Raw genomic sequence first — 576,716 nt, forward strand, 5'->3', positions numbered from 1 at the left:
TCACCATCTTCATTGCCCTCCTCTGGACACTCTCCAACAGTTTAATGTCCTTTTTGTACAGTGGTGCCCAGAACTGCACACAGTACTTGAGGTGAGGCCGCACCAGCGCAGAGTAGAGCGGGACAATCATTTCCCTCGACCGACTAGCGATGCCGTGCTTGATGCACCCCAGGATACGGTTGGCCCTCCTGGCTGCCAGGGCACACTACTGGCTCATATTCAACTCGCTGTCAACCACAACCCCCAGATCCCTCTCTGCGGGGCTGCTCTCCAGCATCTTGTCGCCCAGTCTGTACGTATAGCCAGGGTTGCCCCGTCCAAGGTGCAGGACCCAGCACTTGCTTTTGTTAAACTTCATGTGGTTGGTGATTGCCCAGCTCTCCAATCTGTCCAGATCTCTCTGCAAGGCCTTTCCACCCTCATCTGAGTCCACAACTCCTCCAAGTTTAGTGTCATCGGCAAATTTGCTCAAAACACCTTCTAGTCCTACATCCAAATCATTTATAAAAACATTGAAGAGGACTGGCCCTAAAACGGAGCCTTGAGGGACCCCACTAGTGACCATCCGCCAGCCAGATGTAGCCCCATTTACCACAACCCTTTGAGCCCTGCCCGTCATCCAATTGCTCACCCATCGTATGATGTTTTTGTTAAGTTGTATGCTGGACATTTTGTCCAGTAGGATCCTATGGGAAACCATGTCAAAAGCTTTGCTGAAGTCCAAAAAGATCACATCAGCTGGTTTCCCTTGATCGACTAGATGGGTGATCTTATCATAAAAGGAAATCAAATTTGTTAGGCAGGACCTACCCCTCATGAACCCATGTTGGCTGGGACCAATGACTGCATTGTCCCCCAGGTGCGCTTCAATAACTTCAAGGATCATCCTCTCCATAATTTTACCAGGCACTGACGTGAGACTGACAGGCCTGTAATTGCTAGGGTCTTCTTTCTTACCCTTCTTGAAAATTGGCACATTTGCCAGCTTCCAGTCCAATGGGACCTCACCAGATTCCCAAGACCGTTGAAAAATAATTGAGAGAGGTCCCGCGATTACGTCAGCCAGCTCTTTAAACACCCTGGGATAAATCCCATCTGGACCCATGGACTTGTATGGATCCAGGCGGAGCAGCAAATCCCACACATGTTCAGGGTCGGTTGGGAGTTTGTCATTCCCATTGTCATGGTCCTCCAGCTCAGTGACAGGATAAAATAAATATAAATAGTGACAAAAATAAAATAAATAATGACAGGAAACTGTGTTTTGAAAAAAAAAAAAAGACAATGCTAAGACTTTGATTGGTATTTAGAAACTGCAATTCAAGGTACAGCTCTTAAGATCATATTACTTGACCTCTCTTTGGGAATCCTCACTCATCCTACTAGCATTTCTGAGTTGCACCCAGGTGAAGCTTCCTGCAATCCTGATGGCCCAGATCATTTAGCACATGTTTTAGCTCTTCACTACCACCCTTCTTAACTTTGTGCTTGCACACTATTACTCCAACAGTGCCTAAGAAACTCAGACCAAGTCCCTGTTGCCCTGAGCACCAAGCACGAACTTTTGTGGGTGCTGTCTGTCAGCTCCAAGACTTACAATGCCTGCATCTTCTGGGGGTTTCACTCTAAAGCACTCTACTTGAAAAACAGACAGATTGAATCACAGAAGGAAAACAGGAAGGGAAACAAAGACAGCAACAGCAAAGTAACGCAGAGTAGATTTAAGCCAGCAGCACCAAGCATCTCACTGCTTTGCCCTTAATATATATACATATATATATATTATTTTCAGGATAAAGACTTCTACCTTTGTGTTTGGCAAGACACAGATAGAATCATAACATAGAATCATCGAATGGCTCGAGTTGGAAGGGACCTTAAAGATCATCTAACTCCAACCCCCCTGCCATAGGCAGGAAAGCCACCCAGTTTGGCCAAGGCTTCATCCAGCCTGGCCTTAAACACCTCCAGAGATGGGGCAGCAACAGCTTCTCTTGGCAACCTGTTCCAGTGCCTCACCACCCTTACAGTGAAGAATTTCCTCCTAATGTCTAGTCTAAATCTATTGTCTTTTAGTTTAAGACCATTCCCCATTGTCCTATCATTATCTACCCGAGTAAAGAGTCCCTCTCCATAGAGACTTGTACACTAGATTTTCATCAACAAGAATGGGATTTTTAAATGAGATTCTTCTTTCACTGGATATTGAAACCTGATTTCAGTTATCTCCTCTACCTGACAGGAGCTGAATCCAGACAGCGTGCTAAATATCAGGTTCTGTTTTGATGGGGAAAGTGGGAAAACTCTTAATGACTTAACTCTTTAGTGCCCTTAATTGCTTGGCATTGTATTTTTTATTTTTTTTTGGGGGGCGGGGTGGCGAAGAGGAAGGGAAGTCCTAAAATTTTCACTGTCCAAATGAGCCTAGACTTTAGTCACTTTCTCCATATGTTTGCTTAGTATCCTATACAGCTCCCCAGCTGAGATTGTACCACCTGGATGCTGACTACTGGAGGTAGCTGGGGTGCCCATTCAGAGATGGGGGAGCTTTGTTTGACATCCCCACCCTGAATAAAACCACCAGTGGATATGAACTTCCTTCAGCTGCACTCTTCTCAAATGTCCTAACATGTAAGCAAGGAGTATCCACTTAGTTTTTCATTTTTCAGGCTGGTCTATTTTGTGGTAAATATTCAGAGACAGAGAGTGCATAGTAGTCTGATTCTTGGGGAGCTCCTCTGGTAGGCAGTCAAGTGAAGGTTTGTCCCAACGGAGTGACAGGACATCTCGGTTTGGCTCCTGCTTGAGTGGGTATTGAATTATTTGTACAAAGCAGGATAATACGAACTGGAGTGACTGAGAACCTTTTTTCTACCCACGTTGTGCTGCCTGCCCCTCCATCTTACAAAATCACAGAGTCGTAGAATGGCTTGGGTTGGAGGGGACTTTAAAGATCATAGAGTCATAGAATCATAGAATCATTAAGTTTGGAAAAGACCTTCAATATCATCTGGTCCAAACAACACCCTACCACCACTATCACCCACTAAACCATGTCCCTAAGCACCACGTCCAACCTTTTCTTAAACACCCCGCAAGGACTGTGACTCCACCACCTCCCTGGGCAACCCATTCCAATGCCTGACTAAACACCACTGGTGACTGGTCATCAGCTGGTTTTTACTCCTTTCACCACCATTCTCTGGGCCTGGCCATCCAGCCTATTTTTAACCCAGCAAAGAGTGTACCTGTCCAAGCCATGGGCTGCCAGCTTCTCCAGCAGAATACTGTGGGAGACCATGTCAAAGGCCTTGCTGAAGTCTAAGCAGGCTATGTCAACAGGCTTTCCCTCATCCACCAGGCGGGTCACCTGGTCACAGAAGGAGATGAGGTCGGTCAGGCAGGACTTGCCTTTCATTAACCCATGCTGACGGGGCCTGATCCCCAAGTTGTTCCACATACATTATGTGATTGCATTCAAGATGAGCTGTTCCATCACCTTTCCTGGCAGCAAGGTCAGGCTGACAGGCCTGTAGTTCCCTGGGTCCTCCTTATAGTTCCCTGGGTCCTCCATCTTATAGATGGGTATCACATTAGCAAGTCTCCAGTCATCCAAGACCTCTCCGTATGACCATGACCACTGATAGATGATGGAAAGCAGCCCAGCATTCACATCCATCACCTCCCCCAGCACCCGTGGGTGGATCCTATCTGGCCTCATGGACTTGTGACAGTCCAGGTGGAGCAGCAGGTCTCTGACTGTTTCCACCTGAACTGTGGGTGGTTTCTTCTGCTCCTTGTCCCAGATTTCCAGGTTGGGAGGCTGAGTACTCTGAGGATAAGTGGTCCGACTAGTAAAGACAAATGTAAAGAAGGCATTAAGAACTTCAGCCTTTTCCTTATCCTCAGTAGTCATGTTCCCCCCTGTGTCCTGTAAAGGATTCCATTCTCTCCCCAGCCTGTATTTGTGCTTGGGATTGCCCTGGCCCAGATGCAGGACCTTGCACTTGGCCTTGTTGAACCTCATGAGGTTCACACAGGCCCACATCTCAAGCCTGCCCAGGTCCCTCTGGATTGCATCCTTTCCCTCCAACGTGTTGACCGCACCACTCAGCTTGGTGTCATCAGTAAATTTGTTGAGGGTGCACTCAATAATCTCCAAGACAGTGATAGATGTGGGTTTGAATCTACTTTGCAGGGGTTAGAACTCACCCAGTGTCTCCCACACCATGGTAGGGAGTGCTCTAGCTCCTAGGTTACTGGCCAAAACAGGAACTACTGCCACCAAAATGCTTAGGATTTACAGTTCAGTGAAAAGAAAAGGACAATTACACATGGTTCAAGCTGAACACAGTTCATTCCCCATTTTGCCAGCCATCAATTAGTCACACAGCCCTAATTTTGAACATTAGCAAACACCTCTATTTTTAGAGTGTCCTTATTCAAAAACCCTGAGTCCACGTAAGACAATAAAGACATCTGGAAGCAAGAAACTAGGAAAAATATTTATTCAATGTCACCTTTGATATCGCTTTATAAAATGTGGTAGAAGGATTAATTCTTAGCTCTTGAAAAGGTTTGCTTGTTCAAAGTGCTGTGTTAATATTGACTTAGTAAAACTAGTTGTGATTTATTACTAAGCACACATCAGCAGAACACCGGTATAGAAAAAAAAGTGTGTAAATTCCCTAGCCTGTGCATAAAGTTTCTACCTCTTTGGTGTCCCACGCAAGCCAATGCTAAGAGCATAAGCTCTACATTCAGAATAGAAGAAGGTAAAATTCTCATATTTGATCTGACCTTTGACATCCTCAATACTACCAGCTGCTAAACTCTGTAAGAAAAAGTTGCCAAGAGGAAAAATACCATGGTGTCAGAGAGAGAAGGACTTTCTTTCAGCATAACTGAGGGGAAAAGGTGGTGGACAGCATGATGGAAAGATCATCCTTTGCCATTGCAGAATAAAACAAAGCAAGGACCCAAGGGGAAGCTCTCTTCTGAAAGATATCTAATCTCTCCCAGGAGTACACTTGAAGTCTGTCCAACGTCCTCCTGGATGGACAGTCTTGTTGAAGGCTGCTCCTGACCTTTATCTTCAGCCAGTTGTAACTCCCCTTCCGGACCAAATGTATTTAGAGCATCTATGTTTACTTTGTTTCTGCAATTCAGCAAAGATTGCAATGACCACAGAGCATTCAGAAACTGATGTGGCTACTGATGGGGCTGAGTTCTACTTCTGTACCCGAGTACGGATGGGGGCTGGACTGGCTGGCAGGAAGCTGGCAGCAGAATGTAGTGTTACAGCTGGTAGAAAGTGCCATTACTGAAGTGAGAAGTTTGTTTATTTATTTATGTGTTTTGATTTGATGTACAAAAATGCCCCTAAGCACTCTGACAGTAATTAAATTTGCAGTCCTCCTGGGAACACCACCCATAGGATTACTCTGTGAATGATGCCAACGTAGGTATTGACAAGGTGCCCGTAAAAACCGCAGTGCTCCAGCACACAAAATGAACATATGTGTCATGCTGAAGGAGTAGTGCTGTTGTTGGTGTACGCTCACCTCCCACATGAAATGCCATCATACCTGTTAAATGACACTTGAAAATGTGTTAGCACTTAACCAGAAATATTTTCAAAATAACACTTGAACATAAGAACCCTTAACTGCTGGAAACTTTCCCCTAATTTCCTGCTCACATTTACTTGCTGAGAATACTCGCTTCCCAAACAGATTGCAAGAAAAATTTAGGGGACTCACTGGATGAGATGAATGCCCAGACTATGAATGTTTTTTTAATAAGATCTTGATGTTTCTCACTCTGACCCTGGTTAGCACAACGGTCTTCAATTTTGCTTCCTGGAAATATATTTTATTGGGGGGAAAAGAGAGAGAGAGAGAGAGAAATAAAGAACATAAAAACCTCTTACAAATATCTTTAAATCCCCCCCACTGTGTTAAAGAGAAACTGCTGAGAGCATTAATGTTGCAAAGGCAAGCACTTAAGGAAATGCTGGAATTAAAGTTGTCTGTGGAAAAAGTGGTGTATGACTGTGGAGCTGAAGACAGCCATAGGGCAAATGAATGAGGTGTGATAATCTCCTGTTGTAGAATCACAAAGGTAACCTAATCATGTAATTTTGTATCTTTACAGTGCTTGAAGCTTTCAGATGTAGCATTCTTCTCAGTTTTATGTGTAATTTCCTAGCTTTGTGTTTTGTTTTTTTAAAGCAAATGAAAATTCCTGTGTGCTGTTTCGCAATGACATTCACCATAAGCAGCACCACAGCCCCTCCAGAGTCAGCAAGCCAGGAACAAACATGACTTCTAGAAACCTCATCCTCTCCAGGCCTGTCTTGGCTGCAGCTTCTGGTCAAGCTGTGACTTGGCCCTGCAACGGGAGAGCTGAAGGTGAATGAGAATCTCAGTCCAGGTATTTCACAAGCCAGCACCGATATGAAATTGCACCACATTGGCCGGGATGGAACTGACTTTCTTCATAGCAGCCCGTATGGTGCCATGTTTTGGATTTGTGACTAAACCCATGTCAATAAGGCACCAATGCTTTGGCTATTGCTGAAACAGTGCTGGCACAGGGTCAAGACTTTCTGGTTTTCACTCTGCTCCCCAGCAGGCATGCTGGAGGTGGGCGAGAGGCTGGGAAGGGCCAAGAGAGGTGACTCAAATTAAGCAAAGGGATGGTCCTTATACATTATATGGTGACATTATATGGCTCCTTATACGTTATATGGTGACGTATAGAACATCATAAGCTTCATTTTCCTGTTGCTGGCAGTGGCTAGTGTGTGCCAGTGTTGTATACAATAAGGTCACCCCTCATGTACACCACAATGAGAATGGTGTTGAGAAAAAACACGCTGTTTGTAGTGTAAAGTCAGCAGGGAGAATCCACCTTGCCAACTTCTACTCAGACAAGTTGCTCAGTGCTGAGTCTGATCAAGTAATGCTTCTCTGGCCAGTACAGAAAAACAAATGGCCCTGTGGTATGTGAATCTGGGAACCTGAGCAACCAGAAAGTATGGTAGTCACCAGCTAAAGAAAATCCTGCTCCTGCCTTCAAACCTGTACATTTGATTCAAAGGTTTAAATGTCAGTGCTTGTCATACCCACTTTTGTCTGCTGCAGGCTGGTCCTGCGATAGAAATGTCTTCATATTCTTTTGTGCTTGGAAATGATTTTGAGTGGACCTGACATTTTCCTGACCACTGACTGTGATGACTAACAATGGTATATTTGTCATGTTCTAACTTGCGGTTTGACAACAGTCAAAAAATTCAAGACCCATAGTGCTTCAAAATGCAGGATGTTCAGAGCCCTGAGACAATGCCTTAGTCACACCACTACCCTGCGATACGAGTTCCCACAAGGATTAGAAGGTGATTCGATTTGTTTGTTTCCAAGAATGTTATTAAAGCTTCTGATTTATTTGAAACAGTGCATAATTTTGTCTGTACCTGTTTTGCAGTTTACTTGAAGTTTCAAAACAGTTAATTAAAGGGTTTTGTGAAGACCTTCCACAGCAGTGGCCTGTAGCCACAACTCAACAACAGGGTTAGAGATATCTACACCATCACAGGCAGGTACAGCCATCAATCTCAGGTTGTCTTTGACCTGGCGATCTCAGGGTACAGGCATTGATACAAACCATAACCAGCATTGCTCATTATTGACGTAGCAACAATAAGAAAACAACTCGGGAAGTTTATGGAAGCAGTGAGGAATTCTGATTAACAGAAAAATGGCTATTACCCCTGCCTTCTTCTTTGTCTGAGGTAAGATGGCCTGTCATTTGCTGAAGTTGGGTAGATTTTTTTATTAGTCTTAATATGCATAAAAATTATGTAGCCACCTTTTGAATGTCTGGGGTGTTTTGAATACGATTTAATGGCAAGTGTGAAAAACAAATGAGTGTCATAAGTAGTCCCCAGCGATTTCCAAATGCCATAAGCAGACAGAGAGTTATTGATTGTTGCTTAACATGCCTGTAGAAAATAATGGGGTTACAGCATCTGTGCTGTAGCAAATGAAGTTATTCCATCTGTTGTGCCAGCACCAATATTTGAACATGTCCAAAGCTGAAGCCTCATTATTTGTAATGCCAGCTCCACTGTAACCAGAATGGATAGCAAGCAGGCTCCCAAGCCTTTGTGCTTTTGCTGTCTCACACCAAAATTGTGAAGTGGTTCAAGGAAGAAAAGGCAAATCAATAAGTAATTATTTTACAGCCCTCACCACTCTTCACCCATGTCAACTAATTGAACTAATAAATAATTCATGGCTTTCTTGACACCGTGCTGGAGACAGGCAGCAGTTTCCTCAAATGTGTCATCCCTTTTGATAAGGAGGGGAAACCAAGGATCTTTCCCCATCTCATTTAAGTCACAAGTGGCCTGGTGAGCTGAACAGTGGTAGTTCACTGTCCCGCTGCCAAGAAGAACGGGGTTGGCGGGGGAAGAGGAGAGGTCCAGTGCACACAGGCTGCCTAATAACAGTGTGTAGCTTTTATTTATTTTCCAAAATAAGTGGGTCAAGACACTCACGTACGTGTTCCCCACTCCTGCGTATCTCTGATGGAGCTCACAGGAGAGACACCAGGAGTGCCAGGGTGCTGCAGGGGCTGTGGGCTCCTGTGGGCAGTGACAGACCTCCACGGGGACATCAGGGCAGGGCCCAGCAGGCCTTCCCATCCCACTGCCCCAACTGGGAAGCCGGGGGCAGTGGGGCAGCCCCAGCCCCAGGCACTTCCCTGGGAATGGCAATGGGCTGAGGTCAGCCCATGGGTGGTGGCCAGGATCAGGCCTGGTGAGGAGAACCAGGGTCAGACACAGCCCGGGATGGCCGGGGTCAGCTCTGGCCACGTCCTCCCTGCATGGCCTCCAGGAGCCTCTCCCCAGGGGCTCAGGGGCTGGCGACTTCCTAGGAGGTGCAGAAAGGGGGCGAGCTGTGGGGACACAGCCCCTTCACAGCTCTCTACCTGTCTGTCTACCTGTCTGTCTGCTACCAAGACTACGCAATTCATTTAGGCAATGTACAGTTTAAAACAAGCTGGTGGTATTTCTACAGTCTTCAGATCTTTATTAATGGTCTTTAGATATTTATTAACATTGTTTTTTGGTGTTTTTTTTTTCAGAGACTAATTACAAGCACTACCATTTTATGTCTGCGTTTTAAATTCAACACTGCGTCCTCCATGATTGTTTTTCCCTTGCCCACCAGCAAAGAAGGACCATTTAGACTAACTGGTGGGTCTGATAAAGTCTGATTCGGCTTCTTTTTGGTTTCTTAGATGAGTAAGATTTCTTGCCAGCTTTCAAAAACTGTATCATCTTCTATATCCAGGTCTTCATGCATGAGCTTTTGGATTTACCAAAATTATAAGCTTCGCAATACATATAAGGGAGCTGAAAGGTTAATTTTATGAGTAGGTAGTAATTTACTGTTTGATCAGGAAACAACATGTTGTAATGTATAATCAACTTGGAAGTTCAGAATCTGAACAGAGAAATCTGATGGGATCATTACCAGAGGATGTTTCCCAGAAACCTATTTTAAGAGCTTAATGCTTTAAATGCCTCTCTCTTTAACAGACTTCACCTTCTTGACTCATATTTTCCACAGGTATCTGCTTTACACTGATAATTTATCCTAAATACAGCAAATATATTTTAGGTGGTTTTGAGAGAGTAATCTTCGGGAAAAGCTATTGTTTTGATCAAGTTGAAAGAAATCTTGCACTGAGAAACTCAAGAGTCCTGGCTTGAAGCTGAAATTTTGTCCTGATAACAGAGATGTGAGTTTTGCTACTTTGATAAATTTACAAACTCTCAATAATATTTATTCATACATGGCCTTTAAAGATTTCATAGAATAGCATCATAGAATGGGTTGGAAAGGACCTTAAAGATCACCTGGTTCCAACCCCCCTGCCATGGGCAGGGATGCCACCCACTAGACCAGGTTGCCTGGGGCCTCATCCAACCTGGTCCTGAACACCTCCAGGGATGGGGCATCTACAACCTCACTGGGCAGTTACTTAGTATTGGTTAGTGTTTGGTACCTAAATTCTCTAAAGACATCGTGGCACTGAATATCTCCAGCCCAGGCCATAGAAGTCGAATATGGTTTTTCCTGTACTTGGTTTCCCGGACTGTCAGGGACCAACATGTTGTCACTGTCACTTGTCTCCATTTTGAGACACCTTCCTCCTCTGTCTCACCATAGGTTCATCTACCAGTATTTGGAGAAGGACTGCACTCCTGAAGCAAATCCCCTGCCTGCCCACCGCTTAACATGCTTTGCTTCATTTTGTGGACTGGTTTCAAAGTGCATGCATTGCGCAAAATGAAACTACAAGGGAAACTGAGGTCCTGTCCTAATGTAAATGAGGGTCCTGGCCATAAAAACTTGCTCAAAAAGAAATCCTCTGAAGTGCTTATGGGGTGTACACAAGGTCCTGAGCTTGCACTGTTTCACTGCACACATCTGCTCCCATTGGGCTACAGTATTTGCTAATGCAGACATAGCCTCTGTGTAGCATAAAGGAGTAGGAATTTTCTGCCTGAAATGCAGCAGACAAGGATGGGACCAGGAGAAATGAAGGAGCAAGGAACCTGCTTGGATATAAAAACGGGGCTTTTTAGCAGGTGCTATGAAGTTACTGAGACTTAGTGAGCCTCAAACCAAGATAAGGAAGCCAGACAAACGAGACAGATGTGGGAGCCAACCGCACGTGGTAAGTGGAATGGGATAAGTAGCTGGGAGGAGGGCAGCAGAATAACAGGCAGCAGCACCCAAATTGTAATGCAATGAATATGTCGTGGGTAAAACCCACAGGTTTTGCCATTCACCTCTTTCAGCTCCAGACTGCTTTAGGTCAATCAGCATGAGCACGGTGTAACTTTGGGTCTGTTACAAGTGCAGCTGAACTTTCAAATTAAATCTTGCCTCTGGCCCCACTAACAGCTCGCTTCCTGATTTCTTCTCATGCTGTGCCTGTGCCCATAGCTATAAGCTAACATGGCCAGTCACTCAATAGGAATAAGTTGTCACCAATCTACTGGCTTAAATAGCAGTTCCTCAGATTTATACCTGTCTGAGATCCCAGTCTCAGGATTTGGCAGTGAGATGAATAAAGAGCTAATTCTGAAATCTTTCCTATTTTATAATGAAAATATCTTTGTAGCCTAAATCTAAGTGTGTATTATTAAACCTATTACCAGCTATAGTTTACCAGCAAGACAATAGGACACGTGAAAATAAAGAACAGGATGAAATTTAAGTAAATCAGAAATCTCTACAGGATTGATAATACTCAGGGCTTCTACTTCCTGCAGTAGTATGCAATGGCAAGTTTATTAATCAGCAGAGGAAATGCACAGGATTTCCATAAATTATTTAATTCAGAAGTGACAGGAAAAGATTATTAATGTGTGACACCACAATATAATGACCTCATGTTGAGAACACCTGTAGTTTAATGAATTAACATTATTACAAGAATATTTGCTTAAGACTTATACATTTAATTTGGTTGTGTTAAACATGCCGCTTATTTATCATTGTTAATAGGATTTCTATTTTTAGGTATTGGTCGCAACATGAGCAATGGGACAATACAATCAAAAGCAGCTTTCATGATATAGTCTCTGTACAGGAAGATTTTACAGTATTTCTCGGTGTGTTTCCTCCATTATCTAATTTTTTGTCTGGTCCTTCTGCAGCTACATGCATACACCATGACAGGGTCAGCACCTAAAGAGCAGCAGACTATGGAGACTAATTAGTCAGGTCATGCAGGATGCTCAATTTATTAAGCAGCTTTTACATTAACTTCAGGTAGTATTTCTTATTAATGAAAATTAATAAAATTAATAAAATTAAGAGCAGTGCAATGTCATATATAAAGCCTAACCCTGCTCTGAGCACATCTGCATCTCTCTTCTACCAACAGTTTATCCTGTGCTTGCAGTCACACAGAAATGCTGTCCATTTCATTTTGCTTATCTAATTTCTTCATCGTCTGCCCCTTCCACTGAAGACTTCTGGCCCTTCTTCAAAGGGAATACAGTGAAACTGTGATTCATACAGAGGTCAAGGTGGGAAAGGTCCTCTGGAGACCTCCTGGTCCAATCTCCCTTTGAAAGCAGGGCCTCACATCGGGTTATCAAGGGCCCTGCCAAGCCAAGGCATGCGTATTTCTAGTGAGAGAAATGCCATACTTTCTCTGGGCAGCCTCTTCCAACGTTTAGTCATTCTCCTGCTGAAGAATGTATTTTTACATTCAGACAGAAGTTCCCCTGAGATAACTTGTGTCCATTGCTTCTTGTCCTGTCACCATGCATATCTTTCCCCAGCTTACAGGGCACCAGATTATCAAGTACTGAAAATCAGCACAGTTCTGCTAATCCTTATCATCTGCAGATGTGATTCACTACCAGCAGGGATCTATGCTTTCTCTACCCAGATGTGGTATCAGAACAAGTTTCCTTGGGAGTCCCAACATGCGTGACTGCAGTCAGGGACCAGGGGTTGTGAATACGGCTATCAAACTGCCAATTTGATCTCCTGAGACTCTCTGCAGATGGTGTGTAGCAGGGGCACTTAACCTCTAGTCTTTGGGTTAGAACCAGCCAGCCTGACGACTAATCCATCTTTTGCCAAAGACCCAGAAACCTTAGCAGGAGCAGGTTGGGAGACAAGTTGTTCTAGCAGCCTGCTTCCTGCTGCCTCCTTCCCATTACATCCAATGCCATGACCCAGTTCACATGCGTGCTTTTGTCAAATGACACCAAATGCATCTGTGCTGTGATGGGGCATCTGCATTTTGTTGATGTGATAGAGCATGTTGGATTACATGACAAAGAAACTGCCACCACACACAGTCCACCAGAGCTTCTACGAGAGGCTACACAGCATCTCAAAGCCAGCCCTACTTTCTCCTAACATTCCCCTAGCCTATGTGACTGAGTGAGTAGTTAGAGCTTGGGTTAAGAACAAATATCTTTGATTATTAATTGAATTCCAGTTTAACACAGCAGGACAAGTAGAAATGTCTTTTAGCATAGGGAAAAAAAAAAAAGTTGGGTGGGTTTTTTTCTTGCTATTGTTTTTTTGTATGTGTGTTTGTTTTTTGGTTGGTTGGTTGGTTTTTTCCGCTTGCAAAGAATACAGAGAAGGAAGCAGGAGGCAAAGGAGCTGCCAGAGCAATGCATAGCCATGCCATAGCCATAGCCATAGCGGTGCCTCAAAGGTTGTGATCTAGCTGCAGAAGAGCAAAACTGGAAATCAGGAAAAGAAGAGGCTAGGAAAACTGATTTTGGAGACTCACTCATAAGTAACACTATCCTTCAAAACCCACCCACCCTAGACATAGAAAGTAATTACTTGTGGAGTGTAACAGAGAACTGGATGTAGATTACTGTTTTATTGAAGAGCTGTGGCATGGATCTGATTCCCATTGCTCTACAGATGTGAAAACAAATGAGTTCAACTTAGGTAATAGGAAGAGCAAACACATAAAACTATACCTAAGGCTAGTTAGAGAAAATTCAGTTGGAATTAAACCTAGATAGCATGTTTGAACATGACTGCTACATATCAGTGACAAGCACACAGGAAAATCAACTTTTTTAAAACATGACCTACACCAGCAAACAGGAAATACCACGCTCAGGAAGCGATAAATTCTCATTTACCTGAAACTACAAATCTCAGGTCTCTCCAGACTTTAAAAGAGTATGACTATGAACAGAATAATAAACAGTATATTTAAGTCTACATAACTATCAAGATTTTTTCTTTCCATCTGCCCTGAAGGATTTAAAAGAAGTTAACAATTGTATAGGATAGTTTATACATCATATACACAGCTTTTTAGGCTCATATTTGAAAATGAAGAAAATAAGAAGGCTAGAACATTGATCGGTTAATTAAAATGAACAGAAAAAAAAAAGGAAAAAGAATAAAAGCAAGAAAACAAAAATGTAATTCTTTATGCAAGGCGAGGAGGAGCTTCAAAAATTTGAGTTCTCACTCTCTGTTGCATCCTCCTGGAGCTGAAAGTGCAACAGAGGACATGGCATCAGATGGGGTCACTCCCCATCATTCATGGGCTTTCTGAGGGTGCAGTGGACACCAGCCAGAGACGTTCTCATTTCCTCTACCCTTACTTCCCCCATGTGGCCAAACTAGAGGTTTCTCCATCTTTTACTTAACTCTTAACACTTCACTTACTGCCATCTTGCAAATCCTTTTTCATAACAAGGTGCAAGACCTTGTTGAAAATGTGAAGCCTTTAAGACTAAATAAAGACACGTACCTAAACTGAAGAGAGTATCAACTTAGAAAAATCCCATTTAAGCCGGCAACTGTAAAAGAATGAACTCCTCAACAGAAAACACTATTATAAACCATTTTTGAAGATCAGTTTTGACGCAGTCTCATTATTGTTAAATGATTTCAAAAAACACTATGCAGTCTTCAATATGGAAAATTCTACAAAAGAAAAAAAAACTTCTGAAAAAAACATCTAGAACAGGTGAATCACTTACTCAAAAGACCATTCATAATGAAAAGATCAGTGTGAAAGTTTTTATTACTTTCTCCTCAGCTGATCTAAAACCAAGCAAATGACCTTATTCTTCTTACAAAATCAGCTGTTACCATTTAACTGCCCTATTCTGAAACAGAGCTAAAGATCACATTACCTTTCAGAATCTACATCCTGAATGAAAATCAAGGATACTACATTATAAATACAGCTTAAGATTTATACATCTACATAAAATATTGAAATTACCTCCTGTCCAAATATTTCAATTAATTTTCTTATTTCTTGATGTATATTGAAGATTTCCTCTATTTTCCTTTCTATTCTTCTATTTTCCTTTTGAAAAGGAGGAAGTTATCAGGATCCTAAGGTAGAGAAAATGTTTTAATGACAAAGGAAAAGGTATATTTTCTCCATGTACAAGAATGAGAAAATAAACTACTCATGGACAAGCAAGCGCCTTTTGTGGGTATCATGATATTTTCTTCAATGCCACTATCTAGTTTGTAATGTAAGACCATCACAACTCATAGACTTGTAGAATCACAGAATGGCTTGGGTCGGAAGGGACCTTAAATATCACCTAGTTCCAACCCCCCTGCCATGGGCAGGGAAGCCACCGTCTAGGTAAGGTTGCCTGGGGCCTCATCTAACCTGGTCTTGAACACCTCCAGGGATGTTAAATATTAAATATGAAAGTCTAAACACATTAGAATTGTTATATTCTTGCAAATAACAAACATAGTTCCCTCTACACAAAGGTGGCTTTGTTGACACCTCCTACACGTCCCTTGATGTGGCTGTGGACTGGATGCAGGATCCATGCAGTTATTTTAGGAACATCTTCATACAAAGAACTGTTACAAAACCTCACTAATGACGCAGAAATGTACAATGGGAAATTATGTAGTCTGACGATGGTTTCAAACTGAGCGGGTTTTTGCACTCTTTTTGCATATTAAACCAAAAATCTTCATGCAGCAGAATTCAGATTCTATGCACCACTTTACACACAGAGCATGAAATAATTACATGCTCATATAATATGGTCATTTTTATCAATAAAAACAAAATGTGCCTAAAACAAGTTTATAATCTGAAAAATCAGATTCTACGAATTTGATCTTTACTGAATTCTGCTTAAGCTAACTGTCTGCATTCCCTCTGCCATCAGCAGTGAGGCAGAAGCAGCTCCATGGGCAGTTCAGTTCACTTTAGGGAAATTGGATAAATCTCTCTTTAGAGGTGCCGTGCTATCTCTGTTCCCTGCAGATGAATCTAGATGACCGATCAGATGAGGTAACTATCTAATACCTGTCTCTAAGGTTGCATGAGATATGCCCCAGCCTTTGTTTTTAGAGATATGTTGTGCAAGAGATACTAATTGAAGACTTCATCCCACGATCCTGCATGGCCAAATTCTGCACCTCAGCCCTGACAGCTCCTTGGATCCTGTCTACATCTTCTCAGGGCGTATAAACTGAAAGTTCTGTTTTGCTTATGTTGAGTGAACTGTTGAAGGAATGTTGTGAGTGCTCTGATACATCAAGGTCCATGAAAAAACAGCAGGAAGGGGCAATTTCCTCATTTTTATCTGGTAATGTAGTTGGAGCAACACTCGGTCAGCAGGACAGAGACCTGGGCTGAGTGATCTGCTCTTGGCTCCACATACCACTTCTTCAGAGCTCTCCCTGAAGGCTGAAGGAAACCTCAGACAGAGGGAATACATGAGGGCATCTACTTAGACGTGTTGAACACACATGTGAGAGAAAAGAAATCAGCACTTCACTTTCTGCATCAGTGATTATTCGTTTCATCAAATGGCTGCCTGACATAAACCACAAATATTAATTGGCACAGAGAGTTGTGGTACAAAAGTTCTTTGGGACATTTAGCTTTTGATTCCTATTTCTCATAACAGTATTATGTCGTGCAAAATAAAGGGGGTAAATATTTATGAAATAATTTTTTATTACTTAACATGAAAATTCACAGTCACACTGCTGGAAGAATTGAAAATAACATTGGTAATGATAGAAATCAGGTCTATGGCTCTGGCTCGTGCCAGCTGTAGTTCATATACCCCAAGTAACTATGGATCCCAGCAAAAAATTAGTAAAAAATACATAATTCATTGTCTCTTTACACATCAATTTATCCAAAGGCTATTCAAAGCCCTCAAGCAGGCTGGGTGGCCCTGCCTGAGCAGGTTGGTGAAGATGGCCCCCAGAGGTCCCTTCCAGCCCCAACCAGTCTGCCACTCGCTGCATATTGCATTTGCTCGGCTTGGTGGAGCACTGGTTGCTTTGTGACAGTATGGTTATCTAAGCGCTTCAAGGCTTCCTCTTGAGCTGTGATCAAGAGGACTCAGGCACCAAAGTTTGGAGGATGTTGAAAAGCACAGCAGGAGAGAGACCCTTGTAAAAAGAAAACAGATTACTTAGGCACATGGCGCATTCTGCTTTGCCCTGGGGAAAACTACTAGAAAAGGTCACTGATTCAATTTATTTTTGACCCACTTTAAACTTGTGTATAAAGGACATGATTTGGTGAGCTCATTTACACTGACTGAACAGCACAGTTAATATGCCTAGGGTGCTAATCATTTCAATTAACAAAAACTAATAATTTTGACTGAAAAATGTAAGCAGACTCATATTCTTCCTCACAGCCAAGCGCACGGGGTCTCTATTAATTTCTGTCAATCCATAAAGCACAATTAGGATTGTCTCCTCTCTTTGAGGCCAAATTCAGTATTTGGCTGCAACCTGCCTTCTTACAAAGTCTCACCTGTCACTCAGTGGGAAATCTACTTTCCTGGTGGTTGTTTCAGGACATAATTCGTCCTTCCAACAAAGAACATCCTTTTTTTCTTTGTTACCTGGCCTTCCTTTCCACAACAGCTATAACAACAACAACAGCCAAACCTTGCATAATTAAAACTGTAGCTCCATTTCAAGGTGTTTTAAAGAAAGTCTGAAGGAATCTGTTAAGAGCAATGCATGTAGCAATGTGAGTATGAAATTGTATGCAGACTCTCCCTTAAACAATGAGGAACAGTGACAAACAAATTGTGGTTTGAAAATGCACTGTGCATCAGAACCAAATTTAAAACAAGCATTCAGAGGGTAAAATGAGATTTTTCGGGAAAATTAAAAATATAATCAATGCCACAGAGTTAAAAATGGCTTTAATAGTAGAAGTCTATTTAAAATGTTTGCAGACTCACTTTTCTTTAGCTCCCTCTAGCTTGGTAGCTGGACCAAAATATTACTAAGTTTAGACACATGAAAATGCAGTCTAAATATAGGATATAGAACAACACTTTATGAAAACAAAAATCCAATATTTTCAGCTGTGAGTGTCTTTGGTAAGAGGTTCATTTGTAGTTGACAGGATGCAGATCTTACTCATTTCAGTGGGAGCTGTGGGACTAGGCATTTCTAAGCTCAAGGACACTTTTGTCGTGCTGTGTCAATGTACATGAAGGAGTTTTGAATCTGCTTTTCATTCTCCCAAATCATTTATTTTCAGCTTCTTTATTCTCTCTGTTTCCCTATCTAAACCTTTTTTTTTTTTTCTTTTTCCTCTTTTTTCTCTCGATCTAACAAGGAAAGAAAAACATCGCTTTATTGAATCCCACACATCTCCAGGCTGGAGACTGGCTGTTCTTGCTACACTATCACTTTGACGAGACCTGGAGGAATAATATTCCCCTCTAGCAATAGTAGGAAATACCATGAGATGTTGTTCAGTGAAGTATTGACTTTTGTCATTTCTCTCTCATCTCATCTTTCAGTAACATATGGAATGTAAATTCACAACAAAACGGGAGGGAACAAGCACTACAGACACAGACTCCTTCAAAAACTGGGAATGTTATCGTGCTGCTCTGTCATCACAAGGCTCCCAGAAGGCCAAGGGCTAGCTCGGCTATTACCAGGCAGAGTCCACCTTCATCTGTGAAGATATTCCCCTTCTCCAGCTCCATCCATTATGCACGTCCTGCAGAATTTAAATGTCATTATTGGGGAGACTCTGGTTAATCCTGTCTAATAAGGAGAAGACATTTCAGTATATACAGAAAGCACAAAACTATGATAAAGTTAATTGGGGAACATTTTGCCATCATGACCAAAGTCAATCTCATGTGTAGAAAGTAACGGTAATCACAGAATAAGCATCAGACAACAATGTTCTTTCTGGCTCAAATCCAGAAAGCTCATTTCAAAGTTGGAGCAGTTACTCATTTCCATTTAATCTGTAACCTTTCTTTGATGAAAGTTGACCCCTTGGAAGCAGAACAAGAGGTATCCTCCTTTAAGAAAACAACACGTGACTACTCTTCCCTTCTATCTATGACTAACCCCAATTAGAAGTTAGTCTGTTTTTAAATATCCAGGCATCAACTGACGCATTTTTGAAGGAAGATAAATCTGGATGAGGAAGAATCACAAAGATCATTCACAGGAGGCAAATACACTCATCTGTGAGAAATGGGAGGTGAAAGCTCTACAAGGATGGAGCACTCTCAAACTATCTGAAACACTTGATGGATCTTTTCCCACCCCCTGTGATTAATAGTATGCATAAGCTATTCAGTCTCCAAGCATTTTGCTTGAGGAAGCTTTGATTTGAAAAATGAGACAAGTGCTTCCAAAGCTGTCATTGATAGGAAATTAGGTGATAAAAGAGAGCACATTCAAACAGCTCTTAAATATTCATAATTAGAGCTGTCAAACCGCTATACTATCCCCTCTCTCTTCTTGCACTTACCCAAACGTTCTGTCAGGAGTAATGAAAACAGCAAAACCAGGGGGATGTGACAGTGCTAAAGTACATCAGAAGTAATCACAGGAGGACAAACAGGTTTTTTTTTGGTCCAGACCGCAGCACAGATATAATCATCAAGTCAGGTGTACCTAATAGTTCATTTGCTATGTTGTGAGGTTTTGAGCTGCTTTACTTTTGGTGAGTGGTACTCTTGTACTACTACGTCCCACTCCCCCATTCCTTCAGTGTGTTAACAGAGCATTTCACTTATAAACTTTTGATTTTTTCCTCCAAATACATTCCAGGATGGTTTTTCTCATGGATCTGAAAAAAAAAAAAAAAAAGAAAAAAAAAAAGAGAGAGAGAAAACTATAATAAGAAACAAAAATAGCTAATTTATTTGAATATTATGGAATAATATTTAATTATGTGTTTTTTGTAAAGCACCATGCTGACAAAGTGGTTCTCACACCAGCATATACCAAATGTGAAAGTAAGTACACTCAAAAGATGAGCAATTCAAACTGATGTGAACTTCATTAGCTTGTGTTTTAGCACTCTTTTCATTTAGAAGAACTCCAACTCAGCTCTGTTTCTTTGGTCAGTTCTGTAAGCAGTGCAGTAAGAAACCCCTGAACTTTTTAAGCTGGGCTGGGCAAAAATAATCGAGTCACAAGCTATATTGATTATACGGAAATTAATTTTGCAAAATGAAAAAATATATATTTTACTGGGAATTTTGCATCCACCTCTATCAATTACAGCCTACCTTGCAGTCCTGATCCGTGTATAATAAAAGATCTGGCAGACTGAAAGAAAGTGGCCCCTGCTGGGGAAGTAAGTTTCTGGATCTTTATCCCTGAACATGTGCACTCAGGTCATCTGTCAAAAACTAGGCAGACAGAAAGGATTTTTTAATGAAAGAAAGTGCATACTGAATGCATATTCTCTATTCATCTATATCTGCAAACAAGTTAATTAAATGTGCATGTAGTTTTTTTATACTGCATAAGAAAATTATTATTTAAGCAGGCAAGTATAATAACATTTTCCCTTGTTTTTGTGCTAGTCCACTTCTGCAAAGGTTTTGTGCTCAGTGCACCATCAGAGGAGGGCAGGAACCACAGTCCTTTCCCTTCTGACTGAACTGACTGAACCGGATTGCATCCTCCTTCACAATTGTAGGGAAAAAACAAGCATTATGACTTGCAAAATAGTAAAGGGTTCAAAGGGAGTAGAGACTGGACTTTAAAGCATGTTAGGAAGGATCACTGTGATAGTCTTTCTGGAAGAAGCAAGACACTATTCCTCATTTCCTTGTGCAAGTGGTGGGTGGATACTGAACCATTTCTGCTGTCACATTTTGATTTTATGTTATGTGTCTTCATGTTGAGCCTTAATTTGCTGCTTTTTATAGCTCAAGTGTAATGAATACAGTTGAACAAATGTTACTGTGGTCCCCCCCAAAAAAAGCTGCTGTGAATAATCATTTGCATTTTTGAACAGACTCACTGGGATTACACTCCTAGTTCATCTCCAGCAAATAATCCAGTGAATTCTCTAATGAAAAGCAGTGGCAACCATGAGCACAGAGAGATGTGCTTTGAACACGTGGCAGGCTCAGGTCTACCAGAGGCAAGTGAAGGGGCTGTAGCCAAGCCAACCTTAATGTTGGCCCTCTCCCGTAACACAACCTGGCGAAGGCTATGTGAAAAATGCTGTGCTGTGGTTTCCCCTGTCATGCAGGTCGGGATAGTACTGCCCCTGTGGGATGTCATGTACTTGGATAACAGCAAGGAACCTGGCGCTGCCACTTACCTGGCTGCTTCTGCACCTGCTAGCCTGCACCTCTGCAGCACAGCAGCATCAAGGGAGACCACAGGGAGCTTCTTCCTCAAAGGCTACAGGATAAGGAAGCAAAAGATATTTGAGATCTCATTTTTTCCCCATTCCCTTCATTGCTGGATCCTGAGACATGACTTACAAATGTTTTGGGAATCACTCCTGAATTTTGCCATCATGATCAAAAGTAGCGTAGCCTGGTGTAAAACCAATACATAAAGCGTAGCTACATAAGGGCTTTCCAGCACTGGAAGCCCCTTGCTTGAATGTTGTACTGAAATATTTACAGTATCTTTACCTTTGACCATGCAGAATAACAAGAGAATATTGACAGCAGTACAGAAATATAGCAGTGAGTAAATAGACTGAAATCCTGAAGCACTGAAGCCAAAAGGAAGTTCCAGAGGGGGAGCTGCACTGGATCATTATGTACTATTTCTTCACAGACATTTTAAAGACGTGTATATTGCGTTTATACCATACCTCAGAGCATAGCGCTGCTGTACCTGAAAGCTTGCAGTTTCAAAGAAAAAAAAAAAAAGGCAGAAATCTCCACCTCACCTCTTCCCCTGAGGAGAAAAAACTCTTTCCTTTTTAATGTAATTTTCTGCTGGTACCATTCCCTGAGCTGACTCACTCCAAGGTCAGACAACTGCCAGCAGCACGCAGGAACAGGCAGGAGTCCGTGGCCAGGGAGGCAGGGGCAGAAAACAGCCCCACCACCCACCCTCTTTTGGCAGGACCCAGCCCCTAGAGCAGTTAGCTGTATCGCCGTGAGAGGCTCCGGGTAAGACAGAGGATGGTTCTGAGCACAGGGTCCACTGGATAACAGCAGCTCCAGTGTTGGGCACAACAGCTTCTCCAGGTGACGGGTCAGACCACCACTGGCTGCATCCAGTACCTGAGGTCAAGGTCTCAGTAAAGGTCTCAGTAAAGATTTTCAAGGAGTTTCTTAAGTAGTTTGCTTGCCAAACTTGTTTATGTAGAACCATCATCATCTCGAAGCAACAAAGCGTAGATGACAAACAGACTGAGTAAAAATATAAGCACGAGAACACAAGAAACAATACATGAGAGTGGAGGAGAAAAAATAGCTTCTTCAGAGTAGTTAAGAAGAAGGAAACAAGAAGAAAAAAAGATTCTGGATATGCAATATATATAAAAATACATTAAGTTGTTTCTACCTGTCGAGGTCCTACACAGGAAAGATAGGATCATCTCACCTGTCTGTGACACCTACATAATGAGGGCTATATTTGAGTTGCTCAGGTTGTCAGTGAGCTTACTGAAAAGAAGCACTTGTAGGGCAAGCTTTATCTTGTCTCCAAGAAGTCATCCAGAACATCTCAGCATTCCTCATTTCTCTCCACGGGCTCTAACAGGAGCCTAAACCACCATCTCTTTGCAGATTCCTACAGTGTAGATACCTAAAACTAGTTGATTTAATGCTACAGTAACGTCCCCCACACTCCTACATGGCCTCTTCTATCCTGACGTTCTCTGGGACTCTTGAGCTACATTTCACACTTCTCAGAGAGAGGTGCCCATCACAAAAGCTGTCATAGAACCAAGACAGAGATCTGCTGAATGCTTGGGAAAGCAGGACTTGACACACCACGACACACGTAAGGGGTAGGCATAGATGCCTTACAGCATCACTGAAATACACTGTATTTCTAGACACGAAGCCAGTGCCTGGCCAAGTAGCAACCAGTGTATTCATCCTACTGTGAAGACTTTGGTAAATCTTGTAGAAATAGCAACGATGTCCACTTCAGATTTGTCAAATAAAATTGTTTGTCCTTCACAGGTTAGGTTCTGCTCTTCTATAAACCTGCTGAAGTCAGTGAGAGTCATAACAGGAACAGGACGCGAGTCCTAGTAGAATGACAATAGCAGGCACGTTCAGCAGCATCCTAATTCAGTTCACTAAACTGGGCACTTTCCCACTTTAGTTAAATAATTATAGTGAAAGAGATGCTTATAGAATGAAAAGTTTGGAACAAAGTTCAGTTTAAACAAAACTGAATGAAATAAAAAGGTACATTTTCAGTTGGCAGAAAGAAATAGGCTATATTTGGATTTTGGTCAGAAATTCAAGGACTGTTTTTATCGCCTCTAAATGTGGCAGCAGAATTCTGAGGTTCTTGGTACTGGAAGTGATTCTGGAGGCACATCCTCTTTGGAAGAAGATTAGGGTAATTTTCTACACATTTATGTTTATTAATAGAGGGGGGAAGAAAGATTTAGCTGTCTCCAAATTGATGAAACCTTGCAAAGGCCTCAATGCTGGGAAAAGCTTTAGTCCAGAGCTTGTACTTGCTGCTCTATCAGACGTTTTTTACCAAAGTATTACTGCATTCAGCCATTCACCTCTTTATCCCAAGAAAAGCTGACAAGTTTTCAGGAGCTCCTGATTCATTTGAGAGCTTACGCTTTGACCTGTTTTCAGGGAGGTATTCAAGTAAAATCCTCTACTCAGAGTTGGTGAGGCCGAACCTGGAGGACTGTGTCCAGTTCTGGGCTCCCCGCTACAGGAGAGACCTGGACATACTGGAAAGAGTCCAATGAAGACCTACGAGGATGATGAAGGTATTGGAGCATCTCTCCTGTGTGCGGAGTGCTGGGACTCTTCAGCTGGGAGAAGAGAAAGCTCAGGAGGGATCTTATCAATGTATATAGATACCTGAAGGGAGAACGTAAAGAAGATGAAGCCAAGCCAATTTCAGTGGTGCCCAGTGACAGGACAAGAGGCAATGGGCACAAACTGGAACACAGGAGGTTCTGTCTGACCATCGGGAACCACTTCTTACTGTGCAAGTGACTAACCACTAGCACACGTTGCTCAGAGAATTTATGGAGTCTCCCTCCTTGGAGATCTTCAAAAGCCGCCTGGACATGGTCCTGGACAAACTGCTCTGGGTGGCCCTGCTTGAGCAGGGGGGTAGGACCAGACGGTCTCCTGAGGTCCCTTCCAACTCAGCCATTCTGTAAAATGACTTTTGGTTCAATTCAAACTGATGCCATAAACCATGTCAGTCCCAGTTTACATCCATGGTGGCCTTCAAAAGGATGCTAAGCAGAATCTTCAGATTCTTAATCAACAATGTCATGTCTCAGCTTTTTTCTTGTTTGTTTGTTTGTTTGTTTGTTTGTTTTTGAGGGGGGGGTAGAAAGAAGGGGTCTGACTAGTTGCTGGCTTTCAGTATTTTTAATGGATTTGGGCCAACAGCCAAGTGACCTTGAGCTCATGCTCTGCCAGCTGCTTTGCAATGCTATTTTGCCTGCTTCTCAGGTCCCCTGCCTTTCTCACCTGCAGAGCCATGGGTGTCATTTTGTCCCAATGGGACAATTTTCCTTTCCACCCCTCCTCTCTCCAGAAGAGAGCTGTCTTCAGAAGGACAAGACCATATTTCTTAAACTCTTTGACTACCGTGCAATAACTGCAGGCTTTACCAGCATAACAGACAGAAGAGTCAAACCCACAGCTGCACCCACTCAAACTGAGCAGAGCCCCCTGTAAAAGCTGCAAAGCATCTTCCTGCTATTAAGAAACAGGTGATGCAGCCACTGTATGACCCACAGAGTAACACAGGTGAGGATGTGCAGTGAAGACTACTGACTTACTAATGGGGAGCTCTGCAGTGACATAGCTCTTTTAACACTTTTGTGCAATCTTGTGCCCTCCGCAACACCTCTGACCTCCACAGTTTCAGCAGAAGGCACTTGCCAGGTCCTGAGAAGCATTGAAAAAGGGAATACTACCATGATCCAGAGGTGTGACTGCAGTTGTTATAGGCACACCTGAGTCACCTTCAGCTGCCCAGCATTGGTGCTGACAGCAAGGATTTCTGCACAGACTGTGCAGATCTCCCCAGGACCCTGGGCGAGTGCTTGGCTGCTGATGTCCACAGCGTCACTGCTCCCCTGTTGTCTGTACCCAAGCCAGGAAAGTTCAGGTGAGCTTAGGATGGAAAGGCAAGCCACAGTCCACCCCTTGAATTGCATGGCAGCGTAGGTGTAAACTGAAATGCTGAGTACATCGGACCTCTTAAGCACCTTGGAAATATAAGTGGATTTCTTGGCACGGTGGATGGAAGGGTCATAAACAGACTACGCATCTGTTCTGAAAGCCTCTTGTGTAGCTACACATGCCCCAATCTCCCTGTGAAATGGCATCAGGTTAACTACATACATTCAGAGGCTTTTAAATCTTGTGATCTCACTGGAAGAGGAAAGCTGAAAGCAGTGCACTTATTTATAATGAAGGCATTTACAGAAGCAAGACTCTTGTACCTGTTTACTGTGTGGTACTTGGAAGAGAGGATTCTGTGAGCATGTGCATTAGATAATTGTGAAAAAAAAATGTATCTGCATTATCTGTATTAAATATCTCACTAATGTGAAAGAAAGACTAAAGGTCACCTGTCAAATGTAGTTGTGAGGCAGGAAAAAATCTCTCGTGTTGGATATCTTGAAACCTTTAGGCTCATGATATTTTTGTTGAACAGAGAAAATGTGATCAATGAATCATTAGGAGTCCTGTGCCTGATAATGGAGGTCAAGAGTGCCTTTTGATGATGAGTTTAAGATGCTTTTATTAACCTGTCTCAAGATGGCTGATTGCTTTCTAATGTGATGAGACCCTCTCCAGCACTTGAATTCTAAAATATTTAGAGATCTTCACTGGAAAATGTTTCTCAATAACACTTCACAATAAATGAATTATTGTGTAAATGAAACTCAAGGTAGGTTTTACTAAAATCAAAAGCATTTTAGTATTCTGTAAAGAATACTTGTGTTTTACAAAGCACTTGCTATAATAAGGATAACTAAAAGGAAGACATCCTGAAATTAATGACTTTGAAACTAGACGGACCTCATTTTCTTTTCACACTAACCTTCTGTGTATGTAAATACATTAATTTCTAATTCTAACTGCTTTCAATTAAATTATGGCTGATTATAACAGCGCATACATGAGAAGAAATGAATTCATCTATGCTCAGGTCCTAAGGAGCAAAGTTGCTTTCAGCCTTGATGCTTTCTGATACAAAATCTATTTTGCATCTCATTGGCTATATAGGTTATATTCACATTCACCTCACAATTCTGTTGCACAGTTAGAGGAGTGCGAAGTGATGTCTGATTAAATAGAATCAGGCCTTCACAAAGAACTTTCACTCCTGCTTTATGATCCTGATTCCTATTTCATGTACACCAAAGTAAATCACAAGTAAATCCATTTAAATCCACCGTTGTATACAAATGGGAGAACACGATAAGGAAGACCTTAATGAGAGATGAACAGCAGTGCTCTGTATTTAAATGGCCTCATGCTTTGTAAAGTTAGAATATATAGGATTTTGCTCATGCACTCTTTTTTATCCTGTGACAGCTTAGGCCTTCTTCCTGAAAGACAGCTCCAATATCAGCTCTAAATTTACGACAAAGGAGCAGAGCAGTTTTCCAGTAGGCCCTGCCAACCAGAAGCACTCAGGATAGATCAGTTTCGTGTACAGTGCTTTCACCTGGCTACATGTTAGAAGGCAGATTATTAAATCACTAATGAGGCTGGTAGCAGTTCGCATTCACGTGACTTGGCTTTGTTATGCGGCGATGTGACAGAATGCTCAATTGTCTCATCCGCCATCTGGTTCGGTGTCAGGATGCGCTTTTTTCCAAGTGACATTCTGTTGTCAATTGCAACATTCTTGACATTTCTAAATGTCTTTGTTGAGAAGTTTGTGGTCTACTTCATGTTTCCACAAGAAAGTGTTGTTGATCACCCCCAGCACTATAGGACTTGCTGTCTGTGGCAGCGGGAGGGATCGCACACCCTGTCATTTCTACACGGCACCCTAGAAAACCCTGAAGCTTTGCAATCATTCCTCCCATTTTCCTGCCAGTTTCACTTCTGAGTGAAGGATTCAGATGGCTTCACTTGCTCTATTTTCTATTTCTATTTCACTCCTCACTTGCTCTGCGCGTTCAATATTCTTCCGACACTATGTACAAGTATGGCATCAAAACAACGAATGTTGGTCATGAGGCCTTAGTCATCTCATGTAGGTCAGGACTGCAAAGAGTTACTATGTTATTGAGGTGCTTGGCTTAAAATGCTCCATTTAATTTAATATGGACTGGTTGTGCATTGTCACATATTACACTGTGTATCACACTGTATTATGTAAGGGGGAACCCCTCATTAAGCAGCAGTTGTGCAGAAAATGAGTTTTACTGATTCATGAGCTGAATATGAACCAGTAGTGTATGATGTTGCATTAAAAATAACATTAAAAAAAAAAAAAAAAGCCAGAGGGAAGCTACAGTCATATATGAAAACTTTCATGGGACAGCAACAAGAATAAAAAGTTTGGAGAACCACTAACAGACAAGGGTAGTTTAGAGACACAGTTATCATCTGTACAATTTCTAGAAGTCCTTCCCATTTGCCGTGCTGTGAGTGATTTTTGACTTTTGACTCAACCCTTCCAGCCCACAAGCACCAAGATGTTCTCTTAGGGAAACTTTTAAAGATGCCAGGGAAATGGAGGGAAAGCTGGGAAAAGCTACCTTGCTCAGGACTCTGGGCATCCATGCGGTACGTAATGCAAGTTACAGGGATGTTAATAATTGTCTGAGTATCTGCAATATTTTTTCCTCCTACACACCCTTTTCAACAGCTTAGCTTAACTGTACCCACCAAGGGTACCTAGCTGTGTCTTGCAGGTACTCAGACAATTATTCACATTCTTGAACCTAGCTAATCATACCCTAACTGTACCCTCAGAAACAAAAACAGAGCAATGCTTTGGCTCAATGCTGTAAAGCTGTGCCCCTCTAATTAGTCCCACTATTCATCTGTGCACCAAAGCAGGTTCAGATTTCTGGCACAGCTGAAATAACCCAAGGCAATGCCAAGCCCTACCTGTCAAGGATCAGCCTGTAGACCTGCAACGTAGCAAGGGGAAAATTTTGTTAGCAGAAGCTTTCAAGGATCAGGCCCTGCATGGTTTTCATAATACAGTTAAATAACTTCTCTTAGACACACACAAAAAAAAAAAGTAGTTTATACTGTGCAGAAAAAGGTCACAACAGCACTTACATTTCAACAAGAGGTAATTAACAAATTATTTGGCCTTTCATTTGTCAGTTCTTATAAAGTGATCTACATGGCCAGCAGTTACACAAGTACACTGCTGTACTCATGCTAGCAGATAAGAATTTCATTAGGAAACCCTAAAAGTTGCATGGAGGGGTTAGTAATACAGAAATTATTTGCAAACTTCCAGATTTCTTCTTTAAGCTTCACACAGAGAATGAATACACAAAGTTTCATCGTGGGGCATTTGCCATAGGATACCCGTGCTTAAACAAAATATACTTTCAAAAGTCAAGTGTCCTATTGGAGCTATTCTCCTTTTTTTTTTTTTATTGCAGGTGAGAATGGAGGGCCTTCAGATTTTCTGCTCAGTGAGACACACTATTGGAGGATTTTGCATTCAACATGTGCAGTTTAAACACATACCTCGCTTCAAACCCTGAAATAAGTAGGACTGCTCATGTGCCTGAATACCTTCCTGAAACAGACTGGAAACCAGAGGAATTTTTTCAGCTAGATAAGTTACAAAGGAAGCTGACAGAAGAAGCAAGGTAGCAGCCGACATATTTTTAATTTGTCTAACAGCTCTCACTTAGCATTGGCTCTCATTTTCTTGGCAAGTCCCACATATATGTATGTACATATATATATATATCGATATATATATATGACGTTACAAAAACATGGATTTCAAAGAGAAAGGGCTTAAAGACCAGTTCACAAGATTCGTGCTTAATGCATGCTTATTTTTATCTGCCTGGGTTTAAACTTCAATATCCAAAGAAAGGAAAACACAGGTGGTTAGTTTTCAGAACAGAAGTGCCTAGCTCAATTGGGTAGGAGGATGGGTTTACAAGTGTATTTTATTTCTCTATATATGTATTTTTATAATAGTGTAATAGTGTACTTTATGTGGAAAATGCAAATTCAAATGTAAAGGTATAAAAGCAAGATTTTTTTTCTAGAGAACAACAATCAATATCGCAGTCAAAGTGTATTTTTCCTTTATGTAAAACAAACACCTGCCACCATGAAGGCTGCTGCTGAATCCATTGAGATGATAAACACAAATCTTTTTACTTCCGATCCTTAGCTAGACTTTTTAGCAAATAGTAAGTTTGATAGTATCCATCTACTTTTATTTTTGTTCAAATTCTTTGACTCTAGATTTATTTACAAGTCACAAGCTTAGTGTCAGATGTTTTCATCATAATAACCCTTAGCCTGATCAAGAGCACATCCCAAGACCCATGAATATTCTCAGTCCAGTCCTAAGTCATCTACAGTTGTGTTTTTTTTTCTCTACTTCTTTCCCTAATCAGTGAAGACATAATGAGAATATACTTTATCTAGAGCTGTTTTGCACAGCTTGAGTAAATTGGAGTGAAGGAAAAGCTGCAATCATTCAAACAATTCATTTAAAGAGATGTTGATCTCCTCCTTCTTCCCTACTGATCCTCTAAAACTCATTTATGAGGTATTTTTCCACTGAGCTTCCCCCTTCTTTCCTCTACTCTCACAACTGTAGATGCCTGTGTTTTCACTGATGCAGGATACAAAGCCCAGGAAAGGCCTTTCTGAGTGAGTGAAAGGCAATTGTGTTCCAGTACGTAACGCTGCCCACACTAAATGTACAGCTGAGAGTTTCCATGATCCTCTAATTGACTGGTAACATCAATAAGGGTTGAGTCATAAGCTTAATTCACAACTCTGCTATTTCTCAAACTTACCGTCAACTGTTTCTCAAACTTACCATCGACTGTTTCCCAAACTCACCACCGACTGTTTCTCAGCCTTGCCACACCATCCGTACTTGTCACGCCATTTATATCAGAGCATTAGAGGAAAGCTAAGCCTGGCTTACTCACACAATTTAGTAGGTACTTTTTCCAGGTACCCAGAAGCAGACATGCACTACAAACGCCAGGTCTGACACACCTCTGCACAGCAGGCAGCTGTTCTGTCTGCAAACTAGTCCAGAGACATACTGCAGACTGGAGCAAGGCTGCCCCATGAGTCAGGTGAATTTTAGCTCAGTGCTTCACAGAAAGAATCAGAAATACAACGGGACATGACTGGGGTAAGGCAGAGACTATGGAGAATAGCCTCAAAAACCAGGAACAGATAAATAAACACAGTAGAATTAACAGTCTTGGAGATGAAGCTGAGATGTCTGCATTAATGTTGTAAATAAGGAGGAATTAGTGAAGGGAACGAAAGGGATGGCAGGAAAAGAAAGCTGTGGCTGATGGATTACGAGGAGCATCTTGGAGGTACTCAGAATGGGTCTGTAGGGAATGTGGCAAGTTTTCAGAAGCCCAGAGAGGAGGCAGGTGCAGGATCAGCTTCAAGAGAAAAGGAAGGTGTCCTTTGTCAGAATTTGAGGTATGTGGACAGGTAGAGAATGTGAATGCCTGGCTCTGTAAATCACAGAATCACAGAATCGTCTAGGTTGGAAGAGACCTCTAAGATCATCTAGTCCAACCCCTGTCCTAACACTAACAAGTCCTACACTAAACCATATCACTAAGGGCTACATCTAAACGTCTTTTAAAGACCTCCAGGGATGGCAACTCCACCACCTCCCTGGGCAGTCCATTCCAATGCCTAACAACCCTTTCAGTAAAGAAGTTCTTCCTAACATCCAACCTAAAACTCCCCTGGCGCAACTTTCGCCCATTCCCCCTCGTCCTGTCACCAGGGATGTGGGAGAATAGACCAACCCCCACCTCTCTACAGCCTCCTTTAAGGTACCTGTAGAGAGTGATAAGGTCACCCCTGAGCCTCCTCTTCTCCAGGCTGAACAAGCCCAGCTCCCTCAGCCGCTCCTCGTAAGACTTGTTCTCCAGACCCCTCACCAGCTTCGTTGCCCTTCTCTGGACTCTCTCAAGCACCTCCATGTCCTTCTTGTAGCGAGGGGCTTCTTGTAGCCCCTTCCCCCCAGCAGAAGGCTTTTCTGACCTTGCCATGCAAGTTATGACCTCTCCGTTCAAGAACTACATACTGTCTGTGATCACGGTTGGCATCTGTGTACTCTTCCTGATCGGCCTGATGTGTGGACGCATCACCAAGCGGGTGACAAGAGAGCTCAAGGACAGGTAGCGCCTGGATTGCCTGCTGAAGAAATGCCTGCCCAGTGCCCAGTTCTGTACAGCCCTCCTCTGTATAGTCTACCCACCCCCTCTTGTGAGAGGAGAATTAAAAAAAAAAAAAAATACTGCAGGGAAAGGAGTGACAAGGAGCAGCACCACAGCCCGGCAAACACTTCTGTTTCTATTCAAAGCCTATGACGATAAGATTGGAACTTTTCTTGCACTGGAAGTACGAGGCAGTCCCACAAGCAAAGACGGAACATGAGTTTTATGAGATATCTCCAGGTTTGAAACCAGGAGTTAACAACACTGTAGATTAAGCTATTCATGCATCCTTGGCCAAAAAAGCAAAACTTTTCTGTTGTCCCTTTCATTTACTATATGAAAATATTTAACAATTTTCATTTTATCACCTGACTACTGCTACATACACAGTTGTCCTACCCTTCCCTGAATATTTCCTCAGTAACTGAGGATAATTACAGGCTGACCAATTCCTACAGTGCCTGTATAAAGGTATTGGAAACTGAGATCCTATTCCATTTTACAGCTTTGCTGCTGTATGTGTAGTACAGCAGCTGATGAACAGAAGGATGCTGCATAAAATTAAAAAATAAGGACGCACTGTATAGAATAGCTGATTTGATTATGCACAAGGGAGACACTGAACAGCTCAGAAACTCACTCATCCCCTCCAAGGACCCAGGAGCTCTGACTGCAAATTTAGGACAAGGAATTTCCTTCCCCAGATCTGAGGGATCTGATTCAGCAGCAGCAGCAGCAGGGAGGTTACCTTGGGATGGCCAATGTCGTTCCTGCTCCCAGCTATCCCCCCCACCTCTCCGAGGTGCTCCCAAACCCTCTGCGGGAATGACTGAGCAACCCATGTAGCAACTGATCTTGTTTATAGTATGTTATATTAAGGTAATCCCAAACTGCTGCCAGCTTACCTTAATGCACCAGGCTGTGAGCTCGGGTTGCTGCAGGAGCAGTTATGGGAGATCTCAGCGACTACCTGAGCAGTTATGCCACCTTTACAGGAGTGACATCTTCAAAAAGAGGTTAGGTAGGCTGCTGTAGGCATGGACCACAACTGCTCCTCCGAGGGAAGCCATCCCCACTTGTGAGTCAAGCTGTGGCTAATGCCCCCATGGACAAAGCCTGTTTGGGAGGCTGCTCTTCCCTCTCAAATGCCTAGCTGCTCCCACTCCAGAAGCTACTTAAATCAGCTATGCTGATTCAGCTACCTTCTGACCATGGTCTAAAACCAGACTCTGTTAACCTCTAGGACTTCATTTTCAGTGCAAGAACAGTTTCAGACAAATCTATTGCCACTGGGTAGTGACGTAGAGTAACAGCCTTAGGTTGTATGACATTTAAAATGAAAAATATTTGTTTAACAGAAATTGTCCTAATTTACTCTGAGCCACAACATATATCCTAGATACAAGCTCATACAAGCTTAAAGATGATTCTGGTCTTACATGAGTCACCTGTGGTTACATGTGGTTGAAAACCTCCCTAATATCTTAGATTGAGCCTATAAAGTGCCATTTTCCTGTATGTAAAAAGATCTAAACCAAGACTTCTTTCCCCTTTCATTGATAATTGTCAACTGAAAATGTATTAGCAAGACCTTGACGTGACTGCAACCAAAGTAATTGAAACATCAGATTTGAAGCACAGCACTTAGGATCTTACTTGGACACCTACAGCACACATCATCAAAGTACCTTGTAGGAGGCACAGTTGCACACGCAAATGCTTTTTCTGCTTTGTGGCAGGACGTGCGTGCATATTCCCCATTCCTGATCACACATCTTCAGTGTGTATTTCATCACGCTGGTGTCAACAGGAGCTTTGGGAACAACACAGTCTGAAAACAAACAGAAAACAAAACTCCATCCTGACTGATCAGCCTCACTGATGGATGGAAATGTGGAGGACAAGGTTATAAGCTGTGCATGGGAAGCCTTTTCCTTGCTGAGGACCAAGTAGTGCCAAGGCTGTGCAGACATCTTTGAGACGCAGCATTTCAGCACACATCTCCACATCATCCTGCAAGGATTGGGATCCAGGTGTTTGTGCTGTGTGAAATGGCTGTGTTGTGTGTATGAAATGATGCTGGGATTTACATCTAGCCCCAAGGCGAACATTCCCTGATAAGTCACTGAAGAATTGTGATCCTAAGTACATTGCATTGTTTTGCTTTGAGATCAGATCTCGGCCTTTTTCCTTTGGCAAAAGTCAACATTCAAATCTCTTTTGCCCACATGAATGCTGGTATCTTCATAGGCTTAATAACATGCATGCAGTATTTGTACATACACATAAAAGGCTGAGACTTCCTATTGAAAATGTGGCCCAATAAGTCTCTCCTTAGGCCACTGTCAGAAAATAAGGCTTTTGTGGGTACACCTTTTGTATCTCAGATGAAGACTGTCACATATTCCATATCACTCCCAACACTGGGGACATTTCTAACCACGAACCCCGCCCAAGAACAAAAGAACCTTTTTTCTTTGCTGCTTGCAAGTATAGACTTAATCCAGGGCAGATCTCTGTGCATGACAGGTTTCTTGTAAAAGAAGGAAATCTGTTCAGTGTTTAAAAAAAACAAACTTGCAGAAGCAATCTTATGCCAAAGAGTAGGCATACTCTAGAAAGGTGATAAGAAGGAGTGACCCTGGAAGAAGAAGACGTTACTACATTGCCATTCTTTTCATCACTGTCTGATAAAGGTCCCACTCTGTGTTTTGAATTCTCCTAAAAAAACATCTAACAAAAGCAAGCCACACCATTGCTGGGATTTCTCATATTAAGACCATGCTACAAGGAAAGTTTTTCAGAAAATCAGGTCACTGTCAAGCTCATAAAAAAGTAAAACACATTGCAATCAGATTTTAGCCCAATTCCCTAATGCATAGCAAGATAGGCATCGTGCACTTGGGAAGGCCTCAAATTAGCTTAGCTTGTGTTTTGTTTACCCAAAGTCAGGTCAATGAAACCACACAGTCGCAGCCAGTCAACTGATCAAAACAGATTATGGTCTACCAGTCGCTTTCCACAAAGGCCTATAGGCATCCAAATCTGCATGCTATCGCACCAGCTATCTATGTTCTGGCTTCTGAACCAAAAATTTGACTCTGCGGGGTATCCACTTGTAACTGCATTTCCAATTACTTGGTTTTAGGTTTTAGAACTATAGCTACAGCCTCCTGAGTGTCACGTCCATGGTTTCCCACAAATCCAGCCTTCTGCTAATACTACGTTACATTTTCAGACAGGGAGACTTCCTGCTCGCTTACAAACAGGCCAGAAAAGCTTTTAATCGTGTGAGCACAGGTAATACCTTCAACATCAACAAAACGATCCACATGCTTAGAATTTAGCACGTCCCTTAATGCATTTCTAGCTTAAGGCCTTACATCAGTGAAACCACAAGAAGGAACTACGCTTTATTTGTAATGGGTAACATAACTCTTTCTTAAATACCAAAAACTTTAACCATAAGGCTTTTTTTTTTATTTTTTTTCAGGCCTTTGCAATTTGCTTATTCCTGACAGACAACTTTTTCCACATTATATGGACTAGGGAATAGAAAAGTGTCTTTATTTAGCCAAGTTGTTTTCATTTCTATGCTTTATTACTTGGACTGCAAAAGCACTTACATATCCCAGGAAATAATATACATTTTGAAAGACATCAGGATTTTAAAAATAATAATTGGGAAGCAGAATTAGGTCTACGAACTGTTGATCTTAATTTAGCTTCGGTGAGCTAACTTCCCTCTTACAGGAAGAAATCCTGCAATTTACATTTCACTTTAAAGTGTACTGAACAAAATCAGTGGAAAGAAGTGATTTGGAGATATCGTGGGTAATTTAAGGGCACTTTCTACTATTTGCCAAAATTACCAGCACTTTGAGTTTTCCTGATAAAAGTGTTCTTCATAATGATCCTCGCAGCAGGTTAAAGAATTGGTTGAATCATCTTGCAACTACATCTACTGCCATCCAGAGGTAATTGGCAAAAGTTTGAAGAGTAAATCTAAGCTAATTGTATCGCTAACAGTAAGACCTGAATGCTGTATATTGGAGCAGTTCTGATGAAACACAAACATAAAGTTGTAGCCCAGCTGAACAGCAACTACAAAAATAAAAGCTAGGCAGGATAGTTCCTTATTCTTTTTCAACAGGAAAAAAAATAGTATAATATGGATGTTGTTCATTTGGTGCATTGCATATATCCTTCATTATGGTTTCTATTAATGTTTCAGACAAGTGCTTCTGCAAATTGCACTCTGCCACCTCATGTTGTTCGTATAAACCACTATTATGGTAAAAAACACCAAACAAACACAGCAACAAAGCAAAACTGCAGCTTTTCTCACCACAAAGAAAGTCTGCACTTTATCACAGCATCCAACTTCTATCTGATCATCTCACTGTACAGAAAGTAAGCAATCACTGAGGAATTAAGCATGCACACAGACACATGCACACACACTATGAGTTACTTATTTCTATCACTCATACTGAAGAGACAGAGAACCTCATGAAAGAAGAGGGAGGGTAAGACTGAAATTGGTCAAGCATCTATGGATTGCGAAGGCCTGCAGTTAAGGGCAATTGATTTCAAGTACTTTGAGTGAGTGCTGAGCACTCACAAATCCAGACACATTTGGAGAAATGTGATATATGCGATTCTAAAACTCGGTACCCAAAAGAGGAGAATCTAAAAATTCATCCTTAAAAAAATTGCTGTAAAAGCCTGTTATGAAAGCTGGAGCAAGCATAAGATAAAATAATAAGATATTTATTTCCTAAATGTAATTTCCATAATTCAACATTGATATCATTCTTTTGTCTTTTCAAAACCCCAAAATTTCAGCAGTACACACGTCTATTCACTTCTTGGAAGCTGTGTGCCTGCTTGTAATTCTCAGCTATAAACTGAGCGTTATAAGGTCAAAGTGGGGCTCTGATGTGATGCTCAGTGAGCATCTAAGAAACCACTTCCACAATGGGATAGTTTCCCAAAATATCCATGACTCCATTTAAAAATCCTGTTGGGTTTACAAATCCATTCAAACATTCTTCAAACTACCACTGTACCAACCACACCGTGAAATCGCAAGCTCAGAGATGTCCTGTCCATCACCCTGTACAGCAGCACGTGGGTGCCATCACTGTGTACAGCTGTAATAATTTTGTAGTCAGACCTCAGTAACACAACATCGCGCTGAGGAAACTTGAAGCACAGTAGAGTGAAGCTCATTACTCAGTTATGTCTGTTTTTCAGTGCTTACAGGACCAAAAAAAAATGGTGTTGTCAGTAAACTAAGCATATATTTCTTTCTTCTACACAACAGAAGGAGGTCTATACAAAGACTATGAAATTTCTGCTCAAGATAAATTAAAACTGACATTGCCAAGGACTAGAGCAAAACCATCAAAGACTTCAGCTTGAAGGTTTTCACCCATGTTCTTTAAAAGTCTGATTCTTTAAAAAGATGCAATAATTTTTTCAGGCTTATTCTCTAAACAGGGATTTAAATGATTTGTTTGTGTTTTTTGAAACGCTTTAAGAATGTGTTGTAACATCTACTTGTGATTAGTTTCAAAGACTTACCTAGTCTGCTGAAAGTGTGATTTTCAGGATTTTCATAAAGAGCAAATAAACAAACAAACAATTTAAAGCATTTACAGATTTCCTCTGTTGATTATAATTGCTACTGTTCAATCATGTACATAGAGGCTAAATGATTCATTGCTTTCAGCAATGAAACACGCAAGGAAGATCAGCAAAAGGAGAAAAAAGGCCATTATATAAAATCACATTTGAACTCAGTCTGAGATCCCGTGTAGAGCTGCCTACCAATAACCATAAGGGCGCCCTGGTTAGGTTATGACTGCAAAGCAACACTGAAGCCATGTAGCAAATCAATAGTTCTGTTTACTGCTTTGTAAGCACTCACATAGCAAGTTACAATTTCTGGAATACATAAGAAGGCTGGAATTCAGTTCTAAACAGCAGTTGCCAGGAAGCGAATTTTTACCTTCTGAGCTTCTGATTTTTTCTTCCTTAACAGGTGCAGGCTGTCAGGTAAAACAGACCAATGCGGAGTATGTGCTCCTTCTGCTGTTATAGTGATACACAGTAATCACAAACTCTCAAGGCATGTCTGGAAGTGTAATAAATACTAACGGTTAAATCCTTCTATAACTAGTCATTTACCTGAAGGCTTTTGGGTTCTGTGCAAATACAAACTGAAGAACTCAAAGAGCTAACTGCTTAAGAATAACACTCAGGATAGTGCAGGGATCAGTGTAAAGATATTGACCAGACTTCCAAAACGATGGACCTTATGCTTCTCAAAAGTATAAATATACGCCTAAATCCAATCTCATAGTGCATGTACATCTCTTCGAAGACCTGTCTTTAAAGTTGTGGGGTTTTTTTTTGTATTTCCACGTGAAAGCATGAGCCGTCCAGGAAAGAACGAAATAGTTTCCAGTGCGATGCCATCTTGTGGTAAATGGGGAAACGGTCTATGCCATCGGATCTGCCTTGAAACGCATAGAGAACCTGCTGTTCCATGGTATATGAATCATACTCGTAACTGTTGACTCAGGGAAAAAAAAAAAGTAAGACTTTATCATAGTTATAAAGATGTTCATCTCCGTTTACAAGCCAAGCAATTTATTTTCATCCCAAAAACACTACTGTGCCAGAACTGTTTCCATCACTCTGGACATAATGTAAAGGTAGAGATGTGATTTAACTTAGCAGAAAATTGTCTCTCATATAAAAACTCCCACCACTTTCCCTGGCTGCAGTTCAATGCTACCATGAGCTTGTTTTCAGGGCACCCGGGATCAGCTCGAAATGTCATGGCCGCAGAAGCCAAATCACCGTATAGCTATAAAAGGATTCCTCCATGGCTCATTTGTTTAAAAATAGTATGGAGGTATCTTTGACCCAGCTGACCTTTGGGTGTATGCAGTATCATCCGATCACCTCACTTATCATGATGCCTGAGGAGACATCTGCCAGGTGATACTGCTGTCCTAACGCTGTCCTCTCCTCCCTCCTCTAACACGGAGACTTGCCCACAGGGCACGTGTCGGTCTGAGCAGAACTGGTAGAGGTCTTGAATTTTGGTACAGCTGCTAGCACTTACAGACACGGCTCTGCAGAGGCAACTTTCAGCTATAAACAACATGCTATGATGTGTATATATGTGTTTATGACGCTTAAACCAATAGGAACAATGTGTTATGATATGTATATTCGTGTTCATGAGGCTTAAACCTGCTTGCTGTTGGAATGCGAGCACACCACGTGCAGTGGCAGGGAGGGCTGTGAGGCCCCCTTTGCTCGCCCTGGCACCATGCACATGGCAGTGGCCATGGCCCTACGTGCTGCAGACAGCAGGCGAGCACGCTTTTGGCTTTGCCCCCTCAGCGCCATCCCCTTCCAGCACTGCTGCCTCAGCCCTGCGCATGTTCTACAGGTACCTTAAAGGAAGCTGTAGTGAGGTGGGGGTTGGTCTATTCTCCCACGTGCCTGGTGACAGGACGAGGGGGAATGGGATAAAGTTGCGCCAGGGGGTGGTTTAGGTTGGATATTGGGAGAACTACTTTACGGAAAGGGTTGTTAGGCATTGGAATGGGCTGCCCAGGGAGGTGGTGGAGTCACCATCCCTGAAGGTCTTTAAAAGACGTTTAGATGTAGAGCTTAGTGATATGGTTTAGTGTAGGACTTGTTAGTGTTAGGTCAGAGGTTGGACTCGGTGATCTTGGAGGTCTCTTCCAACCTAGATGATGATTCTGTGATTCTGTGTGTTTATGAGGCTTAAACCAATATGAACAATGTGTTAAGATATATATATTTGTGTTCATGAGGCTTAAACCTGCTTGCTGTTGGAATGCCAGCACACCACGTGCAGTGGCAGGGAGAGCTGCGAGGCCCCGTTTGCTCGCCCTGGGCACCCTGTACATGGCAGCAGCAGCAGCCCTACGTGCTGCAGACAGCAGGCAAGCACGCTTTGGCTTTGCCCCTTCCACGCCGTGCCCTTCCAGCGCTGCTGCCTCAGCCCTGTGCATGATGGCGGGCAAGGGGTTTGGGCGGAGGAGCGTGGGGCAGCTCGCTGGGGATTTCGCAGGCCTCACTGGGAAGCCTGCACGCCTGAGGTGTTCACTGAGGGAGCCCAACGCCATTACAGCGTGCTGCTGATTAAACAACGGTAAATAACGGGCACAAGTGGTGCAGGCGCCCTGCAGGGAGTAACGCCCCCCCACACCCCCCCGGGAGGCCAAGGCCAGCCGCGCAGACTACACTTCCCAGCATGCCCCGCTCCCCACCCCTCCCAGCTAGTCTACAGGACTACAACCTCTCAGGACTACAACTCCCGGCAGGCAGCGGGGCGGGGCACTTCCGTCGCACTGACGTTTAGTGGCTTCTCTTCCGTTTCCAGGGCACAAAATGGCGGCGGCGGTGCGCGTGGAGGAGCTGCTGGCGGCGGCAGCGGCGGGGGAGCGGGAGGCGCCGCCGGGGGAGCCGCAGCCGCCGCCGCAGCCCCGGGGCGTGTCGGTGGAGAAGGAGCTGGAGCTGGAGTTCGACCTGGGCAACCTGCTGGCGCTCGACCCCAACCCTCCGCCGGCGGCGGGGCTGCGCGGGGCCGGGCCGCGGCGGGAGGCGGTGCTGCGGGCGCTGGCCCGCGACAACGTGCAGCTGCTGGTGGCGCGGCTCTGGGCGCTGCCGGCCGAGCGGGCCGGCGGGGCGGCGGGGCCGCTGGTGGCCCGCCTGCCCGAGCCCTCCTGCCGCCTGCCCCGCGAGAAGCCGCCGCCGCGCCCGCGGCCGCCGACCCGCTGGGAGCAGTTCGCCCGCCTCAAGGGCATCCGGCGGCGCAAGCGGAGCTCGCTGGTATGGGACGAGCAGGCCAAGGAGTGGCGGAGGCGCTGGGGGTACCGGCGGGCGGGCGGAGACCCGGCCCGCTCCTGGCTGGTGGAGGTGCCGGCGGGCGCCGACCCGGAGGAGGACCAGTTCGCCAAGAAGCGGCAGGAGAAGCGGGAGCGGGTGGCTCGCAACGAGTTCAACCGCCTGCGCAACCTGGCCCGCGCTCACCGCGCCGCCACCGCCGTCCCCGCCCCGCCGCTGCACCCCACCGGCCACCAGAGCCGCGAGGAGCTGGGCCTGGCCGCCCGTGTCGCCCGCGTCTCCACCGCCTCGCTCGGCCGCTTCCAGCCCCGACTGCCCAAGGAGCCGGTGGAGCTGCCCCCCCGAGGTCGCGGCGGCAAGAAGCGGCGCTTCCAGCCGGTGCTGGGCGACCTGGCAGCCGAGCGCGGGAGGCAGCTGGAGCTGCTGCGGGCCATGAACAGCAAGAAGCCAGCCCTCGACATCACCCGCGCTGTCAACAAGCAGCTCCGCGAGGAGGACGCCGAGGCCGCCTCTGCCAAGGGCAAGAAGCGGGGGCAGCGTGGGAAGCGCGGCCGCCGGCAGCAGCAGCGGCCTGGCCGTGGTGGCAAGAAGAGCGGGGCCCGGCGGCAGCAGCGCCCTGCAGGTGGCAGTGCTGGAGGCGGCAAGAGGAAGAAGGCTTGAGGCAGGGACCGGGGGACTGTGTGTGTCACAGGCTGGGGGCGCCTGCTGAGGGGCACGAAGGGACTGCTGGTGCCAGCCACCTGCCCTGTGTGCTGCTCCCACACCTCGTTGTCAATAAACGTGCTCCGTTTTTTCTAAAATGGCCTGCGTTTGGCTCTCAGGTGGCAGTTGAGGAGGACGGTGTGCTCCATCCAGGGGGAGCTTGTGGGGGTGGGGGCTTCAGGGGGTGGCCAGGTACCAGCTTTGTGGCTGGCTGGCTGCCGCAGCATCCCCTGGCAGGGAGAGCCTTCAGCTAGCTAGGGTGGGGGGTGGGCCCAGCTGCAGGGCTGTAACCTGTGTTGTGATTGAGGAATGGTGTGTGCAGACAGGTACAGTTAAAAGACAAAGCTCTCCATTCTGGGTAAGTGGCCCAGCGGGAGCTCTTGCTCTGTAAGGGAACTGCTGCTCAACTTGTATTCAGGCTCACTTACAAGAGGAACATGAAAACTTCCTGGAAGACTCATTGTGGAGCCTAAGAAATTGCAGAGACTTCATAGAGTTCTGTTTATTTAAAAAGTCCTACTTTTTGAATAATAGGCTAAAACCTTATAAATTCCTACTTCTATTAGCTTTAATAGTAATAGATCATTTTATAAAAATAGTTTTTATTTAGTTTCACTAGTTTTTTTCTTTATTTTTCCTTCTGTTTTTCTTTACCAAACACATCATTTACTAGAAATTATCTAGGACTTCCGTTTCTCTTGAACTTTGTAGTGTCTCCCATACATTTGAACTAAAAAATAAAACTTGTTGTCCCAGTATGTGGCCTAGCTCCAAGAAGGAAGACATTTTATGGAGCCCTTCCTGGCATGAGAGGGAGTAAAATGAGTTCCAGTAATCTCAAGTAGATGAAGTTTTCAAGCTTTCAAGTGGTAAACTTGTAAGTTGTTAATAATACTGTTTTGCTGCAAGGTTTTTGAAAAAGCTAGATAATTAGCAATTATTTTCTCATTCTCTAGAAGTTCAGTAAGATGGCGACATGACAAAAAAAGTAAAGCTCAATGTGTTAAGACTACTGAGGAGGACAGAAGGAGTAAGTGCTGGAGGAATTTGAGTGGCATTAATGGATCAAGTACAGTGCTGAATTTATCAACTTTGCAAAGGATGCATTCTTCACCTCCCATGCATCCTGTAGCTCACATGGACACAGAAATCAGGTGTTCAGCAAAAGTAGCTAGGCATAGCAGTGCAAAAAGCACTTGGAAATGGCAGGAAATGTTCCAGGCCTCCAATTTTCCTGGCATTTCCATAGGCTGTCTTGTACCTGCTCAACTAGGTGGCACTGTTCTCTCCACCCTGTGACTTCCCGTTAAGTATTTCATGCTGCTGTGTTAGTGGTGAGCTTTCTGAACCTAAGGATTTCTTCATTAAAATTCTGGAAAGTATGAGTTTTCAGAAGTGGTTATGTATTCACAACAGAGATGCAGACAGCTTGCTGGGTGCTCTCACTTCCTGAAACTCCAACATGACTGTATACAGACTTAAAAACTTTGAGAGGGTGCAGGTTTTTAAGCAGTTAGCACTGGCTGCATGGGCACCAACTTCACCCCACCTGTGCAGGGAGCTGAGCTTGCCTGGGTTTGGAAGGGCTGTGCTAACATCAGCCACTTGTAGCAAAGAGTCTTTACTGGCTCAGTGTCTTCCATGTAATTTTTAAGTCCCTTTCATCTGCTGATGCTCTCAAAGCAAGTATCAGTTGAATGTTGCAGTTACGCACCAGATGTTTAAGAGCATTCATTGAGGGAGCTGAATTAGGACAGTGTGAAGCCTGTGTTTATTAAAGCATACAGTCCTTAAGGCAATTCTGTTCTCTGATGCAGGGACCGGCACAAGAGCTCTGTGGACCCCGGGTTATCTCGTCCTTCTGATGCGTGCGGCCCGAAGCTGTGTCGCGCAGGTTTCACGATTTCTATGCCAGTACCTCACATAGTTTTCACCTACAGGAAACAAGAATTACCCGAAATCGTGTTTCTGCGGGCCTGACTGTCGCCGACAGACGTCATTTTTAAGTGCTCTGCGATGAGCAGACCTCCCCCCCGCCTCAGGCCCCGCGGCTGGAGCAGGGCAGGGCCCGGCCCGGCCCGGCCCCCCCGGCCGGCCCCGCAGCCATGGCGGCCGGGCGGGAGCGGGCCGCCCGCCTCCTGCGGCAGCTCCAGCGGGCCGCGTGAGTCGGGGACGGGCCCCGGCGGGGCCTCCCCGCCCGGCCCCGCCGCTTGCCCCGGCCTTCCCCCGGTCTCCCCCCCTGGTGCCAGGCTGCTGGTGGGGCCGCTTCGCCCCCCGAGGCTCGGTCCCGCCGCGGCCGCACGGTGGCGGCCTCCGCCCGCGGGTTCTGAGGGAGCGGGCGGGAGGCTCCCGGGCAGGGAAACATCGGAGTTTGGCCTTTTAAACCTGACTTTTTTCTCTTCTCTTTTATCTAGGTGTCGGTGCCCGAGTCACTGCCACACGTATTCCCGAGGTAAGGCTTAATTCGTGTCTCTGACATAGTTAGGGGCAGCGTGTACCAGGTAGCAAACAGTTCAAAGCATAAGGTAAGCAGCCTGTTATTTTGCAACTGTAAGTGTATAAACACAATAATAAAGGTATAATAATAAAGATTTTTGTTGGAGAGATCCTGTCTCCCCGTCAGCCACAGCTAGCACATCCTGGCCTTCCCTCCCCTCACTGACAGGGGTGGTTTCTGCTGGTCCTGCCATCACCCAAACCATCTCCACATCTGCATCAGTGGGGAAAAACATGTATCTGTTACACTAGAAAAGAAACAGAAGTGCTGTGAATAAAAAGGGGCCATGCACAAAGGCGTTTTATCTCGGGGAGTGGAATCTCCTCAGGCTTTTTGTGCAGCCAGCCCAGAGGATGTGGCTTGCTTTGGTCAGGGTTTGAGAGTGAGTAGAGGAGCTCTGCTGGTGACGGAGGTGCCCTTGGAGGAGCTTCTGATTGCTTTGACTGTAGGGTGTCCAGCAGAATAGTTTACAGATGCTCTTAATCTTTTAATACGTCCCACATGTTTCACTCCTAATACTGCAAAGGTACCTAAGAGATACAATAAGGATAGTTTCTATAAAAATGGGTATTCAGGGCCATAATTTCAGTAATGAGTGGTTTTGAGAGTCTTAGTTTCATCTGCTTTACTGAAGACACTTTTTAAAGAATTATCATTTCCATCTTAGCTGTGGAAAATCTAATGTATGTTCAGATATTTATTTTGCTCACGACCATCATACAGCACAACAATAGCACAGCTGAGAAATCGAATCTCATTTTTCTGGTTGTCTGCTTGATGACCTCCTCAGTCAATTCAAAATAAGACCCTGTAACTAGAAATCTTAATTAAGAATACCCTATAAGTTTTAAGCAGAAATTGATTGTATAAAGTAGCAAGATGATAGTAGTTCTGTAGGTCTCTAAATAATGGGAATTGGCTTAACAGTTAGCAAAAAAAAAAAAAAAACAAAAAACAAAAAACAAAAAAAAAATTTATTCTGTTTCTTGACAGTGTTGTAGTAAATAATGCAGGTTTTGAACTCAGTAAAATTCTTCCTGTAAGTTAATTTTGGCTCAAGAAAATAACAGCGGGGCACCTATTATTTCATCAGAAAGCAAGAGAGTAAATCGCTTGGACATGTTTTTAGCCTGTCAAATTAATGACTGAGTGTACAGCAGACTCAGACTCCAGGAGAGGTCAAACATGTACAGCCTGGCAAGAGATGACAATGAAAGAGCTGATAGCAGCTGGCCTGGGCTTGAATAGAAAGCACATAAAGGATTTTAATACATCTATCTGTTACTGTCGTGGGTCAGTGCTTCAGTGCACCCCAGAGTGTCTGTAAGACTCATTATCATGGCTTCACTCATTGGATCTGAATCCAAATCACATTTTTTCAATTAATATAACAGACAGAAGGCATGACTTCAGCAGGAAGAGCAGAATGCCTCATCTGATCCTTTCTTGGAGAACAATGGGCTGTTTCAGTTGATGCTGTTTGTTTCACTTTGTGACAAAATCAGGATATGCAAGAACTAGAGATCTGTGAAAATTCATGCAAGAATGACGTGGCAAAGAGAAGATATGACTGAAGTACTATCCTTACAAGTATTTTCTTCTACTAAATAAAGTTGATAGCATCATCAGTTCTTGTTAATGCCCTGTTTGTTATTAGCAATGCATGCAGTTTCTTAATTTTCAAGCAAGCAGTTCGGATACACCTGCAAGTTCAGGACTAGTCAGAAGTAAAAAGCAGCATAAGCATCTGCCAGAATTATTTTTACATGTACAAAAGGTGTTTGCAATCCTGATACATAGAGAATATCTCTTGTTTTTGACATGAAATTTGTTGTTCTGAAGGTTATCATGTAGCCTCTACACATTTGTAACAACTCCCAAATGATATGGAGTATCCTGCATGCTCTGCAGATACTCAGTTCTATGTATTTATTGTATATACATAAATATTTTTATACATTGTAAGTTCTCATGCGAATTTCCTGTTAACTTACTCAGTTTTTATAGGAAAGAATTACTGAATGAAGGAAAAAACACCATTTTTTGCTGAATCATACGAATCAAAATAAGTATTTAGGTAATTTAATCACAAACAACTCACAAACAACTGAAGACAAAAATGGTAAGTGTTACCCAGACAAGCCAAGATGACTTGTGCAGTTAGTGATGTGTTAGTGATTTTAAAAGCAAAGAAATGTGTCATCTGTAATATTGTGATAGAGAATGAAGTCACTTTTTATTCCCTAATTTTACTGTTTAATTTTTATTCCAGTTCCTGAACATGCTACCCTGGGAAATACAGACTATGCATTTGAGGTAGATTTAATAATAAACTTTATATGATTTTTTTCAAAGTAATATATTCTTTCAAATATGGCATCTAACAAGTGCTTACATTAGTAAATATTTAAGTTCCACTGTGGCTGTTTGGGACTTGATGCCATTTCTTCATTTTTTTCCAGAAGAATGTGTTCTTTATTTTGCAGATGGCCGTTTCAAACATCCGCTATGGAGAAGGAGTTACTAAAGAGATTGGCATGGTAAGCTTCTGTAATGTAAATCCCTCACTGGTGAAAACTTACTTTCTAAAGGACTGCTGGTGCTATCAATCTGTTTAAAATAGGAAAGCTTTTATATAGTGTGTCTGAACCTCCGCTGCTTTGCTGTCTGTCTAGTCGTACACAGCAGTGTGAAAAGGTTGGAAAATACTGTTGGGTACAGAACAGAAGCGTGTTACATCAGCGTTGCTGTGGTGTAAGTGACCGCATGACATGTAGCACTGGATAATTAGATCATTGATGATTTGCTATGATTACGCAGCGATACTTGACAGGGAATTGAATTCAAAAAATTTTGAATCACAGTGACTCAACAGGATTTTTTCAGTATCATGTCTCTTCCAGCGCTTATTAAAACGGATCAAAGACTTTCCATTAAATTAGATGGATATTAGTTGAGCTCTGAGTTTGGTCTGTGAAGGCATGGAATTTGTGTTTCAGCAGTGTGGGGTGATTCATCTGAGTACATTGTTCTAGTTTGCCTTTATCTTTTTTTTTGTATGTTTTGTGGCTGCTTAGCATTTATGGAGTTAATAGTTCTCTTTATTTGCATATGTGTGGAGCAGATTAATGGTCAGATAGTAAATGAAAAGTTAGAACTTCTGCCTTTAAACAATAGAGATTATTTAAATTACACCTTTAGCTATTACAACAATTAATTTAGCAAAGATTAGGATGTAATATTATTTGTCTTCTTTTTGCTACCTTATTTTAAATATTTTTCTTTTTTTCAACGACAAATTAATATTCAGTGTTACATTTTCTAGTTATTAATGCTGTGCTTTGGCAGGCAGCTAGGGAAGGCCTAATATGGAAAGGCCTTTTTATGTCACAGGAATTGTGTAGGGGAAAAAAATAGCCCAAAAATATTTTACATTTTAATGCAGTCTTAGGCAGTTCCACGTGGTTGTCACTTGACATCTTTATCATTAGTTTTCTGCTTGTGGTGGTTTCACCCTGCTGGGCAGCTAAACTCCACCACAACCGTGCTCTCACTCCCTCCCCTCAAAGGAAGAAGGGGGAAAATACAATGGGAAGGGCTCAAGGGCTGAAGAACAGGGAGATCGCTCAACAATTACTGTCATAGGCAAAACATACTTCAATGTAGGGAGATTAATGAAATTTATTGCCTATTACTTACTAACAGACTAGAGCAGTGAGAAACTAAAAGCAAATTAAAAACACCTCCCCCCCATCCACTCTCTTCCACCTCCTCCCCCGAGCAGTGCAGGGGAGCAGGGAATGGGGGCTGTGGTCAGTCCCTGATGATTCGTCTCCGCAGCCCCTTCACGGTCCCTCTCTGCCCCTGCTCCCCGTGGGGTCCCTCCCACGGGATGCCGTCCTGCCCGAACTGAGCCTGCGGGGGCTGCCCACAGGCAGCAGCTCCTCAAGAACTGCTCCCACACGGCTCCGTACCACGGGGTCCATCCCCCAGGAGCAAACTGCTCCAGCACGGGTCCCCTGGCCCTGATCTGCCATGGGGCAGCTGCTGGGCTCTGCTCCCAGGGGCCGCCCCTGCAGCCCTCCTGCTACCAAACCCTCGCCAGGTAAACTCAATACACTTCTATTATAAGGCTTCAGCTATAGACGTTTGACAGCTTTATAGTTTATGCTATTGTCTGTGTCCTGTACGTATGTGTGAACCCTCTTTTTTCTTTAGCTGATACTGTTTCAAAAGTCTTATAGTACAAAACTTTTTAGTTTTTTTTATTAAATAATTCAGTTGATTGGGATTAGAATTTAAATAGTTAAGCATATGATTTTACACCAGTTGTTTGTGTTGTAATTTAATTGTTATTGTAGGACCTGAAGAATCTGGGTGCTCAAAGAGTTTGTCTGATGACAGATAAAAACCTCTCCCAACTCCCTCCTGTAAATGCAGTATTGAATTCCTTGGCAAAATATGGTGTAAACTTTCAGATGTATGATGAAGTCCGGGTGGAGCCGACAGACCAAAGGTACAACTTCTGACAGCACATTTCTCAAAGTGGCACGCAGGCTCTATGGCTGTATAAACACCTCTTTGCCTGTGACCTATACACTGGTCTTAATAGTAATTTCTCTATGTGCTGTTTTTCTCCTGAGTGATTGAAAAGCTTTTCCTGTTTTCCAAGTTTCCTGCATGCCATTGAATTTGCTAAAAAGGGAGAGTTTGATGCCTATGTTGCTGTTGGAGGCGGGTCTGTAATAGACACCTGCAAAGCTGCCAACCTGTACGCCTCCAGCCCCACGTCAGACTTCTTGGATTATGTCAACGCTCCCATTGGGAAAGGGAAGCCTGTCACCGTGCCCCTTAAGCCACACATTGCAGGTAAAGCAGCAGAGGTGTGTGTAGGGAGTGAGGGGCGGGAGGAGAAGAGTCAGAGTTTACCCTGACCTTTTCACCTTCCTTTTGGGCTTACTTTTCCTCTAGTTGTATTCGGCAGCAAGTTTGCTGCTTACTTCACAGGTTTTGTCATTAGTTTGTCTTTTTTAGCCAAGTTGGACTCCTTTTGCTGCGAAAAACAGTCAAAGGGACTGTTTCTTTTGACCTGTTGGCTTTGGATCAGGGATACCTCCAAGATTTCCCAGATCCTGTATTTCTGGTGCCATTATTATTGTTTTTTTCTTTATTCTGTGTTATTATATATTACTTATTATTTGTTATTATCCCCATTCTTCTTTTTAAGTTCCCACAACAGCTGGAACTGGAAGCGAAACCACTGGTGTTGCCATTTTTGACTTCAAAGAACTAAAAGTAAAAACTGGTGAGATTTTTTGTCTTCTATTCAAGATATTTTTTTCCCCCAATGTCTTCATTATTTTCCTGCCCTGAAAAAAGGAATACTGCGGCCATTGCAGATGTCAATTCATTTGATTCAACTGCCACAGACAAATTTGAAGAGCTTAAAGGTTTCCTCCTCAAATTAAATTTATAGCATATTAACATAATGAAATGCCTATGTAATATAGTGGATTATAGTTTGAAGGCAAAACAGGAAACTAAAATCTTTCAAGTCCTTAAATGGCAGAAAATGTTAATGGCAAAGGAAATTTCTACTTACATTCAGGGTCAACCAACTGTTCCTTATTTCCTCTGTATTTTTCTTTCTGTTTTTAAGAATTATGTTTCTTTGTTGTGTAATTGCAACCAAATGTTCCTTTTCCTGACTTCTGAAACCTCAGGCCTGAGATGCTGTGCAAGTGAGGGGCACTGTCTTCCTCTGACCTTTTCATCCCTGGACAATAAGGATTACAGCTAAAATGTCATCTTAAGCTTCGTAGCTATTTTGAGGTTTTACTTCAGATTGGGTGGATTTTATATGTTATGCAGTCTACGGTAGTTGTGACTGTAGCTCAGAGTTTTGTGGTCTCTATATAGTCAATCTGTCTGTCTGTATCTCTCTCTCTCTCAAGGCTACATCTGTGCCACCTTAACTACGTATGAAGGCACAGTTGTTATAGATGCTGAAGACAGCAATTAGCAACAGTAATTTGTTGTAGAAACAAACCACTCTTGTCCTCTGATTCACAGAGATGTCCGCACGAGATGCAAATTTAAGAATGGCGTTGCAAATGCCATTCAGCACAGACATTTTGAAAGGCAGGCTGCTCGGGGAGAGTGACAGCCAGAGGGAGAACGTGGTCTGGTGGAATTCACTCCAGGCCAACAGTCTCAAATCCAAAAATTCTGTTACAGGGACTTCATCAATAAGAGTTAGATTCATAGATACTTACTATCCCTTCTCTCCCTTTGCAGTTCTCTTCCTATTTTCAAATCATTTGTGTTCCTTACCTATTGAACATTAGGCTTTTGCTGTCCAATTTTGTTGCAGAAAAAATTAAACTCATTTTCTTCCCATATTTTGCAGGTATTGCTTCAAGAGCCATTAAGCCAACACTGGGCATCATTGATCCTTTACATACGCTGTCTATGCCAGAGCGAATAGTGGCCAACAGTGGCTTTGATGTGCTTTGGTGAGTTCTCTGTGTAGGCTACTGCTTGATTTTATTATAGTTCTTGCATTTTTACTATAATGACTGTAGAAAAAAATATATTTTAGGAGTAGAAAACGATCTTTTCTCCTCCTCTCCTGTTCTTGTTAAGGTGATCTCTGTTCTACATTCCTCTTACTTAATTGCATTACCTCCCTCAGAAAGCATGGGCAAAAATCACTCATTTGCAGACATTTTAATGTTCTTGCAGAACTGGAGAAATCATTTGCTTCCAAAATGGTTGCTGTCAGGGAAGAGAGTCCGGGTGTCCTTTTTTTGAGAGATCAAGTAGATGATTAATCACAACTGTGACAGCATTTATCACAGTTGTCAGCCATGGCAGGGAATAGAGGACAAGGATTTTCTAATAAAAGCCATGATCTGTCAAACAAACCTTTTGAAGACCTGTGGGCTGCTGACAGGTTTTAGCCCAAATACGACCATCTTCAGTACCTCTCTTTTAATGTGTTTTTCACTTGGCACAAAATTTTCAGCTTTAACCTACAGCTTTTACCTGCACAAAATGCATGGAAATTTCTATTCTGAGGGCCAGAGCTTGCTTTCCTTCTGGGTGCTGTGTGTGTTAGAGTAGTAGATGCATAATGAAACTGTGCAGTTTCTCAAGCTTGGTGAATTATTCTGAAACACAATGTTTGTAATGGAATTTAGACATTTGTTTATAAATGAAAATGGTTTGTGGACAAACATCAAAGCGTAGCAGTGTAGGCAGTGCTCCTGCTCTATGTAGCCAGGTTTGTGAGTATCTGGGAGATAAGGTTGTTGGCACTTCCACTTAGCTTGAATATCCCACTCATAACTTTTGAAAGGTCCATACTTTTAAAAGGAGGGTGTCTTACTGTGCATCTAGTGCTAGAGCCTCTTAAGGTTCATGTCCTACGGAGAAGAAACGCACCCACTGCAGATGCACAGTGCTCTTCGTTGAAAAGCATTGCAGACCAAAATGCCAATTCATCCAACCTAATTTTAGGCATGGCATGATAGATTGTGGCTGTTGGAGATGTGGCATGTTGGATTGTGGCATTCTGTGTGTCTGTTGGAGGGCTAAGCGCTCTGGAGGTGTCCCCCCAGCATTCTCCCAATTGCCTATGAGATTGTGTTTCTCTTTTTGGCTAAACACCAGAAGTAAATAAGGAGAACCTTTACTCAAAGGATAGCAGAGCAGCAAATTGGAGCTCTCCCACTTAAATAATTCATTTTTCATCTTTCTTTTAGCCATGCTCTCGAGTCATACACCGCTCTTCCTTACAAGATGCGCAGTCCCTGCCCTTCCAATCCAATCAACAGGCCAGCTTACCAAGGCAGCAACCCCATCAGCGACATCTGGGCTCTTCATGCTCTGCGCATTGTGGCTAAATATTTGAAAAGGTAATATATTTAACAGCCGCCCCCCTCCCAGTATGGTCAGTCTTCAGTGCCCCAAAAGAATTTAGAACCTGAGTTTTAGGTTGAAGCAATGCATTAAGCTTTCATTTTCTACCCTGAATTTCTCTTGAATAAAACAAAATGTTTATCAAATAAAATTGAAAGTAGGATTAGGATTACTGGGTTGTCTTGTAGAGGTATCTTTTTAATGCCTCTGTGGATCTACTTTAGAAGTCCTCAGTTAAAAGAATTTCAAGCTGATCAGTTAATATGGGAGCAGCACTCATATTTTTGAAGAATGGTCTTTCTATGACAGTATAAGAGGAATATGCAACAAATTGTATGAAATATTGCTGGTGTCATTTCTGTGTCTTTCATTGCAAACAAATATGCAAATAGCTCCATCAAGAAGATGACCACAATCACTTAAAGATGTGTGAAGTTATACTTTTGCTGAAAACTAGTTAATACTTAGAAGACTTTCAATTTAGATTAAATTTTGGCTTAACTGGGAGTTGACTTTGATCCTTACCAGTTACGTTTTTGTCTGTATACAGGTTTTGTATACCATGTGCACTTATGTTAAAGATCAATATATTACTTTCTTAAAGACTTTTTACAGTACCTAGCCAGTCCAAGTAGTTTTTTTTGTTGTTCTGTGGAATCTGTTCCTGAGACTTTTTCTCCATGTTGTAAAACTACATAAGCAGCCTGACGTGCAGGACGGCAAGGAAGCCCAGCCTATCCTCTTCCTACACGGGTGGGGGGGGTTCAGACCAGCTTTCTCATGAATCTCAATGTGTGCTGGAGTGATCTAGGATCTGCTTGTGAGGTTGCCAAAGCTCATTAGTAGAATTAGTAGGGACACCTCCCACCAGACCAGGCTGCTGAAAGCCCCATCCAGCCTGGCCTTGAACACCTCCAGGGATGGGGCATCCACGGCTTCTCTGGGCATCCTGTGCCAGTGCCTCACCACCCTCAGTGAAGAATTTCCTCCTAACCTCTAATCTAAACCTCCCCTCTTTTAGTTTAAAGCTGTTATCCCTTGTCCTATCATTATCTGCCCAACTAAAAAGTTGTTCTCCCTTCTCCCTTCTCCATCGTGAATTTGCTGGTACTGTTGTCTCCATGCTGTGCAGAGCCATCAGAAACCCTGAAGACCGTGAAGCAAGAGCCAACATGCACCTAGCAAGTGCTTTTGCTGGTATTGGCTTTGGCAACGCTGGTGTTCATCTCTGGTGAGTACAGGAAAATGTTAATCCCTTCTGAGGTCAGCCTCTAGCCCAGTGCTTGTTTCGGATTGTCAAAGGCATTGCTGACTCCTTTCCTGGGTACAGGACAGTGTAGCCTGACCTGCGTTGCCCCTTAACACAGGGAGGGCCATATGTTGTGAGAAATTAATAGGCTCTTGGCATTTACGTGTATGAAGATTGTGTATTCTGGCCTGGGATACTCAAATCAAATCCCATGAAAATTCCAAAACGTGGCCTTCTTTACCTTCCTTGACCATACAAGTAAAAACCATAATTGGAAAAAGAAGCATCAAGGGCAGTTAAAATGTTGAATTCCGTGCCAGCTGTTCTGCAGTCAGACAGCACTGAGGTAATCTTGTGCCATTCCTGAACCAAGGCAATTGGCAGTGAGTCTGCCTGTGGGGTGGGCATTCAGCAGGTTGAAATGAGCTGTAATTCATATTACAATCCAATCTATCTTCATAGGGGTGAAAGTCTCAGAAAAGCAAAGCTGAAGCCCGCATTATGTGGGAAAGTTATTAGCAGTCATTCTCTTCAGAGACCTTCCTTTCATTTCTTTTGTTTGAGCAAATCCACTCTTTAATTATACTTTAAAATTACTGTTTATTTTTCTCATGCAGCGTGATCAGGTGGGAATGCAGATTTTGTTATTTTTGGCACGTCTGCATTACTTTAGTATCGGAGCATCTTTCAGTCCAGTCAGTAGAGTATATAACTTCACACTCTCGAAGTAAGGAGCTGCTTACTCTTGCTGTTTTTACAGCGAGGTCACTAATGTGCAGAGGATGAGAGTTGTCTGTCCCCAGTACCCGTGCTGTATCTGTACCTAAATACTTTTTGTGTTTCTGTATCCAAGAGACTTGCCCAGAGAAGGCTGACCACACAGGGGATCGAACACACATTTTCCAAATACCAGGCGAGTTGCCCTAACCACTTTCTCTTTACTCTCTGTTCCAGCCATGGAATGTCCTACCCTATTTCTGGTTTGGTGAAAACTTATAAACCAAAGGATTATAACGTGGATCACTCTTTAGTGGTAAAACTTGGTTTATCTTTGTTTCCCTATCATACGCCTCAGTTCTCTGTTCTCTCACATTGCTGAGCATTAAAGCACATTGAAGTTACAAGTAGATGTGCTGTTAATGTGGTTTTTTTTTGTTTGTTTGTCTGTTTTTTTCCAGCCACATGGCCTTTCTGTGGTGCTGACATCCCCAGCAGTGTTTGCTTTCACAGCACAGGTACATCCTGAGCGGCACTTGGAAGCTGCAGAGATACTAGGTAGGAATCTCTATGAATATTGCTCATGTATACTGAATTTGTTCCAAAATGTCTTTTGGGGAGGGGAAGAAACGTGTGGAAGCAATCATAGTTGTTGCAGAGGTTTTAAATTTAAAAAAAATAGTTAAAAAAGACTATGTAATTAAAGAAGCAAGCTGGAGAATTGTGCTTCTTGACTAGAAAACTGGAAAGATGAAATTAACTAAATACCTTACAAATCAGGAGAGCGTAACTGTGATTAAAATCTCTTGGTGCTTTGTGGAGCGATGTTACTTTAAAGCGGATACCATAAAATAAACCAATGCTCAGTTGCATCTGTTTGCAGAAAGAAAGCATTTCGCCTAACAAATCCCCTGCTGTTGCAATGAATTAGGACAGAGTGATGTTCTGGATCACTCCTGCCCCTTTTCCAAGGCAAACAATAACTGTGGCTTTCCGTCCTTCTAATGTAGGCTTAAAATAGTGGATTAGATAATCTAGGTGATGGAATTTCTCAGTGGCTGATACCAAGGGAAAGCAGAGTAGCTGTTCCGTGGACACATCTGCGATGGCTCAGAAGCAGCCTTTTCTGCTCCTTACCAGAATGAAAGTACGTGCTGCAAGCTGACAACGCATTCAAAGATTACCATTTCGTACAGTGGCTTGTAAATCTGTGCAGCCCTTTGCTGGAAGATGTCCTGGAGATAGGATACATCCTACTGCACCCCCAGCACGGCTATGTATAGCAAACTAGCTCTCAGTGACGTAGTCCTGGAGCTGTTAGCAGTCTAGCTGTGACAGCATGGCTCTCCTGTGGGCTGATTTATTTATATCTAAGGCCAGCTTTTCTGCCTGCACTCGATTCCGTGTTGCAGCTAAACTGCCGCTAATACCCGTGCTCTCTATCTTGAGGAGTGAGCAATCACAGTCACGTGCACAGCAGCGTAGACAGCACAGAGCAAGTGGGTAGAGCAACTCTCCTGGTATTTGGAAAATTTGTACTCAATCCCTTGTATGGTCAGCCTTCTGCCTGCAAGTCACAGCAGTCCAGCCACGTGTATGGCTTCCCTGTGTATGTGGTCTGAAAGCGCTGTGCTTTTCAGCAAAGACTCCTGTATAGACAGTGAAAATGTCACAGTTGTACTGCAGAGGATGTAAAACAACATGCTCAGGAAAAAAACAGATTGGGGGAGAGTTCGGATTATTTTATTATTTTTGGTTTTGAGATTTGTTCAGCCGTCCTCCTGCAGTCCTGCCTGTGGTCACAAACAGAACACAACCTAGCTGGAGAGATAGACTAAGCTACAAAATGTCTGTGTTCCTGCAGCAATAGCATACAGCTCACAGAAAGTAGGCTGTCGTCAGATAACTGGCCTGCATAGCATATCGGAGAGTTTGATCTCTGGCTCCCTGATTTTAAAACTCGTTGTTGAAAAGTAGTTCCTTTAGGTTTTGTGGTTTGAACAGCTGCCATAAATTCTGCTTCTAAAAGCTCCATTAATATTCTCAATAGAAATTTAAGCTATGTTAGTGTCTGCCTTGCTATAAAGTGTCCCTGCTGAAAAGGTGTCACATGGAAATGAACTTATTAATTCCCACCTGGGGTGTTTGCTCTTGATTCAAGTCTGTAATCCAACTGACTCCAGTAGCTGATTCAAAGCTGTCATGTTGCCAGATGCAGTGACTGAGGAGCTATTTTATAATGTGGAGAAGATTACTAAATAGTTATGTTGTGTGTATGTACAGCTGTGAATTTGGGTACAGCCAGAAAAAGCTTAATACCTCCTCGGGTGGATTCTTTAACAGTTGAAATAGGTGTGTGTGTGGCCAGAAATGTTCTGAGTGCAATCCGTGACTAATTTGTCCTTTAGGCTGAGCAAAAAGAAAGTAACAGAACCTTTTTTTGTCCTTTTTTTTCCCCCACTCCCTTTCCCTTTTCACTTTACTATCTGAAGATACTGGATCACCTTTATGTCCCACTTACTCTTCTACAATTAAACTCAGGTAGCATGTCATAATCCCCCACAGCATCAGTCTGCGTACAGTACTCGGTCGTGTTATTTATCAGTTACTCCCTGACAGTCTCTGCCACAGTACTGCCCCTCTTACTACACAAATATCCGAGCTCCTCAAATGAGTTTGTTGGTCTCCTGTTTGCTTAGTCACCCGTGCATGCTACGCTGAACCGCAGGAGGATCACAGAAAATATTTCTCCCGTAGCTGTGTTGTGCTCTTACTCATCTCTCAGTATGGTTCTTGGGCCCAGCATAGTTCTTGTGTAACATCACTGAGGTTATGCAGAGAACAAATTTGGCTCAGCTTGCTTTGCAGAGAAATCACAGGGAGGAAGCTTCATCTTCTATATGGATGTGCAGGTTTTTTTATTTTTTTTTTAATAAAGTCTTGACCATTCATTGAGGAAGGAGGAGCAAGCTATTCTGTAAGGAATACTGATAATCTTTCATTTTATATTGAAGCTTTCATTGCTGTTCAGTGGATGTTTCAAAGATACCAATTCCTCCTCTTCAGTTCTGCATTGTCCTACACAAGCAAGCACATATTCAGACAGAATTAACTGTAGGATTTATTTAACCCACTAAACCACTGCCCTGCCAGCTCCTGTCTTTCTCAGCCTCTGCACTCTAGTCCTCTCTTTGAACGTGTATTTAAACAGAGTAAGTAGAAAATTATTTGGTCGCTGGTTTCCATGTCCTCTAGATGTCAGCAAACTCAAGGCCTTAAAATAAAGGTAGCATCTGGCACGCTGTCCATAAAAAATAACTAACACTGACGTTCATGTGTTAGCTTCTTTCCTCCCAGCAGTTAGTCAGACTGAGAAGTGCTTCTCCCTGGAAGCACAGAGGGAGAGGAAGTTAACTCCATGTGGCAGTTAGTATTTCTGGCAGTGGTTACCTGCTTCTCCTGATCTTGTTTTATTTTACCTTTTACAAATTACCCCAACTGTAAAATGAAGACTGATTCCTCTTTTTACTTCATGTTGCTTTTAGGGCAGTGACTGTTATGTATGGATATGTATTCAGCTGATATTATGATTAAATTAAGTCCAGAACAGGCTTCCTCCTCTCTCTCCACCCTACAGTCAAGGCATTATGTCTTATTTTAGGAGCTGACATCCGCACTGCCAGAATCAAAGATGCGGGGTTTATTTTGGCAGACACGCTCCGGAAATTCCTATTTGATCTGAATGTTGATGATGGCTTAGCTGCAATTGGTTATTCTAAAGCAGACATCCCTGCATTAGTCAAAGGCACTCTGCCTCAGGTAAGACAGAAAGTAAAAGTTTTCCTTGTCGAATAAAATCGAGCAGATTTTTTAAAGAACAGGAGGCTTTCTTTTCAAGCAAATGGTATTTATAGTCCTACATGAAAACACAATGGAGAAAGTAAGGTATAGTCAACTGTTCTTCTCGCTACACGGTTTAAGTTTTTATTTTCAGTGAGATGGCGTGCATGCTGCAGTCTGTTCTTTGCATGGGTCCAGAAAGAATGGCTAGGTTGGGGGCATTTTTTAAGCTTCAAGTTTTTAAAAAAGGGGATGGTTTTCACAGAGCTTTGATGTTGGTAGAATAAACTGTTTTCTCTTAAATATCTCTGTTAGTTGTACGTGCAGGATGGGTTAAAGATAAAGCCTTAATACCAAGCACTATTTGGTGAGAATGGTGAAGCTGACTTTGCAATAAACTTTTCCATACTGAGAAGTTGCATTTTTTTTCCACAGATGGCTTTTTTGTTCCATTGACCCCCATCAGAATTTGAAATAAGGTCCCCTGGGACGGTGTAGTTTAAACTTGTAATACCCTTTATTGTTTCAGCGCTCACAAAGACACTGCAAAAAGCAACACGCCACACCAAAAGCAAAATCCGGTGTCTTCCTTGTAAAAAGACAGCTCAATTCATATGCTATGGAGTGCTCTGTCTATTCAGGATTTATTTCCACCAAATAGCAAGGGAAATAAACAATATGGTGAAAATTAAAATTTTGCAGGCTGAAAAGTTAATCACTTCTTACAGCAGTATCTCTTATCATGTCTAGTTCTCGTGGATAAATCTCAGAGCTACTTACAATAGAAGGTAAATAATAATATTCCTATTTTACACCTGAGAAAATGAGACCCAAAATGCAACTACTTGGGATCAAGTGGTAAAGCCAGGAAGAAGTAGTGTCAGAGTATGCATCAAATAGGTTATGCACATGAATTGTTATGGGGCATTTTGGAGGTTTGTTTTCATAGAATGTTCTCTTTAAAACATTTATTTTGGGGCAACACAAGCACAACATCTCATTGAAGGCATGTTTTGTGTAGCTAAGAGGGGGGGAAGTTTCTTTAGCTAGACATTGAAGGTTTTATTTGTTGGTTGTTTTTTTTGTTAGCTTATCTCAAATGGACTTTTAATTCATTTACTGTCATCTCACTGCATTGGTGATTAATTGTACTGCGTAAAATGAGATGACTTGGTAGTTTCTCAAACCTCATTTTGTACATGAGATGTACCATACTGGGAACGTATTCGTATTCCTTAACAGTCCATTACCTACAGAGGTAGTCCATACAGGTCAGCCTTTGATATATTTATGTTCTTTTCAACTTTCAGTAAGTTTTCTTCAGAACACAGCAGCCACCCATTCGTGTCGGCAAGGCCGTGTGCTGCAGGCTGATGCTGCTAATACAATAAATCAGCAAGGTGTACGTCACGCTGCAGGGTTGGAGCTATGCTGGGACAAACCTTCGTACCTGAAGTTAGAATAGGATTTTGGTTTCCTTTGTAAATGAGTCTGTTGAAATTGATTCTATTCACAACCGAGTAGTGGGTCTAGCAAAGATCATGTCCCGAGGCCAAAAAGGTGGCTGGCCCTGCATGGGTTTCAGGGGGGAGATGAGGAAGGCTGACAATGAGCGATGGCAGCAGGCCGGCTCTCCGGCCCACCCACCCCCTGCCACCGTACCAGAGGCAGTCGCAGTGTGGCTGAAGCACCGATGAGCACAGAGTTGCTCATCCTTGGCATTACACCAGGCCTCACTGAGTCAGACCGGAGGAGCCAGGGCCTTGCTGTCTGGGCATCAGCACATAACGGCAGGCTTGTGTGGGGGCAGCGCTGGTGCCTCTGTGTCGAGCTGCCATGTGGAGGGAGCATCCTGCTGCTGTTGCTGGGAAATGCTGTGGTCTGTCAGGGTGATGGTCGTCCCCCGCCACCCCGTGGGACTTTACAGGTAACACAGGGTTGCAAAACTGCAGTTTGGCCCAAAGCGTCCTGGTTTAAGCCTGATGAATTATTTACTGGGTGTTTGAGCTCTGAGTTTTGTGTATTGCGAGTCTGAAAAAAGCAACACACTTTTTTTGTCCTGGTGCTGTTTGAATTCTCCGTTTGTTTTCAAAACTGCACAGAAGAATCTGAGCCGTTTCCTTGGCTGGATCTGTGCGCACAGCCGTGCTGATCAGAGATGAGGAAAGGTTTCATTCAGTTGTTGCAGCTGGTACCTGCAAAGTCCCTATTGCACACGAAGCTGTCTGCACAAAGCTGCGCTTCTCGGACTCACGGCAGGCCGTGCTAGTCGTGCTGGTTATGAACTGTGAATGTCTCTGAGGTGACTTCCTCTCCGTGCCCGCCCGATATCCACAGATGAACTTCACAGCGTGGTGCTCTCGCTTTGCAGCCACATCCGGCTGCTCGGCAAATCACAGCCCTGTGGGCGCAGGGGGAAGCGGAGCAGCTGCGGCAGCGGTGTGAGCTCTGCCTTTTGCTTTTGCTGAGCCTCCTCCAGATGCTGGGGGCTGGAGGCACTCCCTCCCTGGCGTCCGACCCCGTGTGCGAGGCAAGCCCGGTAGCAAATGACGTCCGCTGTCTCACAGGTGTAAAAAAGGGAAAAACAGATCAGAGCGTTTACAGGGACAGCCTCGTCCACCAGGGAGATGTAGAAACAGGTTGTAGGAGGGGAAGCTGTCTTGCCAAAGTAACAGCAGTCACGTAGAGGCTGCTTTGCCGAGGCACAGTGCGTTCCCAGTGTGGGCATCTGTCTTTGCAGGTGTTTGTAAATCTCCCCAATACTTCAGTAAATGGTGAATTCATTGGTTGTTGAAAGCATGAAGTTACTGATCGTAACACTACAGGTGCATTCATGTTAGGCTGTTTCAGCTAAGTGGAGCCATGTCATATTTCTGCGATAACTGAATCCGTACACAATCACAGCTCCCCACCCTGAACAGCGTGGGGGCTTTTCGCAATTGCAATCCCTGCCTCTGTAGTTATTTCTGTCAAACAGAACGGTGAGGCGTACAGCTGAGTTTCATTTCAGTCAGTGGGACTTACACATCTGAAAACTCTGGTGAATCACATGCCAGATTAAAACCAAACCTAATTATTTTCTGTTCTTGTTCCAAGGCGTCCAGCTATATATCAAGCAGCTTCACTACCTTGCTTTGGTGTGTCTCTTCTCTGGAGCCTGAGCTGCACACACTGTTTATTCTCCCCATCTACTGGGCTTCCCGGCCTTTGAGAGATGTTGTATTTTGAAAATCTCAGTGCCTAAAAATTATGTTCCTAGTTCCAATGCTGGCAAATGAATTTAAAACGGACTGTATTCCCAGAACGCTTCCCCCAGCGTACCTACATCTGTGTCTGGCAAGACCCATGTTTGAAGTACTCGACTTTGCAAGTGAACAGCTTTTTAATCTTTCTTCTGTGTGTTTAATTATAAGCTGTTTCAGCTAGTATATTATTGAAAGTACAGTACAGTTGATGATGCTTCAACCTTAATGACTTGATTACTTATTTGCAAAACCTTGTTATTCTCTGTGAAGGACATTAGCACGCAGTTGAGCTGCACAGTTAGCTGCTCTTTGATTCAATTTATTGGCAACCTTCTCTAATCTGGTTTTTCTTTGATCTTGCAGGAGAGAGTGACTAAACTGTCACCACGTCCCCAAACAGAAGAAGACTTATCTGCCCTCTTTGAGGCTTCCATGAAGCTTTATTAGCTTAAACATTTTGCTCAGAAAAGTGTGCCCTTTTATAACACAAAGGTAATTTCTTACAGACAGCGGGGTTGAATATGTTTAGAGAATGGAAGAACTTGGGTGTCCTCCACTTCTGTACCATTGTGCACTGCCAAAAGATCAAGTAATTCATCGTTAACTAACTACTTTGAAGTGAAGACTTGATTGTGTTTTTCCTTGCTCAGTAGCCAGTAGTATTACTTGCATGAAAGCTGAATCAGACATCTAGCTTTACTGAAGGCTTGCTGGTGCTTTAGAGATGGTCAAAAGTGAAAACTGTTTTTTGCAGGGCATTTTACAAAACATGCTTTTTGTTTAAATTGTTTATGATTTTGTTAATAAGTCTTGCTATTTAAGAAATAGCTGGGGTCATTTTTAATTAGGGAGGGGGAGTTCCCTTGTGGAAAATGTCAATCTGCTGTATTGTATTCCACTTTGTCATCTTCTTACCCTCTTGCTTCACCAAGAAGGCTATTGAAGGGAGGTCGTTTGTTGTTGTTTGATTAAAAAACAAACAAAAGAAACTATGTTTGGACAAGGCTTTCTGAGGTTTTGCTTTAGGTTAAATTTTTGAAATGTTTTTTCCAATATTTGTCTTTCCTTTCAAGGTATATATGAAGTATTCATAGGAGGAGCAAACCAGAGTAAAGCATGGTTGCACCCTCAACAGGAACCACGTAACAGCAACATATCATCCATCACGGTCATTTTGTCTCCGTGGAGAAAACCGCTCCCTTTTCCTGCTGTGTTCTGTGGAAGGAAGCTATCAACTACATGTGTGAAGTGATCGCTTCTGCTGAACTCCTGCAGGTGCTGTCGCTCCGAGCACAGCCGCCAGCCTCATGAAGTGGCAGTAGGCTGTGGTTCAGTATGAAAAAGTGGTGGTGTAGCATATGGCTGCGCTGTGCCCTGCTGGGAGGGCTGGTTAGACGTGGGAATGAGTGTGCACGTTCGGAGCAGTTAACCAGCTGGTCGACTGTCAACTGAGAAGGGGAAGTGGGAAAGGGAGAAATGAAACTAAAATTTTAATACTATTTTTCTTTATTTTTTTTTAAAAAAGTGCACACGGTTGCGTGTGCAGTTCATTTAAATCAGATTCTGCTTCATGTTGGACCCTTTCAGCACCAGATTCATGCAGTGAGCACAGCACAAGACAAATGCAAGAAGAACCCCGTAACCTGCTGGGAAGGGAGCAGTTCTGCAGTCACCCAGCCGAAGCAGAAGGCTCTGTATGCACACCTTTGTGCTTTTGTGTTGGTCTGATAAGATTAATGCTAACCTGGAATCTAAAAAGATCTATCTAAAAATACAGATGTGTCCCAGATGCTGGCATTGGGTCTGGTTTAATGTTAAATTGAAGCAGGTGGATGGATACTGATTGGATACCAGAGATTTTCTTCTTTACCATAGAGTGGGTTTGGTGGCCATAGGGACTGCACTGCCAAAATGCCTCAGCCTGTTCTGGAAAGCACATCTATTTTCCATGTCCTTAATCTTGTCCTGTGCTGAAATTGCCCAGAGGAACCTCTATCATGAAGAGTGCCTTCATAATAGCAAGGGGTGAGGGATTCATTTTATTTTATTATGCAAAGTTGCCATATTTGGGGAAAAAAACTTCTTGTCAAACCCTTTTGTGTATAATATTTTGCTCTGTTTCATCTTTTCGCTCCTACCTTTCTCCAGACTGTGGCAGCAATCCTGAAGAGAGATTTTTTTTTTCTAGGAGCCTAATTCATGGCAGCAGTGCTGCGTTTGGAAAGTTCTGGGGAACTGAGCAGCACATGGGTTTCATTACTGCACCAGAGCACTTTGATGGGCTACTTAGGAATGTAGGATATTTCACTCCAGCACACTTTTTATTTGCTGTTTATGCTGCTGTGGCAGTTACTAGCAGGCTGCATTTTCAGCTGATAGAACCTCACACTAAACTTCATATACTCGGGTAACCCAGAGCTCTTGCTAATTTCTAAACTAAGCCTTACAACCCGTTCTGATGTAATAGGTTTTCTCCATGCTTTGTGGATGAGACAAAGGCTCTGATACTACACCTAACCCAGCTTAAGCACCTGGTACTGTAAGAGGGGGACATTTCTTTTCCTGGCAGTTTTCTGAGCAAAATCAAAGGAGTTCAAGCCACCCTGCAGAGCTGTCTTTCGAATAATGATGGTTTGACAAGGAGTCATGTCCTGGCTCCTGTCCTATTCTGAGCATTGGTAGTTTCATTCACAACTGAGTAAGGGTTTGTGTGTGTGTGTATTATCTAACTAAACTATTCTGTACCGAGAAATCTAGTTGATCAAATATACCTGTATCTTTGAACATGTCTGTTTTGTGTATGTGAACGTGGTGTTTGCGGGGAGGAAGGGGGGTGAAACTGTGGTGGCTGGGCATGTCTGAGCGACTTGTTCCATGCGTGACTTGTTACTGCCCTGTTACTAAAGGCCTCCGTGATGCATCTGTTACCACCTTGAGATGATACTGAAATCCAAATAATAAATAGTATTGTACTTGCCATAAACACAAGCTTGTTTGGAAGTCTATGACAGCAGCATTTAAAACTCTGTCGTGTTAACTTCAATCTTTTAAAGTACAAACCAAAACCATCCAGAGAAGATAAGCATTTGTCAGCTTCGCAGTGCGTAGTGACTCTTCCAGCCAAGATGTTTGCTTGGTGTACTCAGCAGTACGCAAAGCCATTGCACTGGGGTAACAACTGAGATGAATGTTAGAGAAGTTTCAGAAATAAAAGCAGCCCAACTGCTGCACTGCACTTCTCCGAACCTTGAAGAAGCTTTCTGTACACCTTACTCTGCATCGTCAATACGTAGTTTTAAGAAACATTACATATTTCATGACAGCACTACAATCCTTGTATGGCTTACTTGTTAGCGCTAGGGTGTGATTGATTTCCTCCCCTTCCTTGAGGAGTCAGTCTTACTTTCTGCCTTATAACTACATAAAGGGATTTGTCAGTCTTTATATGAAGAACAAATGCCAAGTTTATCTAGACCATGTTTTTTTTAATAGGTTTTGAGGAAGCGTACATAAGGGCTGTTCAGTCATGACAGAAGAATGGTTTGAGGAGACTCCAGGGACTCCTTTTTATTAAAGTAGGAGTCGTCATGTTTATGCTAGCAAACCGGTCAGATTCTTGCTGTAGACATCGATCTGCCACTTCTGTGCCGTAGTCCTGGATTCCCAGAGCTCTGTGCAGACATACACAGACTGAGCCCTGGCCCATTCGGTTACTCAGTCGGTCCCTCTGCTGGGATAAGGCTGGCTTTTGGGAGCCAGTGTGAGCAAGTGCATGTGTAGTGCTGGTGAAGACAGTTTAACAGCAGGTAGTTTTACCTGGACTACAAAATGGAAAACCAGTGTACTCGGAGCTCACAGGGTGGCTGCTTGGCACCAGCAGAAATGGGGGCAGCTCATACAGCAGTTAGTCCAGCCCCTCTTTTCCCTTGCCTCTTCCCATTTCACAGAATCACAGAACTGTAGGGGTTGGAAGGGACCGCGAAAGATCATCAGGTCCAACCCCCCTGCCAAAGCAGGCTCCTTAGAGCAGGCTGCCCAGGTAGGCGTCTAGACGGGCCTTGAATATCTCCAGAGGAGACTCCACAACCTCTCTGCATTTCAGCATTATAATCAGCATTTCAGTGCTGATTATCCCACCAGTTAAAGCAAAAGGAGAATGAGGCAAAAAATACATAACCTACATCTTGGAAAACTCCCACAGTCATCCTGTGTGAATAAAGGTGGAAGAAATTGCAGGTAGGTTAGTGTGTGCTTGCTCATTCCTGACTGCATCGTGTTCTCTTCAAGGCAACATGCCAAGGCTGTCATCTTCTGTCTCGTGGTTGGCTTTCCATCCCCCTGAGGCCTGAAAAATGGATGAGGAAGAGCGTTAGTTAAAGGAAGTGCAGCAAAGCTATCTCTAGGCACTTTCCATAAGCCCCAAGCAAATCTGCTTAAGCACTGCAGTGCTCCAGGACATGTGCAGCATGTCTTGGGCTTCAGCATCTGCGGCCTAATAAATCCCTCCATGCACTGAGTATGTCTGTGGAGAAGGGACAAGAAAAGCTTAATGCAGTATAGCAAGAGCCTCAAAGTATAGTCTGTATCTTGCCTCAGACCATCCCTGTGTACTTCCCAAACAAAAGGGAACTTCATATAATTCAAAATAGTTGTTAAACACCGGCTAGTGAATGCAGAAAGTAATGTGATCGTTTTTCTCATCTCTCCAAGAGCTGTTGCTCATGGGGCAGTACAAAGACCTGCTCCTAGTAGCCCTGCCTCAAAACCTGCTTCCATTTTTGACTCATCACCGGGCTACTTGCAGAAGAAGAGGCTGCTCTTTAAATGGTAACACAGTGGGGCTGTCAGGGACTGAATTTGCGAAGCGTCTCAGCATGAACAGTTTTTCTGCAGGCAGTTGGTTACCTTTGCACTTACCTGCAGTGTACATGTGAAAGAATACAGGCTCACTTTGTTAAAAAATGCTGAGTGTGTATTTTTATGTGCATGTGTCACAGCGATTGTGGCCACGTGGTTGTACCTGAGAATATGCAGAAGCTTACCCTTTCGCTCTGAATTTCTCAGTGAAATTGAGACCAAAACCAAAACCAAACACACAAACAAACAAAAAACTGTGATATGATTAGGAAAGCTGCAGTTCCCTTGAATGCACTGTTTCAGAATGCAGTTTTCTCTTTTGCCAGTTTGGGACTCCAGTTAGGAAAAAAAAAATCCATTCAACCATTCATTTTCTTTTTTTCCCCCATTGTACTGAGACAGCTGCCACAAGTGAGTTGGTAGAAAACTTCGTGCAGCCAAATAATAACAATAAGAGGAAGAACCACTTTGACACAGCTCAGTGGAATGTTAATTTAAGGTCTTAAGTGAACTGCTTTCCTATTAATAGGAGAGGGATGAAAAAAATGCTTTCAGTCTTTGGTTTCTTTTGAAAAATTGTATGTGCCTGTTTCTCAGGGAACTCCAAATACAGCAAATGGCAACAGATTTTTGTCTTATTTCTCTGAACGTGGAAATTAAAGGGAAAAGTTAATGCACAGCCATTAAGTCGAGTAAAAGCAGAGGAGATGTGAAATGTATCCTTTCGAGGGCAGTGTTAATTGAAGTCACCTTGCAGAGCCAGAGCCTGGTTCTGCTGCCACGTGTGCTGGCAGCACAGGCACCGCCAAGCCAACCGAGCAGCAGCAGCAACCGCGCCGTGGTCTGAGCCCCTCTTAAATGTTTAATCTAATCCAAGCCTGCTGTATCATGAAAAATATATCCTAGCACAAACACTGGTTTATTGATGTGGAACTTCTCCTCCGTGTTCCTGCCTCGCGGTGACTTTGACCTACTTTAACAATACCCTAATGCTTTTCACGGGATGCGCCATCTGAATGCTCGGCCATACAGCCCTAAATTAGCAACTTGACATTGAAATGCTGATTTACACCTGCAGTCAAATGGATAACACATGTTAAAGGCCGATTGTCGGCAGCTCCAATGCGTTATTGCTTCATTCTGTGGCATTGTCACTTGCCTCCATGCAATTTAAGGACAGCGTTGTGGGGCATTGTCGGTATCGCTGTGGACACAGCTGTAGGGGGCCGACACTTTGTCCGGAGCTTGTCATCTGTCTAAAAGCTGACATCACTTCCCAAAAATCACTGTGAACGTTTGGATGTTTAAGTGTTGCTGTATGTTTTAAGACAGCATTGGAAATAAAGAAGCTTTTTGCTAGCATAAAAAGCAGTTAACATTGAATAACTTGCTCCTCTGACCTTCTCACCCCAAGGAAGATTAATGGTCATTTAGATCAGAACTTCCCCCCTGATCAGGGCTCTGAATGCCTCGGGGATTCAGACAGACAAAGGGAGCCTTGTCACCTCCAGGTCACCAGCCCAGACCTGTGGTGTATCTCCAGTGACCATTAGATGGTTGCTCAGCAGTTTATGTGTGAGAGGTGGTGGCTGTAATCCATTTTCCGATGGACAGGCCTCTGCCTCATGGAAGCTGTCACTACGTGCTCATCTGAGCAGCAAGGGACAGGAATTCACACAAACGGTGCCCAAATTACTTTGTCTTGCACTACCACACACAGAGTCCATGTAGCACTTGTTTCGGTGGCTTCATCTTCCTCCGGGTTTGTCTTTGCAAGCAGGGAAGGGCTGAACCCGCGTCAGCGCTGTGTGAGCAGTGCCACTTCTGTGTCCCCTCCTGGGGGGCTTTGGCCTCTGCTCCCACCTCTGGAGCACGCGGGTCCTGCTCAGACACACTCACAGCTGTGTTTCTGGCACGTGAGCTCGATTTTCTCTCTCCCATTTCTCTCTGTGTGCTATCGAGAGCTGTGACCTGCCCTCCAGGTATTCACTTCAGAGGGAAGGGCCTTACTTTGGCAGCCACCAGTTCAACGCATGAAGTAGTTCCGACATCCTAGAAGAGCACGTCCCACAGCCCTCACGTAGCCACCTCACAGGCCTAGTTCCTGATGCAATTCATGCCAACTATAATTGTATTTTAAGTGCAAGTCCTAAAACTAGGACTACTCGGTAAAACTGAGCACAGAGTTCAGGGACAGATTTCGATAGTAAAGTAACCATTTGTGACTTTTTATGTTAGAACGGATGAGGTCACCAAATGCAAAGCACAGTTTGGGGACCTACACATCCAGGCTAAGCTAAAAGCACCAACTCACTGATCAGCGGCTGTGTAGGGTCAGCAGATGGTCGGTAAAGGGCTAAGCACATTGTACCTCACTGGAGACATCTGCATGGGCGTAGCACATCGCTAAAAAAAATGACCTGTGTGCAGACATATGCATACCGTAGCTACAGCTGAGACACTGAGCCTGAACATATAACAGTTGCAGACCGGAGATTATAAAAAAATAATAATTAAAAGGAAGAGCTAGGATTGAGGAGTCCCTCTCTTCTATTTGGCCATGTTGTGAGAGGAAATAGAAATGCCAGACTTTAAGGTAGTGTCTACAATGGGAAATTAATTTTACAAAACATAATTAAATCCTAAAGGATGTACAATCTAAAACTATATAGTTATTATGGAGAGTGTGCCATGTCTACTGCAAAGCCCCCAGTTTTTTCCTGTTCCCTTTTGGTTTTCTCTCTCCTAGGCTTATCTCTGCACAGCTGGTGCCATGTAGTGGACAGAGCAGCTGAACAGACCACAACCAGAACTGAGCTAATAAACTAAGTGTTTAAGTGTTAAGGCTAACAGGATGGAGGAAAAGGACAAATAAATATCAGTTCTGTGAAAATCAGAACTCTGGAGGCTGCATGACTTGAAAAGAACTGACCTCTATGTAGCTTATGAGTTTGAAAATCCTCTCCTATGTACTTGCAGCATTAATTCACCTTGTTATCTGAGGTGATCTACTTTAATCAGATTCCTAGAAGCAAGTCAGGTACTTAAAGCAGAAGATCTTTGACACCCGTGCTGGCAGTGTCAGTAGAGAGGCCAAAGACCAAGCCAGCAGGGAGAGCAGATAACCCACTTCATCTCCTCAAAACCCCTTTTAGGATAATTGGCATCAGGGGGGATTTCTCCCAGTTTCCCCTCACAGATTCATAGCTGTAGGGCCATTCAGCATACTTGTCACACAAAAGCTGTCCCTAAAGTCTCATGTTTCAAAGGCCCCGCCATTCCATAATGCTCCCATCCTGTCCTAAAGCTTCATCTGTCAGGTGCCGCCTCTCCAGGCTCCACACAGGCACCTTCACTTAAACCTGGCTTAAAGAGGGCCCCGTAAACACAGCCCTGCTTCTGTGCCCTCAGTGCAGCTTCTTGCCTTTCCTATTCCTGTTTTCTGAGTTTCCTAGCACTGTGGTCACTGAGTGCCCATAATGAGGTTCCTTGTTCTAAATTAAATCTCATTTTCACACAGAACTTAAACCAGAGAAGGAAATGCGATCTGCTGTCCTCCAAAGACCTTCATCCCACAGAGCACGTGTGGCACAGGCGGCAAAAAGAGCTTGATGGCTGCGTGAGGACGCATTAGATACAAGTAAGGTGACAGTTCATGTCTTTGGGCTTATCCATGGGAGGAATCCTAAGCGGTTCATGCCTGGTTATCCAAACAGTGGATTTTCCTCTATGTTATGTGAGACACTGTATGCAGCTGCAGCAAATGAGCTGCACAAATCCAGCATCCATGTGACAAGCTTTAATCAAGGTGCTTGTTTGTCCAAAAATGGTTATGTTCTTATCAGGAGACGAGTCAAAATAATCCTAAAATGTTTTAAAGAAAAGCATCAGGAGTAAAAATGCCCCATCCCAAATTGATTGTGCCTTGTCAGGGAATAAAGAACTCAAAACAGCCTGAAAAATCAAGGATGAATGTAAATTAAGTTCAGCATCTTAATAAGCTATTGTTTGTTATCACAGCCTGATTTAAACATGCTACTCTTTTGGTGACATTTTTAATGCTTTCTGTGGATTACCAGTGCATGCCCAGAGTATGAAAGCTTGCTAAGCCTCCACGTGCTCAGCCCAAATACGCAGAATTGGCCCTAGCATTAATGCTAGCTCAATGCAATCCTTGCTGCTGGCACCAGCTATGCGGGACTTGAACTTTACAGGGCTGGGCATTGTGCTTCATACAAATCATTGTATGGACTTACTCAAGTGTGTTTTACAAGCTTAGGGCAAATTTGTGAATGTCCAATTATCTAGATGTAACTTTTTCAGGAGGCGCCAACCAGGCTCTTTTTGTTGTTGTTTCCTCGGAGTCCTGCAGTATCCTTCTGTAACTACTGGAGGATGCTTTCAGCCTGGCTTCCAGATCTGGCTGGTGTTTCCCTTCCTGATTACCAGATAAGATGTCTGTGCACTAGCCATTTCAAACTGCTGAACATTGGCATCTCTTCGGATCCCCTACAGTGAAATTAAAGCTCAGAATGTTTTTTTAAATGCCTCAATCCCCTTACCCCTGTTTGGGTAAAAGCAGTCATAGCAGCTGCCAGCAAATTAAAATGTAACTTTTGAAGATCCTTCAGTTATTCACAGACCTTTCAGCTGTGCGATGTTTCTTTAGTTTCGAACTAGTTTTGCAAACTGCTGTAAGAATGAGGTGAAGTTGTGGATAGCATAGCCATCTCTCTTTTCCTTTCATTTAAATGAAAATAGGAGGCTAGGTATAACAGGCTGACTTTACATTTTGCACTCGATGTTGGTTTTACTTTTTTTCTCATTGTCAAGTGCAATTCTGTGGCCTTAAAACCAATCGAAGCAACTTCCTCACCACACAAACTACCACTTGCATCGCATCATGCAGAAGCGTTTTAGAGTACGTGCCAGCAGCATGCACGTGTAGTTTTATCCCATCTTATTTTTAAATGGTTAACTGTGCACACATTTGAGTTTACAATCCTATTCCAAAAATACCCGTGGTTTATCCTTATCATATTGCCCAGCTATCGGTAAGAAATAGGCTCAAGTGGCTCAGTACGGATTAGATTTGCCTCTTACGCAAGAGGGTACAAGATCCAGTGAGAGCCCGGAGACCTGACCCGGGGAGAGCTTTATCTTCCCATGACCAGGGAATCCCTTGGCAGTACTGGGTATGCTGAAAATACAGGGATGCTTCCCACTGACTTCACTGGAAGAATACTGCATTACGAAGGCATTAATTTGTTTACAAAGGCCAGAATAAATAAGGTCTAGAGGTCTCAGATACTTGACTTAAATCACTCAAAGTTTTAATTTAATTTTTGCAAACATAATTAAAATTTCTTTTTATTCCATTCCTTTTAAGTTTACAAACTATGGAAAACTTGGCAAACAGGAGAAGCATGTGCAGTTGTTTCTTCCAGATGTGTCTAAACAGATCCAGTCCATGTGAAAAGCACACTCGCCACCTCCCCACTGTGACATTTTGATATCTTCTGGGTCGCCATGGGGTTTTCTGCCTTATGCTGTTTTCACCGATTGTTTTTATCTCAGCCTCAGCATATGTCTCTTCCCCGTCCCCACACCTCTCTCCTTCTGCCCGCATCCCAAAAATCAAATACTTTCCCTGTCCCAGGCCTGTAGATGATGTTAAGTGGATGTTTTGCCAGATGCCATATGTCTGCTGCTGTGTCCTGAGTTGTCCTCCTCCTCCTCCTCAGTTGTCCTCACTCACCTTTGGTCACCAGGTTCTTCCACCAGCAATTGTTTTGATCACTTACTGACAATGCTGGGAGTTAAGGCGTTTGGTAAATAGAGATAAATTGCAGTCCACAGGGAGGACCTTGGGACTGGGAATTTGGGAACTTGGATTCCAAATGCCAGCTTCGGAGTCTTCAGTCACAGATACACCCTAACTGAAAACATTTCGGGGTGGGTCTTCTCATGGCTGTAGCAACATCATCCAAATTAAATTAATAACATTCACTGCAGTGAGGAAAAAATTAGCCTAGTCTCTAGATATTTAATGTAATTCAAGGAAAAAATAAAAATAAAAGGATCTGTAGAATCTACAGGCACATTTGGTTTCCTGCTGCCTTCACAGACCGAGCTCTTGGTAAGTCAGTTGGGAGGTGAAGGAGATAGATAGTGTGAAATCATCTGATGTGGCTCTACAAGCACTTCTTAGGTTGGGAACTGTGGAGAGTGTCTTCTCTGAGTCTCAAATTACTGCCATGCTATTCTTCAACAGGTTGCATGCAGTTGGGCTTTCTTGGCAGGTATTATCACATGTGTGTTGTAGCAAGATGAACCAAGGTGATCGGTCCAAAATAACCCATGGAGATCTAGAAAAAAGAAGCCATTTTTGCATGGTCCTTTTCTTGAAGCCACATCAAGATTTCCTGCAAAACCCAAGGCATCCATAGCGCTTGATTACCTCATTAAAAGCTGGGCAGAATGAAGTGGAAAACTCCTTTTCATGATCAGCAGAAAATTCATTCCCAGGTGATGATCCCAGAGGAAACACGCAGTGTGTTGGCCCTCCAGAGCCCTGTTTTCTGTCTGGAAGGGCTGTGAGAGCCTTTTGTCAGCTCTCTGTATAAAGCAGCTCATCCTCAGAGCATCATGCCTCTTGTAGGGAGAGTTATTCAAAGCTTACCTGCTCAAAACCTGACCTGCAAAGCAGTAATCAGATTTTTGCTCTTAAATCCCACTTCAGTTTCCACATCCATGCTGCCCTTCAACATGATGAAACACCAAATATTTGTTCTAACATTGAACATTGGCTGTAGTTTAAAAATATCCCTAGATCATACCTATAATTAGGAAAACAATGACTCGGATCCAAAAGTATCTCTTCTCACAGGACTCTGAATAACCAAAGGTGTAATAAAGGGTGGGTTAGATGTGTTATAGCTTTTTTTTTTTTTTTTTGGTCAACTATTCAGTGTTGCTCTTCATTATTTTTTTTTTATCCTTTTTAAAGCCTTAAATCCTCCCTGCATAACCGCCTCTGCTCTATTCACCGCTGAATGGACGGTGCGCTGATCTTTTTATTGGTGGGTAGTGGATTTGGTTTGATTGCTTGACACGGGAACAATAGCGGGATAAACAATTCCTTTCGAGCCCGTGAAACTCCCCATCTGTTGGGCGCGCGCGTGTTCAGAGAGCGCCGGCCAGAGACAGATGAACACGGCAGCCAAGCCTGATGTTAATGGCATCAGTCATACAAGCAGAACATGTGGCACAATAAATCAAAAACTAATTGAACTTTTGCTCGATTATGTCGCCATCCCACTGCCCGTTTTAAGCAGCGCACGGTTTCCTGGAACAATGCCCCCAGCCCCTGCCGTAGACTCCCTGCCCTCGGACAGCAGGAGGCTGCCCTGGGAGGTAACAAGTGATAGCGGCTTCTCTCCGCTCCTTTCTGGCCCGAAACAGTGACACCTTCCTCAGAGCCTCCTTCCAGGCTCAGGATGTGTATTTGACCAATATTTATCTGTTCAAAGAGAACTGACATTAGTATGACAGTGACAGCCCACGTTTGCTGGCATGTTCCAACTGGGACTGTTGCTGACAGGATTCTATAGGAGAAGACAGACAGAATTAATTTTTGTGCTAATTGCAGTATTAATGAAGGCTGGACCGATATAATTTAATATCACTGTTAGCACTTGAAAGTGTTTCTGCTACATCTGCTGCTGGAGCCTGCGAGCCAACCTTTTCAAGCTTAGATGTCCATGGCAAGAAGTAAGTCAGCAGAACTTGAGGGGGCAAATTTCCACAGATGTGGAAGGAACAATTTCTGATGGGAGCACGAGGGAACCAACTTGAAACCTTTAGGAAGGCACCCCTATACTGAGGTGCATAAATGTGGAATGAGGCCCAAGATCCCTCAAGTCATATAGAAACCTGGTTATGACTGAGCCACCTGCCCTCCCTCAGGAACCATTAAAGCACAGGGGACATACACACAGACCTACGGATGCCTGCCTGACATGCCCTTCTTTAGCATTTAAAATTCTACGCTGACATGCCCAGGAATGCTTGGATGTTTACGAACTTAAAAGGTGAGGTACCAAGCGCTTAATACACTTAGAATCAGCTCCTCGTTATATGGGAGGAGCAGCATTTTATGATAAACGTGTTAAAGTACACAGAATGTAACCCAAATCATTTTATAAAACCTTGCAGCACTTCTGTAAAATTTTATTTGCCCATACGTTAGCTGCAAAGAGCAGACTTTATTATTAGCCATTTCTCGTGGAGGATTCTCCAAACTGGTAAAAGGATAAAATGTTCCTATCTGAGTAGAGGCTTAAGTAACAGCTAAATTAAATCTTTGCATTAATAGTATTCATAAAAAGGCAGATGGGAGCAGAAAATGTTGCAATGAAGAATATGGAATGAGATGAGATCACAGCATCAGTCTGTCCTTTGTAGATCTGGACAATGATCACAGAGCCAGATTGGATTAGTGAAACCTATTTACCAGAAGTTCAGAGCAGTTGCATGAAGCTGAAAGGCAGTCAGGAGAGAGAGGTGGAAAATGCACCAGATTTACAGCTGCAGCGACGAAAATTTAGAAGTTTTCACCACCGTGATTTCATCCAAATGTGAGTACATCAGAACTATAATGCTGGGTACGGTGTTGTCTTTTGGATGGAAGGAGTGTTTTTATCCTCAGAGAAACCTCTGAAAGGAGCAGCTCATCTGTCTGTTCTGCTTGCGCCGCGCTGCGCTGCCAGCTCAGTGCTCTCTGCTTCTTTCTGGAGCTAATCCATGCAGGTGCTTCGACATTGTGGCTGTGTAAAATCCTTGCACGGGCAAAACTGGGAGAGATCTGGAGTCAGTGTTCGTGTACCTATGAGGTAATTGCTAAAGTGACAGCTTGCAACTGTGTGGCTATTCTGTGTGATAGAAAAGAAAATGAAGTTCTGTGAGCAGTTAGCAGCTCAGATGAACTGGGTGAACTGCATGAATGTGGAATTTAAGTCTGCTGGCTCAATAAGTGGAACATTTCCAAAGCCATGCCCTCGAAATGAATGCATGATTAACATTAATTGCTTGTAATGAAGAGTAAGAACCGGACAAAGCCTAGTCTGCATTTGATTGAACAAATTAGTTTAAACTCAATAGCTGCATATTTCAGCAACAAGAAAAAGAAAGCAGGTAAAAGCAGGGAAAACAAATTGTGGGGCCAGATCTGATCTTTACTTGCAAGCTGCAAGCCTGAGCTCTCAGCTGCTTAATTTCAGAATGTAAGTGGAAATGACAAAGTGAACCGTCATTGTAATTGTTTTTGTTGCCTGAAATCTGGACTGCACATACAAACAGCCTCTTGCAGGCAAATCCAGAAACGGCATCTGCAAGAATTCAGCCCTGCCTTCCTGCTCCTGCTCCCTGCAGAAAAATCATGTTTGCAGGGAGAGCCCTGCAACCCCACTGTTTTCATTGCTGCCATTGTATTCCTGTGCAAGTGGGTCACTCGCGTCTACCTCCGCAATTCACTCTTCTTTCAATGGCTATTCAAGTAATTGGATGTTTGCTGGTGCTGTGACTTCCCTTTCATGCCTTCCCTTTCTTCAGCCCATGTGAGCCATTTGCCACGTATGCTGGCAAATGACAGGCAGCGAGTGAGTCAGTCTGTGGATCGTACGCACTCTGAAAATAGGCAAATTTATTACCATTAAGTGCATTAGTACACGGTTCATCGTGCACCAGCCTGGTGCCAATAACAGCACAACAGTACTCACTTCTGGGAGACATATATATAAACTGTACTCCTCACACTGGGCAGTAAAATACGTAAAATACCAGAGACGTGAAGGTGATTCTTTGTGTCACTGAACTTTTCTGCACTTAATTGAAGTGTTTTGCCTACGAACAATTAATGATTATAGTCCTCACACAATAAAATACCAGCAGTAAAAGTGATTGCAGCAGCTTCAAAAGCAAGTTACAACACATTCAAAGGAAAAAAAAAAAAAGAAAAAAAAAACAACTTCATTGTGCTTGTATGGTTTTCACTCCATGCTTGCCATGTTTTAAAATATAAAACTACTCATGCAGGAGAAGGCAGTAGGGATCCTTGAGGATACCACCCCATTCAAAACAGGCTGTGATCAGGCTGACAGCTGAGCACACTCTCTAACTGTGCACGCAGATAACTTGCTTGTGATAGGTGTGTAAGCACCCTGTACCTCAGCAGGTTGCTAGCAGGGGACTTGGACAAGATTTATTACCTCCTGTCTTACCACCCTGCTTAACTATGGGCAGAGATTGGCCAAAACTCTGTTTCTGTCTTATGGGGTCCTAATGCTCAGTACTTGTATCCTCGCTGTGGTGTCTGAGCTGGTGGTCTGGTTTTCAGTGGTGCCTGCAGGTATTCAACATTGCAGAAAATCAGACCACCCATCCGAAACGGGGATTTCAGATGGATCCATGAAAGTACCTGAACAGTGAGATACCTAAAGCTGAGATCCCCAGACCTGCGGGCTAGTGGCTGTAGGCACTAAGATTCCTGGTTTGCCTAGATTCCCCCACTAAAATTGCCAAAATGCCTGGATTCCTGTGACTGAGCGCTTACACACCCCAGGGCTGGCGACTTCCCGGTGTGCAAGGGAGAAATTACGGGACGCCACAAGTCATTGCTGACATTGTCCTTCACAGACAAGGGTAGCTCTTAGACAAACGCAGGCTGTGTAGGAAGAGTGATTCTGGTCCTGTGGCCAGCTCTTCTTGTACCACGGCCCCGAAAGCTGCTCAGTTTTCCTTCATACCATCCAAGGAGAGGCCGTGGTGTGGGCAGCAGTGCCCAGCACTGTGGAGGCCACCTCTGCTGTCACTCACCCCCACGGCCCCACAGGCAGCGGGAGCAGTAGGCCCAGGTCCTTCAGGACTGCACCTCATCGCCTCAAGGCAGGAACTCAGATTAGCAGCAGGAATGAAAAGCCTTGGGCCAACTCCAGCTGCTTCCACGTCTTCCAAAGTCTCCACAAACATGAACACATAGCGAAGATGAGCACTGCAGCTCCTGGATGCCAAAAATGTAAAGGCAAACTCAGCTGGAGAGCAAGAGTCACCTGCAACTCCCTAACAAACTTTTCTGATGCTTCAAAGCCTTTGGGCTACAAATGGAGCCTGAATGGGAAGCCTCCCTTCACATGCCTTGCCTGCAGGGTCAGAATGTAGAATTAGAGTTAAACCTGGCTCTGAATTTTGCAAGTTTTTGTAGGCTCCCTTCTGTAACCAGCTGCTAAATCCTGTAGCCATAACTCCTGTATTCTGCATACAGGGGAGGGTAATAATTCTAACGTGCAAAGAGTAGGATACAATGAGAGCTGGGAGAATAACTGAGTTTTTCAGGTTTGAAGTCAAACTGGAACTAAAAGCATTTAATCAATCTTCACTTTGTCCAAAAAACACCCAAACCCAATCACTTCCATGTGAGTGCAATGACCAGTCAAAAGCTTGGCTTACGATCCTCATTTCTCATGTGTCTTGTGACCAGTGTTTCTGCTTTGCCTATGATTTTGGTGTCTTCATGGGTTTAAGAAATCAAATTGAGAAAAAGTTTAAGCAAAACGCTGCATCAAGTTAAAGTACTGAATGGGTCATTTTGTGGCTGAAAAAGAAAAAAGGAACAGATGTAGCACAAATGTTGTTATTTGGACATAATGTGATAAAACTGAAATTTCTTCATGAAGTTATTTGAGCTTTTTGGAAAAAAAATCTGTATTTAGATAAAGTGATCAGCCTCTCCAAAGTCAGTGTAGATACTAGTCATGGTTGAAGCTTGCTGGATGGAAGGAGAAACACCAGTTTCTCCTAACACCAAAGAGCCCCTATCCCAAATATCATTAGACAGGAGGCCAGGACACGGCCTCCTGTAGGAAGAGGCAGATTCCTCCTGGAAACCCATGGGAACGTGCAGACACTTTGGGAAGGCTCTTGCCCTGTGCCCACAGATGTCTGTATTGTATAGCTGGAAAATGGTCTCTGAGGTGACATTAAAAAAAAAAAAAAAAAAGATTTTATTTTGGGTTGTTTCAGTTGGAATCCTCCTTAAACCCCTTTTTTTTCCGCCCCTCCCCACCATGCCATTCTTTTGGAGGCATTTCAGAGGCATATTTGGCCTAATCTCACTGGTGTAGCACAGCTACAGCACCACAAAGTAATGAGAAGTGACTTTAAAATACTGAAATGAGGTGAGGTTTTGGTGTGGTGGTGGTGGTGTTTTATTTTTTTTTTCTCCCCCAATAATAGCAGTTATTATCCAACACCAGCTGCTCCAGCCCTTATCTTTTCTATGTCCCCCAACAGAGACTGCATGGGGGCTAAGAGAAGAGCTGACATGCACAGAGCCACCAGACAAGTGTCAGACACCATGAGCCTGTTTGGAGGCTCTCTCCCAGCTCCTGCCCCCCTACATCGGGGCAGGAAAACCTACCTGAGGTGAGGGTCTCTGCTGGTCTCCTGACACTTCGCCCCAAACAGAGCAGTGCCCATTTCCACCACAAACCAGCAAGATCCTCACCAGCATCTTCAGTGGGCACCACCCTTGTCTGCTACTTGGGCATGTCTGCCTCCACCCCACCCTGACCATTTTTCTGTTGTTCTTTTCACAGCATGTAGTCCTGCCCGAAGGAGAGCCAAAAGTACGCAGCACATCCTAACCAAGAGCGTAAGAAAAATTTCCCTCCCTCTCTTTTTTTTTGTTTGTTTTCATTCTACTTGGCTAAGCTTATCTTTCAAAATGTCATGGAGAAATGGGAAGCAGATCTTTCAGGGCAAAGAAGTTCAGCAGTGTCTGATACAGAGAATGAGAAAAGGGAGTTCCTATACAGCTACAGATGATTTAGTCTGTATATACAGATTATTACAGAATTACTTTGAAACTCCTCAAAAAATAAGGTCTTTGTGCAGAGCTATTCAAAATGAACACAGCTTATCAACACGGGTCATCTGAGGGATTCACAGACTTAACTCCTATCCATAAAGCACTAATAATAGTGCCGGAGGGACAGGCAGGAAAGAAAAACAAGCAAATCATAACAAAACGTACACACATTAACCAAGGAGCCAGTACCACATTACACAGAGAATTTGGGAGGAAAACATCAAGCAATGGGCTGTAACCTCCAGTCAAATAAATGACTCTAAGAGAGCCACAGGAGGATGCTTGTCCCTTGATCATGGTGGCATGGGGTCAACCTGGCTCCTAAACATCTCAGCAGCTTGCATCTGTGTGTGGTTCTCTCCTCTCTCTCCATCCCTACAATCCAGCCCAGTGCTCACTCCTGCTTTGGGCAGAAAAATACCTAAACATTTCCCACAGCACTGTGCTATACAGTCTCAGCTTTTTTCTCCTCATTCCCTGCTTTCCTTTCACTGAATGGGTGACTTGTGTTCATTGCAGTTCTCTTCAATAGGTCTCTAACTATTTTTGTCCCTGATTATGTCTGCTGGGCATTATTATTAAATAAATAGTAATAACAGCATTAGCAAAAGATCTGAACACTGAGAAAATGTTTTCCAAATTTAGACACTTTGAAACATTGGTTTCATTTGAGTTTTCTTGTCTTCGGAGCCAATTTTCCTTTCTTAAACCCAGTTAGCCTATTCACGACCCCTTTCATCATCCTTTTATTGCAGTTCTGTCTTGTAGGCACGACAGCCCCGCTTTCTCTTGTGCATGTTAAATCACAAGCTTTAAGACTCTTCTGTCAAAGTGTTTCTTCTCATTACAGACACAGGTAGTTCTCTAGCACTTTGTTGAAACATTTTGCTCCATGGTCTTTCCTCTTCCCATGCTCTGTCCAACTTACCATCCTGCTCCCCATTTGTAGATACCCTCCTCTTCATAGTCCAGATTCCCTAATCTCCCCACAGCACCACGGGTCCCCCTGCTTACCACACGTACCCATGCACTGGGAAAAAACTTGCCATATTTGCTTCCATCCCCTCTCCTGGTTATTAAAGCAGATCACAGAACCCAAATACTTCATAGGATACCTGGAGTGGACCCCAATAAGAGTCAGGAATATCCCTGTGGTTTTGAGTAAAGAAAAAAAAAATAAAAATAAAGTGTGTGTTTTCTCAGTTTGTAAACATCTTATTTTCATCCAGTCACTTGGGCTGAGGTCTCAAAGTGACTCTTTGACCCAAATGAGGATGAAATTCAGTGTCCCAGTGTTGCTCAAAATAAGCTGTATTTAGATATTTCTTTTTTATTTGTTATGCTCTCTCATATGTTGTCACATAATGTAAAAATAGCATAAAAGTCCAATCAAAAAGTGAATTGTTCTAATACGGCAGAATGCTTAAATAGTTCCTCTTTTCTTTTTCTTTTTCTTTTTTTTTTTTTTGACAAAATAAATACTTTTCCAACCAAATGCCCAAACTTCTTCTAATCAGAACTTTCTCATAAACCTATTCAGCTGGATAATTTTCAGCTAGCTCTCATCAAAAGCTAGGACAACCTTATGTCTGTTATGATGTTTAAAAACTCAGCAGAAAATTGTTTCTGTCATGTAGGGGGCCTCTAATATTTAATTTGGGTTGGGTCAGCTGTTGTACTCAGCACTATACTCACAAAGGTCTAAGAAAACAAGAGAGGAAAGTCCCTGTTTTGTTGCTGTATTTTGATATGATTTTCTTCTTCCTTTGGGGCTTTCCTGACCCCAATTAAAGATATCCTTTGACCAGCTCTTAGTCATGATGCACACAGCATCATATTAGCTGCGGGAGCACCAAGCCTAAGGAATGGTCTGCAGATCCAGATAAGCAAGGTTTGCAAACCAATGCAATTTGGACAGTCAGCTCTTTGACTTGTGCATTCCTCTTTTTCAGTGTGATGCAGCTGCTGATGTGCAACCATTCAAATAAATTGCACCCAGTGGAATATAGATGCCTGTGAGGAAGTTGTGATTACCAATTTCTATACCCACACTAACGTAGCAGTATGATTATTTATTTTTCACTTTTACTTCTGCACCTGCAGTCTGTGCTGTAGAAATGCCTCAGCTAACTTGAGAGCTTCTGCTCTGGTGATTGCAGTGGATGCACAACTTTAATCCTAGGGAAGGGCAAAAATAGCGAGCAGTGTGGACATCTGCCAGACTTTTTTTCATGGCAAAAATACTCAAGCAGTGTAGCACTGAGTGATTTAACATTCAGGCGACTGACCTAAGGTAACTTCAATGACATTTGAGAATCCACCCCAAAAGCACAACCATGGCAGTGGAAGGGTGAAAGGGAGAAGCACCTTCTTTAATAAAATTATTTCAATGATATTGTTATTTGCAGTTCCTGTTGTCCTATTAAAAGTTCTTCCCAGTGAGAGTAGATCCTTTCTTTTGATTTCCTTGCACTCCTATTCCCCAAGTATTGGGATAACAACTCTAAAAACACTCGATGACTGTACCTGAATACTTTGCAGAAAGCTGGCAAATCCCTCTGTGTATGCTAGTGCTGCCACATTAAAAATTAGATCAGCATTAGACCATCAAAAAGAGCTTAGCTCCAAAAATCTGATATTTCCTCTATAAACAATCAGCTCATCGTCCAGCCTCTAAGCTTTGAAGTTTTACCCAAATCCAGATGTTTAATTGGCCCCTTCTGGGGGGCTTTGGTTCCAAGAGTGCTGATGGGGTTGCTGGAGCAGCCTCTGCACTGTCCTGCAATGCTCCTGTGTCCTCTGTGTCCCTTGTGTAACACTAGCAGGTGTGCAAGGCCTCAGTGCCCTCACGTACATGTCCACAAAAAAAAAAAAAAAAAAAAAAAAAGACATTTTGTTGAGCTCTGAATTCAGAGTCAGCATCCTGCAAACAGAATGAACCGTGCAAATGACATAGAGGTTTAAGTTAGTAATTATTTCAAGAGCAGCGTACTAATTCGGCAGAGTCTAGATGACTCTGCCATTCACACAAGATTTAAATTTCCTAGTGCATTTAGAAAAGAAAAGTGACTTCTAGCTGATCCTTCTGCCTTACCCTAAGTACCCTAGAGAAATGTCAGCTCCACTTTAGATCAAAAGTGTGTTGCAGCAGGTTTAGTTTCCTGACCTAGATAAGTCTTTATGTATTACAATAATGGGTGAGGTAGCCAAAGTCGCAGTGAAGTCTCGAATTAGGAGTTGAGAAACTCCCAAAGTGTACTACAGCCAAATGCTGCAAACAAGCAAGTTAACTGAGATGGTGCTGCTGTCCCTGACTGTAATGGCAAATGGCACTGAAACTTGCTTGAGGGTGTTATGGCACTACTGATACGGCATGTAGCAAGAGACCTTGAGAACATAGATAACGTGCCTAAATAATTCCTGCTATTTACGGAGTTCAAACTAAATATCATCCCCTGCAATGCACCGGCAGATTGTTAAGTTTCAAGTCAGTTGTGGTTTACACTGATCAAACAAGCCACTTTCAGGACTAGAGACTGCTGCAGCCCGCCTCCTACTTACCAAAAATGCTCTTTCCATGACCATGCAAAAGCAGCGACCTCAGGTGTCTCGGTAGGAGAGGGCTGCAGAAATTTTCAGCCACACACCAGACAAGACTGCGTGTGAGCAAGAGCTAAATGATGGAGCAGCAAGAGGAGGCCTCCTGCCACCATCAGCCCCCTCATTCTTGAGTTTTGGGCAGGATGGTGTGGCCGAACCCTGTCCGGCAGTGCCAGATTCCTGGTCAGGAGAGCCAGGCCCCACCTGGTGCACGTGCCTGACTTCAAGGACACCAGCAGTCCCTCTGGCTTTACCTTAGCACTGGGCACATCCTTAAGTATCTTACAGAGAAGGGACTGCGCTAGGCTGCGTGCCAAGATGCACCGAACTAGAAGAAAACCCCTCTTAGGTCTCGGATTAGGGCTTGGTGGCCTCACCAGCCCTTTGCAGCAGCATTTCTGCCTGCTGTCGGCTCCTGGTCCCACCGGTCAGGAGGATCCAGACCAGACTCCTGCGGATACAAGGAATCTGAAAAAGTAAAAAGCGGTCAGGTTTGGGCTTTTATTTTGTTCCGGTTTTGGGAAACATCTGTTTGCACGTGTTTTTAAATCTGCCTGAAGGTTCACAAACACAGAATATTGCACATTAACAGTACACCGAATTCTAATTTATTTAAAGAAATTGAACGATTTTATGAATGCAAGGGGACGTGCCTCAATGCTGTCTTGTTTTTATCTGGAGTGTTTGTTAGAAGGCAGACCGGTGGGTGGAATGAGGCCTTTTCTTTGTCAAATAGCAGGTGAGACAGGAGAGGCCTGAAGAAATAGCATTTTTGATTCACATTGCGTAACTTTAACTGACTGCCCAAAATATGATGCAATAAGAAATTAAAGCTAAGCTGACTCAGAGGGGTATCCTGAATCAGTAGAAGTTAATGAGGGCCACACTTCATTCTCTTGAAACGAATGCAGGAAGCTGCCGCTCAGCACCTGGGTCCCCGAGGGAACACACCTGATTTTTCCGTGCTTTGTATTTCTGAAGCTCAGAGTCAGAAACCAAACAAGATGAATCCCACCCCGGTCCCCACCAAACAAACCTCTCCCCAGATGGCAGGAAAGCAATCAGAGGAGCAAGCAGCACACTGCTCCCAGCCAAGGCTGCTCCATCGGGACTCCGACAGCAGACCCCCTGGGGGCCTGCAAAGGTGGCCCTGTCCCAGCCTGGCTCTAACAGGAGGCTTTTACCTCTTCCCTGCAGGTGATAGCAGTGTCTGACTGTCAGCCCCACCACGGTAATCTCCACCAAATGTTCTACAGAGAAGAGGAGGTGCGGGGTTTGGGCCGCCTGCGGGGCGGGCAGCAGGGACCCTGCACCACCATGCACGGTAAGTCCTCAGAAATGGCTCCACCGCCTTCTGGGTCTCCATCGCTTCAGAACATTTCTAGATGTTGCAGTCTTCCAGTCTGCAGTGAAGCAGACATTTTGTTATGTTGGGAAAGGGTACTTCCATGCTTAAAACACTCAGTGGAATTTATGAGATAAAGACCACATCATTGCAGAGCTCTGCTCCCTGCAAGAGCAAGCTAATAAAGCAGCACTTGCTTTATTCAAAGTCATAAACTCTCCCTTTCCAAGAGTTGACAGTATTGTAGCAATGATAGATTGCTTATAACTGAGCTTGCCTGACTCATCTTATTATATAAGATCCCTGTTCAGTTCCTTAAAATTTGCCAAAACATAATCATTTGGGATGAAATTTTAGATTCTGGCTGTCAGCCACGGGCCTGATTTTTTTTTTTTTCAACCAAAACTTGTTCATCATATTTGTGAGAACCCATGAAGGAGAAAATAGAGTTTGCCAATGCAAAAACAAGGAAATGAATAAACATAAACAGACTGGTCGTTCAGTTCCTTCAGTGCTGATGTGTTATGCTTGGAAGGAGGAAGCTGGAGCAGGGCCATGAAGTTTGGCATGGGATGGCCTTTTAATCAAAAACACACCTTTTGCTCTCCCATGAAAAACCACCCAGATGCAATCCAGCTAAAAGACTTTGAAAAACCCCATATGCCACACGTTTGGTAGAGACATAGGAAGTTTAGCTGTTAAAAGCTGTTAAAAATGTAAAGCAGATCCTACCATGAACGAGCATGTTCTTCACACCACTGGTCTGCAACTGCGTGGTTTGTAAGCCACCTGATCTGAACACGGAGTGGGCAAGAGCAGGGCCTGGGAAACTGGGAAGGGACAAATTGAGCTTGGGACTGTGGGGAAAGATCTGAAACCAGGAAAGGAGCCAGGACATGGCTGAACAAAGAGCTGGGGCTGAGGGGTTGGAGGAGGGATGGAGCAGGAGTGTTTGGGACTGGCTGGGGGGCAGTGGGTGGCAGAGAGGTACTAGGGGAGAAAGAAGAGACTTGTGGTGTCTGTTGTGAGGGGGAGCAAAGGGGAAAAGAGACCAGATAGGCACCAATGGGAGAAAGGATGCGGGAATCTGAAAAGAGGAGTGGAAAATGGGGGAAACAGTTCTCATAAGGGGAGAAAGGGAAGTGATTGGGCAAAGAAACTGAATGGGAAAGAGGGAGCAACTAAGGTTAAATTAACTGTGCTGAGCAAGAGATCTGGAAATAAAACAGAGGCAAAAGGGACTGTTGGAGGAGCAGATAGAGGGGGAAAGGATTTCACCAGGAGCCAATTTCACCAGGAGCAGCTGTTCAGGACACCAGAGCTCCTCTAGGGCTACCTTAGCTTGTGTAGCATAATGAGGACATTAGTAGGATGCTGGCACAGAAAGTGCTCAGAGAACGCAGTGGGACATCTCCAAGTTCCTGAAATAGTTCCCTAAGCTCTGTCCCTCACTGCCAACGGGTTCCTCAGCGATGCACATCACCTAACACAGCTGATACATCCCCTGTTTTCTGGGTGCCCATTTCACAATTCAGACTCTGATACCCAGGAGCACTCAGTTCTAGCTGCCACAAAAAGCTGTACTTTGACTGCAAACCGTGCTGCATTCTGCTCAATTCCTCTGAAAACTTCGTCTCAGGAAACTCTAATCTTAAACTCTTTGTTAAACTCTTTGTTTCCCCAGTATAACCCCTTATCCTCCAGGAGCCTATGAAGCTGTTGGATTTTTTTTTAACGTTTGTGCAGATGTTGACCACAGTGACCAGCAATACAGAAAAGGCCATAAAAATGAATAGTCTAGCCCTCAGAGGATTCACTGGTGGGAAAACTGGGTATAGGACCGCCTACTGAACAATAAAAGCTGAGGATGAATAACTACTTTCTGAGTGAACACTCTCTATGTGGTGCACTGAATGGGGCAGAACAATCTGTGGAAAAATGGTTTCTGGTCACAAATTAGAGCCTGAATCTCAAAGGGGAATAAAATAATCATGGTCCAGTTCTGGTGCTTCATAACTTTTGATCACCTGACTACAAATTTAGCATTGTAAGGGGAGAAAAGCGGAAGTGTTTGCAAATATTTGTATGAAAATAAAAATAGCCCTTTGCTATGATCAAAGGATCATAGAACGGTTTGGGTTGGATGATGTGCTACAGCTTCTGGTTTCAGCAGGCGTTGTACTAACAAATAGCTACACAGAGAATGAGGTGCCATGGAAGAGTGCAGAAAGGTTTCTGCAGCTGTTTCTCAACAGCTGGAGAGCCAGCCTAATGTGTTATAAAGTGATATATATATATTTGTCCCAGGATGTACAACATCTGTTTGCATTAATTTCCGTACAAATGTGCCCTCTACATAAATTTCACCCCTCAAAAACATCCTTCAACATCCTTACTGGGAATAGTTCTGACTTTGGTGTTTTCCAGGCCTGCTTCATAGACAATTATTGCTGAATATTAAGCAGACTACAGATTTGATAAAGCACAAATTGAAATCTGGGTAATAGAACAAACAGTTAAATTTTCATAGGAAGCTAGAAATGTGCAAAGAGTACAGATGAGAGCATCAGCTTGCTTATTGCTAGCATTAGAAACGCTGTACAAATATCAAGGCATAAGGACAGTCCGTACTAGCATGGAGCAGGTCAGGTGTCAAGGCCAGAACAATAAACTCCTGACAGCCCTCAAAGCTGTGCTCTGCTTCACAGGGTGGATAGATTAAATATTTAAGTGTATATATGCATTTATTCTACATGAAAGAAGTACTCGGTTTTGTACAAGCACTCATCTTGGAAATATAGGGCAAAGTCATAGTAAAAGGTTTGGAGCAACCCTTGTCCCGTGCTTGGCCATCCAGAGCACCTTCTTGAAGTGGCATTCACAGTGCACCCAGCCACCCCTGTCCTGACAAGCACTTACCAAATTGAAGCCATGAGGACTTACTTTTGCTTAAATATTTTGCAAAAGTTGACCAGAACATTTTCTATATGTAAAAATAGGGGCATGCTGAATGGAAGAATCAGACAATATAAGAGCAAACAAACAAACAATATATATATGTTTATTGTTTATATATATATTGTTTATATATATTGTTTATATATTGTAATATTTATATAGATTATATATTGTTATAGAATACAGTTTATATATTGTAACTATATATATATATATTATGTATAATGGGAATATATATATATATGGACATTAGCTGAAGCACTGGTGCCTGGAGCCACTTTCCCAATACTGTTAGTAACCTAACACACAAGATGAGAGAAAGTAATTGAATTAAACTTTGACGTGAGGGATACGGTTAGGTACCTAATGGAATTACTGGTGGGGGAGAGCAGCAGGAGAGAAGCTAGTTGAGATATTTATCTTGGTCAGCTATTGCCCCCAGAAGGACAAGATATTTCTGACTGTTAACTCACGCTGGAGACAGTGCTATAAGCAGCATCCCTGCTATTTCTGTGGTTTCCAGTTATTATTTATATTTCCTTGGTAACAGCAGTTGTGAATCATATTGTATCTTCTATCTTGGTGAGTCCTGGTGTTTCCGTAAGTCTCTGCCCTTCCCTTACTTGAATACCACTTTTAAAAAAGAGCAGACACCTAAAAATGGCCAGGAATGAAAAGAAAGAGGGGAGGAAAAAAAAAGAAAGAGAGAGAGAGAGAGAGAGAGAGATCCACATCATTCCCACAGCCAAATGGGAGGATTTGGCTCTGTGAGAAAAAATCTGGAATCCCTTCTTCATTTATTTCCTTGGCACAACTAGCAGGAATGTCAGCGAGCATTTACATGGGGAGAAGTTCTCGGCTGAGCACACGCCTGTAATTGCAAGCTAACCTCCAGGCTCGAGGACAGCAGAGAGAGGTCCCACTCGGCCAGAGGCAGAGAGAAAAGTTAAAATCCCTCCCTGTGGTGGGGTGGATGTCACACACATCGCTGTCCGTGTAAGAATAATTCCATGGGTCAACCCAGAAAGGAGAATGACTCCCTGCTCCTAGGCAGGACAAACCTGGTGGGGAGCTCAAGTGTGCACAAAAACTGAGTTAGCTTTTTTCATGTACATACACACTTTTATAAAAATAAGTGTATACACATGTACACACACACACACATACATATAAAAGTGTTAGCAGTGGGAAAAGGCTCCCATTTGGTCTAAGGAAAGTTCATCATCTCATTTGAAAAGTCTAAGCGCAGTTAAATGCTTTTTTTGTAATTACTTAAGCAATTTCAATATCACTCATTTTGACATCGCAGTAGATTATCAGAATAAAGATTTTTTTTTTTTCACTTTTGGCTATAATCAGATCTGGTGGAACTACAACCTGAACCCTGGCTGTTTTCATACTTAGCTTAAGTATGTGGAAGGATGCTTTTAATACAAGCTGTGCCAATGGGATAATCACTAATAATGCCCTGTTTCTTATGCTTTGCAGTGGGAATAACTGAACGAGAGTCATCCAAGTCCTGTAATCACCAGTCAGATAGAAAATCTTTGGTAAGTGAATACAGCAAGACCACCTACCGCTGCCTAATGCATATTAAAACCTAGTACCTGTTAACATGTCCCACATTAACAGAGTGGCAGCACTTGCAGGTTTCACAGTCTTCTTCAAGGCTTTGAGACAGGCTTGATGCCAGGGGCTACCCAGCTGGGAGCAGCGGCTGGCGCAGGAGAGCTGCCCCTCCTGAACCGGGGACACATTGTAGGGTGGAGGCAGGCAGGCACCTGCATGGTCAGCCCTGGCAAGGCTTGGGAGGAATTAGCCTCTTGCTCCTCAGGAAACCTCATCAATTGGGAAAAGATGTATTTCTAAGATGGAATAAGTGTCAAATAATTCACACACTCCGGAACGTAACGCTGAAAAGATGATCAGATCAATCACAAAGGTGAATACAGAGTCAACAGGAAATCATCATACAAAATCTGAAAATTTGTTCTGTAGTAGGGACAAAATGTTTTGGTTCAGAATGATTCAGCTTTACTAAAATATTTTCCTCCTCTTTTTTTTACAAAAACAATTTTCGAAGTCCTTACATTCTGTAAAAAATAGATTTTCAAACAGAAAATAGGGCTCTGAAAAGTTTCTGACAAACACTAAACTAAGCTACAGAAACTTTATGGCTTCAAATGCTCTTTGGATGGCTACAATATACCAGCTAGCTGTTAGCTGGCCTACGCTCAAGGAAAACGACCAATATTTAAGGATGGTCAGAATTAACAGCATTAATTTTATTAATGTAATGAAACTAATTACACCTACCAGCAATTAACCTGGTGTTGTGGTTTAACCCGGCTGGCAGCTAAACACCACACAGCCGTTCGCTCACCCTCCCCCCTCCCTCTCTGGGATGGGGGAGAGAAACGGGAAAGTGAAGCCTGTGAGTTGAGATAAAGACAGTTTATTAAGACAGGAAAATAATAATAACAATAATAATAATAATAGTGATAATGGTAATAGTATTAACAATAATAATGTGTAAGAAAACAAGTGATGCACAATGCAATTGCTCACCACCCGCTGACCGATGCCCAGCCTATCCCCGAGCAGCCGGCCCCCCACCCCGGCCAGCCACCCCTATATATTGTTTAGCATGACGTCAGATGGTATGGAATACCCCTTTGGCCAGTTTGGGTCAGCTGTCCTGGGTCTGTCCCCTCCCAGCTCCTGCTGCACCCCCAGCCTGCTCGCTGGCAGGACAGAGCAAGAAGCCGAAAAGTCCTTGGCCTGGTGTAAACACTGCTCTGCAACAATTAAAACATCAGCATGTTATCAGCGCTCTTCTCATCCTAATCCAAAACATAGCACCCTACCAGCTACTATGAGCTACTTAACTCTGTCCTGACTGGAACCAGGACACCTGGTTGAATTTCAGAGAGTATTTGCAGAAGTAATTTCAAACATCTTTAAGTCTGGGATTCTTTCAGAGCACACCTAAAAGTATCCAGTTCAGGGGAAACATTCATAAAGGCTCAAGAAATTGTGATGGTTGTGGAAAGCAGCCGTAGGTGTGACCTGCACCAAAGAAGCCAGGCGTAAAAACTAAGGAATAAAAAGTTCTGCTAACCTCCCACATTTTTTGGGAGGTGTAAGTCCTGCTCGTACAGCCGCTGTGCTGAAACCAGTGAGACCATTCACGTGAGCAAAATGTTTGTGCGGGCAAGGGTACAGCAGTCAGGTCCTTAACCTGCTTTTTCTTGCTAAGAGATTTACAGTATGTATTCATTTTCCTTAAAAATAAATAAATAAATAAATAAGCCTCTTTCCTCAGACTAAGGTTCCCACTCACCAGCGCTGTTCTTTTCCCCCAGCAGCCCCCATCATCGCTAGCCATCCCCATCGCAGCGAAGCCGGCGGCTCTCACAGGCTCCCCCACGGATGACCACCCGCGCGCAGACGAGTGAGTCCCAGCCCCAGCCCCAGCCCCTGCCCCAGCCTCCCCAACGCAGCCGCGCGTGGGCACTGCCTGGTGAGGAGGGAACGGGTGACACCCCCCAGGCAGGCACCACTTCACCAGGATCACAAGGAATTCCTCAGCCGCAGACCTCTGAATCGCAGCTGTAAAACCTGCTCAGAGAAGCTCTGCTTGCTTCCCAAAGGGAGGGAGGAATTGGCTGAAGAACACATCGATGACTTTGGTAACCGTGGCTATTGTACAGCCACCCTGGTGTCAGCTACAGTTCTGTCACTAGGAAAAAAAAAATCTAAATTCAAAATTTAAGTATTTTCCCCTAAGTAGTCTATAATATTGGTCCTAAGGCAGTTTGGAAAATTTAATTAAGTTGCCATTTTGTCTCTGAAGTGTAATTAAGGAACAGTCTGAGCATAGTATAAATGCTCATTGTCACAGCGTCATGGGGACACCCATACCTTCGGAAACGGGCAGCCCACGGGTTTCAGTGGCTGGTCATCATAGGGAAGGAAAAAGGGCCCCAGAGATGAGTGCTTTATTCCAGCCCTCCTGTGCTTTATTTGCCAGCCACAGGCAGTATTTGAGGAAGATGGCAGAGTACGACCTGACCCTGCCACCAGGAGCAGAAGCTTCTCTACCACTGACAGGAGGCAACCTGTGCGGGACGCCCAGCCTGCTGAGGAAGATGTGGATGAAGCACAAGAAGAAGTCGGAGTACCTGGGGGCAACCAACAGTGCCTTTGAGGCAGACTGATAAGTCCTGGCATCACTCAGAAAGACAGAAGTTCCTTTAGCCAGGACAAGGTGCTCTAGGATTGATAAGGGAACAGACACAGCACAGCTCCCCCAGGAAAACGATATCCTTTTCATTACTTGATGCCATTGCCTCAGAAAGGTAGGAGAAAGGCTAATTAAGGTAAAAATGGTGAGTGTGCTGCAACGTGCTAGCCTTTCTTTGTTGCAATACACTAGAACCCCAAGTATCCCACTAGATTTACGTCTTGACTCAATGCTGAAACTGCTGCTGACCTATTGTACATGCCCTGTCTGAATCAGCTCAGACTCACAACAAGAGAAGCCTGCCAAGATGCTCGTGTGTTCCTGCAAGGTTATGGTTCTGGTTTTGTTACTGAGTGCCATTGAGTGCCAGGGGTTTGCTTGTTGTGTACCACTGCTTGCCCTCTTCCTCTTCTCATATCCTCTCTTCTGAGAAAGGAGACAAAAAATGCATCTTACAATTTGCTTGGTTGAATGACGTATGCTAGACAACTTTTTTCTTCAGTTTTGATGTTTCAAGACAGGAGTAAAAGGTGCAAAAAATTTTAAAGAAAAGATGAGTCAGAACTGAGCGAGTTTGCAAATACAGATTTACCAAACTTTGCCACATGGCAAGTCACTGGTGCTTTAAAGTGCCCTGCCAGTTCAAACTATGAGCTACTGAATAACCTCAAGAAATACTTTCTTCCATTGAACCTGATTATTAAGTCAGTAACTTGCTGTCTACCTGTGTGGCACAGAACATTTTCCTAAGTGCACAAAATGCTAGTAGAAAAGAAAATACATAAATGATGCAAGTAGACATCTAAATGTGAGATATTTGCATATACCAGACCTTTGCTTATGAGCTGGTGGATTCAATGGAATCCCCTACCCCCAATTTTTTTTCAAAATTAGAAATTGCTGACCATGGTCCCTTGAGCTTTCCTCTCAAAAAAAAAAAAAAGTAATACAAAAAATGTCACTGGTATTACAGACAACATTGTATTAGTCAAGAACAATACTTGTCTCACGTAAGTGCTCCCTTGGTTATTGTACAAGACTTTGGTTTGCCTAAATACACGATTTTAAATATAAACTTGGGGAAATTATGGGTGCTGCAGCTCATAGCAATGATGATTTTCTCTGATCTAACTGCCAGGGCTCCAAAGCATAAATGAATAGGTGGCCATTGGTGCGCCAGAGGTGTGAATGGTATGACTGCAGCCAGCAGCGTAACTGCAGTTACATCTCCTTCCCTTCCTACCACAACTACCCAGGTAATTTCTGCACTTGTGGTATCTGCCAGCTTCATCCGCTGCTTGTGTTAAGATCATCTTCAACTTGGGCTTTGAAAAAACGTATTCCAAGTTTCTCTTCCAGCGGAGGACTGAGAGAGCCTCGGACTACAGCCTACAGAGGTGCAGGCTTGGGCAGTGATCCACAGCCAAAGGCCACCAAATCAGAGGTACCAAGGCACAGCCCAGGCAGAAGGGAAAGGCTGCAAAAGCAACCAGGTCCATTGGCTTTGGGGTGAGAAGGGTGGAGAGGTACACAGGAAAGGTTCACAGCTGAGAAACCAAAGTCTGTGTGATGTGAAAGCAACTGCAGCAGACTGGTACCCAGCTTGCTTTAGAGAGTGCGTGTCCCCAGCTGCTCCAAGGAGCTGGACGTGCTGGAGAAGGTGCGATGTGGCTGGAAGGGCTCCTTTAAAAACATATGATGTCTTGTCACCCTGAGTCTGCCAAGAGGAGAGAGGAACTAGGCCTTCATAAAACACCTCAGCTGCCCATCGGTGCTCAGTAACTTGGAGGACAGCACCACAGATAGAAATCACACAGCCTCTCCCCTTTCTCCTTCTTACCAAAGGCAACCAGCCTGAGGCAGACCCAGCCCAGGGAGATGAGCTCCTCTCCTGCTTCTCTTGCATCCTCCCGGGAGAGGAGAATCACACAGCTCCCCGTTAACCACACACAATAGGAGGCAAACCCCTCACAGGGGTTCACCCCACCTTTCAGCTGGAGCTTTTCACCCACTGCCCACGTGCAATAGTCTAGATGGTGTAACTCTGCCAAAATCAGGTCCTCTGTGGCTGAACCGAGCTGGAGCCATCCCCAAATTTTTCCTGAAATGTGTTTTACAAATATCATGAACCACACTATCCCCTCCCCTGCCCCCAGCCCTGCCAGCAGCTTTGGCCTTGGTGGCACATGCTATTTTTACGTGAATAGGTAAACCTAGTGCATTGGGTGGGACTATTTGCTTGTACAGCAACACATACGTTCAAGGAGTAGGGAGAACAGTAATAACTGGACTCATTCCCTAAGCAAAGCAAAAATAAAAAGCAGAAAAACAGAGGGAAATGTCCATTTGCTGCATTTGGGGGAATTAAGGCTCTGAGTACTTGCGATACCTGCCCTTGTAGCTAATGTGACCTGGAGAGTTCAGTCCAGGGCAGCAAGCGTTTTGTCTGTTGAGAGCTGTACCTTAGTATTTCATTTTGTTAATTAATAGCTTTAAGCAGTATGAGGATGGAGAAGAGATGGTTAATGTTTCTACATAATATTTGCTGTATCTTGAAATGTGTATTTATGGTTTCCTTATTTATTTAATTTATAATTTGTGTCTGCGAGAGAAGGAGAGATTTGCAAGATGCATAATTAACTCCTCTGTATCCCAGGAACTGCTGTGAAGATTTCTTGTATTGTAGTAGATACCTATTTTATTGATTCAAATAAAATATGTCCTATTCATACAAAAAATAAAAGAAACATGTAGCATGTGGTAACATATGGATCTTGGTGACTTAAAAGCCTTTTGGAAGGATTTTGTGAGAAATAAAGGCAGGTTTTCTGATACCGAAGAACACACACATCTGATGGCAAAAATCCAAGGTTTGTTCCCCCACAGGAAGAGCCCGGAATTACGTGTTTGTGAACGGTCCCAGTACTGTAGTAGTGGAAAAGCCTTCCGTTTTTATTAGATACTCAGAGAAAAGCCCTGGCACAGCCAGGCATTAGACATTACACATATGTTTATTCATCTGATCAGAAGCGCACTATGGACAATGATGTCTAGTCTCCTTGTGGCCCTGGGAGGCGAGCAGTGTCACCTCCCTCCGTCCCATCACATAAGAGCACCAAGACAGAGATTCCTCGAGGGTAATTAAGGCCCTAGTAGAAAATAAAACCAAGCACTGTCTATTTTCAGTCCTACCAGTTGACAGCAAAATCACTCAGCTTACCTCAAACAAAACAGGGCCTCCAGAAAGCATACGCTGAACCATGGAAGGCACATGGCCCAACACGAGGTGGGTGGCCCAGGGACACTGGAACTGAAGGACCTGACTGAGGACCGTGAGGGGAAAGACCCTGAGAAACAGCAAGGAAAGAAAACACATGCTGTTGGCATCCCTCACCAACCTGGACTTTGGAAACCCTGTCCCTTAGAGGAGGACTTGTCTCCTCAGCTCTCCTGAGAACGCCGGTGCTTTGGTTATGGACAGAGTCTATGTTCAGAACAACTGAGTCAGGAGTATACCCTTGATGGGTAACCACGCCGTGGGACACAACGTTTTTGCAGGCAGTGGGGGAACAGCCTGGCCTCCGCTGGGAATTCCACCGCGAATGCCTGACCGTCAGTCGTCCCCTAAAAACAGCGGCGTGACTCGGGCACAGGATGTGGACGTGCAGTATTGTTTCCAGATGAGCCTGTGCAGAAAACAATGTTGGGTCAGCTCCAGCACAGCACCAGAAGAATGTGAAACGGTGATCACGACGTAAGCGAGCTGTGCCATTTTGCGCAGAGACATAACGTAGCTAACCGTGCAGCTCAAAGCGTCACCGCTGGCGCTGCCTGGCACAGGCGCCTTGTCACACTTTATAACGTCTGTGGGAAGATGCATTTTTCAGACATGTTTCTCATCATTTTACAGTTTGGTGGTTCCCCAGCTCTACAGAGAGACTAACTGGGGCACGGATGTGACTGAAATAGCCTGCATGAGGATAGTTCACCATGTATAGCATCACACTTGCAGTAATTTGTATTTCATTTCCAAAAATAGTTCTTAATTTCTTCTCATCACTTCAAAAACATATTTGTGACAGAGCAACTCCTTAAAATATCCATCATTTATTTGCATGCCACTTTATTTAAATAAACTGTAGTGAATTTAAAGCTAGACTACTATATAGCATAATTCCTACTGATGCATGAAAAAATCTCAGATATGCTTTGCCTGCCTTTCTTCCCCTTTTGCACTCAGGTCCTATAGCAAAGTGATTTGCTCAATGAGTTGCTCACAGACACATCTCTGTTTTGGGGAATAACATACACTTTTTACAGATATCATTTATAATTCAAACATCAGCATTTGCATGACAAATTTCACATCTCTGAGTTACCCAGCCAGAAAAGATACGATATCACAACTCATGTACACAAACAGGCGTGGAACAGGGCAGATTTCTCAGATGAAACCCCTACTCAGAAAGCTGTACGCAAACTCCACAAACGATACAGATGCCAAATAGCCGTGCATACCCTATGAGAGATTTAAAAATCTCAACGTGAACTCTATAGAGTTAGTGAGTGAGTGAGTGGCTCCACTCTAGGTGGTATTAAAAACTTTTTTTTTTTTTAAGTGGCAGAACTATAATTTCAATGAAGGGGCACACAGATCAATAAAAGTGTTCTGGAACAGGCTGCCCAGGGAGGTCGTGGAGTCTCCTTCTCTGGAGATACTCAAGGCCCATCTGGACGCCTACCTGGGCAGCCTGCTCTAGGGAACCTGCTTTGGCAGGGGGGTTGGACCCGATGATCTTTCGAGGTCCCTTCCAACCCCTACAGTTCTGTGATTCTGTGATTCTGTGAATATTTAATAAAGTTAGATGAAGGCCCAGGAAAAAAAAAGAAAAGAAAAAAAAAGAAAAAAAAGACAAGCAGCCAAGCTCAAATGAGAGCAAATCAGCCTGAAAAGGATGGACATGTGAATGATGTCCCTCCTCTCAGTGATCAGGTTGGATTCACCACAAAAATAGGTATCATTTTTAGCAGCCTCATAAACAAGCCTGATGCAAAGGCAGGGAAATGGGTGCAGACACCCTGGCAGCACCAGGCCCTGTGCCCGCAGCATCACCTGCCTTGCAGTTTACTTCGCTTTATTTCAAACGAACATTTTCCTACTTGTGCAGTCATGTTTTGCATAGTGGCAGAATAGCCAAAAGGCAGCACACGGTCGGTTTGCCTGCCGCTCCCTTTTTTGGGGGCGGGATGCGCGCTGGACCGTAAAGCAGAAGAGACATGCAAAAGGCCCAGTCCTTCCCCTGTGCACCTGAGAGGGCACTTCTGGGTGATGCCAGCCCTCGGCACGGTCGTGCCTGCTCAGGCACAGCCGCGCTGAGAGCTGACACTGCAAAATCCAGCGCTGCAGAGGCGCCTGCTGCCGCCGCCGCCACGCCAAGGAGAGCAAGGTGGAGATCAGGAAGCAACGCCGCCGCCGTCAAAGCAGTCGTCCCAGCAACGAGAACCACAAAACAAAACAAAATTATGAAGCTTCTGCTTCATAAGTTACCGGGTACTTTAGACGGGAAGTTGTGCTAATCCTAGTGAGGCTGTATTCAGCTGTTAGATGGCACAGAAAGTCCTGCGAGGGATTTTTTGGACTAAAGAAAACTTTTCCTGTGAAAAATGCAACTCTGCTTCTTTATAACTTCATTCCAGAGCCTTCATAACGTTGGATATCTGACATTTGTTCTTGTAAAGTAGGAGGCAAGTATATTTTCCAACCAGATTTGAAGCAAGTTGGCAAAAGATTTGTCTATAGCAAACCCTTAAAAATTGGGTTAATCAGCACTCTGACTCTTTCAATGCCTGTTGTTTTAACTGAGACAGTAACACCTAAAACCAAAGCTTAGCTAATCATTTTTAATTGTTTACATCATAAATAGAAACATATAGAAATATCAAGCTATTTAGCTGATTACAGCATGTGTGAGGTGGGTTATCCCATTAGTGGAAGAGATGAAAAAAAAAGAATAAGAAATAAGCCTCTAATCATTCTCCTCCGTGGACAGACCCTTTGAAAGAGAAACTGAAGTGGTCCCCAGGACTGGATAAATAAACAGAGGAGCTATTTGGAAAAGTTTCCAAGCCTTTCAATACCAGTGCACTGAAGTGGTCATGTCTCTGGTGAGGCCCTCACCGGGCGTCCGGTCTTGAAGCGGGAGGCAGAGATGCACAGAGGCCCCATGGTACCTCAGGTGATGCCTTTTTCCTCCTGCCTGCCCCCGAAGGACACGAGACAAGCTCCTGCTGTGTGGCAGAGGAGTCGCCCAAGCTGCACCTTGCAAAGCAGCTACGGTCTGGTTGCCACCGCTCTGGCACCTGCATCGCCCCATGTCCACCCTGCCAGCTTGAAACCTCCTTGCCTTGAAAAAGTCAGAGGTCCAAATCACACCGCAGTAACAGGGCTGAAGCCTTCAGTGCTGACTACTAAGAAAAGAGAAAAGGGAGATTCAGAAATCTGGGTGTAAACATTTACACACTGTTCCCGCTGGCCTGGTGCCTTCTGATTCAATACCTTCACAGGCAGGGCTGAGCGGTGCCATCATGGGCAGAGCAGGCATTCGACTGCCAGCAGGGATGGGATGGTGCTGCTGGGACTTTCCATGAAGTCAGGTATTCTTGGAAGAACCTCGAGATGACTCGGACACATCCTTCCTCCAGTGTCTGACAGGCAAAAGAGCCAAACCCTCTGCTCTGCAATCTCCTTTCTGATGCACCAGAATAAAGTATTTAACTGAAGTTTGGGGCGAAGCTAGAGGTAAATGAGGTTACGGTGGCAGTTTTCTGAAAGAGTCAGGTCAGACTGTTACAGCAGTCACTTTTGTCCCTAGAGGCCTTAGGAATCAGGTCAGCAGCCAGAACCCTTCGCTAGCTCTCACATGCCCTGTGGTGGAGGGAGGACTCCCAGCTCAGCTCCTTCACATCCAGTTATGCTCCCAGCCAGAGGGGTGTTGGTTTGAGCAGAGTATTTTGGAAAGTAGCACACGCATGAACCCTGTCACAGCCTCCTGCACCCCAGAGGGATCCTGCCACCCAGCCACCGTCACCCGCTGCAAATGACATTACTTTATTTCCTTTTATATACCACAAGAAAACAGCCCGAAGTCCATCCAGTCAGAGCAAACTCGCACAGCTGCCAAGCTTTACCACATCCTGATAACCAGGGCAGGCACAGGGATCCTGCAACGAAGGGCTCCCCCCAGAAACAGTCACATGAAGCGTCTGAGAGGGCCTGGTGCTTGTGGCCACCCGAAGGTTCAGATAACACGAGTCCCGCTGGGTCTGGGCACGCGGTGGGGATATGTAAACCAGGGGAAGGTGCTCCCCTTCCCTCTCAGTGCTTCAGCCTTACAGTGCCAGGGGGACACGGGGGTGGGTTTAAACTGCTCTGAACAGCTAAAAGGGAACGTGCTGCATGAGCAGGCTCTGGGCCACCACCAGGAAGGGGCAGGTGGGACAGTGCCTGTGCACCGCTGCTTGTTTCAGCCCATCAGAACAGGAACCCCGCTTTTTCCACTTGTATCAAACCTAAATAGGGGGTTTAACATCACCGTCCAGCTTCAGTGTGGTAAAAAGCTTTTGGGGAAAGATGGGGCACTGGCACCACAAGGCAGCCCTGAGCGGCAGCACAACCAGCAGCCAACCCTCTGAAGGGAGCTCGGTGCTATGCAGTCACACTTTTCAGGTGGCTGAAGGTCCAAGATCCGTTTCACCTGCTTTGCAGCTCTCATATTGCTTAAGTAAATCAACAGACAGCTTTATTCATGCACAGTAAAGGGCCAGAAAAAAAGCTTCTGGGGTTATTCACAGAAGAAAAACTGAGGCCCAGAACCCTTACTGCAATGTGACCGCTTCTATCCTCCTGCCTATCGCACCCTGCAATTCAAAACCTGCAACCAGCACAGCCTGCAAAATATTGTGTCCTGAGTCATTGAGCCAGAACAAAGCAGCACCTCCCAGGCTTCCTCTCCAACAACAAAAAAAGCAAGTCTAAGGAGTAAGAGATACCATGGGACAACAGCAAGGGCTTGTGTCCAGCCACCACATGAACTTTAGGGGTCTGCGTGTGTAGATTCAGCTTGAAAACTCATGGCAGCTCTCCTCAACAGGCAGATCCACAACCTTGCTGCAAACAGCATTTTGGAGCCACAGCACAGAGGGGCTGGCACTTCAGCATGCTGCTCAGTGATTTATTTATTTTTTTTCACCTTCTTAACTCCTGTAAATTTGCGACTGCTCAAGCAGGGCCAGCTCCAGGCACCTCCGCAGCATGTGCCTTTGCTACAAGCATCCCTGGTCTCAAGCAACAGAGTTAGCACCAGGAGGAAGGCAGGGGCAGCCGGGGGCTGCCGCAGGCAGAGCTGAGGTGTGTGGGGCCAGGGGAGCACCCGCTGAAGAGCCCAGCACCGAAGCACCAGCGGCTGAGCAGGGTCAGAGGCTGCTGAGGTTGTGGGTGCTGGCCCCCCAAAATTGCCTGTCCAACCACTGATTCCCTTCGGGGCAATGTTTCTCTTCTTGCTTTGCTATTACCTGATCTTTTAGAGCTGGGAGTGAGAGAGAAACGTGTGTACTTGTTCCCACTTTCCCCAGGGGTGAGGGAAGCGATGCTAATGTGTGAAGGGCCAGGCCGGGCCTCGAACACAGCCCTGATGAGCTCTGGGCAAACCCAACAGAAAACATCAGGTGGGAAACTACTGAAAGCTACTGCTGTGTCTGCCACGAGCTGGACCAAGCCTCCAGTCCTCACAACTCACCCCTGCGTTATTTACAGTGCTGGATCTCAGCTCTGCACTGCAGATAACTCCATTTTTCCCCTTGACTCTGGCACTGGCCTTCCCAAAAGCACGACATCAAACAGCCCGGACCCCATCTCCCACTTTTCCCCAGCCTGTGGCACAAAAACGCTGGAACAAGCAACACATTTTACACGTCCCCCGACGCAATTAGCCACACGCTGTCAGTGGAGGGGCCGCATTGTCAGCCCCAGCTGGACGCAGCTAAGCTGATTTGTCCAGGCTGGCAAAACTCCTCTTTTACAGGCCACGGTCTGAGGACGAGCCGATGAGGGCCCGCCGCAGCCCTGGCTGCCCCAGACTGGCAGCCCTGGGCCTGGGAGGGCTGCGCTGCTTTCTCAGATGGGCTGCCCGACGGAGCAGGAGGAGGTGGGCACCGGAGGAGACCCCGTGCTGGAGGTCTCCTTCTCCTCCTGCCTCGCCAAGCCGGCAAAAACTTCCGTGCCAGCACCGCAGGCCAGTATTTGCAAACTGCGCGCCACACAAACACAGGCGTAAGCACTGCTTGGCGCTGGCCAGGCGAAAATGCTCGCGCTCTTGTTAAGCGTCGGAAAGGGCACAAAGGGAGCATAAACTCGGCACACACGGGGCGCTCCGTGCCCAGCCTGTGCACGTTCTCTGAAGGGCGCTGTCAAGAGAGAGGTGGTATTAGCAACAAAAAGGGGGAGAGAAGAAAAAGCTTTTTCCTCTTCCCGCCAAAAATTATGCGGCGGCAGCAGGTCCGCGGAGTGTCTGCCAGATGACCTGCTTGTCACACTCATAATTGCTTCCCATCTGGTGTCTGGAGTACACAAAGCCTGGCCGTTTGCCAGCGCAGGACGAGGCACAAACTGGCCTACTTCTGGTGCTGCAGGCCCTCCAGACACCGCCGAGGCTCGTTCCGTATGGCTCGGGAGAAGATGGCATTCACTTGTAAATCGCAGGCCGTGGATGCACCCGGCCGCCCTGCCCCGCCACTGCTTTCTATCTGTGTATGAGTATGGTCTTTCTACAACTAGTTTTCTGGTTTTTGGTTGGGTTTTCTGTTTTCTTTTTTTTTTTTTAATTTAATTTTTAATTCTTGTTTTTATTTAATGCCTACTGCTGTACCCGCAGATAACTGAGCAAGCAGTCCTTACCCCACGGGACAGACCACTGGAAAGCAGTGTGCACAACGCGCAGTGCAGGGTGGTGTAGAGCTACGCTGGCCGTGCAACCACCAAACATCACTTTTATAGGCAGAGCAGCTAAGATTGAGCAACTGGCCGATAGTCAGTGAGGATGCGAATGCCGAGTAAGTAGCATTCTCCCACCCTGAAAGACAAAAGTGCCTGTTCCCCCCAGACTTTGGCACAGGACAGTGACAGGCCCGCATCACTGCCAGCCAACACACAGCCCCTGCCCATCGTGCTTGTGCTAAGGCCGATAACATCCATCTTCTCTGTAGTCAGAGGCTACGAAGGCACACAAAAGCAGGAATCAGGTAAACAATCCTGGGGACTCTCTAAAAATAAACCTGTATAGAAGAAACCTGAATTTCTGTAAAAGGTAGTAGCAAGAAGACAAAATTCATTTTGTAATAGCAATAGTATCACTGGGCTCATGCAGTCTAACAGCAGGCAACACTAGAAGAGTACTATGGCTTCTGCACCTCACAAAAAGAAAAAAAAAAGAAAAGAAAAAAAGAATAAAAACAGCAACGAAGCAGAAGAGAAAATGAAATTCAACCACCCAACCAATCCAGGCTGATACTGCAGAATGCCATACTGCACATCTGTTACTCCAGACGCAAACAGAAGCTGCTGTATTGATGTTTCTTCGTAACCACAGAGGTGTAACACAGCGGGTGCAAGCACTCAGATTTTTACTTTATGCAAAACTGCAACATTAGGTCTAAATGTCCAAAGCTGCTTCTAACACACGCTAGCAGAACTACAAGGACCCTATTGTTCCCCCCAGGCTGCAGGGCGCGAGTCCAACCCACTGGAGGGATAGGCTGCCCTTCTCCCGGGGAAGCCACACAGACCAGGTGTGCTGCAGCTTCAAGAGGGACCAATCTTTTGGCTCAGCTGGCAAAGGAACGGTAACCCACAGCTCCCTAATGAAAGTAAGCATTTAAGCCTGCAAAGCTGAAGCTTATCCAAGGTCAAGGAAACTTAAGAAAAAAAATTTAAGTGAGGTCTAGCATTAGAAGATATTAGTATGTTTACTGCCTCTGTACCGAACCTTTGTCAGAATACTTGCCACAAAACTAGATGCCAGAATAAATTCCAGATTCAGAATATTTGTTGTTTGCATTGTGTAGGTGGAGCTTGGTCACATGTATGGTGCAGCTGTGGTCATGCCAGTATCCAGTGTTAAGGCTCTTCTTTCATGGAGCTTGATTCACTTACAACGCTGCATCAATTTTAATTTGGTACAACTCCAGAGGAGTTTTCTTCTGTAAAACCAGACTAGTAGCAGTAGGAACGGCTCGTTCTCATTATTCTATTCCTTAAAAGACCGTTTCTTACACATACAGCCAGGCCCTCAAATAAAGCTTTCAGAGACTCCTTGTGTAACCAAACTGAGTGTTGTGGCATATTCCGAGTTTGGCTTACTGGCTGTCCGTCTGCTCCGGTTACTTTCACTGAGCAAGGTCGACACAGGAAAAACAGATTCGCCAGCCACATCCTTAGAGAGACTTCACTCTCATCTACCTGTGCTTTGCCCTGATCTCATCCAGCCACAAGAGCACAGTCTGCCCACCTCGCTTGTCCCAAGCAATGGAAAACTTCATGCATGCAAATATTAGCAGGTGTGCAGGATATTCACACAGTGGTCTGGCTATCACAGCCCCAGCAAAAGTCACCCCGTTTGCTTATACAGCTTAAAGCTTGATGATACAAATTACCAGGACATATGAATAGACTTGTGTTAAGTCCCTCATCCTTTTCCTTAAAGAGATAATCTTATTTTAATGTTTATATTTTGTCACAAATCTGGGAAAGGCAATGAATGCCCACGTCTCTAGCAAGATAAAACAAAGTCTAATTCAGATTAAGGCATGCTGGTATTAAAAAAAAAAAATCCTGCTGCACAGCTTACATTTGCTCTTTACTCCCGCAATCCAAGCACACTTATTAGAATATCATTTCTACCATATAAATGATGGGAACACAAAACAGCTTTACTCTAGCAACATTCTTTACCCCGCTAACTGCCTCCTGTACATAAGTATTTAAGTATTTGTGTTAAAAATTTGAAAGACGAGCACAGTTTTTAACCAGGAGGCTTACACGTAGGTTCAGTTGAAGCACGTGTTGCTCTGTAACCCACTGACTCACACGATCACTTTTTCTCTGTGCCCAGTCCAGAAAAGGTTAAGTTACTTGCAGCATCACATGCACATGCATACAGAGATATTGCTTTAAAGAGCACCAAGGGTTTCAGGTCTCCAACAAAAGGGACATGCGGTAACCTGGTATGTAGATGCTTTATTTCTGACATTAATACGGTCTGTATTGTATGTGAGAGTCTCTTACATAAAAGAAAAGTTGTAGTACAACAAAAACAAAGATAAACAAGGCATTTGTTGTACATTATGTCAAACCTTAAAACAAAAAAATGGAGTAATATGTATTGAATTTTCATGCAAGTTTGGCTGCTGCATGTACAATCTACTTATAAACTGAAAGAAATGCAAATGCACACAACATTCAAAAAGTAATAAAAGATGCCTGACATATCAAAGATTAAAACCTTCTTGCTAAAGCAACAAAGTAGGAGTTAACTAGACAATCCAACCAATACCAACACAAATTAAAACTACTTATCATAAATCTATGCTTAAACTTGGCATAGGCAGTTTTCGTGATACCACTTCTACTGAAATATATCATCCAGATTCCAGATATTCATTCTCTCTCAAGGTGTTATTTCATCCTTTGTGAATTAAATGCAGTCTCCAGCATAGAATGTTTTTCTTAAATCCGTTCTGGTAATCTGAATCTAGTACTGCCAAGAATTCCAATTGCCTCCTCTCAGCTTTCATAGGTGAGGTTAATCCTGGCATGATGGGTATTTTCCAATCCCATTACTAATAGGATCCCCCCCCCGCCCCTAAAAATTTTGATCTGAATTAAAAACTGCTAAAAATGTTTATGTCTACTACTATCATAGCCAGGTGAATATTTAATATCAAAAAATCTCCTAAAAATAAGGATTGTATAAGCTCTGAGATGTTTTAAAAAAGTTGAATAACCATTTACTTTCTTTGTGCCACTCATCACGTTAAAATTCTCCATTAATAAATTATTCTCTACCATCTTTGATATTGAAATGATAGGAATACTTTCCACACCCTGCATAGTACTGGTTGATCTCATAAAGTTAACTAGAGAACCTGACATCATTTTTGTAATTTTACATACAGTGCATATGATGCTCGCTCTTTCCATCTCTCATAGCAGCAAGCCGATTCTGCCACTATCTGTAGCAGCACACCCGGGAGTGGAGAGGAAGAGTGTTTGAATTATAAATAGCTAAAACTACAGTGTACAAGCCTATTTACCTGTCAGTATTTGTTGATAACACACCGTTGCAATTTGCTAGAAATTAACTACATAAAAATTTCTACAACAAAAGCAAATGAAAACATTCCTTCAAAAAAAAAAAAAGACATAAAATAAGTGCAAATACCTAAAATAGGCAACTAAAGCAACTGTTGTGACCTGTATTACTTTAAATAAGGACAAAGATTTTCATAAATAAAATAATGTTCTTTGCTGTTCAAACATTTAGTAAGTATATAATGGTCAAACTTTAGTGCAGATAAAACTGTTTTGAGATCCAAGGTGCCAAGTTTCTTCTAAAATAAAAAAGATTAAAAATGCATTAATTTTTAGTTCCTATGCAGGACAAAGTACTCCTGGGTCACATACAGGACCCTAACCTTCTTTTCTAAATATATTAAAACAAGGTATGGGAACAGTAGTTGTATTTCAGGTATACCTTGTAACTATTTTGTAGACCAACATGATTTAAGGGTTATAGTGCAATCTTTATGTAGATGTAACATACAGTATAGATTTGTACACTTCACCTTTGTAATTCTTCTGCTATACCATACTCTAAGGTTAAACTTGTCCTTTTTCATTTCAGCTGTTTTAACAGGAAACAACGTTGGCTTCTAGACAACCTGCATACATATAAATATCTACATTTAAGCTTTAAAATGAAAATAAATTATAAAAAGACTCCTTTCCAATTTACAAAATTTTCCCTGTTCCTACATACTGTACAATACATTCAACAATCATCTCATTTTGAGATTTATGAAGAAAATACTGATGCTTTACACTAAAACCTAATTCACCCCCTCTGCCTACTTCTAGTACCATTCGCAAATAAATATATTTAACACTGTAGTTAATTTCACTGTTTTGCAGCATACCAAAAAATTAGTAGTGCAACTTTCTATCCTTCCTTTTTACACCTCCCCATTGTGTTTCTTTGTATACTAGAAAAATGCTACATAAGCAAAAGCACATTCAGTCATGTATGTTGCTCATTCAGAAACCATTAACAATCTATAAACCTACTCTATATCAAAAATGCACTAGCAGAAAAAAGCAATGCAAGTCAAAAGAATAAATATGAAAAATAGACTTAAAAACTGTAAGTTGATGTGTACTGCAATGCTCTTTACCATTCTTTATAGTATTTCAGGGTGTCACTTTTTTAATATGTAAGAAATGCATTGCAGAACTGGTTGTACTATCCCTTCGTAGAGCTTCATGTCTGTTCTTTGTCAGTCGAGAGAAGAAAGGAAGCTTTAAGGTTTCCCTTAGCAGACTGTCTCAAAGTAAAGACTTAATTCACAAGTATTGTGCTGGAATCTCCTTCGACATTGAACCAGTTTCAATGGAAAGAGACGGTTGTCAGTTGCAGTGACCATCACAGAATCAGAGCCCTTGAAGTGCTGTTGGTAGCTGTGTACGTGCTCAGATATCTTCTTGCTTGTTCAGTCATGATAAGCTGATCTTCTGTTTTTCCATAAACAACTGCTTCCCATTCACAATTTGACTGCATAAAAGAGAATTCCGTTAAAAAGATTCTTCTTTTAACTAAAATGCTTCTTCCTTAGAATTAAGCAAGTCTCATGCAGCCTTCCAGAGTAGTAATAACTTATCCAATTCTAGCAATACTGTATTTTAATGAGAAGGATTCGAGTCTACAATACAATACCTAAAACCTGTGACAAAGCTCTTTCTTCCCCCCCCATCCAGCTCAGCAGCAGTATATCTGTGTTACATTTTTAAGCTATAACACACACCAAAAAATGCACTTAAAAACAGATTAGTTCAACAATTTTAACATAAAAGAGAAGTTAATTAAGTCATCTTCTTTTGGATATCTTTCCCTTTAAACGTGCTAAGTTGAACAGGCAGCAAAACACATTATTGACAGCTGTCTGGTGACACCAAGGAAGGCAAAATGGTTTGGCAGCTGAAAAGAACTAAACTGACAGCTGTGGAAGAACAGTAAGACGTCTTGGGGATATATTAGAAATGGCAAAGGCATTAGGAGTAAAAATAATGAATGGAAGAATAATTGAGCCACTAGTCCTGCTTCTTCCATGAAGTAAATCCTGCACATTTACATGAGTTATTGAACCTCAAGCTGATTCGTAGCAGTTCTAAATTAGACCTGACATTAGCAGACTGCAGCATAATGAAGATTGCAAGATTCTAGTTCATGCAGGAGGGAGGGAGAGGAACACGTAACAGAGAAAAAAAATCACAGAGAAAATCAGCCATTTGAATTTCTGTGTATTTCACGGAAAGGCATCATGTTTAGAGAAGCCAGTAAACTGAGAGGGAATTTCCCTGAGGAGAAAGAAGGAAAAGAGTAAGATGGTTCAATAAGAATATTAGCAAATACAGTAATAAGCCCTCCTTTCAAGTATTCAGAAGTGCATACTTCTCAGTCAGATAGATGTGGTCACCTTTACTGTAATTCACAGCATTTAATTCTGTTTTGGAATAGCTATGGAACAACTATACGAGGTTTATTCTTCCTTCTCATTAAGAAGTATCAGAAAGAAATACTGTTGGCTCTGTGCTTAAAAACACTGTTAGAGCAATTAAGTGGACCATGGAAGAATGTTAGAGCAATTAAGTGGACCATGGAAGATCAGACTCCAGGTGCCTTGCCTTTCATTTTTTTATTTTTTTCCCCTTAATTTATTCAGATAAGTAGATGTTCTGAGAAGACACATTAACTTCTACAGGGCAAATTAGGACAGGTGCCAAATCCCTAAACCTGGTGGTCAAGACACAAGCGCACACACACAAACTAGGTTCCACTAGCCGAACCAATTAACAGTTTTAGTTATATGGAAAATATAGAGTTGTACAAGAACAGGCACTTTACGAGAACAATTACCAAACAGAACCTGCGGACTAATTCTGCTTAACGAATCCCACTGGGGTTATTATGAAGCAAGGACCAGACAAATTCAAGAAACGTAGGTGCTGTGGAAGTTTAGTTTGCAACAAGTCAGTGCTGCAAACTTTCTTAGTGCTTGACTTGAGCACCCAATCCTATCTTCTACATCTCTGCTATCCTGACCCCTCCACAAGCACACATATTTAAATCTTAGGGAGCATTTATTGAAGCATCAGGGTCACATTTAATGAACTTGGGTATGAGCAAATACTTCAAGGACCATACAACCAACTTATGAGAAATATGGATAATGGAAACACCGACCCAAACTAGATAACCGAATAGAACTGTTCTAGATGTTAGAAGACAGAAACAAAACAAAAATATGTAATAGTTACCCAGCTAACCAAACTAACAGAAAACTTTGAAACCAGACCTGAAGAGCTTTCTCCATTTTGACATTTTTTGAAGCACATGCATTCAGTTTCTTCTTAATTACTGCATTTGCTTTGTTTGATGAATTTGTATCCTGTTTTTCTGATGTCAGGTTACATCTGTTGTCATGTATTTCCAACAATGGTATCATTAATAAAGACGTAGTATATACATTTTCTGACTATTAAAAAAAAGCGGGTAGGGAACATGAATAATAATTAGTATTTCATAGAAATAATGTTCAACTGCTTGAAGAGAAGCCAAAATGAAAACAAAGCAAATACTATCAGACAGACCCTAGGAAAAAAAATGAAAGGAAGTGATGAACACTGCATAAGCGAACCAGCCTGCTCTATACTAGGATTCACAGTCAATACTGAGCACAGTAAAATGATTAGCTGCTAGCATGGTTTCAGCATTACTGAGTAAATAGTTTCTCTCTCCCATATAAAGCCTTGCTACAGCTGATGTCATTCTGTTAAGAGCAAACTTTATCAAGTCAAGTGGTAACTACAGAATAATTCTAAAGAAAAAAAACTTGTAATTCAGTTTAGTACAACCCTTGTGAAAGTAAGGACAAGGAGACTAGAGTAAAAAAAAAAAAAAAAGCCCATATCAAGAGCAGTATCAGGGGAAGAACTGCTTTAAGAACTGAAGCACTGGATTGGCCACAGAAGAGTTTTATATGCTGATAACATTTGTGGAAATGAAGAAGAAAATAATCCAGCTTCACTACAGCAAAGATGGAAAAAGGTATATGGCAGAGAGTAACTGTGGCATGCATACTTGTTCACTTACAAAAATACCCCATTAAAATGTGTTTAACTGCCTTTACATATGCTCCCTTAGACCTCATTCTTAACTTACCTCCCCCACTGACACACAATTTCCACTTAACGACTAGCACATTTTTCATTTTTAAATCAGGTATTAAACCTCCGTCTCTTTTCATAGGAGACAATGTGCCTGTCGTACCAGCATCCCTCACCGAGATGGAGGAAAAGCAATTTCTCCCAATCCACTGCCTCTAATATACCAAATACTCATAGTGTATCTTGGTTTAGGCTTGATAACCTGACCATCAGAGATGCACAATATAGCATGCCATAACAAGACTTTACTAAGGCACCACTGAATATTTGTTTCCGTTTTGAATGGCCGCAGCAGTGAGGAATACAAGAAGCCAGAGGTGTTCTTGGGGAAGCACAGAAATTCCACTAGGTGGCAGAGCACCTAACACCCAATAAGATAGACACCTAAGCTGGTAGTGGAGTCTGAAGCATTTAAGAAGGGAATTTAGAAAAACAGCTACAAGAAACAGAAAGGGGTATGACTTAAGCACCTGTTCATTTTATCTCCTACCTCTTGAACATCACTTAACACCTGATTGCAATTCATAGACATTTGCTCTTTCAGAAAATAATGCATGTAAGTGCTTAATTAAGAACTATATTATAATAAAGCTTTCCCCACAAACTACAAGACTAAAGATTAATTTATTCAGTCACTCAAGTGGAAAAAATATCGGGCCACTTTTTAAAGAAATGAAAGACCAAGACAGTCCCATCTCTGAACTCCTGATTTCTTGGTTGCTGAGGGAGAGTTATTTGAATTCCTTCAGGCAGAGGAAAACCACAAACTTTATCTCCCACACACTTGGTAATTCTTAAAGTATTCTGCTATTACGTGAAGTGGGAAAAAGAAAAACAATATGCCCAATATGCAATTACGTATCCTCAAATCATGCCTACCACATTGTCAAGCATGCAAAACACAGGGGTAAATGCCATCTACTTGGTGAATTACAGACAGCTTCAGCGTGCTGTGTATGCTAAAGCTTATTAGTTAACCAGCATGGAAAATATGCTGCTGTAATGGCAAGCCTGCTAAGCATCCATGCCACTTCCCTAGTCAAAATTTCCCGCTTCCCTGCCCTGAGGGCCTAAAAGAAAGAATTCATGAATGGAAGAGCAATGTTCAAGTATTGCTTAAGTACTTAAAGTAATAGTTCAACATGAAGGTGATTTTCACTTCATAGATTTATGATTCTAACCTCAATCCAAAGTCTTTTAGATGATACAGTGAAAAATATTCAATTCTATGTTAATGTTGCTGCCAGTGATGCTCTTTAATAGTTTAATACCCACCTGTACATCCAAACCACTATCTTCAGCAAAGAGCTGGGCACCAAGCTCTTCTTTTTCCCATGGATCTAGGACCAGTGATTTTCTGACTTTTTTAGAAGAATTGCGCTGCAAGAAATGTTTTGCAGAGAAAGATTGTAAAATATTATTTAAAAGCAGTTATTTCCTATCCGAAATTATTATTGTGAAATTACCTCCTGCTTGCAGCTTTTATACACAGAGTCATCTTCCTCCTTGAGAAATATATCTGTTCCAGTTTCCTCTTTCAAAACTTCCCTAATGTCTTCCTCCAAGAAGGCAAGTGGTTGCGACTAAGTTAATTAAAATTGGAGGAGAAAATACAGGAAGTCTATTAGTTTCTATTTTTTACCATGTTCTACATCTGCCAGATAAAAGATCTTGCAAAACATAACAGATAAAGGATTTAAGCCATTGTAGTTAATAAGCTACAGATCAACATTTCAAGAATACGCAGATTTTATAATTCACACTACTCCACATTATTTGTAGCCAGATAAACCATATACTTGTACACAGTGCCTCAAAAAAACAAAAACCACACAAGACAGCATCAAAGAAGACGTGAACTATTTGTTCGCATTTATTAGCGAGTTACCCACTGACAAGGGGATAAAAATTCCTTATATACACTAAGCACATAGAGACATGTATGTATATATGCACAAAAACATACTAAAAAGTGTACTATCAAAGTATGGCTCTTGTTGGGAAAGGAATTTATATCAATCTTAACACAAATCTTTGAATAAGACATTGATAGTCCTAAGTACAGTACAGAATTTCACAGAAGCCATACAGATGGCTCCTTTGTGTACCAACAGGAGAAGAATTCCCTTAAGCCCTCAAAATTTGATTTTGAACAGGAGGTTAACAGTGGACAGAAACAGAAATGCCAAACCACTCCATTTGCATAGTGAGAGACTGTGAATCTATAGGGTAACACAGATGGTGCCAAGCCCTGTGGCAAACTCTGAGCTACCTTCTGTGTTTGCAAAAAAAGAAGTAGTCAATATACATTGGCTGGAATTTTTTCAGAACTTTAAAAGCATATGTCTACTGAATTCCAAAAGTTATTATGCATTAGCATACCTTAGCTAGGCTAAGAAGGGAGCAAAAATCGGATTAATTGAAAAATATGTAACATTATTCATAGTCAACTAGAAAAGGTCTTCTGTGACAGCCAGAAGAATCAGAAGAAACATGAATTCCTAAATTAGGGGGTTGTTTTTAGGTTGAAGAAAATTCTAGAGTTCACTCAAGTACACCCCTAGGAGGGATATAACACTTCTAAACATCTTCCCATACAAAAAAGCTCAAAATACTAGCATGCTGTGATAATTATCTGGTTTCAAACCTAGCAGTACAGAAGAACCAAAACCAAAAAAACAACTCATGTCTTACATGGCCCAGAAGATTCAGATAGTGCATTTTTTCAAGTTAAACGTGAACATTGGTTAAAATAAGCAATTAGTCACTCATTCAGTCATTCATCTTCTCCAGTTTGCTCTTACAGGGTTATCCGGTTGGAGAACACACCCCCTTTCACTCACTTATAATTTTGTTTGAAAACCAGAATGCTGAAGTATTAAAACTAAGTTCTCAGACAATGATGTTACCACCTAGTAGGAGGTACAGTGTTAGCAAGGCTACACAAATTTGAAACACCTCACAAATGCAGGAACAATGTTTTAGTCTATGTCAGTACTCCTAGAAGATTACTGTGGGTCAAGTGTTTGCATGTACTGAATACTGTTCAAAAAGGCAATGCCTTCATACTACACTGAAGGACACCAGTCTGTTCAGCATAGAAAGTCTGAAACATATTAAACATTCTATTTTTTTTTAATCCATGGTCTAGCTGTTCTCTTGGATAACGCTGAAATTCACTGAGACATTAGCGCTGTTCGAAAATGCTTTTTAAGATCATGCTGAGGCTCACGATATCTCAAAAACAAGAGGGGACAATTTAAAAAAGAAGAAAATAAATGACGTCATCACATACCGTAAGTTTAAGAGGACCATACTTTTTTTCCTGAGCAGCCAGAGCATTTTTAAAAGGAGTTGGTGTCCTTGGTGTTGAACCCAACAGAGATCTTCTGATTGTGGGAGTTCTAAAACTATTCAAACATAGATAAGTTTTCACACATGCATTTTAATATTTTACTTTATCAACAGTAATGTAATAAAATGAATCTAACAAACAATTTTAAAATACCTTAATTCACACAATAGATACCACCATCATGAATCAAGAAGTATTAAAATCGCCACAATATTGCCCCAGGCATATAAAAACGTTAAATGGATTTTGTTCTGTATTTCAAAAAAGGAAAAATTTTAACCACCTGTTAAATTAAAAACAGGAAGCCAGTTTATGTTAGTACACAAATATTTAGGTGTGAGGGTTTCTAAAACTCATTCGTAGCATACAAACAGGTAGACTAATTTCTCAGCATTTAGAAAAACTTGTGTATATTGAGCAACACCATCAAATGCTTAATGTCATAACCCTACCCGACATTTTCCTTTTGATCTTTTGGTGTCATTTCCTTGTGCAGAGGAGTCGTAATGAGAACTTTCTGCCCACAGATTGGTGTTGATGTGAATGCAGGATTTTCAAGGTTAAATTGTTCGTTTCCAGAGCAAGTGTTGAAAAACTAAGCATGAGAGAAAAAAACTAAGTCAACTTAAAGGACAAAGCTTCACCATTGTTATTGAGCACTAAAAATACATAAGCATATATCAGAAGAGCTTTTACTGATAAGCCCCAATAAGCTTTGGCTTATACTCCACAACGTTTGCCGTATTTATCATTGAAACTTGTTAAAATTCTTACTGCTTGTTTATGCCATAGACAATAAGCTTCTACCTACAACAATTTGCATGAGAAAGGGTGAACTGAGACATTAATCCTCCCCAGCATGGAAGTTAATTTTCAAAACAAAGGAAACCTGTTATTTTAAAAATTCTTTTTGATAGATCTACCCTTATACACATGTTTTAAGAAGTTTTTAGACATACTTGTTTAAGCTGCAATGTATTAATAGGGGAGAAAGTAATTGTAATTTATAACCCACGCCCTGCAGACTTCCTAGTTTAGCTGTATTTAAAAATAAACTCACCTGTGATGGAGAAAATGGTAGTGTTTTCACTGGCGTATGCTTTAGTGCAACATTGATGGCATCATTACATAAGCCATCATTCAGTTCATTAACTGGTGATTGCCCAACACGCAATCTCTTCTTCTTTCTTAGGATAGTAGGTGGAGTGCTGAATTTTGTTAAGTTTGGAGTTGTTGAACAAATTCCTTCTTCCTCACCACTGACATTGTGTTTTTTACCATCGAGCACAACACCGACGTTAAACTGGCACTCTGCAGCCCGTTCGTTATGTTGAATCCGCATTAGTTTTACTGGAGCTGGCTTGACAGGAGATGCAACAGCCTCTGAAAGGTCAAAACTGGTGACATCGCTCCAAGCTACGGGATCCTACAAGGCAAGATACAAAACAGTCAAATACCAGCAGGCTTATCTGAGATTATTTCACGACTCACCAATCTAACAGCTCTCTACCTCTCTACCTTCAGAAGTCATGTACTGTATTATACTCCTTCCACACAATGCTAAAACTCCAAATGCTTTAAAGCAGGCAATAAAACAAATCACTCAGTCTGGGTGAAACTACAGGCAAGTGCAGAATAAGGTATTCACAGAAACATTTTATACCCATTAAAGTTTCGACGTGCCTAAATAAACTTTTTATTAGAACGAATACAGACTTACAGATTCAATAAGCTCTAGTGTCTCTGCAAATTCAGGAATGGTTTGTAGAGATGATAACACTGCGTTCGCTTCCACTGCCAAATACTTAGTGGGTGAATTCTGTTGAACGGATGTGCCCTGGGTCTCATCCATGCTGTAGAACTCGCTTGTTTGTTCCCCAAGGCTATTTAGTGTATTAGACACACAGTCTTCCATGACAAAACTTCCAGACCAAGTAGGTAAATTTCCAGCTTGCTAAAAAGTATGAAGAAATATGTTAATCTTGCTCAACTTAGAAGTTGAACAGAGTCAATTGTTAAGTGGGGGAGAAAATAAGTAGTATGTGGAAAGACTAAGCTAAACTATTAACTTTTGCTTTTTCAAACACCAATTACCTGTCCACATTAATGCAGTTAGCGTTCTCCTTATGTTAATATTCTAAACATTCTCAAATCCTGACAGATTTTTATCTCAACCCTCATTCATATTTTATACATGCTCGTACATAGATAATTACTGGTTGTATTGGAAGCCATCTGTGATGAAATCTCCCATGTTCCTGAACATTAGCATATTACAAAGTCATCTTCACTAAAGTACAAGGTACATTTTAAGGTTAGAAACTGTTCCTAAAATGTGAAATACTTCCAGTACGATCAGATTTTTAATGAAGATTCTACCCTGACAGCCTGCTTAACTTCTAAGTGGTTATCCCATTTTAGTATACCACTTAGTGCTCAAGAAGCAGATTCTGGTTTGCACTGAAAATCTAGAAGCGAAGTAGATTCTACTATATAAGGAGAACATCGCACTGTTTCAAGAGAATGACAGAAATAGCTCCACCACGTAAAAACTGGAGGTTGACCTGTAATCTAAAATACCAATCAGTAAGGTTGCGTTAAGTATTTGATGTTGCTCACAGCCCTCTGTTCCTGAGGAAATGGCTGTCATTTGCAAGCTTCTCCCATTCTACTCAAGCACATGAAAATTATGTACAGTGCAAATTTATATAGTATTTGACATGTCCAAATGTGGATAATACGTACTGCAAGCACACATTGAAGTTTGACAAAAATACAATACACAAGACCAGAGATAAACTTTTGAAATCAAATAGTACAAATCCAATACATCTTTCACTTTTCTCTGATGGACAGTTAATTGACGTTGCTGATCTATAAAACTGAATTGCAGTGATATCAACAAGCACTTGCTACCCTTTGAAAAGAATTAAAATTGTAGGCCTTAAATTAGGAATAAGTGTCAAATTGCAGGTCACATTTCTGTTGTTTTCAGTTTAGAAAACGGCACTAAAAATATTTTGCTTCCATTTAACATATAGAGTTTGTTTTACAACTGAACAATAACTTTGATTTTAGAAGGTCAGATGAAAAAATACCATACAAATCCAAACACGCCTGACCAAAGATTAATCTCAGTAAAGCATATTAAAATATTTACAGAAATTTACAGTCCTTACAGATGATACTCGTTTTCTTCTGATTTCATTCTCTGCTGACATAAGCAGCAATTCGAGCTCCTTTATTTTCTTTTCTTTATCAGGATCATCATCAATAAATGACTGCTGAAAAATTGAAGAAAGAAGCCATTACTATTTTCCACTTCTGTCACCCCTTCACAGCAAGGATCTACATCATACTTCAGCCACATTTTTACCAGCAATCTCTCACACAGCTGGAACAGAGCCGTTCCAGCTGTGTCATATTTTGTAATGCAGTAGTCACTTGCAAGTAAATCAACTCCAGCAATTAACAGGAGATGGATCTGGTGTTAAAGTAGTAAACAAGCTAATATGGTTTCTAATGTGGTCTATAAACGCTAAGTATACTATAGCACCTTTTAACTAAAAAAGTTACTCAGTTCCTCCTTTCATAGAATCAACAGTACTGGCATCTCGATAGATGTGTTTGTGTTCTCATGTGTTTCCTACAATTTTGAATGATTTGTTCTTCCCTCAACTAAGCACGTAAGTAAGTAAGAAAGTGTTTCAAATCAACATTTCTTGTCGGAATGTCCAGACAAACCATTCTACCACTACTATCAGAAATGAAAACAAGTTAATCATGTTCTCGTTTTATTTTGTTTTTTAAACCTCCCTAAAACTTTCTAATACTGCTATAAATACAGGCAAGTGAAAATACATGCCGGGAGCTTCAAAACTAGTTATACTCCCTGGTTTAGGGAGGATTTCAAGGAGCAGCAAATATCTTAAACATCTCTTTATTATAGCACAATCCAAAGTGTCAGAAGCTATATGAGGTTTTGTTAGGATTTGTATTCTTATACTGAGATCAGAGAAGAAAATTCACTATGAAGCAGATGAACTGCACAGGAAAACTTATAGTTAGGTACAGAGTTCTGCAGAATGAATATAACACACCTAGTGCAAACAAAATGTCTATTTTTCTCTATGTCAAATTGTTTTACTGATTTCAAACTCACAAGAATTCTTCCAGGAAGTCATATTGCAAGCCAACATCTACATTTAGTCTGTACCACGCAAGGAATTTCAAATCCATTACTTAGTAAACAAGAAATGTGAGCAAAAGGGAACCAATATGTTTTTGGTGTTGTTTTTTTTCTCTCTAGTTTCTCAATGCTTCAGTATTTAGAATGCTGTAAAACAGCATTTTCAGCTGATTGACAAATGCTCATCAGTCAGAAAAAAATAAAGCATATTGAGAGCAAAAAAGTACAGCCATAACTTTTAGTTAAAGTTATTTGAATGGAATCTTTCAGATATTATTCTACTTAATACACACATAAAGTAGTAAAAACCCATCTTTAAATCTCACAGGAATTAGGTAATACAAACAGGTTGTAATTTTTATCTAAATATTTCACTAATAACTGTTTTAAGTCATACTTCCGTCAGAAATAAGCACAATTCTTGTGTTTACATACTACATAAAGAAATAACGTATTGTGCCCTTCACTATCATCTTGTAAAGATCTCCTAAGGAGGAAAAAAAGAGAAAGAGTACAACAAACAAACCCAGCAGCACTGGGATCTATGAAGACAGCTCCTTTTTTCCTATCTAGAACTATCTATCGATCAAGTCAGAAAATCTACTTACAGAGGAACACACATAAATTTAGATGAATGATAAAGACTTAGAGGCATTTTGAAGTTATGTGTTTACTCTTCATTTTACAGCATAATACATGGTACAGTCTCTTCATTTACAACACACAACAATTTACCTGAACTAAGTTGGCAGAAGCAGAAGTATGTTCTATACAGCTGCCTTCTGGTGAGGCATACTGGTATGCTGGAATCTAAAAGACACAAATCATTTTACATACCCTTAAAAAAAAGCTATAAAAGTAGCTCTAGTTTATTGTATACAAGATATCTATTATAGTTTAGAAACCATAACTTACCATATCATCTTAAAAATATTTAACAGATCTTCGTTCTTACAGATTTGTTTCTAGTTCCAAACCCAATATACGATTTGAAACTGGGAAACACTAATTATTCTGAATTTAGAACTTACATGTGTCTGAACAGGTATGTAAAATTGATTCTGAGTGTGCAAGTGTTCCATAGTCACACAAGGTTTGTGCTGAAGTTTGGATGAACTAGCTCTTTCGGACTTTATACCATCTTGTAAATATCCTTCCTGTTCCACCTTTCTTCGCATTGTTGAGTTCCAGTGATTTTTAATTGAATTATCAGTCCTAAAATGAAAGTGTACAACAATAACTGGTTTCCATATCTCAGAAAGTTTAAAATATGGCATAGTTCACAGGGTTTGTTACAAGCAGGTTAATCTGAAGCCACAAATCCAGAAAGCTCCAGTAGCTTTGAAAGATCTATCAGTGGTTTTTTTTGTTTTTGTTTTTTGACAGAATTACTAGAAAGCTGCTCTATTCAAAACTTTCTTCTATTGAATGTCAAGTCTGCAGGAAGATAGGCGCAGAAAAGAGAAAGCCTCGGTTCTGGCTATTATCACGGGTGAGAATCGTTTTTCTCAGATACTTGGAACAGCAACATGTTCTGTATCACAAGATCATTTACCCTGTGCTAAAAATTTGCAAACACCAAGCTAAGGCTCTCAGCCTACTGTCCTGCAGCATGGTAAGAACACAATGGGCAGCATTTTACCATTTGAAATCATCTTTCCTGAAATGACAGTATGCATTCCCAGCTCTAAAGCTGCATGTGCAGCTTTGTGGAAGAACATCCCAATAACTCTTGGTGCCCTGTTTTTGTCTGGGGAAAGCAGGGATGGCAAAAGACCAGTAGCTACTGCCACTCCCCTGGAAACAAAAGGCCTGCAGTTTGACAAGCACGGTGAAATCGCTTTTAGTACTAGGCAAGAGTAGAGGATGAATGCACTGCAATCTAAAATGCTAGCAATATTACTACTAGCATTAGAGAGAGGTATGCTTGACTAGAGCTCAACTCCAAGAGGTATTCCCCTTTTTCATCCCACTACTGTTAGACTCTTCACCATCACCCATGTCTAGGATCTAACCTACAGGTAAGAGGCTCATCTTGGGTTTATTTTCAATTAATAAGTTACTAAGTGAGCAATGCCTCTGTCTTTACAATCTCATCTTCCCTCTCTGAAATTCTATTCAGATTCAATCCATTCCCTTCCCATTCCTCCAAAGGATTTCCTGCAATTCATGGCTTCAATACTTTATCAAACTTTCAAACTTTTAAACACACATTCCAAAGGACTCTTTCTTCCATCATAACGAGAGCTGACATTCCTTATGAACATGCTAGGCAGTCACCTCCTGAATATACACACCAAATTCAGAGGGTCAGCTTAACATTGAATTAGTAACAGTACAAGGCTAAAATTTTATTTCATTAAACTCTTTATACACTGAAATTGTTTTCTACAAGCATGTAAGTTGGCAATCACACTTGAAACAAAGATAAAGAGAACAAAGCATACAATTCATTCTTAAGTTAGATTCTACATGGTAATCAACAAACTTTGCAATACACGATTCCTAAGCCTGGAGTTTTGAAGGTTACTTAAAGTCTCCTTTTTGAGTGCCCGGTTTAAAAAGAAGTGTTGCACAAAAATTAGAAAAAAAAAAAAGGAAGTCACCCCAAAATGTATGTTAATGAAGGCACTTTGATATCAAGTCGTAGGATGTTAAGGCATTCTTCCACTATTACTTGCAGGAACTCTCTTCAGCTCTGCAAGAACTTTTTCAGCTCTTTTAAACTAGATGTATTATAAGTGAACAGGATTTTGAAGGAACCTGCAGGGTGCTAGAGAACCTTCTCTGGTTTTCTGTCTTTTTAGGAGAATATAACCAAATGCAAAAATCTTAAAGAGATAAGGATTTCATTATTTATCAAGATAGAGAACTTGTAACAAGTTTCAACAGATGATCTCTGACTAGGAAATCACATTGGAAAGAATTTTGAAATGACTGCTTTCCATATTCCAATATTTAACACAAATATAGAGTTGAAAAGCACCTTCCAGGAAGAAGTTTTGCTATTTCAGCCCATCGGTTTCCCAAACGCTTGTGAGCTTCATAGATTATTCTGTCCTCTTCCTCTGTCCATGAAGACTTTTTTACCTCAGGATTGAGATGGTTATGCCATCTCTCTCTGCATTGCTTGCCTATTCTTCCTTTCAGGTGTTTTGCAATTAGAGACCAGCGCTTTGGACCATACTTCTGAACTAATTCAATAACCTGGAACACAAATAAAAGCATGTTATAAACAATTCCTAATTTTTCCTAATCAAAAAAAAAACCTGAGAACACAGATGAACTCACGTTTTAGGAAAGGATTATGATAGTCAATTTAATAAGATAGTAGGCCTACAGAGGTATAACGTGACTTGGCTTTTTAAAAATTATTTTTCAAAAAATTGTTTATTAAACCCACATTTGCTGGGTTTAGAATATAAGTATATACCGATGACAACAGATATTTGGACGTTTCAGGACTCCAGTCATCCATTCCATAAAGTGACATTAGGAAAGTTGGAAGAAGCAGCTGGTGAAGATGCTTGGTTTGACTTCTTTCAGAAGCATCAACATGAAATAAGAACCTCCATTCCAACCTCCATCCAGTCTCTACAAGGTTGGGGTTTTTGTGTTTGTTTGTGTTTTTTGTTTGTTTGTTTTCTCTTTTAAACACAATAGAAGCCTTTCCTTAAAAGGGCTGACAAGAACTGTCAAATGATACATTAGGCAGATCATAACCAGAATTTGACAAATGCTGGTTTTAAACAGCTTATAAGCTTTATGCAATTGCAATAAGCAGTGGATTTGAAATATTGTATGTAAAAGCTCAGTGTATACCTCCCTAAAGTGCAGTGCAGGTTTACAAGGCAGAAATTTGCAGGGCAGATCAACAGAGGCAGGGAGAAGGAATCAAAAACACTGTTATTAGCTTCTTTAAGAGTAGAGCATGAAATAACTTCCCTCAGTCCCAACTCCTGTAAGCCTGATGGGTTCAAGAAATAAAGGATGTAAATAAGACCTTTGATCTTTGGCGCCATAAAGAGACCTCCTCTACTTAGTCAGCTAGAGTTCAGCTAGCAAGCTGAGCAAAGGGAAATGAAACACTCGAGCAGACCCTACACTCCATCTGCTTAAGAGCAGCTGCATTTTTTTCTTCACATACAGCAAAATATAATATAATGTAATTCACTATGTCACAAGATGCATCCGACATTGTGTGGGGATGAAACCTAAGAAAAAGGTAGACACTCTTAGCAGCCATATGTCAATTTTATTACAGTAAAAGAATACAATATCAATTAGTTCTCGTTACCCTCTGATCTTCTTCTTTAGTCCAGGGACCTTTAATCAATTCTGGGTTTAGTACCTTCTGCCATCGATGCTGGCACTGAAAATCTGAACGATTCTGAAACAGAAGACCAGTGTAGCTGGTTAAACTTTTAAATACATAAGATTAAAATATTAGTTAGCCAGAATTATTAAATTATTTCAAATTAAAAGCCTTATTCAGATCTTTTTTCTAGGTATAGGTTCTTTATATCTCAAATGCAAGTGTTCTCAGTTCTTTACTACAGTGTTAAGGAAAAGATTTATATCAAGTTTAGCTAACACACACTAATTAAACAACATTGCTTTTTCTGCTAAGGACAGATGGTGCTTTTCTGTAGCTTCACTAAGGATCTTTTGAAATATTGTTCCCAGTTATGAAAGAGAAGCTTTCACTTCACCTCCTAAAAAGCATCTGTAATAAAGTTTGGGACTACTAGGGCAGTTGGTCAGATCCCTAAAAATACACAGATAAGAGCCTGTCCCAACACAGCATACTAGCAAACCTTTTATGACACTGGGATACGCTAATTTGCTCTCTTCAGTGCAAGCTGCTGGACAGCAAGTACTGAGTTCAACATTTCGCTGGGCTTGTCTACCATGCTAAGACAAAGTTAAATGAGAGGCAGTCTGCAAGACCTCAAAAACATCCGGAACACTGTTACACCTAAAATTAGGTTAAGCACAGTACCTTCAAGTTAATCCCAAGTAGACACTATGTTTAAACACTAGAGTTTGTTAAAAGAATAAATAATTTCCTGGAGAAGACAAGCTGTGAAAGACAGACTTTCAATAAAGGCTACCTGTTCCTATTTTCAGTGCAAGAAAAATTTGGAAGTTGTAGCCTTGTAGTGTTTTTACCTACCATTTCTGAAATTACAACATATTTTGAGAAGCAAAGATGTATGATGGGATAAAGCAATAAGGTCATTTCAGTTCTGGTTTAGCAGCAATGAATTGAAGGAGAACACAGGCTGCATCTCCTCCCCTGAGTCACCTTCTAGCAATCTTCACTTTTTTGTGGAGAATAGAGGGGTTTATTTGTGAAATAGTTGTGAAAACATGGCAGCTTCTGAATGCCTTTAATTGCTGTTAACTGAAGATCCAGTTGGTCTTCCTAGCAAAAGAGCATCAGTAACACAGTGCTGCTCCCGCCAACCTCCTTCATAGCAACTGAAGATATTAGGTGGAAAGATTGTATTTGTTAGGGAAGCTGACATCACTGTAACAACAACAAAAAACAGAACAGAAACATACAAACACCTTTTCCTAAGGTGTTTAGGAAATTGATCCTGCTGCTTTGAAGCATTCTTTCAGGTGCAATCCACTCTCCTAACTGCTGGAAAGCCAGAATATATTACATAATAAAAACAAACAGCAAGTGTGGACATAAGGCTTTTTTTAAAAAAAAAAAAAAAGTCATTTTGAATCATCATTCAAGTCCCAGTCAGAGCTAGTAAGGTTATCTGATGTCTGAGCTAGATTTCAAGTCCAAATTACAATCATCCTTTACAATACAGACATATATTTTTAAGTACTAAGTGTTTCTGGTTTGTTTCACCTCAATTCCAAACTAGACATATGACCAAAATAAATAAATATTACAAGGGAACTTAACTGAAGCAAAGATTCAACTTACTTGTAGATGACTAGCAATGAAAGCCCAATCATCTGTACCATTTTGTTCCACCAGCTTCTTTAGCCTTTCATCCTGTTAAGACATAAGCTCGGCCAATAAATACTATGTGCTATCTCAATATAATACTAAAGAATAACACATTTCAGCATGCTAACAATATTGAATAGGAATGAAATTAAAGCAAAATAAAGTATTACCTCATCCCGGGTCCATTTCACCCTGTTGCATATCTTCTTCAAACCTTTTTGCTGTGGGACTTCGTAGTCATGATCTGCGTATTGAAGGTCATCTTCTTCTTCACTGCAGAGTACAACAGAAGAACAAAGATGTTAAAAGTAGCATTTAAAATAACTCTAAATAACTTTTTTTTTCTAAACTTTCTTTCCAAGCTTTTTTTCCCCCCAATCCGTATATATTGTTATGACACACAGAATTTGCTTGAACATAACATCTGCCTCCAGAAGGAGCCTTATAGTCACTATGTCAAAGGAACAGAATTAGCTTCGGTTTCTAGGCCATATACTGGGACACAGACAGATAAGTCATTCCAATTCAAGACTTAAATCTGAAGCAAAAGATATTCAGATCATCTTTTCGTAACATATTTATGAACCTTTATTTTAAATAAGCAAGCTTATAAAATGAATGGGTTTCCTAGACTGAAAAGATACAATTATATTCTGTCTCCATAACTCATACAACAAACACAACAAGGTTGCCAAGCAATTCAGCGTCAGCTTGAGATTTTAAATGGTCTCCTGCCTTGAATAAAAGCATTGCTTCAGTGTTACAGGAACTAGAGACAACTCCCAGCTTCGAAGACAGGAATACGGCAGCAAGAAATAACTGCACTAGCAGTGCTGACCCTCTAAGGTAAGAGTCAGGGGCAGGAGGCCAGGTAGCCCTTGTGGCTCCGTGTAGATCACACTCCACCTACCGGAGAAACACCTACTTCACAGCCTTGGCAAACAAAGCCTTTCCAATAAGCACGGTGAAATGCTTCATGGAAACATCGCTTAAACTTCTAAGTCAGTGCTTCGCGTTAGACAGCCGAAATTCATGAGCTCATGTTCAGAACTAAGTTTGTTAATTCTTCTCAGTCTCGAAGATGACTTTCTTTTCTCAACCAAAGGTAAATAAATCCCTTCCCGGTAATGAAATGAACCTGTGCTGGTATCCTGAGAACTGATTAGGTGTCAGAGCTCTAAATTACTTCCCACAACGTGCAGCTCACCCCCACAGCACGCTGAGCAGCCGTTCGTGTATGAGTTATTTCACATGAAGCGAGTATCTCCTCCGCAGCTAACATGAGTGCACGGTCGCTTCAGGAGAGCACTACTTGCTTGAAAGCATTACTACAAGGCAGGGCGTGCCAAACTCTTGCAAAGCCAGCATATTTAACGTTGCTTCTACATCCTACACCACATCTTCCATGAGGATTTTCCCTGCTTAGTGTCATGATGCAATGAAAATAGTTCGTAACACATACACATATTAAAACTCTGTGGAGCCAGTAAGATGCAAGGCAGTAAGCTTGTCTAAAGGTCAATATTGTTCCCTTTTCTCAAAAAAAAAAAAAAAAAGAGCTGCAAATCTATTTTATAACAATGATTGTAAGAGTTTTGCCTTAACTGGCTTAGGACTTAAGAAAATAGGATTTAAGCTCGCAGGTAACTAAGAGCTCTCCCTCCTTCCCTTTTCTCTTTTTTGTCTCTTTCCCACAGGCTCTCGACAAACTTCAGGAGTGTATCTTGGTATCATAATCCTGTTTTATACCAAGTAAACCGCACAATCCACTTATACCTAAAAATCTGGCCTGGCAGTTAAGCCCTTTGTCAACGTGACCTCCCCGCTCAGCCACCGCACAACAACCTAATTCAAGAACCGAGTCTTTGGTTGCGTGAAAAGCGATGGGGGATTTAAAAAAAAAAGAAAAATAAACAAAAAAAAGGAGAAAGAAGAAAAGCAAAAGACAAAAGGCAGCGATGCCGAGAGCGCCGGTAGGAGCCGGCCGGCGGCCGTTGGGGCCGGTGCTGCGGTTCCGCTGCCGGCACCTTCCGTGGGGACCGGGGCCGGCCCGGTGCGGGGCTGGGCACAGCCGGTGTACAAATCACTCCTACAGGAACATCTGGGGCTGTCTGCTTAAAATTTCAATTTATGAAGAGACTTTCAAGGATGTTAGGTTGTTCGTTTGTTAGGTTGTTTCGCTCAGTTATGGAGCTGGACTAAAATACCACGTGAGGGGAACACAGGCACCGAGTTTCACCAAATAAGTGATCTGAAAGAATAAATAAAGTACTGCACGAGCTGTGCTAGCTGTCTTTAAAGGCAAACACGAGGCAAGTCTTGTTTATTTTGTAATTCTGAGGTGAGAACCATTGACAGAAAAAACAACTTCCAAACGCAAAAAAACAAGCACAGTTTAACAAAATTAAACTTAATTCCATCTGGGGCTGCACCAGACTTGTTTCTTTTAACTGCACGCTTAAGCCCATGACCTTGAAGGCACCTTTATGTAAACTTGCAGCTGGGATGATTTTGTCTGGGGGAACATCACCCGCCACAGCATTCTTCTGGGGCCACTGATCTCTACCCAAAGGTTCCCCCGCTATCCACAGCCAGTTTTATTTTCTGTTCTGACATCAAAGCGCCCCGCACTGATAGATAACGCAGGCTATAGCTTTGTAAAGACGAAACTATTGTTTGCAGTAGCACGGATGAAAATATCTCGTTACAGAACGCAGATTAGGAGCAACAAAAACACCGTGAGCTGACTCCTGCAAGCAAAGCCTCCCAGCGCATCTTTGTTCCTCACGCTAGCAGCACCCCAAAGCACTCCTTGCTTGCTTTACTTGCAGTTTTTCAGAAAACGGGTATTAGCTTAGGAACTGTTTTCGCATCAGGGAAGGCGTCTGTAACTTTGAAAGCATCCCCAGTTAGATTAGGAGAGCGTAGCCACGGTAAAGCCCACGTGCCAGAGGTAACACACGTTAGCAATACTCACAGAGCATCCTTCTCCCTTCTCGTTCCTCCTTTACATTTCTTTATCGCTTGCCAGAAGGTGATTTGCTATTTAGGTCAAGAATAATGAGCAATAACACAGCTCCCCGAGACCCACCTTCCGAACGCAAAGACACACCCATTTTCGTGTCAGCAAGAGGAAAACCGCACCAAGACCACCTGGGGCTGGAGCTCCCGAGGAGAAGGTCCTCTCCTCTCCCAGGAAACCTCAGGCCCGACTGCGACACCCCCAAACCGAGAAGGGCCCCGGCCTCACCGCGAGGAGCAGGGGGGAAGGAAGGGAAGAGCCGGCGGGGACCGCGGCCTGGGCAGCGGGCACCTGCGGGGGCATGGGGGGCGAAGGAGGAGGAGGAGGAGGAGGAGGAGGAGGAGGAGGGAGGGGAGGAGACGTTGGCACCTGGCGGGGTCCCGGGGCTCGGAGCTCGCTCACCTGCGCGGCCGCTTCGCCATCCTCGGCGCGCACCATAGGGGGGGCCGCCACGGCGGCGGGGCGCGGCGCGGCGTCCCCCGGCCCCCGCAGGGGCCCGGGCTCGGGCTCGCCCTCCCGGACGACGGAGACGGGCACCGGCGGCCGAACGAGGAGGAGGCGGCGGCGGCGGCGGGCGGGCAGGGCTCCGGCGGCGGCCCCCTCCTCCCCGCCGAGCCCCGCGGCATCCGCGGCGAGCTGCCGGCCGCCCTCAGCCCCGGCCCGGCCCGGCTCCCTCGGCCCCGGCCATGGCCCGCCCGGACGGAGCGCGCGGGGCCCGTCCGCCCCCTGCCCCTCCTCCCGCTCCTGTCAGCGCCGGCCGCGGCCCCGCGCTCGCGGCGGGCTGGGCGGGTGCCGCCGAATCTCGCGCCCAGGCTCCCTCCCGGGCCGCCGTTTGAATCTGCGCAGGCGGACTGCGCGCCCATTGGCCGCCGCCGCCACGGCACGCGGCACGGGACGCCCGCGAAGGGGCGGGGGCGGGGCCGCGCGGCAGCCGCGGGCGGGCAGCGGGAGGAGGGGCGGCGGGGCGAGGCGTGACGGGGAGCGGGCTCGCCCCCCCACACCCCGCCGTGTCCCCCCCACCCCCTGACCCTCCCCCGGTACCAGAACCGGCTTCGAAATTAAAAAAAATAAAATAAAATCGGTGGCAGCCCCGCGGCGCAAAACCGAGCCTCCTTCGAGCCGGAATCGAACCAGCGACCTAAGGATTCCCGCGGGCGGCGCCTCTACAGTCCTCCGCTCTACCAGCTGAGCTATCGAAGGGAGCTGCGTGGGGCCGCCATTCCGCGCCTCACAGCCCGCCGCCCCTCACGGGGAGCGGGGCTGGTCCCTTATTTAATGGTTATCGTTGTTACTAAATAGTGTCCTTCACACACGTCCTGAGAAACAGCTGCCACCCTGACATGAAAATTAGGCTTTCAGGGTGTTGTACATTTACCACACATGCTTACATGCCCAGTTTGTTGGGGGATCTCACTGCTTTGCCTGGCTGCACTTACCTCAAGACACACACATCCTAAACCAAAAGGCAGGAGAATCCAAAAGCAACTCTCTGTAAATACTAATTCATGGTGCGTGTCACATGAAGGGACACACACAACGCACACATCCCCACTTAGAGAAACGCAATTACTGAGAGGACAAATACCTGGACCCCAAACTGCAACGTTAAAATACCCACAGGGCTGGTAGGCCCTGGGGGTGCCCGCGTCTCACACGCCTTGCAGGTTGGGGTCTTTAATACCGATAAAATGCTGCGTGTCAAGACCTGTCAGAAACACCCCTATTCTTCTTCCTAAAGTTGCATGTGGGACAAATCAGATTTAAAATATGTATTTCCAAGCGCAAGCAAAAATGAGGGAGGCCGTGTCTGTTAGTCGGGGTTTTAGGGTGCTCCTGAGGAAGAAACAGTGAGGTTCCTGCTCCCACGGCCTCACCTCTGGTCCTGAGCAATTGACCAAGGTGCGGATGCAGGAGCAGCCCCCTGGCAGCCCCGTAACGCACTGCCACGCAGGAGCACGGTCTCCACACCACAGAGTCAACCCTCTTCCATTTTCACCTCCTCCCAGGCACTGATGCCCTGTGGTTACACGTGCACTTGAGAAGCGAGAAATGAGAAATGTGGGTTTAAATCATGCCCAGCCATCCCACTTACTAGGTGGCTGCTCTAACCACTACCTGCTTATATATTAAAAAAAGAAAAAAAAAAAAAAGGAAGCACCCCAAACATCTCACCACATCCTCCTGTGGGTGCATTTACAAAAACCTGAACTCTGCACAGCTCTTAGGAGAAAAAGGGTGTGAGCACCTGCCTTAAAGGTATGGGTAAGGAGTTCCTGAGCCAAAAAACATAGGAGCGTCTTCCTGCAACTCTGCGAAAGACATTCCTGGAGTCAGCTTTTAGAGGTACTTGTCCACTCTGCTCACCTTATGACTGTTTAGCATAGGGCCCAAACATCAGTATTCTTCCTTTATTAATGTGCTTTTTACTTTAATGGTCAAAATAAATCATCAAAATAGTACATGGCTTCTTATTTCAAACACATTTTTGTCTAACTTCAAAAGCTGGTTCACTTACGGAAAATCGTTAAATACCTGAATAGAGGAAAAAAACTTCTTGAAGCCGTAACAGCCATGAAATCCATGCAACATTCCAGCATAATCTATTTTCTAGATATTCCCCTACACAAAAATCTTAAACTGCAGGTTATTCGTATACACGAAGCCTTAGATGTACGGAGCGTACACATACATATACATACACACGTATATATGTTTATATACCTACACGTTATGTACAGTGCCTCTCACCCAGTGGGGACGTGGCTCCGAAGCAGGGTTAGCGAGAAACCTTGGCTTGCAGCGCCCCCTGCACACGCACACAAGAACCTCAGTCCTTGGTACCTCCCATGGCAGAACACAGGAGGAATAACAAAAACCAACTAACCAAAGCATTTACATACATTACGAACCTACTGTCACACCTGTAAACTCGTACCATTGCATCTTTCACAGAAAAATAATATATATATATATATATTTTAATTTACAAGCAGTCTTTGCCTGCTACTTACTATATAGGTGTTCAGCACCAGCCTGCACTCATTGTGATTTGCTTTTAGTATCCAGAGATGACAACACAGCAGGTTTACCCACATCAAAGCTATGACAAGAGTCTTTGAACTACAAAAGCTGTAATAAAAATAAATAAATAAATAAATAAATAAGACAACAAAACACCCTGGGACAGGATTTATGTCATCAGCCTCATATATTATGAAATGTCATCATTTAGCATTCATTCATACTTAATTCAGAGTCACGGGAACCTGAAATAAAAATATTGTAGTTTAAATAAGTACCTGCTTCTATATTCCCATAGTAATACATATGTTCTTAATTTGTAGGAAATGGATCCTAACGAAAGCATCAGCTGAGTCAAACTACTAAATTAGTAAGTACTGACAGTCCTGCTGTAGAATATATAATATATATATATACACACATATATATATATATAAAGACATGTTATGACATCCAGTAAACACTTGCCTTGGAGTACATCAGTAAGCACATACACACCTCACATAATATATATTTTTAATCTTGTATGCATTACTGTCTCATGTGACAAGGTCTAATATTACGGAATCTCTTCTACGACATTTTTTTTTGTTTTACCAACTGCTTATTTAGGAAAATCCCTAAGAAAGGAGATATAGACTGGTAGTCTGTCTCTGTGGTAGGATACGGAGTGTCTCCCCCCACATGCCACCCTTTTCATGCACTGTCCGGGCTGTCACTGCCCACAAGCCATCAGGAACAGCCTCAACAGACTCCTAGCAGAAGACTCACCAGCCTGCTATATCCCAGTCCCATTCTACAAGATCTGCTTTATACCTTCACTTGTGCTTCCAAAGACTCCCTTGTCACAAAGGAGAGCTCCATTCCAGCCTAGACCTGAAGAACATGGCGACCAGATGCAAAAACACTGCTGCAGGTTCAGGTTTGCAGTACGAGGCAAATTATCACCATCACTCCAAGCTGATAGCACTTCAAGTGCCACTTTGCCACTTCCCCACTGCCTTAGTTAGTGGGGTCTCCTGACAAGCTGAAACCAATTGGTATTTGGATTTGTAATTAAAAGGAAGTCTTGTCTTCTGATACTAAAATGACAGGAAGAAAGGACACCTGCACATACTAATCCAGATGATTTGCTAAGGTGAAGTACTCAAAGATTCAATGATGATCCTGTAATTTGCCCTGTTATTCATTCCCTCTTGCTGAGCTTTGCTGAACTGCAGGAGATATATATCTATACATACACACACACACATATATATACATGTATGTATTAGGCATTCATTATGCATCTGATCAGCAGCTTATCAGTGACTGTTCCTGCTGGGAAACAGGTCCTTTTCTGTGCAATGCTGATGCTTCAAAAAAAATTATACCCAGCTGCAGTGGTAAAAAGGTACCACACGATTAGGCCATATGTTAAGTCTGTATGTGTTTTACTGAACTGATTTGATGTCCAGTTCTGTGACAGTTTCATCTATTCCCTCTCAAAGCCTTTAATGAACAAAAAAAAAATACCAGTCACAAATCCATTTCAAATGTTCACAGAGCTGAAATGATGGAAGGACTCCGAAGTAATGTGAAGAAGTGAAATTGTTTTGCTGCTACCCTCCTTGAAATCTTATTGTGAATTCAGGCAGGCAGTTAAACATTTATCTGGACAGCTAAGCTATACAAGGAGCCAGAAGGCACAGGGCTTAATATTGCTGTCAGGAAGTTAAGAATAATCAGTCTATCCTGCATGATTTGCCTGTAGGTTGTTCAGAAATCTTACAATGGAAGAACCTAGAGTCTTTGTCAACATTATTCTCTGCACAGACAACCAGCAAAGCCCGCAGCTGACTTCCTGCTATGAGCACTTCAGTCTTTGAATCTAGCAAAATTTCTACAAGGTAAACCCAGGAAATAGTTTTGTGGATTGTGAAAATGAAGTGGTTTATTTCCTCAGTGAAGTTTCCCAGCTCAAAAACAATTGCTGCCAGTCTCATAGAACTAAGGTCTATTAAGTAAACATGACAATTGCTAACATCAAGACGAAGAGCAGCATAAATGAGCTTACAGCTCTTTACCAGATTACTTTTAGTAGTTTTCAATGCCTCATCGCTTTGAGTGTCTATAATCTCCAAAGCTCAACACTGGCAAAAACACCAAATCAAAACCCCGGGCATCCATCAGGACTTCAGCCCAGCTACTAGACTCGGTCTCGGAGCGCTACTCACTCAGTGCTAAAGGTGATCTTCATGGTTGCACCAGCCCTGTGGGGGCTGAGCTTGTTTGGAGAAAATCTAGATGAAGACCAGGAAGATACTTACCAGGTACTTTTTAAAATTAAAATATTTCTCCATATGGACAACCCAGTATTACCTGCATGCGCTCCGTGTCCCAGTACCGACGATCCCAGTTTGTCACTAGCACTTGAGTCATCTCACAATCAGCTCAGTGAGGCTGCAGTTCAGATCAATTTCAGCTTGCTGTGTGCCTCCAGTCACACTCAGTCTTTTTTTCTTTTTTAAACTTCTCAGCATCAAACTTTCTGAAGGGCAACGTTCTCTGCATGGCTGCTGAAAACGATCTGCTTTTGCTGAAATTTTCTCTAAATGTTCCTTACAACATTCTCCTGAAATGACAAGCCTTACAGGAACAAAACACTTTACTCACAAGAATGAACAAGCTTTGAGTACTTTTGACTCAATCTATTTATACTGTCTTTCAGAGAGGAGAAAAAGTGCTAATGCCTCTGCCTGCCAATTTGCCTGTGTTCTGTTGATCATGACACAGAAAAAAGAATTACATGTACCTTGTGATACCCTGAATCACACTGGTACTTTATCACTTTACCATATTGGCAGGTTTACTTTATTTATGCTAACGGAGGGAGGGTGGAAATATAAGAATTAAAGGCTACTATATCACAAAAAATATCAAAATAATTAAGTAGATCTGGATTTGCTTAGAGTTTGCACTAGTGCATTAACCTCCATGACAGTTATGGATCATTCCAGAGCACAGAAAATATCCTCCTGCACACTCCCAAGGCAAATTCTGTCAGCTTCTCAAGGAGGCTGTATGGCTGCTCTAACAATTCTCAAGTGGTCTTTGGATCAAGCCTTGGAATTAAAAAAAAAAAAAAAAAAAAGAAAAAGAAGAAATCGCACACACAAAACAAACAAACAAACCCCACCAGTTTCCAAGTACAGGAGATCAATAAAGCAACTCCAGCAATACAGCCCTGCCATAGAATAATTGTCGCTCTCAGAGATGACATTACATTTCAGATCTCATAAGCTGCTCTGTATCCTTGCTTCTGGCAATCCTCAGCTGTCACTGGCTTGAGAAGAAACTGAGAGGTCATGCTGAGCTCACGCTTGCCTCTTGCACAGAGCGTGATGAAATTGCACATGCACAGCTCTGATGGATGCTGTCATTTAGAAACCAAGTCCCAAGCCTCATGTCATCTGCTTATGCAAGCACAGCAGCAGCTACTCTGATAGTACACCTTTGAAGAGACAAATTTCTGGTTGTCAACCACTTTACCAATGGTTTCATTGCCACAGATGATAATTTATCTGAGGCACTACATAGTAAACATTATTTTTTAAGGGTTAAAAGTGGAACAACCTTGAATCAGTCAAATGGTGAAAACATTCAGACATTACCTGTAGTCTTGTCATCCAACCTTCCAAATAAATAATGATTCTGCTGCAAGATTAGATTACATCAATCTTGATTATCAAACCTTACTAATTTCTCAAACGCCACTTGTTTATTTTGGAAATCAGGGACCCAGCGACAGGACGAGAGGCAACGGGCACAAACTGAAGCACAGGAGGTTCCAGCTCAATATGAGGGGGCACTTCTTTGCTGTGAGGGTGACAGAGCACTGAACAGGTTGCCCAGAGAGGCTGTGGAGTCTCCTCTGGAGATATTCAGAACCCGCCTGGATGCCATCCTGTGCAAGGTGCTCTGGGTGATCCTGCTCAGCAGGGGGGTTGGACTGGGTGATCTTCAGAGGTCCCTTCCAGCCTCGGCCAGTCTGTGATTCTGTGAATAATTTTACTAGTTATGCTGAGCCTGTTAGAAATAAAAAATTAATCCTTTCACAAACATCCACACAACTTTGGAGATTGAAGAGATTCCCTTGGAAGTCGCCTATTAATCAGGTATTAGCAGCACACATTTTCCCATGCTGTTTTGGTATTATGCCCTAGAAAGACATCACTACGAATGCCAGAGAAGTCAATTTAATCCTTCGACCAAGACCACGGTTTGCCAACACCGCGAGTAAACAATTGGTCCTAACACAACAGCTTTGTAAAGTAGCTGGAGCTAAACTGAGCCAACCAAACGTGAACAGCAGTCGGGCAGCAGTGATAACAGCTTTTCAGTGGCAGTATCGGAGCTAGATACAAGCACTCAGCCTAAATTTGTTGGTATCCCGGTGACGAAGGGAAAGCACTGGCTTGACTTTCTACTCCACCCCCCTAACAGAACATTGTTCTGGTTCCCACTCTTCTAAACTAAGTACAAGACTCCTTTCCACAAGATCATAACAGGAGTCACGCAGACAAATCTTCTGTTATCACAGCGGGTGATGCCAGAGATGCCGGCCTCTGCTGCTTGCACAACTGCAGTTTGCCTTTTGTTCCACCACAAGAGCGTTCCCATGTCCTGCACAGCTCCAGCAGCGGGAGAGGAGGGGAATTAGCAAGTGACTGCAGGTGCAAAAGACCGTACGCTTCCACGCTGGCTCCACTTCTGCAGTCGGTACTGACTGTCCAGGAAAGGGCCTCAGGTGCAGTGAATGATTTTTTTTTTTTATATATATATATGCTTGCACAAAAATGCGAGTGTGTGACAGTTTCAAATACAGTACCTCAGGTTTAGGGTTGGAAAAATCCAAACTGTTAAAACAAAAAGAAAAATATGACTTTCAGTGTAGACTATAGTTGACAGTGGTTTTTTGTTTGTTTGTTTGTTTTTGAGCTGCTGGCTTATTAGAGACCTGAGATAGCTTGGAAACTGAATGAAGAAGGGAACAAGCTAGCTAGACTGACTTCAAATACAGGGAAGCAAACAACAACAACAACTAAATCTGTTGGTGAATATGGCAGGGTAAGAATTGGTTAAGGTTAGAAGAAACGGAGGGAGCAAAGAAATACAAACTGGTATTTAGCATCCTCTGGTGTACCATGACTTGAATTTTCTTATTTTGAAAGCAAAAGGAAGGTACTTTTGACTATAATTTCCCTTATCCCTCCTGCTGTCTGCAACAGTAATTGTGATTTCCAGCATCCCTCTTGGGAAGTCTTATTTTAAGAAAGACACGGGGGAGGATGGGGGAGTAGTATTCCTGTAAGCACAGCGTTCAGACATAGGACTTGGGCATGTACCGAGCACTATTTCAGCAGATTTGAGCATGCAAATAGTTACGAAGAGGAGTTATTTCATACACCATAATTTTAAGTTAGGCTCTTGCCTTTTCTCTGTCTTTTGGCTCGCTTCTTGCTGCCACAAATCCTATACCACCGTGCAGCAACAACGGGCTAGGCCTCACCCCTTCTCTCCCATGGGATGGAGAAGGGTTTCTTCGGCAGCTTCAGCTCCTAGGAGAACAGAGGTGGACGCCAGGAAATCCCCAGACTCTGATTCAGCCACTGGAGCTTCAAAAGCTAATCGCCCTGGAGGGGGAACGCCACCGAACACTGCCACCTTACAGGACCATGAGGTGATATTACGATCACGGAGAGATCCCTGTGTAGATTCTTCCCTTGACAGAAGTACACCCACAAGTCCTCTGCTCTTCCAGGAATCTCCCTTCACTCCTTTCTGTGCCATACGTACGGATCTTGGAGGAAGTCCAACAAGGTTTTAATTCCTATCGGTCTAATTTGTGTGACATTGGATCATTTCTCTATTGCCTCTCACCGTCCCTCTGAAAGCAGCAGTATAAACAGAGGACAATAAGCACACAAAAATCTCTGTTATAAAAATGATCCAGTACCAAATGGCAGATGAAAAACAAACAAAAACCTAGCACAAGATCAGAACTCGTTAGGATTCACAGAGGCACTGCACAAACGTGGGAAAGGAGAGAGAGGTAACATCTGGTAAAAGGGTAAAGTCTCTCTCTACATTTTATATAAGAATTTGACAATCCAGAAGAAGCTTCATTTTAAATAAAATCTTGTATACTGAGTTGACAAAATCTAAAATCTAAACATCTAAACATCTAAAATCAAATTTTTGTATTCTGAAAGAAGATGCTTGAAACCATGGGCCAAACACTTATAGGAAATGACTTCATGCCTTTCAAAACTGGGTTAAAAAAAAAAAAAAAAAAAGAAGAAGTACCTACTAAACCTTCTCCTAATTTCTGGCTGTTTCCTTGTACCTGCCATCTTGAAGTTTCTTATTTATTGAATGCAAGTTTCCAGCCAGCACCGACCTAGCACAGATCTACAGGATCACTTTAGAAGTGAAATTAGATTAGCTACCAGCAAGGCAAGCCACTGGAAATATTTCCAGCAGAAAACAAAATTAGGCAGCCATTTAAAAAAAAACAGAGGTGGATGAAGTCCAAATACAATTCTGGGCTGCTATGTCATAATCATCAAATCAATGCCTTTAATTAACAGAGCAGAGAATGAGTCTTTTCTGAAGCCTCTGCAAGGTACTGCAACAGAGGTAATGCTTACACAGGAGTCTAACGCCTTTGACGATTCTAATAAACTTTCAGAACCACCCAGCATCATCAATTTAAGTAATTCAGATCAGAATAACCTAGTTCAAAACAGCGGTGACAAACAGGTTTCTGTAACATCAGCTTTGCCATCGAGTCTGTTACGGACCCAAGCATTACTACTTTTCTTCATCTAGGATTAAAAAGTAAGTATTCAAAAGATCACGAATGAGTAGAGGCCAAGATATACTCCAGCCTCAATAAAATAAACTCGGCATCAAACAAAGCAGCACTGTTTTTTTATTAACTTTTGCACTCAAAATGTGTGTTTGAATTGACTCTTCTTTATACCCCAAGCACCTTCCGTGAGTCGGTACATATGCTGATGAACATCCAAGATTCATTCGCATCCTGATCATATAAAGAAATTGTTTTTGTGAGGGGTCTTGTTCTGGCAGGAGGATGGGGCTTTGCAGCCATTTTAGAACAGGTCTGTTAGGTACAAATAAAAGGGAAAAAGAAAACAAACCCAACAGCTCCAATTTAAAATTAAGAACTTAAACAGATAGTAAGGCTGTGTAATCAATAACAGAAGAAAAATGAAAGCACTCTTAACTTGGTTGCTTCATACATACGGTATGGGTTTTGGCTCAGCTTATGGAGAATGCATTAAACAAGATGAATAAACGTCTAGTTTAGCACTAAGCATTTAAGCCACTGAAATACAAATCTTTTAGAGGATAATTATCAATTTTTTGTGATGTGACATGCAATCAGAATTACCTCAGCACATTTAAATCCATCATTTAAAAGAATGTTTTAATGCTGTCTCATTTTGAATTAAAGCCTTTCAATAAATATAGGAAGAAGCAGCACAAGCTTCACAGATGGATTTTATGACATCTTTGCAGGCTCAGAAGTTATGATTACAGCCATTTTTTGAAACAAAATACCACATGTAGTCGGTGGAATAAGCACAGAGATAATTTAAGTAGTTGTCAATATGTTCGTGTTTAAGTACTGCCAAATTTTGAGAAGCCTCATTCTTCCAAATTATACTATTCACATTTGTGTATTACATGCATGCCTTAAAATTTTGGTTTGAAATACATTTTGATCAATATTTCAAACCACTGATTACAAGATAAGTGCCACATATGACTTGGTCAGCATTTTCTCACATCATCTTCTTGGTGACAACTTTGAAAAAAAGACTCAGATCTCAGATTTTGCTCTCAAATATATAAAAATCTGCTTTTAAAAGTCTCTCAAATTCAAAGGTCCTACGATGGGTTTAATGAAATATTCAGAATAGGTATGAGATCAAAAGTTTTTCTTTCAAAAAGTCTCTTTAAATGAACATAGCCAAAGCAAAATGGACGACATCAGCTAACTTTTCTAATGTTTATACCAGTTTTTCACCTTCTGTACTAGTATTCATGTATGCAACTAGAACGGAATTTATATGTAGAATGCAAAAGTAATTACAACTCACTCCTTTTGTAGCCAAATCAGTGTTAATCAAATAGGCTCCTGTGTGAAAGGCTAGATAAAAGTTGCATCTTATAAAGCCAAAGCAAATGTTTTAACTTATAGTTTTAATATAGCAATCAAAGAAAATTTCAAATACTGTACAGTGAAGTGTAGTATAGTACACTATATACTGTTATAATACACTATTGTTACATTACAGATTAAAAAATCAAATATAATTAGTACAGCAATCACAAATAAAACAAACCAAAGTGTGCTGGATAACAGCCAGTGCTGCGAAGATGGTATAATTTCTATGCTAGTTTCTTTTTAAGTCAACATGTAAAGCACTTACTGTTTAAAAAGATTTGTTTGCTAAATATATACACTATTAATTCTTATTTATACATTTTTTTTTAAATAGCATTCCCTCCTAAAAGTGCACTCTTTCATTTCTTGGCAATAATCCTCATTAAACGTAAAATAATTCTGGAAATACCACTCAGTTCAACCTTTTATTGCTCAACCGCAGGCGTAAGGGCTCAGAGGGAATCCTGCATTCGAAAGATCTTAAGCAACTTACTCAGTTTTAAGAAGCTAAACTGATATTCACAAGCAAAAACAAAGAAACCACTTACTGTCTTCTTTTTTTAAACGGAAGGATCAACTTCACGTTATTATTTTACAAAAGCATGTGAATGCTGCTATTTGAAAAATGGGAGCCAAACAAACGTAGAGGTAACAGTGGCATCTTCTTAAATCATTCGCTTTTCACTCATTACATTTCAGCTCGAACGTAGCTCTCCCGGTTGTAAGCGCACTAGGAATTTCATTACCTGACGTTTTCACAAGAAACTGAGAAAGCAGCAAGCAACCCTGCTAAAACTCCTTACAGCAACAATAGGTTCTACTTCTCCAAAGATTTTCAATCAAGCATTCTGGTTTGGAAAGTATGCCTGCTGTACAGGGTTGTTAGCACATGGCCTCACGTGAAGCTGCTGGTCTTGTGTCACAGACTACCTCTTGTTCTTATTTTGTACCGAGAAGACGAGTAAACTACATGGGATTCACAAAGCCAACAATACACGTTGCTGTTTTGTGTCTGTCACAGTGAACACGCCCCAAATACACTTATATTACTTCATGTGAAAAATGTCTTTTTCCCTCACTGAAATTCAGCCAATTCTCAGACCAACAGCAGTATCAAGAAGTCAACCTTACTAACCAGCCAAACATTTTAGTAGTAAAAACCTTGCGTTTGCCTGGAAAATGGATCTGTTCTCCTGAGGCTTCCCATGTGCTCATCGAGAATCTAGCTCTTTTTTTCTTTTTGTACTTAGGTTACACCTCCAAAGCCATAGTCAGGTTTATGATTTTCAAGTAATTTAAGTCGTCTTTGTCATGAGGCGCTGTGTTAGAAGGTGGCTGGCCCCTAGACAACAAAGCGATGAAGGCAGGTGCTCAGAGGGAACTCAGCAGCCCAGCCTAACTCCCGAGGCAAGAAGCTGGGCTGGTTGTTTTCTGTTGTTTGAGAGAAAGGTGCACTCTCTGCACCACCTGAGATGTCCTCTGCACGGGGTTCGCACCCACAACGAGCCTTCCCTGCCCTCGTACCCCACCACCACCTTCCTGCCTAAGAGGGCAACCTGACAGGCACACGGGTGCTCACGACAGGCACACTGATTTACCTCAACTCACAACTGCATCCACTGGTAGCAATCAAACGAAACATCTGCTCAAGCTTCCACTTGGATGTTCTTTATTTCGCTTCTCCTGTACAGTTACACATCGTGCCAGCAGGTAGGTGCAGCTTAGCCTTCTTTGAGAGTACCAAAAGCCATCTTTCTCAGAAAAGCTGGTATTTAAATGCATGAGAAAGCCACGTGAAAGAAGAGCACTGCACCAAAAATATACACCAGCCTACATCAGACCAGAGGAGCTCACATCAGATCATCCTGTGATTTTGACACCATTTGAGACCATTTGGTTTGGGGAACTGGAGAGTTCTGATCTGCACAGTGTGAGTGGATCCCAGAGAAGACACTAAGGGTGAGTGAAAGCGAGCTATTATCCGTGCCTACTTCTATTTAGTTAAGAAAGGAAAATGTCAAATTACTGCTGAAATAGGAAGTGTGTCAAAATCAAACCAAGCCTTCCTCTTTACACAGTCAAAGGCACACAAACTTCCGCACTCTTACCACAAAGGCATCAAAGTAAGCGTCTTTCCTTGGAGTAAGGATGATGTGCAATAAATACTTCAATTTATTTCAAAGTTAAAATTCTCTCATATACGCAGTTTTTTTCCAGCCAAGGAAGACTTTTCTAAAGGAAATGTTAAAAACGTCTAAGCGATAGCTATCTTATCTAGAATGCAAGAGATCCAGGCGATGCCTCCCCCTTAGCCTCTCCTCACCCAAGCTCCGTCCCAGGAACATGCCCCTGCTATACCTCCCTAAACCTCACACTGTGACAAAGCACAATCCTCAACATTTTACATATAGAAGTAGCCTTCAGACAGCTAGGCTGATTCATGGGAGACTAAATGTTTTCAGAAGTCGTGGCAGGCTTCCAGCTGCTGCATGTGCATCCTGTTTCTCACTGAATAAGCCCCGCCAGTTAATCAATGCATCAGCAAGGTCGGTTCTGGTGTGCCAAATTACTTCATGCGCTCCAAGCTGCCAAGTCCTAACTCACAGGTTTGCAATTTGAGATCTTAAAATTTTTATTTGTGAAAAGGTGATTCTTACATTTTACCTATAAGCAGTGGACTACATGGTTAAAGGTTTATTCCCTCCGCATAAGAAGTTAACCAGCAGAGGAATTTAAATTGACTTTGACAAAAATGAGGGCTTATTCTTTAAGTGATTTGCTTCAGTTAGTTTTTACATACAAAAATAAAATCCTCCCCCATGGGACATTTTCTCGTACTAGCGCTTAGAACTGTTTAAGTGATTAGAAATGTAAAAAGTGGAGACTTTTCCGAATACAAACATACACGATACAGACAACACTTGTGAACTGGTAAAAACCCACGTGTGCACAAACACTGACTTCGATATTTAAATGCTCTTAATTCCTTTGAAGCTGTATTAACATCTTTCATCCACTCAGTGTTATTTTGCCATTAGAGGAAGCAACAATAGTGCACTTAAGTCTGACTATGAAGATAGGAAGCAAAGTGCAGTATCAGATAAACGTTCCGTCCTTGGGGAGCAAGCACGAGGGCTCCCTCTTAAAAACTAGCACTGCAGCTCTGATGAACACGCTACGTAAGTGGATACCAGCTGCATTAGCACTGATGCAGGTTTCCCTGCATCACAAACTGAAGCGAAGCTAAGAGAGGTGGGCAGTCTTTGCAGACTTTACGGACAATGGAACAGCACGCAGTGCTTGTTTCCACTGAGGAAACGGGGAGCTTCCAAAAGCTCAATTATTACTGAACACTTGAGGAGAATTTAGGTTAGAGAGTTGTTTCCTTCCAATAAAATGCTAATTTGCTCTGAGGACAGCTATTATTTGCTCTTTTTTTTTTTTTTTCCCATTACTGACCAATACTAATAATCAAAGCTTTTTAAGAGAAATGGATTTGCTAATGAACGTTTGCTATTCCTTACAATTGCCAACTTCTTCTCTCCTGTACTTGTATTGAAAGTTGCACAACATCTGAACCAGCTCAATATTTGGGAGGAAATACAAACACGCTATCACTTACTAACAGAGCACCAAAATGGTTGTGTTGGCTCAGACAGCCATGCATAACCACACCACATTCACTTTATCTTCATTGTACACTTTTTTTCTAACTTGCTCAAACTGACGATACGCAGAAATTAGAGAGTTTACTACAGTCACTTATTCCAAGATTTCTGACAAGCGTATACAGCTGTATGAATGAAAAAAAAATTAAATCTGAGGAAGTGCCAGTGTAATTAAAGTACTGTGTATGCCACGTTGTAAAATTTACCACAAGTTTAGTTTCAGTTGTTTTTTGAAGTTTACGCGTAGTTCGTGTTTATGGCATACTTTTGAGTGGAACTAAGTACCTGGGACAGGATTAACCTTGTCAAGTTTCTAGTTTTGCCTGGTTTAGCCTTTCCAGTAACCTTAAACTAGCGTGGTAAGAACCTTGCATGGGCTTAAATTTTAAGACTTATACAGAATTAAAAATTACAAAGAACTTTCAGTAACCCACATTACAGCAGATATTCATCTCAGTGCATTTCCTAATAACTAATTTACAGGTAACAGAGCCAGCCTGGGTAGCAGTATGGTAATATTAAAAGCTATTGCCAATCACACACTTGCTTATCATGCACTGAATAAGATGATATAATCTTTGACATACATACAAGATTTAATAGCTAATCACTTTGTGTGGCCCAGCCAATAAACATTACATTTGAACAGTAATTTCTTCTACCCTTATTAGATTTTAACCTATCAAGAGTGATCCATTGGCTCAGTAACATTAGTAATTCCTGCATCTTGACTATCCATCTCCTCAAGCTCCTCAACAGAATTTCCCTTTTGTGCTTTAGACCTCGCAGGGAAAGTTGCTCCCACAGAATTCACCATGTTACCATCAGTTGATTCAGTATTCAAGTGTTCAGTACCACCTGGTGCAGAAAACGACTCGGGTAAGCCAGCCTGGAAGCTCCCAGTTTTAGCAGTTGAACTCACTGCCTCTGCTTTTCTTTGAGAGACATCAACTGATGCTGACTGCTCTGTATTCTGATCCCGCAAATGTCTATCCATTGAAGCCTGAATAGAAGAGACCATCTCCTGCAACTTTTTTCTCTGTGCCTCAATCAAAGTAGGGTCAAGCTGCCTGCTGTCTCTCATTGTCACAACTCCAGGAGCTATTCGGATAAGCTCACTGTTACCAGAAGCAGCTGTGAATGCAGAAGGCTCAATTTTGGCAGGACTGAAGTCCGTTTCTGTGCTATGCTTTCTTAAGAGTGGTGTTTCCCTGGCTCTTTGATCATGTTGTTGACTACTAGATGCAGTTCCTAGGGAGTGGCCCTTGCCTTGAAATGCAGTTATGTTATGCAGTTGTTCAGATTTCTTTTTCACTACTCCACCACTACCCAGCTTCAGCATTCCATGCGAAGGGCTTGCTTCCCTGCTCCTCGAAGTAGCTTCGGCGCGCACTTGACTTAAGGCCTCTTTAACTAAGTCTTCAACATCAGGACCGATGGGAAAGTGCCCAGCAGCATCCACACACAGCTCTAATCGATCTTCTGCTGCATTGTACACAAAGTTTTTACCAGGCAGATGCGGAAAAGTACAGTGTTTGCCGTCAGCCAAACCTATAAAGATAGAAAAAGTTATTCAAAATGCTAGCAGATTTAAAATTATTGCATCAAAGATGTAAAAAGAAACACATTTAAACTTTTTACTATGGGAGAAAAACAATTTAGGCTTGTATGCCTTAAGATACCACCCACAGTATACCCCTAAGACATTGCTGCCTTCTGTGGCGATTCTGTTGAAGTGCCAGGATTGTAGCACCACTAAATAAAATAACCCCCTTGGTAGGGCTTGCAGTTCTAACACAACAGAAGTTGAAGAAGCAGCACATGCCTGCAGTAACACACAGAAAGCCAAACCCCACCACCACCCTAACCTTCCCCTCCAGCCAAAAAACAAACAAAAAACCCACCCACAGAAAACATTTAAAGAGCAGAGAGCACATTTCAAATTACTGTGCTTCTGGAGAAGTTTAAGACCTCTCCCATACTGGTTAAAATAGTAGGATTTCAGTGTGCACAACTGCAGTTAAATCTAAGGATGTTCATATTTCCTATTGCTTGTCTGCTCAGAGAGAAAGTGGATAAACAAAAACATTTCAAGGTTACTATGTTTAGTAGCCCTAGGCATTGTAAGTATTAACCTTTACAAAATAAACATGAGACATAATATTTGTGATTAGCTGTTTGTTTCATTAATCTACTTCTGATTTGATAGATCTGGCGTCAGAGCTCGCCAGGCAAATTTAAGTTCTGAAGCCACTCTGTGTCAAAAAAGAGAACAATCAGCTTTCTAATTTTTTGGTCACAAATTACAAAATAACTCTCATCTCTGTCCCATACAGACGGTGGTATAAGCAGTAAGGCATCATTTTAGTGACAATGGTTTCTATGAGTTAAAAGCTGTCTGCAGAAGAAAACTTGGCTGCCACAACTCTCTTCACTTCAGTTCTATCAGCTATGAAATGAGAGCTACAACAACAAAAAAAAACAGACAAGGCACTTTAAAAAAACAAAGTGCAGGGAATGGGTAAAGTCATAGGATTTTCCTCATATTCTCTTACAATTCCTCAAGAAAAATACCAGAAGTTACAGAGAAGGGAAGAAAGATAACACCTAAATCCTTCTTCTATGTTATCAAATGCAATGCAGTCAAAACAAGTATTCTAGGCATCAACAAAAAGGCCACTCAAATAATTTGATACGTTATTAAACGGTTTTTATAACGATGAACCAAGTGACCAAAATCATTCAGCCTCCAGGGCTTCCGATTCACGCTACTACAGCTGCAGAGAACCTACAGATGAGATATTCTTCATTTCAACAACTTCAGACACACAGCTCCTTTCTTTACATACCCATGGGAACTGATAACCAACCAGCCAAAACACGCTACAGAACAAAATTTAACCCCAAACACCTGTCTAACTTAGCCTGAAGAACAAAATTTAACTACATAATCTACCAGCTCAACCTTCGCTTGCAGAAGAGAGTGCTGCAAGAGTTTCTATCAGAGACCAAACCTGCCTTTGAAAATGTGATCTTGAAGTCCCAATGAGATCTCAGACAATCCGCTAAATCAAATTTCAATTGATTAATAGTAACTACACCTGATGGAAAGCTTTGCTTCAAATGTTCAGTATAATAGCTGCGTTAATAAAAATATTACAAATATGTAAGGAGCTTCTTCACGTGAAAAAAGAAACTGTTGTACAATAATTGATGTGGAAGTTTAGTAGTTCATAAAATACTAAAATCATACGAGTTTGCTAATGGTGAAATTGTAATTCTACCCACCAAGCTAGGAGGTAAAATACCTACACATACAGAAATGCAATCAGAATCAAATCAGAATGGCATCTCCCCCAGCCTTAGCTCTTACACTGCCAGTTGGCAAAATACTTTAAACCAGGCATTTTCTGAGTTAATGACCAGCTGGGTTAAAGTCTCATATTCATTTTAGGCTCTCAGCTCCAGCTAGTCATTTATCAGTCCAGAACGTCCTTTCCACTGGGCATCACTTCAAAATAATTCGCTTGCCACAAACAACACAGCAGTCTTCACTGTACGAGCACAGTAAAAGGATGAAAACTAAAATGAAGCAGATCTGCTGTAAGACACTCGCATGCCTAATCTATTCCCCAGGCTAATAATTCAGTGAGAGGTAACGTGCATTAAGTATGCCACACATTTTAGTTATTGCAAACATAAAAGAAAGGATGTATTAAAACAGTTGATAATAAACTAAAAAATAATCAAGGATAAGTTGATAAAACTGCTTAGGAAATCAAACAGTAGGAAAGTGGCAAAGGAAGTATTATTATAGATGAAACCACAGGAGCTAAGCTGTGAATGCAAAGACTTCAACAAGAAAACAGACTCTAAGTGAGAGAAAATAACTCAACAGCACAGTTTATGAAGAATCAGACGTTATTCTTTGTAGGCAGTATTTTAAAAGCCATCTAAAAATCAAATATTCTTGAATTGCTTGCTTGCTTATTCCACACATAGTCCAAGATGAGATATTTATCAACATGAAAAGGGGATGGGTAACTTTGCTTTTGAACAACAATCTTAGGAATATCAAAAACAAATTTAACCAACCATTTAAATTTAAAACATGCAGTAGCCCTGTACAAAACACCTACTAAGACACAGTAGAAAGATGAACTCCTTGTTCAGCGAGTGTTTTAAAGTATAATAGAAATAGGTCCTGTAATTTTCTCTTTGTTTGATCTTTCCAGTAGGAAAAACAAACAAAAACCAAACCACAGCTGACTTATTGAAGTTGTTTGTTCTAGTCAGGAAGTTTATACGGAGATGTATGGCTATAGAGACGATTTCAGAAGAACATATTTAAGCTGAATGAACTAGTCGTAATCTGATTCCCCAGTCTTACAAAAGGCTCTGAGGGAGTACGAGGAGCTCTACAATGTTATGAAAATTAAAGGTGTACCATGCTAATACAATAAAGTATGTTTATGCTTACAAGTGACTCAAGACCAATTTACAGTTTTAAAGGTTTGAAAACAAAGGAAGAAAGAGCAACAAAAACAAAAAAATACCTGTGGTTTTCTTCATGATGCTGTAGAATACTCCACCCTGCTGGAACAACTGAGGAAGCCCCTTTGCATAAGACCAAACATCTTCTCCTGTAAAAATCAAACACAATTGTGAGGATTAAGCACTCCTATTTTAACATCACAGACAACAGCTGAAAAATGTAACTCCTTGGAATAAATTGTCACTCTCTTAAATGCAATTAAGAATTTGAATTCTGATTGCTTATTTGTAGAACACGAACCTAGGACACTGGTCAACTTACAGGAAAACATCCCATAGTCCGACGTGCTCCAGTACAAAGGTTCCCAAATTTGATGTGATCCAAGCTGCAGCTCCCGGTTCTTTGCCAGGCCGTACACCGAAATCTCCTCTCCCCTCTTACCACATGCTTACGCTAGGAGATGACTGACACTCTTCCAAAATTCAGGCACGTATCCTTGTGCATTAAAGCCTCAATTCTGTATCCCTACACCTTTCCCCAGACGGGGTCTTAGTGTCACAGCGGCCACACAGCGGGCTTCACGCTGCAGCACGAGCCCCTGCGCAGGCAGCTGGGCAGAAATCATGTCCCTACCTCCTTCCCCCTTCCTCTTCTTAAGGCTCGGCAGCAAAATGCCGACGCTGGGGCCCAGCAGCCCCCTGGAACAGGCGTTTTTCAAATGCGCCAGAAATGGCGTTGAAATGTGACAACCTGAAATGCTGCTGAGGGGTTAACAGACAAAGCAAAAACAGCAGCCCCCCTGCCCCAAGATTACGTTAAGGAAGGTAAAGAACGGAGAAGGAGCTACAAGGACAGTATCAGCGACCTAACAGAGCACCTGCTCCATCCTCAGGCGTGCTGCTCCTCATTCTGCTAACCACTCACCTGCTTCCTAGCAGTGGCACGTGGCGTAGCCGACAGAGCCGCGCAAACAAAAACTACTAACAATGCAGAAACAATTACTGGGCATTTACATTTTCCTTAAAAAATGAGTGTTCTCCCCCACGTCACGTCAAAGCTTCAGGGATAGTACTGAGGTGGAAATCGCAGCCTTCTTTCATCATTACAATCTCCACAGCCGTTTCTCTCACTGTTCTGTTAAAACCGGAGAACGTGAATCATCAGCTAAAGTTAACTGGGACAGGGATAGCTGGAAAGCGTGAGGCTGCGAAGTACTGCCCACCAATATTTCTTCGCTTGCTCTTAAGAGCAAAATAAAAGCACAGAGTTATTTTTAGCAGCTTACACACCCAGTGAACAAAGCCCTCCTGTGCCTGCACTGCATAACCCACCAGGTACGCCACCCCTCGGGGAGGAGAACGGCCGACCCCACGACAGTGGCTTTACGTGGCACCGCCCGCTCTGAAAGCCTTGGTGCCGTTCCCCGCCTGCGCCCCGCCAGAAGGATGCTGCGGGCCGCCTCCCCGCTCCAGGTGTTCTTCAAGTCCCCGTTCTCCGTAACAGGGAACGGCACCTCTTCGTGTCCTCTCTTTAGACACTCAAAGACAGGAGCCCTACGTAATCTGGCTCACTGTAAACGCACTCATTAAACCACAGGCATGCTGTTTCCTTCCATTCATTTGCACATCGAGCTCACAGCTTTGACCGAGCACTAAAACGACACGCTGGCCTGGTCAACAGGCATTCACTTCCCAGCAAGAAAATCCAGCAGAGAAGCCACCTACCACTCTTTCTTATTTTCTGGCCACAGCCAGCAGCCACACAGTGGCTGACTCTGTTTAAGGACCCCCATGCTGCTGCATTTAGCAGCCCGCTCTTATTTGAAGGGTTCCCATCCCTCCCACAAGGCCACCACCAGGCTTTTAGGAAAAGTCCAGTTTTACAGCCTCAGGCATGCTTTGTCACGCCTTGCACCAGAGAAGCAGCTCTGCTTGGCAGCTTTTTACGTGACACTAGCAAGGACCACGGGCAGAAAAGTATGGTGGGCAGGGCTCACCAAACAAAAACATTGAAAGCCACTGAAAGAAAGAAAGGAACCAAAATAAACCCTTGTGCTGTTTTGAGAAAGAGGTCTCAGATTGGAACAGCAAAAAGAACCAAAACAATTCTCTGGAGCTTCCCAGGCGGGAGTAACTACTGCGCGTAATTCAGCTGAACTATGTTTGAGGTCTGCAGGTTTCCGTTCCCAGCTGGGTCTGACCGTTTTGGTTCTGTCTACAACGGCAGTAAGACATTTACAGGTCACAAACCGATCTGGGCGATCGTTTAGCTGGATGCAAAGCTCCCTCAGGCCGCTGTACTCACCGCAGGGCTGATGTCCTCCCCACTATTTCCACCGCAGCGCTCCCCCGGAGCAGGCTCCGGCCCCGCAGCAGGAAGGCAGGGCAGCAAACGCCGCGCACCCTGCCCGCAAGCACGCCTGGAAAGAGCGGGCGCAGACCAACCCGTGCCAGCGGCAGCCCGCAATGGTCACCGCGTGCAGCAGAGGAGGCGTGCAGCAGCGCTAAGCAAACCCAAAGCTCTGCTGATAAACGCAGGCTACAGGGAGCTGCGGCTGGCTTTAAAACCCACTGTTTAAATCCCAGCAAATCCTGGCAACAATTAATTGGTTTAATTCAAACCTGGCCATTTGGATTTCACACGAGCTGACAGGTTCATCAATGCAAAACAAACCAACCAAAATAGATTCATACTCGGCTTGCACGTATCCGGAGTGGTTTTGCCTGGGTGTAATTAAATCAGTTTAAAAACAAAATGCTTTCAACTATGCTGATGTGAAATTAAAATTCCTTTAGTCACTTCCTTATAGAATTGTATAGTTGGAGCTAAATAAAAATAGGGGTAAAAGCTTCACATTTTATGCATGTTTTTTGTAAAGTAGCTCAGAAAAAAAATTACAGTATCTAATTACCCAAGGGTTATTTTTAAATTATGTATGTAAAAATTAAATAACATGGTCTAAAATTTTAATGAGTTAACGAGCCAAGACCAGAAGAGAAAAATCCAAGTAACTGCAATGGGAAAGAAGCATCAATCCACCCAAGAGGAGACTCTGTAACAAAAATCTTCTAAGCACCCAGAACTAATAGCTCTAGATCAGTGAAGACAAACTTTAACTACAGGCATGGGAAAAAAAAAAAAAAAAAAAAAGAAAAAAGAAAAAAACTTTTGGTCCAGAGAGCCTACTTTAATAGCACCTCTCCTCTTCATGTCCTAATCTGACCATGTTGGATGAATATTTTTAAGAACAATAAGTTAGAGCAAGAGCATGAAGGCCAAGCTGACTCTCAAACTTTGCAGCACTCTTCTTTAATACCAGAGAAACCTAGCTGAGAAGCACTGAGGTTTCCCTTCCCAGAAAGGCTGAACATGCCAGCCCGAGGAGCTGGCACCTAAACCCTATTAAGAAAGGCTTAGGAAATGTCTTCGGGTTTGTTTTCCCACTGAAAAATAACAATTGGAAGTAGCCAACCGCCTAGATTTTTTCCACGAGTATTGTTGAAGGAAAATGAAGCCCTGATGCGAAAAGCGGCTACATAAAAATAGCACCTTATTCAGTCGCTGCCCAGGTTGTTGTAGCTGGGTGGTTTATCACTTGCTGCCACTTTTAGTTCCATTAGTAACGCAACATGGATACAGTTGGGGAAGGGTGAGGTAAAGGCTATTCTGACCTGTGCTTCACAGGAGGCATCTCACAGCGGGGAGAGTCAAAGGCAAAAACCAATCCTTGAGCACAAGGCTCACAGCTTATACGTGAGTAGATGCAAAAAGGGAGGCGCCTTAGTGCTGAAGTCACCAGGATACTTTGAAAGCACCTCCGAGGCTTCTGTAAGCCAGCGAGCACATTTTCGAGCCTATTTCTTGAACGCTCTTTTAGTTTCACCTTGGAATTCGGCGAGCTTTCCGACCCAGCCTTTCCCTGCACTTTGGAACTGCGACCCGAACGCTGGGGCGGCGAGGCGGCAAGTGGCTCGGCGCGCTGTCGTGCCAGAGATAGCGGAGCGAACAGCCGGGCTCGGGAGAAATCAAAGTTCTGCACTATGAACTTCTGACATGTCGCTCCGGACTTATGTAATGGGTTTGTTTCTGCAATATCACGTGCCTCAGCCACGCCAAATCCCTCCGGCAGAAGGGGAGACTCCCACAAAAAAAAAAAAGCCTGCAAACATGACTATTCGACTTGTTCGTGCAGCTAAACGATAATTGCTCGTCTGCTTCCTGTCAGTAACAGCAGCGATGGTGAAACTTAACAAAGAGAAGTCATTGCAACGTAGTTCGGTCGTACATGTTGGGGAGGAGAAGAAAAAAAAAGGAAAAAAAACAGACCAAAAAAATCTGTCTTTTGTCAGTCAGCAGATTAATATATGTAATTATCTGAAGAGACTGGCGTGCGAGTGAAGGCCCAAATCTCCTGAGTCCACATATGAGAATAAAAGCCACAGGCAACGGAGAAAAGTTCATTAGTTTTGAATTATTACCAGGCATTTACACGAGTGACAATTTATAAGCTTAGCTTTGCTACCCTACGTCTACAGCTGGGCTTCAAATACACATTTAGCTTCTTTCAGTTTCTCCTCTGCCTGCATTCTGAAATAATGCTTTTCATGGTTCCTGCTTGAAAAATAAATAAATAATATAAATAAATAAATAAACACCCAGACCTTCACATAATGAGCAGATTAGCTTAGGAGACAACGCTGTATTGATCTGCTTACACCAACACAGCTCCCTGTGGGGAGAAACACCAGGACTTTATCCTAATACAGGGGTGAGAATTTAGTCCTCAAACTTCCGACGAGCAGCCAACATCCCCCTCTCACATCTACTCTGAATTTCTTTCCTGTGACCCGGGGGAGATGTAGGAAGCGGGCGTGTGTAGCTCACACAACACGCGCATCAAATGTCTGCTTAATGAGATGCTGGAAAAACAAACAGAGAGCGCAGGTAGAGAGACAGACAGAGAAGGAAAGGCATCGACTCCTAAACGGCAATTTCTAAGAGAGGCTTTCACAGCAAAGAAAAAACAAGCACCTCATACACACATTTTAAAATTCACAACACTGAAAATCACGGACAGCACGCTAACTGTTCCTCTAAGAGAGGAGTAACGACACTAACCTGCTCCATGGTTACAGCAAAAAACAGATGTATATAACTGTATTTTGTAAAATTTTATCTCCCACTTAAAAACCACAATTTTAAAATACAACCCGAAGCCAGCCTTACCCATTAGTGTTGCTAGAAGACACAGAGAGTACATCTCCTTATCAACCTGCTCTTGCAGCTCCTTCGATGAGATTTTACTAGTCACAGCAACGTCTTCATGCTTCACGGCATGGGCCGAGTGCGCTGCAGTCGGCGGGCTGCTTTCCTCCTTGCCTTTCAGGATCTCTATGGCAATTCTGTCGCCGTGCTGCAGAGGCACGGGTTCGTTCTCCATGCCTTCTTTGGGAGGCAGCAGCTCTTTAGGAGGAAAACCATAGCGAATGCACTGCAAGTACGGAGGGATATTGAATTCTCTGGCTATGCTCTCCTGCAGTTCCAAGAAAGTGGTGGTGCACTTCAGGGTGAGCATTGACTGCCTCCCATCATTGGTCGTTATTCGGATTTTCTTCTCTTTTGTTGATGTAGGTGAATACGGGGCTTTCGTTGGCGTAGCAGGTGCAGAGGACGGCCCCTCACGAACAGCCCCCGGGGAAACAGTCCTAGGTTGCCCTTTATGCTCTTGTTTCAATTTTTCGCTTTTCCGTTTCTGCATCACAGAAGCCTGGTCTGCAATGTTCTGCTGAATAGTTCTTTCAGTTTTGCTCATATTTAGCTCCTCCTTGTGCAAAGTTTTTGTCTTCTGTCCGGTCAAAATAATTTTGGTGGGAAGCTGTGCCTCTGCCTCTTGTCCTTGCTGCACCTCGTCAGCTCTTTGGGCGTGAGCACCGTCGATATTTACAGGGGTGTAATCATCGGGGTTCTTTTTGGCAGTTTGATGCAATATCGTGTTGACAACTTTCTGAACAAGAATCTCGCTCCCGAACTCCCCGGGGAAGTGCTTGGTAACGAGCTTCATGGCAACATCGTACACGTTGCTGTTCAGAGAGGTGTCGCTTTCGTACTGGAACCAATAGACCGTCTCTCTCACCACTCTTCCACCCCACTCCAGAGTAATAGGGAACGCTTCGGGCAGATTGTCGTATTCTTTACCTTCCCAGTAGTGCTTGAATCCGCAGCCGCACTTGCCACCCGTGGACCTGGTGTTGGTTCTGTCCCCGTCCAAGTAGGAGACGGACCCATCCTCTCTGACGCGGCGCACCAGGTTGCCGTGACACCAGTTGCAAGCAGTCAGACTGCTCAGGCTGTAGTCGGGCACCAGCACGTCCTTCGCAGGGTTGTAAGAACACACCAAGCTGTTGAGGGGAAAGCTGTAGTTTTTGTCAGGCCTGAGTTGCCCGTGGGTGCTTTTCGCCAGGTTGTACAACTTCCCGCCCGGCGCCAGCCACTCTGGAGGCACGTGGTGCTCCGAAAGGGCCCCGCAGATGAGGCACCTGTGAAGGCGGTTGTCCGTCACCGCTTTTTTGGCGGCGGCGGTGACTTCTTCGGGCTGGACTCCTATGACACCAGTCCTTCTGTAGAAATACTGATGCACGTCGGCGACAAGACTGGGATGAATACCGTGTTTGCTCATGAAAACCTCCTCCATGGCAGCAACCAGCCTCATCAAGTACTTATCTTGCAGGCTTCTGTCTCCTCCAATAACGCAACCGCCGTCCTCCTCTAACTTGATGTACTTTTTGATGAGGTCTTGAGGAACTCCCCAGGCTTTGGGAAGGAGCTTCCTAGGCAGTTTAGGTAAAGCAGCACCTTTTATTCCAACTAGAGGGATATAATGGTTACGCCCCGAACTACTCCACGCAATGCAGATCGGCTTGTTCAACATGCCGTCTTTCCCCATGCACTTCTCTAGGGGTACCAGGCCGGGGAGGAATGTCGCTGAATAATCCCCGGAGCTCCGCATTCCGCTCAGGGAGTCTAACAGGATGATAGGCCGGTGAAGCACGTTGGCCAGGCCGAAGATGTGGATGTTCCTGAGGCCCATCGGCACGCCTTCGGGAGGAACGAACAAGGGGTCGCACTCGTTGATGATGTCCTCCCACTCGGCTGCGTCGATAAAATCGTGGAAGAGCGCCTTGTAGTGGCTCAGGTTCTCCTCAAAGTGCTTCTTCAGGTTCTCCCGCAGCGCGTGCCAGAACAGCTCCCGGCCAACGAGCGCCCGCGAGACCGCGTGGACCAGGCAGTGGCCGTCCCCGTCCACGTGGACGGGGATGAGGCACTCCTGGCTGTTGTTGGCCTTCTTGATGTCCTCCAGAGTGTCGTGCAGGTAGACGAGGCTGCCCGAGCGGTCCTTGCCGTAGCCGATGGTTTCCACGTGCTCCGGCTCGATGAGGAAGGCGCGGTCGCCCAGCAGGGAGCAGTCAAAGATGTCTCCCTGGTTCATCTCCGTCAGCAGCTTGGCCTTGCCCGTCTGCTTGTCCATGCCGTAGCGGGCCAGGATGGGGGCCAGCAGCTTGCAGTGGTAGTTGGAGAGCCCCATGACTTTGACGAGCTCCGTGCTCCGGCGGGGCGGGCTGACGCCCAGCAGGGCGTTCCGCAGCAGGTTGTGCAGCACCACGTCGGGGTCCGTCACCTCCTCCACGGCCAGCAGCTGCCGCTGCTCGTGGCGCCGCCCGCAGTCCGTGCACTCGATGCTGCCGCCGCCCTGCGGCCCGGCGGCCGGGAAGAACAGCCGCGCCTGGCATTTGGGCTCGGGGCAGGTGCCCGAGAAGATGCGCCGCTCCCGCTTCTTGCCGCCGGCCGGCGGCGGCGCCGGCGCCTGCTGCTGAGGAGACGGCGGCGGCGGCGGCGGCTGCTGCTGGGGCTGGGACATCTCCGGCGCTGCGCTGCGCTGCGCTCCGCTCCCCGCCCCCCACCCCGGCCGCCGCAGCCCGGCTCCTCCTCACGGGCTCCCCGCCGCCGCCCGCCGCTGCCGCCCGCCGGCCCCCATCCGCCGCGGAAGCCGCCGGCACCGCCGCCGCCGTTGCCCGCAACGCAACGGCCGCTCGCACTTCCCCGCCGGCCGCGCAGGCGCCGCGCCGCCGGGGCCGTCGGGAAGGGGAGTCCCGGCCGGGAGGGCGGCCCCGCGGCGGGGAAGGGAGAGGGCAGGGCGCCGGGACTACGAGGGCCGTCGTGCAGCGCGGTCACGGGGAGAGCAGGGAGGGGAGAGCGGAGCCGGCTGCGCCGCCCCGCGGGGATTGTGGGAGTTGTAGTCTGCTGCCGGTGGGGAGCGCCCGTGGGGTCCGCCGGCGCTGCCATGGCGCTGACGCCGGGGCGGGGGGGGTGGCGGGGTCCAGCCGCCACCTCACCGCTGCGGGTGGCAGGCGGGGTGGCCTCACACCTGTGGGCAGCTCAGCGCCACACTGCTGCCTCACTGCCCCTCCTCACAGGAACAGGAGGAGAAAATACAATCGAAAAAGGCTCAGGGGGTGAGATAGGGACAGGGAGATCACCCACTAAGTACCATCATAGGCAAAACAGACTGAGCATAGGGAGATTAATATAATTTATTGCCTACTCATAACAGACTAGAGCAGTGAGAAACTAAAATCATACTAAAAACACCTTCCCCTCAAACACCCTCTTCTGCATCCTCCCCCCGAGGGGCACAGGGGAGCAGGGAATGGGGGCTGCGGTCAGTCCCTGTCGCTTCGTCTCCGCCGCTCCTTCACGGTCCCTCTCTGCCCCTGCTCCCCGTGGGGTCCCTCCCACGGGATGCCGTCCTGCCCGAACTGAGCCTGCGGGGGCTGCCCACAGGCAGCAGCTCCTCAAGAACTGCTCCCACACGGCTCCGTACCACGGGGTCCATCCCCCAGGAGCAAACTGCTCCAGCACGGGTCCCTCAAGAGTAGCAGCTCCCACCACATCCACCCGCTCCACCGGGGGCTCCTCCACGGGCTGCAGCGTGGAGATCTGCTCCGTGTGGGACCCGTGGGCTGCAGGGGGACAGCCTGCTCCACCAGGGGCCTCTCCACAGGCCGCAGGGGAACTGCTGCTGCCTGCCTGGAGCACCTCCTGCCCACCTTGTCCACTCACTGCTGTCTGCAGGGCTGGTTCTCTCACATTTTCTCACTCCTCTCTCCCAGCTGCTGTTGCACAGCAGATTTTTCCCTTCCTTAAATCGGCCCTCCCAGAGGCCCAACCAGCCAGCACTGGTCGCTGGCGCTGGCCAGAGGCAGGTCCCTTTGGAGCCGGCTGGAGCTGGCTCTGATCTGCCATGGGGCAGCTGCTGGGCTCTGCTCGCAGAGGCCACCCCTTCAGCCCTCCTGCTACCAAAACCTTGCCATGTAAACCCAATACAGGGGAGAGCCCCAAGGGCTTCCCAGCCATGGAGCTTTTCAACAAGCATCTCTGAACCTGCCTGTCCTCCCTGGCCAACTCCCGTGCAGCTACACCAGGCCCTGCCCCGGGGGTGAGCGGTGGCCATGGGAGGTGTGCCCCAGCTGCCAGCTGCAGATAGCGAGACACAGGAGGCCTCAGGGTGAGGTGTTAGCGCCAGTGATCCCGCCTGCTGGCGTCACACACACAGATAATGAGGGAGCAGAGGTGGTACGGACCTTATCTCCAGAAGCCATCTGAAATGGTACTTCACAGGCTGGGAGATGAGTGCCTGGAGAGCAGCTCAGCAGAAAGGGATCTGGGGTTGCTGGTCAACAGCAGGATCGACACGAGCCAGCAGCCTGCCCTGGCAGCCAAGAGGGCAAACTGCATTTTGGGGTGCATTAAACACAGCACAGCCAGCTGCTCAAAAGAGGTGATTCTCCCCCTGTGTTTAGCATTGGTGCAGCCTCACCTTGAGTACTGTGTGCGGTTCTGGTCTCCACAATATAAAAAATGATCTTAAGGTCCTTGAATGCATCCAGAGTAGGGCAGCAAATCTGGTGAAAGGGCTGGAAGGCATGTCCTGTGAGGAGAGGCTGAGGACACTTGGGTTGTCAGGTCTGGAGAAAAGGAGGAAGAGGCAACCTCACTGCCCCCTGCTCCTTCCTGAGGAGGGGAGGTGGGCAGCGAGGGCCGGCCTCTGCTCCCTGGTAGGCGATGACAGGACACATGGGAACGGCACAAAGCTGCGCCAGGGCAGGTTCAGACCTGACATTAGGGACAATTTCTTAACTGTGAGGGTGGTCAGACACCAGAAAAGTCTTCCTAGAGAGGTGTTTGATGCCTCAGGCCTGTCAGTGTCCAAGAGGCGTTTGGACAATGCCCTTAATAATATGCTTTAAATTTGGCTAGCACTGAATATTCAGGCAGTTGGACTCAATGGTCTTTGTAGGTCCCTTCCAACTGAACTATTCTTTTTTTATATAAAATTTCCAACAAAAATGAGAGGGAAAAATGTTCACAACTTCCAGCCTAATTACTGTGGCTGGCAGCACATTCATGCAGAGATCTTAAGATGGGTTACTTTTGGCTCACATTGTTTAGATTCTCCTGAAATTCATTCCTGACGGTGATTTATCCTTTAATAAAGGAAGACAAAAGCTGAACTTGTGGAAGACAAGATAGCACCTCTCTGAGGTGGCTACCCTCGATAGCGTTGCCAAGTACCAGAGCCACCCAGCCCTACAAATAGGACAAAAATGAGGGCTGCTTCCCTCCTCTGTCATCCCACTGCTGTAAAGCAAACACCTGATGTTAACATCCCAGGGACTTGTTTATTCTGTACTCACCCAAATGATTTAAAATTAGACAGAGTAGAAATAATAGAAAATGTGTTTTGCTTGCACTTTCCAATGCAAACAGTGGGTTTCACTTTCATTAATCTGTGGAAAGTAATTTATGATTTTTGCACCTGGCATTTAAGTTATAAAGATTAAGATGATTAATACATACAGAAAAAACACTGTTTGTATGCTTTATCACAGGCTCTAAGATAAAAAATGTCTCCAGGCCTGGTCCTGTGACAGACTGAGCACTTCCACCTTCTAGCCAAGTCAGTGGAGCTGAGCATGTTCATTACCTCTTAGGTACAATAATTTGTCAAGCACAGAAAATGTATATGCGGGTGTAAATATATATATTCCACAGTGTAATCTGTTATCTGATCTTTCAAAATCTGGGACAGGTTTGAAGAGGAGAAGGTGAAAATTGTGAGACAGCTTTTCATTCTTGCCTGCTACTAATTCTTATTTATGTGTATGACAGTAGGGTAGCAGCATCACAAGGTACATAATCCTGCCAACGTGCGTTTTGCCTGAGGATAAATCAACAGTCTGTGCCCATTCGCTCCTTCGCCTTCCCTACATAAGAAAAAGGAATGCAGTAAAAAATGCAAATAGGGAAGCTTCTGTCCACTGTGAAACTGTATGGGAACCGCGGAGAATGAAGACCATTCAGAGGGCATCAGATGGTGACAATCCTGTTGTGACCGAGCCTGCATTTTGAAGGAATGTCTAAGAGCTTTTCTGTGCCATCATCGGTTTCTGGAGTAGTCCACTTCTTAACAAATGGCAAATAAACACGTTTGTCATTGCTTAATAGTACTTCGTATTAAATAATAGGTAGCACTCTGGTGAAATAATTAGCTTTTACTATCAAAACTGACAGATTTTTTTTTTAACGTTTTATTTACTTTTTTTTATGTTATATTTAAAACCAGTTGTCTTTATGAAAGCACTTGTTAAATTACGACTGTAAAGTCAAATGCGTTTCTCCTTCTTATTCTCTGCATTAATTTCACTGACAAATAGTATTCAGTAAAGGAATCTAGCTTTTATGGTGACTTGACCCTAATTATTCTAGCTATATGCAGACTTACCATCAGGATTGATTGCCCAACTGATTTCTGCAGCTAAAAACTTTTATCACAGAATCTTTGGTAAAAATCACAGTTTTCTGGCAAGGTAATGATTTATGCAAGTTAAATACATATTTATTTACAAGCTGTATACACTGTATCTGGCAAACAGGATAAGGAAATTATGTGTTATGTGACTGAACACAGGTCATGCAAGTAACTAAACCTTTGAACAGCCTTAGAGGAAAATTCAAGAAACACAGTATCTGTCTTGTTCGTAGATAACCTGCAGAAGCGCAGCATCAAGTCATATCAGAGGTCACGGCAATAACCACAGCTTTGTCACAAGCAATGTGAACAGTGACATCACAGTCAGGAAAAGTAAGGTTACTTTCAAAACTACCACACAGTTGAAGATCACAATTACCACAAAGTTGAATTTACTTACGGTGACTCAGAAGAGTGATAAATTACCAGCAGCGGGATATATCTGAGCCCATGCTACTTTGCAGATGAGGACTGAGCACTGCCAGGAACACTATCCTGGCATTCATTCCTGGCCAAGGATGTGAGGTCTAAAATGTTAAGTTTGATCTTCACACAGCGCTGTTCCCTCTCTTCCTTGTCCTTCGCCCTCAGGGAAGGGATCATCCCCAGGTGGAAGCAATTACTTCTCACGGGGAGTTGTTTCTTTGAAAGCCTTTGGAAGAGCAATGGCAGAAGTGTCCTGTGAAGGAGTTTCCATCTAAACAGAAAGAAAAGATTAGTGCAGCGTGCCAAGGAGCAGGTGATGATGAAGACTAGAAGACGCTCTATTTTGTCAGGAAGTGAAAACTATTATCAGCCTTCTGATACAATTGTGTACACAACGGTGTGCTTTCATTAGCCTGCGCTACACCAGCTAACAGTCTGGTATCACCTTCACCAGCCCCGCTAGAGCTGATGCTGCTTAGCCTGCAGGCCCAGCGGTTTTGCCTGAACTGGCCCTAAAAGCACTGCTCGTTTCAGCTTTACATTTGAGAAAGAGGAAAGAGAAGACACAAATGTGAGCTGGAGGGAACATGGTAATATGCATCACAGCCCAAAATGAGTGCAACTTTTTTATATGTTGATACAACATTTTGGATACACCCTAATGTCTAAAAAGCATGTCTAGTTCTTACAGTATCATCAGTACTCTTAGTACTATCTGCAAAGAGGCAGCGCTGGGTGCCTCGGCACACGGAGCAGCCCAAACCCATGCAGTGCAGACTCACGTATTTACTGCTCTTGGTAAGCCAATTCTGCTCTCCTGACCTGGACTGCCTGTACTTTGTCAGCGCTGACTGTCGTAGGCGTTCCTAACAACCTGAGCACTAACTACACTTACTGCAGTGTGCCAAAGGTGTTGCTCACAGCCCTTCTGCACTTCCTCATCCTCAGGGGCAAGGTGCAGCCACGCACAGCACTCTGGAAGGACAGGAATCCCCAGTGAGCAGCTTCGGTTCAGCGTTCATAAAGGTTTGGGTTAATTAATGGTAAGCTGGTGGTGGTTAGAAAACAGCATCCGACTTTTTATGAGGAGCTGGGCTGGTAACTCCTGACCTGGATTCATCCAACAGAATAACCTCGTATCCCTCTTCTACAGTCTCCTGATGATTTCCGAATTGAAAAACGCTCTTTTCTTCAGTGCTTTCCCAGAGCCACAGCTTGAACTGCTGCCACTGCAACAGGTTCTGCACTTCTTGCCACTAGGAGATGCACCTTGTGAACACTGAGGGCATTCCTACATACAAGGCCAAAACTGGGCCACTCAAAATGTGGTAGGTGTGTTAGCCAAACACAAGCATGCTAGGAAAGCAACATGCCAAAGGGGAGGAAGGCACAAACATTCTAATTCTAATGTTAATTACAGCTATCCAAATTACCTGTTCAGAGGCTTTGCTGCTGCAAAGTCAAGTTCCCAGTGTTTGTTCAGGTACAAACTGGCCCAGTAACAGCAACCATACAGCTCTGCCTCCCTTTTTTCCTTCCTGTTCAGAGCAGGGACAACCTCTGCATGCAAGACGAGCTGCTCAATGGCTGCACTGTTTTGCTTGCTTGTTTTTGTTTGTTTGTTTTTTTTTTTAACCTAGGTTTTTCTGTTGTTTCTTGGATGAAAATCTGGCTTGCAGGCCTCATTTTGCAAAGCAATTTGATTGATTTCACACACAAACTCCTTTGCAAAATTAAGGCTCCACATTTTTTATCCTGAAACATCTCTTTGAGACTCATTGCTAACATTAAAGGAGACAATTAATGAAATTGATTCATCAGAACAGGCAGTGTCCAGCAACCGTCAATAGAAAATCCATCTTTAGGGCACTCAACCATTAAAAAAGAGGAGAATGTAAGTGTTATTAGCTTAGATGTGTAACTTGATTACATGGAAATCTCAATGGCAATTACTGTGAATATTTATCAGCTTTCTGTAGTGCTCTGTCAAATGCAAATTGAAGAAATGGTACAATCCCATTATACTAAAAGATTAATGCCTCAAAATAAAATAGGTTGAGCGACTAACACGCTCACTGCCGTATTGATTTGTGTGCTCACAGAGAATGCACAGTCACTGATCTCAGCAGCTGTTAAAGGCTTACTTAAATCTGCATGACATTCACACGTATTTATGTGTCCCAATTTTTGTCTGGTCCTTAGCGAAATTCTCTGCAAACGCCCAGTTTAGAAGAGATGAATGAACAACCATGTCCAGCATAGAAGAATTTTCAAGTGAAGGGTGTAAATGGGTGACACAATGAGTGCTTCTTATAGAGAATGATACCTGGCTTGTGATTGTGCTTAAATTTGGAAGTAATTGACAAGTTGAGAGCCTGTATTTCTCAGACTTGAAGGCATAGGAGAGAACCTATGAAGTATGAAATGGTGGGAGTGGAGAAGATGGTTGGAAATCAAAACCAAAATCTATCCTCAAATTTTCTCCTGAGGATTTTAACCTAGGTGTTGTTACAGTTCAAATATAAACTAGAAGTACCCTTCAGACTGATTTATTGCACTCTAGCAACTAACATGCATAAATACCCTTACCACCAGCAGCAAGGTGTTATAATAATTTGATATATTATACATACATGTAGATAGGTATCTCAAAATATTCTTAGTCCATTTTACATATCTAAAGTTCTAAAAAAAGGAGGCTTCAAAAACAAAGAAATATGACCCTACTGCTGAATAGGAATTGCTTTGAGAAGATACTTTTCATGAATCTGATGTAAAGCCATTCATGGTAACAATGAAGACGTATCATCTATTAAAAAAACTTACAGCTTTTTTTGCATTGACTTACTTCGTGCCATAAAATCATTTGCTTGTATCATGGAAGAAAAATGCATAAGGTGATTTTCAATTAACTCTTGTCCTTCAGTAATTTTACTAGAAAAAGAGCAACAAAAAGACAAATTGCTCCTGGAGACTTTGCAGTTTCTGATCTGTATTATCACATCCATAACATTATGGATGGTATTAATTTCTTTAAGTACAATGCAGATAGCCTGAATCCAAAGCCACGTACCATTAATCATGTGGGACAGTGCTGAAACTTTCTCCTGTGTTGTTTTGCTGGATTCAGTTCTGGCAGTAGGTGTCAGCAGAAGCTCACCGAGGAAGCCTTCTCATCCATCCCCAGACCTGCCACGCTGCACGGATGATGCATTAGGGCCCTAAGGTACAACAGCATTGTCACCCTAGTGCCTTTTATCTGACTAATCCAATACAGAAAAGCAGAGGGGCCAAGTGCTGAACGTCCTAGATGACTGTATACAACTGAGCAAACGAGCAGGACATACTGCAAGTCAAGCTTTGCCTGCACACTGAGGTTCATTCACATAGCAGATGTGGTGGGGTCATTCACAAGATGCACATTGATACAGCAGAACATTGCTGGTTGGAGAACAGTGTGCATTAAAAACATGAGTACCTGCGCTGGGGTCCAGAACGTAGCAGGAGATCTGCTCAAATAACAACAAAACGGGGGTGAAGAGAAAGCAAAGAAAGGGTCTCACTATGTCATGACTTTACCATACACCACTGCATCAGGAAGATTCAGTGGATATAATTTTAAGGGGAGGATTTCAAATAAAATCATACTGAGGTCCTTCATTGCCAACACATTTACTACTCAGATTAACAGCTATGTGCTAGTAAATACGTCACACTATAATGCAGTAGGACAAAGTTGGCTAAAAGGTAGAAAGTTTGAGAGAGATTCTGTTGGCACAGGAGATAAGTAAGGCATCCTACAGGGAAGGTTTTCTAGATCTGGCTCTGAGAAAATCTATCGAGTGAAAACAAGTAGCAAGCAAGTTGTACAACTGTAAAAAACAAACAAACAACAAAAAAAACCAACCTACATCAAATTACCAAGTAGAAACCAATACAATCACACACACATAATAAATAAATAGATAAATAAATAAAAATAAATCCAAGGAAGTCAAAGTAGAAAGCAATGCACAATTACACAGATATAAGGATATAAGGAGGACATTTTGCAGAAACATTATCAGTACGAGGATGATTGACAATGCCAGTCCAAAATGGTAACCTCCTTTCTCTCGGTGAAATGGTAGCAGGCCACATACACGAGAAGAAGCGATAGCTGCTTTATCTGGACATTCATGAGTTTTGGTGTCCTCTCATGTGACACTTCATAGCACAGATCAGCTAGTGCTGTCCCAGCTCGAAAAGCCACGATTACAGCACACTTATGTAACCAGCAGAGCAGCTGGTCACCACCAAACCGCAAAAGCATATCAAAACGAGGGTATGCAGGCATCTGTCCTCAATCTGTTCATTAATTACATGCAAGATTATACTTATTAAACCTGGGGGAAACACTAAGCTGGAAAGAGTTGGAAGCACTGTGAGGGATAAATTTATAGTTCAGAATGATCTTGACAAGCCAATGAAATAAATAGGTTTAGAAATCAGCAGCTACAATACGTTAGCCCCACTTATAATCACAAGATAAGGGAATAAATTTATTGGAACCATTCTTCAGAGATGATCAGGGTATACAGTGAATCACGCGCTGATCGTGAGTCAGTCGTGTCATATTGTTATGAAAATGCAAAGCCTTCTAAAGGCTTTAGTACAAAAGTGTCACAGGTAAGATAGTATGATCAGCACAGGGGCACCTGCAAGCACAGCGTGTGCGGGTACCTCATTCCAAGGAGTATGTGAACAAACGGGGCAAAGTCCAAGGTAGATGAATAAAATATAGGCATAAGTCTAGAAAAAAAACGGAGATGTGTGAGAAATAATGGGTGACCTCATGTAAGCATGCAAGAGCTGGGTAACTGCAGCTGGTATCAAACACAGACTGGAGGTAGGAGTCAAGATCTCAGTAAATAAAGAAATATGATAAAAAATGAGATGTTACAAGAAATAACATGTCTGAGGTTATACTGCTTCATGATAAACGGGCTGCTCTGCTCAACTCCCCTTCCTATCTTGCATCTGTGACTGTGAGGCCCATCCCTCTGGTGGCTAAGAGCTTTGTCCACCTCCTTGTTCACACCATGAGCAGCCAGCCCAGCGCTAAGGGTGAACTCTCACATTCTGGGGAAGACAACAAAAACATGCTGGCTGTATTGAAAGCTAGGAAAACAAAACAAAACAAAACAAAAAAGCAAAATGAGCATTTCAGAAAAATGAGACTAAGAGCTCATCTTCTTGTATGTGGGTCAGCAGAGCTGAGAGTTTCAGCTAATTTTATAATAATCTGCAGATCAAAGAATATTTTCACTGAAGGGTGTTGCCCCTCCCAAGAGCTTTTTTCCCAGTTCAGCTCTCCCAAAGCTCTTCCCCAGCTCCCTGATGCATTTACTTCCCTGAAGTAAAAATGTGATGGGAAGTATTGGACTGGGGACTGCAGAGACTTGGAGGACCAGTGGGGCAGTGGTGGGGGAGAGGTTCATGTGGCACGGGGACACAGCCAAAGCAGCCTCTGGCAGGGTGAGGAACGGGGGACCCCAGCTCTGCAGAAAGTGAGCCCCAGCTGTCCCTCCTCGTTGTGCAATGGGCTTCAGGCAGGCATTTTAACTACAGCTCCCTAAGGTGGAAAAGAAAATAGAGGATATGTTAACAGTGTCCAAAACTTTGCCTTTCATGTCTGGGTGTAGGAAAGAGACCAGGGGCAATTTCCCCAAATAGCTCTTTAGAAATAGATACTCTTTGAAAATATTCCTAATTAGAAACATGGTATTTTTACCACTGGTTCAACATTGCTTTAAGTCTAATTGTCTAAGCCCCTAAATATTGTGTCTCAGTCGCTTTGCAGGACTTCGGACACTTCTCAGTCCTTCAGATACTGCTCAGTCCTTCACTCAGGAGGACTCAGTCAGCCTCACCCCCATCCCTGAAAAGGTGATGGAATCACTCCTCCTGGAGGTCATCTCCAAACACGTGGAGGATAAGGAGGTGATCAGGAGTAGTCAGCATGGATTCACCAAGGGGAAGTCGTGCTTAACCAATCTGATCGCCTTCTGTGATGGGTGACTGACTGGGTAGATGAGGGGAAAACTGGATGTCGTCTACCTTGATTTCATCACGGCTTTCAACGCTGTCTCCCATAACATCCTCATAGGCAAGCTCAGGAAGCGTGGGTTAGCTGAGTGGATAGTGGGATGGACTGAGAATTGGCTGGATGGCAGAGCTCAGAGGGTTGTGATCAGTAGCAGTCTAGTTAGAGGCCTATAGCTAGTGGTGTCCCCCAGGGGACTGCATTCAGTCTTGTTCGACTTATCCAACAGCGACCTGGATGACGGAACAGAGCACCCTCAGCAAGTTTGCTGATGACACAAAGGTGGGAGGTGTGGCCAGTGCCCCAAAGGGCTGTGCTCAGAGGGGACCGTGTTCAGAGAGGACTGGAAAGTTGAGTGGTGAGGAACCTCATGAAGTTCAACAAAGGCAAGTGCAGGGTCCTGCACCTCAGGAGGAATAACCCCAAGCACCAGTACAGGCTGGGGGCTGACCTGCTGGAGAGCAGCTCTGCAGAGAGGGACCTGGGAGTCCTGGAGGACAGCAGGCTGACCATGAGCCAGCAAAGTGCCCTTGTGGCCAAGAAGGTCAATGGTATTCTGGGCTGCATTCAGAAGAGTGCTGCCAGCAGGCCAAGGGAGGTGATCCTCCCCCTCTGCTCAGCCCTGGTGAGGCCACACCTGGAGTGCCGTGTCCAGTTCTGGGCTCCCCAGTACAAGAGGGACGTGGAGATCCTGGAGAGAGTCCAGCAGAGGGCTACTAAGATGATATGGGCCTGGAGCACCTGTTGTATGAGGACAGGCTGAGAGAGCTGGGCCTGTTTAGCCTGGAAAAGACTGAGAGGGGATCTTATTAATGTGTATAAATATCTGAAGGGAGGGCATTAAAAGGATGGAGACGGCCTCTTTTCAGTGGTGCCTAAGAGGCAAGACAAGAGGCAACGTGCACAAACTGAAGCACAGGAGGTTCTGGCTGAATATGAGGGGGTACTTCTTTGCTGTGAGGGTGACAGAGCACTGAACAGGTTGCCCAGAGCGGTTGTGGAGTCTCCTCTGGAGATATTCAAAACCTGCCTGGGTGCCAAACCCACCTGGATGCCATCCTGTGCAATGTGCTCTGGGTGATCCTGCTCGGCAGGGGCGTTGGACTGGATGATCTCCAGAGGTCCCTTCCAGCCTCAACCATTCTGAGATACTTCCAAAATGGACTTTCTGTGAGCAGCTGTCTCCTTTCATGTGTGCAAAGGGATTTCTCTTAAACTATCAGCACCAGCAAAGACACTACCTTGGATTCAGGTGTTCACCGTTTGAAACGCTGTTTCAAACATGCTGTGCCCAGAGCAGATCCATACACATGGTGGTCAGCACATCTGAAACACCCACTCCGTTCTTCCTGCTGGAGCTCTGCAGAAGTTGATTACTAAACAGAGTTTTCTATAAGGGAGTTATAGCACATTAGGCGGTATAGCCCCCAGGCAGTACGTTTTAGTGTTTTAGTGATGTGAATGGCTCTCCTTTGCTTGCTCAGTTCAGTCATCCTTTCATTGCATACCCATTGTGTTTCACTCTGCTTATCTGTGTGTGTAAGTTTATTAAAAAGAAAAAAAAAAAAGAAAAAAAAAAGAAAAAAAGATGAGCAACTTCATATCTCTTCCAGTTTACCCTAAAAAAGAGACTTTACATGTTTCCTTACAGTTCATCTCTATTGAATTACAGTGCAGAAAAGTTCACTGAACAGGAAACAGCAAAAATGAGAAACCAGAACAAAACTGAAGGAAAGCAAAAGTTTTATTTGAACTTTATGTCATACTCTCCCTGTCAGCAGGGCTGAAAAACAGTGTCTATGTTAATGAAGAGTGAGCATTAAGCAACACTTCTGATTTCTGCAAATAAGAAAAGACTTTATATTAACTTTATTAACCCCTCCACTTTACTTAAAAATGGTAACTTGGTTTCCTTATAGTCTTCTACTCTTGCCCACTCAAAAGGCTTATTCTCCTCTTCTTTTATGGGCTTTACACCCTAACTTCTGTATTAAGAGAAATAACACCACCTCCATTTGTGATAGGTTTTGAGATTTTATTTCTGGGAAGGCTATTGCCTCATCCTTTGTACTTCCTGATAACTCATGCGAAACATCTGACACAGGGACTTTCTTGTTCCCCAAAATGACAACCACAGCTTGAATTAAAAGGGAAAAGAAAAAACAAAAACAACAAAAAAAAAACACTTCATCAAATAAATCTATATTTCTAAGCGAGATGGTTTTGTACACTGAAACTTAGGTAAAGTCACTCAATTTTAACTTCTTGGAGATTTTCATTGGTATATCATTTTTAAAATTTTTTTCCCTAGAGAATTAGGATTTATACCTTATTCACTTTTATAGAAGTATCTTAAGAAGAAAAGTAGACTTAAGATTTTACTTAGAGCCTCTAACTTAATTATTGCATGTTGTAGTGATTAAAATCCTCTCACGTTTTCTTTGCTATACACTCTGGTTTTCTATTTGAAGATAGATATAATATTTAGGTAGTGCCCTGTAATACATGCCATAATGCCTTTTTTTTTTTTTTTGAGAAATAGCATTTTATTCTTGCCTGGATGCTTAAGAACTGCTATTTATTATGTTAAAGATGAATAGTTTTATTATTTTAAAATATTTTTACTACAGATTTAAATAATATACTGTCTTCCATTATTTTAGTTAATTCTGATTGCAGAAGTTGAATGCTACGTGCTGTAGCCAATGTGTTTCATATGACAAATAGTTCATAGCAGTGGGAATCCTGAATGCAAACAATGGGTTCTACTTTGTATGTAAAAATTAAACAGGCTTGTGTTGAATGGAAAAATATCTCTGGCAAGGTCACCATTACTTCTGTCAGCTTGCTGTTCCTTACCGTGTCCAAAAAATCCCCAAAACTGAAGAGCAGTGAACCTTCTGGTCTAATTAACATTGAACTTAACGGAGAACATACTTAAACGTGCAACAGCAGCACAATATGTCACAGTAGTTGCATGAGAGAATATGATAAAAGTATAAAAAATTACTTGCAGCTTTTTGGAAGGAGGGAGAGCAAATGAAATGTGCTTACTAGACTGCAGATCCCATGCTTAATTGCTTACCTCTCACCATTTCGGGTAAAGAACTGTACTTACTGCATGGAAAGCTGCTCCTAGCTAGGTGCTAAGCTAGGTGCTCACATGTCCTGAAACATCACCCTCAAGCTTGGCAGTATCTTCTTCCTACTCAATCCACTGGTGATTCACCTTGTCTCAGGATTAGGCTGCTAATGACCATTATTTAATAACAACCAAGATTTGGAAATATGTCTTTGATTACACTTGGGAGGTCAGGAAGCTCCACTTCTGTTGTAGACTCAAATTCTGCAAAATCTGATCTAGATTTGCTTATGACACTGACGAGTACAAACTGAAGTTCAAAAATCAAAGCATCCAACAGGGTAGAAAGTGAAAACAGCTTAAAACAGTGACTATGAGAAAGGTGACCTCTGCTCTTGTCCACCTGTTCTGCTTTTGGTGCTGATATGAAAGTCTAATGGCAATGCTTTGGAGAAGATGTTTCCGTGGAGACATAATGGGAGTTAGACAAGGATTCCCAGATGTGATCTGGCAACCAAATTCCAGTAGCTCATTAAAGCATTTAAATGCTTGTTTTATGTAATATTTGTGTTAAACTTTCATCTTAATTGCTGTAGTCCATATTTCAAAAGTTCACTAAATCATATAAGTGTTGTACTACCTTACTGTGGGAAAGTAAATTCAATACCTACACATCATAAAGTGCTAAGCCTATCAGAAATATTAATAGTTAACTAGCTCCCTGAAGACAAATTTTATCATTCCTTCAGAAGCTAAGCTCTGAAAAAAATGGGAATTTGTGTGCCTGAAGATAGGAACCTCTTCATGAACGTGGATTTGGTGGCAGATGAATGCTATGCCACAGTGAGCCTTATGACATGTAATTGTTGATTTATAACCTTAATGTACTTTATTTCCTTGATGTAGTTGTAAAAATCTTGCTTGTGTGTGGTTGAGGGGGATCTAACTAGCCTGAGTGTGTACAGTCTGGTCTGCTGAACAGATAATCCTTGGTGAAAGTTCACCTCCTATAACTTGCTTTCTGCTCCCTATTTTAAAACTTTTGTCTTCTTTTATTCTGATCGTCCTTAGTCTCTATTTCTTTTCTCCATGCTTTGGCTAGAAAGCTCACAACGAGCCTACACTGGCTAACAAACCCTTAGTCTTTGTAATTTTTCCTTCAGCCTGCGCTATTGCACTGCTTCTTGGTGTGGGAGGAGGCAAAGTAGGATGTATGGAGGCCGAGTTGCTATGGGGAAAGAAGTGCAAAGGGAAGAAAGGTGGAGATATGCAAATAGGTCAGGCAACAGAGAGAATGAAAAGAATGAACAGCAGGCTGACAGAAGTAATGGTGACCTCACCAGAGATATTTTTCCCCATTTCGGTGGTTTGGTATCTCACAATAAGGTGGGGAGTACATCTGTACAAATACTCGGTTACTGCACAAAGGGTTTACTCTGTCCTTAATCTGTGTACCAGACTGCTGATGTTGCTGTGCTTTTAAAACAGTATGTCATCATCACCTGCTTTTTTCCCCATTTTCTCTTTCGGTGTTGCTGGTGCTTCTAGGTGAGCTATTCAGACATTGACCTGTGTGTAGTTAAACAAATCAACCTGTCTGCAAGGATATGTGTAAGAAAACAAACGATAGAGCAAACAGACGACAGAACAAATGAGGCACATTATTAGCTTTGTTTGCTGAGCAGCAAGGACTGAGACTCACCTTTTAAAGATCTTCTGGTTTTAGTGCTTCCTATTATAGATGATGTGGCATTAGGAACCTTGAGTGTGTACTTATGTCCTCACGGAGGAACACCGGAACAAAAAGAAGACATGCTGTTCTTACAGTGCAATTAAGATGGAAGAAAACACTGACTGTAGTGGCTAGTAATTTTTGTCTTTGTTCTTTTATTTTTTTAAGAGGCTTTCACCTTAGGTGAAATTTGCTTATAGTGAAGGGAACTGGTAATGGTTCTCATTGATAGTTAGGTCTTATGCTGTGGTTGTACAGGAGAGCAGTAGGCTGAGTCTCTGGTGCAGAGAGCTGCAACTTGGAAATGAGAATGAACTTACACTTGTCTGGGGCTCCATCACCACAGCAACATCATGAAGTGGATGAGGCCACATCTGCAGGTTGTGGTCTACACTGGAAACATTTTGCCAGGCTGTCTGGAGCTTTGCCCTTTTGAAATTGTCCTGAAAATAAGTTTTGTGTATGACTGTATTCTGAACAATTACACATGGAAGATAGATCAAGGACACCCACCTGGAGGTACTGTTAAATGTATGCAAGATTTACTTTTAAATGTATGCAAGACTTTCCTGAAGCAGAAGGTTAGAGCAAAGATTAAATGTACTTCAGCTTTCTAGGATAAAGGATCTAAATAATCTGGCAATTTTTTGTGTTTGTGATATTTTGGACCATCAGCACACTTAAAGAAGCTGTCAGTCAGAAAGAGAAATATTCAACCCAACAGCAATTGTTGAATAAGCTCGGGTTCACAACTCCAGACGGTGCTGGTAAACGAAAGAAAAGACAAAGATCAGAGGTGAATTACAGGTGCAGTCAAATGACTGGGCATAATGATTGGCTAAAATAGCATTCCCACTAAAAACATGTCAGCAAAATCTGTAAATTAAGAGCAACAAGGAAGCTTGTATGAAAACATGCCATCTTGACAAGAACTACTTGTTCTGATATTTCATCAAACACACATGGCTTTTAGCTATACCTTTTCATCTCACTGCTTTGCTTCTCTGCAAGAAAGAAAGGAAAGAACCATCCAAAATGTGCTGAAGGGAGACTGTAAGGTGGTGATTGTTATTTTAAGATATAGTAGGACGTCAGATTAACTGCAGCGGAACATCGGACTGAGCTCTTTGTCTAGGATTCACTTTTGCCCATACTACAGTCTCTGTCTTCTTCCTGGCACGTCAGGATGCAGGAGCTGCTGCCTTTCTCAGTAGTCTCTGCCTTCCTCTTTCTGCCACTCAGGAACTGCATCTGTGCCACTTCTGTGCTCAGAGCAACTCCCTCGTCTCATGGCCCCTCTCCAAGGTCCTCCTGAAATTCTGCTTGTTTTGTGAAGCCTCCAAGCTGTTACTATCCTCACAGGTGTGCTCCAAGGGAATCTCAGACAGGCATACTGAGAACGATCAGCGTGGTACACAGTTTTCTGAGCCAGGGTTGCTAAAATTAAGGGTGGGACTTTTTGCGGCAGGGGGCTGCATCCTGTGGAAATATGTGGAGAGGAAAGTGTGGCAGGAAGCAAAGAAAAAGCAGCCAAAAGAGAAACAACAAATGCTGCTGGAGACAAACTGGTAGCCCTAATTTTACCACATCCTGCTGTGAGAAATGAACACAGATAGCAACTGTGTTGAAAAATGAGCGAAATAATGCCAAGAAGACAGAAGGGGGAGGAGGAGATGCTTTTAAACACTTCCTATTGAGATTTGCAGGCCAGGCCCTTCAGACTGGTGTGTTTTATCGGAGAATCACAGAATGGCTCGGGGTGGAAGGGACCTTAAAGATCACCCAGTTCAAACCCCACTGCTATGGGCGGGGATGGCACCCACCAGACCAGGCTGCCCAGGGCCTCGGCCAACCTGGCCTTGAACACCTCCAGGGACGGGGCATCCACAGCTTCTCTGGGCAGCCTGCGCCAGTGCCTCACCGCCCTCTGAGTGAAGAATTTCCTCATAACCTCTAACCTAGACCTCCCCTCTTTCAGTTTAAAGCCGCTACCCCTCGTCCTGTCACTACTCTCCCCGATCAAAACTCCCTGCCAAGGGAGTGCTTCCCATTTTTCCTCCAGGAGCTCCCTCCCTCGCCTCACCCCCCTCGCCCCCTTTCCCCCGCCCACAGCAGCAGCCCCAGGCCCAGCGGGGCCGTGCCGCTGCCCCCATGCCGGCTCCCCCCGCCCTCAGCTCCCCGCTCTCCCCTCCCGGGCCCCTTGAGGCCCCCCCCGGCCGCCGTGGGGCCGCTGCCCGGAGCCGCCCGGCGCCGCCCGCGAGTCCCGGCCTGACCCCGAGGCTGCGGGGGCGGCGCGGGCAGCTCGGCCGCTGGCCCCGGCCCCGGCCCCGGCCCCGGCCCCGGCCCCGGCCCCGGCACCGCCCGCCCCTGCGTGCCGAGGCCGGGGGGAGCCCCGGGGCCGCGGCGAGGAGGGGCCCGGCCGCCGCCTCGCGGGGAGCGGAGCGGAGCGAGAAAGGGGCGAGGCCGCCTGAGGTAGGTGCGGGGCGGCCGGGGCCTTGGGGGGGCTCGGTTTTCCCCCTCTCCTCCGGCGCTGGGGGGGCTGCTGGGGGTGCAAGCCCCCGGCCGAGCCCGGGAAGCGCTCCCCGGAGGAACCGGGGCGCTCCGCTACAGGCTGGGGGCAAGTGCTCCCTTCCCTCCCCCCCACTCGCTGGAAGCGTATATACTCCATTTCTTTAAAAAAAAAAAAGTTGCAAAGTCATTCTGCGTTTCATGTTCTCCTTTCATCTGTTCCCTATTTCCCCCCTCCAGCAGCGTGACTTGCTGCTGGGGGTGTTCTTGCCCTGCTGTCTGTGAGCGCGCTGCTCCTGTGCCTTACTCTGCTCGGCCGGGGTTGGGAGGCAGTCTGTGGGTTGCGGCTGTGGCCAGCACCGGGCTCTGTTTCGGTTCCACCGCTGAACTCCGTCTACACAGCGACGCTGGGCTGGAAGCAGGCGGTCAGGAGGTAAGGCTTGGCTTGTGCATCAGGGCAGCTGAAGGAGCCCTGCTCCAGGAAGCCCTTTTGCAGCCCCCCGAGGAGCACCGGGACCCTGTTGCTCTGCGATTGCCCCGTGCTGCACGGGCAGCGAGTGCCGTTCGGCTCCGAGGTCCGTGCGCCAGGGAGGTGAGCACCAGCACTGCCTCTCCACCCCTTTAAACGCCTTAAATCTGGGAGAAGGTTGGAGGCAAGGGGGAAATGCAAGCGGAGTTTTCTCCTCCTGTGCAGGGGTTGCAGCGTGTCTGTGCTCTCTGCACAGAGCTCTGACAGGAGGGGTAAAATCCTGACACAAACTCAGGGGATTTGCACTGAAAGAATACCACGCGGCATTCACCTGCACGATTTGGTTTTTGCAGGACATCTGTGGTGCTTCTGTGAGCATTGTTCCTCTCTTGTTGGCTTCCCCTCGGAGAGGTGTACGTGCTCCCGCAGGGCTTGTTTGCGTCTGAACTCTGCAGGCTCTGTCAACTTGGCTTTCCCTTAATTTTTAGGAGCGTATGAAGAGCATGAATATGCACTTGTTGGCAGCAAAAACCAGTTAGTTAGCAGTCTCTGTATTCCTCTCTCGCAAGTGCTACAGACTCTTCATTATGTGCTCTGAGCACTGAAACAGCATGGAAATGTATCTTGTACTCTCAAAATAGACAGCGACAACCCTTCTGTTTAATTTTCTTTCATATTACTCTGTTAAAATCAGTATCTATTGTTATCTTAAAAGAGGATTAATTGTTTCTTCAGGAGAATGAGAGCTGTCAGGAGTGGTATATACATGGGCTGCATCCAGAGTATTGAAAGACTTGTAATGCACTGGAGTTGTTCTGAGGGGATCTTCACTTTGGTAATCAACTGATAGGAATTGTTGCTTTTCATTATTGCTGTCTGCATTCTCATTCTCTAAGGATAGGCGGCTCTCTAAGAAGCCTCACGAGCTGGATGTTCACGTCTCATTGAGCAGAGGTCTGCAGAGGACCCACGAGGGACGTTAGTTGGGTGGTTTCTAGCCCATTCTGCTGTCATCTGCTTATAAACTAATGTATTGCAGGGAGCTAGTAGTTCAAGTTTTAAGATGTGGGCACTTTAAAATTACTAGTCTGTTCGTTTTTTGACTTGTTTGAAGTCAATCCACAAGTAGGTGGATAATTTGACTGTAATGCCGTGTGTTTAAAATAGTGATTGCTGGTTTTTAATATGCAGAATTGTTTCAGCCTAGGTAGCTGGATTGGCTGCCAGCCTCCGAAGCTGACTTGACCCAGCAACAAGACGTTTCAAAAGAATATGCTGAATTCCCAAAATAAAGTGTATTGAATAAAATGTCACAGGTCTTAGCAAATAAAAATAGATGCATGGCAACTCTTGTCTCCCCTGGGATCTAGGATTTATGATGGAAATCATCTGTCATTTCATAATGCCACGCATGCTAATTGCAAGTTCAGGTTAATCATCGCCGTGTAAGAGAGTATGTCAGGTCTTATTTTCCATCCCATCCATACAGGATAAGCTTCTAATAAGCTCTGATCCCTCAGCCGCATCCACACAGCAGCACTTTCCTGGGTTATCCTGCCTATATCCCAGGTCATTTTCCAGATGGTTTCGTTTTTATAATTTGCATTCAAAGCAGCAGGGCATTTTTGTCCCACGGAGACAAGGCATTTTGTACAGAAATGCCCAGCATTTCTGCATGTAAATTGAGATCAGATTATACATATTTGTAGTTGTGAATTAATATTTATTTTTGGCTGTCTAATTTGGCATTTAGAAAAATGTTACTTTTAAGGAGTGGGATCTTCCCAAAAGCAAAGCCACTGTTGGTTGTTCTTTTGACTTCATTTTTGGATGCTCATGAGCCATTGAAGACTTAATCTGCTATGATTTTTTTCTGTGGATCAAGGATCCTAGAAACTGGCATAAGTAATCTATGTATTTATATAGACCGAGCTGTAGTAAAGCAATATGTTGTTTTTATCTGAAGTTAGCACTTCGAGTGTTTGCATTGAAGGATTCATTTTGTTCTAGTTTGAGTAGCATCCATATGCTAAAATAACCCGCAAAGCAAACACGTTCGCTTTCCAAAGCAGAACTGGAGGGCTGGAGAATAGTGTGAGAACACTTAAAAACGTGTTAATCGGGTTCTTCCTTGCATCCCTAATCCTCAAGCAGACAGACCTCGTATACCCCAGTCTTCCAAACCACCTTACGCGGTGTCTGCCTGACTCCGAAACTGTCGTAAAGGTGGTGTGTCTCCCTGGTGAAGCAGAAAGTTTATAAGCGCCTTATCTAGAGCTGCTGGAGTCGAGCATCAAAGCTCTTAGGAGATCAAGAAACTGGGACACCTGGCAAGCGTGCTGTAAACACGCACGCTGATAGGATCGGCTGTGCAGGCTTTCTCGTTAAAGCATCTCCAGAAGAGGAACCAGCGTTCACCTTGCCATAACAAGCTGGCGGCGGTGGGACTCCTTAAGGGCAGGCTGTAATCAAAACCTGGCCTCCTGGTCCTCGTGCCCAACAGGGATCAAACCCACGTCTTCCCCCACCTCCGGAGCTGTTGCACAGGCTGAAGTAAGCGAGTAGGAGGCGTGCTTCTACCCTTGTGTTTAACCTGGGCCGTCTCGTGGAAGAGGCTGCGAGTCGCCGGAGGCCGAAATGAGGGAGCACCAGCAGGAACCTGGCTGCTGCAGCGCTCCCCGTGCTTCCTGGGAGGAGGGCTGGGGTGCCACATCTTGCAGGGCTTGGTTGCTGGTGGTAAGGCTGTTATCAGAGGTGGGAATTTCCACATCCTCCGTGTTTGAAGAGAGGAGGAACGCTTGGCTAGTTAGGGGAGGAACAGGAAGAAATCAGGTTACATCTTCGCGTGGTCTTTTCACTTGGGTCTTTAAGGCACATATCATCTGAGGATGAAAGGGAAATTCCTCATTCTGTGATAGTTGCAATGCTTTGTTTTGCTAGGACAGTGTTCCTTTGTTTTAGGGCAGGAAAGCACCTGTTTTTTGGGGGGAAGTGTGGATAAGAAACACTGGTGTCTACATTCATTTCAAAGCTCCTGTATTCAAAGAGATAACACATCTTAGTTTTGGCAGTCTTGTTTGAAATTGTGAGGGTGACGGGCAACCTGCTAGTATTAACTGCCTTGCCAAATGCTATTGCAAAAGATTGCCACCATAGGAGTTGTGTAACTTTACACACCGTTATATTTCTCTCGGAGTAAAGCAAATCAAAGGAGTACCAGCATCCGACGCTGTCTGTGGTGTGCTGCTCAAGCGCAGGTGGGTCTCAGCTGAGAAACGAGATGACACATGGCCTGCCAAAATGGTCTTGCTGTGGTTATACCTCTGCGATATGGTATATTGCAGATAGATAGAGAGACCATAATAATGGTCTATGTGGTTATACCTCGTATTTGAGTATTTATTGAACTACTGTAGAAATGAAGTTATTCCCAAATATTTTTATTTATCTAAACAATGCAGGATGCAAAATCCGTTAACATATACAAAGTGTGTGTCAGGTTTTTTAGGTATTACAACTTTCCTATTTGCTGTTTAAACATGGTACCAGTTGTAAACAGTGCATGCTTTCAGAAACTACCTTGATGGCTATCTCACAGCTTTGCACCATTAATCTTTGCTGAAATTATTATTTGAATGAGAAGCTGTGTTTGGGGGACCTGTGAGCTTTGTTGTTCTGTGATGTTGCCTGTAACATGGTATTACCGTGACAACTGTGTATTTGGACCATGAGAGATGCCACCAAAAAAAAGTCTCAGCCTCAACTTAGTGTTTCCTACCAGGAGGCCCCATCTCCTGCTCTGCAATTTATGAACTAGGATTGCTATCAAGCCCTTAAATACGTTTCTTACTACGTTTAGTAAATAAGAAAGGACTGAGCATTCAGAAAACTTAAATGCTCTGGAATTTCCAGCTTATGTTATATGTTTTTCTTTAATGTTGGAAGGAGCATGGAATTGGGATAAGAGGTAATTAAAGAAAAAAATCGCTTTTGGATGGGATTTAATCATACCTTGCAAAAGGAAGATGCATTAAGCCTAGAAGTTTGGAGTGCTACCAGAAACTACTAAATGGAGACATTTTAGAACAGCTCAGAAATAAAAGCTACCTGGCAGAAGTACCCAGGCTGTCAAGTGCCTGGAGACAAGGACATCAAAGGACCGGGGGACTTCTGCTTCCTTGCTGCAAAGCAGGAGTGATGCGTCTTGATTATATTTAAAATGTTTTCTGTTTTCTTTGGAATCGCTGCGTCTAACAACTCTTTTCTGCCATCCCTCTGTGTTCAGAGCCCTTATTGAAAACATATGGGGCTTCTCTGTAAGGAGACCACAGAACTGGCCCTCGGTAGCGTCCCTTGAAAAAAATCACGTGGTGCTTGGAAGCGTGACAGAAAAAATGAGTAATTGCGTGGCTCTGTCAGGAGAGGGTGGCTGATGTGCTCGTAAATTTTCAAACATCTCAGTGTAAAGTGTTTGTATCAAGAACAAATGGTGCTGTTCCCAGTGATGTTTTACATCTTGTGTATGCGTACACACACGTTATACGTAACTCTAAAGGCATATGCTAAATAGATGGGTTGAACTTCAGGTTTTTTTGGAGGTTGGCTGCCTTCTTGGTGCTCTTTTCATGTTCACTAATATGTTATGTGGTGGATGAATGGGATTCTTTATAGAATTATCTAAAACCGGGCACTGGTTTATTTGAAAACAAAGGGTTTCTTTGGAGCTAAGTTTAAGCTGGCATTGCCATGAATCCTAGAATTATTCTACATTTAAATGAGAGAACAGTGATGCACTTGTACTTGTGCTTTGAACAGCGCAGAGCTGTTGACCAGCGATTCAGAGGCTGCTGAGCAAATCTTTCTAGGTTCGTTTGCTGAGGTTTCCAACTCTACTTTTCTCTCCTTCAGCCTATAATGAAAAGCAAAGGTAAAAATACGCTATAAGTTGCACTGATCGATTTATGTGGAGGTATGCAAGTTGCTCTGAAATGTGGTTAAAAAATCTGTAGCAACCCGAGTGCCCTGTAGCAGTTTGAATGTGTACTTTTTCTCTGTTTTGGTTGGGGTGTGTGGGATGTAGTGTATAGCAGCAAAACAATACTTCACTTGTTTATAAAAATGCTTGGGAAGAAGTGGTGAGAAAGAAGAAAATATTTACAGTAGTTTTCTACCCAATTAAAAATCAGAAGGCAGACTGAAAACAAAAGAGTTCACCTACCATCCCCGCCAATTAAAAATAATTTTTTCTGCTTGGATTTTAATTTACACATCCAAGGCAATGTAAATATAAACTAGAAGCTTGACTTAACCTACACCAGTTCAGAATGCCGTCGGATTTATGATCCACTTGGTTTGGGTTATAGCATCTGGGTAGTTAAGCACATGTTATGTGAACTGACAGAGGCTGTTAGAAATTCATGAACAGCCTTAAAATGTCAAACTTGTGGAGTACTTCCCCAGAATGTGTAAATAAGGCCTGTCTTGCACGCATAGCTCTGCAACATGAGCTGGCTAGGATCCTCGGTTAAGATACTCTTACGTGTTTGATGCCCTCAGACCTTCTCCCTGTTGTTTAATTATCTGGGAATAAAACCAGAATCCTGTAACTTTTCTTGTGTATTAAAAGGTATCCAGAATTTGTGTGTAAACATTTTAATTGTATTTGTTGATAGTAGTTGAGGTTGTCGGGGTTTTTTTCCATGTTTCATATGAATTAGTTTATAAAGAATTAAAATAGAGGTGGAATAAGGAATGGCATAACACTTGCAGGGTTTTACTCAGAAATGAAGTTGCAAACTTGTCGACGTGCAAAAATCAGTTTAATATTTTGTGTAGGGGCATCACTTGAAATGACCTGCAAGAAATTCTATCATCAACCACCCAGTCAAAGCACAGATAATTATTCAGGGAATCATGCTGGGTGCGTGAGGTTAGCAAACCAAACAGTCCTTGATAAGGAATGTGTAGGTGCTGAATATTTCCGAAGGTGCACTGGCAGCTCCTTTGCTGCAGAGCAAGGGCCTCATAAGGAAAAGAGGCTGGCCGTATGTCTCAGCGTAAAGAGGTGTCTTTCAAAGACAGTTGCGCACACATATGCACAATTTCACCCTTCTTAGGAAAAAAAAAGTTGCATCGAGAATTAAAAATATGTTGACAAGAAATGAGGAACAGGCAATGGGAAGCTGGAACATCCTTTGTCTTGATGACTGCTTTCTGACTCAGGAGCTGGAAGAGATTGATGGCCTGGCTGCTTGGCCTTCTGGTTTGCTTCTGTTGTTTTTATGAGTCAGAAAGCCCCCAGACATTCTTCATTGGAGGGGGCACAGATTATTACCAATGGCATTTTAAAGCAGATGTAGCTAATAAATGAATGCTTTGTGATTGTCTGCTACAGTTTGTTTACAGACCTACCAAAGATGTCCGTATGTCACATCAGATGTCAGTGAGAATGGTCAATATGCAGTGGTAAAGTACGCCATCCGATCCTTTCCACTTACTGCATCTTGGTTCGCTTTGCTGGGTGAACGTGAACTTCTTGGAGTCCTTTCAGATGAAGCCGGACTGAAGGATGTTCTGCCACAGTGCTGCTAGTGCGCTGCTAGCCACCACCCCCAGGTGCTCAGCCCACAGGGTCAGGCTAGAGCTGTCTTCAAGCAAAACCTACAAATCTTCTCATGCCAGCATAGGCGGGCCTCAACATCAGCTGTCTTCCCTTCGGTGGATGTACTTCCCTTGCACTGCATTACTTGCTAAGGTAGACATTGGGACAAAAACTACAGCAAGAGCAGGTGCAAGCACCTGGAACCTGCTTTTTCTTTTGACTTTAGATGCAACCTCATAAGCAGTTGCTCATGGAAGTCTAACACACTACTAAAAGGCTCTCCCTGCAAACAGCAGTCTCATTTTTCATCTTTCTTTGCCTCTGTTTCCTGCCTATCACTTGACTTCCCTCAGTGCTTCCCCTCTCTGTGCTTTCAAACCACTTTCCTTTCCTCTTGCTCCTGTTGGCCACCATCTCTTTCGTAGAACATTGCTTCCAGCCATGAGCTTTCATTCTCAGGAGGTCATCTAACTGTCTCTGCCCCAAAGGTGAAATCTGTTTTTTATTAAGTGTTTGCCTCAGCTGTTTTTAAAGGTCTTTTCTTGTGGAATCTCTCTCAGTGCTTCAGTACTTTTTTTTTTTTACTTTATTTTTATTTTTAATGTGTTTTTTTTTAACTTTAACTTTTTTTTTTACTTTAACCTTTTTTTTATGTTCTTGCCTCCCTTCCTCCAGTGAATCTTTACTGTGCTCATTATAAGCTCATTAGGACTTGTCCTATCTATAGTTGACTGAAAAAGAGATGATTCCCTTCTTGTTACAGAAGTCTTGTAAAATAACATCCACCCCTTACATCTTTTTCCCCTGTGCTAACAACTAGCTTGTCCACTCCACCCCTAGGTCCTATTTTCTAGGCTACTTTGCATTCTCACTGATGTTGCCTAGACGCTTTCTGGTGGGTCCATGTGTCTCCTAGGGATTCAGCTACAAGCAGAGTGAAGTAGAAAGATTTTTTGAGTTCAGCAGATGACGCTCAGGCATTGCACTCCAACACTTCTTTTGATATCTCATAACAACGTTTGCCTTTCTTAGAACAGCTTGGTACTTGTCTCTTGTGACCTACTGTAGCCTGCTGTCGTGTTGTTTCTCATCCTGTATTTGATGTTTCCTGCCTGTGGGCACTATCTTGTATATAACATTTCACTCTGTCCTTTGAGATTAGTACTCTATCCTGACAATTGTATATTTAACCTTTGTTTCTCACACACTAAACTATTTATTCTTCCTGCATCTGTAGTTTAATTGTTACAATATCTTGAGGCAATTTTGAAGCCTTACTAAAGGAAAGATGTGACATCTGTGCTTTCCCTTCTAGCTATGTGGAAGGCCTGTCAAAGGAGGTTAGCAATGTGATTTAGCAAATCTCGTTTGGCTGCTGGTTAAGCTTAAGGTGCTGCTAATTCATTTGTTCTGGATTATTTATTTATTTTTTTTCCCCAGGGATTTGAAGTTAAATTGACTCATTGGGTCTGTAATTTCATTTTAACTGATATGGGTGCTATGTTTGCTCGTTTCCAGTTTTCTGCTGTAGTACATTGCTTATCCTTCACGAGTGACCTGTAACTCTTAAAACCCTGAGCTACATCCTAGAAGGAAATTCATCAGGCCAGGCACTTTGTAAATCTCTAATTTGCCTAATATTCTTACCTGTTTTGTTTTGTTGTGTTTGCTTGTTTGTTTTCTTCATTGTAGGCACCTGCATGCATACTTTCCTTATGGATGTAAGGCAGCAAGGTTTTCCTTGCTCTTAAGATACAAATATATGGATTTTTTGTTGCTACCCTTTTTTTTTTTTTTTACTTGCATTATAATTCTGTCTTAACCATGCTGATTCCTTTGCCTGTGTACTCATGGAGATGTTACACATACTGCTCGCAATGTGACTGTGTTTTCACATTCTGTCCTGAGCTCCTCTCAGATCCCGAAACACAAGACCTAGACAAAAAGTCTCCTTCTACAACTTCTATGGTTTATTTTTAGAAGGCACAAGGACAGATTATTCTTTTTTATTGTTCCTGGAAGGAAACTGCTGTTTTCATGCCTCTCTTTTGAGGTAGATGTTCTCTACCTGAGTGTGTTGCCTTTGCCTTCGTTACATTTATGAGCTCCCTCCCTTACCTCCCATGTCATGAGTTTAGTCAGCTTGCTGTCTGAACTGATTGCTCTCCACTTGCCTGGAAACAAATCTAAATGATCTGCTGCTTTCTATATTTTCTCCATTTTTAATTAAAAAAATGAATTTTGAAATAAAAGGAGTGTGAGTCCAAAGGATGACAAAGCTTCACATCGGTTCGCAGGCCTTTGCTCCCGATACCGTGCAGATACCAAGGTATCATGCCTTGTTAGTCCCACTCCAGGCTTTTCAGTTCTGTGTCCAGCTTGTTACCTGTGTGATAACTCCATCTGAGGTACCAAACAGATAACTCTGGTGCTGCTAGATATTTTAAAGTGGCTACAGGCCTCTTCAAACAGACCAGCCCTGCTGGCACAAGAGGCTGGCTCCTGCAGCGCTTCAGACCCTGCAGGCCGCTGCCCCATGTTGTCCGTCCCTGTCCCCGCTGCCAGCAGATCTACCACAGCTGGTTTGAAAGTGAAATAAAAAGCAGGCGTGCTTTCAGATGTGCCATTACTGCATGTCCCCAGCTCTGGTCAGTAACCTGCACCCGTCTGTGGTGGGCGCGGATTGCCTTCCACAGAGCTGGGACGCTGCATCCAGGCTCTTCCAATCATGGATGTAGGTGTGAGGTTTAGGTCCACTGCTTGTTCCGTCAGCATAAGGCAAAATATTTAGCAAAACCACATAATTAGAGTCAACAGTTCTGTGATTTGAGTGACCTCATCGATTACATGCTTCCCATTACTGTTTTCAGAAGGGAGTATGGTACTGCATCCAGAAAGAGAAGAAATCCTTCATGAGTCCACCCTCAGGGAGAGCAGTGTTGCTAGATGCTTACTGTTGACTTTCTTCAAAGCCAGAATAAGCAAAAAAGGACAGCATGAGCATTCCCAGCCCTCTTTGGGATGTCAATCCAAGCAACATTTCCTATGAATTGAAGCTACAACACACAGATGTGGATCTGACCTGAGTCTTAAGAGCTAGGAATAGAAAGATTTTGAAAATGTAAAGCCTTGTAGTCCATTGAGCATGATTTAAGAGGGTGTGTGTTAAAATACATAGGTGTATATGTAAGTTTACATAGTTGTCTTTGTCATGGGCAAGCACAAGGCACTCAGAGCTGCATCAAGTCCACATTATGCAAGATGGATTGCACAAAATTACTAAAGATAACTTCTTTCCCAAAGAACTGTGCTCTGGCTTTTATTCCTCACTGGTGAGATGAGCCAAGTTACAGCTGCAGTGTGAGAAGGATCCGCTTGTGCTAATGTCTACAGCAAAGTAAGACTGACTGGGATTTTGATGTTAACTTTTTGCAACCCTTCATATCATGTGCCTAAGTAGAGATTAAAATAGTTTTAGCAAACTAATTCCCTGAACGTATTGATGCATGCACCCAGATACTCATAGGGAGCTCCAATCTCGCTGGGGTTGTTGAGTTGTCTACCAAAAATTTGTACATAAGCCAGTGGTTCTGCTGTTGCTTAGCTGTTAACACAAGTGAGCTATCAGTGTAAGGACTGGGGTGCTTTCAGAAGAAAGTAACAAGTGCAGGTCTTTTTTTGAAGTGGACCAGTTGGGATTTTTTTTTCCTAGCTGGATGAAAAGGCTGTCCTTTGCAAGCACTCTTACTCCACTGTGGGACAATGACTAAGAGCTGATGGAAATTTTGAAGACTCAAGGTCTTTTCTTCATTCTACTGCAAAACCTTTCTGTGTGCATTGGTTGAATCTTTTAGTGTGTGTTGCAGGTACTTTTTTATTGCTGTTTCCATGATTTACAATGTAGTGGGTCTTAATTTTATTGTTCACTGGAATCTGAGCAAGTTCGGCCAAGAAAACACTACTACAAGCAAAGCAAATGCTACTTAGTCTATTTATTGGGATTCAGACCTTGGTTTGTTAATTTATTCTCTTTAGCCAATATCTGGGATTTGGTTTGTTTCTTTAGTCTGACTTCTTCCAAGTTTGGGATATATTCCATGCCAGCATTCTACAGAAGTAACCGCAGACCAGTGTCAGACCAATTCTCTATTTAAGGCTCTTCAGTAAACTGACCGCTTAACTTTTCATGTCTGGGCAGATTACGTAACAGTATTGGAAAACTTTCTTCTATAATGTAAAATACAAATCCCATGGTTTATGTGTTCAGAAGATACTGACGAGTATTTTCTGAAATGACTTTTTGTTACTCTGATGTATTTTCCCTCTGTATAAGTCTGGAACCACCCCTATATATGCATGCACATATACATATATACACCTTTTTTTTCACACAAAAGAAAATCTCTGTGTGTTTTTCACTTCATTATATAGTAGAGGAGTGGGAGTTCTGTGCGTTTTCCTGTCTGCTCCCCGCTGACACTACAGGAAGCCATGGGTTGTGCTCTCAGCTTTCCTGGACACACAATAAAACAAAAATATAGTCCTATGTAAATTCAATAACTAATCCTCATATCTTCGTGTTTTGTTACTCCAACAATTCTAGCACCCACATAGGTATAATTTGACTCTGTACCACCATGATAGGTGCATTCATGCTTTCAAGATTGCATTTTTGTGAAATGTCCAAAATTTCTTTCTCTTTGGCATTAGCTTAATGTTTTGTGTGCTCTCTTTTTGTCTCCCTCAGCTTCTGGTCCTTTTGTTAGTTGATAGAAACTCCGCTGTCACTCCGTGATCCAATAAAAGTGTTAAGTTGTTCTGGCTAATGTGACTTGAGGCATCCTTCCCATAAACAAGATTGTAAAATCTGGTACTAGTTTAACTATGCAAGTTCACAATGAACGCAATAAAATGTATATGAAAAGCTTTACTGAGCAATTAATTATGCATGTAAGAACACTGGAGCCAGGAATCAGCAGTATCAACAGCCATCTTGCTTGCTCTGACATTTAAAGAATTAACTATTTTTCCCCTCAGTACGTAAGCATTTCTCTTTTCAAAATTAGCCATTATTCTTCTAAGAGTGAGAAAATAACAGTGCTGTGTTTTCTGATTTTGAAGGTACGTTCAAATCAATAGTAGAGACAAATGGGTGAAGGAATGGAAATATCCACCATTACCCCGACTTTATTTTAATGGAGATCTGTGTTTTTTCCCAAGGGACATGTGTTTAGGGAAAGGCATGGTAAAGGGTCCGTGACGGGCAGACTGAAAGCACAAGGAAGCTCTAGGAAAGAAATTGTGTCATGGTTTTATTGGTTAATTTTGCCATAGGAACCAGCTGTGGTTTCACAGGGGTGGGTGAGGACCGCTGGGCTTGGCGTCTGCCCACCACCGCCATTTCCTACCGGAGGTACCAACCTCCCCAAATCTCGCGTGTGTGTTCTCGACTGTCTGCAGGTAGGCGTGAATCAGTGACAAAGAAAAAACTGATTAGTGTAGGGCTGGGAGAACCTTATTTATGTAAAGGTGAATGATGAAACAGTATTTCTAAAGAGGGTATTTTGAAGGGCTGTTGTTTGCTTCCGATTCAAATGTACCTTTCGTTTCTATAAAGCGCTGCAATTTGTAGAAATCTGCTAGTGACTCATCCCAAACCTGAGGGGAAGTGGAGCTACTGTGACACAGATAGATACTGGAGCACCGACATGGTATCTGCTTCAAACTGAAGTTAAGTTTCCATTGGTTATTCAGGAGCAAAAGATACCAGCACCCTTCTCCAACACCCTCCTGTTGGCTTTGCTTAGCGTGGTGCATATTCCAGTTTAGGTATCCTCACCAACACTGCCCCTGCGTTCAAACAGAGATTTTTGGTAGTTGCTCGAACATTGTGCAGATGATGAGCAGCTCCCATATTTTACTATCGATGCAGTAGCAGTATATTTACTGAGTGCTTCAGTTTGTGAGATGTACAACATGCTCAGTTCTCATGGCTTTACAAACTTCTTTATCTCACTTCTAGAACAAAAACGTTCCTTTGCTTAATTGGAAGATTTATAAAACATTTAATGAATCAAGTTGACATGAAGTAAGATTGCCGTGTAATTACAAAACTTTGGCATTTTGTTCTTTTGTGTTCTTACGCAAGCTTAAAATTGCTCTGTCATCTACAAAAATTAATTTGTGCAGCGTTGTTAGAGAAGGCTGAAGTTGGAGTGAGATGTGTTCTCATGTCTTACTGAAGGAAAACAGGGTAGTTTAGGTCGGGGTGCAGGAACATCTTCCTATGAAACGTTTGACTGCTTTGAATGATGAAGAAAATACAATGTCTTTGAAATCTTTGGCTTCTTATTGTCGCTTTAAAATGGCTGTATGTACATCGAAGCAGGATGTCAGTAGGTACAATTTTGTGACAACTTCTCCTACTTAGTATTGATATTCCATGCAGTAACCTACAACATCTTTCCCTTTTCTCTGTGTTTGTTTTACCACCCAACGCCACAATAGCTAACAACTGCAATAAAAAAATGCTGACCTGAAAGATTAAATATTGACATTTCCGTGTTTAAAATGGCATAATATAACAGCGGTATTGAGTTGATATTGAGATTTAGAGGGATGTGCTTAACTTTTGGGTATGTTTCACACCCAGATCTATGTTTTCTCAGGATGAACAATATGCTGTTAACTGGCTTCTGCTAGGTTGCCATGTTGTTTCTCATAAGAAGAAAGATATGTTTCGTAGAGTCCAAAAGTTGATCCTGTGTCCTCTGCCCGAGCTTGTTCTTGGACGTCCTCCTGTATTGTGTTGGTTTTACCTGATGTAAGAGGACAGGATGTATGTATCTTTATATAAATCTATTACTGAAACTCACTTAATAGTTCAGACCCATGTAAACACTTAAAACGTTGACTCACGAATCCCAGGACTGAACAAGAGTTGTTCATACTTGGAGAACAAACAAAAACCAGACTGTGGTTAGTAGGTGGAAATACATATTCTCTGTGGATTGGGAACGGGCTGGGCATCTCACAAACCCGAGGAAATGGCTAGATAAACAAGTAAACGTGAGGACAGAAAATAATAAGCTTGTACATTTTGCCTCAATCTCTGTCCTTTCTGGGTTACGAGATAGAGCATCCTGCTTCGGTAGCAGGGATTTTAAATTTTAACAATTTTAATTTGTTGTTACCCATTTTGTGCTCTGGAATTGACGTGTACCAGCGCTGTAGCAGAACGCACGCGTCTTTTGACGTAAACAATTTGTTAGAGGTATTAATAGAATAGTAAATCCAAATCTGGCCTATTCTCTAAATCTTAGGCTGCCTTTAAAGTGCTGCTATTTTGGGAAGAGGTTGTGAGCAAACGAAAATAGGAAAACAACTGGCAAACAAGAAGACCCATGATGCATCCTTCCTTCTGTCAGAGGAGGGCTTCTGCACCCTGCTGTGCCTGTGCTTATTTCCCAAGGCTGGGCACACCAGGAAGCGAGAGAGAAGCTTGACGGTGGAAAATCTCAGTAGCAAGTGAGCCTTCTTGGTCTGGTGCCCACCAGTGAAGGTATTGACCGGGGCAGGGGGAAAAATGAGGAGCAGCCCCCCCACACCACCCTTCTTTAGTTTCATTCGAATACGATACCCGCAGCGGTGAACAACCAGTAAATAGCCTGAAAACGCAAATGCAGCGGTTGTGTTCTCGCTCATCTCTCTGATTTAGGGAAGAATTCTTGACATTCTGGGTAGACCCCACCTACATACCGTTGTGTGCCAAAGCATTTGTTTACCAGAGCGTGTTTGTTCACCCGAGCCCGTATTTGCAATTCTAGCAGAACGTGCTGTAGCTGGGATTCGGGAGGCTGAATTAAGAAACATCCATACAGAATTACTACTTTGAGAGCTTTTTTTATTATACTTAGCTTAGCTCTAGCATACCTTCCTGCACATACTGCTCAGATCTTGGGCAAACTCAGAGAGCTGACCTGTTTTATGGAACCGTGTTTATAAGCTGAATACCAAAGGGTCTGTGTTGAGAACGAAATGCAGGTCTTGCCATACTGTGAGGTGGGAGCTGTTGGGGTTTTTTTGCCCTTTTGTTATATGTGTGGGTTTTTTTCTTTCTTTTTTTTTTTCTTTTTTTGTAGGACTTTGTATGGTTTATAAATTGGTAAATCAAGTCTAGCATGCTTCTTTTCCTCATGTACTTGGAACCTATGTAAAATCCATATAAAACTTCTATGTAAGCAAATAGAGGTGGCTCGAGGCAGAACCTACAGCGTGCGTCTCTACGATAATGGAAAGCTGAGGTAAACTGGGCAATCTGTGGTTGGACTTGATGATCTTACGGGCCTTTTCCAACCTAAATGGTTCTATGATTCTATCCTGAGTTCAGTATTCACACCGTGATCCTCCAGCTGGCAGCTGAACTAGTTTGTAGAGATTTTGTCTGGGTACCTGCTCTGCGCTGCACACCCCAGTGAGCGACGGTAGGTGTAAGGGAAAAGAGATCAGGGCCCAGGGGGCTGTCTGTACGGGTGGGTGTATTTATATACTGGTGTACGTCCACGCACCTGCGGTTAGCGGTGCTCCTCGTGAAGAGGTGGCTGTAGTTGGATTGCATCTCCTGGTGGACAGCGAGCAGGGAAAGCGAGCAGGGTGTAAACAGGGGGCTTCGGATCTGAAGTGAGCCTTGTCAGGCAGCTTATGGCACTTGAAATGCCTCGCGTTGCAAGTCATTTTTAGAAACTGATCTTCAGAGTTGTTTGCTTTGTACCAGAATGCATTGTTCAGCTTGCCTTAACTGAAAAATGACTGATGCTGCAATATTAATATTACATTCTGGTTTATGTATGAGGGAAATGAGGAGGATTAAGTGAGGAAAATAGGGATACGTGTATTTTAAGTGCAGATACGGTATTTCACTGCCTGATACTGCTTTTTTATCTTGAAATCCCATCATGCATTCATGCAATTTCTGCCCAAAACTGCTTGCCTATATCAAATTACCTAGAGGTTGGTTAGTTACAACGTAGTGTTGTACAGAAGGAATGAATTTTCCTAAATAACATTGCTAAAAATTACACTGAGTATATTATAAAAATGTGCTGAGAATGTAAAAAACTAGAACTCTTGTACTGAAGGATAAGAAGGATAACTTACAGCCTTATTTGTCCTCATATTTTCATTTTATTTTCCATCACTTAAAATCCTGTCTAATGCGTGTGACATTAACTTGATTTGCATGTATGTGTGTTCCCTAATATTTATTTGGATAAAATGTGAGGCTGATGATGGTATGGTATGGATTACAAGTCGGTACCTTGCTCTTGAGGGGTGTCTCTGCTGTGTTTGAGGTACATAACTTTCCTAGTGGAATGAGTGATTGAGGTTTCCTCCCCCACCGCTCAGCCCATCACGTTGCACTTGCTGTCTCCAGATCTTTATGCATACTTCCCCACAGTGTGCTGGTAGCTGCTAAGTCCATAAACTCCCCTCTCTACTGGGTGTTTGCCTGTAGTTGTTGTTGGAAACAGATTCTTTCTCATGAAAGACAATACGCAACATACCCGAACATAAAGTAGACGAAGAACAGCCACATGCCGTGGCTTAAGAAAGCAGCTCAGAGCATGGTGATCACAATCTTTCAGGGAATTAAAACTCCTTGAAGCTCAGTAAGATCCGGGGTATGAAAGTGGCCTTTGGGAGGGGAAAGGGAGGCATTCACAGGCCAAGTCTCTTCCACTGTGTGAGGAATGAGGGCAGTGCTTGGACTGAGATGAGACGTGTAAAAAGTGCCACACATCTAATTTTCTCCAGAGATGCCTCCTTTCTTCTTGCTGGAGGTGGTACTGGGAGAGCACGTGAACTGTTTGCATTGATTTTGGAGCTCTGGATACCCAGCGGACAAGTAAGAGTGGCCATTCAGTCCAGACCATAGAAGTTGAGAGGTCCCACATAGGTCCAGTGAGCATCCAGAGCAAGGCTTTTGCTTCTAGGATGAGCTACGTACGTGCTGTATTGTTGATCAATGTAAATATCAAGACACTGAAGACAGAGGTGCTACTGAAATCCTTTTTGCTTGTGACTGAAAGTAGTTGCTTGCCAGAGAAACTCTGAACTGTTGGCTTCATATTCATGGGGTGTAAATGCACTGTCAAAGAGACTGAGAGCTTAACATATTCTAAGCAAAAAACATAATTACTCTGAAGAGCATTGGTAGGCAATCTGCATTTCCAGCGTATGCAACAGCATACTTGGCATACATGTTCCCCTAGGTAGGGATAAACTCGCCTTTTTAATCATTCAGTCTTACCTGTTTTTCTTTAATTCCTTGTGACACTGCTGTTTTTGGCACAATGCTTGCTTGTGTACCAGCATTCATCTCTAGCATATGCTTCACTTGATTTAATCTGTTTTTCTTTTTCTCTGAAGGATTTCTTTGATCTGGTGCTGCTGTCATTCTTTTGGTCCATGTTATGCGTCCTCTGTGATGTTTGTGAAATGATGCAATTTAGCGGTTTTTCTATAGTTATCCCTTCATTGCCCTGGTTTGTGGTGTTTGTTATGCGAAGTGTGGGTCCATGTAGTGTTGTAGATTCCGGTTTGGATCTCCACCAGCCTTTGTGCTCCAGGACACCCTTGTAATGCGTGGATCATCTTTGTGACTGGAGCTCTGGAAAACTGTCAGCTCGCTGTGAATGTCACTCAGGATCGGGAAGCCTCCTTTACATTCAAGACCTTATGCTTTGTTGAAATAATACTGAATCTCTCAGCAGTGCTTGTTGAGGTGGCATGTGGTAGTCTTGGGTGGTGGGTTGGTTTGTTTGGGAGTAGGGGCTGAAGTATGTGTTCACTATAAATCAGTCTCTTAAGTATTTATTCAGTTCCTCCAAGCTGAAAGGCTGTCTCTGTATTCTGAAGACATTTTGTGGTTGATCTAGAGCATTAAAGAAAGTAGGGGAAAAAAACATTTCTCCTACGGAGCTCATGTAAAACTGAACCATTATTCAGACTCCTTTAATAAGCACAGGCACGCAACTATGAAAATGAGTTAAATGAAAGCCATTAATATGCATACATGCATTAAGTGTTACAAAACCAGCTTTGGTAAAGAACAGTTACTTGGTGACACTGTTGCTTGCATGTGCACTATGGAGTTTAAGTCTCGTCCATCTTTTTTTTCTATAGTTTTATCTCTTAAGACTTTCAGCTAAAGCACATGCCCACTGTGTGTCACTTCTTACTTGATTTTATCCTCGATAGCCCATGTTTTCTGGTAATCTCATGTACCCAGGGAGTCTCTCAGAAGATGTTTTTCTCCAGTAGATGTGTCATTGTTGTTGCGTTTTGCAGGGCTGAGTGCCTGATCCCATCTGGCCCATTTCCAAGCCTCTTAAAAGTCCAGTTCCTATGCAGGCAGTGGGAATGGATATGGGTTAGTCAGGTGAATCCAAACGGGAGGTGTGAGTATAACTGATAAGTACCAAGCATAAAATTACAGAAAAGGGCAAGTGTATATATGTCTTCATACGTTTTATGGGGTCTTTGTGGCAGTGAGAATCTCGGGTATTAGACAATATTTGCCTCGAGCTGCTATGCCTGTGCCATCGTGAGGCCCACCTGTTACAGCTCGAGGCTTTCCAAAGGGTTACGTCCTCTGGAAACGTGCTGTGTATCTGGAGGTAGCTGGAGCTGGGTTCCTGGATAAAAATCATTTGGCAAATGCGAAGTTAAGTACAATGGCCCTCAGTTGTTTCCTGAGGGAAGTCCAAGTTTAGGGTTTTATAGGCTAAAGGCTAACAGTAATTACTTAAAAGATCACTTCATCTGGCATTGTCACGTTCGTGCCTTTTGGCGGGCTTTATATAGGCATGGATTTGGTTTAACTGGAGCTGCTGGTATGTGAGACATACCATCACAGAGGAGTGTCTGATTCCAAACATCATCTCAGCGTAGTGTCCAAAACTGATGACTCTATTAATTGTCCTTTCTAGGGCAAGGAAGTTGTGTTATCCCTGAGCACAAGGAGCGGGACAGCAAGCTTTGTGTTAAACGTGACAGGCTAAGTATTTTCAAGATACAGTAAGTGAAACAGAAAGCTCTCACGTCAGTGCTTGAAGCTGGCAGAGAGATGATTATTTCAAGGTCTTAGTCAATTGACCCACAGTGTTTTAACAGTAATTAAAAATATTGGACTATACTTATCAAATGATTGGGGTTGTGCTTGTTGTGTAAATATTTGAACATATATTTAAGTACTGCAGAATGTACATAGGGAACAGTGTTCACTAACAAAGCTCGTGGCTATGTTTAAGCAAGTCTTTTGCATTCCTGCTTCTCTTTGTCTTATGACAATGCTTTTTATTTATATTGTATTTTGTCTGTTTAGGCCTCTGTTAAGATTATACTTCTGATCTTTGGTCAGTGACAGGGTTTTTCATCTAATTTAAGCACATTTTCAGTGAAAACAGTATTTACTTTATACTTAATAGTTCAGAGTGCTGCTACCTGCTCATACTGGGCTTGGAGAAATCCAGTTGAAATGGGATGAGATGGTTCCTTCCCTTATCTTTTTTTTTTTTTTTTTTCTCCCCTTCCTCTTCGTGCCTTGTCACCCAGTTACTGGCATTCTTCAACAAAGACTTGAAATAGTTGGGAAGACAGCACAGTTCACGGATTTGTAACATTCCTTAGAAGCCAAGTACTGCAAAGCAGTTGGTGGAAGCGAGAATCATTGTGTATATTACTTGCCAGGGAAACTTACATGGGGAATGCAAGGGAGTTCCTGTGGATCAAAACATCAGAGTGAATGTTGACCTGTAAGTTCACTTAAAGGCAAGTTTAGCCCTGTGTGTTTCTGCGCCGAAAATACAGGTAACCACCAGGTATTCCAAAGGAAATTGGCATTAGAGTACTAGCCTTTAAAAGCTCTGACCAAAGAAACCTGTAAACTAGGGTTTCTTTAAGTTTTAGGACCTTAACAGTGGTTTGTATGGTGTGATGCAATATATAGATAAATTTGCTGTGGAATTCATTCTGGCAAATTACAGTCTAGAGATACGTACCACACGGCTGCTCTGTAATTACTTAGGCTGAGCACAGCTCTGGAGTAGTGAGAGGAATTACGTAAGATTAAACACTTGACAGCCCGGTCTTCGGAGAGTTTTCAGCTGCAAGGAAGGACAAATTTATCTCTTTATTCAAAGCTTTAGGGCTTAGACTGTGCGGTCAGGTAGGCAGAGTTAAATTATCTCTTGGCCAGGGCGCTCTCTGCTCTCCCACGCTGAGGCCCCTCTACTGTAAATCAGTCAAGTGGCTCCATTCAGTGGATCTGCCGACAAGTGAATGATTAACCGAAAACTATCAGCCGGATAGGAGATGAACACTGCTAAACGACTTGAAAATAACTCTTGAATACAGATTACCTGATTGAATTATTTGCCAGCGAGTTACTTTAACTGACTGAAGTTCAAAGCCTTCTGTGCTGGGATCAGAACAAGAAGTGCTAGCACATTTTCATTAAAAACCCTCTGTGAATGTAAGGCCTGATCTGAACGGGCAGAAGGAAGACTGTGGCAGTGCCTGCCCCAAAATATGAAATTCCCAAGCTGGAAATTTGGGCGGGCTGGGATGGGAAGACTCCTCATTCCTTCCTGGGAGGGCTCCACTAACATGGCAGACCGCAATCCAGTTGACTTGTAGCTTGTGCGTACGGGGTTACAACACACTCATCAACACACTGACGTATTTCAAACAATGCCGGGCTGCCACGCTGGTTGGTTTTTGGAGCGCGCTCGGCTCGGATGACTGTTGGTGCCTGACGCACGAGCGCAGCGCTAGGTATGAGCACTCACAGCGGGGCTCCTCGGAAACCGGCTCTCCTCAGTTGCTCTTCGCTAGGAGTACGTGCCAATACCTGTGACTCTGCGTAAATGAGCATCATCGTGCCCCGTCAGGCCCGCGTGCGAGCCCTGTGAGGACGTGCTTGCAGAACGTGAGGCTCTTCCGTCATCGCTCCCCAGCAGTTTGCTGATGGGAGCTGCTGGGGTCTGGGGGCACGCGGGCGCTGCGTGGCGTTTTCGGCTCGCTCATGCTGCGGTCACAAAGCGAAGAAGCGCTTCGAAATCCAAAGAATCACATCAGGGATTTACATAGAGGAGGTGAAAACACCATAAGCTTTTGCCTCAAACTTGGTATTATTGCTAGCATTAGGTATTTGCCTCTTCAGCCTTGCCTCAATGACAAATGCTTACAGACTGTGTGTATGTACCTCAACGTGCACGGGTGCCCCTCTAACTCCTGTGCATTTACGTCTGGTTATCAAAATAAAGTAGAAGTGATAGTGCCGTTGAAAGAGGGTGGGATTTTTTCCATGGATTCCCTATTTTTACCGACTTCCTTAGGGCTGGCGTGCATCAGGTACAACTTAGCGGTTACCCGCTGCTAGGAGGAGCCCAGCCCGGGCCACCCCAAACCTCCCTCACGCCTTCGCAGGGCGCAGGGGCAGCACCCTGCAGATCCCGGGACCTCCTCCCTCGGCCTGCAGCGGGCCCGGCCCCCACCTCCCCACCTGGCGGGGCCGGGGGTGGGCTGAGCCTTGGGGGCCCGGCCCTCCCCTCCTCTTCCCTGGCCTCCGCCCCGCTCCTGCCCGTGTGGGGCTGCGTGGGCGGGGGGGGCCGGGCCGGTGCCGCCGCCGCTCCGCTCCTCTCCCGCGGCCATTTGGCGGCTGCTGCTCGCCCGGTGAGGTGGGGGCGCCCCGCGGCCCCCTCCTCGCCTTTCCTTTTTTTTTTCCCCCGTTTATTTTTTTTTGAGGGGGGGGGGGAGGACGGGCGTGCGTTCGCCCGCGGCATTCCTGAGGCGGGCGTGGGGTGGAGGCGGTCAGGAGGCGAAACGCTGCCCTGGAGCTGCGACCCGGCGGAGGTGAGAGGCTGGCGGCTCTGGGGGAGGCTTTTGGGGTGGGGGGGCTTTAGGACGGGCAGCGAGCCCCAAAAAGGTCCCGGAGGACTCACGTGTAATTGTCTGCAGGGTCACTCGGCGACTCTCTTCTGATTGCCGAGACTAAGGCTGTTCTGACAGCCTGCCTGCTTCTCCTTTATTTGTTAACATTCATGTGGTTTTCCTCCTCTAGCAGCTCCTAAAGATGCAGCCGTGCCACCTCTAGCTGTGAGGTAATTTTGCAATGTGGTATGGTTATTTTTTAACCCACTTCATATTTGTATACACGTCTTTTAGCGCTGGTTCTGCATTTATTCCAGCACGGTGTTGTCGTCTCAATACCATTACGGCTCTTCCAGCTGGCTGGCACTGGAGAAATCCCTCAATATGACTTGCTGCTGTCCTCTTGTAGCTAAGTTTGTTGTGTTTTTTTTTGTTTGTTTGGTTGGTTTTTTAATATAACTCCCTTCAAGCATATATTTAGCATGTTTACAGACGCATACAGAAATGTATCTGGATTTCTAAAGGCTGCTCTTATTCCATTTTTGATTCTTCTCAAATACGCTTCCTCGTAACCACTCCAGTGCTTTTTTTTTTTTTCAGCCTAAGTATCTAAATATAGCTCTGATTAAAATTTCTTTTTAAGTGTTCACCTCCACATCAGTGTCTATAATGACAGCAATTCGAGCTAATTATATATTAAAAAAAAAGGAAGGTGTGTGTGGAGGAGTATTTTCCTGAAGACACTTTAGATTTCAGGAAAAAATGTTCCAAACTTTTGGAAAGCCTTTTGGAAAGTTCACTGTTAACGTTGTCAGGGTTGTCTCCGTGCGTGGCATTTCTAATAACTTACAGCTAGAAAACTGACCTCTTTATTGCGTAGAAGATATTTTGAGGTGCTGGTTTTGGCCAGAAATACATCACGTTTAACTTGTATGGGCCAGTGAGAACTGCTAGTTGTTTTACTACCATGGCAGTTTAAAGCTGAAGTATCACCTGTGGTTATAGGATGGTGATGAATTGTGTGAAAACTGTTTTCCAGCCTTAATTTCCCCCTTTGATTGTAAATTACAGCCTCACCACATCTGACGTTATTGCACCAAGCTGTTACACATGCATAAACAAATGTTCTCCGAATCCCTGCATTTATTGAATTAGAAAGCCTTCGTATTCTCTGTGCGGCTCCAAAATACAACAGGTCCATGTGTATACCTACCTATAGGAATAAGTAAGCTGTCCTTGCAAAAGGGGTGTAAAATACTAGAAGTAGTTGCCCTGGTGTAACACGAGGAGTCCAGCAGTGGTGAGCTGGGCGTGTAATTTGGATATTGCTAAAAGCTCTTTCTCTTACTTGTCTTTTATTATTCTGATATTTACATCATTGCCTTTTCACTGTCCAACAGCTCTGTGGTTCTAGGCAGCTATGACTTCTGTAGAGCGCAGACCTCAAAAGTGTTTTCCGGGTTGTGAACTGTAGCTTGGATTTACGTACTTCATTATTTTTAAATCCTGATGTATTCTGCTCTGCGGTTCCCTTGCCAATGACAGTACAGAAAATCCAGGAAATTTCCCCATGCTCAATGGACTAATAACAACATTGATCTTAAAGGAGAATCCGGATCTATTTATGTAGTGAAACAGGGAGAACAGTTGGTGACTTTTGTTCAAGGTCGTGTAAAAAATAAATAAACAGGCAGTACATCTGGAATTGAAATTTGGGTTTCTCTATCTTAATCTTCTGCGAGAGGGGCAAAATGAGGCTGGGATTATTTGCATTGTGTTTACTGAAGTCTGACTGCCCTCTTATGTAGAACTGAATATGCTGCAAGTGGCTGGTATCTGTTCTGTGCCTGACCTCTGGAAAGGAGCTCGCGGTGCTGGTGCTACAACTCCTGCTCTGTGCTGTCCCTGGGCATCTGCGTTTAACTTCAATCGGACCCTGTTTGTAGGAAGGCAGAAGCATGCCAGGGATGTGCAGGTAGCGTGTGTAATGCAAACTTGATTTTCATTCGATCTGCTATTTAAGTAAGCCATACCACCTGAGACACAGTGACCTTTCCGGATACATTAGACAAAGGCTAAAAATGGAGTTATTAGACACCTATGCTCAGGATTAAAAGACAGACATCTTTTATTGGCAGTAGTTGTTCTTAAGAACCGTTTTATGACTCGGAGATTGCTTACCACAGCAAAGAGCCTGTATTCTGTCATGTAATAATAATAAACAGGAATGTAAATGGTTCCAGTCCGAGCCCTGAATCTCGTTACATGCCAGTTACAGGAACTTAATGGAGCTTAATTTGGGAGGTGGGGCAGGGAGAAAGGGTTGTTTCTGCTGTGCAGTAGGATCGTGGGAAGTAATAGAGACCCAAAAAAAAAAAAAGTTACTTCTTTCTTTCCCTGGGTTGTTTTCACTTTAGCTGTTGTTTTTTTTTTCTACAAGTAGAAGGCGGCAGTTGAATTGGACTTTGCCCACGTTGCTGTGGAGTGGTGGTTTGCTTTCCGTGGTGGTGCTACTAAAGATTTCCAAAAAAGCAAGGTAGTGCGTGGTGTGTAAACAGGGAGCAGCCTTCCTTTCCTTTATATTAACAGCTGAATTCTTCTCAGTTCTCTTCTCAGATTATATTTAAAAGGGTGTTGGGAGATAAGACAGGGACTGGCCGGAGTGTTTTGGTTATTGTTCTCCTTTTTCTTCGCCTCTGCTGTTTCTAGAGGTCTGCACTGGTGTCTGAGTGTTCTCATTTTAAAATGGTACGTATGTGGTATGCGAAAGGGTGGCCTAGGTGAAGCCTGTTTTCTTCAGAGCCTAATTACTCGACAGCTTCTGGCCACCCACCTCTCTCCAGATCAGTGATCTGCGCTTTGCTTTTGACTCTTCTTCCTGAAGCCCGTGACTTCTGCAGCCCCTGGCTTTCCTCGCCCGGTCCTTCTGTGTTGGGTTCTGGATAGCTCGCCTCCTGCTTCCTGCGTGGCAGCTGCTGGTCTGGTAACAAGTGGGTGCGACGCTCCCTTCTGTCACACAGCAGTGGAGAACAAGTTGACCTCATAGGCTTTCCCAAAAAAATGTCATGTCCAGCGATATGTTGAGTCATTGTCAGGGTATTTGTGGAGAAGGCTGGGGAAAGTGTTGAAAAGTGTACCAACGATGATACCCTCTCTGAAGTAAGAGGGTGTAAAGTAATGTTTGTAGCAAATAATAGGCCTGCCTCCCATTTCTTGCTCTGGCTTCTGTATACGTAAGTTCCTCCTGTAGCTGGAATTGCGTTCAGGTGGGATTTCCAGCAGCTGTTCTCACTTGTGACTCAGTCCCAGAGTAAGTTTTTCCAGGTGGATTAGGAGCACGTAGGGGAAATGCCTGTTCTGTTCTGGTAGGTGAGTGCGGATCCCGGTGAGTCTTCAGATAGGCTTGCTGGGTGACTGGCTTTCGGACTGTTCTCCCCGCTTCCCTTGTGTTACTCAAAGAGGTGAGTATGGTAGCTGATTTGTTCTGGCCTTAGTCAGAGGCTTTTAAGGCAATTTGGCTACTGCTATGAAGGCAGCAGGTGAGTACGTAGCTTCCAAGCCTAGTCTCGGGAGAGACTGACTCACCAGCACACAGGACAAGGGTCTTTGGTTATACAGGGGTAGCATCTTCAGGCTGTTATTACTTTAAAAAAAAAAAAGAAAAAGAAAAAATGGCCTAGCACAGAACAAAGTATCTGATTATAGTTCAGAAATGTTTTCTAATTTTTCTAAGTTTATGTAGAAAGGAGGTTGCCAGATACCCCAGATAGCGTTTGCCTGTTACATGTAGCCATGAGGAGATGACACAAAATACTTTATAGTGAGGCATTCAGTAGGTTCTTCCTTTGTGAGCACAGTAGGTCTGTGTCTGTTCTCATAGTGTCAGGTCTGTACTGCTCTGCTCTCGCTTCACCAGAGGCAGGACTCAGCCCGAAATTCGACGTTGTGGCTTCCTGCAGGAAGCAGGGAAAATACTGCCTGCTTTTTGACAGCCGCCGGGGAGGGACTGGACAGTGGAGCTGTTTGATAGGCTTAACTTTGCCGGGGGATGCGTGTGTGACTTCTGTTCTTCCCTAATGTATTCGACCGTGCCTTCCCCTGTCCCAGATCTCTCATACTGCAGTGACTTGAAGGTTTTTAGCTAGTCACAACTGCTTCTAACGCCACTGGTCTCAGTGGTAATGTCTCATGTTATCTACATGCTCTTTCACTAGTGCCCAAGTAAGATTTAAGGGATGTTTATTTTAGAATCTGTTCTCTAAAAGCTCCTCTTCCTCTCTGCTTGTTACCAAGCGGAGGCCAGGGTTTACTTGCTCTTAGTTACAAGAAAAGCTATAACCAGAGGCAGAGACTTCACAACTGACAGCGTCTATTAAATTCACTCGTATCTGGCAACCCACAAGACACCACAGTTTACACATTCGAAGCTACATATAAAAATGTCTCATCCCTTTGCTTCTCATCACTGCTTGGTGTAGTTACCACAGCAGCAGTGCCTTTACCTGCTGCCGACACTGCAGCTATGTTCCAAAACTGCTGCATGGCAAAGATTGAGTCAAATCCATCCCTGGTCGTACCGGCAGGTCTGTAGTGCAGGTAGAAGCCCTTGAGAGCTAATGTGCTCGTGGTGAATAGAAATTGAAAGAAGGCTGTGAGCCTCTGGAGCGCTGTGGCCAAACTGCTGGTGCCGGTGATGCATTTCTTCCCAGCGTGCCAGCTCGGCGTCGTGTTGGTGACCCGGGCACAGCTCAGAGGAGATGCCTCAGGGAAGGAAAATAATTGCAGCCACTGAGCTTCCAGGTGGCTTAAGGAAAGAAACACGAGCATCGCAGTTTCAGTGTTTCGGGTGATTGATTCCTTTTTTTTTTTCCCCTCCAGTAAGATGAATAAACTTTTCCTGAATTAATCTGGGTGACACTTCCTCCTTTTGTTTTCCCTAGAACTTTCAGCTTCAGATCTGGAATAAAACTCGTTCTTCCAATTGATACATTTTGCACTACAGCCTTTAATCCATACTGCTCTAATAGTATTTAAGGCTGTGGCACCGAGGATCAAAAGTGAAAGGGAGGAGAGAAGTGTGAGAATGACTGCAAGCATGTTAGCAACCTCTGTAATGAATGGCAATTGAAAAGAGGAGAAGGATGGTGAGTGATATTAGTCAGGAAACATCTCATTCTTTTTAAAGCTTTACTGATTTATTTTATTTTTTTAACGTGATGAGCAGGAAGATGGGGCTTGTTTTCAGTTCCTGACGCTGTATCTCAGCAAAGTGTAAGCTGAGTGAAACACTGAAAGCAGTGCACATGGACTATTTTTGTGGGCCTCTTAAGGGGGAGAAGGGCACAGTTAACTTTTTAGATCTTAATTTTAGTGTGTGGGAATGGGTGAAGAACAGCCTTAAGGAAATGCCAGTGTAAAAAGGGCCTTGTTGTAATAAGACTTTTTTTAAACAGTGGCTTGCCAAAGGAATAGAGGAACCAATTTGAAACTCTGGGTCTGTGTAACTGGCTTGGATTAAGTGTGATGTAGTCAAATTAAAAGGGGAAGGAAAAAGATGCTCACCCCTGTGATTGCCTAATCAGTGAAGTAGGGAACAGTCCAATTCAGAGGAGTGCAAATGTAGCAAAGCCATTCTCTGGATCTGTTGCAGTCTGGCTGTTCTGTTACTCAGCTGTGATTACAGTAGTTTCAAATGCTCCTTGTTCAAAGTCACCACGTAGATTTTTAAAAATTAAGTATTTTTTAATGACCACAGGAGGAATAATAACATGGAGGTTTGCATCAGGGAGATGATCTGGCTTTTGGGAAGAAGAAAAATAGGTGAGTGACTGAGATTAGCTGGGTATCAAGAACATCTTTTCCCTGGATTCCAGGGGCTTTAGCCTGCTTGCCAACATAAATATGGGTGTCTCTCTAATAGCAGAATTACATCAGATTAGTTTGTGCTTTTTGGAAATCCATGATATGAAATATGCGGTCCAGTGTAATACTTCCCTGGTTTAAGAAAACAGGGAGTTAAATGTTGAACGGGGCCCTCCTTTTTCCTCTGGGTGTTTTGGAGAGAACAGAGGTCCCCTCTTTCTACAAAACCAAAACAACAACAACCGAATTTCTCATGTTTGTAACTTGGTCAGACTCACGATGTTGTACTTTCACTGAAACTCTGCAGCTGGCTGTGCAGGCCTGAACAGGGAGCTGAAGGCGTTCAGTGTGAATGCCCGGTGTTTTTAGGCAGTGCTGAAGTTCCTGTTACTTGCAGCACAGTCTGGCGAACGCTGGGTTTGTGCTGAGTAAAGGTGTGGAGAATACTCCTCCTCAGTGAAAGAGAGGGCACCTCATTAAGGTGAAGTACTCCGCCTAACTGATGGCTTTATCCTCTGGGCTTTTGCCCTCCTCAAGTTCTGCAAGGAAGCTAACTTGTGACAGGAGTGGACAACCTTTCTGTTGTGCTAAACACAAAGTATGCCAGGTAGGGGGGTGGACACACAGACAGACACAAGGTGCCTGTGTCCCTCTCTGAAATTCATGTGAAAGAAAACTTTCTTATGTCGTCTTTGATCTCTGATGTGATAATTAAACACACTCGGCATGTTCTGGCAAATCTGAAATACCCTCTGGTTCAGACTTGTGCAGTTGGAAATATTTGTTTTGAAGTAAACCCTTCCAAACGTACGTTACTGGCTTTTCTCAGCTGATACGTGATCTTTTTTTTTTTTTTGAAGTATTTATCCATGGTCTATCTTTATTCTTTCGAAGTACTGTCTGTATGGACTCAGTCTGTTTCCAGAATGTCTACACAGCGCGATGCTTCTGGGGTGTACTTGTGTCCTCAGAGAACGTGGGTGATTTCAGTGAACTGCCAAAGGACCACAGGCAGGAAAGTTTACTAAATTGTAACATTTGTCTGTATATATACATAGTAAAGTGTCTTTCCTGTGAGGAAAAGTCTGTGTCACTAGGGTTTTAGCACAGTTAAGCGCTCCTGCCCTCAGTTTTCCTTTTTCTCTTCACCTCAGGATTACATGATGGAATTCAAATTTTCTCTAGAAGAGCGGCGTATCTCGGATCAGCACCGCTGAAGTTACCTTCTGATCGCAGCACCCGAAGCGCGGTCCTGTAACAAGCTTGTCAAAAGAACACATACGATGGATCTTAAAGAAAGCTGCCCAAGCGTTAGCATTCCCAGCTCTGATGAACACAGAGAGAAGAAGAAAAGATTTACTGTAAGTATAGACAAGTGTAAGCACTGTAGGCAAACGCATAGGTTATTAACACTTAGAGGTGCTACTTTCTTGGCTTAGGTAGTGAGTTTATTGTTATTTTCAACAGGCTTACAGAAATCCGTTCACTTGCTCTTCTGAGCACTGACCATAGTCCAGTGTGAGAGGTTGTGAATGTTTTACAGTGTTTAACTCTGCTTTCTGCAAAAAGAATTTGGCTTTGCAAATTTCTGATACTCCACTCCCCACCCCCAAATAGCAGCGTTTTCACATAGAAAATAGGGAAGTGTTCAAATGCGGGTTTAACACTTTGGTACCAAATCAAATCCTACATGGCACCTTTGGCATCCTACATGATTATTTTTAAGAAAAAAAAAAAAACATTTTTCTAAAGGAATAAAATGTGTTTTGAAATGGCCTTTTTTCCTACGTATAGGTATCCTATTATGCTTTTATTTTTTGTAAAAGAAAAATAAACACACAAAATATCACATTTATGAAAGACCTTTTTTCAATCTTCCTTCCTGTTTTCCCGATTCAAATGCCTATGAGTTTTTTCCTATCCTGTTCCCATTTCCACCCCTGTCATTCCCCTCCCTTTCTTCCTTTTTTGGTCTCCCAGTTTGACTTTCTTTCTGGAAGTGGTCATACCGTTCGGTGGGGAAACTCTCTGCATTGCAGACTGAAAAATAAAGGAGTGCAGGGTGGATTTTAGTTTTGCACTTCTTTATGTTAGTGTATAAAGACAGCTTAATAGTACTTCCTTTAAAAAGCTCAAACTGCTTCATTGCTCTTGTGAAACTTCCTCTAAGCCTGCTCTCTCTCTCTGTCTGTCTCTCTCTGAATTAGTCACTCTTCAGAAGTGGAATGTAAACACACTTAGGCTGAATTGCTGCCTGAAGAATACAACAAAACAAAGATTTACTTAGTTATTTATCTGTGTCTATCCTCTTCCCCCTCCTTTCTGAGAAGAGTGATATTTGATTCAAGTTTATCAAGATGTAATTTGAGGCAGGAGTGCGCTAGTGTAAAAGGAACAAGCAAAAGAGAACTTTGCTGCGTGTGTGGGAAACTCAAATGAGCAAGAAAAACTTGATAAAAGTCTAAACTTCAGCAAAACAGGCTTGTTTTATTGCCTCAGTGCTGGCAGTCCTGCTGTTAAAATGTGTCCGTGTGGTACATTTGTGGCACATTACTAGTGTTCAGATGTCCAGGTCATTTTAAGGGGTGTGACAACCTTAGCTACTTAAAGGCAATTTCTCCGGGCATGCCGTTCAGAAAGCTCTACCAGCAATGGTAGGAAACTTCAGAATGTAGAGAGGAGGGGGGGAAAAGAGGAATCCATCCAGGCTGTGTGGAGGGAGGTATGCCTTGTCTTAGCATTCTCTGCTTTCTGCATCAAGCAGCTTGACAAGAGCCGTTTTTCACAACCAAGCTTTTGACTGTTATCACATGTATTTTAGGATTTGATGACAGTAGTGAGGGTCATGCTGAACTTTGTGGTAGGAACTGTGAATTCCAAAATGTCTGAGTGCTTTTGCTTTGTCTCCTCTTTTGTAGCTGCGCTATAATGAGTGGAGCCTGTCAGTGCTGCTTTTGGACAGCAGTGAGAGAGAAGGGTGGGGTGAACACTTTGTTCTTAACAAATTTGTGGTAGGTCAGAGCTGTCTGTTTCTGATGGCAGTGTTAGTTCAATCTCTATAAACAGCGATAAAAGCCTGAGGGCGAAAGAAAACGTTAAAAAGATGAAGACTTCAGGTGACCGCTTTGTATAAGCTTTACCTTAATATCACTTACAATAGACACATCAGTGATATATACTGTGAAACTATTCTAAAATCTCACTGGTCTCAACAGAAGTTATGAATTCTAGCTCAAACCTTACTGTGGTTCACTTGATGTTGGCACAGAAACAACATAAATATATGCAACTTAGTGTCTACTAGCTCTTCTTTTTTTCTCACACTTGCCATGCTGAAGCGTTTTTAAAAACAACACGTGTCTGTGTACTTGTTATTCTGATAAGTCAAGCTTTTGAGTTTTGTCTTTTTGAAATGAGCTCTTAGTTCCTCCTGAGCATCTTCATAACCTTTTATTGAACATTTCATTCATTCTTATTAAATTCTACCTGCATTTAATATATTTATTACCAATATATATATGTATTTTGACTAATAATAATTTCATGTTTGAATTTTTTAGATTTTTCTGACCAGGAAGCTTTTTTGCTTCCACTTAATTCCTGGTAGCCAGCTTCTTTGTATATCCAGTCCAGCTCACTGTCCTGCCTTTTTCTAAAGATTCAACATCCACTGTCTTTTTTTTTTTTTTAAATAAAAAAGGGGGAGGACAAAAAATATTTGCTTGTTTTGGACTATACTAGGCTATATTAATTGCTGTTCGGTCCTGCTTTATAGTGGCCTGCTTTCTTTTGCCTGTATTGACCAAACAGCTGTGTTTTGGATTTCTTGCTTTTATCCCTGTGCTGTTTAATGTCTGAGGCTTAATCTTGTCTTCTGACCTGTCCTCTTGTCTCCTACTATCACATACAGGCATACTAAGAAATCTTAGTATGTCTGATGCCGTATGTGTTCATGATGTTCAGTGCTTTTATATCTGTTGAACTTGGGGTTTTTCTTTTGCTGGGCATGCAGGAGTTTAGGTAATGGTGTGAGCTGGGTTCACCTCTTATGGTTCTTCTGTCTTTATGCTCTCCCATACTGTCTGAGTCATTGTTCTTACAGCTAGCTGCTGCAAGAACAAAACAGCTTTAATTTCGAAGTTGCCAGCTGGGGGGATATCATCTTGCATCTGAAGTTATGCTCATCTGTGCATTTTGCCCTGCTAATTTAAAATTATGTCCATGGCTTGTTGCTCAAGCTGGTTTGCATTGATCTGCCGTGCAGTCACAGGGAGTGGTGATTTTGTTGGAGCATTATTTGCGGGACTTGATTGCTGTATAAGCAATAAGCACAGTATCTCAGTCTTGTTTTGCAGCTGAAACTTGTGCTGAAACTTTCGCTGTTAACAGGGTAGGGAGGCTCTAGAAAGGTGCATAGCTAGGCTTTATGCTAAAGCATGTTTAACAGTATAAGAGAGCTAGTTATCCAAGCAGAGTCTCATCATCACCCAAGTGGATGCTTCCATCCAGCTTCCTGTGTTCCCCAGGTAAGACTGCGGGCAGCTTATTTGAGAAGCTAATCTGCATGAATACAGATCTCAGGCTAAGGAACTGATGGTGGTGTCTGCCGCTTCGACTAAGGGAGCTGAAAGGAGAGGGGTGAGCTGCTGTTGCTGGGGCATTCCCAGCTTTCTAAATCAGGAATTAGCAGCCTTCTGTACTTGTTTACTTGCCGTCTCCATCTTCTCCTCTGAAGAAAGAGACAGACCCTTTCTGGAAGCACAAGAAGATAGGGAAGGGAGTTCAACAGGTTGCATAAGAGGAAAGGTGTTGATGAGAGGTAGGAGAAGTCAGCTCGGATGCTCATCCATCAACCAGGTTTACAAAGCCCCGGATCCACAGTCTGCCTGGTTACTGGAGTCCTCTGCTACCACGGGTTTGAATGTCCACAACTGTGCGGCAGGGTCCAGCTACTCCTCCTTTGATCCCAAAACTGCATTGTGTAACCTGCACTGTGTGTCAGCCACAGCACGTTTTTCCCCCTGAACAATTTATAGCATCATAGACAACTCTAAATCCAGCCCAGATCATTCTAAGCCCTCAGCCTTCTGTCAGGATCCTGACTATAATATACATTCAAGATGTTGCAAGGTGTTGTTCTCCATATACCTGTTTTTCGTATGTGCTTGCTCCCTAGGTTTTGGTGAAGGTAATCTGCAGCTTTTAAATGTTTTCCTTCCTTAATGGTGGCATTCATTACGAATTATCAAGGTGTTAACACATTCCCTAGCAAATCCTGTTGGATATGAACGAATTTATCAAACTCAATGAAATCAGCTTTGCTTTTTCTTTAATTTATTCAAGCACCAGCTGATCAAAAACTATCTCTGTAAAAGGCAAGACGCTTTTGATTGTTCTTTTAATCCTTTGCATTGCTGTTTATGCCTTTGTTGTCAGAAAAACATAATTGTTCACCTGTGTATACACTATAAACTTAACAAGCTGGCCTGATTTTCACCTAAGGATTAAACTTGGGAGTTTTTTCTAAACTTTGCTATTGGCGTTAACTTTATCCTTGTGTTACTGCAGGTTTACAAAGTGTTGGTCTCGGTTGGCAGAAATGAATGGTTCGTCCTCAGACGGTATGCGGAGTTTGATAAGCTCTACAATACGGTAAGCAAAAGGCAGGCTTATGGCATTGTGCCAGGATAGCACAGGGTAACACTTGTTTGCAGTGTTACGGCTCGAGTTAATTCCCTCATCGAGGAGTTAGAGTCAACATTCAATAACCGTAGAGGCCTGTTTAAAAAAAACCCACACTGTAATTTTCTTTAAACTTTCGTTTGTTTGAATTTTAAACTGAAAATTGGCTCTTTGGTCACTGCTTTTTGTTGTTGTTTGGGATCATTGTGAGTGAGGAGATCATTGTGTAGTAATTCCAATTTACAGGTTGTCAAAACACATTAAGTGTGCGTTTGTGATGGTAAAAATCACAGCGAAACTTGAACTATCTAGCTAGATTAATTTCTCTTCAAATAGGCGTCTTACTTGGAAGGACTGAAAGCAATGAAGGACTGAAAGCAACCTTTTGTCTTAATACAAAGTCAGTCATGAAGTCAGTCAGAGCAATTGCTACCTGTATTTTCATAGCCAAATTCGGTGGTGGTGGTCCAAATGAAAGAGGCCTCTTCAGCAACTGAATGAGGATTTCTTTGACTCATTGCTAGGAGAGGATTTTGCCCTGTTTATGTAGTGGGTAGGTACAGCAAATACTTCCACAGCTGTGCAGTCTGTTACCTGTCCTGTGTTAGTACTGATCTCTAGTTCTTCGTGTTTGGGGCCTGCAATTTTTGCTTTAATAAATGAAGAAATAATTCTCTGTGATCTCTGTAAGGAAAGATGATACCAACTGCGTAACGGTGCTTCGGTTTCCCTTCCATTGCCCTTATCAGAAGTAGTCAGTCTTTCTTCTCCCTTCCTCACTGTACATGGATTTACGTTTGGCAGTGGTATACAAATGCAGGCAGTCAGCTTGGTGCTGTCTTAAGGTCTGAGCTGAAGTCATCCTGGGTACAGCATGCCATGCTTTGCCGGTATCTTGGGGTAGACTTGAAAGTGATGTGCAAACAAAGCATCTCCTTTTCAGTGCCTCTAGAGTGTGTTTTGGTGATCCCGTTTTGGTGATCCCGTTCCCTTTGGTAAGACATTTCAATGATCCTGTTCCTGTTGCTACTCTCCCTTCCTTCTTCTCTGTTCAGATTGTCATTGCTCTGCTGAAGTTCGTTCAGTGCTGGTCTTCCTAATGCATGTAGAAGTGGAGGTCATGGGGAAGCATCTGGTTTCTATTTTTACATTCTGGTTTTACAGTGTAGAACATCAAAAATAACTTGTATTGCTAACTGGAAGAGATACAGATGTTTGCAAGGAAAGAACAGCTGCCAACTACTGTACTAGAAATCTACTTTCTTAAAAGAGGATGGGAGAATAAGATTTGCTCTTCCTGGGAGTACCTGAAGATGAAGTGAATATAATCAAGGCTTGGCTTGGCTTGGCTCAGCTCACATCAGATTTTTTTTTGGTGAAATTCAGTGATGTTGTATATGATCTGATCAGTTTATCAGTACAGAGTGTAATTCAATTATCAAATGCAGTATCATAAAGCATAGGTTGTCCATTTGTTTGCAGTTTTGACTTGGGGTAGACCACCTGTGGCTTTTATACATAAAAAAGCATACATGCATACATACGTAGCATACAGAAGCAAGAAAAAAAAAGGAAAAAGAAAGGAGGGACAGGGAACACCCAAGAGAGGAAGAAAATTGATGGAGGAAGAAACAAGGAGAATAAAACCAACATGGAAATTCTAGCCTACTTTTTTTTTAAATCTGGGACAAGCGGAAAGCCATTTTGATAACACTGCAAGAAGACAGTCTGTAGCTTTCTAAAGTGAGCTGCCCTCTGGATTTAAAAGGGTATGACTGGCATAAACAAGCTGAGTGCAGGTTGTTTTTTTTTCCCAAGCATATGGGTAAAGAAGATGCAAAAGAAGAGCAGAATTACTAATAATCAGGTGTTCAAACCATTCCTCAGAAATCAAATGAAATGCAATTATTTCTAGATACTTGATGTCTAAGCACAGTTCAATTGTACATGTTTTATTTTCAGCTAAAGAAGCAATTTCCAACTATGAACCTGAAGATTCCAGCTAAAAGAATATTCGGAGATAATTTTGATCCCGGTAAGTTATCTTGTTACTTGTTTTGTCAACGTCTTCGTTTTAGACTTGATTTGTTGCAGCCTACAAGAAGCTATCTTAGATGAGTATTACAGCAATCCTCAAACCAGTGACTAAACCAAAGGTTAGTCATACCTCAGTAAAGAACAGGAGCTAGCGTAGGAAGGTATTCTGCCTTCTGATCTTGAACAAACTATTGCTTGGTGGCCCGATACCTCTTGTACTGAGTGCTCCAGCTCTTCCAAACTGTCCCATGTTCTGGATTGTGAGAGATTCTGAATTGTCTCTTGTAATCTCCCTTATATAAAAGCAAAAGCCAAATCACAGACTCTTCTAAACAGATGCCTATTAAACTTTAATCTACTTTGTGTGACTCTTTTCCCCCTAAAAAATAAATAACTAAGAGAGTTGTCCTTGAAGGCTTTAGAGCTTTTGTATCTAAATGTGCTTCCTTGGACAGTTTAGACGAAAACGAACCTTTTCCTGTTGTTGTTGCACTTATGGAAGCCTGTCTGATGAGATGATGGTGTGATCCAGTTAGGAGTGATAGGTCCCAATTAAGCTTGCCCTGCCTGCATCAAAACGTTAATGGAAAATCATTCCTAAAAGTGCATCTAATCAACATAAGTGGCACCATGGGTGAATAAATACAAAGGCTAATGAGCAGTCTAGGTCTTTGCTCTGAGTGTTTATACTCATCGTTCAGACCCTTTTTACTTAAGGATTTTGCTGAGGGTCATTGGGAAATTCCCTCCCTCCCCTGGCTTGTTGATGTGATCCGTCTGAGTTGGTAGTTTCACCTCCTCATGCACCTATTTAAAGGTTTCCTTTTCTTCTTTGCTGAAGTACGAGTGGATTCAAAGTTGTTGACCTTCTTGGGATGTGCTTCAAGTACAGGTAGATTTAAAAGTGTTGACCTTCTTGGTGTGTGTTTGGATTTTTTAAGAGTTCTTTCAAACATCTTAATTTTTAGCAGTTACAGTTAATTATCTGGAACCTGACTTGAAGCTTCCTTTTCATGTTGCCTCCCTCCGATGGCTGCTTCTGATAAAAATGTCAAGGATGTCCAAAAGTTCTACATGTATTGTGTCTACAGGGACTTCTTGCTTTATTTTGGTTTCTTTTATCCAAATTTCGGACTTTCAGAACTGGCTGAAGACCTACTAATGTCACGCAGCCTGGCCTTCTATACAGTGAGATTTCTTGGACTGAAATTTAGAAAATGTGATTTTAAATGGGAATGGAGGGAATATTTTTATTTAGAACTTTAATAAAACCATGTTTGTAAAACGTAGTTCTCAGTCTTGTTTTCAATTTCTGAGAGCTATCCTGAAATTCTTGAAGCATGAGAAAATAAATAGTTCTTAAGATTTTTCTTGCTGCAGGGCAGGGCGATACACACGTAAATAATTCTTTATCTTAAAACTGATTTACTAAAGCTTTGATATAAGGTTTCTGATGGCTTCTGAAATAAGTCACATTTTACAGATTTTGGAAAAGTATTTTAATTTTGTCAGTCCATTCTTTAATGTGCAACTTGGGTATGCAGTATTGTAGTAGTGTATTGTAGTCATAAGCATAGCAGAGTGAAAATGAAATATCCCTTTCCCAAAATCTACTTAAAATACTGTTATAATGTACATTACCATTTAAACACTGTTTTTATTGTCACTTGGGTTATTCCAAAATTAATTCCATTTTAACTTTAAAAACAGGACAGAAGGAAATCATAGGAACCAGTCAAAATACAGAAGTAGGAAATTACAGCATACATTTCAGCTGATGTGGTGCGGATGTTTTTTCTTCAACAACATGGATAGGTTTGTAGGCTTAGAGTGGTAGATTGCATTCTGCATCTGCCATGCTGAAATAGCTGGTGTAGATGTTGGTGACTTAGGTAAAATCTTTATGCAAATTTACCTCCTATTCTGGGCATTATTTAATAACCTAGCAAGGATTTAGGGATTATATTCCTGAAACAACGTGAACATTTTTCTTAATATCTGGGGGGGGGACTTGAAAATTGTAAGTTATCAGGAACCTGTTTATGGCAGTCATTGGAATACCTTAAAAGTTAGTACACAAATTAATGTTTGTGGAATAAGTATTTGTGGTTGACATGAGCAGTGAAAGACGAGATTTTTCTGTTCGACACTTTCTCGTTATTTCCCTATTTCAAGTCCCTCATGTATCTTTCCGTATTGCTTAAAGAGTTGCATGTTTTAAGCTTTGTCTGAGGTTGAAGATTCTGATAACTTATGTATTTTTTGTTTATTTTAAAGTTAGAAGTGATGTCCAGTATGGAGAGAGATGTATTTTTACTTAAATATCTATCATGGTAACGTCTGAGTGCCTGCTGGCTGGATGATTGCGCAACTTTTCCACTGCCATACCTTTATTATGGAAATATGCTGCTCGGTGGGACTGTTTGTGTAAAAACTTGTGCAACTGAGGTCAAGTTTTGCCTCTGGCTTTTTTTCTGAGTGAAATTAGGACCTGAAGGGCTCATCCATGCAATGGAGGCTGCACAGGTTAGCCCACTGTGGTTGCACGTTGCTCTTGGAGCACTTCAGTTCATGTTTAACCCACCTGTCTTACTACATTTTAGGGTAGTGTTACAGATAAACTGAAATTTGTTCTATCAGCTCACCTGAACATTTTTAAGCTTGTGATTTTCATTTGTTCTTTTTAACTGATATCCACTTAAGTCCTTAAAAGGAAAAAATTAAACTGGAAAACAAGTCTTTTTCATGATCTCACTGATCATTCCTAATAAATCTTTTTTTCAGATTTTATTAAACAGAGAAGAGCAGGACTGAATGAATTCATTCAAAACTTAGTTAGACAGCCAGAGCTATGCAACCAGTAAGTAGTTTCATTTCTGTTTTATAAGGACTATTTAAAGGACATGAGATGTCAAATACAAAATTGCAAATTAAATGCTTCTTACTACAACATTTATTTTACCTGTTCAGTGCTTTTAAGTGTAATAGATAATCTTTAATATGGTGGCTCTCTTCTTGAAGAAAAATCTCGAGGCTGAAGAATAATAAAAAATGTTTTTGTTTTCTCAAAGCCAATCTAAAAATAAAGTTTTGCAATGAACTGATTTTAGTTTAAGGGGTGCAGGTTCCAGTGTAAACTCTCTTGCTCTAGGGTGGATGCTTGTTTATACTATTTGAGAACTCTACCGCTTGCTGCTGTGTTGCTATTCTAGGAGTGACTGCCTGCATCCTTTTGTTAGAGCAATTCGCCAGAACTTGTTTTTAAGCATGTTAACCAAGTAGCTTAATCAGCTTCCTTAGGTGGCTTGGGATAACCAAACTGACCAGCTTAGAGCACACAACTATGGCTCTGTGTAGGCTCTTCTCGCAGAAGAACTGCAGGTGTGATGGCCTCTATCAGCGGGACAGTGATGAGATAGATGGTCGTACATCATAAACAGCTCCAGTTAAATCTGGGGGTGTGTTTGCAAACTGATCTTGAGGGTAAACCACATTTCTTTCAGTATAAATCTAAACCTAATAAATTTAAACTAAAGCCATGCAGCTTTCTACATTGCTTGATCTTGTAAAACAGCAAAGCTCTGTCTGGCATTACTGAGTTTCCTTATTGCATATGCTTTGTTTAATTAGCCTATCAGTACAACCTGTGAAACTGTCCCTTTCCCACAGGAAAAAAATACCTGAGAATATTGCTGCAGTTTGAAATATGCAGTCAGATATTTGAAATATGCAGTCAGATTTTATTTTCCAACTATTTAATGTCTACTAAGTTGACGTATGTACTTCCTTTCCTTTTTTAAAAAGAAGGAAAAAAAAAGTCTTTGTATATGTATTCCTTGTGACAAGTGGAAAAAACTTTGAAACACAGTCTTTATGGTGAAATAGTTTTCCACTAAAGGAAATGCTGTGAATTTTGTGGTCATAGTATTGTTCTTCTCTGGGAAAAAATAGAAAGCACTGTAAAATAATGTGTTGAAAGCTAATCTGTTTTATTTAATTAGGAAAGGATACTTTTTTTTTTTTAATTTAGCACAACCCCTTCTCATTTGGTCTTCAGTTTCTCCAAATACCAAGTATTTCATCTCAAAACATTTTAGATTTGTTCTCTAAATGGAAAGCCATCCTTTTCTTTTTTATATGCATCACACGTTGCAGCAAATCATATTAATAGCTACATAATCTGTTGTCTTTTCCTATGTGCCAATAAATATGAGCAGTAAAGAAATACCAAAACATGACAACCTTATTGTTTTGGTACAGCCTGCTAGAAACTGCTCAAAGAATATGTGGCGATAGAGTCTTTTACAGTAAGCCCGTATACATGCTTTCTTAAACTGTTTTGCTTCAATGTGCCAGTAAATTTGATATTAAGTAAAATAACTTATAGAAAGTTAGTAATGTACAAGGAAGACTTGGGGGTGTGTGCATTTTCAGAGAAGTTTAAGAAAGCTCACCTTCCACTAAATCTTCGAGCATTAAAACCAGTATTGGGAGTTCATACTTTAAGTCTGGCTTGGGTAAACTTTCACTAAAAACTTAAGGTTTGTTTGTGATGCTTTCTTCTTTCTGGACGGGAAGGCACCTGAACATCTCAATTGAAAAGCACAAATGTCAGGTTCAGTGTGTCCAAGATAGAAATGCTTACATGATTTTCTGATATGTAGCTTTATGTTTTTGTTTTTTTATCCTTCAGTGAATTTTGTTCTTGGATTAGTCATGTTTTTGAATATTGTATCAAACCCAAATATTTCTGCTCAATAATAAACCCAACAAAAACCTGAAGTGCATTAGAGTGATCAGAGACACTCTGAAAGGCCTGGTGGACAACTTTCCTGCAGTCCCTCTCAGGTGGAATACCAGGCTGGGTGAACCGTTGTCTTAGAGTGAATTTGGAATTAGGTGGACCAACTTCAAGCTGCGTTTACTCAGTTAACTGTATTTGTAGGAGAACTTGCTCTCATGGCTAGAATGCAGATACAGCACGCACACAAAAAAAAAAAGTCGTAAGGGATAGAGATCTGATCTTTCCTCCCCCTAGATGAATGATAGGATCTGCGAATTTGTTCCTTGTGAACACTGTGAATCACCTGAATCACTCAGCAGCTTTCCCCCTCGAACGTAGGTCTTCACTGAAAAGATAATGTCCAAAGAAAATGTTTGAATCCCAGTGTATAATAGTGAATGCATTAAAGATGTACCATAGTTATTTTTAAATAGACCAAAGTAGCTCCTTAATGAAAATGAGTATGTTTGCATAACACTTGAAGAACTTGAGGATAACAATACCCTGCAACCTCTATGGGGAAATGAGTTATCAGATCTTTAAGTGAGAAGCAGGTATCTGTGTTAGTTCCCTAGAAGAGAATTAGAGTGACGAGATTTTCTGGTGTCAAAATCTGGTGGATATAAAAATGAATATGAAACCTCTGGATTTCAAGGGATTGCAATACACATTGGGAAAAGTTAAACCTTGCATTAGAGTAGTCTGGTTCTTTTAAAATCTTCCTGTACTTTATAGCTTTTTGACTATCTTTTTTGCATAAGAAAGAAAGCAGTGTTTTGCATTTTTTAAAAAGGTGTGCAGAGAAGGGGGAGTAGCTGGGCACCATTATTTAGATAAAGTATGTCTTTGCTATTGACAGGGTCTTAATATTTATTAATTTTACCATTTCGTTCCAAAGATTTTAACTTTTTGAGCTTGTTCATTTTTCTGTGTGTATACAGAATTGTGTATCCGCAATTTTTGTGGGGGTTCATGTGTTTACGAACTAGAAGGAACCATATTTAGGCAGAGCTTGGGACCCCTTCATGGATTTTCAGAGATGATCCATAAACTAAATTTACCTAGTCCAGTGTATAAGTCCAGACAAAAACAACTTTCTGGTAGTAAATATACAATGTATATTGAACATACCTTTCTAAACTATTTTCTTAACTCTTTTAAATTGGATATGTGAAGTTACTTTAGGAACAGTTTCAGTGTATTTTAAAATACTTTGAATTAATACATCATGAGCTAATGATGCTGCTGCAGTCTTGGCTAAGGAATTGGTTCATTAGACTTTATTTTATTCATTACTTTTTTGCAATGCTTCCACAACTTCTAAAATTACAGATGAGAATTGTGTAACAATGATCAGGGATGCCTCTGGCTGCTACATACTGCAGAATTGTTGAATACTCTGCGACTGTACAGCGGTCTTTCACTGAACTATTTTTTTCTGCTCTGAATTCACTCATGGACAAAGTTACTATAGTAACTATTTGAGATGTATTACAACATGCTCTACTTAATCAGCCAGTTGTCCAACATAATTACTGCAGAAAGATAATTAAGGTCAGGTTTTGATACTCTGTGTCTAGTGAAAAATGTTAACTTTTTGTTCTTCATTTTATAATATACAGAGGTTCTGAGACTTCAGTTATTGTGTGATGAGTCAATATTACTACAATTTTCAAACAACAGTGATTTTTCTGTTCTGGGGAGTGAGGATACAAAACATACCCTGAAATAGATCAGAATGTGGAGTTCATGTAAGATGGGAAAAATTAAGCTGAAACGGTAGTGTGAAATTGCATGAACAATCTTGTTTCTGTACTTTAACCTGAAAGGCTAATGGTAACTGAAATAGATTTCATACAGGGTTTACGAGTACAGAATGTAAGCGATGGAGACCATGAGCCTCAAGTAATTTATGAGACGAGTTAGGTTCAGTAACACTAATATGAAATACAGTAGCTGGAGAAATGTCAAAAACAGCTAAGCTCTCGCTTCTGATCCTTGCTTTATGGAAGTGTGGAGGGTGAAATGATGGAAAAGAGCAAAGTATATCTGCTTCTGATATAAAAGCTATCCTATTTGTATATGCTAGCGATGAAAGGGCAGCTCCATTTTTTTGTTGTTTTTCATAGTGAATGACTCATGCAGAGTTTCCTATCTGAGGCTGTCCTGGGAGCTTCTCAAAAAACTTTCTCTGAAACTTGGGTAATGCTTCTTCCTGAATAAGCTAGCTGCCTTTTAGTGAATCATAAAATGGTTTGGGTTAGAAGGTACTTTAAAGATCACCTAATTCCAACCCCCCTGCCAAGGGCAGGGACATGTTCCACTTCACCAGGCTGCCCAAAGCCCCATCCAACTTGGCCTTGAACACTTCCAGAGATGGGGCATCCATAACTTCTCTGGGCAACCTGTTTTAGCTACCCTCTTTTAGCTTAAAAACGTTACTCATTGTCCTTTCACTATGCTCCCTAATAAAGAGTGCTTCTCCTGCTTGCTTGTAGGCCCCCTTTAGGTACTGGAAGGCTGCTATAGGGACTCTCCTGTCTTTATAGGAGAAGTGCTCCAGCTCTCTGATCATCGTCATGGCCCTCTGGACTCACTCTAATAGGTCTGTGTCCTTCTTGTGTTGGGGGCCCCAGGCCTGGATGTAGTGGGGTCACAAGAGCAGAGTAGAGGGGGAGAAACGCTTCCCTCAGCCTGCTGGTCATGCTTCTTTTGATGCTGCCCAGGATACGGTTGGCTTTCTGGGCTGCAGGCACACATTGCTGGCTCACATTGAGCTTCTTGTCAACCAGCACCCCCGGGTCCTCCTCAGAGCTGCTCTCAATCCATTCTCCACTCAGCCTGTATTCGTACTTGGGATTGCCCTGGCCCAGATTCAGGACCTTGCACTTGGCCTTGTCGAACTTCATGAGGTTCACACAGGCCCACCTCTCAAGCCTGCCCAGGTCCCTCTGGATGGCAGCCCTTCCCCCCAGCATGTCAACCACACCACAGCTTGGTGTCATCGGTAAACTTGCTGAGGGTGCGCTCAGTCCAGCTGTCCATGTCACCAATGAAGACATTAAACAGTGCCAGTCCCAATACCAGCCCCCGAGGAACACCACTTGTTACTGATCGCCACCTGGACGTTTTGAGCCTTTGACCGCAACTCCTTGAGCGCAACAGTCCAACTGATTTCTTACCTGCTGAGTGGTCCATCTTTCACATCCATGTATCTCCAGTTCAGAGACAAGGATATGATGTGGAACAATGTCAAATGCTTTGCACAAGTCCATGGAGATGATGTCAGTTGCTCTTCCCCTGTCCACCAATGCTGTAATCCTGTTGTAGAAGGCCACCAAATTTGTCAGGCATGATCTGCTCTTAGTAAAGGCATGTTGGATGTCACAAGTCACTTCCTTGTTTTCCATGTGACTCAGCATATATTCCAGAAATATCTGCTCCTTGGTCTTGCTGGGCACAGAGGTGAGAGTGACTGGCCTGTAGTTCCCTGGGTCTTTCTTTTTTCCCTTTTTAAACATGGGGGTTATGTTTCCCCTCTTCTGGTCAGTGGGAACTTCATTAGACTGCCATGACTTCTCAAATATGATGGACAGTGGCTTAGTGACTACATCCACCACTTCCTTCAGGACCCACAGATGCTTCTCATCAGGTCCTATGGACTTGTGCACCTTCACGTTCCTTAGTTGGTCTCAAAGGTGATTTTCTCCTACAGTGGGTGGTTCTTCACTCTCCCAGTCCCTGTCTTTGTCTTCTGGGACTTGGACTATGTGACTGGAGCTCTTGCAGGTGAAGACTGAGGCAGAAAAGTCATTGAGTACCTCAGCCTTCTCCATATCCCAGGTAAACAGGTCTTCCATTCCCTTCCAGAAAGAGCCCACAATTTCCCTGCTCTTCCTTTTATCAATGGCATACCTATAGAAGTCTTTCGTGTTGCCTTTGTCCCTGGCCAGATTTAATTCCAGTACAGCTTTAGTGTTCCTAACCTGATCCTTGGCTGTTCGGATGATTTGTTCGTGATTTTGGTATTGGAGTTATCATGATAGTGAACTGAAGGAACTTGAAAGATTCATGTAATCTCTTCAAGTGGTATGCGAGCCAGAAGCAACACCCAATTAGGAATTAATTTTGCCCCACTTTTGCATCTCGTTATGTACTACGGGAAGCTTTCAGTCTCTCTTGCCAGTTTTGGAAGGATAGCATTTTGGTCCTGCAATTAAATTGAAAGATTTATTGCACTGTTGTTAGTGCCTAGCTAGCTTACACTGAGACTACAAAACCGCCATCTTCCACTTAAAAGCAGATGGGGACAGGAACATTACTACTACCATGTACCTCTTGGGACATGCATCTCTCTTTGGGATACAGACTGGATATTTCATTCTGTTATGTTACTTCATTAATTTTAGAAAACTAAAATTGATCTTTTAACTGTTCATTTTTTTGGAAAGAACATAAGTTTTTTTTGTGGTTGCTGGCTAGTTAGAACTTATGCTTTACATACGGCTTTTTCTTCTAATATTTTTAATGTAGTTCTACAGAGCATTGTCTCGTGAAGTCTTCACATACGTGTACTTTCACATGTCAAATTTTTGTGAGTAGAAAAACTTACTCTATGTAACATACTCAGCAGTTGAATTATGTTGCTATAAAAACATTTATTGTATACAGTCCTTAATTACCAGAAGTGTAAAACTTTGTGATGAGTAACTTCTTGGTCCACTGCTGTTGAAGCCATTACTGTTTTTCTACGATTCTGACTGAAATCTTGCAGGTTATTGGTGTCCTAATGCATCTAATTGTGCTTCTAGCCCAGATGTCAGAGCGTTTCTTCAGATGGATAACCCCAAACACCAGTCGGATCCATCAGAAGACGAAGATGAAAGGAGTAATCAGAAGGTAATAAAACAGACATAGAACAGTCTTCTAAACTTTAGCTACTCGACAGCAATCTTAAGTATATTGCTTACTGAAAATTACCAATTGGTTTTGCAGTAAATCTCCTCTCCGCTCTTTTAAATGAAACTGTTCTGCTGTGGGCTGTAAGATATTTTCCTGTCAGATATGAACTGCAGCGAAGATTTAGAATGATTGCTAGCTTTGTCTTGCTTCTTTCCCACTTGCTATGGGTGAAAGACTCCGATTTAGTCACAGTTTAGTTGTCACAGTTCTTTTCAGTCTCTTCAAAGATTCTTGCTAAGGACGTCTGGCAAGGAGCAGCGGAGACTGAATTTTTAATTGTGAGATTTTTTGTTTGTTTTATGTTTGTTTTTGGTTTTTAAAGAGAGGGAGAAATATAATTCTCATGGAGGAAAAAAAAAATTAGTCTTTCTAGAAGTCACTCAGGAGCAAAGATGGATTTAATTTCAGTTCACACCGAACACTGTGTGAGGTCTCGAGCCTCTTTTGTCAGAAGAGCCACTACAGAAGTACAATTTAGATGGATTCTCTGAAAGTTGATTTACAATCTCCAGAAACAGCGCTGGTTGAAAAAAAGAGTCTTTCTAGGAAGGCAGAAGTGCCGTGATTGACCTTGTTTTCTCTGGTTTACTTTGTGGCATGTAGATGTGACCTTAGTACTTCTCTTTTTATTCAGTCCCTCTTAAAGAATGCAAGAGTTGCCTTTCTGAATCGCACACAATGCAGTGTGTTTTCTGAAAGTCTCACTTCAAAGATGCCAGTGTTTGCTTTTTTTTTTCCTAAAGTACTTGACAGCACAGCGAGCATACAGCAGAATGTTGCAGAATATTATAATTTAAAAGACAAGTTTTCTTCTCCTCTTTTGAAAGATACTTTAAGTAATGTGGAAAGCTTCCACAGAAAATACATGATGTATCATATCACAACAAATTCCAAAATAGGAGGAGAGCTAATGTGTAGTGGCCTGGGCCATACTCTGATAGAAAGTTAATGCTCTCACAGCTCCTGTAAGTGATGTAGCTGTACAACAAGGAACGATAACAAGCTTCCCTTCCAGTCTTAAAATGTACATAGTAGCTCTTTAAAAATAGTTTAGTGCCATGGTGTGGTTGGTTCTTACTAGTGTAGTAGTCATGTCTAGTGCTGCTGGTCAGGGCGTTCTCTGCTTCTGTGGGAGTGCTGATTTTGTGATGCCTGTTTGCCTATCTCCAGATAACTTGTCTTTGAAATTTGTCTTTCTCTGATAAAATCCAAAATAACACTGAGGGTACTGCTACTGCTTCTTTATTTAAAAACAAAATGGAGAAAGTTACTTAAACGAAGGTGGTTTCCTCTTGTCTGTGTAACTTACAAATTCCATCTGGGTGTGTACTGGTAAGACTCATACCATTCCTGGAATTAGTTAGTTAACCTTTAATGTCAGGATGGGAAAGGTTGGGAATGTTTTTTCTTGGTAGGGGGAATGTGCACACTTTTTTTAAAGCACTACGTCTTTAGTTAGACTCTTGCATAAACAGTGGGGTTTAAAAATAATTTTATTGGTAAGGTCTTGGAGAATTTAGAACAAAAGGTAGAAAATGTATTCCTAGAGCGAATACAGAAGGGATTAGGTTCTCCAGGAGGAACACATCATTTGTTGACACAGTCTTAAATTTTCATTCCTAATCTTGTCCTTTCTATCTGCACATGACTACTTTATTATCTTTATCCTGCAATATGATGTGTGTAGAAATACTTTGTGACAACGTGGTGATGGCCAGATATTTCAACTCAGTGTTCCCAATTTAGATGTTAGATATCTGTAAAAACCTATTCCAACAAGTGGGTATAGATGGAGCAAATCAGTAAAGTATTTTGAAATTACTACTGGTTGAAGTATAAGAGAAAAATTTAAAAATAAACAAACCTCTTTGTTTCTCCCAACAGTTAAATTCTACCTCACAGAATATCAACTTGGGACCATCTGGAAATCCTCAGTAGGTTTCAATTAACTACAAACTGAAAAATTAGACTGAATATAACTGTTAATAGTATGAAGAGTTCTTTGGACATACGGCTTTATTTTTTATTTTCACTGCTTGGAAGGAAGCAAGACATTTAATCCTGTGCTAAATAAACAAACCCTTTATTTTTTTTTCCTTTTTACCTTCAGGTTTTGTTAGTCTGCTGTTATCCGTAGGTTCGTGCCCGGTGTGCCCTGGGACTACACTGCTGTCCTTTTACTTAAGGATGATATAGCAAAAAAAGCAACACCAAAACTCTCTTCCTTTGGGAGTGGTCCCAGAACTGTTAAGAATGTGACCAGTTTCTGAAAACAAGTTCCTTTTAGTACATGACAAAGGAGCAACTTACCTTGTTGATAATACAAACCTAGTCACTGCAGTCACAAATTGCTTCTCTGGTGTCTTCTGCAGAGTTTCTGTTCTCAGGTCTCTGTGAATTTGTGCTTTTGTCATCGAAGCACAAAGCTTTTTGTCTTTCATTTTTTTTTCTCCTCAGATTTGTCCTGGGCTAACAGGGGAAATGCTTAACAGACTGCAGTGAGAAATGAAATTTTAAGAGTACTTCCCTTGAGGAACAATAAATGAAGAGGTGTATTGGGACATCACTGTTGTTTCAGAAGCTGAAGAGATGGATAATTACTTTGCTGACAAAAATACTTCTGAATTGTACTTAGGAAAAAATGAGGGGATTATTGGAAATAACTGAAAGCAGTGGTGATGTGGGAAGTGGAAAAACAGACTGAATTTATACAAATACATGCTCAGAAGAGGAAGGTGTAACAGCCTCCCTCCTCTTGCTTTAATTTAAAATGTGGGAGCAATGGATGGAGGGAAGGATGAGCTGAGGAAAGATAGAATAGATGTCAAACATGGTCCTTCCTTCCCTCATGTAAGCTTTAGAATCCATTTGGCTCTTGGGAAATAGGAGGTAAGCTCCAGGAAAAGTCATGGGGAAACGAAGACTTAAAAATTACAAGACACTAGAGGCTATGGAGGACAAAAGAATAGTCTTACTCCTCCTCTATATCTTAACCTTCAAAATTAAAAAATAAAACTCAAATGATGCAACCCTACCACTTTTTCTGGAGGAAGATAGAATTGCAAAACAAAGGGCAGCTTTGTGGAAGTCCAGGTATTGGCTGGAATGAAAAATAAAGAAGGCTGCTGACAGACTGCTCTTTTTGTGTTACAATTCAAGTGTTAGACTAGACGTCTGTACAGATGTGAAGCTTGTAATTGATACCCAAATAACCTGTATCCTTTCTAAATATCTTTCAGCGCTAAACCAACAGACTTTGATTTCCTGAAAGTTATTGGGAAAGGAAGCTTTGGCAAGGTGAGCTTTCTAATTCCTGTGTCTTACCTGGTGCAAGGGTTCCAGCTGGCGTCTTGTGCATAGCGACTGTTGGCTGGAGACCTTGCCGGAGGCTTTGGAAGCTGTATCATCCTAGGATGGTATATAAATTCTTGTATTGGATTCCTGTTGCTGCCACTTCATAGTAGTGCTGTTATTTATTCCTGTTGTGGTGGTAGTCTGCCTTGGTCACTTGTTGGGAGTAACAAATTAGTGTTTTCCTCTCTTGTTAAGAGCAGTAGGGATCCTCTCTTTTCCCCAGGGAGGAAGGGAGGCACCCCTGTGCTTGTGCAGCAGCTGGAGTACAAATCCTGTGCTTCCCTTTGTTGATATGGGCTGCTTTGTCGAGCGCCTAATGCTATGGAGCAGCACTTTGAAAAGTGACTTTAATATGGATATTCTCCGAAGAGATGCATCAGAGAAACCCTCTTGAAATCTTTAACAAGTTATTTTTCAAAGTGTTGTTTTTCCACAGAATTAACTTTAAAACTTACAAAAACAGCTGAAATTCATCTCTAGAGAGCCAGCAGCTCCTGGAAAATAAATGCTGTAATTCAGTCTTTCATGATATCACTATATAGACAGATTATGCTAAACTGTATCACTGTATTGGTGCTAGCTACTCTAAACTCTGTTCACTCTGTGGTGATTGACTACATGAAAAGCAAAGATGCTATTGAGAACACGTAGCTTTAATGCTTTTCAGTTATGCTGAAATTAAGAAATTATTAATAGAATGTGAAATACAGCAACCACGTTTCTTCATTTGTTTTGAACTTCACAGGTTCTTCTTGCCAAAAGAAAACTGGATGGGAAATATTACGCTGTCAAAGTGCTGCAGAAAAAGATTGTTCTTAACAGGAAAGAGGTGAAGAAAAATATGCTATCTCCCTCACCCCTTTCTCTTTCCCTTAATTACAAAATTGTTCCTATTTACTTACTGATCCTTTACTTCTCTACAGCAAAAACATATTATGGCTGAACGTAACGTGCTTCTGAAAAATGTGAAACATCCATTTTTAGTGGGATTACATTACTCATTCCAAACAACAGAAAAGCTTTACTTTGTTCTGGATTTCATTAATGGAGGAGAGGTATGTGGTGATTCTACTTGGATTTGAGTCTCTTTATTCCTCTCACCTAGAATTAGCACAATAAAATGATCCCTTACAGTGGGCTGTGATCAGTATTATCCCAAGTTTTGAACCTCTTATTATTTTATCTAAAGCAATGCTGTTCCTGCAGACTTCTGTAGCTATACAGACCCTGTTCTTATCAACAGCTTCGATCCAGAATTAATTCATGGCTGTCAGATAAAAATACTGTCTCTTTTACAGTTACCTAAATTTATCTCTGTTATGAATTAATCATATGTTGACGTTTTTCAGCATGTAAAACTGTCTTTTTCATCTGAATTAGCTGAGATGCTGGTATTTCAAAAGTGGAAGGAAAGAAACAGGCAGTTGAATTTGGTACTATGTTTATAGGAATCTTGGGATTATTCTGTGGCTTTGCATTGACTAATTATTTGTTACCAAATAGCCTTATTCTCAGGATTCTTTTCCTTGAAGTGATGGTATTGAGTATGAGGAGTCATTAAGTAACTTGGAGGAAAATGTGTGCAAGAAATGGAAGAAATCTGTAAATATTTAACTGAGATGTTTTGGACCACTTTGTCTTTAGCCAGAGCCATGTTGCTTTTCAAAGTACTCAGTACTTCCAGGAGTGCTCAAGAAGCTACTGGTTGAATAGCTAATAAACATGAGAAGGGTATGAAATGTTGCTTCTATTTCTTCGTACGGTTTTATGGGAAATTGGGGTATTGCAGACTGAATTGTGACTGAAGATCACAAAGTGTAGTGAAAAATGATTGTGTGAAAGTAGTTATCCAATGTATATGCTGTAAAGGGGAGCTGTCTTGTCAGTTGCTGTTTTCAATTTGGTAACTTATAGCTGTAAAACACATACGTTTTCCAAAGGCCTTACAAAGTCGTAAAGCAGAACAGAGGAGGAGGAGACAGGATGCTGTTGTAGAAGATAAAACTCTGGTAGCCGACAGAGAACATGAGAAGGAGGGGTAGAATTTAAACAGTTTGATTCAGCATACCTCAGGGTTACCTATTATGTCCCTGCAGCTGTCTATACACAGACAAGAATAAAGTATGTAGAATAAATCATTATGAAGTACGAATTGTGCTATATGTTAGTAGATACTCATAAGGCCCACTGCCACTATTCATGATGCCCCCAGACCTGGGTTTCCGACTCCTTTGAGTGTCGGAGTCTGGACTTTGATGGACCTTCCTCTAGTCTAATGTACTGTCATCTAATTTAGACAGCATTAACAAACTCCTGGTTTGCTCTACTCTGAATTTTTGGCTACAGCTTAGTTTGGCATTCTTCCAGGCAAACTAAAGTACAGTTCAAAACAGCCTTCAAAGTTCAATGAAGCACTTGGAAATTTTTGGTGGCTTTGTTTTTCTCCTAAACTTTGCAGGTAGAAAACAGAAAAATTCTATTCTCTTAAAAAAAAAAAAAAAAGAACGTGTAGCACAATTTCATGTGTATATGATTTAATCTTTGGCTAGACTTCTGCATCTGCTCAAACTATTTAGAGCCAAAGTTCTGTAGCTGAGAACATTTGTGAATCGGCCTGGAATATACATCTCCCAAAGTGTTCTCAGAATACAATTACATAAACACTTTTATACAAAACTTTGAATGCAAGGATACTTGGAAACGGAAGATGACTTGGTTGACACCTGGCTATATCCTGTCAGGAGGTTTGTCTTGCATGGTTGAATCTTGCCAGCCTCTATTCACAGCTTAGTGGTTTTTCACTATTTTTTTTGACTAGTCTTGGTTTTAAGGGGATATCCTTGTAGCTGAGTTACCTGTGTGTTTCCGAAATGTAAAAGACTGGAAAAGAAGTGAGTAAAGGAATGTTGTAATGCAGCAAAACCAATTTTATTTCATTTTCCATTCTTAAAAGTGTAGACAGATAAGTAAAATGACCTTTTACTGTTAAAATTGTACCTTGCTAACCTGATTTTGTGTGTTTTGTTGTTATTTACTCTTTTCCATGTTTACAGCTGTTCTTTCACTTACAAAGAGAACGTTCCTTTCCTGAGCACAGAGCCAGATTTTATGCTGCTGAAATCGCCAGTGCACTGGGCTACTTACACTCCATAAATATAGTGTACAGGTAAGTTTCTGAACTGTGTTCTTGTACTGCAGAAGTTCAAATGGGACAAATTACTGAGTAAAAAAATGCTGCATGAAATCATCTCGGGAGAAATTTGAACATAATGTTTTCAAAAAACTTAAAGCTTCTTTCAACTGAAGAATAAAAGCCAATGCCTTTGAAGCTTTTGTGTTAGTGACTTCTGCTTTGAATTAATACAATGATTTTTTTTAATAGGGATTTAAAGCCAGAAAACATTCTCCTAGATTCACTAGTAAGTATGCAACATGATTTTTGATTTTCTGGCTTTCTCACAAAATTGACATTTATTCATATGCGTGTCGAGCGTGTTCTATTTTTTTTTAAATATCCCTCTTTTCTTAAACAGGGTCACGTTGTGTTGACAGACTTTGGACTTTGTAAAGAAGGGATTGCAAGTTCTGAAACTACTGCAACTTTCTGTGGGACACCAGAAGTATGTTGACGACTTCCGTATCTTTTGACTAATAACTAATGTTTGTTGACAATTATTTGCGTAAACAGAAGATACAAATACTCAGTTTTGTATTGTTGGAGACTTGCACTCTTTTTACAAGCTCTTCCATGGAACCAAACCAAGGGAGACTTTACTGCAGATCTGTTCTTTGTCCTGTTTGCTAATATAGAGTATCTCCTACTTACTGCCCACATCCTCATAAATCATCTCTTCTGTCCTCCCTCTTCCCAACCCTTTTCACATACTCTGTTTCTTCCCATGTCTCCTAACCACTGGCTAGACACAGGACAGTTGGTTTTTGTAACAGCTGCGACAGATTTGCCAGTATGAATTTATTTACCATATCCTGCCACTAATTTTTAGTAGGGTTAGAGGCACTTAGTATCTTGTGAGACTTGAGCAACTTTTGTATATGACTGAAACTTTGAACTTGACGGCTTATTTAACTTTGTCTCTTTTTACTAAGAAAAATAGACTGGAAAACTCAGAATCTGGAAGTGTTAAACATGTACTAGGGATTGACTGAGATGCCAAGATTAGTGGCTTTTTTTTTTACTTTGATGAATATAAATTACGGAAAAGGCCTTTGGCAGAGAAGGATGGGTAAGGAGTGGTGTGTAGCTGAAACATTTGAACTTAAAAAGGAAAAAAAAAAAAGCAACATTCGACAACTTATCCTTGTTATCATCAAAGTACGAATCCATAAGGCCAAGTGGTAAATGTGAGCTGAAACAGTATTTGTTGAATGCTTCACAAAGTTCCTCGGACAATATATAGAACACTGACCTCAAATTTGTTTGAGGAAAATCTATGGGACTTCTGTCTAGTGTTCAGAAAGCTAGTTTTAATGCTTACCTTGGACTTCCATGAGTTGCAGCATAAGAGGATGCTAATGCAGTTGCTTAATATTTGTTCTTCATAATGTAAAGACTAAATGTAACAGTTGTGTATTATTCTTTCTAATCCAAGATACAGATTCAAATATTTCATAATCCTGCTAAAAGCACTATGGTATTCTCTGTTTCTACACACTGAGTTGTTTGACTTCCAGCACCTATAAAGTTCAAATGAGATTATGAAAGGTTAGAACAAGTTCAAAATACTCAAATGCTTTTCATGCTTTTGCAGGGTCATCTGTAGACAAATGAGGTACAGGGCGCTCACGCATGCAGAAAGTTTGAGAAATGCTGATACAAATAAGCTATGACTTTCAGCTCCTGTCATTACAGTGATATCTGCGCCTTGTCCATTTACAAAGAGAGGCTACTATACATTTTACACATTAACTTTCAGAATTTGGATACTGGAATGATAAAAGTGAGCAACCTCTTGCCTTGAGGGAAAGGGTTAGAAACTGCATGTGTCTTGTTGTTGTAAACTGAGATGATGATGGTGAACCAGCTGTACTAATTTTATATTACATACCCACGAAGAATAGTCTTGTACTGTGAAGTGCTGTGCTTGTACTGTAGCATTAGTAAGTTCTGAGATGCTGAGTAGATTTCTTGCAAGGCAGATGGAAACCAGTTATCATTGTCGTTGTTTGATACCAGATGTTTATAATAAATCAAGTGACAGCTCTTTTACAAGAACTTCTAATTTAGATAATTTAGCAATTCACAACTTATGCCCTCACTACAGTTTACGGTGAAATTTAAAGTAAGGCATACTGTTTCTTGGTGATAAGCTTGAAGCAGAATGAACTGCTTCTCCTTTCATGTTTATGTGGTGGATGGGGAGCACCCAGGCTTGGAATGGCAGAAATCGGCTTGGCTGGTGGCCAGCTTGCTGAGAGAGAGGTATACTGGGAGGACGTTGCCTCTAGTACATCACAGCAGCCTACTTGAAATGTTTAACAAGTTTCGTAATAGAGGTGGGAACGTAATTTGGCAAAACAATAGTGTTTGGAAAGCATTGTTTCAATTGGGAAAACAGCTGTCCTACTTGCTAAATGACCAGACGGTGATGAAGTATTTGCCTTGAAGAACAAGATAAATAAGTCAGTCTTAAAATTGCTATAAGCAACGTTTCCTGAAGATGTTTACTGTTATGTGACTAAAACTTATTTTTTTTATAGCTATCCTAATGCTCTATTTTTTCTTTTAATTTTAGTACCTTGCACCAGAAGTTATTAAAAAGCAGCCCTATGACAACACAGTAGACTGGTGGTGCCTTGGTGCAGTTCTTTATGAAATGCTTTATGGGCTGGTATGTACTTAATACGTGCGGGGCAGGGATTGCTTCCCTTTTTCTCCCTCTTTATCTTACCTGAAGTACACCAGAATGTTAAAGATGCTGCCTTTTGTAGAGTATTGAAGTACTCCACTTCAATGGATGAACAGTTTGTCTTAACATAGCATCTGTTTTTCTCTCTTGGATTTTGCATTGCCTCTGGATGTTTAAACTTTTGCTTTCCAGTGGACTGCTGAACGTCAGCTCTGAAGACAGGTAGCCACGACTGAGGGAACGTCAGAGTAAACTGTATCAGTAGTGATAATACCCAATAAACTAAAATATGTATTTTAACTTAAGTCTTCCAGGGTTTCTTCTAGCTCTTCTGCTTTCAGATGCAATATTAAAAGAAGAAAATCTTACTGTGCTTCTTCTAGTCACATGTGGTCACTCTAATAACAATGTGTTCTGTTAGTTTTCTTTAGTTTTATATGCATCTGGACCTTAAGTAGGGAAACAGATCTGTTTTTCCACTTGTTCTTTTCAGGCAGGCTCAGTGGGAGCTTTGAATCTGGAGGGCATCTGTAGCTACTTGTGAGGGTGAGGACATATTACAAAAAGAGGAGGTGGCAGGAGGAAGCTATCAAGTGTAGAGACTTGGCAGTGAGGATGACTGAACTAAAGTTAGCAATGTGTAAGAAGTGGATTTCTTCCTTCATTGCTAGCAGTTCCTATTTCTTACAGAAGTGTTTATTGATGCATACACATAAAATAAAATGCTGAATGTGGCTTCGAAATCATATATAACATTTGTTTTTTTAGCCTCCTTTTTACTGCCGTGATGTTGCTGAGATGTATGAGAATATTCTTCATAAGCCCCTGGTTCTGCGTCCAGGAATCAGTCTCACAGCCTGGTCTATTCTGGAAGAACTTTTGGAGAAAGATCGGCAAAGCAGACTCGGAGCAAGGGAAGACTTCGTATGTAATGTCCCAATTTATGAAATTTATCAAGCCCGTCTTCATTTAAAGGGACATGACCAAATTTATGTGCACCACACAGGTTTAATAGTGGGAGAGCAGAAAATGCTCTGTTACGTGTCTGTCTCTGTGTTCTTCCTTTTTATTTCTTCTTCTAAGACACCGGTTGTGGTCATTTAATGTTAGGTCATGTGTTGACCTTGTAATAGAGCACGTAGATTATGACAGTATTTTTTCCACGGTGGCAATATATGAAAGGATGGTAGTGTTTAGCACAGCTGTTTACTGCCTCATAACTATTAAGCATATTGTAGAGTCTTTTAAGCTGCTGCTTCTCAGACAGTGATCTTTATAAAAACTAACATCTTGAAAGGAGGAGCAGAAATAGTATCAGGAAACATTCCTGCTCTGTGGTTGATTTTAAGGCTTAAATGCAGAAACCAGTTCTTAGAGGCAGGCTAACGAATTGAATTGCTCTTTTTGCCAACTACAGCTTTTATTGCAAAACAAACCGAATGAAGGACTTGACTTCCTTAGGTTTTGTTTGTGCGTGCAATCTGAAGTAGTATTTACTGTGATGCCCAGGATGGATTTCTGAAACGCCTGTTATCTCTCTTCCCTACTGCAGCTTGAAATTCAAAAGCACCCATTCTTTGAATCTCTCAGCTGGACTGACCTCCTTCAGAAGAAGATTCCGCCACCATTTAATCCTAACGTGGTAGGTGCTGTTTCAGTTCATAGCTGCCAAAATCCTGCCTTTAAAGGCTCTTCTGTATGGAAGGAAATATTTGTGCATCAGAATGGATGGGAACCCCTCAGTGCTGGCTGCACTTTGGAGCAGTGACACTTCCGAGCAGTGGTGCTGTCTTCATAATTTAAAACTCACTTGGACGTATCGCTGTTCCCTCTGCTCGTTCCTATCAAAGGACTGACAATTTCTGTGGGGTCTGTAGACAAAGAAGAATAATTTACAGCCTCTTTATGTGAAGACTCCAAATTACTGACTTCATGATTTTTTTTTGTAATCATTAAGCCTTAGTTTCAACCCTAGTTTTGTTATGTTCCTGTCAGTTTACATCTGTTTGGTGGAGAAACCTTTGCTGTCTTCTCTCTCCACTCTGTAACTCCTACTGTGCTTTAGTTCTTGGGTGTGCTACTGGGAACGTGGTCTATCATAGCAACTACTGTTGCTGGAATTTAATGCTTTAGTATTATTAATGAAAAAGGGAGAAAAAAAAACAACCACAAACCAAATTCTCTATTATTTTTTATTTTTTTTAAGTTTTTGCAGCTCCCTAAAAGTCACTTAAGAAAGATATTCCTTAGTATTTCTTAGGTTGATCACATCATAAATGTGTATCACTTCTGGCCTGAATGCCAGCCTAAAAGAAACAAGCAAGCTTTTAATAACTGTTTTAATAACTTTCAGGGATGCTGTAGTGTGCTGCTTTAAGCTTTCTGTATTTACATAGGAAAGAATTACACAAAGTAGATGGTCTCAGGAGTTAAATTTGAAATCTACAGGAGAAGCGTAGTTTTTTAAAACACAGTATTAATATGACAAACGATTGATCTTCCTGTTTTCTAGGTTGGCCCAGATGATATTGGGAATTTTGATGCCGTGTTTACGGAAGAAATGGTCCCATACTCAGTTTGCATTTCTTCTGATTACAACATTGTTAATGCCAGTGTCCTAGAGGCAGATGATGCATTTGTTGGATTTTCTTATGCACCACCTTCTGAAGATATGTTTTCCTAGGAAGTTAGAAGCCAACAGTGTTTTGGAAGTCTTGGGATGAACTGAAATGTTAGAGTTACGAACACATTCCAAAATAGTGTAACCTGTGCCTCGTTTTGTATGTAGGTTTAAAACCTATGAACAAACTTTCTCTGCTGTATAGGAGGAATTTGGGCATTTTGGATGGCTTTCTTTGGGGTTTGAACTGTTTATTCCTGCTGCAGAAAATATTTTTAAAAACTTTAAATAATGTTCTCTACATTTACGTATTTTTTTAAGCAAAAACACTGACTGTTCTCCTCAGTCCCTTCAGGTTTACATTCATATGTATCTAAGATTAGGCTGGCACAAAAAGCAGCAAATTTAGTAAATTTATAAATGCCTTTGTACCTATTTACAGTGACTTTGTGCTTGAATTGTAACTATGCAAATCGTCTTTTGTATATCCTGGTTTAAAAAAGGTAAATGTTTTCCCTGTTTTATCAGTTTGAAATTTGTTAACTTACCTGTCAGCACTTAAATGAAGGTTTAATTTAAGTTAACACTGAGATGCTTTGAGGATTTCTGTAGAATGAAGAGTTGGGCATGTAAAACTAGATTGTCGTTTTTGCATTTGCTGGAGTACGTAGTTCACTCAACTGGATTATCTGAGGCATGGGGGATTACTCAAAGCAAGGATAGAACAAATTAACTGTATTGAATTGATAACATTACTGATCATGTGTTCTACCTTTTTTCCTCCCTGAGATAAATGTCTGGATTTCAACTGCATTAAAAATATTTTTTGTTAAAACTCTGCTTTTCCAAAGATATAATTAGCAATAATCACCGCTACTTTGAAAGGCTATCTTGCTTTAACCTTCCAGGGATGGGTGGTGAGGGGATCATGCCAAATATTTAAGCATTTTTCTCACTGGTATATAGTTTGAAACACTAATTATGTTCCAAATTGATTGTACTTAAACATTCATAGCTACTTGTCCTTCTGTCTCCCATTTTGCACCACTTTTAAATCTTCACTTGATATTTGGAAAAAGTAATGTAAATTACGTTGGTAATTTTTAGAATGTGAAAAGCTATTGTATTTCTCGTAACATACACATGTATGGACAAACTGATCATTCTGATCAACTTCTGTTTAAGGAAAACTTTTAACAATGCAAAAATTGACTGCAGTTACAGCGTGTAAAAGCCTATTATGGTAGTATTATATATTACCTGTAAATAACAACTTATTTTTGTCTGTTACTTCAAAAAATGCTCTGTGTTTTTTTGTTCATAAATGCATTCAGTTAAATGCCTTCGTTTGAGAAAAGTCTGGTAAGACGCAGAGGAGCAGCCAGAGTTAAGTGTTAGATAAATTTCAGTATTTAAATGGTTTCCTTTTTGACAAAATAAGAACTAGCTAAGAGAAGTACTACTTATATTGCATCAAGATCAGATAAAAATTGAGAATATCATGAACAACCGTCTGTCAAATCATAATTCTTTTGAAATTAATGTTGTCAACAGGAAAACAGCAAGTGAAAGCTAAAACGAGATTCTTTGTTTATTCCACTTCTCTTGCATGATGCTTGAGTAATGCTGAATAGTTGGTGTGAGGTGTGGGAAGGAGTCTCTGGGTAAAATATGTATGAATTAACATTGAAAGGGAAGGAAGGAAGGGGGACTATCATTTGTGGGAGTGGAGCAGTGCTCATTTCCCATTGTGCCACTGTAAAGTTTTGAGAAGCTTGGAAATAATCTATGCAGCTGTTCAGGACAGCAGTAACTACATGAATCATGTTCTTGCAGTTGTAATCGTTTGGCAGTAAGCCTTTTTTTTCCTTTTTCTTCCCTCCTCTCCAGTAGGCCTTTCTAATGGAGTAGAAGGGAGAAATTGATTTGAAGAAAGGAAATATCCATTCTCATACTAAACTATACTAAGCTTTTACTCTTCATACTCCTGGAATGATTCTGCAGGTTGCTGGAACTGCATTCTGCTGACAGCAGGGAAATGTACCATATTGCAACTTTTTTTTACCTCTCACAGCAAGGAAGTACAGTACTGTGGAGAGATGACAAGGGAGGAGATTACTTCAGTATGGTACATGCTGCACCCCTTCACTTGTCCTCTGTTTCCAAGATGTCTGTAGCTAGTCATCTGACTGGGTGAAAAGATTTGGAGCTTCATTTTGCCTTTTTTGTCAAATGTATTGTCGTCCCCCTCCCCCCTCCCTTTTTAAGATGACAGTGGTAGTTATTTTCTTGCAGTGCAGCATAATTTATTGCTTATTAATCTTACTGTTTGTTTTTGTTTTTGGTTTTTTTTTTGCTTTCAGCAAGCTTTGCCTTTTTGGCTAAGTGTGAACTTCAAATACTTAGGTTCATTTTGTTCCTTCTACTGTATTTCATATTGTGAAATAACCCAGTTAGATCAGGACTAGCACAGGTAGAGTAACCAACAGTGTACAACATCAAGCAATAAACCCTCACGCTACTTCCAAATATTAGCACTCTTGTTCTGTATCTCCCTGATTTTCATGGTAATGCTTTTCAGAGATGACTGAAAAGGTTAAGGTGGGGTAGCCCCTTCACAGAAGACTGAGTTGAAAAGGAAAGGTTGGATGTGGTGCTTAGGGACATGGTTTAGTGATAAATTGGTAGTAGGGGGATGGTTGCACCAGTTGATCATGAAGGTCTCTTCCAACCTTAATGATTCTATGAAATCTGAAATGATAGTAAAATCTGGATTTTTGAGAGCTGCAGGGAGCCTACAGAGGCATGACCTGTGCCATTCCCTTCCTCAGGTGGCAGACAGTTGATAAAGGGAGGCAGACTTTGCTGAGCTGTTGGCCTGTCCCTAGTGAAAGGGACTGTTCCACACTGGAATCCATCTCCCTGTCCAGAGAAGCACGTTAAGGCCCTTCTTCTTGGTGCTTTGGAAGCAAACGAAAGGTGCTGCCATTGTGCTTTCCCATCTTCTGACCAGGGAGGAGAGCGAGCGAGACAGCAGGAGCAGCGGACTGGCTGTGCTGCATGGCAGTTGTGAAAAAATTAATCGAAATAAGACACACGCAAAAAAAGAATTTCGTGGTGTTGGCTGGGGAGGTAAGTTTGCTTACGCTAAATGCAGTGGACTATGCAACGTTTATTAATGAGAGATTGTTTGTTTTTAAAACCATCCTGGCTTTACTATTTATTGTAGGGTCGGTGCGTGATACTCTTAGTGCCCTGCCCAGGGCCGTAGCCGGCCTGAGGGGGCAGCGGCTGCGGCCGGGCTCCGGGCTCGGCGTTTCCCCCCCTCAGCGGCCGCGGGCAGCCGCGGTGCCTTTCCCGCCCGCCGCCAACGGCTGCCGGGCTGAGGCGGGGCAGGGGGCGCAGGCAGCCCCCTCCTGCCGCCGGGCTCCCCTCAGCGCCCCGCTCCTCCCGGGGGACGCCAGCCCTCGGCTGTGGTGGGGAGGGCTGGGCAGTGGTCTTGGGGCAGGGAGAGAGGGGAGGCATTGTGCTGAGGTGGTTTGGGGTTCTGTTAGGTTTGAGACCCTTCTTGTGGGAGATTTTAAGGGATGGAGCAGCAATTGTGTGGGAGTAATCCCAAGGAAACTGAAAAAGAATCCCAAATATAAATTCTTCTTCAATTTGTGCTTAAAATTTGATACCTCAGGGCACTACAACACATTGAGCCAGCCCACAAGGTGTGTTTCTCAGAAGTTTTACACAACCGCTGTAAGGGTGCACCACAGGTACCCAGTTATTGCACTGACAAATATTGATCTGTTTGTACTCCAACACACAATTCTGTGACTTCCTACAGGTTATAATTAAACAAAGAGCTTTGCTTTCTCCAGCCTGTTAATTCTGTGTTTTGGTCCTGTGCCAAGTAGTTAAATCTATTTTTGAAGACTTAAGCGTGGTTTCATATTGGCCGTTTACAGAGAAGACAGATGACACTTTTTAAAAGAAAACCTGTAAGGCAGTAAAATAGACGTGTACTGCATTTTGGCCTTAGTTCTCCCTCTACAGTAAATTCGTAAGTGAAGTGCTTCATGTGGTGAGATTTTACTCTAAAAATGCAGATATGGGAGTAACACGCAATGAAAACAACACTGAAGAGCACGGTCACCTTCCAGACCAAAACTGTAGTCTTGAAGGCTTTTTTCCATCAGAATAAGAACTGATCTGCGTACACTGATGAAGTGTACAACACAAGTGTGTGCAAGATCTATGCCTTAAATGAATGCTACGGGAGGTGACAGCAGACTAAGAAAGTCTGATTTAAGAAAAAATGTTGACTGGTTTTGTACTTTGAACGACTATGACAGACAGCCTTCTCAGATAAAGTGGTTATTTAAGTCTTACTTTTGCTGCGATGATTACGCCTATAAATTATATAGGGCAGGACTAAATGCAGCCTTTAATTTGACGGGTTAGGGGTTGGGCAGTGAAATAATTCATTAATAAGAGAAGAAAAATACTAGAGCATTCTTTAAGAATTGACTTTGGGGGTGTAGTATGCTTCAGCCATTGGAAAGAGATTCCCATTTAATGGTAGTATTAAAAATATTAAAGAATAACATTGAGAAAAATACTCTAATTTTGTATGTCTTTGTTAACATATATCTTTATTATTATTTCAGCATGGCAAATTCTGACCTAATTTCTTTACAGCTTATTCTCACATTCTGATTAAGAGTACGAAGATCTTTCTGGAAGATGCAGGAAGAAATACAGAAAATGAAGGAAATTGTCCTTATTTACCTTGACAGAAGTGGTGGCCTTCAGAAATTTGTGCACGACTGCAAAAAATATAACGGTATTGCTCACTCAGTAGATAGTCTGTTAACATTGATAAGTATTGTTAAATAAATCTCTGTTCTTTTTAAGACAATTTTTGCTCCTGCAGACTCAAAACAAAGTTATGCTGTTTATCGTTTCATTATTTCAATAAATCCTTCTGATATTGCTGAATTGGATGCAACTCTTGGAAACTACATTCTTCATAATCCCATAAAAGCTGCAGAGATTTTTCAGTCAGTAAGTGTATATTTGTGGTCAGAGCTGACAAAAATACATCTTTTTATGTTTTAACTAGATTCCCTTTCTAAGATGAAGGTATTTTTCAATTACAGGTATGTTTTGTAGCTATTAAGACATTATCATTAATTGAACAATTGCAGACAGAGGCCCAGGTGAGTCTGCATTGTTTTCCCCCAGTTAGATCTTAAATCTTTTAAGTGTGGTGAAGCATTAAAAAATACTGATTTTTTTTTCTAACAGCTATTTATATATGTTACATTTGTTCATGTAAGTAAATGGTACTTATAAACAGCAGTTTGAAATTAAAATTATAGTATTAATGCAATTTTGTCTCTTGTTAGATTAGTATACTGCTGAAGCCAACACATTTACCACCTTTACCAAGTTACGTTCTCAGTCTTTCTGCATTTCCATTTAACTACACATCTCATAGATTTTATATGTCTGAAGGAATAGTCATCGCAATGGGAATTGTAACAAAATATACACAAGGAGCAAGATTTCTTTGTACTGAGGAAACCTGTCCGTTCTCTGAAGGTAGTAAAAAATGAAATCAATACTATTTCAAAAGCTTTTTAATAATTCAGATAGTTTATCAGATTAAAAATCCAGCATGCGAGTCATTTTCCTGTGCAGTTTTATGATGTAGACTTTTTGTAATGAGCACAGCATGATTTTTATTAATTGACAGCAGCAATGGACCTTGCCAGCAGCTGCTCAGCATTATTAAATGTTTTGTGAGTACAGCTATACCAATAATCCATTTTCTAATCCTGAAGATAGTTTATATGAGAAAAGATACATTTCCGGTATAACTTAATGAATTCCCTGAAAGGAAAAAAGTCTGTACCAGTAGAATACTGTACTTTTTTTTTTTTTGGAAGCTGTCTCTTCTGTATTCCTTCTGTTTATATAAAAAGACCATGTAACAGTATGCTTAAGTGCCTGGCAAAAGCTTCTAGCAGATTTGCTTTAATGAAAACTGATTTCTGTGGAACTACTTTATCTAATATTACTGATACATCTTTGCAGGATTAGGTCTTAAGTACTTTTAGGGCAGTGCTGTTTGCTTCTTCCTGTAACAGAGACCATAAAATTATAAAATAGAAGCTAAATCCCAAAGCTGGGAGACAGTAGAATAAATCATAATGATGTCTTGATGAGGGCACGTACTTGTAGTGAGGAATATACATATCCAGTGTCATTTCCACACCATGCAGAAGCAGTCAGTTGCTCCCTGCTGCTTGTCAGGCCAAGCCATTTTAGTTAGGAAAGTGTAATAGGAAACTGCCATCTCGTGGTCAGCCTATGATAAATGATAGAGATCGTTATAGTTGAAGCGTAGTGCGTGAAAGTATGCTTATCTAAGAAACACGGGGGGCTTGCAAATTTGGAATTTCATTGTCCAGTATTTTAATTACTTCTTTACTTAATGTGAAATTTAAAATGAAAGCCACATCCTCCTTATAAACGTTTGGTAAATTCATTTGTTTCAGGGTTTAGGTACATAAGAGTGCATCTGCCTGGAGCTACAGAATCTGCCACAGTGAGGAATGATTTTGTGTGCAGTTTATGTTCTTCAGCCCTGCAAGAAGACATGAAGTTTAGAGTACTTGGTGGTAGGAAATATGTAATTTTATTTTTAGATCTATTATTTCCCTACTTCTGTTACGCAGTAAGTAAACAAAATGGCTAAGGGGGGAAAAAAAGCAAGTTATGTACTAGTCATCTAAGAATAAAAAGAGCTTGGTATTGTTTTAAAGAGAACTAACCTCTTCCTTGCCTTTATTTTGAAAGATAAACAAATAGTTGAAATGATTGATGCAAAAGTTCTTAGTGCTTTAAAAGGATATTCCAACAATAAATCGCATTTTAGGATTCAGACTTTTACAGTTTTCTTGAGAGGTAAGTGAACTTTAATTTTGACATTTGACAAAAATGTTTTACAGCTGAATTGTAATAATTCCTTGCATTTTTCTTACAGATCTATTTCTGTGGATAAAATAGTGGAAATCGTGATAATTCACATTGAGGTTCTTTCTCTAATAAATGGGGGAGGGAGAGGGGTAGCCAGATGACTAAACAGTATACACAGATGATTAAGAAATACGTGTAGCAAAACTGTTGTGTTCACTTTTATAACTTCACTTAATTACAGTCCCCAGGCCAGCTCTGCAGTATCACGTTCTACCTGAAGCTTGTTTTTTCCTCCTTTCTACTTCCTTTGGTCATACTGTTTTGCACTAATTTCACGTGTTTTTAACATCCTTCCTCAAAGTAGCAGTTTTCCGGATTCTGTCAGGATTTTTGGTTTCTACTACCACTGCCTTCCACTGCAAACATTAAATGATTTCTGATGTGACTATCCAACTAATATCACACCCCACTGTCACGCTTCCATTAATGTTCTTTAAACAAAATCAGACAAAAAAACCCACTATTATACTTGATAACAAAGTCTGTAGAATCGTACAGTTCATTCCTTGAAAACTCACAGCAGCTCCAAGATCATGAGATACACTTCAAACTGCAACTATGCATGTATTGTTACAAAACAATCTATAGGTGAGAAACCGTGATCTACACATGCATTAAAATTCCACGGATTTCAGTCATCAGTGAGGTTAGACGGGATCTTGCAGACTGAGATTTGTGTTTGGACATAACTTTGACTTCCAAAAATAAATGTGACTTTTGAAAAAAACAATGCACAGAAGTACAAAGGTTTGTACTTCACTTAAGTACAGAAGTACAAAGGTTTATACTTTCACACAAAGCTATGTTTGTGTGTCTTTTTTGAAATCCGTATATTATGGATCTCTTTTTTGTGTGCTTCTGTTTTTTATGTCATGTTATAGGACATGATAACTGATAATGGGGTCATCACAAGTTTCAGAGCAGGAATGTATACTTGCAGACAACTGTCCATTTTCCTTTCAATGCAGAAATAAATAAATCATCCATTTTCTTCATCAGGAACCTACTTTTCCTCAGCCAGCCTGCCTTCCTTACCTTTTGCACTAATTAAATAGAATTGCGTGCTTCATTTGCTCCTAGTCCACTATGGTAAACTTGCAATCCAACTGTTTTCTGCAACTAAGTGATAAAAATGAAACTGGTCAGAATGTGAATAAAAGCTTTCTGACTGTGTCTTTATTTTTTTTTTTAATGCCCTGAAACATCTTCAGTTTCCCCTGTACTTTATTTTTCATTTCCAGATGAACTGGCCAATAGAATGACAATAGGAGACCACTACAAGATTATAGGAATTCCGACTTGTGTACAAAATGGCCCACAAGCTACAGCATGTATAGAAGTCAGTAGCGTACAGCTCTGTAAACCAAACGGTAAGAAAGTCCCATTAAACTGGACAAAAAAGCTGAAAAACATTTGAGAACACAAACCTTGAGAACTCGTACGGTTCTCTATTGCCTAAAGGTCCCGATTACAAAACCATTGTGGGACCTTCCTCCTGCAGTCCTAAATGTGTTCAGTCAGCTGAGAATATCTTCTGCCCCTTTCTCTTCCCATGCATGGGGAAATGACATAATTATTTACCGCAGTTCAACTGCTTCTTTCCATCTCCCCCTACTGGAAGGTGCTTGGAAGTCATGCATGAAATGGGCCCGATACTTTATTTTGTTACTCCGTGCTTATTCCACTGGGTTTAGAAGATTGTGTCTGCTACCTTTAGAGTACTAAAATTAATAGTGTCAGCTGCTTACATTCTGAATTTGTGCTTAATGTATAAACATCTTAGTTCTTTGTAAGCTTCTGTATGAGGATTGGAATGGTGTCATGGTCTAACATATCTGCACAGCTCTAGTAAGTGTTTGCTAATCTCTCCTTTGTTTCAATTAGGTCCTTTTATCGGTGAAAATTTTAAGTATCTGCTCTCACTGACTTCAGAGTCATGCTGGAGGTTTACAGCCATACTGGCCAATATCTTTGCTTCTCAAGTTGTTCCACCAGGCACTTGCAACACTCTGAAACTCGCACTATTGCTGAGTCTAGTACAGACGTGTGAAAAGGAAAGTGCTGATTACCTGGATCTGTTGGTTGTGACAAGCGACGCCTTAGTAATTGATAGGTAAAGAGATTCCTAATTTCTTACGTAAGTTAAAAAGTATTTTTAAAGATAATAGGATTGGTCTTGCATGAAAAGCAAAAGACTATGTTTAAAATATACAGGGCTATGACTTCATAAAAATAACCACGAGACATCTCTATTTCAAGTGATAAATCTAGATCAGAACTTCACTAATTAAAAAAAAACCTTGACACTCATAATTGTCTCAGTAAGCTTTTAAGACTAGCACTGTTTAGCAGAGGTCAAACTAAACATTCTAAAATCAAAACTGAAGGTTGCCCCAGAAGCTGGTGATGATAAAAGCAAAGGTCTCTACTTTCAAATCCTGTGTCTCTGAGGCTTTTCATCACCAACTTCCCAGCTATGAGCACTTTCTGCTAATAAGCAATGAGTCAATCAGCTATTGTCCTGGTTTGCTTGGGATCGAGTTACTTTTCTCATGTTCTGGATTTAGGATGAAAATAGCGGTGACAGCACACTGGTGCTTTAGCTGTTGCAGAGCAGTGCTTACACCAGCTCAGACTCTGCTGCTGCTTGTGCTGCCCTGCCAGCCAGGGGGCCGGGGGTGCACCAGGGGCTGGGAGGGGACGGAACCAGGACAGCTGGCCCCAGTGACCAAAGGGGTGTCCCACACCATCTGACTGGTCAGCTCGTGGTGACCAATGGTGGTGACCCCCCCCCCCCTTTTAGTTTTCTTTTTCTCCTGTCCTTTTCTCCTTTTCCTTATCCCTTTCTTCTCCTTTCCCTTTCCCTTCGTTTCCCATTTTCTTTCTAAACGTGTTTCTTTTTGTCTAAATGTCCTTCTAACTGCCTTGCCCTTTTGATTCCCTTCCCCCCATCCAGCTAGGGTGTTAGGCATGGGAGCGGGCCCATGATGTGTGGTGCTTAGCTGCTTCCTGGGATTAAACCACAACAGATACTGGTATTTTTATTGCTCTTTTTCCTAAGAACTATTCTGATAAAGTATCGAAAATCAGGTACATCAGGACGCACTGGTCATAAATCCATCTGTTGTTGCCTTGAACAAACCGCTGTTCTGTATGTACACGTCTGTGTGCTCACCCCTTCATGGAACTGTGACCCGCCAACACAAGCTGAATACAGCATCCCCGCTCCATGTGCTCAGCCTCACTTACTTATGTGCATTTCAAAAGAATTGTATTCTTCTCCAACCCAATACGGGGCTTCGTTTTTACTTGGGGAAAAGATATTTGAAAGTGGCATGAATTTTATTTTCATTTGAGAGTTCTTCAACAAATGTATTATTGCTTTTTGTTGTGGGACAATAACGCTTTAGTAAATTTACCATTTCAAAAGTTAACTGTAGAGATTAGTTTGAATTTGAAAAAAAAAAAAAAAAAGTAGGCTGCAGGATTTTATTTTTCCCCAGAAGGTGTAAGAGTAAGCTTTCATGGGCGAAATAGTAGGAACTCTGGTTTTAAGAATCAAAACATATTTAATATTTAAATGGTTGTATGCTGTAAATCTTGGTACTTTGTCACTAGTACTGTTCGTATGTGCATGTTCTATTATCATTAGCCTATCAAAATAGACATTTCCTACATATTTATATTGATATAATAGTCTATTTACTCCTACTTAGTATTTTAATTAATAATTTTATCCCATTTATCAATAGGAGAAGATGTCGTGCTTTGACATCTTAAAATCATTAGGAGCCTTTGATTGTGGAACCAGTTTGCAACCTTTTTGTGCCAAGGAACATAGCGTAGGGGTTGAAAAAGAAATCCTATGCCCTCCTTTCGCAAAAAGAAATTGGGACACAACCCTGGCAGGCAGAGCTTGCAAGTTACCAGCCCGTTCGTTTTTCCCAGACGGCCAGGAGAACTGCTAATCCTCTACTTTCCTCTAGAACAGGAGTAGGAGTTAATAATAGGGGCTGAATTAGAAGACCTTGGCTTCCTAGGAAGTACTTCTGTTACAAGCCTCATATGTTAAATGCGTAAGAAACAGAGGCCTTTTTGCAGCTGTTGGAGAGAAAGCATGGGCTTCTACCTTTGTGTTTAAATGTACTTTAAACATTTAGTTTTGCTAGTGGTTTTATTTATCCTCTTTAAGTAGGATCTTCATATGCATAAATACTGTTACAAAGTATTAAGAACAGTGTTAAGCTTTTAAAAACTGAACAGTAATTTTAACAATTTATGACTATTATTTCATCCTTTAGGCTTTTGAATTACAGCGTATGTCTTCTGCCTCGTGGCATACGACATCCATCCTCTAGTGACATCTTTCCTTCTGTATCCAAAGATAAACACGGAACTGGAAGTGCTAGTATTCAAGCTTGCAGCGTTCTGCTTGCTAAGGGGGGTATCTGTTACATAGGAGACTTATGTACCTACAAAAAGGATAAACTGGAACTTCTACAATCTGGTAATTTCGCATCTACTAACAAATGAGGGGACAAAATGAAACGAACATGCAAAATCAGGGCAAGGTTTGTTCCTCAGTTTATGGCCCTCAAATGCTGGGAAAAGGTAAGAGCTACTTTAAAAAGTCTAGAAGAAACAAGGGCAACAAAAAGCAACAACAAATACACCATCCTCAAAACTGGTGGTGTGAAAATGCCAAAACTCAATCATGACAATTGAGTGAAATATAATAATAGTTACTGTCTTCAGCTAGTGTGTTTGGAGCTAGAATTTAGTTGAACCAGATTAGTTACTTAACTGACGTATTTTGTCCTGTGCTAGTTCTAGAGAGCAGGACAACAACACTGTTCATTCCTGGGAAGAAGTATGGAGAAGAGGCTGACCAACAAGTTACTATTTCAGTTCAGACCAATTTTTGGTCTTACGTAGACGTGGGTTCTTCCTCAAAGAAACATTTACCGAAGGACAGCTTTCTGATCGGGCAGATGGTAAAACTTACATCCTGTTACGGCAGTCACTGAACTATGGCAGTCATTTGTGTTTATGCTTATTTCAACTTGAGAAATAATGAAAACAAATTTATTAGTATTCTTCAAAAGGCTACAACTTAAGTGACTTTAAATCAAGTATCTTCTAAAATGAGCTAGTTTTCCCAAAAGTAGATGCCTTGTCTTTTATTCAGAATAGCTTTTGACAGCTACTACTGAAACAAGACTACACTGCATCTCTTACAGATAGTTCATTAGCTAATCTTACAACACTCAGCACGCACAGATATTGTACATTACAGATTGAAAAGACTGCAATGTTTCTGCTAGTCAGCAGCCCAAAATAAATTTCCTTTCTCTTTAGGACTTGAGCTTGCTTCCACCTAATCTTCTAGATGTTTTTGGGCTTTTGATATACGATGAATTTCCTTCATGTCGACTGTCTTTTCCTCTTGTGCATCACGTCCTGAAAAAAGCCATTAATCCTGAAGCCACCCTGTACAGAGTCTCTCAGCAGTTCAGGACACAGGATTATGAAGAGGTAACAAATATCTAACAATTCATAAATTAATTGTACTTGGGGATATCATACTGTTTCTGGAATCAGAAGATTCTCTCCTGATACTCTGCTTATTTTTAAACCTGTCAATGCTCACCTCCTACCCCTTCCCCCCATCCTATTCCCACTAGCAGTAATTAGGATTATTGGTAAATTTAGCTTGAGTTCTTTAAAAGGGTCAGAATAGTAAATTGTTTGACTTCGTTTCCAAAAAACATACTAGGTTAACACCTGTAGGAGATCAGATCTCTAATACCTCCTTTTGACAAGAATAGTTTACAACCACTTGTACAATATTTCATTCCAAATAAACTGAATCTCTAGTGTGATTAACAGGTGTCAAATTAATATCTGAAACCCATCCTTATGCACAGCTGAATGGTGACAGGCACCTTTATCAAAATTACTGGTGAAATATGCTGTCTAAACTATGTTACTTTGCCAGTGGTATGTTAAAAGTTTTTTTATTTATTTTCCACAGTTACTTAATGCATGTACATTCTCTCTAGTTCATTTTGTTTGCTAAGAATCTCCATGTTGAAATGAGCTCAGAAGCAGAAAACCTCATTCAGGGCTATTACCTTGCGAGTCGCAGAGTGAGAAGAGATTCTATGCATGGATCAAACTTATCAGCATCTGCACTAAAAATTCTGTATGTCCTACTCCTCACGGAAAAAGAAACAGTTTCAAATGGGAATTGTGCTAACCAGCTCCGAAGCTTAAGTAAAAATCTAGACAAGACACTTAAATTTCAAGACGTTCAGGTGTAAAGAATCTTACTTAACATTTGTTAATACTATTTATAATACTGATTTTGAAAAAAAATAAAGACATTAAAAAGTGATTTAAGAATTATTAAAGCTGTCTAGACAAACAAGAATGGGCTTTAAATTATCACAGCTTTCTATGGCACAAGTGAAGAAATGCAAGGATACTGCAGTGTTAACTTGTGATTCACAGAAGTGTTTGAAATTGGGCAATACGTAATGCATTCATTTCTGCACCATTTTATAATGTTTCTAACATGCTTATATTCATCTCTTAGGATTTCACTGTCTAAGGCTCATACCAAGCTAAGTTTAAGAAAGAAGGTACTTGAGGAAGATGCACTGATTGCCGTCTTGCTGCTCGAATCGTCTCTTACCCTAAAGCACGGTAAATGAGTCTTTAGTCTTGGGTGTATCACTTTCGTATTTTGTCAGCTCAGAAAACGTTTCTCAGTTGACTGCAGTAATAAAGGTACTTCTTTTTAAGTGAAAGCCCAGAATTTCCACTGTTGAGAACTGAGATCAGGAAAAAATCTTTGTTGACTTGCCCCACGAGTCTCAGTGCCGCACACCATTAGGCCTCAGGACAGCACAAAGCCTCCATCCTTTATGGGAGTGCATTAGAGACACCGCTCATCTGAAACTGCATCGTTGGTCCAGGGTAAACTGTAGCTATAGAGAGTTTACTCTCCCTGGGGAGTGTTCCCTTCATTTAGCAGTCACATTTGTTCATGCGCAAACTTGGCAGTGAGAAAAGAATAATGGTGTGTCACAAAAATGCTAACTTACAAGATTGTATCACTATGGAATCTAGGTCTCAGCTTCCCCCTCCCCTCCTTAACAGCACTGGCAGAAGTTTTGTCAAGTCTTTACTGTACGTATCGATTTCTTCTTTGCTTAGGTAAGTCTGCACTATGCATAGAACCAAATGCTGTATTTCCATTTGACCTCAGTAACGAAACCTCCCTGCAGCAAAGAGATATTTACCTACGGAAGTGCCACCATCAGCTGCTTAAGTTTATCAGTGCGTATGGCCCAGGAATTCATGTTAACACTAATGAGGAGTGAAGTAAAGCCCGAAGCTCCTACTTCACCCTTCTGGGACTGGGGTTAAGGAGAAATACACAGCCATCTTTTTAACACTTTCACAAGATAGGTCAGTGCTATTTGGCTAAGGATTAAAGCATAGCTGACAGGACCTAATTGCAAGTTTTCTGACAGTGGTGCTGAAAGGCAGAGGTGGCTGTTCCTGGCTACCGCTACTTCTGTCACTTAAAGGGACAAGTTTTTTATTAAGGCTACTACTAACAATTAAAATAGGAATAGAGAATCTGGCATTTCATTTCAACAGTGTGAAACTTCTGTAGTTTTTCTTGTTGCGAGAATCTGGCATTTCATTTCAACAGTGTGAAACTTCTGTAGTTTTTCTTGTTGCTTCTTTTCACATGTATTACCCAGGGAGGGATAGTTTAAATACATTACAACCACTTTTCCAGTGTAAGATAACTTTTTAAAATTATTATTCATGTACTAGACAAATTTTAAAATGTATTAAAAAAGTCACCATACTGCTTGATGTTTATGTCTTGCTTTTACACTACAGCAACACAGTATTAGACCAGGATGTTGGTATGCTCCTGCAGTTTGAAAAAAAACCAAAAACCACAGTATTTGCACAACATGAACTTAGATAAAGACTGGAAGGGATTGTAGAACCCCACAGGAAAGCAAAAAAAAATAGAGCTCATTGAGCTGCCAGCCTACTGGGTCTGCTAAGTCCAACTACCTCACTGAAAAAAAGAAGTGTAAAAGGTAGTGTGGTAGATATATGCTCCTCCAGCTATGGACTTTCCTTTACTGTGTTCTCCTAGTAAAGACATAACAGTAGGCATAACACTGAGCAAGTTTTAAATCAGAGGTCCATGTTAAAAAAAAGCTGCAGCAGCAATGTGTGCAGGCTTCCATTCAAATCTGGGCAAGCTGAGCACATACTGAAGGCTTGTGGGCCTTCTGCTCAGGTCACCCAGCAGGATCATGCTGCTACAGCTCACACTGCCTTAGCAAAGAACTACAACCACTGAGAACACAAATTCAGGATTTTATTTACGCAAACACTGCACTGAAAATGAGCATAACAGTTGCCGCTGTTAACATTATAAACACTCACTTAGACAAGGTAACACACAAGTTCTCCTACATCTTTTAACACTTGATTTATTCAAGTTTGATCATTCTGAGTGCACTCAACTGTCCATGCTGAGTTCCAACAGTGTCTGCAGGGCTACCTCTCCTCCTAGAGCCACACTCTCACCTGAGCTTCATTCAGGTATTATTCACATTTTCACCTGAACTCAGTCTTTGAATCAAGCAGCATCTCTGAGAAGCAAGAAGGGCCACAACAGCATTTCCAAGTGCATTAGAAATCCACACTTGAGACTGCTTTCAATCTGGGGAAAAAAAAAAACAAACACTTCAAATTTAGTCACTTTTCTATAAGCTTTATCAACCTTATACAAAGTTACTAACTTTTACTGGCATTTCAGATTAAAAGATACACATCAATAACCAGTCAGATGGGTAAACGGCAAAGATTTCATCATTATGCCAGTAAAATTACTCCCATAATAGACTTCAATAGAAGTTTTAGAAATTATTTCTGACAAACCATACTAAGGAACGTATATCCTTAATTTTCAGAAAGAGCACAACTTTTTACCCTTGCCTCTGCCCAGCTTCTCCCCTGTGATGCTTTTAGCAAAAACTTTTATGACTTGTAACAGTGCCACAAGTCGAGAACAGCAAAGGCAGTCAGCAGCCCAGAAGTGTCCCTGGCTAACAGGGCACACCTTTGGCTGGCATAAGCCAGCACAGCTCCACACAGCAGCAGTGCCCCGTACTTGTCTTCACCAGCTCACAGTACGGCTGCCTGGAGCCTGAGCGCTGCGGCACCACAGCTGGAAAGCAACTCACCTTCTTCAACAGCCACACTTCTGGGAGTCAGCGGAGTCTGCTGCTGGCTGTGCGTACACACACAGCTTGAGGTCCTCTGATAGCACCTTTAAAAGACAATGTAAAATCAGAAACACAGGTAGCAAGTCAACTTGGAACATGTTACTAAAAAATACTGATGAGCTGGCACATCAGATACAATGTTATTCATCAAAGAAATCAGTTGGGTAAACGGCAAAGAGTTATCATCACTATGCCAGCAAACAGCTTCCTGCCTGTGCTAAGACTGCTGCTGTTTCTCCAGGTATCACGCACAAGGGGATTTGTTAAGCTCATCTCAACAGACGTGCTTCTGGAAATCAAAGCAGAAGCACATTTCCAACCATTAAGCACCAGAATGAATTTGGCAGAGCCAGGATCAAGAGAAAAGCTCTCTGGCCACAAGAAATGCAGGTCCCTGCTCATACGTTCAAGCCTTTCCCTTGGGCATGCATTCCACCAGACTGCTGTGGTTAGGTGCCAGCAGGGAGGGCGAATCGAGCACACTGTTCTTTACTTTAGCTGCTCGCTTTCAGCTAACATCTGTTCATTCTTCCGAACACAAGCTGTGTTTCTCTCCAGCTAAAATCTGGATTCTCCAATGCTACCACAAGCATCTCCTGATTCCTTCAGGATTCTTGGATTGCAATTGCTTTGTTCTGAGGAGCAAGCATTAGATGTTTTATAACCACCCATCTTTTAGAACTCCGACCTCAAATAAAAGCCCTCAAGAAATTCTCTACTGTCACAATGTTCGAGGTCAAGAACAAAAAGCAACATTTTAAGTTCATTTAAGAGTAGACAAAAACCTCACCTTCCAATATTCATGCTGACAGCATTTGAAGGAGAAAGAGAGGCCTACTGGTCCATGCACCAGAGATCAAGTAGTTTGTACAAAGGCAAAATTCAGCTGCATAATAAACAAATGGAGTCATTATATAAGCAAAAAAGTTTAGTACAACAAAAATACTACTTGAGTCAAGATGGCTAAGAAAATAAGGCTTATATTTAGGCTCCTTGGCCCACAATGTAACAGCCATCACAGCAGCTTGCTAGTAGAGACACATGCCCTGTGATGTTTTAACCAAAAATTAGAAGACTTGTGACAATGCCACAAGTTGAGAACAGCAGAGCCAGCCAGCAGTCCAAACACACAGTCTGTGCTAACTGCAGAACACAATCTAGGACAGTTTAAAACTTAACCCTACATGCAAATGCTCATATTCCTCCTTGTTCCACCTGCAAGAAAATTTAAAAGCCATAAAACAGCTTCAGAAATCTAGACCTAAGGTTCAAGAGGCAGCTTTGGAGGCTTTCCTCAACATTAAGTGCAGTAAGAAATACTCACTTCTGTAGCTCCAGAATTCACGTGACGTCTTTCTGCTTGCACGACAGCAGCATAGCACAGTCCGGACTGAAGATTCCCAAAGCCAGAAACCAACTCATCTCTGAAATTCTTTTGCTGCCTACAACAAGTAAAAGAAACAAATGAACAAAAGAGGTTTTATTTATGAGAACTCCACTCTGAGCCACTAGCAGAAGGCATCAGCATTTCCCCAGGGAAAGTAAGCCAGTCAAAAAAATACTAATCTACCTGCTGACCTAGTGAAAGCATTGTTGGCTTTATTATTACCTGGGGAAAAAAGCAGACAGCATCGTCTGAGATTAAGTTTGAACAGATAGCACCTTACCTAGAAAGTTCCAGAATGAAGAGTGACCGTAGGATTAAGCTGCTCCTAATGAACATTCATCACTGGGGAAAAGAGAACCCCACCAGGTACAGCAGGACAGCCTTTAACCCTACTTTGTTTGCCCTGCTCTGGGGAACATACTGACACCACAGGTTTTCCTACAGGTTGAACCCAAGGTCAGTACTCATGCTATAGTGCTGGGGCTGTCCCTGCTCTGTCAAACCATTTGGGATCTGTGCCTACAATCCAAAAAGGGCATGGTCAGGGTCACCAGCCAAATTCCCCAGAGGGAAAAAGGGTAATTTGTCTTTAGAATTAGGGCACGCGCTTGCCAATGGAAGTGACTTATCTGAAAAAAAAAAAAAAGTCTCTTCAGATGTCTAATTTGTTACTGCTTTGAAGACTCGATGAACCAGAAGATAAAGCGGCCGGCACAGCCCGCCAGGCGCAGGGCGCACTAATTACACCCATTCTACACCCACAAGCCCCGTGCGCGCTCCTGCAAGGCGTGCTCGGCCAGCGGGCACCAGCCTCACCTGCACAGCTCCGGCCTCAGCGTGATGCCATCTGCTGTCGGATCGGCTGCGTTTGGTGACCAAACCCGAGGCGGAATCACAAGAGCACAACACTCGCTCATCTTTCAAGTGAAAGCTTATGGCGTTTATAAAACAGCGCCGGCAATTACGCCTTTAAGCTCAGAAACCTACCGCTGCACGCCTCACGCGAAGCGCCAGGTGTGACCCAACGCCCCCAAAGCCCAGAGCCGCCCCTATCCTTTAAACTATCTCTTTCCTTTAGTCTATATCCTTTAGACAGAGCCCCCAGGGGCTGCACCGAGGCAGCAGCGAGCCCAGGACCGCGCCTCACACACGGCCGGGCTCCGCCGCCGGGACGGGGCCATAACCCTCGCCGCCCGCCACCACACGGCTCCGCGGAGCCCCCGCACCCCTCTCCTGGCTGAAGGCAGCCCCGGCCAGCACGGCAGCCGCCCACAACCGACCCGGACCCACCGACACACGCGTCCGGCCCGGAGCTCCCGCCCCGCTCGGCGCCGCCTGAGGAAAGCACAAAATGGCGGCCGCCCGCGGCGCTTTTGGCGGGCCCGCGCATGCGCAGTGTCCTGCTGCGCAGCGGGGAGGGGAGAGGCGGCCCCGTGAAGGGCGCGGCCCTTACCTGAGGCACCGGCTGTGGGGGCTGTGTGGTGCTGGCATTCCTCAGCGCGCACAAGCACGGTTTAAGCACAATAACCGAGATTTTCCCAAGTCACCCTGTTAAAAAATTGTACCTTGTGGTATCGGTGACTGAGCACAGCTGGCAGAATCTGACCCCAAATGCTGGAAGATTGCCAGTGCAAAATGCCAGACAGTTGCATTCTAGCACACAAAAATACCAAATGTTCTTAGGAAATTTAATGTTCCCTTCAGACATCAGATATGAAGCAAACAAGTTCAGGAGATCTGTAATAACCTGCCTCAGAAAAAATACTCCTGACTCATAAATACGTCCAATTCTCCTCAAGGACAAAACTGCAGCTGCAATTCTATATATTCCTATAGAGATTTAATCTTCTATAAGATACTGGTAAGATATTTGCATTGTAACATATATGGCAACAATTTATATGAACAATATGGGTGTAAAGCAGCCCCTTCTGTTTTCTTGTCCCTTTTATCAGATGTCTTCCAGCAACTAAAAACTCCATCACTTTCACAAATGTCTGAGAGATGTTTTCTCCAAGCCATCTATTCATTACTTGCCATGCTTTTAACGTGCTTATTCTTACCCGTTTTACAAGTTTAGCTCCTGAATAAGCAGTCAGAACCTTTCAATTAAATTAGAGGAAACAGTCTTTAAAATCTGGTGGGCAGTCTTTTTCTTTCTTTCTTTTCTTTTTTTTTTTTTTTTTTTCTTTTCTGGCTTTCCTGAGTCCTGTCCCCTCCAGGTGTATTATTTAAGAGGCACCACTGTTAGGTAAGAGCATGCAATACCCACACCCTGGGTTTTCCCCATGCCGCTTCATATGCATGATTCACATGCATGTTACTGCCCGCCTGCGGCTGCACAGCAGCAGCTCGAGGTTTGACACTGACTTCTGGCTGAAACTTCACGTGTCCTTTTCGCCCTGACCTGATGCCACTCATTTAGATCCTGGTAACATACAAAACCTGCCGTCACTATGCTTCTGCCTTGCTATCTGGCATTTTCTCAGCCCAAAACATAATCTGCATCTTCCACCTTCATCTGGTACTTCAGCGTACTCCCGGCACCCTGCACAGTTGTCAGTGTTTTATCTTTTGCCACCTTTACAACTCCTTCACATCTCCTCTTTAATATCTCTCAATACAAATAGCTGTCCCAACAATGACAGGTTGCGCTAACCCACTTTTTACTCCCATGATTACTGTTCTTTAAAAAGTGAGGCTCTTCTTTACAAGCAGATGCTTGTCTGTGCAAAGCTGGCCTTTTGTATTTTTTTTCCACTAAACAGTAGTTCATGTGCTTGAATGGTGCTCACAGGTCTCATCTTATAATAAACCACTTACAATTGTAAATAAATATATGCCTAAAATAGCTAAATATATATATAGACTTAAATATGTATTTTTAAAATATTTAATATATTTTTAGTATTTAAAAATAATACTCTTGTGAAAAACTCAGAATGCAAAATTGTGGAGCAAAGCTCCAGGTTTTACCATACTTTATCACACTTTGCTTCTCCCACATACCCTAGATGGTTCATCCAGCTACTTCTAATGGCTCTGTTAATTCTGATACACATTATTACACAGGAGACCCAGTTTTCTGTGACTCAACTTGCAATGACATGCTCAGCATCTCTGAAAGGTGTCACAAGTTTCAACCAAGAATGAAATTAACAAAATGATTTTTTTTTTTTTGGAAATGGTTGTTCTTGCCAGTATTTTGGTTTCCTTTTCTGTCAAATGTCACTTAAGAACATGAAGTGGTCTTCAGAAAAGTTACTATAAATGTAGAATGTTATTATTAGAAACTACTGGTCCTATGCAATGAGAAACTGAAGTGATACAGATTTTGTAACTCAATAAATAATGTCCAGTGAATAATATTTAATATTTACCTTAACAATAACAATAAATGATATGAAAAGTACAGTGTTTAACAGAACAGATACATTAGGCAGTATTGGTGCATTTCATTTCAATTTTTCTTGCCTAAATATAGAAGATGTTTAAGTGAAAAATGTGCCATGAACAAGCCAACTCTTAGAGCTCATTTACTTGAATGTGTGAACCCCACAAAAAAAGACAAGATAAATGAATCTTGATGTCTTGAACACGCAAGTAATAGTACTGGGGTAACACTTAAAACACATTTTAAACCCTGCCACACACAACACAAATATATGGATTGATACAGGCAGTACTTAATTTATGTAACTACATTTAATCTGCAGAGCAGTTTGTGTTTGCTGTATGTGAAAAATATTTTTCTTCACATTTTTACTTGAAGTGAACATGCACCTACATTTTCAAAGTATAACTACATACACATGACTATCTGAGGGACAAAGCCCTGTCCTGACTGCTGTCTGTGGGATTTTTGCCATTGGCTTCATGGGGTGAAGAAAGTGCACACAGTATTTTCACTGCTATTTCCAGACTTGTTGGCCATTTTCTTTTCAGATCTTGTATTGCACTATACTTAGCCAATATCACATTTCCCCTTCTCCCCCTTTTTTCTGCAGTGTACCTGTTAACTTCCTGTACTGGAGTAGATGAGAATACCTGTTGTTAGCACTATTGCCTCTGTTGCTGTGCTGTGTGTTGGTGCTGCCAGCTACTGCCTTCTCCTGTTCCCCCAGCTCAGATACCAGCAACATCCTCTCTGACAGAAACCAATGATAAGCCACATTAAGTTACTGAGGTATTAATTACATTTCAGAATCAAGTCCTTCTGATCCACAAACAGTACTTCAGGAATTATAGCCTGTAGATGTGATTTTTTTTTTAACTTAAATATATATATATATGGTGTAATAAATAACTTTTTTTAATGAAAAAGGAGATTAGTTTTGTGGATTTGTTGAAGTTTCTCCTTGGTTTGCACTTTCTCCTTGTGCTGAGTGATTCAAAAACTGTCCCGTAGCTCCAATGTACAACCTGGAACGCATTGGCCATTTCTGCAAGACAAGAGACAAGCACAGTGCTGAAATACTTATGACCTTTGCAGTCTGAACGCAATTCTGAGCAAAGCTTTAAACACTGATGGAATCATGATACCAGAAAACAGGAATCTGTTGCTATTCACAGCAACAGTTTGCCTATTGACAAAGAGGTGGTATTTTTTCCACTTACCGGAAAATGTTACTAGGACCTGAGCAATGGAATTGCAGCTTTGGTACTTTCTATGGGAGTGAACAGTGAGGTACAGTTCCTGAAATCCTCACGAACCAACAAACAGTTGTAAGTCAAGCTGGTGAGGCATCGCGCCAGGATTTGTATGGTGCCTTACTCTCACTGCTCTGCTAGTGAGACGAACCAAAGCACTCCCGTTGGTGGTGACAGGGTCACCGCTGGGGTAGCCCAGTGTTTGCACCGCTTGCAGCCCGTGTGCATACACCAACTCGTGCCAGCCTGCCCGCGTAATACAGGCAAGGTTTATTCTTGCCGCTCACACTTCTCAGCAGCCCTGGAAATCACCGTGCAGTCGGTGTTACTTCAGGTGTGTGCCCTTCTGCTGGATGGGAAGGGCTCAGCTCGAGCTCGATACGCTGTGTTGACTACTGGAGCTGGATGTTTGAAAAGATAACGGGTCACACACATGTGATGCAAAGATACCTGAAACAGCCAGCCTGCTCTTCTAAGTACTACTATTTTTTTTTTTTTTTTTAAAAAAGACACTTTTGGGAAATGGCTGGCAGTTTTACTCTGGGTAACAAAGAGGGACATGTCAAATCATTAGAAACACAGTTAAATCCCAAACCTTCTATTTAAAGACACAAAGAAGCAGAACATTCTCACATTGTAAAGACCGTAGGATCTCATTCGGTATTTTTATTTCAAGCTTTGCTTTATGAATTCATCACTAATAAGGCATCTGAGACTTTACCTGGCTTAAAGTCATTAAACGCGTTTCTTGTTTGGTGTACACAAAACCGTACCTGCATATGTTAGTTAACACTTTATATTTAGTCTGCTTGATATAAGTCTGGTCACAGTCCTTACCTGCACTGGCACTCTCATATCCTGCCCTTTGATTTTTTTGAAGCACGTACTGTGATTTATCTGTGACACCTTCATCCCAGCTCCAACTAAAAATTAATTTACTACCCAGAATTTTAGAAAGTTTGGTCAGACTGGTAGGATCTTTAGCAAAACTAACTACAGGTAAGTGACACATAAATAGGATTATCAAAACTAATTTCTAAATGAATCGACTGTTGCTGTATTCCAGTAGCCTGGGAAACGCGCAGCTGGATAATTTAACTGCTTTAATAACTATTTTTAGTGCCAGCAGTAGTCGGCAGCTGTTGAAAAGAGCCGTGAGAGACCCGTGTCCCCTTACCCTGGCCAAGAGAACTCACTGAAGCCAGTGAGAACTTATTTTGAAATACATCACAATGTTTTTTTTTTTCGTAAATTATTGCCATCTTCTGATTTATGTAAAGGTTTTGCTTCCCTAATGAGTCTGCTAATCATTTGAATTGCCTAGGAAGCCTACATTCATGTCACGCTTCTTACAGCGACCAACACTGTGAACAAGGAGCTCTCTGTGAATTAGTCACTTTATAGGAATTAGAAATTACTTCACAAATTAATCTTAATTAAATCATTCTGAATTCATTAGCCTCCTAAAAAAAGACCAGCAGCGCTCTAACTCACTCCCTGAGATCGGAGCCAAAGAAAACACCTCATGGTATTTCAGAGTCGCATTGGTCACTGCGCAATGGATTTGGACACAGTTTCCATCCCCAGGTACTCGTTAACCGCAGATCCCCTTTCATGCCCTCTCTGCATCTCCAGGACTTTTTTTTTTTTGATTGGGGCAAGGGAAATAGCGGCACATGCGAGATGAAGTAAATGCATCAGAAAAACACCTTCACAGAAGGAATTAACTCATGGCCAGTAATTAATGTCACATTTTGTATCTTGGCTGCCTCAGCAGGAGACACAACACAGGCCTGCAGATGCTGCCATGGCTGGGATCACTGCTGGGGCACATCTCACCACCCTGGTGGCCCTACGGTGGCTTCTGATGGGTTTGGTGAGGGTCTCCCAGGCCTCCACATGGGCACTAAGAGGATACTGGCACTCCTCCGCTGCTGCCCCCTCCTTCACCTGCAAGGGATGGGGTCCCACCACGTTTGGGCTTTGACTATATTTGACATTTTTGTGCGAAGTCCCTGAAGCTGGAAGAGAAATGCTCCAGGGTATTTCCACCGGGCCCTTGGCACCTAGGTACGCGGTCATACCACTCGGGCGTACTCAGCTAAGGCAGTCTTTTTTGCGTGTGAATTCTAGCAAAGTAAATCAGCTTGAAATCTTTAGCTTCATCTCAGTATTTTAACACCAATTAACCTCCTCACTGGGGGAAGGCTGCTCCTCAGCCGTCCTACCTTGACTGGGTGGAGGTACCCGTCCCCTCGCAGGGCCCCCAAGCCCTCTCCCGGCGCCTCCTCCTCATCCTGCAGGCTGCGCGTGAGGTGCGCGATGTAGGTGGTGGCCAGGAGGAGCACGTCCAGCTTGGAGAGCTTGGTGTCGGGCGGCACGGAGGGCAGCGTCTTCTGCAGCTCCAGGAAGGCCTGGCGCAGGGTCTGCACCCGGCTGCGCTCCCGCGCCGCGTTGGCAGCCGCGGGTCGCCCGGGGGCCGCCCCGGCTCGCTGCCCCGCGGAGGGCGGCGGGGCCTCGGGCTCCGAGCTGGGGCTGGAGGTCTCCTTGTTGCTCTCAGCTAAGTGCCTACAGTCCATGGGCAGCTTCGCCGGCGGGAGGATCCTGTAAGCAGCAAGAGTGGCCGTAAAGCCAGGGTTCTGCCGGCCGTGGGCTCCCCTCAGTGCTCTGGACCTCGGCACCGGGGCAGAATTGCGGCTCCTCGCCATCCCCAGCCTCAGCCCCATGCAGCTGCCACCGGTGCTCCCCCTGGGCACGGGGCACCCTTCTTTAACCTCATCTTTGCAAATAGACACGGGTTCTGTGTGTATGCACAACAAAATAATTAGCTAAACACAGCTCTCTCCCTGCCCGGAGGAGAAAAAGCACGGAGTGGCACTAAGTCGACCTCACCGTGCTGAAGTGAATGCCTTCCAGAAATAACAATCATCAGAAACCCGAGCGCTGCCAGCTCTAGGATGACTGGGGGTGCCTACAGGCAGGTGTATGAATTTCTTTTTGGCTCACTGTTCATAAAACAGTCCATTTGATGCCACACACAGGCACAGAATCAGACTTAAACCCTTAAACATAAGCCCATAACCCTTAATATTAATATTAGCCCTTAAAAAGTTTAAGTAGTATTATTACACCAAGCTCTTTCTGTCAGTCACTCTTACTCCACAGATCATATGGCTTTTCTGAGAAAAACCAGTGCTGCCACAGTGGTTCCCATTTACAACCAAGTAAAATTAGGCTGTGATTTTTTTTTTAATACATCACTTGTATAATTTGCAGTGTGAGACTGTATATTTTCTGTCAATGGTCTAGCAGGTGATTGGGGCTCCATTAACTGCAGAAAGAAAAATGTTATTTGCCAATGCAAATGGAAATGGAGCCACAGAATGCAGCACCTGTGTTTTAGAGGGGTGAAATTTGGTCCATGAGTCTAAAGGATCAGGAACGGCGTTCACATGTCCTTGCACACCTAACATTACGCAAGATTTTCTGCGCTTGTCAAACCTAAAGTCTTGCAAACTGTATTTTGGCCATTGGGGGGCAAAAGAATCCTTTGAAAACAATGGCAGAAAACCTTTGAGCAAAGCCGGAAATAAGTGCCGAAAAGTCTTTCCCAACTTCCAAAAGACTGTCAGCTCTACCTGTAATACCACTCAAGCTCCTTAAGGAGTTCATTCAGTTCCCCTGTAATACGCGATTCCATCATTCCTCCCCGAAGCGCAGCACTCCGGCGCTAGAATAATACCTGAGGCAGTTGTTCTTCTTCAGGCAAGCCTTCCGAATCCCTCAGGCAGCTCCTGGCTTTCCCCTGTTGGAGAGCTGCTGTTTCCGTGGTGTCCTGGGTAGACAGCAAGGACAAGAACAAGTTTTTAAAGCAGCCAGAGACAATGTAATTTTAAAAGAAATAAATAAAATTGATACACATGAATGTCTAAAATGTGAAGATTTAAGTTTACCAAAATTAGACCTTGACTTTGCGAAGTGTTTCAAGAAAGACAAGGAACCCAGACAAAGACTGTGGTAATTATTATCTATATGAAATAAAACTCATGCAAGTCTACATGAGCTTGTCTTGAATGAGGGCAAAAAAAAAAAAAAGCAGTCCTTAAATTGTCTATTTCCTTTAATTTAAACTTAAAAGAAGGTGATAGCGTATTCTTTCTTGGTATTTTTCCCTCTCAGTCACAGTTGGTTCTGCGTGCATTTTAGTGGCAAAAACATCATCTCCTTTACCACTGCCAAGTCAATATAGTCACGGACAAAAGCAGAAGTCTGTGTTACTGCTGGTTTCATCAACAAGATTTCGTTTGCCATCCCATTGAATCCCTCTGAAGCAAAGAAGTTACTGGAATTACTGGAAAAGTCCGAGTTGCACAAGGACACAGACACATTGGGTCAGCAATACCGAAATGCAGGCTTAAGGCAGGTTTGCATGCAATTTTGATTTCGCCGTGTTGGTGCGTAACCAAATTTACAACTATAATGCACGTGACATGCAGAACACAGAAAAGCATGTACCTAAAAACCGCATCTCCTCGCGCGTCCCTCCGAAGCTGGAGCTTTCCTTGCAGCAGCTTCACATCTACACGGGATGGAGCCCCGGGCCTGAGGAGAAAGAAGCCAAAACTCAGCTGTGGGCACAGGAGGTGCCCCTCAGGTAGCTGCAGCAACACCCAAGGGCCGGGGAGCACCCGAGGGGACGCACACCCGTGCTTCTGCTCCACGGAGCGGGACCCGCACCCCTCCTCAGCCCGAAACCTTGCGGGACCAGGTTCCGCGGCTGACAACTGAGGCAAATAAAAACCCTCCGGGCAGCGACAAATCCCCACCTCGCTCCCTTTCGGATTTTGTGAGGGGAGGTTTGGCTTTTAAGGCACCTCAGCCCCCCCTCCACCCCGCGGAGCTCCACCGGGCCCCGGGCAGCGACCGCCCCTCGCCGGGCGGGGCTCGCCCCTCACGGGCCGCCCGGGGCCGGGGCCGGCCTCGCCTCACGCCCGGGCCAAGGTGGAGCGTGGGGGGCTCTGGGCCCACAGATTCGGGTGATTTTTTGCTTTGCCTCAACCCACTCTTTGAGTTTTCCAGCCCTGCTGCAGCTGTTTCTTCTTCTCTGGCAGAGAAACGAGGCTGTGCCGCCGTACCTCTGCGCTGTATTTCACTTCTGAGGCGCGCAGAAGAGCCATATTTCACGTGTGATTTAGGTACGAAACGGAGACAGTGCCTTGTTTTTCCAGGTACACTTTGCTCCCTTCCCATAAATCACTCTCTGGTGTTACACCTGCGCCTCTGCGTGAGCGCGCCTGGTCTTTCTCTCCAGTCTGTTCCATCACCCCTTCCCATTTCTGGGATAAGGATTTAAAAAGTACGCTTGTCTGCTGATAAGGCGAAGCCTGACTATCGGTACTACTGACTACGGGATTCTGCAGTTACATCAGATGTGTCCTAGTACAGTGTAGCAAAGTACTTTTTATTCTATTTTCTAAATTACTAACAAAGGTGGCTTCTTGATGCTGGAATAGTAACACCCATCCGTGCCTCTCCTGTATGTTGTCAGAAAGATTTTAAAACTGACAAGATAGGACAAAAATTTTCAATTTCATCTCTCCTTCTAAATTCACAGACCAACTTAGTTTAACCTCCAAAAACAGTCTTGATCAAAATTCCTTTTTAAATGGCAATGGTTTTTTTGTGAACATTTTCGTTAACAACCCTAAAACAACCAAAACATCTGAAATGTGCTATATCTTATACCCCTCTTATATCTTATGTGCTATGTCTTATACCCCTCTTATGTCTTATAAGAGGGGTATATCTTATACCCCTCTACAGTTGTCCTCCCTCTACATTTTCCTGTCCATAGCCATGAACACAAGTATGTAAAATTCCCCCAAAATTCAGAGGCACGCTGCAAAATGGAAGCTTAAGTGAGTTCAGCATGCCATTCTCCCAGCTCCCCCAACAAGCAGGCATCCCTTTCCCTCAGTAATAATTTTAAAATACATCTAAAATGTGTGTTGGAACGGCTCCATTCTTGTGTGTGTGTATACGTACATGTTAGAGCATAATATTAAGTTGTTTTTTTTTAAGACAGAAGAACTGAGATGCCACCATAATTCCATTTCATAGCCACACCTATTTGAGGAATTACTTCAAAGCTATTCCATTGCAGCTCACGAGAGAGGTGGCCAGTTTGAGGGGCTCTCCATCAGCTCAGCCCTTCTCAATCTAAGAAATGAGATGAGAACCAGAGGAAACCTGGCTCAAACTTGTCTCTTCGCTAGCAGCCAGGTGAGGAGCGCTGTGAGGAGGGCGAGCTGCGTGGGCAGCGAGCAGGGTAAGGGCTGGCCTTGCTGGGGCTGGAGAAGCGTGAATATTTATGCGTGTAATGACAGCGTGACTGATTGCACTCATGGGGAATTGCAGGCTTAAAATGCAGGGGTTTAGGGCAAGCCTACGAATGGGAATAAGCACGCACGTAAGCAGTTGGGACGTGGCCAACTATTACGGAATACAGAAAGTGAGAGAGAGATTAGATTCAAAGAGACTGAGACCCATTTTGCGATTTCACTGGTGGACGGCTTTGAAAGGGGTTTGCTGTAGCCAGACGGGAGTTGCTGGGCTGAGGGAATCTCTGTGTGAAACCCCGCAGCCTGTGCTGTACAGGGAATAGTTCATGTGGGTCTTATACCTATTGTATGTAATGTGTAATGAACGAAAATCTTAAAGGGAAAGCCAAAACCACTCAGAACCTATGAAAATTAAGTCCCGCTCTAGATCATGTACAGGGCAAAACCCACCCTGAGAAATACTGTAAATCCATTAAAAGTTTTAAATGGGTACCTTGCAAGGCAGAAGGAGATGTAAACGTAAGGATGGAAAGGCTTCCCCAGACAGCATCACGCCCTCGAGGCCAGGAGGTGACTTTCTGATGCTGCGCACTGGGGCAGGGATCCAGCAGCTGTCATTTCAAACACGTTCACCGCAGGTACTAGCACTCGTCTTTGGGAATTGTCTTAACAAGAAGCAACTTTTAAAATTCTGTCTTGCTTGACCTGAATATCACAGATGATGACAGCTAAAAATAGAAGTATCATATGCTCTTAATACTAATTTCAGTAATGGAGTAATAATGACAGTTACACATCAGATCTTTATTCATTGTTTTTTATTTTCTTACTCTGATGCTAAATCACTGGCTAGCTTTAGCAGAAGCAAACCGTTCCTCAGAGTTATAGTACCACCCATTTACTACCTGAGTTTTGGAAATCTGCTTCTTTTCAGACGACGATAAATATTTTGTTACTTAGGAGGGAGAGTGAATACAAGAGTTAAATTTATTTGATTTACATTTACTAAAGGGCAATAAAATATAAATGATAACAATACACCAAATATTGAATGCAAAAAGACAGATCCTGATTTCTTCATGGGGGAAAGTTTCCTTTCTTATTTCAGAGAGGGTCTCAAGCATGAGATGTTGAGCTGACATTCATACAGAGAAACTCTGTTAGGAAAGATTTCATTCCAGGGGCCATTTACAGCCTATGCTTTCCGTATCTGTACATCTGGATTTTCCTATATCTTGAGCTTTCATTTAATTACTCAAACTAGTGCGAAGCAGCCAAACTCAAGTCCCAGCTACTTAAAGCAGAATTCAAAGTCAAATTCATTTGTAATATTCCCAACCTCCAAATTCATCAGTACGGGTATCATTAATGTTGAGCCTTCTTTCCAAACTACTCCACATCATTTACCAGAAAGTGGAAAAATTAAAGTGGTGGAAATTATATTTTACAGATCTTCTGCAGATGTTCTCAAAAATCATGTGCTCCTTTCTTCTTGAGGTATGAGACCATTAGCATGCCTCTGCATAATTATTAAGAGTATCCTACACGGAAAGAACCAGCCTTGTGACCTTACTGAGGTCACAAACCAGGTAAGACACTAGCTAAAAAAAACTCCTTTTTTGAGGAAGTTTAAGGAAAATGCAACTGGTTTAGCCAACCAAGTGCTAATATTTTTACATGCTTATAATATAAAACATTGCTTCTAAATAAATGGGCAGACAACTTGTATTGTGGAATGGTCTTAAAAGGCAGTGTTAAGTTCAACTTCATCTTGTCTGGTTAAAAGATTACAAAGACACAAATTACATATCCAAAGAGATGCCAACACCTTTCTTTTTAAGTTCTGAGGAGAAAAAGAAAAAAAAAGGAAAAAAATCCAATAATGGCCAACTCCTTGCATCCTGTAACTTCTGGCTTTTAGAATTCAGCTGAGTTTTGCCATTGCTTTAGGTTCCTCCTCAACCTACATGAGAGAGATCAGAGAAGACAGATGAGATGTTCATGCCAGATCCACACCAAAGCCACTACAGCTCCTGTCTTTATCAACATGTCTCAGGACCACGCAACAAACTTTCTACAAAGTTTATAATCAGCGTTACCAAAAGCTGCAGATGAAAAATGAACCAAGTATGCTTGGTCTTTACCTGTGGTGAGGATATCAGGTGATGCAGTGAAAGCTCTTTTATTTTTCAATCCCAAACTTGAGGGCAGACGAATCTGAATTGGCATTGTTTGCTGATCTGGGATATTACACGCACCCTTAATACAAAATCGATCAGCTTTTTCCACACGCACACAAAGTGGTGATAGTTAACAATTTTGGCCACATAAATCCGTACCAAATACTGTTAATTTTCAAGTTCCACAAGAAATAAAATCTTACTAATAGTCAAAGCAATTTCTCATATAAATGAAATCAGATAAGACTCGGTCTTTTTTTCCAAAACATTTTACTACAAACTCTGTGTAACTGATTATACCCAACGTTACTGGACATGTAATCAGTGATGAATATGATACTGTAGTATATTAACTCTCTGAGAAAGAAAGATCTTATTGTTCCAAATCTCTTTCTGAATTAAAATATTAGTCTATTGTATGAATCATTTCACAGCTGGCTCTGATTTGTCTTGGTTTCGATGCAGCAATTAATTCTGCTCAGAATTAAGAGAACAGAAAGATACAGTTATTTCTGGAGTCTCTGGTTACAGTGTTATTTGAGATCAAGAGAGATTCAAATACATCTTTTTTTAGCAGTGAACCCTAGAATCCTTCAAGGCCAGGTGACTTAACAAAATAAAAACAGGGTTTTTTTTGTTTGTTTGATTTTTCCAGTCAAAGCAGAATGTATTGGTTACAGCGACGACAATGACCAAAGGGATGTCCCATACCGTGTGGTGTGACGTTCAGCAATAAAAGCTGGGGTAAAGAAGAAGGAAGGGGGGGACACGGGGAGTGATGGCGTTTGTCTCCCCAAGAAACCATTGCATGTGCTGAGCCCTGCTCTCCTGGACGTGGCTGAACACCTGCCTGCCGATGGGAAGCAGCGAATGGATTCCTGGCTCGGCTTTGCTTGCGTGTGAAGCTTTTGCTTTGCCTATTGAACTGGCTTGTCTCATCCCACGAGTTCTCGCACTTTTACCTTCCCCACTCTCTGCCATATCCCACCGGGGAAGTGAGTGAGCAGCTGGGTGGCACGGGGCTGCCTGCGGGGTTAAACCACAACACAACACAGACCTTCCCATGCTGACAGATCATACATCTGAGTCCTCATCCTGAAAAATCAATGGGCACATCTTGAACACCGACTCCATTTACTTGCTGTGGGTTTTTTTCCTTTTGCCCCAATGTCAGAACTGTGGGATTGTGTGGCTTTTATAGCTGTATAACAGGCAGTCCTATCTAGTGCTTTATACCCGTGTATGTTAAGAAATACATGGCATTAAATTAACATAAACCTTGTACTATTTTTGATGTGACATATAAGAAAAATAGGAAATTTTGAAGTTTTTTAGAGATATTTTTGTCATGTGGCCTCCACCCTAGGTTTGCATACACTTCATGCATGTTGGATCAAAATCTGTAAATAGCAGTGTTTGCTAAGCTGTGCGTGTGTTTTACAGATCCCTGCAGACTGATCACAGAGGGTTAAAACCCGAATCAGCTGGCGCTGTTCTTCAGGGCCCTTTAGACTTCTGAATACTGCACATGAAGAGACAGAGAGCAGCCCGTGGGAACAGCAGTAGTTAGCACTACTCAAACACCATTTAGAAGAGGGCTAAGATTTTTTTCTTCTTTCCCTGTGGTTAAAGTCCAAGCCAGGTTTACCCATCTGGAGGTGAATTCGAGGAGGTATACCTGTTACTAAGTGACTTTGAGGGGGTATACCTAGAACCAAGCGGCTTGTGGTTGTAATGCTGTCCTCCAAAACGTAGCGTCTCGTGTTGCTGGATGAGGGCACAATGGTTGCCTTTTTGGACCTACTGCTGCCTGACAAGCTGCGTGTGCCATTTGGTCTTCTGAGGCCTGGGGGTAACGCACCTCCTGCGAGAGGCGGCAGGTGAATGCAAGGAACTGTGCTCCTGCCAGCGTGCCGAGCAGCAGGCACACCCCTCCCGACACCAACGTGCGTGTACGATATCGGGGCTGCCAGACAAGGAGAGGTGTGCGCGGTCCAGCTGGCAATCGGCTCCTCAGGAGATGCGCACTCTCTCTCAGCTGTTGGAGAACGGATTTGTTCTTTTCAAAGGCTCAGTGCGTCTATCACTGCGTGTTCTGCTACTGCATGAAGTGTTCTGTACTGTAAGGATCGTTTTCCTCTTTCCCAGTTCTGGGCACAGCCAGCAGCACAGGGAGCACAGTGGGGGAGCACAGGCATAGGAAAGAATGGCAATTTCCAAATCAGTAGCCTCCAGGCAAGCAGCAGAACTCATGGCCAAAAAGGGAAAGCCTTTTATCTCTGTGATGCGGAATGATGTGGCAGTGCTAGGTACTGCAGGTTTGGCATATATGAAAACTGCTTTTTTGGAATTACCTCTGCTGAAGTTTAAGTTTAGGCAGAAGATAATGGCATTTTATAAAATTTTGCATGTTTTTATTGATATAGTTATCTTTTGCCTTCTAAACATATTAGGAATTACTATGCCAAACCGTAAACATGGATATAGAAACTACCACGAAGGTATGCAATACTGTAACATTAATTTTGGTTCTACAAATGCACTTACACTTACCTTTTCAGATACTACACATCCTCCAGAAAAGGGCAAGCAACCACTAAGTTGACTGAATTGCCCCCTAAAACCTTGCAGGAACCATAGGAACCAGAATCTATGTATACCTGCTCTCCATTCAAATAGTTCTGCCTCAGCAGCACATTTCAGAACTTCACCTCTTCCTCTTTTAACTTCAACTTACCTAGCATTGTGCTGACTCCTCTCACATCCCATCTCATGGCTCTCACATCTCATCAATGGCAAGAAAATTCCTCACATTTCTCTTCCCCAGCCCTCATAATTAATTGCTGATTGATACTTTCTAGACCTCACTAAGAAGATGTTTACATTTTTCCTTCAACACCACCACCAAGGAAAGGCAGTGAGATGGGATGTAGCTGCTGCAAAAGGCACTCCAGGCCTGTTGAAAACATGCTCTCAGCTCTGCCAAAGTGCTTCAGCTGCAATTGCCAAATATTTAACGCACCTAATTCTGAATAGGGTTGGAGTGCTTGCAGGCAATTCAGTGGCTAAATGCAGCTCTAGGATGCAGAGCTAAAATTTCACTTATTTTTATCTTAACTCTGTATTTCCCCTTTTTTTCTGAAGCCAAAGCTGAAGATATTCTTTATTTTTGAGTGTTCAGACGTTTGCTGAAATTGATATTCAGTAAGAGAATGATATTTAAGGTTGCTGGAGGTATCGTTCCCTTCCCTCCCCCAGATAAGAGAACTATACTCTGTAATATGAAATAAATGTATGTTTGGAAGTTATTCTTCGGGTACATGAACATTATAATCTCGGTACCAGCCCTCCCCCCAAAAACTTTGATAAAATAGACCTTAACAATTCTATTTATTATATTGCCAGTTAGGTTTATATAAACTAAAGCCCAGTACACACGTAGAACATGCACGTTCTTACCTGTTATTGGCTATACGTGTAATTGACTCTGTATAGATTTCAGGTCACACAAATCACCTCTAGGCATTTATAAATGTATAATAAATAAAATAAATAAATAAAACAGTGATAAGAGCACCCGCCTGAGAGCTAAGAAGATGTAGAATTATGGAGAAAGAGAACTAACACTGCCACCTACAAAGTTCCTCCCCTTTGAACTAGAACTTGAACTATATGGTATGTACATGGTGGCTCGGAGTGTGGCTTATATGTAGTTGGCACAATCCAGGGGAGGTGTTATATGCTGAATATATCATTTGAATATATTAGCATATTTCCAATTACATACCATACACTGGAGAGACAAAAGGTGACTTTCCCACCAAATTCTGAATTGCAAACCTATTACAATATTTAACTTAATGAACATGGAAGTGTGGGCAGAAACTGCTGGTTACAGTTTAAGCTTACAACATCAGAATTTCAACAACTTCTCTACTCAGGGAAAATTAATAACAGCGTTTCCCATTGGAAGGTATTAGGTATCTTTAAAATAGTTATTTGTTTTCTTTTAATTACTTCCTGCCAATATCTCTAAGTGTTCAAAACTAACTTCTAAAATCCAATATGAAATTGCTATTGTTTTTATATCATCAAAAAAAGAAAGATTAATGACACATTTCAGTAATCCAGTAATAACTGGCTTTTTTCATTGTTCAAGCTCTATGTAATCCTCAGTGGATCTTAGATGTAGGTTAGAAAGGTATTTAATGCCTGTTTTTCAGTTGCCAAGGGTCAAACATCACCTAGCTTTTATAAAGAAAGAGGAAACATCTGTTGAAATAATTTATTTGACTAACACAGAGGGTAGGATTAAAATTCACTGATTTCTTTGCTCTGATACTGAATTTCAATTAAACAATGTAAGCATTTGTTCAGTTTGACAAAATTGCCTTTGCTTTACATGTGGACACGTTTATGCATGTCACTGATTACTGGATCTGACTAGGGAATACCGTGATTTGTGATTACTTCATATCTGCATACACTCTGAGAAAGAATATTCTTGTATTTTGACTTGACTCTTTTTTCCCTAAATATTTTAAAGAATTCGCAAACCTTTCACTAGTTCCCTAGACTCTTCAGTTTCCATGGAATTCCACTAGTAACAAGACTGAAATATGTCTTAAGGTCAGTGATTACACATGGACTTGTGACGTACAGCAACCTTTAGCATCCAAGATAGAAGTCCTGTTTATAACACTAGGTTTTGAAAATAATAAATGCATGTCATCTGACTGTGGGTCCTTACAATCTTTATGTGAATCAAAGCCAAATCTTCAAGCCTAATTGTAAAAATATTTCTTTTTTTATATCACTATTTATATATTTATTTACGTTTGCAAATTAAACAAAAACAGACATTTTATTCCAATCATGGAAGACACAATCTTTGCCTTTCTAGGGTCAGAAGGAATTTCAGCATGGCCAGGACAGTACTCCAGCTTCTTAATAGGTGATTTTTTTTATTTTATTTTTTTTCAAGCAAAGAAGCTCCACAATCGAACAGCTTTTTAGCATAATAGAGTCAGAATGCTTTATGTAAAGGGAGATAGCAGAAGCTTTTTCATTGACGAAAATAACTCAGAGGTGCTGTACAAGCATGTTCCATTCTTTGTTAGGACTAAGGGACATGGTAAGTGAAAAACTTAGTTTTATTCAGCCTGGCTCAAAAGACAAAATGCTAATAAAGATGAAGTGCAGGCTGACAGAACACTTGAGTGCATTAAGCTCATTTTAGCATTGAATTCCTGCAATTCTTGTTTTGAAACCTCCACTGCTACGTACCTTCTCTGCAGCAGGAAAAAAAAAAATAAGAATGGGCACATCTGTGAAGTTCAGTTTCTTTTTAGGACAGAATATATCTATTGCCATATGAATAGCAAAAACAATAATTCTAAAGTGATTTGTAATTCCTTCTCCCTTCTCAAAGGAAAGGCAGATATTTTTAGTCAGAAGAAATCAGTAAGAACAAAAAAAAAAGGAATGGAAAGTGATCAGTTGATAGAGAATAAAATATTGTTATATGTTGCTCAATGAAATTTTCCAACCTACTAATAAATTACAATTTGAACGTAAAATAAAATGCTACGTTCAATAATTTAGATACAAAATAATGGCTCTGTCAGTTGAATTTATTTATTTATTTTACCTACAACGTTGCTTAATTTTTTTTATAATTTTTTTGTTGTTGTTGTTAGCTAGTAGAGCTGATAAATAACAAAAGTTAATATTAATAATACATAATATTAAAAGTCTGGAAGAAGTTGCGTTAGATCCCACGTACCGATCTAAACAGAAACACTAGTACTGCAGGTTACACTGGAAAAACTCTAGGTCCCAAACTGTACATCCCTGTTTGGAGATTTTATTCCCACAGTTGCATGAGAGCTCACGAGGATGCTTGTATTCCTTGAATAAGGAATACATATGCTAAACTCCAAATTGTTTAAGCTCATCTAATGTCTGAATGTCTGTAAGGCACAGACATCAGATTTCCTCTCTTGATTATCTTGATGGTCTTAAGCTGATGCTACAGGAAAACACCAATCAAGTACATAATACACTGGAACATGTCCATTAGAAATAAGCTACAATAATGAAAAGCAATGGCTTCTCCTTCGGCATTTTACTACGTGCACGGTATCAGCCTTCACCAGTGTTGCTGACAGTAACTGTACTTCCAAGAATTAACATCTACGTTATTTTACCTTTGTTGAAGATGACAATCAAATTTATATGACAAACTAGTAACACTGGCGTAAGGTTATTACCATCACCTACTCTGCTGATTTATAACCAGACGCTGAAATCTATTTATCCCGTCTTTTACAAAACAAAGACAACAAACGTGACATCATTAAAAAAAAAAAAAATTCAGATGAATTTCCAACTGACTCAGCACGAACTGTACAAGCAATCACCAAAAGCACTGCAAGGTAGATATCTGAGGAACATACCTGAGTTTTCCTCTGATTTACTTTTTTTCCATGGTTCTTGGCAGAGGTTCTCGTCCGTGCATCTCGGACAGAATTAAAAAATTTGGTTTTTGTTTCAGAGATGGACTGTAGTAAAAGGGAAGAATAGGATACAGTGTTTCAAAGCCAGCTGCAGAAACCAAAGAAAAAAGAATGAATTCAGTATTCCAGGTCAATTTTAATATTCAGTAGGATTGGTCACAGGTTCCAATACATCTTATTACATTAAACAGAACAATAAAACTTAGAGTACAGTGCCTCAAATTTGAAAACTGAGAACAGAACAAACAGTTTATATGAAACTATAGGAAGTGCTGCAAACATTGATGAAGTTTAATATTAAAGCAGATATTCAGTCAGTTAGAGTTTTGTAAAAGTGAGTTTACTTCTCATCATTTCTCTTTAATCTTATCTAATAATAACCAGAAGTAATTGCAGTTAAATAACAGTCATTAAAATATTACATTGCAAACACAAAATAGTCTTTTATCTTTTAACACTGATACAACTGATTTATGCTTTACTGCCTGTAAAATAATTATTTACTCTGATGAGAGATTATAAAAGCAAAAACCAAAATAAAAGCCTTCTGACTTTCACTGCATTATAAGCCCCATGGGTGTGAACCCATCTTAGCAGATGAAAAGAATAATACAGATCACTAGGTCATCAGGTAAAGCAGAATAGTTTTATCCAACAGATCCAAGAAATGGAGATAAATAGTAAACAGTTACCTAAATCAGAATTCCTACAAGTTAAATGTCTTTAGTCTCACAAAAAGAACAACAACAACGAGAGAATTCACACAGTGCTTTTTCAGTTACCATAAAATGACTAGCATGAACACGAACAGCATTATCTCAAAGGGAGTAACTTCAACGACAGCACCTCCTCATATTCAGAAGACAGAATATTACTTTCAGAACCACTGTGGTTCACATACAGCTTCCAAACATTGAGCAGACTGCAGCTTTCTTGGGTCTCAGACTGACAGGCTGAGTGCTTTTCACTCCATGTCTTCAAAAGGAACTGATCTTCATGAGATTTCATGAAATAATAATTTGAGATGATGTGGTTACAATGAACGTGCTCTCTCCTGCAAATTACATATTGCAGTTTATCTTGGGAAAACTAGAGTGTAACTGTCACCAATTTTATTTTATAAGTATGGTTATTCAGATAATTTTGAGTAATTTGAAGTCTAACGTCTGTTTCCAGATCCTGCAAGACGGCAAGACATGCTGTTAAATCATGTGTGTTTTAATCTGCAGTTAACTCAATTACAACAACAACCTCCCACCAATTTTTTAAAGATCCTAAATTTTACTTCAGGTGTTGTTTGCATTTCAAAGCTAATTTGTTTTCCCACTTCAGGAACCTGCTGCCCATTCTTTTAGGTTTAAAGCTTTTTTTCTCCAATATTTCTTTTTCCCAAGTTTAAAACTTATTTCTGCTAGCCATGTATCTTGTAAACGTCTTTCATAGGATTGGCAATATAAACCGATGAAATTAGTATCAACAAAGAGTCTTAAAAAGTCTGATGTATTTTATACATATTCATTCCAGAATGCCCCCTTCCCCCCCCTTATTTTTTTTAATAGATATGGAAAGCAGTATCATGGGTATATGGGTATTTACAGACATTCAAAACATACGTGCTACTCCTTTCCATAATTCTGGGAGGCTGCGGTGGTGAACCAAAAAAAACCACAAACTAGCACTAAAATTAAATTTTACATTGGAAAAATCCAATTTCTATTCATGTGTTTTGGTCTTACCACCAGTGAAAGTCTCATTTCTAGCATATTTACTGTTAGCTGCTATTTTAGAGTTTCTATAATATTGCAAAGTATTGCAAAGTCATGAAGTAAGTGATTAGTTTGCTTACAAAAACGTTGATAGTCTGCAGGTTCATTTGTCATTCTTCCTCTGTTTTTTTTCCTGGCAGCTTTGGAGGCTTTCCAATTCATTAGGAACTGTCTTTCCATTTCTTTAATTTCTTTCCCATCAAGGGATTCTGTCAAAGGGAAGAGAACATTTTCTGTGATACCAGAGGTTAACAAACAGGCTGAACAAAACTGTATGCAATTTGTATTTGCTCTCTTCAAATCTTTTTGCTCTTTTTAGTCTTTCGGTAAAAAAAAATAATAATAATAAAAGCCAGTGATACATTACAGCTTGATACTCACATTTTAATCAGCTGCAAGACTGAGTTGACAAGTCTTAACTACAAAAGAAATGACCTATTATTTTTATAACTTTCAAGGGAAATATATATATTTATATTCAGTAAAGTTCTGAAGAAACAGCATGATCTTACACAAGATATATCCAGAAATTCAGGATATGAGCAAGCCTGTGTAGCTTGGTAATGAAGGAATCCTACTGATCACAAAGACAGACAGATTTGTCTCTTTAAGATTAACTTTACTCACTTTGATGCCATGAGGCTTACGTTCTACATTGCCTTGGTTGCATCTGCATTTTTGAGTCAGACCAAATGAGATAGATACCTCATTTGGACACAGATGTAGATTGCATTAGAACTCTCGTAAGACCCTGTTATTTTTATTGTGCAAATAGGCTTTTCCTTTCTGTTAATAGCCAATGCTTTGTACTCTCAGAAAAAAAAAAAGAAAAACAAATTCTGTAATTACTGCTTCTAAGATAAGTGCCCCCTCTATCCAAAAAAGTAAAAAGTGAGCACATATTTTTTGACTTTTTTCTACAGTATGAATACTTGCATACAGAGTACTAAGTTGCTTCCTTTTATGCTCAAATTGTCTGCATCACAGATAATAAGCTGCATCAAATAAACTGCTAAAATAAACTGCATCACAGGAAGGTTAAGATACATTTGAAACATAAGTGTTAAAAGCTGTTACGGTGAAGGACAAATGGTATATAGCGGGAATTCGAACGCAGTAAGGTATGAACTGTACAACTGTCACCGTACAACTAAAACACCTACGCAACTCCTACAGGCTGACAGAGGGGTAGGCTAAACTTATCTTTGAAAAATCAGTTTCACATCTGGAATATGAACACAAAAAAAAAATCGTTCCGTTTTATAACAATCTCACTAATCACCTATTACTAAAACTAATGTTTACTACGGCTATGAGCAAAAGCTGAGTAATAAACTTTGTGCAGCTGATGACATGAACAGTTTTAGCTACATTACTTGTATGTAAAGTAAAAATTTATCATTTGATGTAAGTATGTATGACAGTATGTTTACATACACAGTGCAATTCAAGAACGGACAACATGTCAGTTATTTTCTATAACAGTACAGGTTATGAGTGGTTTTTTGGGTTGGCTGTTGGTTTTATTTTTTTTACCTAAAGTTTGAGACTGTACAACAACCCTGTCCCTGTACTTCGGCTTGTGGCAGATGGGGTTTCCTGTAAGATCCATTCTGCGTAGCTTTGGCCATTTGTTTAATACAGCCTCCAAATCCTGCAGTTAATACAAGAACAGAACACTGTGATTATTTTCCCCTCTCCAGCGTAGAGTTCAATAGTAACGTAAATTGTTCAGTCAAGCCCAAATCCTGCACACAGAAGTAAATTCACTGAGACTATTCACGTACTTTAATTAAGAATGTGCATTTTCAAATAGAGTGGGGTATAGCATTCCCTCAGTATATCACAATTGCACAGAAGAAACGGTGATGCAGTTGGAAAACTCTTTCCTTTTAAGGATACAGTAATGCCAGCTATGGAAAATTACTACTGCAGTTCCACCTGTGAGCACCTAAAACAGAAGAATCACCACCTGAAAGCTTGTATGATATATAAAGTCTCTTAACACAGCCCCATGGTCTCACAGAGCCCTCAGAGTATCACAGTGACCAACTAGATTTTGAACAATTTGTGGAAGAATAAATATTTTCCAAAGAATGGACTATAAAAAGGCTAAAAATCATAAGCCAAGGTAGATTGCCTATTTACGCATATGAAAAATTGTATTTTACAGGAGGAATGGTAACCCCCAGCCTACAATAACTGTGGGTGGTCAGTTACAGCATTGGCCCAAATAGTGAAATTTTTGAAATATACCTTTCTCCATCTGGGTTTCTGTCTGGTTACCCAAGGGCAGTATGACCCAGATAAAACTTCCTCTGTTCTTTAAGCACAATAAATTCAAGCTAAAAGGATGCAAAGCTTAGCAGATTGGTCCTTTCTACTCAGATACTCTACCTTCTGAAATACTTTATTTTCAAAATTTCACTTAACTGTGGTTCTTGTTATGCTGCCTTATATGTGTGAAAAGCTTAAGCAAGGATTCAAAACAATCTGTATGAATGCAAGAGAAGAGGCAATTTCTTTATGTTGTACAGTTGTAATAATTTGAAAATAAAAATCTACTGATCGTGATCTGATAGATTCTAACTTGCGAAGTCTACAGAATTTTGTAGCTAGATGCCAACAATTAAATTTATAGCAATGTAGATGTCTTCAGCTCCTTCAAATCTAGAAAATCACTTGGGTAATGTGAGCATGAAGAATTCTGGTTTTAGGCTAGGCTATTAAAAATGAAGTAAGATTTCACAATTGTATTTATTTATTCTTACCTGGCCATTCAAGCATTGTTTTTGAAATCTCTAACATGTTCTGGATTTCACTAGAAATATATTTGTTCACGTAATAGTTTTGGAATACAAAATTGTCTACTACTGAAATAAAATGTATACAGTTTAACTTTGATGAATGCATACAAAGAGTCCTGTAGATTTTTGTTAGCTGTTACTTACTTGATAAATGACCCAGAACATGCTTACTCCAGTGTATGTTTATCTAAGAGCACACTAATCCTTTGCTGAAATATGATTACCCTTTCGATACGCTCTAGTTGTTCATTGCCTTCCTGTCTCTAATAAAGTGCTTTCACTTCCCAGCCTTTCAATAAGCTGTACTAAAGGGACCAGACACTCTTCTGGGCAGTCTCCGTTTGATAAATGATCATGTCATGCTATCACTTTGAGGTCTGCTACAAAATACCAACGAGCAAATTATATTCCATCTGGGGGGGGGGAGAGGGGGAAGGGCGAGTGCCTTAGCAGGCAGCTGGGGTGCTGGGGTGCTGGCAATAATGTTCTTACCAATTAATGATGGCCGTTTAAGAATTGGTATTTGACCAGTATGCTCCACTTTTTATCGGAAAAGTCTACTCCAACTGCCCTAACTACATCTACAGACAGCAATTTGTCACCGTTTTGACTGCCTGTCATAATCTGTTTGAGAAAATCTATACTTTCTCTCTTGTTCCTGACTCAATTTTGAAGTGAACGAATTCATCTTTTGTGATATCCTCTTGTCATAATCAATACTGGGCAGAGGTTGAATAAATTAAAGACTTAGGAAATACAGATTTTCATAGGTATTTCTAGCTATATTTTCACTATCCATCTATCCATCCAAACACTCACATAAGTCATAATCTTCCCAAACCTACTGTGTAGTATGTATGTACACATACGTACATACACGCTGGCCTTCTGTAAACAGGAGTAGTTTATTAGGAATAGCTGTGAAAAAAAATCCCCTTAGTATTCCTACCTAAATATACAGAGGCCTAGAAGTCCTCATGAAACTAACTGAAGTAAACAAGAAGCTCAATAAGATACAATAATTGCAGTAGCAAGAAAACAAAGAAAAGCCAATTCTATTAAAATTGATTATATTCTTGATAACTGGCATAACATGTTTTCTTTCTTTCTTTCTTTTCTTTTTTTTTTTTTTTTTTACTTGTGGTAGCTAGTCACAGTACGCTACTTTGCATGAACTGGGGAAAATTACTTAATTTCTGTCCTGTCTACTGTTCAGACTACATTATATAAACTTCAGTCATGTGAAACAAGGTCATAATCCTTGATGTCTGTTAATTATGCTAACAATTCCCTGAATTAGCCAGAACCTTAAGTGCTTGACTTTACTAGCCCTAATTTTCTACTATGCTGAAATCAGCATGGCATCATTGAAAACTGAGGGAGTATGTTTTTGATTTTTTTTAATAAAGATGTGAAAAAAAGTAGATAAATGTTTGATATAAAGTAATAATACTAATTATACAAAAGTGAAGAAAAGTCCACATGAGGAAAAGCGTTTCATGCATTTGTTAGGGTTTCACATTTCCCTCTTTTGCAGAGATTCCATTTTATTCCTGCATGCCATCTACCTCTGCTACACAGATCACTGCTGTGACCAGCCCTGCTAAGATCTGGGTGGCTCCTCTACAGCTCCCTTCCCGCTGGGTGCAGCACAGCTGCAGACAGACTCTCCACTGCTCCTCTGTTTTGTGGTACCACCATGGTCTCGATGCCAAAAATTCCTGGGGATGTTCTTGATAGCAGTGATGGGATAGTGGGGATAGGAAAGCAGGATTTAGAGCCTTTGGCATGCAGAAGAGGTATATTTCAGAGTTTTGAAAACATGGGAGCAAGAGAAAGGGGTATGCAGGCAGATTGTGTGGGAATGAAAGAGCCTTTGCTGTAAGCAACAAGCTCAGCCTGCAGAACCTATTAAGTGTATGTAGTACAAGTGTGTAGTCCCTAGTTTTTTTCCAACTATCAGTTGTAGAATAATGTAAACCAAGGAATCATGAAATTCAGGAGTGCAGAAAAATTGAAACATACTCAAAACTTCTCTCAATTATTTTTTAAAAGTTAGTGGATCTATAAGATCATTCTCCTGGTAGCTGTTCAGTGTAAGTTAAAGCATTTAAGCAGAGCTAAAATTGCCATTTTTAAAAGAAATACTTTGCATGGCCTACTGCTTATTCAATGCTTTTTTTAATTTAAATAAGAATTTATATTTGTAATAACTGGACGTACTAGTACATAATCTCTAAAACAGTAAATGTAGCTGGAAAGCTGGATATCCAGCTGTGTTACCCTGTAGGTTTGTCACATTTAATATGGTCATTAATATTAAAGGTCTCAAAGAATATGAATAGAAATACTCTACCTGCTCCATATTTTCAAAATTTGGAGATTGTTTATAGGAAACACAGGACAATCACTTTCAAAATTTATCACAGCTTGATCCAAGTGTAACTGATAGCAGGAGCAGTAAATAGCTCAAATGCTAACCACATAATTTTTCAAAAGCTGTGACCTTATAACACGGAAATCTAAATGTCTGATTGATTTGGATAAATAGTAATTCTTGTCTATCTGATGATAGAATAATGAAATGCAATAATTAACTAAATACCATACACTCAGTTACTGAATAATGCAATCTTTTTATCCACTTATTCTGTTTGAGAAGATACCATTTTTTCCTCTGAAACACTGAAAATGCTGTCTTTAAACTGGCAACCTCATTCTTAGTAACAATCACTTGTTTGGCTATGACAATCTTCTTTAAGATCATCACAACTGAAGTCTCTTGTACTTAAAGAAGGAAGAAACAATTAAAGCCACTGTACTAAGCTTTCTTTTGAATAGACTCGTTTTTGAGAGGAGTCCTTTTTGAAAGACTACCTATTTTAAAAAGCTTTCAGTTATTTTGATGTAGCCAACACATTCAATATGGTTTTAATTATCTAGCATAAGCCTACATGAATTGTACTTCTATATGAATTCAGTCACAACCACCAGCCAGAGACACAGCTTGAAATACAAGACATTAATAATACCCTAGTTTAAAAAAAAAGGAAGAAAAAAAAAGACTGCATCATTCATCATTTTTAAATATTAAAATATAAAAAATTAAGAGTCCAAACAAAGTATATTGACCTAGGTATTTGCTAAATTATGCACATACAGTACTAGAATCTCCTCAGTAGCAAACAGAACTGCCAAATTCAATGTAAAAGGCATTATGTGTTCTAAGAACTAGTAACCATACTTGTTTTAATAATTACTAACCAATGAAAGTTAACTTTTTCTGAAGAAACAGAATGTACTCAGTTGATAGATGCATGCACGACTGCTCTTTGCATAGGATTACAGGACATTCGGACATCCTAGATAAATGGTTCTCTATTTTTAATCTCAACGAGATATTTGGATGAGAAAAACATGCTCGGAAAGTCAGAGGTTCAGTAACTGTAGAAGTAAAGTTTATTTTTACTCATCTATATTGTGATAAAGATGAGTTTGACTATTGTTTTAGTCATCCATACTAAATAGTACAAACATTGATTTTAGTACCTTCATATGTTGAAGTTGATTGTCAGCTGCTCTAAGATAAGAAAGATTTTCCAGAACTGCCAGCTCTTCTAATTCATCAATGTTGTTATTGCTGATATTCAACACAGACAAGGATTTCTGGAGGAAAAAAAGCAGAAAATTTTTTCATGCCGTGCATGACTCAGTTGTAAATTTTTACAGAAAATTGTCTTAACAAGCAAGTGAATGAAGCAGAAACACATAAATGCAACTACCTCATACACATTGTTTTCTGTTGACTTTGCATCTTGTCCTCAAGTGCTGTTCATTTTGATTTTGAAATCAACCCAAAGTAAAATTATTTCTCTACTATTTCAGGAATTCTTTACAAATGCAGATTTTTTTTTTTTCCTAAACACATTCAAATGCTTTACAGAGTTCTGCAAGTGTTAGTAACTCTACGTTTGAAGTAGATTACAGACACAGAAATTGACTGTTTTATTCCATGGTTACATCTGAACCACCTAGAGCTCAAAGCCATATCTGATACCCATGTAGTCTCATTTAACAGCTGGATTATCCTGTTATTCTTTCAGGCTTGATACTGCCAGCTTCGCTGTATACATCTCTCTACTCCTTGTCCCTTCTTTGGAACACTAGTGAGTCACATAATGCACTTTGCCTTTCCTAACAGGCAATAGTTGCAGAGATCTTTACATTCTAGGTAAGAAGTAAATGTGTTTCAGGTATTTATCTCAGGAAATACTTAACGTAGTTTCACATAAAAGTAACAAGAAGCTTGTATCTCTAGAAGGTGAAAAAGAGCACCTAATCCAGTGAGTTTAGAATTATACCAGATATAGCACCTACCGTTGGTTAGAAAATGCCTATTTCAGCAGTATATATCTGGAAACGTAACCCTCTTCTAAAATCTGAGCTACGAACAAGATCTGCCTTTCAGACAAAAATTACCAGTATCATCCTGATATACACAGTGTGACAAGTTCATCAGACAAATGATTCGGGATATTGTCATCAGCAAAACATTTGCTCACAGTGCACTGAGAACTATATGGCCCCATGTTTTTGGCCAAAAACAGGAGAAGATGATGATGTAAGAAGCGATGTCTTAAAAAGGGACAAAACACTTAGTGCCTACAGGGTAAAACCAGAACGTTTTCACGTGTAACTTTTAAAAAGGTGTTACATGGTCAAGGGTGAAAAGCGTTTCTCAAAACAAAACAAAAACAAAGCAGCCCCCCCTCCCTCCCCCAAACTTAAATAAAAGCTAGGAAGAACAAAATGTTAGTGTGTCTATGCCAGGATGCTGCAAAATACTGAAGTGTATGAGTTACCATGCTGGGAAAATTGCAGCTGTATAATCTCTCTCCTTTCATCATCTCTCCAGAATAGAGGAAACAAAATAAAAGTGCTGTCACAGGAATGGCCCATTTCTTTTAAACGAAAATAGCAATACATGTCTTGGATTAATTCTTTTCAAACCAGCACAAATTAGAGCTAGGTAAAATGTTTATGATATACACATGAAAAGAATTCACTTCTCAGTGAGCATTCTTTGTTCATCTTCACAAAACAGATCATCAAGCTCTGACTGCATTGGGAGATACAGCAAGGTGATTTTTTCTTGGAGTATAAAACTACAAACATCAGTAAATAAAGTCTAATAAATAAACTAAAATAACTGATTCTGATAAATTCCTACCCTCTTTTTTTTTTTTTGTTTATTCACATTCTGTTGGGGTAGTGCATCCACACATTTCCTTACTTCCTCTTTCTCTTCATTCTCATTTCCATCCTTCACAGAAAAATAAATGAAGTTGTTAGAATCTGCTGGACTCCCTGCTTATATGACAACTGGGATGGGAGTCCCTTGATAGAACTTTTAAGGCTGCTACCAATTAGCAGAAAAAGAATACATGCAATGATCAAGTCCTAATTATTTCTCCTAAAAACACTACCTATTGATTAATGACCCATTGAAAACCTCAAAATGTACTTACTGCCAAGGACCTAAGAGATCTTGGATCAAAGAGAAGCTTTTCGCCAAGGGGGAGATGTTGACTTTCAATATGTAGCTCCCTTATCTCTTCTAATTTATCCAAGCCCTCTACTACAGTGATGTAGTTACCCCCCAAATACCTGAAAAATAGAATCCAAAATAGATTTAACATCCTTTGAACATTAAAGTGAACACAAGGCTTCAAAATACTTAAAAAATAAGCACAACGTGCAAGTAGATCATATAGCTGACAGATCAAAGTCTGTTTTAGAAATTTGATGTATCGATTCTATTATTGTTAAATAGCTGAAAAAAAGGAAAACAGTTTAAATGTCAGTATGTTATGTTATTACTTCACTCATTATATCATAAACACTTCATTGAAAAATCAATTTTTATTTGAAACGTGAAATTTAACAACTTAAGGGATCTTAAAAGGCTACATCATTTTTGAATTTCTTAGTGTAATAGTTATCCTTTTACCAGCAAAATAAATACATGATTTTCAACTTACAGTTTTTCGAGGTTTTTCAGTGATGAGAGATTTTCTATACATGAAATACAATTGTTTTGAAGGTAAAGGTGTGTTATATTTGAAGCAAAGCCCAAGTTCTGGATTTGACTGATTCGGTTATCATATAAATACAGAACTCTAAGATTTCTACACAAAGAGATGTCACCCTGAAATAAAAAAAAATAAAATAAAAAAAATTAATGCTATAAAAAGTGTATTCACTACCTGCTTCTGGAAGCTGTTGATTGCTTTTATCCTTAAGTTCTGCTGCATTGTTTCTACATTTTTACCTTTAACAAACACTTTAAATGATATTTTTCCTAGAAAGAACGAGTTAGAGTCAATAATAATCTCTGGCATAGATTTATGACAGAAATCTGTCGTTACTGTTCTGCTGTACAGAAGCTGAGGATTACGGCTGAGGATCAGCAGGTAGATCACATTCTGTGTGACTTCATTCCCTTCCCTGCCTTCATCTGAATGATTTCAGAAAAGCCCATTGTTAGTGGAGTTCTTTCCATCAAATCTCAGTGATGTAACAAAAACCATTTCTTGGCGAAGGAGTAATGATTCCTACAAAAACTTTCACATCAATGTATTTTAATATATTTCTGATCCTAAGATTTCACTCAAATGTGAAGTTTCTTTCTAAGTATCCTTCTTAAATAACCAAACGATAGCATGTTTTTATAAGGGTTTCTCTAAAACTTCTGTATGGCATCTGATGAACTAGTACTAATCAAATGGACTGATCAAATTAACAACTCACTATGCTAAAAAGTGAGCTGAATAAAACCATTTGCTTGCATGTGTCTGTTCCCATGGAACAAGGTACGTAAATCTTCTTGACTGAAATCACACTTGTTTTTTAAACAGAAAACCATTGCACACAACAATTCAGTTATTTGGGGTTCAGCAATTTCAAAATGTGCTCAGTATCTCAAGGGGACTCGAATTAACTCAGGATTTACTGAAACCTTATAAATTTCACACTGTTAAGCTCAAAAGAGGACTGGGTTAAGTTTGGAGGTTTAATCTTTGAAAATAAAAAGGTCATTTTTTTTTTTTTAATGAATAAGCCCCAGGGAGCAATTAAAAAATGTAGATTTTAACTTGTCTAATTTGAAAAAGCCATTACACCAGTCCAAATCCGTTAACCTCTCTTGGTTTATATCCCGTTCCTGAACTCTGCTTTCCTTTTTCAGACTTCCCCTGAAATCTCTGGAATAAACCACAGACAGATTGAAAATATTTTGCTGCAAATTAACAACTCTTTGTAAAATTACCAAGAATGGAAAAAATACGGCATTAGAGAAAATAAGCATTGCACTTAATAGTATGTAATATCATTATTACATCCTTAAAAAAATAAATCTGATCTGCAAAATTACTACTTCCTTACATCTCCCTCTATTCCACACTCCATATTTTTTATAAATGTAACCATCAATAAATACAAATCTTTAAATAAAAAAAAATATACTGTTGCTGATAATCTTTTTTTTTTTTTTTTTTTTTTTTATTGTTAAGCTTATACCTATGGTCTCCAAAAGCACTACAACTAGTTTTCAGTATGGCTAGGGCACTGCCTTCAAAGTTCTGCACCTACTGATTCAGCGGCAACAACCTGGCTGTATTCAGTGGCTAAAGCGGTAAGTAAGCAAAGGTATTATTTCTATACTGGTGATATCCTGAAAGGCCCTTTACAATGTAACAACTGTATAAAACAGTCAAAATAGCAAATTGTTTACATTTTTAGAGCTGCAGATTTCAATAATAGCTCTGTGAATTACTGCAATAATATTTCACCTTAACACTTCAGTTCACCTCTCTTTCTTGTATCATTGCTTACATGGATTTTCTGTTTTTTTTGATGAATCGCAAAAAATAATGCACTGATAATATCTTTCTTGTCTATCACATAGTTGAATATATTTCTACAGTTTCTGGTAGGTAAAATATTTCAACAAGATTTTTGCAACAGAAATAAAAAAGTGTCAGGTCAAGAAATAATTTATTATTAATGACTAATAATACTGTTGGAGTTATAGTCACTTGCTTTGATGTTTTATATGAAAATTTACAGCTAAAAGGTTGTTTACATATTTCAAATGCATCTGCATTTAAAATCAATTTATACACTTTTAGGTACAAGCAGTTTTCTACAAAATAACATCACTTGTGTATAGTGAAGCATGTTTCCACAGAAATAGGCTTAACTACAAATAAATATAAATGTTAAAAAAACATGTAACTGCTGTAAAATATAAACTTTGCTTGCAAGTCTTCACAACTACAAGCAACTCATCAGAAGAGTAACAACAAAACATTTGAATAGACAGGTTAAAAGGAATAAAGAGAAATAAATCTTACAATTGCATCTATATTTTTATCTGATAAATTCAGATGAGTCATTTTTCGCAGGTACTGTCCGAAGTCCTCTTCTTTGCGATTCTTGTTACTGAGGTTTTTAGCAATTAGGTCCGTCGTTAGTCGAACCATAATTCCGTAATAGGCCAAACTGCTCTACCTCTTTTAATATCACTAAGTGTATTGCATGTGCTCTTCTATGTAGCTTCATAAAATGCCTTAAAAACAAAAGCAAAATATTACACTACTTGCACCACATGTCTTAAACAAAGCTGATATGTATCCTTCAAATCTGACATTTCCCAACCAAGTCTTTTTGCTTACCATGACACATCTGTGTAGTGTTTGCTGCTTATAAAAACCTCACCTTTACTGCTGTATTTTTTTTTCAAACTTTTAGTGTATTCAATAGCATTTAAATGCATCATTGTGATTGTTGTTTCAATGTTGTACCTTATTCTTTGTCTTTTTCATGTGGAAACCTGAGCACAGTGATCCACAGGGAAGTAATTCTCATACACAACTAATTAATGGCAGCTGGTGAGCTGAGGACTAGATAAAAACCACGTAGCTGCTTATGGCAGGTTTTATAGGGCTATGATAACTTAGAGGAGCGGAGCTGGGGGGGAGGGCAAGATGCGTTTTGATCTGGCTGTGTAAAGTCTGGGGATGAAAACACCGCAAGGAAAGGAACTTGACCAGGCAGTACAAACAGTCTGTGTTTTTTTTAGCCAGTGCATGATACAGCCCCCATCAGCGCTATCAAAACAACGGAGGAGCGAGCAAAAAGCACCCAAACGCTCATCTCATGCAGCCACATAAACCAAGGCACAGAGAACCCACCTTATCAGGATTACATTTATGAGAAACTGAGGAAAAGCGAAGATTAAAACCTTAAACCCAGAAGAAACTTCCTCCCTCCCTAAGCAAGGCTGAAGCTCAGCAGTACCCCCTTGATCCACGCGCAAAAAAAATGATTTCATTTTTTTATATAAAGGTGGGGAGAGCAGAAGGGACATAATTTCGTTTTATTGGGAAGTGCACTTGTTGTTTTTTATCACGGAAATACCTTCCGGGGCCTTTTCGTAGACCTCCTAGCAGCAGCGGAGGTGGGGGCTCTGTGAGGACTCGGACCGGGCCGGCATCACGCAGCCCCTCAGGGGTTGCCCCGGCAACGCAACGCCAACAGCGTAAGGCGGGGGAGCCGCTCCCGCCGCCCGCCCTCGCCACCCAATCAGCGGCGCGGAGGGCGGGGAGCGCGGCTGCGCAGCCGCCGGGGAGTCGACGCCGTTTGCGTAAGGGCTGTGGGCGGTGGGGCTGAGGGAGGTGGTGGTGGCGGGGTGCTCTGGCTGCCCGGCCCCTCGTGTGCCTCCAGGGGCGGGCTGGGTGCTGGTTCTGTCAGCGGGGTCCCTGTGGGTACAGGAGGCCAGTGGCCAGGAGATTGTCAAGAGGAGGAGAGGAAGCTTTGAAACCTGTTAAAATAAATGGATGTTGAATAGCATTGCTGCTAAGAGCTCGTTGCCTTGCTAGTATTTTATTAATGCCGTGGGCACTTAGGTTTTGGTTAGCTGCAGGTTTTCCATCTGGTGTTGCCCCTTCTTGCTGTGTGTCAGCCGCTTCTTGTGAGCACAAATTCCTGGCAACACCAAAGCTAAACTTGAGGGGTTTGTTTCCCCCCATGTGTAAATTTAATAGATTGAGTGAATACCGTATTTTGCATAATCATTTCATTAGAAAAAGGTTGGGTAATGTTTAATATGCTTTTCCAATGAGGAAACTTTTTTTTTTTTTTTTTAAATGTACCAACCTTTTTGGTGCTTATTTTAATGAATTAGTTACTTGCTGATGACACAAAACTGGGAGCAGTGCCCGATGCACCACCAGAAGGTTGTACTGCCATCCATGGCAACCTCAACAGGAACCTCATGAAGTTCAACACGAAGTGTAAAGTTCACGCATCAGCATATGCAGGGGCTTTGCAGAAAAGGCCCTGGGTGTCCTGGTGGGCACCAAGTTGAACATGAGCCAGCAGTGATGTGCCCTTGCTGCAAAGAAGGCTAAAGGTATCCTGGACTGTGTTAGTGTTGCCAGCAGGTGCAGGGAGGTGATCCTTTCCCTGTTCAGTGGAACCCAATGACAGGACAAGAGGCAATGGGCACAAACTGGAACACGGGAGGTTCCTTCTGAACATCAGAAAACATTTTTTCACTGTGTGGGTGACAGAGCGCCAGCACAGGTTGCCCACAGAGGTTGTGGAGTCTCCCTCCTTGGAGATCTCCAAAAGCCATTTGGGCATGGTCCTGGGCAGGCAGCTTTAGGTGGCCCTGCTGAGCAGATGGCCTCCAGAGGCCCCTTCCAATCTTAACCAGTCAGTGATTCTATGAAATAAGCATATGAATAACTCACTGTAAGTCAAAAAAATGTATACATGTTGTGCAGACATTTGGTTGGAACATAAAAGTGCATCAGTTGAAGTCAGTGGCAAAATCTATTGTTTCCAATGCAACCAAGACTAGGACTTTATTTCTCTTACAGGAAAAAATACAGAATGTTGTAAAGAGCAAGCGTATTTTACTTTGACCTTTGTTAGAAATGCAGACAAGGTATAAAGAGTCCTGTCCTTCCAACCTGGAATTTCCTATATCCTTCTTTTAGAGGATACAAAAGATCATAAGATGCCCTTATTTCAGCAGTGGAATCCAAACTGAGCATGCCCTGGAGCTGCTTGTTCTGGGAAATGTTTCTGTTAAAAAAGTACTTTAATATTATGAAAGTTAATTTTGGACTTAGTCTGGTCTCCCTCATAGCTGTAGATTTTGCAGGTGTCTAGGGCTGTCTGTTAGTAATTTGATTTAAATGCAGACAAAGCTATGAGAAGTTTCAGAGAGAATATTTATTCATTAAGATCTGAAATAGGATTCTCATCTAGTGGCATGGAGTATTAAACAATCATCTGTGTACTCTCCAGTATGGCAGTAATTTGGCTGAGTACAAGAAGTCTTTGTCTTCAAAACAGCTTTTGGAAATACCTGTATAAAATCATAGATGGCTGTAATTCTCACAATTCTAGATTGGAACATTGAACTGAAATTTATTTCTATGGACATAAAACACCTTAAGAGTCTTCTTTGCATAAACCCAACCCAATTCCCTGTGCTGGGCAAGTTTGAGAAGCACTAGTTGTGAGCTGTTTCCCCACAGTGCCTTCTTAGCATCCTTCCAGTGGAGGTTACAAGATCTTCATTGGGTAGTTGTCATTAATTGATTTTATTCCTTCTTCGATCTAATTTCTGTTTGGGGTTGGATAACAATTTTGCTTATACTGACTGCTGATAACAGAACTGTGCAAGCCTAAGCAAAACCTAAGCTAAGAGAGAGAATTTCTGAAGTGACTAAAAGTGACTTCTCCTATGAAGACAGGCTGAGGGAGTGGGGTTGCTCAGCCTGGAGAAGAGAAGGCTCCGGGAAGACCTTACAGCAGCCTTCCAGTACCTACAGGAAAGCTGGGGAGGGACTCTGTGCCAGGGCGTGTAGCAATAGGGCAAGGGAGAATAGCTTTAAACTGAGAGAGGAAGTTTAGATGAGATGTTAGGAGGAAGTTCTTCACTCAGAGAGTGGTGAGGCACTGGCACAGGCTGCCCAGAGAAGCTGTGGATGCCCCATCCCTGGAGGTGTTCAAGGCCAGGCTGGATGGGGCTTTGGGCATCCTGGTCTGGTGGGAGGTGTTCCTGCCCATGGCAGGGGGTTGGAACTGGGTGATCTTTAAGGTCCCTTCCAACCCAAACCATTTTATGATTCTATGAAATGAAACAGATTGCTGTTAGATAAGTTTCGAAAATGATTTCTGCAAATACAACTAAAATAAAATTAAAACTGGTCCAACACCAGCATTAAAATATATTAGAGCCTGGAAGTAAAAATGAAGTTGTTAGAAACCTATCTTTGTTATAAGCATCTTCATGATGCTTATAATGTGTCTTTATAAACATTGTATCTTACCTCCAGCAGAGACTACAATGTTGATTTGGGAAATGCAAGATTCAGTCTCCAAAGATGAGCAAAATAAATGAAAATGCCCTTTTAGTTTTCACCATAGAGAGAATAGCCATTCTGGTGCTGTCACTTTAGCACCAGACAGAGCTGTAGAAGATAACAGATTTCCAAATATTGTTATGAAGTTTGATAGACGAACTAGGAAGAGAAACTAAAACTTACTCTATGCTGCTAATATTCAGAAACAGTCAGAAGATGTACTGGTATCTCAGCATTATTTTGTCAAACACTATATAGCGAGTGAATGTGAGTATTCACACAGTCATTCTTCTTTATTCTTAAAGAGATGTAAGTTGTTATCTACATGTTACGTGTCCCCGGCTTTTATATAAATATTTGTGTTAAACCATTTTGGCCACTTTGAGATTTTTACCTAATTGTCATAAGATTTTTTAAAAAGGAAAAGGTAGATGTTCCACAAAAAAAAAGTATAATGAGGAGCTGGTTGGAGTTTGTATCACAATACAAAATGCACAAATCTCACTTAAGTTGAGGGGATATCTGCTGATTTAGTACCTCCACATTTCTCCAGTTATATCTTCAGTGTCGTGGGACTCAGACTGACAATATCTTCCTTAGGAACAGATTAAAAATACAAGCTTCATTCTAACCTCCAGTGATGTGTAAGTGAAGGCAACTTGTCTTCAGCTGGAGAAAAAAGTTCAGATGGTTGTAATTACTAAATTACAACTAAATTACTACATGCCATTAGATGCAGGCACATAAGTTAATTTCAGTTTTTAATAAAGTAATGCCACTGCAGTTATACACAAGCCCTAAGGTAATTGTGTCTACAACAGAGAAATTCACACAGGAAATGATGGACAAATTGCATAGGAGTTGAATGCATGTTTCAGCTGAAAATGAAGAGTTCCTAAAAAGTATATTTATAATCCCCTTAAAGGGCTTAAGCACTTCCTATCCAAGATAATCTAAACAAACTATGCAAAATACAATAAACATTCTTTGCTAACAGTATTTTTGAGACTTGCTAGTTGAGGTGGTTAATATCTGACAAACTGGAGATGTAGTGATGACCTTTAGTACGTAAAATGATAGTACTTGCATATCCTTTTTCATCTGTATTTTTAAGATCAGTCTCATTATTTCATAGAGAGGAAAACAGACACTTGCTCTGGCAAAAACGCTTTGCTAAAGTTTATGCAATCCTGGCTTGTGAGAAGTCAGGAAGAAAACCCAATTCTCCTGAGATGGAGTCCTATGACCTATCCAGTGGACCATGCTACTTCCCAGAATACTGTAGTTTTCAGAAAGCCCTGTATGAAGCAATTTTTCATAATTAAAACATATTTTCATATGTTTTCATATTTTCATATTTTCATATGCAATTTTCATAATTAAAAACAAACCAAACGTCACAGCAAATATTTCATATGTTAGAAGTTTCATCTGAAGGTCAAAATTAACGTTCCTAAATTACATATTTCCTTATGGATATTATTCCTAGGCTCTGAAAAGTAAAACTACAGCTCATAAAAAATACACCCTGAGGAACATGTTACTTCATTAATTCCTTAAAGGTTTAGCATAATTGTTTTTAACTCCAGAAAAATCCTTCAACCAACTGGAGGCTCTCTGATGTCTGCTCTTTAAGACTTGACACAAGCTGAAAAAAAATCCTACATGCATGCAATTAATCTTATATATTATCACTACATATTTTAGTAATTTTAACCTCTTAGGGATTTGCACCCTTAAAACAATGCTAGCTCAACTCTTTAGTACTGAAATTTGCCTACTTTTGGATTCTTGAAAGCATTTGCTTTTGTCATTTTATCTTAACCTAGTTTATGGTGTGATATGCAAAATCTTGTATATTAGGATTTCAATAAATACTTTAAATATTGTACATTAACATACTATGTTAGCAGTGTAAGAGTCCAATTCTGATTTGGACTACTTGGGGCACAGCTATGAAGCTATAAATGTCCATATATACAGTACCATAGGAACTCCAAGTAACCCTCAGAACCCAAACCGGTCCTATTACCTTGCTGCTGTCTAGTAAGCTGGTTACACTAACAATTGGAAAATAAAATAAAAAAGAAAACACTTTCCTACAAATTTGTGTGAGCAAACTGCAACAGAACTGGCGTTACAGTTCATACTAAATTGAGAAGTACTACACAAACACTGTGTGCCTTGGAGCAATGTACTGTTGCTGTGCAAGAGTGATCCGGTGCCCAAGCTCATGGCAACTTTAAAACTTCAAAGGCTATTACTGTATCTGTAGGAACAGTCTGCCTCTCTGAAATTTCATGAAGGACAAGGCAGGTTGAGGTAAAAACAAAATGTCCAAAACGAGACACAAAGTTTTACGAAGACACAAGTGCAAGAAAGTTAAGCTTCATCTATCAAATAGGAAGATTAAAAGGGCTCGTTCTATTTAATCTGAGATTGTGTGCATAAACTACCACTGAAGGCAAAGAAAATGAGTCCCTTGCTCAAGGAACATTTCTTCTGGCCTGGCATGAATGTGAGGTACGGGGCTACTTAATAAATTGTGATATTGCTCAAAAACGAAGAAGTGGGTGCAAGCGTGAAAGAATTAATGTACGTATTTGTATAGAGTTGATATACAACATGTACAATTCTCAAGAACACCTTTACTCCAGCGTTTTTTTTTCCCGAGTCCCCAAACTTCTTGTTAGAATTATGGTATACTTCCTATACCTGAATGATTCTCCACTGCTTAGGATCCCTGTATGTGTGGACATATTTGATTATTCACTTGTGGTAGCCATTTTCAATAAACAGAATTCTGATCTCCGTAAAAGGCAGAGTTTGGAATATTGCTAGCATTAACGATGGTTGATCAAAGACAAGGGGATTCCTGAACACTGCAAAAAGGGTCCCGTACAGGCCACAGGTATAGCCAAACACATGGATAATTGTGAATTTGGTTATAACACTGTGCTCAGCAAGCAACAAAGCAAGTAACTTAACAGACAACTTTATTTACATCAGCATTTAAGGGAATTAATATTGCTATAGTTAATAAGACAAATTGATATTATAAAGCCGACCGTGACTAAAAACATTCATTGTAAGCCTACGTGTGTTAAATTTCAGCTCGTGGCTATTGTAAGTGAGGACAGTTTAAATATGCCTAGTAGGCTAATATGAGATTAAACTATTATTTTATATTTCAGGTGGACGCTAGATATATCCAAAACTTTTGGACCATGTTACGCAAAGAGAATCCTATAAGGTGGGAAATATAACCCGGGTTACAAGTAGGTATCTATCTCACAGAAGTTGGATACTTCATGAAGTATTCACATACTAAGTGGGACAATGGCTCTATACTACAATTTAAGTCTCAAAAACACCTATGGAAGAGAGAAAGTAGGGAAAATTACTGGCTAGGTACACGGCTATGTCTTCCTTCAAAGGTACTGCTGTGGGCTTTTGTATTATGCTTGCTTGTATGGAAGGCTGGTCTTGCCATTCCCAGAAAAATTAATAACCTTGAATATTAAAACACCAAAGCATTCTTCTTCTGCCTCCCCGCCACCACTGCCATGCTGGAAGAAACATAAAATCATCCATGTATCAAACTGCACATCTGATAATTATCTGAGCTTGACTAGCCCTGATTAAATGTATTTTTCCTAAACTGTTAGATGCTGCTGCTTTAAAACTCTTGATGAATTTCTGCTTCAGGGTATCTGTTATTTCCTTGCTGAATGATGTTTCCATTGTATAACTTGCATCTTAGCTTCAAATACACTGGAATCCATTTGAATGAAAAGCCCCAAATGAGTAATAGCTATTAAAATTTCCAGACCAAAACAAAAACAAGACCCACATCAAGGCATAGTTAAGGTTGAAAAGGAATATTAGTTACTGAAGGTATAAAGCATAATGGCATATTGTATAAAGCATGTTATAAATTATCCCAAAAGTAAACATTCCAAAAAACCCAGGAAACTCAGGATTAAGGATAAAAACTTAAAAGAAATCCAAACATCTTGAATTATTGAAATGCAGTATGGAAACCTCCAAAACAAACTTGGATCAGCCCTGCAGCGGCACCATGTTGTAAGGCAACAATTATGATTAATGCATTTTAGTATCTGTGGCCCTAAATTAAGCTAACTCATATTTCAGAGATACTAATTTTTCATCTTGGTCCTTTGCAGGCAGCAAGTGACTACAACAAGCAATAGATGGCAAGCAGGAAAAAAACAGCACTATGTAAACTTCTTGTTAGTTTCATAATTTCACTGCCTGTTTGTAATTTGACTACCTAGAAATATAAAATGTCCATCATAACTGTGAAGCTAGAAATAAAATATTGTTGTATCATGCACAAATGTTTCTTCAGGGTGAGAAGAAACCATTTCTGGCTGGGCCGGTAAAACTAAACCAGGAATGGCTCCATTAAATTTAGTAACTTGTTAGAAGATCATCAAATTGGATTTCAGTTCTTAAAATTAAACATAGAAATGAAAATCTGAGACACAAACTTCTTATAATGCATAGGTTACCCATTTAATCTAAGTGGATAGAACTTTTCTGTGGAACAATAAGAAAAAGAGATTAATGTTTGCCAAAAAATTCAGTCCCCCAAACACTCGTTCATTTTTTAAATTGTTTTATTGCAGTTGGATAATGGAGATAAATACCTAAGAGCAAAATCCAGTAAAAGTCACATTTATTTTAATTTTGGAACAATTCTCCAAACTGGTTGTGTTTTATGATAAAGAACAAAAAGTTAAACTACATTTCAGAACATTTTGTTCTTTAAAACTGGTCAGACAGGTGGGAAATATTAAAGTACTACAAATTAAATGAATAATTTTCCACTCCAGCTCTGTTTCCCAAATTGAACAAGTCCAAGTGAAAGAAACCATGACTTTTTCTGTTTTGGAGATGCATATCAGCTGGCGATGCACTTCAAGCTATATTAATTTGATTAAAAAGTTTATCCTTAATAACCTGAGACATCAATCCATGTATAGCTTCTATGGTGGTCTTGCAGCTGAAAAACAAGCATAAATTCAATGTTGGCTAAACACCGAACTCCACTGTCATTTTATTTGAAGATATTCAGCTGTTTTGGAAGTTCAGGGTGCCCATAACCCCATGAATCTTCCCAACTGCCCAGAAAGGAAAAGTCACACACACAGCAATTTAGCCATTGTTGCCAATAGCTTTGAAAAGCCAACTGACCAGCTCTGGTCTTTTGACACAAAGACCAACCCCAAAAAACTTTGTCTAGCAGTTCAGGACATCTTACATTAACAATAGAAAATGAGTGCTGTGGTCATCTGAACAAAAAAATTCCCCCAAAATCCTGGGTGATGAGAGCTACCAGCTTCTGTCAATAACTGAAGGCTGCCCGTGTTCTCTACCTTATCTCCTTTGTCCAAGCTCAAGCCAGTAACATATGGTAACCAGAGCTCCCCAGAGAAACTGTTTTACAGGGAACATTCAAGGAAGAGTTTATAGAGCTCATCAGGTAAAAACATGTAATATGTATATTTTTCAAAAAATAAGACAGCTGAGAGGATTCCTATTGATCCAAGTTTAATTCAATGCCTGATTTAGAGGAATGTACTGTCAAACTAACAAAAATATCTTAAAAAATACAAAAGATGTGTCATCACTGAAGGCAGGAAGAATAGGGGTAAATTATTACTAGACAGATCAAGCAATCCTAGGCAAAGGAGGCCAGTTTGGAGCACAGTTTGGCCAATGAATATGTACTCTCATAAAACTGCTCTCAGTAACGTGTGTGTACAGAATCAGAACATTTCATATAGCCAAGTGTAAGTAGCTTTATGCTAATATCTTACAATATTATCCCCTATAACAAGTACACCCAATCAACATATTTATTCAGCTTTTAGCAAGCTTTGCAACCTTATTTACCCTCAGGATAATTTAGGTGTCAATGAATCAATTGTTCTGGTGCCCCCACCAGGCTACTCCTGGCTTTTTTCTCTTTTCTTAGGACAAATGATTTTATCTTTTCAGAGGAAAGATTATTAGTTGAAGAAAAAGGTGCATCTTTAAAAGCGTTATAATTAATTCTGGGAACTAAGGTAGCCTATGTTGCAGAGGAAAGCAGCACTGAAGAAAGACAACAGCAATCTCTTCCAGTCTTACAATTTATAAACTAACTACTAAGAACAAAAACAGGAAAGAAAAATGTCTGCAAATGCTGCAAGAAACAGTAATGATAGGGTGATGCAAAAATACTTTTTCAATTCTTACAATTTGAAAATAAAATGCTGTCAATCTTTTGGGACACCCTGCAGATGAAAATCAAAGGCAAAAACACATCAGCAACCCCCTCTTTCCAGTATCTTTAAAGTGTTGCCATTGTAACTGTGTCACAGCAGGAACTGGAAAGTATCAGTTAACATGAATTAGCAACAGCCTTAACTTGACTGGAAGGGTGCTCTGCAAGTGAAGTTGCCTCAGTGGGTATTAGCTTCTACAAAGACAAAAGCAAAAAAAACAAAAAGCAAACAAACAAACCCACCCAGCTCAACCATGCTTGTTGGAAAACTTGTCAGAGCTATTAACTTTCCATAAAAGGACACAGAACACACTGGCACAACAGCATCTCCGGTTCTGCTTAGTAATGACCAGATTACATGTGCGTGCATCCCCCCGCTGCCTATGGTGAAACAAGCCCTTGACCAACAGCAGCGTTTCAGACTCACGCTCTTTAAGGCCAAGTCTGCGTTCAGCTGAGTTGTATTGAGCAAAATCTTCCTAGACCTGCCCAAAGTCATTTATTTAAAAATCAGTCTCTTTACGTAAGGCTTCCTTTTTTTCCCCACCCACCATTAAACTCACTACTCATCTGGTACCTCAAAAATCAGAGTTTGTTCCTTAGTAAAGTTTGTCCTGTGGCACATACTGCCAACATGAAGGAAAACAAACAAACAAACAAAAGCACAATGAAAATAAAATTATTCAAGATAAAAGGATGAGAAAGAGCACCAGAAACCTCCAAATCTGAAAATCGGAACATCCCAGATTTTATTCAATTTTTGCTGCCTGTTCCAAGTGATTCTATAGAGCTGTTCCTTATTAAATTGAATCATATCCCACTCTGAACATTTTTAAGAAGCATGCAGGTGAATCTTATGTATTCCTGAATTCTCCATAGATTGCCCAGAGTTTATATTAGCAGGTACTTTTTGTTTTCGGAGTCTAGAATGTGCCAAATACAATGTTGTTGAACAGCCCAAGATACTGTATGACTTCTGTTGGATACTACTACTCTTTGTTAAGAAGATTTTACTCAGAAAAAATGGTGACTATAATCCTATATATTCTAAGCACACGTATCACTTGACTGTTCATTTGGAGAGAGATGTATTTGTGAGAAGCCATTTATGTTCACTTTTATACTTCAAAACTAACAAACGAGAGATAATTACAAACACGCATGTAAGGAACACTAAGGGAAAACACTATGATTCCTTTGAAATAATGCTCTGTACCCCATGGTTGTAATTTCATTAACAGACAATTAGTAGCTGGTAATAGTATTTGCTGGCAGGCAAGGTGGTGAAATGTAAAGGCTACAATTTCTGTAACTTGCTTCTTAAAAACAAAAACGCAAAAAGCAAACAAAAAACACCCTTCCCCATCTGTGGGAAAAAAGATGTATTAAGAATTATGAAAAAAGGGAAGTTCTTGATTTCTAAATAAAAGTATTACACAAGTATTTTCTTAAACCTTCAGAAATAATTGGTCTCATTTTTACCTAGAATCTAATCATTCCTATCCATAATCTTTTAGGTTACAATTTAATTGGTAGGCTACAATTAAAGTCTTGGTAATAAAACAAAATAACATTTTTTTTTTAAACAGGGAATGCATGCATTATCTTACCTGTCTCTTGTTGCTTTAGCAAGTTTGTCTTCTGATTTCTTATCGTGAGTTTCTAAACCCAGCATAAAACTGCCCCGGCCAAGCTGAGCTTCTGACTGTTCTAGTTTTTCAGACAAATCAAAGACCTGGCCAGTGGTGTAGTCAGCATTCTTTGGAGAAAGACAGCAATAAACGTATTGAATTCTAAGCCATAAATTCAAACATTTATATACAAAAATCAACAACACCTGAAAAGAGTCTCAAGTACTGCACATTTTAACTTGTATCTGCAATTTCAGTACTACAGAACATGAGTGGTACATGAGTGGTGGTTGAGAGAGCAGGAGCTGAACAGCTGAGAAACACTCAGACTGAAATTGGCACCCACTTTTCACCCACTCCCTAAGTAAGGGGACCAAGAAAGTGAAAGTAAAACTCAGCAGACTTTGGCTCAGAGAAAAGTTTTCAAACTGGCTTTTGCAGAAGGAAGGTTTTGATGCTGCACTTTTCCATTGAAGATCTACCTTCAGTATTTCTCTTGCAACCTCATTTTAACAATTCCATCTATTAAGTATTAAAAAAAAAAAAAGAAACAGCCACAAAAGAAGTGTTTACTTCTTCAATGATATTATTTTAAGGCATACTATTCGTTACAGTACTGTCAAGTATTATAAGGTTAAAAGGTAAACACTTTGTCTTAAACAAGACAAAGTCTAAATTTATACAGAACTCAGTAAAATTATATATAAGTTATTCCCACCTTTTACTTTTAAAGAGCAGATATAAGGAACATTTAAATATTTATGATTAGGGAAACCTTCTTTTATTGCTTAAATGTGACAAACAGAACCTTAATGTGGAAACTATATGACCTACTAGTGTCCCAGTAAGCATTTTACAGTACAGGGTCTGGCTTTCAGCACTAACGAATTAAACGTATGCACAAAATAGCATACTGTGGTACTTACAGTAAGCAAACTTGAAGAACTGAGAGTGTTCACCCAGTATTTGTTCCACAAAAGCTCAAGCAATTTACGATCCAAAGATGATTTAAAGTAAGAGACTTCTAAAGCATAATACCTTTAAAAACAAACATGCACACAAGATAAGCTTCCATGTATCTTGTTTGGCTCTGACACCCATATGATGTCTCTCTGAAAAAGTTCTTATCAGTGGCAAGTATCTGCAGAAATTCAAAGCACTAAACGATAAGTTACCCCAGTTCCAATTCTAACTTTACAAGATATTCCATAAGTATTTCATTTATGGCTTTAATGCAGGTTTACATTATCCCCATGCATACACTGTGTTCTATTTAGGAGACTGCAAGTGTTTTTATTAATTTCCTAACAACTTCTTGTACAATGCAATGATGTCCCATGCTTGGGATCTTCAGTACAGTAATTTTTTTTTTAATAGATGACTGATTACATATATCTCACCTCTAATTCCATTAGGGACATCTGATAACAGCAAATGTTACTAACAGACAAATAATCTTAAGTTCTATCACATTTATTTTGAAAGTCAGGCTTTACTGATGCTACAGAATTCACAAGAAATGACAAAGCAGATAGAAAGCTGAGTTACGCAAAATCATTTGTGTAGGCGAATTACAGCAACATGAAAGCCATATGTTAAATTTTATTTTGATTGGGAAATTCAGAAGGGTAGTAACAGTCCTATTATATTTCAATTTCTCTGGAAAGTTACTTTGCTTGACATTTCTCTAAGAGATTCCATCTGCAATAACAATGCTTTACAGTCTACCAACAACACCACACTTTAATATTTCTGTGATAGAAAGTCTTAGATAGACTATCCTTATGTGACAGATAGCCTTATTTTACATATGCTAAGAAAAATGAAGTCAGTTCGTTCAAAGAAATGTGTGCCAGATTCAAAGTAAGAAATCCAACTCACATGAGAAATAATGCAGTGAACTTAAAAAGACTAAATGGATGCAGTTTCACATTGGACATTAAATACCAATTAAGGCAGAGAAGTTTGACTAAGATTATCCAGACTGTTACTACAAAGCAATCATCAGTCACTGGCATTCCAAACAAAGTAACTTTAAAAAATAGCTTTTAACATATGTCAGCTTCCTGAGAAACACTACCAACTTAAATAAATAAATAAAAAAAAATAAAAAAGAATCATTTGTTTGTTAGACCACCTCTAATAAAAAAAGGACAAAACATAAGCTTCCTCTCATACATAGAAGCGTGGACTTCTGGGCAATGCCGGATTTACAATAACTACTCTGAAATGACAGACACATTACAGTTCAACGAAGATTTCTGTATGGCTACTGTTCTATATTTTTCTCAAATGATATAAGAAAATCAATTCTTATTTGTTCTAAGTTCATCTCTTCAGGGTCAAACTCTACATGAACTATAAATGCACTGAAGAACAGATACCCATTCACCAAAACCACGAAAAAAATATAGGCAACAGCCTACAAGACATGCTGGTGTCAATGACATCTTGAAGTTTTCTGTACACAGTTGCTTAAGCTGTACTGCTTGTCAAACATCTGAAGACAGACCCAAAACCAGGCTCTGTTACTGGAAGAAGCGGTCCCAGCTTTCCCTGGCTGTTCTTTCCAAACCTTCATCTTCACCATCTGCCTCTGTTTTCCACCCTACCAGAGCTTAACCAGCAAGAATGCGTGTGCTGCCACAAGTTGGATCAGATCAGGAGAGTGACCTGGCAAAACAAGTGTCTTGCCAAGCATGTAAATGTACGTATGGAGTAAGGAACACACAGCTGGGGATAGAAGAATGGTTAAAATTAAACTGCTTTTTCATGGAAACTAAACTAGCAGGAGAGATGAAGCAGCAATGCTTCCTGTTGCTGAAGTTATCTGTGAAGCAGCTCCACCTTCCAATACTACCAGAAACACGACTGAAAAACTGCAGCCATGTAACTGCAGGATAAAGAGAGGCACTGCAGTTGCCACTGCTCAGAAGAGCAGCAAGATAAGTCTACCTAGTCCTATTGCTGTATCTACATCTGACCCTTTCCTCCTTGCCCTAAGAAAGCACCACCACTTAGAAGTGTTCAAGAACCAGCTGCTAAAGCTTTTAACCAGGTTAAAAGTAACTTCATCTTTAAAACAGTTCTCCTTTTAAGTATCTTCTGATAAACGACAGTTACACTTTTCCACAAAACCAACACTGCTAAAGCAACAAAGAACTTCAAGATTTGAAACACTCCAAGAAATGCAGTTTTCCATAATGAATCACTAAGCTATATTAAAAAAAAAGGGGAGAGAGAGAACTTGTGCTGAAGTTAGTAATTTTTATGTTACTTACTGTTTACAATGTACACCAAAGTCTTCTATTTTATTAAGTGGAATAGTTTGGTATTCAGAGGGACCTTCATCCGGAGGCTTATACCCCTGAAATTAAACAAAGAAAGGGCAGAGATGACACAGTAAGATTAGGACTTCTCAAAATGACTAAGCTCTTCGAAAGCACTTCACAACGTTCTCGTTTATGCAAAGGAAGATACTTTCCTAAGGTAAATGAAATTTCCCCTGGTAGTCTGAAATTTGGGATTTTCTTGGATCTCAGGTGTACATTTGGCTTTACTAGAAGTTACTGTATTTGCAGGTCTATTGAAAAGCATGTTGGAAGCAACCTGGTGGTCATAGTTCACCTTTTTCTAACAGTTTATGTGGTATGTTATGGTTAGATCATTTCTTAGATCAGAGAAATGAAGAGTTTCTAAGATAAGACTTTTCCATCTTTCTTGGAAGTGATTTCAATCCTCTTTGGAAAGAAGATAGAAGGTATGAGAAGAGGGAAAAAACATGCCTTTAATATGCCCTAAGGATACCTAAAACTTCAGTTACTTATTTAGTCAAGATGGTGCCCCTCACAGCTACTGATTAGGCAGGAACTGCTCACAGAACACTCCCTAACAAATACCCTTCGTGCATTTATAAATACCCTCTGTGCAAATACAAAATATGCATTTTCTATATAGGATTTGGTTTTCAGGCACAGGATTCTTCCCTGTGCAAACACTCAAAGCATTTATGAAGTGTTTTTGCCAACCGAAGTGAATACTCTTCTGAATCACAAATTGTTCTAAGGAAATCTTTTGTATATTTATCAACACAAAAATAATGCTTGAATGCAAGTGGGAACCTCTCATAAACATTTTGTTAGTTACAGTTTTACTGAATGACACACTAATGTTCTTGATAAGCCAACGATAACTGGAAGTTTGAACAATACAGCTGAACTTTATTAGACTGAAATAAAATAGCACAATTGTATGAGTCAGAAGTATCAACAAAAGACTGCATTTGGAGATCTAGATCTCCACTATTTATGTGATTTCTTAGTTTTTAGCCCAACTCTTCCATGTTAATTAACCTCTTTTGTACATTACTTTGTGAAGATTCATAGTATTTATTTAAAAGATTTAAGTAGAAAGTTTCAAATGATATTTTTCTAAAATGAAAAGCAAATTACAACACATAATGTCAAAATTTTAGTAGCATGTTTTAGGTCTAAAAATGATAGAAAAATATTAACAAATACTTTAATGAATGTCACCTAGAATTATATCCATTAAAAAACTTATATATTAAGGGATATAATTTTAGGACAGCTTTCTTATCTAGACAGTCTATTTGATTTAAGGCTGCCAAAAATCTATGAACAAAATAGAAGTCAACCTTTCTAAAGGTAATGAATGTCCAAAGACACACAATAACCAGCATGTCAACATGTCTTCTAGAATGAACACTGATATATAGCACAGCAAAGTAAATCAAACTGTTAGATGAACAAACCACTAATCTTTACAATCAATTACTTATTTAAAGACAGTTTATTGATCATGCGATCATGCACTAGATTATTTTAAATATTTACCTTAGGATATGTCCTAAACGCGCCAAGATTTACTTTTCCTGCAGATATTGTTCTTGTTGGATCAATCTGTAAAAATACAGGCAATGCTTGTTATGTAACGTTTTATGAACTATTACAGGCATAAATTAATAGCAATTGCATTTCAGAAGCATAATTAGTGCAAATTGGTTTAGTTTAGTCATTAACAGTACTTTTTCAGTTGGCATCCATTTGTGTGAGACTCTAAACAGAGGGAATATCAATGGCTATGGGCCATTTTTTCAAACTAATTTCCTCTCTTTCCCAAATACTTTAAAGAAATCCCACCTAAAGCAAGCAACAAACCATAATAAAAATCCACATTTTAATATTATAACCACTAGAGCTAAGAAAGAGCATTATGCAACCTACTGTATTTTGGTGGAAGAGAAAAAAGACTAACAAAGGAGCCTCCTTGATAACACATTTATTAATACTCTGCTTCAACTTAAAAAGAAGAAGGAAGAAGGAAGAAGGAAGAAGGAAGAAGGAAGAAGGAAGAAGGAAGAAGGAAGAAGGAAGAAGGAAGAAGGAAGAAGGAAGAAGGAAGAAGGAAGAAGGAAGAAGGAAGAAGGAAGAAGGAAGAAGGAAGAAGGAAGAAGGAAGAAGGAAGAAGGAAGAAGGAAGAAGGAAGAAGGAAGAAGGAAGAAGGAAGAAGGAAGAAGGAAGAAGGAAGAAGGAAGAAGGAAGAAGGAAGAAGGAAGAAGGAAGAAGGAAGAAGGAAGAAGGAAGAAGAAAGAAGAAAGAAGAAAGAAGAAAGAAGAAAGAAGAAAGAAGAAAGAAGAAAGAAGAAAGAAGAAAGAAGAAAGAAGAAAGAAGAAAGAAGAAAGAAGAAAGAAGAAAGAAGAAAGAAGAAAGAAGAAAGAAATGTTCTGTATCTGTGAAATGTCATAACATATGGTTATGTTATGACATATGATTCCCCTATGATGTCATAACATAGGGGAACTCACGTGCTGGAAATATTTCTTAGGGGTGATCTATCCTTGTGTAATGTAATTCTACCAGTATTATATCCTTTCTTTCTCACTAACTTCAGTCTTTTTTCCCTTATTGCCTTCAGTACCAACAGATGTACAAGTCGTACTTGTAAGGTTTACTTTGATTTAAAATGTGATCTGATGCCTGGAAGAACTGAAGAGCCTGAAGGATTTCTTCAGATTTTTTCTTCAAAGACTTCCTAGAATCTTCTACCTTGTACTATGCCATTCATTTCATCTAAAAGGCATTTTAGCTTCAAAGTAACAGAACTCTGTGAAAATGCTTTCCTCCAGTCCTATGGAAGAGGCACCCAAGAGAACAAAACCAGAGTTTTGTTATATTGTAGGAGGTTAAATATGGATTACTCACTGCATTTTCTGCAGAAGTACCATCCTCAAGTTAAGAGCAGCATATAGATTTGTGCAGAACTACAACATGTGGAACAATGCAGTGAAAACAGCCTCAAAGAACAAGACTACTGGTTTGACCAGCATGTGGCCAACAAAGCAAAAGGGTTGAAACTGATTTAAGTGTTGGAACTAACACTTCCATCATGCACAACACACACTACTAGACTGTTCATGGACAAAAACCCTAAAGTTATTCACTTCTCAGCATAATTTGCTTTGCAGTTTTATCAACTATCAGACAGTACTTACAACCACTGCTACAAAGGGTTCTTGGAATTGCTGATTAAGCATCTGAGTACTGACATCGATCCCAGAGAGCCAGCAGCCGTAGCCAGGGTGACTGTGATACCAGCCAATTGCGTTTTCTAGACGACCGACCTAGCAGCAGCGAAGGAAAACAAATCCAGTGTTAATTTCCATCCTTAAAGTATCGGCTGCCCTCTGCTGGGCCTGCCAGCATACTACAACGCAGTAAGAATAAAAACAAGAATATACGCAAGAGTCTGCTATGCTAACTTAAAATACTAAATACACAGCTTATTTTGCTGAACTATTTTCTAAAAACCATACATTACGTAGTATTTGCTGTCATAACTACTCTATGCTGTTATGTACTACCACGAAACAAAGAATTTCAGCTCCAAGGACCCAGTAACAACTTCACTGACAGCTGAAATGCAGAAGAGACTCCACATGCTGAGGGAAGTAAGCAAAGCCTTGTCAGTGTGGAAGAGAAATTTTTTGGGGGTCAACATGATGCAAGTATATATAATCTCATATAACGTATAGTAAGTTCGTAGAGAATAAATGTTCACTATTTAGTACAATAACACATCTCAGAGGCATGTAGTGAGATCATTGGCAGGTTTAAAAAATAGCAACTTAAAAAGATGCATATTTTTGACCACTAAAAGTGACAGAATTCATTGCCACAGTATGCTGTGAAAGCCAAAAGATGTTGAGATTTTTAGGAGCAGAAAAACTCACAGTAGAAGTTTCCAAATAATACTGCTGGATAACTCTTAAAGTACCCTTCCCTGCCCCCCCCCCCCCCCCCCAAAAAAAAAAAAAAAAAGAAAAAAGCAACCAACAACAACAACAACAAAACCATACCATGGTTCATCAAGGAGAACAAACACCCACTGCATCTAAGTTTGTAATTCATCAGGATTTGTTTACTGGCTGTTAAATATTGAATTGAATGACTTTAGTCTGACTACCCTACATGCCAGTTCTTAACCGAGCGTTGCATGTTTCAATATATCAGCTGCTTGATTTTGCCAAATACTGAGTACGTCGGGATGAGACAGAACGCACAAACTACCTACCGAACTGAATGTTTATTTTGTTTTTGAATTGGTGAATAATATTTATATTTTCTTGCAACTCTCATTTAAGAGAGTCAAAGAGAACAGCAGCACACTAAAGAACATATATTATTTTTCAAAGCCAACTAACACTTTTTTTTTTTTAAACCATGGCTATATCAGATCCTGCCGACAGAGAAACAAATAACTGGAACATTGGCTTCTGTAAAGTACCTATGCAGGGCGGATATTATCAACTTGCAATCTAATATAAAAAGTTATTCCAGGCACAACTCCTTGCCAAAATCAAACACGAACCGTCAGCATGCAAACTCTGTCAGAGCACCAGTAAAGCTGAATTATTGTATTTGCACACAAGTTCAATTTCAAAATAGTGAAGTCATACACAAAACTGCACAATACAAACAACCATAAAAAATATTTCCTATCAAATGAGTGCTCCCCTATAAACCTGGGCTGTGTTCAAAATCTAATGAAGTAATTGTATATAGAAATACTCATATTATGCTATATACTTATTAAATTGAAACTCATCATTTCTACCTAAGAACTGGATAGTAAAAATACATCTTTAGATAAAAACACCTTTTCATATTCCATACTTTTCTGCAACAGCAATATTAAAATCATGACATCAAGTTTCCAGATAAAATGAACCAGATTAAATAAATTATTTTGAAATTTTCTCATAAACAGGGATGACAAATTACTTCCCTCCCCTCAAAAAAGCTCTAGAATATACTTACCTTTGTTTTGTTTACTTTTTTCTAACATTATGATCCAGCCTAATTCACATTTATTTAAATATCTTTAACTAGATATAAAGCTGTGAATCTAAGTACAACTCTCCAAAACAACCCAAATACTTGCTGTGTTATCTCCAGTGACTTGGTAAGGGTCCTTTAATTTTAGCTGGTTTATAATACTTCTGGGATTAAAGGAAAAACAAAGGATAAACTAGGCCTCAAACTATTTGAGCTTGGACAGTTAAGAGGGATTTCAATGCTTATTCATGGCGTAAGATTGCCCTGTACTGGAAGAAGCGTACCAGTAGGTACCCTGATATACCAGCATGCTGGTTTCTAGATCGGCCACAGAGCACGTTTGTATTTCTGTCACTCTTCTGCATGCAAGATTTTTTACGGCATGCTGAGGCTTAACCTGACATGTCTAGGAGTACAAGGTGAGGAAGTGGGGCCAGACTTTGAGTCGGTTATCTCAATATCTGAATTATAAATCTGGATAATTAGGTTGCACTGGAAGTTATTTATTCCTTCAGTGGCTTTTTCCTCCAAAAATGTGTTTTGTTTATAAATATAGAGAACAGCAGAGTTGCTAGGCAGTGAGACTTCAGAAAGCAAGAAGGTGCAAACAAGTATCATATTCCTGATCTATAAATAATAAAATATTTTGGTGAGAAAATTACTAAGTTATATTTAATTTCACATACTGTTTTTAGAGAAGACACGTCAGATATTTTAGAAACACGCTCCCTTCTTGTTCCACTGACAAGCCACCAGCTGCAGCCACAGAAACACCTCCTGAGCAAGACGAGTCGCGAGGAAGGAGCAACCCAAGTTGTGAGGAAGGAGCAACCCAAGTTGTGAGGAAGGGAAGCAGTCAGGCACCTGCTGACCTCCAGACATGGAAACCAGCGTGCTCAGGGGCCGTGCTGCTGCCCTGCCGCAGCTCCCCGGCCACGTTAGGGCAGGCACACGGCGACCGGGCCGCCGGAGCAGCACGGGGAGCGGGCAGGGGCTCGCATGGCAGCCGTGCGGGCGGCGGGGAGCGGCTTTTACCTGCTTGGCGTTCTCGATGTACGCCGCCATGTACTCGTAGGCGGCCGCCTGCGCGTTGACGCGGGTCTCGGTGCCCTCCACCGGCAGGGCGAAGCTGTCCATGATGATCATGGTCTCGCCGTCCACCTTGCCCAGCATGAGCCCCATCACCTCCAGGTTGCCCCCGGACCTGGCGTGCATCACCATCTTGAGGAGGGCCAGCGCCGAGATCTTGCAGTACTTGAAGTAATGGTGGCTGAAAGAGACGGGCCGCCGGGGCGCTCAGCGACGGCCCCGGCCCCGACCGAGCCCCGGCCCCTCGCCGCCCACCCGCCCCGCGGCCCCGCTCTCTCTCACTCCTTGGTCCAGGGCTTGGCCGCCAGGATCTCCTGCTGCTGCTTGCGGTCGTACTTGTAGATCTCGTCGATGCTCTGCGCCTCCTGCATGTTGTTGGCCAGCTCCCACGTCTTCTGCGCCATCACGCTCCCGGAGCTGCCGCTCCCCGCCCCGGCCGCCGCCGCCATCTCCCCCCCCCAGCTCCCGGCCCGGCCCGGCCCGGCCCGGCTCGGCCTCACCCCGGCCGCCGGCGGAAGCAGGAGCCGCTGGGGGAGCACGGAGGAGCGGCGGAGCCCTGCGCCCCCAGCGGGCGGCGGCCGCGGCGGGCTGCCCGTCCTCGCTGCGGGGCCCGCCGGAGCCGCAGGGGGCGCTGCCGGCCGCCGGCCGCCGCTTTCCGGGGAGGCGGCGACGGGCGCGGAGGGCGGCCGCCGGTGAGCGGGGCGGCGGGGCCGGGGGTCGGGCACCCCCCCGGTGGTGGTGGTGGTGGTGTGGGGGGGCCGGGGAGCTGAGCAGGGCTCGGGCGTCCCCGGCCGGGGGGCAGCGGGCCCTGGGCGGCCTCCCGGGGGGAGCCGCTGGGTGCGCGGCCGTTGCTTGACAACGGGGCGCCGCGCCGGGAGGGGGCTGCCCCGCAGCGCCTCAGGGTGCCCCGGGCCGGGTTTGGTTTGGTTTGCTTGGGTTGGATTTGGTTGGGTTGGGTTTGTTTTGGTTTGGTTGGGGTGGCAGCAGCAGGCCGAGGGAGGGGGAGAGGCGTTGCGCCGAGCTGCCGCGGTGGGAGAAATAAACCTCTTCTGTCCCCGAAGGTTTCCCCAAATCGTTTTCTTTTCGGCCCAAAAGACGGGTTCTGGAGGAGGTAAACTCTTAGGGCGAGAGGAGATAACTCGTGAGGCTTGCCGGCTTGATGCTTTGATCATTAATTCCCTTCCTAGTTACGAAACACGTTGTTTTTAATTGGAGTTTATTCGTGAGCATCCAGACCGTGGGTGTTTTGTGCTTTTTCAGATAAGAATCAAAAAGAAAGGAAGGTGAAAGATACACAAACCATCCTTCTGACAGCGAGAGGTTCTTCTGCATGCTACTCAAAGGGAGAGAGAAGCAGCCAGTGCTGCCTGGCCTCAGGGTTCAGGAGGCGCGGGGGAAACTTTGAAAAATATTTCTGAGGGAAACAATTATGAGGCCATGTAACCTGTAAGTAAAATTACCGCACACGACATATAGTAGCTTGTTTAAAACACTTCACTTCCCTGCTGCCCTTGCTGCAGTTTATATGGAAGGGAATTGCCTCGTCTGGCTTTCCTGATGCACAAAATAGGCAGGATCTGCCTAAATAACATGGGCTGATTTCACGTCTTCTGCCCCACTTCCTTGAACAAATACAAGAGAAAAAGAAAGAGTAAAAAGGTGAATATTTCTTTAGGTGATAAAATATACACAGTATGCAAACAGATACAATACACGCAAAATAATACATATGCTAATAGGTGTTTTGAATGTCTTGAATGCAGACATACATTATTAATTGTGTTTGGGTGTAGATCCAGTATCCATCTCTGTTCAAACCTGACTTCTCTTGAATGTCTGTGTGCTTTCCGTTGCCTGGTGTATTTGATCAAGCTGAAGTCTATGTAGTTGACTTTGTGATTATTTGGAGTTGCTTTTATGAAAAATTCCAATTTAAAAGAAGTAAGTTATGAATACATGAAGTTATATCTTCTTGAAAGTTAAAATATATAAAATATTTGTCTTTTTTGGGCTTTTTCCAACAGCAGTTGAATAAATAGTATATCTAATGTAATTTTCATTCGAGTCATACAGTGTTTTGCAAGTGAAAATACAAATTTTAAAGATAAGCGAGTTCAAGAAAGAACTGACAGATCTATGCTGCCAAAAATCTATACTTTTAATAGTATTTACAGAATGCTATTTTCCAAAAAACATGAAAAATGTGTTGTTTGCACCTTGTGATGTTGAGGACGTGCGGTTTATTGTTAGGTTTTCACATGGTCTCACTTTCCCTTCTGCTCCACACGCATGCCCAACAAGCAATGCTTTCAAGCTTAGTTTTGAGCCTGCTACTTTTGCTAGTAATAATTGCAGGGGTCTAGAAATGCACACAGTCCATTCAGACACCTTGCTAAACTGAAAATAGACTTTTATTTTGAGGTGAATTGGTTTTAGGGTGGCAGGCTCTACCTCGGTCAGTTTGTGCGGTCATATGAGGCCAGTTTGAAATGAATAGTTCACTGTGAATTTAGCACAGTAGCCTCCAATGTAGTTCATTGTGTAACTGGGGACTGTGATAGCACTCTTTTCAGATAGAAATGTATAATTTTTAATTTTTTATTAGTCAGGATCTCTTTGCTTGGTACAGTAGGTCATAAAAATTTTTAATATTCAGTAAGATATTTGCTTATGTGCATTTTCTGAACTCAGCAATGTGTCACATTCAAATTGTCAGTGCTTTGCTCATAATATATAAGAAAAGGTCTTACTTTTTTCTTTCTTTTTCATTCTCTTTCAGTATAATACACCCTTTTCACGTATCAAAGTTTCCGCTTATGCATATTGTAGGAAAATGAAGCAGAAGGATGTAAGGCAAAACGTCTAGGTATTTTCTGAGACACATTTGGCCACTTTTCCTTGTTACTTAGCTGGTGTGCTGGACCAGCAGTGTTGTAGGTTTAGTTGTCTTAGTGTTCTTTAAGGCCTGGAGTTGTGAGCTTTCTTCACATCAGTTGAATGTGTAGTTCAACTTCAAAACACAAGGACAAAACGGTTAGGTTATTATATTGCTCTTTTGAACAATATGAAAAAAAAAGTGCAGAATGCTACAATATTCATTGTGTTCCTCATACTAGATAGAAACTATGCTGCAAATATTCCTTTCCTTATGTAATAGCTCAGATTAGGTTTGGTACTGTTCCAATACAGTGATTTAGAAACAGTTCTAGAGCTTATGAATGTTAGTGTAAATAGAGATTAAAAATTCAGACTCCAGAGTTACTGAGCCTTTGGGAAGTCTTTCTCACAGTGCCTCCTCCACGCAGTAATTTATTTTCCTGTTGGTGGGTAAGTGATGGCACCAACTTGTAAGTTGTTTAAGATGGCAAGTTGTTTTTTCCATTCAGAACAGGTTTTTCATTATTCTTATGTAACTTAATAGGCTAAATAAAATTCATCAGTGCCTGCAAACTTACTGTCTTTTAGATTTCTTTTATCTGTCATCACTATACAAAACTAATGAGATTAAAGATTTAGGACAAATCAGATGGGGAAATTTATTTTTGGATTTGCTTGTCCTGTATTACCACTAGGAGTTGTAAATAGGTTGTCCTAGTTCTGCCTCCTTTGTAACGTTAAATTTCATATTATGAATCAAAAAGAGCACTAGTGTAAGACACAAAGTTTAAAGCAGATGTATTCATTAGATTCAAGTAATTGCATATTAGCTTCATTTGTCTGCAGAAGTTCTGACATTTTCTCTTCATCTTACTTTTCATGGAAAACATTTATCTTACTCTCCCTGAACACATTATTGTATATTTTTCTATTTAGTGTCTTATTCTGCTGGGCTTTGTGTCTGTGTTTTTTTAATTTCCTTGATGTTCTTCCTGAAAGTGTCTCCTAATATGTTCTTATCATTGGCTTATTGCTTATTTCATATAATCTATAAGCTTTAGGAGATACTGAATTAGCCTTAATAAAACTGCTCTGCAGTCTGTACTTAGATACTGGATGTGAGGGGATTGCTTCCTAAGACCTTCCTAAGCCAATGCTAGAGTTGTGTGGTTAGCATTAGAAGGATGTAAGGGTCTTAATTTTCTTGTCGGCCTCATTGTTCCTTTAAGTGTGAAGAATATTAGATTTTTTTTTTTTTATCCATAGGCTTAGTTTCACACGACTTCTCCAGTGGAGTTGGCGAAAATGCTGAGTGGAGATTAGGATGAGTGGGCTTCTATGCAGTGAATCTTTTTTTTTTTTCCCCCCCCATGGTTACTTATCAGAACTAGAAATACTGTACAACTGCATGCTAAGGCTGTCTAAACAAAGGACGTTTGAAGTCTTTGTGCATGCCCTAACTTCTGTGCCATTCCGTTGTCATTATTTCTAGTTGCATTGATTTTTATTATCAGGTTATCTAGAGGCAGCAATGTACAATAATAAAATGCTAAAATTTCAGCTCTGAAGAGCTTTCAGTTGCATAGGCAAGATGCACAAGTAATCGAAGACAGGTAATCAGCTGTTCCCCCAGTACATGTTTTATTACAGATGAGTGGCTTGTCTGATTATAAGGCAATGCTGAGGATATCCATATTACAATTATTGTAGAATGGTAGCTGTTTTTATTGCCTTTGCTGTTTTATTGATGCAGAAGGCACCAATACACTGTCAGCTCCAAAAGATGAGAGAAATATCTTCAGACATCAAGATTCCTGATTTTACTTTATTTATTTTTTTCTGGTGAAACATCAAGTAATATCCTCCACAGATGGGTTTCGTAAGTCTGTTGTTTATTTAACCCAGCCAAGATCTTAAGGCATGCAGTTCTGAGGGCAGTACAATATATACAGTATAACTTAACTACTGTCTTAAGCAACTGTAATGGAGCTTCAAGTTTCTGCTGTTCTGATGTAGATGCAATGTTCTTTGTCGTTTCTATTACCTTAGAAATGATGGCAGAAGATTTAGAAAAATTCATTGAAGATCAGAAGGCCAAGTTGGCACAAGATAAGGCAGAACTTGAAAATGATCCACCTTACATGGAAATAAGGGTAAGAATATTAAATAGCTTCACTTAATTTAAACACGTTTTGAAGGTCTTGATATAAGTTTGCTTTTACTGTGCTCTTGAAACTGTATTTGTTGTTAAAGTATATGCTAAAGATCTATCTAGGCAAAGCCATTTCTAATATAAATGCTCTGTATCTGCATTTATGTAGATTTTTTAAATTTATTTTTAATTTTTATTTTTACAAGTGGAAAAACTCTTGTAAATGCTTATTGTTCTTCCTTTTCCCTGCAGTGGAGTTGACGAGCAGGAAACTGCTTTCTGCCCACTCACAAGAATGGGTGGTGGGATGGAAGGTGAAAATAGTCTCAATATTTCTGATAAGGAAACTAGGAAATTATAAAAGTTAAATTATTTAATACAATCAGTTGAGCAAAATCTGTTCTTAGCATGATTTTCCTGTTAGAATGTTTGGTACCTAATGCTAAAGCTATAAAGATTTTATAATATGCAGATCATGGTTAAATTGTTTAATAGTGCCATTACTTGGCAAAAAGCTACATCGGAATTTATTTAGCTATGGCATCTCTTAAGTAGCTGGAATTATGTCATCTGTTTAAAATAAATAAATAAATACACTTTTGGGAACTTGTTGTCTCTTTTGTCTCCTGTTTGACTCAGCCTCAAACAGCTTGAGCTTTTAACAACAATTGTTTATTTCCTGTTTTTGTTTCATCAGAAGGTTATAGGAATTTCTTTCCCTGTGTGTGGGTAATACAAGTATTTTAACCTAATTATAATACTTTTCTCCAAAAAGATAATTCTTAGGGGGCTGTTGGACTTTCTGTATCTTTGTGTCCTCTACTCAGAGCAAGTTTAAGGAGAAAGAGCCTATAGTTTGATAAAGTCCTAAGCTATGTGATGGAAACATAGTTACAGGGAGCAGATACTTTCATCTTGCCCTGTAATACCTTGCAATTCTTTTATATTTTCAGGCAGAATGCAATACATCAATTCTTCCTCCACAGGAAACAGAGACAGTATGTGTAAGCTGTGAAAACATCGTGGAACTATAATTTAGAGTGGTTTATGACATGAAACTTAGTGAACTAATTCCTGTGTTATAGAGGAAAAACTTCTTTTTTTGATAGTATCGGTGAAATTTATAAGCGGTTTTGCATATTGCTATCCAACATTGCTTTCAATCTTTCTATTCTCAAGTGCTAATAATTATGTTAATAATGTTGTTTTCATGTGATATTTCTTTCACCTTGTGATGATGCAAACTTTTTTTTTTCCAGAATAAGGAATCTGAGAAGCTTTCTGAGACTAGCAAAATGTTAATCTCCATGTCTAAAGAAAATATACCTCCAAATAGTCAACAGAACTGTCCTTTAGGTATAGTATATAATTTTTTGTGTCCTCAGGATTTAAATAGCATTTGACTACCTTTGAGAATTTTTGGAAGGGAATTACTGCTTTGGATTTTTAATTATAAGAAGTTCATTATAATTGAAGTGCTTACGAATTCTTTATTCTTCCAAATGTCTTGGGATTGTGTGGCTTTTTGTTTTTGTATTTAATTAGTTTTTCTGAGATTTGAATAAGGAAAACATGCCAAATACTTTTTTTTTCCTTCTTGTAAAGGTAGCTCCATTTAAAAAACAAGACAAAAAATTGGTTGCTCGTCTAAAGTAGATAATCTGTTTCTTTCCTGTTACGTTTTGGGTACTTGGAGCAAAAGCTGTGGAAGTCCATCTTTCATACGGACCATCCGCTCGCTGCCAAAGGGTTCTTTCTTTCTCTGTGCTTTGTGCCAGGGAAGTAAAGATGCCTTTTTTTTCAGCCTCGAAGCTTAAGAGGCCTACTCCAACTTGGCTAAAATAAACACAGTTAAACTAATTTTTCTTTTAAATGCTAAATGCCTTCTAAACTTCTAGGCATAGAGTACTAAACTGTTTTTGTTGCTTTTGTAATAGGAAAAAAAAAGTTATAATGTAGTTGTGCATTATCCAAGGAAAGAATAAGCACTTAGTTTTGGTTGAAGTCTGAACTAGTGAAATGTTTGGATTTTTGTGGTTGTGCTGTGACCAGACAGTTTAATCACCGTTTTCTTTAAAAATATATATTGTTCCATTTTCTTTCTTTTCTCTGTGTCTTTCGTGACTTCTGTTTGAAAATGTGCGATGGTGTTCATTTCTCTATTTTATTCTGTATTGCGCCAGCCTTGCTTACTTGTCAAACCATCTCCTTTCTGTAGGCACTGCTACTTTTCCTTTGTTACAATTGTAGCTCAGGTTTGTTCTGACAGCTTTTGTGTATCCTCCTTGTTGCATGACAACTTTTCTTTCCTATGTAGACACTTTGTACCATTAATTTCCATGCTGTATTTCTGGTGTAATTCTGCAGCATCCAGTAAAAGATTTCCTTTTATTTTAAAGAACATGTGTCAATGGGTATTTGATGTTGTTAACATAATGCCAATCTAATCTACCTTTTAAATAAGTTCTCCTACTACACTTAATGTTATGTCCCTTCTATAATTTTAACAGAATTTGTGACCAGAAAAGTGCATGTCTTAATTTAAAAAGGGAACTTGAATGTGTGAATCTGAGGGTCTGAACTGGTGTTAGGTGCAATAAATAAAGCAATCTCTTTTATGAAGATGTATAATTGGAGTTTCCAGCCATCAGCAAGGCAAGCTCTTCTAAAACCTTTACAGGAAAAATTCACTAAAAATGACCTGAAATGATAAATGAATATTGCTTGCTGCCAGAATTCATAATCGATAGACTTGGTTAGAGGACAAAACACTTTAATAGTGTCTACCTCGCGTTTTGGGCAGTTTTATTTTGATCAGCAGGTTAGTCCAGGTGGTGATATTTCTTTGCTTAGCTGTGGGAACATACGATATGGAAAACAGAACACAGCAGACAGTGCTCTGCTTTTGTATGCCAATGGCTGTGACAGGCCACTGTGTATCAGTTATACTAGTTTAATATTAAAATAATTTTATCTCTTGTTTGAGGCCCATCATAACACACATCATGGTGTGTGTAGTATCATAAATTGGTTTTAATGTTGATATCTAAATATGTTAATGCACTTACAATGAAATATTACAGGTGAGGGGCATTCAAGTGATCTTAAATGAAAAGCAACAAGTAGGTATTGCTGTAATAATCACTTGGACGCTGACCACGTTGGGTTATTAGTGGATTATTGTTAGTGTTATTGGCTGGTTCTGGATTAAAGCAATGTAATTTCCTTTGGGTTAAGTTAGACAGGGGCTTGTTCCGTGTTACTGCTCTAGTTCTAACAGTAGGTTTGAGAACCTGGCAGAATTGAGAGGGGTCGTTCAGCACGGTTAGTTCTCAACATACTAAATGCATGAAAACTTTTAAATGAAAATGCATTTGAAATCTTAACTTTTTCCATAAAAAAAAAAAAAGTCGTCAGTGTGAGTATGTGCAGTTAACAGAACGTGAAATAAATACAGTAAATAGAGTAAATGAAAGCAGGAAACTATTGAAAAGTAAAATATCTCTTCTAACAGAACCATTCAGATAGAAACGCATACACATTTAGGATGAACATTTGTTAACTGGAATATTTTTGCCCTGCTAGACTGATCTCACTGAAGTTTTTGAAGTAGTTAGTTTTCAAGTATCTCATAAATCACTGCCCATAAGTGCCATCTCAGTGCTTTCCAGGTGGCCAAACAAAAAGGTCTGTTGTAATAAAATTAACAGCTTTAAACCATCTTTTGTTCGAATACTTCAAGTATTTTAATCAAAGCACCTGCTTCTCACTGTTTTTTTTCTTTTTTTTTTTTTCCCTGTATTTCACTGGCTTCTTTGAGGTTACTGAATGAGTCTTCTCCCTGAGATGTTAGTATCTTTTGATCTTCCTTGGTTTCTTATAGTTAATCCCAAAACAATTTATGTGTAAATAAAAGGCAACAGGACGTAGCTGAAAAAACATTTCCATTTCTGTATTCCATTCCTTTTTATACTTCCCCTCCTTTTTTGAGGGTCCAAATGTTTTTTTTTTTTTTTTTTTAACTGAAACTCTTGTCTACCTTATCTGCAAAATTAGGAGTAAAATGACTTGAAAGTTGGAGAAGAAGCTCCCATGCAGATTTTGGTTAATAGTTGAACTCTGAAAGCACTGTTTCAAAATTGTGTATGACATATTTAGTCAGACATTAGTTCCCTTGGTTCTACAGAACAGCAGGCTGACTTGAGAGGATACATTCTGACTTAGCTGAAACTGTCTCAAGCCAGCTAAGCATATTTTTACTTAATTCAAACTTTTATCTATTTCATTAGCAGGGGGATTCCCAAGCTTGCAATATTTAGCATTTAGATGTCTTTTTTACTGCACAGACACTGTTTAATGCCATAGACATTTAAAATACTGGAATCAAACAAATTTCCATGAAGTAAATTGGGACTGATAAACCTTGAAAATTCCTCTTTTCCCTCTCGCTCCGTGCTATTTGTTTTACAAAGACCACAAGAAGTAGAAATGTTTTCAGGGAAACAACAGGCAATTTAAAAAAACAGTTGCAATCTGTTTCTTGTGTGGTTTTCTGGAATTCACTAGGTGTCTGTGGGGAGTGGTGAAACTTTCGGCAGAAGTGGCCTTCTCGAGCAGAGGGTATTTCTTATTAAGTAGTCCAAAATGTATTTTGGGAACAACAAACAACTTCCACGGCACTGTATTTTAAGAGGACAGCTATTACAAGACCAGGCAGTAACCTTGGAAAAGTACTAAATATGCATTTTGGGCCTGTTACAGTAAAAAAACACTGAAGTGGGGAGATGTGAATAAAGGAAGCCACACAGATTCCATGTGTTTTGTGCTGAAGGAGCAGCTTGTTGCTTTTTGGTTGTTGAGTATGTTTTATCTTGTGTGATAAGCAGTGCTTAAAATATCAGAGTAATTTAAAAAGTAACATATCAAAAGAGATTCCTTTGAAATATACATCAATAAAAGAAACAATGTAAAATAGCCCAAATATTGTAGATAGTTATGTTATTTGTATAGATACCTTATTCAAATTATGTTGTTTGTTTTTTAGTGTGGATAAAAAAGTGCAAGGATTAGAGAGAAAACTAGCATCCAAAAAACCAGTTCTTCTAGAATGCTTTCCACCTAAGTAGTCATACAGAGAAGATGTTTTTTATTTCAGTTGTTTTATAATTTCTGGCTGTATATTTTTTATTGCTCATGTCTAACAAAAATCCAGATGTATCTTTTGCGTTAAGTGCTTTGTATTGATACCAAATAGTATTATAATAATATTTAAGAGTTAAACTTTCAGGTGACTATGGCTTGAGTTTACCTCTTGGAGAAGAATATGAACGAAAAAAACATAAACTAAAGGAGGAACTTCGGCAAGATTATAGGCGATATCTTTCTCAGGTAAGGGTTCTTGTCTGATTGCCTGAGTTTAATGAGTCTTTTACAATGACTCTCTCATTTTAATTGAATAAAACAGAACAAAATTGTGGAGAATCTTTATAAGAAGTCATTTGTTATGAATGATGGCTGCTTTTGAAGACTTTTTGAATAAAAGTAATTTCAAAATGTCAGCACTAGGAACAGTTACGTATTTTAGTCTTCTACAGGTCTCATTGCCATGAGATTACGTATTACATAGTGCATTTTATTCTGAATTCCTTTATTTGTCTCTTTACTTCTTCTGTAGTTTCTTTAGAATTTAAAATATCATTTGCTACTTCCTCAAGTACTTATGTATTCTATGGTCTGTAATTCAGCTAAGAATATTGCTCTAATCAGTGTGACTCCATTTCCTGGCTTCATTTCAGTTTTAGAAATAAAAGAACTTTGATGCTCTGTCTTAGCAGAACTTATTATATGCAACAATAGTAATTTAAAACTGAAATGGTCTGTATGAAATGTCATAATCTTGGGAATATTACGTATCGCTTCTTAATGTACCAGATCTTAGTGAAACAGGAAAAACAAATCAGGAAGCAAGTAATTTTTGTTGTTTGAAAATGCTTATTATCAGTGCCTTCATTTCTTAAAATGAAAGAATGGATCTGGTTTAAGAAAAGAATTATTTATTGCAAATTCAAATATTCTTGAATAAAAGACACTTGTTGAATAGTATCTTTTCCCTGACTTTTAGGGTATTTCACAGGCAAAAAGAAAGGTAGGGTGCCTGCAATATCTTGTTTTTCTTTTTTTTCTTTTTTTTTTTCCTTCAAATTAGTGGCTTTTTGCTTTGTTTGATAGCTTCATGCTCTTTGAATTTTAAAAAAATTCATTACTTTTTTGTGCTTTGTGTATTTGTGTGCTCTGTAGTGATTAGTTGTGATTAACAGCATTGTTTGCATTGTGCAGAATGATTGCTTATTTATTATTTTCCATTAATATGATTTAAAAACACTTACTGATTTCTCTTTTCCTTTGCAATTGCTATTGTTGCTATCTAATGCTGACTATACAAAAGTTTGTTTATTTTAGTGCACTTTCGCTGCAAGGCCTATCCTATCGTATATTAGATAGAAGTTCAGATACACATACTTCAAGCTGGAATAAAATAATAAGCTCTCAAATATTATAATGCCATTGGAATGAGAGTTAGGGCTTTTTCCTTCACTATGAAATCTTGTCAGTGGTGCACAGGAAAGCAGTGGAGCCAGTTATTCATCATCTAGTGGTTCAGAATGCTAGAATGAAATACCAGAGGCACATCTTTGTGAGCTTCTTTCAATTACAGTAATTCTGTTGTATATCGTTACACAGTCATATATATGTTATTAACTTTCAAATTTTTAATGTTGTGTGTCCAGGTTGTTCAGATTAAGCAACTTCAGTAAAGGACCAGGAGCTAGTGTGGTAGAAAAACAACCTTCTGGTTTTGTTTTTTTGTTTTTTTTTTGAGCTATGAACAACATGCCTATGATAGAAATTAACTATATTAGCACGCACTGGAATTCCTGACTAACAACAGCAATAGCAACATTAACTGGCTTCTTAACCTTTAATCAAAATGATGCTTACATAATTGTTGCTTCTTGTTTAATCTGAAACTTCAGGTTATTTTCCAGATTAGAATATTGTGTGAAAACCTAAACTGTTTTATAATTCCCACCAAAGTATCCAAATAGTATCATTTTTGTGTTGACTTTTAGTATTTTATTCTCCTCTAAACCTCAGTTTTACAAATTTGGGTATACAAGCTTATTATTTTTTTGTAAGCTATGAGATAATCTATTTCTTTTTATTGCATAGAGAGTGAATGCAACTCTTAGCAGCTCTCACAGTGATAATATTTTGATTAGTAACTCGTTTAGTTGTGCTTATGTAGAAAATGCAATTTCCATATCAGTTTCTGTGTTTTGGCAAATACCTTTTTTTAACACCTGAGGTAATCTCTACAGATGTTTGAAGTATGAAAAGAGTTATGGGGTAGAGAGGATTACCGTTCATTTATTTTTTTCTACTAAAAATAACTTAGTTCTCCATATTAATTTAGTTTTCTCTGTGTTTGAATATTTGCATGGTTATTAAATCCCTTAAATCTTCTAATGTGCAGTTGTGGAATATAATTTATAGTGACAAGGCTTTGCACTGGAACAGGTAGAGCTCTTACCTGTTTACATGCGTGTAAGCTTCCAGGCTAAGTTCCAGCATAGATAATGGAAGGAAACTTCCATTCTAGTGAAATGCCATAACTAACACATTCCCATCATCGGGCCATGCCACAGAAGTAGACGATCTTTTTATTAAATGTAATCAGATTTTATAAAACTTTATTTGATTGACTGAGAATGGCCTGAGGGTTCTTTTAGTAAGTGAGTGGTGTACGAAGGAATCACTAGACCTTGAAACTAAGGATGTGTTCCAGTATCGATAGGTGTTTGGTTTGAAAGCTGGTATTTTGACTAGCTGTACAAGCCCTGATTCCAAGCTGTGGCCTGGGGAGCTATGCTGATCCACAACAGTGTGTTCAGCTGGAAGGTCTGTTCTGAAAGTGTCTGGTCCACAAGGAATGGCAAGGTTTGGTGATGGATCATTATTATGAAAAGTTTGGCGACTATTGTTGTAGAAAACAGATAGTGTTGATATCTATATATCAAGTGGTGACTGTGCTAATATTAGCATGGATTCCATTTGTTAAAATAAGAGGTAGGTGTACATCTTCTTAAGTTAGAGAAGTCAGTTTTTCATCTTAAGTATGGCAATGTCTTGGAAAATTCCTCTAATGCTTGTAATTTTACCCCAAAAATCAGTAATTTTTTGAATATCTCATACACAGACTATGTAATCCTTGTAATAGTGTATTAACAAAGCCATTCGCTTTCCATATTCCTTCACTTCATTTGTCTGTGCTGAGAGCATCCCGTGTTTTCAGAATGTGAAGGTCATCAGTCTTATCTTCATTAAATTGATCAGATATATTTCAGAAAATATAATTCTTAGCAACTATTTAGCAATAAAATTTGGTATTTTAAAATATATTGAATGATGATTATTATTTTTTTAACATAGAAAAATTACCTGACTACTGGCGAAGTAGATCCTTATACTCAGGGATTATCTCTTCCTATTGATGAACGAAGGTCTGCTAAGGTGAGTGCTTGGAGGAAATTAAGCTGTGTATAACCTGAAAATGATCCCAGATGTTTTAACTGTTACACAAAAATTATTTTCACATAAGATTTTTTGGTTTTACTCTGTTTTTATAAGTGAATATTTTTGGAGGTCATCATTAGAATACTTTTCAGAAACATAGTCTTTAAATTTTGATTTTTTTAAATACCTATCAGGCTTTTTTAATCCTAGGATACTTCTACTTTAATTCGTAGATAACTAATTAGATGTGTAATTCTATGCTGATATCAGCTGGAGGTTTGCTGCTTCTAATTCATACTTACAGAGCACTTGCTGTGTTGAAAAGCTCTTGTTCTTTATCCAGCGGTCCATATTGATCAAATAAAAGACATTGCTCTTATGATTATGTACACTTTTCTAATTTGTTACTCTTTGTACTGCAGCCTGGGGATAAGATCAGTTTTCTACAGTGATATTACTGTCACTTCCTATCAGAACAAAAAGAAGTCTTCTTTCTGCTATATCCACCCTGTTTTGATTTCTTCCTCTGCACACATCTCTCTGCACAGTACCTGCTTAATCTTGTGTCATTTTTCTTCTTGTACAAATAAATCCAAGAATCTAAATAAAAGGTGATCTTTTATTTCACATATTGCCTTCTGTTAATATAGGTCTCTTCTCATTTTCTGTTTTTCTTTGAGAGTACGTGTACGGGTGTGTTTTGAGAAAAGCACGTTCTCTCTCTGCATTTAGCCCTTTTTGATCTCCCTGAGATTTCTTATCAGTTTATAGTCTTGTTTTCCTATGTTGGAGAAGGATATCAGCCAGAACAGTGTCTCTGTTGGTGGAGGTTAGTTACGAAGACGCAATGTGCATGTGTGGAATTTATTAACCTCTGATCCATTCTTCTGATGCATGGTATGATTCTGTGAAAGCCTAAATCAGTCTTACAGGAGTCACTCTGCTCTTTCTGCCCTCACACAGTTTGCTTTATATTCCCTTTTCTGTTCTTGTGCCTTCTTGGAAATTGATCCAGGAAGTTGAATCAGCAGAAACATCATAATTTATTAAATTTTTTTGCTGACTCAGTTTGTAATGATCAGGCAAACTCCAGCTGAGATGCAAGAAAAAGAGAAACTGTTTCTGGACGAGGAGTGGACTGTTGTGCTTTTAATCTATACTTATCTATTTTTAAACCTTCGCTGCTTTGGAATTGCATTCTTACTCTGTGTTTGGGGTTACGCAGTCACTGTAATACAGCACATGACTTGTTAGGGAATGTGCTAGTCCTGCCCTTGCTGTGCTTATTTGTTCTTTCTGCCTCTCTTGTGCTGGCAATAATGTTTGACCATATGAGGAGCCACGTGACAGCTCAAACAAATGAAAGCTACTGTTATGAAAAAAACCCAAATCCCAAAATGTATTAGGGTTTAAACAAGGGAGGCAGCAAGAATGAAATGCCCTGGAAAGGGGAAGCATGCATTTTTGTGCCAAGCTTATGCTGAGTTTAACTTGGCTTCAAGTTCTTCTGAACTTTGTGTTAACCCTTGTTGGCATGTGTGCCAAAACAGTGAACAATAAAGTATCTTTGATTAATTTTGTGGAAATTAAAGACACATCTGGACTTTGAACATGTCTGATCTTTGGTTTTATATCATAGCTGTTTGACCTTGAGTTGAGATTTTCTCTACAAGCACGTTTTATCCTCTTTCTCCATTTATTTATTGCTGTTGTAGAAACTAAAAGTTGCCAGAAGATGTCACACTGTGCCCTGCTAAACAGTTAGTGTCTGCACAGATAATGATTAGAGGCTAACACTTGCATCTTTGTTTTCTGTACTTGGTAAAATGTGTGGTCACACAGTGTACTGAATTTTCTGCTGACTGTTTTTGTAAGCTTTTAACCTTTTGAAGACAATGCTAGTTTCTCAGCTGTGGAGAATATCCCTCGGGCAGCTTTCATAACTGTCCTCAGATTTTACATTGTCAGTGTCAGAAACCCATTAGACACAAACATTGAAATGAACCAGTTTTGGGGAGCGTTGGTCTTATTTGTAAAACTATTACTAAGCTGGTATTTCTGTGCTGATGAAGGTATAAATTCTTTTTATTTGAAATCTGTTCATGGGAAAGTAAATTTATATATAATGTTGAAATGCATTTTATTGGAAAATTCTGCAGTAGAGTAGAGGGTGGTTCATAATATTGTAATATAATTCTCCTTTTCCTCATTCACATGATGGTTATACAGGTTGGAATTAGGTAGTATAAGAGATGTCCCTTGCTCTGAACATGAAGTACTAATATGAGCAAATAATCCAAATTAAAGTTTGTTCTACCTGAAGACTTGTGTATTTCATTTTATATTATTAATGTACAATTCCTGCATATTTTTAGACTTAAGCAAGCTGTTTATAATGTCACCTTGCAAAAACAGCTAATAATTCTTGCACAAGGTGAAGGGATTGATTTTTTTCTTTATTTTTTTTTGTGTTTTTGACAGTTCTTGCACTCAGCTTAACTGATTATTTAAATTTGACAATTCAAACTATATCCTAAGCTCTAATTGACACATCTTGTCCGTACATGTATTCGTTGTCTTGTTTTAATTGAGTGGGGCAAGTGACAACTAATCTGAACATAAAAAGTAGTAGGTTTTAAAATCATCTGTAAATACATTCATATTCACAGTTAGAAATTAACTTCTAATTTCCAAAGAACTAAGGCTCCAAAACAATTTTGGAATAGATGTAGCAGGAGGAAACCTACCTGGTTTTAAGATGCAACTTGATACCCAGTGTTACTGGGGACTAGACTTCATGTCTAGGAAGCTACCTTCTGCTCTGGAGATCTCAAATTAAGAGCAAGTACTGTGTTCTGATAATGAACACCCCACTCCCCAAAGCAATTCAAGTCCCATTTGTACATTGCAAAGAAGGGGGAGGGGGTTTACAGCTTGCTTGTATTCATTTAATACAGTACTGTGAACTTAAAAGCTACTTCTCAAAGTGCAAAATTATGATTTACTTCTCAATGCCTGTCTTAGGAGAAACTACGGCTTGAAAGAAACAAGGAGTACAATCAATATCTCAGGGATAAAGAAGAATGGAATGAAAAGATAAGGAAATTAGGGAAGAAAAACACAGAGGTAATACAATTCTACTTATATTGATACAAAAGAGAGCATAAATGACCTTGTTGGTTGTTTTATCATTGACTACAGCATATAAAGTAAAATAAAAGAAGCAAAGAACATTGTTTAATTATGCTACAGTTTTATGGATGTATCTAACAAGTTCTGGTTATGAGCTATGCAATAGAGTTCTTGATTCCTTTAGTCATGTCTGTCTGGTAGAAGAGTGCTTTCATTCTCAGCACCTCTGAAGGAATTCCCCAGATTGTTCTTGGTGGCAAAAGTGATGGCCAAGGAAGCTGTCTCTTAGGACAAAATACCGAGCCCTGCACAGTGCTCCTCAGCTTCTTTTGTAGCTGCCTTTTTCTCAGTCCGTGTCCAGTCCATGAGAAAGCAGGACAGATGCTAGCTGTCCAGTATGTGGTGCTGTGCAATTGTGAATCAACTAAAATGTCTTTACTCCTGAATATAGACTAAGCACACGCATAATTGAACTCAGATTCTGAGCTGAGGCCATTCATTTGTATGTTGATGTGTTACAGTGCCAGTGACAGATTTCTCTTCCAGAGATTCATAGGTTATAGGCACCCATGAATTTGCCACCATTGCCTCATCCTTATCTGTAAGCTTTTCTGTGTGCTTTGTCAGACATGGAAGGGAAGTTCAGACTAAACTTTGTCTCCCTTGTTTCCCCCCTAATAACTCAAAATCTCAGGTGGAGGACATGTAAAGGTGTAGCTGTTCTTACCCGCAGCCCATTTGGTGTTATTGCTACTGTTAAGCTGTAAATAGGTGCGTTCTCTGCAAAGAGTTGTTCTGGTAGAAGAGACTAGTACCTGCATCAGGTGCTTGGTAGCATCTTAGAGGTTTACACCTGCTTGTTGAGATGTCGCCTCAAACTGAGTTTAAATAATTCAAATAGCAGAGACCTACTAAGCTGAATTATCCTGACTGAAATAGATGAGTTTGACCTGCAAAAACATCTTGGCCCATGGATTTTTGGGAATGGTATTTTCTAGCAGGAGAGAAGTGGCAGGTTGCTGGAAGCTTCTTTAGTCATCACGCATGGATCTAGAATGGCTGAATCAACTAAGGCTACGTAGACTACAGGAAACAAAGTGTAGGTTTAGTTAATAAAACATTTCAGCACACTTGTTGCAAACTTAAAACCAATTATTTCAAGAGACACATACATCTGCACAAGAGGCAGGACGTTCAAATATATATTACTTCTTACCTTCTGGTGCAAGTCAAGTTGTGCTGTGGAGTTGAGAATCTCAGAGCCTGGCTTTCACTGCTATTTTGTTCATTACATTTCTCTTCCTTGCTTTCTGAAAATGCATCTTTCAGTAGGGTGCAGGTTGCCTGATCTTTTTGACTTTGAATGTTGTTCTGCTCTCACTCTATTTCTAGTTATTGTTTGTAAATGAACACAAATGCATCCTCCATTCTACAGGAAACTAGCAATATAAAGAGCACTAATTGTAGTCAACAGAAGATTTTTAAGTCTACTAAAACAAAGGTTCTCACAACAGTGGTAATCTGGAAGCAATATATTGACCTGAGAAAGCTTCCATACAGCTTGTTAATTTTAAAATCTTGTGTAGAATGTATTTTTTTTAAATATACTGTTGCCTTGCTTTAGTGATGGGCTGCGATAATACTCAAATTCATCTAATGCAGGTTTACTCTAAGAATTGCATTTCTTTTTAATATGGGGATTCTTACGCGTACAGTACTGTGCGAGCTAAGTGGTTCTGTAATGGAACTTGCATTTGTGCTCACAGCAGCTCAAAGTTCATTGCCTTTCTCACAGCAGTTAGCAAGTGCAAATGCCCATGAATTTATAAGTTCTACCTGGAATAATGTTTGCTATCTGTCTCCAGAAAGATTATTTGCTTATGAGAATGATCTTTCCTTCCAAGTGCATTGGAGCATCACATGGTTGAAAACTATTTTAATCTGTAAAGACAGCTAAGACAGTATTTGGGCATCCTTGAGATGCTGGAATTCAGTATCTAATTCCTACTGGTTTATTCAAGGGTTGGAGTGCTTTGTAACAGTGAGCCTGAGGAAATAGGTGGCAGAAATGCAGCTTGTGTTTGTATAACTGAATCTCTGAAGTAGGGGTTCCTGTATCTGTTCCCTTTTGCCATCTTTATGCCAGAGATGAAATATTAGCGTACTTAAATTCTGCGTGACTTTTCCATGGGGAAACTCATGAGGAGGAAAAAAAATAGGTTAAGAAATGGTCAGGTTAAAACGTTGTGCTCATAGCTAAGAGGTATCATAAACTTGTCTCAGTCTGGAATAAGTATATATAGTCTTTTGATCATGTATGAAGTTAAAAATGGTTTTTGGTTCTTTGTGCCCTTAAATCTCAAGGTCAAATCTGTTACCTTTTGGAGTTTGTAAAAGGCCCATTCAGGATTCGTAGGTATTCTTCTGAAAAATGCTAGATAAGGGAAAGAGTGCTTTCTTTTCTTGAGGAGGGAAAAAAATCATTAGCTTTTAAGTGCTTGAAGTGTTATTCTTCTTGCTTGTGTCTTGACTCTTCTCCAGTACCTATTTAGGGAATGTTTGAGCAAAAACTTGGGTTTTGTATTTCTTCAATGTAATTTGTTTATATTCAAATCTTTTAATATTTTTTCCATTAAACAGCGTGAGACGGACAGGAATAAAAAACCTATTGCTGCTACCAGGCTCCAGCCAGAACTGCATACAGAAGTAGAGCCCTGTAGTACAGCTGCAGAACCTCCCAAGAAAGATGCCTTTACTTCTACAGAAGGTTATGAAGAGCTGCTAAATAAGAGACGGCTGGAGGAAGACAGGTACCATAGGCTAGATGATGAGGTTGAATTAAGAAGTCGATTATTAAATAAAAGACTTGATGAGGATTTGGATGTTCCCAGTAGAAGACATCGTGGACTTCCTAGTCAATCTGTAATTCCTATAAGAAGGTATCACAGACTTGATGAGGATCGTGATTTTGATCGAAGATACTACAGAATGGACTATGATCCTGACATAAGTGAAGAATTTGACCCTAGATTTAGATGTGAAAGCGCTTATGAGAGAAAACCTCCCCGATATTTTTATGCTGAAAGGTATCTTTAACTCTGTTTTTTACTTTATTTCTGTAGTGCTTGTTGACAGCCATGATTTGCTCTCAATGAAAATTACACAAGATTCACAGGTGAAAGCAGAATTTTTGGACTTACTTTAAAGAGGAATTTTGTCATAGTTTTTAGAAAAACATTTAAGAATTGGATCAGTACCTAATATAAATCATACATTAGGTAACATTTTATATAGTGTGGTGAGCCAAGGGTACTAGTGAAATTACTTGAGAAAAAGAAGCACACAATTTATATAAATGTATCTGGTATATATAAGTATTTGCCAGAATACATTAGAGTTTGTGAGCAATCCCCTGTAATGTGAACCCAAGATAAACATGCATGTCCTTTGATGTAATAGTTAGCAAGTCAATTTTCAATTCCAATTCTAAAATTGGGTTGAGCTTCAGTTTTTGTTACATGCCAGTACCTATTAGAAATGGCTAAGATATATTTTAAACAATCCTCATTTTTACTGTATGTCTTGCTAAATGGCAAAGTCTTTATACGTGTAATTGAGTTGAATCCTGATGGTGTTAACTGGTCCTAATCTCAGTAGAAACTACACAATCTGAATAAAGCATTTAAGGACTGTGCCCAAATCTAACAAAAGAGAGTGTTTGAGGTAAATCTTCTAATAAACAGTACATAACACTTGGTTTCTGTTAAATACTCTTTACACTGTGTTAACTGATAGATCAGTTTGGTTACTTTGACATAAATTATTAATCTTTCTTTTCTAGTTCACCGATTTAAAAAACAAAGAACTAAGCCTTACCAGTCATTCAGGGTTTGGCAGTCTGGCCACATTCGATTATTCCATTGCAAGAACAGGTTCCTTTCAAAAGTGGAAGAGTTGTGGTCTGAAATAGTAGCAAACTTGAAACAGGCATGTTTTATACAGCTAAATTCAAATGAAATAAATCAGTAAAGTTTCCTGTAAATAAACTTTAAATACGTGCTTGGAGAGTGTTCATTTGTTCAGTTCAGTTTTTGGGCTTGAATGGTCTTTTTTTCTTAATTTTTTTATCCTCCTTTATGTTAAGCCTCTTGCCAGAATCATTTTACTGCTGTTTCTTCAGAGAAGGAAACACCAGTGTCTCTCCCTTGTTAGGGACCTAATAACCTAAATAACCACTTCTGCAATTAACACTTCGAGAAAAAAACAGAAGGCAAATTCTGCCACTCAACAGTGTTAAATACTATGATCGTATTTCATTGTTAATTACTGGTGGACTGGCTAGATGATCTTTTGAGTCATTGTTTACGGGAATAATTTTCTGGATAGTTTTGCAGAGTAGTAACTGGAAAAAACAAGCCCTAAAATGCTCTTCTACTGGAAGCGCACTTTCTAAATGGAATGAATCACGCTTCTTTTCCAATTTCAAATGGCAGTAGAGTTACCTCTGTACAAAAATACCTTTCAACATTCCTTCTCAGTCCCTCTAAAGTGAAAGTAAATAAAACCATAAAGAAAAAAAAACAAGTAAGTATGGGGAAAATGAAATATATGGAAGTGTTTGGGAGATGCAGGCTAAGTAAATGGCTTATTTCAGCGTTTCAGATGGTATGTTCAAGTGTGCTTCTTAAAAGCCTGTATTTATTCGTATAGCATTTCTGAAGAAGGTTAGCAAATGGAAGCAGTGGTTAAAGAGATAGCAGGAACAAGATTACCTGTTTCTGCTGAATACAATTTGGAGAGGAGAGAGTACAATGCAAAAATTGCTCATTCCTGCCAATGTTATACCATGGGATGGAGCAAAGGAGGTTTTCAGGTGGGGTCTTCTTGTCCAACAACTTTTCAGAATATCAGAATGAAACTGCAGAAGCTTGATTCTGTGCCTAACAAAGGTAGACAAAATGTCCGTGTTTTTCAGAAAAAGGCACTTGCTGTTAAACCTGTTAATTAACATGCAATAGGATAACCATGTGCCTCTGTCTAATGCATTTGGATGTAGAGTCTAATATTTAAATAATGACCAGCTGATAAAGTTTGAGGGCTTACTTTTGTTTCTCAAAGAATGGTTTTTGAACCAAGGGTAGACAATATCAACCTGAATAGAAGTTTACAAGTTCCTGGTTATTCCAAAGAACACTGGTGCTAATATAAACATGCGAGACCAATATATCACCAGACAATTCATTGCTACTTTGGAGAGACCTCTGAAACAGTTTTTGTTCAAGGTTTAATTTAAAATAAAGTACACAAGATAGTCTTATCTTTCTTATTGACAAGGTTTGTGCATCTTATTAAAAGAATTTGCTTAACCATCACCTGAATTACCTGAACTTAGTTGAATATAAAATTAAGATTTATTTTTTAGTAGTTAGTTCTTTGCTGTTTTTTTTTTTAATGGCAAATAACCTTTCATCATTTTTATATTAAATTTATTTTGTAATCCAGTATTTTTTGTCCTTCACAAGGAGTTCCACTTTTATGAACTACGATCGGTCTCTCTTCAAGAAGGAAAAACACATCTTTTAGTTACTGACAGCTTTGCTTCTTAAGCATTAGTATTTTATTTCCACATTTCAGATAGTCAACCTTTTCCAGATCACATTTGGTTTATAACACAAAGTAAATAAGAAGGAACACTTTATTTGCTGTACTGAAGGTATTTTTTTTTAATGGGCTTTATTAATTTGAAGAGGCAGGTGTTTGGCAGGATTTTCCAGAAAGGTTACTTATCTGATGGAGGCATGAGGTCTGTGGTATTTCAGCAAATAGAAATGGTGACAGGAGAGTGAGCAGAAGAGCAAAAGTTTTTCGCTGTAGTCATCTGATTGCTTTACTCTATCCCCAGCACCAGGTCTATCCTATAAACAAGGTATGAGAGTTTCTTGATTGAATTGAGTCAACGTGTCTGGGCAAAACAGAGTGGTTTGTCAGAGACCTGCCATGCTGTTTGCTGCTTTTTACAAAAAAAATGACTGAAACCAACCAACCGAAAAACACAACCCATTCCCCCCACCCCAAACAAACAAACAAAAACAGGTTGCCTGTTGAATCCTGGGCTTTGGTTCTTTCCTTTTTCCTTTCATCACGCCGTGGACTAGGCTTTGTATTCCCCGGCTGCGTTTGTCTTGCGTGACCAGCCTTGTAAGTAACAGATTGATCATTATCGAAAAGATGATCTGGATCATGAAAGAAGACCATGTTATGCCAAGAGGCTTTCATGCTTGCATCCTTTTGCCTCTGATTATTGGCAATTACTTAAATTGCAGAGATGGGCAGAGCTGTGGCTCCTCTTACATGAAAGAATATGATGTGTTTTTTTCTGTTTACCTTGGATTTTTTTTGGTTTGTTTAATAGTAAGTCCCTGGCTTTGCCTGGCTTTGGAAAGTATATATTTGTCAGCATCTATTGCTTACTTTTTCATTAAATATCTCTTCTTGCCTAATTTTATCAAGATAACTTGAAGTCCTCATTATAGAGTAATTAATTTTAAAGGTTAGAAAAGCCTGTACATTCAGCTACCCCAGACCTTTTCAGGAAAAGCTCCCTTGTGTTCATACAGTTTCTAGCATCGTTGGATTTATTTGAATTTTCATTTGTATTGCTTTCTTCACATGTAGATGCTTTGAATTTTATCTCCTGAATTTGGGTATTCACCATATTACCTGTCTTTAATCTTGATCAAAAATGACCTCTCTCTTTTAAATAGTATCAGATACATGGTGAAGGGTAGGCTGTCATTAAAGAAGCTTTTCATATCTGAATCAACTATTTCACCAGGCTTGTGCAATAGTTGTCGGAGGCTGCATTGGCTCCTTAAGAGCAAGATCAGTTTCAATCAATGCAGTCTGAATGCCAAAGTGTGTGATCCTGCATTGCTTCCAAGATCTGTTCTAGTGTTGCCACCAGATATGTGAACTTGGTCACATTTTTGTATAAACAACAAAAATAATAAGGCTTGTCAGGGAAGCTGGCTCTGCAATGAGGAATTAGTATGTTTTTTCAAGGAAAATTGAATTTTACATGGCAAATTCTAGCTATCGTGCAGTCAGCTAGCCCTTCAAGTAAGAAGAGGTTTCCTAGGAGCTGTGGTATCCTTTCAGCCTGAAAAGCGGACTTGGGAATCTGAATTTCAGATGGAGGTGCTTTGACAATGCTAGGGAAGTGAAGTATTTCTAGAACTTTTGCACAGTATTTTCGGAACTGGTTCTGTTGTTCCATGTGCAGTCAGGCTGAGGATCCATCTGCAAGAAGCTGCTGGACCTTCCATTTTGGATTGTATGTTTTTAGGCAAGCATGGCTAAATATTGTCTATTTCTTTAAGGCCCAATCTGGATGGAATAGTACGAGATCTACCTGCAGATTATGAAGATGAATTAAAGGAGAGATCACATGTGCAGCAGGTTCCAAGAACTGGAAATTTTAGGTCTGGTATACAATGTATTTTTCTGAAAATCACACTACAAAATCATGGTGAAAGGAAAACGTTTATTTACAATCCCTAATATGCTATCCAAAATGGCGAATTCTTTTCCTACAGCTAGTGTAATATAGGACAAGAACGATGCATTTGCTTTGAAAATAGCTATGGAAGATTGCATGCCAGTGTTCTTTTTTGAAATGAGAGATCACCTGCTCTCTAACTGAGGTTGAAGTTTTAACTTAATGATTTTTTTTTGTGATAGTAGTTTTAAAATTCCTATTTTAGTTTTCCGGACTTGCAAAATCAAGACATGATCTAAGAGGCAAAAGCAAAATGTGTGTAAAGACCTTATATAAACTCTTGCTTGGCACTGCTTTTGTCTGTCAACACTTTAAGTGCTTGACTGCGTCAGTGTTTCTGAGAACTTCAGAAACCACAGGCAAATAAGAACTGTGAGAAATGCTTTTTTTTTTCCACAAGGCTTCTTATTTTGCTTGTGATGTTTCTTTGGATTTTAGGAAGGTTCTCTGTCATAAATATATCACATAATGTTGTAAGTGCATCTATCGCATTTCAGACAGACTGCAAGTAAATTCTTATGTCTGATCTTTCCATTTTCTTTTTTGTCTTTGCCAGAAATCAGGCACAAATTAGCTCTTCAGCTAATGAACCTTCCAAGTCTGCTTCTGAAATGACATATTCAACAGGCCTCATTCTTGGTATGTATAGAAACCTAAGAAATGACACAGTTATTCTTTCTTTGCGTATTTGACTTTTCTTTGGGAATAATTAAAAACCTTGAAAATCTAGCTTTTTCTTCATGATAGTTTTCCCTTATACCAGTAAATAAATACTATTAACATGGAAAAAAAATCAAAAAAGAAAGAAATATTCCTTTTCCCACTTAATGCAATAGGGCTTTCTAATTTTTGAGGAGCCTGAGTTTCTTCTTAGTTATCATTAACAGTATAAGGCCCGTATACCTTCTTTTTTTGATACAAATTATTTTTGATAGTTATTACTTTTTTTTTTAACTAATAACTAATTTTTTTGATACTAACATCAGTTGCAGAAGTATGGGGAATGGTAGTGTTCACAACTGCGTGCAAGAACAGATGATTCCGATTATCTCTTACTGGTTAAATGTAGCCATTATATTTAGCAGTGAACATTATTGAGCTTTGTGGAGAGAAGCGTTGCTGGGAAAAAGCATTCGTAGCATAATTCACAAAATAAGGCAAGAGTAAGAACACTAGTTCTTCAGATGCAAGCCTTTGAATGCAAGCTAGATTTGAGTTGATGGGAAAATTGGCTAACAGGTGTCAGGTGTACTTTCTATTTATTTTTACAATTGAACATAGCTGATCTTCGGTGCTATGCGTGGCAGGACAGTTTTCTGTTTGAAGGCAGCATTAAAACAATGGTGGTGTAACTGTCAGTCTCCCTGATCTGTTCTTAGCCATCTCACTGTAGTAACCTGAGTACACGAAGGTATGAATTAGTCTTCCTTACAGTCTTTGTTAGAAAAAGAATATTATGTTTTATAAAGATTTTATTTTTTTTGAAGTTAGAATTGATTTCAGACCCCAAAAATCACAAGCCATGAGGTTATCTTACCTATTTTGGTTGCTTTACAATCCTGACATAATAACTGAAAAAAACCACCAGACAGTCATGAATCATGTAGGTGCTTTTTTCCTTTTTATTTTTTTTCTTTCTTTCTCCTACTTTGCAGCCTGCTTCGCTTTATTGTTCAGGTTTACTTCACTTGAAATCCACAGTGACTGTGTGTATGAAAATATGTCAAGAGTCCGTTGTGTCTGATGGTCATACAAGTGGTGTTTTTTGTTTGTTTGTTTATTTTTAATAGAAAACTCCACATATACTGTGGGGGGAACTACCAAAAGTTGTAAGGGCTTTTTTGGGTTCCTCAAAATCCATGTGAGATGTGATCACCGTTTCCTTTTACATACGCTTATCAGCCAATACTTTTCTAATTTCTAGTAGTCATGGAAACCGTCTGAAAAGTGGAGCACTTCGCTTTCCTCCCTGTGGGTTTGACTATCTTTAGTTTTACCTTTCATTTTTATCCAGAGCAGTGCTTTGTAATTTTGGAGTGCTGTATCTTCCTTAGTTGAGCATTAGAGAGAAAAAAGCAGAACCAAAAAAACAAAGCAAACAAACAAACAAATCAAAACAAAACAAAAACTTTTTTCCTTGTTGTATCAGATAGCTTTGAAATTTGTAGCTTTCTGACTGTACAAAACCAGGCAAACTAGAAGAGTAATGATGAAAATCATGGGAGCTCTGATTGTCATACTCCAAACAAACTTCAGTATTAAAACTTTTTTTTAATCAGTAAAGATAGTGTTCTTATGCACGTTCTCTGATTGTATACTCTGCTGTCTTTTATGCTTTGACTTGACTGAAATGCAGTGTTTTTGTCCAGTACATTTGTGTATTTTGTGGAGCATTTACACATTGTGTGACTGTTTCCATTAGGTGGTCAGGACCTAGAGCTTCTCCAAAGGAAAAAAGAGAAATACAGACAAGAACTAATTGAACAGATGGCTGAGCAACAGCGAAATAAGAGACGGTAATGGAAAGTTACTATATATTTTTCTAAACACTAATAGCTGAACTATAAAGGAATTTCATATGGAATACGGTAAGAATAATTTTCATAAATAAGGAATTTTAGCTAGCTAGCTAATACCACACCTAATTAAGCTAGTTGGCATGAGAGCTTTAGTTTTTAATAAAAAAAACACACCAGCTTTCAGTGAAACAAATAAAAAAAATGATTTTTCGTTTTAAAAATTGATTTTCAGTTTCTTAGGGATAAAGAAGCTCTAGGTGGATATATCTTTCTTGGTGGCAGAAAAGTGTGTAATTACTTTGCAAAGTTGAAAACGATTCTTCATTTCCCTTTCCAGTTTAGGAAAGGACCCTTTTGCTTTCAAAGTACTTGATTATGCAGAATAATAAAATAAAATTTCTTTCTTACGTATTAGTAGCTGCTTGCTGAATGATAATAGATATACATACAAACACACAGTTATATTAATGAAAGGATAATGAATTAAAGTTACTCTTGACAGCTTCGCTGTGATTGGAAGCTACACATGCTGAACAAGCTTGAGGCTTGAAATTACAATATAGTAATTATTGTTATACTTATGAATAATTTGAATACGTTTATTATAAACTGTATATCACTGTAATGTGAATAAAATAAATTTTTAAGAAATAATGTGAAAGATTGTAGTAAAAAAACAATGTGTTTTTTCCTTTTTTGGTAGTTGGAATTTTATTAGGTGGAAGAAATGATAGCTGAATATTTCTTGAGTTCTGTTTCCTTACAAAGGATATACAGTATCCTTATTCCTTGACTCCAGAAGAAGTCAAGTAGAAGCATGTCTTGTTACTCTGTATTTCCAGAGTTTTGAGGTCAATGATTTGAAAAAATGAGCATGGTTTACTGCTTTCTTATATGATTTTTTTTTTTTTTTTCACAAAAACAGTGAGAAGGAACTTGAGCTCTCAGTTGCTGCTTCTGGAGCTCTAGACCCAGAAAAGAAGGTGAGGAGTTTGGATTTTTTTTCTTCCACTTATATAGACTTTTTTCTTATTATATGTACATTATGGTTGTCGATTCACAAAACTATCGGGCTTTTATAGAATGATAAATGTGTCTCTTTTTTTCTAATAGGGCATTAGGATAGAATAAAACTCAGGCCAAGGATGAAAAGACTGTCCTCATTGCACATACTTTCAGCTTAAGAGGAAAGTATGTTCAAGAAAGTTTTAAAACATTTTCTTTTTTCTCTTTGACCAAGTGTTCTGTAAAAGCACTAGATGTCATGGAAAAGATATTTGGTGTGCAGTGGTAGCCTGTACATGCACACAATAGTGAGTCTTCTAGGGGAATGTAAAGTTTGCTGCTGAAAGTTTTTTTCTGTATACTTTTTTATTTTTCAATTAAAAAAAATCCAGTTGTTTCGCAGCTGATTTGAACTCAGTGATTTTTTTTTATATTTCAAAGTTGTATTTTTTTTAAACCATCAAATGTAAAAAGCAAGATATTTAATGTTGTGTTACTTGTAAGAGTTAATGCAGTTACTGTCTCCACTTCCTTATTAAGGTGATTATTGTACCAAGAATTTTGACTATCACATATGTAGGAGTAAGATTGTTGGTGCTAGCAGCAGTAATAGCAGCCTGATTGTCACATAACTAGTATGATTTGCATGTGTGTGTTTGTTGAAGTGGCCAAGGCCAATGCATCTTGGGAACAGTAGATATATGCTGTTGAACATGAAGGACAGATAATTTTCTCAAGCAAGAATAAAGTAGTTAATGACTTAACTGGTTACTAGTTTAAATTATCAATGGTGCTGTTTTTTGAGGGAGGCTACAAAACAGAAGGAAACTTGAGCTACTTTTGGAGAGTTCAGCAGACATGAAAGGAGCGCTCATTTTCTAGAAGATGAAGATGAATGAATTGCTGTAACTCAGTATCAACAAAGCAGTCAGCATTTGAGGCAGGAGACTGGAAATGCACATAGATAAGCAACTAAGCTGAATCAATTTCTGCTTCTAAAGTGAAAGAGCGTGGTCAAGTGGTCTAGCTGCATGTTCCTGCCCTCTACCTATGGCATCTGTGGCATGTTTGATCCCTTTCTGTGAACCAATTTGGCTTGGTTAGCTGGCAAGTCTGAATCTTTTCTGTTGTTTATTAGCTTAGAGCTAACCATGGATTCAGATGGTGAAAAGGAGAGGAATGGAGTATGTGGTTGGGAGCAAGACAGGAAAAGAGGAAAAACTGAGCAGAGGATGCTGGTGCTTTTGGCTGCAGCGCACTGTAAAGTCACCGTAAGCACTCTTGTCTGATCAGACCTGAACAGCTAGAAGCACGCTGTGATGAAGCATTCCACATACTGCATCTTGCTCAGAGACTGAAAAGTGCTTATTGTATGAGCAAAATTATATCCAGAGCAAGTCCAGGACATGTATAGTTAAAACCATTAATTTGGCTGAAAGCCTTCAATTAAGTAGAATTGCTGCATTCATTAAGCAACAGTCACTGCTAGCTTCAAATTGCTTCTTGGGGAGAGATTCTAATTAGGTGGATTTCTTGATTAATTACAGGTTGGTTAAATAGCAATGCCTGTTTCAGAGTATGTAGAAGTAGACTGTTGTATATACTGCTTGTTTAAAAGAAAACAATCCCCAGGATGAACCTACTGCCATAGTTACATCTTTAATTAGCCACAGAGCTGAAATCTGGGGCACTTTGGGAACAGTTGACATTAAGCTTGTTAGTAAGAAAGACTGTTTTAAATGTTCTCCTGCTCAAGATACTGGATTTGAAAAGATAAGTTGAAAGACAAAAGTCTGTAGACTTCTAAATAACTTTAAATCACTGTAGCTCATATGCTATCAAATTTTATACTCACATCTAGAAATTTGAAGTTAAATGTTATAAACGAATACTAATGTCTAGTAGATTTTGTGAATTTTTTATCGTAATGCTGTAGTTCATGATTGGTGAGTACTAACTGCCTTGTACATATACTGTCTTGCAGCTAAGTGATGAGGAGGTAAACATTTAATATTTTGCTGAAATACTTTAGGGTATACAGTTTGCTGTTAGATATTAAATATTTAGTTGGTGCTGGTATCACTGTCTCTGCATGCATGTTAGTTGAAGCACTGCAATGTTAGGACTGGTAAATTCAGAAGCATAATCTGGTTTTATTTATATGGTGTATAGTTGTGGGTTTTTTTTTTTGGTCTTATATTGGGTCATTTAAACAAACATTGGAATATTTATGCATAGAAGCTGGTGTAAGGGCTTTCTGGGTGCGATAGGGTAGCTCTGAAACTAACTGATTTGCATGCTTTTGCATTACTTGCATGTTGCCTTTCACTAGTTCCTGAGGCTGCCAGTTATCAATAAACATTTGATACTTTATTTAAAAAAAAAAAAGAAATAAAATTTTGTCATGTTTGTCCTTGAAAAAAATCTAATAGAATCAAAGGAACCTGAAAAATAATGGTATTGAAAGGAAATGTTTATTGGAAAAAGTCTCAGTGTGTGTTTGTCTTTACTCTTACTGATGATGAGCTGTTTCAGTAGGGGGAGGGCATTTCATAAACTTTTCCTGCGTGTAATATGAAAATACTGTCAGTGTAGGAACCTGTCAGCTGTAGATAACCTGTGCTACAGCCAACTGAGTAAATACTTTAATACTTTTATTTTCTTTTCCCCCCGGATAATAACCAGGACAATATACTTCGTAAAACTTGCCATGGAGGTGTTTTTTTTGTGTGTGTTTTTTTTTTTTTTTTAAACCTGTGATAAACGTGCTAGATTTCCTTGTAGTAGTAGATTTCCAGTAGTTCCCTGGGAGGGGAAAAAAAAAAAGCAGTTACTAAAAATTTGAACAGGTAATTGAGAACTAGTAGAATATTTAACGCAACCGAAATGGAGGTTCAGAGTATTTCATGTTAATAACGAGTTAACTGCTTTTTTCTTCTTTTTTTTTCCTCCTTCAGCCGAATAGATTGAGGCAGTTTGGCTTGACAGCAAGAACTTCTGAAGAGAAAGTGCCACCTGAAAGGCCCAGGGTTGCTTTCCAAACTCCTGTGTCCATGCCTTCTGTCTCTCCAGTGAACGAAGACTTTCACCGGGGGCTAGCCAGCACCCTTGGTGAAATGGCAGCTCCCAGGTGCTTCCTAATGTCTAATCTAAACCTCCCCTCTTTTAGTTTAAAGCCATTCCCCCTTGTCCTATCAATACACCCCCTGACAAAGGGTCCCTCCCCAGCTTTCCTGCAGGCCCCCTTTAGGTACAGGAAGGCCGCTGTAAGGTCTCCCTGGGGCCTTCTCTTCTCCAGGCTGGACATACTTGAATACAGCTCTCTTAGTCGATGTTTGTGTAGAAGAAGAGTTTTACTGTAGAAATAATGTCTATACCTAGGATGTTGAACTGTGTTGTGAGGGTGCTTAGGCACATGCCCAGTGGTGTCTGTATTGTTAGGTGGCTGCTCTGGCATGAGTTTGGACCATACCAGTTTGAGCTAAGTTCAGGAATTCAGGGTAGACCATGACAGCTTCCCTTTGATGTTGTGGCTGAGACTAAACCATTTTGGGAGACAGAGCTTTAGCCATGTGGCTGAAGCTGTGCTGTGCCACTTGCCCTCTGATCAGAGAGCAGTCCTTGCCTTGTTTTAGTTAGTTACAGATGTAACCAGCTAAGTGTCCTCAACTGAACCAGTTAAAGAAAGTGTCCTTGTTTTATGCTCTTTAGATCTCTGGAATAGCGTGGGTTCATGTACTACTCCCTAAAGGAAGGTTAACCCCTTATTGAGGTTTATTGTGTGTTATTCCTGCATGGCACTAATGTTAGAGAGGTCTTGGATTAAGCTAAATCTAGAATTTTTGTGTAGTGAATTCTTTTTTTCTTTTATTTTCTTTGAATGATCTTTTTTTTTTTTTTTCAGTTGTACAACAAAATAGAAATTGTTCCTTTTTTCTTTAAGGCTTGCACCCATACCACCACCTCCACCACCAGTTTTGACAGACAACTATAGAACACCTTATGATGATGCTTATTACTTTTATGGGGCTAGAAATCCTTTGGATCCCAGTCTTGCATATTGTAAGTTGATGATTTTAGGTGAATTGGTTGTTAGCAATTCAGATGACTGCTTTTAATCTGTTTGAACGATGAATAATATAAACTAGTAACAACTACTTATACCCAATTCGAAGTTGTGTATTGGTATCTTCATAGAAAACTTAAAATGCAGGACAAAGAAAACTTGCAACAATAATTTTTTATGGATTTATGTGAATGAGATTTGCATCAGTTGGTGATATTAAAGAATGCTAGAGAAGTAAAAGCAAAATTTTTTTCTTGTTCTGCCCTCCCACCTCCTGTAAGATTTTTGAAGTTCCAAAGAAAAGGTAAAATAGGAGCTGTAATCTTTAACGGAAGCTTCTTTTAGCGTTGTTATCAATATAACTTTTAGTGTAAAATGGCTTACAGTTTAGAGTATTAAACAAACTAGTACTTAAAATTCACATACAGGATCAATTTGACCTCAAGGTTGTTGTCACAAAGTAAGATTTCAAAGCATGAAATTGTTTCAGAGATGCATCTCATATTATCTTGAACGTAAGCAGTACGGCAATTTCAAGCCTTGCTGTGGCAGGGTGCTGTCATTTCTATTTCACTATGAGTACAGGTGTCAAATATGCTGTAGTGTACAGTGCAGTGTGGTTCTCCTCTCGGTACAGGATGCATTTGGAAAGCACGAGGTCAAAAGCTATGTTAAATTAGTTAGTTCTTTTTGTTAGTTCATTGTAAATTATGCTAATGAAAACACTTATAAATTTACAAATTTAAGGGGTTTAGTTGATTTTAAAAGTAAGAAATGGAGTTGTACCTTTGCATTGTTTTTCTTTCTTTAGGGGCATTAAGCTTTAGCTATGTTCGATGTTCAAAGTCCTTGTGGTAATCACGCAGTCGGTCTGAGCACTGAGAGCTGTGCTTTTAAGTAATAGCAAATATTTATTTTTAAGCATCCAAAACTTAAAATAGTATTTTATTTTTATTGCGCAGATGGTACAGGTATGATGGGAATGCAACCCACACCTAACCTGGATCCTTCTTTAGTCCAAGCCCCAGTAGAGCAATCTGTGTAAGTATTATGTGTATTCATATTCTTTGTTTGTATTTGTCTGTATTGGTATGCTTCTCATGTTGGGAGTATTTTGCTAACAAGGTATATGCCTTTCAATTAAAGCATGTTAAAGACAACTCTTCAAAATTCTAATTAAGTCTTACCTAAACAGTAATTCAGTGATCTCCTCTGTTTTGTATGGATTTATGAAAATGTTTGAGACTATAAACTGCAAGGCTGTGGAAAACAAGATGTTACGTATTTCAGGCAGGGAATTTTTTCCTTTTGACCCTGTGATGTTTTCCTTTTACACGTGTGGTTTTCTAATTTAGAAGTAACATTGGACAGAGGAATACAGGAGACAGACAAAGAAGCAGAGGAGTATTTTCTGAAGAAAAATCAAAGGCTTCCAAAGAGGCAATGTTATCTTATCAACAAGAATTGCAACAGCAGGTACTGAGTAATAAAGCTTCTGATATTTTCTTCTTCTTGTTAATGATATAGTGGTTGTAACTGTAATATGGTCTCATTTCATATTCATTCCATACATATTCATTTAATTTACAAGTAAAAAGGTTTCTTAATTCTTCCTTCCTTTGTTGTTTACTTTCTCCCGGTCCTCTGACCTTTCTTTAGCTCATTTTAAATCTTCAGTTGAACAGCAATCTCTTCAAGCTTATTGCCTCTTCAAGAGGCAGAGAAAATGCAAAGACTAAGAGCAAACAGATTACTTCCAGACATCAGATTTCATATAATTCTTTTCATAAACATAAGAAGGTGCAGCTTAAATGCAATAAATTGTTTTGCTCTGATATTTTCATTGAAAGATTGCTTTCAAGCATTATTGCTTTAATAATTAAGAGCACTCTATTTTCAGTAAGTTCTTCATGATGATTTGGTTACTAATTCAAATGCCTTGGTTTTAGTGAGTTTGTATGTGATGTCTCATCTCTTTTCAACTTCCTTTTTGATAGACTAGACAAATTTGAGTTTCATGTCTTCCAGTAGAAATCCTAGTCTTCTGCTCATTTTAGTGGCATTTTGTTGCTGCATCTACATTTATAAAATGTATTTGGCCATGATAGGACACATTTCAGAAGAGATTTTGCTAGAACCCAGTTCAGTGGCACTAACATTTCCTATTGATTCTTTATGCTTTTCTTCAGTGGAGGTAAATAACTGCTATAAAAATGTTATAGTTTTAATTATGATTGTGTATAGGGATCAAGTAGAGGCTGCCAGTCAAGGCCAAATTAAGAGTAAAATAAACATTTGGGAATAGTGTTTGATACTGCACTTGTCTTTATGCTTCTCTGAAGGTATTTTCTCACTGTAGTCTTAAGAAATAAATTCTATTTTGCCATGTGAGGGACTGCACAACTCGACATGAAGTTCTAATAAACCTGGCACAATACACCCTTTCAAAGCTATTATGCTGCTTATCGTTGTAAGTGAACAGAATGTTCAGAACCTTTTTTTTCCCCTATAGGCAAACCTGATTTACCATTTTTGGAAACAGTCTGCAGGACTAGATGGGTCTTTGTTTTGACTCACTGCATCTCTTATGAAATTGTCTGACTATGAGATAAAAGGAAACATTTATTGCACAGAAGGAACAAACTTAAGAAAATACGTTAACATGTTTCAGCAACAGAAATAGTAGCTAATGTTTCAAAAGCTTTGAATAGAAGTTTGACTTTTTTTAACAGCTGTTCATGTTATAAATGCTATATGAAATAAGGAGATCTAGTTACATACATTTAACCTGTTGAAAAAAAGGACCAAACCATATGAGCAGTTATACATTACGTATTACTGAACAAAAATATTTAATGAGTAGTTACAGAATTGTATCGCATTCTCTTAAAGCATTTATGGGTAAAAGTCTTTGTCCCATCTTTAATCTAAGTTTAGGTTAAACAAAATCAGGTTGAGAGAATCAAGTGCTGTAATGCCGTGGAGCTTTGCCTGTTTAAATTTCAGGCAGTACAGCCTTCTGTACTGCAAGATCCAAGGATATGGGACTTTTGATCTACTGGAAGTGTCAGACATGAATATTTGGAAGTCTTATAATGTGTATCTCTGTACATGCACGTTGTGACACCAGTATTCAGTGCTCTGTCTGCAGTAAAGACAATGAAATGTTTGTGATTTACTAGATACAGATGGCATAACAATAGCACTCAGCTTGCTCTGTTAACATGTTATTAAAATTATACTTCATGTGATATTTTTATGCAACTGACTTCGGACTGTTTCTTCTTAGATAAGAGAGAGAGAGGAAAGACGCAGACAAGAGAGAGAAGAGAAGGAACGCTACGAAGCCAAGTTAGAAGCAGAAATGAGGAATTACAATCCCTGGGGAAAAGGTGGTGGTGGCGCGCCTCTCAGAGATGCAAAAGGAAATCTGATAAGTATGTTTGCCAAAATTGTGGGTTGTCTTTTAAAGATTTTTTTTTTCTTGCTCCTGTAAAGGCTCTATTCAGATATGTTTCCTTGTTTTGTAACACTGATAACATTTTATTGACAAATAGAAATACTTGTTTTAAGCAGATGTACTCTGAGAATATTTAAGTAATTATTTTGGTTTCAGAAGAATCATTCAAAGGGCACAATTAAAAACAAAAAGCAACAACAACAAACAAAAACAGGAAACAGGATAATGTCAACTATAAATGAAGTAAAAATGCAATAGTAAAGGGAGAGGGAAGAAAAGAAGCTGTTAAAATCATCTGCAATACAAATATGCTGAAGACTATGAAGACATTTATGTAAACGTTTTCCAGGAACAGTTTATTTTTTTTAATTTTGTTAGTTTAAAAACACTTCTAGTCTTAGAAAGTTCTACTTGTGACATGGAAAATGGAAACATATTTGGATAAATATATAAAGCTAAGTGGAATATTTAAATCTCCCCAAGTAACACTGCTGGCAAATGAGTGTTTAAATAGCAATCAGTCAGCAGTAATGTTTTTAAGCTTTATTTCTTTCCAAGTGCTGTTTTATAGAAGATGGGAGTAGTGAGCTGGGAGATAGATAAACAACTTGCCCAGATTATAGCTCTCTCTCCAGTAAGTTGGAGGTAGATGTAAGATTAAAACTCAAATTCCTGATTCTGGGTCCTGGATTTAGGCCCTGTATTATGCAAAACTTTCTCTATTTGAAGATGTACAGTTTTGTTGCTGTAGTGGACCCTGTGGCAGTATTTTTTGTATAAATAAAAATAGTACTCTGTAGGCACAATTAGATTTATATCTCTCAAAATAAAAGTATTACCATTAAATTCCCTTAAGTACCACAGATTCTGTTTTGTTGAACACTCTATCTCCCACACAGTCTACAGAACAGTTTTGGAAATCCCATTAATGGTGGCTGCTTCTTTTCAGCTGAGTGAAGGATATTTGCATGTTCACATTTGATCCTGTGACTTGAGGACCTATACTGCATCTCAGTAGCCGAGTATTTATCTCTTATTGGCCTGTGATAGCTCTTTTCTTGCCTTCAGCATCTTGTCACGAAGACAGCTATACTGGCTCTTTCACAGCGATTGAGATGAATTCGTTTGAGACCTACCATGATATATGGGACTGAATGTAGTCTTTCCATGGGTGAATTTTAATGCCATGTTAATTCTCCATCAGATAAAACATGATTTGAGTGTTACACATTCAACCTCCTTCATGATTCAGTGGTTTATTCAAGGGCTAACAGTTGTTAGAGCACACTGAAACCGTAAGCCAAATGGACTTGAAGCTTTTTGCTCCTCCTCTTCTTACCTTCAGAAATCTAAATGTTTCCAATTAATCTGCAAAATAAGAGTACTTGATGAATTAGCCAGAGGAAGTTAAATGGGGTCTCCAAGACAGGCATTTCTCATGCCTGTTTAGGGTGTAATATCAATCAGCTTCCTTCTGTGGAGAGCTGAATAGGTTAGTAGAAGCAGTAGTAGTCCAAAACAAATAAAAGCAGTAACTTTTAAAGTCAGTGAAACTTAGAGCTTTGTAACGGTTGATTTCTAGCGTTTCTAGCATTCTAGGTTTTTAAAACATGCTCTCTGGTAATAAATTATAAGAATTTTCAGTGCATGGAACACTTACTGGATAACAGTTTATGTATATAAAATCAGTTTCAGTTTTATGATACCCTAGTGGCAAGTGGTTAAATTCACAGAGTAGTTTAAAAGTCAGAGGGGGGTAATGTTCAAAGGCTTTGTGATTAAAATAAAAAAAAATAATAAAAAAAGGCCAAATAGTAATTTTAGAAACTTGGGTTTAGGGTGCTGGCTTGTGTTTATCCCCAGAGCTGATAGAGGTGTTGACACTGCCTGTCTTTAAGCGCTGTATTTGAGTGTCTGTCTTCCTTCTCTGTTTTATGATAGTGTGAGTAGAGTGGGGCAGAGGAAAAGATGGGTGACTTACATTAGCCTAAAGTGTGTACATGCCTCCTGAGAAACTTACCTCTGTTTGTAAATGAAGAACCAAGAGAAAGAAGTTCCTCAAACTGTTTTCCCGAATTATATACATAAAGCTATTTTTCCCACCATACTTTAGCAACTTGATGGATAAACTATGAGTCAAATGTCATCAAATATAACGTGCTGTTTCTCCCAGGTCTCTATTTCATGCGGTGTGACTTGTCTTTTATCTTCCCCAAAATAGCTTTTGAGACTCCGATGCAAAAGCTGCTTTACAGAGAGAGATGTAGTTTAAAGGTTTTGGAATCTGTGTTTAAATGGCTACAGTAATTCACGTTTATCATAAACGCTATATAAAAAGATAATTTGAAAACTGCATATTAGTCTTTTTGTTTCTTTTTTTTTGAAAATGGGCCTTTTAAGTGCAGTATAATGAATATTTCAAGGTGAGATTAACATCTTTGGGATTTTTGTGGTACAATTTTTATGTAAATTTTGATGGAAAAGTGTTTTATAAAAATGTTGGATGACATTGTTTTGCTTATGTACAGACATCTACACCTGGACTTTTGCGGAATACATGAAGACCAAAACATACCTTAATGGTTTATTGTGGTTATTGCCCTTAAAGGAAATCAAATACAGTAGACATTTAGTACTTAAATGCCAATACCAACCTGAAAAGTATTTTACAGCTCTAAGGAAATAGAAGGGGGTGGTTTCTAAATACATACGTGTCAACACAGGCTTGTCAGTCTTTTTTGTCTTTTTGCTCTTTGTCTTTCCATTTCATAGCTTTTGTTGGGGTGGAGGTTTGCTGCGAAGAATCGTTCCTGGCAGAAGAAAGCCAACAAAATAAATACTTCAATCAGTGAATTGTTGACAACTAATATTTAACCCATAGCATATGTATACTTGCCTTTGCTTAAATTATTTGTTCCTGTAGTTGCTGTGTCCACAAATGGTGGAGCTGCTGAAACAGACCTGTATTTTGGGGAATCTATAGTGAACATGCCTTTTATGAGAACAAAATGCTACAAACAGTTATTTCCCCTTTCCTTTAGCTGACTTGAATATGATGCACAAGCAAAACGAAGATGCGTATCATAATCCAGAGGCGAGACTATACGAAGATAAAAGGGCTATTGTGTCTGTTGACCTAAGTTTGGCCTCCCCAAGACCTGAGAACACAGAAGCATCTACAAATAAAATAGCAGGTTTTTAAGAACGCTATTACAGCTCTAATTACTTATAGGTCTTAGTGATCAAACTCCTCTAGTTTCTTTACTCCTCCCTTGTAGTCCTATAATAGACCTAGTGCCTTCCACCACTGAAGTCAACTATCATGATTCTTTTGCAAACTTCTCCGTTGCTATCATCTGTGTGCACTGAAAATGTACTTTCTTATCTGTATCATTGGTAATGATAAATATTAACTGTTGATACACTTGATAATACTTGACAGCTAGGACATCAGTTTTCTAGGTTCAATTTTATCTAAGCAAATCTTTATGCATATTTATTTTACTTTTAAATGATAAAGTGGAAATAAAACTGTACAGTAGGAGGAAAAGATGGAATAAGAGGACGGAGGAAGGTCTGCAGTGGATGAGGTTGTAGGTTAAGATGAAACAGGTATGCTGTAGTGGTTAACAAGTTCAAAAAGGTTACAGGTAAATTAGGTACATGTGCAGCCCTATGCACTGCCTCCACGTTTTAGGGATTTTATTTTCCTACTAAAAAACTAATGCATCTTTTTTCTCTCTTCTTATGTTCTGTGAGAAATCTAAGTGAGAGCTCTTGGGTACCAGGCCTGTCCTCAGTCTGGGATTGACAAGGGTCAGGATCTGTCATGATCCCCTTGAATTAACCTATATGCTGCTTTTCTTTCTCCTGTCCAAACTGTTTCACTTCTTTGTACATGATAATTGGAACAGCGTACTACTTGGTTCTGTAAGCTCATGCTCTTAAGTCTAGGTTGCTGCAATAAGCCTGTGCATTTGTATGGGGATAAGTGGATATATTATTTCTGCTTTCATCTGACTTGGGTGTTAAGGCATTGTGCAGGGAAAGGTAAGGGCGGAGCATGAGAACAGCTAGCAGCTCAGTGGAGCTATGGTGTTTGCACACCCTTGAGGCACTATCCCTTTGAGTAGACTTGATAAGAATGAGGAACATGCTGTGTCAGGAGAAGTGTTAACACAACTTCTTCTTTTACTTCTTTCTCCTCTACTTCCTGTAGAGATCCTGTCCTGCAAAGGCTGTTCTAATTGTTATCCGAGTTAATCATCTTTTCTAGCGCTTTTGGGACTGTATGGTTATGACACATTCTTAACTCAGGGAGAGTAACTTGGCAACCGGTCCCTGGTGATGTTGTTTCCAATACAGTGGAGGAAGTTGCAGAGATGGAAGAGACCTGACAGTTCAAACTTCATAGTATGGAAGGTGCCTTATAATGGCAAAATTCAATTTTCTGAGTGCTCAGAATTTTATCTGCCAGATTTTGGCCTTGTTTTTTGTAGCATCCATTGCTAATTTGCTTTATTATTCTGTTTACCTAATATTCTGTGTCTAAAGATTGAATAAACCTAAGGAACAGCACTGTGTGTGTTAAGTCAGAGTAATGGCAAGCAATGAAGTAATGAAATGTAAAATTTTTGCTATTCTAATTAATTTAAATGTGGCATTTTTTAGATATATATTCTACTGTGCAATCTACAGTTTAATGACTTGCTTTATGATATCCTATAATCTTTTGTAGGTTTTATTTTGTAAAAAGGCATCTGGCTTAGACATTGTTAATTGAGCAGTTAAAATGTTCTAGGCAGACAATGTAAAAACTTTTAATCACAGCTATTGTTTTCAGCTAAAGCCTTGAATTATGGCTGTCATAAACTACCTTGTGAAAGAAGTGTTTCAGATTCCTGCTTCTTCAGCTCTGCCTTGCTGTCTTAAATTTGTTTTGATTTTTATCTGGAAACTTTTTTTTTCTCCCCCGCCTTAGGTTTTACATTTGCGCAGACCTCTCCTTTTGCTCGGGGTAATGTGTTCAGTGAACCCCTGTCTCCACAACAACTTAAGCGACAAGAGTCATACAAGAACTTCCTTCGTCTACAGGTGAATGTGTGCACCAATTGTCACCTTAAATAACTGAAAAAAAAATAATAGAGGGGTAAACAGGCAAAGTAAATCATCAGATTCTGCTGAGCAAAGACTTCATTCAGGCATAGCCAATTCTGTACGCAAGATGTGTGGTAGGAACTGTTTGCTATTGAGTCTCTTTGGTTTTGCCTTACAATACCTATAAAAGTGAGGCTCTTAATAGTTGGCTTCACTAACTTAGATTGTCATTTTTCCTAATATGACTCTCTAAATATAGTTTGGAGCTCTCAAACTGTGCATACAGTGGAAGTTTACATACATAAATATATAAAGAAAGAAAAACATTTGACCTTGGCTGTCAGCATGCTACAAATGCATGTTTGTCAGAGTGAAATAGTGATCACTGAGACAATAATGAAGTGTGATTGTTGTTCTACCAGTTCCTGTCTTCTGTCCATAAAAGATTGCATATACTTTTATGGTATAAAAATTAAATATTAATTTAATTAAATGTCAATATCAAGGAAATCCTAGATAATTTAAGAGTAGAAATGTCATACAGTAGTTTGATTTGAATCTCCTTAAAAAGAAAAGATTGAGTCCTTTTCCATGTACAGTGCTGCCAAAAAGAATAAAGAATAGGCAAACCTTTGGCTTCAGGAAGTCAGTACTGTGTCTATAAATATAATTGTGTAAATGAAAAAGATACTTGCTATGTCTTTTTTTTTGTTTGTTTGTTTGGGTTTCCTTCTTCCATTATTTATTCCATTAAAAAAGTGTTATTCCAGCATATCCAGAGGAGAGTAAGTGTTAAGGAATATTCAGGTTTTACTAGTTGCACTTAAAATTAGTGTTCACCATCCCTGGGGGTGTTCAAGGAAAGGTTGGACCTGGTGCTTAGCGACATGGTTTAGTGGGTGACATTGGTGGTAGGGGAATGGTTGGACCAGGTGATCTTGGAGGTCTTTTCCAACCTTAATGATTCTATGATTCCATAGCGGTTACAGTATATAAGAAAAAAAATGGCCAAAAAAAAAAGGATAGAATATTGTCTCATTTAAAATGAATTCTGAAGATGAATTGTAAGACTGGCCTTAGAATTCTTTCAGTTGATCCTTACAGTCTTGGATTGCACAAGTAGGGGTTCCAAATTCTGTAGAAAATCGTGGTGGTAAACATTGTTTATCGGATTTTTGCTGTCTATTGACAGCTGAATACTTCTTCATTTTCTAGATTGAAGAGAAGAGACGTAGGGAAGAAGCAGAGCGAGAAAAACTTAGAATGGAAGAAGAAAAAGAAGAAAAACGACTGGCTGAACAGAGAATGAGAATTCAAAAAGCATATGAAGATGAACAAGAAGAGAAAAGAAGAAAAGAGGAGGAGGTGTAATATTTTGATCCCTTGACTTTTTTTCACCCTAAAGTAACCCTTTGTAATATTTGCCCTCTAGATTAGGTAAACTGAGAAGTGTACTGTGAAATTGTTTTTGTTTTTAAAATGGTCTATGTTAGCCAGAGGAGAGGTAGAATATTGTCAGTATTAACTAGCATATTCTTCACTCTTTATGGTATGCTACCAACTTTAAATACTGTTAAGTCTTTTAAGGAAAATTGCAGTTTTGTAATTGACAGTGGTGATCTCCTATTTAAAGGAAATTAAATAGGCCCATAAAAAGCTTTATCAAATCAATGAAATAAAAACAAACACTTTTTTCATTAGTCCCTTACATCTAGCTCTCATGCAATTATTTGCATTCTTAATGTAGCTTATTTCAGAAAGAATTATTATTTTTTTTTGAATTGACCAGGATGTATCTTTGAGATAACAATACTACTTGTTTTGGAAGAATCCCAAGGAAGTCTAATGAGTACTTTTCATGGAGGTAAACTTGTGATTTAATTCTAACTGAAAAGCTTTATTTACCAGGTTTGGAAAATTGAAATAATTTACATAATTCAGAGTCTCATAAATAACTGTAAGACAAGGACAGGGGGCCATCAGAGCAGGAAAAATCTTTCATTACGCTGCATAGTGCTGAAAGATCAGTTCAGGACATAGGACTTAAGAATTTCTAAGACAGAAATTCTAGATTCTTTTCTCTAGTATGTGCAATTTAGTTGGATGAGTCTTCTGGATAAATAGAGCAGGACTAGCATAGTGTAGGAAGCTAACTGCTATCGTTTTTCACAGACACAAGACTAAAACTGTGACTGGATGATAACTTTTCTCTGTGGGCACTACTATCGTGTAGCACATGTTTTGGAAACGACTCCTATGGTTTAGCTTCAACTGGGGACACAAACTGGTGTTTATTGAAGTTATTAGAAATTCTGTTATATGTTTGCTGGGACAGGACTGCAGATGTTTAATATTTGCATAACATGGTTTTTAATTTGAATGTTTGAAGTCAGCTTAATGAAATAGGCTTTTCATTTCAAGCTAACCACTTTGGTGCGTAGCTTTAACTTCTCAAAGAAAAACAAAGCAAAACTTTAAAAATGCTGTCTTTCTAATGTACTTATAATGTTTCTATTACAGCGAAGATTGAAAAATAAAGAAATAATTCGATTAGATGAAGAGAGACAAAAAGAGGCAGAAAAAAGAAGAAAAGAAAAAGAAGAAAAGCAAGATGAACAACTTAGACTATATCTTGAGAAGGAAAAATTAGCAAAGATGGAAGAGGAAAAGAAGATGGTATGCTTCAGTTACTTTCTAAGATACAAATATTTTTTTCTAACTTTTAAAAATGACTGTTTTAAAGAGAGAGAATGATTTCTTAGACCTCTGCCAGAATTGCTCCCCTGTTAGTCTCCCCAGCTACAGTATACTTAGCACACGTGGAGAACAGCTGATTGAAAAACCAGACATACTACAGTGGCATGTTTTCTTGCTGATCAGGTTTACATTAAAAATACAGTAAAACCATGTACATACGAGTCAGCTGCACTCTATATTTGATTTTTAAATCTGCTGTGAAGTTCTGTGGCCTGCTTTTGTTGAGGCCCAAACACAAATTAAAAAGTTACGTAATTTAGAGGACTGGAGGGGACTGTTCATCATCAACAATGATGCTCTTTGTGATTTATTTATTTTCCTTTGACCTGAATGATATACAAGTCCATCACAGAATTTTGACAGACAAAATCTGTGTAAAGTACAGAACTGTTTTTCTTCTATATTTCTACATAACATTTCTCTTAAATGGACAAATACAATGGAAGTGACTAGAGGAAAAAAAGAAGTATAACTTAATCATAAATGAGTGAAAAAAATGCATCACAAAAAATTAGTATTTTTTTTTCTAGGGAGTAAATGAATTCACATGAAATAAGTTTTGCAATCATTTTATGAGGTTAAAAGTTGAAAGCAAATTAAATACAAAAATATTTCAACACATAAATAAATCATTTTCCTGTCAAAGGAAACATATTAACAAAATTCTTCCTGTCCATAATAGTTCTTTAGAATCTATAGGAATGTATTCTATCTTACTTTTCTCCTTGCAGTTCTCAAGGCAGCCATCTCCCATCATTCCTGCTCTTCAGAACAAATCAGGAAGAAAAGAAGAGAGGATTCCATCTGCTGAAAGCCATCTATCTTACTATACACAAGTATGATTTTTCTAGTCAGCATATACTTATTTGTGTAAGACAGTGAAGTGTATGAAATCCTACCAGGTTTTACCTGTTTGCCAGCTTGTTCACTGGAATGACTAGAGACAGTGTTTATTATTAGCCAGTCTTATAGCTGTGAAGTGTAATGTCCAATTTTATTCAAAACGTAAGAATGTTTTGGGGTGTCTTATTTTAATTTTTTTTTTTTGCATGCACGTTTTCTGTAGAGATGAGCACCTCATTTTTTGAGGAGATGCTGTGTTCAGCTTCCCAAGGGTCTAACAGTCCTTGCTATCCAGCCAATGGAATTGATCATCTTGCTCTGTGCTGGTGTGGCCTCACCTCAATTACTATGTACACTTTTGGATGCTACGATATAAGAAGGACGTAAAACTGTAATAGAGCCTCCAAAGAAGGGCAGCAAAGATGGTGAAGGGTGTGGGAGGGCAGTTACTGAGGTCCCTTGGGTTGTTCAGCCCAGAGCAGAGCAGGGACTCAGAAAATAACTTAGCTCAGGCATGAAGTTTAATCTCGATTTCTAGCTGTGCACATTATTTTCTATTTCTGAAGATACAAAAATATAATAAATCCTAATACAATTCACCTTTCTTTTTTTTGCATCATAAATGAGTTATAATAGTGGTCCCAAGACCACTCATTTCTTTCACTTTATTTAATCTTTCCTGTGACAATTTTGTTTTTAATTCTTCCTGTGAGGAGTAGAGTAGAATAAATAATTGTGTTATTTGAATGTCAGGCTACGCTTCTGACATTTTATTGAAAACTGTTTTTTAGTGAATATATGTATGAACCGGGCTAAAAGTTTTTTTTAAATTATTTTGCCAGAAAATGATACAGTGCAATTTCAGAAAATGTTTTAAGTCTTATTATTTAAAACTATTGTTTTCCCAATATGTTACGAACGTTCTGGAAGAAGGTTGGTTTATTTGTATGTCTTTGCAGCACTTAGTATAGCTGTGTCCAGATCTCTGAGTAGTGTCTTGTAAGTATTATCATAATGACTTGATTTATACTTTTAAAGATCAGATTTAAAAAACAAAACAAAACAACAACAAAAACCCACAAAATAACCCTACGTATTAACAACCTGTAAGGTCACTATTCTTTCTTCCAGTAACTGTGGTAGTTAATATTAATTGGGCGTAACTACATTTTATTTCCTTATTTTATTTCTGTTATAGTTGTTTACTTTGACACATTAACATTTCATATTCATTATGATCACTAGGATCCTCCACAGCCAAGGGTTCCTTCTCCACCTGTCCCTGCTAGAAGAAACCAGTTGCGTGCACTTGGTAGGTATTGCCTTTATTGCAAGTTCACTTTCTGTTACAGTGGAATTGGTCTCAGTTACAAATCTAATTTCTTTCCCTCAAAGGAATTCTTAGGAAGTTTGAATTTTTATGTATGTACTTTCTCTGTGTTAGTTAGTATTATCAGTGTATTGCTATGGTATGTGTGAAGTATTTACACATATATATAATTTTATATATAAAATATTGGAATATATAAATTATATATATAATATATATATAAAATATTGGAATCTTTCAGTCAGGACTGTGGTGACTAGTTCTGTGACAGAAAGTTGCAAAATGGGAGAGTTTTGCATTGGCAGAGTAATTAATTAGACTAACAGTCTGTAGAGTATTTCATTCCTGATTCTTAAATTCTCCTTTCCTTCGTTTATCTGCCAAATTCCTCTTTGCTTTCACTGGTAGTTTTAAAATTCAGACATGCAGGGAGGATCTTCTTTGCTCTCTCTTGATATATTGGTTATATTGGCAAATAGTGGGTAGAAAGCAGTATTTTTTCATCTGATACTGTTTTACAAGTATAAACTAAAACCCAGATAGAATATAACAGTATTTGCGTATTTGTCCTATAAGTGCAGTCAGTACTTGGGTCCACTGTGGGGAGAATATTGCTCTTGCACTGTACAGAAAGAAAAGGGGTTCTCGATACAACTCTTGGAAATTGAATGACAGACCATCTGTGATGAGAGAAATTAGGAAATATGAATTAACGCATGTGTTGGAGGATTTAAGCTAATAAAACTTGCTTTCCTGCTAGGTTCTGGACGTAGGCCAAAGTAAAAGGTAAAAGATGGTCACCAAGATTATTTAGTGTGTTACTTGGAAAACAAGGAATTTGTAGAACTTTTAACTTTTGGAGGAATGCTGTCCTGACTGCAAACAGACAGCTTAGACCCAAAGTAGGTTTAAAAAGTCAGAATGAACACACTAGAAGTAGGTGTTGAAGTCAGAACTTTTTAACAGTTAAGAGACTGCACTAGGCAGATCGATCTCTCTCTTTTAAGCTATCCGGTGGGAGTCAGGAAACAGAAATGGGTTTTATGGGCTGATACCACCTCAGCTCCTGTCTTCTGTCTCTAAGGACTGTACATTTGCTAATAGCAAAATAAGGCTATTTGCTGGCAGTACCCACTTGCCTCATAGCTTTTCCTGTTTGAAATACAGCAAAACATTTCTATTGAAGTTGGGATGCTTTTTCCTTTAGTGGTGATCTGGTCCTTCTGCTGTCTTAAAATACAAGCTCTGCCCTAATTTCTAGTTTACAAAATGCATGCGTTTATATAATCCTTGTTTTAATTAACAATTTATCAGCTTTTTTTCCGCCTCACATTTCTGAGGTAGGCGGAAGAGTGTCTCTAGCACTTTTTAAATTATTGGTGTTAAATTCCAGAGGAAAGAAAGAATGTGATAAATGAGTTATCAGAGATGAGGAAACAGCTTCGTAGTGAAGAGAGGCGGCTGCAGGAACAGTTGCTAAATGTGGCTAGTGATGATGATGTACCAATTACGCGGTAAGAATTTCATCGTAATTTTTAAAAGTTAGCTTTTGCACAGTAACTCAAAGCTACTGTATATTAGTAGCTAGTGTTAGTTGGCTAATATACATGAGTGAAATGAAAACATAAGGGCATACCTAAACTTGTATATAAAATTCTCTTCATTTTTCTAATGTATGTCGTTGGTTGTTTTTTTCAAGAATCTTTCTAAATTTTAGTGTAAGAGTGGCTGTACTGGTAACATTGGAAGTTATAATAGTCTTGGAGAATGCTCCAAAAACAGATGTCAAATGTAGGATTTCATTGAATTGCCTTTTTTCCTAGACCATGACTTGTATCTGGAGACTGCATTATCTGATGAATAGCATACTGCTGTGGAAGTACTTATTTCCTTATAGAAAATCCTGCCTCTTTGATTTAAAACTTTTTGGTTTGCTTCCAAAATGTATTAGGTAATCATACCAATTAGTTGGAAAAGACTCATCAGATCAGCAGTCTTAGTTCCATTCCATAAAGTAAGAGGATTTTTTTTTTTTGTTTCAAATAGATTATCCCTTCTTGTAACGCAATATACAGTGTCATTATTTTCAAAATTATTTTCCTATTGCAATAGCTTTATTTAAGGAATTATAAATATACTGTATGAATAAAGGATGTAAGTAGTATTAATTTATGTTTTCATGGAATTCGTGAATATTACAGTTTTAAACTATATTTTGTTTTACGCATTTCTCAAGTGGGAAGAGAGAGAAGAATCCAAAAGACATATTTGAAATGGCCAGGCTTCGTCTGCAGGCTCCAGTAAGGCGACCTTCATCCAGGGATGCACAAGATCCCATCAATATACAGAACATCTGGGATTTTAATGAACTTAAATACAAAGGCAGGTAGATCTTCTTGTTGAGGAAGAAAGGTTGTGAAACATCTGTTATTATCTTCCATGCTACCCAGCATTTAAAGACAAAAGCAAAAACCGGCCACTTCACAGCTTCTGCCTGTACACAACACACTCTGTGGACAGCGTTTTGTATGTGTGTGTGTCTCTTTGTGTGGCCATTTCTTCAAGTGTCTGCAGTTTAACTGTTGATATATAGATACTGCACCATGAGATGGTGGCTGTGGCCGGTCACTGCACATCCACCTGACATTTAGTTGATGGGGCAACCTTTCAGAATTTTTTTTATTAGCATTTATAGGCACACAGTATGTGGTCTTCTAAAGAATACATGTAATTTTGATTTAGAAATGTTTTTTTCTTTTTCAAAATAATGGCAAACTTGTATTAAGTTTGGATTTATATAACACCTTGGAAGCTTTGTTAAATTGTTTATTATATGATTCAAGCCAGTCACGTAAAATTTATAGTTAGATTTTTAGAAACTCTCTAAATTTCTAATGCCTTCTAGATTTTGGGGGAAGAAAGTATTACTCTTTTTCTATAAGGGCCTCGTAACTAGATATCACGTCCTGAAATTAAACAAGAGCTCAAGCTTTTTCAAGTGAAGGTATGTTGACCTGCATCTCTTACATCTATCGTAAAGAGTGATATTATAGTGCTTTATAACACTCTGGGAAAGAGTACACCTATCCTTCATTAGTTCTGCTTCTGGAGTTGGGCTACTTCCCTGTCACGTACATGAGGTCCAAAAGAGATTTGGCATTGTGATATAGAATTATCAGTCAGGACATGCACCGAGCTTCCAGTCCTCGCTTCCTGGATACATTATGCGTTTGGTAGTGTGATGTTATTCAAAGTAGAGTGAATTTGATTTTTACTCCCCAACAAAATATGATTCTGTGTAACTTTGTTTCTACTCCGACAGAAAAAAATATTTTTGGTATTGTAGTAAAGTTATAAAATCATTGCTAGGGTGGCTCATCATATTGGTCATTGTCACCATTTAAAAAAAATGTTTCTTTTGGCTTTGTATCTGTATGTGCTTCTTCAAAGATGTTTTTCAGAAGTATTAGTTTAAATCAAAATTTAAATTTCCTATTTTGGTTCTAGATTCTGAAACACGCATAGGCTTGAGACACATGTACCCTGATCCTCCAAAAGATGATCAGACTCTAGAGATTCAACAGCAGGCACTGTTGAGGGAGCAGCAGAAGAAACTTGACAGAATGAGAATGAGGAGAGAAACAGGAGGTAAGGAATGAATGGACCGAGATAATTTCAATGATTTTGTTTATTGTTTTTGTATTTGGTAAGTGTTTAAAAAATGCCAGCTCTAGTTTTATTTCCTTGAGGTTCACTGTCAGCACTGCAATACAAAAGAGTAAAGCAGCAGAATGCTGAAATTCTGGCATAATGTAGAGCATAGAAGTATTGAATGACAAATTTTATTAGTGTGATTCTCTATTTCTCCTTGCTTCCCTGAAAGTAATTTAACTACCGTTTTGTGCTTACTTCAGAAAAATGCAAGAGAAAAGTAGGTTGGTAACTATTTCATAAGGAAAAACGTAGAGGAAAAAAATCTATGATTTGTGTTAAGTGTTAGCAGGTAAGTTGCTTACGGCATTTCTTCAGTTCTCACTGAAGAAGTAGATGGCTTTGAAACTGAATTGGTTAAATTGCAGCCACTGTGGTCTGCTTTGTCTCTTTTTTCTGCTTTTTGTAATGTATTAGATTTCTCTTATTTTCAGTCATGATTTCACTGTTTCATAGTTTCAGAAATCTGTATCCTTAAATAGGTTTTGCTTTAGAAACCACGCGTAAGATGTCATCACGGGCTTGAGGTTCTGGAATTAAATGTTCATTGTCTTGCTTGACAGAAATCATCCTATTATAGTAAAATTTTAACAGCCTAGCGTAGTAAAATATTTTTGTTGTGTGTGACAACAGTAGTGACAAATAAATGTAATGGCCTGTTCTTGCATGCTTTGCTTAACTCCAAATGCAGTGTTCATTCAGATATCTTTTACAGTCACGGAAGAGTAGTATCCCAAGTTATTTTAGATATTCTTTAAAAATAGCATGAGAGTTGCTTCAGCCTTTTCAAAAGTTGTAGTTGCAGCTATACAAATGACACTCAAAACCGAGTTAAGATACAAATTTCTCAGAAAAGGTTCGTCTGTGCATTTCACACTGGCCCTACTAAATTTCTGAAAATGAAATAAGTTCATTTCTGCGGTGAGTTAGCCTTGTTTAGCAGCTAACTCCCACACAGCTGCTTTCCTGCTAGCTTTCTGCCTTACCCTCACCTCCTTGGCAGGATGGGGTGAGGGGGAAAGTAGGGAAAACAGAAAGGAAGAAAGCTTGGTAGTTGCATGAGAGAACAGGGAGATGGCCAACCGGTTATTGTTACAGGCCAAACAGATCTGTCTTGGGGAAAATTAACATAATTTATTGTCAATTCAAATAAATATTTAATTACTGAGGTGGGGCAGCAGGAAGCAAACGATAAACATTAAAAAGCTTTATGGAATACGTAAAATTGTGAAGTGCAAATATGGAAAATATTTAGGAAAGTTGAATGCCTCTTACTATTGGTCATGCTTTGAGGCTTGATGGTGTTGTTGCCAGTTAATACACCCATAGGTGAGAGAGGTTAACAAAATAGACACCAAGATGTAGAAGGTGAGAGTTACTTGAAGGGTGTTTTATTTAGTACCCTGGGAAGCACTGCAAGTTTTCCTGTTTCTTGAACAGACGTTTTGGTGTTCAAGTGATGTGTGTAATACTGCTTAGGTATAACAGAACATCAGTCTCAAATAAGCCCATCTGTAACATCATCTGAGCTGATTACAAGTTCTTTGGTATCACATAACGTCTAAATTGTGTGTATAGGGTTGTCTTCAGTCTTGCCCTTTCTAGGATTGACTGAAACGATGAAAAAGAATTTGCTAGCTTCAGCTGAGAACTGTTCTTGATTTTTTTTATTTTTTCTCCATTCAAGTATTTTTTAATAGGCCAGTCTGAGAAGGCTTCAATCTAATGTTGTCTGGAGAGGAACCTCCACCAGCTAGAAAGCAAATCTGCCTTTCTTTCATTAATTTTAAGGATGAACAGTCATTTTAGACATAAGCTAATGCTAAATGGATAATGCAAGCTTGAATGGTTACAACCTAAACAGGCATTTCCTGCGACAATTTAGATCAGTTACCCAAGCAGCTGATTTTTAAAACTACTTCCCACTGATGCTTATGGAGGATCCTTGAGCAGCCTTTCCTCTCTCTCAATCTCTCTTACTGCTTTACAACATCATTTAACTTTATAGCCTGTCACTGTGTACTGAGCAAGGTAATTAATTAGTTACCATGTTATCTCTGTATTTCCAGTTCATTTTCCTCAGAGACAAGTTCCTCGTCTTCCCCTCACTGAAAATAGATGAGCGGTTTTATTGTCTGATTGGAGGCAGAAAGGAAGATGAATTAAAGCAATATGTGTTTTTGTACCGTGGGTGAGATGCCATATAATAGGCTTTAGTGGCAAAGGCTTGCCTGTTTTCCCACACTGTATGGAAATGTTCTTTACCTTACATGCTTTATATATTATCTTTTTTTTTTCCTCTTTACATAAAAGAAATATTTGGACTGTTAGTGGAACCTGAAAAATTAGTAGTTTTTTATGTCCAAAATCTTTTTAAATGCTTGCTATGCCTCTATAAACAAGGCAGTCTTTTTCAGTCTTCTGGATGACTATTTTTTTGGGGGGACGGGAGAAGAGGCACAGGAGGAGGTTTGACGTAGTTGTGCTGAAGCTCTGGGCTCTGCTTGACTGGAGTGCCTTACCGGCAGTGGGCTGTTGGTCAGTCCGGGAGGAGCGAGAGCCAGCGTGCTGGGGTTTGTGATGCTAGGCAGAGGGTCAGGTGCACACCAAGTAAGTTTGCTAGGCACAGTTGCAAGAAATAGGAAGCGCATTATTAAATATTTTGTTTGAAGATTTTAACTGAAATTTCTCCTGGTGCCTGGGCTAGTGTGTTGGTTTGATGGCTTAAGCCACGCTACCATCTCACAAATAGAGGTTTTTCTTATTATTCAGACAACACACGGACTTGAACTATCTATAACAATTGTTTACAGCATTGTTGTAAACATAGCACTGAACTAGTTCTTACTGTTGCATTATAGAGAACTTTTTTCAGAAATCAGTACACTTTGGTGGGATTTTAGCATGTACCAAAGCATGATTCTGTCTTCTAAAAGAATTGATTTTCAATAGTAACAAAAGTAGTTATACTTCCTTCTGCTGGAAAATTTGTTTAAAGTCAACAAATCAGGTTTTGAGCAATGTGAGGAGTGGCTGATTTTGTTAGCTGCGAGCCACATTGTTCTGGTGTGAGAAGTGTGCTTGCTGTTCGGGAGAGACCGACAAATCCAGCCCTAACAAGGGCAGGCACGTGCCCAGCGTTCTCAGAAATAATATACTACTGAATTCTGTTTGATTTTTCTGATGATACTTAAATTGACATAAGGAAACTGCCATGAACGCTGCATTCAAATGTTTTTAAATGATTCATCAAAATGGACATAATTTTAAAGAAAGCTGTAGTAGTGCATATTGTTTGTGTCTTTTTTGGAAATATTCCAAGTTTTATCAGCATATTATGTGTTGGTATTAACTGTTTTTCTGCCAATATTGCAATTTTGTCCCTTGTCCATATGGTTCTTGACGAAGAAGATGATTCTGCTTCTGGCTGTAACCTACAAACCATGGGACTGGTAAGAATAAAACAGCTTTGTTTTTTTTAATCATATTACTTTGCTTTTTTCAAGTGTGAGCCATAATTGTTAAATTCTGTGGCTTATGCAGAATTTGGAGGAAAGAATTACAGGCAAGTAACAAGACGACAAGCTTATTTACTTCTCTTCCTTGCTAATACAATGATTAACAGCTTCTTTAAATTTGATGTACAAGTTGTTTATCTTTGTATACAGAGATAGTTTGCTACTCTAACTTTTTATTTAATATTCATCAGTACTCGCTTTGTATTCATGTGATCTTAGATTGCTGCTGGGGGCGTGAATTAGTAGCAAAAGCCAAGCCAGTAGCAGTTGCTGTGAATTTGGATGACTCAAGTGATTCACACAGCAGTAAATAATTAGACCCGGTGTCTCAGATTAGATGTTTATTTTCTGATGTAGTGAGAAGAGCACAATAAAGTGCTATCAGTTTGGAATTTTTCACTAACCCAACTACAGAAGAGCAGAGTTCAGTGGTGTCTCGTGAGATTGTGGGACTGGACAAGATAAAAGACTGTGCAAGAGCCAAGCCATTAGCCTCAAGGATAATACTGTAACCATATACAGAAGTGAAACATTATTTAAATAAAACAAAACCCAAACCTTAATGCATTTTTAAGCTGTAAATTATTACCTGAAATTCTCCTTCAGAGCAATGATTTACCGTAACAATTTTCTCTTGTTCCATTTCCTCTGATAGTTTCCATTACTTTGATTTTGGTGTGATTTTCAACATAAATTTTCCTAGTAGAATTTCTGTAACAAATGGTTGCAACTATGCAATGAGCTGCAGGCCGTGCTCTTAAGTGCTTGTTATTACTATGAAGATATCAGCTATTTTAATGCCAGAGATTGTACGTGGTGGGATTAGTGAAACATAAGGAATCTTTCTGCGTTTTATCAGAAGTTTGTACAAACCTTAGAAGCTGTCTTTAGGTTTGCACCTAGCGTCGACTTCTCTGAAACACAAGCAGAGTGACTAGGATGCATTTATTGGTAGGCACGTGGGTTACACAAATCACCACAACAGCGGCCATGTGTAGACGATTTCAGCAACTGATGTTGCTACAGAAAGTCAAAAAACTAATGCTTACAGAGAACTTAACTATATTTTTAAAATGTATTGTTTTATAGCTATAAGGTAAAGCCTTTATAGCCTACAGAGCACTGCATAGCTGCTATTTATTTTGCAGAACTTCAGCAAATGTTAAATTTCTATTATTTATCATTAGGCCTCCAAATGATACGGTGACGTCTGATTTGGCATGTTTTCTGTTTCCCTTTTGTAGTTCAGAAATGACTCTGACGAGTTCTTGAAAAATTCCCTGTTGGAATCCGACAGCGCTTTTATTGGTGAGTTTATAGCTCTCTCTAACCGTAGGATGATGCATGTACAAACACGCCATTTAATATAATGATGTTTCTCTACAATGGTTATTGCTACTTTAAAAGTTGCAGTGGGTACAGCAATTGTGATTTTTAGTGTTAGAAAATTACAACTCCACATAAAAATGTAGATCTTTATGGGGTTGTACTGCAATAAATTTGTGTAGATCACGCCTAAAATTAATGGTGCTGCTAAGTAGCCTCGCACTACTTCACATCTTTTCATGAGAAAGCATCTTCCTTTATAGTGCTCTGATTGGGATGTTAGCCTTGTTGAGGAACTTTATCTGTTCTGATTTTGTGGGATGTTTTTTGTGGGGTTTTCTGGGTTTTGTTTTTTAAGTAAAAATCAGAAATGAAACAAAAAACCAGTCAGCTCAGGTCTCTAAGTGCTATTTTTCCATTAATAGGTATTACAGTGCCTTGAAATTCTCTTCTGTCTTCTATGGGAAATAATCTTACAAGGTTTTTTATTCTTTGCTGTCGGGGAGATGCAGTGGGTTCCTGCAAAAGCTTTTTAATGAAACTAGATAAGTTTCTATATACTGATGATTACAATCTCTGGATTTCCTTAAGAGCAGGATTTTTCATTTGAAATGTATTTCATGCAGGTGCTGGAGTGCACAATAGAACCTGGCATTAGGAAGGGCCCAGGCTTTCAGACTTTTTCAGTGCATTCGGTACTCTCTTTAGCCTGCATTAGACTCTTCAGACTGGGAAATACTAATTGTTATCTACTGCCCGAACGATGAAAAGGTGTTTAGTGTCCCTTGATACGAGGGTCTGGAATCTGGCGAAATATCCTGTGTCTAATAGTAGCCAGAAGAGGTGCCTGGGGAAGAATATGAAGAGGTCAGGCATGTAGCAGCATTGCAAAGTACTTCAGCTTCCAGTGACTCGTAGCTCAGGGGCTTCCTGAGTCAAATGTGTTTGTAGTTGGTAAGTCACGGTAAGCTGGGTCTTCAGCAGGTTGTCTGCCGTGAATTGGGATCAGCATTTCCGAATCCCTGTGGCTGTTTAACCTCAGCACTATGGTGTGGATGAACTTCCACATCTTTCACTGTGTCTCGCGTGAAGTATCTCCTTTCATCCGCTTTGAAGCTGCCACCTGTGCAACGTGGTGCTCCTTGTTCCTTTATTAGCCGCTTTCACAAAGGTTCATGGATTTTTATAGTCCTCATTCTTATCCCCTTCTCCTCCCTCTCCAGTCGATTTCTGCAACTTAGTGAGGTGACGGAGTTAATGTAGGATACTAGTCACACCTTTTTTTTTTTTTTCCCATAAATCTTTTATTGGTGTTAAAAACCATGTTCTGTGGACACTGACAGAAACTTTTTACTCTGTGCTATTTGGGTTTTATGAATAGCTGCTGGAAATTTGAATATGAATCTGGTGACTTCCATCCCTGAAATGAAGATAAAAAACTGTCATTATCTGTGGGCTACCTGCTCTGTGGATTGCGGTGCTAACGTTGTCTGGGGGCCCTTTGTGAAGCAATTTTACATGTGGTGGATTTTAATAATGCTTTTCATTTCCTAGGAAAAGCAATAACACTTTTTTTTTTTTTTTAACATGAGATTAAAATTTAACTCAATTTGGTAATAGATAACAGCATTGCAAATGAATTTGTCTTTCCTACAGTCAGAAATCTCAATCAGGAATAAAGAGGTTTATCATTTTTTTTTTGCATTTTTTTTGTCGCTTGAAACCCTACAATTCGTTAGTGTTAATGCAGTGATTTGAAAGCATGGCTGCACAGCAGAAGGAAAGATGCTTAAAGGACCTAGTAGCATCTTACACTGACAAAGCACTAGGGGGAAAAAAATAAATACTTCTGTAGCTCGTAGTTTGTTTCCGTTGCGATAAATTCACATACCAACTGTGGTACTCTAATAGCACTGTCATGTTATCGTGTAACTCAGATTCTGATAAATGCATTGTTAGCCACATACCCTTCAAAATTATGCTTTGTGCTCTACCTCCGGTGAAACTGGGGGGAGGTAGAAGAGGAGAAGGGACTAAAATCTTTATTTCTAGGAGAAAAAAAAGGTAATATGAACTTTTTTTTTAAATTACCTGTTTTTGTGTCTATGAACTTCCTTGTTATTAGTAGAGATCAAATCTGTTTTTCAAAACATAAGTATTGCGGTTTTTAACCATAAAACGTTAATTTCTAAATTTAAGTTGAAGGTTGTTGAAACTCGTGAATAATGAAATATATTTCATAAAAATTTTATTTTGAAATTGCTAGCCAATGAAAACAAACATTATTTCCATGGTTTTTAATGTCACAACGTCCATTAAAAAATAATAAAACGAATACTGCAGAACTGTTCTTTAGTGTGTGTGCATCTGTATGTACATACATATTCAGCTTTTTTTTGTTAACTTACTGTGTCATACTAGACTAAGAGCCTTCCCAAAACATCGTTTCATTGTCACGCAGAGTAATTGGTGGCAGTGGGTTCTGTATTGTCATTGTCATGCAGGATCCTTCCTTCTTTGGGGAGGCTGTGTTTACTGCGGTACGAGAGGGACTGAGCTAGAACATGGATCCTGCTGACTGCGCCCAGCCAGCAGCAGAGCCACAAACCAGCACTCAAGCAGCAGCTACTGGTGCAGGAGAAAAAAATACCGTTTTGAGCAGTTTGCATTTGAATTAGTTTCCAGAATTAGTAAAGGGAGGGGAAATCAACAAGATAGTGTGAAAGAGGCACATCACCTTTGGCTTCGTTTATATCATAAATATGGATTTAACCCCCACACACCACCGCTGTAATGTGAGATGTGATCAAAAATTTAGGATTTTTTTTTTTGTATGAACAGATTCTAACACTCTATTACATGAAAAAGCCAGGATATGACTAAGTTGTGATTAAGGAACTGATTACATTATCATAAATTCCATGCAACTTACTTACATACATAATTTAGTACACTTGTAAAGCAAATGTATTACTGAAACACTTTGCTGGTTTCATTCCACCCAAACATTCTTGCCATCTGATTATATCTTTCTCTGCTGTCAATTCGCGTCGTGTTCCCTCTTGTACTCACTTGAGCACTCATTGTTTCCATGAAAGGTCTAGGTATAAACAAGATATGGTGAAGTGAGGCGCTGGATTTTTGAAATGCCTGGTCTCTACGGAAGCTATTCCTTGCCTTTGCTTGAAGTTCATCCCTTGCTGCTGTTGTGATACCTTGGTCTTTTTTGTGCCTCTGGGTAGCACTGGTGCCATGCAAGAAGTCCTTGTTAAATATGTTCCTCTGATACCTGTGGTTAGGCCAAGCACAATATACTGACCTGTTTCAAAGCATAAACGGGTTTGAACACCGTGTAGAATTTTGATCTCTTTGAAAATGATTTCACCTGTCTTTTTGCAGGTGCTAATGGAGAAACATTTCCAGCCTTAGGAGAAGTTAATTTATCATCACAGCCTCCACCTTCTGCGAGGGAGAGGAGACGACTAAAGAAGAAAGCACTGGAGCGCACTGTAAGTATGATGACCAGATGGACTTAAATATGAAGGTAGAGCACAAATCTAACCTTGTCAGACAGCTCCTGTGGTTCCTTAGTGGCTGGATGATATGGGTACAGAGGGTGTACATGTATAGCTAGCTGCCCTTTAAAAAAGTGCATTATTGTGGTTTAACCTGGCAGGTAGCTGAGCACCACACAGCCATTGACTTCCCCCCCCGGGTGGGATGGAGGAGAGAATCGTAAAAGGTGAGAGTGTGAGAACTCGTGGGTTGCTGTAAGGACAGTTTAATAAGAAAAAAGGAAAAAGAAAAGAGTAAACAAAACAAGTGATGCCCAATGCGATTGCTTGCTGCTGGCCAAACGATGCTGGTCCCTGAGCAACGGGCAGCCCCCTGCCAACTGCCCCCAGCTGCCTCCAGCTTTATCATGCCCATACTCTGTCGGATGGTGTGGGACATCCCTTTGGTCACTGGGCCAGCTGTCCTGGCTCTGCCCCTCCTGGCTCCTGGGGCATCCCCAGCCTCCTCCCTGGCAGGGCAGCGTGAGAAGAAGAATCCTCGACTCAGTGCAAACACTGCTTGGCAACAACTAAAGCATCGGTGTGTTATCAACGCTGTTTTCCTCCTAAATTTAAAACACAGCACCATGCCAGCTAATAATATGGAGAAAATTAACCCTATCCCAGCCAAAAGCAGCTTTACTGAAGGATTTGTGCATGTTTGTGTTTTCTGCAGGAAGATGTTCCACGAGACCAGACCCCACTGCTGCAGCCTGACACCTTTTCTTTGCACTCCAACTTCAGCCTTGATGTTGATCAGATGAAAGGCAAAAATGAGGAACGATTGCGCAGACTGACTGAACTCCAGCAGAAGTCTGCTCACTTAGGTATGCTCTGTGCATTAAAGCCGATGTGGTAAATACTAATATTAAGTAATTACATTAGTTAGAGGATCAAATATTAACGTACTGCCTGTAGTTAACAGAGAGCAACTGGCTCAAAAAGGAATTATTTATAGAGTGCTTTAACTGTTGCAAGAGGTTGCCCAGAAAATTTCAACAGAGTATTTTAGAGTAAAGTTAGAAGAGTAACTCCTTTCTGATCAGCCTGGAGAGGACTGTGGTACAGGCAGGACTTGTACCTGTCCTGCATATACCGCACCTCATGTGGCAGTGTGTCCCTGCTACCAGGAGGATTTCCATATCCACCTGCAGAGCTGAAATGCTACTGGAAAGAAATCAGACTTCTGACTGATGTTGACCCAGCTGATGCATTTTGTGCTAATGAATTCTTGCATATGAGACTGAAATCTCTTTTTTTTTTTTTTTTCCTCAGTAGGGCAGTTGCTATGCTGTCTAGGTAATTACAGTATCGGTATCCTTTTTCTAAACTTAATGAGAGTGTAGATGCTGGCAGTTTTTTCTGATTCTGTTGCTATGGATACTCTTGCAACCAGTTCATTTTTTTGTTTATTATAACCATTTTGCTGTGATTTTTCAGTCCTTAAAAAAAAAACAAACAACCCAAACCACCATTCATATTCATTGCTTTTGTATTCTAAACGAATGTATTACCCAAATGCCTCACTAATTTTAGTCCATCCAAACATTTTTGCCCTGTGAACTTCTTTTGCTTCTCTGCCTTCATTCTCTATTACCTCTTCTTCATAGTTGTTCTTACTTCCAGCTGCTGGAAAATTTAAGTAATTACTTTATCTTAGGTTCCCACTGCAGACTAACTTAACCCTTTGTCGTCTTGTCCGCTTCTGGTCAAGCATCATTCCCCAAAACCTGGGACAAGTTTAAAGGTGCTGTGGTTATGGCATAACTGTGCTGGGAAACACCAACAACTGGAACAGTCTCCCTGGCATCATCCATTTTCACAGATGGGCGGTCTGTGTCGTACAGCGGTGTCCCCTCTAGAACTGGCCACCAGTGTGTGCTGCCTTGCTGTGTGAGGCCATAGCGACTCCGCGCCCTACAGCAACGCCTATTTCAGTCCTTAGCGCATGGAGGTGGAAGCCTCTTTCCCTTGAGTTTTCAGCAGTATGCTGGCAGGGTTGCTAGGTCTTCATTTCAGGCTTAATAGCGGCTTCTTGGCAGTATCTGCAGTGTGTGTTACATCAGCTCACAGCATCACTCTAAAGTGGTAATGAACCCAAGTTCAAAGGGCAAGGGTCTTGTCTTTTCCTTTTTTTTTTTTTTTTCTGTAGATGGCAGATAGCTTACCACGTATGCCTTTTAGAATGGCATTGCCTTAAGATTATTAGCTGTGCTGGAATGCGATGTGTAGATTTATTTGCATTTATGCTGTTTACCAGTGTTAAAGTATTTTTTCTTGGGCTTAAAGAGGCTGTCTCTACAAGAGTGGCCGTAAGGCTGTAATGTAATGGCTTTATATTTATATATGCGCTGGCAGATTTGGCTCCTCTCTGCAATAGGAGGCTTTACGAAAGCAAGAAGTCGTCTACCAGGTGCACTCAGGTTCCCTGTACCGGCCCTGTGTCACTCTGACAGGGGTAGGAGTGGTTGGCATTAGACCTGGAAGGCCTGCAGGATGCACTGACTGTGCTGGGCCCAGGTCCCCAGAAGATCAGAAATGCGTGTTAAGTAGAAACAAACGTAACTTGAAGGCATTATTCCTCATGCCTTTATTCCGGATGACTAAGCACGTTCAGTGTGACAGTAATGTTGTGACTAGCTGTGTGAAGCTTGTTCTCCTTCAACGTACCCTCGTTGCTTTCCTCCCTCAGGTGACAACGTTTCCTTAGGAGAAGCGGAGGACCTGTTGAAGCGCACGCCCTCCAAAGACGGCCAGCGGCCCGGTTCTGATGACTCCATTGCGACAGAGCCCTGGCTGCGACCTGGCACGTCGGAAACGCTCAGGAGGTTCATGGCTGAGCAGCCGAGCCCAGCAAAGCTTTCCCCCGAGAACACGTTACTGCTCAGCTGGCAAGGCCTCTCAACGGCGCATGGCTGAACACAACCCGTGTCGGAACCAGCTGTGCCTTTCCACGGAGAACGGCCTGACCCGGCCCGTCACTACTGCACTTTTACGGTCTCTCGTAGGGGTAGTTCTGTTTTACGTAAATAGTGTGGAGCTCTGTGCGTAATTTAAATGGTAGCAATAATGAAGAAACAGAAGCTGCAGCGTAATGGAGACTCTCAGAGCAGGGATGTTTTACACATCGTATCACAGTGGAATTGGAGTTATAGTCCAGTGGTTTTTGCACTTTTTATTCAAGTTAGTTTCAGCCTCAGAGATGATTTACCAGAAAAAACAGTGTGTGTGTGAATTTGATATTAAATCAAAGTTATTTTTTAGCTTTGTTTATAGCTGAACTCAAAAACTGTTTGGAAAGAGGAACCCAACAGCAGGGGTATAGTTTAAGCTTTTACCAAAAGAGTAAATAACTTGGGAGGAGGGCACTTGCTTTTCATAGTGGTGAGTTCTAGCCCTGCTCAAAAGGTCAGCAACAGTTTTATGGAGGAAAAAAAGTCTAGTAACATTGTATCTTATGTTTCTAACTCGTTCTGTGCTGGAAATGCAGATAGTGTTGCATATATTTAATTTATGTTTCTGATTTAAGAGTTAATAAATTATTTTGTTACTAAAAAACGTGAAAGACAACTTTAATTTTCATTTATCACTTGCTTCAGCTTACTGTTACTAACGAACAGACTGGAAGGGTAAGGCCATCTTCAAAGCAGCAGGAAAACCACATGGAAACATTGCCAAATAAAAGCACTGATATAAGCAAGGCAGCTGGGTTCTAAGAACTCCATAAACTGAGAATAAAGGTAAGGATGTGCCTGCTCTCATGGTTAGAAATTCCTGGCCAGAGGCTGAAGTTCTGACCAGCTGAAGAAAGAAAAAACACTTTGTAAAAATGAAATTTTTATTAAAAATGCCTTCTTCAAGCCTCTGTCCACGTGCTGAAAGGCCACGGCCGTCCTGTGATGAAGGCAGCTAAGAGATGCTTGCTTAAGGTCATGGTGCCAAGCGTCTTTGGGCGTTTAGCATGTTCCTTCCCAGCAAGAAGTGCCTCGTCAGTCTTACTGTCACTCATCAGCCAAAATGCTCGTCATGTCCATCAGTTGGGTATGACAGCAGTAGCTAGAAACACACTCGTCTTAGCCTAATGGGAGACCTAGTCCAGAGCATATACTATGTACCTCCGGGCTGCTTGATTCTGAATTTCCCAGAAAGGTAAGAATCCCAAAATAATTTTAAGCAAAAAGCAAACTTTTTACAATAATCAGAGCCCCTCATGCTGAAGCCCACCTTATGTGTCTCATAGGTCAAATATGTCACATGCCAGCCTTCCCCTGAGTTCTGATGCCTGCTAACGCTTCGGGTGCACTGCCAGTTGGGGTGAACCAGTCACTGTGTTACCTCTTGGTCCTTCAGAAAGGCTCCTCCCCAGCTTTCCTTCACCTTTTTCTGTGTGTCAGAAGTTCAGTTACTCTTGCTTGTCATGATTTGAGAAAGAAAAAGGTAGGAAAGTCTCATCTGCAAAATAAATGCTGCTACAACCCCCCCCTCCTTCCCTCCTGTTCAACATGAATAAAACAAGTATTCCTGACACCCAACCCCCTTTGCTGATAATGACTGTGGCTGTGAGCTTGTAGAGAGCTGCAGGTTGAACCTGAGAGCCAGAGCAGTCCATACAGTTTTGGCGCTTCAAGAACTAGAGAGGTAGGCAAAAGAGTAATAATACAGGAGTTCTGTTTTCAGTGAAGAGAAGACTAGACAGCTATTAGGAATCTTCCACTCAAGCAATAAAATAAGGTAGGGCATGAAAAGGCCATAAAGTAAAAAAAAAAAAAAAAAATCATTACTAAAAGAGGGAGTGCACAACAGAACAATAATGGGTTAAACCAAAAAAAACTCACCAAACAAAAGTGCAGAAAACCTACACCAAACTCCAGTAGCTACTGTACTCAGTGGCACTGCATGCTGAATCTTGAACACACATTTAAACAGGAACTAGGCAGATAACATGGCTACGATACACAAAGGGCTGGTAACAGCGCCCTGGCTAACAGTAACAAGAACACCTTGATAATGGTACCGAGACCACAGCTTGGTACAGGCGTGAGGGAGAGGAGGACATAATTAGGGATGGGACACTCTATACTTGCTCTAAGAATTATCAGTGGTCACCGGCAAGCAGGTGAGCAAGACCTCAGGTCTGGCCCAGTAGGTGGTGTAAAACAACCATTACACAGCAAATTGGAAAATAATTAAAAAAAACCCCTGCCCACTAGGACAGACTGTTCAATTAAAATGAATTAAACTCACCTCAGTTCTCCAGGATCAAGAAATTCAATTTGCTTTTGCTCCACCCCGATTAACATTATGAGAAAAGAACTACTCACAGGTCATGCCTTTTAATTCCCTTCACTGGCTCCTCCAGAGCTATTCCATTGCGCTGCTGACACCTGCTTTCAGAGCCTGCTGCAACACACTACATTTCACTCCTCTCTCAGTCCAGCAGGGAGAGACATTCATCCCACTTTGAGGTCAGGCTCCCTCACCTACCTTCTCAGTCTTCATGGAAGAACTCGCTGAAGAACAACCCGATTCCACTTTTACTTACAAAACAAAACACCCCCATGGCTGGCGTTTGCTCCTTGGAAGCATGAAAAGCACAGGAAGCTATAAAACAAGTGCTGTGGGTTAGACTGGTTTTGATTGCACTGATGAAAGAGTTCAAAAACTTTATTGACCTATAACCTGATTAGAATATGCCAGATGAGAACCAAATATTGTACAGAAAGTTGTACAGAATTTTTTTTTTACATAGAAAACTTTACATATCTGTACCATATACATTTTGTCCATCTGAAAAAAATTTCTACATCCATTGTAATACAGAATGCTTGACAATCTTGTCTTTTAACCATCAGAGCACAATTCACAGTATGAATACATTGCCAATAAATTTAACCATCCCCAAACCATGCCAGATTTGTTACTTGAATATATTCAACATTAAATTCTGTACATAAGAGTGAAATCTACATCAAACAAAAAACATGTGACAGCAGACACAACCTAGACTTGTTTGCAGTGATTCAAGTTCCAGTCCTTGAAGGATCATCATTTCAATGGCTCATTATATTGAAAAGCCCTAAAACAAGTATATTACAGGTAGTTATGTCAGTCGTGATATTTCTACCTCTGTTCTTGACAAAAGTCAGCAACACTAACTGCTGGGCTACAATGAAACAAAAACAAAAACAAAGAAAATCACAACCCCAAAAAAAGAAACCCAAACTTCTAGTGCATTTGGTAAACAATAAAGTGTTATGGGTTTTCAGCAAATCAATAATACAGAAATAAAACAATTCAGGAAGAACTGTATAGTGTTAACGAGTTTATATTACAGACCTGCATCTCTGTACATTTTTCACAGAAGGATGATTACCAATGTCTCAGACAGCCTGAGTGTGCAAAAATCTTAGAATAAGAATATCAGACATAGTTGCTAAATATCTTTTACCATGAACAATAATCTCCATTTTCTTTTCACTATAAACATTTTATCCTTCAAAATACAGCTCTCCTGAGTTGTACTTCTTGCAGAAGCTCAAACCTTTACATATATAGTTCTTTGGGTACATTTTCCTTTCACACCCTCCATAAACATCTGTTGCTATACTGCTGTCCAGGACAGTAAAGGATATTGCAGCCCGTGCTGACGAGAGGACTGTGCTAAAAACCGGCTCTACGCTCAGCATGAGCCAGGTAAGAGAAACCGATCGAGATAATCCATCAGGAAATAAAGGGACTGGAGTGTTGCAAGCCTTAATTTCAGTTGTAAGCATCTGTACCATTAATCCCTGGATACACACTGCCAGACAAAGAAACCATTGTTATGGATACCCAGACAGAACGGCTCAGCTACCTGGTCCTTTTATTTAGCTGAGGAGTACAAACTTCTGAACAGAGCAATACCCAGTCACTCTCTGCTACTGCTTGCTTATTGCAGACTCTTGTTCTGGGGGTTGGGATATCTGAAAAACCACACCAATCCGCAGAAAAAACCTTCGCAGAACAGCTCGAAGTTCAGGAATAAGATCAAACTGCATAATTTCACACAACAGGGGATAATAGAACGATGCATGAGCCTTGAACTGAGGAGAGAACAGACAGAAGAAGTTATTCTGATGCATCAATACACCTCAGAAGGCCTGTTCAAAGTGAAGAATTTTAAACACCTTCGCAAGTCGAGGTGAGAAAGCCACAATGACAAGCAGAAACATGGTTATAACTGAAGCTGGCAGTGCTAGAATAAAGCCAAGACGGCTGTGAAGAATTTTGACAGATGTGCACTAGCTACACACAGATCCCTATGAATCCTTGTTCTGCAAAGGAAGAATTTTTTCCTTGTCAGTTAGGTTTTTTTGCTGTAGTTGCCCCCCTCACTTAATATTTCAGAAAAGTTCTGTTAGAAATTGAGGGAGATCTAAATACAGATTTATTTAATCCATAATTGCTCTGGAGAAGGTCAAGGGGTCAACATGTAACACTGGAAGCAAAACCAGGAGTTATTTCCAAGTACTTTGAACAAAGTATCAGCCACTAATCCTTCTCCCCAGCATAAGGGGTAAAAGCAACTTGGGACACACATTTAAAGGATTTTAGCATCTTTAAAATTTTCTCAGACACGTTTTATTTTACCACTCACTGCATCCCAGTTCTGCACTGCAATCGTTGGTAACCATCAAGTGCTGTTGCAATGCAGATGTAGATTCCCACAACAAACACTGCCGATAGAGCAGCAGGAACTGTGCAAGTATGTGACTGTGTGTGATGAACCGGTCTCGAGCTCCTTATCACCTGAACGCCCACGTTACTTACCCTTTCATCACTTATCTTCAGGACTTTAGTCAAAAATAAGAGTAGCAGATTAGTCCAGGCTTCCCGATGGCTTTCTGATGTAAGAGTGAGAAAGTAACTCAGAGCCTCACTGCAGACACTGGAGAGAAAAGACAAAAACTACTAAGTAACATTTTATTTCCAGTTCTACTCCAGAGGGAGCTTTGGCTTTGTAACTACACCAGGGTAAAGCACTGGTGTGCAACAGCATCATTTTACGAAAAGTACTGTAAGCCTGACTATTAATAAAACGCAGTGATTTTGCTCAACTGAAAACCAAAGTCTTAGGACCTCACTGTTTGCAGATATACTTAATGAGGAGTATTTAAATGCATGTGACAAAATGATATGTAGACTTTAAAAATTAAGCTCATGCTGATGTAATTTGGTAGTTTTCAGTTTTGCTCCTTGGTTTATAAACCTTAAAATACTTCCATTGTGTTACCACCATGGTTTCAAGCCCTCTGTTATTCCAACAATTGCGTGAAGGACTTTGTAAACTAAAAATATTCAGGTGAGCCTTAGTATTCTAACTCATGAAAAACCAACAAGCCAAAAGCTTCTGTGTGCCCATAGGCTCCTGAAGGCCAGTGCTCATTTCTACAGATGAGAACAAACAGCATCAGTTCCCTGAAATTTCTGAGGTTACTGAAAGGAAAAAAAGCAGGCAGCAGCGTTTAGGTGATATTTCTTTTTAGGTGCTATTTTTTTTCCTTTTTAAAGAACAGCAATCTTTTACAACAATCCCTCACGTACCCACACGATACAAAAAAAGACTGTGATCAAACCTTTTTTCTCTCATGCAAAAGGTGTAAGATGCAAAAAGAACAAAAAGCAGAGACAACATTAGTAGCTGCAGGCGCCCCTCCACACAACGTAGAAGCTCTTAATATTAGCTGTGACCATCACCATATAGTGTTCGCTCTAGCAAGTTTACTGCAAACAAGGGTTAAAAAAAACAACAAAAACACATTCTTTTATACACCAGAGATAATATAAACAATTTCAGCTACGTGGCCCTTACTTTAGTAGTCTTTGCTGGACTTCTTCCCATGCACTGGTACGGCTTTCATCCATGTACATACGAAACAGGATGCGCAGCCCACAGGCAAGACTACTCGTCTCCTGTTTCAGAAGATTAGGCTTTGATTTGCCTTTGAAACCTACAGAAATTCAAGAGAATCCATTTAGATTTCTTATTTTCATCTTACCTTTTTCCTCACAGTTTCCTACCTCTCCTGAGTGTCTGCATATAGTTAGAAGAACCACCTTAATGTTTTATATATTATTATTACATATTTATATATTTTATATATTTCTATATTAATATAGCTAACTTTGGTGCAAGAAACAGATTAAACCACAGTGCTACAGAGATTCCATTTTAGATCTGTTTTGGAAAATGCCACATATTTCAAGTGTATACTTATAACTACAACAACCCTCCTGAAACGGTTTTAGGGTTTTGTACCTGCAGCTTGCAAACACAGGACTCACAACTACAGTGAGCGATCAGCTCAGCAGCTGTATACACTGAAAAGTAATGCAGTGAAACCTTAAAATATAGGAAATTAAAAAGGTATTTGCACCTGTACAGATGAGATCTCTCCTTAAGGATTTCTAAGGTCATAAATTCACAGCCTCATATTGAATATTACATTTCAGCATCAAAGCAATTTCTGACCTATTTTTGGGTTGAATTCAAAGCACCGTGAAATGTTCTTGCAAAAATATTTCTCCAAAGAGACTGACTCACCTGCTTTCCAGAGAGCGGTTCTTTGTTCATTGTTTGAATTAAACGCTTTAGCAAATCTGTGAGATTCCAGCAGACAATCGAGAAGTTTGAAAAGCTGCTGTGATGTTAGGAAACGATACATCCCTTGATCTTGTGTATCCACATGGACATCGAAGTCTACTGCATCTCTCTATTAAGAACAAAAGAGAGATTTAAAGTCACAATTAAAAAATGTCTTCATCAAGCTCTTTGATAAATTCATCCCACCCTGTTTTCATCTGTAGCTGTATTTAAACTTAAAACTGTATTAAGTTGTATCCACAGCCCAGTTACTGAAATCTCTGTGAACAGTAAATGTTTAAATCTGCACAGTGTGCTGCAGCAGCACAGCAAATCCAATATAACACAAGTTGTAAAAGATCTCAACAGTTTGCTGAAAGTTCTCTAGCACTTCTAAAAACTGTAAATTCGAAGATGTTACAAGAGTTTATGAAACCTTAATCACTAGAGAAAAATCTAGTAAGAACAGAGACACCAGTAAGTTCTACTTACTTGTGCTGCTGCTAGATTCTCTGCATCCTCTTTTTTGCTAGTTGCTGGGAAGAACACAATGTTGTCGATAGTCTGAATGAGTTCCAGTTGTACAACACACTTGATCAAAAGAGCAGCAAATAACTTCTGTTCTGGAAATTCTTAAAAAAAAAAAAAAGATTAATTTCTTATCTTAAAACACTTCAGTACTTTTTCTTTTAAGGCTATTCTTAAATTTACCCCTAAAATTCTTCAAAAAAAAAAAAATGAAAATCGTTTCTTATCTTAAAACACTTCAGTACTTTCTCTTTTATTAAAGCTATTCTTAAATTTACCCCTAAAATAGCTCAACGTCAAGCATGTTCAAAAACCAAAGTCTAGAATCCACACATCTAAATTACTTTTCTGAAAACAGGGCTGATCACCATGTTATCAACTGGCAGGTTTAAAAAAATTATTTCCAAACTTTAAAGTCACCTGCCATATACTGGACAAGTATTCAGCATTACTCAAAAATCATCAGAATCAGTGACCTTATTGTTAAGTTAGCATCTGCAATGGCAAGAACACGTTGTGAGACTGTTCACAGGCAGAGGAAATTTATGATAGCACTGGCATCACAAATGTTTGCATGTACTTGTGGCAGTAGTGCTACCACTAGACAAGAGCACCAATACATAATTCTGCATAAGGATCTTAAAGGTTTGATATACTATCATCAAATCAGTCTAAATACATTTCCTTTCAGCTATGGATTCTGTTGCATCCTACAGAAAGTACTTTGCTGTTAAGAAAAAAAACACAACTCATTGATAAAGAATTATAAGGAGAGCATTATTTTTAATATTTTGTTTTGGGTAAAAAGCCAAAAGTTAGCAGTTTAACTCTACATTTTTAAAGCACAGGTCATAAATGTTGATCCATGAGAGTCCAAAGGAATTCTATCATTCTACATGGAGACAAAAATGTAATCGGTATAATTTTCTCCACATATTGTTTCCTAAGTTACAGTTGGGGCTACAACTAAAGATATAGACTTTGGTAAATACAACTCAACAGATACAAAATACCAAACCACTAAGAAACACGCACTTGCCGCTGGCCTGGCTTTACTCATTTCTTCCCCTACTGTGGACACTGCACTGGGCTGATGTGGACGTCCATCAGAAGATCTTGGCTGAATAGAATCGTGAATATCTACAGACTTCTGTGAGATAGTATCCTGAAACAAAACATCCAAAAATTAACTTACAGAGAGAAAACAAATTAACTCTTGTGAGCTAATCATGAGTAATGTTGTGCTCTTCACAGCTTAAGGTATTCACTATTTCAATACCGCAGTAACATATTCATTCACTTCAGTGATACTCCATTAACATTCAAGAAAAACGTATGAAAAAATGACATACTAAGAAAGAACTGGAGATTCAATAAGCAACAAATACTTAATTACACAGTAACATCAATAGTAGTATTTTGTATGTACTACTTAGTATTTTTGTAAGCCTGCAAAAATTCTCTCTTACCAAAATAAAGCATCCAAAATATATCTCCATTAACACTATTATACAAGTTCTGTTACTTTTGAAGTAAAGATGTAAAGTGTCTTTTTACACTGACGACAAAAGATGCTTTGAAAACAATAACACTAAACTATTTCAAAGAGAAAAGATCTTTCAATTTATTCAAGATTAAGAAATTTAATGTTTGTCATGTTTGCACGTTATTATATTTGATATAAATGGATCAGAAACTTAGCCAACATTTAGATCAAATGTTTTATACATCAAACCACTACAAATGAGCAAATGAAGATATAGCAAGTCACACTGTACAATGCGTATTAGTCATCACAAACATTTACATCCCTGCTGCAATTAAATTTTATTAAAACTTCAAAAACGTAAATGGAGAGAGTCAGTCTCTCCTAGTAGAATTGTCTCAGGACCCTATCCCCAAACAATTTCTTACCAAATGTTTTATTAATCTAAACAGAACTTTAGGCAACTATCTGTGAGAATATCCAAAAGCTACACTATTTCTCATCATTAGTAGGTGATGCAGATACAGGGCAATCACTTGCAGGCAAATCTAAACTTTCTATCAGTTTATTCAATGAATGCTAAGAAATCTGATGGTTCTATGTATTTTCTGTTTTAAACACTGATGTTTGAGTTCTTAATATCAGAGAAAATTCCGGGGAAAAAAGTCAGTCTAATTCTGGCAGCATTTTCTCATCGTGATAATATATCAAAGAGAATGTTTAACAAAACAAATCAGAAAACAGCCCCTAAACCAGAGAACAACCCAAACCTAATGGTACTGCAGTATTACCTGTGATGAAGACCTGCCAGACACAGGACATGACCTAAAACATATGCAGGTAATGACCTACAGCCAACTCTTAGAAGTCTACTTTGGCCGCTGCAAATCAACACAGCCGTCTCCTTCTCAATTCCTCGCCAATTTTAATCATTAAGCAGAGCTTTACCTGGAAAAACATTTCCAACTAAATCAAAACTAAAACGTGGGTTTAAACCAAGTATGCTTTCCACTTACTCTACATCACAACACATTGGTACTGAACTGTTGCAAGCTTTTAAAGTATTTATTAAGCAGCTTACCAGTTTTTCTTTTGCATCAGAAGGAGATACAGGGCCAAAATCCCCACTGACTGGTTTCCAAGTCAGAAGCCTTGAAAACACAAAAACAGTAATAAATAAGAACTAGCAAGTGTAAAATAATAATCAGCACTGATACTCTAACAGGCTACTTAACATGGTGGTTTGTTTGTTTTTAAAGAAAGCAAGCCAAAGTTAAGAGGTAGATACTTCTATAAATTAAAAAAAATATAAATTATTTTTTAGTAGTAAAATATGTATTTTTTATTCTCTCATAGGTACTGAAAAATTTAAGTATTGTGGTTTTGGAAGTCAACATTTCTGCCAGTTGCCTCTGATAGACAGCTGAATTTTGTGGAGGTGGATTAATTTTTCATCAAAATATTAGAGATTTGGCTCTAGGCAGAATACCATCAACTCTAGTGTCATTAGCATGCCTTGTTCTCTCATACGGCCATAAGCTTACTCTGGAATAAAGAATAAAACTACCCCAGGCAAAATCAGCATGTTGTGGAGACATACTGCCATTCTTAATTTGGGATATAATCCTGCACTGTGTTTCTATTTCCACTTAAAAGTAAACATTTCCATTTAAAATTCAACAAGTCCACTTAAAGTTCATTTGAAGGGACCAGGACACTGACAGTATTTCTGATATTTCCTGCTCTTTTCCTATAGCCCACTGCTGTCTTGAGGCTCATTGCCTTAAGCACTAAAAATTCCTACATTAATTGTGATTTATTGAGGCTGTCTGTGTCTGCCAAGAATTGAACAAAATCGGATTAAATAACCTACGTGGTCACATCCTTGCTTGTTACAATATATTTATTGCTAAAAAGTAAAGTTATTTGTCATTGTTAAGATCTCACACTATTTAGCAGGCGTTTATGAAATAAGGCCTCGATCTGTGTGAAGCAATGCCCGATGGACATTTGTGCCTGCATTTCATGAGATCTTTCCCACTATGTAAAAGATCCTAACTTAACCCATCACTGATCTCCACAGAACTAAAATAAGACAAACGTGAGAGAATTAAAAGATAAAAATAATCTAGAGGCATGTAGTAAGTCCACAAATAGAGTAGAGCAAATGTAGAGCAAAAAACTGAGCTGATTCTTGAAAGCTACCAGGACACAACTTGCAGATTATTCTGGATCAGCGGTTAAGACTTTATAGCCCCAAATAAATTACACTTGATTTAAACTTCCATCTGCCCAAGGCATGTATTGGAATATTGAGTCAGATCATCACAATTTCTGCAGGGAACCACTTTCCTAGAGCAAGAGGGCATTTACCCTGGCCTTCTTAGTGCCAGCAAACCAAGACTTTCTCTCATGAAGCTTCAAAATATTTCATTAAAAAAAGAAGTTATAAACAGAACTAAAGTAAAACAAGAAACTGTTAAAATCAGCCGTTGAAGTTTGGGCTGGATGAGCAGACAGTGAGGCGCACTGAAACCTGGCTGAACAGCAAGGCCCACCAGGTGGCCATCAGCAGCACAAAGCCTGCTTGCAGGCCAGACACCAGCAGCGTACCCCAGGGGGATGGACCAGGTCCGCTCCTGTTCAACACCCTCATTAGTGCTCTGGATGAGGGGGCAGAGCGTGCCCTCAGCAAGGCTGCAGGTGACACAAACCATGGGGGAGCGGTGGATATATGCCAGGGGGACGTGCTGCCATCCAGAGGAACCCCACCAGGCGGGAGAAATGGGCCGACAAGAGCCTCATGAAGCGACACAAGGAGAAGTGCAAAGTCCTGCACACAGGGAGGAATGGCCCCAGCCACCCGGCTGGAAAGAGAAGGCCCTGGGGTCCTGGTGGCACCAAGCTGAACACAAGCTGGTGGCGGGTCCGTGCCACACAGGTACCCTGGGCTGCGTCAGGCAAAGTCCTGTCAGCAGGTCGGGGGAGGTGGTTCTTCCCCTCTGCTCAGCACTGGGGAGGCCACACCTGGCGTACTGTGTCCGGGTCTGGGCTCCCCAGTACAGGAGAGACGTGGAGCTACTGGAGAGAGGCCAGCAAAGGGCCTCAAAGATGATGAAGGGACTGGGGCACCTCTCCTGGGAGGAGAGGCTGGCACCTGGGACTGCTCGGCCTGGAGAAGGGCAGACTCAGGGGGGATCTCCTCAATGTATACATATACCTGAGGGAGGGTCTGATGAGGATGGAGCCAGGCTCTGTTCAGTGGTGGCCCCTGATAGGACAAGACGTGACAGACACAAAGAGGAACACAGGAGGTTCCTTCTGAACACCAGGAAGCACTTCTTTACTATGTGGGTTACTAAGCAGTGGCACAGGTTGCCCAGAAAGCTTGTGGAGTCTCCTCCCTGGAGATCTTCAAAGCTGCCTGGACATGGTCCTGGGCAGCCTGCTCTGGGTGGCTGGCCCACCTTGATCAGTGGCTTGGACCAGATGACCTCCAGAGGTCCCTTCCAACCTCAACTATTCTGTGATTCTCTGATAGCATCTTCAGCTATTAAAACCTCAGTGATTTTGTGGAAGCTTGGCAGGAGTACTACTGGGCTTTTCTCTTAAGTAATCCTTGCTGAATGTGGTAGCTGAGTAAATACTTCAACACATTTTCAAACAAGGAAATAGTATTATCACAGTATCATCTTTCTCTTTGCAAAAACATAACTTGCCAAAAACCAGCAGAATCTAGTACTGCAACTAAGAACTCCTACAGCCAATTCAACAACTCTTAAATCAGAGAAGTATGTTACACAAATATGTGGAAGATATTTTATACGAATGCTAGCAGAATAAATGCAATCATACCTGATGAGACTAATGAAAAACTGTCCCAGAAGATACTTAATACTCCAAGGATTCATAGCATCTTATTATTGCAAGACTATTATCACTAAAGCACTCACTCATAAAGCCATCATATATACCTCTGTGCAACTTATCTCTGCCTTTATTTTGACGTAACTATTGTGTCACTTCCAGACACAATAGGTAAGAGGAGTATCTGCCTTTTTCCCTAAGTACTGGGACAACCTCTGCAACAAGCTGGGTGCTAAAACTTTGTTATTAAAACGAAAAATTAAGGAAGGGAGGGCAGGAAAAGCTCCACTGCAAAAAAGATGGCTTATACAGGGACTAAGAAATACAAATTTGAAATGCAAGCCGAACCAGGATTAACAGGAAAAGAACCAAATCCCATAAAAAGAAAGAGAAAAGAGAAGGAGCTGTACAGAGGGAAGAAAAAGTATCCTCCTAGGGCTCAGGAAAGAAAAGGAAGAAAATAGTACAAAAGTCTCCATTAAGAATATGAATAAAATACCTGCTTATTGTTATCGTATTTTTTCTTGCCCATATGAAAGCTTCAGCTTTAATAAAACATGGTAAAGGCACAAGATTGTTTTGAGTAGTTTTCTGTCACCCAATAAGTGTTTGGAAAAGAGCAAGCATACCTTCACCATGGGAAATGAGACTGGTTACATATGCTCAGGGGAATACTATGCAGATAAAATCCAAGTATGATTTACTTTACCCTGCAAAAGTTAAATCTCCCAGAAATATAAGGAGAAATAATATAATAAAGTTCCTAAAGAAGGCCTAGAAAGATTTAAAAAGATATGGAAAATAAAGAACAGAAACCTATCAAAGGAGTCAGATACCCTCCTAGGAAAAATAACTCGCCTGAAAAGCAGAAATGCCATAAATATCAAAGGGAATAATGCACATTTTCCAAAGCGCATCACATAGCTAAAGGGAACAAGAACATTTTAAATGTGTCTAAAGATTAAGATATCCCAAATGCTGCTCTAAAAGGGTTCCTAGTATTCAACTATAAGAATACTCAGTAGTGTAAGTTTTGATCTTATGTGGGGTGAAAAAAAAAGCTGGTGTTCTGCTAGAAAACATTCTGCTTTTCAAGTACAGGTTATAGTAAGCTAGGGGTAATTTAATCAAACTTCTACATCCAGAGATTTGGTTTCCAATTTTACCTTTGGCAGTTATCAAAATGCACATACACACACACACAAAAAGCCCTAACATAAGGGAGCTAGCAATTTGGTATTACTTTCTGGATGCAATTAATTCACACCTACTCATGTAGGAAAGCAGGTGAGGTAACACAGGGATTAAATTATGTTTTAAATATGAATGAAGCTCTCTTACAGTGCTATCTGATACATAACATCAAAATTAAGGAATGCCTGGCACGGAGAAGATTCCCTTTTGATTCCAGTTTCTTCAGGCCTGAACTAGGTGATACCTGGAAGTAAATACTATGAACTAGCTCACAGGCAAAGAACAAGTACTAATGTAGTGGTTTAACATTAAGACGATCAGATGTGAAAATAAGTAGTGTTTCATCTCAGCGGTGACTGTGAAAAAAAACTAGACATGTAATTACAAATCGCAAATTCTGCCTATAACTGGCATTCTTCTATTAAAAAGACAATGACCAAAAAAGCAGGTAGTACTTCTCAAAACAGCTACCATTATAAAATTGAATAAAGCTAGGTACCACAGGTCCCATAAGGTATTTTGAGTTTTTAACAGTTTATCATTTACAACAGGAAAAAATGTATCTAGCAGCTAGCAGTGTATCTAGCACATATTTTACGATTATGTTCTGAGAAAGACTGCTTCTATTCATAACAGCTTTTTGTGCACCTCACCTATTAGATATCAGTTTGAAATCAGTAACAGTCATCTAGCTAAACTATTTTACAAAGTGTAAGTATTAACAGTCCTCTTACGCATGAGGGATTGTAGTTTTGAAAATATCCAGCATGCAAGTGCAAGTTTTATCCCAGATTTCTAGGGTAAACTTTTCACCATTTAGGATGACAACATTCTCCAAACAGTTTGTACCAGACCGTGCTAGTTGTTCATTGTCTGGAAAAGAAAAATAGTTCACTTGTTTATTTGCATTCAACGTAATAAAATGTCAGCATTGTTTAACATAATTTGGTACAGTCCTACCTTGCTGCACACACCAGTACAGCTGTGAGAATATATCATCCAAAAGAACATCACTAAGCACTTCTAAATACTGCGTGAATACATCACATATTGCATAAAGTGCATGGTTGCAAGTAGTCGTCATCCATTCAGCTTTCTAGAAAGGAAGGGAAAAATAAGTAGTAACTTTTTTGAGGTGCAACCTTCAGGATACACCTCCCTGCAGGTATACAGATACGCATATTTATACAATTTTAATTGCTTTATAGTGATATGTCATTCCTTTCTACCTCAATCCCCCCAAAACTTAAGAGTTCTCTTATTTAACTTTGCTAACTAGCTGGTTTTAAAAAAAAAATGTGGAAACAGACAAACAACTATTCTTAGCGACCAGGCTGCAAGACTGACAAATACTTACCCTTGTATAAGACATTGAGATTGAAATCAAATTTAGTATCTACCCTAGCTCAATAGTTCAACACCAAGCTAAGCTTTTTGTGTATATTCTATATATTTTTCAGAGAATAAAAATTTAGAAAGTGAGACTTGTGCTTCTATAAGTAGTCAGATACAGTCTTCCAAACAGTTGACAATTGTGATCAAATTTCTAATACTAATAATTTACACATAGTTCAGCTATTTCTGTTTCACTTTCTTGTCAGGACAGTACCTGTTTGCAGGGTCAAAAGGTGCACTGAATGTAAGACTATGTTTTTTTTTCTAGTCATCAAGAAATTTTGGTCTAGCAGAATTCACTTCTAATTGTGACTTCACTCCTGACTATAAGCCTCATCCATTGAGCTTGTTGCCATAAACTGATGGGTGTATCAGATTCAAGACATCAGAAGTACATGTTGCACTTCTTACAGACCCTACGTGTGTTGCATTTTATGCTATTCTTCTTGTCCTGTGAACTACTACTCCTTTGACACATGGCTTAAAAAATGAGATGACAATACATCTGACAGAATGCTAATGAAAGGCAACTAGAATCACAGGTCAGCCATTCAAGTTTTGAGGGCTGCCCTTCATTAGCTGATAAGCTATTTAACCAACAGGCTTTCTACCATAACTATGCATCTCATGTAAATTCTCTCCTCCAATTTTTTTCTCACCTCAGTCTGCTGTTCTGGCAGTTTCATGTTGTCAAATATCCTAAAGACAATACGAAATAAATCTTGCCACCAGTGCTTTTCGTAAGTATGGCCGTATGTCTTCATTATCTCAAACATTACTGTTAAGCCCCTAAAATGAACAGAGAACAACATATATTAAGAGTTATAAAAAGACACGCGCTAGACCAAATATGTCAAAAGCTGCAACAGCAAAAGCAAACTCAAGATATTGTGGAAAATGTTACATTCTGATCTGGTAAATGTGTGCTTCCGTCACACTAGCACACTAAAACTAACTATAAAACCAGTTTGTTTAAAACGTACTTTAACAGGCAACAACAAGAAGATACTTTTGAGAACTGTGGTCATTTCAAAGAGGAATACAACATCTTTACAAAGGACCACAAAACCAAAGGAACAGTTATTTCTAGGTAAGCAATACATATTCAGCATCAGAACTAAGACAGAACATAAATTACAAGCAAATAACCCTACAAACATATTCAAGGAAAATAAGCAGGTTTTAGGTGAAATCAAACTACAACTTTGCTTTTTCAAGTGTCTCTGCAATCCTCAACCAAATTATGAATCTCTGTATAAAAAAAGTTTTTAAATCTTCAAAGTAAGTATGAAGGACAAGACAGGTAAGCAGGCAAGACTGGCATTGTGAGCTCTATCAAAACAAAAAACATTCCAACAGAATTTAGCTGTAGGGTTCTAATAATACAGATCTACTCATTGCATGGAACATTTTATATTTGTTTAAACAAAACAAAACCAGAAATGTGACAGGAGGCTTAGCAAGGTCAACTATTACAAATCACTAAACTGAAATGTGTAACAGGAACACCTATCATCGAATCAAACATCACACATTTACTAATGCAAAGAATAGAGAGGATCAGTATTGCTACTGAAAAAATACAGTTAATCCAATATAACATCTTACTTAAAAAAAGATTTAATGCACATTGATCATTTACAGTTAACCTTCCACATCAAAATAATGTTTGTTATATATTAGCAAAGTTAAAAGTTGAGTGCTACATTTTGTTATGTTCTATGTTTAAACTGCCTCCATACCATCTAATGGTAAATGTTGAGCTGAGCTGTTTTAAATAATTTACAGGTTCAATAATAAGTCAACTGTTATCGACCGCTTCCTGGTGAAATTTGAACTTATTTTCAATTTAACTATTTAAACAGTTCTTGTCTTTGAAATTTTATGGTTACTCATCCTAAACAAGCACCGAAAACATGCTCAAATATTTAACTTCAAGAAAATATCTTAATGTGTTTAACATAATGCAATCACAACCACGTAACTTTATTGTTTGCTACAACAGAAGATAAAAATTTCTTATGATTTAATTTCTACATTCCAGAATCTATTTAAAAGGTGTTTTTAACAAGTCTGGTCCTCCCACTTAAATACGTAAGTCATTTTAACCTGGTTACATTTACAAAGAGAGATGTTTCTGTTTTATAAGTGTAAAGTAAGCCTTCTAAAATTTGAATTACAAATACTGATTGTTACCTGGTTCTTACATCTAATTTGCATCTATTGATGATACAGGATAACTCAAACAGAATTGGGAACCATCCTCTAACCCACACTCTGTCTTCAGGAGCTACGTTCATATCATCACTTGTGTATTCCTTGAATGCCTTTAGAAGCAAACACAGGGTTATACAGAGCCGTATGAGAGAGATTCCTCAAAAATAAAACACAAGCTGGACTAGAAATAACAACCTCTACTGTACTAGTACTGTACTAATACTACTGTACTAGTAGTACAGCCTGATACCTCAGGTGAGCTGGCAATCCCAATAGTAATACTGAGAAGGTGAATTGTGTATTTGAAGCAATGTTTAGTACACTATGAAAAATAAAGTCAAACTATAAAATGGCTGATACATTCAAGACTGTTCAGTCTAACACTCTTACTCTGCTCTGTAGAGACAGCACTGAAAGTAAGGATCTCCCATATTTTTTTTTAAGGAGATCAAATGGTTTTTGATTATACCATTATTCATTCTAACAACATTTCTTAGTAGAAAACAAATCCTGAGATATGTTGATCTCTGGTAGTTCTCAGCAAAGTTAGTCAACAGATGAACTAGGGAAGATGGCAGGCAGGATGGAGATAAAAGAAAAGAAATTTGCTGATAATTTTAAAACCAGTGGCATTTTATATTCCTATAAAAATAGGAATAAAGTACATTTCTCATTTATCTCTGAAAAGGTGAAGGCAATAATGTTAGCACAAGTGATTTTTTCTTTATAAATGCATTGTTCATTAAAGCACTCATAATTTAGTTAATACAGACTATACCTGAGGTCTATCAGATACGTATTTTGCACAGTGGCGAATGAGGCGGATCGCTTCCATACTGGTATCTGGAAATGCTGCATTGCAGGCAAATTCAGACAAGCACTTTACTGCATCCTGGAAAGAATCTATGGTTGCTGGGAAGTGTTTTTCAAATACAATTGCTGGGAGAAAAAGTGTGAACAGAAAAAAAATGTCATACTTTAAAAAAAATCTATTAATTCTAATACGAACTGACTGTAACAGAAGTCACGAGAGGCTGGTTCATTGATTGGTGCTGTCAAATGCTTGAGCATTAATAAAAACTAAAAAATGAATGCTCAACAACAACAACAAAGACAGCTAGAAGGCATTCATTCTATTTTAATAGCAAGTAAGTGTCTAAAATAAATCAAGGTAGCACCTGATCTAAAGGAGGGTAATTTTACAGTTAAACAAGAGAGCAATAGGTTTACTGCTTAACACTAGATCTGTGATTAGAGCTTAAGAGGGCTACCTAAAATACTGAGTTTCATGAACAAAAGGTCATCCCTTAGCAATATGGTCCTCTTGCCTTCATTTTTAAATAGTCATGTTTGAAGGCACATTCTTAATCAATGCTGAAAAAGTTTTAGGAAGCTGCAGAAGTTGAGACAGAGTAAGAGATCCCTTATGGCACTTAAAAGCCTGAGGGGATCTAGATCAGAATGGAAAAAAAAACATAGTTCCACCTATCTCAGCTAAATAGGACCATAAAGGAGCACAATTCAGAAACAAGGAAAAAGATAAGCAAACAACATAATAGTAAAATGACTGTTTTGTTTTTTTTTCCCTGGACAAAAAAAAAAAGAATTGCTTCACTAAAATGAAAATGTACACAAGAAAATAATCTAAGGCTTGACTGATTTTACCATAGAAGACTATGAACAATCAATTTTTTTTAAAGGGGTAAGGGAAGACAGATGAATTAGTGAATTATTACAGACAACTATTACAGAGAATTATTATTACAGAATTATTTCCAGAAGTAGTTTCCCAGATGATCATTTGGCAAGTATAAAATACTGCTTTTAAAGTATGAAGTGAGCTTTACTATGCAGGCTGTAGAGCCAACAGAAAAACAAAGCTTCTCAGCCTCCAGAGTCACAAACGCTTTCATGATGCTTGAACATCATCAGTACTTACTGACAATGTGTCCTGTAGTCTGGAATGCAAGCTCCACTATACTTTCATCCTGATCTGAGGCAGCCAAATGAAATACTGAAAAAATGTTCTTCCAACCAGAACGAATGTTAGCAGCTTGGGAATTTACCATCTGTGCAATACACCGTACAACCATGTCTCGAATAGTAGGAGACCTGAATTAAGATGATAATAAATAGTAATTGTTTAAACTAAATTACCTAATGAATTAGAAATAGCGTAATTCTCCAGCAATTGATTTTACAAAAGCAATTTAAGATATTAATTGCGAAAGTTGGTGCTTATGATCCCAAGTGATTGAGTTAATTGAATGTTATTACCTGTTTCTCTTCATTATATGTTCAAATGGTCTTAAGAAGTCCTTCTGGAATCGGAAATTAGCAAGTTCTCCTTTTTCTAAAAACTTCATTGATAACTGCCTTAATGAGTCTACTGCAAAAATAGCTACATCTTCATTGGGATTGCAGCCAACCTGACAACACCAGGTAGAAACGCATGGTAAGTTTGCATCAGAATTCTTATGGGTTCAGCCCAAGCTGTCTTTACATTTGGTAATAGAAAACTGAGCAGTACTGGAGAATTAAACATTAGCCAATTCCATAAACCATGCTATTAATGCAATTCAGTAATCCCATATCAATTCCAACCATTTTCTACATTTTATATACTAGCATTACAACTTTCTCAAAATAAACAAGCTGTCTAGGAAGACTTCAACATGCTGATTAAAAATGCCTATCAAGCATTCACCTTGTAAGGTGTCAATTTAGACTTGAACAGAAAACAGCTCCTTATCCCAGGCTATGTAAAACACCCAAACATATAGAACAAAGAATTAAAGGAAACCAGTTCTAGACTCAGATCATGATAAATAACTTTAATGCGTACTCCTGCTTTTGCATTTATTATACTGTGCACCTCTGCCTTCTCACAGGCCTTTCCAGCTTTACAATTTATTTTTTTAAACTACTTATAGAGAAGGACAGAAAAATCGGTGTAATTCAGATGCGAACATGCTTTTCCATCAAATCTTTAAATAGAACTTATTTTTATCAATACTTCAAGCAATATAATTAACAGAGATACCTTATTAAAATGATCTCCAATAACTTCCCAAATTCTAGACCATTGTAGCCTTATCCGACCCATGTTGTAGTAAGAAATCTCTACTATCTTTTGCAGGCTAAACATTCGAGGGTGAGTAGCAGACAGCAGTTCATCCATAGACACGGCACAAAGCCAGCGAACGAAATCCACTGTTAAATGACCACAGATATTAATATAATATTTTTCCAAGATTTATCACAAAGCTATTTTGTAGTTTACAGGGGAAAAAAAAGATAAAACCTACCAATAGCATTTCCATCCAACCTTGTAGATCCTGTAAATATTCTGTAAAGTAAAGTTTAAGACATTATTACAATGTCTTTAAAAACATCTATTAAACACGTATGCAAGATTTTATATCCCAACTAATTTTATTTATTCAAAAATAGCAACTGTGGAAAGAGACTGAACTGTGAAAATAAACGTAGAAATATTTCAGTTACTTCCAATATTTAAAAATAACTCCATGCATGCATTGAGACTGGGGGGTTAGCATTATTTCTAATAGTATCTGCCCACTGACAGTGACAGATGACTAACATCAGCAGCTTTATAAACTATGCAGCCCAGCTCCAGAGAAGTCAAACTTTTCCAGAGTACACAATTCCTACTTGCCATGACAAATAGATACTTGAAATATGTCCCCATTATGAAGTGCTGAGAAACACTGCAACCCTAAAGAGCTATTATGTGTTTGACATTACGCCTCCAAGTAGCTTGATACGATTTCACTACAAGGCAACTTTCATTAAACTGACATTGATCTTGCTGCCTATACTCAAACACAGAAAGCTTGTAAACCTTCAGAATGTACCACTTTGTACTGTGATTGTCAATTTTGACACCCATTTAGAAAATGATACTTTCTGATTTCTTATATGTTGAGATAGCAAGATCCATTAACACCCCAGTCAGATCAGTTCCGTCAGCTATAAACAGGGAATTTTTATGATATGTATTATGCCTTATCAAATCCAGTTAGCATAAATATGATTCACAGAAAGGAAGACTAGAATAATAATATGGTAATTTCAGACATCATCTACATATCCTGGAGGAAAGCAAGAAGTCAGTAACTACATTTAGGAGAAAAGCGGTCTGTCAATGATGCTCCCTATACAAAGGTAAAATGAGATTTGCTCTATGTTACTATATATAACAAATCGAGATTCACCAGACGGTACAGCAGTCTTCATTCTGCAGCTTTCCTGTAATAATTTTATAACAGTAAAATGCTTCTTGCCTCATCTTTCTGCTCCTTCTTGCAGAAAACTTCTGCTCCATAAAAAAACCAAAAAACCAGACAAAACCTCAAAGCACTTTTATATGGTTACACTTATGTAGTGTTTTGCAAATCATGGTAAACTAATAATTTCCTATTATTACAACATGGTATTCCAATACTGTTAAAAAAAAAAAGATGGAAAAAGCAAATTCAACACAGTACCTGTCTACAGCAACAACAACACTCTGGGAGCTAGTTTCACCAATGGATTCCTGAATACTTGCTATTTGCTTCCAATCCACGTTTCCACCAACTACAGCAAACAAAATTTGAAAATGGATGAGGCATAATGCAGAAAGGGCAGAGAAGAAAGAGGAAGAGAAGTCATGTCACTGCAGTGTCTTTAAATATATTTTAAATTAACAGTAAGGAAAGTACACTATTAATTCCCCATGCATGGATGGGCATCTCAGTGAACTGCTGCATACATTTAAGTTCTAATTCTCTAGATTGTCTATCCATGTATAAGTTTGTTAGTCCCACAAAATTGCCCACATTTGGAACTATTATATGAATAGATACAAGAGGAAAAAATTCAAAAACACAGGGACCCCCTTTTTCTCTCCATCTTTAAATGGATCTTTGGTAATTCTGCTACTGGAAAAAAAAACACATCATATGACAGAGAACACTGCACGAAAGTGAACTTTTCACACTTAATCAGCAGCAAGTGAGTAAATCCATCCTGATAGGTTCTCTTTTTAATCATTCATTATGAATGATGAAGGAGAGGGAGAGTGCAGCTCCCACCAAAACTCATCTTAAAGGTATGTCTCAAGTACAGCAGCATTATCACCTAACAACAGCGAGGAAAAAAACTGCAAATAAAAACAGAAATATCTGTTTTGGAAGCTAGAAACTGTAAGCCACACCTGGAAAACCTCATGTTAAAATGCTAACTTCACAATGAGCAAGTTTCTGAAATTTCTGGTAACATCTAAGCTTGTATCTCCCCGCAAAAAAGAGTAATCTTGCAATCATTCTGGGTAATTCTACCTATGCCGCACACAAGTTTTTTCTCTTAGGCAGCCTATCAGAAAGATAGGGGAGAACAGAAGGCTCAAAGGAGGCCAGCGATTCTATTCTCAGCTTTGCAGGGACAGGAAAGTTCTTCTGTTTCAGACTGCCTCCCAAAAGTCTGCCATTTAGTCTTGCTGTGCTCCGCAGCTGGAGGAGGCTGTCAGATCTAGATAAATTGGCCCATCTGAAGAATTTTTCCAGGGCTTTTAAGAACTAGCCTTTTCTGTACACATATATATATATATATTCTGTACATATATATATATATATATAACCTTACGCTAGTCTTTCAGCAACTTGTAATATTGTTGGATTTGATCAAAACATTTCTTTTAAGCACACAGGCTGCCAGGATCAATTAGTTTGAATATCAGTAATGTGTCAGCTAAGAAACACATTCCTCTGTGTGAGGTTGGAAGGGGTATTTCCAAGCAGTCAGATAATCCAAACCAGTACTGCCAGTTTACATGAAAATTCATTCTTACTGTAGGATTTATGATCAATGCTGTAAAGGTGCCACAGACAGCAGATTCCTTTTTATATATATTTCTATTCCAACATTTCTGAGATCTTTTACAAGGAAACAGAGTCAGACATATAATTCTGCTTCAATAAAAAACTGATTCCTCAGATTCTCATTGTCCAAGGAGGACTTTCAATTACCTAAAAACTACAGTTTGACTACAACTTATTCACAGCAGCAGCTTTTATCTTACGACTTTGCAAATAGGAATTAGAGTAGAAAAAGAGCTGAATTTCCCAGTTACAACTCCCAGTAAGAAGACCTTCCTACTAAAGAAGAAAAGGAATAGATGCTCCTTCCTTTAATTTTACAACACAAATGCATGTGATGCCTTGAATTCTCAAGTAAAGCAGAAAAGGTCTACAGCAGAAAGATAATGCAAGTGCGATGACTGAATCAGTAATACAGTAAATTAGCCTTTTTGTTTTGTTTTTAAACACACATCTCTAGTTCAGCAGGAAGAGTGAATGCTGCTGCTTATGTGAGCATGATTTTGTAAGCACATTTCAAAGACAAGGCTTCTGTGTCAGACTGCAGCTTCACTTACTCCAATTAAACAACTATTTTCCAGTAAAATGTATGTCTGATCTGCGGGCATATACAGGTTCTTCCTATGAATACAGCTTTACAGGAAGATTGCTAGAAAGCTGTAGTTCTAGAAGATAGTTCAGAGTCATCACAGAAAGAAAATTCAAATACCTGCAACGCAGGATTTGTGGAGAAGAGCGGAAAGAACTGGAAACAATTGAGAAAGGGGCTCTGTTAAAGCATACTCATTTAGCATATAGTAAATTCCAGTGAGTTAGGCATTTTCCTATAAGACTAAAATGATATTATTAAAAGAAGAGAAAATGGTTAAATTTCCATATGTGCACTGTAACAAGCATTCCAGAAATTCAATTCAGGCAGAAACATTTTTATGCATTTGGGCACAGGCTATTTTCCTTAGAAATGAAGTTGACAGAAGGAAAAAAAAAAAAAAAAAAGGTCTTTAAGAGCTGGATCTACACCAATGACTAGCAAGTATGATTTATAGACACCTGACTACAGTTTACATTCCTGAGCTATTAGGACTTAAAATTTTTAAAGGCCAGTCACTTCGGCACAGAGAAACTGCCGATACTTGGAAATTGCAAAGCTGGATGGGTCATCGGGGAGCACTAAACAGGAGGATGCATATTAAAAGGGCAGGGAGAAGCCCAGTATATGAGATGTTGGCAGATGCAATAATTTCTAGGGATAAGGTTTCCCTTCAGCAAATCTTGGCAATGTGAGGCGAGTGCATAAAGGCGGGCCAAGGCAGGGCACCATGGAAAGAATAAGACCGACTGCAGAATAGGAACAACTGAATTAGGAGGACACAAAGCCTGACAATGAGGACGAGTTGAGGGGTAAGGTCAGGGAAACTAGTAAAATGATGATTACCACTCTTACTAATGGACTAAATTTTGGCTCTCGGGCCAGCCTATAAAAGGCACCTGCTCACTACCAAAACAATCAGAAGAAGAAACAGAATTTAAACTAAATTGATTTCCCCTCTGGTTTGAATGCTGCATATTTCTCATAAAAGTTCACATAATGGGATGTTTTATCTAGACATATTAACTTGCCTGTTTGGTAAAATATTCGGTGCACTGACTTAGTAGTATTATTAAATCTGGTCATACTATCAGGAATACATTCTTACTTGGTCAGCTATATTTTAACAGAAATAAATAACACATCATTTTCTTACATTTCACACTCTCCCATCCTACCAATAACACCTAACAGAGCTAAACAAATATTTCAAATATGACTATTCAAAGTGTAAAAGTGTACAAATGTAGACAATTATAGACTATTTCACAGTTACATCTCTGAACCTCATAGTCACCAGTAATGAAAGCAAAGCACAAACCAGTATGTTCTTGCACAAAGACATTTAAATGAAATACTTATTATCTGCATTACTTACCCAGTCCCAGCCCCACAAATTCATCGGGTGCCTGATCTTTTGTTCCAGTAAAAGAACCTTCCCTGCCACGCACTGTCCCTGAGATGTAACGAGGTTTTACTCCAGTTCCTATTAACTGTGCCAGCTCAAGTTGACTGATGCACTTCAGAATCTAGTCCAGAGAGTAAATAAGTTGTTTAGCAATAAAAAGTATTTTGAAACAGTAAAAAACAAAAACCTGAAGGCAGATCTTTATTTATATATAAAAATATATATATTCTAAGTACTCAAGGTTAGACAAATATTCCTGTTCTTCCATCTAAAATGGAAAGTAATTTAAATATTACAGCATTAGTCTCTCATAATTTTATTTCTAAACTGGACACATTTTTCTACTTTAATCAGCTGCATAATGAGTTCATTGTTCTATATAATCTAAGTACAAAAGTTTATACTTGACAGTTTTCTACAAAACACTATATTTTTGCACAAGTACACAAGTGCATTCAAAAACAGTACCCATTTTCTTACAGTTTAGGAACAAGTGACTTTTGTACCTCATGCCAGGAATTTCCTAAATAGTTTCCATCCGTATGAGCCACTGTGATGAGAGTTTTAATTGTGTCAATATTCTTCTGCTTCATTTCAGTAATACCAGAACTCACTGTAAGTAACGTAAATCTTGCTAATGCTTGGACGTACGCATCTCTTTCAAGCTACAAAAGAGAGGGGACAAAGGAAAAAAAAAAAAGGTAAGATTTACCTTGTATTTTCTTAGCTCTTGTTTTTAGTAGAATGTGTAATTTTGGCAACTATTATCATCTACTTTTCTCTTCTTAAAACCTAATTTCTAATGCGTTTTACGTAACAGAAATCTCTCCTCCTCCTTTCTGTAGTAAGCTGCACGATAAAGTCAGGCTCCCTCTACTCAGGAACACCAAGTGTAACGTGTGTCAGCACAGAACACATAGGTTCTCAACTTTCTGGGTTTATTTTTCAGGGTCTTTTTTTGGCAAGAGGATGCTGCTTCAGAAGAAGCATAGCTTCTTAGCTAAGCTTTTACTATCCTTATACTGCATCAGAACCTGCTCTCATAATGCTGCCTTAGCAGATTCTCCCAAGTTTCACGATTTTTGGCAACAGAATCCAAATAATATAACTAAAAAGCATGTTTTTCCAATCCCACAAAACTACTCAAAATGTATTTGATTTAACCTACACACTTTGGAGCACCTCAGAAGCTTGTGAGATGACTCATAGGTGTGTGAACAGCAACTGACCTATAATCTAAGCAGATGAAATCAATCAATATGGTACAAAAGTGAGTGTACCACATACAGGCACCTGATTTTTATGAATAGGATATATATAAACACCGAAGGAAAGTTCTCAGGTCTCATATGAACCTATTACAAATGTAGAAAGGGGACTAGAGTTGAGCTCAAAAGCTAAATTCATTCTCTTGTTGTAAACAGTTGTAAATCAGAGAAACAAATGACAACTATGAAATATATTTAACTGTTTGGATATTTGAGACTTTTGAAATCAAAGACCATTCAGCACATAATAATACCAAATATAAAATATTTTAAAAGAAAAAAACAAAAACAAACCAAAACTAGAACATCTGTTTCATAGGGAAAACACTAATATCATGACAATGGGCAACAGTACAAGAGATGGATTCCCACAGAGCCACATAGCACAGCTGCCCAACTACTATCACAGGACATGCTGGTAGAGGCACAGCACAAGAAGTACAAGCACAAAAATGGAAGTTTCTTGATAAGAGTACCAGCAAGCAGATAAGATTTGGAGTCTACAAAGCGTGTATCTTCTGAAAATGGGAAGTGTTTTCAGTCCTACCTTACTCCTGTTCCATACATATATTTCTCCTCTGAACCCTTTTCTAAGCCATCATAAAATAGAAAAACTAAGCAATGCATCCATCAAACCGAAATTAAAACAGATAAGGTAAGCAAACTAAGTACGTAATTTTGATGCACATCTTGTCCCAGACAAGATGTCTTAAAGACAAAACTCAAACTGCGTGACAGTCTAAGATTGAAAGCATAAATAATGAAAACAGAATTTTTAGGTGAGATTTTATTGTAGTCAGAGGTGAGCATGCATAGCTTCAACTATACTGTGTGCTTATGGAATTTTTGTAACACTAAAAGCGTCCATCTCCCTCCATTGTCTCTCAAGGCTTGTAAAGTAATGGTAAATGTTCTGAGACACTGATCTTAACTTCTGTGTGTTTATTCAATGAAACGAAGAAGTTTCCAGCACCAATCAATCACAAGAGAAAAATCTACTTCCAACAGTAACAATCTTTAAGTTAGTAGAAGTACAAATTTGCCAGACTCCTTCAAACCACCACAGTTATCTGGCACCTGAAGTCAGAAAATACTTTGCATCTCATCAGGGCCCTGTGCAATGGAACCAAGTCCTGTACTGCACTGCAATCATCAACAAACCAGTACTGTTAAAATGGCATCAACAAGACAGAATTCCCATAGGAAACCAGGAAGAAATATCAGTTCTGAATTGAAATTCAAAAATAAATAACTAACTAACTACTGTTTCAGCAAACGAGAAATGTTGCTTCTGGAACACCTGTAGTTCAATGAAGTTTGTGCCAAACCAATGGAAAGGTGCAACTGCTTCTGGTACATTCTTGGAGCACGGAAATCTTACAGCAAATGTGTCCTTGCCCTCCCTAGCCTGGGCAGACCCCCGCAGGACTGGGAGATAATCTTTGCAGCTGCTTAAAATGATATTTGCACCAGATCCATGTTTGCAATTTAGAAAAGAAAAAAAAAAAAGAGGAATGTGGATTTCATTGAACAGCTGTAGGCTCCAGGGAAGGCTCTGTTAATCAAATTTTTAAAGTCCTTTCAGTTCAGGAAAATAAAGAAGAAAAAATGAAGTGAAGGAAACTTTACATGATCTCAAAATGGACTTTTTAAGCAGCTGTATCAGAACTCCCAATGCGCCTTACCACATCAGTTATAAAAAATTACCTAATTTGTTGAATTAGAGTGCATGAAGAGAGGTAAGAGAAGCATTTGCTATCATAGTTAACAGTTTTTACTTTAAGTTAGTCTTACATGTTGTTTTTTTGTTTGTTTCTAAATGTTTTCAATGTAGACAAGAAATAATACAATGTCAAACACGAATTCTGCTTACTCCTGTCTTCAGTTATCCCTACAAAGCATGGCAGACTAGCACATCTTTCTGTATTTGAGAACAGTATATCAAACAGTTCACAGAGATGCTATTTTACTTTCGAAACTGCCTAGAAGGACTTCTTTTATGTAACATCACTTAGTAAAAAAAGCTAAAAAGAAAGTACTCTGACAGAACAGCAGTCACTGGTAGGGAAACAAAAAAAACAGTATATGGGCATGACAGCATTACAACAAAACAGGAAGAAAAACGTTACTTTATTTAAAACGTTCTTGTGAAGTATCACAGAATCATAGAACGATTTGAGTTGGGAGGAACCTTTAAAGATCAACTAGTGCAAGAATGCACAGAAGTGAACAGACTATAGGTACTGATGTGCACAGCTTCAGCAGCAAGGGCTCCTCGAACCACATTAACACTATGCTAGTACATGAAGTATTGTCTCAATTTAATTTTTTTTTTTTACCTGAATGTTGAAAATGCAGGCAATCCTGATAGCACATCGTATACCCTCCAAACAAAGAGATGCAACCTCTGTATCATCGCAGTCTTGTAGACCCACACTGAATGCAGCTAGGAACGGTGTCCATGCCAACTGGAACACATACAAAATGAAAGTTACATTAGCACCTGCAAGTACTTGAAGGGAATAAACATTACAGTTTCAACACCTTGCTGAAACTTAACTTTAGACCTCAACTCATACAATTAACCTTGAAGTTGCCTTTTGCCAAAGGGAACAGTTAGGAGAGACATCAGACAAAGACCAGAAGTAATACAGATAGACAATCCCCACAGAACCACTCTTCCTGTGTCCAAGCAACCCACAAAACCCCCAAATTTATGTTCGTTAGATGTCTGTTGCAGTTTTGGTATGCCCTAGATAACTTTTATCTGTGCTACAGGAATACTTCACACAGCAAGGAATAGAAATAGAGCCAATAATTATGGCAAGTACCGACATGTTCAATTCCACAGTGTATAATACTTTTGATTGTAAAGAAATCTATGTACTTCAATAAGCCAAATTTGTCCTGGTAACACAGGAAGCGAAAAATAAAAAGAGACTCACCACTCTTATATTTGTTGTCCTCAGCCCTCCCTTTTTGCCTCTAAGCCCACTGCTGCTGTTTTCTCCTGCTTTAGGTGGGACTGAGAGTGTATTAGGCTCAGCTAAAAGTTATTGCAGGAGAGTCCTCACACTCTTGTCCTTGGGGTCAAGGCATGCAGAAAAAGCAAGGAGAAGATGCAACGGATCCTGACATAACTACATGTGGTTATGGAGAGGAAATCCCAGGGTATAAAGAAGGAATTTAGAAATAATTACCGAAGTCACCCTGGATGCAATACAGAATCGATGGCCAGAGCAGGTAGCAATAGATTGCACACTTTATTTCAAATCAAAATGATGTATCACAGAGCTTTGGTTTTGTTTAAGCCAGCAATTCCAACAGCACTACCTCAGAAAACTGTTTAAAACTTCATCAGAACAAAACCCTAGTAGAGTCTTAAAGAATTTAGACAAACTTCTAGATCCAGGACTTAACTTCCTGATGCACATTCCAGAAGTGCTTATTTCTTTTCTTTTTGTCCTTTTTTTAATTTTCATTCCTAATGAAAACAAAACTAATGTGAAATATTGCAAAACTGAAACACTTTCCTCTGTTAAGAGAAATTTAGAGGTCTGTATGATATGCTGTACAACTAGATTTAGGTTGTTATTTATCACAGACTTTTGTCATTAAAGGTGAAAATCAATCTTCTAAACTACGCATTCAATTCTGGGGTGTGCTTAGATGGTTACATAAACTATGTATTTTTGTTCTGATTTAATCATTCAGCAAATCTATCTCTAAATAAACTTATAATGGTAAATTTTACTGTAGCACCAATGGGTGAAGGAAATACCTATAAATTTAAAATGTTTGCTGCAAACTAAATTAAATAGTCTAAATAAACAATGCGGGATTAGATATACATAACATCCATAGCTCTCACTTTTGAGAAGACAGTTCTCACTTCAACATATAACACTGTCATCAGTACGTTAGTTTACGAACATCCTAAAGCAAGAGAACTTCTCTTATCACCTTCACAAAACATGTTTAGGGTGTTAATTTACCCACATGCTTCATATTTAGTTCCTTTGAAAAAAATAAATATGGATTTGGGGAACGTACTTTTCAGATAGTAAAGGGTAGGAATGTTAGAAAGTAACAGGGCTGGTATTTTAAGGGAAAAAAAAAAATCTATGAGTATTATAGATGCCTGTACACAAGTTATTTAATTTCAGCCTTTAAGAATACGGTAGAGAAACCACGTACAGCATACCTCTGCTAAGTGATCTCTGAAACCAGATCTTAAACAAGAGCTTCATGCAGCATTATTCTGTACAGAGTAGTAACCTACTTTTATTAATATGGTGATACAGAACTTAGAATTTTGCCTCACAGACAATGGTCTTACAGCCACATGCTCATTCCCTCTGTAGCCAGGGCCCAGAGCTCAATCTGACCTCGCAGCACACCATTTTAGGGAGCTATCTGTTTCTTGTAACGGTGATCTTCTGAGAATTTAACTCCACGGAGCAGTTCACAAAGGGGTCATACGAGCACCACTACTGGCACAAGGGCAGCGAATGAGAGCACACGGTGAAAGCACAACAATCTCTTCCAGTGTCTGTTTACCGAAATGAGTTAGTTATGCCAAAGATCATACCCAATAGCATTCTCAGACACAGTAAGCTATCGAACGCACTTTATAACTATGAATAGTAACCATTGGTATGAAAAAGGCATTTGGGTTGCAGATCGCCTTGCACCTACACGATGGTGAGGACAGGTATTTAGAATTACACAAATTAAAAAAAAAAAACAACAAACAATACCCAAGTGTAATACAGGTCTAGCTACTTCTCCCTAAACTAGATGACAACCCTAGACTCCCTGAAATACTCATTTGGAACAGACAACATTAGCAAGAAGAAGCTTATTCTGACAACTGCCACCCCAAAATGCAACGAAGTAATCTCTCCTAGGGGCAGCAGGAGGGACTCAAACTATGAGCCTGAGATTGTTTTGACTACATCTCTATACTTGAAATAAAAATTCTATTATTTCAAGTTCTTAACTGCTCTTTATGCTTTTGTTCCCCCACCTTACTCTTCGTAACTACCCCGTTATTAAACCATAAAGTTTCCTCTATCAGCACAGAAACTTCTTAAATCCCAGTGTAAGTGAAACTGCAATAGAAGGCTCAAAGTCCATCCTTTCCTGTTGCACGTTAAATAACTTACAAAATAATCAACACACAGCAGATACAAACCTTTGGTAGTATTTTCAAGAAATCCGGTCAGTCAGCATTTTGTATTAAGAAGAAACTAGGTTAAACATCTAAATGTGTAGCTCACCTTAAACATGGGTCTCACATGCTCCAGGTGTGTTGCACTGGTAAATGGTGCCTGGACATGGCTCACTGCCTCCATAAGAGCCTTAGCTGTCTTAGCCATTTGTTCCATTTCCAGATTATACAGCAGTCTTCTCTGTTTTTCACTAGCGACACCTGTAAACACATTTTTTTCCTCTTTACATTTGTGCATCTTTAGCAGCTTCATCTTCAGGAACAATAGAATTTTAAACATTTAAGTGCCATACTTAAACATGGCTTTTATTTTTGATTTGTCTTTACTTCTGAAATTGTCACAAAACCAAAATATTTCCTTTAGAATACCGACACAATTTAACTTAAGGCAAGCTTATGTACGAAAAGTAACCGAATTTTAATCCTAAATGAAAGCTTAAAGATTTGCACAAAAAGCATTCCTTCTCTATCACCTCAACTAACAACATAAACATCACACCCACGCTAAGCTAAATTCACACTGAATTGAAGCTTCACAGCACAGAAAACAACGTAAGTGGACATACTTTTCCTTAGAGAGAACTACTTTATCACCTTTTCATTTCAGTAATGGAACCTCCATCTTATCAACAAAGAGAAACCGAAGCTGAATACAAGCAGCTTCTTTAAAATTATAATAAAAACACTAGTGGAATAATTATTGAAAATTGCATGGGTACTGTTTTCCAGATGCAACTTTCCTGAACACAACCTGTTCATAAGACTAACCTAGGACTTGCTTAAAGCATACAAATTTGGCTACACTGGGAAAAAGCCAAGTCTCTTAATAGTCTCCATATAACTAGAATGAATAACATCTGAATCTCCACATTGTGAAAAACACGAAAATTTTGTCTGGTATTTGAGAGAGGAAAACATAATTAATTTAAAAAGTGTAGTGAATTAGGGCCCTGTAAATGAAACAATGCAAGATTTTTGAAGAAGCCTGCTTATCTGAAGGGAAATACAATGTTTACTCCAGAAATAGAAGGTACAACTACTGTGTTTGTTTTGCACCATGCCTACCAACAATACTGCTATTTAATGAAGTCCTCATATGCACTTCTCTATGTTGCCGGTCAACAGCTAAACCTGTATTTGTATCATCAATGCACTAAAAACCGCAACTTCAGTAGCACAGGGAAGCAAGAATAAACATCTGCGCTTAACACACATTTGAAGGTAGCATCATGCATTTGTGTTAAAAGAAAAAGGATATGAAATTAAAAGTTAGGACTAATTTTGAGTTACGCAAGTCACGCTGGTTTCATTCATCTCTCGTTTTAAACAGGACACAGAGTGCCAGCATTAGCTTCAATTACTTACTTTGCTTACTGGATTTTGTAGGTATTGTTAATTCCTTTGTTTCTTTCATCGAAATCTTCTTTCCAGCTATTTCATTATAGATAGCAGACAAATATTCTTCAGGGAGATCCTTACTGTCATTGATACCTCTGTTCATTTTAATATACTGTTCTTTTGTCATCTTATTCTTAACCTGAAACCCAGAAGGAATCTATTAATATGAACATGAGGCATGTTCATTGCAGTTAAAACGCTGCCTACAAAGCAGCCAAACAGATGAGTAGTTACCATGAAGGATGAACCTGCTGACTCTCAAAAGAAATTTTTATGCAAGACTACACTGACAGATCTACAAAATCAGCCATGGACACTCACAAACATTCAAGTAGGATCTGCAGATTTATTAGCCACACGTTACCAAAAAAAATTAAATTGTTTTGTCACACAGACTAGGCTATTTTGAATATAATTTCAGTGTTCACTAATTTTTCCAGATTTATTTATTTATTTTTACATAAATGATGATGGCTAATTACTACAAGTTTGAAAATTATGCACTGCAAAAGTGAGATTTACTGAAATATGGCTGCGTTATTTTTTCAAACTGTCTGAAATTAGGAGTAGATCTGTGTTAAAATCAATAGGTAAGCAATTATACAAGTTCTGCCTTTGAAGGCTAGAACACTACTTTGAGTGCTGTGTTCAACACAGGGTAGGGAATCAATACCCTATGGCAAGGACTAACCAAGACAACTTAATTCGAGTATCCATGAAAAAGAATACTGTTATTTAAAAGGTGTACAAACTTAAGCTACCGTATTTCTTACATGCATACTGGTGTTAAATCGAACATCAAGCTTTCACAACTACACTGTCACAAAGCCTGAAAGTTAGACAACCATAGAGTACACAAGTATTCTTATAGCAACATACCTGTGGACTGTGAAGATCTGTTGTCAACATGATGATTGAGTAAGCTAAGACATATGCAGTGTCTGCACTAGCAAAAAGAGTTTGCCTGAGTCGGGAAAGAAGAAGAATAACAACGTTTAACATATTATGAATTTTTACTTATTGTTCAGCTTTCCTAAATTCTGAAGATAATGTATGGCTTACCCTTGGTTACATTCTAAGTATCTAGCAGCAAATTTCTCCATTAGGCGATCAATTTTTTGAGCCTCTCCTGGAAGACGAAACCCCTCTAGAAACATACGCAGAGCTGAAACAAAATCCTTTCCTGAAAAGTCGTGTTGGTCTACATATGCATACATGACTTCTTTGTTAAATTTGTCATTGTCTCCCAGGAACTCCCCAACCTGAGTCTAAAATAAGAATAGAAAAGACAAACTAGCACATTTACACTGGGAAAAAGAAAAGTGAATAAGAACACACTCATACTGCCCATGTGTCACAAAAAGAGAGGCTCATACATAGTTAATGAAGACATACTGCTGCTTCTCCTCTACTCTCCAAAGCGAAGTATTTTGTCCATATATTCCAGTGCTCTCTTACATGCTCTACATGCCTGCTTTTCTCCTCTGATTTTATGTACAATTTTATTCTATTAGATACATTCCACATGTGCAAAAGACAGTTGGTATTAACAGTCAGTGTTCGGTTCCCTGCTGTAAAGCTCTTTGTAGTTAGGAAACTTACTGTAGGAATGAAAACTACTGAACTACAGTACAAACCTCAAATACCAGCAGGTGATGCCCAAATATATGTAGCTGGTACTCAAATACATCCCACTGATCCCTCTCAATGCAACACAACACACTGAAAAATACCTCGCATTCAGATAAAGGTGTCTATGTATGTAAACTGAGGTTAAAATTTTGTTTTGATGGCTGATTCTACATTCTAATACTGAAATTTGTGACTGCAGCCACAGCTACAAGCATGCACATATGCAAGCCTTTCCCTGGGGAAAAAAAAAAGGAAAAAAAAAGGTGGCTGCTCAGCACTATGGTGCACACTGCTGTTCCAGAAAGCTGTCTCTTTCATGACAATACCAATGCAAGATATTTCCACCCTCCTCTGCCAGACACTGCAGGACCCTCCCAAACCCAGCAACAGCTTTTAGCTGTAAATCATATCAAAGAACGAATCTAGATTAAGTAACATTCCAATGGGAGGCAGCAAAAATGCTTTTCATGTTGTAGTGCCACATTACTTTTTAGCTGCCTATTAACTGCAGTTAATTCTAGCAGACCCTTTCTGGACTAAAGTAAATACAGTTTAGTAAACTGCTCCTAGCAACACTAGCAAGCCTTGAGTCAGCTCAAGTAGGTCTGTCTTTTCCTTTACACCCCACTGAACTGCAGGATGCTTATACTACAGGGTACAGCTCTCTCACATATTCTGTTTTAAATTCCTTGACTTCCCAAATTTTGAAAGAGAGAAAAGTTTCCTTTTTTTCCTCATAGTACAAGAATGTTATATGTTTTAAAACACTCTCGTGATTTGCAATTAATATAAAAACATCAGCACAAGCAAAAAAAAAACCATCAGGAAAACAGTTTTCTTACTGAATCTAATCTCTCCTCTTGATGCAAGAACTGAGCAATATCTTCTGGGGTAGTGCCAAGCATTCCTTGTTCCTGCAGGTACTGAATCCCCCTCTTTGGTTTCTTATTGAATCTGTACAATCAAGACCAGGAAAGAATGAGAGTTAACCCTTTTATGTACATGCACAAAACCTTACCTGCTTAATCAAAGAAGATTCAGTAGTTTTGGCTGAGATATCAAAAATCTGTATATTAAGTATTTTTCCCTTATCAAGCTATGTATTAGATAGGAATAAGCTACTCCCTTCGGTGATTATTGCCTTCATCATTTGATTTTTTTTCTCTGCAGCCACCTCTTTCTCTTTCCTACACAGCTGCCAGCACAGCATCCAAGCAAGTCTGAGTAAAGACAGCTAAACACTTATCATTTGCTCTGGTACGCAGTTTCTGCTCTTCTCTGATCTAATCAAAACCAACTAGAGTTCCATGTCTACTGCACATTCCTGAACTGTGTATGTGTGTATACATATGTATGTAGATACACAAAATATATGCAAATATATATATACACACAGAGATAAAAAATAGATAAATATATAATAAATTACACATTTTAAAGTGTTCTCTCCATGAAGAAAAAAATCCTCCACAAACCCAGCAAATTCTTAGTTTGGAAAGGAATAATTATGCTTTATTGTTTCTTGTTTTAATCTCTATGAACCACTCTAGAAATCCATGAGTTCAGGTCGGACTATACAACCTCAGAGGTCTTTACCAACCTAAATGAGTCTATGAAAGAGGTGCCTGTAAGAATGGAAATGCACTAGACAAGGAACCAAGTAACTGAAAGAAAATGAAACCCTGAAGGACTAAGGCATGTTTGTTCAAGGTCTGAAAACTCTAATACAGAAAACTTTTATTTTTGCTTAGACTGACCTCACTGAAGTGAGGTGACAAGGCTGAAATCACATGGAAGATTCATGTCAGAATCCACTGAGAAATTATACTATCCTACAGTTCAAATTATGAAAAGTTAATGAATTAGGAGGGAGCAATATCTTAAGCTATAGGCACTTCCATCAGCAATGTGTACAGTAAAATAGGTAGTATTCAATTGATTGCATGAGTTCAATGTTCTTTTTATCCAAATACAAAAGTCTTATTTTTAGACAAGCAGGTCTGGAGAAAAAAGAACAAACATTCAGAGTACTCATCTTCTAGCTGTGAGGAATTAGGTTAACACAAAACACTGTTGACAGGCTCCAAAGGGGACACCATTCAGCACTCTTTCACCAGAGGAAGTGCTGTTACATCCAGAGTTTTTTTCCTAACACAAGATGAGTATCTATGAGGAGAAGGAAGAAAAACCCAGGAATCTTCATAGCTCCAAAAGAATCCACCCTCCCATGGGTGATAAAAGGGCACTCACAAGTCAATTCCTTGTTCTATTATTTCCTTTTGTTGCTTTAGGACCTCAAACTGCTCTGGGTTGTCAGTGCCAGACATCTGTGTGCTGTAACTGCCAATTCCTGATGAAGCAGTAGAATCCAAGGAATTTAAGCTTCCATATCTGTTAATTGTCTCAGGGTGTTTGGTTTCATTGCTGTCTTGTTCTGTGGGTTTTTCTTGGCCTATAAATTGGAAAGGATTACATAGATACAAAATACATACAGAGAAAAAGTAAGATCACAGGTTACTCTTCAATTATTTTTGAAATCCTCTCCAAAGGCTTCTGAAAGTTACTAGTTATCTTCAGTGACCTGTTTATTTTTACATAAATATTCTGGTTTTGTTTTGGTTGGGAAAATAACCAAAAAATCACTACAGTATATCAAGGAGGATTCTTTCAGTACATCATGTATCTGAAATTTAAGCCGTAAATTGCAACTATAATTTGTAAGCACTTGGGAAAAAAACAGAACTTAGAAATCTAGTTATAGATCTTTTTATTCTCAAGGCCAATGTTACTTTTGACATGAAGCAAACCACACTAGAAGTTTCTGAAACTGAGCGCCTAAAAGTGTTTATAATCACATAAGCCAACTATCTGGGGCTCTCAGTTCAACAACAGCAGTGCTAACCATGTATAAATTTCAACTTCCACTTTAAATTGGTACGTCAGCTACCAACTCTAAACCCTTAATCTGAAAATTCTGATATAACCTTAAGACTTTTAATCTGAGGTCTGATAGAAACAAGATTAAAGCAAGTAATGATTTAGTTACTTCACTGCTTGCAACATTGATTTATGCATAGCTATCGAATTTCCACTCCCCATCCAGGTTGCTTTAGTTGTAATTTAATCAATATGAAATTAGAAGTGCTTCAAAGTACATTTTATAGTCCCTTTGAAGTTAGAAATGTGTGAAATAACAGCATTTAGTCATTTTCAATGTAGTAGCATTCCAGGGATTCAGACAATTAAGAAAAACAACTTGTTCAAATGACACCAACTGAAAAATACCGAAATTTCTACCCCTCCAAAAATACTAATATTGCACCTCCCCCCAGGGGTTTTGCCAATCTAGAAACTAAAAATATCAAAATACTGGAGAAATGCACTAAATTCCTGCAGCATCTCTTTACTAAAACTATAAGAAGGGCATCTCATATCTTACCAAGTGTTGTCTGAGAATTGGGATTTACGTACTGATCCTTACTCCACTCCACCATACACTTCAGGATTGATACTAAGCATTCCAATCCTTTCTTTCTCAAGCTTAATTCCTAGAATAGATTTCAAAAGAAATACATTAGTGGACTGAAGAGTTTAGTCCTAACTTATCATTCCAAGGAACATGAAATTTCATAAAGTTTGGCAGAATTTCTTGTACCTGAACATTGGACATGCCAAGCTCTTGGCTTCCCCTTCCTTGAGCAATCTTAGAAAGGTCATTAACCAGCCTTTCAAATATGTTTGCAGCATTTAAATCACAATCATAGTTCACGTAGATGTCCACTACACTCTGGGCATCTATAAACAAAGTGACATTGTCAACCTTGGAATAAAAACTACATAGCTCATTGAAAGTCAAATACAGTTTCGTTCTTCAGCATAAAAATGTAAAAATCAGAACCAAGCAGCCCTTAGTACCTGCACATATCCGTGTCAGAGTTTGTATAACCATCCATTTATGATCAAATGAGCTAGTAGAGGTTTCCAAGATATACAGGAAAATTTCTTTGAAGAATACCTATGAAATATTCCAGGAAGAGGAAAAAAAAATCTATTACAAACATCATAACGAAATTTGACAGCTACCATTCTGATGCATATAATTCTGAAAGCATACAGATAATATGGAAGAAGCATTCTAGATGTACAGGAGAGAGGGGAAAAAGCGGAAAGGTAGAAAAACAACTTATGTTTGACATGTTGAAATTAGGACTTCAAATCAGTACTTACATACCAGTGCTGTGAAATCCTGAATGTCAATTTAACAAGAATTCTACACTGCTCTTAGAGTTCAGTATCATTTGAGGTTTGGAAAGAAGAGATTATTACCTTACCACAGAAGACTTTCCCTACAAGATGATGACATGGCACACATGTAACAAACAGCACATTATGCCAATTTAAAGTATCGGTATCATTAGAACGGGAAACATCTTGACACAGAATAATCGCTCTACAGTATCACATTGTTGTAAGATGAGCACTGGTCAGGCACAGCATAAAAAATGCAGCACGTCCATTAACAGGATGACCATTTTCCAAAATGGACAGTAGTTTTTCCTGAAATTGCTTCAGCGCAGATGCTTTCTGTTCAGAACAGTGACTATTTTACCCTCTCTTAATTGGTTCCTCACCAGATACAGTAGTATCATAGCCTGCATATTTCAGCTGAGCATGCTTCGCAGCTACAGCAGGCTTTTTCTCTTGCTTCTTCCCTAAGCGGTGGCAACAGCTGTGAGAGCATATGAACTCAAAATGTGAACTACTAGATGGTGTTACATCACCATCCCACGCAGCGTTACATCACTGCTCTGCACCTCTGAGAGCTCACCTCTCCGCAGCCAGTTGTGGCTACCAAATCTATCAACGTGTTTCTTCTAGAATGGTGTCAACAGTCCCATGCCTTCAAGATCCTGTTCTCTGAGAGCAGCACACATACATCCAAATACGTAACTACCCTTACTCTTAATATTAGATATTCCCTTATATGACAGATTTTTTACAGAGATTTCATGCTATTAGACAGGTAGAGATAAGTACAAGGCTAATTTTGCTTTGACACGTTTGGGGAAAACTGGCAGCACTGATTTTCAAACATTTCTGACGGTAAGTATACTGCCCCCAGCAAAATGCACTAGCAAAATTTACATTTTGTTGGCCCCCTTAGAGGAAAAACATGCATGCAGTGCAATCCCAGTTAGTTTTTTAATAAGGATCCCTACAAAACACAAGGAGTTCAACACACAGCGTATCAAAGACTAATTTAAGTGGAATATAATTTCAAGAGCTTAAAGACACTCAGAGTACTGATTTTAGCCACAACTTTATGGAATCCAACAGAGGAAGACAAAACTTTAATAAAGATCATGCTATAAGCAATTAGTTACATTTTTACTTATCTAGTTAGTTTGAAAGAAAGTAATGCTATAAACCCTGTAGAATCAGGAAGACTGTATTTTTCTTGTAGAGAGTTTTTAAAAAATCACTGATGAAGCAGAGAAAAACATTTCAAGTATAAAAACTAAACCCAAATCTTTAAGCTGCAAGGGAAATTAGCTGCATGGGCTGCATACTACAATGACACTTTAAATCTCTATGCTTCCTTTACAGACTTCTTGCTTTTGGTATCGACTTTGGACAAGAGTATCTTAGGATGAACAATTTCTCCCAGCAGTACTAATTACGTATATTTAAGTATTTAAAAACAGTATGTAGCACTTATTGCAAATAATGTTGAGTCGACACTTTATTTCTAGCATATCATAACATTAAACCAGAAAAGAGCTCATTATTTAGTTTGGTCAACTGAAAATAGAGAAGTGATAGCTTATTTACTGTTGCTGAAAAATGGTAATGTTAAATACAGTCAAGTGACACCTGAAATTCATTGACATCTACGGCTGGATTTGCATGAAAACCTTTAAGCATAAAAGTGGGGGGAAGGGAAAGTATGTCAGAGTTAGCCCATACATTACTGCAAATATATCCAGTGACCGATTTAAGAAATACAGTTACAAAATAATTCAGGTAAGACCCACTATTTTAACTGTCAGAGGACAGCATTAGCTGAAAACGTATGTCAAAAGACCACGTGAGGGTCACTTGCAACAGAATCTGAAATTATATTTTAAAATATGCCAAGAATTTCTTAAACAGATGAAGAATACTGCCTCAATCCCAAAATATACAGATTTTGCATATTGTAAATCAGAGCATATGGCTCTCCTTACAGCTCCAAGACAAAAACTGAATGTGAAGATATCTACTTGTCTACCCACATCTTCCGAATAACCTTTAGGATCAGCAGCTGAAAGAAGAGGAATTCTTTTTTCACAACCAGGAAAAAGAATAAGTTTCTTTAAACTGCTGTCCCGTGTACTTTGTAATAGATAATTAGTAACATCAAACTTATGAAAATTAGGTTCCTCCTCTGAAGCTACCATGACATCAACTCATACAATGACATCCATGAAAGAAGAAATCCCTGAAATCGAGGTCCTGTAACAAAAACATTATCAACACTCCCAACATCTTTTCACACTTCACTTCCACACTTTGATCTGTACAAATCTTACAGGCAATCTGCAAATCAAAGCACGTTTTGCACAGTAAAAATTACTACTTTATGTAAATGTCTACTATTAAGTGATGAAATGGCCTACTTCTTTTTAGAGACTTCATTTTATGTTTTAGTTAAAATATGGTGGATTTTATTTCTTTTGAACAACCCTCCCTACAAAAGTTTTCCCGTTACTTTCCACTTCACCAATGAACTTGTCACTGCCTCAAGTGTCACTTCTGATGTTACAGAGCAAATCTTATTTAATCTGTAAGTGTATCAAAGGGAATGCTGCTGGTTTACTCAAACGGGGTTTCAAGGGCATTTCACCCATTGCCACTGGATGAGAAAGAGCTTCTGTGCATGGGTAGATCTGGCAAGCCTTATGCATAAGCTGAGATTCAGGAAGAAAAACAAATTTCTCTGAGCAAGACATATCAATATAGACGGATGCCAACTTAACACCCCTCCCCCCCCCCCCTTTAAAATTAGAAAGTCATGTAACATACCTCAATCTGCATCTTTAGATGAGTCTTGAAGTTTGAGAGGAGGGTAAGAAATATGGAAAGTGAAAGTTCAAAAACTTCTGGAACCGATGAGACTCCATTTTTTGACAGTGCAACACAAAGATACTGCTTAATAGCATTAATGAACATCTCATTTGTCCTGAAGACAGGTCCTGCATTTTGCAGAATGGACAGAAGCAACTGCAATGAAAGAATCTTTGATCGCAGTTCATGAGATCTGGAAAAAAATAACATAGCGTACATCAGCCCAAGGTAAATCATAAAACAAACAAACAAACATTCTTTTGAGAAATCAATACACCACAATGACTTTTTATGTGGGACACTCATGAAATACTCACGAATTTTTAAAAAAAAGGCATAGAAAGAGTCATGAAAAGATGATTTTTTTTTTTTCGGTTAAGCTGGTGACCCTTCAGCCAAGAGGGTGGACAAGAATAACCTTTTCCAGTTACTGTTTCCTACCACTACTACCAAGCCCCTCTTCTGTAGCACAGCACACCTATTAACAGTGACAACAGCAGGCAACGTTGTCCTTTCTTAGTCAAAGGATGAAGGGAGTACTTTTTTTCCCCCCTTTTAATAGAGTTTGGAAGATCCCATATAAAAGATCCATCCTATCTACAGAATCCTGAGTACTGAAAGGTGAGAAGTGACTTTAGAAATTCATTCTCCTCCTTTATTTTCACCAGCATGGGAAGAGAGCTGAAGGACAATAAAGACAACAGCTGTAACTGCCTGACCTACTTCCTCCCAGCACTGACATCTCTTTCCTCTGAATGTGGTATTTTACATTATGTATCGGTCACTGGCCCCATCCCACTCCAAGAGCAGCTAGGATGCATAACGTGCCTATTTTAAGTCTGGCATTAGCAAAATCAGGCAACTGTAGTGTAGTCAAGAGCTCCACGGTAACACCATGCTTCATTACAAACTGAAAAAAAGCTAGATTTCGTGTCAGAACAGAGCTACTATTTATGGTAAAAACAACAAAAAACATGTAGAGGACGGAAATCTGTATCTATGAAAATATAATGCAATTTAAATAGCATTCTGGGAGAAAGTTTTCTTTCCTCAGACTCCCAAAGCTCCTTCCCACTTCTGATCATCTCAAAAAAAGTATAGACAGAAATGGTTTTCCCAACAAGACAGCCCAGCTTTTGTTGAACAACCACGCACTGACAGAGGACAGTTATGAAACGTGAGGAACAATGAAAGGACATTTTTCAAATAGTACAGCCCAGATATGGTAAGGATCTCTTCTCGCCACACATCACACACACAATACTTCGTTATTTGCTGTATTCTGCAAAAATACCAGCTTAATTAAAAAGGCTAAAATAAAAGTTCAAATTCGTAACAAATATCTTATGAATAAACTCGATGGTTCCTGCACACTGGCAAACAAAGTGGGCTGGAAAAACAATCACTTTGCCACCATTTCAAACTCCTAAAATATAATCCCAAACTTAAATTTCTTGTCTGAAGACACTTCAGAGTAGCCAGTCAAAGTAAGTGAGGAACTTGCTCCTCCCGTTCCTCCTAATGACCCCAGAGTCGAAGTAAAAGCCCCAAAACAGCTCTCAGTATTTCTTCACAAAAATGCCTGTCTTCAGGCACTGCACAACTGCATATTGCCATATATAACACTCTCCTTTGATGCAAAGAGGTTTTATTTTTGTGTGACATTGCATTAATAGTACAGACAGCACACAACCATGCCTTGCTTTGCTATTAATTCTAAGAATTTAAGTAGAAAGAGAATTTAAAATGTAAATGAAATATTAAATATTGACCGTTTCCAGCAAGTGGCAACTTATAACCCAAGTCTTAATTTGTTGGCCTTATCAGTTCTGTTGGGATGTTTAAACCCACTTAACTTAAAACAAGTTTAAGGACTGAAATCTAATACACAAAACTTCATGAAAATTTCCCCCATCTTATTTTATTGTAGGGAAAAAGGAGACAACGACATCAAGCAAGTTCCCAAGGAGCTCAATCTTGATCTCAACTCTCAGCCTTTTGCTTTTGCACTAAAGTTCCATGTCCAATTAAATAAAATTTTAAAATATTTTCGTTAAACACTTCATGGCTAATTTCACTGTCAAGAGGCAGACTTTTTTTTTTTTAAAAAAGAAAAGTTCTGTAGATATCCTATGCCTCCTTTTCCAATTACAGCATCTTTGTAATAGTTCAAAAAAACCATCAATGCCTCAGAAGCACAGCAAAATTCTAGACGCTTCTCCAACACAGGACATCTTTGAATGTCTTTGCAGATAATTCCTGTTGTCCTAAACATCATTTCCTCCACTTTGTTCTAGATGGAGAGCATAATCACGTCTATTATGAACATCAAGACTCCACGGATTCAGATGAGATGCTCCAAGTACCTTATTAGCTATTGCTGCCCTTCCAGGGGGAGCTAATCCATTAAAGCCTTTTATATCTGGACATTCTTAGTGTCAGAGAACTGACTAAACCCACGGGATTTTCATGGCACTTCCTGGAAGACAAATTCTCAAATGATAGTGAGGAAAAACCTCACGTTTCAATCTTCGCTCCTGAACGTCCTGACTTTCCACAGTGCATCAGTAGATAACAGTTTGAAAAAGGTTCTAGACTGACCCTTTAAAACCCTTTCTACTGTATTATATTTTTCAGGTTACTAAACCACATTGATATTGGTGATTAAGCTAAGCTGTCCTAAAGTTACCTAATTTAGAAGTTAGACCCTGGAACAGTAAACGTGACTTTATTTTAAAGGATTTTGGGCCTTTCATCACTGCTCATCTCACAGTTTTAGTATCTTCGGAACAAAAAAGGAATCTTCTTGAAAATTATTAGTAAGTTTTTCTAATGTGCAGAACAAAAGAGGCATATGGATTCCATACGACATCAGAAAAGCAAAGTTCATTTCCACCAGACACTATAATACTGGCACCCAACCACAGAGGAAAATATATATATATATATATATATATTTGTTTGTTTGTTTGTTTGTTTAGCAGCAAACAATTCTCTAAGCCAAACTGAAAACAGAGTATCTTAACTCAAAGGGCAAGATTTTCAAACCAGGTAGATACAGACTTCATTTGCAAAACATTTGTGTTTTGGTTAAGGCAGCTGCCAAGTGTCCAACCTGAGCTAGAGAACAGAACGGACCACACCACCAACTTGTCATAGCCAGTACCAGCTGAATGCAAAGAGATTTTATTAAGATGAAGTACAGCTGGGTACATGTACTGGATAGCCAACATGTAAGAGAAAAGAACTTGCGGAGCATAAGTGACTATGGCTATAAACATATGTATTACCTAAAAGCAGAGAAATGATAGCTGAGACCTAAACCAACTTGAGACCTTCTTTACAGACCCTGCTGAAAATCATTATACAGAGGAACTAGGAAGAACACGATGTACTTACAGGCAGTGAAGGCATTATTAAGAAACTTCTAGAGAACAGATGGGTAATAGCAGATGCTTTCATTTCGCATACAAAAAATGTATTAGAACACAGAAAGTACCTTTTCAAAGTTTCTTTAACCATACTATTATTCTCTCAATAACTGGGGAGCCTCAAAAACATTTAAAATAATTTATTTTTATTTTCAAATTTAAAAAAGGTTTATTATGAGAATTCTTAATTCTACTTACTTTGGATCTGGCGGTCCATCTGACAGGGGCTTCATGGAAAGTTTACACAGTGACCTGAATACAAGGAAGGCATCCTTTTGTAAAATGTGGGAAAACTTAGCACCAGGTGTAGGTCCTGAAGAATTTCCAGATTCCTAAAGAAGTTAACATATTTCAGTATTCCATTTTGCATTAGCAGGGTGTGTAGGGAAATCCCCACCTCCTAGCAACAAGAAGTTAAGATATTATACAAATATAACCAGTTCACTATAGATTTATGGTCTCAAGACTAAATTAAAACAGAAAAGAATTCTGCAGTCCAGTTAAAATGAATAAACTCCCTAATAAAATTTCCTATCTTGATAAAAATACAGAATTACATTAAGACTGTCATGAAGCTTTATGGGTCAAGTTTAAATAAGACAACTTGCAAGGGAACTGCCTTCAGTCATTTTCAGTAGATAACTAGTTTAAGAAAAATGACTGACATTCCAATAGAATGCAAGCAGTTACATATCTGTGGCAACATACATCTGGCAATACTATTGTATGATATATTGCTCTATGTTCATGCCATTTGGTATCATTGTTCCTTACATCAGCAAAATGCTTAATGTTAATCTTACGCTCATATGGCATGCATGACTGTTGCTTTTCAAGCTTGCAATCTATTATCCCCAAACATAGTTATTCAGTACTTTGGTAGCAGAGACCCTCTGTCAGTTGATACTGTGCATATGCTGTTATCTGATACCACAGAAGTAGTGTGTTCTCATTTCTTTTTTCTTAATGGAAATCAAACCTTATCAGACAAAGCTTTTTATCCAGAATCATAGCAGTACAGCATGCTATGGGCTTGAAAATTATATTTATCATGTGAAAAAAAGCATGTGAAAATTATACAAGTATGTCTATAACAGGTTACACTCTTTACTAAATGTGTATTTGAATGCTAGTTTTATTGTTTCTTAGGAGCGTCTTGAAAAACCTAAGAGTTCTCTAATCTTGAAACACTTCTAACACTGCAGCTAAAAATATGGTAGTCAGGAGAAAAAAAAAGCCATCACATACAAATATTTATTTAAAAAAAATAAATTTATATATTGCACTAAAATAAAATAATGTTTAGAACACCACAATACTTGAACTCATCTGAGTAATTTATTTTATGGACTTATATCAAACATTCTCTGCGCAAGTGTTGTGCAATTCTTAAAATATTTTACTCTTTTTCAGTATTTCCTAATTTATACCTGCCTGTACCTGAGTATCATTGGAAGAGACAGACAATCTGTCATCTGGTAAAGATGGTGTATAAGCAACAGAAATTGGAGTCCCTGGAATTCCATTTGCCTGAATGTTTTCACTGTCACTGCCGTCCTCTAATGTTACAATCGTGCCATCACCACTTGCACTTTCAGCGGTCCCTTCTATATCTAGCAGAAAGAAAACAAAATTATAACAAGGGTTAAGTAAGAATGCAAGGTAAAAAGAGCTTAAATCAAATGTTTAAATACAAAAACTAGCAGAAGCAAAAGTATCATAAGGAGGAGCTGAAGGTGGAATTTATATGGCTTTATATAACTAAAAAAGATCTAAATAATGAAAATTATGATCAAAAACAACTCAGAACTTTACATTGCCAGGTTCACTATTCTAACAAGCTTCCTACAAGTATGAGGAAAGAAAAAGTCACAGATTATATATATACAATTCTCAACAAACTCAAAATTTAATGCTTCACTGCTACTACAAAGACGGGCCCATTTTTGAAGAGATTATGCAGGAACGAAATAGAAAAATAAAACAAGCTAGATTTTTTTTTTAAACAACATTCGTCTTCAGTATAGAAAGTGTAAATTAATGCATGAAATCTTGCCCATTTTATTGCTAAATAACACCCAGCTAAGGTCAGACAACTGAAAGTATTTTCTTCAGCATATAAATATTATATAAACAATGATGTATTTTAAATATTCATGTTAAAATAATCTTTAATGTCAAGATTCATACTGCAGTCATATATTAATGTAATACCTCCAGCTACTATGTTCACCATTTCTTGTACAATACTTTCCACAATTTCTTGCGCCTTCTCTTCACAATCATTGCTTTCACCATCATACGTTCCTCCATCAGCTTTAGAAAGATCTTAAAAAAAATGAAATACTGAGAAATTAATAAATTAAGGAAATATTTTACTTGCATTTAATACTTAAAAATTCAATTACAAATCTACTAATAGAAGAGTATACATTAAAAATACAACAACATAGTGTCTGGATGTTTTGAAAACAATATTTGTAGAGCACAAACATTCCAATGTTTAACTTGTAAATGGTAATTAATACACAGGCCTATGCCAACAAAAGACAAATACATCCATTTTGTATTTTTACCTACATTAAACACCAAAAGCTGCTGGCTTTGAGATGTTATTTTCTTAACATTTCATAACATCATCACAACTTTCATAACGTCACACAGGTGCAAAGAGGCATCTTTGCTACAAGAGTATGAGAGCCTAAGATTAAAGGATACCTGTGATAAAGCTTAACAGTGATAACAAGTTCTACACTCAATTATTAAAAAATATCTATATGCCTGACTCCAGGCTTGGGAGGTGAAAAAAGACAGTCCTCAGCCTTTCTTTTTACAGACCTTTTCCCTCCCTCCATAAAACAGAAATACACACTGATTACTTTCTGCTGCTGTGGCTTGGTCGGCTTCTGTCTGTTCATTTTCAGCACTAGAAATATCAGATCCATTTTCTGCCTCTAAATCTTCTTGAAGGTTCTTGTCCACATCATTTGTGTTGTGGTCAAGCTCTCTCTCATGTTCTTTAGACAGCTGATCAGTCTGTGTTGGAATATGTCTCAACTGAGGTGACTCAGGCTCATGATGGCTTACTGGAGACTGCTGTAAATGGTGTTGCTGTCTGTGTCTTTCCTTTTCCATCTGTTTGGCTTCCTGAAGCTACAAATACATTGCAATTACACAAAAAATTTATCATCAAAACAAAACAATGAGCTATATACACATTGCATATGTTATTTAATAAACATGGAATCTCTATAGGCTGTGCTTAAACATTGCCTTCATAAACCTGTAATAGTTTAAGCACACGTATCATTTGTGTTATTATGAAAAAATATAATATCACAGGCTTAGTCTTTGCAAGAGGGCTGCTTCCCAACTATGCACATTTACACTTACTGTATCTTCACTACGTATAATGGATGACAAAAGTACATCTAGTATAGGAAGAAGAGTTGTCTGCCTGTCCAACAAGGAAGTTCAGTCAGGAGATTTAACAATATACAAGGCTTGTATGGAGAAACATAAAGGGCAATTTCTTATTTTTGTTTTTTAAAGCTCTCACTAAGAGAAACACATAGGAAAACTTAAGATTCATTTTCTCCTATCCTGCAAACCTCTGGTGTTAAGGGAAAAATAGAAGTAGCAAACTGACTGAACATACAGAAAAAAAAAAAAGAAAAAAAACAGGAGTTAAAAGTGAGAAGAAGGGCTGCACTTCCACAGGACTTCAGAAGACAGATCCTTAGAAAGAAACTGTCATGCCAAAAAAAAAAAAAAAGACAAAGGCTATTTTGAATTTCATGATTTCTCACACTGGAATCCCTGGAAAGAGAAGAGAATATGTAATTTGTCTAACAGGCTAAGACAACAGTTACTGAAGTCAAACCAAAGCTGGGTGTCCTTTGAGGTGATGCTCTAATGACTGGCTTTCTATCCCTGCAGAGACCAGTGTTTACCAAAAGTTTTGTAACTGTTTATACTGTCATTTTGGCTAGCGTGATCTCAGCTCTTTACTCTTCCATTTAAAGCTTTCTATGATATATCTTTTGGGGTGCCCTGAGTAGATACTGCCTTTCAAGTTACAGCTTAAATAATTCCTTCCACCCTTTGGCAGCTATCATATTAAAAAAGTTGCCCAGAGTACGCAGAACAAGCAGAACAGCTTATCAGCTTGCATAAAGACTAGACTTACAGTCCAGCAAAAACAAAGACTGCCAGTGTAGGATAATAATAATCCTTTTCTTTAATGAGTTGGTTAAAAAGACAGCAACTACACTGATTTCCCAAAGTACTCGTGTAACTGGATGGCTTTTGCCATTACTTATCGTAAATATATCATAAATCTCTGAGTGTGATGGCATTGTGTTCCAATAAGCAGTTGCTTCTGAGAGGGAGTCAAGTACAAGCTTCGATCCACTACATAATCTTAAAGAAAACTTACGAGTTTGTAACAGTACAGCAGAATTACTTCTACAACTAGCTAAGAATTCAAGCAGCTTTCCAATCTGAACATCCACTTTTGTTGTTCTTGTTTTTTAACAGGAATAAGGACAATCACTTTGCCTTATTGATCTTTATTATGAGCAGCGGAAGCCACAAGCCATGTTGGTGGTATTCCTGCTGACCACTCATTACAGCAATTTCAGCGACACAAGTATCTGTAAGTGACTGCTCCACATTAAAGCATTAAAAAAAAGTAAGTGATTACACGACTTGGAAGGGTTCTGTCTTTTATTTTTTGTTGTATTTGTTTTAATTATGAATTACTTCTTCAGTGTTTATCATCACAACAATTGAGTATCTCACTAACACTAAATTATTCTATATGCAGTGTTAAGCAGGTAGTGTGGCACTTCTTGACAGCCTGAGAACAGAAACTGAAGCCAAATACATCCATTAAATGTAGAGGCCCACTTTCAGAATTTCAAATCCTATACAACACCCCAAACACATTTCATACGTATTTCAGATAGCAAAACGCAAAAAGAATAAGATAAGATATTTGATTCTTTTTCAAAGCTACATTAGTTAGGAAAGCCCAGAAGCTTTAATAATAATGACGAAATAATTATTAAATTATTATAAAAAAATAATAATGACAAAACAAATTTCTCAAGGTGGTTTGCTTTTAGGATCTATTTTCTACATAAAAATACTGAGATACTCACTGCTTGATTTTCCATACGTGCAAATATGACATTCAGCATTTGCGTTAAAGTGGCCTTGGCTGTGGTTTGATTTATGAGATTTTTGCTTGCTAGGTAGATATTGTAACATGTTCTTACAGCTTGCAGCACTGTTCCTTCGTGGATTTCTATGTGTTGAGATGTTACTGCAGTGAGCAAAGCCTAAATAAACAAACATATATTTTCCAGTCAAAGAAATAGTCTGCAAAGCCTAAATAAACAAACATATGTATTTTCCAGTCAAAAATTTTCTGTCAATGAAATAGTCTGCAAATGAATAAATGTCAGTTTTGGATTAGTTTTAAAATATAAATAAGTACATATCTTTAGCTGTAATTTAATTAATTTTTTCAAGGATTTTTTTAGCCATATCAGAACATCATACATACCAGTTATGTTAACATACGCTAAGCAGAGTGTTTTAATCAGTGTATATAGGAAATGTGTTTCATAGCATGTAACAGCAGTGAGTAACCAATGGAGTTATCAGGTGGCTAATAAAAGCTGCCCTAGAATTTTCTAAACACAGAACGTGAATGACAGACTACCTGTGAAAACACAGAAAGCCATCCAAATGGTCCAAAAGTTTTACAAATAAATGTAAATCTGAAGAACAGAGATTAAGTATATGATTAGGCAGTTACGAGAGGCACAAGCACACCTTCTAAACATTCTTTTTGGGTATGTCAGAATATTGTATTGCTTTCTCTGTAGAAACTCACTTCCTTCTTTCCACTTGAGCTAGTATCTGCTTCTTTTTTACTTTACAAAAAATACGCAAATGTGCTCCTGAAAGATCAAGTAATAAAGAATTAAAGAACACTTGTGAGGTAGAGGTAGGCTGGACTGAAGAGCAGAAATAGAGGCAGGTAAAGCTGAGGACTAGGTGCAAAGACACTGTCAGAAGAGTGTGTTGGAAAGCCTAAGGAAAGGGGAAGAGATTGTTTGCAACAGCACAATCATGTACGCTGATCACTGTACTCCAGTAGAAGGTGCCAGAAAACTGGGAAGAGTTTTATCCACTGTTAATGACAGTTAATGATTACATGGGATGTTTAGGGAAGGTAAGACTGGAAGCACCAGAAAGCCTGTATATTGAAAAGGCGTTTTTAAAGTTAAACTTTAATCAAAGTTAAAAACAAAAATTATTTGAAGTGCTGTTTAATTTACTCATCAACCCATGCCTAGTTCCACTTACAGAATCTCTTACAGCATCGTCAGCATCCCCGTCCACAAATGGTACCAACAAGTGGACCGAGAGCACCCATCTCTGACTCAAACACTTTAAAAATCAGAGACCCATCTCGCTGAGCTGCCACTCTGACTGCTGCTCCTGGATAACCAGACTGCTGCAGGTCCCTTCTTATTCTACCTGTGGTGCCACAGTTCTCTCATCTGTGGAGACACATAGATGGGTGACTGTGCTTACTGTTCTTATTGGAGAAAATACATTGTTATCTGCATGACCGTTAAACTGCATCTCATGCTACCATCTACAAACTAGTAGTACCTAAATGCCACTAGAAAACTTTTCTTTAAATTAATAAAGAAATAAAAACAAAAAAACAACACCCAACCAACTAACATGAAGGTATCACACGGGCGGACAAACTGTAGACAACTGTTTCATAAATGACCTGAAGTCTCCCATCACTGATACTATTTTTCCTCCCAAAGTCCAGTTTATATGTCACTGACTGACCTTCTAAAAACCAGGAAGTGGTAAACTGAAATTCACAGCACCATCCTGAATTCTGACCCTCTCTGTGCAACAATTCAGTATCTCCACAGAACTTTCAACACCCCGCTTCTGCTACTGGAAAGCATAATTTAGGGAGGACGACATATAAAAGCTGTAACAAAATCCAGTGCCACCAAAATAAAATCCGCTGCCAAAACCTATTTATATATTTATAATATTCACCACCTGTCTCTTCCCCTCTCCCCCCATATATTCTATACTGCCCTAGCACACCTACTGCTATGTATTGTATTTTCCCTATCTTTCATTAAGTACTTTGTACTGTTCCACTTCTCCCTTACTTCTAGGAGTTTCTGGTGGCTTCATGAGACTCGCATACTGAGATACTGAGTTAAAACATGCTGAATCCCATTCTTTATACTTGCATGTCTCTTCTGTTCAGGTAACATACCTACATCCTCTATGTTACAGTACTGTCACACTCCCAAATTTATCCCCAAAGCTCCTCGTATCAGTCACGGCTCTGCTAACCTCTCCAACTCCCCCCTACACGTGGCTGACCTGCAGGCAGGTAGCTCCCAGCGACTAGATCCTGTACTCTCCCACCTGGCTGGAAAGGCTGCACGCCCGCGGGTATTTTAGCACTCTGCTTTTTAAAGTTGTGTGTATCACTGAATGAAAAGTCCTGAGAGGTCAAAACAGACAGCTCCGTAAAACTTTAATTAATAATTCTGAAAGAGGAGTAACCTTGAAGAACTTTGTCTATACTAGTTTTTAAAAAGTAAAATTGGCAACTCTTGAGAGGACAACCTAAACAAGTGGGGTTTAGGTAAACATAAACAGACAGCTCTGCTCTCCCCCCCCCCCCCCCCTTTACCAAAGCACTACTACAATCAGAAAGCCACAAGCCACAAACAGCTTGTAGTTGTCATCCTTGTTAAACTCAGGTGATGAACGATTTGCTATTTGAAAGCCCAGTTTTAGCTTGCATTGCAGTTCACTGGAGTCTTCATTTTTTTGTCTTTTAATAATAGGAGATAATGCTTACTAGTAGAAAAAGTTGACCAGGCTACAGATGGATTATGTGCTGTTTTAGTTGGCTCAACAGCCTGAATTTTATAAGTTTCTTCAGTATGTGTGTTATTGACTACTAGAGCTTGGTTCTTTCCATGCCACCTGCTAAGGAGGTGTGGAGGCAAGAAAGGTACGTACATACAGGCACTTTCCTCCTGACAGTCCAACATAGTACCACAAATTCACTGAATAACTCCGTCTTCCATGCTGAGAAATCAGTCTTACCAGCAGGGACTCTCCTTGCAGATACCTATTAGTGAGCTCAACATGCCTACAAGAGGTCCTGACGGCCGCTCCTCTGGCTTTCTTTCCTGCTCAGGCACTTGAGAAAACGAACCCTAATGACTACCATACGTAATTGTAAACTGATAAGCATTTTTAACTTTGATCTTTCATTAAGGGTTCAACTCGATGTCATGCCCTACATAACGTCTCCTCATTCTGTGTCACAGATAAGCACACCCTTACTGATGTGACAACTAACCCTGAGAAACCACAGGCTACAGTCAGGAGCAGCAGTACTGCTCCTCTGAAACCCATCAGCTCATCTGTTAAAATACTAATCCTTCCCTTCCTCACTTATCAGTTTTCATCAGATTACTCTCTGACCTTTCTCTGTGGCCAAACAGCTACTAGATCCAACACAGAGAGGGAGACAGGGGTTCCGATGAGTAAAGACAATCACTGTAGCAACAGTCCCCAGTTCGGCGGGATTATACAAAATCTCAAATTGCGACGTGGTGATGTAGGTCCTTGAGAAGCGGAACAACAAAAGGTCTGCTTTTCTCCCAACCATACCCTTACTGCTTACTTTGCAACAGGCATGAAGCCACCTCTGCCATTTTAATGACAATATATTAATACAATTAAAAATAATAATAAACTAAACCAAAACACCCATCCCCCTTCCTTTTCTGGTGGCGTATTTTTGTTTTGTTGTGTTTTAAAGTGAGTTTAATTGGTTTAACGTATTAAATGCATGTCTGAACAAGGGATGAGGTAGGGCAAGGGCAACAGCTGGGAGCAAAACCTGAACAGAAAAATGCCTCTCTACAGGGGTCACAACAGCAAGCTCCTCGGTGGGCTCTGCTGACCTGGAGTTGCAGCATTAGGTTGCTCTTTTCTAGCAAGGTAAAGATTTGCAACCAAGTTCCCATTCCTTCTGGACACACTTAGCTTTACCTGCTTTCATTCAACTATTGTCAGTGTATGCTAAGGAGAGATGATTAAAAAAAATGCATACTTTACTGCATTACTCCCTTTTGCTCTTCTGTAGGCATAGATGAAATCTTTGTACACAGGCTGTTAGCACTACCTCATTATTCTTCAGATCCTTCCATAAAAACTTTCTTTGTCACAAAGCCTGCAAAAATACCTACAGCAATCAAGCTCTCATTGTCCTGAGATTACAGGCTATCATCCTGACTGTGAGATCGTTTCCTTATGCTTTCCTTCCAATTGTTCACACCTATTGTTCTGTGCTTGATACAGACCCGATTGTTTTGTGCCTCTACCTAGCTCACAGCAACAAAGCTTGTTTATTTTTATGAACAACCGTCAGGTGGGTTTGGAAAAGGAAAAAAATCTTCAGGATCATTTGAGTTACAAATTACCATATTTTTGTGACATCCATGTTGCTTTTTCCTTCAGCCTGGAGCACGTTTGCATATTTAGTGCATTTAATATTATGTAAAACGAGTATATTAGAACAGTACAGGAAGTACTGTGATTTGTGATGCAGAACTAACTTAGTTTAAAAGGTAAACAAAATTAACATTCTCTATTAAAAAAACATCCAGCATCTATCTGCACCTGTAAACTTTTCATTCCTTTCACACTGAATACTCTGCAAGAACAGAATGGTTATGGTAAAAGACACAACCAGGAGAAGTGATTTAAGAACACACAAGAGGCAGGTACACCTACATACATACTGCTAGAAAGCTTCGTTTTCAACTGAGCTCATTCTTTTTGTCCTCTCAGCTAACTATGTTATCTTTGGAAGATTTATGACACTGTATAGCAGTCATCTGATCAGCACAGACCTTCTTGGGGTAAGATACCATAATTCAGTTGTCTGGGGACTCTCAAGCACTGGAGACAGAACATAAAACACAACGGCCCTAATGCTTCTCTGTAGTGGATTGGCCACTGGAACCACATCATTCAGTTTTCTTTGAGAAAGGCTATAGGGTTATTTTTAACTATAAATAAATACATTTTTGAAAAGAGCATTATCTTTTTTTTTTTTTTTTTTAAATACCCAATACTCTACTTAAAGTCCAAACATTAATTTATAAAGAAATGATGTGTTACTAGGGACTGACTTTTGGAGAAACACAGGAGACAGAAGTACTTAAACAACAGAGCAGCAAATGCATTGAACAACCTTCAAGGATAAACCACTTTTCAACATGAACGACACCAAAATCACACAGAACGCAGTGTTTGTCCAAGCCACATTTTCTTTGTGAGGAAATAAGATGATGTCGTGCTTTACCATTTCCAAATTACTCAATCATATACGTTACACATTCACCATAGCGTTACAGAACTGTTTTACCTAACCTTGTTTACCAACTTTGAAAGTTGGTAAGTTAAGGAGATACACTGCGAAGATGTGAAAAATAGAAAAACACAGTGCTTACTTCCAGAATGTTTTCACAGTCAAGACAGTGATTTAAAATCGGAGTTGTATCCTAGATTCTACACCAGATTCCAGTAATAATGGATTCTTAGTTAACATCTAGTATTTAATTAAAACTATTTTTTTTCCACTTAAGATTAATCTTAAAAAATAATCCACCATTCACAAGCATGCAACCAGCTGCCAGTCTGGAAACACATGAAGGATTAGGACTGTGAGGATTAGGACTGTGAGGACTGCAAAAGAACAGGAGAACTATGTGCTAGTAGGAGTCCTGTGGAAGAGGATATAAAGAATGTAAAATAAATACTTTATAAAGTAAATGAAGAGTATAAAGTTCTATTTGGTTTTACCACTGGAAGGTTGGCTGTTCAAAATGAACTAGAATCAATGTATGTTCCAAAACAGAAGTATTTCATGTCCAACCAAGTGTAATCCTCTAAAAAGCGGAACTACAAACCTGCAGGACAGCATTTGCAGGTTAGGTAACCAGTCCTAGCCCTGAACTTCACATGGATGCCTAAAAATACAAAGAATCCAGAACGAACCCTCCTACATCATTATTTTGATTCTTAAATCCTTCAATAACCCACAGGTTCTTTTAAACTCAGAAGGAAAAATTAAACTTTCTATAACCTTTTTATAGGAAATAATGACCACACAACTACAGGATACTGCAGATGAGTAAGTTATTTTGTTAGCATTTCACACTACTGGAACACAACAGGATACTGAACTGAGAAGTTTTTCTAAGGGTCTTCTGAAATCTGCTTTCACACAAATTTCTTTTTTCTTAGTTCTTTCAAACCTATAACCATTCTCCTTATTCCTCAGAATTAGTCAGTGTTTACAGTTTTCCCATTCTGTAAGCCAGGCATGAGTTGTTCTTTATTTTTGGTTAGTTTCAAAAGGCTGTTTGTGTGGTCAATGTTTGATTCAACTTTTCTTCCTCTACTGATACTGGCCAATAGAGAGCATGACTACCGGGACTGACCTTACGGTTTACAGTACATGGAGGACTCAATAAGCAGTCACTCAAGTAACATTCGATTTTTCAAATTTCAGATATCAAGCAAACAAATATTTTTTTCTTTGCCAAACATGAGCAAGTTAAGCTGGGAGAGTATCTAGATAATAACAAATACTTGCTATACAGCACGCCAAGCAAAGAGAACACTTGTGAGCACAGCTGATCTCATGTCCCATCCTCTTCCCCACCCCTATTCTTTTTGTACAACTTATTTTTTGTCATACGTAGTAGTTATTCAGGAACAGTAAGGCCAGACAGAAACACAACTTCAGCTGAAACCTCTGCATGTGTCAGGAAGAAGTTTATGGACACAAACCACAAATACCATAGCAGCCCCAGCAAAACAAGCCTGAAGGCAGGTATGTTTGAAGCCACCTCTCTTCCTTGAACCTAATTTTAATAAACACCTTCCAATTGTTATTAATACCTTCCAAGTGTCAAACACCTTCCATAATGTCATTGCACTAGCCTAATTTTTTGCTTTCCTTCTGCTCCTGGCAATCCTCACCCTTACAGCTGAAAAAGCATTTACGTAGCTTGACATCAAAATTACATCAGATCAAGCTAAACTACAGGAGGAAGGAAGGGGAAAAGGCCAATTTCCCAGTGTGGCTCATCACGGAGTTTGCAGATGAAGAACGAGGGGATTAGAGATGAGAACAGATGAGCAGAAACAGGCAGATAAGGTAAGCTGCCCACCCACCGTCAAGGCTACCGTCAGACGTAACTCTAAGCTTAGATACCTACACTGAGACAAGCTACATTCCTCAGCAGGATTGTTTCCTTGCAGGTCAGCAGAAAGGTATTTCAGAATGCCTAAGCTGCTCTGGTTGCTGGGAACATGCTTACGATGACTCTGCCACTAGAAAGCCATCCAGAAACTGACAAATAGCTCCAGGTGTGAACTCTTACCCAGCCTTGGCTCACAGACCTTGGGTGGATGGCAGCACACCACGTAAGGGCTGTCTATTCAGCATGCAGAACCAAGATAATCAATCCCCCAGGGAGGAAGGTGCCGGAGTGATCAGCGTTCTGATTTTACAGTGGTGCAGGTGATGTAGCTGCCACACAGACGCACTGCTCATGTTACGAATAATATTTTGGGAGTGCCAGTGCAGAAAGTGGGAGACCCAGATCCTCCACCTTCTATCTCCCTGTTGGAATTAAACTTTTTCAGAGAACATACTACTTGCCACGTTTTAAAAGGCGTGTGATCCATCCTTTAAATCATACTGGAGAAGCTGGGTCCACAGCCTGGAACTAAAGAGTTATGAAGCCTAATACAATATGATTGACTATTAGGTTTCATTACTGCTCATGGAGGAAGTCAAAAGCTCCAGTCTTCACTAAGATAATTTATTTTGATGCTTTTTATAGTGTACAATCACTGGACAAACCTGGAGCCAAAGCAAGACTCTGCAGCTTGCCAGGAATTCCAACATACTTGGAATAAGCATGCTAAGTCTAAACAGTCAAAAAATGAAAGCACTAAATTAATTTATATGCTTAATGCATTTTACAATTGTTGAAGAGTTGACTTTCTCAACTGTTTTCTTGGACAGAAAGAATTCCAGCTCACAGACATCCCCTTTCAGGCAGGAAGTTAATTTTGTTAACATCCTGGCCCAGGTAACAGGCTAAAGGCTGAAAGGACCAGAACAGGAAAACATCTGGAGAGAAGGCAAAAGGGAAATAAAATGGTTTCAGCCTTTGAAAATGAAAATCAACAAAAACTTCCCCCTGCAAGATGAAAAATGTCTTAAAATGCTTGGGCAAAATGGAACAACAAACCTAGACAACTAGGGGCAGAAACACTTTTAACAACCAGCTGCTGGAGAAGCAGGGTATCAAGAAAAAGGAGGACTGGAGCAATGAAAAGGAACAGGAGGAAAAAGTACCATCTTTGCAGTAAAACAAACAAATATAATCAGCAAGAACATCGACACCTCAGGACACCTATATACAAGAATATGAGCTAATAAACACTCCATTCCTTTTAACTGCTTTTTACTGTATTCTTCACTACTGCTCACATCACAACCACTCAAAGACTACTGTTACAGGGATAAAGTATTATATTTCCATTAGCTAAATTCCATTATTTGGTATAATAATTTCCCATAGTAAGTTCCCATAATTAATGAGTGCAACCAGAAAACAGTTAGAGTCCCCCAGAAAAACTTATTTCTACAAATACCACATGTAGCGTTTATGTAAGCTATGCAAAGAAACCTTTCAAGCACACGTCTCTGACACAGCACCACAAAGCTACCATGGTAACAACTGACTGCCAGGTCTAATTGCATTTCATAAAATAATTTCAAAATGGATTTTAAAAGCTGTTTCTTAATTACCATCTTCCCCGCTGGGAGTACAGGATTATTTGATAGTAATTCTTTACAATTAGAGAGCTCCACTGATTTGCCATGAATGAAGTTTCATCCAGTGGTCTATGCACAAGACTTCGTGTCACAACCATGAATTCACTCGACATGCAATAGCAGAAAGTAGGGAAAGGAGCATAACATAGGGAGCTTCCACCTCAAGCAAACAGAATCAAGGAAGCATTTAAAAACTATCATTATATTTACAAATTAAACATCTCTGCTTTTGAATTCTGAGGTCATGAATTTCTTCCTGTTGTTACCACTATAAATACTGTAAGTAGTGGTTAATTGTATTACCTTTATTATTTGTAGTTGAACCCCTTCGTCTGTTTGAGGACCTTGAAAACAGCCACATATTGTCTCAATAATCCTATCAATTAATTTTTTGCCTGGAGCTGTACTGTCTGGAGCATTCCCTGTCAGATGCCCATATGCTATAAGTTTCTGGAAGGGAAAAAAACATAAATAAGAGCTTAAAAAAATGAAGTCAGCTTTTCATTAGAATAAATAAATATATTTGATAGCTCTAATTTGCACACTGGAACCAGAACTGCACATTTTACCCCAACTCTGAATAAACATAAAGGATTTTTTTTAAAAAAGGTCCCCAGATTTGTTCCATTTTCACTGAGCAGCTGCAATACAAAGTTTGTCAACAAGCCTAACATTAAAGCTTTTGGTTCAATAATTAATAATGTTTTAAAGCAAACAGGATTCTAAAAAAAAAAACAACAACCACTCACATCACACCAGTCTTCAGTTGTCATCAGCACACGTGTTTTCAATACCAGATAAAACAGCTACAAATGCTTTCTATTTAAGCTACTAGCTAGTCTTCTCTTTTTAAATGTTCTATTATCTCTTTCTCTCTAGGTCTTCAATACTTCAAAAATGAATATATTACAAAATTAACAATATTCTGTTCCAAACACTTTAGGTGTGACGGTATTTGTAAATCCCCATGACCTCCCCATACTTTAAGGAACAGAGTAGCAAGGCATCACAGTGAGACAGCACAGCAGGTATGTATAGGCCTGTGAATGTAAATAAATATAGAGAGAGAGTTCAAGTTTGCTGTTGTTAGGCCACTCAGGAGGAAACAATGGCTCAATTCTGCGCTGAAAACACTGCATGTGCCAATGAGCTTTGAGAAACTAGACGTCTCACATTTACAATATTTTACTGCAATTATAAATAGAATAAAAGGAAACTGTTAACTATATACCTGCAATTAGTGAAGTTTCAGTCTTTCATTTAGGTTATTGATAGAATTTCAATTCATAGGTATGTAAGTGAAAACCGGCAGTTGTTCACTAACATAATAAAATTGATCCAAAAATGCAGCTACCTGTGGCAATATGTATGTACAAAAATAAACAGACGCACTACATTATAAATAGGACATATTCACCGATTGTCAGATAAATAGTTGATTTCATTGTGTGTGCAATAAGGTAAAATAAACTTAACAACAAAAAATCAACAACATTATTTGCTACATATAACTGTTACTGCCCCTTCAAATCAACAGAACTTTGTAGTTGAAAGCTGAAACTCATCTTCATACAGACCTGTAAACAATCTAGAGATGTACTGACAATCCTGGGGCACTTCGACTGGCACGCCAACTCAAATGGTAGGAAGTACTTGTCTGCCTCAATAAAGCTCGTCTTTGATTTCACAGGTGGAAGAGTGCTCGAACCAGGCTTTGCTTCTCCATGAGGGGGACTAAACAGAACGATTTAATTAGAATGCTGTAAGTCATCGCACAAATAATTCTCACCGCTGCAACATTTATGAATGAAATAAAATATCAAGAAAATCAGCATTAGGAAAAAATAACTTCTATGAAATTAACAAAAATATAAATAATCCTATATTATGTAAGTCATATAAATATTCCTAACAGCTTTTATACTACATCTACGTCTTTTATGGATGAGTGCAGTGACCTACTTGCACACTAAGTAGATATTCAGTGGTCCCTGATGGTTTGAAGGCATAAAAAAAGATTTGTTTCCCCTGAAAACCAGGAAAGCCCCTCCTCAAATGGTAGGTAAAAGGTGGGGGAGGCTTTAAATAGCACTTCCACAGTCAGTGATAATTCCTGGAGAAGTCTAGGAAGAAGTTACACTGTTGGAACAGACCAAATGCCAACTTGCCAAAATAACAAAACAAACAAACAAAACCCAGAAAAACCCACAAAACTTAGCTCTATTTGTGCTCCAGATGACACCACAGAATTTCAAAGTTCAGTAGTTATCACTGTATCTCACTTGGGTGAGGTATGCAAAAAGACTGTAACCGTACAATACTTGAGATGATTATAAAATGTCGAAGTCTTATTGCTTAAAGCATCTTTAGAAGCAACATGCTCATTAAAAATAAGCAAAAATGGACAATTAAGAGTAGGTAGTTTTTCACTAATTCGTGTGCATCAGTGTAGTCTGCCTTTGACTCGAAGCAAGATGTTTGGATTTTTATTCCATAAAATGGCTCATCACCTTTATAAAAGCATTCCTGATGCTTTTTGTGCACACACACGTATCTTTACACAAAGGGTAAACTACACTGTCTTCCACAGATTTGATAAGCAGTATGAAGAAAAAAGAACATAACCTCATATTCTGTAGTGAGACTACAAAATTCTTGCAGTAATTCAAACGTGTATTTACAGAACAACTAGTTGAAAATGAAGGTCCTCCACATTTGTTGCAAATTAAAGCAGACGCTTCAAGGAAATTCTTCATACCCAGATGGTAGAAAATAAATGTTTTTCATGTTGCTGAAATAGAAGAATGAACTGCCAAGAGCTTATTATGAATCCAAAGAATGAATGCAATCCCATGCATCACCGAGAAAGCCTTAAACTAACCAACGTGATAAAATACCAGTACTTCAGCTTTTCAAGGAGCAAGCTGGATTGTCCTTGAGAAGATGTCTGGTACCACATTCAAACAGCCCTCCTTCTGTAGGCTGCTTTAAAAGGGCACCTAAATTCTAAGTCTTAATAGTGAATAACTAGTGTTAAGATTTTACTTTTCTAATAAATAATTTCTCTTTTGAAGGCTTAAGGATTTCTCTATATTTTTTGTTGAAGAAAAACAGAGGTTTGTTTTTCTATCATCAGATACATAACTTTATTTATTGCCCAATATTGTTTTGCTGGAAACAGAGCTCTTTTGGACAAAACCCAGATCAGATAAATTGCAGAGGAAGAACATGATCCTTCTACATTCTTAAACCTCCCTGAAATTCCTATAAAAGCTCTTCTGTGAAGAATGGCAGGGTGGTATCTCTCGCTCTTGTCTGATGACAAACTGTTCTTCATCTGTTGATTATGTCTACTAATATTAAAATTAGGTTAAAAGAACACTCCAGAAATAAAACTGGAGTTTTTCAGAAACAAGGAACAGGCCATAATGAGACTCAGAAAATGAAGAATCTGTGCCACACAAAGCTACTGCAGAAGCCTGAAGCTTCTCGTAATTGAAGGCCAGAAAAATTCCCCCAAATAAGAAACAATTAAGGTGACATTACATTTGTCTCTGGAAAGGTAACTCAGTAAGTTCATCACCTTGCTGATGATGGGAAGAAGGGGGACAGCAAGGAGTGGGGACAAGGGTAATCCAAAAGGTCTTTCCTTCTTAATGTCATTCAAGAAATTACTTCAGATGTTTCTTTTTTTTCTCCTCCATCAGACTGTGTAACCAGAAACTGTTCGTAACAAAACCTTCTTCCACCAAGGGATCTACCAAGCATCAGGAATATGAAATATGCTGATATTTACATATCAGTCACAGAAACAAGCTAACCTAGGTATCAAACAATAAATAAGATTCTGGCAGCATCTGCTGTGTAATGGTTACATAAATCAGCCTGTCCTTTTCCATTCCATTCCCCTCTGTCCCACTGCCAAACACCAGTCCTGTTTAAAAACGAAACAAAAGAGGCAGTATTCCATGCAAAAGTCTGGGGAACTACAAATGATCTATTTTTCAGCATATTCCAGGTTAGCAGTGAGAACAGTTTCCTAGATCAGGGACTGGAAAAAAATAACCAATTATTGCTAGAAGTCCCTCGTTAGGATATTCAAATCTCAATTACAGAAATAAGAAACTGAAGATACTTTTACAAACTAAGAGGTTTCGCTATAAGACACAGAAAAAGAATGTTTTCTCCTGCATCTAAAAAAATTGACTATACAGTAAGAATAGGGTAAATCCATCCACATCAATGCCTTCAGAGAAGCTACAGGCTACTGTCAGACTAAACTTAGAAAAAAAATCCAAATCTATTTAAAAAACATACATGGACACGTGACACATGTACATTATATATACCCCAAAATCACAACTTCAAATATTAATTGGACAGAATTTAAGCGCTGGAAATTTTAGAAATGGCTGAACCATGCTTACATATGTCATTATAATTCAGCTCTGTCATTAGTTTTCACACTGTATTTAATGACGGGACCAGATATTACTTTTCCTTATTTAACATTATGCACTTTTTGTTTTGTTTGCATTCTTCAAATTTTGTACTTTGACTTTATTTATACTACCCTAAATACTTTTTATAAAAACACATCATTATTATCTGAGACTGCCTGTGGTGCTTAGGGCAACGTTATCTGAACGCTACACAAATATTAAATCTGTTTTTACAGCCTTACTATGAGCTGATAGTATAGACTTTATTTTACAAGCGGGAACTGAAGCACAGTGACTCAATCAAATGCATCCATTAATTTTTATATGCCCAATTTGAAAAGCCGTGAGAATAAATTGTTCATGTATTTGATATTAAATAGTCCTCGACATCTTCTGAAATAAAGTTCCCACTTGCCTTCTTTCCAGCTAGAAGTGCTTAGATTTCCCAAGCCAAAACTTGTAGCTCTCCGCTTGAATGCCCAAAGATAAAGCACAAATCACCAGCAGCCAGTTTTGACATCTGCGGTTTAAATGATTTGCCTAAAACAGGAATTCAGTTCCCGGGCAGAGTGCAGGTCCCCAAACAGCATTCAACTGCTTAAGCTGTATGAAAACTTTCACCATCAGTCTCATCCACTAATCTGGTTCTTCCAACAAGTAGTACAAACAGGCACCACACCACTGCCCTGACTCATGATTAATAATCTACACTGAATGAATGATGAAGATCATCCTGTGGAATGTTTAATTTCAACACTAAAAATGTTGAAAGTTTACCAATATTTAAAAATTTACTTGCTGATAGGGGAAGGGTGCTGAATGCCAGTTTTTGCTTCTGCCATCACTTCTAGAGGAACTGATTAGAGGAACCTACACCTATTCCTTAACAAGATCCTTTCCACACTTTTCCAATTATACTAGTCTTCTCTACCTGTTCCCACTTTCTCACCTCAGCTTCCCTCCTCTTGCTTGCTCACAGTTCGTGCCCTTTATTTGCATTCCAGACCTTCGCCTTCCTCTGAACCCCTTTCAAATCCTTTTTAAGCTCAGGCCCCTCCACCACTGCTTCCTTTCTGTGCTTCCCCCAAAGTCCTTTTCTAATCTTGACCCTTACTCCTACCCTCCCCAGCCAGCTGATTTCAGCTTGTTCCCTCTACTCCCAGGTCCTGTGCCTTGCATCCCAACAGCCAGTAACAAAAGCTGCATTTTTAGCACGTTTCCAGATATCACCAACCTTACAAATTATGTTGAGAATGCTTTTCAGAGTAAGTGCATGTTCACAGTTCAGAATAAGCATGGTACACATTTCAAGAAGGTAAAGCGCGATCGCTCAATATGATGAACTATCACATACCTTTGCTTTTCTGTTTCAGCCTTTATTTCCTCTGTAAAATGAAACAAAGGCATAGTTACAGAAATGGAATCATAACCACAAACACAAAATGAAATAACGTAAAGTGATTGGAAAGCAAAACTATTTAGGCAATCATCTGAAACCAAGATTAGTTTAAAACATTAAATACATGGTTATAAGCAGTTTTGTGTAAGTTTCTACTGTTCAACTGCATTGGTTGCAAGCTATACCGAAACTATTTTACAAATCTGCATTACAAACTTAACACTTAAGGTTGCATTCAGTCACGCCAACTAAACACCAGGTCCCCAGAATGTTTCTGCAAACATATATAGATAAATAGTCCTCTGTAATTCCCTCCCCCTTTTCACAGTTCAAGTATTTAAAAATGAGGAAAACTCAAATATTAAAACTATTCATCTATCTGTGAATGATATACCACTTGTTAAATCCGGATTTTTATAGACAATAAAGAAACCACCACTGCTGATTCATACTTAAAGCCCTTCATGACTAATAATTGTCTTTGGTTTTAAACACCTTTAGACACCAAAGTAATGACTGGGGCTGGGAGAGTGTCTGAAGCACCTCTATTTCATACTGTGTTATAATGAATTAAACAAGAAGACTAATAGTTTAATGCTACTGACAAGATTTTCTAAGTACCCTTCTACAATATGTTTTAAAAGTAGTTTAAAAATGCTGAAACTGACTTTAAGAAACATCTTCCATTTCAAGAGTACTTTTGTTTGCATTCTCTGTTTACTAAAACACATAAATCATGGGACTTAATTCTATAATGACTAGGCTTTCCAATGTTGTAGGAACATTCATAAAACAAAATCTACAGGATCAAGTATGACTATATATATATACACACACACAAATATATTCTTAAAATCATCTCGAAATCCATTCTAACATCAAATGCTTCTAAAACACGCAAAACCACAATCAACTAAAAACAACGCTTTACACGGATTTTTGTTTATACCCTTTGAACTAGTGGTGTGGATTGATTCTAACAACAACAACAAAAGAATTAAATATTTCTAACTAAGCTCCCACACAGCAAAAGCACACTTCATCCATGTTCAGTCACTCGTTTACCAGTTTACACATCCATCCTGTTTCACTTATTTAAGACAGGCACCTAAGTTTGATCGTTTACCACAAATTGCTAGCATGAAGTATGTTTACTAAGAGACTTGCTCAATGTAAAGAAAAGCGAATGTAATCCGTGCACCTGAACCCAAAATCTAACATTATTTTTGATATGACTGGTATTCTTGTTTAGTCCCGGCAAGACCCAGTGGTTAGCGAGCCAGTGGTTTATCTGAGAAATGTCTAGTCTGGATGTGGTTCAAGTCCATGTTATCCAGGACTAGGAAAAAAAAGTAAAGTAAATAATTCCATATTGCAGATATCTAATATTCCTCTACAAGTTAACAAATCATAAATAGAAGAAAAAGTCCATAGTCAAAGTTTCAGGGAAGTATGCCTTCCTACCAGGCTACGAGGCTTCATCCGTTTACTCACTTGAAGACAAACTCCTGACCAACAGAAAGAAGCCCTCTCCTTCCTTTCCAGTGTCTTTGCATCTTTATTTTACCTTCTGCCTCGGCATTCACACCCAGAAGTGATGCTCTGAGATGCTCTCAAGTCCGTCCAACAAACTGCATTGCCAACCTGCATGTACAACTGCAAAATAGCTTCCAAGTTCAAAGTTTCCAATTAAAGTGGCAAAACCGAGCAGATTCTTGCCCAATACCTTATTATTCAGAGCACAAAATGAAACAGTACACAACAGAAACTAATGGAATCTTAATGATCTGCTCAGATAGTAATCCTAATAATGCCAGCAAAATATTAACAGATTCTGGCTGTAAAATAACACAAGGTATTAGTGTCATTGAACAGTAGGGGACAGACACTTAACACTGAAGTAGAAATTCAAGTACTGAACTTGAATTAATTTAAGCACATATAAGACTAACAGCACCACTCTTTTAAACCCTCATTTTTTAAATATTAAGTTCACGTTCAAAACAACACAAAAATTTAGAAGCTAAAGTCATAAAAATTCAAAAGTAGTCATGCTAGCCAACATTTCTTATGTATCATATTTGAATTCTGACCACAAGCCATTTCCAGGCACGTGAAGGACAAGAAGGTGATCTGGAGTGGTCGGCATGAATTCACGAGGAGGAGTCATGCCTGATCAACCTCATCACCTTCTATGATGAAACGATGGGCCTAGTAGGTGAGGGGAGAGCAATGGATATTGTCTGCCTACACTTCTGTAAGGCTTTCAGTGCTGTCTCCTGTAAGATTCTCAGAGAGCAGCTGATGAAGTTTGGGCTGGATGAGCAGACAGTGAGGCGCACTGAAACCTGGCTGAACAGCAAGGCCCACCGGGTGGCCAGCAGTGGCACAAAGCCTGCTTGCAGGCCAGGAGCCAGCAGTGCACCCAAAGGGGTGGACCAGGTCCGCTCCTGTTCAACACCCTCATTAGTGCTCTGGATGAGGGGGCAGAGCGTGCCCTCAGCAAGGCTGCAGGTGACACAAACCATGGGGGAGCGGTGGATATGCCAGGGGGACGTGCTGCCATCCAGAGGAACCCCACCAGGCGGGAGAAATGGGCCGACAAGAGCCTCATGAAGCGACACAAGGAGAAGTGCAAAGTCCTGCACACAGGGAGGAATGGCCCCAGCCACCCGGCTGGAAAGAGAAGGCCCTGGGGTCCTGGTGGCACCAAGCTGAACACAAGCTGGCGGCGGGTCCGTGCCACACAGGTACCCTGGGCTGCGTCAGGCAAAGTCCTGTCAGCAGGTCGGGGGAGGTGGTTCTTCCCCTCTGCTCAGCACTGGGGAGGCCACACCTGGCGTACTGTGTCCGGGTCTGGGCTCCCCAGTACAGGAGAGACGTGGAGCTACTGGAGAGAGGCCAGCAAAGGGTCTCAAAGATGATGAAGGGACTGGGGCACCACTCCTGGGAGGAGAGGCTGGCACCTGGGACTGCTCGGCCTGGAAAAGGGCAGGCTCAGGGGGGTATCTCCTCGATGTACACAAATACATATACATATTAAATTTCAGATTACATTTTTATCAATTTTAATAACCTGAAACACACAATAGTTTATGCAACAAATTTACATAAGGTCCCTCAGGTACAAGAGTCAACTAGTCTTTATTGATAACACAAATATTTATGAATTTGCAAGTTACTTATGTATTTGCTAGTGGAAGCCAACAAATCTATAATAAGAATCAATTCAAATTTGTACTATAAACAAAGAACCAAACCAGACACATGGAAAATTTCAGGGAAAGTAAAAAAAACAACAAAAAAAAAGCTTTAGATGGAAAATGAGTATCCATGCATCAAATGGCAGTAGTGAGACCCTTCTTAAATAAGAAAAGCAAAAACTCCATGATCTTCTCTAGAAATTTAGTTTGGGAAACTTTTTCTCTTCTAAGAAAGGAAGCAGTTAAAAAAAGAAGAGGAAAATCAAAAACCAGAAAGACTGACTCCTTTCAAAAGGATAAATCAAAAAAAAAAAAAAAAAGGTATATCAAGTGTTCTTTCCTTTCCAAAACCACCAGAATGCAAAGCTCTGCTTCAACAGCTCAGCTTGCACCATACCGTTGGCATGCTGCACCCCTTAGGCTGACTACTTGCCCTTAGGAAAGGGACAAATTATAGCTGAACTTCCAGTTTTCAGAAGGAAACAGCTATGATTGTTAAATGAGTGTGAAAATTGCTTACGGAAGTGAACCAGTTCTTCAGCTAAACTTGTGTGTCCCCAGCCTCTCCCTTTCCCCATGCACAACAATAGTTTCTCATTGAAAACACATCTTAAGTGCAAATATTCTTTCTGTACTATTTAAAGCAGATGTGACAAGAGGCAAGCATTCAGCTACTCCAGGCAGTTTTGCGAGTTTGAAAACCTGTGTTCAACTGTTACTTAAACAAATTTCTTCCCCCTGGAAGCACTGCACGAACAAAGACAGCCCCTGGCAAACAGAAACATGAAATAATATTCATGAAAAGATAGATCAGAATTAGTGGCTCTGCTTTGCACTGACTCCTTTTATTCTTAAACTAAAAGAATGCATCAAACCCAGCAGACCTTCATCGTGGTGCTTCACTGGATTATTTGAATTTAATCTCTTATTTGTAAATCATAACACTACTTGCAGACATGACTAAAATTTAAAAAAAAATCCAATGTGAACTGATTACAGCCCTCATTGCATTGCTGATATTCTAACAAATTATCACCATCATTTCTTAAAATAGTGCAAGAGGTTGTCTTCACAATAGGTCACAACAACTCGTAACAGAAAATGGCAGCTTTTGCAACTGAAGGAAGTATACTACAATTAAAAGGAAATGTTTTTGCAAGTGTCAATCTAATTAAATGTTACTGCTATTTCAAGCAGCATTGCATCACTCCATTAATGTGAAAGTACAGGTTACATAACCTTAAATAAAAACAAAGGTTCTTTACAGTAGCCAATGCCAATTCTTTTAGGAAGCTAAAAGATTTTAAATGGCAGTTAAATACATGACAAAATACCACTGCATTTAATGAGGTAGATATCAGAGTTTACTTTTAACCTCGAGAATGGGGAAACCCTAATTTCCATCACTGCCTGACTGCTCCCCTCTGTACAATTTCATAGTCATGTAATAACCACATCAAATGGGAAGCATATAGAAATTTGAGAAGCATCATCAGAAAAACAGATTGCAATGAAAAAAAACTAACAATTCTTAATGCTAGCTAAATAATCTGCTAATGACAGATGAACCAAAACACTGAGATATTCTTTTGAATGTGAAAAAGCACCCTCCGCCCCCCCAAAAAACTAAAGATCATCTAGAAAAGAGAGAAGACAGGCATGAAAATATTGTCTGCTTCTTTGTTTTGCTCTCCCCTCTCCAAAACACACACACAAAACCACAAAGGAGGGGAGTCAAAGGCTGGAAAACTTTATTGTCTGAGGATCACCATTCATTTTGAGAAGGAAGAGCAAGAGAAGATGTAAGATGCTAGAATAAGGGAAGAAGACTATAGAAAAAGACTACGGCTTCCAGTCTTCCAGAGAGCTTACCTGTGATAAAAACACAGAAAACACAGGGTAGGAATCACAGTTCAGAACATTTTGTGGCATTGAAAGGATGATGTGTCCTAAACCAGAATTTATTGAAGTGTATTCAGTGCTCTTAAATGAAGTGCAGTAGAAATATCAAAATAAATCCCTCCCGAAATCTCACTTTCGTACACAGCTCCACAAAAAGACCTCTTTATAGAGCTGTTTCACAAAATTAATAGAAATGTGGCTTTTGCCCACAGAAAATAAGAGCTGATCAAAAAGATGAATTCTTCTGCAGCATCTTGCAATGGTATACATCAAACATTCCACAAAGCAGGTAAAATGTGTAATGCACATTTCAACATAATATTCCATTTCATCTATACTCGCACAGACTATCATCATTGGAAAGAAATGTCTGAACAGGTCTAAGAACTTAGATTATTTTATATTATTATATATTATTCCATTCTCATCACTCCAACTTCACTATTTCAGCATGTGATAATTTTTTCTTGCCCTCCTCAGACTGTTAATAGTTTCTACTATAACCAAAAAACAAACCAAACCAAAACACCCCAACCACCTAGTTTCTAGTCTTCTCCCTTTAACGCCCTGTAATCAGTTAATCTCATTATCAACTGTGTCTGTAATGACAACTGGTAACACCTAAGCACCAAGGTCCGTATGGGCCAAGTAGGTCAAGCAGGTGCTGTGGGCTGTCTTAACCAGTCTGTAAGGCTGATCAAACTCCAACCTAGAACTAATTAATTGTTTGCCCCACAGATTCAATACAATAGATGATTTAAACCTTGGCTATACAGAAGGATGGAAGCTCTTCTCCAAATCCCATGTGAAATTCAGTTATGACTGGGCGGTTCTCTTGGTTCCTGTGCCTCAGTTCTCTGACATCTCAAATGGACCCCTCTCCTCTAGGTTATCTTGAAGTTCTACGTTTCTATGTAAAACTAGTTCTGTATTTCTTTCTTCCCTCCGAATACTTAAATATGCTGTATTTTTTTCTTCAGTATCATGTAAAATTTAAATATTATACAGTTACATTATGGCACAGGTCATGGATGTTAGCCGTGGGAACCCTTCCTGAAGGGAAGCTCTGTGTCACCAGCCTTAAGGCCAATAGCACACAAACCATATCAAGTTGTACGTTAGGTAGCAGGGAAAAGAATTCTTATGAACCTTGCTATATGGAAAAGAGCAAACTATTTACTGTAAAATTGGAAAATACTTCACAAGTTCATTACACAGTACGATGGCAGAAAAAAAAACAAACACACTTAGAAGCATTTAATACACTTCTCACACATTTTTCCATTCTCACATCAGACTTCTCACATCAAAAACAAAAGAACATGTTATGTTTCTGCAATTCTATATTCCAAACAAGTGATTTTGCCAGCCAGAGAAGCACATGTGTAAGTCAATTCTAAAAGGATTTGTACATCTGAAGACAAATATTTAGAGTAAACAGCAGAATTCAAGCTTATTTACCTAACTGAAAGTCTACTGGAACAGGAAACATCCTGTATTTTCACTGGAGGAAAAACTGTTGGCTCATAAAAAAATCACACCCTGAATTTACACACCTGTTCCTATGCTCACTGGGGCAGAGGTAGAAGTAGCTTTGCTTTCACTTAGCACTGAGAAAATTGGAATTTCCAACTCTTCTTAAAGCTAAAAGCGTGTGGAAATTACTGAATTTCATAACCCTATTACAACTGAAAAAAAAAGCTATTAACATAATGAACTGATGACAGCGTGTAGTGGCATTTTAAAGAACTGTAACCATCCTGAGTAATCAGAAGATAGAGCTCGCCAAAGCAGCTCTGAATGCAATCCTCTAAGGAAACAAGTCAGTGTTTGGAGTTCATATTACTTATGCCATAGAACATGAACATGACAAGAAAGCAATTTGAATTCATTTATTTTGAGTCAAAGAACATGAATGAGATCCAAGGAATGTGCAGCAAAGAGAAATTTAAATTATATTAATATGTGCATTAAAAAAAAGCTATTAAAATATTAAAGGCTTTGCTTGAATTGACTTGGCTTGCTTCCTTCTATCCAGGTATTAGTGATTGTCTTCAATGTTATGCAAAACATTGTGGATATCGAGGATTACGAAACCCACATTTTTTTTTTATCATTAAAAATACTGAAACTCTCCTTCTTCACGTCTGGGTATATGGAAGCCCTCAATGACAAAGCAGTCTAAAGGTACATGTCAATATAAAAGCACAAGATAAAGTTAGCTAGACCGTAAATAATAGAAAACGAGAAATTAAATTTTTATTTGAAGACAACTTTAATGAACTACATTCCCAACTACGTAATATGATTACAATATATATGGTGAAAGTAGTTAGTAAAAAAGACAGTAGATAGTAGTGATAGTAGATAGTAAAAAAGAATTTTTTTTTTTTTTTTTACCAAGTCTGAACTTACAGAAGATGTATAAACCTAACAGGAATAAAGAAGTCTCTCCCACAAAGAGAAAAAATTCCAAGGAGCCCATGCTGAATGTTCTTTCTTTCAAAATTGGATATTAGAATATATTTCTAAATAAGGATCCCAAATGTGTTTCTTTTCTTGGTATCTGCTAATCAATTAATTTCAAGCAGTGTGAAAAAAAAATCTCTAACCTATTCAGCTAAAGTAAGCGAGCATTAACACCTGAAAGTCGACAACAGACTTCAGAAAAAAAATAATTAGGAACAAGAAGTCCAGACAATAGAACAGGAGAAACACCCAACTATTTTTTACTCAAGATGCCTCACATTTGGGCAACAATGACTCACAGATGATCTCCATGGGCCATTTCTGCCAAGTCAGTAGGTCTGAGATAAAACAGAGGGCACATGTAAAGATACGTGTGGCAAATTCGGCATTTGTTCTTGCCTAAACTTTGTTCCTAACATTTAAACCCCCTGCAGGTCTTTCAAACAGCTGAGGATTTGCTAGGAGATGAGCCATGTCAAGCACTGACAGCACAAAAGTCATTTGCAGGCTTCCAGCTCACCTCTCTTCTTGACAGAGCCTCCGACTAACTCACTACCTCTGAACTACTCCAGTTCCAACACGTTTCCTTGCACTGACGATGAATAGAGAGTAGTAACTGGCAAACACATTACGTTATTTTCCTCTCCCATTTCTTTTTTAATTGTATAGCCATACTAGACTTCCAGTAGCTTTTAATGCACCTATCTCCAGTGTTAATTTCTTTCAGTGTATGTAAATAGCAAACAAAAAAAAGGAAAACTTTATAACAAGATTCACCCGGACCCCTAATTACCATAAAATAATTAAAGTTTAATGCAATACTGTTATTCTCCTTGATGATCAAATCAGGTTGACCTCCCTAAAACTGATAGAAGTGTATGCGAATTCATTATAGGAAGATAGTACTGAAATGATCTGTATTTTACACTCTAGAAGAAACCATTAACTATGAAAACTGAAGTTTTTCTTTAAATGGGATTCCCAAGATACATACTATGGCAATTTGTCTTCCTGTAAACCCTATGAACAGCTTTCCCTATCACACCTTCCAAAACACAAAGACATCTCTCTTCCCCCAAATCCTCCCAAACACAGTGACTATGAGACAGACAAAAAAGTCCTATTTTGGGGAGTCCAGGAAGAGACCGACAGCAGCACTGGACCTTCAGGGATGTAGTTTTTGTTCTGTTTTAACCTAGAAAGCTAACCTTAACCTAATGAGAAACAGGAGTGGAAGGAATACAGATAAAGGTACAAACATATACAGCACCAACACGTGAATTTCAATCATGTACGTTCTCCCTGTTGTAGGATACCATGAGTGTTTGTTTCCCCTCAAACTCCTGAGCCCACACCTTAGCACAGACCCTCAGATTTAGTTTATTTATGCATCTGCTCTTCTGACTGCTGTTATTTGCTGTGGTCCATTAACTTCCTTTCTCCTCTACTTTGTCTCCTCTACAAGATCACAGCTCACACGGCTATGGTACAAGGACAGAAAAGATTTAAGCAAGTCACTGCTGTGGTCTTCACGCAGCATACTACTGAGGCCATCAAACACATAGTAAATAGCAAGTAATTCTAGTACGGGCTTGCAAAGCAGACTTAAGAGTACAGTTGAACACTTTACCTGCTTTCCATCACAGCTTATTACACTGCTCCAATTTCATGTTTACAGGTATTGAGGGAATAACTAAGGAAGCACCAATTAATCACACAATTTAAGAAATGCTCCAAACACCAGTTATATTTCAAGTCTGACAACTCTTGATGAAATTCCGTGTAGATCCTCCTTGTCATGCTCTTACAAAACCCTGAAACCTCTAACCAACTGAAGTACTACAGCTTATCTCAATAGGTTAGAAAATAGGGAGTGGTACCCTCTGAAGTGTGTAGAGATATAAGAATGTGTATATGCACGCACATACATAGGAACATGAAAACTTGTACAGGTGAGGTGCTTAAACTTCAAACTGCACTAATTCTCTAAAGCAAGAGCTAATATAAGGAAGGAACATGGTGTGTTGTCATGTCCTATGCCGTATCTTCTGATCTGTTGGAGGTTTGCAGCAAGTCGCATTGAAGCATTTCTCTACTTTCACATCTGCAACTCAAAACACAGCGACTGTGTCTGATGGTCCTTGTTGGGCTTTTCATCGGCAAAGCAATCTTCTGAACTTTATTTACAGAGTGTCATTCATACAGACAGAGCCACAACTTCTCCCCTCCCTTGCTCACAATATAGTTATCATTTGGGAACACGCAACTGATGTAAATTCAGAAACTCCACCTGTCTTGATGCGGCCAACCTCACTACCTACTCCTTCGGGTCATTAGGTATGATGTTTTCAAACAGAGCGTCCCTGGCAAATCTCTTCAAAAGAAGAAACTATTCTACTGGCCTCTTTCTGCTTAAAATTAATTCAGAATAGTTCAATCCAGGGTGTTTCAGGACTAGGTTTTCTGTAATCATCTTTCTACTTGCTAAAGCCCAAGTCTAAAATACTGTCACTCAAGTTGCTTCACTCTTCTTCACAGGGAAGGGGGACACAGATGTAGGTCACACGTTGCCAGGAATAACTGAATTGCACTCACTAGCATTTCTAATATGTGGCAGAAAAGCTCATTTTCTGTAGCAGTAAATCCCTCTGCTTCACTCCAGTATTTTACGAGTCCCCATCTTTTCTTAAATCTACAGGAAACTCCCAGCAGTATCCAAACTTGGGTCTTCACTCCTCAAAGAAATTTCTTATACTTAGATAAAAATCAAAGAATGGAAGCAGACTTTATTTACACCTTTAAAACACAGTTAAGAGGATAGCGATACATCTTTATTTTATCAAACAGTACACACCTTTAAACTACACCTTGTTCCAGCCCTTTCTGATATCTCCTCCCGCTACCCCCAGTCACTGGTTTCACATTCAGAACTGGCAGCACAAGCTGCCGAAAAGATGCGTTAATATGCAAGCGATTTGCTTTCTTACCAAATACAGGCACCTAACCAGACTAAAGAAAGGATCTTGCTGAGAGGCTTGGTTTCCCAATACGCTTTGCCCAATCCAACGGAGGGTGACCACTGAAGAAGGCGGTTCCTCCTAACTGCACGCTCCTTACACAATCACTAGCTTGGTAATTTGGGTTTTCATTGGGTCTTCTTTCTCACGTACTACATTAAGATTCTTGTGAGGTGTAAGTCCTCCTTCCAGAGGCTGCTATCCAAGCAAACACACACAGCAACAGCTATCCAAAAAAAGAAGCACAGCACTTTGAAATCAGTCCCCTCAGATATTTTAATTTTATAATATTTTTTCCTCCTCAAACTAAAGAACATATATGTCGTATGCAGATAGATGAATCAAACACTACACGGGCCAAGAAAACACTTCTCAGGAAAAAAAATTTAAGAATATTGTTCAATACATTGAACGGTACAACCCTTTTTGCTGCTTTATGTGATGTGACCTTCCTCATCACTACAGCAGCACAATTCTGTGTGTGCTTGCACAGGGACCTTACCAGTTGAAAAGTAATACAGTTATACTGGATTAAGAAAGTAAGAGGTTGTTTTTTTTTTTTTAAATTGAAGTTCAACTTTTATTTTGTTTGTTAAACATGGATCTGTTCCCTCACCTGGTTTTACCATGTGGCCAAGGGTAGAAACACGAGAAAACAAATGCTTTAGCCATGATTGCTGCTACTGCTGGGGAAATATGGGGTGTTAATAATGTTATAATGTTAATAATGTTATAATGTTAGACTAGAATCACAGAAAAACAGAAAATTAAATTCAACGTGGAAACGTGTGCTGGGGGAGGTAATTTATTTCTTTACTAAGGTACATGGGAGGACATATGGGATATGGTATATGGGAGGACAAAATGCTGCAGAGAAACAACCAAATTCAGACAGCCCCTTAGAGAAGTCTGACGAAAGGATATGGTACCATTATTTTGACTGGAGTAACTGTAATTTAAAGAAAGCACAATTTTAGTTAGTGTATTAGCATACATTACACTGATTAGTGTATGAGAATTTCCTTAGCATCTCTCTGTTACCTAGTACCAAGTTGCTGACCTAGGAACACCATTGCAAGTCTTCTGAGAAAAATAAGCAGCTTTTCTGCCTTAATAATTGATTTGACTTTTCAAACACTCTTGCCAAGAATCATAAGTGCTATCTAACTAACCCATAACAAGGTAAGAGGTAACTAATTAAGAATTACAACTTCTATAAAATTGGAATTATAAATCGACATAATTATGCCTTCAATGAAATGAGACTTAGGATAGACTTCATATTCACATCTTCTCTATAATGCAACGCAATGTTATAAAGCACTCCACGTGTATGAGGTTCATGGAAATAACTATAACTCCACTAGGAAGACAATCTACTCACAGAATTAGGTTTCAAATTTGAGGAGAAAAAAAGAAAAAGTGAGCCTTAAGCAGTGACAGAATTTAATGTTTTAAAGTACTACATAGCTGTTCTAGGTTTCTCTAGAGTAGTTTGTGCAAGTAAAAAACCAGTATAGGAAAAAAAAAATGCTTATCTGATTCAACTGATGTGATGCATTAGTTCCTCAATGTATTTATCAACGGAAAAAACACACAAATGACTCAAAACATCCAGTCCTCTTCTGTATCAATTTTCTCAGCACTTCATCTGTGTGAAGATTTTCTTTCAGTCAGCAAAATTCCAGCTTGTGCCACGTGTAAGAGCAGGGCTGCAGACACTCTCTGAGCACGATGGGTTTACGTTGCCTCAAAGCTAGCAGGAAACCAGTACCTCTGCTGTTTACCATTGTGCAACATGTTCGCCTAGTTCTGGAGGAGATGAATCATAACTCTTCATGTGCCACAGTAGCTTGATACGTTGCCCTTATGAATTTCAGAGAAATCAAAATCCTCAGTTTTTCTGATACATCCTTTAAGAAACGAATTTGGATCTAGGTCTTCATATTTTTCCCTTCGTGCACTGAATATAATATAGCCATTTGGGGTTCACAGTAGAAGTTTCAGGCTATACATCCCTCCCAAAATGGGTGCATGTATATATACACAAAATTTCACACATACACAAGTCTCTATATTTAATGTGTGCTTTTTGCTCCCTAGATCTAATCTACAGCTTGAAGAGGAAATTTTAACTCGGCAGAGCACAAGATACACCACAAACATTTAACTAATAGTTTGATTCATAGATAGATCAGGGCTGAAACTGCAGTCAGAAGATATATTTCTAGCCTCTTCCACTGTTTATCAGGCATCCTGATAAACTTCTTATGAAAAATATGCCTATCTACTCAAAACCAATGTATTCTTTTTTTATTTTGGAAGTTAAAACTTAGGCTTGTAAGTGCAAGCAAATAAAAGAATTGTTTATATATGGTATTCCTGGTGAAAGCTATCAGAAATATAGTATCATTTCTTGCACAGAAAGAAAGCTTGCGGTAATACACATTGTCCCTCTTTATGTCAAGCCAGACCTTTTTTCTCCCTTAATACAGTAGGCTATTTTCCCTCATTTTTAAGATCAAAAACTGAAGCACATCCCTCGTACTTTGCTTGGAAAAACATGAGTTTCTGCCAGAATACAAACATGAGAGAAGCAGTAACAAATTTTGCAGAAGTAAAATTACATTCAAAATAGGGAAAACATTTTCAATCCCATCACTTCCGTCTGTCTGAAAACCGTATCTGAAATCAAACATATACAGAACAGAATCTTCTGAATCCATCCTTCATCTGAAGGGACACAATGAGCTGCTTCTTTCTGAAGATCATCTTTAAGTTTGACCTTTTAAGCTCAAAGTAGGCAAACACGAGCAGCTTGAGTCAAAAAAAAATAAATCAAAGACTTGATAGTAAGAAATTGCCTCACCCATGTGTAATATAATTGCTGGAGTCTTCTGCTGTATACATCCCTGTGAGAAAGAAATTTCTGCATAGGCTGATGTGCTGCTGCCACTTTCTTACCTTTTTGTAGTAGGCTGCCTAGAGAAGTGGCAGTCTGCCCCACTGGAAATACACTACTGCTTGAGACAGCCCTCAGCCTAATCTCAGGCCCTGCTTTCAACACAATCGACATTTCTCTGATTTTACACCATACATTTCTAAAATACCTCTGTTACACAAGAGCACTTCATCAGTATTCCGTTGCAGTCAAACAGTGAGATAAATAAAAGGCTCAACAGAAACAATTCTCTTACTTATCTGAGAAACTCTTAAAATTCAATTGATATTAATATTTCTGTGTGTATTGATGACTGAAAAAGCACCCCAAACATTCAACAGAACCTACACCCAGAAACACAAACTACCATGTTCAAGGTAGGATCTGGTTTGATATTAAGATATTTCCATCTGCGTGTTTCCACGTATGCTGTCTAACCTCTTGTAAGGCATGTTGCCCCAGCAATCAGCAGCTGAGAAAAGCCGTGCAGTGTGCTGTAGGACTCCTCTGAGCCCTTCTCCAAAGGCAGCACAGAGCCAATTAGGATAGTCTGGGGTGTGCAGCAGGCACGATGCACGTGAAGACCCCTAACCTTCAGCATCTTTGCTTTTAACTGAGTTCTGTTTCAAGAACTTATGCCCCTATGACAGGATCAACAACACAGTAACAGAAGAACAAATGACAGATAACGTGAACTTAAGTCACAAAGCCAATTCCTCAGTTTTTCTTTAGCATCAGTATCAACATTTTAACAATAGCATTACAGCCGCAAATGTAACATTTTATGCAAATACAGTGCTATATAAGACAGAAACTCAAATATAAAGCAAAAGACCATTTCACCTATGTAGTTGGCTTATTTACGAATCAAAACTTTACGATGAAATATTGATTAGAAAATGAAGCTGTAGCATATTTTGCACCAATTCAGCTTTCCTTGCATTATACAAGCATTCTGTTCTTCCTGCTTCAGATACAACACAGCTGTTTACACCTACATGCATAGTTTAATTCCAGAATTAGTATACCTTCAGTTCATGATGCCATTCCCAGAAAAGCAGTATTTTTGCTATAATTGCATGTCATAAGACAGGAATTTTCATGCAGTGGCTTGAATACATTTAGCTAAGAGAACACTTTTTCCTTTGTAGTTAAGCATGCATTTTAATACCTAAAACAACAAAAAAATCAAAGACAATTTAGTAACAACAGTTTTGAACTTTTGCGCTACCCAGCTCAAAAGCTATTTCACCACAGACTGCAGATGTAATGAGCTAAAGGAACGTAAATTTCAAATAAGAGGCACAATGGCAACTAATTAAGCTTGCCAGCCAATGAAAGTCTGATGAGCTGCGTAAGCAGACTGGTGTCGTAAACTCTGAGAACTGGGAGAGCAAACCCAAAAACCAGAACTAAAGGCAGTGAACTGGACTGACCATAAACATACAAGAACAGCAAATCTTTCTTAACAGCCTGACAACTAACCTGTAGTTTGCTGCCATGAGAAGCCAAGAGCATAAGCTTAAGTAAATGCAGATTATGAAAGCAGGGCAAGAATGCTGCAGCTGCCCCTCCTACCAGCACCTAGCCATCCCTGGCTCACGCTCTTCTGCACAAGGACTGTTCCTTCAGGTTTGACAACCCCTGCTAAGTTTTCCTGTAATCCCTTAAACCATTTCAACTTCTGGGATCAATGTAATTATAAGGTGCAGGAAACAGTATTTTTTGCTTCACTTTAAATAAGCTGAGTTCTTTACAGGTTCTCCATACCTGCATAATGAGAAATTACAATTAACCATTCTCCCTTCATGCCTATGCCACTTACACTCTCAGACTTCCTTTACCTCTGTTTTCCTCCTTTTTTAATTCCAGGAAGCATGAGGCGTAGTCGACTTGATCTCTTCTAGAATACTTTTGATCATTCTTGTTGACCTCCTGTGCATCTTTTCTAACTCCACCATCTCTTCGGCTGACAGCAGTGAGCAGAACTATGTATGGAATACATGATATCTTTATAAAGCGATTTTACAGCTTTATTTTTTTCTTTCTTGTTTCCCTATTTGTCATTTTGAAAAAGGAATCAATATTTCCACAGAATCACTCACAGCAACTCCAATCCAACGGATAAAAGTCTTACTGAGAGCCTGTGCGTGCACACAATTTAGACCAGCAAACGTCTTCCACCTCCCCTCTCCTGTGCATATGGATTAGTTTGCATTTATCACCACTCCTGCCATTTTCTCAACAAATGGACCAGTATAACACAACTACAGGTTGCAACAGATTGATTTTGCTCTTGTAAATATTTTTGTCAACCTTTGTCACCTCACAACTCACCCCAAAACAGCATGAACCTCTACAGAGCTATAATACCACCTGGTTGGGAAAACATCATGTTTACTCCTCAGCAGCTCAGTACCTTCAAGAGCTGTAGGTGAGTAACCTGGTTGAGGTTTACTGGAACTGAACCGTAAAACAGGAAAAACTGTAAACTGTAAAACAGGATTGAAACTTTTTACAGTTTCAGTTTTTTTACAGTAACTTTTTTACAGTTGAAACTGTAAAACAGGATTACCACATGCTTATCTACATACTCACTGACTGCCTTACAGATCCATGATGTTAAGGTTTCCCCCGTCAAGTTATGTGCTTATGCTTCCCCACTATTATGGCACACGTACCCATTCTGTTCTCTAGCAGCTTCATTCTTTGTTACGATTCAGATTTGGCAGTCTGAAGCTCTTGAGGTTTCCCAGCTCCTTTATTCCCTTAGCACTTTTTCTTTAAAAAAACAAAAAAGACACGCCACTCACATGTAGTACACCCCTTTCCTTCATTAGCAATCAATGAAACGTTAATATTATATAGGTTATTAAACTGTTGAGCAATTTGAGATTGGAGACCCTTTAAAAAATCCCACTCCCAATGAGTTAATATGTATTTCAGATTAAACTTCTAATTGGGAAAATTCTTCTAAATCATTCCTTGGAATTTCTCTGTTAAAAGCTTCCTCAACTTCCATATACAAGGCAAAAAGTAGATTTTGGACTCCCTTCAAAACCTTTATATTCCTCATATGCTTCTGTTATACTATTATCATCTACAGGCCATACAGACAAAGGTCTATTTTTTTCTTACTATTTATTCATACTGACTTTATCACAGGCTTTTCATAAGCTTGTATTAATAGCTGGTATACGGTTACTCTAAACATTGACAAAGCACATGACAAAGAATCACTGTTAGCTGTTAACATTTTTCTCCCTTCAAAGTGCCCTCAATTCTTTATTACTTTTTAGAAATAAAAAGATGTGTTTTAATGTGTTGCTTTCGTGACTATGAAGCTGAAGCTTCATACTATGAAGCTGGATTTGAGGATATTTTAGCAGATGCTTGAGCACGTCACGATGAGAATGCTCACAATTACAGACCAGGTCTCCAGAAGGTACATCCTGAACCAGTTCCTGCTCGAGTGGGACTCAAAAAGCTGCTTGTTCTATGTCACCCGTAACTGCAGTTTATTTATTTACCTAATATGACTAAGCCTTCTGTAAAGTAAGAGCAAATTAAATGTTCATACCCACATAATTAATGCTGCATAACTAAGACTTTTCCATAGATAATCCCTCCACATTCCCAATCTCTTAAGACAGCATCTCATTTTAGAACCACTGATATTTGAGGTGACCATTTTTGAAGACATCTGGCATTCACAGGCAACTACACATACATTTGCTTTTGACATAGTTACCTAATTATGAAAATCTTTCTTGAGACTTCTCTGTTATTCTCTGCTTTGCACACTTGCTTCATTGGTCACAACTGAAGACTAAAATAAATGTTTTACTAATGCCCTGTATTCATTCTGGCAAGGACAGGCTGCTGCTGCAGAAGAACAAGACCATCATTATGCTTCTCAGTCTTGTTTCTGGACCATTTGGCAGCATGCACAGAAGCCAGACGACCACTTTTCACAGTCCACCTCTTCATTAATACTCTGTCAGGTAACATGATCCTTCAAACATCCTCACTTTTTCTGAAAGTTTCTTTCAGGAGTAAGCACATATGCAGATGACCCGTTCTTATTCCATACTTTTAAAAAACAGCCACCACAAGCTACTGTTACGTACATTGAAGATGCTCAAGTTTCACACTTTACCCAAGGTAAGAAAAGCCATGACACGTCTGCCGTCCTCTTCACAAACACAAGCATACAAGTTATTAAATAGGTGCAATAAACATACAGACCAGGGGCATGGAATAAAACAAATGTAATTATGTATTTATGATTATTCCAAGCCAGGCACGTGAACATACTTATCTCAAAGAAGCTGTTTATTTTGATGGGTTTTCTCAGAACCTTTTGTTTTGTTAAAATAAGATCCAGAGTTAAAACGGATCAAACTGCTTTTAGATAGCTACCTGACAACAGGGGCAGTCATTTGCTGTAATATTTTCAATGTCTATGAGAAGGTTTCACATACCTTTCTGTTAATGTTAAGCAACAAACAGCGTGAATTGTTGAAGACTAGACACAGCCTAGAACAATAAATCCTGTGCAGTGTGAAGTGCTAGTAAGAGCTAGAATCAAACTGGAAGATCCCTTTGAAATATGGGAAGATCTGCATTTTATTTTTAACCTCCATTCTTGCTGTAGAGATTTCATTGATTTTTTTTGTTCTTTTAAATTGCCTTTTAAACTAGCCATTTCTGAAAGTCCCAAAATTTCTATTCTTTATTTCAGACTGGAATGAAAGAGCCTTAGCAGTTCCACAATACCTTCAGAAATGGCCAAAATACGTACAATTCCCATTAAGTGGCCTGCTCGCTACAGCAACTTCAAAAGCAATCTGCAAGTAGGGATGAAAAAACAAGAAGCAAAACAAAGGACACTGCAAGACTTCTACTCTTTTCAAGCACTAAACTGTAAAGGTCACGTGAGAGTCCATACATGAATTATGCTACCGGTAAACTTCTAATTAAAAAGCATTATGCCATTCCCCCCTCGCCATGGCTCTGAATCACATGAAAAGCGTAACAGCGTCTTTTCCAGATACAAGATAGCCATAATTTAATGGTTAGCTATAAACTTTGTCAAACCACGTTTAAGAGGAAGAAAATACACTGAATAACAAAGAAGAGTGGACTGAAGTTTATTTTTCTGTCTCTGGTATGCCTCCAAAAGAGGCTACAACCATACCAGCTCTGTACTTTTCACTTGAGCAAAAATTCCCATTTGCAATTGAAAGCTCAAACTTGAAATCAAAAGTCCTGATGCGAGATCTTTCAAATGAAGCTTTCAAAGTGATCCCACTATTATTAAAGGCCTGATTTCTTTGCTAGATTTTGATACAGGAAGCAGCTCAGGCTAACATGAATGAACACTAGAATTAAGAATGAGCATGGCAGTACCATGAAAGCTCCAGTGTTGCCTCTCATTCCAGCACCATATGCATGACATTATTAACACAATGGAACCTTTACTTCACTATCTCCTATCTCTTACTCAAATCTTAACGAAATATTTTTGAAAGTCCAGGCTGCTTAAGTTAAGACAAGTACTCATATGACAACTTTTCCTTCTTTTCTCAGGTTCAGATCAGAAGACGTGGAAAAGTACTTAGAAAAGGTCACCAGCACACAGTATTGTGAAGTCCATCCACGTTGTGTGCGGTGTTACAGCGAAGTACTTCTTTGACCCCTGCTTACCGCAGCCGTGAAGAACACGACTGTTAAGGCATTCAGTTCAGTATTAACTAGGTCCACGAGTTCATACTGAACAACTACTACAAACTATACGTGCATTGACTAGCACAGCTAATTTTTTAAACGCGTAGAATTTCTGTGTAACAGCAATTACTTACATCTTCTACTGCACTGAGTTTGTGCCTCTCCTACTTGTTCTTTAAAGGCTTTGTCATATGCATGATAAAATAAACTCTATTACAAACTAGAACAAAGAACTTCCAAAATCATTGTCTTTGTTACACAAGGACATCTGGTCTTTCTAGCTGTTTGTTGTTGCAGGAATGATGAAAGTTTCCTCATATTTCAGAAACCAGCGCGTAACTCAGTGGCTATTTCTAGGCAATCTATTTGGGATCAAACACATACAAGTGTGGATCATCACAGAGGCATCTACAAGATTATAACTAATCTGTGCTGATCAAGCTTTTTTTTTTTTTAATTTATAGATATTGTTAATAAATAGTAGATGAAACCCTAACTTTTTTTTAAAAGCTCCTCAAAATTATACTTGTATATACTCTAAGGCACAAACCTATGGCTCCCCCAGACCGCTAACCATCACAGTCTCTTTTCCCCATAGTTGTGCCAAGTGCGAGAGAGAATTTCAAAGAAAACTCTTCACTGCAAAATCTCTAAGCAGTCTAGATCTATTTAAATGTGTAATTTTGAGCACACAATCACACAAAAGAAAGTGTCATGTCCTAAATTACGAGCAGAAAACATTTAAGAGTTTCATTCACCGCAGCTAAAGAAAATTTTAATCATGCTTCTCAGGCACTTAGGCAATCTTTACCCAGCTTTTGGAATTTTATGCAAACACGGCTGTCCTATTCTAGCTGCTTTACTTATAGCAGTTATAAAGCTCTGTTTCCATTTCAGAGTAATGAAAACAGAAGCTAATTAATTCCTATCCACTTTCCCATATACCCCACAAGATCCAGCACTGCATTCCTGCAGATGTCACGGTCCATTAGCCAAATGAAGCACGCTGAGTTCAGACTGGATTTTCTAGCTTTCCTCAGTTCCTGCAAAAACCACCTGATTTTATGCCAGCTGCCACGCTGCTGGTCTGTGCAACAGCACCATCCAGACCCTCACACACACTGCTAGAACCTGAAAGGCTGTGTGCAAGGCATGCACTGGTGTGTTGGTTTTACACACAAGAGAAGCACACCTTTGCAAAAAACATCTTAATTTCAAAGGCCACTATCACTGCTTTATGCTTATTACCTGCATTAAAAATACACAATTTTGCCCCAGTACAACCACTTTAATTTGTAGCATGGTTTTAAAATTATTGTGATTTGGAGCCATCGAAGAAATCAAACAAGTGCCACCCTACTTACATTATGAAATGATTTCTTAAGTATTTAATTTGCAGAATTGATTTAAAATTGTGTAAGCGTACCTCAACTATACCTGGACAGCTGAGCCCTCTCGAACAAAATGTTATTTAACATCTTCCTAATAAACCCCAACATTTTGATCACAATTTGAAACTCTTTATCTATGTTCTCCCCAGTTTTTCCCTAACTGCAAAGCTGCACTTTGCAATACTGAAGCACAGGGGCTATTCAAACATTCCTGGTTAATCAAATATAATTGCAGTGCACATGGACACTCGAGATCCCCACATTTACATCAAGTAAAAAAGCAGTAAAGCATCTCTGTATCCAGCACTGACTGAAATCTGTTGAAGTATTTATACACCTAGTCGTACTGTTGTTTGTAAGCAAAATGAAGGATAACGTTCCAAAAACCCGTTAAGATTATCAGAACAGCAAGTGCTAAAGACGAGTGCAGAATTTGCATTAGCAATGGATCGCCTTTTTCATATTTATCTCCCTTTGTATTTGAGAACAGACACAAAACACAGACTGAATAAACCCTGCTTACATGAAAATCTATATTATTTTCAATTCTCTTAAGACTATCTTCCTTTTTTTTCTGACCCAAGAAATACATAAAATGAAAAAAAGATTAAAGAGTAATGGACTACAGACATGGTACATTTGAACAAAACCTAAGCATTAAATGGGGGTAACATCAATAACCATGCAATCTCATACAAGATTAGTTTACATAGCATGCAGGGTACTGGAAAAGTCAGTGGGGGAATAAAAATAATACATTCTGAACTGAAATCAACAACTTAAAAAAATGTCTACAGCAGTCATGCCAGTGATGCCCTAAAAACTCGTCTGTAGTAAAATTTAGCTGTTTGTACGTGTGCATAATTTTACAGTAAAAATCTAGAGTAGAAGACAAAAGTGTGATATAAAAGACATGCATTACACCCAAAAATAGCTAGTTAGATAAAACAACTAGAATGAACTCTGATTAGCAGAAAATTAAATAATACTAGAGCAATACGCTCACAGAAAAACAGAATCTGAGCCAGTGAAACAAGCGGCCACGTGAGTTTATCAAATTAGATGGGCTACTTTGGTGAAGTGCAAATCTGTTTCAAAGTTTTTTCTTTTCAAGTCTCCCCAAGATGCTATTGAAAAATTGTGCTTTTGATCAATCCCCCCAAATCACAGGAGGATAGCATAGATTAAAACAACTGAACGAGGAGGTATTTTAGAAATCTAATCAAACACTGCAATCAAACGCATTACTGCTTTGGGATCCTTCGCTAGGAAGAGTGTGTTTGATCACAGCTTAAAAAAAAGCTAGGAGCAGCCTGCTTCGCAGAACAAACACTCATGCAGCAGCGATCACTCAGCTCAGGAAGTTTTCGGTATTTGTCAACCCTGAAGAGTGGAAGATCAGTGGGCAGGTGACTAAGAAGGAAATGAAATTCCCTCTCAAAATGAAAGTTTTATTTGTTCTTGTGTGCGCGCGCACGCACACCCACTGCAGACAGCACCTCCCCAACACATAAGCAAGCAAGCTTCTTAGTACTATGCTTACAAGCAGAAGCATAATTTCACCTAATTCCCATGAAATCAAGTGTGCCATTTTATTTCTCAGATTAAGAGGAAGCATCCGGTGGGACTGCATTTTACAAACTCCCAAAAAGCACAGCCAGATGCAAGACAACTCTGAAACAATTTTTGCTTGAATTAAAACACACTCTGGGGGAAAACCAAAACAAGATGTGATGCTCATAAAACCAGCCCACTGTTTTCCTACCCAGAACAGAAGCAACGGATTAACTCTTGTGCTGTTTTTTGTTGTTGTTTTTTTCTATGTGGCTCTTCAAGCATGTCTCCAGATAACAGAATCCACACACTGCTGGAACCAGGAGTAACATTACTCTAAAAGCTGTATCAGGTGTAGAGTCAGCATAACCTTCACATTTGCTATCCAGGCTTCAAAGCTCTCAACTATAGCATCATAGTAAGAGCTCGTATTTCTCAAGAGTTCTTTTAAGATGTCTTGCTCCCCCAACTTAAAGCTCATCATCTAACCCAGAAGCCCACAAAGAAACACAAGCAAAATCCCCAGTACCAAGAAGGGTACCTAAAAGCTAAGATACAGTGAAAAGATTTATCATTTCAAACAAAATGTTTCCTACCAGTTTGGCAGTTATTACTTCTTATTTTGTAAAATTAAGAACTGAACAACACAAGAGTTACAGAAGACAAACCTGAAAATGGTACATTCTGATATATTCTAAAAACCTAGTAGAGTTTTTGGAGGGTGGGGAGACTGGACAGGGGGATGTTAAATCTTTCCCAAGTTCTTGCTGACTGGCAGTTTTGTTCTCACTCGTGTCAGCTGCTCCACTACCTTGCCTGGGACTAACACATCAGGCCAATCCCCCAGTAATTGCCTAAGTCAACCCGTTCATCCTTTTAATGGTGCTGGCACAGTAGTAGATTTCTTCCAGTCCTTTGGAATTTTCTCAGTGTCCTAAGATGTACTGGAAATCGATAATGGAGTTCTGCCAGGTATTTCAAACTCTTGGGACTTGACAGGTCTATTTTTAGGGGCTCTTTTATATTTACACTCAAAATGGCAAGTAGCACGTAAGTATCCATCTACCTTATTCCTCAAAACAGTTATTTTTATTTAACAGTCCCTCGCATCCACAAAGATATCTATGAACTACTCAAACAACCAAAAAACCCAGCATATGTAAGTTTGAATTTCTGACACCAGGTGTGTTTCACAGAAACAAAGCATACCAACAATGTTCAGTTCACTCAGACTTCTTTTCTTCAACTGTCCTTGTACAACATTCTCTTTCCATAAAATCCCACAAAAGTGTGTATATATATATGTATATATATATATGTATATATATATATGTATATAGTATTTTTTGTCTTCCCTGGTTATTTGGAGACTTTCTGGATGTGCTTTATTTTACTTTGAGATTTGGTTTGCCCAACAATAACCTACAGTTTCTTCTGTTTACTCACGGAAAGGGCACAGTGGCACTGCCAGCTGTGCACAGATGACTTGCCCTGTACCTGTCCGACTGGCACAGCCAGGTCACATATTTTCTGCTTGCAGACAAGCGCAATGCACTTCTGCCTCCTCTACCAGATGAAAGCTTCTTCCTCGCTTCTGTTTCTTTGACGCCGCTCTCCTGCCTCCTCTAAACGTGCGGCTGTGTTTCCCAAGCCACTTCAGGCCCTGATGATCGCTGTCCTTCCCAGACAAGCGCCCAGACATGCATCCCTCTGATGCTCAGCTGCCTTTCCCTGACAAAAACACCTTCTGCCAGCAACCTACCAACTCACACATCACACAGGAAAACTCGATGGCTTGATGCAGGAAAAACAAAACACTGTTGCCCCTGCCTTTTTTAAGTCGTAGTCACCAACCTACTGTTGGTTTTCACAGAACTGGATGAGAAATCATGCACAAGTTTGCTGGTCTTGCTTCCGACTCTCCTGGCAGCATTTGTTTACTCTGAGGTACTAACTCATCTGAGATTTAAAAATATGAACACCAGTGACAAACCCAAACCAGACAATCAGGTTGCCCCCAAAAAGTCAAGGCTTCCTCATCTTGGCCTTTGCGAGCCCATGATTTCAGCTAGGAGTTTCCCTCAAAACAGGAAAGAGGCTGACTGGAACATCCCTGGCTCACTCTCCCGGTCTGTAAACATCCACGCAACCACCCTCCCTGACAGCTGAACAAGTCAGGGCACTGAACAACATCCTATCGAAATGCTAGTTCAATCCTGGTTATTCCCTGAAAGCCTCCAGAAAAGGTTTGAAACATGTATTTGATGTCAATGGCCAAGTTATTTCTTGTTTTTAATTTTATATGACAAAAACCCACAAGAATGGATACCGGTGTCGTGCTAAAAAATATAAATGAAGCAGTGGCTAGCTGGAGATAAGCAAGAAATATGGATGAAAACCAAGGGAAGAGAGAAAAAGATGACAATTAGAGGAAAAACATACCAGAAAGGGTTCTGCATAAGGATCAACTCAGAAAAAAACCCCCACCACCAAACAGGAAACACATTTCATTATAAGAAATAAATGCACAGCAGTCACATGACAACAACATTTCTTTTTAGGCTTCAACATTTCAATCACTGCTCTAAAATAAGCAGCAGAACAGATATATTTAAAAGCTGCCCTGTGCTCTAAAGATGTGTTAAAGTCTCTCACAATTAGATTTTAAAAAGATAGCGAAAAACAGCATTAAAATTTTCAAAATATCAAAATCTTTAATTGAGGATGTATTTTAAAGTCAGAGTTCCACCTGAAAAAAAATCCCATTTTTTTTCCTTCTAAAACAAAAAGCAATTTTTTGGTACTCATTTGCCATTAACATTTTCCCAACCCAAATACAATCTACCTTGTTTCCTACAAAAACGTTTTTAAGTGCACCCTGCCAACCATTCCCTTTCCCAAGGGAGCCCAAGGCTTGTCAGCGCTGCCATTCTGCTCAGCCAACAACTGATTACATTTCCAACGACGACAATTCCCACTGTACACTGCTTCTCTTAAATTAGCCCCATAAATTTGACATCAGCAGCACTTTACACCTCAAATGCAGAAGGCAACCCGAAATGCCGTTTATGGGGCCAGCTAAACCTTACTGTTACCAAGCCAAGTCTGAAACCTCTGCAGAGTGCACGAGATGTTAACCACACAGAAACCCTGCTGGTTAAAGCCCAAGCACAGCGTGCAAGAGGGAAGGGCAATCGTAACATTAAGGATTTTTTTTTAATGTCTATTTATACAAGCAAAAAAATCTCCGTTTATCCTCCTTGCTTACTCTGAAATGTGTTTCAGAAGAACAATTACAACCAGCAAATAAACTTTGTATGGACAATGGTGACTTGTACATTGTGAAAGTAAATGCCTATAGCACATGCAGACAGCAGACAATGGTACAATGCCATGCCGATCTCCATAGAAAAGAGCTCGAAAAACTCGGGGTTTGCTTCTAAAAAGGACAACTGATTTTGAAAAAAGATGAAATGCAGTCTATCGAAAAGAGACAGACATTACCCAAACTATGAACAGAAATTTTGTTCACCCAACACTTCTCCAGTAAAAATAAATCCAGAAGATTGTAATTGTCTTCAACTGTCCTACATCCAAGCAGGATCTTTGCATGACAGGCTACACAATCCACGGGACATTAAGGGACCTTCTAAAGGTGATTTTCAGCCATCTTCAGTCAGTGCTTTCAGACTTCCAAGCAGCACACGCAAACCTTCCTTTAAAGCATGTACCAGTTCCTTATTTGTATCATTTTACATTATTTGCAGTTTGGGGTTTTAAAGCCAGTTGAATCCCCAGTCTGTACACGATGGAGCACTCTTTATAACAGGGAATTCTGTTTTGCTCAGCTCGGTCCTGCTCTAAGCCACCTCTCCAGGCAGACAAATCCACACCCTGGACTCTAACAAAGCACTAACCGTTTGTGTTCACTCTATTAAAAATTTTATATTCAACTAGGGAGGTGTTTTTTTTTCAAGACCTTTTATGGACTACACACAATGCAGTATGTTTACTGTAAAGTTTCCTAGACTGTAATATGGCTCAAAACCAACACAGAAACAGCAGTGCAGGGAACTGGCTGTGAAAGGAATTCTAATTCCAAACCTGCAGCTCGCTGCCTGATGCTCTGCAAGCGAACAGTTGTGAAGATAAACTCACTCCTTACATAGCTTAAAAGTAGTTGCTCTGCAAGTACGCAACGTGAAGTTCCTAGTTACCTGTATTTTATTAGGTGAACAGAGAAGGAAATGTTTCTCACATACAGGGAACATTTTTCATAAAGGACAAACTTGTATGAAAAGATCCGTGAAAGCTGGAGTTGACTATTCTGCATTAACTGACAAAACCTGGGGAACTGTTAGATACAGGATGTGACAGATCCTATATCGTTATCTTACATCGTTAGATATAGGCTTAATTTCCTCCCTATGTCATGATGTCAAAATATCCAGGAAAACAAACACATACACCTCTGTATTAGTAACTGCTACTAGTTAGAATCTGTTATACTACAAGTTAAACGTTTTACTAAAGTCGTAAAGTTGGAGAAAAAATCTTAATAACAGAAGAGTTTCGTACTACATCAGATAATTTCAGTGAAGACTAAATTAAATATTTAAACTGAAAAATACAATTTTGATCTGAGGATGTTTGCCATGATTTTTAAAAGCTACATTTTATTCACAAAGCATTTAAAAAATCCAACAAAACTTTAAAGTTATACTGTCAGAGTTAACTCCAACCTCACTTTAAACTATTATGTTATTTAAGGTTTATCATTACTTTTACTGGTCTGTAAAAGAAAGCAGTTTCTCAGGAATAAGAAGCATTTATTCCTTGTTTAAGGTTGCAAAGAAGCGTCCAGTCAAGTATTTTTCAGGACGGAAGCACTCTGATCTCTGAGATGAAGAACTGGATGGAGAGAGCAAAATTTGGGTATTCTATTTGCAATCCTGCTACAAAAGACACAGCCAGTAACACCCAGCTGGCCTACATGTGAAATAGGGAGGATATTTACTTTTCTCTGAAAAGCTTTTTATAGCTCGCTTAGACGCGAGCACTGTAGCCAGGAGTCATATATTGCCACTTCTGAACTGGGTATCCATGATACACAAAAGCAGACAACGGACCATGCTACACTCACAGGCCATCAACGACGGTATTTAATTGTGCTATAATCTAACATCACTGATTTTCAGGAAGGCTCTGTGGTAACTAACATCACTTTTTATCTTTCTTAGGTTGATGACACCTTTTTTATATACATTAGCTAATACACGCAATCTTCTATTTCTTTTTCCCTGCTTCGCTCTCTTGTAAACCCACATACCATGCGATTTTCCTACTTAAGGCCCAATCATGCAATCAGATCCACAAGACAAGATTTCAGTGAAGCCATAGCATAGAAATCACTGGGATATGTGCTTGGGGGGGGGGTCTCCACACACAGATCCCTTTAGAAGATAAAAGATGCAGACTACACAATCTGGTGGGCTCGCTTTACAATGTGCGTGACACAATGGAGCTGTGCTTGAGAGGGATCTGGATGATACCTAAGACAGATCTTGCTACTGAGATAAAGTACAGCAGTAACTCAAGATTAATACCAGTATCTAATTCTGTGGATGACATACTGGCTGGATATTTCTCTGTTTTATTGCTAACTTGAATACGCTGTATAAGGTCAATGGAAAAACCAAAGGGTTATCAGTTTAATCTCATCCGTCTAAATTGTAAGCTTATTATGAATAAATTCTGTTGATAAATGAGAGATGTAAGAAATACCCTTTCCAACCTACTTGAATTATTAATAAATAAATAGTTGAGCTGCCACCATTTCTCCCCCTCCATTTGTCTGGGTCTTTCACAGACAAAGAGAGAAAGAAAACAACAAAAGTCCCGTTCTTTTTATAAAATGAAAAATATTTTTAGAAAGAGAAATGAATAGACTATGTTAAGAACAGAGCGCTTGAAATTGCTTAGGCTTCATTTTGAAAACAACCAAGTTGCGTTTCACAGTTTCACATTCTCTCTTTAACTGAATCTGTTTGAACAGACATGACTGCCGCACAAAAAAAAAAAATAACCAAGAATTCCTAAAATAATTATCTCCAAACCCAGACGCAATTACACGAGGCCGGGAGGGCCATAACCCATTTACGTGTTGTTTAAATAAAGCAGGCATTCCCCCAGCAGCCCTCCGGCAACCCGCTGCTTCGTGTTCGGCCAGGGGGGCCCCAACCCCAGCCTGCGCTCCGCAGGGCCGGCTTGCCAAGCCCCGGTTCTCCTCTCGCTGTCGCTGAACGCGTCCGTACGCCTCGCACAGCCCGGCTCCGGCACTTCTGTCCTGCTTCCGCGTGAGGTGCCGACACAGCCGCACCTGGGGAAGGGGGTGTCGTGCCTTCCCCCCCCGGTTCCCAGAGGGTTGGGGCTGCCCCTCGCACCCCTCCCGGGCATTGTCTCTGCCTGCCTTCCCCCACCGCCGCCTCGTCCCCTCCCCGCTGCCTGTCACCTGCCGGCCGTCTGCTTCCAGGTCACCTCAGCTCAGCTCGGCGCCTCCGGCTCTGCCTATTCATCCTGCGAGCGGCAGGAGGAGGAGGAGGAGGAAGGAGGAGGAGAGCCCGCCGGGCGCCGCAGCGCCCTCACGGCCGCTGTCACCCGAGGGGGCCCCCCGAGTTTCACGCAGGGCGGAACTAAGCACCCCCCCCCAAGCCCTGTCCCCCCAAAATCCGTGTCACAGCTCGACACCCCCCCTCCCCCCCCCCGCTCCCCACGAAATGGAGGAAGGAGGAAGGAAGGGAGGGAGAGGAGGAGGAGGAGGGGGGGAGGCCCCGCGGCCGCCCGCACGCACCTAGGGCCACCTCGCAGGCTTTGCGCAGCTGGGAGTGATGCGCCTTCTTCACCTCCTTGTCGGCCAGGATCTTCTCCAGGGCCCGGGTCAGGAACATGTTTTTCGTCTTCTTCCCTTCATACATGGGCGCGATCGAGGAGGAGGAGGGGAAGGGAGGGAAGGGGAGGGGAGGGGAAGGGAAGGGAGAGCGGGGCACCGGCCGCCCCCGCCTGGGGAGGGCAGCGAGGGGCCGTGGGAGGGCGGCGAGGCCGGCCCGAGGAAGGGCTCCGGCGGAGGGAGGGCTCCCCCGGGGGGGAGGCTGAGGCGGCAGCCGAGCCCCTGGGCCGAGGGAGAGCGAAGCCTTCCGTCTCCTCCCCGCCTCCTCCTCCTCCGTCCCCCGCCGCCGCCGGTGTGTGCGCGGACGGCGCCCGCGACGCGCTCAGTCCCCGAGCCGCCCCCGGCCCGCGCCCGCCTCCATTAGCGGCGGCGGCGGCAGCGGCTGCGGCAGCGACCTGCCCTCGCCATGTTGGAAGGAAGCGACGTCAGGGCCGCGGCCGCCCGGCTGCCGAGCGGGAGGAAGCGGCCGCCGTGCCCCGGCCCCCGCGGGGCTGAGGCGGCGGGGAGGGAGGGGAGGGATGGAGGGGAAGGGGGGCGGCCGCCGCTCGCCTTCTGCCCGCCCCGTGGGCGCGCTACAGGTGGAGCGGAGCCGCGGGAGGCAGCCGCGGAGATGGCTGCTGCCACCTGGGAGCCGGCTGAGGAGAAGGAGGGGCAGGGCTTCCCTTCCGGGCCACCAGCGCGGGGAGGGGAGGGAAGGATGGAGGGAGGCTCCCCCCGCGAAGCGCCACCTGCCCCGGCGGAGCGGCGGCTGAGGGTGAGCCGAGGCCGGGGGGCGCCGCCGTCCCCTCGCCGCCTCCCGGCGAGAAGCCCCCGGGGCCACCCCTCCGTGTGGGGCCGGGGACGCAGGGCTGCCTGCGCCCCCTCCTCAGGAGAGTTCTTCCATTCCTACCTGCCCTACGACCGCCGGAGGGATTTTTATTTTTAATAAAACGCACCGTCACAAAAGCGGTGACGTCTGTGGTCTCTCACTGTATGAAATCGCTGCTTATTTCTGTCACATTGTTCTGGTTTGTTTGTGCTCTCGGTGTTCACCCCTCATGAAGGGGTGAGGGGGTCACCTCCTGTGTGGGTCTGAGGAAAACACAGCCCAGCCCTGACAGACTGGTAACCAGTGAAAGCAGGATACGCCAAGTTATGTGCTCCAAGGTGCAAAAAGTAGAATTATTTCCAATAAAAATAGGAATTCTAGTTTCTAGTAACATTGGTAATAAAAGCAGTAGACTTTGGCATTAACTGTAGCTAGTTCTGGTGTATATATATATATTTAACAAATATTAATTAAAAATTCACCTGGAAATTAAACGACAGAATTTCCAGATCCACCTTTCAGGCGGGTCAGGACAAGGCCGTAACAGAAAGCAGACAGCTGGGGAAGCCGGGGGTCATCTCCGACCTAGCAGAACTGAGAGCTAGCATGCAGCCAACTGCTCCTATTTGTTATCTCCTCCTGCCGTCCTGCTTCATCAGTCATGACAACACCCATCCAAGGAGGTTAATCCTGCTCCCTTCCTCATGTTTTGTGGGGAATTCTAGGGCCTGCCCAGGCTATCATGCCACTGTGCTGAGGCCTTGCAAGCAACCTTGCCTTCTTGACTGAATAGTTTATTTCAGCGCGTGTTTCTTTGTCTGCAGCAGAGCAGTCGTGGCTGCATTAGTAAAGGTAGAGCGAACCCAGTCCCCCAGTGAAGGGGCAGCTAGTGCTTCCTACTACTGCTTTAACCAGTTTCCCAAGTGGAAAATGATTCATACCAAAAAGACTTGTTGCCACATAGGTATCTAGATTTGGACTTTTTAAGAAATACACTGGCATGGGGAATTCCGTTAGAGCTACAGATGAATGTGAGACCCAACTATTAAAGCAAACCACGTTATTATTATTTTTTTTCTGGAATGACTCAAACTGCTCCATGAGCTTTTTCTAGTCACTCTCAGTTAGAAACTGAAGGCAATTTAATACCTGACTGATAAACATTACTGAAAATATTAAGAGGGTAGATCTGATTTTAGCTTTAGAACAGCTCTGTGAGAGCATCGAAAGTCACATCACCAAGCACACTGATTCTTGCAAAAAAAATACACAAGGATATTTAATGACCGTATTCAGGTTAGGCTGGTTTACTGAGAAGACCATATCTTCAGCAGCACAGTTACTGAGTATACTTGAAATTATTTCCAATCCTTTGTTTAGGGAAAAACATTTTCCCCATTGGTCAAATCTCGATTTTGTTATACAGATCTTCGGATGTCAAAATGACCTTGGTCTTTCAAAGCTGACAGCCATGAACACATGGCAAGAATAAGAATTTTCACAGACTTCTTGCTGGTAGTTTTTACACAAACCACCTGAGTCCAAATTTCCATAGCCAAGTCAAAGCTTGCAAATGTTATTTAGCAAATGGAGTTTGCTATTGATTTTCACGGTCCATTTGGCAGAAATAGACTTGCAATTATAATATCATGAAGACAATGGGTATCTGTATTTAAAGAGCATCGAGGACTGAAGTTATCTGCTTTGTTCCTATTAATGTCTATTTTCATATGTTGTACACAGGATGATTTTGTATGTGTGTTTTAGTCGGGCATCAGTGTTTTAGCTGGCATATAGAATTGCTGCTGAGACATCAGATTACTGAAAGAAAAGACCTGTCAAAAAGACACTTATGTGTCGTCTTCTATTTTGTTTCTACTATAATATGAATAGATTAAACTTCTTGTTATTTTTGCTTTCTAATGTGGTTTGAATCTTCAATTTCTGTTCTCAGGTTCAAACAGCTGCCGCTCACGTCACTCAGTTTACAGCTTGACACAGCTGGTATTCTACATCTCCGTGCTAGTCACAAGGCAACCCCTGCCTAAGCCCCACAGCAGCGTAGAGCCAGTATGTCATCAAAGGACTGCTTCTGAAATTGTCCAGGAAGATCTTATTGTAAATCATCTATTGAGCAGGTCGACATCCAGTTTCCTTCCAAGAGCTGAGCCAATAATGATGGAAATCACAGGGGAACAATGATATAAGCACTGGAGATAGAAAGACGGTCCAGTGCCCTCATTTAGGGCCAAGATGTGAATGGTTGCCAGCTCATGTGTAGGCTCCCAGTGCTTTGGATTGGAAGTCATTTGTTATGCCAGCTTTATTTACTAGGGAAGCCAGGTATTAAAATAATGTTTGGGCAATTATAAAGAATTTTATGGACTTCGAGGAAGCATTACAAGGTCAGATTTTTTTTTTGGTGCTAGAGACTACAAACCATAAAGAATGTATGTTTTGCTGATTACTTTAAAAAGCTAAGCTTTTATCTCTGTTGAAAGAAGAATGAGAAAACTCGCAGGAAAGAAAGAGTGGAGGTTTAGAATATTTTTGTTATACATGGGTTACTGAGTAGACTAAAGATAGTATCTTACATACACTGGAGCCTTGCAAATAATTCCAAAATGGTTGTTAGATGCAGTAATTCCAATGTCTGCTTTGGTTTCAGCATGCAGATTTCGTCTTTGCTGGGAATCAGCATCAGTCAATGGCTGGCTCAAGGACTGGAACCATTGCAGCTGCAGAGATCCCTGTTTCCTGGCTGGTGGAGTCCTGAAGATACTAAACAAGAGTGATACTTGTCGTTTGTTCTCAAACTGTTAAGTCTGTGGGCAGCACATATAAAATACTGTAGTTGTGCTATCAAACTCGAGAAGTGTTTTCTGACAAACTTAAGAGAAACATGGTGCTAAGTATGCGCAAAAGCGTCACAACTTTGTTGAAGCCTTTATGTTTAAAATTAAAATATCAGAAGAGAGAAAATCTATTTGAGAAACACCCAAAAAAATAGAATTACCATCTAGTACTTTTTTTATTTACAAGTTACTTGGAATGTTCCAAAAGCTATTTATATTGTTTCACGTATTTAAAGTATTTCTAGACTCTAAAACTCTAGAGAACTTTCTGGCTCACAGAGAACTTTTAGCATGTGGTTCTGATACTTCTATGTACAGCAACCCCAAAGGTAACTGTACGTGGTGCTTGTTTGAAAATGCTGAAAAGCTAGGATTTAAGCCTTCACTTCAGACATACAGTAAAAGCTGATATTAAAAGTGCAGCTGCATGCTTGGAACAAACTGATCCATGAATGTTACAGCCTCCCAAAGGGAGCTCTTTCACCTGTATGAGTTCTGACACCCTTTGTCTTGTTGGTGCTGTTGTATAGCTCTGCAGTGAGTCAGTTCAGCTCAGTGCTCCAGCTGAAAATCAGTCTTACAAAAAAAAAATAGTTTTCAGTGGGATCAGTGAATTGAACAGCCTTACCTGCACATTCAGTAATTCTTAGATAAGAAAGGGAGGGAGTAAATGTGGTCAGGGCTGGTAAGGGGGTTGGACTACTGCTCATGATGGCACTGTGTTCTTAATTCGTCTTGACGAGCTTTGAAACAGCACGCTAATAGCTAGACTGTGATTGCTTTAAGACAGAATAAGACGGAACTGCCACTAAAAGAAACAATTGGTCTTCCTTCTCCTGCCTCTATGTTTCTTGCTTCCTTGGTCAGCACAAGCGTTTGCATTGTCATGTTGTGTATTACATGCTGAATTATGTTCAGAATTTAATTAGGTTGAAACCAACCTGACAAGAAACAGAGCATTTTTAATCCAGATATATTCCATACCCTGCTTCATCAGGCAATCTCACAAAAGCTTGTTAGCTCAAGGGGGTGGGGAATAACACAAGGACAGGAACAAGAAAATGAGCAAGAAGAGGGCAGGCTTGCATTTTTTGGCAACAATACAGGTTTATGCTGACTTAAAGCATTGTTTAAACTACTGCTTTATATACAAAATTTCTTCAGTATCTCCGTTGCACAACAGATGGCTCAGCACTGCTCCTGTGCGTGAGACCCCGTGTGTTGGATGCATGGGTCAGTAGGCAGGACCAGTGTATAAATGCCCCTTTAATCACGGTGCCTCATTGCTGGCACCTTCCTTAGCTGCAGTACAGTACTCTGCATTTGCTCCCGTTCTGTTTTCAAGTACCAGACGCAGATAATCAGCGCGTGATGGATCAGGGTCCAGATGGATCTGGCACATGGGAACATGGAACAGGAGAGAAGCTATGATTGCTCTGCAACTGCAGGCACCTTGGTTGAGAAGCTTTCAAGTCTTGTACTGAATGTGTACCCTGTGGTGCTCGGTTATCTAATAATGAACTACAAAGAAGACATTTCTCTCTTTCTCTTTGTGGAGTCCTAGGCCTGCCACCCTTGCAAAAATAGAATAGAATAGAATAGAATAGAATAGAATAGAATAGAATAGAATAGAATAGAATAGAATAGAATAGAATAGAATAGAATAGAATAGAATAGAATAGATAACTGAAGCATAATTCTAAATATCCACTGTATCCATTATGACACTCAGTCTAAATGTGCTTGAACATTTGTAAGATTATTTTTATTTTCTCTTTTTAGGTAAATCCAGGAGCTCGGGGTAAGAGTTCACAGTTTGTTCATAGGGTGAATATTCTGACAGGTTAAAACAGGCTGCAGTATATCCGCTGCGGTGCTGAAAGAGCAAGTAGCAAATATTTATTAGCACAGGGAATGTTAATCAATAGGTAATTCCTAGGTTGCTTCCAAACATTTGTACAAAAGCATGTGACACCCCGGGGTGACCAGTAATGAAATGAATATCCATCACTTTGAGGAGGTTCTTGCAAGGTGACAAATCTATTCCTTAAAGCTAAAAAGTGCAGGCTTTTGCTATATTGTAATACATTCTCAATACTAATGTTACCTGAGGATACACACTCCGAGTAAAGCATGATATTTTTCAACTTGTGACAGCTGCAGGAAAAATATCAGCAGCGAAGGAAAAAAAACATGTCATGTGGTTGACAGAATAACATTCTGAATTGTGGCTGGAAACTGTGGAAGATAGCAAATGTTCCAGACTGTAGTTTGCGTTCATGTGCTGGGAAGCTTGTAACACTGCATTTGTGGGAATGTGATCCCTTTTTGCTAGTACTTTTTCTATTGGGAATACATTTTTTCTTCTAGCCTACCTATAGGAGTTTTCCGTAAGTTCTTTCTCCAGCATTTTGCTCCTGTCAGCAGATGAATAATTCAGTTTCCAGCCTCCGTGGCACCTCAGCATGCCATTCCCTAATATTGTGAATGAAGAAGGAACATGACTTGATCTTGAAGACAGAAGGAAATAAATGTTTTTAAAATATGGTTATATAGGTTTCCTTTAAACTTTCTATAGTCATTTTTCAAACTTACAGACCTGATTATGGACAAATCAGCAACCAACTTCTGTGGTTATGGTATACGGCTACTGTTGTGGGGGAGGCTCTGCAAATGCAAAGGCAAATTCAAGCTGGTGTAGTACCCCGCTGTGTAATGGAAAATATTCCAGGAACACAAAGTTCTGGCAATTTCCTGAGGGCCTTGCACTGCAAAAGAAGATGTATGGAGGATCTATGGCAAAGATAACACTGATTTATGGCTTCTCCTAGCCAACTCCAGCAGATAAAATTGCTAAGGAACTATTACTGGATATTAAGAAGAAACTGTTGAAGGGAGGGAGCCACAACATGATTGCCTTCTTTCTTGGGAAGTAGTGTCGGTACTGTTACAGCTCTCTGAGATTACTCTGTGGTGCTGAATCTGGTTCATTACTTATGTTCCCAAACACCCATAATAGCACGGACTACCATAGTGTATGGTTATGCCAAATTTTTAATCTCCAGTTTGGAGTTACAAAATGGGAATCTTCTGATCGGTGGCAAATTAGAAAAGTAACAAATTCACTGAAAATGATGATCCTCCTACCTTTAAATCCTAGCTTCGGGCTCCTGCAGGTCTTTGTAACTGATGTGACGTGACCAGTGTAATGCATGCTGAGTTGTTCTACAGATTAGGCATTGAATAGCCTAGCTACTGGAAGCACGAAGCATTAGCTTTAACCTAATTTTTGTGTTCTGAAAGACTCCCTTCCCCTTGATCCGGGGTGAATTCAGTGTATCACTTTAGAACTTGGGCATTTTCAAAGGTTTATGCAGATCTCTTTCAATAAGCTGATAATAACAAAAGAAGGTCTGAAAATGAAAAAGGAGTGAGAAAAGTTGAATGGAGTTCGGCTGGATAAATCTCCCTTGAATCTGTGGGTATGGTAAGTCAAATGAATGACAAGGATGGTTTCCAAGTAGTTTAATATCCGTGTTGAAAGGCAGGGACAGAGAGGTCATAAAAGTCACGTGAATTAAGGTGGCAAGCAATGAGACTGGAGCAATAACCACTTTTAACTGCCATCAAGTGATCTTTGAATCTGCCTGATTGCTTCCTCCAGCAACCGCAGTGGGTTATTTGCTGTCAAAAATGCAATAACTGATACTTCTGCCTGTATATTACAAACCGTGGGCTTCGTGGCAGGAATGAAAGATTTTGAATATGAATGACCAGAAAGATAAAATTGAATGGGGGTTATGGTTATTCTTGCCTAGAAGAAAGATATTAAAGAAGCAGAAGGAGCAGAAGGACGATATTAAAGAAGCACTGTAATGGTGATTCATTCTAGGATCCTAGTTAACTCGCTAAATATTTGCTCGGTGTGTATTCACTCAAATAACTTCACAAAACGCTTTAAAATACCTATGACAGTTTTGATTGGACTTCCAAGATGTTTCTAGTTTGAAGTTAAGCGTCAGAGGTGACGTGTGATCAGCATCATTAAAAGCTGGACTCACTGGTTCGCAGCATGTAGGATGGATGGCTTCTCATGACATTCAAAGCTGCTGCTGTCTGGGTTCAGAACCAGGCACAGGTGGAGGGGTTAGTTTTGTATCTGGAAGTCTTTATTGCATGCTGTTTCTTTCTAAAAGCTTTTTGACCTCCTCCTGCAGGAACAGAGATGGTGCCTATAAGGAAGTGTTGCCGTGCCACTGGTGGGGCTGTTGAGGTGTGATTTATAATTGTTCACAGCTGAGAAGGCCAAACAGAACAAACGTTGTTGGGCTGGTAAAAATCTCATTTTTCATGATTTGTGAGACAGCCAACAGCTAATTCTTCAGGACCTACTTTCTACAAATCCATAGAGCCATTGCTGATTTTTGTGACTGCTTCTGTTCGTGATCTGAAGTTGTGCTTACCAGTACTGCAGTCCTCGCTTAAACAAAGTGTGAAGAGGGGTGTGCAGGGCCTTTATGATTGATACATAGCAATATATAGTCAAGATTAATGATAATGTTTATAGTGTTTCATACATGCTTGAGCCAAACTTGCTTCCTTAGCTAGCACTGGGACTAGATATATTTTGCAATGAAAGCTTACTTACATGAATTTAATAGCAAGTTATGGCAGTGGAGCTTCAATTGGTCTACTTGTATATGCATGAGATGGAGGTCACGCCTCTGGATAGCTGTGGATGTAGTCCTTAAAAGGCTCATTTAACAAACCACTTCTATTCTTTAGTTTGTTCTTCCTAAACTTTTCCTTGCTTATACTCGTCAGCACATTGCTTTCCCTTTGTTCACCATTTTAGAACAGAAATATTACTTGGGATATTATTGTACACAAATGCACAGAAATGGCATGAACACAGATGTAAGAGGGGAACAATGTGGTGCATTTTTTCATAATTGTGCTGGCATTAAGCTTCCTCACATGGATAAGGCCAACCAAATGTGGATGCTTCACTCTGCTTAGAAAGCAGAACACTCAGCACGGGCAACTGGAATTTTCCCCTTTTTTGAGCAACAGTGTGTGCAACCTACAAAATAGCTTTCTTAATCTTAAGACATATTAGTCTACAGAGAAATAGGCAAAGCAGGTTAAACAATTGTGCATCATTTTAAAATAGTATTTTGAAGTGTTCATATCACAAAATGCGTGATAAGAATTTTCTCCAAGTTTGTGGAGATTTAAATTCATGGTTTCATTTCTTTTCATTGTAGTGCTGGATCAAATCCAAATTGACTTTAAATTCACAGTATACTGTATTAGAGTGAGGCTGAGTCCTTTGAAATAGGTGTGAGCCCTCTGTCTGTGGAAGCTGACTGTACTCTGTTTTAAAAATCAGAGAGGTAACAGCAGTGTCTTATAAGCAGGCTTTGTGTATTTGTGCGTATTTGGTACATGTGGTCACTGTGTGAAATACAATACTGAAACATTCTGGTGTATTTGCAAACCTTAATGTTACCGCAATAATGCAGCAAGCATTAATTTGTTAAGATATTTGTTCGTCTTAGTTAGTGTTAATGTTAATTAGTTAGCGTTAATTTGTTAGTCTCCCTCTTTGGAGATATTCAAGGCCCGTCTGGACGCCCACCTGGGCAGCCTGCTCTAAGGAACCTGCTTTGGCAGGGGGGTTGGACCCGATGATCTTTCGAGGTCCCTTCCAACCCTTTCGATTCTATGGTTCTGTGAAGAAAAATCACAGGACACAGGAATCTGTAGTCACTATTTTGATGTATAAATCTCTGATTTTGAGATTATTTTTACCATGTCACTTACTATTACAATTTTAATAAATATTTTACCATGAAGCTATTGACTGAGTTTTGTTTTTCTTGCTCATGATAGGCTCTGAGCACAGTTTCTTTCTAATGAAGGTATTAGCTTTTATTAGAAGACTGGATTCTGCAAGGGCAGGCTGAACAGGCCATAGCTTTCTGTGAACAGCTGTTTACTAATCTTGATTACCGATTGCTTGCATCAAAAGTGAACTTCTTGTACATTCTTGTAAAAATAAGGTAACATTCTCACTTTAAGTTCAAGGACCGCCTTAAACTCAGTAGCCTGTAAATATCATGTAGTGCCTGCTAGAGGCAGGAAAAAGAGAAAATTAACAGAGGATGCAGCTTTAAGGGGCATCTCATATGGGTTCAGCAGGCAGCTGGCAGCCAGTCAGATGCTGGTTAAAATCCACAGGGTCTCACCAAACCTCGAATTAGCTCTTCTCAGTGACAAATTTGGAACTGCCCTCTGATGGATTTTGAATACTCTACATTGCTGGATTATTTATGTATTGGTATGTCGTGTGTCTTTGGTATTGTCTGTGTGTTGTGTAGTAGCATTTGTTTAACTTGTAAAAAATCTGTCCAGGAAAAAAACAAACAAACAAACAAACAAAAAAACAGGAAAAGAATGCATCAAGCTAGCTAACTCAGTTAGATAGCTAATCTTTATTAATGGGGAATACCAAAACTATTTGCTCTTACAATTCTGGTTCCCTCTCCAGCAATCTACAAGGCAGAAAAAGAAATATGCATCTAGAGTAACCTAAATTACTGTCAGGATTAAAAGAAGAATGAAAGAGAGGGACAGAAAGGAAGATGCCTTCATAGTCCACAGCACCAGCCTTCACTTGTGGTGGCTGAAGAAATTAGGTCTGCCTGAATTACTGTTGAAATTACACAGCAGAAATTATTCCTTAAATGTCCTGCATGTCATGGGCAACCTTGAAAGAAAGAACTTCAGGCATCTGAATTCAGCCAGATCTGGATCTACTGAAAATTAAGGGGTAAGTCCCATCCTAGGATGGAATTTGTCTCAACTAATTTTAACGGTTATAAAAGCTAAGCACCTAGTCTCAGCTGTCATTCGGGCTCTTGCTATGCAAAAAGAGTAACATCTAATGAGGAACTCATACAGTAGCAATAATGCCAAGACTACGAGAGATGTGGCCTATCAACCTCTACATCCTTTATTTTTCCCTACCCACTATATAGAGGGAACCAAGTCGATTTAGTTTAGATGAATAGTTTTCATTTAATTTAAGTCAGATGAGTTAAATCCCACCTTCAGAGCAAGAGGAGTGTGAATTTCTTCTCCCAGACAGGTGAAACTTCAGGCCTGCCACCCCAGGGGACTAATTCAGGAAAAACAGAAGGTGAGTGGTAGCATAGGTAAGCCTGCAACTCTAACACCTCGAGCTTCCATAATACCCAGCATTATTATCCTCCGGGAGGGGGCACAAGGGTTGTCTGTTTCATCCAGCCACAAAAGAATGGGAGGCTTTAGTGGGATATCTCAGAAATCTCAAGTGCACTTTTGGCTGTTGGATTGCCAGTTGTTGTCAAAATGCTGAATAATAGTGAATGAGCTGCTAAAGGCTTTGGTCCTTTTCATGGCAGTGTATATAACTGACAGGGAACACCTAAGGCAAAAGCACTGCTATATTTATAGTTGATGTGTATGTGAACCTTCTTAAGTAACATTCTTTTGTATGACAAAGAATTTCGCAGAGTTTAAAGACTTATTTATTTATTGTTTCTTTTTTAAAAGGTATGCACTTATATCTTAGATAAATAAACTGACTCTTGCTGTGTTGAAATAATTTCCCACACTGGATGGCAAGCAAAATGATAGATATCCAGTAGTTTTCCCTTTCATTGCAGCTTTGGCTTCTATAGTCTAGTGGATTTGAGCATAAAGTGCCATTTAAATAGATGCACATTGTTAAGATTAGTCAAGTCTGGGAGAGCCTTCCTTGGAAACATTCCCGTATACGTCTCATCTTCCGGGTTCCAGTGATGCTTTTTTGGAATTTGTTGCATGTCTTTAACTTCATGCTGTATATTGATGGTGCTGCAACTATATCCTTTTCAGTTACAATACAAATCTATTCTTGAAAAGCTGTGTACTTATGAAAATGCATTGCAATGCAGAGGAATGGAGAAAAATCATGTAACGGATTTCTAATGAAAAGTGGAGTAGAAATACTCTTCTACTATGCAGTGGGATCAGTATTTAGATGAATTTTACGGCAAGTGAGGTTTTCCATAAAGGAAGCTAATCTTAACTCTCTTTACCTCTCAGTCTCCAATATCTTGCAGCAGATACATGGTGATTTTTACACTTTTCCACATGCCCCTGTGGAAATACTCCCCAAATGTAATGCAGATTACTTCTGCTACATCTGTATGGAATCTGCCGCTCTGCTTCTTCACACAGCAGATAGGCATCCGCTTCTGCTGTGTTGAGGTTTATCCCCATGTACAGCTGGAGAGGTGGAGATAAAGGTGCCAACCTGTGCTGAGTGAGAAATCTTGTGACTGACAGGGGAGGCATTACTGTATTCCTTCACCTCTTCGCTAATATCCACAAACATTAAAAATTAATTATGTCAGAGGATTCTTGAATATTAATCTTGTCCACATGGGAGTACTCCAATGGTAAGTTATTTTTTAGGTAAGAGAAGTTTGAGGGCTCTGACATCATCAGATTCATGGAGAAGCGATTTTCTAGATTTTAGTGTCCTTTCAGCCCTCTGCTTTTTACCTTAGAAATAATCCCAGCAGTATCCATTTACTTACGTTTCTTCAGGATGAATTTATTTCTATGCTTCTCACAGAGTGCCATTCAATCTAAAATGATTAGTTTTTGCTTGTTTGCTAGTTTTTGTCTAACTTTAGTTTTTCATCTGTTTCTAGCCATTTGCTCTCCCAGTAAGCCATATGACCCAGCAGTCCTCTAATTATCCCACATGGTTGTTTTCCTTTCATCTTTCTTAAGTATTGGTGCTTCACTATTGCTGGTTAAAAATAAAAATGCCTTTTTAAACTCATCCAAATAATGTCTGCTGCTCTTGGGGCCTACAGTCTTGCTATTTAATTTGGACTTTTTCTCTTACCCCATGTTAGACTTCTGTCCTTTGCCTTTATTTTTAGTCTACCTGATACTGAGTGAAATGGAAAACATGCTTCAGCCAGTCTGCCTTGGGTCCGTGCATTCAGAATTGGAGTCTGAAGATGATATATACTGTACTTAGTATGTCTGTGGATAAAACTTTTCACAAATCATCTGCCTTCCACGATTTATTTTTTTGTACATACAGACTGCCGGTTTTCCACAAAATGGAAATCACTGAATCCAAAAAAGGAGTTTTTTAAGAAATCAGCTTTTTCTCTGCCCTTCAACAGACACCTAAATGGACAAGAGTTATTCTTGTGCATATTCAGGCTTTAGCACTGGTGGATTGTTTAAGATACAGAGGCAAAAGAAAAAGAAGACAGTGATTCCAGTGATTTTAAATGCTGCTCTTTCTGACGGGCTGGGTGTCGGTGGAAGTGCAGCCAGGCACACCAGCCAAGGAGCCTTCCTTGTTGCTGAAGTGCAGGGAAGTGTGAAATGAACGGGGACCTTCCTTGCTCTGTTAAAATTCTGAGGTAGATTTTAACATTTTTTTGAAAAATGCAGTCCTGACAGGTGTGGAAACATGATGTTCCTACTCTCTGCTCAAGAGGGGAGATTTATAGATGAACTTCCCCACATTCATCAGCATCAAAACGTCTCTCTGAAGAGTAGCCTGTTCTTCAGACAGGTTTGCTGTGAGGTCTCTGCTGAGACATATCCTGAAGGCTGCAGTTATCATCTGCGGGGTCGGTAGGTGTACATTTGATGGCAAGTGGACTGCATCCTCTGAATCCCTAAACATCCTTCAGGATAGCAGCAGCTTCAGGTCACTTCTACCTCAGCTCCTCCAAAAAGAAACCTCATTAAAATAAGTGCTACAGTTTTAATATAAGATTTTTTTTTTCTTGTTTTGTTTAAAATTATGATTTTAAAAATGTGTTCCTGAAAATGCATAGTATATGGAAGAATTGCTCATAGGCTGAAGACACAAATCCTGGTGGCCTGTAGGCTCCCCAGGGCCTTCCTGAAGCCTTACCAGCCTCTACAGGAAGAGCTCAGACACCCCTTTGTTCACTCTGGGCAGTGACACAGGACCTTCTTCGTAACCCACAAGATAACGAAGGCTTTCTGGGATGCAGCCAGCTGTCAGTTGAGGGTGTAACACCTTATCACAGCCTCTGCCCAAAGCTGGGTGGGTGTTCATGGTAGCAAAACCTGACCCCTTAGCTCTGTGCTGGGCAGCACACGAAGGGTACAGCCTATGGTCAGGGTTCCTAGGTGGTAATGATAGCAGACCCACAGCAGCCCTGGGAGAAGAGCTTTGGGTTTTGCACCAATGTAATATAGCACAGGGGGCTCTAAGGCACCAGACGAAGTGGCTGAACTGGGGTGCTTGCAGTGTGTGGAGCGGGGAAGCCCAGCACACGCTGCCTGCTACCTGCGGCCTTGTGGCTGCCACGAGTCGCAGCCACGCCGTTACGTAAACCCTCAGTCAGCACACGCTGCGCAGACGGACGCCTTGTTTGTGTGTGAACCGAGCTGCGTAGGTATGTGGGGAAGTTCACACATTTTAACAGGTTCACCATTTAAATTTAGTCCTGAAAGTTAGAAGCTGTTAGAGCCCGAAGTCATCACCGACAGACAGGACTCACTTCGGTTTTGAAATGGAGGAGGGGAAGTGGAGACGCGCACAGCGTGAGGTAGCAAATTTATCCTGTGAGATAAGGCTCAAGTACATTTTGCCTTTTTGATAGATTCTGTGCTAACAAGGCCAAACAGCAGCTCTGCTTCTCCTACCGCAGAGGCAGGCATGCCACTCGTTTAACCCTTAGGAGGCTTCCTGGTTCCCAGGAAAATAACAATACCTCAGCCCAAACCGTATTAAGCTCAGTGCATGCAGTAATTTAATTCAGAGTAAGGCAATTAGTAAAGAACTTTAAATATACCTTTTTTTTAAAAAAAAAAAAAAAGAAAAAAAAACACAACAAAAACTAAAACAAAACCCCCAGCTATTTCTAGCTAACTAAGCACAGAACACTTAACACAGCTTTTTGACTGAACTGCTTTGATTCAGCCCAGTCAACCCAGATTTTCTCAATCTAGAAACAAAATAAAATGAAACAGTAAGTGGATCAGTCATTTTGGCTGAGATTTTCAGACTGCTATACTGTCTTTTTCAGTTATAGCATGTTGAAGACAATGAGCCATCTAAACTCTGGTTGTGATTCAAACAGATACATTATTTTCAAGAAAATTGAAAATTCTGTTATAAAATGAAACTTTCTCAGACGTATGTAGCTTCATATTCTGCTCAGAATTAGTTAAAAAAAATAAAAAGGAAAAAAGGTTAATTATTTGGTTAAAGAAAGAGACACTCCCACCCCCTCCTGCACCCAGCATCAAGCCATACTGGTAGGCAGAGGAACAGCCTGGCACTTAGTAGTCAGCACAAAAGACTAAAACACCTGCTCACAGTCATACCACAATATTTATTTCAGAACCAGTTATCCATTATTTCAGTTAAAGTATGCACTCCTACAGACCTGGGGAGAGATTAAAATAGCTCCCTGTTATGGCTATTCTGCCCACATCTTTTTCATTAATGCCAAACAGTGGTAGGATAGCAGGAATCTCGGAGCAGACAGGAACTATGACGAACATTATCCCTTGTCTTTGTTGCAAAGGATGGATCTTCATTGTCACATGCATGCACTTTCTGCATGGCTGGGGACAGTGGCAGAATTTTTTAATTAACAATTGAATCTATTATTTATGAGTGCATTCCCTGATGTCCCAGTCCAAGGGCAAGCCCTGCTGTGCTTGACTCAGTGTTTTCAGAGAGCATTTGAAAGGATCTGCACACGCAGAGAGCCGCAACTTTCTGGTTGACCACTGCTGCTTGTTGGGCAGGGACAAGCATTTAGGGGCTTCTGGGTTGAAGATGTACTTATTGCACCAAACACTTCTTTATTTGCTAAGAAGAACCCTGTATGAGCTCACTGCTCACACAGGTTAACCCTGGTTATCCCAAATTTGCAGATACTAAAAGAAGACCTTGTTGTTAAGGCAGGCTCCTTTGACACCACTTAAAAGTGTGAGTTTCCGACCAGCTGCTCAAGGTGTGCATCACAGGTAGGGTGATGGGCGCATTCAGCTGAGGAGCGTGAAAGCCACTCTGGAGTAGTTAACCTTCATCCATGGCAGACCAACAACCAGCATCAGTACTCCTGACTCCATGGTGCTGATGTGGATGGAGGGTCTATTGATTTAATCAGCCAGAACGCAAGTGAGTCTGCACACAGATTTCCTCCTACTTTGATAGGGGGAAACAATTACATCTCTTTGGATCTTAAACTTTTATCATGAATGAATATGAAAATTGGACATACATTAAGCATGCCATATTTTCTGTGGAGACAAGGTTTCTAAAAAGGTATTTGGCGTGGTGACTGTTTAAAAATGTTTTCAAAGGAATATAATCAATGTAATGGGGTTCATATTTTAAAGCTCTCTCTGAGGTTTATTTAGATTTCTGTTCTCTTTTCTTCAGCAGAAGTGTAGTTTCATCTCTATACATTTGATATATTGTTCTGGTGTTTTACCAACACTTAAGAACTGAATGAAACTGGTAACATTTGGCTTTTAGTCACAAAAAGTAAAAAAAAAAAAAGTTAAATCATTATGTATGAGACTAACAATGAATGTGACTGCTCCAACACTGAGCTATAGAAATGATACAGTAGTTTCACTCAGAGAAAGAAAAGGATGTCAAAGGGCTTACAAATATACTGCTCAACTCATGCTACTGAATATCTTATTCTTTGAGCAATGCCATAAAATTAAATGTAAACATAAAAAGGGATGGTATTGTTTAACATGAATAAACTAGAGTGGTTAAATATTAACCTGTTTTTGGTAGGAAATATGCTGCTTTCTTCTCAGCCTAAAGAATTATGTGTAGTGTTTTCAATAAGCATTTTTGTGCAGTCCTCGAGTAGATAGTGCAATCTGCATGCTGCAATTTATTTTGTAGACAAGCTGACTGGTACTGGTTGTTTCCAAGTAAATGCATGTTGGCATTGAAGGTCATTCTTAATCTTTCTGCTCAAATTTCAGACATTAAAAAAAAAAAAAAAAGAATTGCATTTTTCTGGAGGCTTTACGTGTTACATGGGTAACCAAATGCATTGGCCTTTTTGAAGCAACTTCTGAAGAAGGTATGGGGAGCTTTGCCCTATGTTCTTTGTTCAAGATTTGCAGTGAAACTCAGTACCTTTTTCAACATATAAAGGTAATTTTTTTAACAATTTATGAATAACAATTCAAGGTCATTCGGAATCTTCACACTTGGGTTAATTTTAATAACCCACACTTGGGTTAAAGTTCACACTTGGGATAATTTTTTTGTGGTTGAGAAGGGTGACTTTCAGAGGCATAGGCCTGTTTCCTTCATGCTAATTTACCTGAGTTGTGTTTTTAAAACATAAAAGCTAGCAGAGAAAAGAACAGATGTTCACAAAACCTTGTCTGAGCATTTTTTCCAATTTACAGAAGCAGTTATATTTATTCTATCAATAAGCAAAAGAAGGATGTTCAACTCCTGGATTTCACATAATGATTATATATTTGATTTTGACTGCCAGATTAATAACCACTGTTTTGCTGTTCATGTGCTTTTTATTTGAATGATAAACTACACCTATCATCATAACATAAACTCATCTTTCTTAAAACCAGCTACCAATTCTGTTGTCCTATGGGCAATAAAGTCTGCTGAAGAGAAGTAGAAAGGGAAGAGATGTAAGTAATTATAGAGATAAGAAAGAAATGTTCAGAGAAGTAACATTTGTAAGTCAAAAAGGCTGTTGTTCCATATCCAAATAGCTGTTATAAGAATTCTTGCCTTAGGGTAAATTGCTCTATTTAGAATCACTCTTGCTGATTAATTTTCTTACAAATTCTTAATTCAGGAAATAGGGTTTGCTCTTTTCTGCGGAGTGTCTTTTTGATCAGCTTTAGTGACCCTGAAATTAAAGGACTCAGAGACTGTTTACACTTGTATTCAGCTATGGAGCACTGAATTATCCTGCATAGAAAGGTTTTCAAAACTCAGCTCAGCTCAGAGGTTTCAGTTGCATGTAAAGCAGTATTCAGGCTCAGTCCACCCAGATGCCAGGACATAGCTTTATTCATCGAACGTTTTTAAAATCAAATACTTCTAAATGTCAAAGCTTCTTAGATAAATGTAGGACTACCTGCAATTATTCTTGTCCAAGGTCAACCACATCTAAAATGTTAGGACCTTTTGTTAATAAAACCAGTTTTCTTTTTCTTTTTTCTTTTATTTTTCTCCAAGAGTTCAATTACTTTTCAGTAACAGTGGAGACGTGATGGTATGAAGATAAATCTGAAATGTTTCATGTGATGAACCGTTAAACTATGAGCAGCAATCAATCCATCACATCTGAATCTGGTTTCTTCTGGCCTCTAGGTGGAAAAGGTTGTACAAAGGTTGCGATCCAGTGATGAATTGTCTCCTGCTGATTAGGCATCTCTCACACCTTCTGTCCTTCACTTCTGTTCCACGTGTCCTTGTAATAGTTTAATCTTATTACTTAAATCCAGGATAACTCTTGACAATTGGTGCTAATATTTAATTTACACCACAACCAGGACTGATTGTCAAGAATTTGTGCATAACAAGACCCTGTTGTTGCAGTCTTCAAAATATGTAATGATTATGGTCATAAGCAAATGGGAGATGATCATTGGATAGATATTTTTTAGAGCTTCCATTACCTAGATTTTAATTAAAGCGTATTAGAAACTTGCATTACTCAAACAACTCTGAACTAATCAAGTCTGGACAAGCTTTCAGAAAGTTTGCTTAAAATAAATACATTTTATTAACAAAATGTTAAACTTACATAGAATGGGATTCTGTCATCTTTGCTCACTGATTGCCTTTTGAAGTCCTGAAGACAATAGCATTCTTATTTAAATATAGTGCTCCCTAGTCTCATAAATGTTGCACATTTACTAAGTTCAAGTACGTATCTAGAGAGGGTGTAGATTTTTTAAAGTATTGTACCTGTCAGTAATGTTTTACAGATACAGAAAATTGTTAAAACCATGAACTAAGGCTTAACAATGAAATAAAATATGAAGAACATTACAAAAGCCTTTGATAATTTTATTAACAAATACATTTTATTTAACATGTTATGGCATACGATTAAGCTCAAAATTAATAAAGTAAAATATATGCTTTTGCAGATATAATAACATGAAAAAAATAGTATTTTAAAAGTACCCCCAAAACCTCAACGAGTTGTTAAATTCTCTGTGCATTTATTATTATTCTTTCAAACATGGTGCTTATTTTCTCTCTTTCAGCTGTAAAGCTCCTGTTTCACCTCCATCTCACTTAACAATCTATTATTAATTCCTTTAAAGCATGCAAAAAATATGACTTCCAAGAAGAGCAGCCACATAGCCACAGAGTTACAGAACTCACTGTAAGAATACTGATGAATAAAACATCAGTTAACATTGTAATTACAGGTCAAGGCTAGGTCCTCAGCTGGTAGAAATGGGCATATACTATGGCAAAACCCAGAAGCACCAGTCACCTGCCTGGTTCCAAGCTCCTAGTCATGGCAATTTGCTTTGTCAGCTATGGTCTCTCCATAAAGCAGGGTATTGTATAGTTCAATAATATTTTATTATAATTCTTACATATCTTGAGGGAAGTTACATTTTCAAGGGCAGTATGTTGATTTTTAGTCCACCCCAATATATACATTTGAAAGTCGTCATTTCTGAACAGTTAAAGGAAACCTTAGGTCAAATTCCTGCATTATATGAATAAAAATCAGAAAAGTGCATATACATATGTACGTATAAATGCAGAAAGAAGACACGTTGCTACCTGTAGCATGTCCAGCTGCAACTATATACTGCACTGCCATTTACTGCTATAGACACAGGCCTGTGTTGGGACACAGAGTGCATATACATGAAGGTTAATTTTATCCCCTGATTCAAGAGACTCCGTGAGGGAAGTCCTGTTTGGGAAAGCAGTAAGGCCAAAGACACTCTAGAAATTAAGTTTTCTTTCAAGCACCTGTATGTGGGCCTGGACCTGCCCCAGTGAAGTCCCTGGCAGAGAATCAAAGCTTTAATGCAAAAAGAACTAAATATGTTACACCAAATGGAAAACTAAGTTACTATATCAACTTCAGGGACTTTTGTAGAGTAAAAAATAAATGTTTGTTTTTCTTTTCTATTTCTGGCCAGGTGAGTCTGGTAGAAACAATACCATATTTCCTGTTACCTTCTATAGCTTCTATAAGCCTAAGCTTACTGTGACAAGTAAATGTGCTGAAAGGAATTGATGCTGGAAGTAAAGCCCTTAATTTCAGATCCTAGAAATAGCTCTCAATGACATTTCTTCAGCAGATGAAGAGTTATATTTTTAACAGCAAGCATGGTCTCTGTGCAGGTTGGTTTGATCAGCGTCTCAGGAAGTAAAAATCCAAAATGGCCGGTGTCGCGCAGCTCAAACGCAAATGCATAGGGGATACCGTTTTTGTAGGCCCAGTCCATAGAGCTGCCAGAACTCACATCTGAAAGAAAGAATTCAGAGAAAAGTAAAAAAAAAAAAAAAAAACAACACAACAGTTCAGTGCAGGTCATGTTGAAAGCACTGGACAGTTATTGTGGTATTTTGTCTGCAGCACACAGTGACTACAGTTACAATGCAAGCTGTTGCTCCCTGACCCAAAACACCCTTCAGAGAGGGGTATGGGCACCCAGCTCCTTGTGTAAAGTTCTCGGCCCAATACAGGATTAGGCCCTCGATTTTCACATGAAAAAAGTAATAACTGACTTCTCTGTGTACAGAGAAACTTCAATAAAATGAACATTTAGTATACAGCCCCAAACTGTTCTTGTACCAGAGCTTTGCTTCCACAAAGATCTCTCAGCTGGAACTGTGTTCTCCATGCTTCTAGCTTTTTTTTTTTTTTTTTTTTTAAGGCAATTCCTTTGCAAGGAGAAGGGAGAAAGATGATAAAGTAAAATACATTCTCTTTTAAAAGTGCTTTTAAAATTCTTTTCTCTTAATTTCTGTCTCGTCTCATGATTTCCTTACAGTATGAGAGCATTTGCATAGGTGGTGTCTAATATTAACAAACCTTCCAGAGGAAGTATGTTTCTTATGCTTTTCATTATCTCCATATGTTGGTTACCCAAGACACTTATATTTATATAAAGATCCATCTCCTATGTGGCCTGCTTTCTTCTGTGCAATTCTAGCATTAATTCACACTGCTCTTCCTTCGACGCAGCAAATGACTGCACTGTAAAGAGCACAAGACGATGACTGTGCTGTGAGATGGGGGCCCACGATAAAGTGTGATGTGTAGAGCTCCAACCAAAACACAGCAACAGCAAAGGAGATGCAGGAGCTTACTTGGTAAAGATCTTGCTATTTACTTAAGCTCCTCACTTTTTTTTCAGAGCCTGTTGGTCTTACCAAGAGAATTCAGGCCTCATAGTTTTGGTAAAGAGAATCACTTCTCGTTGAAACCTATTGAACTTCATTTCCTTTTCCCCATCTGCATGGGGAGCTTGTTTGACAAATGTTGTTACATATTTAAAGAGAATATTTTAAAGTTACTCTGTTTATAGGGGAAAATGCATTTGAAGTCACCCTCTGAAAAAACGGAAGATATCCAAGTAAAGATACTGTTGCTATCAGTTACCATCATCTAGACACTGAGGCATTTGAAACCTAAGTTTTATGGAGATCATCTTAAATTTTAGAAGGAGCTCATGAACAGCTGTATCTATCACAAGTGCATAGAGGGAAAGGCAAAGTAATAGTGAAAGCTGAAAACTACTTTGAATTATTTTCTCCCAAATATTTTATAACTTAGTAATGCATTTACAGTATCTGGTAAAGATACGCTTCTTCAGATCTTCTGATTTATTTATTTAAATCTCTTTTGATATGTTCTGAACGTGTTACTTGCTGGATTTCCCCTCCAAAATGCATTGCATTTTACTCTCTTTTATTGCATCAGTTGACTTATTCTTACTGCAATCAACTGACTGTGTCAGTTACAAAACTTTTTCCGCCTTCTTCACCATCCACAACTGGAGCAAAGTTCACTTTAAACAGCATTTGCTTCCTATGTAATAACAAAGGTAGTCTCCTTCTTACTATAGCTAGGTGAAAGTCGTAAACTTGTGCTGGAGGGAAACTCACACAAAGTGCTAGATGCAGGACCGTATCTGTATCTTACACCATAGGCAGACTGAAGAGCGTTAACAGCATTATAGGCTGCAGATTCCTGTGTGGGGGAGAAAAACAAATGCATAAATTAGGTTCTGAATTAAATACTACAGTGGGGTTGGAGCCTGAGCTATGGATTGTTGATTGCCGGCGCAATGCCCTGTTCCGTAAATCTGCAGCAACCAAACTAAAATGATTTTAAGTGAGAAATGCATTATTTATTTTTATTGACAGTAATTCCCTAACACTAAGAACTTGATTCAGTATTTTCATGGCATAAAAAAGCTCACTGCACTGTGAATGGTCAGCCATTAAATATTTCTAATTATAGGTGTATATATGCCATTTTTTAGGCATTTTAAAAGCTATGCAAGCGTATTCTGCCAACATCTGCAGATATATTTCCCAGTCTACTAAACCTCATTTCTGCTGGTGATTGAAGGTTTCATTCCACAGTGGTTCACTGAGCAGAGTAGGAAGAAGGAAAGAGGCAAATTCCACTCCTGAATCTTTGGTAGACTGGAGAATATCCACCGCTGGTCTAACTTTCTCTGGGACCAGAAAACATAGGCTTGGAGATCTATTTTCACTATTGCAGAAGTACAGATTCAGTGCTGTGTGGGGAAAATGAGCACCTACATTTCAAGATCCATATGGATACAGGCTGTGTAGGAGGTTCATGGTATCCTCTGAAACTGTGCAAGAGGCCTGGTGCATGGCAAATCCTGAGGGTCACACATGAATACTGCTTAATAGTGCTTGCAAACCCATAGAAAGGATGCACATATTTGAAAGGAAAAGGAATATTATGATCTCGAAGGAAAGGATCCTGGAGAATCATAGGATCATAGAACCACTGAATGGCTTTGGTTGAAAGGGACCTTAAATACCATTTAGTTCCAACCCCGCTGCCATGGGCAGGGACACCTCCCACCAGACCTGGTTGCTCGAAGTCCCTTCCAAGCTGGCCTTGAACACCTCCAGGAATGGGGCATCCACAGCTTCTCTGGGCAGCCTGTGCCAGTGCCTCACCACCCTCTGCATAAAGAATTTCTTCCTTACACCTACTCTAGATCTCCCCTCTTTTAGTTTAAAACCATTCCCCCTTGTCCTATCACTATCTGCCTGTGTAAGAATTTGCTCTCCTTTTTTATAAGCCAAATTTAAATATTGAAAAGCTGCAATGAGGTCTCTCTGGATCCTTCTCTTCTTCAGGCTGAACATCCCCAGCTCTCTCAGCCTTTCTTCATAGGAGAGGTGCTCCAGCCCTCTGATCAGCTTTGTGGCCCTCCTCGGACCTGCTCTAACAGCCTCACACCCTTCTTGTGCTGTGGGCCCCAGACCTGGATGCAGCACTCCAGGTGGGGCCTCACAAGGGCAGAGAAGAGGGGCACAATCACCTCCCTCGCCCTGCTGCCCACCCCTCTGGTGATGCAGCCCAGGACACAGTTGGCCTTCTGGGCTGCAAGCACGCACTACTGGCTCATGTCGAGCTTTTTGTCCACCAGAACCCCCAAGTCCTTCTCTGCAGGGCTGCTCTCAGTGAGTTCTTCTCCCAGCCTGTGCTCATGTCTGGGATTGCCCCAAACCAGATGCAGCACTTAGACTTAGACCTCATTAAGTTCACATGGGCCCACTTACCTAGCTTGTCCAGCCCTTGCCCAACAGAAAAAGAAATTTTTACCCCATTATGGAAATCTGTTAGACACAACTGGATTTGGTTTGTTCATTTCTCAGCACAAGGTAGATTGTGCTGGAGATTCTGGCCTGATATTTTCAGTTTGTCTCTTGTCTTCCTCACACCACCTCCATGAGAGGCTGCACGAAGGCAGGAACTGCTCAAGTCAGTGCTGCCGTGCGCTTCTGCAGGGCTGGGACCTGGGAGCCAGCTGGTGCTGACGGGCAGTTTCTGACTCACCCCGCACCAAACACGAGGAGGTGGCGGGAGGCCCAAAACAGAGGGAAGTACTGTCTTTTGGGACTGTTCCTCCTATTACACATGCAGATGCCTCAACTTTTGTGAGTCATGATGCACACAGGACCCTGATGGGGCAGGAGGTGTCAGATCCTGTGAGGGCAGAGGGGTTTCATTGCGACAGTGCAGCAGTCATCCCAGTAAATGTGCCATGGAAAGGAGAACACAGCTCTGAGAGAGAACACTCCCCACATGAGTTACACGTCCTACAGCAATGACAGAAAACAGGCAAGCCCTGTCGAAATCGTTCTGAAGAAATCCTTTGGCAATTCCCATTTTAAAACAGCACAACAGCACTGAGTCCTGCGCAGAGGCAGCAACTGCCCGAAGGTCAGCCCAGGAGGGACCCAAGTGTGTGTCTGGCATGTAGGCAGGTGTCCCTGCACTGCTCTTCGCCTGGAGGGATGCTGCTCACTTCCCCTGCTGGAGTTACGTACCGAAGGGGGACAGTTCACACTGTGCAGATCTCACCGTGAATAAATCCAGGCAACCAGCCCTTGAACACCCCCCTCAAGGAGAAAGCTTCACATGCAATTGTCAGATTTTTACAGGGAGATACACAAACTCAGTCATGCCATATAAGCTCACTGTAAACACTATTGCAAGTGACTGTACAGGAAAAAAAAAAGGAGTGAACAGTAGGTGAAATTTAAAACTCTCTAGGTGGATGAATGTTTTTGCCGTTTTTTTTCCTTTTTTTTTTTTTTTTCCAATCTTAAAGTACACTTTCATTTTAAGTATCTTAAAAGGACAGATTTTAGGAGAGTGTTAATAGGAGACTTGTGCCTGAATTAGCCCAGAATATGCATGTTGTGATCAGTACGCAGCTCTCCAGTTTCAAAGCAGCTCTGAATAATTGAACGCTTTAACTGAAATGGTAACTGACAGCTCTCTAGAATGACACGACCCAGACAGAAACATCCTTTCTTTAGCCTGGGATTAATTGTGGCCCCCTGTTAACTCCAACTGCTATTTATCTGCTGTGCATGTGGAGTCCACGTGGACCAGCAAAGCTTGTTCCGTCAGCAGCAGGAAGCAGAGACAGCCACTTTCCATCTCACTGTAAATCTCCAAGAGAACTGGAGAGTCTGGAACCTCAGCCTAAGTCACCGTTTGAGTCACTTCAAATATTAAAGATTATTCATTTAGGAGCCGCTGGGTGACGGAGCCTTTGGCTGTAAGCAAATATTAGAACACATAAATAACTAAGCAACAGTATTCCATTCATTTCCACTATAACCCCCCCATACCAAACTTTCTACATAACAGGAAATCACTTCAGCTTCTTATTCCAACCTCCCTCTCCTTTTTGCCCCACTGCAATAAAACCAATGCCAGAGTCAAGCACTGGCAGAACATTTAGAATTGGTATTTGACTTACACCTGTTCAGGGCTGTTGTCTAAACCAGTGTCTTTCTGTGTCACTTTAGGTCCATACCTAAACTCCCTCTGATGCAAAGCCTGATCCAAGGCCTCACAAACTCAGGGCACACCTATCACTCACCAAAGATGGACTCCTTTGGTTTAAAAGCTCTGGATGGAAAAGTAGAGTGTGTGCACTGAGGGGCAGTTTCTCTCTCAGAAAGGAAATAGCCATCAAGCAACAAGAACAACATGTATTGAAGATATATTGGTATGTATGAAAGCTCTCAGCGGTCCATTTTCCTTCAAATGAATTTCCTAACATTGTGTCTGCTGTTGTCTCACATTACTCCTGGTACTGTTGATACCCAGCAATCATCTTGCAGAGGAGATGCTGATTCTTCCTAAGATTATGTCTTTACCTTTTGCTGTCTTGTCTGTTCTAAAATAAAAGGATGCTTGCACCTGCTGGTTTTCGAAGAAGTGAGATCCTGGGGTTTTCAATTCCCAGTCTACATTTTTTGGTAATTAATAGCTACCAGTTCGTCTGGGAAGCTCTTCTTTCCCTTTGCCACTCCCACTCCCCAAAAGAGGGTGGAGAAGGTAGAATAAAAACAAGGTTCATGGATTTAATCAGAGTCAGTGCAGAGTTTGATTGCCAGTCTCCACATGTTCATATTTTTAGCTCCTTTGCCTGCATAGCTAACTTGTAATTTGCTCTATTTCCCAAGAATGACATCAGACAGGAGAAATTTTAGTAACTCATGAAATTAAGTGTCTTAACAGAAATAAACCAACAAAGAGGCTTCAGTTTGTGCAGTGCTGGCTGCTCAGTCTCCTGAGAGGGCAGCTCAGTGAAACTTCAGCAAATCTCCAGGGACCGACAACATCATTTATTCTGCACAGGATAAATGTAAGATGCAGTTAAGCTCCTTCTGGAGTAAACTAGCTTAAACTAGTAAGTTAAATGTCACTGCAGCTTTCAAGGCCAGAATGAGAGATGTATGGACAAAGCAAAAGAAAGACGGTGGTTACTGATTGCTGCAATATGCATCTGTGAGCAGGAGCAAAGAGCAAGTGAAGCTTGAGCAACATTTCCCTAAGAGAATAGGCTAAAGGGAGGGTTTTATGCACAGGAGTCTGGCTCAAAGAAGACTTCACACTGCAAGCAGGGGGAATAGCTCTTCTGCATTTGGATGAGCATAGAATACATGAAAAGTACATATTAGTAAATCAATAAGCTTGCATCAAAAAATATACTATTAATTTATTCTCCTAATAAACAAAAGCTCTAAAGCACCTGATGTTAATTAACTGCTTGTCTTAAAGTGGTAAAAATGCTACGTCTGAGCAGGTTGATACATAAGGCAATAGAAGCTTTATTTTTGGTGAAATCTATGAGATTTCTCTTCTAATCAATAAACGTAAACCATTTCAATTTTATTTTGGCCATAAAATAGAAGATGATCTTCTTTGTGCTTCAAGTGTTCCAGTTCTGAGCATGAAGGGACAGAATATCAGCTAGATGATGCCCAGGGACTTAACTACATAATTCCCATTACTGTTAATTAAATAAAATGATAATAACTATAATTAAAACCCAGGGATTTATCCTATAGGGTAATTTGCAGGGACTGATGAATGGAAGGCACTATACCATTTAAATCAAATTACTGCTGACTCACTTTGAGGGAAGGCTATCTAATCAGAAACCAGATTGTAAACGGATCCAGAACAAATACTCCTCAATATTAAATATGTGCAATGCATTGAGGAAACAACTCTCTTCTCAAAATGAAAATGTACCAAAAAATGTTATATAGGGAAGTGTATTCTCCCCAGCCATAATGTACTTACCACGCAACTGAAGTTTGGAATAGTTGCATATTTGTAAGAGTAAGGGTACAGCAGCATCTGTGCATATGCGTGGAAGGACAAATAGGCTTTTATTTGTTTCCGATGTTTGCGGAGAAAATGAGCAACAGCCTTTACTTCAGGCTCAGACTCAGGGTAGGGACCACAGTAGGTGTCATCGCATGGGTGAAATGAAGCACCTTCATCTAGAGATGGAATGAGAAAGCTGACGGTGAGCGATCACGGAGAATTTCTATGGGTCAAATCCTGGCTCAGCCTTATGTGAGCCTCTGTGCAAGAGCATGAAAAGCCATAAACAAATTGCTTAGCCTCTGTGCAAAAGCATGAAAAGCCATAAACAAATTGCTTTTTTTTGTGAATGATGGGCATCAGCCAGTGGGACCTCAGTACAGCAATCTGCTTGTCCATCTAATAAACACACCAAGTGGCCAAGTGGCCAACTGCATGCAGTTCTCCCCAGAGGATGTATTTTTAACCCAAACAGGAAAGGAGAGCCTGACTACATTGTATTTTCTTCATTAGCTTTCCATACGAGGGGCACACTTTATGATAGCACTCCGGCATGGAGGTTTTATTAAAACTAGTGAGGGGTTTCAGTTGGTCTATTAGGAATCATGGAGATTTTTCACTAGTCGCTGCCCAGACCAGTTTAGCCCTTAAGAGTAGTTTAGTGTACCGGCTTATGCAGTGATAGCTGCAATGGTAGGTAGATAACCTCGACATGCATTACCTTTGAGACTCGTTTAAAACATGAGAATAGTCCCTGACTACTGCCTATTTTTACTCTCGCAAACCTTATGGGAAAAAAATGATGAGCTGCATAGGATGATTGCTCAGTTAACTAAAATAGAAATAATCTCAGCTTGCACAGGGCTTATTTTTCTTTCAAAAAGGGGCAAGGGCCCAACAGTGAGGATTTCTTTCACTGCATCATTGTGCTCAGGTGGCAGTAAGCTACAGAAGTGAAACCTATGTGTAATATCCCATGAGGTAGTGAGAGATGAAACTCAGAAAAGGAGGCGTGGTAGTGGCTCCTTTATCACATAGCAGTTCTGGTTCTAAGCCACCACCTCATTTACAGCTTAGGGCCTGGGCCTAAAAGAAGAATATTTATGCAAATCTATAGCGCTCTTTTATCCACTGTGATTTCTAAATGCCACATGCTTCACATTGACCTGCAGAATAATAATAGTTTGTTTGCTACATTTCCTGGTACCATAAGGGGCTTACAAAAGCAGTGCTTTATTGGCTTTCCTTTGTATAGTAAGTACTCCCATCTTCAAATAATAAGAAAAAAGCAGTGTGTGAGAATGCATAATAATATGAACTAAAGCAGGGTTATGCGATCATCCTAATGCCAAAAAAAAAAAATAAAAAAAATAAAGCGTGGAAGAATTTCACGCTGCAGCTTCATTTGTAATAGGAAAAATGAGACTATCATTCAATGGCCACAGGTGGGGATATCAAAAGGTATTACTGCTTAGATAGCCTTGGATATGGAAGGGTTATGTTGAGGGCAGATGGTGTCCTCCCTGCAGAACAGATGGCCACCAAGTCATCCAGATCCCAAGAGCACCCTGCCTTGATGTCTTGTCAGATAATATAGCTAAAGAAAAGCTATTTAACAGAGCCTCCAGAGCAGCTGTTTTTTTTGTTGTTGTTGTTGTTAATGGATGCTTCATCGCCCACAACAGTGTTCTATGCTGAACCATGAAAATGAGCCTCCTTTTTAATAAAAAGCATAATCCTACAAGCTAACACTAAAATGACCCAATGGTAAAATATGACTCAGTTTAGTGACTTTTAGTGAAGAAAAGATTCTCTAAACTGCTCAGCCTACTATCATGAGCCACTTGTAATCCCAGCTGTAGTTAATGTTTTTCCTTAAGTGAAGCTGGCTGGTGGTAAAGAGACTGAGTTTCCATGGTGCCCATGGACAGTGTAAGGATATCCTGAATTTTCGTACTGCAAGTTCTTTTACAGTAACACAAGAAATAAAAAATGATACAGTATGTATCAACAACTCCTGTGAAATTTCAGAGTTATAGTCATGAGAAGAAAACGGAATTGTGTTAAATATCACCATGCTGCCTTATTTTTGTACCTGGTAGTATATTGAGGGTATCCTCCAGCATCTATCATAAGATCAAAAGTACAAAGGAAGCATGTGCAGAGAATGATAAAACCAAGTCTAATTGGGTACAGAAGCAAGACTGGGGGTATGGATAAGCTGAAGCATGATTCTCAAACTTCCTTGCAACCACTTCTCCTGTCAGTGTGGGGTGCTGTCCTCAGGGAGCAATGGGGTGCTCTAGTAATTGAGATGCATTCAAAATTTAATTCCCACTGCTTCTTTCTCAGAGCTTTGGATGCAAACCCTTTCTCTGGATTTGCCCTATGAAATGATTTAATTCTGTGTACCTCATTATTGGCTTTAAAGTTGCTGTTTATCTCATGAATTGAACCATTGTGCTACTTACTGCACATATATATATGTTGCAAGGAACATTTGTACACCAGAGATCTTGCAGTCAGTATTCACCTGGGGCTGTGTGCAATTTCTGTGCACTAGTTTGGGCACAGGGGGGCTGCAAAACGGTATCTATCACAATCAGTGATATAACGCATTTTTCAGCCCCTAGAGAATACAGAAGCAACATCATAAAGCTTACATCAAAGTCCCGCACTAGAAGGGCAGAGGAAAGCAGAAGGGATGCTGTGCTATCTTTACCAAATAGCTCAGTGCAGCTAGCACACAGTGGCTTTGCAGGGGCTGGATTCTGCCACCACACACCTGCCTGGGAGTCCTGCAGTGAAGTTCAAGCCTTGTCTGCAAACTGTAGGTGTGACTGAACTGTATTAAAAGTTTTTTTACAAGCATACGCCATATTAAATTTTAAATGCATCATGGTTTTACAAGCCTCAAAGTGTGATATGATCCAGATTCTTCTCTGCCTCATTTAGAGTCAGATTAATGAGAACACAAGCCTCCAGGTGAGGATCTTCTGAGCACCCGTCAGCCCTGTCCATGAAAGAGCTCTTTATTTTCTGCTGAAAGAGAGAATCAGGTGGAATTTAGGGTCCAGTAAGGAAAGCAGAGCATGTGCTTAGTGGGATGATGAGCAACTTTGAAATAATTTTTAGTTTTTAAAGTTGTGGTGGGGAGCTGCCTTTCATTTATAGTGCAGGGAAGAGATTTAACAAGTAGTGGATGGCAACACACAACGTGTGCGTATAGCTATAGTTTCACTCAGCCTAGATTTTTGTTTGCTTTTACAGAAAAAAGAGCAAACATTTTCAGGACTGAGTAAAAAGTGTTTAGGTTTTAACACAGTTGGAGTGTTTTAAATACAGGGGAGCAGGAAGAGGGAGGAGCAGAGTGATTTGAACCTAAGAAAGATTAATTAGGTCTAGAAAGAAAACACACTGTGTGAATATTAATGTTGCACTGATAGGTAACTACAGTATGGCTCTGAAGATTTTTAAGAGAACTGTTCATTCCAATTATGCCAGTGACTTCTGAACAGTAAAAGCACATCCCCAAAATACCTGCAGTTGTGATTTTTGCACGTAAGTAAAAGATAATAACAATGATACAGAACTTTGGTTCATTTTTACATTCTTTTTGCAGCATAAATTTGCCTTGAAGATCGTGATAGCAGCCCTAGGACTGTTTTCTGAGGTGCAGAGATTCTCATCTAACATCTAACATCTGCAACTGCTTCCTTGTCAGTCCTTTCTTTACTGCAAGTAGAATTGATAGAGATTGGAAGGTCCATACTGTATTGGTCCATGCTGTATTGAATGTATGCGTCTGTTCACTCTCATCTTTTTATAATTCCCCCAAGCAGATATTTTACACTTACTTTTATCCTTACAATTTTCAAAAATCTATTTAGTCAATCAAACCGCTGAAAGGCAGACTGCACAGTGCTTAACCTTACTTCAAGCAGCGAGAGCACTGTGGAAACCCCTGGAGATTTCCAGTAGAAGAGGAATAGTTCAAAGGGAGGACCGTTGTGCTAACACCATGCAAACACAATTTCAGAGAGGTGAAGGAAGTTGCTTGAGATGGGAGAGCAGGTCAGCAGAAGAACCAGGTGAATAATGCTGTATTTCACAATGAAGGGCTATTACTTTCTGCTACACCAGAACATGTGTGGCTGCTGACTCCTGTGTGAGAGTTGCATCATCTTGCTGTAAGATTTAATAAAATATCATTTCTTGTTCAGCTGATCCATTCCAAATCTTCTGGTAATATTTCATTACTACTGTGTCCTCTATGCAAAATTTAGGTCAGTTTTTATGAAAGTATCTACAGAAATTCAGGGAGCTTGAAAACTGATCTCCATGTACTTAAAAGCTTCTTCACTAAATCACTAAAAATAATGGTCTTAAAATATACTCAGACCTTTCTCTACAAAGCAAATCTGAAGTTTCCAAAACTAAGGTCATTTCAGAGAAGAGATTAATTAAATAAAATTAAGTCTAAAATATTTCCAAAGGTTGTAGTCAGGTAAATTCTGAAATGTGATGGACCAAACTCAATACTATGCTTCATATGATTTACATGACTGCAGAAATATAGAACAGGTATGTGTGGTTTTGCAATTTTCCCACAATTACCATGAAAACTTTTGTTTGTGATGTGTCTTTCCAAAGTTCAGGACTTTTTTTTTTTTTTTTTAAGATAGATGGAAGATTCAAGCCCTGCCTTGTGGTGTTATAGGAAAGCAGCTTCATCTTTAATTGTGGAATACTTTGCAACTGATGTGATCTAACCCACTTACTGTGTCAATAATTAAATACAGGATAATCTGAGCTTGCGGACCAAAGTATTTTCAGACTTACCACACCATTTCACTTTCCAGTTGCGATTAGCATCAACACCATGACACGGGAACCTGGAGTTCTTTGATCTTGTTTTTCTCCAGAATCGATCCTAATGTAAGTTTTAAAACAGTTAATTAACAACATTACTATATTTTGATGAAAATCTATCTGTACACACAGAAAAACACACCCCTGGTAAACATACTCAGTATTATATTTTAACTGAATTAATTTACTTCAATTGTGCGTGACACAAACTGAAGGGCCAGATTATCCAGAAAGTCGCCTTTGAATGATATAAGAAACATTCAGTTTTACCTGTCTGAACAAGTTTTTGAGTAATACTACTGATAGTACTTACATTTGTCCAGCTAAAATGGTATCCATCCACATTAAATACAGGCATAATATAGAAATACAGCTGAGTTAGCATCCTTCTCATGGTAGGATCAGTCTGGTATGTCTGCAGAGCCTGAAGGTGAAAGGCCAAAGTATGTAGTTTCCATAACAAAAATAATTTCCTGGTTAAGTGTTGTGACTGGTTAAGATGGTCATGTGGCCTTTGGCAGTAGAGACCTGTTCCTACTGCACCATTGGTATTCTTAGAGCTGCACTTGAAAGGCTGACATCTTACTCTAAATATGAATAAAGGTAGCATGTGAACGTGAAAAAAGGTGTTCAAAAGACCCTGTTCTCGCTGCTTCTCAGTTACCTTCAATAGCCAAGAAAATACAACTCACGTTACGTAGAAACAAATGCACGTGAAGTGTTTCTTGACGTAAGAGCTGAAAGTCAGTGGAATAGTTTCTTAGCTGAGGAAACATACTTAGGTCCCATAAGACAATGGAATGCTATTGTTTCCACCAGGTGATGATTTGGTGAGGTCAGAGCGTGTATAAAAGTATTTAAGGCTCACCTTATGTAAGCTTTTGTTGTATTCAAAGTAATTTACTATATTCACAATCATCAATACAAGCAGCTTATTCCTTTACAATTTAGGAAGCTCTGTAGTTTTGGAGAAGCTCAGGTATAAAGGTTGGAAGAGGAGGTCTAGGTAGGGAAAGTAATTTTTTTCCATTCTTTATCATAGAGAAATGAAGCAAACCAGAAACTCCTCAGCAGCTATTTCAGGGAGAAGAAATTTGGTTGAGGAGGAAACAAGTCACCACACATCACTTCCTTGACTTTTTAATGCTTTTCTCTTTTTAGCCAGTATTAACAAATACAGCTCAGCTTTTGTCTTTGTGTTAGGTATTTACATATCAGAGATAACGAGACTGGCATATTTGCTTGTGGCTTTATCTATGCATGCCATTCGTTCACTGCAAGTTACATCTGTAATTATGCATTTTGTTACATCGAAGTGTTATATATACTGTATCATAAACTGGAAGAAGAAACTCTTCAAAATACTTAAAAATATCTCCTTAAAAGAGCCAAACATAATTAATTAATTTATGGTAATACACTCCTTAAAAATTACGAGGATAAGATTTGAATTTTTTTCAGAACCTTTACAAATTTGCAAGAAGTTATATAATGAAAATATTTGAATTGATATTTTTAATTCAAAAACTACAAAATCATAGAATCATAGAATCACAGAATGGCTTGGGTTGAAAGGGACCTTAAATACCATTTAGTTCCAACTCCCTGCCATGGGCAGGGACACCTCCCACCAGACCAGGTTGCCCAAAGCCCCATCCAGCCTGGTCTTGAATGCTTCCAGGGATGGGGCATCCACAGCTTCTCTGGGCAGCCTGTGCCAGGGCCTCACCACCCTCTGAGTGAAGAATTTCTTCCTTATATCTAATCTAAATCTTCCCTCTTTTAGTTTAAAACCATTCCCTCTTATTCTATCACTATATGCCCATGTAAAAAGTTGCTCTCCATCTCTTTTACGAGACCGGTTTAAGTATTGAAAAGCTGCAATGAAATCATCCTGGATCCTTCTCTTCTCCATGCTGAACATCCCCAGCTCTCTCAGCCTTTCTTCATAGGAGAGCTGCTCCAGCCCTCTGATCAGCTTTGTGGCCCTCCTCTGGACCTGCTCTAACAGCCCCACACCCTTCTTGTGCTGGGACCCCAGACCTGGATGCAGCACTCCAGGTGGGGCCTCACAAGGGCAGAGCAGAGGGGCACAATCACCTCCCTCACCCTGCTGGCCATTCCTCTGGTGATGCAGCCCAGGAGCAGTTGGCCTTCTGGGCTGCAAGCTTGCACTACTGGCTTGTGTTGAGCAAAATATCAGACTCCCTCTAATTTTTTAAAGATGCTCTGTTTTATTTTGAATGACTGCTGTATTTTATGAAATACTATGAGAGACTTTGGAGGCCTTTAATGCTTTGGAGGGCAGTAATACTTTTCAAACTTTTAAGTCTTGAAATTGATTTAGACCCACATATATCAATCATTCAGTTCTGTTCTTTAAAACATATATGATTTATCTTAATAGACTGGTTACCCTTTCAGAGTACCATCTCACTTCAAATGTAATGGACCTGGCGCAGCTTTCTTCATGGAGAGCAAGAGTGTAGATGGTGTAAACTGGTATAAGTGAGATCATATTATTTCTTTCTGCTGAAATCATTTTGTCCTTCATACCATATTTTTATCTGGCAGTTTCATTTGGCACATGCAATAAGGCAACACAGGCTGTATAATCTTACCTCCCTTAACTGGGAGGTCTTTGGCAATGTGCCTCACAGGCATTAAGGTGTGTCATTGCTGGAGCACAGCACACAACTTGCCTTTTGTGCAGTGACTTTCAAATCCTCCGAATAATGATCGTGCGACCCCACCCCCAGCAGTGCTGAAACATTTTCTCCTCACTATGGCACAAGCAAGACAAATATAAACCATTAGTGAATTAACTGCATTGTAGTTTGCACACAGCCCTCAGAATACAAAGTGATGCTACTTCATAGAGCTCGATTCTGCTTCCCCATCATGCAATCAATAGCAGCTTTGCTGCTGAATGCGCAGAGAGCCAGGCTGGCCCAGTAAATGCTGAATAGTGTTATTAGTGAATGAACAGATGATGCCGGAACCCTGCCAACAACGTGCAAGCAATCTGCCTGGGGGATGGGGGAAACGACCAGTGATTAATAGGAGGGGGCTCAATCATCTGGATCAGCAAAGAGTGGTGGTTTCTGATCGAGCTATGCCAGCTTAGGCTGGCTGAGGACCCGGACCATACAGAATTTAATTTGGGGGATGAAGTAAACAAAAGAGCCAAGGCAATAAAGCACAGGAGTTTTAAATGGATTTAGGACAGAGTTGGACTTTTTATGAAGTAAGGGGATTGACTCAGAGGAACAAAGCAAGGAAACAGGGTTGAGAGAAACTCTGAAATTGCATGTGACCTTAATGATTTTTCTGTCCCACAATTAATTGTTATTATATTTAAGGTAACAATCAGCTTATATTGTTTCTGTCTTTGAATTTAACATTCACACTGAATGAACCTGTTACTATTTCAGCACAGGGAATTGACTCCATTGCTGTTTTACCAGAAATCACACAAAAATAAAATAATAATAATAATAATAATAATAATAAAAACCTTATGATAACACAGGATTAACTCCTCTACCCATTTACAAAGACATCAGTTAAAACATCCTTCTGATGGTAGCATATAATGTTTTACTATTCTCTGTATTTCTTACATTTTAGCAGGGTGATACCATGATCTGCCATTCAGGCCTTCACAGCCGCTTTATCAGTTTGGCTAGTCAGTAGTTTTCTCTGTCATTGTACTTGGAAGCAGTACATCCTTTTATCCCCATTTTCCTTTTTACTACTAATGCCCTGTTCTGGCACTCTGGTCACAAGCAGAGTGGTGAGCCTATTTTTTAAGGAGAAGGTACAAATGAGTACCTAGAACTAAACATCTAAAAAGAAGGGGTGAAACTTTCAAGGTTGAAGCTTGAACTGTGTTTGAAACCTGAAACCATTTTTTTTTCCCAAGTAAAATCTTACTTTCTCTTTCATAATATACAGAAAACATTGCCCATAGGAGGAACACAAAAACAGCAATGGAGAAAAATGACAGTGTGCTGCAACTACTCTGCAGCACTCAGAGGAGAGCCCATAAAAAGAGTGTGCAAGGGAGAAGGACCTGAGGTATCCCAAAGGTTTGCTTACAGTGCTACTTAGAGATTCAAACGGAGAAGATACTGAAGCAGAGAAAAGGCAGAGGGATGACAACATGATTGACATGTTAGAGAAACAACGAGCAGTCCCACTGTGGCTTGGACCAGTCTAGCAAAAGCAGTATCTTGTGGGGAAGAAGCTGGCTGCAGTTCCACAGTTCTTAGTGGAAATAGGAGATAGAACTTCTTGGTCCTGCTCAGAAGGGTAGTACATAACAAAACCCTCTTAAGTCCTAAATTGTTCAAGGACTATCTAGGTGGGAAGGGAAAAGCCAGTGTTATTCTGTAGCACTATGAATTCTCTAAAAGGGGCAACATAAACTTGTTTCCTAGTAATTGTGTACAACTAATGCCCACATGAACTTAGTGGCAACCAACCAAGATGTTGGTCTTGTATATATTGAGGGAAACCCAATATAATTCACTTGAGTAGATCATTAAATTAAATAGTTGAGATGCAGTTAAATAATTAAGATACACATTATTGCCTATAGTTCAGTTTCTGAAATAGCTAAGTTGTTGAAAGCACAGAATTTTCTTTCAAAGTGTTTCATGATAAATAGTGCCTTTGCATATCAGTAGTTTTACTGAGGTCCTATTTACTCGACATCATCATAAAGGGCTGGGTTGCTAAAATATAAAGCAGTATTTCTTCCCTAGGACAAGTGTTGGAGCAACAATGTGAATTGTCTTCATGCACTGAAAAAGAACACACTCAACAGCTTAAAAGCCCTCACGGGGCAGAATTTGAACATCTTAGTGATTAATACTCACATAGGAGTTTGCACTAACAAATGTCATTGAACAATTCCTACTACAGGCACAAGACAGATGCAGGATTACCTTTATTTTATCAAAATGCATTCACATTGTGAAAAAATGAACAGCTGCAAGCACAATGAAAGTAATTTTAAGCTTCTTAAGATCATGGGTAGTTGGGAAGATGCAGCTGGGTAGTTGAAAGTACACAAGAGAAATAATGCAGAGCTTTTTTTCCTTTTGGAAAAGGAAGACCAGAAATAATTTTAAATATGTAGATTTTCACCATCGTGAAGGTGTCACATCAAAGGAAAGGACCTTCTCTAAACAATAGTAATGTTGAACAGAACCTGGGAAAATCTATTATGGACCCGAAAAAGAGAAGAAATACTGCACAGCATAGAAATGGTTTGCCACAGCTGTTTTTAAAACAATGCATCACATGCCTCATTGTGGTGATATCACGGTACTGCACTCCATCTTTTTTGGCATTGGCTTAGGTTTTATCCATTAAAATAATAATAACAATAATAATAAAGCATCACAATCACAACTGAAGACCCAGTCCTGGAAACTCGTGTTAGTAGTATTCACAGCTACTTTATTTTCCTACCCGTCAGAATTGGTACATATCAGTAACATCTGTTTTCAGTAGTAAGAATGTGCTGGAGAGATGCAGAAACTCAGACCAAAGTGGGATGTAAGTTGGCTGGGGAAATAACAGACCTTGTTCAGAACTGAACCAGCTGTGGAGTGGAGGGGAGATGTTGAGTGGTAGCAGAAACTAGATACAGATAGGTGTGATTATGGCATGGAAACTTCAAATGGCAGGAACAGCATTTGGAAGAAGGAAAAAACCATGCGGATAAAACAGATCCTGCATTTGTACCAGCACCTCTTGCTGTTGAAAGGCTGATGAATGAAGTACTGAGTGAAGAGGCTGAAAGAGGAGATCTCTCTGATGGAGCAAAACCAAATAACATTTCAGGCAGAAGCTCCTGACAGAAAAGAATGAATTAGCTAAAGATAAGTAAGGCTGAGTGTTTCAAATATAGATGCTGCAGGATGAAACAGATGGATTTTTCCCCCAGATAATGGATATACAGGGAGCACTCAGAGAAGACTTTTTTTTTTTTTTTTTTTTTGGTTAGGCAGCTAAAAAGACAGCTGGGGAGACTAGACTCTGGCAAACAATAAAAATTAAGCTCAAATGATTGTATGACATTTACTGAAAAAGCTGTCAGAGCATTTGTGTAGTGGTGGCCAGGTGGCTGGCCCTTCAAGGTGAGAAGAGCCCAGCCTTCACAGTGCCACAATCACTCACACTTGGGAAGGGGGCTGCAGGGGGCCAGCATGCAGCCCTTAGAAGTTTCTGGTCCTGTTTTAAGAAACAAGGGTGAACAGAAAACTGATGAACAGGAGGAAAACACAGAAAAGAAGATTTTATAGAGTCAGCAGATGCAGTGGTTTAAAAACCACCAACAAAAAATGTCAAGTCAAACCAACATCAGCTGAAGAGCTTTAGCTGAAGGGAAGGGACCTTGGAAAGAATGAACGTATCCGGCTAAAGGGTGAAGGGAAAAATCTACAGATACAGTATTTGTTTTCACCTTACATGCCTCTGACTCTGGAATATTTCCAATAATTTCGAAAGCTCTTCAGGTTTCTGAGAGCCAGTACTCAGATATATGCTAAGATTAGGGGTACATCTGTCCCCAGGAACAGCAGTGGTATAAATGTAGGGCATACAGGGAGATACAGTCAAGTTCTTGCTCGCTTTCCTGCACAGCTCAAAACCTCTGCTAGGAGAATGTAAAAAAATGGAGATGGAAAGCATATTTTGGTGTTTATGTGTGTGTGTGAACTAACTACATTGTCTCAAAGAATACGTAAATACAGGTGTAACGAGCATTCTTTAAATCAATACTTGTGTGAAATACTGGATTGTGGGAATGTGGCATTTCAGCTGTACCTGTCTGAAAGGCTTAAGTCTGTTGAGAAGTGATAGGTCAAGCATATAATCTTTAACAAACATTAGTGTGTTGCTTCACATAACTCTTACAGACCCCTGAGATCAGAATATTTATGAAGTGGGTGAAAAACCGGTGTCTGAATCTCTTAATCAGTGGGGAGAGCAGCCAACATTTTGAGGCTCTTGTAGTTACAGAGGGCAAGGGGAAATAAATCTCCCGTGTCTTAAAGGCTTACCAACTTTGATGCAATTCAAGACCCAGAAATGATCCAGAAAGTGAGGCTGCTTTCCTGACAGTGTGGACATCAGCACTGGAATGAGTGAGTGACTGAGTGCTGCTCTGCCTGCTGACACAGCATCTCACAGGTGGTTTGTCCATCAGGACCTGGACTGTGGAACTTTGCAGAACGAGTATAAATGCTAAACTGGCTTTCAGCAGTTCTTAAAGTAGGAATAGTTACAGCTTTATGGCCTTCTGACCACATGGCCTGACTAGCATTGAAGAATAGCCAAACCTTTTTAAAATCGTTGCCGTCTTGGTCTCCTGCTTGGACCTGCCTTTGATCACACTGTTGTCCTCATTCAGTTCTGTATATGTATCTCTATTATTTTAGGTATTCTGCCCTCACAGTCAAGCACTTCATAAACATTCCCTAGAAGAATCTGAGGCCTCAAAACTTCCAAAATTCCTGGTAAAAACTGGTCTCTGGAGCCTGGCCTTCAAGCCTGGTGGCTGCTTTATTGGCAGTATGCATCCCAGAAGGTGTCTCATAAATCAGTCTCAAGCTTAGAATACTGTAGGCAGGTGTTGCCATTTTGCTTCTTGGACAGTCTCTGCATTTCTCTTAGCTCACTGCTATGGAGTGCAAAGATAGGATTGGGATTCAGGCCTGGCTATGGCAGCAATCAATATCAATGTCAGCATTTTAAAAAAATCTACCCAGCCTTTTTTTTTTTTTTTTTGGCTGGGGTTACCTGTCTGCTCCCTGGCTGCATGATGAAGCACAAACACATTGCCTTGGATAATATGGGAACTCATGTAATTGGGATCATAGGAGACACACATTTCAGAATTTGGACTTGCTACCGTGCATTTCTCAAATTAAAGTATATAGAGCTTATTGATATCTTTCTCAGATTTGGGATTCTTTTGAGATTAGACAGCTATTATGACCCATATGATGCAGTGCTGCAAGGGCTCTTGGCTTCAGAGTGCACATTTGGGTTCTTCTTTTATACAGCTCCTTTCCAGTGGATAGGGGTGTGGGAATTGTCATGGGTACATGACAAGGGTACATGGGTACATAGGTACATAGGTACCCATGTACCCATGGGTACATGGGTACATAGCAAGGTCAATTCCTGAACCAAACTTATCAAGTCACCTTGATCAAATCCAGAAAAGGCAGAAGTAGTTCTGAAAATGTTTTCAACAAAGACCTTAAATACTGGGTAGGTTCTGTCCCAGAGGAAACAGACAGCAACATTAGTAATCCAGGAAAAAAAAAAAACAAAACACTCATAACAGTCTCACATTAAAGAAATGTGGGTATGCGCAATGTGCAGTGCGATGTAAGCACAATGTGACACTACTAACATTTAAAGAATAATAATGTTATTTTGAGGAAAATCCCCAAACTTAAACATTTCAAAAACGTAAGAGGCTAGGGAGTCTATAGAAGAGAATGCCACCATTCACATTTGAGGTGTAGATCTGCTGAAATGGCAGTTTTCCTTTTTTTCCTAGAAAGGCCAACTCCTGTGGATTGGTGAAGAAGGTGGTAGTGGAGGGTAATGTATTTCCAAAGTGTAAGACTATTTGCACTGTCATTTGAAAACCTGATGAGGCCACTCACTTAGGGGACTGCATTTGATCTCAGTGGACTTTTTCTTTCTACTTGCTATTGTATTCTAAGTACATTTTGTCATGAAGAAGTACAATCAGTGCTTTTTTCATGGAAGCCGTTAATTAAATTTCTTGAATTTTCTAATCTTTCAGGTTTGAAATACAACTTCTTTCAACAGAAGCAAAGAATAGGGCATCTTAAAGTTACACCTCTTGTATTTTGTTTTCTGAAAATGTTGTATGAGCAACATTTCAAGGTTATATATCATCGACATGGCTCAAATGGCAGCATTTATTAGAAGGAAGGAAGTCAAACCAGATGTAATGTGAATACTCATCTGCTTCCACTAAAACTGAAATTGAAACCTAGTTTTGATGTCAATTTGAATAGCAGCCTGTGAATGATATTTCAGATTTTCAAAACAATGGTAAAATCTTAAATCTGAGGTCTGAGGATAATTAGATGTATGAATTTTGCTTTTAGTCTCTTAGCTGCACACCCAGTGAAGAGGAGTTAAATGGTCTTAGTTGACACATATACATAATGTACTTCTGCAAAAAGTCTGTAGATTGTGTTTCCTTGTTTATGTGAAGGGCTATTTAATATTGGTTAAATATGTTATGTCTGATTTTTTTTTTTGTCTAAAGCCTACTGCTTTCTACAAGGTAATTACACATAATAGAGTCCCTTTCTTTCCAGTATGTAGTATTTACTAACCCATTTTAATGTATGATTAGATTCCATGCAGATGTTTTGAAAATGTAGGAGGATATTTTTTTATTTTTTAATTTACTGCTGTGGAAACAAATTCCGGGTTGCATTAGATTCATTTATCTTTGCAGGTTGCCTTCAGAGTAGTCCACGTGTAATCACTTCCATTTTCTTTCACAGTTCTTATTGCTTCCCTATACTCCACTGCCGGTTCCTAATGTTTCCACTGTCAGGGACTTTATCTCTGGCCCTTTTCAGCTGAGTAAGGCTTGAGGTTGGTGAAACTCCACTGTAAACAGTTATCCATGGCAAATAACTATTGCCAGGTTTTCTACTACAATACATACACAGACACTTCTCTGTGGCTCATTAGCTGGTACCTAAAACTCTGATCCTTCATGCACAGGAGTCCTATTTCTTGACCTAAAATTCAGTGACCATGAGGTAGGGTTTGTCAGAGAACATCAGTATTACTAATCCCTGTAGGACATCTGATTATCTTTAGCTGAGACTAAAGGCATTCAGGGCCGCCTACTACAGAAACAGACTGAATTTCTTATTAACACCAGACCTATGGGATACCAAGCCACGGCCAGAGCTCATCCTGGAGTAGATTATAATTTTTTTTTTTTTAAAGGAACAACAACAACAAGAAAACAAAAACAAACAAAAAAAACTCACTCTGAAACCAAACAATGGTCTTTGCTCTCCTTTTGTTTCAGAACACAAGGAGGTTGGTTTTGTACTTCAGTTATATTACTACATAATGCAAAACTCTTCCCTGTGTGTTCTTTCTCTTTTTTAGTCTTAAACCTCTCCCTGTGTATCTTTCTCCCTTTTCCCTTAGTTCAGCTGTTCCTTTTCTCTAACTATTGTATTTGCCTGAATCTAGAAGGAGCTTGCATAGCAGGCTGCCTCTTGTCTTCCCACGCTCTGGCCCCACATCCTTATTTCCCAAGTCTGCTCTGCCTTGCTCTGCTTTGCGTTTTCAGATAGATGGGAACCAGGTCCTGTGGCTGCTGTGGCTGGGCAGCTACAGATGCTTTGGAGAAAGTGGGGAGTTACTGCCTGTGCCCCAGTAAGCTGCTAACAACCAGTTGCCTGGTGGCACATCCACCATGTGGGAGGGAGGTGGTGTCTCCCATGCATGCAGGAAATTTGCTGGCACACCCCAACCTGTCACTTCCAGGGGCACAAGGAAGATACTGAGGGCTCCCAAGCTGGCTGGTCATGTCTTGAGCTTGAATATAAAGACACATTCATACATAGAGGCTGTTTTCTAAGCTAAATCTCCTGAAAAGCCTCGTGGTACAGTGGAGCATGGATACTTGAAAAGACGGGTTATGTCTCGAATCCCACATAGACCTCCCACTTAGGTCAGGAGGTTTCCTATGTATAAAATAGCTTGGGAATTAAAGTCCAGTGTTTCAATGTAAGTGACAATAAATTGTTCCTCAGCTTATAGCCATCAGGACCCCAAGGCCACCCCCAGGCCTTACTGTCAGTGCCCATCCACAGGCACCCCACCCTGCCCAGGGCCCAGGACCCCATTTCAGCCCCTGGGGCCATCAGCCCCTGTCCCAGCAAGGCCTCAGCAGGGCCAGCCTCCAGCAGTCCACAGGCCGGCCCTACCCATCCATGGTCCCTGCTGAGCTGGGCCCATCCACAGGCCCACATCCTGGCCTGTCCTTGGCCTGTCCCAACCCCCAGGGAGGTCCTGATACCTGGGGCTCCTGGCTGGGGTGGTGGGATGGGACAGGCTGCCAGGCCCATGTCATCCCTGTCCATGGCCCCCAGGGAGCCGCCAGCAACTCAGCAGCCTGACAGTGGCAATAAAAACAAGTGACAGAGGTCACAGTGTGAAGTGAAAACATGATAAAATATTTCAGTCTGCCTGTGCAGTAAAGGGACGCGCATCTGCTGTTCCTGCTAGAGGAGAGCCTAACTTCACATAAATCCAGCTTCTTCTTTTGCTTGCCTTAAATCTATGGGCTTGTGGTGCTATTCCTTAGAGTTGACAGACATGCCTGGAAAAATCGGTTTCCAAGTGGACTGCCCTTTCTCAGAACTGCCCTTAGGCGCCGGGGAGGATGGAAAGTGGTGCTTACGGGAGGCGTTTGCCAGCAAAAGAGAATTGCAGAGTTTAAAGCACAGAGAGACCTACAGTTTTCCCAGAGTTCTTACTAAAAGTGCCCAATCCCTTTGAGAAAAGCATTATTCTGATCCAAACCATGTAATTGTCTTGTCTCTTCTCCCCTCCTAGCCATTTTAATATAATGAGGCTGTAAGCACAATTCTTATCCTGATGCATTTTGCTTTAATGCTGGATTGAAGTATTGCTCTAAGGAAAGAAGAAAATGTCTGTCATCTGTGAAAAAAGGCAATCCATGACCAGGATGGGCAGAACTATACATTCTTGTAGTCTCAAGGAACTCTTCAGTTCTGTAAAAACTTTCTTTAATCTAGGAAAATGCCTTTATATAGTTAGTGAAATATTCCTACTAGCAAGCTACTCTCTGAGGATCTCAAATAACAACCAGAAGGTTTTCATATCCACATACACAGCCTATGTTGTTCAATAAGCTCTACGGAGAAACCTAATGATTTTTACCTTGCTTCCACATTGTAGTGCTTTTTGTTAAAATCTCCATGAGGAAGATGTGCCTGAGCAGAAGGCTTTCCACCAGTGCCTGTGTGTTCCAAACCTCTCCCTGCCTTCCTGCAGCCTTTTCTCTGGGGTACGAGAGTTGCTCAGGAACACCTGCAAGTTTGTTCACCTTCACACTAAAAGGAGTTGTAATAAAAATACACATTATCATTGCACACAGCTTTGGAGATCAGCTTCTGGATCTGGTTTAGCCCATCCATCCATCAGCAGCTGTGCTGAGAGGCTCACCTAATTGTAATAGCTTCATTATTTCAGTACTTGCCCTACATGCTGCTGTGACTTTTGGAGGAATTCACATATGGTAATATGATCATCTCAGCTATCTCTGTGGTAATGACACAGTCTAATACCATTAGGGTGAAAGGCTGATCTCTGAGGTCCCTACCAACCCGGGTTTTTCTGTGATTCTTTTCTATGATTCTAGGGTGTTCATGATGCAGAAATTTACTCTCATGAAGTGACTTTCAGGGTCAGGATCTTTTTGCTGAATGGAGAGACCCCAGAAAATCAAAGGCAGATAAATAGCATTCTGGAACCCATAGTGATGGGGTGGAAGAGAAGTGAGAAAATTGTGTTCATAGGAAGGACCTTGCAAAGAAAGATTTTGTATAATTTATTTTGTGCAAAAAATGGTATGCAAAAATACTCAGTTCACATCTGTTGCTTTTTTTGAAGCCTTCTTTGACTTCTGTAAGCTGCATTGCAAAATAATCTCCACTGTGCAGATGATATTTGGTCTCGAGAAGAAGTTTTTGGTTAAGAGGAAATGTGAAAATCTTGCAAACATATCATGCATCTGAAATGAATCCCAAACTAGAAGAGATTAAGTATTGATACTAAAAAATAAAAATAAAAAATCCGTTGTACAAGTGGAATGCAAAATTACAAATCCTTTGATTTCCTTGATCATTTGAAAATTTGCAATATGAAGGTTAGATCCCAGATATCAAAGATAAAGGGGGAATAAGTCCGATAGCACTGGATCAAAGAAACATTGGAGGAACCATATGATATTCAGATAATACAAAAAACATAATTTTAGATGAAATTTGTATACAATTTTAGCTTCCTATTCCTATATAATTACACAAAAGAGAAAGGTCTTTCTTAATTCAAGTCCTTAAAGCAAAGATATTGCTGATCTGATCTGAAGCAGTACACACTGGCACTGATTTACCTGGACAATTACCAGATTTAAAGTCTCCACATATTTAGGTCTTGGAATAAAATCCTACTTCATATCTCTGCCAATATGTGTCTGGCATATTTTTGTCCTGTGCCTAGCTGTGTCTGGCTGTCGTTATCAGCTTCGTTTACCAAGCACTTAGTGTTCCACAAATATATATATATAAAAGCAGTAAAATAGCTAGTTATGGTTCTTAATAGTAATATACTAGATGAAATGTTTATTGAACTGAAGGAGCTGCATTGCTCTAAATGATTGAATACTTACTTCTTTCACAAACCACTGGCAAAAGGCAGGGCCAATCCACTCTCTAGCATGAATCCCACAGTCTATCCAGACAGCTTTCTTGTAAGGTCGTGCTCTTTTACCTAGCTTGAAGTGTGAATATTCATAGACATATTAATTGATCTCATGACATTGGTGAGACAAAATAATGAGAAAATAACAGAGTATTTGAAATACTGAACCATTTTGAATTTCCCTGTATTAGGGAACACAAACTGATTGTTTACAAAGGGAAATGATATGCTGATATGGCCAAGATAATGAGCCTGACATATGGAAGAAAAATACAGGAAAAGTGAGATCTGCCAATTCCTCTTTTATGAGTAATGAAGTCCTTAACTATCACATGGAGCAGGGTAAGGAAAAACAATGCTATAGGAGTAGCCTGATGCAGAATCAAATTTTAGGAACTCTGAACAGTGGATGAAAAGAAAGTACATTGAAATTAAACTTTTTTTTTTTTTTTTTTTTTTTGTACCTTGTTGAAACCTTCTAATTCTGTGGTCCTAATATTGCATTGAGAACACACAGTCATGGATTTTTTTCAATAGCTGAACAGGATGTGTGTGTGGCACATGCTGAGAAGGGATCCAGAGGGATCCTCTGAGATCCTTCTCTGGCGGAATTGCTTTACAGGTTGGCTGCAAAACTTTCCAAGTCCCTTAAATCCAAATCCTGCTAATTGTACATGCTGTGTACTATCTGCATGTGTATCAACCCAATTAAATACGATTTGGCATTTAGTTTTCCAGCTTTTTTCTTTTCTTCATTAAGGGTGACATTCAGAATGATACTTAGGTCTTAGTAACTCTTCCTTAGGAAACACTGATAACCTGCATCTCTGGTGCACATAGCATAATAAAGTAACTAAGTGTCTGCCACCAATTCCAGATTTTAGTTTGCTCAATGACTATTTAATCTTTACCTTGAGTACAAACAGTGGTCTCCCTTCATAGGATTTTCCAACAGAGAACATATGAACAAGATCTGAATGACTTTTATTCAGATGATGCATCCAGTCTTGGATCTGCAAATACAGAAATAAAATTGTTGCTTCAGTCTTTGCATTTCATGGTGAAGCAACTGTTATTAATCTCAACTGCCAGTCCTCGGTATGTTTTTGTATTTTCTTGTAGTTTTTCTTTTTGTCTTATTTGTTTTGTTTTGTGTTTGTTTTCATAATCAAATTACCATTGGGTTCTCATAGCTCTATTGCCAGAGGCTGGATGCTGCCTGCAGTTACCTTTTATTTTATTTAATTTTGTTTTTTTGAATGTTATTATTGGAATGCATTAGCTGTTCACCAAATATCTGCTGATGAATCTAATAAGCTGCTCCCTTTAAACAGTAAGAATGGACTAAACAAAGGAGACCCATGAGTCTACTCGTCAATACACAGGATGGCAAACAGATTCAGTAAGCAAGGAGTACCTGTAGAAACACCTGTAGGATTCAGCACTACTTATATTATTTGCTTATTTGTCAGGCATCAGATCTCATTGACGCACAACAGCCTGCACGCTCAGCCTAGTGACTTCATTTTGGTGCATACTGAAATTCTATGTGTGAATACACTGACATCAACAGATTACACAGCTGTCTTTCTGGACAGTATCCCTTCTACATGAATCTGTATTGAAATGCTTTGAAATTGTCTTTGGACACCTTGTGCAAATACTTAAACTTTTATTCATACTCCTTACTGAAATGAATCAGTGAGATTAATCACTCAGTGAAATCTCTTACATCAGAATAGAAGACCTGTTTTAAGAACAAAACTCAAAAGCTGTCAAAGATAGTTACATGTAAATATATGCCTTGAATAAAAATGCATAACAATATATATATTTTAAGAAGGTGCCTATTTTTGAACAAACATTTAGAACACTTCTGAAGATGAGCAAGCAACCATAACTTGCACAGAGGTTGAAATTTCAGTCTCATGAAATGAGGCAGATGTAGCAGATACAAGGTGCAATATGAATTTTCACGTACTTCTTCCAGGGAGTGATATACTTCATAGTTATACCCAGGGAGGGACCTTCGATTCCTGTATGACTTCAGTCCAGTTTGGTTTTCTATTGCTTTCTGCAGATCTGATATGAGAATCCTAGGTAAAAAAAGATTTTTGAAAGACTAGTAGAACACACAGGCTAAAGCAGAACAACAATCACATTTGGAAGAAATACAGCAGGAGTTAAAACATCCTGATGTTACCTCATCTGTTATATTTTGACAGTATAGTGCTTGAGGCTTATTTGAATATATGCTGTCGACTAAATACTCCAGTTGCTTTGAAATCAAACAGCGCCTTCAAAAAACACAATGAGCTTGTTAAGTGAATAAAACAGAATGATGTAAATAATGCAGCCAATGTGAAGAAGAAACCACTTCCATTTGTTTATGGAGCAGCATTTGTTGTCATCTTTTATAATCCAGTTATACTATGTGATCATGGATCTTCAAAAATTGGTTTCAAAACCATAAAAAATATTTTTAGGCTTAGAAAAGCATGTACACACTTTCTCTTAGGAGTATCATACTGGCATGGTCTATTACATATGTCTATAAGTTGTGGAGGCAAAAAATTAAAATTAAGAATTTGGTAGGTGGCATTATTCTGTCTGAAACACAAAAAATGACAAAGAAAGTTTCTTAAATATGGTTGTTATTTACATTTATCTACTTTGCAATAGTTGTCTGCTGGTTATTTTAAAATAGCTTGGGAAAAACATGAAACAACACTAAGTGTAACGAATATACTTGCAAAAAAGCGAGAGTCTTTGCATTAAGAGCAAAAGGCAGGAATAATGGTTCAAGCTGAAAACTTTCCTATTTTATTCCAGAACCAAATAATGATACAAACCCAAAAATATGACATGGAAGATATCTAAAAAGAATTATTATATCAGAGAGGGTGGAGCATCTATCTCTTCCATCACACAGTAGCTGGGAATATCACCACTGACAGCAATAGCAACGCCACTGTGAAACTGAGGGCAGTGCTGGTATTGCTGCCTCCTTTTGAATGGAACTTCAAAAGCGCACAGCAATGTGTAATCTCCACACCATTAATTCATCATTCCTGTAAAACGATGGTCACACTCGACCTTTTAAAGTCTTACAGGCACTAGCTGCAATGATCAGAAAGAGATGGAAAAAAAAAAAAAAAGCATTCACTCAGATCCTAAACGAACTAACTGCGCAGCAGATACCTCAAAGACAATAAGTCTATATCTACATATAAATCAAAGTAAAGGTTATCTGCATTCTTCAAATGTCTCATGGAAGTAATTGTATAATTAAGAATTACATTGTTCTACATCAGAAACTTTTATTAAACAAACTAAGGACTTATAGTCTTGACTTGCAAAATGCCATACACTGTAAGACCAGTACTGTAAAGCACTTAAGCCTCTAATTAGATTAAAGCAGTGTTTTTATTCAAATAGTTAGGGCATCTAATATGTTAAAGAAATGCTTACCTGCTGTGCTGAATTCTGATTAGTGTAAGTACCTACCAGGATCATGCTCTGTTTGCTTTCACAATGCTAGATTTAATTTCACAACTCCTGCTTGTCCATGTGTCTGCACTCCAGATGAGGTATGATAATCTTTGTTTACTTTTAAACGACTGTGTACTGTGCGTATAACATCCAAAGGCTCTTCAGTTCCTCAGATCTGAATACAACCTAAACGCCTTCATTGCCAGAGAACTAACAATCTAGACAGCTTGGTGCGGTAATGGTTTGTCTGATGCCTGACCTATTTTCATGGCTGCCTTGTCATAAAGTCAAGCACTGGGACAGACAAGCCTCTCTTACAGACAAGGGATGGTCACCCTGTCCATTACTGGGGCTGCTTCATGCTTCCTGTCTTCAGACATTGGCTGTACATCCCGTCAGCCTTGCTCCAGCTGCTCCCTGACTATACCTGCTGCTCCTCTCATGACAAGCCCTCCCAACTCTTGCTGAGGTACAGATCTCAGGAGGCTTTTCAGGACAAGCACATGCTCATCTGTGGCTTTGCAAGGTTTTGCTGCTAGGTGTCCTGATGGCTGGGGCAAGCAGACAAGAAGTCCGAAATGGGCAGCAGGAAGATGAAGAGAGGGAGCAAAGAAACAGCCTGCCCCTAACAGAACGCTGCCCAGCTTCCTCCTAAGCACACATCTCGTGTGCCAAGTGTCACAGAGGTCCTCTGGAAAACGGATGTAGGGTATTCCAAGTGTTTGCAGCATAATGCAATTTTAGGCAGACTGCAGAGGCCCTTAGCTCTTTCTTAGCTCAGTTCATACCTTTGCATGCCCTGCTTTGCAGCCTACATAAAGTTCTTCATGTATAATGAGTATTTATGACACATATAAAGTGGTCTTCTGTCATTTCATTAAGGGTGATAATTGTGAGCAGGAACAGCAGCAGGAGTGAATGCAGCTGTTGGGGCACAGTAATTAAGGGACTTTTTTGTTATAAGCACAGGAAAACAATTACAGAAATCGCCATCTCCTTTTTAAATGTAAACAACACTGAAGCAGTGTAAACCCTACATGAAAGTAGCTCTGAACTTCAGCTACTAGGCCTGAATAAATAATTTCCTTATGTTTGTTTTTGTATTTTTATAACAACAAATTAGTAGGAGACCACAGTTGCAATAAAAATGGAACTTTGATAACAGCACATATAATATACAATATGCTTTGTGCCATTCTCATCTTCTCACTGAGAAATAAGTATTAAAAGCCTCATGTAGGGCTTTATTCATCAGATGCTTGAGAATTCAAATAACTCTTCGCTGAGTATTCATGTACTTAAGCATCTCACTGAAAAGGCTTTAATGACAAGATCATCACTCGTGTCTAATATAAGTGTATCAAATTGATAAATATCATTTGACAAGTATACTTCAAAACTGTCTAGAATGTTTTCAAGAAACCCTGTAAATGATATCTGATCCTTAACGTGCATTTGTTCCATATGACTTGAATAGGGTCAGTAGGAATGGAGAGTTATAAAACAGAACCAGTATGTTCCTTTATAATTCATGAACTCTTTCCTCCTCATTTACAGCATACTTGTAAACAAGCCTAGCTCCTGCTAAACACAGGGAGAGGCAAAGCAGACTGGAGAATTAGTAATTACCATCCCTCTCTTAACAGATGTGATTTCATATACTTTGAAAACACTTAAGCTTGACTCCAAAGGAGGACATTTAATTAAAACTGCCTGCCTGTGGGAGATTTTCTGTTCTCCCATTAAAATGGTTCTTTTCTTGGCAATGCCTAGCTGTCTGCCAGTCTAATTGCTACATGGAACATATTTTCAAGTGCACTTGGTGTGGTAGACGCAGACCTGCCTTGGAGGCCAGGTCTCTGGAGAGATGCACAGAATGGGAAGCACAGGCTTACGTGTACTGGATGTTGGCTTGCTGGAGGAAGGGTAGCAGACTTCGGGATGTGTTCTGTGGCACTCGCACGTCGGTGACCGTACCTTCGACGATGTGGAAGGTGCTGCTGGGCTGCCACAGGTCCACCTGTAGTGCAGGAACCAACCTGTAATTCATATGTATTCAGTGTAGGTGGGGAAATCGAGGAGATGGCACGCTTGAAGCTATGTAGGCAAACACTGTAGACATGGTATAGACAATAAAACTGTATTGGCTGGTCCAGCTGAATACCTAGGGAAATGGAGCAGATTTTGAGGAATTATTGTGTTCAGTTTACCATAATTCTCCTGGGAGATTTGCTAATGGGAAGAGAGAATGGCCTCAGGAATGTGCCCCCTCAAATGGCTCAAAACAAAGGCTACCTCCAACTTTGTGCTCCTCCTTGGGCTACTATACATTCCCTGTTTTATTAGCTTCTGTGGAGTCCATGAGTCTTTATTTATTTATTTATTTATTTCATGAGGTGTTTTTTATAGTCATTAGTGCAGTAAAAGAAATGAACACTCTGGAGAGGTGGAAACTGTGACATGCACCTGTGTTGTTTGCAACGTGTACCATTTTATTTTTGATAATAAACAGATCAGAGTTCAGTAACAGAAGGTCATCAGTGCTCCGAAGGAAGCTGTGATCTACCCAATCATTTTAAATGAAATGACAAAATGGCATGATTAATATAGTGAAATATTCACAATCTTCTAAAAAAGATGGTAGCTACTAAATTATAGCACAATTATTTATTGCTATCTATACTTGAATATACCGAAGGAATGCTTCTTGTTTCCTTTTACTTTCTTTGGTTGCCAAATATGAAATACACTTGGAAATTTTAGCCCAGAACTTGAATTTTTAAGAAAGTTTCCAAAAGGGAATTGAAACTTGGTGTTCTGTACCCTGCAGCAAATGGTGGGGTACTGCTCAGCCATATCAACAACAGATGTACAGACTCTTAAATGGAGGTGAAAAGAGTTTCTCCTCAACCAGTGCAAGTCCAGTGGCACAAATACAAGTTACCAAACCTCTTCTGAGAGCTTCTGGCTAGCAGTAGGAATATATGGAATGGAGTACCAGCAACAACCTCTGTGTAAATATAACAAATATCTGTCAAGATCCGCCAGCCTTACAAATATGTTTGTATACTGAATATAAAGATAATAATTTAGTAGGCACTACCATGTATTCACATTTCTTAAAGAGAATTTAAAAATTATTAATACATGATAAATATCCGTTAAGGTTTATTGTGATCAGTTGTGCTAGGCTGCACTGATGAAAGTCATGGACACAGCTCATGAGTGTCCCTTTTCTGACTTGCTTTCTAGGTTTATAAGAAGGTTTTTATAAAGTAGGTTTTAAAAGCTCCTGACTTCTGTGCCACGGAAGCTATTTTGGAAATATCTAATACATCTCAGTCTTGTTTTGAACCTTATTTGAGAAGACAGCACAATCTCGTAACAGAGGTTTAGTTCCAACAATTTCTTAAATGGTTGTAAGTAAGAGTAATCTGACTACCAGGAAGGCATCTGATGCTGAACTTGATACTGCCACAGTAGTGACTTCAGTCCAGTTAATCCAATTAAATGTCTGCTGCATCGGAAGGAGAAAATGCAAGCACAGGGGCAGTGTCTCCTATTCCTGCCAAAACCACTCTTTGTTTCATGCTGCCACAATATGGTCTGGAGATCCACGTGACAGTGGTGGGTAGGCACAGCATCTTTTGAAGTCTAACACCAGGACTGGCAAAGTTCATGAGGCTTGTGAAGCTGACAGCAGCTATGGCAGATGGTCAGTACAAACTGAACTCATGAATTAAATGGTGCTAAATGCAGCTTATAAATAAACATCCTCTCACTGTGCTAACACCTTACGTTTGTCAGTTTATCTGTCTTTCGTATTTTGATTAATTATAGTCATCCAGTGAAATTCCCCCCTAATTCAACGAGGTTGATTTCACACATGGTTAATTAGGAATATGTATTTGACTTTTAAGATTTATGCCTAAAAATACACAGCACAAAGGGTAACTTCATTGCTCTTGGACTAACAGCATATCAATCAGCTCAGCATGAGACATCCTTATAAAAATAACAACAAATTGTTACATACAAGCTAAGTGCAACTGAAGCATCTCCTAATACCTAAGCATACAAAATGAGATATAAAAGTTGCAAATATTACGAAAAATAATCACAATTGAGATACACCTGAAACTTGTCTTTGTTCTTGATAGTTATTCAGGATTTATTTTGGTGAATTTCTTCAGTATCATGGAGAGGAAAAACCAACATTCACAGTATTGGTTACAGCGTCATGGAGCTTTTTCATTTCCGAGGTGTTCTACTATCCCTCACATTACTGGCTGCAAGGAAATAGCAAAAGCACAACTAATCTTTTAAAGGATGAAATCAGCAGTATATTGCACACCAGGAACTGTTGACAAAAATGCAGTATTTCACTACTGGGACTGCGCTGGAAGTGAGACAAAGAAATCCCATTTTTAGAATGCAAATCACTCCTCTTCAACCCAATTCCCTATTTGGATAGTGTGGTTTCATCTGATTCCACTTTTTATCCTTTGCAATGTAAACAATGTATTGAGTGCTCATCTGGGAGATGTTACCTGTGCTGTTGAGAGCAGCACTTCAATTGCTGACTTGATTTTGCTTTATAAAGCATGTAACAAGAAACACATTTCTTCAACAGACATCTTATTTATACTGCAGCTTCCAGCTTGGCCTTGGCATGGTGTAGAGACTGTGCATGAAAACAAACAGAAGATGGGTTGCAGAATAGGCATGTTTGGACTGAGTTTAGGAGACCTCATCATTGCATCTACAGTGGATACTGAGGGCTCCATCGAAGTTATCGCTTTTTTCAGCATCATTCCTCCAGCAATCGTGCCTTGGATTTCCATGCTGTGCTTCACTGGCTAGCAAGTGGTGTCCTTCTGTTCTCTCTACTGTTTTTGAAGGTGTCCTGTCCCCACACATCACACATTACTTTTTGAACAGTGTTATGGATGGTGTACCAGTCAGTACCAAAAGACATTTATTCATTGTGTAGGTTGTGAGATTCACTAGGTGGTGGGACGATTCTCCAGCAACCAGAACAAGCAGATGCAGAAATCCTACTGAACTTCCTGAACACATAGCCAAATAATTGAAACACAAAATTTACCCAGTATCTTGAGGCTAGAGGAAAAGAGATATGCTTTAGTGTATGTCTGTAAACCTAAATATTTTCTTCTCCTTTGACTGGGCCTTCCAGTACTGTTTCCTTTGCAAGTCCTTTCCTACATGTCATGCACCAGGTTGCCTTTAGGGGGTCATGCGCTGTTTCAGGCTGTTTCAGGCTGTTCTTGGCCTCTGGACAACAAGCAGAATATGGGCTGGATTTTTCAGCAGGCTCAGACTTGGGACCAATTATTCGGCACCTGCTGGTGCACTCAGGTGTGACTCTGTGGGTCTGTTCTTGGGGTCAGTGGTGACTCCACATATGCCCACTGAGTGGTCTTTCCCAGAATCTCACTGGAGGCATGAGCGTTGCTTTCGATGACAAAAAATGTTTCTATGAAAAGCACACAGAGAAATACCTTTTCCCAGGGGTTTTAAGCATGTGAACAAACAAGGTGTAAGAGATTATTAATTGTGATTATATGATAAGCATCCTTTTTTTAACCGCACATCCCTTTTTCAACCTTGCTCCAACCTTGCTTTCAACCATAAAGGTCCCTGGGATTCAGTTTGTGCTTAGGAAAGCAGATGCTCTTTGGGTTTCATATAGGCCTTTCTCTTTAACTTGAGGTGCTAAAGAGAGCTGAAGGGTGTAAATGTATTTGCTTTTACCTGGACAATTTCCAAACTACAGAAAAAATGAACTCATTCATCATATTCCTAGCTTTATGTCAATGTATGACAATGAAAAATCAACACAAGGCAAAGGGACAAATATTTAAAAAATATTCAGATGCTGAGCTAAAAGGATTCAGAATATCTTCAAAAATTAAAATTATGGAAATAAATTTCAAATAAAACAAACATTTCCTTGGCATAAACCTATGTATCACAAATGGTGTACACAAATCTTTGTTGCCCTGCTGAGAAAGAAACCAGAGCAGGGTGCTTTTTCTTCATTAGTTCCAGGTTTTCCTCCAGCTAGTTCTGCACCTGTGGAAAGAAAGCCCATGAAGAAAGCAGTCTCCTTGCTCTTCCCCGGGAATGCACTTATGACTGCATAAATCCCATGCTCCCTTTTTTCTTTAAGTCATTGAAAGCATTCCACAGCTTCTTATACAGCATTTGGTATAATAAAAGTAGTATATGATACAACATAATATAATACAAAGCTCATGCTTTGTATTTAAAGACATTTTCATGGACAGTAGCCTCCAGCTGTTCTTCAGTACATGTTCATAAATGGGTGTTTAATTTCTTCTTTCATTTAGCATGTATAGACAATGCTTAGTGCTCTCATCAGGTCCATGGTCATGTGTAGAGCCAAAGAGCTAACCAATGCTTGCCGTTGAAACTAGCGAGGATAAATCTGCCATGATTTTCATCTGCTATTTGGACAAAAGCATTTACATGATTTATCAGAGTTATATCTCACAAAAAAGTAATTTTGTTACACTTCTATTATTATTATTTTTTTTTTAATATCTGTACATTATTTTGTATTTATTGAGTTGTATACAGCAATGCATGTGTGAAAGCTGGCCTTGCCCTTAACATCACTATGAACATGGACTCTAGTTTCTGATTCCTTTGAGAAATGTTGTCAGCTGTAAAGTTCTGGATATAATTATTGTTATGACGCCATCAGCTGAAATGGCTTGGCATTTCTGAGCCTCTTGTAAAAGGGAGCTTGCAGCCAGTAATGCAAACAGTAATGCTCTTTGCTCATGGCTCTAACAACATGTTGTGTGCTCTGTCAGGATGTACGGGTTTTGCATTTACATCTGTATGCTCATGTATAGACGTATAAACACCCTAAACAGTGCTGAAAATCATTAGACATGTTTTCAGTTAGAAATATGATACTAGAATATAAAGAATAGAAGTGGAAACTGCTCTAGACTCACAAATGTTGTCAGAAGTTTGACTATCAAAGCTTCATCACATAACACTTAAGATATAGTCACACATGTATACATACACAAACACCCCTCGCATGAACACATGTAGTATGCAACAGAATGACATTTTAAACTTCTTTTGGTACATTTGCAAAGAAGGAAGGAAAGAAGAATGACTCCCATGGACTCTGACATGGGTAGATAATTACAGCTGTGTTGTAGCTCACCTGGAAAAAGTACAACTACTCCTCTGTAATGTGTTCACCACTGCAAATATTTTCAGGATCAGGAATGATTTCATCCTCACTTACTCCTGCCAATTGATGAACTTAACTGCCAGTTCTGGCTGCAAATCTCCTTCAGCTTCCCTTTAAGTGCAGCAAATGGTCCAGCCACGAGTGAGCATGAGATTCCCTGTGCTTTCTAAAAGGATTTACAAGTTAGTCCTAGTTGCTGGTGCAAAGTAATATAAGTTTCTGATTTAGCACACTAGACATTTAATTGGCTCTAACTTTTCAGTATTTATTTGCTTTGAGCGAGGCTGGAAAGAATAATTGTGCCAATAAATTGGGATTGATTCACTGGATTGCACCAGTCATAATACTGGCAGCAATAGACTGGGAACAATGCACAGCTTGAGGTTTTGAGTTTTGCAGATCTTTGTGAAACTACAACACGGTAATGATCTTGCTACTCCATTTACACTGATATAATTTTACCCACGACTCTACACTGCAGAAAATAACCTGTTGGTTGTTCCTCAAGAGAGCCACCGAGCAAGGACTGAAGACACAATTATGTGGTAATTGAATATCCATTCTTACAAGTACAGATGCTACCGGGCTAAGTAGATTTGAAAGATGTGAAGCAGTCTTTAGCAGACTCACAAAAATAAATAAATAAAGCAACCTAAACTCTATTTCATTTCTTATTAAACTATTTTTGGCTTGGTTAATTTGTAGTTGTTGCTGTACTGCATGAGAAATGGAGTCTGGGTCTGCTCCTGCTCCTGCTGAAGTGATGTGAGTTGTGCTGATGACTTTGTTGAACTTGGACTCAGGCTTCCTCACCTGTTAGAGAGGAAGAAGATTTCTCCCATCTCAGAAAGTCTAGGCTTGCTGCATATTATGAGAACAACACACTCTTTATATCTGGGATCTTCTGTTTTATCGTGAATCTTCTACTAACGCTTTCCTGTAACAATATTTTCCTTCTGAGCCTGGAAAGTAGTTTTCTAGACACTTGTTCTGAAATACTGATGTTTAACCTCTGCTGTTATCTGACATTCTCTCTGTATCTGAAATTCTCTGCCCATATCTGACCATTGTATGAGTTAGAATAAAATTTGGACTGATAACTAAAGCATCTGGCTATATAGATATAAGATGCTTGTAATATGTCCAAAGTAAAACGCACACAGCCCTGGCTACTGAGCTAATTCTGTCCTTCTGCAAAGTAGGAATAGCTCTATTTAGGCTGTCAGGCTTTCTTCCTGCATTTTCAGATGGACTTTTGTTCTCTAAAGCCTTTTTCAGCGTTTGCCTTTGGAGCTGTAAACTATCAGATTTATAGCCAACTGATCCTTTTGCCCTATAAGATATTTTCTGATTCCCTGAACTGCAATGACAGGATCAATTCAGGGATTACAATGGATAAGCAGCTGCTGTAGAGGCTAGAAAACAATCAAAAGGCAATGGAGCTGTGGCTTCAAGGCCTGCTAGACTGGCTCCTCCCAAAGTCAAACTGCCTGGCTGTGCCCAGGAATTTCTTTTGTAAAAACTACTGAAGAATGAGTGGTCTGACTCTATTATGCCAGCAATGTTCACAGAGCAGTAGCTTCTTTGCTACCTATACAAACAACCCTGATTCCAGGCAGGCATATATGATAAAAAGTGCTTGTAGACCACCGATGGAGTAGAAGTTATCAGTCAAGGCTTAAATGAAGTGGAGCTTCAAAAATTATGCTTACAAAGGAAAATTCCTGAGCAGATAAATGAAATCTGCAGGGTCTGAGAACCTGAGCAAATCCCAGTTTCTTTGCAAAGCATTTTGGAATGTGACATTTGTTTCTGTCAGTCAAGTCCAACAGAATTAAAGCCATGAAAGGGCTCATAAATTAGCAACAGGCTTCTCAAGTTGTCTCCTAAGCAAGGAAGAACAAACGACAATAGTCAACCGCTGGAGAGGGGTGTGGGACAGAGAGACAATGGATGGACAAGAGGAGCCCTGAGGGACACAAAGTGGGCAGTTCTGTAATACTCAGGTCACTGTGGTACTCTTGTCATGAGTATTTCTTTTTATTTATTGATTACTGTAACAATTTACAAATGATTGGTGTGAAAAGAATGAACCTGAAAAAAGTATTTCTGGTTCAGGAATAAAATTTTGTTTCATATCTATAAAAAGAGAAAATATTTATAGGAGAAAAGGGCTGCAACAGAGCACCTAGGATTTTAGATCAGCACCTATGAATGCTTCAGAGCAGAGATCAATAAAGAAACCGTGAGACTGATCAGCAACTAGAAAGATAAAGAACTCCACGAGTATGCACTTGAATTGTTAAAGAATTTGCTGCATTTTAGTCTGTCACAACGATACACAAACCGGTCTTCAGCTTTGCAATGTTCTTTCCATGAAAGTTGGAGGAGGAGCTCCACCGCCGTTTACCCCTGCCATACTCACTGCCGTATCTGCTCCAGCGGTCTCTGGCGGAGGGACTGTGCAAAAGGTGTTCAAGGGTGTGGGGTGTTGCTGGTGCTGGGAAAACAGAGTTACCAGGCTCTTATTTTTCTTCCCCAGAGAAATTGAAAGAAGCTTGACACAGGAGCAGGCCAGAGACAAGAAGTACTGCTGACTGATGGCATCTTGCCCTTGTGCAAAGCAGTGGCTCCCAGCTGCCGCTGCCTTATTACTGAGTGACAACCAGGAACCGGGACCTTTTGCCTCAAAAGAGAGCAGGGTCTCCCCACCTGCTTCATTTCTTTTGACCTCAGACACGTACTGCCTTAAGAAGCGGCTGCAGATGCGGCAGTGCATGAGGCCTAAGAGCTTTCTGAGAGCCTGCTCTGGAGGGGTGGCGGTGCTGTGGCCCCAGCTGGGGGCTGCAGGGGGGCGCGGGGGACCCGGCCGTGCCTGGCTGGGGCACAGCCACCTCCTGCTGCTTTGCAAGCTGCTGGTGGCCAGCCTGACTCAGTACATCTGGCCTGCCTTTTTGCTTGGTTACTGTGGATGAGTTTATTTGTTGAATGCAGGCAAGTTTAAGGAACTTTGCAGGACTCACAGCAGACAAATTTTCTGCCCTAAGGCTGACTGCTTTTAATGGCAGTTCAGGTCTACAAGTTGTGATCATCCTATTGGGGAAAAAAAGCAATGTTTTGTCACCTACAAGTTAATTGAACTGGCCAATGAAGGCATCAATTTATAATAATGATTAATAACAAAGCACTGTGGGCAATGGAGCTACAGACCAAAACTAATTTGTGGAAATTACTCAGCAAGTGATTATGACTAATGTGATTTGCCTTTGGGCAATTCATGAACCAAAAGTTAAATGTGTGGAATGAAACATTCATTATCCATTATTCACTCAGTATAGACAATGGCATTTTTACTGTAGCAGAGCCTATACACTCCAGGCAAGTTTAAGGGATTTATTATAGTAAGCATTATATGGATTTATTTTTTTTTTAAAGAGGCAAATATCCATCCTAAGGAGCTCCAGATGCTAAGTTTAAAAAGTCTAGAGGGGCTATACCATCTGTAAACGTGTATGAGTTAGCCTTATAGTTCAAGTATTGGTGGCAGAGCAGTCCTGTTTGAGATCAGGTTTTCATGTGTACTGAAGTCTTCGAGTATTCTTCCAACTTCTTTTGCGAGCTTTGTCACTGACACTGTGGCTAGACTGTCACTGCTGCCCAAGTTAATTAGTGGGGGCATATTTTAAGATACTTCAAACACATTAAGACACACGGCCAACTCCAAGATCATTCTCCAAGGAAGTCTCAGCGCGGGTTTCTATAAATGCACATTGAAGGAAGTACTCCTTTTGTGCCTGATCCTCTTCCCAAAGTGATGGACCTTGCAGCCTGCTGACTTCGACAGCACTGGATGCAGCATGGCAGAAGGCAGCGCTTTCCCCACTTCCTTCCTCACTTCCCTGGTGTTTCTTTCTTTTCCCCAAACCAGGTGAGGCAAACAACACATAGTTTCTGTTGGATAGATAAATCCTTCTAGAAGATAACAAATCAATACTTTCCCCATGCTCTCCTACATTTCTAAAATGTTATCTGGTATGGGTTTTTCTTAAGCTAGTCTGTCAACAGTGGGCACACTTTATATTATTAAGAAATAGAGAATCCCCAGAAGTAGAGGAGGTCTCTGTATCTTAGCAGGCCACAGAAAGAAAGAAGCCAGAGCAGACTTCATATGACAAAATCTGCTCAGGAAATATCAGAGGTAAGGACAGTTGTTAACAGGCAGATAAAACAAAATGAGTGAAGTGATACATTAATCACTCTTGTAAATGCCTGTTTATTTTCTTCATGATTGTTTTCACTTTGCCCAAGTCAGCGGACTATAAGAAGGAGTAGGTAGCTTTGCATTTGATTTATTGTCTGCCTGACACCAAAATACACTGCTTTGTCATAGGATAATCAGAGTACTTTTCAGTGACTTCATGATTAAGTCCTTCAGGAGGATATGCTCATGTGAACTGGACAGAGATGAGTTTTCCTTTTAATTCTTTAGGTTATGAAAGACATGCCAGAGACAAATGCTAAGTGACTATGCCTTATAAATGTAGATTTTAAAGGCAGAGGGAAATGGCTGAGTAAGCACAGAACACCACGAGTCTATAATCAAACTCCCTCCACAAGACACAGCGAGGAGCAAGCCTGGGGAAGGAGGCGTTGTCTCCTCTTTCCCTTGCCAGACAAAAGAAAAGAGCAACCCAACAGTAGCTGCAGCAGCGTGGTCATCAGCGCTTATGGAGCATGTTGCACTCAGGGCATGCTGCTTCTGCTTTTTCATGTGGTCAGTAACACCCTTCTGTGAAGATCAGAAGTTAGGGATATAACTCTGGGTAGTGTGGTCTTACAGTCACAGTGCTATCCTAGGATTTTGGAGGATTGGACGTCCAGGTCCCAGCTCTATCACTGATTAACACTGTAGTTCTAAGTGAGCTGTTCTTCTGTCTGTCATGACTTAGTGCTGATCAGGAGATAAATAGTTTGTTGTATGCAAAGAAATTCAGGAACAAGAATGTGGAGACTAACCCTGACATTACTATAGAGTTTAACTTTTTTGGCACCTTTGAAAAATACCTCGCCTCTAATAGACCAGCTTGCAGCTTGTACAGAAACATTTGTCTAAATTTAAACCCAAGTGCAGGAATCCTTCTCAATGAGAATAATGAAAGTGGTGTAACTTTTATTTTCACTGTCTTCTCTTTTTTTTTAATCCTGTCAGTGGGGGAGAATACTATCAGTCCATATCATAATTCAGGTTCAGTTAAATTTTTAAATTGCTTTAAGTAAAACATTAATATTCTTCAATAAACCAAATACTTGCAGTTATTCCTCAAATACTTTCTCTTACAAAGAAAAAAGAGGAATTGTTTCGATTTGATCATTATTTAGGTACAAATCTGTTATGTCTTGAAAGGATTCACACAGAGCATGTCAGTAACATGATAGGTTGGTATTAATTTACTGCTCAAACCAAAATACATTCAAAGGAGTTGGGTCTTAAACTTGTTCTGGTTTCCAGACTCTAAAATGTAAAAATCCAAAGCCCAGTACCCTGTAATTAGAGCAGTTCATATATCTGCCATGACTCCTCCTGTTCATCCCTCGGTTGTTAGTCAGGCAGACTGTGTTAGGACTATGTCAGTGCTTTGTTTGCAGCTTATTTTGCACTATTGGTGATTTTTGTATGTGTGTGTGTGTATGTGTTTCACTGTCTTTATTTTCTTCTAAGCACATTATCAGGATCGTGCTTCAAGGCTCATGTTTAAAACATGGAAGGTAAATCCACCATCAGTTCAGTTTCCAACTCTGGAAATCTGGGAGTCAGGAGAAGGATAGGGGAGAGTCCTATGGAGATTTGAGGTGCTGCACAACTCCACATACATGATTCTTCGGAGGCACTGATAACTTGCAGTCACTAATAACTCCTGCTGGTACTGTGAATACTTGGCACTTATAACAAGTGCCATTTATCTATTACTTTATGAGGAGATAACCTCAGATTGTTTTTCTGGGGGTGGAAGGTAATAATAAGTTAACGTTAAACATATCCATTATTTGTTAGCACCTCTGGTGTCTCTTTCTGACCCCATGTAGATGAGAAGCAAAGCAGCTGCAGATGGGACAGCCCTAAGACCTGAAAAGCAGCCAAACCCAGCCTCTTTTCATAAGACTGGGCGTCAATACTCTCTTTTTTTGAGTCTTCCCTTCAGCTCACTACCTCAATGAAATCAATCACTTTCTAATTAACTAGGCAGATTCCGATGCACTTTGCCAAAATTTTATTATCCCGTTCTCAAAGTTATAGCATGCAATTATTTATTCAAGTTTCTGCTGCTCCCACTTTGATGGAATTGGGTGAAGGAATCTCTTTCTGGGAGCCTAAGGGAGCTCTGTAATGAGAAACAGTTGCAGGAAGGTGAGTAACCCTTCTGCTTTGCAGGGTTTGCAATATGAGGAGAAAGGAAAAAACATATGTTCTCCCTCTTCGTGTTCCAGCATCCATGGGAAAGAAATTAATGAAAAAAACAGCTTCCACATGTATTTTTTGGGTTTATGGTTAGACTTTTTTCCTAATTGTGAGTGAAATGATTATTCTTTTTGGGGTATTACTGTAACATTCGCAGTTGAGGGTTAGGACCAAAGTATCCCTGAGACATTAGTAAGCACTGCAGAAATAAATGTAAGACAATATTCTTTAAGAAACTTGGTCATTACAGTGCAAAGCTCTATAAGACATAGGATTGAAACATACCCTCTGCTGAACATTGGGAGAAACAAAGTTGTGTTTTTGCAGTAAAATGTGAGATTTATCATGTAACGTGAATGTCTTGAGAGTAGCATTCACAAAAGTTAGCATCCTGAGTGGGGAACTAAGTGAACATGGCACTAAGAAATGTACAGGTGATGGAGAGTGCATCAACCTACCTGCTTAAAGCTAGTGAGGCATCATGCCTTGCCTGCTGGAGCACTCAGCAGTGAGCCTTCTCCTGGGGTGGGTGACCTAAGGTAGTTCCGCTCACTTTCTTAAAGAACAGTAGCAAGAAAGCTTCATTATAACCGACAGATGGAATGCTTCTCAGTGAAGATGTAAAAGCTCTGCTATCTTCATTTTGTTTGATTTGGTATGCAGACAGATTTGATTTGCTTGTATCCTAGATGTTAACTATTGGAGTATAAAATTACACGCACCTTCATTCTTTGCCTCAGTGAGAACACGATCATTTACATGAGGCTTCAGAAAGAGAGACTGAGAGATTGATTGCAGACTGCTGAATAGTTTGCTGGAAGTTGAAGGCAGTGAGCAGCACAGAGGTTTGTGCATGCTCCCAGCACTTTGGTACTGCTGGTGTGACACAAAACTGTACATCCCAGCACTGCCAAATTTACCAAAGTGTTCCATTGTCTGTGTCCACACAGCTCTTGTCAGCGAGACACAAATGTAGGCTTGAGTTCACTGTGCCAAATTACTCAGTTTTTTTCTGTCTGTGCTGCCCGTGAAGCTGCACATCAAACTTCTTTACCTTCATAGGTACAGGAAAAAGTCAATCGTTGCCCTTGAGGCAGAGCATGAGCCAACACAGGTGAATAGCAGAGCCTGGGACCTGAGTTCAGCACCTGGAACAAGCTCAGAATAGTGATCAGATTGCTACTTCCCTGGCTTTGCTTTGGTTAGTCTGCGTTTTGAAGACCATTAACGAGGTTTGTGCCTCCCCTGGTACCTAAGCTCAGCGCTTGTGCATGAAGCAATCCTTGCTGTGCTGTTGCAGGGGTCTGGTGCTGTGCTTGCGGGTGGTCTCCTTTCTCCTCTGATAATGGGCCAGACTGCTGTGGAAAGAGTGCCTGTGCTTTTGGTAGGTCTGTCAGCAAAGCAGAGCACTGCAGAGAGCTCTTGTGCTGCGCTGCTACTGTGGCACCAGGTAGGATCTTGCTCCATTAAGTTTCATTTATATCTGCTGGAAAATGCTAGGGAAAAAAGTGTTTGGCTTGCCAGTGAGTCTTATGGACACTCTCATTTGTCTCTTGAGATTCTCAGACTAAAGCCACCTACTTTTTCCTTTTCCTGTGTGTGTTCATATCTTGAATTAACTCAGTGTTTTAAGTAAAATAATCAGCTGGATAATGAAGCATGCAATTGTGTATGCTGGCAAGAAGTGAGAGAGCAAAAGGAGCAAATATGCAAGTGTGGCACCTTTATTATTTTAAGGCAGTAAATGTTTCCTGTTAAAATTGTCAGGCCTGATGAATCTAATTCCTATGCCATTTTATTGGGAAATTAGGAATTTAATGGGCAAAGGCTGTTTTCCAGAGTATTAAACAGCTTGGAGTAAAATGACAAATGAAAGACATTTAACTCACTACAGTTTTCAACAAAGTTCAGAAAAAGAAGAATGAAAATAATCAAACTCACCTTAAGCCTGTTAAATGCAGCCTTCAGGATCTGCGTTTCCCTCTCACTCTCAGGAACAACTCGTATGACTTTATCACTGCCAATAACAGAACATTGAATTGGCACTTTAAGGGTCCTCACAGCAGCACAATGCAGCAGTAAATAGGTTGAGATAGCTACCATACTTCTGCTCTATCTCAGCAGCAGCAAAATGCCAGCCGAACTGGAACTATGCTTCTAAACCTTCTCCCTGGATTATGCACTTCCATAGAAGTGATTTGCCCTTTACAGAGAAAAGGGTTAGCTCTCCCCTCCATTTCTTGTAATTACTTTTATTCATTGCTTCTAACAACCATTCAAGCAATCTTCAATACAGAAAGTCTGCCTCAAATCAAAACAATATTCTTCTTTCAGAAACATAAGATATGTTTTTGAGGGTAAGATTGGGAAAGACACATCACTTTTGTAGGTTTGAAAGGCTCTGAAGGTGGTGGTGGTCTCATGCCTTAAAGAGAGAGGACTTAGGAAGACAAGAGGCTTTCATATCAAGGACATACCCTTTGCTTTAACCATTAAAGCTTTCATAAAAATTTGTCACATAAATAGCTATTCATACATGCTTAGAAAGTTCTAGATAATAGCAGCTCATTTTATGCATTTTCTTTAGCAGATCTCAATGAACGTAAATTTGCTAACAGGCAAATAGGAAGTGAATAGCTCCATACAATAACTACCATTCATCTCATGGAGCTTGGGGAGGCTGGAGAACACAGAAAATACAGGGTATGATCATGTAGCTAAAAGAACATCAAGCCATACACAAGAGGTCTGAAATAAATTTGCATGGCCAATGCTAATCCTGGCATTTTCCTACCTTTTAAGGCTTTGACTTCAGACTTTTGATATTCAGTACTTCTCTTCCAAGAGCCAATGGAAGTCATGTGCATCTTTATTTATACAGTTCTGTCCCCTAGCCAGAATTCCCTTAACTTTTTTTTTTTTTTTTTGTAACTCCAATTTCCTCATTATTTGGGAATTTTTTGCTGTAGAATTTCCCTTGACATTGAGAAGAAGCTTGTCCCTAAAATATACTGTGAATTCTCTTACCTTCCTGATACTTCTGAGTCTGCTCAGAAGGTACTTGCCAAACCAGAAGCAACAATAGCGAGTGTGCCTTCACCTACCTCCCTGTCTTAGGAAGGCTCACAGGCTGCTTCCATTTCTCAGGAAGCAGGCACCAGATCTTTCCTTTGGTGTACTGTGGCTGAAGACCTTGTAGGACCCTTTTTGTTGCAAGAATTCTTAAGTCATTTACAGGTAAACATTAAGTATTGTCAGTAAGTGGTTCAGAAAAATGCACTGGTTCTTGGGTTCACTATTACTAAACACTGAATTCTGGAATGGCTTACTCTGGCCCTTTCTGGTAGTCCTTTTTATCCAATCACCGTAATTCTTTTGTCTTTTCTTTCTAATCACCATTTGCTCCCACTGGTTAGCTTCTGATCCTTCTTTCTGTCTGAGCTCTTCAGTTTTGATTCTCAACCCTGATGAGCTTTCCCTGCAGATGAGTCACAAGCCCTGAAACTCTTAAGTCTTGCAAAGACTTCATAGGCTTAAAGGTTTTTGCCCAGTTGGACTCCAGGATGTGTCTGCAATAATACTGATGTATCCGGAGAAGTGGACCTCGGTCCACTCTTCTTGGGTGCTGCTGACCTTAGTTGGCAAATTCTGTGCCTAAAAAGGAAGATTTCTGGAAGGATCCTTGTTATAATTTGGCAGCTCTAAAATTTTAGGGGAAATTACTGTGTTTCTGAGCCAAATTGAACCTCCTTTACAGGAACTTACTCAGAAAGGAGTAGGCCCCTTACAGCACGCAACTACTGTATCTGTTCAAGAAAAATAGATGCTCTTAATTTATAACACATACAACAATAATATTCTTTCCCATTACTCATTTCTCTACGGGTATTAAATTACTGTTAAGAAGGAAATTAGTAAAAAGAAGCAATGATTGCCCAGGACATGTGAAGGTGAAGTAACTAATAAAGATTCATTGGAAGTTTCTGGAAGGGTTGGGATAGCCCATGTATACAGAACAGATTTTAATGAAATAAGTAACTAAGCATGTGTTACGCGTTGGTAATGGAATTTGGAAGAAACTGATATCATTTAGGTATGGTCCTGAATTAATACATGTCACTCGAAACTGTCTTGGATTAGCTCAGCAAATCTGTCATTTCTCATGTGATGAAAGACCTGGCTTAAAGGGGAAAATATTGGTGCTGTGACAGATTGATCACTTGACACATCATTGGGAAATGCCTCAGGCTCTGGCTGGGCCTGATCCTAGAGAGCACAAAGAAAGCAGTTTATCATACCTGGTACTGTTAGTATTTTATGAAAAGATGGTTAAGCCAGTATGACGAGGCAGTTTCATTGTTTATTTATGAAAGCTGCAGGAAGACACTAGACTCTGGAAGGCTATCTGCTAACACCCATCTCTGTAGGCTAGCCAGCTGGTGGGTAACAGATTCAAGGCTCAAAAAAGCACAAATATCAGATCCCACTTTACTCCTGACATCCACCAATCAAAGAACATAGTTCCGGGGTTATTTTTTATAGCTTTACAGCTTCTAGCTACATTTCATGCTAAAAAATCAAATGATTACATTAAGCGCTACCCAATGAATTTAAGGTAGAGATCTAACAGCCTACCCAGTATTTAAGTCAGTACCAAAATCTACCAGGTCAAGTCCCAGTACCTGGACTAATGTGGCCAACAAACAGCAGCTGCACCACAAACATTCAGAACCATCCCTGGTGAGGTCTCCTACCCTCACTCATGTCTAGCTGTTGAGGAGAAAGGAGCAAGTAATAGTGTATACATTTAGGAAAGGTTGTCTCATATCGTCTTGCCTGCAGACCCATATCAGCACTCTGCTGTTTCATGCTGTCTCTAAACTTTTTGTTAAAGTCTATTTTTAAAAATTCTATACAAATAGCAAGACGGGATATATTTTCTACCACTGCTGGGGACTATGCATTATTGGTTTATTTCTTTGGCTCTTTTCATTTACTTCATAGTTTTGCTTATCTATGAACAGAGCAGATGGATTCAATGAAACCATTTCAGAGCACATACACAACTATACTGATGGAATTAGTAGTTCTCTCACATGAAGCTTTCCTGATAAAGTCACATGACAAATTGTGTTTATGTAAATTCTTCATTTCCATCACGAAAATCCTTCTTATTGTTTTATTTTCCTGATTAATGTGAACCTTCATCAGCTCTCTCATTTCCCATGGAATTCAATAAAAGTATGTTTACAAAGGCTTTACAAATATTTTAAACACAGTTTGAGGAACGACATGTTATAAATCAAATACCTATAGAAAAAAACTAAAAGAAAATAAATCCCTACTTACAAGCATCTCTTTCCTCTACTGCTAGTCGTAGAAGAAATATTATAGTTCTTGAGAACAAATTGCTTTAGCTGCTGCACTTAACTGATTCATTGGGTCTTGGGAGCAGATCTACACAGAAAGATGTATCTGAGAAGCTACACCATGAAAGCCTCTAGTCAACTCCCAATATGCCATCAACTATCATGAGTGATGAATGAGAATTGCTTCATCTCTTTTTTCTGCTAAATTCTTCTGCTAGTCAAAATTTTACAAAATATTCAAACTTTTCTTTATCTGTTATTTAATGGGATAGAGACTTTCAACCAGGGATTCAGTACTGTTACAAAAATCACTTTAATAAGGTTGGGGTCCTTCCTGGGACCTGATAGGAATATCTGGAAAGAGAACTTAATGAATCTTCCCAAACCCTCCTGGATAGTTTTCTTTATTGGAGCAGATGCTGATCCAAACAGAAGAGAGCACCATTTATATTTTCTATATAGCATTAAGTATAGTTTCTGCCTTTTAGATATTAAGGTAGGAAAACTGACATTTTTCCTGGTATAAAGAAGAGCTAGCTTATCTATAATTTTGAATGAAAATGATTTTGCTTGGGTAATGTAGGCAGAAATGCCGAGGAGGCAAAAAATTTTATTGCATGATATTTATCAATATAGAATAGATGATTTCTCTGAAAATTGAATTTGTATGCAGGTTTCCTGCTAACTCTCAGGCATGTCCATTTGAGTTTGATTTATTTATTTATTTGGGGGGGGGGGGCAGTTGGTGTACAAAAAGGGTTTCTTACTCTACCCAAGTAAGTAACCCAACTTTACCTGTGGGACTAAACAAGCACAATACTACTACCACTCTTCCCTTAAGCAGCTTCATTCCAGAGACACATGGTCTAGAAAGGTGAATGTCTTCAGTTTAAGTTCCAACCAGGAACAATGCTTTTTCAAGCAAAGTTGGCCTCCAATGACTTGCGAACTCTGCATATAGGGCCATCAGTTCAAATACAGAAAGTGGGAATCAGTTGCTTCATTCTCAGAAAAAAAAAGTATGTGTATGGTAATGGATACCATCTTACATCACCAAATGTCATTCAGTCTTATGCAAATACAAGAGAGAAAGAAGATAGTTACTCAGGGCAGAAAATAAAATAAGTAGCAAGACAAACAAACTCTTAAGAAAAACAGATCAAAGTAAGAAATCAGATTACAGGGAGATATGTTACTAACTGTGCAGGATTAAGATATGCAAAAACTTGGGAGATGCCCATTTTGACCAAGGAAGAGGCTGCAGTAGTCTGCATAAATGAAACACTTTGTATACTCGTTTGAATTCACTGCTTGAGGCATGCATTATATAACATGTTTGCATGAAACAGATGATGATTGTTAGCTTGGATGTAATCTTTCCAATGACATATCAAGCACAGTTACTTTTTGAAAAAGCCCCATCTTTGGTCCAGTATCAGAGATTATTGAAATAAACTTTGGCTGTAACTAATATTTCTCTACGTATTTCTCCAGTGAGTTTCCCTGTGCTTTGTAAGGACGTTATGAGTAGACAGTGATCCTGTCAAGCCTGGCATGGGCCCTGTTATTATTGCAGTACCAGGATGCACCATCTGTCCGTCTGGGTGCTGTCCTGCCCAAAGAAGGAAAGCTTCCCCAACACCCCTTTTCATCCTGACTGCAGAGGTATGTTTGGCTTGTGTGGCATGGCTAGACAAATCTAGTTTACTGTCATGATTAGGTTATGGCAATTGAAATGGGGCTACCCAACAGGTGCCCTTGGACAGACCTGATTACATCAGCTGTGTCTGTTTTTATCCCTTTTCCCATCTCTTCACCCTCACTTCCACCATACTTGTACTTTGCTTTCTCTGTCTCCTCTCAAATAAACAACTCAGCCCTAATTACTTTTTCTCCATTGGTCCCAGATTTGCTGCATCTGTATGCAAATCTGGAATTTCTACATACTCTTAGCTTTATATGATATTACAGACATGGTTACCTTGTTGGGCTCCAAATGTACCCAATACTCCCTCTAGATTACCTGTGAAATTGAATCATTTCTCACAGAAAGAAAGAAATTGTTATTTTTATTTTCATGAGACGTGCACTTAACTTAAATTCACATATTTTCTTTATCTGAATCTCTATGGGATGCCCAGAAATCCTCCTAGATTTAGTACGTAGTTTCCTGTAATAACAAGGAACAAATCTTATGACCAACAGGTCTTTTGTAGTACTCTGTTTCTCTCCTTATTTTTAATGAATTCAATACAAAATAATTCCCAACTATAGAGAAGTAATGTCACAGAATGATAAAATAATTTTGATTGATGGGATAACCGAAAATCTAACCCTCTACTTAAAGCAGGGCTACCTTCAAAGCTCATGTTACTTGGGACACTGTCTGGTCAAATTGAGAATTTCCTCAAGGACAAGGATCCCACAGTGTCTCCAGGTGATGTTTTCATATTTGGTATCCCATTGTGTGTTACCCAAGTACCTAATCAGGATTTCCCATTTTGCAACCTGCACCTGCTGCCCATCATCCTTTTGCTGTGTGCCTCCAACGTGAGCCTGGCTCCATCTTCCCTACAATCTCCCATCAGGTAGTTGAAGACAGCAATAGGAGCCTTCTCTTTAGAGTCTCCAAATAGAAGAAAACTTTCTTTTAGTCTCTGTGGTGTATTGTATGTCTGCCCCCTCATCATCTTGGTGGCTCTCTGCTTACGCCTCTGCAACTCCAGAGGTGGCCTCAGAAGAGCCAAGAGCCACTCCCTTTAACCTGAGCAATGCTCTTGCTAATGAGCCCAGGCCATCATAAGCCTTGATCACTGCACAGGTGCACTGCTGATTTGTCCACCAGCACCCACAAATTATACCCTACACACCTGCTTTCTGATCAGCCCCCAGCCTGCACTGATGTGTGGGGTTATTACTCCCAGAAGTTAGACTTTGTTGAACTTCAAGAGATTTGGTGCTATTTGATGTGGTTTCATGTAATTCTTTGCAAAGCTTTGACCACTGTTACTTGGGGAAGGTGTTTACAACACAGTGCAGGATACATTGATGGCCTGGGAAAAAATAGTTTCTTGTCTGTCTTCGTGTGTTTGGGTTAAACACAACTGTACCACATTTGTAATTTGGCATCATGTTTGTCACAATCTCTTTGGGTGACAGGCTGGCAGACGCTGCAAATTTCCAAAGACCTCTGTGATGTGTCAATCTGCAACTTTCCCACTGGAATAGCAAGCTATTATTGCAACATTTTATCATAACCAAGTTCAAATACACAAAATCCACAAAAACAAACAAACAAACAAAAAAACCAGAGCTTGATTCAAATGTTTCACCTCTTAATGCAAATTATGCTGATATGCATTCCCAATAAAATATCTGCTCAAATAATAAATACTGCTGAGATTACCTAAGTGCCTGTAAGCACCTTTCAGATAACATTTCCCTCAGCAGGCAGAAAAATGGCATGAGGGAACAGATTCTCAAACTTCTGAAATTCTCACTTTCTTGACCATTGAGGAGGGATCTCTGCATAGCAAATACCCCTGAACAGCAAAACTGGAGACCTAAATAGGTAACAGATCATAAGAAATCCACCCAGATGGGATTTTCTAATCACTGTTGATTCTGTAAACTATTTTAAGAACAAATTATGCATTTGGAGTTCATAAAACTGTTCCATAGCATTATGGTTATGAATAAAAAAGCTACCTAAGATTTAGACTGGTAATTATTACTGAAATGAATGAGACTGCAGTGTGTGAACTGTTCAGATGGATTCACTGAGGAGGATAACACCAAGCTCAGAACCCAGCCACATGGACAAAATAACTGCACAGTTCTGCCAACTACAGCCAGGGCTTTTATGTTTTTAATTCCACTACAAACAATTCTAACGTGTATATTCCCTGATGGGCTTCCAACACAAAATGGTGATAGACAACTACAAAGCTCAGTAAAGGCAACAGTAGGGAAAAAATGCCAAGGACTCAAACTACAGAGACAGTGAGGCTTGTCACAAAAATTACCAACAAAATTTTCTTCATTTGAATGTGCAGATTCATAAAAATCTAAACCTTATCTTTTGAGAGAGCTGGAAAAAAAGTATGATGCTATACAGGGCTCCTGTTGAAATAGTTAACTCTTCCACAGAAACTGATTTTTTTTTTTTTCTATAGAGCTTCCAGCAGTTTTAGAAACCTGAGAAATAGATCACCCTTCCTTGGTCCTAGATCTGTAAAGAACAATGCATATATTTGCTTCCTACCTTGAAAAACAATTTAATTACTTTATTAACAAAATTAAAAATGTCTTAGGTGTGAGAGTTAAATATAAGAATTAAAAAGAGAACACAGTCTACTCTTGAGACAAACTTGCAGTGTTGTGATATTTAAAATTCCACCTTGCTAAAATCCTACTCTTTCCTAGGGACACGTTACTTGACTTTTCAACTTTTCCAGATACACAGTCCTTCAGATGGACTGTGTGCCTGATAACAGTGTCTCTTTGTACCAACATACAAACGTTAGAAAGATCCATAGCATAAAAAAAGCAACCAGGGGAGTTTGAACTCCGAAAAAGACTCTATCTCCTAATCAGCTCCATTAAGAGAATGTGCTAAGCAGTCCCCACATTTTTTTTCCTAGTCTTTGCAGAAAACAGATCACTCTCTCCCCCCAGCTGACGGCACGCTGCCCTGTGGAGCTGTCGGGGAAGGCTTCCCGCAGCTCTCCCTGGAGCCTTCTGGCCTCCTCTCAGACTGTGCATTTCCAGGCGGAGTGGCATCTGGAGAGCAACATGACATTTTGCCCTCCTGTCAACTTATTAATAGATGCTACAGTTGACAGATTCTTATTCTAGTTTAAATACCAGTATAAGACTAAACTCCTGGGCCATTGCAGCCAGCCCTTGGCTGTTGCAGACATCCAGGTTGGTTTGACCAAGTGCTGCTGTAGAAGGACAGTGCTCTTCTGCTTCTTCTACAGGGAACGTGTTGGACAACCTCTCTTTGATGGTTAGAAACCTTCTAATTTCCAGCTAAAATGGCCAGTTTATACTATTTAATTCCTGTACTAAAGCTTTATTCAGATTAAACATTTTTTTCCTCTTCTGCTATTTGATTCTCAGCATTTGAAGACAGCAAACATTTTTCTTCTCAGATTTTGTTTTGCTGGACTAGCTAGAGCGGTGTCTTCGAGGCAAAGGCCCCACATGTCTTTAGATACCCTAGTAGCTCTGTATTGGTTTTATGTAGCAAGGTTTTGGTAGCTGGGGGTTGCAGGGGTGGCCTCTGTGAGAAGAGTCCAGAAGGTGCCCCATGTTAGATAAGGGCCAGTTTCAGCCAGCTCCAAACAGACCTGCCACTGGCCAGAGCCAAGCCAGTATGTGGTGTTGTCTGTGCCTCTGTGACAGCAGATTTAAGAAAACAAACAAACAAACAAACAAAACCCCTAAAAGTGCTGCGCAACAGCAACCGGGAGACCTAGCAGTGAGAACCTGCCCTGCAGCCCCCCAGGTGAGTGCAGCAGGAGGGCAGGAGGTGCTCCAGGCAGGCAGCAGCAGTTCCCCTGCGGCCTGTGGAGAGGCCCCTGGTGGAGCAGGCTGTCCCCCTGCAGCCCACGGGTCCCACACGGAGCAGATCTCCACGCTGCAGCCCGTGGAGGAGCCCCCGGTGGAGCAGGTGGATGTGGCCTGGAGGAGGCTGCGGCCCATGGAGAGCCCCCGCAGGAGCAGGCCCCGGGCCGGAGCTGCAGCCCGTGGAGAGGAGCCCACGCAGGAGCAGGGGGTCTGGGGGGAGCTGCCGCCCGTGGGGGACCCGTGCTGGAGCAGTTTGCTCCTGGGGGATGGATGTCATGGTACGGAGCCGTGTGGGAGCAGTTGTTGAAGAGCTGCTGCCTGTGGGCAGCCCCCGCAGGCTCAGTTCGGGAAGGACGGCATCCCGTGGGAGGGACCCCACGGGGAGCAGGGGCAGAGAGGGACCGTGAAGGGGCTGCGGAGACGAAGCGTCAGGGACTGACCGCAGCCCCCATTCCCTGCTACCCTGTGCCCCTCGGGGGGAGGAGGTGAAGAGGGTGGATGGGGGGAAGGTGGTATTGTTTTTTTTTTTTCTTTTTTTTTTTTTTTTTGAATAAATAACTTGAGAAAATAATTTGGGTGTAAAAAAAAACTCTTTCTGTATTTTTGTGGATAGTGATAACTCAAGGCACAGAGAATGAAAAATAAAAGCATTATGAAACTCCTGTTGGTGAATGGGACAAAACCTGGAAGTATTCGCTTATTCCTGATTGACAATCTTTTGAGTTCAATTTAAGACCTTGATCCTGCAAGCTGCCATGAATGTGTAAAGGCTTTCAGAGTTAGGAGAAGGAGGTCTGCATGTACTCATCACAGTACTTGGCACAGAAACACAAGTAGCTGGTAAGAGTGTGAGTTTGTAAGTGTATAAAAAAGAGATCAGAGGAATTGTCTCATACATATTTTAAAGAGTAAATGTCAAGATGGTGAGCTTAGTTTAAATTTAAAACTTATCATTAGTGTTTTCTATGTATTTATTCATTTATGCAAGTTGCAGCAAGATGGATGAAAATATTTATGGAGTGAAAAAAAATGTTATGGAGTGAAATATTGTTGCATTGAGATGTCTGTAGCATATTAAGTTTTCCCAAACTACTCTATCATGCCTTACTGCCTAATTTTCTTCCATAGAGTGACTTTGTTTTTTAATTCATGCAAAGCACACATTTAATGTCACTGTACAGATAAAGTGCAAACAGGACATGCATCTCCACAAATTTGCAGGAAGACAGGATCCATAAATTTCAAAGCTGGGGAATATAACAAATTTACTGATGAAAAGCCTGGGTCTGTTTCTCTTTTTGCTTCTGTTACTGCAGTAGGCTGCTGTAATTCCTTTGATTTCAAGGGACTTACCTCTTTATTCTTGCTGGGCCAAACAAAAAAAAGGAGTAAACTTTTTTTCCAGGACAGGACAATCAGTTATTCCTCTGTGTCAGAAAAGGGTAATAGAGACTTGGATGCTGAATTGTTCATTAACTCAGTATGCTATTTTGAATAAGAAATTGTAAATCTTCAGGAACTATGCCCAAGAGCAATTACACATGATGTTAACTGCTAAATCCTAAAACAGCAGATGACTGAGAGTCTCACAGGGAGCCCTGTTACCATCCCCACAGGGACATGAGTCCTGTTGTTGGAGGGACGTGATGAGGCTGAGCTGAGATGGCAAAACTCTGTGCCCAAGTGGAGCATCTCTGACGAAGGGGAAGGGGAGAGTCTCTCAGGAAGGGCGGTTTGCACACCCAGATTGGGATGAATCAGTATTTGTGAAAGGGTTCAAAGCGTGCATTGCCAGTGGGAGCCTGTATGTGCACCAAAACAACCTAGATTGTTGGGGATCACAAATCTCACCAAATTCGCTTTTCTTTTAGTGTCATCAGTGGTATAAAATATTTTGGAAATACTTGGAAACTCCTTTTGATGTTTAATTGTGTAATGGGATTCCTTTAAATAACATTCAAAAAATATATTTTAAAAGTAAATATAAAAATGTTTAATTACATGTTCAAAGAACGTGAAAACCAAATGTGTGAGGTGGGAGGTGAAAGAAGTAATTTGCATGAAAAATTTTGGTTGTACTCAACCATGTCACAAAAATTTAGAGCTTTAAATAATTAGACACTGGAAAGTGTGGCAACTATGTGTGCTTCAGTTTATTTACTGAACCAGCTTGCATTGACTGAAATCATTCCAATTACCTGTGTCATTTGTGGTAGCAAATTTAGTATGCCTGTGTCTGCAGTAGGAAGTTATTTTACTAGTTATAACATATTTCTAATGTTCAGATTTTCATAATTTTCAGATAAAGCTCTGATATTTTTATTATTATTTTTGTTACTGGTAGAGTTCAGAACCATATTTTGGAGTTAGATGTAGCTTGAGAAACCTCTTGACTCATGGCATTTCCTCTTCTGTGGATGGACCATTTTTGCGTGCTGATGTATTTACAGGCAATGTTCAGAAACCCTCCATGGTGGGACATTCTTAGCACACAAACCAGAAAACGCTTATCCAGCTGCTGCACACAGCTTTATGGATGCATATAGTCTTTTTCATTTTGGATATATTTAAGCTAGTTTCAGGCCCTGTAAGTTATTGCCTGAGCCTTTTATTTGTTTGGAAATACAGTTTTTAGACTCTTCTGTACTTTTTACATTTGTTTCTCGTACCACAGGATTTAGATGAAAAGCTGCACAATGGGAGGCACTGGCCCCTCTGCAGAGACGATGCTGCCACCCCATCAGGATGCTGCCCTCCTCACCCACTGCTCATGTGCCTACAGCTGCTTAGATGGCTGCTTACAGCACTTGTATCAATATTTTGTAAAAGACACCAAAAAGGTAGATAAGAATAAAGATCAAAAATATGTGTTATTATTTCAGTGGGACCAAATCTAGGACCTGCATGTAAATATATGTGCCACATTACATGTTAGTTAATTGTATACCCAATTGCTTGTAGGACCTGAACATCAGGAGGTATTTGTTAACATCACAGCAGTAAAAAACTCAACCAGTTACAGTTAAAATGTGTTCAGTTGAGGTCAGCTGTATTTAGAAGCTGGGATCTGGAAGCCAATCGGGCTTCTTTTGCTGGGCATGGGGATCCCTTCATAAAGGCCATGAAAGCCTCCCAATGTCTTTGCACTTGTCTGTCCCATCAGGATACTACATGTTATCATTCTCATGCATTTTTATGTCATGAATTTAAGTTCCATCCTCGCACAAAGATTCTCAGGGCAGACTACCCATGCAACTTTGCAATGACCAGTGTTTGGACTGGCCATTTACTTGTTAAAATGGGCCATAGATTTTGTTGCTTCATTCAACTGTATCCAGTGCATTTTGGTTTACAGCATCAAAAGTGAAAACTTAAAAAAAAAAACAACCAGACCTGATGAGCAGGGGGGGAAGAATTACAGAGGAGGGGCTTCCTGGCCAGGATTCCCAGAAAATGAAAGGAGAACCCAGAGAGTTCTGCTGATGATGTGACTGCAGCTTCTTCTTTAAGAAGCATTTCTTTAAGAAGTATTTAGTGTTTTCTTATGAAAGGCCTTGTGTAGGCATACAAGACAGTCTTAAGTCCTAACGACTTTGTAATACATACATCACAGATCTTGCACATGCTTAATTATGTGCCTTGATAAAGATTTCAGGATGCTAAATTTAAATGTGTTTATAGTGGTTTGCAAGTTTGCAGTCTCACTTAACAGCAGAGAACGAATGGAAAGGAAGAGTATAACACAGCCACACATACAAACAAGATAGCTATGCATAATTTGATGGGTCCAAATCTTTGAACTTAGTCTTGATACGCATATATGCAATCTGGCTCTCCTTTGATCTAGATTTTCCAAAACTATTTTTTTTCTTCTTCTTTTTTTTCTTTCATTCTTTTGGTTTTTTTTTTCATATAGCACAAACCAGTCCTATCTTACACAAGACTGACCTGCTACGCTATCACTGAAAAATGCAAATGATAGCACTGAACAACAATAACAGAAAAGGCACACCAAATGCACAAGACTATTCAAAAAGCAAAGTCAAATTGAAGGCTTAGGGAGGGAAATAAATATTTTAGTGGAAATGAAATTATTTATTCTCTAAAGACAGTTTCTGTTAGGCAGCTGCACCAGCCATTAAAGCAATTATATTTTGCCATCTTAGTAAGCTGCTTGAGAAATCATTTTTCTCCACTAGATTAATGCTGTGTCAGTTCTCTACAAAATCACTTTTGACTTAAGGGAGTGCTGTAGATATATGGTGCATAATTATGGAGGTAAACCTTGGAATTTACTTCTTTATTGTATTAATAGTTGCTTGGGTTGGATAATTCGGAATCCTGCAGAAATTTCTGTGCCTCTTAGTTTGCTGAAATCCTGATCTTAAATGATGCCACAATAAGATTTCCCTAAGCAAAAAAAGATGACTGGTTGTGTTTAAGATAATAATGCTTAGCTTAACTGTACCTATGTAGCCTTTTGTAATTTCAGTCCAACTGAAAATTAGGTCAATTCTGCAGGGCTTCCCTGAGTGGTATTTCAAAACTCACATAAATTCTAGCAGTGCTGTGAATAGACAGAATAATTTTATTATATTGTGATAACCTAAAGATATATGGAGATGGCATTTGCATGTATCTAACAAAATGTTGCCCCTTTCTACCAGCATGACTTCGTGAATAGACCAGCCCCAAAAATGAGTTCTCAGTTGTTGTGTATTTTGTAAAAGATTAATATTAGGCAGGTATCTCTGCGTAGCACCTTCTGAATACCTGTCCTTGCAACAGGCCCAGGTCCATGCCATACCACGCTAAGCCACCCTACCCTATATAGTCCATAATGAGAAATAGTCATCTCAAGACTATTCAAACTAGTAAAGATATGAATAGTGCTCTGGAAGTCCAATTTCCATTACCTACACAATGAAAGAAATGTTTGCAGAAGAACTGATACAGTATAGAGCACAACCTAGTTAAGCTATTCTCTTCCTCTCGCAGCTTTGCCTTAGGGCTGTTTAATTGCCTTTTTTTGTCCCTTTAAGGAAACCAAACACCCTGTCTTATGACTCCAGGGATGTGATTGCTCTGGGTATTTTATTCTGAGCTCTTCACACTAACCTAACTACTCTGCACATTCTAATACATTTTCTTGAATCAGTTGACAATGGTTTTTATTCCTATTCCTCATTAGCACAAGAAAAGTGTATATTTTAAAAATATGGATTAATAAATAAGGATTAATGGGCAATTGTCAGGTCTTGGTGAGGTTATTTACCAAACCAAGGTGAGGTTAAATAGCAATAAATGCAAAGAATAGGTGCACCACAGAATAAATGCAATCCATATATTATAGCTGTGTTGTAAGGCTGATATTTAACTTGGCAATTTGTGTTTGTGACTGTAAGGAGAAAGATTTATATTGCATATTTAAAAAATAAATTGTTTCAGAAAATATCTTACAAAAACTTGGGACCAGCTTTTTTTTTTTTTTTTTTGGTGCTAATGTACATTGTTGTATTTAAGTCACTGGAGTTATACTGTCTTGCATAAACTCAGAATCTGGTTTTGAGTTTTCATGTCTGCTGACATCTGTGATGTGCAGATATTAGTGCAGAATGTTCACTGCAGGATGTTTATTGCCTTGCAATTCCTAAGTCCATTATTGGTACTCATTTAAAATATATCTACCTTGCATGGGCAAATAAATCTTTCTGGACTATAGCCCTCACAGCAACATTTTCAGTTCTGATAGCTTTTTTTTTTTTTTTCCCTGTTAAATAAATCCTGATTGTAGGGTGTGTTAAATGTAATACATGATTACACGATGAAGCTGGAACACAGAGGTTGTCCCATGATACCAGAAGGATCACTGAGCACACTGTTTCCAGAAACTTTCCCATCCTGCATGAAGTAAAAATGAAAACTTGTCTTTTTAAAACCCAATAGAAAGACCCAGTAAGCCAGAATAGCAGAGAAAAATCAGGTGGCATTCAGGTGCCTGGTCTTATCATAGTGGAAGGATTCAAACCTGAGTTTACCACATCACAGGAGTGTCCTCAGTGTGTTTTAAGTGTGTTTTTTTTTTCCTTTTTTTTTTTTTGAATTTTAGTTTGAAAGCCCCTTCTGAAAAGGGCTCTGGGACTGGGAGCCATCACTACTTACGCAGTCTGCAAGAAATAAGGAATAACATTCTCCTGACTTCTCATAAAAGAAGCTGTGGCAAAATTAGGGAACAATGGCAGGGTATACTATGAATGTTGGGCTAATGCAAACCACTTTGTACCTTGTTCCTAACAGATCCACATAGTTGTGCTTAACATGGCAATTACGTCTTTTATAGGGTCTGTTAATACAGGCATAAACTGCTTGTAGTGAATGTTGCAGTAAAGCTGTTCAGATCTGCCCATTTGCCAGAGTAAAAAAGAAAAGCCTTCTTTTAGACCTCATCATTGCTCACATTTACTTCACCTAGCACACTTACATTTTGATTTTGTGAAAATGGTAAAAAGTCTACATAGTGTTTTCTAAATCCTTTTCTGGTAAGCTCAAAGCTTTACAAGCTGTACAGGAAAATAAATTACAGAAGGGTGTTAGATCATCTGCTTTTTATTATCTTTTTACAGAAACAGCAAAGATGATCTTATTAAATCTTACTAATATTGTAAATAGCACCGATATCAGTATTGATATTAAAATTAATGATTATTAATTTTTAAAAATAATTTTATAGTAGATTTCTAAGTTTTTTAACACCACTCAGATGGGTGACAGTGCACAGTGAAAGTAAATAATGCAAGGAGGCAGCAAATTAAACATTCACAGCAGTGTGATATCAAGTAGAGGCTAAGGCATCTTCAGAATAACAATAAGGAACTGCTGAAAAATGTGAAAGGAAAAAGACAAAAGTGGTGAAAAATGTTTTTGTTTTTGCAAATAGAAAGCTCTGAGCTAGCATTTTAGCTTGAAGAGTACAGACTTGAACATTAAGAAACACATAGTGAATGACTGAATGTACAAATAAGTATTAAATGAATGACTACCATGTTATGGATCTACTAAAATGGTTCAGCTTTGCTCTGCGATGGGCAGCCTTAGATATCTGCAGCAGCCCCAGAAATCCACATTACTCCTACTTACCCTGACTAGTTTGTGCCACCAGCAACTGTTTCAGTCATGGTGCCTACAGCAGGAAATTTCCTGAAAATCTTGAGCACTTTAATTTCCTCAAATACCTCTTTATGTGCTTCAGTAAGGCATATACAATATAAAATACACAGAATCCCAGAGTGGTGGAGGATGGCAGGGACTTTGGAGGCCATCTGGTCCAACGCCATGCTCAAGCAGGGCCACCCAGAGCAGGTTGCCCAGGACCATGTCCGCGCTTCAAGATTCTCTGAATGTTACTCTGGGTCAAAAGGTGTTTATTTTTATCTAAACATCGCAGAGCTCTGTATTTGGGACCATTCTTCTAGCCCAGACCTAGCAGGACGTATCTGCAGCACCAGCAGCCAGCCAGCCACTCTGTCCTGCAGCTTCAGCTGCACCAGGAACGGTGCTGAGATGCTGAAGCACTTTGAATTGCCATCACAGAATTTGTTTGCTTGCTTTCTTTCTCAGTAAACCATAAAACTGAAGTAATGTGGAAAATAATGTGTGGTGTGTAATGAGAGGTTTTCCCCCCTCAGCCCTCAAGCAAGAAGCTGTGAACAGTTGTGCTCAGTTTACTACATGGGAGGCTGCCAGCCCCAGACAAATTTGTATCTTCTCTTAAATCTTCAGCCCAGCTTCAGTCACTCTCTGGGGCTGCTGGAACATGCCTGATATTTCTTAAACCCGCTCATGGTAATTTGACTCAATTTTTTGTAACTTCCGAAGCAAAAGCTAGATGTCAACCAGTTTTATTATAGGAGAATTTTCATTTCTTGTTACCGATCCTTCGGTTTCCATAAAGGAAGGACACAAACACGCCTTTTGTAAATGAATTCAGGGAAAAAACTAATACTGGAAGTTCATGCTTTGATATTTTTGTGTTGGGTGCGGTGTATATATAGCTGCCATATATTGGGCTGATTCTTGCCTTGTGCCCTTATTTGCGGTGACACCTCACTGCCCCACCAGCAGGACCCAGTGAGGACTGCCGGGTGAACACCACGGTGTGGTTACAGCCCTGGACCTGGAGGGACAGCTTGGATCCCCCCAGCCATCATTTTCCCTGCCACCATGGGCCATGGCCAGTGGGGTGTTTCTCCAAAGCCCCCTCAGAAGGGTCGCTCAGGTACATGCAGGTAAATATCTTGCTTCCCCAGTGTCTTCTTTTTAACTGAAGGACAAACATCGTTCACTTCATATTATTCACTTCAGTCCTCAGCTAACGAAAGAAATTGTATGAAAGATCCTGAACTACTTCATTATTTAGTCAGCCAGTTCATTTCAAATCTCCGAGGACAGTGACTTAAGGTGATCTGGTTAATTACCAAGACCACATCCTTCAGCACACGAGTCCCAACAAAGAAATGGTCAAGGGCGGTGTTTTTGGTTATCTGAGTTTGCTTCCACAGTTGTCATGTCTGGGCTACAAAGCAAAGAAAGGGAAAAAAATTGCTAGTTTAAATGCATTGCTGATACAGAGCGGGCACTTTGGTTGTGTTGCTTTAAGGCAGTGACTTCACTTTTAGGCAATAAAATCTGATTACAATGGGAAAGTATTCTTCTGAAACAGGAGAGCCAGCGGCTGAGTAAGGCTTTTAGAAAATGTACAAAGAAAGAAATCGTGGATCACTCTGGACAGAAGCTATTACCCATTATACCCACAAATTACCAAAAAAAACCCAACAACCAAAACCAAAAACTAATCACAAATACAGCAATTTCGTATATTCCTCCAGGACATTTCAGAGATTTCAATCTCTCTATCAATGATAAACAGTGGAGATTAGGAAGAAATCTTCACCGTAGGCATACAATTTAGCAGCCACCGTGCTTCAAATGCCTTATTCTTTAGTCATTTGCACTGGGAGAGGGACAGAAGCTATATAAAGCTTTTAATTCAGATGAGAACTGCACTTCTGAAGTGAACCTGAGTGTTCCTACTTAGCAAGACATGGGTCCCACTGCAAAGCAGCCTCAGGGTGCAGGTCACACTGTGGACCAGTCTGAGGGGTGCATGAACTGGACTGAACACGAGCTGAGAGACACGCTTGGAGTGCATGCAGTGTGCCCCAACCATATGGGGTCAGATCAGCCAGTCCAGAGCAAAACCCTGCCAAATTCACACCATGCGAGTGACTGGTCCTCAGCGCCAGCCAATCCACTCCCATCATACGTATACAGAGCACTGCTTTCTAATACAGACATAACCTAAAAGGGTGGTTATTTTGACCCAATATGCCAAAATTTATAAGAGGTTGGTTGCTCAGGTTTATCTTAACCAGAAGACATACTTCAACTTTACCAAATGCCCCCCGCACTTACTGGGGGACGTTTTTTCCTATAGAAGACCACTGTATTTGAGGGTATGGGAATGTATCCTATACCATTGCTAACAGAAATCTTTCCCTCAAACCCATGTCAATGGCGCGTTAGCTACAGGTCATCCAGTTTTCTGGTGAGCAAAGTTTCCTCTTCAGATTTTTGTCAAAACTGAGGTAAATCCTTATTTGCCAACAACTACTCAGCTAATTAATTTATTTCCATATATAATAAGAAGGAAGTAAATTTATTTAACTTCCAGAAGATACATATGCTTCTAATACCTATGCTGCTTCTTTTTTTTTTAGGGTCAGTGAAAACGTGGAAAACTCTTACAGAAATTTCTATTCTATTGAAGGCCAATTGAATCAAAAAAGCCAGAGAAACTTTTGTTTTTACCAGCTCTACTTGACAGATGTTTTCTGCCTACAGGGGCACTGTGTCACACAAGCGTTGAGATCTGAATGCTATCAAAGTCAGTACGTACTTAAATGTGTAAAAATAAGCTTTGTCAGTTCTACATTAGAATCTTATGTGAAATATTACAGTTTTAAGCAAGTGCCAATGAATCTGAAGCACTGTTCTTCAAAACTTCTCCATAAAATATTTTAATGATCTAGATATGTGTGAACAGAGCTTTCTAAAGGTCTTTTGCAAAATCATAAATTCTCTGTTCTTACAGATCTTAGAATCTCATGCCATTAGCCTCAATTTTAAAATTAAGTGCTGTAAAAGTTTTAACTACCGATTCTGATGCTTCTAGCTTCTTTCCTCTGTTCAGTATTCATGTTTAGCTATTTTTGTGTAATGCATAAATGTCAGCCTTAAATTAGAAAGTGCTTTGGCTGAGCCCAAAGTGATGGATTTTACGAAGTGATTTGATAGATTTTAGAGGCTCTTTATATGCTCCGAGGTTTGCATTTCACATTTATTCTGAAGGTCAATTGTCAGGAGAATGAACTGTGTAACAAAGAGGCTATCAGTTCAGCAGATAAAGCGAGCAGATGCCTAATTCCCTAGGTAGATGAATATTTGGGTGCTATTTGTCTGCAGGGAGCTTGTTAATCTGCTAGAGGTTGATAGAGTTTACAGCAGCAGTAAGTGCCATTACTGATGCTGCGTTATTACTCTTCTAAATGGCCATGCTATCACGTGGTCTTTTACCAGATAAATACAGTATCGTACAGAAAAGCACCAGATCCATGTCTGTTTTAAGGAGCAGAGCGGGGTGGTTGCTAGCTTGCCATTAGCCTCGGTGTCAGTTTGGATTCCTGATGCTGTAAGTCTCCTGACTTTCACACTTAATGAGCAACACTTAAAACTTGCCTTTGGGTATCCTCTAGAGAGCTGAGTAGCTGCTGATTTCCCTTGTCCCACCATTGTTTACAGTGAAAAGAAGGATAAATTCTGTTGCTGCAGAAGCCCTTTTATTCCCCTTCCCTTTTATACCAATGTTATAAATGAAACTATTTTAATGGTTTTCAAACCAGTTTAAAAGCACACTTAAGTAATATCATGGTACAATTTTTTTTTTTTTATATTGGATTAGGAAAGATTCAACACATGTGGCCCATCACTGGTCTAAGGCTTGTGGGCAGCAGTGATTTCTAAATGAACACTGAATTGGAAGAGAAGTGGGAGCATCATTATCACAAGAGCAGGGAGGGCACCGCAGAAATTGGAGTCAGGGAAGAGGCTGGGGACTGGGTTCAGCAGGAACAGAGGTGAAGAAGTAGAAAATGGAAATCTAGATATGAAGAGGTGGACAGACAAACAGACAGAGGGACTGGCATAAAATGGGAAGGTTTTACATCCTTACAGCCAGTGCAATTGGAGGAGAAGGTCTACCTATAAATGTTAGAAGGCATTTGTAAAAAATGACACTTGACTGTCACTCAGCATAACAGACTGGCGTTTAATCATTTTCTGGAGGGCAGGAGAAGTCAGTGACACTTGTGATAAATGGCACACAAGGCCAGAGAGGTGTGCTGACTGCAATCTTCTGTCCTGCTGCTTCTCTGCTTTCTTAAGTCAGTGCTGACTTCAGGTATTCAAGCAGTTTCTGCAGATTAAGAGTTTTTTGTTTTTTTTTTTAAAAAAATGAGTAAAGGAAAATTAAAGTCTTAGGGTTTCTATTTATCTGGTTTAGAGCATATAGGCTCACAACGGAGACCCATTTTCCTTGACATTTCAGATCACTAGATATTATTTTGGTTGTATCAACTAAGAAGAAGAGAAAATAAAATAACAAAAAAAAGCACAGATAATTCTGAAGATTGCTTGAACATCACTATGAATATAATGGCTCCAGATCCAGAAGGCCTTTCAATACAATGGCTCTTGACCATTCAGCAGGACATGTACTGCTGCAGTATACACAACTGAAGCGTCAGAGGTAGGCAAGAGAACTAGGATGCTGAAATTAATACACAAAAGGGATGGATTAAGAATGAACTATCTCCCTTATTTCCTAGCTCACTTCATTTGGTAAGCAGCAATGTTCCTTCTATGCAATTTTATTTATTTTTATTAGGGTTTAATGTCAAATTAGAATTATTTTTCTCCCTAAAAACAACTTCCATCTACTTCTACAAGCAGTAAGGGGCTTCTCTGCAGAATAACTTAATCCAAGAGATAGATACACAAATAGGGCTATTTACAATCTGTACTTCAGATGACACGTGCAGTTTGGTCCTAGGCCTCCTTTTCATCACTGACAAACACATTCCCTCCAGCTGACTTCCTCCATATATAAAATTCTCATATAATAAAATTCTCATAATCAAGCCGGACACCAAGCTAGAAACAATTATTCAAGCTGAGCTTCAGACTCTTTTTAGTCAAGTAAGTGACTGAGAAGTTTCTGACCAGCTGATGGATGTATTAATGGTTTTGTACAGACGGGAAAACAAACTACTTTTTCTGAATGTCTGCATGTGTTGAACTTTGGATGATGCCCAGGAATATATAGGGTCATAATTCTTGTAATACTGTATATTTGTACCAGTCCTTAGAAAACCAATGAGAAATGCATATTCAGAGGCTTAGAAGAGCAGTCCTCTAAGCCCTAAATATTAGGGCTGATGGTGAAGTTTTACTGGTTTGGAGGTCCTCTCGAGAGAGAAGGGAGGGGAATAAACCTAAACATTAAATGTTAAAGCTACCACAACCAGGAACACATGGCAGTCCAGACAGCCCATTGCCAGTTAAAGCATGTGGTAAATTCAAAGGCCTAATTTAAAGCTGGCAATACAAATGTCTGTGTAGGCTGCCAAAGAACCAGATGTCTCATGCCTGGAAGAGGCTCTTTACTGACTCTGCTTATGGGTCCTGTAATTGATATCCCAAAAGGGCAGCATAAAACATTCATAATCTAATGAGAGGTACTGTGGTCACTGGCATATCTAAGAGCTCTTTTTTTTCTTTTCTTTTTAACAAAAAGTTTTAAATTTTTCTTACCAACTTAAAATATGAAAAATAATCCTTTAAATACCTCATCTTACTACTTTAAATAGTGCTTTGAACTTCTGTGGGCTCAGAATCTGTTACCAATATAACTTAATTTATGGAGAAATGTTTGTAAGATGGAGTATGGAGATTTTTGTTTAATTTGATAAAGTCAGTTTATGGCTAGATAATATAAATATTTGTGTAGAGTTGTGGAGTGAGGTTGGAGAATGAATTGCAGTTTCCTTCACTTCAGAGAAAATCATAATTTTTGGAAAAAACAGCTTGCTTACTACCAACTGCACAAAACCCGAACTTGCTGAGTAACTCAGACTTATTCAGGATTCTTAGTCAATATCTGAATTTTCCCCCAGCAATCCAACAGGTAAATCAAAAATCAAAAAATAGGGTAGCAGTGTTATTCATTTCGTCTAAAGCAACAACAATGTTATATGCCTGAAGAAAAGGTTAACTGGAAAAAAAACCTCTATTTGAGCATTTGAATTAATGCACTAGGGTTTGGGAGCCCTTTATGTCACCAAGAAAAGAAATGTAATCTACTTTTCATTAGCTCTGATAAACAAAATCTCCAGAGTTTCTATTACATGGCAAGGTTTTGTTTCCACCCAGGTAAAACAGGGCTTAATGCTCTGAACTGCAGTTTGTGAAAATCTCACCTATTTGACAGGTAATCACTTTTTCGTCAAATTAAGGAGCGTTCATTTTTGGCTGGATCCTGATTTCTTTCCTATAACTTCATCAAAATTGCTCTGCGATACCTTGGCTGCCCTCCCAAAATTGTAACTAGCAAAAGAGTGATTCTGTTTTTTTAGAGTTCAAGATGTGGTTACAAGTGAGTTGTGGCTTGGAATGTTCACGCCAAATGTGAGGTGATAAAAATTTGGCTCTTCTCTCTGGAGAAGTCACAGAACATAGTGACGAGGCTACTTGGAAGGCTCAGCCCACTGACAAAGCATAGCAAATCCCATTAAGCTGTCAAGTGCAATTCTTGGTGCCGGAGCCCTGTGGTGTCTGCGGTAGCAATCAGATGTTAAATGCACTGCTACAACAACATTCAACCAATTTCCTGAGATGTGCCTTTACATTTGGTTATCACTTGATTGTTGAAGAACATTTGCTGCCCCGATTATTTGTTAAACATCCGTCTTGCATCTAGTTTGCCCAAACCGAAATACCCCCAAATGCAGAGATCTTGAAGTGTCAAGTCTTGCACTGCTACTGAAATACCAAACTCTCCATTTGAGATTTTGTCATTCATTCTGTTTAGGCAATTCTCTTCTGTGCTCCTGTAAAAAAATATTCCATGCTGCAAAAGTTAAATTTATGAAACATGGTGCAAACATGTTCTGCAGGCAGACAGTAAATGCCTAGGGCATTTTACAATTGTCCTGGGAATATGGATTCTAAATCATCTCAGATTTATTACTGTAATTTTCATCAGATACCTGATACAGTAAATGTCTCTAAAGATTTTATAGTTTTTATCTAGTAAAGACAGATTGTTTAGTCTACCTTACTGAATGACATCATGCTATTCATACTTTCTGTATGAAAGACAGTTACCTTTGTGTATATTGCTTTGACTTAACAGGTTTGGAGGTATAATTGATGCCTTCTCAATTTCAGAAATGTTTCTGCGTGTATTTATGTGAATGTATAAAAAAAAACCCACATAATTTTAATGAAAAAAGACATTGCTATCAACTTCATTCAGGATGTGAGTTACCTTGGACTGAAATGAACAGACTAGATAAGGTCTTGTAAAGCTATTAGTTATGACTTCTTGTTTACTTGCATCTTGATTGATCATAATTTTAAACTCTTAGAAACCTACTAAAAACGAACAAATAAAACAAAAAATGCAAAGAGATACAGGAGAATAGGATACTCAGTTCAGATGGTGTCAGCAGAGTCTTGCACCCAGGTACTACTTCTCTGCCTTGCTCATAGCAACTCAATATGTCAAGAAGCAGAGTTTTGTCTGCTAATACTTGATGGAAACTATCAGTTTATTTCATAAATTCAATTAAAGTTCTTTCTTGCTATTATATTTCACAATAAATAAATAAATGAAATGGTAAAGAAAGCTGCTAGCTCCTTAAACAAACCATCCCCATACTTAGAAGCAATTTTGTAAATTTTTTGCCTTCTGTCCAGCTGAAAACAAGTCCCTAAATTGAAAGCATTCATAATAATAAGTTTGTTAAGCTTATTTGCACCAGTATAACACTGTTATTTATCATTCTGTCTAGATCCACTGTCCAAAAGAGCTGTGTTAGAGCTGAAACTACTACTACTTGATTATACAGGAAACACAAAGCAACTAAGACCTGGAGTTACCTGCTGATCCAGCATGTGGTAAAATGCCATTCCCTACTGAAAACTGTTCTGCAGGCTGTTTGCAGCAAGATACGAGGACAATGAAGTAAGCAAGGGAGAGGTGTGAACAAAGAGACAGGTAGGAGGAAGAGGAGTCAGCTTTTACACAGCAGGCTGTAATCTCAGCTCCGCACCTGCACAGCCAGCAAAAGGAGAGGTTCTTTGAAAACGACAACTGAGAAACTCTGTACATAGGCCTTCTGTGAAGTAAATTCTGATGCCAAATGCTATTTCCATCGGGGAACTGTTGCTTGCCAAGATATGTTCCCCAAGCAGCATTTTCACTAAAGTCTGCTTCTGCTGCTATAACACCCAGTGATTGTATCAAAGAAAACCTCTAATGTACTCGCTCCCCATCTGAAGGTGAAATGCTGGAGAAAGCGAAGAGAAAGATTTGGTTGGCCTATTTAATTTTGCTGAGATTTTTTGTTAATGTCGCTAAATAGGATTTAGCTCTATTTGACTGAAACGGACTTAAAAGGTGAGATGAAGTTCCACATGAAGAAATGCAGTGCTTGTTTTGTTTTATTTTATCTCAAGTGTTCTAATTTTCAAACCTGTGATGAATATTGAACCTCAGCCTTACTCTACTTTATCCTAGATGAGGACAGCTACTTTGATATGCCTAGAGGAGCAGGATTTAGCAAAATTATAAAGTATTTTGGGGTGAAATAAATGCAGACAGTATATGCCCACTAAACACTAGCATTAGTACATAGACACATGGTTGTGTTTATTTTTGTTAGGTATTTAAAAGAAATTCCAGCTAAAATCACATTCTGTGCTTTTACTTGAATATATACTTGCAATTTTTTTTTTTACATTGTACACTGAGATAAATTCATGAAATGAATTAATTTCCATTTGCAATTATTTCAGTTTATAAAGTTGTGATGTGCAACATATGTGCACACTGAGCTACACTTGATATGTTGTGTGAAATGATACCACAGAAATATAGAGCTGCACAAAACTATGAAATTGCTAGCTCCATTTTTCTGCAGCTTCTTTCTTGTTATATGTTTTGTGTCCCCAGCTATCCTTACATAAAGTTTCATGGAAAATGGAGTTGGCATGCTACAAGCTTTGAATAAGCTGCCAAAAACTTACATTATGCAAAAAGCAGCACAATATATGAGGTGATACTTTGCGTTTATATATGAATTTTGTGTTTTCCTTCTCAAAAGGAAAATATATCTTTTTCTTCTACTGCTGTTTTTCTTTTGTTCTACTACTATTTTTCATTTGTAAAATAGAGTGTGGGGTGACCTATGCCATTCATCAATACAAGCATCCAACAAGCAGTATTTACTTTACCTAGTCTCTACCATAAGATGACTACTGACACCCATTTTTTGCTTCTTCCATTGAACAGTTTTTTAAGCTCCCCCTTTCCCGTGTCACACTAGTAATAACGAAGCTTAAAACAACAAAAACCTACAAGCTATGGGGACACAAGTCTTGAAAGCAATGAAGCATGTTTGATGTTTTTGCATTTGAAGCAAACTTTTATGAGCAAGACTTCACTGCTAACAGCAAGCATCTGACTGTTCCTCACAGACAATGGATTCCAGTCTTCCCCTGACATTACTTCATTGCATGACATCTGGTGTTTTATGGCCATGGAGTGTAAAAATAAATACTGTGCATGTAATTTGATAACTTTAATAATAATACCTTAAATTCATCCAGTTATTTATTCTTGTAAGCAACAAAGTTCTTTATACAATGACTAATTTAAAATATCCTTCTTTGTTTGCCTGAAGTTCGTGTAATTTTTTTCTCCTGAAAAAGTAATTTTTTCCAGTGGGGCAGATGGACTTTTGGTTGCTAAATACACCCTAATAATTATTTTTTCCATTGGCCGCTGTGAACCTGGTCCTCCCAGTGAGATCTCTGCATTTTCCTCCTACAAAAAGTCCTTTTTTTTGGTGTTGTTTATTTTATATGTTTTAATAGAATGATTATTTAGCATTTTATTAGCCAGCTATTAGCTACTTCATAATTAAGACTGTATTTCATTAGCTCTAACAACATAACTGAAATCTGGTAGACACATTACAAGTAGAATAAAACCTTTAAAATGTTGTATAATTGTCAGTTAATCTCACATCAGAGTGTATACTCCTGAAGATTAGACTCCCCTTTCCCCTTACCTTCTAGTTTTCACCAAGCTGTTCATACAAGAGATATGTCTTGTATGAGATGTCCATTCAACCATACAAGAGAATGCTTTTTGTATCATTTGCTTTTTTTTCCCTGAGTGTAGCTGTGCAGCCTGCAGCCACTTGACTGGCGTGACTTGCTGCAGGCTCTTTGAGCTAATGCCTTCTAATTCAAAGACCACCCCTAACGCAGTTGCCATACATAAAAGCCCACGTGTATTTTTTCAGCAGAGATAATGGACTCTGGATTAAAGAAAAACAATACGGAAAGATCAGATTTCACAGAGCACATCGTGGATCAGTTGTTCTCTATAATTCTCTACCCTGAGCTGTTTCATGGCACTGTCTCACTGTCTGCAAATTGGTAGGATATTCTGTTTTGAAAAGGTAAAAGCTGTGTGTTTTCTCCTCACTTCTCCTCACAGTTTTATTTAGGAGAATTAAAAATCAGGTTTTCCTGGTCCCTGGACCCCTTTGTCCACCATTCCCCAGTGAAGCTTTTGCAGCGTCTGGAGAGGTCACCCAAAAACATAAGGCTTACCTCACCTTGAGCACTAGTCTCTACTGATTTCTTACGATCCGGGAGGCTAGCTTTACTTCACTTTTCCATCATCTTCCAGAGGGTTAAGCTAATTTGCCTTTCTACTGCTTTGAACCACCTTCCCATCTGTTTGTGTGTGACACATGCTAATTGTTACAAATTGTTCGCCACTTTGGTCAGGCAGTGGCAGCCTGTGCTGACTATCATACTTTTTGGGTATCTTTTTTTCTGTCTTCCATCTTATGGACAAAAAATGTCAGTTATCTTACAGAGAAAAGAATACAGGTCCAAGGAAAGAGGGATGGGCATGGGGAAACCAACACACTGGTGAGCTGCATGCTGCCCATTGGCTAAGGACTAAGCATCCATGAAAGAGAAGGCCTGGATGCTAAACTGGGATGCTGATGTCCTAAAGACTCCAGGTCTGTGACACCTGCTAACCTGATTCTGAACAGCAAACAGCTTCTTGTGTGTCCAGTACATGTATTTCCTAATTTGATATATACTTCTGGCAGGTGGGACTAGATGTAAGGCCTTCAAAGACATAAGATTATGTGACAAACAATATGCACTGTAGACAAAAATAAAGGTTGAAACCCCTGAGTCCTTCCTCAGTCTGAGCCTGAGATGCACATGTCTGTCTCCAGGTCTGCCCACAACCACCTGGGATGAGTAAATCAGGGTCTTTTTCACGTCTCTTTGACAGGGGTTGATGGTGTTGACTACGTGATGTTTCTCTGCCTAGGGCCTCTAAGAGAGAGGATACATTAAAGGTGCTCAGACAAAGCTTAGCCCATGCTAAACAGAGAGGAGAGACGTGGTTGTCCTTCTGTTGGGCAGAGAAGCCCTGGGTTCCTGTGCTTCCCGCTCCTTGCAGATTCTACAGAGGGAGAACCAGGACTCTCCCTCTTGGTGACTTAATGCAGAACAGAAGCAACTCTTGCAGTGGGGATTTGGTTAGGCATTGGAACGGGTTGCCCAGGGAGGCGGTGGAGTCACCATCCCTGGGGGTGTTTAAGAAAATGTTGGACGTGGTGTTTAGGGACATGGTTTAGTGGGTGACATTGGTGGTTGGGGGATGGTTGGACCAGATGATCTTGGAGGTCTTTTCCAACCTTACTGATTCTATGATTCTGTGATTCTATTCTATGATCAAAATCTGCATAATTACATATTTTGCTGCTGTTACAATTCTAGGCTAGGCCTCAGAAAATACAAACCACATCACAAATTATTTTCATGCTCTTGGATAGTGAATATAAAAGATTATACTCCAGTACTTTGATTTCCTCTGAAACTTTATTAAACAGGCCATGATTTAAAAATTACACCAAAACTAAGATAACTGCTTTTTGTAAAAACAAAACAACAGAACAAGCTCAGCTGAACTTAAACTATTTAATTTTTACAAAGAAAGCAAATTACTTAGATGATTTTATATTCCTTTAATAATCCCCATCTATTTTTGTGTTGTCACTTTCATAGGCAGATGGATCAGGGATCCAGTCTGTTGATAACAGAGCTGAATAAAGACGTGACGTGCTGTCCTTGTGCCACAGGACATCCTTATGCTGTGTACTGCTGATGAAGATGCAAGCTCATGCTGCTGAGACACTGGCCTTATTAAGCTGGGACTTGGCAGTATGCTTACATGGTGATTCTTGTTATTTGGTACAAATTTTAGGCAGAGTATGTTCTTGGCTGCCTGTCCTGTGCAGCGCAAGTGAACCTGAAGTTTATTTCCCTGTTGAAACTGTGCTGTGACAAAAATGCCAGAGCTCTTAATAAAACATCCATATTTAAATGCCTGCCCTGTTTTCCTGTGAAATAGTTATAGTCCATCTAACATCAACCAATTTAATGAATATAGAGGTTATTCTTCTGTAGATGCTATTATGTCAGTCTTGCGTGTTACATAAAGAAGGAATTACAGCTTCTTAAGACAGTAGGAATGATGAAGCCCCTTTGTTTCAAAAACCCACATAGCTAGTACTGAGCTTAACTTTTTCTTTAGTTTTGCACTTTTGGGAAGATGCTTATTTGAAAATAAACATCCCCTTATTCTCTCTGTGAGCCTGAAACACTCTTTTGGGATTGTTCCTTTGACACTGTCAAGGAAAGAAATCTGGTGGTCGGGAGTGATCAGGAAACCAAATTCTGCCGAAGTAAAACCACATTGTGCTCCTTGGAGTTCACACCTGGAATTAACTGGGCTCAGAGGACCATCTCCTGTGCATATGTGCACAGGGAGTCTGAAGCCCCTGACCCAGGTGGCTACTGGAAAACCAGGCATTGCCACTCCTTCCCTGGGCCAACCGGAGGCTCTGCAGCAGCCAGATCACAGACTGACAAGCTGAGAGCTAGTCCAGGAAAAAAAAAAAGGGGGATGAGAGGGATATTTTTTGCTCTTTTTGCTCCCAGGATTGGCATGCAGTAGGTGAAGGAGTGCCAGTGCCAGAGCAGGGGCAGGGGGGCTGCACATCTGGAGCAGCGGGAGCACAACCGCCTCCCCTGGCAGCAGCCGGCCATTAGCGGGTTTAGGGGCTTGGCTGTATCATCACCCCGCAGCCTTAGAGTAGCATCTGGTGGTAATCTTGGTAGGAGTACAGTCGCGTAAATCAAAGTGCACCAGTTTTTCATCAGGCCTGCTGAAGTCATTTCTCACATCTGTCCTCAAGACTTGACTTTCAGGGTTCTATCCCATGCTTTTCTTATATAATCAAATGCCTGGCTTCAGATGCCTGGATTAATCTGCTCATTTATTTCAAATAAGTTAACACTTTAAGTGCCTCGGAAGGAAAAAAAAAAAAAAAAGGAAATGGCCAAAATACTCACTTTAAAAATCCATCTATAGACTATGGTTGTATCATGTGTGTCACCTCTTTCTCAAAACAAATGTCTGTTATGTTGTCTTGTATTTAAAATGTACCACCTTTTCTACTGCTTACCTGGGCCTTTCAAACCTGTAGGATACTGCAATCACAACTTATTATCGAAATGCAACATAAATATAAAATAAAAATGAAAAGAGACTTCTTTTTCCTCTGAGTCAACAATGTGGTGCTGCAAATTTTATCACTTTGCTGAACGTATTTGAAACACTACATGGTATAACAAACAAGAAGTTTTTCTTAGAACAACTGTTCTGCAATAAACCTTCCTCAAATTACATTTTTAAAATCCTGTTTTGGTAGCCTCCCCTGCATAGAACCTTGACTGAACTGCAGAACAGCCAGAAAAGAGGCTTTGATTTGGTAAGATACTTTTGTTTTTCCATGGCTATATTTAAGCAGCCTAGAACATACCCTCCTTAGCGGGTGCTGTAGCGTGCATTGCTTTGCCTGGTAACTCTAAGGTGTGACTTCTCTTTTAATAAGTGCACTCGCAAGTCTCGATGTTCCCCAGGGGCAGAGGTGCCTTGGTGGAGCCTCGTCCTCCAGATCATTCAGCTGGCACAGAGCAGACACAGGCAGAAGGGATGGGTCTGTGCTCCCTGCCAGCTGCTCCATGCCAGCCTGTGTGAGCACCCGCGCAGCAGACCAGGCATCCGTGCTCGCCCTGGGTGATGCACAGTGCCTGTTTTTATAGTTCCACCACAAAGCAACGAGTCCTTGGCCTTCCCTCTCATCTGGCAAGCTCAAAAGATGCAAAATATTAAAAAGAAGGGAATACATTGCCGCTATCCATTTGTTGCTTTCAATTTTAAGTCAGACTACTTTGGCTCCCGTATCCTCAGGTGCCTTGCACAAAAAGCAGTTTTAGAGTTTTCTTTGCAGATTCTTTCTTTACAATCCATGACTGCCTAGGGTGTGATTCTGACTTGATATACTGAGGTGTAACTTAAAGAGCAAAATCAATGCAGGTTTTGCTCTAGCACCAATATCAAACCAGAACCACAATTTTTTACTGAAGTATGTGAACACAGACTTTATAAATCAGAATCAAAATATACTGAACAAAAATTAGGACTGGGCTTAATTGTCTCCAGAAGTTTGCTGCCTGTAAGTCTGTTCCTGCAAATCTGAGACCAGCAGAAGTGCTGTTAAGTTCTGTAAGGAGTTTTGTCTGCAGCAGGGTTTTCGGAAAGAGGTCTAGTGTGATTATAATTATTAGTTCTCATTTTGCAACCAAACCTGCTTATCATTGTAAGTAGAACAGAGAGCACAAGATCTGCTGAAAGTTATTTTCTGCCTGAAAAATAGTACTGATAGCATAAAGAGCCAAGCAAAACAGTTTATTTTGCTTATTTTGTTGTAGAGGGTCAAACTGCAGGAAAATTCTCCCCATCTCTTGCTGTTCATACCGCTTGAACAGCAGAAATACTGAATGGTGAACTCCACTGCCTGCTTTTCGTTTTCAGTGCTATATGGATATTCACAGCAGGTTTGCCTACAGGACTGCTGGACAGACTGCCAATATATGATCTCAATATCAGTTTTTTTCTTGACTTTTGTGTGAACGTTATATACACAGTGCACCCCCTTTACAATAGAGGGAGCACAATTTCTTTTATGTATTCAGAGGTAAAATTAAGGAGAAAAGTTAAGTGAAGGACAGTTCTGTGAAACAGAGATGACAGAGTTTACCTTCTGGAGACAGTAGGAGATGATTAATGGTGGCCATTCGCCTTCAACTGGATAGAGTAATGGGTATTTCCTATGGCATTTTGACTATGTAAAGCTATTTCAGATGTACATATGACATTTTTACAGATATTAGGATTTCAGAAGACCTTGGGCTCCTGTTTATTGTGCAGTGTGGGACACAGTCCTACACAGTATATGAAACTAGAGTTCCCTGCAAAACATTTGAAATATATTCAGGAAAAGCAGATTTTTAGTTTCCCTTTTTCAAATTCACTCATTCCAGAACCTTGATTTTCTTTCTGGACTGCAAGTAAGTTCCACTGTCTTTCACGTAGGTTATTCACATACTTTAGATCCCAATTTTATAAATAAAAAAAATAATCATTACATCATTTATGTATCTGTGCCTGGCTAAGCGCTTCTGAAAGTTCGGTGCAAAATATTCAAGGTTAAGTTCATCATTTTAAGAAGCCCATGAGTGACTTCAGGAAAGTGAATTCATGGCAGCAGCAAATAGAAGGTAGTGGGTATGGTGTAGAAGTGGGAGCACTGAAGTTCACTGCAACTAGTACCAGAAGCTCTGGGAAAAGCTGTGTTTCTTCACCCGCTTATTTCCACAAGACAATGGAAGCTGGTGGATTCAAAGTAGATGCTTTAGACTGAAGGAACAGTTGGCTTTGATATGTAAATTCTGTTTTTATAAGCATCTCTGTCTAAATACATCTTAAATGTATGCTGTTTTTTGCAGAACATAACTGTTGGACTCAAAATGAAGCTCAAACACGAATTTTATTTAATAATATGCTACTTTCCTATTTGTAACATATATACTTTTAAAAATGAGGAAACTGAGGGTTTGCACTTCACAAAGAATCATTCTTACTGGAAGACCATAGGTTTCATCTAAAGTAGGGGACCTAGGAAAGGTTCAGAGCTTCCAAGTATGGCTGAAAGTTTTGCCCATGTCCTCATTGTTTATCTTTTTTTGCCCATGTCCTGATTCTTTATACCTTCCCCTACCCTCAAGTTTTCTGCTCCTCTCCTCCACATGCAGAAGCCAGACAGGGACCACGACACCATCCAACAAGGTCTTGATCTGGACATGTATGGGATCAGGCTTGCATGGTGACATGAACCTGGAGATCAGTTTAGACAAAGTCATAACGAGCTGGGAACCTCTTTGCCTGGCCTTCACTTTGCCTGTGTAATGTGGACATGCACTGTTGTTCTAATTACTGGAAAAAAAAAAGTGAAAAAGGGAAAGAAAGAGCAACTGAAACACTTCATATTTCTCATTTATAATAAGGAGGGCAGAGAGGCTATAAAAGGTAAATTTAACATGCCTGGACTTAAGAGGAGAAAAGGAATCAAAACTTGGCAGCATTATTTTTTCCCTTTAGAAGAACATAAATGATGTTGTGCTGGGAGAGTATCAGGTGATGAGAAAGCATAAAAATTAGAGTTGTGGTCTTGAGACCAGAGTGGGTATAGAGGTGCCAGAGTTGTCATGGATTTTACAGACCTGTGCTCTTTCTAGGAATCACTGGTGTTTCTATTCCAGAATTATTAATTTGAAAAGAGAATACTAAAATTGCTTGTGCATGATGCTATAGAGCTCATAGCTTTTCACCTTTCAGAAGCTCCCTGACACCATCTAGAGAAACAGTAAGTGTGGTTTTCATCTGAACGATTATGACTTCAGCCTAATGCTGGTGGTATTCTTTCCAAATGCTTTTTTTGCCAGTTATGTATATGACATTTTACCTTAACTTGAGGGTGGAAAAGGAGACCTGAGTAGAAGAGAGAAAGAACGTTTTTTTTTACTCAGCAAAACAGATCTTTTAGTCCCTGTTTAAAACATTTGGAAAAAAATCTTCAGAGGGGAATAGCACAGGAGTTCCTTTCCACTTCTCTATTCCCTCAGCAACCAGGTTTTATCACAGTCCCATGTGTTTTTTTCCATGAGACAGAACAATTGCTAGCTATTGTGTATAAGGTACTGTGGGATCAGAGGCACTTAGCTTTGGTATGCTGGGATGTTAACGGGCATTAAAATATTTGAAATTTGCTGAATGTTCTCAGATTTGATGTCTGTGCTTATTTGCATGACCAGTTGGTTTGTGCAGTTTATGGGATGTGATGTCCCAGTAGTTACAGCATACTACATCTTGGATTACGGAACATTTCTTTGCTGTTTTCTGTTTCTTATCCACCCCAAATGCAATAGCATAAGAATGCATCATAGCCTTTACTTGATGCAAAGAAATGGCAAATATCTGCTGTACTGCAACCCACATAAGCTGTAACTTTTTGGAGGAGTTGATTTCTCAATGCAATGTTCAAAAGGACTCCCAAAACCTCCAGAAAGCAAGCAAACAAAAAAAAAACAAAACAGAACAAAACAACCAAAACCTTAGAGAAGAACTGACCACGTGTTTTTTTTTTTTCTTTAGTTATTGGAGGTAAAAGCAAAGGTGAGAAGGTGAGATGAGGCACACTTCTGATAAGGCTTTGAAAGAATTTACAAGTGATATGGAACAGAAAGTGAGGTAGGAAACAGAAGGTACATGCCCAGCCACCATCTTTCAGGTGATGGGAGATGAGCTGGAGTAAAAGAACCCTATTAGTGATTTTTAAAGAACAAATGAGAGAGGTGATTTTTCCCCTAAGAAATCTTGACCTGTTTATGGGAAACCATCTCTTTCTTCATAGAATAACTAAGAGCTAGAAGATTGTTGCACTTGATTAAAAAATAAAATAAAATAAATCCATCTTCTCCAATAACCTACTCTTCAAAACTGTCAAAAGAGAAGTGAAACAACAAGGCAAATTATATTGTATATTATACTGTATATTACCAGTAAGTACTCTTCCACTGTACACTTACTTTCACCTCAGTGATTTCCTGGGCTGGATGTCATTTCAGAGGTATTACTAGTAACTCTCAGCGGGTTTCCCGTCCATGGATATGTCAAGCCCCCCTAAACCCTTGTAAACATTTCACATCCCTCAGCAGAGTTCCACAGGTCTCACACCAGTGGGGTGAAGAAACTTCTTTTCAACCTGGGTCATACTAGATTCATCTTACACCTCCCGAATCCTGTGGGAGGAAACAGTGAACCGCTGATCTCTATCCACCACCTCCCTGTGCCTGAAAGCTTGTAGATATTTGTCATTACCTAAATTTTTTCTACTGGAAACCAAAGTGTCCTAGCTTACTCAGTTATTTCTGGCACTTAAACTTTTCCATCCATTTGATCATCCATGTTGCCCCTGTATGAACCTCTGGTAATGGCCTCCTGGAAAATCCTCACGAATGCACCATAGCAACTCTCCAAACCCTGATGTGTCCCCACCTCTCCTATCTCCACTGGAACCTTTGGAACGAGAATGCAAATGGGAGCAGAAAAACTGTGGGTAGGGGAGTATAGTACTGAGTTTGATGTAAGGTAGCTGATTTCCAGGGTCTTTTAGAGGGGAAGGCGGCAGCTCCAAGCTCCTTAAGCTCCTCCTTGAGTTCCTGCAGGCACAAGAGCACAGGGGTAGGTTGGACTCTTGTTTGTTGTGTGAGGCAGCAGAAGGTAAATACGTCCGTGTCTGAGTCTTTGCAAGAACTCAGTGGGCACGAGAGGTGCTGCCTTGCTTGCCACTCTTTGCTGAGACTTCCCAACTATTTGTTGACTTCCCAAAGGTATCTGGAATCTATTTGCTTAAAGATGTGTCCCTGTGGCATACCCCGCCTGCTCTGAACACAGTTTGGAGGAGTTAGTTTGGAGAAATATGTGGAATACTAATTAATCGTATTAGGTCAGAGTCCTTAGCTAAAGAACTGCAATTGTTCTGTGCCTTATAGTTCTGGTCTAAGTTTATGAGAAATGCATTCTGTTGCTTTTTTTGTTCTTTCTTTTCTTTCTTCCCTTTGCCCTAATTATACTTATGCCTTCCCCTTACATGGTACAGCTTCTGACACAACAGAGATGACTAGGACTGACACAAAATTACTTAGCCCAGAAAGAATTCAGGCGGTTGGGACACGCCTTTTAATGATGAACATTAGAAAACTATATTCACCTCCTGACTGCCCTCCTCAGAAAGAACCTACCAAACAATTTTTCCTCTTGGTGATGACCGGGTTCAGTAGTGAAGGCAACACCTGCTCAACTGTTTTCAATCAATTGCACATGCGGAGGAAATTAAATGATTCTGCCCAGGACATTGAGCTGGTAGCAGAAGCTTCGAAAGGACAAGACGTATTTGTAGTTCCAAAGAAACCCTCAACCTGCTTCAAGCTGATTTTTCTTCATCTTTTATTGACAAAAATGATGCCAGTATGGTAGTAATGGAAAATATTAGCAGAGTGGGAAAAATATCAGGGTGTTTCTCAAGTTTGTATTACACACGCGTTACACATTCTGGTCTGTGTTACAAATGGGACCACATTTTCAGCAAGACTTGTAAATGTATCTCATCCTCCTGCTACAATTGCCTATTGACCAAGAGTTTTGTAATGAATGCTAGTCCTTTTTCTGAGTAGTGAGTTTTGTTGTGCTTGCCCAGATTCTGGAAGTTGACAAGAAGTCTCATTTTTTTTGGGGCTAGACGCTCTGCAAAAGCTTCTAGGACAAGGATCAACAGGGGAGAGTTTTTTGTGGGTTTTTACCTGCCACCCAGGGCACATCAAATGCTTAAACAAGAAAGAGATTTAAAAAATAAATAAATAAACATTCAAGAATTGAATTGAGAAGTCAGTGAATCACATGAATTATCAGAGGTACAATACTTGAACCTGCAGGCATTTTTTTTCCTGTTTTAATTGACAGGACTATAGATAGACAATCTTATTTAAACCTAGAGGATATTAAAATACATGTTCTGACATCTCAGGCATCCAGCAACAGATAAGGCGTGTAACTAATATTCAGAAAAAGTTATGATCTGGCACTAGGAACTTGTTTTTCATCTCAATGTCATCTGCAAACAAATTGAATACAATCCTGAAGATAAAAAAATCATGTCTTACTGAGACCATGACTGCGCATTGGGTTCCAGATAGAGAGAAGAATGCTGTGGCACAGGACTTAAGACACAACTCTGGCTTTAAAGAGGAGTTTGGTTTTCTGTCCTGTGCCTTCCCTTTGCCTCCAGGCGGGCTCCTGACTGCGGCGGCTGGTTTGGTTAACAGTGAGATAGCTACTGAGGTGCAAGGAACCAAACAAAGATGACGAAACAGCTGTCAATTGTTTTACTACTTCCTATCAGTAACAGTGACCCGGGGTGAATAGCTTCCTTTCACATTACCATTTTTTTTTTTAACTTCATTTTACTAGTGGAATTTATATGCCTGGTTTGGTTACTTAAATTAAATGAAAAGAATTATACAGCTCCTACTTCTACAGTGATGTGTCCTGAGGGATTTGCTGGTCAGTTTGAATGGATTTTATACTGTATGTTGAAAGATGCCATTGGCTGGTAGTGGTCCTATGTTTGGCTGTCTTTATTTTTGTTTACATCATGAATCTCTCGCAGACACAATTTTATTAAATACCTGCTAAAAAGAAACTCTCTAGATCAGGCATACACAGTTTGGCGGCAAAGCCTAGCAGCGATATCACAGTTTGCAATTTACTACAACTTTCTAGTCTACTGCTTTTCAATCTTTCTAACACAAACTTGGACTTTAAATGAAGAAAAAAGCCTCGTTTGAAATACACGTGGAATCCTTCACTCACTTACAGCCAGGTTAATCAGGTTCCCTTCCTGCCTGGGCTTTTTATGCGTTAAAACCACACACAGTTTTAAAGAAAAAAATAATAACACAGTTTCAAGTTCCATTAAGCCACGTTCCCCAAAGGAAAACCCAAACCTTCATTCATTTCAGAGTGAAACCCCTGCATTTATTCCCCCCCCCCTTCCCCTACGCGGTGGCAGCTCCTAGCAGGGCACTAAAACTTTTTTCCTCGCCTCTCTTCAGCGCAAGCATCCTTCCCAGCGCTCTGGCTCCGGAGCACGCCGCTGGGAGGCAGCTGCAGGAGGGAATATTGAATCCTGAAGCCCGAGCCCGTCCCGGCCCTCGGCGGGGGCTGCGGGGGCACTTACCCGGCGTAGCGGCCGCGGTGGGCGCGGAGCGGCAGCGCAGCCTGGAGGCAGAGCAGACAAAGGAGGGGCAGGAGGGCGGCGGGGAGCCGGCGGGGCGGCATGATGAGGGGCCGGGAGCGGCACCGGCACCGGGACGTGCGACCCGGGACCCTGCCCGGGTGGCGGCCACCGCGCACACAAAGCCGGCGCGGAGCGGAGCGGAGGCGGGGGCCGGGGAGGAGCGGAGCGGGGGGCGCGGGGGGGAGAAGGCAGCGGGGAGCGGGGGGAGGACGGCGCCGGGAGGGCTGGGCCGGGGGTGTCCTCCCTTCAGCCTGGGGGTGTCCTCTCCCCTCGGTCTGGGGGTGCCGCCTCTGCAGGTGCCTCGCCACGGCCCCCCCCGGAGGCGGAGGGGGGTAGGTGGGTGTGCGGGGGGGGGATTTTGGCCGCCGGGCAAAGGGCTGAGTGTGGTAAGGGGGCAGAGAGAGCCCAAACGTGGGGTGGTGGAGAGCGGCCGTCGGGACGCGCCAAGGGAGAAGGTGGGATTTCATGTGCGGTGCCAAGAGCCTTGGGCCTGAAGAGTGGGAAGGGGAAGAGGGACTGCCCTAAGAAGATACAAACTTTTTCTTTCTTTCTTTCTTTCTTTCTTTCTTTCTTTCTTTCTTTTCTTTCTTTCTTTCTTTCTTTCTTTCTTTCTTTCTTTCTTTCTTTCTTTCTTTCTTTTTCTTTCTCTCTCTCTCCCTTCCTTCCTTCCTTCCTTCCTTCCTTCCTTCCTTCCTTCCTTCCTTCCTTCCTTCCTTCCTTCCTTCCTTCCTTCCTTCCTTCCTTCCTTCCTTCCTTCCTTCCTTCCTTCCTTCCTTCCTTCTTTCCTTCTTTCCTTCCTTCTTTCCTTCCTTCTTTCTTTCCTTCTTTCTTTCCTTCTTTCTTTCCTTCTTTCTTTCCTCCTTCCTTCCTTCCTTCCTTCCTTCCTTCCTTCCTTCCTTCCTTCCTTCCTTCCTTCCTTCCTTCCTTCCTTCCTTCCTTCCTTTCCTTTCTCTCTCTCTTTCTCTCTTTCTCTTTCTCTGTCTATTTCTCTCTCTCTGTCTTTCTCCTTCCTTCCTTCCTTCCTTCCTTCCTTCCTTCCTTCCTTCCTTCCTTCCTTCCTTCCTTCCTTCCTTCCTTCCTTCCTTCCTTCCTTCCTTCCTTCCTTCCTTCCTTCTTTCCTTCCTTCTTGCTTTCCCGCTTGCTTGCTTTCCTTCTTTCTTTCCTTCTTTTGTACATTCTTTTGTACATTCTTTCTTTCTTTCCTAATTTTTCTTTCTTTCTTTTTTACACTTTTTCTCTCTTTCTTTTTTACACTTTTTTTTTCTTTCTTTTTAACACTTTTTCTTTCTTTCTTTTAAATCTGGTTTTGTGCTATCTTTTCCATGCTGCTGAGGAGTGAAAGGCTCCTGTGAACATAGGTCACTGGGACACAGGGGCCATCAAGGAAAATGGGGAGAGTTTTGCTGCAAGTAGCTGTAGTTTACAGGAATCATGCAGATCGCTTGTTAAGATAAAAAGTAGGTAAAAGTATAATACATTGGCATGTATTTATTTATTTATGTATTATTGATATATTATCGATTTATTCCATATTGATGGAATAAATCAATAGCTTCTTAGATACTTAAATATTGACTTTGTGCTTCAAAACCAACTGGCCCTCAGCCTCTCTGAGAGAAAAGAGGAGAGTGGGCTGTAGACAAATGAAACCAGCTGATATTTGAACATGTGTGAGAACTACTGTAAATCCCTGTTAATGTTTCAGAGGCACGGGGAGCTTTTTGAAAAGCTCTGTATTAAACCACACACACTTTGTGTTCTGCTGCTGAAAGGTGAAGGAACGTTTTCCTTTGTCTCTTTCCATGCTGGCACCAAATCTGACACTGGCTGTGCGATGGAGTCTGGAGATGGAAAAGACCCGGTCCAGGGCATGATTATTCCCTTCTGCTTGGTTACTGGTGTTTCTTCATTGAACTCCCAGAATATATCCTGCTTAAAATCTCAAATTTGCTTTTGGTGGAGCTACACAGAGGTGAATTTGTATGTGTGTGCTTGTGCACGGATGTGTGTTCAGCACAGGGTGTTTTGCATCTGTTGTCAAAAACACCTTCAATTTCTTGCGGGAAAAAAAACAACAAACATTTTCTGCAAATCTTCAGTCTTGTAGTAAATATAAATCTAACTTTATGGACACATATTTAATGTATAAGCCCTACTGTTTGCTCAGAGGTAACTTCAGAGGTGAAGTCAGCTGTCATGAATTTGAGTAAGTGACTTTTGGAGGGCATGAGTATGATACTGAAGCAAAAAGCAAAGCTTTATTTCATGTGCTTTTCTTGCTCACTTTTCTTACTATCTATCCTTCCTACAACTAAAGTGCATCAGGTAATATGCTGATCTATTAAAATGGTTGCAAAATACTGTTTGGCTTTCAGTCTGAAAACTTGGGTCCATTTCATCTAAAAAAAATTTTCCTATTGGCTTCTGTTTGCAAAACAGTTTTCCTATTCTAAAATTGTTGCTTTTAAGATGAAATCCTGGCTTCATCAGAGTTAAGGAGAATTTTACTGTGGGTTTCTGTTGGTCTATACTTCATTCTTACATCTTGCCTTTCTGTAACATTCCTCAAAACTAAAATGCGAGACCATAAATGTGAGAAAGAAAGGGAGTTCAAGCATCAAAACCAATTACTAAAGATAAATAACAACATCTGGGATAAACGCTCATAAAGGGTATACCATCTTTGTTAACATGTACTACTTCTACCTGTTTAAAATAAATTTAAAATTACACCTTCAGAATGGTGGAGAAGCTGGAGAGACAAATAGCCCCAAATATCAGAAAGAGCTTTAACAGAGATAGGGATTGCGAGGGGTTATACAGGTCCCTTGGTCTCCCTCTGGTCCATCACTTTAAATCATAGTGGGTTACTGGGCAGGCTGGACGGAGAGCTGGAACTTTGTAATACTGGCAGCTAGGAAAGGTTTTAAACACTCTATAGTTGAGCCTGGAAGTTATGCATGTGCTAACATGCCTGACAAGATGGGGCTATAAAACTTGCACCCAGTTAAGCAAAGAATTTTGGAGGAAGAAAATAAGAATTTCTTTTCCTTCACTTCTTGGAGCTGAAAGAGGAATTGCCAACACCAGGGTTCTGGTGTGCGGCTTTGACTTGAAGGTGATGAGAGCCTGCGAAGGAGCAGGAGAAAGTCTGGGATATGATTTCCCTCTTAATGAATCAAGACGTGGGATTTAGCACAGCATCCCACACTTTACAAGGAGCACAGGCTATAGAAACAGAGGCAATCCTACATGACATGGAAACAAGAAAAGCTTCATATGAAGTAAGTGGGCAGGCAGCCTACATGTGGTACCTGAACTTGAGAACATGCTGTTTATTGAGAAGCCTGTAATTGCACAGAAGAACTGAAAAAGGGAAATAGTTTCTTATAAGCATGTTTTATACCTTTGTGCTGTCCCAAGTCTCACATTTGTGAGAAGGTTGCAATAGCCTGAATAAATAAATGATCCTTGCTGCATGTTTGTTAGGATTATTATGAAACAGAAACAGGAGTTTAAACAAGGCATATATTGTTCTAGTTTAAATCACACTGATTAATACTAAATTGGAATAAGTGTGTTCATGCTGGGTTTTGCACTGCTACAACCAGTTAAAAAATTGAGGTTGATTGAGTGCAATGTCCTTTTAAAGACCTGGCCTCCATTTCTTTTAACTCACGCAGAGACCTTGAGGGCTGAAGGATAGTGAGAGTGGCTCTTCTGATGCTGAGCTAGATTAGGTACGGGTCTAAAAGAACATGAAAGCAATATAATCCATGCGTGAAAGCCATGGTTGAGTTAACTTTAACTTCCGGTAGTCAGGAGTGTTACTGTAGCAACAGAGAGCTGATAGCCTGTGGATTTATCTACTCCTGGGGCCGGTTATTCAGGTTGTGCTGAGCCTTGTACTATCAGGGACAGGCTGCTCTTGGTACCTGAGCTACCCTAAACTTAGTTGGGCTTCCAGGCACTGCAGTGGCAAGACGCTTGAAGTGTCTGTGCTTTTGTTTGCTGCCTTTCCCTGCCTCTATCCCCATCCTCACTCACATCTCCTCTTTCACTTAACGTATTTCCATCTTCTCTTCTGCTATTATTCTCTTATTCTACAGAAGGACATAAACACAGTTTAGAAATTCTTTTACATTTTCTAGAAATGAGATATTTATACTTGGATATGCTTTATAAAGAAGCTGCTAAAAAAAATTAGATATGTAACAGGCAAATAATCAACACATCAACTCCCCATAGGAGTCTTTAGAAATCATGCTGATAGATAGCACCAAATAACAATATTGCATAACCTGACGAGTTCTGTTCCCTAGCAAGGTTTTAGTCTTAGAAAAAGAGTTATGCTTGTATTCATTGCTTTATTTATACTTATTTTAAAACTGGCCATAGGAAAGAAATTTTCTTTGAGGGACCTGTGGCAGCCAACATTGTGAAGGAAAGCTGTTTTGAGATTCTACCTTAAGACATGCACAGTCACTTCTTTTAAGCTTTCGGCTGTAAGTATTAAAAAAAAAAAAAAAAAAAAAAAAAAAGCTTTGGTCTCGACAATAACTTTATTTTTTTATTTTATTTTATTTTTTTTTTAAGTGAGAGATGTGTCTAACTGGATAAACAAATTGTAGTGTAACTCTATGTAGACTTTTTAACAGACTTCCCTTTACCCCTGCAACAGAAACAACATTAAAATAAATAAATAAATAAAAACCTTATGTCTGAACCTAAAGGATTTTCATTTGAGTGAAAAGTCATTGAATCACAGAATATCCCAAGTTGGAAGGTACCTATAAGGGTCATCGAATCCAACTTCTGGCTCCACACAGTACTATCTCAAAATTAAACCCTATGTCTGAGAGCGTTGTCAGTCTTTCCATCAGGCAAGCAGTATCTCTAGTCTTTCTGTCAAGCTGAAAATTTCAAACTGGGAAATACGACAATGGCAATTTAAAAATTTCTTGCACCTCCTACACAAATCATGTCTGTTTACTTTCTGTACAAATGATTTGTGTCTAGTAACATCGTGAACTTGTATTTCACATTCCTCCAACCCTTTTTGAATTTCTGTACTTTGCAGTCATTAAAGACGTTGGCCTTCCTCTAACTTCGTGGAGGATTCGATTGGTTTTGCAGATGGCAATACTAAGGTATATGGGGAGGCTGAATGATTTGTCCCAGATGAAAGAGCAAGCCTTTGGCAACTGTAAATCTATAATTTGGGTCTCCTGGCAATAACTACTGAAACATTTGCCATGAGTAAGTTTGTATTTTTAAGACTGTATTTTTAATCTAAAAGGCAAACATAGTTCCGTGAGTCCCAAACTTGTCTAAGCATACTCAGGGTTAGATACAGTTTCACTTCTTTTACTCCAAGAGCAGGGTCATACTCACAATGGAAGATTATGTTTAACATTAACTATAATATACGCATTATGTTTGTAATCACTGGATATCCAGTAATTTTATTTTTTTATAACATTGAGAAGAAAGGTAAAATAATAACAATGTTTATTTTGAAACACTGTGAGAAATCTGACTTCTGAACCAGAGAGCAATGCTTATAACTGTTCTATAGCAGCTACTGTGCACAAAAGATGACAGGTGCTGGGTTTTTATTTATATCAACTACCATTTACCATATGTGCACATGAAAATATTTAGAAACAAAAGGTACGTTTGAAGGAGTAAGTTCAATGAAATAGTGTGGTGTGAGACTCTCCAAACAGCTCACAGCTGCAGAAGTTCTGCAGTGGACTATCATTATATAGTTGATTGAATGTTTCTAGGAGGAAAAGAAACGTTACATATAATACCATCCTGAAGATAGGTGAAACAGAAACTACTTAGATGATAATTTATCTGTCAGCTGCACTGGCATGAAAAGTATCTTTCCTCCTCCTCCCTTTCTCGCCCTTAACATTGCCTGATAATTATCAGGTCATTTTACCATCTGTGCTTGGAATGATATTTGGATTGTCCTCCTTCAAATTTGGATGCCTCAATAGCTTGAAGCTGTATATAATTAGGTACCATGTACTTCAGAGCTTTATGCAACTTGAATGCTGAAAAATGTTGAAAAGATTGAAAAATGTGAATGGTGAAAAATACTGGTATTGCAGGATCCTGTCATTCCAGTTCTGAAGTGTTAAAGAGGCAGGGAATAAAGTCTAGATCTGGTGAAATATGTTAGGAAACAGAACAGAAGCAAAACAAGAGGACCCCCAAAAGCATATTTAATGAAAACATCTTTGTGTCTTACAAGCAGACAGTGATAGAGCAAGACAATACCCCTGTCTGTGATCAGCTTTTCAAAAAAAATGGATGTGCTGCCATGAGAAGAAACTGTCTTGGGTTGGCAGATATAAATCTGTCAAAGACCCAGGGGATCCCCCAGCCCTTGCTGTCTGAGGGCCCAGGACCCCATATCAATCCCGGGGGCTGTCAGCCCCTGTCCCAGCGAGGCTGCAGCAAGGCTGGTCTCCTGGGGCCTGCAGTCCCACACTACACAGCCAGGGACAGCCATGGGCCCTACCCAACCAGGCCCACCCTGGACCTACATCCCAACACAGCCTCGGCCTGGTCCTGTTCCTGCCCCAAAGGAGATGCCCAATGCCCAGGGCTGGGGCTGCCCCAGTGCCCCCCTACTGCCATCTCCTAGCTAGGGTGGTGGGATGGGAGAAGGTGCCAGGCCCTGCCCAAGGCCCCAGTGGGCCCCCACCAGCCCTAGCCATGGCTTGCAGGGAGCCACCAGCCTTTGCTTCTCCCTGACATTAATTTGATACTTCTCCATCTTGGTAGGTGAAGCAGTGAACGCACTTAAGAGTCTTGCAGTTCAAATCAGGAGTGAGTTATTACTAAATCAGAAAAGACAAGGTGGCTGAGCCTTTTGGGTACTCAAAGTTGCAGCATAGTCAAGGTGGAGGTGGTGGGATCTGGAAATGTACACTGAAAGATTAGAATATGTCTAAAAACTTAACTGAAGTTATCTACTGTTGGGGGCCTGTTCCTGTTCCTTTAAAATTAGTTATTATACTCTCTTCATTCAAAAAATTTAGAGGACAACCTCTAAAAATGTTTCTAACTCTTCCTAAGAGAAAGGATTGAAAACAATTTGCAGAAAACATGGAAAAAAATTGCTAAAGGTGCTCAATATTTCACTTTGCATACTTTCCTTTAAATCAGACCAACAGTTGTTTTCACCTGCCATCCTTGTTGGTTATGCTGTTTCATGTAGTACTTCAGTGTAACAAGGATGTGTAATATACTTAAAGAACATTTTAGACCACGTTTTGGCTTTTTTTTTTTTTTTCCTTTGCTGTTGACAGGGAGAGTTATCTAGGTGTGACAGCTAAGCTTAACCTTATAGTACATGATCTGAATGCAGCATCTCTTTTCTTTCATTAGATGAGTATCTACTGTCTGATATCTTGGGTAGCAGGCAGACTTAATCACTTCTTGCTTTCTTAAACATGGTGATTTTTGGCATGATAGCAGGTGGCTGGGGCAAAGGAGAGCAAAAAATTTTTAACTTAATTTTCCTTTGGGTTTATTAAACCTCCGTGTGTAAGAAAATGACAGGAACAACAACAAAAAAACGTTCCAAGTGTTCCAAATGTAAAAATGTTCTTCCACTTACCTCTTGATAGGCCATTTCTCTTTTGGAGGAACAAGAAAAAAACTGGAAAACAATGCAATAAAAAAAATGTCTTTAGCTGCTGTGTTAATATCCACAGACACTAAAACATGAAAATACTGAGCATTAATAGCTGAGTAGAAGATATCTTTACCCTTCAAGAGCCTGTAAAACCATGTTTCACTTCTCTGAGTAGTGTCAGTGGATGGCAGCTTGTTACTTCTGTAAGAGATACTTTTTTTTCTGCTGTTTCACAACACTTTAAAATGTTTCTCTCATGTACCATCCCTCAATCTCTGTGTGACCATGCAAGTGGGATAATCCCTTATTGTAATGTTTAAAAAAAGTGTATCAGTTCAATTATCAATTCAACTATCTTGCTAAACTTTAAAAGCCAATTGTGTTTTGACAGCACAACCAGTCTCCTGCTTTCCTGCCCTCAACAAGAGCCTAAGGTATCAGACAAACCATGAACATTTTTTTTTTCAATCTTGTCTTCTGGGAGTGAAAAATCTCCTTATTCTAAAACACCAAGTATGAAGACCAGGGAATGACCTGTGGTTTGCTCTCCTCTTAGTACAAAGCTGAGTTGTGAAGATTCATATGAATATGGATGGTCTATTCAAGTAATGTCTTCATTAAAATAGACGTATTTTGGCAGAATTGCATTTTGCTTCCTGTGACACAATTATTGCCAGGGAGAAAAATACTGTTGTTTCCGGGAAAACGGAAAATATGTCTGCATGTAGTTTGGTTAAATTTTGTCAAATTGTTTCATATATCTCATAGAATTAGACTATCCATGCACCATGGAAACTGTTTCCATAGTGAAAATTTCTCAGCCCAGAAACAGTTCTCTCTGGATTAAACCCAAAGATTCAGACTGACTATCTAGAGCATCCTCTAACAGCTGGGAAGGTCATAACTTAAGATGAAATTGCCATCCCACTATCTGGAATTGTGCCATCCAGCTATCTGGAGTTGTACCATCCTGATGCTGGAATATACTCCTACCCTCCAGAGCATGAGAAGTGCCATGATGTTTCCTTCCATTCCATGCATCTTCAGTCTTCAAAATGTCATCAGGTGATTTAGAGGCAGTTGTATGTTCTGTCAGTATTCTCAGTTACCCATCAGGAATACACATAATTTATGGCGTCCCTTGGCAAAAGAGCTGTAATAATCTTCCTCTATAACACCTTATGAAGGCCAGTTACTCTACTGTAGAGGAACTGCTTTCAGTTGATGTAGGAAGGGTGGAGAGACTAAAAATCATATAATGGTAAGACTTTTCACAGTAAATACACTGTTACCTGTTTGAAAATTCATTAAGAAAGAATTGTGGGGATCTTGAATGCTTATGGATCAACATGTTAACGAAGCCCAGGAAGGGTACTGCTTGGGGTTTGTTACAGGCTAAGTTAAAAAGACAAGTTACTTCCTAGGCACCACCCTAACATACGAAAATAAAAGACTGTGTTGAGTTAAATATTCTTTGAGAAGAGATTGTTTTATGGACTGAAGACACCATGCAACAATGTATGTTTCCCAGGAAATAGGACGGCATTGGCTAAAAGCCCATCTTTGTTCAGCAGTGAAACATCTGCAGCAATTAAATAACAACAACAAAATCAATATATATATAAGAAAGAAGAAATATATTACAATTTCTACACTTCATAAATTATGAATTATGAAGGGACATAGAACAATCAGGGAGAAATTCATGGCTGGCAAGCCTCAGAACTAAAGGGATTTAAATACGTTGGGTATGGTGTAAATCCTAGCAGTGGCAAAGAGCCACAGCTTGACGGGTAAATCATTAATAATAATGCAAAAATAGCAGAAGTGTTCAATAGGAAAATCTGTTCTGTGTTTGGAAAGAAGCAAAAAGCAATGTCATATTCTTATACAAGAGAAGCCGTATCCTTGCCCCTCATGATTTTAAGTAAATACTGGATTTTTGAAAAGTTTCCGGAAAAGTTTAATATTGTTCCATATTATGTATTATAAAGGCAATGTGGCTGCTTCCAGTAAGCATAAACTTGTTGGTCTCATAAAACCCCTTCAGAAGACAGAGGAGTGGTTTATACAGTCTGGAATTAGAAAAAAGAGTCTGAGGGTTGACATGGAAGTAATGTTAGTCAGTAAATTTTGTGAAACAAGCTACCTCAGATGATTTAAACAAATATGCTTGATATTAGTTCACAAAGTATGAGCTATTCCTCCAGGAGCTGGGTTGGTGGAGATGTCCATATAGGTGCAGACTTTTGAGAAGTACAGTAAGTGATTTCATATAGCATAATGTTCTGTTTAGCACAAATCAGGAATAACCCTATGCAATATTAATAAAATGTGGAAGCACAACTTAAGAACTATCTGACAGATAAACACAGGAAGTTGTGATTATTAGGAAACTGTAATTAATGGGAACCATCTGAGCAGGGCTCCACAGATGTTAGTACCAAGTCTGATCTAGTACTTTCATCAGTGATCTTGAAGTAAATGTAAAATCACTACTGGAAAGCATTTACTTACAAATGAAACTCAACCAGTGCAATGAACAGAGGAGCAGTGAGTTACAGGGTGTCATTTGGATGGTTTAAGTTCATTATGACCTGATTTTCCTGTTTGTAGACAAATATCCTGTATTTTATAGGATCCACATTAAATGTGGAAGGGTCCTTCAGCTGAGGTGGTTTAGTGGCACACAGTGACTAGCCCAGTTGCCATTACCAGGGGGAAGTTAATCTCCTAATCACCCACTACCTATCAAATATCAATATGAAAGCAAAAGATACTAGATGACAAAGGTAGCCAAAACCTATTTATGGACAGTAGATAGAATCCAGGACCAGGGTTCTGATGGGCTTAACTTTTTGACTGGACCTTGCTGCTAGCCTGCTGATGACCTTGCAGAAATTACATCCTCCTCAGCGTAAGTTTCCCTGCCTGGAAGAGGTATAATGATGCTCATCACTTTCAGAGAGAACTTAATGAATAACGAAAAGTTCCAGCCAGTCTTACTGGCTCTGTATTATCTTAACTACAGCCTTGTGGATGTAGCTAGTAAAACCTTTAAAATATTTCTTATAAAGAAACAGACTGACAAAACATTTAATGAATGGAAAAGTAAGGGTGTCTTTTGGGGTCTTGGATCTTTCCAAGCATTCAATGACAAATTTCTCAAAACCAAGGAAGTAGAATGACAACAAATCACCAAGATTCACTGTGTTATTTCTGTATAGCAACCCCATATAGCTGTAAAGACATGTTCTGTATTTCTAGCTAGCACAGATCAATTGTGGAATGAGATAAGTAATATTAGACCAAGCTTTGGTGTCTTCTCTTGGCACTTGACCATTAACTACTTACTTAGACTACTGAAATGGTGGTTGAATCAAAATCCAAATGATTCTCAGTAAAAACACCATGTTCGGTTTTTATAATCTCTTTAATTAAACCTGTAGATAACCACCTCTCCTGCTTGTCCTGAGATTTGGTTGCCAGCAACAGCAACATCTTAGTATGAACATGAAAACAAAGACAATCCTATCATCAATAAACCCATAGAGAAAGATTCCACACTCATAAGATATGCCGCATATTTCTTGTTTTCCAGCTTTCCTGCAGGACATCTGCCTCATGGGCTTGAAAAACTGGAGGAGGCATTGCCTATCTGCAAGCCCTTGCTAAAGCAAGAGCTGCTGTAAGGGATGGGTTCTGCAGAAAGGCTGTTGTAGTACTTCTGTCCCTTTCAGAGAGAATGGCGCTGTAAGAAATGATGGTGGATACTTGTAAGAATTGCATGGAGGCCCCTCTGCACTGACAACACTGAAGAAAGTGCTCATAGGATTTCTGTCCAGAACTAATGAAGGTTTAAGGCAGAGCTTATGGAGAATAAACTTTTAGAAGGGAGCAAGAAGTGGGTATGAACCTCTTTAAAGTGCCAACAAGGACCTCAGTCCCCTAGTTCAGATTGCTTCCCTTAGCTGTGCCTGGTAGAACCTCAGCAGAAGAAAGATGAAGCCTTTACGTGGTGTGGAATAGTCTGTCTCTCGCATTAAAATTCATCCTGTGTTCTCATTCTAACTTGGAGGTTTGGGGTTCTACAACTTTCTTACATGTAATTTAGTTCCTAAATACACCAGATTCTTCTAATCACATCTGGAAAAACTTCACTGCGGTTTGAAGTGTATGGAATCTGTTCCATCTATTTTTTTAAAACTGTGCTGAGCCCCATCTAATTACTGCGAGTATGTTGGTGTATGTGAACAGACAGTAATTCTCCAAGGAGCATCTTAGCCTTAAATACATAAAAACCTGTTCTACTTCATTTCAGAATCCTCACTGTAGATTTCAACGTGGTTTTACTACCTGATTTACAAAACTGCAGGGATTTGTTTTGTAAAACTGCTTCGTTAAGGAGGCAAGGCTGACCTACGGGAACTAATTTATTTCCATCTCCTGCCATCTAGTGTCAGCAGAGCCGCAGCTGTAGATCCGGCAGGTGACACATGCTCACATGCTCTTCCAGTTTTAAACTGTGACGCTGCAGCTATATTTTCGTCAGTGTTTAGCACCTTAGCGCAACAAAAATAGGTGTGTGTATATGACAAAAGATCTTTTCTGTCCTTATTGATTCAGATGTAAGCACTAAACATTTATTTGCAGCCTTTGGAATGCATTTGGAAGTGAAAAAAGGTGCAGGTTTGTAAGCGAGCATAGCGTAATTTAAGAAAACCCTATGTGATCAGTCAAGTAAGCATGCATATATTTGCAAATACTTTGGAGGGTAATATGAAATATACTATTCAGAGGTCAGTAAGATATGCTTTGCTACCTTCTCTGAGGACTTTTAGGTGTCTTGAGGCAGTCTGTTGCTGCAGAAGCCTGGGTGAAGGTTTCTGAAGGCTACTGCATCCACCGGCTGCCAGCAGCTCCACTCCCTCACCGACAGACTGGGCAGCTATAAAGACAGGGAGGCAGGTAGGGCCTTCCCCAGGCTCTCTGGTATAGCCAACTCTTCACAGAGCTGACTCCAAGCTCACTTTATAGTGAGGTGAATCCTATAACATTTTTCCATCCTTTAATCAGTCTATTCATTCTACTTGTCCATTAGTTTCCAGGTCTTCTAGTTATGTATGACTGCATCTTCCTCTATTCCTTCTTCCTCCCTATTAACAGCACTTCCTTTGCAGTCTCTAATTTCCTCCTTTTTTTTTTTTTTTTTTAGGCTACCTGACTTTTCCAGTTCCCTCCTGAACTTTCACGCTCTTGTGATTGCTTTTGCCTCAACACAGTATTTTCTCCCTTTCTTTCCTCTCTCCTCCCATTTAATTCCCTGCCTTTTCTTACCTATTCCTTCAGTATCTGACTGGAAAAAGCCCTGAGCAACCTGGTGTGATCTCATAGCTATACCTCTTTCAAGCAGAAGGTTGGGTTAGAAACCTCCGGAAATCCCTCGCAACCTGAATTTTCTTATGAACCTGTGCAATACTCTTAAGAGAAGGGGGATTAATTTAGTTAAGCGTCCTCTGTGTATGTTTACTCAGAACATTAATTTTATGCTGTTAAACTCAGTGTCAAGTATCAGTTTCATTAATGAGGCGTATGAACATGTTATCTCAGGTACAACTGCAATGACAGCACTACAGAGATCTTAATGTTGCAGAGATACAACACCACAAGCATAAGTCATCTGCTTTGGGTAACAGTCACATTCTGGCTCAATCTGTAAGTCCCAGTGATAGCAGTAGGAAGAGGGAGTTTTGAAGCAGTAAGGTTTGGAAACAAGGCGGTTACAAGACAGTAACTCTAACTACAGTTATAGTGGGGATAGTTCATATGGGTCCATGGACAACTTTTTTTTCCCAACAAGTTTTTTAATCTAACCTTTAATTCCTTGTAAAATTTGTCATTGTTCCATCTTACCTTCTTCACTGTCCTTACAGTATTATTAGCATTAAAGGTCCTAAACAAGATCAATACCCATTGTACTAGCAACTGTATCAAGAAATGTTAAAATAAAGAAGTAGGTATCACTTCTGTGTAAGCAGTAGTTCAGCCTGTCCTTGTGTTCTTGCTAGGCTTTGGATTGACAGTCCTCTCAAATTTGCTTCTATTCTTCCACTTTTACTTGAACTCAAAGTGTTCAAGGTCAAAACACGGTATGACTTTTATCTGAAGAATATGGTTTAATTTTGGTACAAGATGTCTTGCGATGAGGTAAAGTTTTGACAGACTTCCATAAACACAGTATTACTGCACGGATGGCTTCTTCCCACCCTGGTTATTTGGCAAATATTATAATATTTACTTCCCTTTTAATTTATCCCCCTTCTAACTTTGCTCGTTTATATATATAAATGAATATATATGCGTAGATTAAGACTACATTTTAACACTTATGCTGGTTAGTAAGGTTCTTGTGATGAGTATTTAGGTGTCAATGTACTCTTTTGTCAAGGAAGCTATGTGGGAAGGAAATCAGAGAAGTAATAGAGCTCTGGATCCTCCCAGACTTGTCACAGAAGTGCTGCATAATGGACAGAGGTCACCCACAAATTACTCCTTCCCCTTTAGCAAGGGGAAATTAGAAGAGGTTTGTGGCTAGACTAAGCCGCAGTCTTTTTTCAGGCTGCTGTTGGACAATGTAGTACATGCTCATCTCCTTTCTCAAGACTATGTCTAAAGACAATCTGGGAGTTGCAATGTAGGAAAAACAAGATCACTGCTGTATTTGATATTCCTAGCCTGTGCGTCCTTTAGGCTCACTTTAATCTGTGCTTGCCATATATCTATTCTGTTAGCTAAACTGCAAATGGGTAAACACATGTGCGTTCAAATTAAACCTCAAAATCACAAAGTCCATTGAAAATATGATGATCTCTGCATTGGTACATTTCCTTGGTCTAGGAAGACAGTAGGCAGCCTGAACTCAGTTTCCTTTTGTGTGTTCTGCCCAACTTGTTTATATAAACTGATATTCACAGTGACCCATTAATTATATAGATAGTGTCTGACATTTAGAAAGAGCATGTGTCTCTCGTATAAATTCTGGGGAAAAGGCATAGTGAGCTTTTGACCGGGCACCACTAAATCTTTCAGTTAATTTCCAAGCACCTGCAGATACATCTATTTCTCTTAAATTAGAATTATGGCATATGAGAGTGTTTAGCACCTAATTTAGGCTCTGTGTAATTAAATCCCTGTTTGATTTTAAGCAGAAGAGTGGTTTCTGTTCTATATATGTGTATGTACAATTGATTTGCTACTTTCAGATTTTAGCATGTGAGAAATAAATTGAAAAAACAAGTTTTTCTGGAACTGCAGTAATCTTCTCTAGCTCTGGCAGCCATCTACTTCTTAAGCAGTATTTAGTAGTCCTGTGATAATAAAAAGAAATTCTTCAAAAACAAAGGAAAAAATGCCAAAACTACATTGGACATCACATTATGAACTGCTGTAGGAATCTAAGATGACATGCTCAGGACAGAACAGTATCACACTACTTTTAGACCACTTGGATATCTGTGAAATTAATATTTGCTAGCTTTTTTGAAAGCATTGTCAGAGAGTGGTTGCATAAATCCCTATGCGCTTGGTTTATCTTCTCACAGGAAACATCATAGAATCATAGAATGGCTTGGGTTGGAAGGAACCTTAAAGATCACCCAGTTCCAACCTCCCACCGCACCAGGTTGCCCAGGGCTTCATCCAGCCTGCCCCAGAACACCTCCAGGGATGGGGCATCCACAGCTTCTCTGGGCAACCTGTGGCAGTGCCTCACCACCTTCACAGTAAAGAATTTCTTCCTAATATCTAACCTAAACCTACCCTCATTTAGTTTAAAGCCATTCCCCCCTTGTTCTGTCACTACACTCCCTGACAAAGAGTCCCTCCCCAGCTTTCCTGTAGGCTCCCTTTAGGTACTGGAAGGCCACTGTAAGGTCTCCCCAGGGCCTTCTCTTCTCCAGGCTGAACAACCCCAACTCCCTCAGCCTGTCTTCCTAGGAGAGGTGCTCCAGCCCTTTGATCATCCTTGTGGCCCTCCTCTGGACTTGTTCTAATATGCCGATGTCCTTCTTGTGCTGGGTACCCCAGAGCTCCAGGTGGGGTCTCACAAGAGCAGAGTAGAAGGGTTGAATCACCTCCCTTGACCTGCTGGCCACTCTTCTTTTTATGCAGCCCAGGGTACAGCTGGTAATTTAATATTAATTTATAATTTAGTACAATTAAGTAGTCTCTAAAAAGGATAATTGGGTTGCTTTAGTAGGACTTTTATAGGAACTATGAATCTTGAAATAATGAGTTAAGGAACATCGGTGTTGTTGGAACAGGACTTGGCTCCCACCAGTGGTTTGAAACAACTGTTTCACCACAGTGATTAGCACCAGTTTAGACTATAATTGGTTGCATATGACTTTTTTGTAGAATAAATGGCACTATTATGGAAGTTTAGGAATTTGCAGAGATATCAAATGCAGTAGCAGAGAAAGGTAAGAATGGAAGAGATTTGCAGAGGTCACTAATATGTTGGCACTTCTGTAATCTTCTTTGATGATACATGGTGGAGTGGGGCTCAGCTTTGAACGTGATGAAGAATCTATTTGCTAAGCTGTTTAAGCAGTTCAAAGAATCTGCCGAAGAGAATAGCTAGCAAACAGCTAGATGTTATTACACACTGAATTCTTCTCAGAAAGAAAAAAAATGAGCAAATTATGTGTAAGAGATCTTAGGAATCCCCTTGTTCCATGTGGAGGATAAGCAGAAACCCAAATGAGGGAAAGCTGTCAAAGGTGTGCCATTTGCTTACATTCTGGTAAGGCTGTGGAGAACACTGGAATGGCCTTAAAAATTTCCAGTCCACTGTAGCTAGCCAGTTGTCTAGAAAGCTGAGATGAAAGGCATGGAATATTACCGGATAGTATTGTTCATTTGATCTGAAAAGAGACTTTGTCTGAATGAACTTGTGGCGATAAAAATAACAGAAGAATTCCCTTTAGGCTGCTTCTAGTGAATTCCAACACGAATCATAGATGAAGGCTAAGAATGTCTCTTTATAAAGAACCAATTAAAGTTGTTTCTCTGTCTGTGATGTATAATAGGCTATCATTCCAGCTTCTTCACAACTGCAGAATATCTAAACTCTGATTTATATCGGAAGGATTCTAAACATCACGGAAATACTTTAAGACAATCCTCTGAATTCAAACATTTTATATTCCTGTAAATACTTCTGTCATTAGCATAAAATTGCCCAGACCACGGCTAAAAATTCTTGCATTTTATTCAGGACTACTATACACATGCATACCCTCATATCGTACACTGCTTACTTTGCAGTAAGTGCTGTTCCGGTTCTGTATTGGTCCAGGTTTCTTCATAGAAATCATTAAGGTGCCTGAAGACAATGCACGTGTAGTGCAGAGCAGCTGGATGTGCTAGCACTCCACCATGGCTTGTATGGGTGAGCTCTTGTGGGTATAATAATGGGAGGGCTCAGGATCCAGCCTACTACCAACGTTTAGCCACATTATTATAAATGTTTCTATCCATTTTTGTCAGTTATGTACCAGAAGTATCCATGTTTCAAGATCAGTATATCTACTTTGTTTTCTGTAACTTGCTTAATTTCTATATCTATAAGCGCTTGCACTAGAAAATGCATTTTTATAATATTAAAAAAATAGGGTAAGGCTTGGGGAATGTATCTCAGGTATTTACAATAACTACAACCCTATGAATAATATATGTCTAATTATGAAATGGTCACTGAGAAGTTTAATTAGCATATTTCACTTTAGTAGTGTAAAGCATTTTATTAATAAACTTCTTATATATCATCATATTATTAAATGCATCTCAAACTGATAACTGCCAATCCTTTTTTTCTTTTTTTCCCCCAATGTATGGGAGCTTATGTGCTATAGTTATGATGATATAAAAATATTAGTTCTGGTAGAATTTTATTACAATAATAAAAGCTGGTTAGGTGTATATCTCTGCAATAGGGGAACCCAACAGTGCCTGCAACATAATTGAGGAATTAGTGATATGCCAGATTAGTGCAGGCAGGCGTAATGCCCTTCCTTTTTCCTTTTATTTGTTCTCCACACAATATTTCAGTTTACCTAGATATATACCTATTATGCCCATAAGTAGATATCAGACCTTGTAAATTTACTTCTATGGTAGTTCTATCAAAATGGGTGTTTTCTTCTTGCTGACACTTTTCCCTGCAGATGTGTTGGGCTGTCAAATTGAAATGACAGTTGTTGGCAGATAGGCCCAGAGGAATGACAAAATGGCAGAGGAAGTCACGGGGACATCATACCCTGGCATATATCCAATAAAAAGTAACATCTTTCCCTACAAATTTCTACTGTAAGAAGTTTGACAGTGTTATTCATGGAGAATTATTATTATTATTATTATTTGTATTTTCACAATTAGGGAATATTTTTGAGCAGACAAAAATAAAGTAAAAATCAAACAAAAAAAAAGTCAATGCCTCTGTTGTGCTTCTTAATGTGTAAATTTCCTCTTAAATTGTCTTTTACATCCTGTTAACTTTAAGCCTCAGAAAACAAATAATCCTGAGCTTCCACTGGAACTCTTCTAGAGGAAGATGCAGGGTGAGTAAAGGCAGTCCTTGTGTTGAACTTCCCCCAAGAAAATGTCTCTTTCACTGCTGAATGAAGGGTCTTGAATTCAGCAGTCCTAGGTTAAGTTTAGTGTTTTAGGCAATCCCGCTGGATTTCTTCCTACTGTTTGCAGAGTTTTAATTGCTTTTTGGAATAATTTATCTAATAATATAAAGGCTTGAACATGTTTCTAAGAATAGCTCCCTGAGTTGACTCAAAAACCACTCTAAACTAGATGATTATAAAAGTCCTTAGGGACATAAAAATGAGTTAATCACTCATTCAAGGTTGGATAGACAATGACCAGCACCTTCCATGTATCTCCTGATTGGAGAACTATGTGAAATGTGCTGGTGATCTTGATGCAGTTGGCCACGTAACAGAGCAGTCAGCTTTTCAAGCCTTTGCCATCACAGAAGCTACTGCCTGAATTGGGTTTAAAAGAAGCTCACTGTTGGAGGAGGTCACAGCAGGCCAGGGCTGATGGATTTTGACAAGACAATGTGAGGAGGTTGGTGCCAGTTCTGCTCAAGCTGAACCTTTTTGTGAATTCACAAAGGAATACAATCACCACGGCTGTCATTCGCACACTGTTCTGTATCTCTAACTTGACTAAACAAGAGAGGAAAAAAAATCCAAGAGATTCCTGACAGAGCGTCAATGATCTTGTTTCATAACCATCTGGGAACAAGGTGACTTGTCACAAGGGAGACTTCTGGCAGTGTAGCTGAATCATTGACCTTGTAGACTTAAACACCTGGAGTATGCAATATTAGCTAGGGTATGTGCTAAATTGCAGTGCTCCTTGTAAGAAAAAAGTATTTTGGGCAAATTTCTCTTTTTAGTTCACACTGTGTGCTGAACCACTGATAAATCTGGTTGCATAAGACCTAAATCCCTATGGAACATGTACGAATGTACATTGTGCTCTCTTTCTTTTTTTTTTTTTTAATTTGTATTTCTCTATGTAACTAGTTTATTATGGTTCTGCTTGAGCATGCTGCTCTGAATAAATTAAAAAACCATAAATATTAGATATTACATTTTCTTTCTAACTCTCAAATGAAGCCAAACTATAATTTAACATTATTCTTTTTTTTTTTCTTTTTTTTTTTTTTTTCTTTTCCTTCCTTATATTGCTTAGATTTATAGGTGAAATCAACACTAGGAAAAAAAATTCCAGTATTAATTGTCTGTCTGTACTTAGAAACCTCAAGCATTCTGTGATTCTATGATTCTGTGATATGGCATAAGGGGTAGCTGCCATTCTCCCTAGTTCTTCTGAGATGCAGACCAGCATGGAAGAGTTAGGTTTGGAGAAATAAACAAAGCTGGACTTGAAGGCTGCTCCACAGCAAAGGTATAGCAGCATTCAGGGAGATCTGAGGCTCTCCTGGGCCAAGAGATAGTGAGGGTGGTGACCTAGGGCTGATGTCAGCTCTCACGGGGGATACTGCTGCCATATTCTGCTCTTGTCCTCAGCCCCAGGGGCAGAAAAGACAGAAGGCAATAGGGAGAATAGGGCAGACCTGGCACTGGGGAGTGCACAGCACTTCCCTGCACCATTGTAAGTGAGGGGCAGTGAGCCAGGAGCCGGTCTTACTGTTTTTGTGCCTTGCTCTTCCCTAGGAACCTCTGTCTGAAGATAAAGCTGTGACTTCGGCATGGCAATTTTGATTCATGACAATGGGCACAAACTGAACTTAGGGCGTACTGTCTGAACATTGATAAACACTTTTTCAATATGAGGGTGAGTCTCCCTCCTTGGAGGTATTCAAAAGCTGCCTGGACATGGTCCTGGGCAACCAGCTCTGGGTGGCCCTGCTTGAGCAGGAGGTTGGACCAGATGGCTCCAGAGGTCCCTGCCAGCCTCAGCCATTCTGTGGTTCTTTGAACCTGTCAGCAGTACTCCTAGATTGTTTACCTGACTTTCAAGAGCCGTCGGTATAAAACCTTTGCTGATCTAACGATGTTGCTAAAGAACTTTCCAGCAATGCGTAGTCTCAATAGACCTCGTTTTTTCTGATGAACTTGTTTGTTTCATCTTTGGAGAAAAGAGCTTAGTCACTGTTTTTCATATTTTGCTTGTCGCTTTCCAAATTGCTTGGAGCTCTCATCTGAACAAAGTACTCTCAAGATTTTTGTCACAGCCCACTTTTTTCAAAACTCCTGGGAACATTACAAGCTATTTTGATCACCATTCCATCACTTCTGTGAAATATCCCCTTTGAATACATTTCACTTTTCAGATTATCATTTATAGGTGTTGATTTACTGGCACTTGTGCAGTTATTTTTACCATGCCATATTTTCACCTCAGTGAGACTCAGTATTTCCTTGCAAGGCTGCAGATCTCATTGCTCTGAGCAGTATTGCTAGACAAATATGTAGGCTTGCTCATGTTTACAACAGAAGAGCAGCAGCTCTTTAAAAATGGGAGCCCCACTAAGTTTTGTATGCCAGCAACACATAACGTCATACATTTTTAATGAAATAAAGAATCATATGTGTTAGATTTACACAATTACTCTAATATAATCACCACTGAAGATGTTCCAAG

General features: G+C 40.3%; 13 protein-coding genes, 2 long non-coding RNA genes and 3 other non-coding genes across 50 annotated transcripts; 6 read left to right on the forward strand and 12 right to left on the reverse strand.

Annotated features, from left to right (window-relative positions):
- Positions 1–16,247: 16,247 nt before the first annotated feature.
- LOC136790192 (uncharacterized) lies at positions 16,248–37,843 on the reverse strand. The gene is made up of 4 exons (XR_010829708.1): positions 37,624–37,843; positions 21,163–21,245; positions 19,348–19,668; positions 16,248–18,576 (listed from the first exon to the last, which is right to left on the reverse strand). It is a non-coding gene; the product is annotated as an uncharacterized lncRNA (long non-coding RNA).
- A 2,005-nt stretch (positions 37,844–39,848) lies between these two features.
- Positions 39,849–41,129, forward strand: RRS1 (ribosome biogenesis regulator 1 homolog). Its single transcript, XM_066993039.1, has one exon. It carries the CDS (start codon positions 39,874–39,876, stop codon positions 40,987–40,989), a length of 1,116 nt encoding a protein of 371 aa, XP_066849140.1. The 5' UTR covers positions 39,849–39,873; the 3' UTR covers positions 40,990–41,129.
- Positions 41,130–43,009: 1,880 nt separating this feature from the next.
- On the forward strand, positions 43,010–63,490 carry ADHFE1 (alcohol dehydrogenase iron containing 1). 2 transcript variants are annotated; one of them, XM_048061746.2, is made up of 15 exons: positions 43,044–43,192; positions 43,446–43,483; positions 45,801–45,844; positions 46,015–46,068; positions 47,890–48,044; positions 48,201–48,397; positions 48,756–48,833; positions 49,938–50,043; positions 51,295–51,447; positions 52,584–52,682; positions 53,655–53,733; positions 53,879–53,975; positions 57,079–57,236; positions 60,866–60,994; positions 61,576–63,490. In XM_048061746.2, the coding sequence occupies exons 1-14, from the start codon at positions 43,137–43,139 to the stop codon at positions 60,947–60,949; spliced, it is 1,398 nt and encodes a 465-aa protein (XP_047917703.1). In that variant the 5' UTR covers positions 43,044–43,136; the 3' UTR covers positions 60,950–60,994; positions 61,576–63,490. The 2 variants fall into 2 exon arrangements, with proteins under 2 accessions (XP_047917704.1, XP_047917703.1); XM_048061747.2 differs by lacking the exons at positions 60,866–60,994; positions 61,576–63,490 and adding an exon at positions 57,693–60,859 and having other exon boundaries at positions 43,010–43,192.
- A 10,322-nt stretch (positions 63,491–73,812) lies between these two features.
- VXN (vexin) lies at positions 73,813–93,250 on the forward strand. Of its 2 annotated transcripts, none has more exons than XM_048061853.2 (6): positions 73,813–73,998; positions 78,013–78,068; positions 83,082–83,208; positions 87,676–87,737; positions 89,553–89,641; positions 90,221–93,250. In XM_048061853.2, exons 1-6 carry the CDS (start codon positions 73,932–73,934, stop codon positions 90,405–90,407), a joined length of 588 nt encoding a protein of 195 aa, XP_047917810.2. In that variant the 5' UTR covers positions 73,813–73,931; the 3' UTR covers positions 90,408–93,250. The 2 variants fall into 2 exon arrangements, with proteins under 2 accessions (XP_047917810.2, XP_013028010.2); XM_013172556.3 differs by having other exon boundaries at positions 89,556–89,641.
- A 9,452-nt stretch (positions 93,251–102,702) lies between these two features.
- MYBL1 (MYB proto-oncogene like 1) lies at positions 102,703–125,356 on the reverse strand. 3 transcript variants are annotated; one of them, XM_066993041.1, is made up of 16 exons: positions 124,930–125,356; positions 121,676–121,778; positions 121,479–121,550; positions 119,826–119,918; positions 118,515–118,735; positions 116,560–116,743; positions 116,264–116,338; positions 114,519–114,620; positions 113,060–113,293; positions 112,400–112,765; positions 111,792–111,934; positions 111,280–111,394; positions 109,451–109,567; positions 109,260–109,364; positions 107,114–107,293; positions 102,703–105,312 (listed from the first exon to the last, which is right to left on the reverse strand). In XM_066993041.1, exons 1-16 carry the CDS (start codon positions 125,151–125,153, stop codon positions 105,184–105,186), a joined length of 2,463 nt encoding a protein of 820 aa, XP_066849142.1. In that variant the 5' UTR covers positions 125,154–125,356; the 3' UTR covers positions 102,703–105,183. The 3 variants fall into 3 exon arrangements, with proteins under 3 accessions (XP_066849142.1, XP_066849141.1, XP_066849143.1); XM_066993040.1 differs by having other exon boundaries at positions 114,519–114,623; positions 124,930–125,355; XM_066993042.1 differs by lacking the exon at positions 107,114–107,293 and having other exon boundaries at positions 114,519–114,623; positions 124,930–125,354.
- Positions 125,357–125,637: 281 nt separating this feature from the next.
- On the reverse strand, positions 125,638–125,727 carry TRNAY-GUA (transfer RNA tyrosine (anticodon GUA)). Its single transcript is given in 2 exon segments — positions 125,638–125,673; positions 125,691–125,727. It is a non-coding gene; the product is annotated as a tRNA-Tyr (tRNA).
- Positions 125,728–134,501: 8,774 nt separating this feature from the next.
- VCPIP1 (valosin containing protein interacting protein 1) lies at positions 134,502–152,012 on the reverse strand. Its single transcript, XM_013172546.3, has 3 exons — positions 149,177–152,012; positions 144,012–144,098; positions 134,502–141,006 (listed from the first exon to the last, which is right to left on the reverse strand). The coding sequence occupies exons 1-3, from the start codon at positions 151,863–151,865 to the stop codon at positions 140,138–140,140; spliced, it is 3,645 nt and encodes a 1,214-aa protein (XP_013028000.3). The 5' UTR covers positions 151,866–152,012; the 3' UTR covers positions 134,502–140,137.
- A 4,364-nt stretch (positions 152,013–156,376) lies between these two features.
- LOC106030623 (uncharacterized) lies at positions 156,377–162,478 on the reverse strand. Of its 2 annotated transcripts, XR_001203859.3 has the most exons (4): positions 162,342–162,478; positions 159,316–159,463; positions 159,091–159,176; positions 156,378–156,513 (listed from the first exon to the last, which is right to left on the reverse strand). It is a non-coding gene; the product is annotated as an uncharacterized lncRNA (long non-coding RNA). The 2 variants fall into 2 exon arrangements; XR_001203858.3 differs by lacking the exon at positions 159,091–159,176 and having other exon boundaries at positions 156,377–156,513.
- Positions 162,479–169,460: 6,982 nt separating this feature from the next.
- SGK3 (serum/glucocorticoid regulated kinase family member 3) lies at positions 169,461–233,500 on the forward strand. 8 transcript variants are annotated; one of them, XM_066993044.1, is made up of 19 exons: positions 191,480–191,635; positions 198,670–198,876; positions 203,084–203,167; positions 205,160–205,232; positions 208,019–208,094; positions 214,829–214,916; positions 216,864–216,913; positions 218,219–218,276; positions 219,079–219,162; positions 219,257–219,388; positions 221,387–221,499; positions 221,716–221,752; positions 221,867–221,953; positions 224,087–224,182; positions 224,969–225,124; positions 225,753–225,842; positions 226,713–231,875; positions 231,948–232,030; positions 233,375–233,500. In XM_066993044.1, exons 2-17 carry the CDS (start codon positions 198,799–198,801, stop codon positions 226,881–226,883), a joined length of 1,473 nt encoding a protein of 490 aa, XP_066849145.1. In that variant the 5' UTR covers positions 191,480–191,635; positions 198,670–198,798; the 3' UTR covers positions 226,884–231,875; positions 231,948–232,030; positions 233,375–233,500. The 8 variants fall into 8 exon arrangements, with proteins under 8 accessions (XP_013027973.1, XP_013027972.1, XP_066849145.1 ...); XM_066993045.1 differs by having other exon boundaries at positions 231,971–232,030; XM_013172519.3 differs by lacking the exon at positions 191,480–191,635 and adding an exon at positions 169,461–169,613 and having other exon boundaries at positions 226,713–232,030.
- Positions 231,516–241,751, forward strand: MCMDC2 (minichromosome maintenance domain containing 2). The gene is made up of 14 exons (XM_066993049.1): positions 231,516–231,654; positions 231,745–231,875; positions 231,971–232,030; positions 232,220–232,415; positions 233,375–233,497; positions 233,676–233,783; positions 235,097–235,240; positions 235,743–235,968; positions 238,157–238,362; positions 238,683–238,849; positions 239,214–239,390; positions 239,918–240,060; positions 240,454–240,563; positions 241,077–241,751. The coding sequence occupies exons 1-14, from the start codon at positions 231,555–231,557 to the stop codon at positions 241,241–241,243; spliced, it is 2,058 nt and encodes a 685-aa protein (XP_066849150.1). The 5' UTR covers positions 231,516–231,554; the 3' UTR covers positions 241,244–241,751.
- Positions 241,752–242,705: 954 nt separating this feature from the next.
- Positions 242,706–242,784, reverse strand: LOC125182558 (small nucleolar RNA SNORD87). Its single transcript, XR_007162588.1, has one exon. It is a non-coding gene; the product is annotated as a small nucleolar RNA SNORD87 (small nucleolar RNA).
- Positions 242,785–243,306: 522 nt separating this feature from the next.
- On the reverse strand, positions 243,307–243,385 carry LOC125182557 (small nucleolar RNA SNORD87). The gene has a single exon (XR_007162587.1). It is a non-coding gene; the product is annotated as a small nucleolar RNA SNORD87 (small nucleolar RNA).
- A 4,432-nt stretch (positions 243,386–247,817) lies between these two features.
- On the reverse strand, positions 247,818–253,786 carry TCF24 (transcription factor 24). Its single transcript, XM_066993048.1, has 4 exons — positions 253,740–253,786; positions 252,967–253,059; positions 251,453–251,828; positions 247,818–249,016 (listed from the first exon to the last, which is right to left on the reverse strand). The coding sequence occupies exons 3-4, from the start codon at positions 251,801–251,803 to the stop codon at positions 248,903–248,905; spliced, it is 465 nt and encodes a 154-aa protein (XP_066849149.1). The 5' UTR covers positions 251,804–251,828; positions 252,967–253,059; positions 253,740–253,786; the 3' UTR covers positions 247,818–248,902.
- On the reverse strand, positions 253,016–278,466 carry PPP1R42 (protein phosphatase 1 regulatory subunit 42). 6 transcript variants are annotated; one of them, XR_010829709.1, is made up of 12 exons: positions 278,317–278,466; positions 277,251–277,465; positions 274,878–275,044; positions 274,365–274,503; positions 272,386–272,502; positions 267,566–267,683; positions 266,110–266,238; positions 264,204–264,351; positions 257,394–257,528; positions 256,059–256,293; positions 253,740–253,826; positions 253,016–253,059 (listed from the first exon to the last, which is right to left on the reverse strand). XR_010829709.1 is itself a non-coding variant. In XM_013172503.3 (9 exons), exons 2-8 carry the CDS (start codon positions 277,377–277,379, stop codon positions 264,221–264,223), a joined length of 930 nt encoding a protein of 309 aa, XP_013027957.2. In that variant the 5' UTR covers positions 277,380–277,465; positions 278,317–278,466; the 3' UTR covers positions 257,290–257,528; positions 264,204–264,220. The 6 variants fall into 6 exon arrangements, 3 of the variants coding, with proteins under 3 accessions (XP_013027957.2, XP_047917630.1, XP_013027959.2); XM_013172503.3 differs by lacking the exons at positions 253,016–253,059; positions 253,740–253,826; positions 256,059–256,293 and having other exon boundaries at positions 257,290–257,528; XR_010829710.1 differs by lacking the exons at positions 253,016–253,059; positions 253,740–253,826; positions 256,059–256,293; positions 257,394–257,528 and having other exon boundaries at positions 264,213–264,351; positions 265,046–266,238.
- Positions 278,467–285,904: 7,438 nt separating this feature from the next.
- On the reverse strand, positions 285,905–299,104 carry COPS5 (COP9 signalosome subunit 5). Its single transcript, XM_048061781.2, has 8 exons — positions 298,934–299,104; positions 298,598–298,832; positions 295,720–295,848; positions 294,062–294,127; positions 292,487–292,572; positions 290,132–290,243; positions 289,185–289,333; positions 285,905–286,308 (listed from the first exon to the last, which is right to left on the reverse strand). The coding sequence occupies exons 1-8, from the start codon at positions 299,098–299,100 to the stop codon at positions 286,224–286,226; spliced, it is 1,029 nt and encodes a 342-aa protein (XP_047917738.1). The 5' UTR covers positions 299,101–299,104; the 3' UTR covers positions 285,905–286,223.
- A 138-nt stretch (positions 299,105–299,242) lies between these two features.
- Positions 299,243–361,976, forward strand: CSPP1 (centrosome and spindle pole associated protein 1). Of its 14 annotated transcripts, none has more exons than XM_066993060.1 (34): positions 299,243–299,343; positions 299,912–300,097; positions 303,578–303,681; positions 303,933–303,994; positions 304,940–305,036; positions 308,968–309,068; positions 309,802–309,825; positions 312,171–312,251; positions 315,279–315,380; positions 318,027–318,472; positions 322,766–322,867; positions 323,501–323,583; positions 325,367–325,460; positions 326,389–326,446; positions 328,453–328,467; positions 329,426–329,598; positions 330,412–330,530; positions 331,497–331,575; positions 331,890–332,010; positions 333,824–333,971; positions 337,036–337,188; positions 338,976–339,088; positions 340,307–340,456; positions 341,612–341,767; positions 342,580–342,684; positions 343,937–344,003; positions 345,415–345,535; positions 346,258–346,403; positions 347,529–347,669; positions 351,141–351,184; positions 352,495–352,558; positions 355,976–356,085; positions 356,807–356,957; positions 358,823–361,976. In XM_066993060.1, exons 5-34 carry the CDS (start codon positions 304,976–304,978, stop codon positions 359,047–359,049), a joined length of 3,555 nt encoding a protein of 1,184 aa, XP_066849161.1. In that variant the 5' UTR covers positions 299,243–299,343; positions 299,912–300,097; positions 303,578–303,681; positions 303,933–303,994; positions 304,940–304,975; the 3' UTR covers positions 359,050–361,976. The 14 variants fall into 14 exon arrangements, with proteins under 14 accessions (XP_066849161.1, XP_066849159.1, XP_066849153.1 ...); XM_066993058.1 differs by lacking the exon at positions 303,933–303,994 and having other exon boundaries at positions 318,027–318,196; positions 318,281–318,472; XM_066993052.1 differs by lacking the exon at positions 303,933–303,994.
- ARFGEF1 (ADP ribosylation factor guanine nucleotide exchange factor 1) lies at positions 361,779–454,030 on the reverse strand. 2 transcript variants are annotated; one of them, XM_048061827.2, is made up of 39 exons: positions 453,303–454,030; positions 424,201–424,231; positions 419,982–420,138; positions 418,708–418,854; positions 409,553–409,732; positions 407,267–407,540; positions 406,602–406,715; positions 405,828–406,000; positions 404,586–404,719; positions 400,915–401,149; positions 397,765–397,864; positions 397,505–397,644; positions 397,289–397,397; positions 396,100–396,301; positions 394,692–394,803; positions 393,280–393,485; positions 393,097–393,181; positions 392,185–392,356; positions 390,869–391,020; positions 387,926–388,054; positions 384,825–384,983; positions 384,289–384,439; positions 380,951–381,041; positions 379,748–379,788; positions 379,483–379,652; positions 378,717–378,868; positions 378,379–378,551; positions 377,218–377,378; positions 376,419–376,549; positions 374,882–375,011; positions 373,788–373,923; positions 373,562–373,700; positions 368,848–368,917; positions 367,316–367,445; positions 366,245–366,384; positions 365,714–365,882; positions 364,982–365,120; positions 363,940–364,057; positions 361,779–363,212 (listed from the first exon to the last, which is right to left on the reverse strand). In XM_048061827.2, the coding sequence occupies exons 1-39, from the start codon at positions 453,424–453,426 to the stop codon at positions 363,048–363,050; spliced, it is 5,541 nt and encodes a 1,846-aa protein (XP_047917784.1). In that variant the 5' UTR covers positions 453,427–454,030; the 3' UTR covers positions 361,779–363,047. The 2 variants fall into 2 exon arrangements, with proteins under 2 accessions (XP_047917784.1, XP_047917783.1); XM_048061826.2 differs by having other exon boundaries at positions 405,822–406,000.
- Positions 454,031–471,938: 17,908 nt separating this feature from the next.
- On the reverse strand, positions 471,939–556,406 carry CPA6 (carboxypeptidase A6). Of its 2 annotated transcripts, none has more exons than XM_048077048.2 (11): positions 555,812–556,406; positions 518,107–518,182; positions 504,343–504,467; positions 500,937–501,051; positions 499,867–499,968; positions 498,924–499,028; positions 485,718–485,828; positions 485,375–485,465; positions 480,506–480,708; positions 475,240–475,369; positions 471,939–473,638 (listed from the first exon to the last, which is right to left on the reverse strand). In XM_048077048.2, exons 1-11 carry the CDS (start codon positions 556,336–556,338, stop codon positions 473,451–473,453), a joined length of 1,773 nt encoding a protein of 590 aa, XP_047933005.2. In that variant the 5' UTR covers positions 556,339–556,406; the 3' UTR covers positions 471,939–473,450. The 2 variants fall into 2 exon arrangements, with proteins under 2 accessions (XP_047933005.2, XP_047933007.2); XM_048077050.2 differs by having other exon boundaries at positions 471,941–473,638; positions 475,285–475,369; positions 555,812–556,397.
- Positions 556,407–576,716: the final 20,310 nt, after the last annotated feature.

The sequence above is a fragment of the Anser cygnoides genome, chromosome 2 (assembly GCF_040182565.1).
Source record: "Anser cygnoides isolate HZ-2024a breed goose chromosome 2, Taihu_goose_T2T_genome, whole genome shotgun sequence".
Taxonomy (NCBI): Eukaryota; Metazoa; Chordata; class Aves; order Anseriformes; family Anatidae; genus Anser; species Anser cygnoides.

What these genes read in the sequence shown, in the direction of transcription:
- RRS1 (XM_066993039.1), top strand. Translation starts at nt 39,874, where the DNA reads ATGGCGGCGGCGGTGCGCGTGGAGGAGCTGCTGGCGGCGGCAGCGGCG.
- ADHFE1 (XM_048061746.2), top strand. Translation starts at nt 43,137, where the DNA reads ATGGCGGCCGGGCGGGAGCGGGCCGCCCGCCTCCTGCGGCAGCTCCAG. An exon ending in GTGGCTAAATATTTGAAAAG is followed by an intron (nt 51,448 to 52,583) that starts GTAATATATTTA and finishes CATGCTGTGCAG; the next exon opens with AGCCATCAGAAACCCTGAAG. An exon ending in TCAAAGGCACTCTGCCTCAG is followed by an intron (nt 57,237 to 60,865) that starts GTAAGACAGAAA and finishes TTGATCTTGCAG; the next exon opens with GAGAGAGTGACTAAACTGTC.
- VXN (XM_048061853.2), top strand. Translation starts at nt 73,932, where the DNA reads ATGCACCAGATTTACAGCTGCAGCGACGAAAATTTAGAAGTTTTCACC. An exon ending in AGTCAGATAGAAAATCTTTG is followed by an intron (nt 87,738 to 89,552) that starts GTAAGTGAATAC and finishes CTTTTCCCCCAG; the next exon opens with CAGCCCCCATCATCGCTAGC. An exon ending in GACCACCCGCGCGCAGACGA is followed by an intron (nt 89,642 to 90,220) that starts GTGAGTCCCAGC and finishes TTTATTTGCCAG; the next exon opens with CCACAGGCAGTATTTGAGGA.
- MYBL1 (XM_066993040.1), bottom strand. Translation starts at nt 125,153, where the DNA reads ATGCCGCGGGGCTCGGCGGGGAGGAGGGGGCCGCCGCCGGAGCCCTGC. An exon ending in CTAAAGAAGAAGATCAGAGG is followed by an intron (nt 118,736 to 119,825) that starts GTAACGAGAACT and finishes TTTGTGTTCCAG; the next exon opens with GTTATTGAATTAGTTCAGAA. An exon ending in CACTAGAGCTTATTGAATCT is followed by an intron (nt 112,766 to 113,059) that starts GTAAGTCTGTAT and finishes CTTGCCTTGTAG; the next exon opens with GATCCCGTAGCTTGGAGCGA.
- VCPIP1 (XM_013172546.3), bottom strand. Translation starts at nt 151,865, where the DNA reads ATGTCCCAGCCCCAGCAGCAGCCGCCGCCGCCGCCGCCGTCTCCTCAG. An exon ending in TCTTCTAGCAACACTAATGG is followed by an intron (nt 144,099 to 149,176) that starts GTAAGGCTGGCT and finishes TGATTTTTACAG; the next exon opens with GAGAAGATGTTTGGTCTTAT. An exon ending in CATCATGAAGAAAACCACAG is followed by an intron (nt 141,007 to 144,011) that starts GTATTTTTTTGT and finishes CTATCTTTATAG; the next exon opens with GTTTGGCTGACGGCAAACAC.
- SGK3 (XM_013172519.3), top strand. Translation starts at nt 198,799, where the DNA reads ATGGATCTTAAAGAAAGCTGCCCAAGCGTTAGCATTCCCAGCTCTGAT. An exon ending in AGAAGAAGAAAAGATTTACT is followed by an intron (nt 198,877 to 203,083) that starts GTAAGTATAGAC and finishes GTGTTACTGCAG; the next exon opens with GTTTACAAAGTGTTGGTCTC. An exon ending in TTGATAAGCTCTACAATACG is followed by an intron (nt 203,168 to 205,159) that starts GTAAGCAAAAGG and finishes TTTTATTTTCAG; the next exon opens with CTAAAGAAGCAATTTCCAAC.
- MCMDC2 (XM_066993049.1), top strand. Translation starts at nt 231,555, where the DNA reads ATGCAGGAAGAAATACAGAAAATGAAGGAAATTGTCCTTATTTACCTT. An exon ending in CTGCAGAGATTTTTCAGTCA is followed by an intron (nt 231,876 to 231,970) that starts GTAAGTGTATAT and finishes TTTCAATTACAG; the next exon opens with GTATGTTTTGTAGCTATTAA. An exon ending in GCTTTCTGATCGGGCAGATG is followed by an intron (nt 238,850 to 239,213) that starts GTAAAACTTACA and finishes CTTTCTCTTTAG; the next exon opens with GACTTGAGCTTGCTTCCACC.
- TCF24 (XM_066993048.1), bottom strand. Translation starts at nt 251,803, where the DNA reads ATGGACTGTAGGCACTTAGCTGAGAGCAACAAGGAGACCTCCAGCCCC. An exon ending in GGTACCTCCACCCAGTCAAG is followed by an intron (nt 249,017 to 251,452) that starts GTAGGACGGCTG and finishes CTTGTCTTGCAG; the next exon opens with AAATGGCCAATGCGTTCCAG.
- PPP1R42 (XM_013172503.3), bottom strand. Translation starts at nt 277,379, where the DNA reads ATGGTTCGACTAACGACGGACCTAATTGCTAAAAACCTCAGTAACAAG. An exon ending in GATCTCTTAGGTCCTTGGCA is followed by an intron (nt 272,503 to 274,364) that starts GTAAGTACATTT and finishes TTTTTCCTCCAG; the next exon opens with AAATCCTTGTCTGTGTTGAA. An exon ending in TGCAGACTATCAACGTTTTT is followed by an intron (nt 264,352 to 266,109) that starts GTAAGCAAACTA and finishes TGGTTTCTGCAG; the next exon opens with CTGGCTTTGAAACACTGTAT.
- COPS5 (XM_048061781.2), bottom strand. Translation starts at nt 299,100, where the DNA reads ATGGCGGCGGCGGCCGGGGCGGGGAGCGGCAGCTCCGGGAGCGTGATG. An exon ending in CGTTTAGGACATATCCTAAG is followed by an intron (nt 292,573 to 294,061) that starts GTAAATATTTAA and finishes GTTTAATTTCAG; the next exon opens with GGGTATAAGCCTCCGGATGA. An exon ending in GTTCTTCAAGTTTGCTTACT is followed by an intron (nt 289,334 to 290,131) that starts GTAAGTACCACA and finishes CTTTCTCCAAAG; the next exon opens with AATGCTGACTACACCACTGG.
- CSPP1 (XM_066993052.1), top strand. Translation starts at nt 303,580, where the DNA reads ATGATGGCAGAAGATTTAGAAAAATTCATTGAAGATCAGAAGGCCAAG. An exon ending in ATAGGCGATATCTTTCTCAG is followed by an intron (nt 309,069 to 309,801) that starts GTAAGGGTTCTT and finishes CCTGACTTTTAG; the next exon opens with GGTATTTCACAGGCAAAAAG. An exon ending in CGATATTTTTATGCTGAAAG is followed by an intron (nt 318,473 to 322,765) that starts GTATCTTTAACT and finishes TATTTCTTTAAG; the next exon opens with GCCCAATCTGGATGGAATAG.
- ARFGEF1 (XM_048061826.2), bottom strand. Translation starts at nt 453,426, where the DNA reads ATGTATGAAGGGAAGAAGACGAAAAACATGTTCCTGACCCGGGCCCTG. An exon ending in GATGGACCGCCAGATCCAAA is followed by an intron (nt 401,150 to 404,585) that starts GTAAGTAGAATT and finishes ATTTTTTTCCAG; the next exon opens with ATCTCATGAACTGCGATCAA. An exon ending in CAGATCTTCACAGTCCACAG is followed by an intron (nt 392,357 to 393,096) that starts GTATGTTGCTAT and finishes TCTGGGTTTCAG; the next exon opens with GTTAAGAATAAGATGACAAA.
- CPA6 (XM_048077048.2), bottom strand. Translation starts at nt 556,338, where the DNA reads ATGAAATCCCACCTTCTCCCTTGGCGCGTCCCGACGGCCGCTCTCCAC. An exon ending in CACCGCGGCCGCTACGCCGG is followed by an intron (nt 518,183 to 555,811) that starts GTAAGTGCCCCC and finishes TGTTATTGGCAG; the next exon opens with TGATAAAGTCATACGAGTTG. An exon ending in TTCCAAACTTCAGTTGCGTG is followed by an intron (nt 475,370 to 480,505) that starts GTAAGTACATTA and finishes TCCCCCACACAG; the next exon opens with GAATCTGCAGCCTATAATGC.